Raw genomic sequence first — 546,847 nt, forward strand, 5'->3', positions numbered from 1 at the left:
TTTAATAATGTGGAGGATATAGTTCATAGTTCTGGTATTGGGGTTTTAATAGAATTTGTCATTATATAGTTTAATAATGATAAATTAGAGTCCACAAAAGGATAAGTTTTGGAACAAAGACTATATATGAAATAAGTATGTATATAACCCCTTAAAACCCAAACTGGCTATATAACCTTAAACCCCAAACAAGTTGTTTTCTAATAGTCTTGTACTCCCTCCACTTTGTCTTGCTCATTATGTAGGAAAAATGTGATGAACCAGCTATGCTTATATCCAGCTGATTTGTAAAGGTCTCTGTTTAGGTGTAATGACTTTTGCTTGTGATTGTGTTTGCAAGAATGTCTAATCTTACAGTGAATACAGTAATCTTCACAGGATCTTAAAAGTATATAATGGGGTTTGTAAATGTTTTATATTTTAGGAGGAATTTTCTCAATATGGCATGTGAAACTAGCAGCTTGTTAGTTTAAAATTCCGTAAGGAACTTGGTGTCTGGTTTGTGGGGTGTTTTCTTTCTTTTGTAGCTATAGTAAACAAAAAAGATGTCAAACAGATTGAAATGGGGAGGAGCATGCAAATGATAATAGAGCAAAGCTTTTGCAAAATACTGTTTTATTTTCCAAATGGAAAACATCTGAATAGTTCATCTAAGGAGAAAATGGGAAAAAAATGTATGAAGTATAGAAGACAAGGTGAACAGAGGTGGAGGTAAGGGGAAGATTATTTGATAAAGAAGTTTAGTGTCATGGTTTGAGCTCAGAGGGCAACTGAGCACCATGCAGCCACTTGCTCGCTCCTTCCTCTACAGGAACAAGAAGGAGAAAATCAAAAAGATCAGGAATAGAGATAAGGACAGGGAGGGATGACTTACCCATTATGGTCATAGGCAAAAGACAAACTTCTTAGAAGAAGAATAAAACCAATTTAATTTGAACACCACCACCACCACTTAACAGACAGAGTAAGACAGTGAGAAGTATAACCATGTCTTAAAAACCACCTTCCCCCTACCCCTCCCTTCTTCCCGGGCTTGGATTTGAACCTGATTTTCTCTACCTCCTCCCCTCCAGTGGGTCAGGGGATGGGCGGAGGTGCGGTCAGTCCCTCCACTCCTTTTTTTCTCCAGGGGAAGGACTCCTTGTACTCTTCCCCTACTCCTGTGTGGGGTCCCTCTCATGGGAGACAATCCTCCACAACTTTCTCCAACATGAGTCCTTCTCATGGGCCACAGCTTTTCACAAACTTCTCCAGTGTGGGTCCCTCCCATGTCTTGCAATCCTCCCAGTGATGAACTACACCAGCACAGTCTGCCCTCAGAGTCCCGGCTGTCTTTGGGTGCAGCTGCCTGCTCTGATTTGGGGTCAGGTGAGCATCTGTTCTACCAGTGACCTCCATGGGCTGCAGGGGGACAGCCTGCCCTCTCACCAGGGTTTGCAGGGGTAGTCTCTTCTCTGGCAAACCTCCCCTCCTCCTCCTCGTTTCTTCCACTGACCTCAGTGTTTGCAGAGGTGTCTCCCTCACAACCCCCCCTCCTCTCAGGTTCCCTTTCTTAAATATGTTATCACAGAGGTGCAGTCACCACTGCCAGTTGTCTTGGCCTTGGACAGAGGTGGGTCTGACTTAGAGCTGGCGGAGCTTTGAGAAGCTTATCATGGGGGCCGCTGCTGCAGTTCCTCCCCACCCCCCCTCTGCTACCAAAACCCCTGCTACAAACACAAACAACACAAGTAGCCTGTAGGATAGATGCAGAAGAATCTTGGGCCAGAAGACCAGGGATGGACCCGGGAGTTAAAAAAACAACCCCAGTTTTGTGAAGTGGGAAATTGAGTGGGAACAACGTAGTTGGTTCAATTAAAAACAAGGTTTTGAGCATGTCTTGTCCAGTATGCTAGGCAAGAAGATATGGGCTTAACTTAACGGAAAACATTGAAGTTTAGCTGTTGTTACTTGATCTTCAGAACTGCTGGTGCTCCAGGTATCAACAAATTTCCCTTGATATTGACAGTTTTGGTTCTCTGCACACTAGGAATTTTGCTGTGGAAGGGCTGAGCTATGAATCTTTTCCATGCCCAATGGCAGGGCTTTTGTTTGGGAAACCAGTCTAGTGAGTGTTTATTATTCAGCCCAATATACACCAGCAGGAAAAACCTGCATGAAAATAGGCCAGACCTACCTTCTTTAAATTGAAGAAACCAGTCTATAGCACAGATAGATGCTTGGCATGGAGGCAGTGATGCTTAATTGCCAAATGGTCTAAAGAGTGAATTCATATCCTGGAGACCTGAATGCCATTTCTCAAAAGGTTCATATGGTATAATCTTAGTTTCTCTTTTTTTTTTTTTTCCTTTGGGGGGGTGGGGGGGAAGGGGGCAGTGGTCAGGGACTAGGCTGTGGTGACTCCCTGAGGCACTGCATGCTACTGTTTCTCTTGATACGTTACTAGATCTACTGTGCAGTACAGTGGGTGCTTTATTGAAGATTATGAGCATAGATGTGATTGCACTGTTTAACAAGATTGTCCTACTTGCATCTACATTGTAGAATATTTCCTTTCTCTAATCCACTCCTAGAATAGCTGTGAAAACATCTACCATGAAGCATGTATTTTCTTACTGAGTCTTCAATCTCAAAATAATTTGAAATAAATCAACAGGTAATGTGAGGAAAGAACAAGTTGTCTTTCTAGGCAAGTCAAGTGTGACTACTAATACCTTAGCAGTCACTACAGAGCAAGTATCATGATGGGACACTAAAGCTGAAATCAGTGAAAAGAATCAGATAACATTTTTAGTGTGCTGTTTCACTTGGATTGGTGCCTTGCAATGGCAAGTTTTTCAGAAGTAAAGATCTTTTCAGTTGGTGGCTTCAAAACCTTGCAAGTTTTAACTAATATTTTCTTTTTACCAATACTGTGAACTTCTGCTTAAGCAATAATACATTTATCCTAACTATCTCTATATTAATCTGGCACTGTTACTTCTTTTAGACTTCTGGTTCCCATATTTAACATTTAACTGGTAGGTTATTCTGTGTGTTCTATAGTCTCATTCTAGAATAATTCCCTCCTGAAGTGTCTCAGCTGTCAGAACTAGAAAGTACTGTGTATTTCTTACTAATAAGTAATAGGCTTTTCTCAATCTGAAGCTTTACCAGCCTGTTCCTTAGAGACTGACACATTTGATTCACCTCTTGCAGGCATGTAACTATTACTAGTATCACTGTTTGCCACTTTACAATTTAATTAACGCATAGTTTGCCAAGTTTTTTTTAAAGTAGCCTAAGGCTTCAGCTAAGAAGAAACATGTTAAATATGCTCTGCTAATGCCACCTGCTGATGCTGAGAGTACATATCTGCCTGCAGTTTCATTTTATGCAGTTTTTATATGCAATCCTGAATACATACAATGAATAACTTTTCACATGCTTTGTCCTAGTGTTATTTTAGATCTGTAGTAATTAATTAGTTTCAGCTCTTATTGCAGTGTGCAGAAATTTCATTTTAGCTGTAGTCCAGTACTTAAAGTATAATTCTACTTGTTAAAAACAAACAAACTCCAACAAAAGCTAACTTAGTCCTTGTTCTCACTGTTGTGTACTAGTTCCATGCATTGTTAAACAGCAGACTTACAGATTTTTATAAAACTGTAAGGTATTTTTTATTGTATCTTATTGTTTCATAGAAAATTACCTTGTATGTCTGGAAGCATGAAAACTTGTATGTAAACTCTTGGACTTGTATGTGACACAGTGCAGTTAAACTGTTTCATTTTTGTGACCTAATATTTCTCTGTTGTGGAGGACTGATTTACAATGTGTCCCTGGTGATCAGGATCACAGGGGTAATAAAAAAATTGTAATTTTTTTACTGGGAGTAGTTGTGACTTCACTGATTGGCAGGCATGTTTGTCAACAGCACTGTAAGGCATGGTGCTGTTGCACTTTTCCCCCCTGCTTTTTAGTATGTATTTCACTGTGGATTGTTTTTGGTTTAAACCTTGTGTTTGACTTTCTCTGCTTGCACAGTTCAGTGGGATGTAAACAACCAAAATAGTCAAGCCCTAGAATTACATTGTATCAACCTGTAGATAAACAACAACTGAGTGAGTTTGAACGAGACTATACAGAATTAGGGGAACACTTTGAAAGTTGCAGGTTACTGAAAGTCTATTTTTCACATTATCCTCTACTAAAAGCATAGTTCAGGGACTGGGAAGGGAGAGTAGGGATAGATTAGAACATGTAAGGCATGAGCTTAAACTGCTGAAAGAGAACTAATACCATTTTAGGGAAAGAAAAAAAAAACAAAAAACAAAAAAACAAAAAACAACAGCTGAGCTATTAGCACCATTAATTTACTCCTACAGTCACATCTCCTCATGCTTGACAGACCTGCCTCCTCCAGGGGTAAGGATTCTGTTTCTTTCCTATCTGCTTGTCTCAGCCACAATCATATCCTTCACCTTCATGGTTAAGGACATAGTAGCTGAAACAAGATCTGCTTCTTGTTTGTTGTTGTGGGTTTGTTTTTGGTTTTTTTTTTTTTTTTAAAGTATTTATTTACCATTTATGACTAAGCTTTTCACTGGTTGTTCTTAAATGTATACTTTGCTGTTCCTCTCATAGGACCCCTATCTTTAGCTCATATGAGTCAAATAGCTGTTGTCAAAATACTTCAGAAGTTTTATGTTTATATACCTTATTCAAATACATCTTCTTTATTTTCCACTGTGTTTTTACTCTGCTTTAGTTGTAAATGTCCCAAAGTAAATGTATTTCCCCTTTACTCATAAGGGAGGAACTGATCTCTCTCTTTCCTCTTATATATGTCAGGACAGCTATCTTTTGCCTGTCCTCAGCCACTGTGCTTGATTCTTGAGTGGCAGTGCATTTGTTGTTTTAGCATCCTAGCTTCTATTTCCCACAAATGACAAAATTCTGTTCTTGCAGAATAGCATTCTTTTCTATTGTCCTTCATTGATCTTGCTCCGTTAGGTTCTTCATTGATTTACAGTAAAAGTATTTGGACCCCTGACTTCTATGCTTTATTTCAGAAATACTCATCTTGGGGTTTAAAGTACAAAACTGAGTGAGGGCCTCTATTGACTGTCACAGTACAAACCCCCTTGTCAAATACTCCCTCACTGTGTTGGTCTTCCTATGTGGGAAGATGCATTATTTAACAGGGATGGTGAATTTGTTTTAGAATATTTTTTGACTACTCATTATCAAAGTGAAAAATTTTGTTGACAAAGAAGACAGTATGAGCTTTTATTTTATTTTATTTTTCTTACATAGATTTGCAATTTTCTTTTGAGGAAAATGAGTTTTTTAAACTGAAGGTATTAAGATGAAGAACTAACTTTTATTTCAGTAGATAATTGCTTATCTATAAATTAATTTTTAAAGCCATTTCTTAATCCCTGAAAGAAGAGTGGCTGAGACAAGTAAGACTGACTAGTTTGGTTTTGGGCACCTTGAAGACATTTCTATTGTGTTTGCAGATCCTGGATTTGAGAAGGTAATTCTGCTGTGTTTTAATTTTTTTGAAGCCATAGGTAATATTACAATGACTTTTTCTTGCCAGTTCCCAACCGTCATCCTCTTTTCTGCTTGACCACACCTCTGCTGTCTAAATGTCTGCTGCTGGTCAAAATTTTACAGAATGCAGAAATTTACTGTGAAGATAAACTCTCGCACTGAAAATTTAGGACTGTTGGGGGAAGGAAATATGTCACTAATTGGAAGTCTTACCTTGTAGTTCAGTAGATTATGGGCCTTTTGCAGTAAACCGACATTTCTGTTATACTTAAGTGGACGTTATGAAAGTAATTGCAATATACTTTAATCAATCTCTTAAATTCTCAAATGGTGGTAGTTGAAGATGCAGAACCATGCAGGAGAGAGATGGGTAAAATATACCTGAAAGTGGAGTTCCTGCCTTTGCTGGTGAGAAGGTATCTGAGAAACTTATTGTTGGGGAAAGGACATGCTCAACATGTTACATGCTGAGGAGAGCCAACCCACTGAATCTTAGCTGTGATGGGGAGCATGGAAAGGGAAACTACAGGCTGCTGAAAAGGGGTATAGGAGTTTTGGCTAGGGTAAAGTTAATTTTCTCCATAGTAGCTAGCAGGGGGGCTATGGTTTGGGTTTGTGCTGGAAACCATGTTGGATAATACAGGCATGTTTTTGTTGTTGCTGAGCAGTGCTCACACAGAGCCAAGGCCTTTTGTGCTCCTCACCCCACCCCACCAGCGCGCAAGCCGTGGGTACACGAGGAGTTGGGAGGGGACACAGCCGGGACAGCTGACCCCAACTGACCCAGGGCATGTCCCACACCAGCCGGCGTCATGCTCAGCACGTACAGCTGGGGGAAGAAGGAAGAAGCAGGGATGGGCAGAGCGACGGCATTTGTCTTCCCAAGTCTCCGTTACACGTGATGGAGCCCGGCTGTCCTGGGGATGGCTGAGCCCCTGCCTGCCCACGGGAAGTGGGGAATGAATTCCTTGTTTCGCTTTTCTTGCGTGCTCACGGCTTTTGCTTTACCTATTAAACCGTCTCTGTCTCAACCTATGAGTTTTCTCATTTTCACCCTTTGACTCGCTCCCCCATCCCACTGAGGGGAAGTGGGTGAGTGGCTGTGTGGTGCTTAGCGGACAGCTGGGGTTAAACCATGATAAGGGGAAAGGTGGTTGCTGTAGTAATATTTTTCTATTTTAGTTTTGCTTTTGGCTGATACATGTGTGCATAGAACTAATGTCATAAGTTTCTGAGTTTAAACATCCCTGGTTACAGCTGCTTGAACTCCATTTTACTTTGGACTAGAACCATGTGCTTAACTTGTGTATCTGCCTCTTCTCCCTTCTCTGTCCCACATCATGCCTCTCTGGAAGTAGACTGTGCCTTAATACTGTGAAATGTTGTAACAGCAGTTGAATATAGTTAAAGGAAATGTGAGGAAAGAAATTCACTTTAAGGTATGAGAATCTTTTTATATGTGTGGAGACCTGCTGCACCCACACAGGTACCATGCAAAGATCATGTAGTTTTAAAACACCATCATGGAAGAAAATCAGTGCTGAATGATTGACTTTGTAGCATTTCTTAATTCTATTCTTTAGTATTAACAAAATGTCTCAACATACCTGGTTCTTGCTTTTCAGTCTAACAGTGGCTGGGTTATTGTTGTATTGAAGCACTTAAATGCAGTCTCATTCTGACAAGTAAAATGAAGGGGTTTTATAGTCCCTCAGTATTTTATTTTGAGGAGAAAGACTCAAGGATGTAGTACAGAGGAAACTGCATCTGATCTGCGTGTAATCCCTAGTGAATGATACTTTATAAATGTACTAATATAAGTCCAAGGTAGAGTAAAAATGTGCATACCTAACTGACAGTGTTGCAAAAATGCATGCAAAAATTGATCAAATTCCTTCTAATACTGAAATCAAGGTTAAGTTTACTGGCAGATTTTGTATGCCTTTTGGAATGTTGCATGCACACTAACAAAAGGCTCACATAACTTAGCCTTTGAACTAAGAAGGAAGAGCCGACTCTTTCATGGTCAAGTTTTCATTAAAATTTAAAATACATATGCAGGTTTGTGGTGTCAGCAAAGAAAAGAATTTCTACTGACAGTGCTGAGATTCAGGATGTTAGTATCTGTGTTAGTGTATTGCTACTTTAACTATCACTGTGATGCTATTTATATATCATAATACCTATTAGTCAGGAGCTGAGGGCTCTGCTCCAGTGGAAGCGTATTTGCAGTGCGTGCATAGCCTTTACAGCTGATGATGATCATTGTCACAGCACTCTCAATAGAAAGTTTCACTGTCCACAACAGACAACTTGCAAGCTCACTGCATATCTCTTCCGAACCTCTTGCTGAGTCTTGACAGGCTGGCACAACTGCAGATTCTGCAGCTGTTTTTCTTTAATGAACTGAAAATGGCATTATATGGGTGCAGGCTTAGTGTTAACCAGTGATTGATGTGTTATTTCACTACGTAACTTACTATGTGCACGTATTAGTGCGGAACAGATATGTTTCACTGCACACAATAGGTTCATTCTTCACTAGATAAATATAATGTGAGTAATTGCAGTTCATTATGTAAATACCTCTGTATGAGACTTTTATGGAATAGTAATGGATTTTGCAGGATGCTTTTCTCCTACATAGAATACTGTTTTTTAAAGCAATGTAACAGTGTCCATCAGGAGGAAGGCTTCTAAGACTGCAACTTAGAACATTTTATTATAACTTGGTCTGACCTGATTTGAATTGGAGAGAACAATCCTGACTATTCAAACATCTAACCATCTACTATTGTGGGGAGAGGAGAGAAGGGTCCTTTCGTTATAGGCTTGCCAATGTTTTTTCCAAGCAGCTCAGTGGTTCAGTAGAAAAGTTCTTAGACACTGAAAGGAGATGATGCTGTTAAATATTTGGAATTGCTGATTCAATAGTGATGGCAGGCCAGAAGACCAAGTGAAAGGCTATTTGGTGTGAAAGACTATATTGTTCCTATTTTTGGGGTGTTTTTTTTTTTTTTGTTTTGTTTTGTTTTGTTTTTAAGCATCTACATCATAGAAGGTGAACAGGGGTGGAATTTAAAAGAAGGTAAACATACTCCCCTAAACAAAGGGAAAAGAGGGTTAAGAGGTTGTAATGGAGAAGAGGAGATATTAAGGTCTAAAGGCACAATTGTTTGTGGTAGTACCAGAAAAATGTTTAAAACATAGAAAGCCTCCTCCTAAATCCTAAACTTTATAGGTTTTATTTCCAGTATTTATTTCCTTATCTGTGCATATATTAGTACTGGTACAGAGATGATAACAAATATTTCAATATAATAATAGAAGTGCATTACAGTTCAAAAAATATAAATAGGTCTTCTGTTGGTGAAGGATCATTAAGAATGAAATATTAGAGAACTAAAAAGATATCCCTGTTAATCTGAGGATTTTTATTTTTTTTGACGATATGGTTTTAAGTCCCATATTATATTCAACTGCGGCTTTCTGCCTAAGGTTTGCATGCTGGCATGCAGAAAAAAACCACCCAAATGAAAAAACACCTGGCAACTCTTATTCCTCAGATTGCAGTGTTTTTATGAAGCTTTTCTCCTTGGGATAATGTAGCATGTCCCTTGTTTCTAGGCACTAAAAATTAAATGTGTGAAAATGTACTTTTTCATTACTGTGGGATTATTCTGTTTTGCAAATAGAGAATAGTGGTTTTGCTCCTTATATTGCCCAATGGCACCAAGATGCACAATGAAGAAATGTTAGTCAGCTCTGTGAAAAGGAAGGTTGCACAAGTTTGCAAAGACAGATCTTTCTCTTGTGTTGTGGTGAATTGAAGCCAATACTGTAATGTATCTGGAGATCCTGAACAGGCCTCCAACTTAACAATGTCTCTAAAATATTGACATGTACAGAAAGGAAGCCTTTGTGTTTTTTTGCTACAGCAAAATTCCTTGCATATTGACCAAAACCTGTAATGAGGAAAACAGTTTCAACTGACTTAGAAAAAACAGCTCAAGTCTATAAATGAATGACAGGAAAAGCCAGATAACATAGCTACTTTATATAACGGGTAGCCTGTCTTCAAACAACTCGGCTGTGAAACGATGCAAGCCTTGAGATTATTACTTTTCCCCATTGGCAATTTGTATTCTTGAAGAGTGTGTGTGCTACTGGTTTTCAGTCTTGGGATGGGGGTGACAGTATGCTGGGTGGTGCATATTGTGCCAATTGTGGTAAATAAGGTCGATAATGACACTAGTTTTCCTGAATAAATCCCTATTCACTTCATCTACAATTCTTAAAAATGTATAATGCCGATTCTCTTGGTAATACAGTTAAGGCAAGATGCCCAGAAAGATGACGTGTTGTCTTCAAATACTGCAGTTCCCTGATCTTACATGTTTCTTGAAGCAGTAACTGCTGCTCTAGGAAGTGCTGCTTGGAGTGTCTGGTGTTGTGGAGTGCTGCCCTTCCCTGACAACAGAACTGTGTTATCAGATGTTACCCAGGGTAGTATGAAAGAGTTGCTCAGCTTTGCTAAAGGATTGTATTGACTGTATTCATCAGTAGGTTAAAGGCTGGACATGTACTGAATATATCCAGAATAACTTTAAACATTGTCTCAAACTGTTAGGAGCTTTTTGTTTATTTTTGGAGAATTTATCTCTTCAGAAATCCTCAGCTTCTCAGCTGTGTGTTACGGCTACCTTTCTTTGCCTAAGAGAAATTAGTTTGGTTAAGCAATAGAGACCAGAGTAGCTCTGCTAGCTTTATAACAAATGCAATACCATAATTTCCAGCTATGATTTTATTGATCTCCATGACTTGTGTTGGACTAGAGTGTCCAGAAAAGACATTCAGTAATAACTTTATTCTCCCTGATCTCTTACACTCAGTGCTGTTTTACATGTATTATATATGTACTTATATAATGCATTTCTATCCTTTCCTAAAACTTAGTTTTAATCACTTCTTGGCAGGGTTGGTGCAAGAATTAGGAGAGCTAGTAATTCCACCTATTACTGCCTCTCTCACATATAGAGAGCACAGTTTGGATAGGGGAAGCTGTTTTAGGAGTGTGGTTTTTTTCATCAGGACTGACTAGTTTGGAAACTCATTATCTGGAAGTGAGAGAATGGCACCAGCTTTGTAGGCATGGTACAGTGTCCTGATAAAATACATCAGCAAGAATGCTTACTTATCAATGATTTCTAATTTTCAACCATTATATAAACTTGTATAGGACATGGATGTCTCGTGCTTCTTTAATCTCCTCATGGGTTTTCTTTTCCTGGATCTTGGAATCAATAAACAATCAAATCATTACTGTGATTACAAAAGTATCTGCAATATAGATGCACAGAAGTATGTGTATCGGTTAACACATTAAGTGAAAATATGTATACGTGAAGCATCTCCAGAAATGCAGTTATTTTCAATGTCTGATTATTACCATAAACCAGTTAACAAGAAATGCTGTTGAAGGCTTGCCATGATAATTATGAATTCTTTTCCTTCACAACAAAAAGCTTGTGGTATTGCTTTCCTTTGACAAGTAAAAAGATCTGACTTTAGATCTTACAGCTTGAAACAAAGTTAAGGAGTTTCCTAGAACAGCTGCTTGGAAGGAGAATTTTAAACAGTGTAAGTAGATGACACACCGGGTAGAGATTCCCTGGTGAGAAATAAAACCAAAGTGAATTAGCAGTGCACTGATGAGTGGGTCACTGGTCTCTATCAGTGATGGATGATAATAGGTACGTTTATAACACTTGATTGCTAGGCAAGTGTCACATGAGCTTAACGCATCTTATAAGAAAGGCTCTTCATGAATTTCTGACACCTCCTGTTCTGGAGGCTGAGCAGCTTCTGCAGTTGGGATTTATGGTAATTTTAGATAGAATTGAGCATAGACTGTGATTTAGATCAGTTTCTCTCCTCCAGCAGTAAGACTATGGGCAGCAGTCTGTATTAGTTGGAAGGGTATGTAAGATGAAATAGTTCTTCTACACTTATAAAAAAGGATGGGGGTATTGAATTTAGGGATGGAAGAAGTCAGAAAACAGTTTAGGGAATTTACGTACTTTTGAGAAAATGGGCAGTACCGTTATGACGCTTGGAAAAGTGAGACTTGTAGTAGACAAACATGAGAACTGAAAGTAGACACACATAGCAATGGGTTTGCAGGAGAAGAAGGTGGTGAAGGGGATAAATATATTGGAGGAAAAATAGGGAGCCTTAGTTTTCAAGTACCAAATTTTATGTATTGGGTTGTGTAATGCTCAGGGGAAACTCTTGGGGTCTGATAGCTTAAGCTTTCCTGGGAAACACTGACAAGATGTCCTGTTGCTTTTTTTCCAGGAGCCTTCAGCTAATTCCAAAAATACCAGTTTGGGGAAAGTCAGGAAGTTCATCTTCTTCTAAAATGGAGACAGTTATTTCTAGCAATGTCTGAGAGATGGAGGGCTGAGAAATGCACAGACCTTTCTTTATGCTGATTTTGAGAGGTCCTTGATTATATCCAATATAAATGGCATATATTATTAACAAAACATCACCTTTCGGTTAAAAGGTGGTGTCACGTCTAAAATTAGTGTGTTTGTCCCCATTTTATTAACAAATTGAAGACCAAGCAAAAGTGTTCTCATGACCCAAAAAAAACAAAAAAAAAAAAAACAAAAAACAAACAAACAAAAAAGAGAAGTAATACAAAATATTGGTATGAGATAACACCTAATAATAGCAAGTTGGGCTCAGGATGCTGTAGAAAATATAGAAAAAGCAGCAGTCTATCTAATACTGGTTGCTTATAAGTAGAATTGTTGTGGTTTAACCCCAGCTGGCCGCTAAGCACCACACAGCCACTCACCCACTTCCCCTCAGTGGGATGGGGGAGTGAGTCAAAAGGGTGAAAGTGAGAAAACTCATAGGTTGAGATAGAGACGGTTTAATAGGTAAAGCAAAAGCCGTGAGCACGCAAGAAAAGCGAAACAAGGAATTCATTCCCCACTTCCCGTGGGCAGGCAGGGGCTCAGCCATCCCCAGGACAGCCGGGCTCCATCACGTGTAACGGAGACTTGGGAAGACAAATGCCGTCGCTCTGCCCGTCCCTGCTTCTTCCTTCTTCCCCCAGCTGTACGTGCTGAGCATGACGCCGGCTGGTGTGGGACATGCCCTGGGTCAGCTGTCCCGGCTGTGTCCCCTCCCAACTCCTCGTGTACCCACGGCTTGCGCGCTGGTGGGGTGGGGTGAGGAGCACAAAAGGCCTTGGCTCTGTGTGAGCACTGCTCAGCAACAACAAAAACATGCCTGTATTATCCAACATGGTTTCCAGCACAAATCCAAACCATAGCCCCCCTGCTAGCTACTATGGAGAAAATTAACTTTACCCTAGCCAAAACCTGTACAAAAATCAGAGTAAAATGGCATTTGTGGGTGGTGGATTTTTTTTTTAATAGTCATAGGAAGGATGGCTATATTATGGCCTGAACTTCTTACTCTTATTGTTTTAAAATGGAGTGATACATTAAAAAGCAATGAGCATAGTGGTCTGTGCCTCTTGCAATGTTAGTGACACTATGATGGATTAAAAGCCTGTAAAATAGAAATGCATGCTCTGGCAAATATTTTACCTAACACTTATTAGTATTTCTATGGGTATCAATTTTGTTTTTACTTTGCATCTTTTAGGCATAATCACACTTTAATATATTTAAAAAACCCACAACAACCTAATAAATCCCCTATTCTTCAGCAGGTGAAGCCCAAGTTTTCCATGGTGTGTAATATCACACTATATTATTAAAATAGAATTGGACCATTATACACAAGTTAGTCTCTTATTCTGGGTTTTCAAATACTATCTCATATTTTTTCTGTGACAGGGTATTATTCTGTGTGAAGCCAGAATTAATCATGATGCCCAAGTCCACTTTTTCCACTGACTATTATTAAGGCACTCCTATAGTACATTAAGATTGTTTCATCTGCTTCCAGGCAGCAAGGTTTCAACTAATGTTCACTAGAACAATTAGCCACTTGTTTTGGTGGAGGAAATGCTATGTTAAATTTGGTTCTTACCAAAACTAACAGTAATTGCTGAAGAATTAAGACTTGATTTGCATAAAGCAGCAAGTTTTAAATAGGTTTTATCAGATTGCTGTTGGGACCTTAAGACGATTAATGAATTGCCTACACTCTCTTTGAAGTTAAATAGATCAATTTTAAACTCCGAAAATTTAAGAAATAATTTTAGTGCTTCCTAGCACTATTTTAGTCTTATTGAAACCTGTTTGCCTTTTGATAATTCTTAGTAGTCTTACTCTGCAATTGTGATCAGATATTTAAGACAGTCTAATATCCTCACTCTCAGGACCTTTTCTTCTGTTGATGTATATTTTTTGATGTGAGAAGTTACTGGAATTCATTAAAAAGTAAGCATATTATGATAATGTGTGCTATTTCCAATAGCCTTTTGAGATCACTTTGATTTTCAGGATCAGTCAATGTTGATGATAAACAAGACTCACCAAGGTGATAGAGCAGAAATAGATCACAGGTTAGCAACTGCTGGCTTAGAACTATACAAAATTCATTTACTATAACATCTCATAAGCAGCACTGTGACTAAACGACCAGTTTCTTGATCTAATATTCAAGACATCAGAGAAGTCACATTTCCACCTCAAAATTCATACTTGTGATGCAGGAATTAATTGGAGAGTGACAGAATTATTGGCCTCTGAAGTACTTAATGGCTTTACATAATTACTTGACATAGCTTTTGATCCAGGAAATAGTGCTATGTTATATTTTCAGTTTTGCAATAAGAACAGTACTTTGAAAATAATTAAATGTTGTCTGGAGTTTGCAGACTGCTTTCAGCTGAGTGGTTGGAAACTTAACCTTGCTGGTGGCAATGGGTCAATAGATGACACTTCATCTGTTGATGCAAAAGGAGCTCTCTTGGAAGAGTCTGCCCAGTACCATTTCTTGTCTTTCTCCCCCCTCAAATACATAATTTTTGGTACCCAGTGATTATGTGTCACTAATCCTACCAAGATCTAAAGTAAAAGCAGTGTGTTTCCTAACCTTTGAAGTCTGTATTTTGAGCTTCAACAAGGTTCCCTTAAAGTGACTGAGGAATTTGCAGGGTTTGAGTGAACACTCACAGGTTGTTATAGATATGACTATGGGTTTCATTTTAGTGTGTAGACAGTAACAAATTAGCCCTCAGATATGTTGTGACCTTTAGTCTTCATTTGTATCACCAGAGGAAGAATGCTAGGTTGCTGTGTTTCCATAATATTCTGTCCATTATATTAGAGCTTTCAATTACAGTTCTTCCTTTTTAAGTCCTATCTTTGGATTTCAAGGATTTTGAATGCATTGAAAGCATTAACATTTACAACCTAGCACTAGCCTTGGGAGTAAAAAGGTAATTTATTTGCTTAGAGAAGAGTTCATTTCCTAGCATGACACTCAAAAGAAAGCAAATGCGGACTTTGTCTTAATAGTTGAAAATTCAAAATAAATGAAGCTTATGTAAAATGGCACTAACAGACTAGAGCTACAGTGGACTGCTGAAATTGGATTTGGTTAGCTATAGACATCATTAGCTTAAAGCATTCTAGCTTACCATGCAGTGTGAGCTCTCATAGGCTGGGATGTGATAATGCTTTGCTCTTTTACATTTTAACTCCTTGTGGAGATGCTAAAGCCAGCTGAACACAGGCTTTGTAGAAGTTAAATTAACCATGCATTCCTTGGGGGTTTATGGCAAATGGTGAGGTTTATTTGGTGTTGAAGTGTGCTAAAGATAACATGACAGTAACATAAAATGCTGTACTTGGAACGTATTAATTGTGAGTATATATTAGTATATTTTAAAAAAATCATTAGAGATTGTATTTATTTGCATGTAACTAATTTTGAATATATGTAAGCATAGGTTGCAAATAGCCTTAATATTCTCATGAACTGAAACATTAGTGTTTGATTTGACCTGAACAGTATACACAACACAGGATGATAATATCACAAAGTTCCCTATAAAAAAATGACATGTTTTAGAATTTTTGCAGTATTTTTATTTCTAGAAGTCACTAGTTCTTGCCCCTTATGTGAAAATGTGTTCATTTAATCCAGTGAGTAATGCTACTTGACCTCAATCTTTGTTGTAAGTGGGTTGGAATCAGCCAATAACCAGGCATTCCTGTACCAATAAAATACTTAGATTTATACACATGGGACCTTCATAAAATTCTAAGAATATATGTACCTATGTTAAGTCTCTACAGAATAGAGTAAGAGACTGCACATTAGACCTTTCTCAGATGTACAGCTCACTAGAAACAAGTAAGCCTGTGTTCTCACAGCCTGCAAACATTATTTGACAAATCCTTCCACCATTGGGTTGTTTCCAAATCATAAATCCTGAACGTTCAGATTTTGCCTTTCATCTGACAATCTCAAAGTGCTTTGTGAGCCTGAGATGACTTTTGTTATCCCTCTACTTCTCCTGTTTTCATTTTCCATGTGTATGTGAAACATTATACTTGCAGAGAAGGAAGGGAAAAGTTGCATACAGTTGTTAAAGACTGGAAGGATTTTTGGTACAGAACATTATATTAAATTGTTTATTACATGAGGTGGCTATATCCCTTCTCTTCCTCCCTTTTTTCCCCTTCCACTGACTTTATTTAAGTGATCACTTCTTAAGAGAAGTGTTTTAGAGAAGGAAAAAGGGGGGAAAGGGCATTTTACACTCTTGACTCAAACAAACAAAAAGCACTGTGGAGCATTTAAGGATTATAATCTCTGTATTTAGAATTGCTGAGGAATATACTACAAAGCAAGTATTACACCACATCAAGCAGTGGAATTAGGACTTGTCTATTTTTGCAGTATCTGAATCTTTGAATATGTGGAATATAGATAAACCGACATATTTACTTTCTTAAAAAATTAATTTCCAGTGGGGGTGGCTTGCATCTTCAGCGTGGCTTTTAGCACTTTAACCTTCTGCATTTATTCCTCTCTGTTTAGAACTCATTGTAGATAAGCATCTTAAAGAAATACAATAAACATTTGTGTTAATTATATCATTTTCTCCTCCTCTTCTCCCCTGCACCATATGTTCTCTTCTCTATGTGCCTCTCGATTTTTATTAGGGTTTGATACGAGTCCAATCAGAAGACCTCAGAGTATACTTTGATGATGCAAATGTGACCCTGTTCCTGCACTTTTTTAGAAGTGTAAATATATCTGGAGGTAGACAGAAGAAAGAACAACGGCATTATTTTGTTAGGTAAAGTTACTATATGTATTTATGTACAGCACTTTCCCTCAGTCTGTGTTCCATACAGCCGTTGTGTCAAATATCATATTGCCCTTTGCCCTTGACCTGTTCTCTTGTTTGTTTGGTTATTTTCTTTTGGGTGGATGGGTTGGGTTGGTTTGGTTTTCCCCCCAGTCCCTCAGTTATTTTCCTGAATGTGGTCCACGGCAAAAGCTTTGGGGATTCATTATCTTTCCATGGCCGTGCCTGTGATTTTCTATTACAACGCTTGATGATTCACGTGTCCAAATTTTATTTCTGCTTTCATGGGGAAAACAGCTTCTTTTACTTTCTGTGAGATGCTAAAATGTACCACCGTGCTTGATCATCAAAGACACAGCAGGAGATTAGATGCCATTTTTACCCCTTAAAAATGGGTGGCCAGAGGCAGGGTGATCCAACTTAATATACTTGTATGGGGAGATCTGCTTCTGAGATCCCTGCCACATAAGTAATTTACTTGCACTTACTGCTAAGATGAGCTTGTTTTTAGAATGTAAATTTACTAAGCGCATAAACATTTTCTTTCTCTGATCAGTTATCTCTACATACATTTTTCTATTGGGACCAGCATGATTCTTCCAGTTTCAGCAATTATCTGTAACAGCATAAGGACATGCTAGCAATGCCATATTACTTCCAAAATATAAATTCATTACTATGCTTCTTTGAAACAGCTTTCTTCTGACTTTGCTCCAGGACATCACAAGGCCATACCAAATAATGAAGCATGCTTCTATATCCCCAGTATAAAGGACTCAAATGTTTCAGCAGAACTTACCACTTCTTTTTTTCTATTTATATTCCTTGATCCTTATGCAAACATGCTTAGGGAAAGTTTCTGTATCCTCCTCATAAGGACAACATGGGGGAAATGGGGACATGAGTTTAGAACTTGGTGTCTTGACTGCAGTAATAGTCAGTAGTGGTCAGGCCAGGATACAATAGCTTGACAGAAAGTGTTGTCACTTCTAGTGGTTTTATACATGTGATTTGTATCTGTTAAACCATTGTTACAGTATAGGTTTGCTTTCTAATCACTGAATTACCTAGAGGAACTAAGTAACTGCATGAAAATAATCAGGGTGCGTTAGTGAAAGATTCTGAAAGCACTCTATGGTATAATACTTGCAAATGTTTGTTAACACAAAAGGAGGTGGCCATGCTTGTACTGTCGAGTATAAATTTCTTTTACAAGTGATTTTTTTTTTTTTCAGTCTAGCAATAGTAGAAATAGGATTTCTATATCAAACATATGAGTATGCAGTTATATATGCCAGATGCATATACTGTAGATATCATGTGGTATTGAATGTATAATAACTGTAAATAAAGTCAAGGTTTGACAAGTGATTTTATCATCTTTTCTTGCCAATAATAAGCGATGGCTTTAATGTAAACATTTCTCAGGCCTACTGAACATAATATGTGCTTTCAAAAACTTTCTAGGGTTTCCAGTAATTATTTGAAAAATGAAGCTAGCTGTTACTTGTCACCAGAGCACTGTGTTGACTTGAAGCAGATAAGGATCTGTGTTAATGTAAAAACAAAGTTTTAGTCCCACAAAATTAGTATTATGAATTTCCTTCCTGATATTGTTTAGCATGTAAAAAAGCTAAGCAGCACAAGTAATGAGGTGGTCCACCATCCTTGTTTCATTCTTAGATTTGAAAACATATTATTGTTTATATAATATGTTCAAAAGGGCGCATAATTAATTATAAACAGTTAATCAACCATGTGCATTTTTTTATTTCTGCCAGTAGGTAGGCTGAACACCTGGTGACATAGCAGCATATTAAACCACTGCTTACAAAATCCACTGTAACAGCACAGATAATGGGATTTTCAAAATGGTTGATTAATACACAAAATAAGTGTCCCTTTTAACAACTTTCATTACTGTCTTCATATGAAGGTAACAGTACAGAGAAATATCTATTTATTTACTGTTCCTGGTGGGGATGGCCAGTGGGTGCAGAAAGTTGCAGTGTACCATGCTACTCTGTTTCCCTAAGATAGAAGTTTAAAGATAGAAAGACTACTTTCTTCTGAGAAAGCAGAAAGCTTTTATCAGACAGGTGTTGAATAGAGATTTCGGTATTTAAAGCAAACTGTTCAGTGCCCTTAGAAATGTTAATGTGGAAAAAAAAAATACAGGTACTACAAATCTAGCTTCAAGACAGAAAATGTTAAACAAGACAAGAACGGGTATACAAAGGCAGAGTGAGTATTTTGAGGTGTTAATTCTAACTACAGTGGGAAGAAACTAGAATTCTGGAGCGGACACTGGAGCTATATTGTATGATGCAAGGATGACTCAGCCCATGCTCAGATCATCTCCAGGTCTTGCCATACTTATTTACATTAAAGTTCAATTGCTATTTTAAGTCTGTGCATTTAGTGGAGAAGAAGGTGAGAAACAAGCAGAGGGAGAAGAAAAAAAGCAAAAGGAGGAAGGGTAGATTTTAAAATGCAACAACAGCAATACCTGGACCAATCCCTCCTGCTCCCCGTGCTGCTCTCTCCGTGGAGGAGCTTGTAATCCTATGTTTGCTATATCAAGAGGATTCTTTTATGAGCACAAATTAATAATTTATTCATAGGCTCGAGTCAGTTAGCCCGCATTGCTTTACTTATGCTGCATTTCTTTCCATTCATAAGCCTTTGCTAGTCCCGGTCTCTCGGATAGTGACTCGCTGCAGCGCCCAGGCGTGGGAGGAAGCAGCAAACGTGCCTTTATGCACAAGGACGTGCTATATGTGGCTCAATTAAATGTGCGAGCCTGACCTAAACCCGGGGCTCTCTCCGGGAAAGCGCTGCTCCCGCTCCTCAGCGATGCCACCTCGGCGGGGATCGCTCCTCTCCTCCTCCTCCTCCTCCTCCTCCTCGTCGTCTTCCTCCTCCTCCGCCCGTCCGCGCCCTCCCCGGTGCGGCTCGGCGGCCGGGCTGCGGGGCGGGCTCGGCGCAAAGGGCTGAGCTCCGTCCACCCTTCGCCGCTCTGGGCTGTGTGACAGACGCTTGTCATGCAGCGGTGCCCTGCCTGAATTGGCCGGGTCTCCGGTGGGTGTGCACGGCCCCCCCACCCCCCCGCCCGCCCCTGCCAGCCCTGCCGAGCCCTCCCTAGCTCCTAGCTCAGCCCTCAGCAATGTGCAGCGCTCTCTCCTCGCCTTCCTGGAAGGGCTCAACTACACTTTCAGCTCCTCCAGACTTTCTCTGCTTTTGCCATACAGAGGCACCCTCCCTCTGGTCCAGCTCCTCCCGTGCCTGCCTCTCTCTCTCCGCGCTATCCCGTTAAAAGGCTGCTGCTCCCGCTCCACTCAACCAATGCGTTGGCTGACTTGATCTGGGACGAAGGCTGGAGGTTATCGGCGAGGGAAAGGAGAACCCTAGGCAGCTTTCCATTTGCAAAGTGAGCAGTAATTGCAAGAAGACAGCCTCCCCAGTTGGAATCAATAGTCTGCTTTCTTGCTGCTAAGGGCACTTTGGAGCAGCAGTAGGTCACTGAAGTAACTCCAGCACACTGCTGACTGCGGAGTTGTAAAGAACTACATGCAAGTGGCTGCAGTAGTGCTGGAAAACGCTTTGCTGTTACCAGGGACACAATAGTTTTCAAGTCATTAGAGCTTTGCTTCTAGTCCTCTCCTTCCATTACACAGAGAGGGTCATTCTTTGGAGGGATGAGGATGGAGCTGTGATTTCGTCCCGTGTTGTTCTAGTGGCAGGGGTAAGGGTGGGGAAAAGAGGCTTTAGAAGCAAAACCCCACTGCCGTTGAATTCAGCTTTACTTGAATTTCCCCAAATCTTTCCAGGCACAGAGAGACACAATGCCAGAGAATCTGAATCTTCTTCGGGCTTTTTGGGGTTTTTTCTTTATCTTCTGGACAGCTTTTAACACAGCCTTAGTGGATGTGGTTGGATCGGAGCAGCAGATCCCCTTGTCTGTGTAAGTGCTTTCATGCTATTGCTCTCAGGACCATGTTCAAGGATGAGAACTTGACTGCTCAAGTTCTTAGCTTTTTGTATTGCAGATATTTGACCGTTCAAGGCACCTTTGCTCTTCTGTCAGCTGTGTTTAAAGCGGTAGTCTGTGACATGCTGAGCACTACTTTGATTTTATTGTAGGACCATATGTTGGTTGGAGTATGTGGCCGTGGAGTTTTAAGTGCTTGTGTTTACTGAGGTTGCTGTTAACTCCTTCTGATGTGAGAATTTATCATTCAGAACTGTTTTGCCATTTTATCTGCTTCTTTCTTTTCAATGGATATATGTTATATTGTGCCAAAGCATGTTTCTCTACAAGTTGATTCCTTACATTTAAACAGTGCAGGCTGGGTAGTTTCATGTCAGAGGCCTTACCTTAGCACAGTGTCTAGTCTGTGCTTATACTCGAACAGCTTTGCTAATCTTTTGCTGTGCTTATGTTCCTTTGTGAGCTCTTTAATGCAAAATTGCTAGGATCCTTTTGAGTGCAGCTGAAGCTGTTACAGTCTGTGTTGCTTGCTATGACATGTGTATTACATTTCTTCCTGTCTCTCATTTTTTTCTTCACAGTGTAAAGCTCTGGGCCTCAGCATTTGGTGGAGAGATCAAATCTATTGCAGCCAAGTACTCAGGTTCCCAGCTCCTGCAGAAGGTAAGGATCTCTTCAGCTGTAACAAGGAAGGTTTTAACAGAGAAAATGGAGGCAGATTTAATTTTTGAAATGAGTAGGAAGGCAGTGCTGTACATGCTTTGGTCCAAGATCTATTTTTGTATTGCATAGTGGTCCCTGATGACTCTTTGCATTGCACTGCACTATCTGGAGAGTCCTTGATTAAACTGAGATTTTTCTGTTTGGATGATTTTTTTTGTTATCGTTAGAAAGTAAACTCCAACACTTTTATTTCTTGAAGTCTAGGCTTCAGCCTAGATTGCGGGTATTGAATCTGGTTGCTGCATTGTGATGATGATGATGTTTCTGCGTAGAAACAGCTGCTTCTTATGTAAAATGTTAACTTCATTCAAGGAGCAGAATTAGTGCATATTGTGTTATTTTCACCCTGTGCTGTATGTATACGATTCACTGTATCAGGAGAAGGCGGCTGCACTGTTGTTTGTCATCTCTGCAGTTTTTACAATCCCATTATTCCCCCAATCATCTCAACCCAGTGCTGGGATGTATTACATCATTACAGATAAGAGGAATGAATGTGGTTATCTTCTTGCTCAGCTGCACAGCTGGGTAATAAGCTAGTGAAGTATTACAAAAACTTGAGAAATTGGTGTAAGTCTACATAATTGGGGCAGAGGGTAACGAGAAAGCGGATTTGAGTATTAGGTATATATCAAGGACTGCGTCTACTCTAATTTAAATATGCAACCTATGGTAAAGTGCTGTATTGTAGACAATTTATTTTTACAGCAGTTGCTGAAAAAAAATATAATGAGGGACTAAGAGGAGTGTGCTAAAGATTTTAAGACTAGGATTTTGCGGCATTTAATACTTGATCCTCAAAATGCAGTATGGAAATGGAAAAACACTGAGACATTCACTGACTATGGAGACACTCATTCAACCCATATGTTAAATTTCTGCTGTTTTTTTAGACACGATTTTTAGTTCCAAGTAACACATTATATTTTTTTTTTGGCCTGATTATGAAGGAAATTATTCCTTGAGCTTGTATCACTTATTTTGAAAGGCTTGTATATGTGTGAAATTATGTAACGGACAGTACGCATAGAAGTTGAAATAAAAAGATTATGCTATCCATGTAAAATGAAAGCAACTGACTTAATGATTACTAAAGGCATATAAGTTCTTTAGCAGTATCTGTCTGTTCAGTGTTGTGTACCCAGGACTGCAAAACTTGAACTTCACTAAAGTAGAATACAGATCTATTAAGAACAAAAATATTTGAGGTTTCTTACTACTTTTCAAGGCCATTAAATAGCTTCACTTCAATATATTGGGCAAAATTTTATTTCAGTCTGGAAATCTGGACATTCAGTATTTATTATACTTCTAACTCACATTCTTGAAAAATCTGTGTAGCCTTATCACATTTTTGTATGAACTCTTTAAATTTATAAAGCAGATGGACCTTTCAGTTTTGATTAGTATCGAATCAAGTATTATTAAAAGGCTTTAATTTTTTTTTGTCCTAACAAACAGGTACCTCTAACTTTGGAACTGTTCCATGTGCAGCTATTTTTTCACTAAAATGGCTTTAAAAATTAAATTTACTGAATACAGGTAGTCCAACATTTACTAGAAAAATATAGAATATACTGTGTTTTGCGATCATGCTAAAATCCATGAAGAATCAGTAGGAGATCCTTAATTCTTTTCTTCCTCATAGTAGATACTGCTGCCATCCCTTCTGTAATGTATTTTTTCCCTCTGAAGTAGCAAGATTTCTTCCTATTGGTTGTTATAATTGCAGGTAATTGGAAGCTATTCATTTTACCTTTTCATCAGCATCCTTTCTATTTCTCTAACAAATCTGTGCTCCTCTTTTTGCAGGTGGACAGTGTATATTCCTTCTAAGCTATTTTGTGTTTTTTTTTTTTCTTGCTTTTGTTATGATATTTCATTACTGAATGGAAGAGGAAAGACAAAGCATAGATTTGACAGATATTTAGAGCATTTTTATTCTTCTGTCACATCCTCTGTTTTTGATTTTGATTTTTTTTTTTTTTCTTTTTCTGTTCTGGTTACTGCAGTTTTAGGAAACCTCTGGTGCTTTTTAATTTTATTTAGAAATCCAAGTGTGTTTGTCTGTTTAAGCTTGCTATTTTTCGCTGTTGATGGTGGCAAACGAGCCTGGATGACAGATGACTTTAATATATATCTTTTTGTATTGTTATCAAGTATGTTTCTTTTGTAAGCTTGTGTGAATAAAAACATAGCAAACTTAAAGATTTGCAAGTATTTGCAACATGCAAAGTCAGTGACAGAAGTTGTCATAACAATTAAGGAAGTGATAGTGCAGTAGGGCTCTAAATGCAAATGCTTTTTCCTCCCCCTTCCACTCCCCCCCCCCCCCCCCCCCCCCCCCCCCGCCCTCTCCCCACTAGCCAGGAATCAAGAATCCATTTGGTATTTACTGTGAGCTCTGAGTGATCAGAGTCAATGTCTTGTTAAAGTCAATATTCCACTTTTAGAAGCAATGTGACTTCTAATGTTACTGGGGGAATCTACATTTTCTGATTAGGAATTAAGCATCATTAAATAAATTAAGATCTAAAATGTGCGTATAATTATGTATCTGGGCAGTATAGATTTCTCAGTTATCAACTGCTTTGTAGTGCCATTTAGCTTAATAAAGACTTGTTAAATGAAAAAACAATGTAAAGGTTACTTGATTCATTTTATTAGCATATATAGTTAGTACTACTTTCAAAGGAATGTATTTGAAATCAAGGCATGATTGACAGTCTCTACTGCCCAAATGTTTTGGACATTAAGAGTCATTTAACACATACTAAAATTTCATTGAGCAAATGAAGTTGAGATACTCACTAAAGCAAAATTTTTCCAGTTCATAGCTGTAAATATTGATTTAATTATTAAAATTCTTAAGTCTTGCTATACTGTGACCATCAAATGAGTAACCAGTGTTGCCGTCCTTTTGAGTTTCAAAAAGATGAATAAGAATTTTTGTCACTTTTAGAAACTTTTTTTTTTTTAAAAAAACCCACTGCTTACCCTATCATAATTGAATGTTTTATTATTTGATTGCATTATGATGATCTTATCCAAGTATGTTGTTATGCCTCCTAAGAGTATACGGGTATATAATTTCTCCTAAAATTGACTTTAGATGAAATACAGACACTGTAAATAGCGCATAAAAGAATAATAATAGTTCAGTAAATAATCTCAGAAATTATTATGAGCTTTTAAGAAAAACTAACACTTAAAAATGTAGCATTTTATTATTCTGCTACTTGCTTTCAAAGTGAAGGAAGACCATTCAGTGTTCAAAAAAAACACATAGAAGAAAATAGGAAAATATTATTCCAAAGCTATCTGATTTATGGAGGTTTTACAGTTGTCATATAGATTTGGCACCGTATATGAAGCTGCTTGGTGCTGTAGAGACATGCATACTTTTCACTTAACAAATACTGCTGGGGCCTAAGGATTGAAATTTTAATTGTCTCTTAGGAACTTACATTTTTTTTCCTTAGACTTTTACAAGAATCTGTCTTCTTTGAATCTTGACACTTCTTTAAACTCTTTTTTTAAATGATCTGATTATGTTTAGCAAGTACTATAGTAAATGCGAGGGAGTAGCCCCCTGGCAGAGAGGCTTTAAGTATAGAATGCAAAGCAAGGGTTAGGTGACAGGAAGATACTCACTCCAGCTGCTATGGTTAGAATTTTGGAGGAACAGACTTTCAGGAATGCTACTGTTCGCATTACAGCGTCCATGACAATAATGTGTTTTCAGTGCCATGCTGTTGCAAAATAATAGTAGTAAATGCAGGTTATGTGCGCTCCGTTAATGTTAAAAATAATTGTTCTTACACAGTAAAGCTTGTCTGATATCAGTGATATGTCTGATTCTCTAAAAATGCAGTATGCTCTGTGCTTTCTCAGATTTCTCTTGGAGAGGCTAATTTCTTTATTTTTTAATTTATTAACTATTCTGAGCTTTAATACTTGATTTGGTCCTGCATAGTCAGTATTATTTTATTGCAAATGTAGGAACAGTTTCCAACTGAAAAGGAACTTGTATTTGTTGGTTCTGACATAAAGATTTCTAACTGAGACAAGCTTGTTTAAGGCTATTTCAGATTTTTCTTATGTAAGTCGCCTAAGGGAGTCTTCACTGTTATGCAAGCACTGACTGCCTTGGTCTCAAGCAGTGTGTAGCCTGCATCTGCCTACTCCTTTCAACAAATTATCCATTGTGTTAGGAGCTTTCAAATCATTGTGTTATCTCAAAGCAGGTTTTTCAATCAGTACAGCATTCCTCTTTTAAAAGGTTCAGAATTGTATTTTGTCTTACCCGACTGGTTTTGGTGCTGTATCTTGTTAGTTTCTTACAACTATAGATATTTCAGTGCAAAACTAATATAACGGGGTCATTTAGATCAATTAGCATTCAGCTGGTACATCTGATTCATGCAGTACAGTCTTAAATTGCATAATAGTGACTTAAATTCTTAGAGAAGTTTAGCCCAATGATCTTGACATTAATTACTTTTCTCTTATTCAGCATTATGTTGGTTTTGGTCTTTGTAGGCTGTTTCTTCTTTGCTCAAGACTACAGATATTTGAAGGAAGGGTCAGTAGGATTGAGATGCGCAGTTTAAAGGGTAGAAATGGATTGGCTTCTTGGATATCAATTTAAACTTTTTGCCAGCTGAGCAATTTTCAAACTGCAAAATAATACTGATTTTTTTCCTATTAAAGGACAAAATGATAAAAAATCTGAAGATGTATGACTAATTAAAAAAAAAAAAAAAATCCACACCACCACCAACCCCTGCAAAAACCCCAAACTGACAGCAACAACTTCTCTCCCCCTCAACCAACGAAAAAAAAAACAAACCACCACACACCACCAAACTCCAAACTCAAAAATCTCAAACTCATCAGCCAGGTAAATTGTATAACGCTCACCAAAAGCTCTATTCAGAGTTAATTCATTACAATTCAAACTCCTGAAGTCTGGATTATGTAAAATGTGTCTCCTAGCACTGAATTAAAATCAAGTATTAGAAAATAAAAGAAATATGCACCTGAGAATCCTGAATCATTTTAATTCTGATGACTAATGGAAATGATATTTTGTAACTTGCAGAGTTTGAACCTCCATCCCCTTTAATTCTTACAGATATTTGGGCTATGTGAATCACCCTGTGCCAAACTTAGTTATGGAGCATTTCAGTGTGTTTGAGGTACTTAATGTTGTTATCTGCAGACATGAAGGTATGGATTCTGTTGGATAGATGTTTTCATTTTTCTTTATTCAAGAAAAAAGAAAATCAAACACATTCATATACTAATAATGAATTAGATGGAAAAACCGGCTAGGTCCAATTCTAATTTTCAGGTACCATATTGATCCATACAGGAAAATATCACAGTGCTATCAAACTTTCAGTAGTATGGTCTGAATAACTGGGAATTTTTTTTTTCTTCCTCCTTGTAACAGAGTTCTACCTTCTCTGGAGGTATTGGAAGATTTTCTTTGCCTTTAGTGGAGTTAGAATTGCATCTTGAATGATCTGTGGACTTACTATCATCTCCCGTTTGAAGGTTATGGCAGGAGTTATTTCTCGGTGTTGGTACGATGTTTTTAAAATGCAGACTAAATTAGCCTGAGTATCAGTCATTATGTTTTATAATTCTTTTTAACTAAATGGAAAGCCCTCTTAAGCCATGGTGAATTCATGCTCTTCTGTCATCAGCACTCTGTATTTTTCTGTGCTTTTCTGGGTTTTGCAAGCACAGCATGATCCTCTTACTTGTATTATTGGAAGCAAACATGTTCTATTGTTAGTGTGTAATAGAAATATGAGATGGCTTCAGTAAGTTTATCATACATGCATTACACTTTCAATAATGTCTCTTAATATGGAAATTATTGAGTGGACAATCCAACTGGAAAACATCAAATCTTGAAAGGAAATGAATCCTAATTCTCTTGCTTAATGCATTTATGGTTGTTTGTTTTCACATCCTGTATTGGAAAATGCTTATATTTCAAGGTTAAAAGAGCCAGTCTCCATGCAAATTATCTTGACAGTGAAGGTATGTAGAGCCATGAATAGATGCTGCATTGTAGTGGTGATTCACTTTTAAGAAACTGCTAATCAATAATCTACACTTTCAAATGTCATTACTGTTCTGTAGGGTGCAATTTTTTGTTGCTGATAAGTGGTTACACACTGTACAACACAAATTATATATTGATAGGATAGACTGTATTTTAGGTTGCTGTAGAAGCTTCACCAAAAGGTCTTCATGAAATACTTTGATTAATATGTTGCTCTTGTGATGTTCCATTTTGCTTTTTCTGTGTATAATGTTTTTTCAAAAACGCATGGACATTTTTGTCACCCTATTTAGAACCTGCCCAGTTCATTTATAAAGATTAAGTAATTTCTTAGCATGAATGGTGAAATCATTGCAAGATTTGTATTTAAAAAGGAAGTCTGTGCAAAACTGCCTTGTTTTTTTAATCATAGTTGGAGAGAAGTTGGGAAGGGTCTTGAAAGCCTTTCTAGAGGTGATGAATTCCAGTGACAGGTACTTTCTGAAAATATCCTGTCCTAGGAGTTTACAGTTGGAGGTATCAGTCTTACAGTTGCTAACTAGTACACTGTTTCTGAGGATGATGATACAAGACCTGAGGAGATTGTGATTGGTTGAGAGACACACTTGTTCACATAGGAGTGTACAGATGTTACAACCACTGTATCAAATTTAATCTGGGAATAAAATAGTAGACGGCTTAATTCCTGGGCTCTGTATTCTACTTTCATAAATCCCTCCTTCCAAAGAGAGTTGGCTTCATGCATTCTTTAGTAGGACCTTAGCAGAGTAGCCAGAGCATCTCAGATTGTTTTAATGAGCTAGACTTGAATTGACAGTAGATCGAATTCAAGTTTAGAAGAAAATTTTTTTAGCTAGACAAAGGTAAAATAAGGTAATTTCATCAATGGTGCTTTTTAAGAAAGAATGGAGAAACAGATTTGAATTTATAGTTAGGTTAGTGTTAGGTGCATAACTGTATGTTTGAAATGATCTGGATTCAAATCTTGGACTAGCCTATTGGGAGGGGGTGAATGTTTTTAAATGTATCTTCAAAATAGGAATGCCTGAGCAATACTCAGTGCCAGGCAATTTTCAGGAAGGAGACAGCAGTTGAGGAGGCAGAGATGATTGCTATAGTGGAAGACAGAAATACTTAATATGCTTTACTGGAATAGGAATATGATTTTAATTTCCTGCACATGAGGTTAAAGTTTATTTCCTGGAAGATCCCTAACACAGGAAAACCATGTTTTTTTTCCAGAAGACTCCTTTTAAAACCCTAAGAGAAAGCACATTACCTTAGCAGGAGTTCTGGAGGCAGAGATGGGCAGAATTGTTGCTTTCACTCCTAGACTACTTAAATAAAATCTGTTATCTTGTACAGATGCCCTCAGAGAGGCTGAAGTCTCGCACTAGCTTCCTGTTATACTTGAGGTTTCTTGTTTGCTAGGAGCACAAATTAGTTTTCTCATGTTGCTTTTTACACTGATTCCTTTTGCACTTACTACAAGCAAGGGTTATTCTCTCTGCTCTCTGTTGCCTTTTTTTCCCTGTCAACTCCACCAATCATAACCCATTATGAATGTGCCAAGACACTGATTTACAGAATTCACAGACTCCAGGTATTCTTGCTGCTTCTGGTGTCTGTGGCTGTTGTGAATATACTGAGGGGATGGGGAATGTTTTACCCTTAAAGGTTCATCTGATCTAAGACATTTTACCTGATCTCCATTTCTGCTGTATTTTCTGGTAAAATGGCTGATGTGTCTGTCTTTAATCTCTGTAGAGAGCTGAGAATTGACTGGGAGCCTCAAGTATGATAAAGCATATGTCAAATCTGTATTTATGAGACTAGAAATGTTCTAAGCTGTAGAAACTCTTAAAGGTAAGATACTGATGTTGCATAGACAGAGGGGGACAACCAGTCCTGAATTCCAAAAAACCTCTCAATATCTGATGTGGACAGGTTCGCTGTGTGAAAGGGACAATAACCCTCAAGTAAGATTAAAAACTGTGTGGGGGGGACACGACAGCCAAACCAAACAGTGTATTTCCTTTTGTACTGAGGAAGAAAGTGTGGAGAAATGTAAATGGAGCAGGGATAGGAAGGGAGAGGAAGAACAACTTGGTCTGTTACACTAGACAATGATTTAGTGCCATTGGCCAAGCTGTGCCTGAGCAAAATTAATAAGAAGTTGAAAGGAAATATGGCAACATTTTTCACATGCAGAAAACCAGGAGGAAGAATAAATGTGGGGCTACATCCATGATGGATGAACAAGAACTGGTCTTTAAACACAAGAATTAGTTTTTCCTACTATCAAAAACTTTTTTGCTGAGAAAACACTGGAATAGCATAGAAATCTTGCAGAATGTTTTTTGCAAAACAGGTTACCTGCTATTACGTAGATCTCATTGAACTGCGTTATGTTAGGAAGATGAGCTACATAACTTTTATTTTGGACTATACGCAATGAAAGTAATAGTATTTCTTCTTTGATGTCTATACTTATGCACTGTTAAGCTTTGTGCCTTTGTCTCCTTAAGACACAGCTGGGGAGTCCTTCAACTTTCAGAGCAGAAACATGTTATAAAACACCCATTCTTGCTATACGGGCTGGCCATGTTGGCTGAGTGCTTGCTTTTTTTCCTTCCCCTTCATAAGCATACAATCAAATGATCATATTGAAATATATGGCTTTTTACTATAGAAGGATAAATATAACAAATTAAACTTGTGAGCAGTCTTCATCTATTTGACTTGAAGTCCAACAAGCCCACGGTAAGAATTCAGCAGGTTCATCTTCTCAGGATGTCCCGACATGTTCTTATGTTAAGTGTAACTACTAAGTATGTAGGTAATAGAGCTTCACTATAGGGCTTGTAAGACAGTGTGATGTTCCAATGAGCCAAAAGGAAATGGTTGGTTATGTGTGAACTCCTGGTTTATTCCTTATGTACCTGCCATATTTTCTAGTGCTTTGCTATCAGCAGTTGTTGGTATTTAGTAAAGTTTGTTCTTAACTCTTCTTACTCTTGAGAAGAGTTCTTCCTAAGCACTACTTATGCTGAATTGATGCCTTTTCAGGTAGAGCCTATTTGGTTGGATAAGAGTCATCAAGGCATATAGGTTCTGGCAGTGCATCTTAATCAGGAAAGTGTTTGGCAGGTGGCTGTTGCTAGCCATTTGCTCTGTCTGTCAAGATTCCTGAAGAAATTATAAAGAGTTAATACATTTCATTAAGGTAATCAAAATAACTTCTAATATATTAGAAGCCATTGTCGTTGTTAGACCACTTATTCCTACTCCTGTGTTTTCCTTTTGCCGTCCTTAATTTGACATGTCATTTTACTTTTGTCTTTACCTCTCTCTACCTGTCCTCCTCTTTCTGAACCACCTCATTTATTTTATATTTGAATCTTTCTGTTTTAAAATGGGTAGATGTTCTAGAAAGAAATGTTTTATTCTGAGAGTGATGCCGAATGTTTTGCATAAATCAGTTTGTTCTATAGGAGGCACTCAAAGATAGCTATTACTATCTATCCTTCAAACTAGATTATGAGATTTTAGAGCACCCAAGTTAAGGAAGTAAAATATGAAAGAAAAGATTGTTCTCAGGTGCATTAGCAGAACAAATAAAATGGTAATGTAATCTAGGTCATAAGATTGGGTATATAATGTGAGAAGTATGTGTGTATAAATCATTCATTGTGTCTCAGGGCTTAACATGTGGATCCTGTTGATTGGTCATTAGTTAGTTTACCTGTATGTATGAATGAGAGTAGTTTCTTTATTGAAACTTTGCTTTTAGTTTTTAGGGAAGTGTGGGAATTACTTTTGAATTTCTGATAGCCTCAAGAAATGTTTTCCTTTGAACTCAAAATATGGAGTTGCAGGCTTCCCTGAATTTTATGCAGGTGGCAGATTATACATTAACACTGTTCCTGTACAATGTGCAAGTTGAGTAGATCTCTGATTAATGTTCTCTTAAATACAGTGATACTGAATTTTAAAATTCTAATTGTACTCATAATTGAGTTTTTTGTGTTTGGCACTAAAAACTCAGCAAAACTGGTTCTGGAAAAAACCCCTCATCTTCCCCCTTTGTACAACTGTCTTCCTCTCTTCCACTATGGAACTCTGTTCTTAACAATTTCTAGAATCATGGAAAATTCATTCTGGAAGAAGATTTAGAAGGTCTTTCAACTCTATTTTCTGCTCAAAGTGATGTCAGTTCTGAAATCAGCATAGATTTCTCGGGGCTTTGTTGAATCTGATCTTCAGAACCTCCAAGGACAGAGATACCATAACCTCTTTTGTTCCAGTGCTTGATTCTACTCTGGATGATAAGTTATTTACTTAAACTGGAATTTCCTATTTCAATTTATGACTGCTGTCTGTCTCTTCGCCTAATGTATAGCTCCATAAATAGCTTTGGTTCATCTTCTCTGTAACCTCCTTGCAGGTATTGAAAGGCATGACATTTTGTCATGGCAGGCCTCTCTCAGACCTCAGTTGCAGATGATATTATACCATCTTTTAGTTATTTCATCAGGTCTCAACACTTTCTCTTCCGACCCATTCTTTTAAAATAGTTTGTACCAACATTACAGGCTCTTAAACTGAACTCTCTGCTGTTTAATATTCAGGTGGACTTTTTTCCACAGACACTTCTGTTCTTACGATAGGAGTATATAACTGTTTGCATAATTATGAGGTCTCAAGAGTAGTTTTCATTAAGTTGATTGCACAAATGAGAGAAGGGGTTTTTTTAATTTGTCATGGTAAGACAGGAATTTCCCGTCTAATCTAGGCCAAAACCAAATCCTTTAGCTCCCAGTTGCTTCACTAGCCATTTTCTTTTACTGTCTTTGTCAGCCACAGTATCTTAAATGAACCTAGTGTTGTATAGAAATAATTTGTCAGCCAGTAGACGGTTTTATGTCCTATCATCTGTTTTTACTTTAAATTATTCTAAAGTAGTTGGCAAGGAGCTTCTTCATGCTTTTATACACAAACAAGGATTTGACTTGCTTTCCAAAAAAGCAGGAGTCAAAATTGTGCAGTCATAGTATCTCTAGCATGTCAGATAAAAGCATTGTGAAAATGCTATTTGGAAGGCATTATGAAAACTTTGGTCAGGGCCACAGCATATAGTGTGTCTATTGTTCCTCTAGGTCATATTTTAATGTTTGGCTATTCAGTATGCTCCCAAGATATTGTGTCAAGCTAAGTCGCTAATTTCAGGACACAAAAAAAGGATCTAGGTACTATGGGTATTAAAATTTGATGTGTTGGGAGCACATCACTGGTCACAAAATTAGATAATTATCTTCTAAAGTGACAAAGCTTCAAAGATGAAAAGCAGGAATATTCAAACTTCAGCTTTACCTTGAAGCTAAATGACTATCATTTTATGACAGCTGTGCAAAATGTATGACTGCTGAGCTGTTTGTACATGATGCTATCGTATTACATTAATAGAAATTTTCACTGATAATGAAAACTGGTAGGAGGCTAAGAGTAAAGCTTTGTTATGACTTGCAGCCACTGACTATCTGCATCCAACAGATTTATTACCCCCTACGTACATCGTGCCTTTTACAATATCTTCTGCCATTTCTTCAACAAAGTACAACAAGAAAGATGATATTATAGATGGTACGATACAAGAAAAAAAAAATCTGAGTACCCACTTCACACTTCCACCTATCATTACTAAGTGCAACACAATTTTGCAGTAAAAATAGAGATGATTTTTGACATCCCACTGGAACATTCTATGAAAAACATTGCAAGAGAGGAGGAGGGGGGAGGAATATGAAAGAAAACTGGAGGATTTCTGTTGGCCAACTCAGATTTTAGTTTTGATATTAAAATCCAGGCATCAGACTGAGATTCAGATATAGCTGGCTTCTTATCCTAAGTCTGTGATAACTTTCTTGATGGTCTCCTTAGGCTATGTAGTCTTGGTGGCCAAAATTTAGTGAAGCCCTTAAGCATGATATTAACTTAACCTGTAATGTCACACTTGAAAATCTGGTGTGTATGGTGGTGGTAGGATTTAATCCAAAATGCCAGAAGCCTCTAATTAAAACTGCAAGCAAGACTTCTTCCCCCCAAGCACAGAGGTATCTTTGCCAAACTTTTCCATGTAAAATGGGCCTAACAATACAGCCTTTTTCCTTAAATTTCTGAACTTCACAATTATTTTGATCAGGAGTGACACTTTTTGTAGTGTTTGGCATATGGAGAGGATCAGGTGGTAAAGAATAGCATTAGCATATGGATATGGCAGTAAAGCAGAGTACATGGAATGGATCAGCTCCGAGAGCTATGAAGTGTTAATTTTAACACACTTTTAGTTTAAAACTTTTTTCAGTACTGAAAAGATAAATTTTCCTGTAACAATCCTGAATAACTACAAAGTTGATAGAAACCCTCTTATTTCTGCTGTTGATATTTAGTATCTGTAGTTGTCAATAAAACTCCATATAGCATTGTGCTGGCAAGTGAAATTGAACCCTTTCTTGTCAGAGAATTAATTCTTCCTATGCTTTGAATACAAAGTGATATGCTATGCTGATATTATAAAGTAATTTTCAATTTTGCAAACATTTTCCTTTTTCTCTTGTACGCTTTTTTCTTTTTTCCCACCCTGGTACTTCCTTCATATTACACACTTTCTATATACCTATAGTTCTGCACTATTTTTTTTTTTTTTTGGCTAGATATTTAAGAGTTTTTATGACCTTTTCTGACTTGTTTGTTTTTGGGGTTTTTTTTTGCCTTTTTTTTTTCCAAGTGAGATCCAACCAATAAGACATTACAGAGTCAAATTGACAAATGTCAAAAGCAGTTAAATTTGGAATCAAACAATTTTCTTTATCCTTTTATGGGTAGCTGATTATTTCCTTCTGTATTGCAATTACCATAGACATTTATTTTCTATGTGTAGTTTCTTACTTTGTCCTTTCTGTGCTCCTACTTGTTTATAGCCATTGCTTTTTTCCTCTGGAAATTTTTACCAGTAATGTATTTTTTCAGTGCATTGAGCAGATGTAATCATAATGGTGCAGTGAGGATCTAGTCAGCTGGAGAAAAATATGCAAAAATAAAATGAGTAATGGCTTAATAACACTTTAATACGTAAGAATGGGGGAAGGTTATACAAATACAAGTGTTCTTAAAAGTATCTTTTCATTAAGTTATGATGTTTGAACCTTTAAAAGAAAGAATAAATGCAGGAGGATCTACTGGTGTACCTTATGTTCTAAACATTATTGGAAAGAGAAGGTTGTTATTTTCCCAGTAACAGCCAACATACTTGCTGAACAGACCATCCAAGGCACAACTAAATGAGGTGGGGGAAAAGGGAGAAGGGAGACAGGATTCCCTCCGAAATTAAATGGAAATCTTCTGTCATAGTAGGGGAAGCAAGTTTGCAGCATGCTTCTGACAGTACAAGTTGCATGGAGGAGTCAGTATCAGGAAGCTACTGCAGCCTGTTTAAGAACAGCTAAAGGTGAGTACAGGGGCATGTAAAGGTGGGAAGATGAAGAGGGAAGGAGTGCATTGGGAACAAAGCAACAGAATGACTGAAGAAACTTTGGGGCTTTTTTTCTGTAGTTCAATACAATCAGAGAATACATTTATACGAAATTCAGTCAAAATCTGAGTTCTGGTGATTGTTTTTGACAAATCTATTAAATTAATAATTTTCATATTAAAACTCATTTAAGCTACAATCAGAAGGTCAAGTTTTCTAGTTCTGAAATGTATTAGTAACACATGATTTCAAAACTTTTGCCAAGTACCGAAATTAAGAGGAAATTACATGCTAAGAAAGGTACATTTTAATTCAGGAAAGGCATCTGAAATTAAACTGAATATTAGTAATGACATAATTCTGTCTTTTGTATTTGGCTTCTCAGATGCTTAAAATTCGAAAGCTTTAACATTGTTTTAAAATTTGATGTTTGCTGTTGAAGTCCTCTATATCAGCCTCATTGTAATAGGAATAGAGTTCAACTACACTCACAACTTGACACTAATCCTGTCCAGTCCACCTTAAATATATTATTAATGTAAATACATGTTTGTTCAGTATAACTTCCTCAGCATTACGAAATGTCTGGGGAATTTTGTCTGAAAAGGATGGTGGAAAACATTATATGTGGGATTGGGACCTCTACTTATGTATTGGACTAATTCATATGTTACTGTATAGAATTATTCATGTATGGCCATATTTATCTGATTGCATGCTGTTTATTTATCTCGGTTTATAAATATGCAGGAGTTGTATAACTGAAAACTCTAATTATTCTGAACGTAATTTGTCAGACAAAACCAGCTGCTAACTCAGATCTTCTCAAGAATCTTGAGTAAAATGCACAAGCTAAAAAATAGTGTCTTGATAAGGTACAAAATTCCCGTTCTTCACACAAATCCTCTATGCTGATCGGATATCTTCCTCTTGAGTCTAGTAAAAACCTGTGGCTTTCTGGTGTGACTAGGACAACAAATCCAGGCAGACTGTGCTGTGGCTTGCATTGCTTGAACTTCACTCAAAGCAGAGTTTTCAATGTTTCCGGTCAACTCTGTCATTTGGCAGAGATGATCTTTTCACATCTTAGTTACTGGCTGAAATGTCAATATGTTTGTTGGCTAGCTGGTGCAATCATTACGTTGCATTAAATACTGCTCCTGCTTTGAAAGCCTCCAAAAAACACATAGTCCTTGTTTTGCCCCTGACCGTATGAAATTCCACTCTATAAATATGGAACTAGAGATATCAAAGATGTGTAAAATTCTGCTTATTGTCTGCAGTTTGAGAAATAAGTTTTGATGCTAACTTGTGTGCAAAATTTGCTTTTGTGCGTTGTTTTTTTTTAGTGTGGTGTTCTTTGTTTTATTGTTGATATTGGAGTGGGTTCCTTTTATGGTTTGTGTTCTTCATTTATTTTTTAATAAAATGATATCAAATATCACTTACTAGTATGTATTGATGCATGATTGATCTAGTTGAATGAACAGGTCAATTTTCTGTAAGTTCACATATAGTAGCAGTGCTTGCAAAAAAAGAACAATCTTGCAGTTTGGATAATAGCACCTGTTTCCAAAGGCTTAGGAACTTAAATGAAAACAAGGTCTGTGCAGGTTTAACATTATTATTATTTCAGTCTCATTTAAGAGTAAACTAGTTACCACAACATTTTAATTCACATCCGTTCAGGAGCAACTGAGGCAAATGCAGATGGGAGTTACTTTGCTTGTTGATATGAGTGGCACCTCTGTAATAGTCTTGTGCCTGAAATACGTTCATTTTTTGGTAACATTATGCATGCTTTTAATGAAAAGTACTTGCATAAAGTGTTTAGTAGCTCAAATATTGTAAATGAATACCTGAGTCTGCACTGACTGTCTAGGGCTGAAGTCATGACTGCTGATAAGGAATCATGTAAAGATGAAAGAAAAGAATTGCTGCTGGACTAGTAGCTAGTTAAGGTACATGCAATGAAAAAAGTAATTTCCATATATATCTAGGATATATGAGTAGGTCTGTGTCTACTATGATTGTATGCTGCCTTGCAAGCCTTTAAACCAGTACTTAGAATGCCGACTGTTGTATAAATTGCAAAAGGGTTGGATCTGCAATCTGGAAGTTTTCTTTTATATTCATGGTAGTCATACACAGTAATGAGACTGTTATCTGTAATGAGACTGTATTCTGTTGGAAAAAAGGTGTAGAACGTTTGAGGGTGCAATGGTCTTTAGACTGGAAAAACATTACAGTTTAAATACGAAGTGTAATTATAAATCTCCTTGATGGCCTCACATTAAGTCATGCTGTAATTTATTTTAACTGCAAAAGTTTATGTACTTTGCCAACTTTTACTTTTTCTCCTCGGTGGGAAGGAGGTTAGATTTGAAAGATGGCTTTTGTTTCCTTGCTTAATTGCCTTAAAAAGACAAGTAACAGGAATAGAATCCCATTTCTTGTGGGTGAGCAATAAAATAAGTTCTCTCACCTAGTGATTCAATATACGCACTCCCTAATTCTTTTGTTCATTCCCTCTCCCAGAGGAGCTGGCAATCCTTCTGAGGCACCACCTCTTCTTCATTATGTCATATATGAGGAATTAATTATTTACTTTTTAATGAGTAGCTTGATATACAATGTATCTTCTGCCTTAAGTATTTATTTTTCTTCCAATTTCTGATACATTTTCACTTCCTTCCCTGTCGCAATTCTCTGTCCTCACTTCAGATTTGTGATATTACTTGATAATTGACTTTTTCAGAATAGTTTTGCTTAATACTGTTTTCAGATTTACTCCTATGCATTAACTTTAAAAACACTTTATATATATACACATATGTGTAGTAAAGCCATTAGTACTTCCTGAGCTCTTTGAAATATCCCTATACCTAACTATTAAGAAATACAATATCTGAACTTGATGTACATAGGATCATTTAGCTTGGAAAAGACCCTTATCATTATGTCCAACTGATAACCTAACACTGCCAAGTCCATCACTAAACCATGTCCCTCAGTGCTGTTTATAAATACCTCCAGGGATGGTGACTCAACCCTCAACCAGTGCACTGGGCAGCCTGTTCCAATGCTTGATAACCATTTCAGTGAAGAATTATTTCCCAATATCAAATCTAAATCTTCTCTGGCACAACTTGAGGCCATTTCCTTTTGTCCTATCACTTATTAACATAGACCTGTCTATCTCTATCAGCAGTATTTTACCTCTTTTAAATGCCTCTTGCTTTTGACTACATTTAGTCTAGAACTTCTGCTTCGTTGTAGAATGCAATCTTGTTTGGAAAGTATAAATGATTCTCTGTTCATCAGAGTGAAATCTTTTTCCCTGCTGTTGCCCTAAATTTATTCTGTAATCTCTGACACTTCCAGACAAAGGAAATTGTGGAAAAATTTAGTAAAACATGAACATACGTTTTTCATTTACCACTGTAAGCTTTGCAAATCTGTAAGAATTGTTCAGTATACAAAGAAGGGTGGGCAGGGGGGAGCAGGAATAGAAGAAACATTAATTAAAGGAAAATTCTTAAAACCTTCATAACATTCTTTATTTCTCATACTATTTCTCTCACTACCAACTTTTAGTAGTGGCTTCTTTAATTTGATGATAAGGAAATGGGACTCTGGAGACCCAAGTACTGTTACTGTGTATGTCACCAGGGCTATAGGGTGATCTTGACCAAATGGCTCTGTCCTTCATACATTTTATCTAGTAGCAATGTCTTTGAGACAGTCTAGCTCTGTTTTATGTTTTAATAGCTATCTGGTACTTTGCATCTACTGAACAGTCGCAAGGTGCTGTCTGAAATTTGTTCTTGACTCACCATTGCACCTACAGCTCTGTTACCAGGATGATTGCAGCCCAGTCCTCCAGCATGATTCACTCAAAATATTCCTGTCACCTATTGCCACATGCTGCAAAAGCCATGATCACCCTGCACTAGTTTCAGGTAGTTCAGAGACTAGTTCAAGATTTATTTTCTTTTTCTAATTTAATTTGTTCTTCTTGAGAGTTCTTCATAGGTCTTGTTTTGTTTTATTCTTACTCATCTCTATGCATATAGGTCATATTGAGTGACGACACACTTAGTTAATCTTAGAAGTATTTGAATGTAGTGAGATTTTGGAGATCTAAAGCAATTTGTTGTAAGTAGGAAAGATGTGTTTTTTAGATATTTTCTTTTCCCCCTATAATTTCATTATCTAATCTCTTCGCCACCTCCCTCCCCCCCTGCCCAAAAAAACCAACCAAGCAAAAAAAAACCCAACCAAACCAGTTTTTCTGGATCTCATCTGCATTAATTACACTTCTGTTTGGATAAAAATGTGAAGAAGGGTAACCATAGCTGTTTATTCAGAGTGAGAGTTAAAAGCAATTAAAATACCCTTACACAACAGAAGCAGAATAGGATTGTCACATTACAATATTCTTTTTCAGGATGAGTTAAGAACCTAGGCTGTGCTATGGAAGTTTTTGGGGCTTTGAAAGAATATTCTTGAAATAACACATGTGTATTTGAGGAAGAGTAAGAAACATTACAGAATTCCATGGAAGAGGAAGTAGAGGAGTAATGAAACGGCCTGCAGTTGTAAAGCCCTATAAAAAGTGCCTCTTTCTTTAAATGAACATGGTTGTCATGAAAAAACAGGTAACTGGATTGGTTTCTTTGTGCAACTATAGCAAATCATATGACCTTCAGCTAACTACTGTACTAAAAAGGGGTAACAATAGCTTCTGTATAGTTTTATGCCTCTCTTTATTCAGTGTTTCAAATTCCATTATTAAAGCTACCTGTCCTGTGTACATCTGAAATTTTTTCTCATTGATACTGACTGATAGATTTTACAAGGTAAGTTGTATATATATGGATTTATACCAGGCTTAAAAATAAAAACCCAACCCCCCCAAAACAACACACCTATATATGCCAAAATCTCAGAAAATCTTGTACTAATTTGTCTGTATTATATAACTATATAAAGAATTACAAGGTTAGATAAAAATCTATAAATAGCTATAGAGCCATTTTAATATGCCTTATTGTCTGAGACTGTGAAATTAACACCAAAGAGTGTTGCCTACTGTGTTGTCTATACTTTGTTCCTCCATCTAAATAGTACTTAAAAATCATATAATAGAACCATGGTATGATGCCAAGTTTGGATAATTACAGGGCAAACTATTTATTTTTCTAGCCTGGATAACCATGTTGTTAGAGAAGAAGAAACAGGTTGATAGAAAAACAGCCTGTACAGATTCCGCACCCTCCCATGTATTCATTATACGTTCAAGGGTTGCTCTACCTGTACAGGGATAAAAATACCCAAGTACTGCAGCAAGATGTATTGCAGGTGGTGTTCATCCAGGCATGAAAAAATCTCCCTTACTCTAGTCTTCTGGAATATGGAGAAATTGTGAAGAAATATTTGTGCTGTTGTGCTATGTAAATATTAACAGTAGTCCATTATGGAATACAGAAGTAAAGGAAAAAAGAAAAAGGCAGTAGGCGAAACTGGATACCATGGTTCATTGTACTAAGCAAGCCAAGTCTCTTGTTGTCTGACCTTCTCAGAGCAGGATTTATTTTTGTTTTTATAAGATAGCTTCTGGATCCTTTGTTGACCTTTTAAAGGAAAATTCCTTTGCATATAAAAAAATCCTTTGTAACTCCCATACCAGAAAGGTGTTGCATACTTGTAAAAAAAAAAAAAAAAAAAAAAAAGGAATATGATGATGCTTGAGTTAAGCTGTTATAAAAAATGTTTTTCATATATCTGTAAAAAATTTCTTTTTACTTCTGTTTCTTGACACTGAAATTTTGCAGGGATTTTCAGCAAGACTAGCAATGATACAAAAATATTAAACTGAAAGGGTTTTAATCGGCTGGATATAAATATTTTTACTTCCTCTTAAAAGGAAAATATTGAATGCTTTATTTAGAACGCAGTCTACCCTTTAGCTCCAAGTGTCTCATTTGGGAGATAAAGTTAAATTGGTTTAATATCTATTATTTTAAATCAGAAACAGTGACTATTTAGCCTTATTTTCTTGAATGGCCCTATTAGTTTTAAAATGTGTTCAGCTGGGCTTCCATTTTTAAAATGTAAATATACAACATTAATATGGTTTCAAAACCAAAATTTGAAACCTGTTGAGCTGAAGCAGGAGACAAAATCCATGTTTGACTTCTTGAAGGAGTTGCTCAGAGAAGCATTTTGTGGTTTGATATGTCTTATAATGATTTGTAGAGGTAGTGTCATCTGACCTTTTCTCTTGCCTCGAGACAGTGAAAGAGTGTTAGAACACTTTCTGATGAAAGGTCTCAAGCCTGCATGATTTGCCCTTCCGGCATTGTTGAAAGTATGTAGATAACAGCACGTAAAAACAGAAGGGTCAGTGCCACATTTGGGCTGCGCTGACTCCCTAGCCAGAATGATGACTTGATCAGTTTGAAGATGAGCATGACTTAGCTTCATGATGGCCTTGCTGTTGTCTAGATTACCTCTAGAATTCCCTTCCAATCAATGTGATTCTGTATTCTCTGCTAAGCTGTTGTTGCTCATATGTCACTTATTCAGTGACAATTAAAACTAAAATGAACTGTACTGTCATAAAAGTTAAAAAAGAAAAACCAAAAAACCCTGGGGCAACTTATTTCCCCAGAGCATACTGTGAAAGAGAACTTTGCTTTACTTAGTTTTTGCTAGGTTTTTTTTCCAAAGTTTTAAAATCTATTGAATACTGTAGCAATTAGGTACTTAAACCATGTACTTCGAGTATGACGTAGAAGTGGTATTTTAGTAGTGCTTGGCTACTGTCTAGGGAACTGCATAGCGTAGAGCTGCTACTATGTCACATGTTCAGGAGTAAATAGTACTAAAAAACCTAAATGCTAAAAATATGAAAAAATGTGAGGGGGGATAAAGATCTCCCTTAGTCTACCCCTCACCGGTATACTTTTGTGGGGTATAGTATCTAAAGTTCTCATTTTGCTTGGTACAGATTAAACAAATTTGAATAAAAATAGAAAATTGTAAAGAATACTTGACTTGTTGAATTACCGTCTTACTAAGATTGGTATGTATCTAACCTCTGAGAGAAAATACTGGGAAAGGAATGAATATAAACTAAGGAGTTTTCAGGTTGTAAGGTTGGCGTTATAGCCAAGTGTAGGGGCAGATGTATCGTGGGTGGCCATGTGTGTCTCTCAGAGTCTGCTGAGATTGCTTCTGAGGACTCCTGCCCCAAATGCTATTAAATCAGAATGTACAGCAAATGCTCAAAGGGAATGATTTTTTGATTAAAACTTTACTCAAATTAAGATTACAGTTTTAATCAAAGGCTGATTATTAATGATTTATCACATCTTTTTTTGTTGCATGCTGCCCATTTTATGTCAGACACATAGACAAATGTATTTCTGAAGATCAGAGTGTTGCTTGAGTACTCATTTTTCTTTCCCTTATCTTTCGTGTTGTGAAACTGGGAATGGCAGCACAGAAAGACTTAGGCTGTGGTGTCGTCATATTTCTGTACAAGTCTGGAGTCAAACCTTGTGGGAAAAGACTGCCTTGTGGAATTGACAGACTAGTTGAAAGCTATTATGTGCTGGGTTATTTTGATTTATTTCAGATAAGATGAAACCTTCGGACACTTATGTTTTTGACTCTGAGTCCTTAGCTCTTGAAGTTGACCTAGTTGTAGGTCATTTTGTGATTCTTGTTAATTTTGTTCCTACTCTGAAAAATTATAGCACAGAGTCACTTTTTTTTTGTCTGCTTTTTGATGTTTTGTGGTGACGTTTTTTTGTCTCCCTGCCTTCACTTTCACATCACATTACATCTCTGTAAGAGGAACCCTGTGTGTGTTATAATCATCAATTAGTAGCTGGACTGTTCATACCTGTTGCAGTAGACCTCTTCTAAGGTTTGTTTTCAGTACCAAAACATTCTGAGGAGAAATGACCACAAGAGGAATAGGTAAAATAAAAATTCATAATACTTTGAGTTGTCAAACCCTCTGGGTAAGTGAAAACTAGATATATGTAAGTTCCAGAGAAACTGGATTAATATAAAATACTGTACCAATATATTTCTTAAGAAATGTAGGGATCTCTTGCTGCTAAAAATCAAAATTGCATTTTTTTGTGGCTAGCCCATCCACTCAGTGATACTTGTCAATATCTACCTATATACAGGTGTATCAGTAAAAAAGTATTATATTTTGTATGAAACACTTTTTCCATTGTGTGTGGTCTTTTCCTCCCCCCCCAGTTGTTTGTTTTCATTAGGAATTTGAGGCTTTTAAAACTTTGTGGGGAGTGTAGAGAACTTTCTGTGACTGTAGGTGTTTGTCTCTGTCTGGGCATGTTTCTGCCCCTTCTTTTTTTTTCTGTATCCAAAGGAAATGTATTCCTCTTGTGAACAGTTTGCTTTTAGTTAATTAGCTGGTACTAAAAGATAAACTGGAAGTGCCAGAAGATATTAAATTACACTAGGAATCTTAGTTGTACCAACTGCAGTAAGATGACTAGCCTCTCCAATGAATCGTTGGTGTACAGCTCTCAATCCAGTCCTCAATTTGTCTATGAGAAGATTCTTACCTGGACATAATTAAGTTTAAACGTTCATACCTGGAATCAAATTAATGACAGAAAAACCCTTCAGCCCTGCTTCTTTCAGTGTGAGGTGCTTAAAAAGTTCCGGTATTCAGATTACAACATTGTACGTGTTTCTATACTGAGCCATTCTCACTTGGGTGGAGTAATAAGCAATAGCTAGTTATGAACATGCATATTACAACATTGGTGAATATTTCATTTTCCAACATTTTATTAATCTATTCTGATTACTCAAGATAACTTGCTCTCATCTTCCTGCTAAGAGGATGCAAATTTTCAGGCAAATGATTTCATCTTTCAGGAGGTTCTCATTAACCCAGTGCCATGTGCAAGCCAGACTTTTTAGCTAATCTATCTTGTCTCAACTTTTAAAAATAAACCCTTCAGCATTTCTGCAGTTGCCTGAGCATCTTCAATGATCTGTGCTAACCACTCCTTCTTTTTTATCCCTGGCTAGTGACTGTGGAATTTGACAATTTCTATCTTCAGTACAAGTGAAAATACCTACAGACTGTTTCAGTCTGCTTTGACTCCACTAGGCTTACTGCCAATCTTTTTTCTCAAATAAGGTATAGACTCCATGACTATGTCCATACAGCCTTATGACAGGCAGCCATAAGAGCGGCTGTGAGAACAGCATGGTCTGCGGTCTGTTCACTTGCCATTCATGGGACTGCTTTGGAAAGCAGCCTGCCTGCAGCCTGCCAGTCTGAAAATCCTGGGCAGCGTATTAAGCTACTGAACTGTACTGTATGTGGAGCTGCCAGGCATGCTCAGGCAGGTGACATCCTCTGTGGTCCCAAAGGCATCCTCCAGCTGTGTTTTCAGGTTGCCTGTCTAGAGGTGTGGTCCAAGGGCTTGTCACCTCTCAAGAGAATGTGCTCAGTGGGTGTCTGGAATCATGACCTCTGTAAGACTAGGTGGGTGCTTGTCATTAAGTTTGTCCTGATGTTTCCTGAAAAATTGTTGCCTGTATTTACTTTTCTTCCCCCTCTCCTAAGCCCAGATCCATTTTCAGCCACTGAAAATTCTGATGACTTTGTAGGGTACAGACAAAACCTGATATGCAGTTTGAGTCTCTTAAACCATTTGTCTCTTTCCTTCTGTTTTGATATTACTGCCAATGTGCTGATATTTGAAGGTAACTAACTTGCATTGCTATCAAGTCCTGTTTCACACAGTAAACTTGGTACTTTGTCAACACAGGAGAAAAAAACCAAATCCCGTGAAACTCTCTATCTTTCTAGGATTTATTACCATTAGGAATAATTAAAACAGCTTAAAAATATTCAGTTAAACTTTGACTTGACTTGAAGTAACTGCTTGTATGCTTCTCTTTTCAGAAGCGCTCAGCCTAATGTGTAGATTTTCCTTAGAGCACAGTTCCATCTCATTTCATGTGTTATGGGTGCTTTATTTCACAAAGTCAGAAGAAGCGTTTTAATCTTCTGACACTGCCACAAGGCAAGGTGTTTCAAGAAAATGTTACCTGTTACACTGTTACAGCAGACAAAATAAAATAAAATTACACTGGATCCATAATAAGCTTTTATTAGCTTGACCCATTTAGTGTTTTTTCTTCCTTTTGTGACAATTTCTGTAATAGAGATTAGGATAAGTGCCAGTTTATCACTGTGAAAAATGATAAAGCAATTACACAGCCCTTTAAGGCATTGTATTTTGAAGTTTTATGTTTAATGCAAGGCTTTCTTCTAAGCTTAAAAAATGGGAAGGAATTTCAGAAGTATGTTGATAATGGTTTGGCGTTTTTCTGTGGAACTATTTTCTTGCATTTACTGTTCTTTGTCACAGGATGGCAGCATGAGTAAGACCCTAAGGAAGGTATAGCGGTGAGTCCTTTTTACACGTTTGAAAGATTTGCTCTTCAAGGGCAGGGGTCAGGTACAGTTTTGCATCCTAAAAGCTGTGAATATCTAAGTTTCCAATACTTGCACATCATCATATAATCAGACTAGTAAATTATGCAGGGATGAAGTAGATAAATTTTTCACTTGAAAGATGAAGCTTCCATTCAGATCAGGCTTCTTAAATAGTATTAACTTAATTCTTATATATTGGCCTTTTGTTTTCCAGATTAGAATCCAGGGTTCATTTTGAGCAGGCTTGTATATGATTTGGAAATCTTTTTGTTTTTTACCAGGTTACAAACTTCTGGCTTGTAAACGTATTTCATAAAACATATACCTGAACCAAATGCCTGGATCCCCAAGCTCTGGGAAAGCTTCAGTATTCTTAAAACTTTGTAGGCCAAAATTAGTTATTTGATCATTGGTTTAACGAGGTCCTGCAAAGAGTTCTCATGAAATCACTATGTTGTGTGTAGGACAGCTAGTACTGCTAGACATCCCCATGTCAGGTGCAGTGATTGTATCACAAAAATATACCATATTTCTGAAAATATACATGAGCCTTTAAATTTTATCAGCTGAAAAAGCACTTATTTTTCAGATTAAGCGGTTCTTGAACATGTAAAATTGTGTTGTGACTTATACAAAATAATGGATCAACTTTTCTTGCCACCCATTGCCTTAATCCTTTAAACTGTTGGCTTAAAATGGTAGGATACTAATGGAGGAAAGCTACCTTCTCTTTACGACCTAGCGCTTAAGATTTTACTTATGTTACTTAAATCTAAAATCTCTAAGTTTTAACAACCTTAGTTTCCTTTCAATTATATTCTTTACTGATTTCGTGTCCTACTTGACCGTTACGTTTAGAAGCTTTATAACTGAAGATTCAGACTCTCAACACTTGTTTTAACTTTGAGAGATATGAAGAAAATACTTCCCTTCTGAAAACTCTGCACTGTAGGGTGAATTCTCCCTTTTTGCATAGATGAATTCAATACAAAGGTCCTAGGATGCATCCTCACGGCAAAGTGCTATGCCTTATAGATGCTCATGGTTTGGGTACAGAGAGCAGTCTGGGTTCACCCGTGCCTGCAGGAGGCAATTTCAGTCTGAAATAAATACAGTATTTTGCCATTGTAGTTATACAACTTTGAGAACAGCTGTCAGTCACTGATTAAGCAAGCGAGCCTTTTCAATGTTATGACCACAAATAGGAAAACCAGACTTGTCGTCTTACGCAATCTTTCTCTCCTTCCCATGATGTTTTTAATCAGGGAGGAATGAAGAAAATCTCCCTCTGTTTTTCTGAGAAGCTTGGAGGCATCTTCAAAAAAAGAAAACAAACCAGAACTTTTTTATTTTATTCCTTTCTGCTTCGGTTTGTGGGCACTTTGGAATGGGGTTACTGTAAGCAAAACAAAACAAAAAAATTGTGCAGAATTTTGGTGCACGATATGAAGAATCAACTATGTTCATGTTGTTCCTAGTATTTATTTATGTACGCAAAATAACTTTTCCCTGATAGCTATTAGCAGTAAAAGCAGACTGGTGTGATGCAATAGATGGAGATCTGTTTCTTTTTCATAGGAACAAGAATTGTTATTACAGGGCACTGTGACTAGCAGGAAGGGGGAATTGGTGAGGGTGTGTTAGACTTCCCATGAGTTTTGGGTGATACATGTGCTAATATATTACTTAATGTGATTCTGACTGTGTAATCTCTCTGTCCTTGTAGACTTCTTTCATATCAGATCTTCATTTGCCCCTGCAGATAATTCTGCGATAAACCACTTAAAGTTGTCATATCCTCTCGCATAAAGCTACATCAACTACAAAGCTAACAATGTCTTTGATCAGTTCTATGGTGTTTATTAGTCACTCTCCTTCTGGGAATTGTTGGGCCCTTTTGAAAGCATCAAAGAATTCTACAATAATCTCCCATACTGAATCAAACCAGGACACCCCTTCAGCTGAAGAGCGCTCTGCATTATTCTTCCACATGCCTTCGGTGCTGGTTCTGGGTCTACTGGAGAGTTCATCAAATGCCAGTATAGTGCTTTTCTGCTACTGCTGGGGTTCTAAGCAAACTTGCTCTGTAGTGCTCCCAGCTGCCAGTAATTTTTAGAGGCTTTAACTGTATTGCTCACTATGCAGATTTACATTTACAAACTCTATTACTTTGTCCATTTTAATCTGTGAGTGGTTCATGTCCTTCCTATTCATTTTCTGTGTATTGAGTGTTATTTCAGCTCTAATTTGTTTGACATTCCTTGCTAGTAGTATATTTGTATTCACAGAAAAACATGTGAACAATTTCATCTATTGATGCTGTACAATGTGCCTATTAGATATACAAGTAGCAGTTGAATATATCCCCCAACCATTGTTAGGCCTCTTCAAATGATAATGTGGCCACGTTCCTCGGTGAGGCTGATGCAGCATAAGAATGAGACTGCAATCTTCAAGAACCTGCATGTTGTGCTAGCAGTGACCAGAAATTGAAAGTAATTACTTCCATTACTTATGCAGTGAATAGCAGAGAGTATGTGTAGCTTCATTTTGTTCACTAGTTTTACTTGTAGATCACTGCCATTAACAAATCATACCATTGCAGTTCAGCAGGGTCTGTTGGGGAGCTCATCCCTTTTCCCATGATGGTATCATGAGCAGAAATAGTGAAAAGTATTTGGCCATTCTCCAGACATTTCTATGTGAAGTGTGGAATCAACTAGAGAGTGAATTTTAAAATCTCCAGTTATTTTATACCAGCTCCTTCACTAAAAATGGCTTTGCACAGTGCAACTTATTATGCAATGATAAAAATACATACAGAAATCTTCTTATTGGCCTCTTTTTTTAAGAGCTATTACTGCATATTTTGAAGAATTACGAGGATAAGGTGATTTGCTTTCACTATCCTAGGAAAAAGGGATTATGCTTATTTTGTAGTTTTTGGTTAAAGGTTCTAACAGTAGCAGGTGATATTACATAAAGAGATCTCAATGTAGCATAACTAGAGCGCTGCAAAGTCCATGTTCTAAGATTCCTTTGAAGGCAAGAACTAAGAATGACAGCTTGTTGACATTTATCTCCTGAGTTATATTTTAGGCAAGTCTGCGTCTTTTACAGAAGTAATTGCATGGAACAACAAGCATGTGGGAGTTCTCAGCAGGATCACATTGTACTGCTACCAGTAATCTCACTAAAAAATAGTAATGAAGTAAGAAGGAAAACAAGTATCTGCTAGTAATGTATATGTTGCTGAATAAGCTACATGATACAAATAGTTCAAATACATCACAGTTGTGAAATGCAGCAAGATCAACTTAAGTGGAATGTTAAATGGGCATCTTCTTTAGGCTTGTGTAGCTTCTCACTCTCCAGTTCTTAAAATGTTTGCCTTGATGTGATTCTGGCTTAGTGAGGTCAATTCAATTATTGCACAAATTCCTGAAAGTACCTACAATTTAAATTTACAAGGTAAAAAATACTCATAAATTAAATAGAGAAGATAAACTTATGGGTGATTGAATATTGAACTTGGTCATGCTATTTTGCCTACAAAATAAAAATCAAATTGGTATTGCAAACACCCAAATACTGCATTTTTCACATCAGCTGGCAATTGTAAAACTCAGTGCTTGAGTTGGTTAGTTCTTTTCCTTAAATTAGGATGTTGAACTGTAAAGTGGACTGTGAGGGAGAGCAACAGAACTGGCAGCATTTGTCTTTTCAACAAAAAGCAACCAAACATTGTATTCAGCAGTTTGCTCCAGGCAGCTTCCATCCACAAGTACTTTGACCAGAATATGTAATTTTAAACATTCTATATGATTCTAAAGGAAATTATTGACTTTGGAGTGCAGCATTTTCATTTCAGTTAATGGAGATGGATTCTCTAATATCTGCTCTGTAGATATGTCTGAGACACACACTATTGCTGTTTGGCACATATGGAGAACAAGACTTTATTCCAGATCAGCAATTAATAGTCTAACTTTGGCATAACTACCAGGTTTATCTTTGCTTTGGTCTATAGCTCTTTGCTTCTTTACTTGCCTCCATTGACACATTGAGGTTTTGCTTTTCTGATGTCCTTGTGTACTGAATACCCAGATAACAAGTATTCTATGCTCTTCTTAGAAATAGATCTCCCTCTAAGAAAGTAACTTAAAATATTTGAAATAATTTTCATACTCCTTCCCCAATGAAAAGTATTTGTGTGAGTAACTGAACATTTTGCGGTAGTGGGAAATGGATGGGAAAAGGGATGGAGAAGGAAAAGAATGAATTTTTCAAAAATACTTAGGCTGCTGGAGTATGAAAACCACAACAGTATCTCCTCTGCTTCAAGACTTATTATTGAGAAGCAAGGCTTACTTGCAAATTCTCAACTACATCTAGGCCTGTTATTCTGGCATCCCTACTGGCAATAGTTATTAGATGATAATGAGACATTTAGTATTCCAGCAGAAATTCAGAGGTGGACAATTTTACAGTCAGGTTAACTTGTGGAAAAGGTGAGGAAGAGTTCCTTCTCATACGCAGAGAAACAGTGGACTCTTGCTAGTCTACAGTCCAATGAAGGTGAATTACTGTTGCTGATTTAAGAACTGATATTTCATAATGAACCCGAAGAGGAAGCAAACAAAGGACATGGAGTAGCAAGTTGTGACAGATTTATGCAGTGGGTTATATATAAAAAAAGAAAAAGACATTAAAAGAGGGATCAGAAGCAAGAAATGGGAAAATAAAATGCAGAGAGGATGTGGGCCTAGACTAAAAACCATGGCAATGATTGTCAGATGACAAAAGCACATGTGTGTGTAAGAACAGATCTTATTTGAGAGGTCAGTTCTTTGATCCCCTGACCTTTAAGCACCCAAAATCTTCACTGCTCTCTTTCCTCTGCAAACTACATTCGATGAAAGAATGAGTATACATTTCTTCCTGCAGTTTCCTAACCTGAGAAGCCATCCAGTACCCATTAGCTGATCATTTATCAGTGTGGATAAAAAACAAAGCAGAAGAGAGTGGGCTCTGCTCCTTGTTCACAGTTGAGGTGGTGACCAGCTGGTGAATGCTCTTTAAGTGTTCTTGCTGTCATTTCCCCAGGTAGCCTCACAAGCCCTAAAGCTGAAATGAGTAAAAGGCACTTATTACCTATTACCTATTTTAGTTTTTAAAATAAAAAATTGAAAATAGACTCCCTGGAGGACAGAGGAAAATGAAGCTCTATACCTAGTGGAATTTATGTTCTGGTTAACCTTAAAAAATAAATGACACGATAGCACTTCTAAGGCATTTCTTTTCAGGGGCAGTCAGGTGCTACAGATAAGAGTTTCTTTTTTGATATGTAAGTATCTGTCTTCCAGGGTTGCACTGGTTTCTGCACTACATTTAAAAACATTCTTCCTGAAATATATGAAAAATTACTTCATGCTAGAGAGTATTCACATCTGGTTACAAATTGAAAAATGGGATCATCTGTTCAAAGAGAATTATTAGTGAAAATGGTATGAAAAACCTATGCAAACCAGATTTAATGTATCATTGTGCCAATATTTTTAATATTGAAAAAGAGGTGAAAAATGATGCAGTGAAAGCTCAGAAATTTATCTTCAAATTTCTACAAAAATATTGTGTTGAAATGTTTGTTTAAATCTTTGGTACAAAGTGATCTGAAAACTATGAATGGTCCTTCTAATACTTATATTCCTAAATAGAGTTTTGTTTTTAATATCTGTAATTATATTTACTGGTGATTGACTTTTTGTTTGCCTAAGATTATCTCCATAATTTACCAGATTTCTTTTTCTGTAATCTCAGGAGAAATGACTTCCATGAATTTAGAAATACAAAATTCAAATATTCTTTCTTAAAATTCAAAGAATATTTTAAAAGGATAAAATTCTAGTTCTGTGTATACCGGAGTAACTGATTGCAAATTAAGTGTTTAAACTTACAGGAGTTTGTTACTGATTGTCAAATGAAAGAGTAACATTCTGCATATTTTAGCTATAAGTACATTATTTATTTTGTCTGTAGTTTGTGTACAGCTTTAACCTCTCATAGTCAAACACTGTTTGGTGGCTTATGTTGTATATGACATGATGTATGAGAATGCTTATAGAGGCTGAAAAAAAATGTTTAATTTATTTCTTTCAATATAAGAACTGCTGTAAGGTGGGCTATTCATGTGTAGTAGGGTAGACTACATGGCATGAGATATATCGCACTAGTTCTAGTGCTTGCTGTTCCTTCTACACCAGGATCCAGACACAACAATGACTTCTGAGATTAGTAGTTCTTTTGCAAATGAGATTTTAGAGGATGCAGAGTACTGATGATGCTATTTTGAAAGCAAAATGGAGAAACAGCCTTTTAAAGCATTTATGGACTTCATCCAATGATACTGAAGTCAGTAAAAATCATGTGACTTCACTGGACTTTGTATCACAGTCTTAAATTTTTGATCAAGTTCAAAATTTGCTCGATAAAAATGTTACTTAATTCTGACTTACTGAAATAGTATGCTCAACTAGTCATTAAAAAAAAAAAAAGCAAAGAATGGTGGAATAGGTCCTTTTTGTGCTATTTAGGGTAATAGCACTGAATTGCCATCTCTGGATGGAGATGGTCCACAGCTGTTAACTACTAGATAGATGAACTAAAGTGCAATAGCAAATCAAGTTCTGTGCATGAATATAGTCTGTATTGACCATCTTTTATTACAAAGGGTAAACCCAAGGTTGAAAATGTCAGTTCTTGGTACCATGTATATCTTGTGCATCCCAAGGACCATTGGTTTCTTTTATCTCGTTCGTTCACCCGTATATCCTATGAGGAATTACAGCACTAAATTGTTATACTTTACACTCAAGACCATTAATCTTAAGTGAGTAATTTAACTTACTGTAGGTTATTAGCGGTTCACCTTGAAAACCTGTGAATAAAAATGAAAAGTATCCTGATGTCTAGCATTATATATTGAAAATGCAGTGTTTAAATTCAGTAATTGTCTTCAACAACAGAAAGGAGACAATGCCAGTTAAAGGATTGTTTTAGATGAGCTGTTGAGTAGTAACTGAAGTAAATAATGAAATCATATGCTTTGGTACCTTGTAGGAGTATCTTCCCCACTTTTTTTTTCTTCATCACCACTCACATCAAGATGTTTTAGGGTTTGTTTAGCAAGTGGAGACCCCCCTGCATCCACCATTCTCTTCAGTTTATCACAGTACTGTATGTTGGATTCTGGAAACTAAAATTCTTACTGAATTCATCAGACTGCTAGGAAGCAAATTATTCACTTTTTTGTGTATTTCTTTGTTGTGGGTACAGGAAGAATTTAGCATCGTCATTATCAACCTTCAAAATTTTCTTAGGAAAGAATAATTAGGATTATGTACATCTGATATGCCTATTGATTCAAAGCATGAAGAGGGCATTCTGATAAACATTAATTTGTTACTATGACTGAAAATTTAATAATGGAGCAATTCTGAAAAAGGTGGGCTTTTCATTTGAAAAAAGTATTTTACAGTCTATATTTTACTTTATAATTAAATATTTTCAAACTGAATTTTATTTTTTTTTTATTTAGATCTAGAAGTTGCCCTTTTTAAAACTGAATTTAAAATTGGAGTTATTCTTTTGGTTCTAAATTAAAACCTTGAGTTAACAGGTCTTGCTTTTTTCCTTTTTGCAGTTTATTTTCTTTCAAACTGTGTAATGTCTTTCAAATAATTTAAATTCATGAGTTCTAATACTCATGATTGTACATGTTTTTCAGTTGTACACTATGATGTTTTCTTGTAACTGCATAATAGAATAGTAACTGATTTTAGAGTCAGTTTTTCAATATGTGAGGGAAAAGTAAAGTTTGCTTTGAAAGGTGGGGGTTTTGTTTTTGTTTTCTTTTTTTTTTGGAGGAGGAAAGGTGATAGATACAATAGAGGTATAGCCTCATGCAATACCCCTTCCCCCCCGCCCATTATTTCTCTTTCTCCTCATGGGCATGCACTTTCCTGACTACACGTCACGACGTATTCTGTCTTGAGACAGAAAAACAGTTTATCTCTTGATTGGTGTTATGGCAATGATTGCAGTTAGCGGATACTGGCTTCAGCTAGAAGAATTTTGTAGAAGTTATTTATTTCAGATTATTAATTTTTTTCCTTGTCTGTTTTGTGGATATGGGCACAATAATGTTTGTGAAATATTTTCTGAAAATTGAGAGAAGGTGTTTGAAAAGTATAAAGTACAGCCATTTTCACATTCTCTGCCCATAGTCTTAGAAAGGGATTAGACTTAAAAGCAGTCTGTTGAGATCAGTTCTCAGAAAGTAGCAAAGGGTTTCAGTTTATTTCACATGGTTCAAAATTTGGAAGAGGCTTTTGAAATCAATTGTATTTGCAAACCTAGACTTAGCAATATTTGTTTGCTGTCTTCTGTACTAGGCCATGAAGTTTTCTTTCACCATAGATAGTTGATATACTATTTCATATTTTGGAGTGTACAGAAGGGTGTGTTATCACAAATAACCAAACCCAACTTATCACAAAATGTTATTCTCCTGAAAAGATGTTCCATTTCTAGTTTTTGGTTTGCTTGTTTGGGTTTTTTTCCTTTTATGTTTCTTATTACATTCTGACACCTTTCCCCACTGAAAAGCCTGATGGGGAGTGGGGAGGGGAAGGAATGAGAAGCACCCCCAGTTTGCTTGGGAGTTATTGCTGATTTGTCCTCTCTGGAAATAAATTATTAGAGACAGGCAGTGACTTTGGCATGCTACAAACTTAGTATTGTGTACATTATAGATCAAGATACTGTTTTGAATGTTTTTGAGAAAACTGATTTTGCAGCACAGGGTTGGGATTTCAAAAATAATTGCCCCCATTCAGGTGAGTGTTACAGGTCCACTGTGAAGTGGCTTCCATTGTAAGGAACGGACTACCAACACTCAGAAAAACTTCATCCTTCAGAATTCATAGTTGCTGTGAAATCTGAGCCCTTACAGAATAGATGTTACAGGACGAAAAGAAGTTTTCAGTTAAGTTTTGGAGAACCGAAGGGAACATGACTGTGCTGTTGGCATTGAAGATGGATAGTTGCAGAATATAGGAAGTGTAACTTGAAAATACAAGGCAAAATACGGACAGATCATTTGGATTATTTCATTTGTCAGTGTTCATCATTCAGAAAGAATTTTATTCTTTCCGAAAAATATATATTTATATATTTCTAAGAAAGGACTGTGATACAGTGGTTGAGCTAAGTTGTTATAGCAACTGAAATAGCATTGTAATAATTGGGAGATCGTGTTGAGCAAACTTCAATGGAAGCAATCTTTTCTAAGGTACAGATAGCTCTGCCAGGGATAACAGTTCTCAAAATGATATTTCCATGTTTTCAAGATGACTTGAGATGGAAGGAACTTCTAAGGCTCTTTTTTAGTAGAACTTCCTAAAACTGATCTTGAATCAATTACTAATTTCCCCATAAATATAATTCTTCTCCAAAATATATTTATGCCATTTTATCCTATTTTTGTTCCCTGTATTGTGTACCAGAAAATGATAAAGCTTGCAGTGTTTGACTAAAATTAACAAATCTTTGCTGTGCTACATGTATGGAGAATGTTGCAGCTGAAAAATCTGATGTCTCTTACTAGGTCATCAGGTTGAGACTTCTTTAAGAAATCTAGCACAATTTTAATAGTTCCTAGGACAATCCCTGGCTACTTTCTTCTAGTCCTTCTTAAACCAAACTGTTTTCTTTTTAAAAAAATAAAATGTGTGTGTGTATATATATATATATTATCATTAATATTATTATGTTCCTAATTTCTTGATTTAATGTTGCTAATATTTCTTCTTAAAATCTAACTTTTAATCTCTGGAAAAAGGCAGGAAGGTGCCTGTGCTAGTGGAACAACACTTCAGTTTAAAGCAGCACTTACCAAGAGCTACTGTCTGTTTTCAGACTCCTTTCTTTCTTGTTGTATCAGCCATTGAATTTGAGTTGTAGCATGGAGACACAGTACTGCTTTCACACGTTGGACATTCTGTATTTGGTCATAATCATAGTGCTTTTGTCCATTTCTGTTTGGTCTTTGGACGATATTATCTGTCATCCTTATTTCTTCTTTACTGTCTGCACTAGAAGCGAGATCCATTCAGATGTTGACCATGTGCAGAAAAAGAATTATGCTTACTTTATGCAATATTTTAAATCCTTTGATATTTGTTTCTGGATTCAAGATATGCCTCTATAGAAATGGAAATAAGGCCTAGCAACTTGGTTGTATTGTGGACCGAGTTCCATCAGCTGGATGAGTTAGTGGTTGAAAAGATGAAACACTTACAAATGATCTTAAAAGTATCTCTTCATATTACTTGGGCCCTTCTATTTTTTGAAATCTGTCATACTTTATATTTTAAAATTAAATTGAAGCAGTACTCTTCCCTAGGATGGCATATTTTAGTATGTTCTTACATTTGAAAGATTTAAAAAGGGGATGGTTTTCTTTTGTCAGCTTAAGAGTACTCCTGAAAGTAATAAGTCCTTCAAGGAATATAGTTAAATGGGAAAATATTCATGTGACCAAGAGGAATTTTAAATGTGCAGTTGGTTATATGACTTACAATTGGAAAGTAGCATATTACAGAAATTGTGCAATCCACCAATATATCATAATACATTCAGTATGACCTAGTTCATGTACCTACTGCTTCTTTAGACTTGCGTAGACCAGGAGTTTGATGAAAAATCAGAATAGTAAAGTGCTACGTTACAGTTATGTTCTGCTAAATCACTGTGTTTGCTGTATAACATTGAGTTGATGCTTGCAGGTTTTGCAATACAAACACTGTTCACGTCAACAAATGACATGGTCAGTCTTGATCTCTGCCTTTTTATAAAAATTCCACACAGCACTCAGGTGAGGCAAATTTCTGTCTCTGGGGAAGTTATATTTAAGGGGATACACTACTACTAATGTCACAAAGGGAAAATGTTCGATCTTCTCATCTCTTTGGTCCCTCCGATTCCCTTTGCTACCTATGAACTTCCAGAAAAAGAGCAAGTTTGGTGGTGCAACTGAGACCTATAGAATCATGCTTTATGCAGAGTGGAAGTCAAAGGTGGCAAAGAGGACAGTAAGAATTGCTGGGAATGGAACAGAGAATGAAACAAACTATTATGCTGTGCTGTTATTCCATGTTGGACTTAGATCCTGAATAAAATACGCAGTGATGATTTTCTATCTCAATAAGGCTGCAGTAGAATGAGAAAAGGTAGAGGCAAATCTTTGATGAGATGAACAGGATACCTTTGCAGGTAAAATTAAGACTAGCATACAAAAGCAATAAAAAAGGAGTAAAGGATTGTTTGAAAGCTGTGTAAAATCACTGATGGACAGGAAAGAAGTAATCAATAAATTATTCCATTTCTTTTAATAGAAGAGTTGAAGAGCATCATACAAAATACAGTTAAAAGTTTTCATATAAAAGAGATGCTGTTTCCATTAGACATAATTAATATATGTAATTCATTGTCATGGGATATTAAAGTATAAATAAGTTCAAAAAGCAATTAGACAAGTGCACAGAGAAAAGGTTTACCAAAGTGCATTAAAAATTAAATGGATGCAGATGCTAGTTTTATCTTGAAGTTCTTACATCACAGATTATTGATGCCTAGGAGAATATATTGGGAGAATATTAACAAATACTTCTTTCATCTTCATAGTATCTTATTTAAGCATCTGCTGCTGGATGCTATCAGTGAATATTGTGTTCATTCAGTATAACTATTCTTGTGTTCATAATGATTATTCGTAGGCTACATAAAGAGTACCTTGTTCGTTTATGCTGATTATGGGTGACAACATAAATTGTGATTGCATCAGGGCAATGAACAATACAGGAGTCGAACAAACAAATCGCAGTGTGTCATTTTATCTCTTATTCTGAACGTGATTGTTTTGCTTGCCATTATAAGTGTGTCTTCTGTGTGTGTTAGCTTCTTGAGTAGAGTGTATGACTTGAGCATTGTATTGTGAGTTGTGGTAATGTTCTAGTATAAGTAGACTTTGATCACTGCACACTAGGCTACAGAGATGATTTATTTGTATTGCTTATCTTTTGAACTGTATGTATCATCTTTAGCGCACGTAAAAGGAAGAAAATAAAACCAGTATTGCCTTTTTGCTGTCAAGTATCAACTGCACCAAACTATTTCTCACTGCTACTTCTTCAAGTAATTTGCTGTGTCGCTGTGGAATATATTTGTTACTTTACTTTTAAATTTCTTGATAAAGTAATTGGTTAGTGTGACTATTTAGAAAGGTCAATTAAAATTACTTAGCCACAGAGAAATCAACTGACATCTGAAAAATGGTTTGAAGACAGCATTAAGTGCCTGATACACTGACAAAACTGGATATGCAGTTTGATTTGGAACTCCATCTGCAGGAGCCTCCATCTACAATGAACGTGTGTGAGAGACCTGCCATCCTCAGTCAGGTATGCTGAGGCATTGTGAGCTACAAGTTCCCTGTCTGAATGTTTCTTGTGTCATTTCACATCAGTTCCTTACTGTTTATTGCTTGCAATTAATTTTTTGCTTATAAAACAATAAAAAAGAAAATTAGAAATAGAAGCTGAAATGGTAAATCTTCGAAACATATAATCAATGTAGTTTGTAGTCTGTTGCTCTAAATAGGCTGTTTAACCAATTAGATATCGGTAGCTTCTTTGGTTTTGCTTTATAGCTAAAATAGCAGAGCTGGGTACAGCTAAAATGAATTTTAAAAGAACACTTTACAATATGTGCACTTCTTTTTTACCTCTTTTCCCTTTGTTAATGGTGAAGAGCAGTAAATCGACTTGAAACTGGGCCGAGCAAATGACACTTACGGTACTTATGGCATGCTTATTGTGTGAGAAACTAACTTGTAGCATCATTAATCAAGCTGTCAGGTACAATGTGAAAGTCCTATATTTATTACACAAAGAGGAACTCCATGAAGAAGTGGAACCCCTATGATGAATAGACACTGGACACTAATTATTGTGGTGCTATTAATCATTATAACCATAGTTAACATAGGCTGGGGACTGTGAACTTAAAGTTCTGTGAGGAAGAAATGCGCATATGTTCATATTCATATAGACGATTTTGTGAGCTTTATAATCTTAAACATTCATTTGATGAGATGACAACTAGAAGCGATGCCAAATTAACTTAGAAACACTTATAATGGAAAGTATGATGGATGAGAAATTTTCTTGCCGTGCATGCTCTGGGAATGCATGCATCACACTGACTTTCACTGTCTCTCGCTGTCTTCCTTGTGAGCATTAATGTTATATTTTACAGAGAGATTTCTCGTATTCATTTCTAAGATGATTCTCTTGTTTCTGAAGTTGGAAAATTTCTCATTATATGAGAATATGAAACTGATATATTTGCAAATTACAATAAGGGCGTGTAATAGGTAAGGAATGTATGTTCCAACTAAGGAGAAGTCTTAGCACATCTATTTAATGAATGTTTATAATTTAAATTTCTGAAAAATTCTTTTCCTTATATGGTAGGCATCATCATGACTAACAGTTTTTCACATAAGTTTACTGAAATTTTCTGTAAATAGTTCTGTGGCAGATACTTCTTTGGAGTCTTATTCATAGTTCCTGTAATTCCTGGAGCTTTCTGTGTGAAATCCAAGTGGCTTAATGAATATGACACAAGTAGAAACAAACAAACAAATGAACAAACAAACCAAAACCCCACCAAAAAAACCCAGCCAAAAAAACCTGTAGAGGCAGTGCATATCAGAGTACTTTATTGCTGAATAGCATCACTGCAAGTCAGTCTTTATTGTTGAAATGATGTGTAACATAGAAAGTGCATATTCTGCTTGAGACGGCAAAAAATAATTCACAGGCAAATTGCAGATTTTTCAGAAAATACTGTGAAATCATTAAGGTTTGTCAAAAAGAAAGAGTTTCCTCTTGAGTAGGAGCAGTATGAAATTATTTAGATTTTATACCTATATGAAAGATCTTCATAAAATGACTTAATCTCCAAAATAGTGTGTATTTTAGCCTTTTGTCTTTTGCTCCAACATTAAATTTTTAAGCCATTCTCTTGTGTTAATTCCTCTCTCTGAATGAATTCTCATTCATTTTATATATTTTGAATATTAAACAAATATAGTTATTTGGATGACCAGTGCCATGAACCAAATAGTGAGATTTAAACTCTCTTTAGTTCATCTGCTTCATTTTTCTCTAGCATTTTCATAGGTAACTGAATTGTGGCAGAAATCTGAAGTTCAATTTTACCCTGATATATACAGAACTGTACTCTACCATTCTCTCTTTTTTTTTTTTTTTTTTTTTTTTTTAATAGGATTTGAGTAGAAACCTTGTATGCTGCTTTGCTTATGCTTTTCAAATTATCACTTGAATTCTAAAGAGTTTTCAGGATTTCGTGTCCTTTTTTCAGGCTGCTGAAAGCAAATGTTGCCATCTGAATGTTTCACTGTAGAGAGGAAACTAATCGCATGAGGCCACTTTCTGAACAATCAACCACGGAATATCCAGTCAGAGCTGAGCAAAGCCCCAGTCAGAATTAATAGCTAAAATTATATAATTACAGCTACACTGAATGAGACTAGACTGCAGCATCTGTTCCAACCTCAATTGCATTTATTCTTGCTTTTGGGGGAAAAGTGCAAACTAGGATATATTCTTTTCTGTGCTATTATTTAACAGGATATTCTTGAGTGAAATAGATATTTTTAAAATACCATACGGTGATGTTGTTACCAAAGGAAGAGAAGAATTATCACTTAAATTATCACTTAAATCCCGAAGAGTTTTTAGGTTTGGTTTTCTTTTCTTGTGTTACAATAAGCTATCTGAAGATTGAGATTACTTTTATGTAATCATCATAAAATGTAGTAACTTAAAAATGGAAGTTCCTTGTATCCTGAGTCCAAACAAATTAATAGTGTTTTTATGCATGCATGAGAAACAGTAAGTTTACCTCTAAATAACAAGTGAAATAGAGTAGAATGCTTCTGAACCTACAGAGAGAGCATGAGGAAACAACTAATACTACCAATAGCAACACTCTAATTTTCTTAGTTCCAGCATTTTCAGAACCTGAAATTGGATTATTTTCATGCAATTAAAGATACTTTATAGTTATAAACCTTGGTACATAAGTAGGCTGAGCCCTCTCTTCTGGGATGTAAAGGCCAATCTGAAGGTATTGATGTGCTCTGTTCATTAGTTATCTAAAGGCTTTGCTTGTCTGGAGCCAAGTTGTGGCAGAATTGGCAATCTCTGAAAACTGCCACAGACTGCATGCTCAGAAGGGAAAGAGCACCAAGAAGAATTGAAGTTTCAAGATACACAGTGAGGAAGGCAAAAACTGTGCTTGAGTTCCTGGCTGGTGTGACCAGTTTTGATGTCTTACCTACTGGATTTCTTTCTAGGCTATCAAACAAGCAATAAGGAAGCATGTCCTTATTGCGTAGTAGTACCAGTCCTAAGCAATGAAAAATTGTGAGACAGTCCCCTCAAAACAAGAGATGAGCTTGAATACCAGAGATGGAATGAGTACATTGCACCTATTTGTTCTACTAGTTTTTAATCTTGAGGTTGACCAATTTTCAGGATTTACTCTAAAATCATTAAATTGGTATATATATTTTTCAATTAGAACTCAATTTATATGTAATAACTTATTTTTCCCCATAAAATGAGCCTTTAAAAAGGCATCAAACAGATTGAGATTTGCAATGATGAATAAGAAAATTTGGCAAACGCTGTTCTGCTATAGAAACTTTAGGAGTTCAGTGTTATAACACAGCACTTATTAAAGATAATTTACTGTCAAACACTTTAGAAAACTTAGCTACACCAAACTTATAATGAATATGAGTTATGTTCCAAACTAAGAAGAATCTGTGTATTTCAAACATTTAATTCATAAACTGTGTTCCTTGAAACACCATCTTCTTTAAGATGTCTAGTAGCATGTTGCTACTGAATCCTTGTTGCTCCCCTTGTTATGTTATCACTAGTTTTGAGCACTTTTTTTGTTAATACAGTCTGATTTAAATGCTATTTCCTAAAACAACCAGGCAGAATGTGAGGCATTTGTTTGATGCAAAATATCAACTAAGAACTGCAGCATCAGTTCTGTAATTTCATTTATGTTCTGTCTTGCTAAGAAGGCAGTTTTTTTATATTTCACACATATTATAAATGTTGACAATATTTTTCAAAACCTTGATATTAAATGGGACAAAGATAAAATTGGATTTCATAATGAGAGCGCTCAAACTATCTCATTTAGAATATATAGTCCTTCTTGCAGTGCCAATCTCCAGAGCTGTTTGAATGGTGATGAGTTCTGGTTGTATGAACAAGGTATTTTACTGACTGAATTGTTAATGTGCTTAATTTTCATCAACCTTTGCAGATGCATGGAGGCATATTGTGGGTTATAACTGTGATCTTACACATTTGTGATAGTTGCTAAAATTACATTTTAACTTACTTTCCTGTTTCAAAACTCATTTTATATTCAAGTGTTAACTTCTCTTTCCACACTAAATTGTGTAAAACCACGTTTATTTATGACCTGCCATTGTTATATAATGGTTATCACCGTTTTTTAATTAATGAATAAATAATGGGTTCAATATAGTAATATTTCTAGATTCTTCCCTCCCCTCATGTCCTAACAAGTATACCTGAATATGTGTGTGTGGTTTGCATGTGGGGAGTAAAATAAGAGTTTAACGGTCCATTAGTTACAAATAATTACCTCCTTACTATAGTTTACTAAAGGTTTTAAAAACTCAGTATATTCACTGTGGGGCAAAAAACCACATGGTCTCACTATTTTCTTTCTACTCCTATCTGACTCTTATTATTTATATTGCAAGATCATAATCTAAGACAGAATTTAGTGGGTAGCTCACAGAGAACTGATAAAAGGTGAAGGCAAATACATGATAGACTTGAGATTAAACCTTTAGGGCATTTCTATTTTCTTCAAAGTGATTGTATGTATCTGTGTGTGCAATTTGTCACATACATGTTCCATAAGAGATCTTCAACTCATGCTTCAATCCAGTTTTATAGTGCTTTGTAATTCTGGATTAATAAAATGAAATATACTTACTGCTTTCCATATGTAATTATTTACAGTGGAGTACTCGAATAATTCTGGTATTTTGGCAGATAGTGAACATTTTTTTGTCTCGATTCTAATTCTGCTATTAGTATTTGTTTTAAGGTGGCTGAAGACAGATTGGCAAAGGTGGCTAGGTGCCCAGGATATACAGGGGACAATAAAGGAGTTAGTTATGGTGCTTCAGGAGAACTTAGTTTAGAAGAAACAAGTCCAGCGATGTTATAAATATTGTTTGACCTTTGAATGTCACCTCTTTTTTCAAGATGCATGCTTTTTGCTGAAGGGGGTTAAATAGCTGTGAACTACCTTTTGGCAATGTGTGATGCTGAAAAGCAACAGTGCAATAAATGTCTTAGAGTTATGATGACTAAACAAAAGGTGAAGCTTTTTCAGTCTTCAGAATATATATAGTCTTAAAGCTCACAGATTTAAGGATTTTTTTTTTTTCCCCAAATGTTTTCTGTTGCTATTGCCTTATGTCTGCAACTGTGTTTTCAGCTTTTGAATTAGTGATTTCCTCTCTCTTTAACATAGTTTGCATAAATGAATATTGTTTTTTATATTTTGACTCTCGTTTTTGTTGCATTGTACTTTTTATTATAAATCAATAATTAAACAGAAAGGCTTTCAGAGTAGTAGAATAGGTGTATTTTTTTCAATTACATGATACTTTGAGTTCAATCAAAGGCCTGCATTAGAGTTGCAATTACCTTCAAAATAAAACTTTCTTCCTACAAATTTAATTCAGAGAAACCAGTGTTTTTCCTGAAGAGGAAAGAAGGTCTTAGAAATATTATGAGGAACTTTACCTCAAAAGACTAAACTCAAACATATAGGCATACTCGTATTTTATAATATATGGCATAATCCTGAGCTCCTTCCAAGTCTTTATGCCTCTTCATGGAGGCATATAGAGGCTTGTCTTAGATTTGCTCTGTTTCTGTGAGTGTGAGGGTACAAAGCACGTTTTAGAGGTGTCTTAGTGTTGCATGAATAGGTATGATCTTTGTGTGATAAGGGATAAAGAACAGTTGTAATACAGTGATAGGAATCTAAAAGTAGTCTGCAATTATAAAACTAGAGAATGAGCTGTCTACCATGCATCTGTTGTCATCCTTGTAGTTATTTTTATTTTTAGACAACTGACTTTTCAAGTGGATTTCTTGCCCGACTTTTATTTTACTTTTTTGTCCACCAAAATGGTGTTATTGATGTTCAATCCCACATCCTACAGTTGCTAGCTTTCAGAGATTTCAGCACCCACTTTTTTACTAGCTCAGTCCTACTGACAGAATGTCATAGTGGTAGAAGATCTATTAGTGAAAGGACCCTCTAATCAATAATTCCTTTATGGTCTGTTTAGACATCAAAATAGTTGGCCTTTGTCTTTCAGTTTGAGAATATCGTAATAGCTCTGAGATATCAGCAGTCCACAGCATGAAGTTTTCATGGACATGTTTGTTTAGTGTCTGACATTTATCGTGATAATTTTCTGTTGTTAGGTTCCTGCTATGTTTTTCCTTTTCTTCATGGATTATGAAATTAGGTTTTATCTGGGCTTGACAAATTGACAGTAGGAATTTCTACTGTGAAAGTGATTCAGGAGCCTGAAGCTGGAGATGGGCCTTTGACTTTATAAAGTATCATGATGAACAGATGTGACATACTTGATTTTACATGTAGTAACTTATGTGCTTGCACTTGTAATTGTTTCATATATAGTAGCTTCAAATGAAATATATTACATATATAGTATATATATGAAATATATTACATATATAGTATATATATGAAATATATTACATATATAGTATTTTCTGCACTGTTAATATTTAGTAGTTGAGCTCCATATGGAGCTTCTTAATCAGCATTGACAATTAAAGGGAAATCAAACAAGTAAGGATTAAGAAACTGCTTGCAACTAACTGAGAGATTGATGACTAAAAGATATTTTGATGGAAGCCTTGTTATGGCATTATGCATGATTGAATTATATAGTGTCATCCAAACTGTACTGCCTTTGACAATATATCTGTAAATTACCTTTATGCTTGTTGTTCTTTAACTGAGTCTTTGGAGCATGTGTGTGTGTATGTTTCTGTCTGTTCTCAAGGGCTCTTCTTTCATAATGGAGGTGCATCTCTCTCCCCATATGGTATTTAATGCAGGTGTGATTTCAGACAAGATGCAGAAGGTTCATCTAATTTGCTCTATTCTACTGCTGAAGATTCTTATTTCCGTTTTTGAAATATCCTTCTGTGATTTCTTTAGGGAGACCTAAAGATTTCAGTAAGCAAGTGTAGTTTTAATTTTTTTTCCTATTAAAACAGTGGTTTTCCTGTTGGTGGCAGGCTTTGTTCAACACATGTCTGTCTGGTGTTTATTACATGCCAATTTCCTGATGTTTTTATTTAACCTAGGTTGAATTCAGTTCTCACTGATCTGGTGTATTAGACCAGTGGAGACACTGGCTTTAGTCCTACCAAACTTTACTACTTTTATCAGAAAGACAATTTACGATGTTAATGTTGAGCAGCAGTAAAAATAGGGGTAGGGATTGTAAGGATAACTATCAGGCCATCTGCTTTCATGCATCCTTTTTGTAATTAAGACAGGTTGCGTGATGAAGGCCGCCTTCATCCTGCTGAGCTGGCACTGAGGTTTTACCTTCTATCGAGCTGCTGGTGGGTTTCATTAGGCAATGGTACTCTGACACACTATTTTTTGCAGTCTGAGTCGTATTAACATGACCTGTTTCCACCTAAGCTTTGAAGAAACTCAGAGGCAGTTGGAAACCACATGTATTCCACTTTTTCACGGTCTCTCAATATACATAGAAATATAAATGAAAAAGTTATTCTGCCAATTTGTACTGGCTTTTAAAAGTATTTTCAGTAGTCTAGTAATATAAAATAAGGTGAAACAACAGTTCTTGAAATATTTCTACATTTTCTATCTTCTGGAATGCCTTTTATGTAATTCATGCTCATAGGCTGGTTCATTTCATAGGAGATACATAAAGTGCTACTATTCAGAAAATGAGTCTCAACAAAAGGATCACAAAAGTGTATGCTGTACTTAAATTTAAACACTACTTCTTACGACTGAAACCTTTCTTTAAATGATGAAATAAGTGTAGGAGATGAGTGGACAAAAACGTCTCTTTGTTTACTGTGTTTCTTACATATGCATAAGGAATAAAGGTAATCTAAACAAACTAATATAGACGTACTTGAAAGATACAATGAAAATTCTGCTGAAGGTACTCCATGGCATGCTTAATGTAGGCTTCTTGGAGTTCTCAAGGATAGCACTTGTTCATGTGTGTGAAGTTTCATTAGATCACTTAATTTAGCTGCTTATTGTCATCAATTTATGTGAGAAAGTATGCTCTTAATTTCACTTGAGTCACTAATATAAAACTTTATACTTAAGTACATATTTTCCAGAATGTGAGAATTTTATTACAAAGTATTGGGCATGTACAATACTAAAAATCATATGAAGAGGTGAAGTGCACAGAGCTTTGGAAAACTCTGCTTACATTAGTTTGAATATCTGTTAAGTGCATTGCAAAAAGTTGGGGAAAACCAGCCAAACAAACAAAAAAAAAACAAACCCAAAAAACAAAACAAAAAACAAGCCAAAACCCCAAAACAAACCAAAAGAAAAAAAACCCCAAAACAAACAAACAAAAAAACCACCACCATCAACAAAAAAAAAAAAAGAAAGAAAAAAAAAAAAGAAAAAAAAATAGGAAGCGAGTTTTTAACAGAATAATAATCCTTTCTTTATGTGCAGATTGTGTACTGTGGTCTATATTCTTACTGATAGGTAAGGCACAAACTGAAGATGTGGCTGATCAAGTTGAGTGTAGTTGCATTAGAGTATTCCTTAATTCTGGGGAGATGTGATAAATTCAAATTGTTATTTGAAAATGTGTAAATTCCATAAGAGATTAAGTAAATTGAAGATTTAACAGGCAAAAATAATTGAAAACTAAGAGGAAAACCTTAAAACCTGGTTTTGGTTGTGTGTATGCTACCATTTATTAGGAGTTGGGGACAGCCAGTGTAGAAGGAGCTGGGACAGTGATGTTTTAAGCAAAAAAGTGAACAAAAGCATTCTGAGCCTGGAGGACACCAGAACTCACATTTCTGTTGTGCCAATGTAACTGCAGTGGTTTTAGTGTAATGGTGGGTGATTTCTTGAAAATGCGAGCAAAGACAAGGCTTTTGAGATGTTAATTTGCTCTTATGCAAATTAACCTGTCAGTGGCACAGTGAATGTGGAAGACCCAACTCTTCCTAGAGTGGTTCCTATGGTTTCAGAGGTATGCTTTGTCAAGTTGGAAGTTATGAATATTTATGGTGTACAAAAAACCTCATCTGTGTTGCAGTTTCTATAATTTTTATTTAATTTTACATTAAAAGATGTCATTTCTATCCATTGCCTAGGTAAATGGCTTCATCAGCAATCATTTTATGCATGCAAGAGCTGGCCTGATTTACAGAATACTAAACACAGATGGGTTTGTTCCTAATGCTCTCTAGTAGCTACTGTAGGAAATAGTGCACAGTATATGCCTAATACATTATTTACTGAAGATAAATGCCAGACATGATTATGGTAAATTAGACCTTTTGAATTATTTATGAGAGTCAGTGCTAAATGTTTTTCTCCTCCTTGTGTTACTATAAAAGCTGTTATATAATTGTTGGTAAACACTTTTTTTGTTAATTATTCAAGATACAGGAAATAAAACGTTTGGTTAAGTGAATCTGTTATTCACTTAGAGCCATCTGGGTTTTTTTTAAACTTATTTCAACATTTATCTCTGCTTTCTGAGGTAAAATACTAGTGCATTATTAGATAACATTCCTTGCAGTCCTGTCATCAGCTAGATGGAGAAACTGAAAAGCAGAGTGTTGTATGAAAAAAATGTTTTTCTTTTTTTGAACCATCACACTTCACTTTCTTTTCATAATAGATGAGTGGAAATGTTTTCCATGTATGCATGGCTATTCTTCCTTGAGTGGGTGTGGCTAAAGCTTGGTACTTCACCTTATGCCCTGATTTACACAATTATTGCCCTCATTTCCACTGAAATACTTGAGATTTTTAGGAAAGCAGGACTGTGCAGTACTGGCATGGTATTTTGTATGTTCCAGTCTCTAGCTGCTTCACTGGTTTACAGTATAATACCAAATGAAAATTCTGATCCTGAATTAAGTATTCTATACAAGGTATTCCTCCTCCAGCTATTTTAATGTTTGTGGATTTTTTTTTCTATTTCTAATTATATTTTGAAATTGAAATTCTAAAATGCCACCATTCCCAAAGGCCAAATGAACATAATCTATTTGACAGCAGACTGGCTTTTGGCAGCAAGCAACATGCTGACAATGTGGGCATATACATCTTTTGTCAGTTTTTATTTAGCATACAAAATATATTTCCCATGCTGTGAAAGTACTTCTGCACCAGTTTTAAAGCTATACTAGCAATTATGTGTTAAAGTCCCATTCTGTATTTTTCACAGAGAGCATGCCCACTTATTTATTTGAACTGAAGCATATTTAAAAGTCCACATAACCATTCATATTTATTTTGATACATTTTCCATATTACTTTTTTCACACAGTTGGGATAGCAAAGTTCACTTGTTTGTAGTTGTTTGGGCATCACATTTGAATCTGCTATAAAACATTGCTGTGCTGAGGTCTGGAGATGACATGTGGCTTTAAGAGAAATCTCGCACTTTTGGGGAGAATCTCTCCATACATAGTTGAACAAGGTATTCTGTAAAGCACACAAAAAGAGTTATGAATGGAGAAATGCTCTAAGTACATTCCAGGCTTTTCTGTAAAATTCACCCAGTTCACATTCACTATGTTTCTGAAAGATATCTGGAAATAAAAAAAAAAAAAAAAAATGAATTGATGGAAGATGGAAAAAAGCTTGGTTAGGAGATTTTGGGGATAATGCACTGATTCCATCAGATATTTATAATCAGTCTTTCTTGTCAAATTAACAATCAGACAACTTTATCAGCTATGCTATTTTGGAAAGCTGTTACTATTTCTTCTTTCAGTTGATTAACTTTCTCTTCCCTACTTCTCTTACCTGGATTCAGCAAGAAAAAAGCAAATACTTGAAAACTCTTTTGTGTTATCCTTTTTTTGACAAATATTTTGGGAAGTGTTTAATTTATCCCTAGTTATTCCCTAGCATTATGAGAACTGATGTTTTCTCTGGAAAGTTTTTTTCTTTTTTTCTGTAAAAGGAGAATATACAGTTCAGGTCCAGATCAAAGCTATATATTTATTTCAGGAAAGCATTTGTATGTAATATTAATACATGCATTTTACTCATTTAACAGGGTAGAGAGCTAAATGCTTAGCACTTAAATCTGTGAGGAAAAAAGGAAAATAACAGCTTTAATTCTGTTTTAAGATAAATTATTACATAGGTCCAAAAGTCTGGTTTTTTTACCCTTTAAATTGACAAGTTAAATGAAGCAGCCGTAGTATGGCTTAGTGTGTCACAGTGTAATGCCTGTATGCACTTTTGTTCAGACATTGGTGTTCTCTGAGTCAAGAGGAGCTAGCTGAATACATGCTGAGTAATGATTTATGTTTCTCCTTTAGCCATTTACCAAAAGAATAAGAGAAGAACAGATAATGATTTGTCCATGCATATTCACATCTCTTGACCTATTCATTTCTTTTCATTCCCTGTGATCTTTTCATAAATGGAGGAACTTGCTTGGCTTGAATTTCACATGTGATTAAAAAGAATCGTTATGAAACCTGAACTAATATGCAATAGAGAACAAAATACCTGCTACACTACAGAAAGCATTTCACATCAATCCTGAAAAGCAAATTCAGCCAGACAGGGTTAAAAGTTGCTGCTAGCGAGGTGATAGTTAGAGTTAGTATAAAAATGAATACAGTGTAGTGGATAGTATGCTGGATTTCAGTTTCAAATGGTGTGATGTCCTATTTATCATCACTTCTACTGCTTGTTTAGGTATCAGAGTATAAAGATGTTGTCAGTCATTAGTATTTACAGCACTGCATTTAAGTCCATTTTTGGAGTCTAATTGCAGAGGTAAGAAGTGGAGCAGTGCTTTAGAGGACACTAGTTATCTTTTTCTTAACTAGTCAGTTACTGTATTCATGCAATTTAAGAAGTTCTTTTTTCAAAGTACCTGTAATTTGTGTGTGGGAGAAGTAGTGAAGAGGTGTTAGCTTTATAAAATTTCAGTGAGGACCTTTGAAGTAGGTGTATTAAAATGTTGCTATAGTATAAAAAATGCTGTAGAATACCATTGCCCCAAGTTTCTCTGAATTTAACATCACATGTACTAAATTTACTGGGTAAAATCAAAAAAGGGGGCTGGAGGTGTTCACTTGTCTCAGTTTGTGGCCTTTCTCGTTTTGGAAATTGTGACAAGACAGTTTTGTGCATTCTGATCAGTAAAAGTCAATATGGTTATAAATTCATTAATTGTTTCATAAAAGCTATAAATTGGAATGATTTCTAGATCTTCACTCTGCACTTTAGCTGCAGGAAAAAGCTAAAAAAATATATATTCTGTTGTAAATTAAATTTTTGGAGTGTAAGCCAGTTTTGTATCCATACTGTATTTTAAGGGAAATAGTAATATTTCACCCTTTGCTTATTAGAATTTGTATATCATCAAGAACATTATTTTAGAAAGTGCCCCTATTTCTTCTGTTTAAATTATGATCCTGTGAAGAAAAGCTATATGTATCTTTCAGTCCTGAATTTTTATTTTTTTTTCCCCCTTTGAGTTCTATCAAATAGAATTGAATATGGTCCCTCTGTTTTCTCCTAATCCAGTGGCAACCTGCAGTTTTCTGATAAACAATTAGTATAATGATTTATCTATAGGGAAAACTAAAATGTTTAGATGATACCTTATCTGGAAAATTATTTTTAAACTAAGTGTGAAGTAATGGACCCAGGGGACATGGTGATTCAAAACAGCACCAAGTAATAATTACAGTAAGGTTTGTAAACTAAACAACTATTAATACTTACAGTTTCAGACAAATGGTGATTTATCATGCATGGTTAATTTGTTCTTTAACAGAAGCCCAGTTGCAAAGATACAAAGTAACTGCATGTGCTGTCTGTTTGAAATAGGAGGGTTTTGTGGCTGAAAATAGCAGAAATGTCTGAAAGAGGTGTGGTATGTTCAGTCTCTTGTTTTTGTGTTTAAAAACAAACCAACCAAGCAACAAAAACCACCACACACTAGAAGCCAAAAAATAAAACAAAAGCCAACCGATCAACTAAGAAAACAACCACCCCAAAACACCAAAACCCAGGAACTGCATGTAGTGAGATACTGAAGATCAATTCTGAGATGCTGATTACTCTCAACATTCACTTACTTAACAAGATGTTTAAGGCACCCAGCATGATGTGTCCTTGGAAACATGCATATTAATGGATAGTAATTAAAATACAAGTATTTTAAATGGGAAAAAAAAATCATCGTAGCTTCATAGTCTACTATTCACTCGGTATAAACATTTATGCTTACCACAGAGGGTTAACTTCTCACTCATTTTCCCCCACCCCACCCCCCCAGTACATCAATAATGCATTTAAATTTCCTTACTGGTAATTTTATCATTGGTAGCAGTTTACTGTGCTTTAATGGAAGTGTTGATAAGAGTCTGTGTGGAGATGATAACAGCCTTTTTCCTTTTCTGTTCCCGTGGCCATAATCAGGGATGTGTTTGTTTACTCGCATTGCTCAAGGAATCATCGCTGAATTAAGGAAATGGCTGTGACGCGGTCCTGCAGCCCAGCAGCAGAGCTCCCTGCATCGTCCTGAATATAGCTGCAATTTAAACAATTCCGATATTCCCTATGTCTTAGTGACTGTAGGAAATAAGACCTAATTCTCACTGTTCCCCAAATCGCAGGGAAAAAGTGACTTTAGAAGCACCCTTCTGTAACAGTGTTAGAACAGAAATGATTAGGAGATGAATGGGGCTAGGTATTTAACTTCCAAAAAAAAACCCCAAACTTTTCCACTGCTGTTTTGTCTACAGAGCAGCATAAAGCTACTATTATGAAAGAAGCTACATTATTTTGCTATGTATTTAATTTCTTCCACTCTTGGTAGGAGACTGGCTCCGGCAGATATCCTACAGTGTCACCAAAACGCTGAGCATCTTCCCGCTGTCTCCGGGCAGGGATTGCCACCAGCCGCTGTGAAGGAGGCCTGGGAGGGCTGCTGAAGTACAGGCAGCCGTGGCTCTTTGTTTCCCTGGTGTTCTGTTCATCATTTCCAAAGGAAGGAATGAGCTTCCTACTTAATTTGAAGTCCATGCAGCTAAACTCTGTCTTTAGGAGATGGGATCCTTCCTTGGGAAACAAATGACCAGCTTCTGCCTTTGCTGTATTTAGTAGAAAATGTGGGAGATGAATTATGAGTTGCTCCTCCCACATTCAGTAACAAACTTCTTTGATTTCAATAGTTTCATTATAAAGAGAAACATATCCATTCTTCTGCAGTTATATAAAGTGAGGAAACTTATGTTCATCAATGATTCCAGTATTTCTAACTTGTATCTGTCCAATTAGTTGGTGGATTTGTATTTAAAATAGTATTGCAGTGGAGGATGACAAACAATATTTTGTAATTGCAGTTGGCAGTTATATGTTAGAATAATTCCAGTATTTTACTTTTTTTTAAAATGTAGGGGTTTAAGACTTGGGGTTATATTTTTCCTGTTACATGTTATTTTGATCGTAGTGAAATATTTGAAAGAATAGGGAAAAACAACTCTTTTTGGTGAGTAAGCAGAAAACATAAGAGACTTCTGCTTTCTCCTTCAGAATGCAGACTACAATCTGCTTTTTCAAATTTACTTTTAATTCATCATCAGAGTAGATGTATAGATAATAGAGAAATTCTAAAGGAGATAAATAATTGCAGTTACAGACACTGGAATATTACCATTAAATTTACAGGTAAAAGACTACTGCTAATGACTGAGAGTTGCTTGCTTGCAGTGCTAGATTAAACTGAGATTGCCAAATGTTTATTGCCCCCCCCTTCTCCCCTCCTCCCACCCCCCGCCTTAGCTTTTCTTAGAAATTGCAGCTCCTGCACAACATGGTAGAGAGGAAGTGGAGTAACACATAATATCCTCTGTGCAACTTGATGATTTACAGCCTGAATTAAAATCCTGAGCTGTAAATTGTGGTGTTGAAGAGTATTTAAATGTCTTGTCCAGCATCCCTTTAGTGGAACTGAGTGGACAGCTGGAAGCAAGAATTGCTTCTGTCCTCTCTCTTCTTTCAAGCTTTGTTTGCGGTGCCAGTCTAAATGAATGTTGTACTTGGATGATGATATGGAGGCACTGTCTGTTTAAGGCTGTTCTCTTGCAGAAACCTGAGAACCCAGCAGAACTGAAGGTAGCCTGGCTTTAACTGTACTAAGTTTTTCATGACTGTCATCTTTTAGCTGCTTTTAGTGTACTTCATAGGGTGACAAAGCTTGCATTTGGCTAATTTTAAGAGCTGAATTGGTTTTGGCTATATCAGAGTATGAAGTGTATGTTGATGAAATAATTACATATATCTTGATTAACTACATGTAATTTGTCTACATTTCTAGTGTAAGCAGGTAGTTAGTTGTATTCTGAATCATGCCTGCCTTAAATGAGAGGAAAATTGGGACCACCATGTATTAAATTTTGTTCCACGAACAGTCATGGAAATGCAGAGTTTTCTGAACATAGTATCACTGGCTTCAGCAGAAATGTTTAAAGGGTTAGTGACTAAACTGATTAAGAGCTGACTGATGTAGCTGTAAGGCTACGGTCACGATAAAGCTCTGTGTCTAGTCCCAGGAAAGAGGCAGGCATTGTCATTGCTTATAAAAGCATATGTATTCTGTGAATCCTAACCTATTACAATATAAAACAAGTTCTGCAATAACTTAAACCCCAAAATCTAAGATCTCTGAAAAAACAATCGTATGAAAGAATATATGTGGAAAACATGCTGGCACTATAATGAGGAATAGCAACATAAAATAATAGGAGACAAGATCTTTCCTACTATGTCTTGAATTGATTTCTACAAAATGAACCTATTGTAGAATTGCCTTTACTCTTTAGTAGTTGTGTGTTGTATTTTCCATGTAAATATGGAAATGCAAAAAGCAGAAAAAGAAAAACCGGTATATAAACTGGCCCTTGTTAGAGGGATCCATCTCAAACTTCCCAGGTTTTCCCAGGATGCTCAGCTTTTAGTAACTGATCAGTAGCCCCTGTGTGAAATTTCCTTTACCCGAAGTTAGTGTGTAATGCCAGCCGGAACCTGTCCCTGTGCCTGTGCCACTAGGTAGTCCTGTATCTTTAACATTAGAGAGTTCTTTGATGTGTGATTGTGGAACAGTTGGAAACCTGCAGAAAGAAGCTGCTGGTGATAAAACATTAACTGCATGGAGGCTTGTAAGACAGTAGGATGGATGAAATGTGCTATAATGTCCATGTAAAATATATGTTCAGCTCTCTTTTTAATTTAATTTTTTAAACATTTTGTTTTTCCTAAAATATTGCCAGTGTAACGAAATGGTAACATTTGAAGAATTTTTAAATTATGCTTGATATTTTTAGCAATATGCAATGTTTCCCTTAATCCGTTTTAATAGGATTTACAATCCTTTTTTTGATCAGAAGCTTCAAGCCTTTCTGAATCTTCACTAAAGCTACAGTTGTAGTTAAGCCAGAAAGGGTTGTATAAATTTGGCTCACAGTCTCTTGATGCAATTTATGTACATTCCTACCGAGGGAGATAGCCCAACATTATTTCTAATATGAATCATGCTTTTTGTAAATAAGTGGTCTTTTGTAATGGTTTATAGTTAATTAATTTTATATATATTTGTCTTATTTCATTAGCATTTTTTATTTAAGATAAAGTTATAAAGATTCATTGGTATATTAAAATCAATTTCCAGGACTAAAATGTCAAAACTGGGTCCTGTTCAGAGCATTTTACATTGTCTCACACATAATGAAGCGGTGCCTCACAACAGGCTATGCTGCTTTTGCCAAATATCTTCCGTAACAATTAGCTTCATTTTAATCTTCATAATCAGGTATGAGTACACAGTCCCCTTTCAACCAGGCTGACTGGACTGCATCCAGGCTCCTCCTATCAGTGAAATCAGATGCAGTTGGACCAATTTAGAAACAAGGCATAGATGCATCTGTCCTGGTGATTAGGTTAGATCACAGTACATAAACTTTCAATAGCAATAAAGATGTATTGGCCAAAACTATGCTCTTAATATAATGTAGAATTATGCTAACCCACCTGGTTATTTAACTTGTCCTCAGAGAATTCGTTTTTTACAAAGTTTGCTTGGGGTAAAACATATCTTTTTAAAAGTTATCTTAAAACACATATTTGAAAATTTCAACTAGAATCAGATTGAAAATCTTATTACAAAGAGAAATCAGATAATTAATACATGGAAAATCTAGTGGTAATAAAATCAGTATTGTGTGAAATTTCACACTTTTGACCACATAAAATCTGTTCTTTCTTTTATTTCAGGCAGATTTAAAAAGTTACTTTAAAACTATAAAATTGCTTCTAGGTTCCTTCCTTATAATAACCCTGAGACATCCTGCAAGGCATGGAAGCGATGCCGATTGATACAGAGAGCAGTGGGCAGGAAAAATAGTCTATCAAACACTCTGCCTCTCTGAACAGGGAGGGGAAAAAAAAGTCCTTCTAGAATCTTGGATCAGTCCTCTGCAGATGCTTGGCGAGGAAATGAGCCTTGTATCCTTCTAAGGAACTCACAGACTGAGCTAACTTGTAAAGGTCATGCCCGGGGTGGTGTAAATCCCCTGAAAATGTTCAATTTTCAAGTCTAAATGTTTACATCCTAGTGAACGGTGTTAGCAATATCTCACCTATTTCAAGTTGCTGTGGTTACACTGAGCATGGTTCAGTCTGTAAGCCTATCCATTGTGATAAGTCTCACTGAGATGATTTTGGTTAATGGTAAAGAATAGTTGGAGGCAAGACACTGAAGCACGTGGTCCCTGGACTCCAGAGTTGAATTGTGGGTGGAGAGCTTCACTGGCTGGTGTTTTTGAGGAGAATGTTTGTGATGTTGGCATGTTAGAGGGGGACAGGAGAGAGGGCATGTTCTGAAAGAAAGCTTAGAAGACAGATTCTGTCTGGTGCTTGGAGGAAGTATTAGGGAGTGGTCAGCAAGGATAATAGTTTCTGTTGGTTGATTTTTTTCTGTTCAGAGAAAGGATTTTGAACCTTCTTTGCTCACAGAGAGGATTGTGTTTAAGATATCTGACTTGATTTGATTTTTCTCATGTGAGAAAAATAAACATTCTTTTCCTGAAATGTTGTGAGAGTATCTTGTGGCCCTTCATCGAGATAGGCTATCCTTGGGCTAAATGGTAAGTGCTGTAGACCTTTGCATGGTGGATGCTGGAGTTATGTACAGGATCTTGAATAATGTTCTCTTTGTATGCTTATTTCTCCTTATCATAAATATTTTTATCCTGTTCTATCTGAGATAAATACAAAGTGCACTGCAACAAAGCTTTCATTATTAGCTGATTAAAATCTTAGGTTCGTGTTACAAAGTCTATCAGAGTTGCTCATTGATAACTTCAGAACAGCAAAACCAGAGAATTTTATTATGACTCTATACTTCCTCTGAAATGCCCTAACAGAGACAGAGGCTTTTGAACAGCCGTAGTAAAAGAAAAGGATATGGTAATTACAGTGGTGGTGCTTTTTAAAAACTACTTTCTGCTATTATTATCTGCATATCCTTGGGCCCAAAAAGCACCAAGATGAATGTCATTAAAGACAGTGTATTCCCAGCTGTGCCAAGCACAGTATTCTAGAAATTCTTCCTGTGCATTTGGAGAAGTGCATTTGGATCTATTTACAGAAAGGATGAACAAGAGGAGTAAGTGGGGAAAATACTTTGGGAAAAAAAAAGTTGTAAACTGAAATGAATGCATATTTTTCCAGGAATTTTGTAATAAATGCAAGGTTATTACAATAATTCAGGTAGAAAATGTTTTAGTGTCTAATCTGAAATAGGGCTGTAGTCTATCCCCCTCAACTTATTTATCACTTTTAAATTATTGCTGAGAGGGTTTTTTTGAATCTGAAATCTGCTGATCAGATTCTTGTATTGCAGGTCACTGCAATAACTTAGACATTTGTCGTAGCCTCTGTCATATTCACTCATGAGCTCCTGTCACGTGAACACTGTGTACGCTAGATTTTTTTTCTTTGTTTATGCTGTGATTTTTGTGGTTGCCTGGATTCTGGTACAAATGAATTTTATTGTGTGTTTAGATAATTTCAGTCACAGTATATTGTGAGGGTGCTTTAAAATGCCTTCCTAACTGACTGTAGGAGGATACAAATATGTGGCCTCATTAAGCATGTGTTAGTTGAGAATAGCTGGGGTGAGAGAATAACCTGGCATCGTATTGTCTCAATAGACTTCTCTTTTTGCAAAGGAAGTAGTTCTAGATTATTACTGTACTCAAATGTCTAGTTTTTACATTTATAATAATGTATATCAATTACTTATTAATGTGTAATTTGTCCACTCTGTAGAATTGTATAATCAAATGATTTAATTTGCCATCCTCTTTTAAAAATCATAAAATGAATAATTGCAGAATATAAACCAGTGTTGAACTGGATAAGCTTGGTTTAAAAGGTCTATTTCATACTGTCCATGATTACTCAAATGTGTTTAAGAATATAAAAAAGGTAAGAGCTGAGAAATCTGAAATTCCGAAACAATAGAATTGCAGTCAACCAACTGCCCATCCCCACCCCCATCCCAGAGCCAGAATAAACCTGCATAAATGGGATTGTGCGATTCTATTGGGAAGGCAATTAATCCCGAGAGAGGGAGAGATCTATTAATATGCAAATGAAGTTCATGACATGGTCAGCATATTTTAAAGGGTTGTGTGTCACTAGCAGATATTTCCATCAGAACAAAGCAATTTTCAAGAATTTGCAGGAAAATGAAGTTCTCAGAGAAGGAGTTTTGCTTTGAAAAGTGCCCATTTGCTGCTTGATGCAGACTGTAAGCCATAGCATTGTAAGCATTAAAGCAGTCTGCCCTCCCAGCATGTGTGCTGCCGGACGGATATAACTTGCTCCCCTGGACATTTTGGCACCAAGGCATTGTATCTTAAACTTTTTCTCCACATGCTGTTTCTCTGTCCTGCACAGCCAGTACCGTTAAATAAAAGGCACAGACCATGCACTTTCTTTAAGGGCTAGTGCATTTCCAGTTAGCTGTGGGAGGAAGGCGTGCAGGTACACGTGGGCAGAGGTGGTCACGGCACATGCAGTCCCTGTGAGGAGCAGGCAGCTGCTGAGGGTTTCGGCTGGCACTGCCTCATCTCTCTGTTCTCGTGTCCTCTCTGTGCTCGCCTCTGCCCTGGACTTCTCTAGCTCGTTCTCCTAGATGATTTCGGCCCCAGCCACCTACTCTTCAGCTGACTTTGCTGCTTCACTCCCAGTGGCTCCTTAGCAGAGTGCCTCTCCTCTGCATCGCATCTCCTGCCCCTTATTTTGATCCAGTGATCTGAGGTAAACACCCCTCCTCCTGCAAACAAAGCCCTGAGCCAGAACAGGGACATCAGTTGCCTCTAAAGAGTCTTTGACCCCACAATTCCCAATAACAATGACATTCCCAAGTTTGTCAGATGTGCTCTGGAATCACCAATATTTTCTTAATACTTTTATCTAGATTGTTATGATAGGACTCTGACATGTATTCTGATGGTTTAATCTTCCCCTTATGAATTTCACTAAAGGATTTGTAAACTAAAGAATTGTGGCCTCCTGTCAGCAGTGTCTGTGGTTAAACCGGAGACCACCAGCTCTTTGCTAAAACCATCTCAGGCCTCTGTTTAATCACTCACTACCTCTTGAGCTGCTTACCCCACAGCTTTCTGAAAAGGAGCAATCTCCCTTCACCTCCTCAGTCTTTCTTCTGGCTGTTAGCAGGCTACACCACGCTCAGTTGTTCTTTCTGTAAATGAACATTGCACACAGCATGTGAGCCAGCCTGTCACAGCAGTAAACACTGGCCCTTGACGAGGAAATTATGATGATATGCATCTCTGGGTGGAGAGTGTTGGTTGGAGAGGCTGGAATATAGAGGCAAACCTGGAGTGTACAAAGGGAGTGCTGAACTGCAAATTTCTTGTCCTCTGCAGACTCTTTGAGGAGGGATTGAAATTTCTGGATCTTGTACTACTGACTAAGAGTCATGTCATGCCAGATCCTGTCATGTCCAGACAAATTTTCGCAGATAGACTGGGACTTCGATAGATGAGCACATGCAGGGACTCTTAAGGATGAAAGAAAATTGTCTGAGTTGTCAGTACCGATTTAAAAGATTTTGTGACCTACTTAAACAAATATGTGTGAAAGCAAACACATCATGTTTTGTTCCCTTTGTAAATTTTTTTTTTTAGATTTATGGCTTAAAAACGTTTCCTGAAAAACAAGGGAAAAAGTTACTGTATACAGCTGAAGAGGTATGAAAGATGTTACTTTTGTACAGAAAATCCCAAAGTTTCCAGTAAACATGGTAAAGTGGGGAGCAATAGATTATGAAGAATTTTAAATTGAGATTAAAGAAAATAACCATTGTGATACAGAAATTGTTTTGCCCGTAATGAAACACTTGTTTTCAGTGTAGGAAACATTTTACATTCTTCATATAAAAATGTCAAGAGACTGGAAGTGAACTGTTGAGATTGTGCAAATTAGCATGGGAAAATAGTTTGTCAACCTAATTCTATGGTTATAGTAATCTTATATATATATATAAAACATATATAAATATAGTAACAGGTTAACACTGTTGCAATAGACTGCAGCCTACATTGAAGACTAAGGTCTCATGAGAGAAAAGACACCAATACTGAAAATTTTTTTTGGTTTCTGAACAGCAGAAAAATGACTTTTTACTGTGAAAATAAGGAAGGTACTAAGTAACTATCAGGTATCCAGAAGTGCTTGGTCCCGTATGATGGTCTGAGAATTTGTGTAAAACGTAGTGGATAGTGGGCTAATTTTTATCAGTGACTTACAAAAAGCTGGGGTGTGATTTAGAGTTGAATGTGCTTATTTTGTGGGTAAGACTTGAGGATTTGAAAATAAACATTAAAAGTTGGAGAGTGTCTTTGAAATGTTTCTCATAAAAATAAATTTTTAAAACAGTACATTACTAAAGTAAAAGGTTTGATTTTTTTTTCTTCCCCTTAAAAGATAATTTGCCTTTAGTTTTTCTTTGCCTTGTTATGTAAGTCATATTTTGATATGAAATGACAATTTTGTAGCATAACATAGTTCAATAATATTCAGCCATATGTAGTTGTTGAATGTTACTTAATACATTATTTGATGAACATTAACACTATTCCTATGCTTTAGAAAAGGAGCAGAGGTATTTTAGTATATCAAACAATGAAAATGTAAGGAGGAACAAAAAGTCATTTGAATTATAATGAAGTGGTATAAAATTCACAGTACATTAGTTTTCATCTGTGGGATCTTATAATGAGTATTATTCTGCCAGGCTAAAAATTAATGTTGTGAGGAACTCCCCTCAAGTGCTTTTGTGATGTTTCATATCTCTTCACTGTGTTAACCGTTATAGAGTTTGACCCTAAGTTCCCAAATGTATTTCATTAACACAGAGATTTTTACTTTAGTTTAAATAATAAAATCACTGTAGCTGATTGTCAGTTTGTCAGTGGAATGGAAATCTGTAAACCTCTAGTTTTTTACAAAAGTACCTTGAGAGCATCTGTACTTGCCAAAGTAAATTTACTGACATTTCCTGTGGTACTGTACAAGTATAAAATTTTAAAGTTGCTTTGTCTGCAGTTCAACCAGTACAGAGCTGTTTTACAGAGCTGGGAGACAGCATTCAGAAGCTAGTTCACCATCAGTTTGCATGTTGAGCATTGGATTTGAAGAGCACAAGGCCACTTTTTGGTCATCTTCACATATTCTCAGGTTGGCTGTGCATGTTGTCTTTTGAAATCGAAGATTTGACCCGTTTACCTTCATGTAGGTTGTAGAAAATTCTTTTTGTGAAAGTCCCATTAAACTGTGGAAGATCTTGGTGGGTGGAATCAAAACACTAAGCATTTCTTTTTCAAACCAAAGATGTGAAGGCAAGTCTTTTTAGGGGTGTATTTTCTTAGGAGGTTTATAGGAATATATAGAATGCAGCTTTTGCTTTTTTTCACAGTAGTTTTCTGCTGTTGAAATTAGTGTCTGGTTTTCTGAGGTTCTGTTAATGGTTCAGATTTACATCTGGAGTTATAAAATGTTGCTGCATCCATAGAAATGTTTCCTTGATGCAAAACATTTGAACTGAATAGAAATAAAATAGCAATTAAATATAATAATTTTGCATAAAAAGCATCATTACAATTGCAAAATTGCACATTTGAAACCTTAGTTTGTGAGATTACAGGACTGTCCTGTGCACTGAAAGTCACGGTGATCTCATGAAGAAATGGCTAAACAAGCAGAGTTTAGCTTACCTCATAAAGTGTTTGTATATGCAAGCTAAAATGCTTTTTTTTTTTTTTTTTTTTTTGCTTTTGCAACTGTAAATTGAGCTTTTCTTAGTTTACAGGTGCTTGAGTTTGTCAGCTAAATTGCCTTTTTTTTTTTTTTTTTTTTTTTTTTCAGTGCAGCTTGTTCATTTGTTATTTCCCTGAGGGTTTTTGTTTGCTCATTTTTAAAGATAAAGCCTCAAACAGATTCTTGCCTTTCCAGTTGTAAACATCCTTTGTGATGGGTGGATCTAAACTGCTGCTTCCCTTGCGGGTACTTAATCTCCAGGACTGATGGTAGTGGCCCGTGGCTTGAGAAGGTGATTAGCCTAGAAAAACAGATGGACGGGGATGCCACCTGGGGCATTAAGCTACTGTGGTCCTCTGCTGCTTTTACTGGGTGGCTCGAGCCTTGGGTCCCTCCCTGTCTGCCCTTCCTGCAGCTGCCCTGCTCCTTCCCAAGGGTTTCCGACCCCTTCGTGGCAGCGCTGTTGCTGTTGTTAGTGATCTTAGTAGCCACTACACAAGAAATCTTTTTCATCTTCCAGAGTTAACTTTGACAAGGTGACAAAGTAAAATGTTTCTGACAAATCCGAGCAAGAGAAAGGAGAAGCTCTTCCCATATTACTAACAGGTATCTCCGTGAAAACTAGCACAACACTGTAGCCTGTTTTCTCGTCCTTGGAGAGTATCAGCAGCTTTTGCCGCAAACAGTAGCAGTTCTAATAGGAAAGATCACAAGAGCTGGTTGTTTCTGTTTTTTTTTTTTTGTTTTGTTTTTTTGGTTTTTTTAGGCAAACTAAAGATAGGGGTTGCTGTCTTTTCCTCTTATAGAGAGTTGGGTTTTATTTCCTTTTTGTACCCATGAGATTAATAATTCCGTAGTGTGGTGGTGTCCTAAAAATGCAAAGCATTTAATTCTTGCATTTTCAAAATGTTTTGGAAAAGTCAAAATTCAGTCTTCAATCTGTATCTTCAAACTCCACTTCTGTTTCAGAATTGACATCTGTATTTTCTTTTCAAAGTAAAAGGACAAGAAGGGGATAACTGATCTTAATGACAAGTTATTTAGCCACTGAACTGAGAAGTCTATTGTTTGTGTAACTTCTGTAATATGAATAACAAAGCAGCTCAGAGCAATTCAATAAAACATACACAGTATGAAAAGTTTATGATTTTCATTCTAACACAAACATGTTAAAATATCTCAGAGTTCAGTTGTGTATAGTTACATATGGGCAACAAAAAGACAATTCTAGCCCCAGAAGTCTGCAGTCTAAATATAACATGAGAGAGAACAGCTGGACAGTGCAGCAGCACAGGCGCTCTAGGAAAGAGTGAAATAATTGTGATTAGTGTAATAAGAGGTGGTCATAGCACACCAGCTGTCTCACCAAAGCAAAGTTTAAAGTGGATTAGATATTCATTAGTTTTTAAAGTGGATTAGATATTCATTAGTTCATTCTGGTTTACTGTCATGAAGCTTACAAGTGAATTTTTTACTTGTCAGATGGTAAATGTGAAATTATTAGTGATTGAAATAACATGAAAATGTATCTTGGCAATGTGGTTGAGAAGGGTCAGAAGATAGGAGGATGACAATAAACAGAACTGTTTGTGTCGTTAGAAGAAGCAAGATTATTTGAACTATCTGAGTTAATCTGCATTTATGTGTGCTTCATTTTAACACACGGTAAAAACTGGAATTGGAGAGACTTATTATAGTAAATGTAATGGAACAGCTTATTTAACATAGTGCTCTGGGTATGGAAGGAGAAAAAATAATATGCAGGCGAAGCTTTGCAGTCATGCATGGTATGCTGCAGTTAATGGTGCAATGCTCGGAGGTGCCTAGGTTGGCCATATCGTTATACTTCTGATGTTGGAAAAAAGTATATTTGTTTCAGATGAAGGCTAAATTTAGTCTGAAATTAGTCTAATTCTGTCTCTCCCCTGTCTGATCTGCAAACATCCGTATATAATCACACTTAATGCACTGTAGAGCCATGTTTTATGTGTCACTGTGAGCAATTATTAGTTTTCTCTTCCACACAGTCAATTTTTGTATAGAAGATGAATAAGACTTGTACTTCCAGAGTATAGCACCGTGTATATAATTTACACTTGCTACCTATTCCTGTTAATATTTACCTTAAGCATGCTATTTTGATTACTATTAGTGTAATAGTTTACCAAAATGCCTTAAATAGTATGCTCGAATGTCTAATTATACATTTAGATGTCTAACTGTAGTTTTCTGGAAGCATGGAATATTCCATCTCACGTGTCTGTAAATAGTATTGCATACACAGTCCTACTTAACTAATAAATTCTTTCCTTTTAAACATCTCTGGTTCAACACAGACACAGCAAGAAGTATTTTGTGTGGCAGATTCATACCAGCAAGATAAATAGTGTTCTTTATTAGTTTTTAAAAACTTCTTCCCATTTACAGCAGTTTTAACCTAAGTCATGTCATCCTCAAACTAACCCTTGAATTTCTTCAGATAAATTATTATTCCCTGAAAATGAGCACTGAAAATTATTTTACAAAAATAAGTGTACTATTTGTTTATTGTAATGTCATATAAGGAAAAGTATAAGACATTAACTATATATATTCTAAAATAAAAATTTGCTTCTCAAACTAACAATTGTAAAGACTTCATATGGCTGTAGGGATAAAAAGTAGAGCAGTTAAATACTACAAGTTATTTCTACTGATGACTGTAATTTTACCCTTATAACTAAAAGCAAGTAGGACTGCAGATATCAGTCAAGTCTGAATTCCAGGGAACTACAGGTTCCTTATGACTCTCTCTTTTTCCCAAAAGGAGGAAACTGGGAACACCGTGGTGATGGACAAGGTCTCGATGGACCAAGATTTCTCATGTTGTGGCTATCTTTGGAGAATAACCTGTTTTGTTCCAAACAATTTTCACAAGTTTCATAAAAAATCAATTTATGTTAATATGGAATATGAGGCTACAACTGGTTGAGTAGAAATTACTGCTACCCAGAATTCTAAAATTTTTGTACTGATAGTGGTAAGAAAATGAGCAAAGATGATGAAAATCTAGCACTGTAAACTTTTAGGTATTTTCTATTTTAGCTTTGATGGGCTTGCTACTGTGTATTTTCTAATGAATTTCAAAATGCTTGAGGCATTTGAGAATGATTGGAGGTAAAAAGTATGTTGTCCTTTAGTGCAGAACAGTAGTTCTGCATTTTTGCTTAGACTCACAGGTTTATATTTGCATTAAAAGCTATTCCATTCTGAAACTGCGACTGCACTGTAAACAGCAGTGAAAGGTTATATAACTTGGAAAGAAAAGGTAGAAATAGCTTTGAAATTGCAGGTACATTGAAAAGATGAAACTTCCAAATTGAAATTGTATTGCCATTTAGAAATGGAGAAATGGGTTTGCATCATGAGTTGTTTGTAGATAAGATAACTTATCTAATTTTTCAGAATCTTTCTGCTTCGATTGGATTTTATAACTCCCCTTTTTCATAAACAGCTGCCTTAACTGGAGAGTAGTTAATACAATGGGCAGATCCGCCCAAATGTTATGCATACTTTAGTAGTTCCAGTGAAATTGTATGATTTGAACCTATAATTTTTACTAGATACTTGAATGATGAGAAAAAAGGATCATCCCAGCAGCCAGTTTAAGAAAAATGTGTGTTTTATAGTAATCCTTGTATTATAAAGCTAAAAGTAATTCTTGCCACTTTGTTGGTCCAGAAAAAGATATTTCTCTTGTAGTTTTGTATGCCATCTTAAAAAGGTAGGGGTTTCTATATGGATAAAGTGAAACAGCGGAATCTAAAAGGTGGTATTAACAAATTTCAGGGCATAATGAAATATGGCACAACTTAATCACTTTTTGGTGTAAAAAATTTTTTTATGTTTTATTCTTTTATAGCTCTGAACAATATCTGACAAGTATATTTACTGCACCTGCTTCTAGTTAATTTTCATATGGGAGAGGGAATAAAATATGCATATCTATATATTCAGCAGGTTTTGTCAAAAAGACTTGCTCCATGAATATGAAGCAAGAATTCTCAAAGAACAAGTATTTCTTAACAACATTACTTGTTTTGCATTCCTTAGTATATTTTTTTTAAAAACTACATGCACATTTTAAAATGTATGGTGAGTCTGCCAAAAGTGTGTTAACCAGAGCGCAAAGAATGTAAGATGCTACAGAATTAACACTACTTCCAATATTTGGCTAATTGGTGTGTAACCTCAGCACACTTGCAAGTAGTTGAGAACTAAAATGGTGGTTTGTATTTCAAATGCAATTTACAAGTAGGCTTCTGTGCATGCACCCACAGTCTAGTACATATTTACACACAGCATGCTGCTAGACTTTTAATCTCACCCTTTTTGATGGAGAGAAAGCTAGTTGCAGTAATTAATGTTTATGTAGAAACGTGTATCTGTTGTTTATATTTTGCTGACTTTAATGGTGACTGTGCTGAAAAATGCTGGTGACTTTGCATTTTAGCATTTGGGTATGTTTGAATAATAAGTTATCTTTTTAATTTTCAATTTTTATTTTCTTTCCTTGTTTCTTGGTCATCTACTCAAGCTCTCTCTTGCCTCTCTGTCACTGTCCAGTATACCTGCACATATGAAGCAAGACTGGGGAAGACATTCTTTCTTGGTTATAATGGTGTCATATGGGCTGTGCCAAGTATTTAACCTTTTACACCACTTATACAAGAACTAAGCTGTGCTATTATGCCCATTTTACAACAGATTAATTTTGTTGTTGTTTTCAAAGGGGACAGTCAGGTCTTGTAGTGCTTTCAGTTGTAGTGCTGGCAAGTTTCTCAGTTTTGAAGGTTGTTTACGCCATGCTTGCTGTAAGAAAATGTTGTGTTTATTACAAGACAGAATTTTTGTTGTATGTCTCAAGCCTCAAGGAAGCAAGCAGTTTCTATCAACTTCTTTCATGCAGTGATGTGGATTTTATTCTATATGTAATAAGATGCTGTTTAGTCAACATAAAATCCAAATCACCAGTCAGCTTAAGTGTGCATGCCTCTACTGGAACTGTGTCATCAGACAAAGGTTAAATCAACAAAATGTTGTGGGAAGATAAAATTGTAATTATTAAACTATGGTTGTTTTGTCTGAAGCAACGGTATGAAACTGAACCTATAATGAAATCCGTAGAACCAAGACAATTAATTGGAATAATAACATGTCAAAAACTTCTGAGAGTTCTTAAATATATTTTCTGATTAGTTCTCACAAATTCTGCATAGCTTTGGATAGACTGTAGGTGGGAGCTTCTCAGAGCATATCCTTTGTGTTACCGGAGACTTCAAGGAGCTCTGTAGCCTCTGTTGCTTTGGATTGCTATCTGTTCGTAAAATGTTCTGGTAGGAAAATATAAATAGGTGGCTTATAACCTCCTTGCAAACCTTCCTCTAAGCTGGCTCTTGTGAAATGCAGTCTAGTGGAAGGTAGTAACATTATGAAATTGTCTCTAAGTGTTAACTACCTATAAAGAATTCCGGCACTTTGAAATGAGCAGAAACTAGAAACGCTGTATCAAGAATTGCTTCAAATTTACTGAAACAAACTGAATTCCTTTGCCACTTTTTAGTAAAGGTGGTTTATGTGAATTTTCCGATGCTTGCAAATTACTAAAAGTACATCTCCCTGCTTAATAACATTATCTGTCTTTATCATTAATAAATGCCACTGTCAGCATTTTTATTATGTTTGTTAATACACAGTTTAAAATGATGGTCATATAAACAATGAAGAGAAGTTGTACTTTTTTTCCCCTACAGCATAGCAAGCAAACTTTCTCACTGGTATTTTAAAATTACTTTTTTAAAAGCATGATTTGTTGAAATAGAATGGACTAATTCTGTGTTAAGTGCCACACAGACACCTCAGGTGTCATTAGCTGTTTTTCTCTGTCAGCTGTTTTCATAGGGCAAGGATTTTATGACTTTCATTTACCAGCTGTGCATACCTTTTGCTCAAGGAAGGTTTCTAAAAAAGATGATAATATGATGAATTAAAATTATAAATTATAAAGACATAAGGAGCTGTATCCTGAGTGAGATGCATGCATTCATTTTAGATAAGACCTGTCTCTGCGGGAGTTTCTCTGTAGATTCTAAGTGCCCTATAATTTATATCTATCTCACAAACACTCTTTATTGTCATATTTTGAAAGCATGCTGTCATAAAATTTTACCTGCATTTATAGAATAAATATTTTTGTTTAGGCTGCTTTTATTCCTGTGTCTGGAGTCTGGGCTTGTAAAACCTAGTTCTGCTACACTAAGCCACGCTAAGCCACACTTTGAACCCTTACCTTAGAATAAATTGTGTATGGGGACCACAGCAGAAAAATACCTGTTCTGTGAAGATGACGTGCCATCTGTTTTGTTTGGTTCTCTATTCTGGGTTTCTGGTTAATTTTAAACTTAATTTTGTAAATTTTAGGCATGCCATTTGGATAAGTTTTCCCTGGCTTTCTTTTTCTGAAGGAAGCAAGATGAACAGTACAAACTGCTGGTCATTCATTCATGTGATTGTAGGGTTAAAAAAAATGTAGTGGTCAGTATTTATCAGAAGTGGTTTATCTGAACTAATGTCGTTCTTTCCTGATTAAACTTTAGATAAGTAGTAGTAGTGTCAGTGCATTAAGATTTCTAGGCTTTTTTAATATTACACTTGACAGAATTTTCCAGCTGTTAGATGAAGGAAATGATCAAAGCATCTTGGATGAGCACAGATTAACTTTCTGATGATATCATTAGGGTGGAAATGTAATCACCGTGAGGAAAAAAAACCAAGACAATGTTAGTAACATGGATTCAATTGGAGCAAAACTAAGAGGGTATAAATAGAACAATATGAAGAAAAATGTTTAGATATCTAAATACCTAAAATAGTTGATGTTCTCACTGTGTTGGTGTTTATGGAGAGCTCTGTGTTATAAGGCCTGATGGTAAACTTATGGGAGTAAAAAGGAAATTCCTCTGGACTTCAGTGGGGTGCAAAACAGGTCCTATTTCAGCTTATGGAGTTTCCTCATTGCCAGCAATGACAGACTAAATGGGGGCTGTTATTACAAGTATTATAATACTTGTTCCTTGCTGTTCCTACTTGGCAAAATTTCATTTATTTTGCCCTAAGCATCCTTGTTTCAAAATGTACCATGTTATTAAGTCCAGTCCTGAGACCTTCAATGAGTTGCAAAAGATACTCTTAGCAATTAAAACTAAATTGAAGCAGTCCTAGTTCTTTTCACCCTGTAGTCAGAACTCAACCATGCTGTTCACATTGGTGCCTTTCCACATTTCACCTTACCTTTTTCTTCTATTGAGAATATCCAAATATTTATTCTAACCATATCAGCAAAATATTTTTTTAAAAAGGCTTCCAGATCTCGGTTATTTCCTATGCTGCTGCTTTACCACTGAGGATACTGTAGTACTGAACTCAACTGCTGTGTTTAGCTGTAGCAAAACTGGAATGCTTAAGGTCGACTGCTCTGTGAGGTTCTGGAAAATCTATTACCAGGCAGAAGGTTTCACACTTCAGTAAACTCCAAATTAATTACATTGATGGTACATGAATACCAAAAGAAAGTGAGCATAATTAATGCTACTTCAGCAAACATCAGAGGAAATATTAGCGATTTCCAGTTGATGATAATGGTAATGTGTTATATAAAAGTATTTTATTAGAAATGGTACAATACGGTCTCTTGCAGTGCCTGTGTAATGTGCCAGTTTATTAATTTAAATACGTTTTTATTGGCAATTTAAGATTATATCACCATGCAAATGTATTTTAATATAGTCTTAATTATGTGCAGTTCCCTAGTAGGACAGTTTAGATGTGAGGATGGACAAATCTGAAATGAAACAGGAACGTGTTATGAAAATATCAGAAGATAGCAGAACTGCTACCTTGGATTTCTGGAGGGCAGACTTTGGCCTGTTTGGGAGGGTGGTTGACAGTCCCTTGGGAGGCAGGCCTGATGGGCAAAGGAGTCCAGGAAGGCTGGACACATTCTTCAAGAAGGAAATCCTAAAGGTGCAGGAGTGGTTTGTCCCCATGTGCCGAAAGATGAGCTGGCAGGGAAGACCAGCCTGGTTGAACAGAGAGCTTTGGCTGGAACTCAGGAATAAGAGGAGTTTATGACCTTTGGAAGAAGGGACAGGTAACTCATAAGGACTACAAGGATGTTGTGAGGTTACACAGGGAGAAACTTAGAAGTGCCAAAACCCAACCAGAACTTAATCTGGCTATTGCCATAAAAGATAACAAAAAAAATGTTTGTATAAATTAGCAACAAAAGGAGGACTAAGGAGAATCTCTGTTCTTTATTGGATGCAGGGGGAAAAATAGTGAGAAAGGATGTGCAAAAGGCTGAGGTACTTAATGTCTTTTCTGCTTCAGTCTTTAATAGTAAGACCATTTTGTTCTTCAGGTACCCAGACCTCCGAGCTGGAAGACAGCAATGGGGAGTAGAATGAAGCACCCATAATCCAAGGGGAAATGGTTAGGGACCTGCCACTCTGCTTAGACACACACAGGTCTATGGGGCTGTATGGAATCCACCCAGATGTATTGAGGGAGGTGGCAGAAGTATTCACCAAGCCACTTCTAATCATTTATCAGCAGTCCTGGCTAAGAGGGGAGGTCCCAGTTGACTGGAGGTTAGCAAATGTGACATCCATCTACAAGAAGGGCCAGAAGGAAGATGCAGGGAATTACAGGTCGGTCTGACAGTCTGACCTTGGTTCTGGGTAAAGTTATGGAGCAGATCATCTTGAGTGCCATCACATGACACATACAGGACAACCAGGTGATCAGACCCAGTCAGCTACAGGTTTGCGAAAGGCAGGTCCTGCTTGACTAACCTGATCTCTTTCTGTGACAAGGTGACCTGCTTAGTGAAAGAGGGAAAGGATGTGGATGTTGTCAACCTAGACTTTAGTAAAACCTTTGACGCCATTTACCCCAACATTCTCCTGGAGAAACTGGCTGCTCGTGGCTTGGATGGGTATACTCTTCACTGGGTAAAAAAAAAAACTGTCTGGATAGTCAAGCCCAAAGAGTGGTGGTATATGGAGTTAAACCCAGTTGGTGGATGGTCACAAGTGGTGCTCCCAGGGCTCAGTACTGAGGCCAGTTCTGTTTAATGTTTTTCTCAATGATCTGGGCAAGGGGATCGAGTGCACCCTCAGTAAGTTTAAAGATGACACTAAGCTGGGTGGGAGTTTTGATCTGCGTGAGGGTAGTAAGACTCTACAGAGGGAACTGGACTGGCTGGATTGATGAGCTGAGGATAGTTGTATGAGGTTCAACAAGACTCAGTGCTGGCTCCTGCACCTGGGTCACAACAACCCCATGTAATGCTGCAGGCTTGGAGCAGAGTGGCTGGAAAGCTGCCCAGCAGAAAAGGATGTGGGGGTGTTGGTCGACAGCCAGCCGAATATGAGCCAGCAGCATGCCCAGGTGGCCAGGAAGGCCAGCAGCATCCTGGCTTGTGTCAGCAATAGCGTGGCCAGCAGGACTGGGGCAGCGATCGTCCGCCTGTACTCGACCCTGGGGAGGCTGCACCTCGAATACTGGGTTCAGTTCTGGGCCCCTCACTGCAAGACACAGACTGAGGTGCTGGAGTGTGTTCAGAGAAGGGCAACGAAGCTGGTGGAGGGTCTGGAGCACAAGTGCTGTGGAAAGCAGCTGAGGGAACAGGGGTTTAGGGTTGTGGTTTGAGTCCAGAGGTCAACAGCACCATGCAGCCATTCACTCACCCCTTCCCTCCCAGCATTGGGAAGGAGAACATGAAGCAAAAAAGTCTTGGGAGTTGAGGTAAGGACAGAGATGGGTGGCTCACCCATTACAGTAACAGGCAATAGACAGACTCATTAGGGGAAGAAAAACCATTGCTTTAATTCAAACACTATCAAAGACAACACTTAACAAACAAACTCCCCCTCACCCCTCCCTTCTTCCTAGGCTCAGCTCTGCTCATAATCTCTGTACCTCTTACCCTAGTGGCGCAGGGGGCAGGGGATGGGGGTTACAGTCAGCCCACTTCTTCCTTCCTTCTTGGGAGGAGGGGAGCACATTCTTCCCCTCCTCCACATGGTTCCCCTCTGTCATAGTTTGATCTCAGAGGGAAACAGCACCACACATCTGCTCCCTCCCCCCCCAGTGCTGGGAAGGAGAAAATAAGTCATGTCTTAGGATTTGAGATAGGATGGGGAGGGATAAATCACCCATTGTGGTCATGGGCAAAAGACAGACTTGTTAGGAGAAGAAAAAAAGAACATACATTTATTACAGACACTAATAACAACACTTAACAGACAGACTGGAACAGTGAGAAGCATTACCAAATCTTGAAAACACCTTCCCCACACCCCTCCTTTCTTCCCTGGCTCAGCTCTGCTCCTGATATCTCTACCTCCTCCCCTAGAGGCACAGGGAATGGGGGATGCAGTCAGTACTGCTGCTTCTTCCATCTTCAGGGAGAGGAGCTTCTGGAACTTCTTCCCCCTGCTCCAGTGTGGTCCCTCTCTCACAGGAGACAGTCCTTCACAGCTTTTCTCTGACTGGAGTCCCTCCCATGGGAGGTAGCTCTTCCTGAGCTGCTCCAGCATGAGATACCCCCGCATGCTACAATCTTCCCACTGCTGAACTAAACAGCAGGGGCTGCATTTTCCCAGAGGTTCCCCAGCTGCCTTCGGGTGCAGCCACTTCAAATGGCTGTGTGGGCTCCCCACAGGCCATATATCAGTGTCTGCTCCACTGTAGACCTCCATGGGTGGTGGTTTGTGGGGGTTGTGTGTGTGTGACCTTTTGACCTTACCGTCTCACCACAGGATACAAGGGCATTTCTGCTCTGGCACACCTCCCTGCCTCCCTTCTTCCTTCCACTGACCTTGGTGTTCACATAGGTGTGCTTCCTGTAACTCTTCCTCACAAGTCCCCACCTCCTCTCAGGTTCCCCTTCTTAAATATGTTATCACAGAGGAGCAGTTACTGTCACTGATTGGCTTGGCCCTAGCCAGAGGTGGGTCTAACTTGGAGCTGGGGGAGATTTGAGAAGCTTCTCACAGAGGCCACTGCTGCAGCCCCCTCCCCTGCTGCTAAAAATCCTGCCATAGAAACCCAGCACATTTGGGCTGGATAGAAGGAGGCTCAGGGGAGGCCTTATCGATCTCTACAACTACCTGAAAGGAGGTTGTAGCAAGATGGGTGTTGATATCTTCTCCCAAGTTACAAGTGATAGGACAAGAGGAAACAGCCTCAAGTTGTGTCAAGTGAGCTTTAGATTGGTTATTAGGAAAAATTCTTTCACCAGAAGGGTTTTCAAGCATTGGAACAGACTGCCCAAGGGAAGTGGTTGAGTCACCGTCCTTGGAGGTATTTAAAAGACGTGGCACTTAAGGACATGGTTTAGTGGTGGACTTGGCAGTGCTGGGCTAAGGTTGGACTCAAACGTCTTTTCCAACCTAAACAATTCTATGATTCTGTGGTATCTTCTAGGGCTTATAGTGCAGCATTAAGAGCTGATGCTATCTCAACACCATTTGTAATTCAGTGAGTGACACTTACATGAAAATATCCCATTAATGGTATTATGCTTTCTGTTGTTTACAATCTGAGCCATAATGCATTCCACCCTGCCTATTGTAGAGTACTGTAAGAGCAGCCACTGTAAAATGAGCTGTCTGCATCCAGAATGCAGTTTCTCACCCAGAAACAATGTAATAAGAAATATAATTAGATTCTCTGATTAGCAGAACACAGTGAAATTATATAAGGTGGTTTTGAATTTTTTTTGCAAACGCTAGCACTTTATAAATTTGCATTGGAATCTTATTTCAACCACTAAGACTGACTTTCAAGCAACAGTAAGCAGGGTATAGTTAACCACTGAAGCAGAAATCTAGAGTCAATGAGTAATTATTAAGAGCTTTCCAGAATATTAGCTGTTTCAGTTGCTGCAGTGATGGAATAGTCCATTAGATATTTCTGTTTCTGGCAACTCCTGAGAATTGATTCTGATAGGAAACAATGAGCCATTTTGATCAATACTGTAATTACTCTTATTGATGGATTGTTTTACAATGATAGTCATCATTGCAATATGTCTGCTCAGGAGGTATCAAGACTGTCCGCTGCATGCAGTAATGCGCCACAAATATCTGATTCAAATCAACACACTATTGAGACTGGGCTGACAAGCGTGAAATTAATTGTTCCACTTCATGTAAGACCTGCATTCTTCTTTTGAAAGAGTAATTTGTTGCTGTGTGCAGCCTGAGAAGAGTACAGCCTTGGTGCCATGTTAGGTGTGGCTTTTTTGGTCTTTGTCTTTTCCCCACAAGATCAGTTCTTTCACCCTTTTAAGCATAAGCAAAGGAATTCATGACTCAAAGGCTCTGACAAAATTCATATCCTTTCAGATTTTTGAAGTGCATATCTTAGTAAGAAAAATAGGCTTTATGAACTAAGCTATTGAAAGGTTTTAAGATATAGGAGTAACACTGAGGCAAGAAAATCCCAAATACTTATATATGAAAGTATAGCAGAGTGAGATAATGTTTGGAAGTTGATTTTTTTTTTTCATATGAAATGTTGCATCATTGCTTGTTTATTTTATTTATGAATGTTTATACTGAAAGTGTTACCTTCAAATTGCTTTGGAAATATAGCGACTATGTTCAGTGAAAGAAAACGTTTAGAAACATAAATATTGATGTACCGTGCCATACCACTATGGGCTATTGATGGTTGGTTGGACAAATGGCTCATTAAGTAATAGAAGCCACGTGATACAACAAGTTTTCAGTGTACCCTAAGCAGATGCAGAGTTGTTTTATTTTTCAAGAATATCACACAACAGACAAGCCTTTGCTTCTTACCCAACAAAGGTCTTCAAGAACTCGAGCTGTCCTCTGACATCTCTTATCATACTGATATCACGAGGCCTCTTCTTGTTCATTTATGCCCTGTACCATGTGTTCCACATTTGTGTCATGCCTTACGCTTTAGTGATGAGTGGTAGCATAGTAACATGTAGTGCTATTGTAATGTATTAACTACCAAAATTATTAAGCACTCATAATCTCAACAGTATCTGTCAACAAGCATTGCAGTTGCTATGTCTCACTGAACCATGTCATCCAGTCTGGCCTCACCTTGTACCATTCAACTCTGCTCTTTGTCTTCATAACAAGTACTCACTTGTGTGGGTGCCTTTGCTTTTGTAGTGTCTGAGGTTAGAGCTGATGCCTGTCTGAAACCAGTTCCTGGGGTTAGGCTGGGCACTGCTGATGAGTGGGAGAAAGGCAGTGGTGGGCACCAGTGAGGTTGCAGCCAGTGTGCTACTGGGACTTTTGTGAAATAATTGCTGAATTGAGACTGCTAGAAGTTTGTTTATGGGTGGTTTTCAAGCCTGACCTCTAACTTTGTCCTGTAGTGTCAATGGAAGGACCCCTAATGAAAACGAAAGCAGAGTCTGTTCATAAGCAAAGAGTACATCGTGTAGTCATGTTGGTAGTGCTATGTTGCTGAATTTTTATTTATTTATTTTTTTTTTGTTTAACTTAACTGTATATGCCTGAAAGTAATGAGAGAGAGGAAATAATTGCAAATATTGTATAATACTTAGGAAAACTCAATAAGAGGAATTAATATGTAGTTCTGGCCCTTGTCTAAATCTACCTTTTAGTTATCATCTTCAGCTTTTTTTTTTAATCTGATGCTCTAAATTAGCATTTCTCAACTATTCCCATTGATGTTAATGACATCTCTGTTAACAAGGATTCATTAAAGGAAAATGATCCTGTGTAAAATGACTGAAAAGATGGGTGTTGCTTGTGACTGAAAATCTCTGCTTTTGCTGAAAAGGCGTTTCTTGAGTAAGTGTTTACAAAATATTGACAGAACACTTGTCTAATGACAAAGCTGGTATTTGTAGTCATTAAGAGTACTTCATGTTAGAAAATATGAAAGGAATAAAAAATTGACTGGGGATTCATAGCTATCCCATCAAATATGGGGTGGGCTTCCACTTGACCTACACTGTGTGTAGTTGCATTGCATTACATGCAGTGACTTGCTGTTCATTTTTTATCTTTGTAATTAATAAAATGCAAAGAATGTAATGGCAAATATTGAATTTGCTACATAGGTATAACTGTGTGAACTTTTTGTTTATACAAGACTGATTATCTGAAAAAAAAGTTCAGAAATTCCAATTGATCTGTGAACAGAGTTCATATGTGTAATTTTCCTGCCACTGTCTTTTGACTGTTTATCACTTTTAACAGAAGAGCTTCTTTTAGAATGATTTTATAATAAGGATATTATATACAATATTGAAACAATATTTAATTAAAGCAAAGAGTTGAAAGTACATTTCCTTAAAACTTAATTTTATATTTATTTTTAAATCCACCCAAAACTTTTAAAAAGATGTTTTATAAGTGTTCAGGGACTATTTATAGAACATAATACTGCTATGCTTAAACCTGGAGTCACCTTCTAAGGTCTGAGGTTACTGGTGTGTATCAGCATGTCCAGAGAATCAAGTAGAATTAAACAGTATTACACCCTGGAAAAAGTGGTTTGATTAAATCAACTTCCCTATGTGGAAAGGAAAAAATATTTTGATTTGTGAAATAACTGAAACAAAATCCAAATCTTTATGAAACATTTGGCTCAATTGGTCCTGCATTAATTGAGAGGATTTTTTTTTTTTAAACTTGTTTGGATTTTTGGTTGCTTTCTGCCTGAACCATCTTAAGTTTATACTGCTGTCTGAAATTTAAATTGGATTTCTAGGATGTAGGCATGAATCAAAACCAAATGAAGTAAGCCCAAGGCCAGTTGTGCCTCAAGTCTAGCAAATATAAAAAAACTGTCAGGGATATTTTGCTTTGCTCTCTCTTTTTCTCCCATAGTTGTGCTGCAAGTCAGCAGGGATCTTATTCTTTCAATTATATCTTGAGGCAAAACTTTTGAAATTCAATTGATTTTTGTGTTCTGCTATACAATTTCAGGTGTATGTATCTATCAAAAATCATGCTTTCTCCTAAAGAAGTGCACAAACAAATTAATCCCCCCAAACACCCAACTCATTCTTTTTCAGAAGTTCATTATTTTCCGTTGAACTTCGATTGGTTCCTTGAAATTGTTTTTTGCAATGAACTCACTGAAATATAACATTTATCTTTAATTCATCCCTAGGCTAAATACACAAGAAAGCTCTTTCCTGAAGATAGATTATGCCTGGGCAGCAAAAAAAATGTAGAGGACTGTGTTCTAGGTCAGACACTCAAAGAACTGTTACTTGCTGACTTTCTAAAATATAACATATTTATATTGATCTGTCTACTTCTTAATTACCATAATCCTGTCTGCTTTACTGGTGTTTTTGTATGTGATCTGTGATCACTCAAGTTTTATTTTATCTATGCTATTTAATGTAATACACCCTCAGTCACAGTTCTAAGACTGTTTCTACATGTATTGATTTTTAGCTTGTTTTATTAAATTGTAAGGAGAAGAAATTCAAAAGCTTGCTTGCTTGATAAATGTCTTACGACTGTGGTTTCTCACAGGAAAGAAATATCAGCTACACATAGTAGAAAAAAAATCAAAGTACATGGTTTGCCTTTAGAGATCAGAGGGGATGGTTTCAGGGCAAACTAATAGGTATGTAGGACCAAGTATGCTGAAGTATATTATTGTTGCCCAAAAGATATAGAAAATAACTATGTATCTTCAGTATAGACAGCTTTACCTGAGAGAAAAATTTTCTGGGCAGAGAACATATCCCCCTTCTTGAACTTCAAGTACTGCTTTCTATTTCTGAATGGCAGAAATAAGTTTTCTTGTTGAAATTTTTTGTGATACTCACTTTTGGTGGGTCTTGTATTTGAACTGTGTTACACAGCTTGTTTACTACTTCTGGTTTCTCTTTTATATAGGGCTTTGTGCCTGTTCATATGTGTAGCAATATGCATCTGGGGCTTTTTCAGTATTCTTTTAAAAACAAAAAAATTGTATTAGTTCACTACTAAATGTTGATATGTATTGTTTTAACAAGAACTGCCTGTGCCTTTTTAAGAATTGAAAATCAAAACAAATTTAGAGATGATAAAACCAGAGCTTGCTATGTTCTGAGGCTCAACAGGCTAATCTATTTACCTTCATATGATTGTTGGGGTGGTTTGTTGTTTGTTTTTTTTTTTTTTTTTTTTTTTTTGTGTGTGTTTTTTTAAATCATCATTACAACTTCAATTTCTTTAATGGCTTTGTAGCTAGTATTAATGCAATTACTGCCAGAAAAACATTTAAAGATATTTTCATGTGGTAAATCATTCAACTTTTTGTAGATTTAAGTAGTCATTGATTCTTACTTTTCTAACTTTTCAGTTATCTTTTATAGTGAAGGCTACATATTTATCTATTTAAAATATGATCATAATGAAAATGTTACATGAAACTGAAATTGTGAGATATGTTGTTTATTTCTTTACTGTCCAGAGCAAACTAATGAATCAAAGAAAGGAAGAGAAGAGACTCTCTGTTCAAGAGCTTTGCCAGGTGTACTTTGGATTCTTTTTCTATGATATAGTAGCACTACATCTGAAGTCCATTTTGCACTTTGATACACAGTGGAAATTCACCCTTCTTGGGTAACACACTGCCTACTCAGAGCAAGATGCTTTAAAAAAATAAAGGAAGAAAGCAGCTATAAAGGAAAACACATAGCTGAATACTACTCAGTGAGAAATGCACAGAAAGGGTTTTCTGGCTATTGACAGTCTGGATCTGGTACAATTATGAAACTTGAGTGTGTTATTGAAACTGAATCTAATGCTGCCTTTAGAACCAGACATTTGTCTCCATTCCCAACAGCCATATTTGAAGTAGCAAGCGCTCAGTATATAACTCTTTTGATCGGATTACTGGATTTGAAGATTGTATTTGTCTGGTTTGGAATTGGAAAGTACTTTTTCTAAAAAACCCACATGCCTGCATGTATAGGCTAGTTTTCAGAAACGGTAATTTCTTTTCTTATTTGTGCTTTAATCCTGGATAATATAAATGTAGTCACGTATAACACATTGTATGTTTAAAACTTGTTAGAAAAATGGATCAAAATTCTGCTTTCATTCACTTGAGTCAACCATCATAAATCTGTCTCACACAGGTACTGGTTATTCTTCTGACATGGCCACAAAATACCCACCATCAGCTGAGAACTGCTTGTCAGCTTAGTGTATAGGGAAGAAGTACTTTATCGTTCTCTCTACCTCTGTTTTCAGAGCATTTTGGGAATAAAGCTAAAGTGACTTAATTTTGGAAAACAGATAAGCTGGAGTGCTTGTTGAGGTAATTAAACGTTAGCATTATAAAATCTAATGGACACTGGCGTGTTCTGCTGGCATTAGGTCTGTCTACAGTAGGAATTTATTTTGCTCCCTGTTTTGTTCCAGAACTTTATTTTTGGGCTGTCCTTGAGAGCAACCAGCTTGTTCTCTGCAAGATGAACTGCAAGCACTAGTTTGCTGTAGGATCCCATCCAGGAGTGCTGCATGCTGTGTGTACTGTGCTGAGACCAGTCCCCTCTCCTTAGGAGGACCTCAGAGACGTGTGTGCTCAGATGTTCCCATATGCTCAAAGGTATTCAGGACACACCCTCAGCTTTATGCTAGAAAGTTCCTGGTTTGTTTTCCTGAGTCAGAACGAATAGATAGTAATAACATGTCAGGAGCAAAGGAGCCTGGAGCAGATGTAGCACAAATGCTACTGGGGCAGATCGGCCAGGCATGAACAGTCTGAGCGCACACGGCTCCCCAGGGACTGATCCAGGGATGAGGGCTCCTTGTCTTGGCCTGATCTGTCACGACAGCAGGGACGCAGCTGTCCTGCTTACCAGGGTTCTGCCCAGCAGATCTGCTCAGAGCGCTGCCAGCGCTTGCTCTGCGTGCGGGATGGACCTGTGGAGGTGGAACAGCTACTGAGGCAGCCACAGGTGAAGTTATGGCCAAGCGGAGCCCAGTCAGCAGCTATGGGAGTCTGGAGAGAATGAAAAAGCTCTGTGCCACAGAAATATCTTGAGATTTTATATATTTTTTTTTTCCTTCTAATCCAGTTTAATATTGAATATTCCCAGATTCAGTTGATTGGTGTGTGTATATATGAAGGTAACGTGTATAGCCCAGTATTCTGCTCTATGTAAGTTGAAGATTTTTAATTCTTCCACGTACTTCGTATCAGAGCTGAAAACAGTGCAACAGGTTTTAGTATAGTAATGTATTTTGTATCTGTGGTTTTAAAAATGGTTCAAAACCAGGACTTCACCATTTCTTCTCTTTTGGAGTAGAAAACATGAAGACTTAGTGCATGATATGAACAATTTACACTGGAAATTTGAGGAAATATATAAACAAAGTATATGTGTAAATGAACCTGGTCGTTATGTTTTGAAAAGCAGCCATCATGCCTGTGTGTGAACTTGTTTCCAACAAAAAAAATAAAGTGGCAGATTTATTGAGCAGTCATGGTTGCCAAATTGTCACACTAAAATGTAGTAATTTCTTTGTATCTGGATCAATACTCCATACAATAAATATAGATGACTGTCTGTCTAAGATGACTGAATTTTCAAGCTAGAATTTTATGAATCTGTGCTTTCAGTGGTTTTTCAGGGAGAGAATGGGTTTGGTACATTTTTCAGACTGGAAATCCTCAAAGAAAATTGGCAGTGAGAGTATTGGAGCCACTGTAGGAATGGAAAGCACAGTATCAGTTTCTGAAAAAGAATACGTTCTTCATAAGTGAATTGTAATTGTTGGATGAGCTCTTAAAATAGAGATAAACCTGATTTTTATGTTTTGATTAAATAGAACACAAACACAAAATACATAATGTAGTGAGGGATTTTTTCAGCGCTGTATTTTTAAATTAATCAAAATTGATGATAGCAATCATGTTGAGGGAGTGTTTAGTGCACATTCAGTCTTAGCAGAAATATTGACTTGTCCTCTGATTATAGGATGTTATAGAATAACTGTATTTTGAAACCTCTCACCTTTTCCATAAGCTGCAATAAGTAAAAAAACTTCAAATAGGGTAGATAAATATGTTTATCAAATAAAAGCAATATCAAATATTCCTGTTATCCCTCTGTGAAGTGCTATCAAGTACTGTTTTGCTGCAGTACCTCTGCAGGTTTTGGGGCTTCATGTTGGACCACTCAGCATTTTTTTAGTTGTACTGTTTTGCTCTTTGTATTTTATTGCATTTGTAACATATATAAGTCTGATTCTTGCTGCTGCTTTGATTATAGATTCTTATATTTCATACTACTTTTACAGTGTTTTGGATTCTCTTTCATGCTGTCTATATAGGCTTTTAAATTTAAGATCTCAGTCTGTCAGTTCCTACTCCTGTGAGTACTATTAGCACGAGTAGGAGCTGCACTGATGTCAGTTTGATCAAGTAGGTGAAGGAGGGTTTGCAGGAATGTATCATATGCTGTATGCAAATTTCTCTGAGTTTAAAATGATTTAGAACACCTGCATCTAATGCATTAAGCAATTCCTTCCAGCTTTATGAGGGGGGGAAAAAAAGAAAAGCTAAAAAAAATTCATCCATTCCTACCTGAAAAATTGTTTTATTATTTTTTTTTTTAAAGGCTAATTAAATATATTTTTTTTCTATTTCCTCCCCCTGTCCCCCAAGGTTAGCATTATGGAACAGGTTAATAAAGTCATTCTTGCTTTCAAGCTGTTTTAATAATACTAGCTTTACCTTTGTACCTCATTTTTCACAGCATTTTTTACCTGTGGTTAATAAAAATGTTTGATCTGTTAACATTGTGGTTTGTTTTGGTAGAATATGTGAATCTTTTGTCCCCATTTGGTTCATTTATTATCATTTCCAAGAAACTGAGTATAGCTAGGCATTTTGTGTTTGTGAGTGGGTACTTGTAGGAGAAGCAAACAGTTTGCCTAGTCCTCTCTCTGTATTATTTTTGGGCTAGAGAAATCTGACATACAGGAAAATTGCTTATATAGTTAGATTTTGTTGTTTCTCCATCGGGATGTATTGCACACTCGGCTTTAGAAGAAAAGAAATGATGATTTATGCAGGGACATAATGGTCCACGGGTAATGAGTGTGTGAGTATATGCTTTGTGCAAATGAAATTCAGGCAACCATAATGTATAGCATAAATAGTGATAACTGTGAATTACAGACCCATAATTCCACTGAGGAATTCTACTGATGACATAAACTTCAAATGCAAAGCTTGGGTGGCTTGTGATGCTCTATCACTGGAGCCCAGAAGAAGAGGAATTAATTCCAGTTCAAGGTTGATAATTGCAAATTCATGTGATTTCCTTTTTTTTTCGCTCAACACATGAACCTCACATCCTTTCCCATTTTAAATAGTGTCTCTCTACAGCTTCCTATCTTATGACAGTGTAAGCTTTTTTTCTCGCAAGCTTATAGATAGGGACAGTAATAGCTTTAATTTTCAAACCACTGCAAACTATCAGCTAAGCTATAGTTGGAACGTTTTTAATGTTGTCTGTCTTAAATGTCAAAAGTTTGATTGTTCATCAGTCAGCTTAAATTCTTTGTCATTGTGTTTGATAAAAGTTTTTAGCTTGATATATACATGATTTCATGGAATTGAAATAGAGAATAAATGTTTTGTGATTCTAACTGCAATTATTTGAGCCTCTATTTCTTGTGGAGTTGTGCAGTTTTCAATTAAGTAGTGGTTGGAAAACATTTTTATGCAATGAACTTAAGAGTTATTTGTTGATGGGGGAAATAAAAATAGGGCACTTATATTGAAAACTATTGTTTTCATTTTTATAAAGTCCTTGTGATGCTTCATGATAGATATTTACCATATGCTTAAGAAGTGGGTAATTATTTTTACAAACTAAGTAGCAGATTATGTGCATAAACACTTCATGGTAGATAAACACAAAGAATTTTTCATGCTTGTTTGAATGGATCACAGTACTTCAGAATGACAGGTATTTCGTACTCTTGCTACATAAGGAGTATTACTTCTTAGTTGTGTATATCTTCCTTGCATGTGAATTATGCAAAGTGTGTTTTATTCCATCAGATTCAAGTTTTAATCAAAATTCTGTATTCCTTTCACTTTTGAAACACATACACATGCAGAGTGTGTGTACTGAAAATACAGTAATATATTAAAAAACCACTGATCTCTTGATTTACTAGGTTTGAAGTTAGCTAGCTAGTTTTTGTTTTAGTTATTGATGTAATAAGCCGTTGCCTTTTATGCAGATACAGTATATGTGATAAATAATTTTGCTGGAATACTATTATTAGTCACAGTTTTATTACTGCCGTTCCTAGGATTTTTGATGGTGTTTGGGGTTGCAGCATACAAACTGAGACTGATGTCAAGTCTTCAGAACAGAAGCTAATTCTCAGTTCTGAAACAAATTGGTCTTGGGGCTCGATTACTGGTGGCTTGTAATATTTTTTTTTTCCTCTACCTTATTTGCAAGACTAAGCCTAAGAGCCAAGGTGAAGATGACTATGTAAATGTTATTATCCTTGTTTAATATCATGAGAAGAGAAGTGCTGAGGAAGTGACTAATTCAAGGTTACGCAAAACTGTGACAGAGCAGGGACCTAAACCCAATTCTTTCAAGTCTCAGGTTAATATCTCAACCATCAGACAATTTTTCCTTGAAAAATATAGCTTCCATTATAATCCCAAATTTCGCTTACACTAATTTTACTGCAAAACCAAAATCTCTTTGATTTAGATTTTTCCGTAGTTGCTCTCAAATAACAAAGGAGTTAAAAACTACTTCTGCAAAGTCTGTTTGACTGCTATTAAGTTGTATTTGTTGGTAAAATAACTGATTTTTCAAAATATCTTTAAATTTAAGTAGTAAGACTTTTTATGCAGTCTGTGAGATTTCCTTTCCTCTATCTTCTAATATTACAGAACATTTTATTATTTACTGTAGCCATTGCCTGAAACTAGACAGATCATGTTTATCTCAGCAATATTTGAAATACAAAGCATAGTTTCGATATATTTATTCTCTCCCTCAATATATATTTATATGTAAAATGAAAGCTGAATTCTGAAGAAATTATTAATAATGTGGCAGTGCAGCGTTCTCAAATTTAAAGCCTCTGTGGACAGTTGACATCAGACTTGATTTATGTTGTAACTCATTTTAAAGGACTAAAAGTCTCATAGACGAGACAAAAAAAAGAGCATGAATATATGCTGCCTGTCTAAATAATGCTTCATTATAGAGCAAAGTGATGATTTCTTCAATTGCAACTTGTGAAACTAAACCTCGAATAATATGGGATTTTTTTTGCAATTGAGTCCTGGCAAAGGGTGACAAGCCAGGACCAGTAATTTGAAGAACAATAAATAATTAGGAGTCTAAACGTGCTTCCTACAAATTATTGGGAAAGAAATAAACAATATTTAAGACTTACTTAATTTTTCTGTCTAATGTGAGTGTGCTGTTTTAGAAAAAAAAGTCTTTTATTTAACAAAATATTTTCAAGATAACTCAATTTTCACATGCAGTTTCAAAGATCTGGTTTGTTAAGATATCCTACAGGGCTAGGAATAAATTTAATGGTACTTTTGGATATTTATTCATCCTTACTCAGTTTGTTCTGTGATACCAGCTAATACCAGCTTCTCTTAGACTACTTCAAAAGATTTTAAGTTCAAACGTCTTCAGAAGATCTTTGTAAATATTGTAGTGAATGAATGAATAATGTATTTTAAATGTTTATACACCCTTTCTATACAAGGATATTGAAGAGTGATAGCAATTTCAGCATCAAACTATTCTTGTAAGACAAATTAAATTTGTTTTATGAATGAGGAAATGAAGACACGGAAAATTTAAAATGTTTCCATCAGAAATCTGCTGCAGTGCTGGGAAGACAACCGCAGTGCTTATAAGATTGTGTTGTCTTCCCAACTGTCACTTAGCAAATGTTTTGTTTTGACTCTTAGCCTACTGTGGAAAAAAGAGGACCTATTTATCCTTTCTTTTTGTCCATATATGACCTTTAAACCCACCTTCAACTTAAACCAGATGATAAGGCAACTACTACGTTTTTACAGACAATATACAAAGTTAAGCTCTAAGAGTCATGGAATCTGATGTCTTTTCTAGATTTATTGATCCTTTCATATGCTGTTAGTAGTTAATTGATACTATTTAGAAATTGGATTACTGAAGAATTTCAGGGAAAGCCAAAGATGACCAGCTGATTTTGACCTTGACTCATTTGTTGTTATAAAATTTGTAAAATGTTTCAGCTTGTTAGTGAAATTACTATCTAGGAACAAAGACTTTTTCTGGACAGGATTATGGCTACTGCATGCTAATTAACAGAACAAAGAGATGAGGATTACAGAAGCAATAACAGTAAAATATCCAGGAACAGTTGCATCGGGACATTATCTTCCTGTCAGCTGTGCTGTTGTGTGCTTTGGCACTTCTCCTCTTGTCATCCCACACTAACCAGAGACTTTTATGAGGGCCTCACGGAAGCATGCCTCATCTGTCCCTGTGGCTTTTCTTTTTCAGGGAGTAATCTTGTACACACTGGGTCAGCAGAACCAGATGGGGAGAAGAAAATAATCTAGCTCTGGTGTTCTTAGTAGGATGTTAATCGTTCACCAAAAGTGATAGAGGATGGGCGATTTCTTTAACCACTAATTATGAAATAAACAGTTTATGGTGAAGTGAATCAGTCTTCAAAAATACATAGTGGTAACTTGGGCATCCTCAGTCTGTTTTGGCAGGAGTTCCTAACATATGGTGGAGAATATTTTCCCAGCTACCAGGGTCATCAAAGAGTTCTAAATCTGGTAACTGATCATTACCTTTTACTGGAAAGCATGAATACATGATAAAAGGTTAGTTTGGTAGAAGCATGTTTTCACTTCTAGTGCTGAGTACCAGAGATTAGAAAGAGTACCTTTAGATAGATATCCTGCATATTCTTCAATTTCTGCTCCACTGTTTTATTTAATAATGTCTTGTCAGGGCTCCTAGTGGCTTTTTATATAGCGCGTACTATTTCACACCTTGTGGCATCTAAACTCTGATTTTTAGATAGTTACTTAAACAAGTGAGTTCATGCAATTTTGTATTAATTGTTTCAGGAATGAGTTTCCACCAACCACACGTCTTCTAAAGCTATCACCAAAGACTCTTCATTTGAAGCAAGGATAGAAATGGGCTGGAGTGTGATTGGAATATTTGCATGCATATTCCTTGACTGTTTTTCAAATGCAGTAATGAATGAAAGCTGTAAAACTGACAGGAATCAAATTAACATTCCTTAATGTAAACTGTTATTGCAAAATTATCTAAGTTACTGCAATAAATGTTCCCTCTCTTGTTCTCTTATAAATGTATAATTTTATTTTTCTGACTTGCAAGGAGCTAATGATGAAGTGATTGGCAGTATTCTTGTGGTTTGACTTTTAATCTCAAGTTGGAACAGGAAAATTTTGAAGAATGAGGCAAAAGCGAATTGCTGATTATGAACAATGTGGTTTTTTTGTTTGCTTTAAAGGCTGGGAAACATTCCCATTTTAACAAAAGCATCTTTCAACGTAGGCCTGATTAGGGTGTTCTAGAGACATCTAGAGATGTAAGATGGTGCCATCAGTACCTTTAAAGCATAAATACTGCTCAGGAATCCTTACAGGCTCTGCAGATATCAAGTAGTGCAGTGGTGCATGCAGGCTTGGACTGTTTCTGCAAAAGGAGTTCTCCATTTTCAAAATCACTTTAGATGAATTTTGGTGTAAAATATGTAATCTAATTAGAATGCTGCTGCATTGTTTGTACAGGGCTATGTGGGGATAAGCAACATGCTGCTTGTGTATTCCCAGTACCACAGAGATTGAACACAACTGTAATAGCTCTTTTCCTTCTGTGGTTGATAGCCAGCAGTGACATCAGGTCTGGAATGGCATCAGGGTCTCCCTATGTGAATCTCTCAGTAGTACCTGTACACCTGTAATAGTAATCTGGAAGATGTGTTAAACCAGAAGGAGATGTGGTGGTCAAGTCTTGCTAACTAGCCTAATCAAACTATTTTTCTTATCCTTCCTCTGTAGTTGGGGGAGAGAGGAAGAGCCTCTTTCTAGTTGGTGTCTAGGAACATTGGAGGTTAGTCCACCTCAGTACCTTGGCTCCAGACAGTGCTTAGAAAGAGGAGTTCCTTGTGATCAAACCTCTCACTAAGAGATTACCATATTGGCTCAGATGCTCTTGAAACAGCAGAATGACTCGAATCTGAGGGCAAGTCTTCTGCCCAGATCAGAGTACCTCACTAGAGGCCACTTCAAGTTTTTCCTGCCGAGTGTTTAGAATATCCTGTGGGTGCAGTTGCTCATATGTAAAGTTTTGGACCTTATTCCTGAAATTAAAAATCATAAGGTATCATGATCTTGAAATCAGAGTTGTGTTGCTAAAAACAATGGTTAAAAGGGAACTTTGAGTGAATTAAAGGAAAAATTTTTAATGCCTTTTTTAAAAGTTACGGAAGAACAATCCTTTTTGTTGTGACTGAAACAAAATTCTGTTGTTTTGCTTGACGCTGCCCAAAAAATAATGGTTGAGTACAAAGTTGTTTTTATTATGCCGTAAGATTTTGAATTACCAGAACCCTTCCTAGTTGTTATACTGTAGTAGGAATACAGCCTTTTTCAGAGTTAGGAATTTCTGCAAACATTGAAAGTTAATATAAAATAAATTAATAGCTTTGTTTTAACAGGTTATGTCATGATAGTACAAGGTAGAATTCTAGCATAAGAAAAAAATGCAGGTAGTGCAACCTATGATTAAAATGGTGCGTGTGAATTATTTTCAGTTTGAGGTTTGTTTTTTTTTTTTTTTAAATATAGCTGGTGTTCTTTTGAAATCTTAAAGATATCTTGTATCTTTTGCTAGTGGCTATTATGCATTCAGGCGCTTCAGGAACAAAGAAATGACAGAGAAATGGATGGCCTGGTCTTAACTACGTAGGTGATGGTACAGATGAGGCCTGATAAGCTTAACACTTCATCTCTGTGCTGCCACTGTGGTTTGCAAGGAGATTAGAACTGTCTGACTGTGAGGAGGGCAAGCTCCACAAATTCACTCATACATGGCAGTTCTGTAATGAGGTGATACTTCATTCCTTAAACTACTGAACTAGAACTGCACAAACAGATGTATGCCTCTGGCAGTCCTGTGCGTGCAGCACAGGCTCTGCCATACCTCCGAATGCAAACAGAATGTCCAGTTGCCACAATTATATTTTACTGATGTACGCTGTTCTTTGTACATTTGTAATAATAAGGCACAAATTATATTTTTGTGAAAGGAGGAAACCTGCAAGTAAATTCACAGTGTTTACACTGCAGGATAGGGTTTGACAAGAATCTAAATAATTATTATAATTTTTCGGTAGGTTAACATGACAAAAACTGGTATTGGAAATTAAAAGTGTGTTCTGCCCTTGGTTATGTATATTATATTCTTCCACAGAAAAACTTTTTTAGAAAGCTCACAAGATGGAGATGTTACCCTACTTTATCAATCTTTTACATGATTGCTGGTAAACAACCAAAGGTCAAGCTCAGCCTCAGAAGTTACCTTTTTTGAGCTTGATGGCATGAGTTTGGCTTGTGATTTTTAGCTTCAGTTAATTACTCTTCTGTTTTAGAGGCTTGAATGCAGTTCACCAAGGTCATTGCTTTGTGGTGAGCATAGAGGAATATATCAACAGCTTGACCAGTGGTAACCTGTGATTAGGATGGCTTTGATGTTCTGAGGTTTAGCAAAATTGTGTATTTTTATTAAGCAATGAAATAGTAGCAGTCTGCTGATGGCATTTTGCTGAACGTTATAATGAAGAATATATTTTAAAAACAGAGCCTTTAGTTTCGATATCTTTGTGAAAATGTACTGTTAATTGTAGCAATTTAAAGTTTACTTTGTGCAAAAATAGTACTTAAAAGAATTCAAACACAATGAATGTTAAAATTCTGTTCTTTGGAAAGTGATGGCAATCTTTTTGAAGCCAGAGAACCAGTAGCTTGTTTCTTCTTCTAGAGTCCTCCTGGTCCTCAGTAACAGGACCACCAGATTTGTTTTGTTTCCTACAGGGATACCTCCATTAGATGCTGATCACTTAAACCTGGTCTTTTTTTAATTGCAAAAAAGGCATTATTTAATTAACTACTGGAGTTGAATCAAATAAGCTAAGCCTCATCATAAGCAAATATAATTTTTCAGTGCTAAGGATTTCCATTATGGTATAATGAACCACATAAGTCTTAAAAAATTTCTATAGATATATTCCCTAATAGACTATTTGCGTTGCAGAAATGTGGTTTTAGACACTGGCTGTTTCTACTAATGAACATCGTAACCAGAGCAAGATCTTTAAGAAGCAAACTTTCAAATTGTGATACTGGAAAATATGTGCATCTGCTCCTAAAACACAAGCTGCTTTCTCTAGATGTGTGCAAATAAAGTGATAGGTTTAAGTGCTATAAGCACATGAACAGAAAAGATACAGTAAGGAGATAACAGTATGTGTCCGTTTTCTAATTAACAACTTTTATGTGATTAAAGTGTTCCTCTACTAGCTTCCTCTCATGTGTGAAGGGAGCAAAAGTAAATTAATTACTATTAGCCTGAAGGAGAGCACACTGTATTCTTTACGACTTCATAGTATTGATTTGGCTATTATTCATGGCTTCTATTCTCTGCTCTGCAGATTGATGCATCTTTAATTCGTAGATACATTATCATTAATAGTGGTTTATTGACCAAAAAAACCAAAGCTGTTGATGGGTCCTTTCTATTGCAAAAGCTCTGTAGTTTTTCTGATAAATGTATTAGTTTATGCATTCTTTATAGGCTCTTGAATTAGATGGTTTATTTCTATACAGAATGATGATGACCTATCGTGGTGCTATATGTAATGTAATGAATTCCTAAATTATAAAAATTTTCTAGTCTTTTGAGAATCAGACAAAAGCTGAATAAGCATCTCCATGTTTGTGTACGTATGATACAACTAACTGCATGTAGAAATCTCTGTAAATAATAGAAAAAGAATGTGCCCTATGCTTTAATTTGAGATAGGTTTTATTTGGTTAAGTTTAGGCAAAAACTTTTTAATTTTGCAAAACCAACGCTAAAGTGATGATTTGTTGAAATGTTTCCATTCTTGGTCAAATAATGTCATGTAGGTACACAAAAATAAATCTAGCCTAGCTTGGTAGTCAACTTATTTTCTTGTCTGGTCTTGCTTTCTTTTGTTTTTTGTGAGCGGCAAAAAAGACAAGACTAGCACAGGCATGAGACCATACAAATTTCTGAGTAGAGGGTCTGAATCTGGATAGCTTTTGACATACATTTTGATGAAGGCAGTATCATTAGGGAGCTATGTACACTTTAGTAAGATGCCTTGTATTTTCTCTTTCAAAGGACAATGAGGACTGAGATTGAAGCTGATATTTTTCACCCTCCTCTCTGCAAAATTTTGAGTTGCTCAGTGTGTTTGCTCTTTGCAGTGATGTTTTGGAATACCTGCTTGTGGTGTAGCATGAATGCGATATGACACAAAGGCTATAATTCTATAGATTATTCATCCAATTTTCATTATTAAAAAAAGAAAGCAAGACCTACAAACTGAGCTCTGGATCTAGCTTTGATATGCTTGTTCTGTGCACAGGGCTTTTTGTTAAATAGATTTCAAGCTTCATTTTTAAAAGCGCAAGAGACAAAAAACTCTGAGGGGAAAAAACATATTGGGAGCTAGCAGCATGTTTCAGATGCCAGTCTAAGAATATATGCATTATAGATAAATGGTCCAATGAGAAAAAGATCTGGGCGAGTTCTGTTGTACAGGGCATTAGTTTATATCATATTACTGTCTTTCAAAGGTGCTTATTAAATATTGGATTGAATGTGGTTTGGCAATCAAACTCTAACCCTTTGTTTTTCCTTGTGTGTTTACCAGTTTGTTTTATGAGTCTTTGAAAGAAATTATGGTGAATATACTACTCAAGTGTACAGAAGGGTAGTCATTCTATACTGTTTCTTGTGAAGTTTTTTAAGTGACTGAGAATCACATGTGAAAATGAAAAGCATTAGCTTGTGTGACAAAAACACCAATGTGTTTTCACAGTTCCAGGCAGTGCCAAATAGTTTGGTTTCCAAATTATTATTTTTTTTTATGGTTAGCCTGCTGAATTCTTCTCAAGATATCTGCACACAGACCACGTGCAGGTGGACTGATTTTCAGAGATGCTGAGAACATACTGACATTGCTGGCTTTGATGTGACCGAGGGGAGTTTAGATTTTTGAAAATAAAATAATTTTTCATGTTCAGTGATGAAGTGAAGAATTGGAATCTAAAATTTAGGTGCCTAAGTTTTGATATTCAGATGTTATGCTTTTTCTTATTATAAGTCCAGTTTTGATACATAGTGTTCTGACAGCTGTCTAAACCCCTAAATCAATATAGATACATTTATTAAGTGGATACAGAAAAGCGCAATGATGAGATACAGCAGCAGGGATCAATGCCATGTCCTTCATAGGGACAAACAACGAAATAAAGCCTGTTTAAGAGTTAACGTTGAAGGTCCCACACAACGCCAAGGGTAAAGGTGTGGAAGTATTATCAAAGCAGATGAATGTGAATTATAGAGAACACTGTAAATTGCAAACAGAGTTTTGTGTCCCAAGGAGATGAGATGACATGTTTCTTTTTCTTAGGAACAATAACATTAGCTGTTCTGAATGAGCAGTGCTTTAAAATCCTGTCACAAGACATGGGTATTGCTAAGCAAAGGTTTGTCTTCAGAATGCACTTCAGTTTTTGTGTCTATACTCCACTTTGTCTCTAGTGTTCTTTGTTGCCCATTTTATGTTGTTGCTCATTTAGAGGCAACCATAGAAGGTGGGAAGACAATTGTCTATTTTTTTGGGGGGATGGAAAATAAGCATTGTCTAATAAAAGTACATAGAAATATGGAAACCCAGAACAGCTGGGTGTAAGGCAGGCATAGGTCTGCAGAAATGGAACAATAAGGAGAGACACACACACACAGTGATAAAAGGAAGTATAATGAGAAAAAACAATTTAAAGGAAGTCTGATTGAAAGAACGAGTTTGTGGATGTATCCTGTGACCTTACAGTACAAAGCAAGCTGTCTCTTTTGGTTGTCCTTGTTTCAATTAACCATGATGGCTTTCGAAGAAGATCAATGCAGTTTGGTGTACAAAAGGAAATGTTGTAGTATCTCATCCCAGCTGAAAAATTGGTGAAAATTGTAGGTTGTCAGGTTCTCTACTTCCAAATCTTCAGTGACTCAGAGTAATTATCCAGGATGTGAAAGGACTGCATTCTCACATTTCTTCAGACCTTTGTGAGGAGCAGATTAGATGTACATGCTTCTAATATACTTGCTTTCACCTAAAAATATGGTGATGGCTTCACCTTGGATGAACATGCCCCCTGGGCCATATTGTGATTCTACGGATTTATACCTATGGGTTTTTTGTTCATTGTTTAAAGCAGTTCACGTGAAATACTGCAGTGAGTTTTCAAGAGTATCAAGTACATCTTCATGGAAAAGGGAGTCTCCAGGGCAGTTCCAGAATGTTCTTTTTTTGGTTTAAATAAGGGCCTTTGCTTCTATTTTAGAAGAGAACATAAGGTATGTATATTTACATAGATAGATTTTGTAAAATATATTTCTAAAGCAGTTTTTAATAGTCTTGGTTAACTGGCTCTTAAAACACCCATGTGGGCCTGTGAAGATGTTTCAGATGTCTGAAAGAATTTAGAAGACAGTAATGTGCTTTTTCAATCATTTTCAATATGATTTAGTTTGTAGTTGGGAAAGATGGTGAGTTGGCACTGTTTTGCAAAAAGTCTGAAGTCCACATGGCCTCTGCCACTGGCTGCTGGAGGTGGCAGCAAGATAAAACCTCTCAAATGTTTTTTGTTACTCTGGTTAGCCCTGACCCAAAGCAACTCAGTTACAGGGAAAGATGGCACTGTATTCCTGACTTCTGTTTGATGGCTTAGAGTTAGATCTCCTAACTAGATTGTTATCTGGATCACACATTTTTGGTGATGGCTGTTTAAGAGGAGGCTTGTTGACTGCTTCAAGTAAAAATTGAAATACTGAATTAGTTTTAGAGAGCAAGCATTTGAAGCTCCCAGAGTGTGTTTCCTTATATTTTTTATTTATTAGAGAATATCATAATTTATGCATCACCAATGTAACTGCTGCTTTTAAATTTTACTTGTGATGAGAAATATTGTATTTTGAAGAGTAGCTTCTATGTTCGCAGTAGCTCAGCTCTTTTAACCGGCTATATATTCAAGACTCTTCTCGTTATTGCTGTTTACATGGCATACCCATACATATCTAGTTGTGCAAAGGTTTGAGAAGATAGTTCGTGTGGGTATGTTTCACAGAGGAATATTGTTAAATCAGGAATTAGGTTGGTTGGTTTGGTTTTGATTACCGTTCAGCTTAATGCTTTAATTGATTTGGGTTTGTAGCACTTGCATGTAACAATGAGGTAAAAATTAGTCAGAAGTAAATATCTTCGTAAAAATTAAGTATGCTGGGGATATAGTGCCCTTGTAATGACTGTAAGATACTTAAATTGTATGTGAATTATTCTGCAAGGAAAGCAGTTGCGATCCTTGTCAAGTCTGCTCATGATAACAAACTTCCCAGGAAAGCTGATCTTTGGCTATAATATACCAGGTACAGCTTTGAGGGGCTAATCATAGTAAAATGGTATGCAACAAATATTTCAATATTTTGCATTTCAGAGTGCATTCTATGAAGTAACTAAATGTAAGTTTGAGGCAACAGGAGTTCCTCAGACACCAGTGTGTGGCAAGAGTCAAATGTGACAGGCTAATTGAGAGCTCCTTGGAGTCTTTTGTTGAAGTGAATAAAAAATTCTCTGCAGAAAAGGAATGTGCCATCACAGTGATCACTGCTGATGGATTTCATCAACACAAAAAGGTTCAGCAAAGGTTAATAGGAGTGTGCAATGGGGTGTAACACAAACTCCCAATTATCAAGGAGTTCTCTAATGTCAAGGTGAGGAGAAGTATGCCGTTGTGACTCATCTTTCCATGCAGATCACACTGAACTTACCAAAGTTATCTATGGTCTATTGGGCAGGGTGCTAGAAGAGTAACCAACAGAGCTTGTTCTCTTTGTAGTTCTGAACTGTTGTGTGACATTGGGCATGTCACTGAATTTATGTATATCTCAAACTCATGTACAAAATTGAGCTTATCATGGATACTCCTTTTATAAAGTCTTTGGAGCTCTGTGGATGAAAAATTCTATACCAGCTCTGAACCAAAATAATTTTGTTTATAAATGCTCACCAGCCATCAACAACAAAATAAAAACAACTCTTACTATTGCTTATTTTGTTAAGACCTTTAAAGTTGCTCCACTGAATGCATTTTAGAGTAAAGGAGGACCAGATAACAACAACATAACAGTGGCAATCCAGTTTAAAAAAACCACATCACCATAGGGTCAGTGTGATAACGGGAAAATACAACATCTTTTACTAAGGAGAGATTCACAGATTGGTCTATCAGAGGAGTGCACCATCTGTATTTGATATCACTGCTGTGGTAGTGCCATATGAGTACCCTTCTGCTCAGTGGAAAAGCTCAGATTCCCACTCACATGCACATGTAATTCTGGAGACTGATTTTTATTTGGTTTCAAATTCAGCTTTATTCCAACAGCACATATATAATTAGCAACCCCTCACTTCTAATGAAGCATTTAGAGGCTGTGTTGTATATTTTTAAATCTTCTGCTGAGAATTACTCTACCATCTTCTCATGTGTAGAAGGGATGTGTGCTGGTGTGGTAGAGCACTGCAAGAGCTTGAGCCAGTTAAGGTTTGAAATTTCACTGTTTATGTCCAATCAATCTGAACATGGATATTATTTTAAAATAATATTGTCTTAGAAAATGCTGTGACAGATCCTCCACATCAAGGGCAATTCATATTCTTCATTTTGATTCAGAAGTTCAGAGCCGTATTTTGCTAATAGTGGAAAGCCTTGCTCCATGCATAACTCTAATTTCAACAGAACTGTTAGTGGTGTAAGGCAGCACCTAGTGTGACTACATTGTCAGTTTGCTCCACAGAAATTGTAGGGTTTGGGTTTTATTATTAAAAAAACCAAAGCCAAATCCCACAAAGTGTAAAAAGGATTAGGTATTTTTAAAGCACCCTGAATAAATGCCATTTGTTTTAAATTTTGTGCAGCAGCATTAATAACATACACATAAAAAAATCATTATACAATAAGAAGACTATAAAATATTAATGTGGGCTTTATTTTTAGATTGCAATGAGGTAAAAGAAAAAATGTTCTTCTTGATGCATAGAAATGTAGTACATTACCATCCTTCTGGTTGCTACACTCTAGAACTTGACCTAAAAGTCCAAAGGTTACTTTGGGTAGGAAAGTCAACACTAGTCAGGAAATCCCTGGGTTTAGGGGTTAAGAATTAACTGAAATGGAACTGTTTAAGACTGACATAGCTTTTGACTCTGTAACTAAAGAAACAACAGTAAGAGCTGCAAATTGTATTAGCTTGTAAGCTTTTTGCAGCATTGCAGACTCATTCATTGGTTATATTTGATTGTCAGGATATCTCAAATACAGGTTTAAAATAGTTCTGATAAGCCGATTAACACATGTGGCCCTTGAAATTAGCACTTCTGCGCCGAAGGGAGTCATTGTTAGGACTTACATGGCAGAGTGTCTGAAGTAAGTTTAAACAGTGCAAGCAATGCATAGCACAGCCTTTCTACTGGGCAATAGATATTAATGGAAATCAAGTTAGTGATTTACTCAGAAGTGTATGTTTCTGTAATCTCATTTTATATTTGCAGTGTTGAGATTTGAACATCTGAAAGTGGTTTTTGTGTGGTATTTTTGATGATGATGTGTTTTGGTTTTTGTTTTTTGTGTGGTTTTGGTTTTTTTATTTGCCTTTTTTTTTTTTTTTTTTTTTTTTTTTCCAAATGGCATGGAGTAACTAGACATTTTACCTTTATTTTTTTCATGGAGACAATGGATAGATTGAATGGATATTTGGCCTTCAGTTTGCATGCTTGTTCTGTTTTTGCATTATAAAACAAAAAACTTATATATGCATATGTATTTAACATCTGTGTGACAAAACCTCTCAAATAGCAACATTTGTAAAGTATGCATAACTATGAAGCTATGGCTATGCATACACCTCAGAGGTATGTATCAGTTCCTAATATGCAACACAAACTGACAGATTACTTTTAAAGGATTATTACAAAATTCTTGTTGAGTAAATATATTTCTTTAATGGGGATGGTAGTGGTATTTACTGGCTCTGAAAATCCCAGGGAGTGGGAATAATTTCCATCATAAATGGTTGTAGTCTTCTGCACAAGTACAAAACACCCACAGACTTGTCGAAAGACAGTCTAAGGACTGTTTACACACTTGTAAGAAACTTTAAATATTTTTATATAAAGCATAAAGGCAATTACATTGATTTTGATAAGAAATGATAGACATAGCTACAAATAGGAACAAAAAGATCACGTTTCTCTTTGGAGAAAAGATTCAAACTGTAGCAGACATATGGCATCTTTCTAAGGTTGACTTGCTTCAGAAGGGTATTTCCTGCCTTGGTCACTCAAGCTGCATGGTTTTTTGTTGTGGGTGGTTGTTGTGGTTTTTTTGTGTTTGTTTTCTGTTTGTTTTGTTGGTGTGTGTGTGTGTTGATGTTTGTGCCAAATACTTTGATTGCATTAAATGCTTCAGACCGGAGTTTTTGTATAGATTGCATTCCTAGTGTGTTATTTCTGGATGATCATTTACCATGCAAGAAAAAACCCGCCACATCTAAATCCATGAAATGCGTTAAAAGTTCTGACAGTGAAGTACTGTCTGTCTTTCCCTGGTGCTTATGTGAAATGATCTGGCAAAACAGATACTCAAGAAATAATGTATTTTTTGTGTGCTTTCTCAAATGATAAATGTTCTTGTCTCTCTGGAGAATTTCTTACCAAATGTTGATTTTTGCAAGCAGAAAGAATCAGCATTTCAAGTATATATATATATATTTTTATAACGCAACAAATCAGAAGTTGAATCTGCTTGATCTTCTAGTCAATTGGAAATCCACTTATCAAAAGAAATGTCCAACTGTGATTCTAACTTTTCATACGCTACATAAAATTTATTATGCAAATCACTTATTTATAGCAAAGTTAAGGCTGTTTTATCTCCTTTTAATAACAGTACAAATATATTACTGAGTATGTTACAAATGTTGATGAGAATTTTTCACTATCTCTTACTGGAATGAAATTACAGAATATTGAAAAAAATCGATGGTTTCATTTTTATTTATTTTTTAAACAAAACAAGAAACTTTGTCATCAACTTCATCTTTTTTTACAGTGGGGAGAAATGACTATTTAAAGCACTGTTTGGAAAAGCCATTCAGAGTAGCAGTAATACAAGGTAATTTGCAAGTCTGGAATATAAAGGACAGTCTGGCCCAGGAGCTAGGTTTTTTCACCACTGTCAATGATAGCATTTTGCTTAATTATAACAATAGTGGCGTGTTGCTGTTTTCTCAAGATTACATTAAAATAAAAATAAATTTATGAACTATTTCAAATTTATTTCAAAGGGACTGTCTTTGCTGTTTTAGCTAATTTATTTAAATCAAAACCAAATTTAATATGTAAAAATCTAGTGGTAGGAAAATAATGAGAGCCTGGAGGTCAGACAGCCTGTGTAGTGAAAGGAAGAGAACTCATTATTAATGATATCCTTTGTTACAATTTCATTGTGGTTTTGTTTTTTCACTATCTTCTGTGATTCAGGTTTCTTACATTGACAGTTATTATAAAATCAACTGCTTTCTAGAGTGAATCTAAATTCTCAGCCTCATAAACACAGAATACTAAGAGGAAGTTCATAGATATGCACAGATTAAGCTGGCACCTCTTCCCTCCAGACACAATCACTAGAGCACAAGTATACTAAAAACAGCTGGTGTTTTTTCCAACCACATAATTTCTCCTGATTTGGAAACTTCCACTGATGGCTGAAAAAAATAATAGAAGTATTTTTGTGGCAATGAAATACTAAATGTAGAATACATATTATATAAACCTATTGGTTGCCAAGGTCTTGCAGATCAAGTAAATACTCCTAGTTTGTTGCAAATGTTCATGAAGGTTTCCAACAATTGACTAGACATGCACCATGCAAGAAGCGTGGTCTTTAGAAATAGAACTTAAATAATATATTCAGTTTCCTCAATTTATTTATTTTTTTTAAAGTGTTGGAGCATTGGCTTTTAAATTAGGAAAAAATGAATTTGTATACTATGAACCAACATAAATAAAATAATAAATTATCAGTTAATAAATAATCTATTTTGAGTGCAAGTTATTATTCATTTTCAAAAGTGCCAGTTACTCAAAATTGAGGAGTGTGGTTTTTTACTATGTTCTTACAATCGCATAGTAGACTATATGTTATGATTCTCTGTGCCTAGGAAATTTGTTGACTTCAACTGTACCATTCAGTTTTCATATAAATGCAATGAATAATTGCCTGGTTTTCTTCACTTGATAGCAAAGCTTAAATCAATAAATCTGATGACCTGAAAGCAGTGTCTTGAAGTGATGCCTTTTAGAATACTTTCTAAGAACTCAAAGGTCAAGTCTGAAGGAAACCATTTTTATCAGAACTTGATATGTTGAAGATGATCTATGCAGCTTGAAATAAATGATTCAAATTTGTACTTGATCTATTGACATAATAAATGTGATATGTTCATGATGATGCATTTTGTTTCATTTGTTTTAAATTCTCCAAAGCTTCAAATCCTGTGGGATGTGGACAGACTTTGACATCGTTAATTAACTGAGAATGTTTTCAATTTACTGTTAATTTGATATGTTTTATCACATTAGTATTTGTCACAATAACATTTACCTCTCTCTTGTATACTGTGCTCTTTTATTCAGTAAATAAAAAAATAATATTTTTCTATTTTATACAAATCACTATGTTATCCTAAATTAACTTTTTCAGAGTGGAGAGTGGTCATTTTAGTAATGGCATAAATGGACTTGCAGATTTGAAATCAGCACTCTGCTTATGGATTTAAATGCAGACCAAGAAAGGGAACAAAAATAAGTCTCCCCTCCTGCCTCCAGGGAGCAAAATGCAGGTGGTCTGCTTGAGGTTTCTTGGATTGCTTAGACTGCCATTAAAATCTCAGATAGATTAGAACCTCATAACAGGAAATAGTGTGGAGAAATGAAATTATTACTGAAATTACAGAATATAAAAAATTTAGTGTTCTAAATATTTACTGTCAACTTTGTATTTCTTAACCTTCTTATGAAATTGTCTGCAAATAATGTTTTATTGAATATTATTTGCTTATCAAAACATTTGCACAAGTTTTTACAGAGAAATATGAAGTTTAAAGCAAGTCTGAAGTATTGCTTTGCCTTGAAAATTATTTTTTTTTCAGAAGAAATGGGTACAATATGTGCAGGCATTCTCTTACAATAGTCCTTCCTTCCATCACTAACCAGGACATGTCTGGTCCTGACTTCTTCACTTTTCATCCACGTGCTTTGAGTCACTGTTTTTGATGCCCTTATTATTCCTTGTCTCTCTCGGTTTATATAATGTTTGTAGAGAATCGTTATTCTATAGGTAAATTTTAATGATAAATGTTTTTAATAATACCAGCCCATTTTATTGACTCAAGTGTAGTGCTGTGGGTTGCCCTAAAAGTCGTCTTTAAAGATATGGAAGATACTTTTTGCACATAGGGCTAGAGCTGGCAGAAGCCAGGTATGCTTTTCATCTTCTTTGAAGTATCATAGAGGTACAAATATGTGAATAGCTTAAGGATTCAGTAATGGGCAATGATTATTTCTTCACAACCATACATGTTTTAAATAGAGATAAGCAAACAATAACTAGACTGAAAGCCATCACTTCTCTGAGTACAGGCTATAGTGGAATGACACGGGAAAGAGGAATGTTCTCAGTATTAAATGCTTTTTTTTTTGTATTATATTCTTACAAGCCTCATTGTAAACACCGATAAAGAAAAAATATTGATATGCAGAAAACAGAAGGTAAAAATTGATTTCAGTATATTTTTAGTGCTTAGTCAGTCTGAGAGTTACTCAAACTGTGAAAAGAGACCATAAGTTAATGCTCATCTATATTGTATAAAAGATACTTCTGTGCTTTTATTTGGATAAAGACTCATGTTTATGTGGTTTATTTAGGGTTTGTGGTTTTTTTTTTTTTTTTTGCGTGGAAAGTTAGGAATGTCTAGATAAGCTTGTTTAAGTATTCATAATGTAAGTATTTTATAAAGCTTATGAAATAGACGTGTACAGGAAGTTCAGCTGAAGAGGAGGAGGATTCTAGGTTGCTAAGGCGCAGTGGATTGCCAAGCGTATCACTGGTTTTAAATGATTTTTTGGATGGGATATAAGTATTTTTTTACTACTTTTTTTGGCTGTTGTTCACTTGCGGGGAGGAGTAATTTAGACACTGTGAAGGGGAATTATCATTTTCCTACAGTGCACGAGATTAAATATTTCTATTATATTTTCTTAACAGAGTTCTGGTTCTAGCCCAGTTGTTCTATCCCTGTGACAGCATCTTGGTACAAAGCAGCCTTCTGTCACACAAATAAACATGAAATAAATGAAGAATGTCAGCAAAAGTGTAATATGAAACTAATAGTTGTCAGAATTTCAGCTGCTTCACTGTGAATAACTTTTGTCTAATTCTTTTTTTTTTGTTTATTTTTCTTCCAGAAATACAAAGAATATGAGAAGGATGTTGCAATAGAAGAAATTGATGGCCTTCAACTTGTGAAAAAGTTAGCAAAGAATATGGAAGAAATGTTTCATAAAAAATCTGAAGCTGTACGGGTAAGCAGCAGATCAATCTGCTATTTCATTCTGTGGTGTAAAACTAAGTATATAATTTAGTCTCTGCTCTGAAAGCTGTACTAGTGGTTGAATGTGCTGAAGTGGAAATGCTAAAACGTTCAGAAGTATTTTAGTATCAGTGTTCAAGAGAACAGATATAAATTATTTATACCATCAGCAGATAAATGCAGAAGAGTGTAACTAGGTTTGGACTACCAGTTTCCCATATGAGTTTGGAAGACATTTCACTTGTATTCCGTAAAACAACTACGTATGCTTGTGTGTTAAGATGCTAGATTTCAAAATATCAAGCTAAATGAGACTTAATTTCACTTCTCACTATTATAAAAACAGTATTGCAGAGAATCTTCTGATTTCAATAACTGTCCTTTAGTTCAAATCTAGAAAAATATGCAGCTACCTCAAATGGGACTATATCCAAATGTCCTCTAATTGTGGCAAGTACTACATCACTGTAAAGGCAACTTATTCATGATCATTAATTAACTACACTGAGCTTTCTGTACATCTGTAGGTTTTGTTGGTTGTTTTTGCTTGGTTTGTTTTTGTTTGTGTGTGTTTTTTTTTTTTTTTTTAATCTACATTTTGATCTTTTGTGGTAGCTTTGGTGACAGATTAGATTTACCATTAAAAAAAAAAAAAAAAAAGACATTCTGACTTCTGTATTATACTATACTGAATAGGAGTTCATTGTAAAATGTATGTCCTAAAGAATAACATGTCGTCCTGTTGTAGTTTTCATTTTGCATTATTCTTTGCTACAAATTTAGGTGACTGCCTGTAACAGTAGTTCCTTTTAGATCACCTATATCAACAAAGTAATAGGACGTTATGGTAAAGCCATTTACCACCAGCTACTCTTTCAGCCAGATTTCTCTGCTCAGTTGAGTTGGAGGTCTTTGTGTCTCAACTGTGGAGCTGAAGGCATCACCTAAGGACAGAGATTCCATTTGTGTAACTGAAGATAAAATTTCACCTTCAGCCTTTTAGTATTTGTTATGGTGCAAAAGGGAGGAAGGAATTTGGTTACATTTTAGAGGTTGAATTTTCTGGGCTGGCAGTGAAGTGTAAAACATATTTCAGCTTGTAAACTGAGCATAACTTGGCAGGGAAGCAGAGAAAGACAATAAACGTGGAACCCTGCAATGCTATTTTTACAGTCTGCTTTCCAGAAGAAAACTGCACTTTAAGATGTGTGCAACAGCTTCCAGAAGGCTGCAGAATATTGACTGGAGGATGATGGGGTGGTGTTTTCCTTTTTCCTTAGCAGAAAAAACTGCTGCCCTGAGATCATAACAATGTGAAAAAAACATTTTTGCAGCAGAACTCGTTTAGAGCGAGAAGTGACCAGCAAGCTGCACACTTGCTGGTCAGAGAAGCTCTGTTCCATCGGTGTGGAGTGCTATTGGGGAAGAGCAGTTGGTTGCTCAATTAGAGCTTTGTAACAAATATTTTCTAACATTTGTGAGTGTTTAGAACTTGTTTGGCCTCTTCATACAGATGGTGTTTTTATCTAAGGAGGAAAATAATATGACACCAATACAGGCCACCGTTCTCCAAGTAAAAATAAACCCAAACTCTGTGAAGTTAAACTATGCATATAGTGAAAGGGTTTTAGTATTTTATGTCCTGAAAAGCACAAAATCCTTTGGCTACAGTGCAGGTTTTGCACGAGTTCCATCTCTGGTACATCATAGCTAATTTTCAACTCGTATCTGGAGAGGTGAGTTAGGAGTTACAAAGCTCCTACAGACCTAAGACCTCTGCTTCATGCTGAGACAAAGTAATGCTGCATCACCTTGCCTCTAAAATCCAATTTTCACCTAAGCTTTTATTGAAAACCTGTATGAAGAACTCTGAAACCTAGAATTCAGACTAATATTTTATTTATGTTGGCAGTAATATTGGGATTAGTACTGAATGAAGAGTACCTTACAAAGTATCACTCAGCCCTAGAAATAATGGGGTGACCATTCTGAGGGTTCATATCCAAGTGCTCAGGAAATGTGTTCCAATGTTACCCCAAATTGTGATCTTTGAATTAGCTTCAAGTAGTCATCAAAATCCATGGTTTAACTTAAAATACTTTTTAGATAAAACATTTTAATCAACATACTTTTTCATGTTCTAGCAGATGTAGCAATCTGTGACAACTAGTCAGAAAGCCACAGTATATAAAATGTTTAATTTGTAGAGAAGGACAAGAAGAAAGACCTGGAAATATAGAAATAGGATGGCTTGGAAAGGCCTTCAGTTTTTTTGTTTGCTTTATGCTTTCAAACACATTAGCTTGTTCAAAGCTACTAATCACATTTGAACTCTCTTCTCCCTCCTCCCCCTTTATATTGTGGTTGAATTTTTATCTTTCTGTCTCATTGCTTTTCATAATGATTAGTTGGTTCAGTGTGATTTTTATCATATTCATCCCCTGTTTGAATTACCCTTCAGTATGCAATTATCCTATCACAGAATGTCCTATTTTTGTGCTGTCAGATACATAAAATAAATGGAAAACTAAAGTGCTAAACCAATTATATAACCTTTTGTCACATACTTACTGATGGAAACCCTTGCAAGCAACTTTCTTGCCCCCCTTCCCATGTTCACTATTTACCTTAAATTTATGTCAGTTCAGGGTATTCCTGTGTAACCATTTCCTTCCCAATACTGCCCCACTTGATAGAATCTCAGAGGGGCAAGTTCAGATTTTATTTTTAAATGTGTGACATGATTTAAGTGAAAACCACTGAAGAGCAGTTTTGAATCACATCACCGATGCTTTCTTTCTAGCTGTGACAAATGTAGATGTATCCCTTTACTTTGAGACTATGACATTTGCATTGGAAAAAATCCTACTGCCCATAAGGTGACATAAGTGGAAATGTTTCCTGCATTGTTTAGCAATGAGTTTACAGCAGAACCCAAATGATCCCTTTGAGAGCCTTGTGTTAGTCCACTGTCGATTGTGGTATTGCTTCAGTTGTTTTTCCTGGACTTTGAGTGATTTCATTCATAGGAAATGTGCTTGATCAGTCTTAAAATTAGTTGTGACTTTTTAAGATTTATTAAAAAATATTTTTCAGAAGGTTTTATGATACTTTAATGACTACGCTCATTTGAAACTGAAGAGGAATAGAGCACAATGACATAATGCCAGGTAACAAATGACTACTGCAACAAACTTGATAGTGAAAAACAGGTGGAATTAAAACTATTAATTTAATTCTTTTACTTTTCCTAGTTAATGGTGCTATAGGAAGGAAATCAGAGGACAGAGGAAAGTGTAAAAGAAAGCAAAATGAAAGATAAATAACTTATTAGGGAATATTAAAAAAGCAATTATTGAAACTTTAGCTATGCAGTTAAATTTCTATTTTCATTAATATTTCTTTGCATGTAAAGAAAAACCTTTAAAAATCATTGTTGATTTACTTGTAACATGGCAAATCAAGTGTTAAGGATTATTTTTCTTTAAGGCAACTACCATTACTGCAGTGGAAAATGCAAATAAGATATTTCTTTTTATTAACTTTTCTTACTGTAGCTACCTGGTGTTCATTGTGAAGCTGATTCTCATTATAACTGTACTGTGAAAAGTAATTGCTGTTATACAGTAATTCAATTTCAGTGCATTCATGCATCAGTAAGCCAGTGGGGTTTATCTAGAGAAGCCTGGGACTTTAAAGCTTTTTATCATGAAATTCCACATGCAGACAAACGTTCTTCCAAGGAGTAGAATATCAGCATTTATATTTAACAAACACATGCGATGAAGAGAAATGGATTTTTTTCCACTGATGATTTTTACACCGGTCTTTAAACTGTTTTCAGATACTATTAGAATGATACTGTTTATGCACAGTTAAAGAAATGTAATGTATGTGTTTGAAATGTTTGTGCTTATTCATATACATATCTGGCTTGCACATTTTAGTGTGTGGGTACCTATCTATACAGACATGCATTTTGAGCTTTATATCTGTTATATCAACAGATTCAATTTAATATTGATTTTTTTGCATATATATGTAATCAAAGTATTAAACAACATATACTGCATCCATGTATTTCCGAGCAAATACTGATTAAATGGTGTCCTGATCAATAAATTAATTTTAATTTAAAATAAATAAAGTGATAAGTTGGTGAGTGCAAAATGAACTTGGCTGGGTGAGCACAGGAATCATAGCAAGTAATTCAAAGCTGAGTGTGAAAGGTTCTAAACAGAGGAAGTTTCTTTCTTCACAGTGCTCTGAATAGACTTGTTTATGAAAGCCTAGTAAAGAATTCATACTGAATATTGTAGTCTAAGAATGTAGCTTTTACTTACAGACTGCCCACAAGTACTTTACTGTTTTCTTGGATGTATTGAGAATTTAACTAATTTTTGGTGTGTAACTTAATGAGAAGTTCTTCCCCATTAGTTCAGACACATTGGTACAGAGGGTAGTTTTTGATCTCTGGTTGATTGAGGGTGGCATATAGAAGTGGATTTTGAAAGCAGACGCTTAGGTAGACTGATTTCTTATCCACTGTTAAATACCTTTCCATTCCAGGAGTTTAGTCATTCACTTAAAGATTGCTGCTTCTGGTTGATGTCACTGAACTCATACAAAAGTGTAATCACAGGGAGCAAACTAAATAAAACTGAAGTTTTAGAAAAGCATCATTATTTCACATGTTCTCATTGATAAGGAAATTTTTATATTGTTTTGTGGCCTGCTTTTCTTTTTAGAACAGATAATTTTTGTGATGTTATTTGAAGTTATCGACTGCTTTCTTTTCCCCCCATTTCTGTTTGAACGTATTACAACTTTTGCCAGTAGTTAAATTCCTAAAAGTGTCATCACAATCGGGGAGTGGTTACAGGGGAGAGAGTCTGTGTCCTCACTGAGGAAAGGCGGAGAAAACTCAATCAAAGGACTGGAGAACATAGTGTAGTGAAATGGCTGTGTGCAGGGGTGATGAAGGGACCTGAATAAATGATGGGAGGTTTATTTAATGGATGAGGGGTAGAGACAAAAAAATATTGTGATGTTATATAGAAAATGGGAACCTGATGAAGGATTAAAAATGAATCTATCAAGAAACTAAAAAAATTCACCTTTCTGTTCAGTAGTCTTGAACCTATGTTCTTAATTCCATTGTGCTGTTTTTTGGTTTTCTATGTGTGTCTGTGACCAAAGAAGATATAGTTCTGAATATAGGGGGAGTGTATCTGTTGAATTAGATAAAATAACATTTTTACTCAGTTAAATTTAAAAGTAGTCTGGCTTGAATTAATATGTTGTATTGAAAGTACGTTTAATGCATATATTATATTGAAGGAGTGTTTAAGTGGAAGTACTAATCTGCAGGGTTATCTAAGTATGTTATTGAACTGATCATGGGTAACCATGTTGTCGCAGCCCAGACATTCATAGGACCTGCAAAGCTTTGGATCTTTTATGCACCTTACAGCTCAGAACACTTCCCTCAGAACACTTTATATCAAAGATCAAATATATTAAATGTAATATACTACAGGATGTTGCCAGTATCCTAGGTCCATTGTGTACTCTGTTTTCTTATGGCCAGGTGTCTCTGGTGCAGGCATCATTATGTATAAAATAATCTGTTTGCTATTTCTTCTGCTATGATTTTAAATGGGATTTTTAAAATAACAGCCATCTGCATAATTTTCTACCTTTTATTACTTAACATATAATCTGTGAATTAAGAATTGCTGGAATGCAATCTCCAGTTCACATTCCTGTGTACTGGAGAAATTTTATAAAATCTGCTCAATCAGAGAATTAGAGGTTGTTGCCACTGTCATTATGACAATTAAGAGCATTCACTGGGGGCAGGACATTTTTCATGGTGGGGTTTAGTATTCAGATTGCACTTTTGTTGACTTGGAATTTGAAAAACGGTGACTTCCTGATGTACCTAAGGAAAATTTGAGGCAACAGTGAGGAATATTCCAGGTGAATTTTGAACTGATTTTTCTTTGAGACTGTTTAAATGTACATTGTCTTCCATGTCCCCTGTGTATTTTATTACACTGTATTTTTCTTCTGATTTTCTATCACTTTGATCAAGGCTAGATTGGGAATGGCATTCTTGAGAAGAGAAGCAAATAATCATTCATATTTCGTACTCACATAATAGAAGATAGAAACGTCTTAAATGTCAAAAGTTATTACTTTGCTAGACTCGCTATTTCTAAATGTAGATTAAACACTTTTTCTCTATCTACTCTGCTCCCTCATTGAGCTAATTTGCATCTACAGAATTAGAAGGAAGAAAAATGAATGTCAACATACACTCTTTAAAACTGTGCTGCTCAATGGGTGCTATTCTGAACCCTGACTTTTTTTATTAAATATAGTAAGACAGGTTGTTTTTTATCATCAGATGGAAATGGATGAAAAAATACCATTAGGTTTATAAAATTACTGGAGAAAAAAATCATAAATGGTTGTGGGTGGAGGGAAATTATGGTGAATCTACCCAGTGTCACTATAAATAGTTTTAAATGACAGAATAAGGACATAATGAATAAAGGAGAGATGGCTACAATTGTGTTAATTACTGCCAACAAATTAAAGGTTTTCAGCAATATTTTTGTATTCACATTTGGTATTTTAACCACAATTGTTGCTAGTTACTTTTGGTATCATTTGAATTTTGCTCATAGTTCTTCTGGTCTTCTTCATATGTAAGTGATGAATTTCTGTTCTGAAAGCAATAAGAGCGTTATTTACTTTATGGTAAATTAGACTATACTGGAAAATGGAAAGGTGATTAGCAATCCACTGATAGTAGAGTATTCAGCAACATAATACATAACCTTGATGGTCCTGGTTTGAAGAATATTTAAACATACAGAAATATTTTTCTTGTTTATTGCCATTGGACTTAAGGGTTACTTTCACTAAAGGTGTACGAGTTAAGATCTTCATCAAATGAAGCATTAGCAAATCTATTCTAGTGCAGATCAGCTAGATCACATATTGCTTCTTTGCTTTCTAGTTCTCTGAATTTCCAAATAAATGTGTGTATTTGTAAACAGTTACTGCTATGAATTCTGAAAGGGTGGGGGAAAAAAAAATAGATTTCTTTTTTGTTGGAGCATAGGTGGGCTTCTCTTATCCTTAACCTTCATCCCCATCATATAGCTGCCATACAAGTGCTCAGACTGTCCTCAGGCACGTTGCTGGTGAACAAAAGAAATTAAGGGAAAATTACAATCAGTTTATCTTATACCTATAATGCCCGTGTAATGGAATAGATAGGTTTAATGGAAGTTAAGAATTTTTCTGTAGACCTCTGATCATAGCAGGGAGCCCAAGTGTGTTGATTTAATCTTTATCTAACTGTTACTTATCTTAAAATCCAGGTTAGCCGAGTCTACAGAAATGTATTCTTTAAATAGGTAGTGGTAAGGGGGAAGAGGCAAAACCTGGAAAACTCAGTTGCTTTTTCTCATGTATACTGAGTTTCTCAGTATTCAAATTCCACTGAATGAAAAGCAAACTAGCAAAAACCAGGGAGATCTCTCATATATTGCTTAATAATTTATTTTTTTTCACAGTTCTTGAATGCCTTTACTGCAAAGACTTTAATTAGATCAAAAGAATTTTGTAAATCAAATTTTTTTTCTCCTAGAATGGATTTTCTCTTTTCAGTCTCTGACTACTAATATGTATTAAAGAAAAATGTGAACTTGCTAGGTACATTTTTTGAGGAAGGTTCGTTGTGATTGTGTTTAGGAGATTCAGGAATATGTATTTGCCAAGATTTCCAGGGAGTTATATACCTAACCTCTTCTGTGCAGTATCTAGGAACTACTGTTTCCTAAATTCACACTTTTATGGCTCTGCAACTTTGGAGCTTTCATTGTCTTGGTGTAGGTTGAAATAAATATTTACAAAAAATGAAGCAACTTGAACTATGCTTTGAATTTTGGCTGTCTTTAAAGCTCTGGCATGTTCGTATGTTTTTTTTGTTTTTTTTTTTTTTTTTTTAAAGTCCATATAGTCTAGAAAGTCTTAGGATATTTAGTGAATTTCTTTTGGACATTCAAAAAATACTCTTAAGAAAAAAAAAAGAGGAAAATAAATACTTGTAGAGAAAACTTAAAAGCATTTGCTGCTGGAGACTCTGATGGTGGTTTCATCTTCAGTGTTGAGAAACGAAGTGAAAAGTATTTAAAGATAGCTCATTCAAATATAGAACACTTATCTGAAAATACAGGCAGGGAGAAAAATCAAACCAGCTACTTCACAGAATAATTCTTGTATTATGTACTTTTGAAATGAAGTCTAACATTCAGTCTTTGCCATCAACATAAAATAGTTTTCCACACAGCAGGGAGAAAACAGTAAAGTAGCTTTGGAAGAATGAAGTAGGATAAATTAGCTTCATGTATCCTTCTTTCTTATCACTGTTCCAGAATATTAGCATATCTTAATATTTTACATTAACATTCATTATTTCAACAAAAGTAGTCATATGGTCCAACTTGCCACTCAATGTGTGATTTAGACTAGTCACTTCAAATAATAATGTATTATAATGAAAATTTAATTCCACATGCACAACTGTCACCTGTTCAATTTCAATTGTAATCTTATTTCATAACATAAATACCTATAATTAAATATATTTTTTGAATGATAAAAATTATTTTCAAATTTTATAGTGGTACTTTTATGTAAAAAAAAATTAATGAAAAATGTTGAGATCTCACTGTTAGAGTTTTTACTGATACTTATTATTGACTATAAATATTCTCTTGAGAAGATGCACTCTAGCTTGCTTGCTGTTCTTACAACATTTGCCTGTTTTCCAAAATCTTATGTACATTCAGTTTAATGCTTAGATAATGAAAGAAAGTATCTTCTTCAAGAGAATTCTCCATTTGGCATAACGTGCATTCTTACAGGGCAGGTTTTCAGGCTACTGCCTCCTTTTCTCATTACGGGAGCGATGCTGAACTCCTTTGTTGGGTCTGTGGAGCATGAGCAAAGGCCAGGAGCAGTAGTAAGGAGGAGCCTGTTAATAGCTTTCTTGGAGGGGTTTAATGAATGGTCATTTATCAATATGCTGAGTAGGAGAGAGGCTATCATCTCTGTGTGATTCTTCATTTTGAAGGGCTCAGAAGCATTCAGTGAAAAGAGCTGTAAAGAGAATTCATGAGTATTTTTTTAAGAGCTTTAACTCTTCAGTCTGCTCTTTATTGTGATAGAGCTTCCAGTGGGTATTGTGGTAGGCCAGGTGTGTTAGCATAGCCTAAACTGCCAGTGGCATACCACTGTGAGAAGAACCTCCTACACAGATAACTGAGGGCAAATACCCCATTTAACCTCTTCACTCCCACCTTTCTTGAGTTTATTTGACCTTAGTGTAATTAAATAGGAAGATGCCTGCTTAATCTAAAATATTTCAGCTTTATTTGTTTGTTTTATCATCTCTAGCAGCTGATTGTGTATTCCAGATGTACACAGCACTGGTCAGCACAGTTAGTTCTCTCTCAGTTTTTGAAATTTTGACACTTACTGCTTCAAAAGTTATTCTTGCTCATCTCATTTTCCCTGGACACTATAGTTACTTTTATCTTCTTATTTGAATAGAATTATACTTTATAGATTTCCACTGTATATTGTGCCCCTTCCCCCAGCTGAACAGTTTCTTGAAGACTGGAAAAACAAATGGACTCTAGCAGTGTGCTTTTTAAGTGAACAGGCTCTCTAATTGTTCTAGGTAGCTTCCAGTGAAGGTGGGGGTAAAGAAACTTCAACAGCATTGAATTTCAGGTGGTCACAATTTCTGCTAGAATAAATCAGGAGTTCAGGATTATCATGATTGGCCTAGTGTAAACACTTTTGGGAGACAAAACCAGAGTGAAAGTGAGGTGAGATGCTGCTTCTTTTTTCCTGGAAAAGCCGAGGTTTTTTTGAGAGTGAGTTAACTGAAGCATTTAGTTAATATTCTTGTTTCAAACTCTATGTTAACAGCTGTATGAAATGCAACTATAATAAAACATCAGACTTGATGCTGTAACTAAAACTTCAAATGTTTAGAACTAATCTTCGTTTTGATGAATACCAAGAAAAAGCCTCAAGTTTTGTTCGTTAGCATTAAGTTTCTGAATTGCCCTAGCCTGTACTTCAATTTGCTTGCAAGTTCGCACTGGCTCTTCAAAAAGAAGTATCTGTACCAGCTTCCACAAGTGCTTGCTCCTCTCTCCTTTCTCTATCATTTTTCCTTTCCCTCCACTGTGCTGTGGCAAGTGGTCATGTGGCTGTGCAGAATAATCTGAGAATTATAAGACCAAAGAATTATTCAGTCCAGAAACCTCAAAACAAAAACCTGAGAGGCTTGCTTTTACTTAAATTAATTAAGAGTTCATTCATTGCGAGGTGAAAAATACTTGTAACAGCAAAGCACAAGCAAGGGGATAGGAGACAGGAATGAGGTGGATCATATGATGGACATGGCTTTTTTTTTTTTTTCTTTTTTCTTATGGGGGTGGCAGTGATGGCTTAAAATCATATTGAACCATCTCCCTATTTGTTTGGATGTTAAGCTCTGTGGTGACTGTGCAGCTGTCCAGGGAAACTGTCTAATCACTTGTGTGTGAATGAGATGCTTCGGGTCTGACGTTGTATGTGTTACTGTGTACTGGACTAAATCTTTTTTGCTGTTGCATCCCATACTAGGAGGTGAACATCTCCTCCTCCAACCTATTTGTAGATAATTTCTTATGTATGTTAGCTGCAGAAAGCTGAGCTCTTTAGTTTAAACTGTAGATGTCTGATCAAAAATGTTTCATATTAGTAATCTGAATCTCTAGAACTTCAGAAAAAAAAAAAAAAGAAACAAAACTTGACCTTTCATTTTCTGAGGGAATAAGGCAAGCTGGCTCACATGTGCAACGTATTTATTGATTGTTAATTTTGAGGCTTTTGCTAGGCAGAAGGACATCATCTCAGGAACAGTATAAACCCACTGAGGCCTGAATCTCATAGTGTTCAAATTCTGATGGTACTTTAGTCTTTGACGCTGGAGATTAACTAGAGATAAGAGGGGTGGAAAGAATCCCACTAAAAACATAGCCTTGCTGTTGATCGATTTTACTGATTGATTAAAATGTGCTTAAAAATAACATGTTAACTGATTTCAAATTACTTCCAAACAGAGACTCTGATTGTGGGATTTCATGAACATGTTCAGGCAATTCTTTTCATGTACACAGACAAAAGCATCTTAAAACATTCATGTTGTAGAATTAGGATTTGTGAAAAGAACAGCTGAGCACCACAGTTCCGTCAATCAGTACTGCAGTGCACTTGTGTAAGAGCAGGTACAGAGCATGACAGGTGTGCTTGAGATTGCTTTTTTATTTTGAGATGATATGAAGTTAAAAATCCCTGGGGGGGTGTGTGGAGTAAGTGTGTGGGGTTTTTTGTTCTTTTATGGTATTTTAGGTTTGGAAAGAAGAATATTGTTTAGCTTGGGTTCTCTTTCTTAAGTTTTGTGTCGTTTTGGTGCTTTGTCTTTGGTGCCGTAACAATAGGAAGAACAACAGTGTAGTAATTTATTTCAGGTAGCATCTTAATTTCAATACCATGTTATTATGCTACATTAACTTTGGGATATGTTTTAAAATTAGTTACACTGAAGGGAACAAACAGAAATTATAGAGAACACTTTATAACTTATTTTACTGTCCATATAAATAGATATAGCTATGTGTTCTGAGATCAAACGTGTGTCTCTGTCCTTTAAGATAGCACAGCATATCTCAGATGATTGCTTCTGGCAGTGCTGTGCAAGTACTCCAGGAGGAGAAACTGTTAGAGTAAATCATAACAAAAAGGTGTTTCATGGAAGAAATAAATAGTTCCAAACTAATACTATAAATTGAAGTTTTATTGATGAATCTGTTTTTTATTATAAAGGTTAAATTATAGCAATCATTGTAGCACAAAACACTACAGAAATACTACATTATAGAAAAATCTTGTGCCCTGTATTTCTGATGGATCATTTCAGTGCAATGAAAAAATGCAACAGAAACATTATGTGCAAGAAAAAAAGGAAATAAATGATCTGTACCTGTGAGTCTGATTTAAAAACAAGCTGGAATTGGAGAAGCAGGCTATCCTGCAGAAAAATGCACTTAGACTCTACTTAGAAATTTAATGTATCTTCACATCACCCTTCCCAGATTTATCATAGCATGGGCTATACACTACAACCTCCCCAAAAGGATTATGGGACAACCTTTTATATGTGTCAGAAAATTTTTTTTTGGGATATCGGAGGTTAATTCTTTAATTCTTACGTGTAAGGTTAATGCAGTTTTTAAAACCACGTCAGCCAGTAAAATTTTGGCCTGGGTAGGGGACACATTAAGGAACAACACTGGTAAACATCTTTATTTGCTAGTTTATACCTCACTTTGTTCCCTTAGTGGGGTTTTTGGTTTTAGTGTACCTCTTGGGACTAGCACAATGAGGGGATTTTGTCTGTCTTAACACAGTGAGCAGACTAGATTAAAATCTGTAATTAAAAAAGATTGGTTTATATTGTAATTGTTCAGTACATTGAAAAAACCCTGAGTTTTGTCAGGAAAATCATGTTTTTATCACTCATTTCCCATATCTTGTGGCGAGATGGTAATTTAGCACTTTGTAAATGTGCCAGTAAATTAGTAATTCTAGAGTCATTAATTCTGCATTGATCTTAATTGTGTTACAGTTATGGATATTGATGGAGTTTTATTTTTTTACATTCAAAATATTACTACAGTGTTATTTTTGATATGGGTCTAAGATAACTAAATTATTTTAATGCAAATATTTTTGACATACAAAAATGGAAATACTGCCTTGATTTGTGAATGAAGCAATTTTCATTTAAATGTCACTATGAATCATTATAGAAATGGGAATAGTTATTTTCCTTTTGCTTTTAAATAATTCTATGCTCGTGATCTAGAAATTAAATCACTAACCTCTTGATCTTTATTTTTGACTGAAGTTCAATAATGGATTGGATAAATTCTTAGAAGATGAGTCCATAGGTGGCTAATTAATATGCTGATGGAAAACCTTTAACTCAAAAAAACCATAAAATGCTGATCAGCATAAACTGGAACGATTTACTTTAAATAAATAAATAAATATTTTTCCCTCCTGTTTCTTAAGTTCTTTTCTTCATCAGGCACTGCTGACCACTTCTGGAGAGAGGTTTGAAGCCGTCTTTCTTAAGTCTCTTATGTGCTGACATTGTATAGTGTGAAAACATAGACTCAGGGCTGTGATTCTGTAAACATCTTGGAGAGCTGAACTTTAAAAGTTTACACGAATGCTCTTAGTTTGCTAAGTTTACTATATAGTCACCTGGCAGCTGGTATAATCTTTAACTATAAAATTGCATTTTATTTTAAAAATGCTGCATGTTTATGGCTTTTGTTTTCTTGTTCATCATCTTGTTTTCTGAGCTCAGATCAGTGTGATATGGTGTCACTCAACCATGTCTTTGAATCTTCAGCGTTTACTTTTCTGCCCAGAGAGAGAAATGAACCACGCTGGTAACATTGGCCTAACTTTTTTGTGCAAACCCAAAGCAATGTTCAGGAAGAACTCAGAGTTCTTGATCAACACAGCCAGGAAGTATAAAAACATAAACACAGAAACAGAGAGGTGCCTTGCGTTTAAAGTAGTCTGAGGTCTTTGGGTTTTTTCCCATCTTCTTTTTGGACATTGAAACTCAGCTTTGTTACATATAGCACCATGAATGTTGATGGACATGAGGTGAAAAAGAGGTATATTTCTACTATAATAATAAATATTTTTCACCTGTGTCAACCAGTTTACACCTCTGTGAGAATACTGGCAGTATCTTACACTCTGTTCCTGGCTGCAGGTGACAATTTTGAACTTTTCCCCAGTACCCCGCTCTCCATTTGAGGACACAATTAATTGGAAGAAATAAATTTTCTTATTCCATTTCTCTCCTGATGACTGTAATGCAATACATCACAGAAACACTTCATAGAATTCCCTGCCATCTTTTGTGACTAAGGAGATGGTGTGTGTGGTTAGGAAACTGTAGGAATGGAGAGGAGTTAATTATTTTAGGCTAGTGCAAGTGGCACCAATGCCTTGATAGACTTTAAGCCAGAAGCTATTGTAACTCTTGGTTTTGGAGTTTCATAGAAATTATTTAGTTACCTTGGCTCTTCCCTTTTTTTAAAAGCCCATGTTCTCGTTGAAAAAATAAAATAAAATTCTTGATCACTGTTTTGTGGCCGTTGTACTGAACTCTGGGACAATTAATTCACTTGTTCCATGCTATATCAATACTGTCTGCCACTTTCTTCCCAGATCCTTTGTGGTCTGTCTGCCTCCCTGACAACATGCTGGCTACTTTTTAAAGAACTTCTGCTTTACTAATATGTTATTGTACATTTTAATGTTGGACTACTTGTTGATTTTTTTCCCTGTTATCTTCAGTCCTCTAAACTATTTTTTCTTAATCATGCTTCAGTCTACTTTGTCTGCACTGCTGGGTTACTCATCATGTGGTGCTTCAAGTTACATTCTCATCTGTTTACTCACTGTCTTGCTCCCTAGATATTTTTAAACTATGATGGTGTACTTTTTCCTTTCTCCCATAATTAAACCGGATATTTATCTTTGACATTGTAAACCTAATGAAATCAGCATTTGCTTTCTTATTTCATCTTTCAGGTGTACATTACATTTATGATATCTTATTATAATTATATGTTTATTAAGAACAGATAAGGAAAACACAAAGTTGTTATTTTGTAATTACCTTGAGGTGAAATTCCAGGAATAATTTTGATTTCTTTTGATACTTTTTGTCTGCGTGTACTGTTTGCTAAAGAAACAACAGATATAAGCCCTTATGCTGCACATTGCTTTCAGTGCATGAATTTGCAGGACAGGTACTTTTCCTATGAAGAAATAAAGACAACTGGAACTTTACAACTGTCAGTAATAATGAAAGAGATGAAAAAGTCACAAGACAGGTTTTGTGTCTTAATGAGATATTTATTTTGAAGGTAAAGGTTGGAAAAGAAGGCTTCTAGTCTTTCAGAATGCTAGAAATGGTGAATGAAATGAAACCAGTTAAGCCCATAAGTTGTAGCAGAAGCTACATGGATTTTCAGTATTTCTTATACAAAATACTCAAGACTAAGGCGTAGAGGTTTGGTTTAGTTTGGTAGAATTAGCTTTTATAATTAGTCTATCCTCTGAGAAAGTCATCATGAAGTTGGGAATGGTTCCAGCCACTCCCTGTGTCTATCACTCTGTTACCTTAAATTCTTTTTTGGACTCTGTGTATATTGATACACATTTTTAAACATCAGTTACTTAACAGTTGTGCTGCCACATGTCTGAAAAGTCTTAGTGAAACAAGTCTCATTTTATGAAGGAAGATTAAGAATTACTGTGTTCCAGGAATGGAAGGGAGAATAGAGGTCTGTCTTACATTTTAAATGGTTAATTTGCTAATGACTAGATTTGAAAGTCGGTTTTTATCATGTGGGCATAACCCAGACTGAGTCTGGCAGACTCTTCTTTCTGCATATGTATGGGAGTGCTAGAGTGGAACAGGTGAACGAATGCAGTTGTGTCAGCATGATCCCTGATGGTACAATCAGGGGATGGCACAGAAAGAATATGGTTTTAGTACAAAACCAACAGTGAAATAGACCATACTTTCAAAATGTTTAAAAAGTAAAGTAATATAAAATATTACTACATGTTCTTAAAATGTTTTAATGAAACCTATTATTGCGCCAATCTATAGCATATGTTTTTACTTCTAGTGTCTTGTTTTAGAGTGATGGCAGGTATAGGAGAAAATACTATCTTATGTTGTTGCAAAATTGTGAAACTGCAGCAGCTCTTGCTTGAGGATTCACTATGTTAAAGGGGTATAGGATGTAGTCAACACAAACTCTGTGTTTTCTGTATGACAAAACAAAAATGTATCACCTGAAATGGCAGAGCTAAGTCAAAATTAGACGCCTTTCATATATTGTGCATTATTAAATGGTGTCTTAAATAGGCTCATTCTGCAGTAGAAAGGTTGAGAGTCGTGGCATAATGTAGTGCTTCATGTCATAAAGACAATTAATCTTATGTTATAGAACACAAACTCAGGAGAATGCACAACATTCCAGGTGTAAATATAAACACTGCAATGTTGTTCCAGAATCCAAAGACATGGAATTTATAAGTAGCCATGAACACTGTGCATTTCTTTAAGGAGAATTTAGTGCTAGTCCTGTGATAGAAGCCCCGTGCAGCATACCGCTACATTTGTTTTGTTCCCATACAAGACAAATCTATGCTGTTTGTGCAAATCTTACAAGGCTGGAATCCCTGCGGGTACCGATGTAGATGGTATACTTTATTTCTTCTTGCATGGGATATAAATGTCCAGTGTACATGGGATAATAAAAATCATAAGCTCTAAGCTTTAGGTTAATTTTAATTTGTTGGAGTAAAAGTCTTCCAAGGCAGTTAAAAGGTTAAATAAACTCACAGACATCCACTGATTGCAATCCTGCAAAAGCTGGTTTAAAGCTCCAGTGTAGAAAAACCTGTTGTACTATAGATAACATAAAATTTATCATCTGGATTAAAAAAAATATATATTTTAAGTGTTTTTTCTTTAAATAATGTAAAATATTTTGCATGTTATCATTAATACTGGTATCAAGGAAAATGTTTTTTTTAGACTGTAAATGAGACTGGATTTAGTCACGATCTTTTATGTATAGTGACAAGAATAATTTGGTATCAAAGCCTAGTTAATCCTCTGCATTCATTCTGTCAAAGCTAATGTATGTACCAAGTCATACCGATTGCAATATGAATGTTTGTCTAGTCAAAAATTATTAGGACCAGCAACTCATTTCACAGAGGACTTTGACCAGCCTTCAATCGTAACTTGGAATTATTGCTAATGGAACTAAGTTTAAGAAAGTGTTTTGGAGGAGAAATGACTTTGTTATCTATTATAAATGTCTGTTATTTGGTTCCCCTTATTTGTGTTACAAGGCACTAATGCTTTAAAAAGTGAAATGAGAAAGCGATATGGTGATTGTTACTCTAGAAATTAATGTCACTGCAATCTAAAGTGGTCTGAAAATTTAATTTCAGTTTAAAGTAAGAGAACATAAAATTTTATCCAGGATAAAATTTCTTTGTCTGATTTCTCTATTGGTTGCTTGTAATGCTTCTTGGGAGACAAGCAAGTATAACCTACTGGCATGAAAACAGCATATAAAATTTAATAAAAATACAAAGCTATTAATCTACCAACTTCATAAGCTTTATTTTTGTTGTTTTATTTATTTTATTTCCATTTTCTTTTAAAAAGGGCATATCAACCTCAGTATTTCTTTTCACACTATTCTGCTTATTCTGAAAATCCATCCTTCCTTTTCTACTGGTTAACTATTTCCCATGCTATTTATTTACGAAGAGTTGAGAATAGAAATATTATTCATTAATTTCATTCCTTTCTCTAGGTGTTATTGTGTTAGCTAACTGGTTTAGTCTTCTGGTATAGCATCATATACAGTTTAGATGATGCAAAAACTGTTAATATATTGTTTTGGTGCAGTAATCATAACATTAAGATAACTAGGAAAATGAACCATTCTTTGCACTAGAATAAATAAAGAAACATCTAAGTAAACTCTATTAATTTGCAACGTTGTCTATCACTTGCCTACTCTCACTTTTATATAGCTCCCAATATCTTTTAAAACATTTTACATGTTATCACATTTGTGGTTAAAAGTTGTTAAATTGTTACCTGTTGCCTTTCTTTCATTGGGGAATTCAAGCACTCTGAGCCAAAATTAGTGTTCAGGTCATTACAATGACACTGCTGATACTGTATTTCATACTTAATGAATCTTTATTGGCATTTAGGTCTAACCTTGGCTCTGCTTAGTGAATCATAACTTGGCATTCTCTGAGTAGCTGCTCCATTGTCCTATCAAATTCGAATGTAAATAAACTTGGTCTTTCCTAGGTATTGGCATTTTCAGGAAAAGATACAGTATTGTGGTTCTTAAATAAAAAAAAAAACAAAAATCTGTTCTCCACTAAGACCTCATACCACAGGTAGTTGTGCAGTGTTTATGATCACGAGGAAGAACTCTATAAATGTCAAATAAAAATTACATTAGATTTCAACTTTGTAAACTTAATATAATTTTGTTGATAATAAAGGTGATGTTTTTAAAATGTAAAAAATACCAGGAAAATCCCTACTTCAAAGTAACAAGGATCTCAGTTTGCCTTGGAGATGGTCAACCTTGACATTTATTTAGTGAGAGGGAATGAAATATATATAAATTTTTTTTTTTTATACAGGCTTTAGTTTTTAAATTTCTCATTTAAGTAGAAACTCAGGGAAGATGTTAGAAATCCTACAACACAGATTTATTTATTTATTTATTAACATATATATATTTCTAGTAGGTGAGTGCAAATTGTGTCGTGATGTAGTCAATGGCATCATGGTGCAAGAGTGATGTGACAGAAAAATCATAAGCTTTCACTTTGTGGTGCCCAAGGTCTTACAGTCCTAGCAAGAGATGTTGCATGGGCAGCCAGCTGGAGCAAGTCTTCAGGCTTCTTCAGATCAGTCTATACGATCATGTTTTAGACATCAAAGCCTCACTTGTGATTTGGTAGCTGTGTTCTGCTTTATGCTGAGGCTTTTCATCTCATGGTTTTGGGTGTGATAAAGGCCACTGTGATCCCCCTGATTCCTCTGTAAACTGTCTGCCAAGGAATACCATAATTTACAGTGCAGCTGCACCGTTAGCACTGCGTGGTTCGGGTCCTTCTGTCTTAGAAGGCAATAAGGAACTTAAACATTTCAGAGAAGGGAAGAAAAGATGATTGCAGGTTTCAGGGACTGTTGCAAGTGGATTACATACATGTGTATTCCTCGCTCTGGAGAAAAGAGAACTGAGGGATGGGGTATATAAAAAGAGTCAGTGATGTGATAAATGATAGGGAGAGTGGAGAGCAAGTGGCTGCTCTGTTTTCCAGTGCAGTGCCTAAGGGTGGTGCTCAATTCTTGTAGAAGTCTCAGGGTTGAAGACTGGAAGCTTGGCAGGGCACTCTTGGAACATTATCAAATATGGTTACGTGGTTATTTTGTGCTTCCTTGGATTTCTTCTTTTGGCCACTTCTGAGACTGAATGTTGCTCTAGATGGACTCCATGATCTGAGTGCACGTATCTGCTCTCAGGTGTAGGAGGGGAGCTGTATAGTCTAGTTCTGGAGTAGTTAGAGCCTGAAAAGCCTGGACTAAGCAGATTGCTAGCAAGGAGATAGATTCCTATGCAGAAAAGTAAACAAAAATGAAGTAAGAAAAATTCAGAGCTCATCAATTTCTGCTGAAGGGAGGGTGTTTTTTAAGGTCGGCTCCAATCTAGAATCTACGATGACCAAATGTAAGTATATGAGTGGAGTTTCCCACATCTTTGGGTGAGAGCCCCCACTGGTTGGCTGTCATGTATTCAGAGGTGTCTCTCACTTTTACAATAAATGCATTCTTTTCTTGCACACACACAAAAACCTGACAAGTTTTTAATCAAGTATAATTTTTAAGAAAAGTCAGTTTTGTGCTTTTTGGTTTTATTTTAAATCAAACTCTATTTTTAAACTTGAGGGCTATTTCATTTTCATTAGTTTTGAGGTATGTACAGCTCTTGTACTGATAGTTTTGAGGGTTCATAAAGGACCTCTCTCCCGCCCTCCCCCGCCCCAAACCTGCCTTTGGCAAGAGAGACTGTTGCAAAGTGGTCCCCAAGCAGTGTTTCGGATCTCTTTCTCATTTTAGCAATTAATCTGATATTTGCCATAATCCATACCTATTATTTCTGCTCTGTCAATGTTCCTTACAATTCAGAATGTGTTGTGGTAGGTATTGTGTGATATAGGAGGAAAATGTTGACAGCAAAGAATTTCGTGGGACTTGGATGAAATGTGGAATATTGCAATCAAGAGAATATTTAAAGGTCTCACTTAAACTGTCAGGCAAAGTAGATATGTAGTGATGCATATGTTCTGAGAATATAAAATCTACTGCATGTACTACCTTCAAAGAGATACTTTGAAATAGGAATTTCAGCTGAAATTAATTCTGTATAGCACTTTCCCCATCTTCTGGAATTGATATCAAATTTGCCTCAGAACAAGACAAAAACTAGGCAGAAATATAGAGAGCTGCTGGAAACGGTAAAATTCTCACTGGAGTTGCAGAACAGCAAAACTAGTAATAAGATTTGGTGTATCCTTTAATTTTAATACTCCTGTCTTCTCTATCTGGAAATCACTTAATTAAAAAAGAAAAAAAGGAATACCGCCAAGGCATTTCTTAATTTGGGGGTAAGCTGTGTGAAATCTGTCGGTCTGAGTTCACAATATCCCAGAGCTTCATTTTCTCTGGATTTGAAAATAAACCTTAAACCTCAAGGATAAAATGCCACTCTGGCTCATTTCATTACTTCAAGGAGTTAATAATCCAACCCAGAATTAGCATTCTTCCCCCCCACCATAGCCTTGCTGATTTCCTTAGGCAGCCGCCTTCTGTGGCTTCTCTTCCATCTCTGTAGCTCTCCTGGCTGATATTAGCCCTCTTGTACACATGAAGCATTTGCAATTCTGCACTTGCTGTTTAGGTAGTTCCTGATAATTCCATGAATGCAACTACAGAAGATGTACTTAAGATATTAATCGTCCTACATTTTAATGAGCAAGGCATACTATTCCAAAGCCTTCCCACTCCATGTAGTGCACTTTCTCTGCTGCCTGAAGGAGCTGATTGATTTTGTTTTGTTTTCTTTATCTGCAGTCAGGCTGTAGAGACAGTAAGCTTTGTGATTATTCTCTTGGACTAAAGGACAGAATTAATTTGCTTTGAAGTTCCTGAACCTGTGCTTCTCAATAAGATATTTACGAGTGACTGTGAAAGGGGGGAGCCTCTATGGAAGGCAAATCGGTCTTGAATCAGTGCAGTGCTGGCTGGGTCACAGATGCCTGCTCTGAAGTCCTCTGTTAGCACTTGACATGAAGCTGAAGTTGGAATGATGTCCATGTCTCTGATGGAGCTGTCTCCTCTCAGTGCTGTTAAAGCATCTGTGCAGACGATTATTTTATCCTGGTAGCTCTCAGAGAATACTCTGAAATACTTAAGTATTTATTTACTTATTATCTTCTTAGGGAACCAAGAAGAATGAAGTAAACAGCCTCAACAACACCAAACTCACCAAAAAGACTTAACAGCAGTCTGTATACTCAGACAACTGTGTGCTGACTCTCTCGTGCCCAGGAGTCACACAACCCTGGTGATACAGAGCTGACTGCTAACAAGTCAGGCAAGTTCCTTTGCTCTAACCCTACATAAGTTTGGAGCTTTTTTTAAAAAAAAAAAGAAAAGATCCAGAGTAATTTTTGAGAAAGTGATTTTATGTTTGGCTTTCTTGTGTGGACCTTTAATCAGTAAGCAATGTGAAGGATGGGAAGTTTATTCTCAGAATTTGACTGAAACAGATGGAATTTTCAGATGGGGAAACTCATTCTCTTGAACCCAGAGCTAGTGAGGTTCTTGGTGGTGTTTTGTCTGGTGTTCTCAAACTTCTAAATCCTGATTTGGATAAAGGATGAATTTGAAATTCCTGAATGAACGTGTATTATAGCTGATACTGACCACTTACTACTTGCCTTCTAAACTCCTCAGATGGAGAAGTCTGGGTTCTGCCAGAAACTGTTCTGGAGATCCCAGAGTGAATTCCACACTTGAGAACGCTGGAAAAATAGCTTTCAAATTGCCACTGGAGATTTGCAAGTGGATGTAAATGAATATGCAATTCCAGTGTGAAAAGCATTATTAATGACTTCATTTTTGTACTGCAGTGGAACTTTCTACAATAAAAGCCTGTGGGAGCTAGGTTTACCTTTCACAGTAGTAGAATGGACTCTATCAGGAATGTGTTGCAAATAGCCTCAAATTTTCCTTTTGTCCACACCCAAGTGCAAAGTGTGTTCCTTTGTCCTTGCTCTCTTGACTGTATACAATATTAATGTGTAGGTTAAGAAAAGCATAGGAGTGACTGAAAAGTAATAACTAAAAAGCAACACCAACTCAAGTAAGATTACTAAAATTAAAAAGAAACTGTTGCGTATGTATCGTCTTTTGGGAAGAGGAAAAGGGCATATTTGTGGTAAGTGGAAGGCTAGTGTACTGCTGGAACTTCATGTGCTGACGCTCCTGTATGGTGTCAGGTCATATAATGCCCTGATTCAGGTTTGAAATGTGCAATTTGAGCCTATTCATATTTGAAATCAAGCTATTTTGCTACCTATTGACGTCTCTTGTAGTTTTGTTGTTTTTGTTTGTTTGTTTTTAATGAAAATTGGTCAGTATATAAACTTTCATTTTTGCAGTTGTTCAAAAATCTGTGCTGTAATAATACTAATATATGGATTGAAAACTCAAGGCTCCTCTGCATTTGAATTTTAAGAGAAAAGCTTTTCAAAACATTTCCCCACAATAATGTGCAAAGACAAAATAGACTTGATGCAAAATGTGAAGTGATGTGAAGGGAGTGTAATGTTTCATGTTATAATATAAAGGTGATGGCTTTTAGATGCAGGTTGGTTAGAAATACTTCTAATTGTTTTCTCCTTAATGTGAAAGAATTTCACAATTTGTAATGTTTTAGGCAATATTAATTTAGGTGGAAGAAATCTGTAAAATCTGTTAAATGAGCTGAGAAGTGAATGATTCCAAGCTACTTTGGGGATGTAAATAGTTAGACATCTCAGCAGAGCAAACCATGTAATTTTTCATGGTTTGATCTTTATATATAAATAATATTTGAATACAGAAATTGCCACACAAAACTCAAGAATTTAATACTGCAATTTGAGGTGACTGAACAGATACTTTCTTGCAGCTTTACCAGTATATCTGCAGAAAACAATTAGCTGTCTTACAGTGCTAAGGTTTCTTTTTTTAAACCTTTTAATGGTTGAAATTGAAACAAAATACTCTCCATTTTGAAGAAGTGATACTTCCAAATAAGTTTTAGCTCTAGATGTATTAAAACCAGAACAGAAAAAGCACCAAAACCTGAGGTTTATTTCTTAATTTCTGAGGTTGAGTAATGCAATGCAAAAAGAGTGGCATCGCACTGTGTGTTTCAGGGAAGGTGACTATACTACCAAGGTTATTAGAGAATTATGCATTTCACCTTTAAAGTGTTATCTGTCACTGCCACTATGGCTTATCATTAGCATATCCTTTGATACTCCCATGGCATCAGGAAAAAAGTAAACATAAAGCAAAATAGTGATGGGAGTCTAAACAAAACAATGTGACTATGTTGGCTCACCTAGTGTGGTAAATTTTTCTTTACTTTTTCTGCAGCTTTTTAAAAAGTAGATAGAATTCTTTTAAAAACAATACAAACTTGTATCACAGTGTAAATGATTTGAGAAACAAGCCCAAACCAGTATAGTCTGCTTAAATGGAAGCATTATCTGTGAAACTGCTTATAAGGATGGGACTGGAAATGTTCAAAATTATTATGTTGGGACCTTCTGTTAGGTCCTACCCTAGCTATCTTCAAAATCTTTCTTTTAAGATGGCTTTGTTGCATCGATTCATTTTATCAGAACAAGAAAGTAGATTTAAAGACAAAGTTACCTGCCTGGTTAAATACTATGGGACAATAACTTTCTTACTTTGGAGATCATCAATCAGATCTCTCTCTGATGCCTGCATAAACAGGATAGGGTTGGAGTTGTCATTTCCTGTGACTGTGCTTTTGCAGATGTTAAAAGTTAGTATATACACACACGTATATATAGTATAATTAGGACATGCTATTCTTCCATGTACCTTATCTCATCAGATAGATAAGTGTGGTGGTGGTCAGTGCAAAATTTCTATCAAAATGTGATCTGAATTAATATATCAGTACCCATGTTTATACATGGGAGTGTTGCATTACTCTATTTACTAGTACTGTACTATTATACTACTGTATAAGGGCTTATCCTTTGTTGTTTTCCTGTTTGTCTGTGTTAATAAGGAACCAAAATCTATTCCTAGCTAGATCAATGGAGGTCTCTGGGTTTCTGTGTCTGCTTTTGGAATTCCCTACTGAATGTCTGAAGAAAGCAATAACACAGCTTCCAAAAATTGAGGATTTAATTACCATTTACATGTTTTGTTACAAGTTTTAGTGGTTTATGACTTAGCCATAATTCATACTTCTTAAAGATTCAGGGGAAACATCTTACATATGCATTTTTATTTGAATATAATTTTCCAAACAGTCTAAGCACCTATTGGAAAAAAAGAGGTTTAAATAACTCATGAGAATCAGACTAAACACCATGTGCAAAAAACTAACCCCCAAAAGCTCCATATCCCCAAACAACAGACAAAAAAACCCTGACTAAAAAAAAAAGTCAACCCAGAAAAGCTCAAAACCAAAAGAAATTCAGTGTTGAGGCTGCCAAGATAGTGATACTGTTCTACAGCCTTAAGCCTAGCCTTTATATCTGTGTCCTAAAAACTGTTTTTCTTTACTTCCTCAGTTAGCAGAAAACTACCAAGGGAAGGATATTAAAGACATTAAGCCTGACCACCAGGACATGACTTTGAAAAGACTGTAAATGGTGCATTCTTCAGCAAGTGGTGTAATGTGTGCACTGGGAACATGGCAGTCCCCATATGGAAGTCCTGCTGACAGTAGCAAAATACTTTTTAAGCAGTATGTACTATCATACTGCTCCAAAGAGCTGTGAATTGTGTGATGTGAAAGCCTGGAAGCCTGCACCGTATCCCTCTTCCATCTGTGCAGGATGGTTATGGTGCCAGACAGGTAGTAGGCTCTGCTGTGCTCTGCTACCCTTCATCTGCTTTCATAACTCCCACTAGTAAAAGCAGAATTATACTTCTGAAATTCAGTTGAATGTATGAAATTCCATATGGCATGAGGTTAGTCACTTGTTTTCAAAACTACTGGTCTTTAAAGGGGGTGAACTATTGATTATAAAGATATTTAGTTTCTTAAAATCAGAAGTTGTCCTGCTTAAATTCTTAGTTTTAATAGATTATCTGTGTTTAATACAATTAAAATCAAGAGCAGCAAGAACAACAAAAAATCCACCAAAAACAAAACCAAAAATCCCTCCACCATTTGTAGAAGATATATACATATTTAACATGCTGGTGTAATGTAACTGATTTTCAAAGTAGCATTTTAAACCAAAGCTTCCAAATTCTATTTTCCAATATCAGATTAGTGTTATGTAATTGATTAATTTATTACTTTTTTTTTTTTAAGTTTTAAAACTGAAATATACAGCATATATCTCTCTTCTTATGCATGAAAATTTTCCCCAAAGTCAAACCAACCACATAGCCCTAGGAAGTGTTTAACTTCCTTCTTCCTCTCATGCTCTTGATAATTCAGTGGCAAGATTACTCACACCTGGTGCTTTTGTTATTCCTCAGTATTCTGATTGCCTCTTGAAGCTCTTCACAATTTCATTCTACAAACGGCTCAGCTGTCTGGAAAAAGGCCGATTGTTATTTGCTTTTGTGAATTTCTGCATTGAGAAGCTCAATAAAATACTCTTTTGATCTTTTTATAACTGTATTTGTTTTAACAAAAATATGTGTGCATTTTATTCTTTAACTTACATGATGCCTTCACATACTGATATCCTTCCAGATTAGTCTTGCTTTATTAGTACTATCTTAGTTCATCTTCTCTGCTGTTCTGTGAAAGTTCTGGATTTTACATTATCCTGTGAAAATAAAAATAACAATGTTGTGGGGGTTTGTTTTGGTGGTGGTGTGTTTTGTTTTGTTTTGTTTTTTTTTCCCCATGCTGCTGACTTATAACCTTTTAAAAGTTTCCTCAGGGACTCTGTTGTCGTGTTTTGGCCTTTCCTTTGTCCTCTGTATTACTTCTCTCCTTTGGACCTCTCAGCATATTTCATACATATGAGGTGGTTTGTTTCTTTGCTATGAGTATCTTCTGAGATCTCTGTGTAATCTTCTAAAGCCTCAAACCATTTCCTAATTATTCCCCAAGAATTTCTGTCCATGTTTTAGGTTGCCTATAAAGGTGAATTCTACCTGTAATATTTTTTCATTTTTCAGGTGGAATCCAAAGGCTCATACATTCTGTTAATTTCTTTATTACAATAAGTCTTTTGCCTTGCTCTATCAGGATGGTAGTTGTGAATTAGGCTGGTCACTTGAAGCTCTTTTGGTCCCAGATAATAACTTTTTGGGATTTTCTTTAGCACTGAGGATGTGCTTAGTTGTGGTACTATTGTAATTTCAGAGTACATCTGTCTGTTTATCTGCATGTCTCTAAGCTTGATGAAACAATTCTAATGAGAATGCACTGAATGCTGATCATTCCTCTGCCATCAGCAAATGACTAGGAAATCCACTTTGTCCTTTCATTTTCTGATGCTGTCCCAACCTTTTGCTGGTACAGTTACTTTGTTCCAGTAGCAAAATACTGATGTAGAAATATAGAAAGTTTACTGAGGTTGGAAAAGACCCTTAAGATTATTGAGTCCAGCTGTTAACCTAACACTGCCCAGTCCACCACTAAACCACGTTCCTAAGCGCCATGTCTACATGTCTTTTAAATATCTCCAGGAATGGTGACTCAATCACCCCTGATGTTTTTTTTTTCCCATCAGGTACATCTTTCTGTTAAAACCATGCCAGTCTAACTGTCATGCTGTATGATGGTAAAAAGGAAAAAAAAAGAAAAAAAATACCACCCAAAAACCCAAATGAAAATTATTGTTTCCAAGGTCAAGAACTGAAAATGGGGGAAATACCAGAGTTAGGGTTGGCAACATATTATTTTTATTATGATACAATTTTTAATTATTTAATTTTTTTTCTTTAGGTCTTCTGATTTAGTGCATAAAGCAGACCTACTCAGGGGTTAAATCAGTGCTGCATGGAAAAGAAAATTGTGCATAAAAGAATTAATATGTGCCTGCCTTTTTTCTTTAAATGAGTTTTCCTGTGTAATATTCAACATTGTGTGCCAGGGCTATCTACTCATAGTGTCCTCCAGGAAAAAAAAAAAAAAAAAAAACCCAAACAAACTAGCTCTGATTTATGCTAAGAAATCTTGCATATATAAATAATAAAGGTAGGGTTTTTTTTTCAGGTTGGCCTCAGCTGAACCCCTATGTTTTGTTTTTCAGTTTGTTTGATGGATATAAATTGCTAAAATAATACAGTAAAAACGTTCTCTAGAACAGTGTCAGTTTGCAAAAGAAAAGTTACCTTTTTTTTTTTTCTTTACAGACCATTGCCAAAAGGTGGCAGTCTTTGTCCCCAAAATTCTGTACTGTCTAGAAAATGTTATGTACGGCAACTATAATTTATTCCTGGCTACACTTGATAATAAAAATTACTTGTTAAGTAGACGTAGAGGGAAAAACCCCTGTATTTGAAAGTTTAAGGGTGACATAGTGATAGTTATATTTTATTTTGACAGTGGAATGTTAAAAAACAAGGCGTGGAAGAGAGCAGTGATGGGGAAAGAGCACTTCACAAGTAAGACTGCTAATGAGCAAGAACTACTTATGTTTTAGATTCAGTTAGTGCTTTAAATATTTCAGATTTTGGTGATGTTATTAGGATCTGGCACATTAGATCAGTAGGTGGCTGTGTTCATCAATCAACACGATGAAATGTATAGAAATAATCTACTTACCTAAAAATTCATGGTACAGTAGTTGATTTTCCTTTCCAAGTGTTCAGATAGATCCCAGCAAAATACATCTCCTTTCCTTACAAATGAGTGTAAAAAAAGTATCTGATGATAAATGATAGCCTTTACTAAAGACCTGCAAAAAAATTGGCTATATATTTTATATTTTAAATAGTAGTTATTTTGATTTTTTTTTTAATTATTATTGGAAAAGGTATCAAGCAAAAAGACTTTATTCATTTCAGAAAGATTCCAACCATGCAATCCTATTTAACTACATTTATTCATATCTATAGACACTTAAAAAGCTATGATCCTGTCTTAACCATTGATGAGAAAGTAACCCAAGTTTTAGATGAAAATATTATTGTCTTTATGGTTACAGGTAAAACTTGAAGCATGTTTCTGGGAGGAGTTCAGGACATTGTTATCATATGGAACTGTACACATCATGTTTGTGTAGGGGTCACAGCTGGGGGCACGTACCTGCACCGCTTGGTGCCTCGGTGCTGCCCCTCACCTGGTGGGGCAGGGTCTGCAGCAAACCCTACTCCTGCCAGACCGCTTGCAGCAGCCCTGCAGTGACCTTGGGTGTGCTCTGAATGCAGAAAGCTGTGTCCTTAAGAACTGGTCTAGGCAAAGCAGCAAAACTTGGGAGAATCCTCTGCACTCAGGTAATGTTTTACTGGAGCCTCCTCACAAAGTAAAACGCTGAAAAGTTGCCTGTCTGCCCTCTGAGCAAGCAGGTTGTGCGGAGAGGACGGGCTTTTTGGTAGGGCTCTGTCAGACCTGTACTAAAGCAAGGGTTTTGTCTAGTTATTTCAGGAAAGTTAATAACTTGCCAGTGTTTGTTGCTGATCTTGTGTTATTGAGTTAAAAGTGAGAAGAACTGAGAAATTTGAGGAGAAATAACCAGTGTAATACTTTGAATTCAAAAGTGTGGTAGGCAAATTGCTTCTAAGCAATTCAAGATTGTACAGAATGATGGAAAGAAAAGTGTAAACTGAGCTATAATTTCTTTTATAAATATTTGTGTTTATTATATATGCACTATTTCTGTATACTCTCTCTATAATTACACTAAATCTTTCTCCTATGGCTTTCTAGTCAATTCTTATTTCAGATCTTCTACCAATAGTTACAGTAGACCACTGAGAAATTTTCTGACGCAAGAAATCATTGCTTTTTTGGTAATTTTTATTATTATCTATTGGTATTTATATAATTGAGGTCTTATCTAGTTTATATGAAATGTGTCATGTACCAGAAATAGAAAAATCAAGTTGGTGAGAACTCATTCTGAACCATTTTAGTGTTACACAGAAGTGTTCTTCATTTTAATCCAGTGTTTATTTTTTCAAGGGTCTATGATGAAAGCCTAATTACTGAGGATGTTTGACTCATCTTTGTATCCTGGTGTAGTAAAAACAGTAATTACAATGTTTTTGTTGTAGAAAATATATTTCATTTAATCTTAATTGCAATAGTATTACATATTTTTCACGACAGATACTGCAAATCACTTTATAACTGCTAAAAGGTCATGAAAGATACTATTTAAAAGTCAAGTCTCATACATAAGACTTTAAGAGATGTTGCCCAACAGATTTTGAAATTCACAATCTAACATTGCACAAATACACCAGGTCTATCATAAACCCCTTTCACTGGTATCAGTGGGGTTACACAAAGCCTTGCGCTATGTGTTTGCTTAAGGCAATCTCCTGCTATCACCCCACAAACCCTGAGCTGGAGGAACTGTCACTCATTCTTATAGCTGGCTTTGGCCATGCTATTGCCAGCACCATGTACAGATTTATCAGAATGTACAAAGTCAAGGTGTTCACAGAGGCTTCAGCCTGCAAAACATAGGCAGCTTTATGGAATGAGAACTTAACAAAAGGAAAATCTACTTCCATATGGAACCACAGAGCTAGCTTAGATCTTTCCTTTCTCCTTTGTGTCTCTCATTTTCGTGATTCTCCTACACTAGTGTGAGGCTTTTAGATTGGAAAAACAGAGAAAGTAAGGAGCATCAGCAATTACAGGTCTTTAGGGCTTTATGGTTTGTTAGGAAAAAAACATGTTTTGCACATGTTTCTCAGGATCAGAGTTGACTGGGAGTTAAAATTGCCTATAGCAACATTAATGGCCTTGGTGGTTTTGTCCTTGTTAGGACTTTGAAGGATGGAACACACTTGCTAGGTGTAGCTGAAAAGCCTGTGGTCATGGGTGAGGGAGTTGTTCAGCCAAGAGAGGAAGCCTTGCCAGCAGCATGAGGTGGTTCGTTATTCTCCTATAATCCAAAATAAGTGGAAAACTATTGTTATCATTTACTCACTGCCTCTGCAAACATAAGGTATTAGTTTTTGTCAGCTTGTTTGCAGTCTTTGGTTGTCACTTTTTGAACCCGCAGGTGTTAGTTAGCTATGTGAAGACTGATATTGCTCCCCAAGTGCATTTTAGAAGTACTTTGGGAGTCAAGAGGAAAAATGCTTGAGAAAAATTAGTGTATTCTATGAAATGAGTTCCCTAGGTCATAGCAAAATCTAGAGGTGTGTCAAACTTAATGGAAACGAGGTACTGTGTTGCATATTTTACTTCATTTTCCAAATAAACCTACATATGATAATTAAATGCTGAACATTTCAGTTGATAAAAACTAATTAAGAGGTGAAAGTATAGCAATCTTGTAGTTACTGGAGACTACAAGTTACAAGACTTTTCTTAATAAAAACCAAAACACCCACTGGATTTGAACTCATTACCTTTACAGAGTAAAGCAGATAAGGTTTTGACTATGTAATGCAGCCTTTCCTTTAGGTTTGGGAATTTGCGAATGTTCTTGTAATTACAAGGACAGTTTAATATTGTTCTTGGGATAGAGCAAAAAATACTGAGTATTATTGCAATAAGATTTATTTTAAAAAATAATAAACAAATAGATGGGATGGAGTCTGTACCTATATACAGGTTTGTAAGTCTGTATATAGCATGACTTTGGAGATGACTATATTATTCTGTGACTTGCATTAATTCAGTGTACCAGAAAATCCTTCTAGGTAAGTGGCACCAATGTCTAGTGTGGACATCAGATCCCAGGATTAATCAGCTAGATAAATGTGTGACCAGGGCGGTTCAATGCAGCCTTATTTCTTTCTCTTACCAGACCTTCTAGAATATACAAAATTATGAAAAGACTAAATTATCACTTAGTGTGAAAGTTGCCTTTGTAATTAATTCCAGTATCTTCAACAGCAGTCAAGTCTTCAGAATGATAAAGTACAGTCCAGGAGATCAAAAAAGCTTGAAATTTTATCTTTGAACTTCATCTGTTTCCAAGAAAGAAACTAGGGGAAAATGCATTGCTTTACTCTTTTAAAAATAATACTGATGTTCTTTTCGTTGACTCTATAACACTCCTATGCTTGGGAACCAACTCTTGAAATTGGCAGGGATGTGTCCTTGACACAAGGTTTTCTTTGAAAATCCATGCCAGCTGGATCAAGTTGTTATCATTTGGAAACTCTGCACACAGAAGCATATGGCCATTAGAAACGTATCAGAGCAAAACTGTCTGTAAGTGAAATCTTTGGAAATTCTTTACACTGTGATTTTTCAGTATGTGGTTGAACAAGACTTTCCTGCGATTGCACCATTAGTTTCTTATGGCTTGAGCCAGCAGCAGGGAGGGGAAACAAAGTCTTTCTCTCCTGAGGCACTGTCAGTGCATCCACGTGCCATAGACCTGGGAGAGAGATTAAGGAGACTCTAGGAGAGAGATTTCTTGTTTTATCTGTCTCTGTGTTCATGTTAGGGCACTGGAAAAAGGAAGGGTCAGTGACTAAGGAAGTCTGTCGATGGGTTTAGGAAGGTAGTGGCACAAGGAGATCAGAAAATGGAGAATAATAAAGTGGTTTAAGGAGACAAAGGGAACAGGATTGGACTGTCCTGGGATTTAGAAATATAAATCGTACAAGGTATTCTAGATGGATTCAATGAGATCGTACAGCAAATAGGGAAGATTGGAAATACGGGTTGGTAGAGTGAGGGATAAGGAGGTATTTGAAGGGGCCTGGAAAAGATTTGTCATGAACATGCTTGACAGTGTGGATGCCCAGGCTGATATGAGGAAGAAGGAAAAATAATTGGTAGGTGCTAGAAAAGAGGTAGAAGTAGTATGAATAACATAGTTTTCATATCTGAATATGGGACATACAATATGAGCTCAATGAACTCAGGATGGGGAGTAGAGGGGTAGGAAAGAGATAGGAGTAGGTGTAGGGCCACGGTCAGGTAGGAAAGCAACAGGAGTAAGCTATGGTTATGTCTGAAGGCAGAAATAGGTACATTGCAGCTTTCAAGTGGGCTAAGAATACATGCCTGTATAAGCTGAGATGTAACACTGGATTTCTAAGTCTCAGGTGAATGCTTGCAAAATCTATTACTGATACCAACTGCTATCACTCTGTTAGTGAGGACTGCAAAGATCTTAGATGGTACTTTAAGGTGTTCTGATCAAGTAAAATTGTATGGACAAAATGATACTGTAGTACTAGAGATTGAAGTTAGAGACAACTTCATTCTGGCATTTCCTAGCTTAGTTTGGCTTTGCATCCATAGTAGTGTTTGAACTTTTTAATGTAATATTTTTGTTATGAAATTACAGAAATATAACCATGCCAATACTGATTTGTTTAAAATCTCAGGACAGTTATTGTAAGAGATGTAATATTTGTTACAGTATATTCACTGTATTCCTGATGTAAACTGGCTCCATGTATCAAAGAGACACCTCCTCTGTACTTCATGATGTAGTACTACCTTCACAATACTCTATTGCCTCAATATCTAGCATCAAGAACTCCCAATAGCGAGTTGGGAAGGTTTTAGTAGAAAACTAGAGCTTGATTTTCCTTTTTTTTAAAAATTTTCCCTTTAATTTAGTCTATTTGGAACTGAAATCCTGACCATGTGGGAAGTAAAAAACAATGGTCCAGTTGACCTTACTTGAGAGTGAGTAATACCTACTGTTTTTATGGCTTGGTTTGAAAGCAAAGACAAGGCTTAGTGTGTTGTGATTGAGTGCTGGGCTAGGCAACAGAAATAAGTCCCTGCAAACTCTGGAACTGAGCTTTGTTTTGAGTAATAAATCTTGAGAATTTTTTGCTGCTGTTGTATGATAGTAATCTGGTTGGAAACTGGAAGGACAGTATATCATAGCTGATTTTGTTGAACTAGAGCACAAATTGCAAGCTGAATTTGAATTAACTTGGGGGATTGAGCCTTAGTGCAGAGGTGAAGAAAAAGCTGAGAGAGGGATCAAAGCAAAGACAATTGGTTTCACTTGGTGCTTCTAAATGTAAACAGAATAGAAACACCTCGACTAGTCCCAGGACTGCTGTCAGGGCCTCAAGACTCCTTTCCCCTACTGAGTGAGCATGGGAATACTTACATTTCTCTTCAGCTCATTTATGTTGCACATATGGTGTGGGACTCATCTCCCTTAACTTAATTCATATAAAGTTAAAAATCTAGTGAGGAAAAGAGTGAAGGAAAAGCTCCAAAGTTCTTCCTGTATCTTATGAGCTATTTTAGAATGGGACAAGCAGCACCTTTGAAGTTTTCTGTCTCTACATATGAAGGGTATTTAGTTAACTTGTGCAGAGAGATTAACTTTGAAATAGCTGAGGTTAGGTGAGATAAATCCTACCGATGGAGAATTTTGCATTAAATGAACTTGCATGAAAACAGTTATCCTAAATCTTTCTTCAACAATATCTGCCAAGCATCTAGCAATGGCGTTGAGAACTATCAGAGCCGAGGGCAAACTATTTTTGTTCGGACATTGTGTAAGTCCTCACTGTACTCAAATACAGAGAGACAGTCTGGCATTATCCAAACAGGATGATGATTTTGACAGTTAGGTAAAGAGTGTGACCTGCAACAGCTTAAATGTATGAAGAAAAAAAAAAAAAAAAAAAAAAAAAGATATATTTTAATCCAGTGATTTCAGTAGAAGGGACAGGAATAAGGATCATAATGATGTTTACATGTTAGTATTAGTATTGAATAAATATATATAAATGTATGTATATTCACGTGAATATTTAGACACATACACAGGCCAGCTTCTCTTGATTTTGGAATGTTTTATGAAATAACATTGTAAATAAATTTTTAAATTTATGTGGAAGAGAACAACGTACCAGTGTGAATTATTAATTGAAAGCAAGACTTTACAAATTGTGTTGCCATGTTGCAAGTGCAATTAAAAAGATACACAAAGGGACATGCACAGAATTACCCAACCTCAGATGGATGTGATTGGTGTGAAATGCTGAAGAACCTTCCCCTTGTCCCTGAGGTAGGAGAGGTGGCTGAACAAGCTGGTTGCTGCTGTACCCTAGGCAGGCAAATCACATTTTAAATAGCCCCAAAACAGTTTTAAGTTGTGTCTGCAGTTGAACTGATTCCTTGATTGTTGGGACGTATGTAATTAAAAGTATGGAATAAAATCTTATTTAGCACATTATTCCTTTCTGCTCTGTGGTAGGCATAATAACATGGTAGGAGCAGATTTGATAATCTGCATGTTTTACATCTGATATATTGGCTTTGTGCAGCCTTTTGAGCACAGCAGAATTCAGTACAAGACGAATGTGTTACCTTCTTCATCTGTAGTCTTCCTTCCATGCCATGGCAATCTCCAGATGCCATAACTAAATATAGTGTTGACCTAGTTAAGTTAGAAATGCATCTAATTACTCCAGGATTGTTTTACCCACTGTTATGCAATGTGCAAGTTTCATGTACTTTAATCCATTTCCAGTTTCAGTTCTGTTTGTCCAGTTCTTTGCCAAGCTGAACTCTTTATGTTGCTTCAAAAAACCAGCTAGCACTCTAACAATGATCAACCTGAAAATCTGCCAATCTTGGATGAATATAAGTGGATAATTGAAGTTATTTACAATAATTGCATATGCTAAGCTTTTAATTTATTTTTATCTTTTATTTATAATTTCTGCTTTCATTGTGCTTTGATGCAGCACTTACTGTGACTGATCATTGTCTAGTTGAGTTGTTGTAGTGGAATTTGATACTAGTCATAGAGCAGTCATTTTTTTGTATGGCATTAGGTGCAAGATTGATGTGTGTCTTAAGCTACAAGCACTAGAAACTCTATTATCAAGATAACAGGAGCTAAATAATTTCGAGTGTGTCTTAGCCACAGCAACAGCCATTTTTGTGATAGAATTTCCTAGAAAATACCTCATAGCTGAGGAGAAGAGTGGGAAATAAAATATGCTGCTGCGCTCTCTGAAAAGAAGACACTGTCTTGCCCTCCCTGCCAATCTCAAGGATTAGAAGAGCCAATTTGTAAATCTGTTGTCATTGGCCTGTCTAAAACTGATTGTGTTTCTGATGGTAGCAAATATTCCTCCAAGGTCAGCATCAGACTCTGATACCTACAACGCTTCTCCATTTGTTATCGCAAACATGTGCAAAGCTATTTGCCATGAAATAGTGAGACTGAGGCCTGTTTGCACATCAGTGCATTCATTGCCATGTTACAAGATAATGTTTTCGAGCATAGGAAGTAATAGGGATACTGATGAACAACCTCAAATATTCTCTGTTGGCTTATTTACCTTTTCCACTAAATGAACTGTGAAAGAAGCAAACCCCAGAACTCTGATGGAAGGAAGGAGGTCTTGCGGCAGAATTACCACCCATGCCAGAATATTACCTAAGCTCACTTAATGCTAATAAATCTTGTTCTTTCCCACACAGCCAAGGTTTTCAGAAGTTTCTAAAGCACCTGCAGCCTTACAGGTTTCCTGGAAAGGAAATCCCTTTTTCACCTCTGAAATGAACCCCAAAATGGGGAAGTCATAGGAAAGGTACCTGGGTAATGTTTTAAAAGTTTGATATCTATTACTGAGTGCTCCCACATGCACAGCATGTGCTTCTCACAAAGAAGCCAGTCAAGAAAATTGCTCTGATGATTGAAACACAAGTTCTGGTTTCTCTCCCAGGAATATACTCAACTGTTGAACTATGTTTTAAATAGTTATCTGGCTGCACTTTAAGAAATATTTTTGGCATGTTCGCAGCTCAATTACTATAAATTTTGATTGGAAATTAGATGTTAAAATCAATAGTAAAGTTATTAAAGATGCACCAAGTATTTCACCTGAAGAAGAGTAGCTATTGGTAGTTGTAAGTTTTTTCTGTATGCAGAATACTGCTGGTATTTTGAATGGTAATGTACCAGAAAACTTGCTACAAATTATGAAAGAAATAAATTCTTAAAACAGAATTTAGTTTTCCTTTGTTTTGATACCTGCTGTCTTTATTAACAAAGTTTGTTTATATTTGATTAAGACTGGAATTGTAACAAGAATTTCTTACATAGGAGCCTGGGAGACAGGCTTTTAAAGTTATGCAAATTTCTGGGGTTTTCCGTGTTTTTTTTTGTTTCCTCCAAGACAAACTTTCAGCACAGTATATTCATAGTTTTTACTTGGGTTTAGACTTTTTGCAATTTGTTACTAGATGATGGCTTTTAATTATTTCTTACTTCTAAAACACATCTCAAATCAACCTTGAAGTTCTATACAAGATTTGTATAGGAGGTGAACCTCAAACAGATCTAATGCCGTAGGAAAATGATAAGAAAACGTGTTAGGATTCAGAGCTATTTTTTGCTGTTAGTTGAATGCATTCAGATACTAGGATATAAAAGCCTCCTAGAGCAGGTTTATCTATACTTTTTTTTTTTTATGTCTATGATATCCCACTGCTCAAACCAGGGTCAGAATTGGTGGCCCTTGACAGGCATGCTCTTGATGAAATTCTTATAGACCTAAAATGGTAATTCTGCACTGTGCAGGACAATACAGAGGTAACAGCTCAAACTGGCAAGATTCACATAATCTACTGAAAGAAATGTTCAGGCATAGTCTAGTGAGTCTGGGAAGAATATGTTAGTAGAAGGGATACTGACAAGCTCATGTTTTTTAACCAACAGAAGTGAAGCTGTGCTTCTTGGTTACTTTTCTAGCAGTGAGGCATGAGCATGCAACTGAGTAAAGAAGGAGCATCTACAATTGAGAAGGGTAGATCTTTCCTTTTCTGATTAAGTGCATCACAATATAGCATTTTTCTTCTGTTTTGAAATTAAATTTTATCATATTAATAGTTTATATTCCATAATTATTAATGTTATGGACTGAGATAATATCACTACCTAGTTGGTACTAGTTATAATTAAGGTAGAGCAGTCTTACATCCTTTTTTGGAATTTGTAGCAGTTTGGTTTGGAGAAGAGTGATTTCTACCACCATTTCTGTGTGTGGGGTTTTTTTTGTTTTTTTTTTTTTTTTTTTTTGTGTAGCAATTTGCTTATCTTAGTAAAATAGAAAGGAAATGATGAAATATAAATCTGCTTCTTCAAGATTTGATAGCTGAAAAGAGAGAAGGACATACCTTCAGTCAATATTTATGGATAAAGTTTAGTGACTTTCTGCAGTTCAGGAGTTCAGAAACTGTTTCAAACATGGTTATGCTTATGAATTTATTTAATCTAAGTTCCAAATGGGATTCTAATGAAAAAGTGCAATTGAAAAGTAAATTGAAACCCTGACAAGGCATATGGAAAGAGAAAGGATCTTCTCAAAAGCTAAAAAGGGTACCCTATTCTTCTGGATGTTTGCGTGATGTTTTTCCTTGAAATTGTTATTTATTTCTTCGTTTATTTTTACCTTTCACCTTTCTGCCCACCTGTTCCATTTTCCCCTTATTTTCTGTTGGATTGTTTTTTCCTTTCTCATCCATTCTGTTTCATTTACCTTTCCTTTGCTATCTCTATAACAACCTAACTTGAATGAGACTTTATCTGCGAATATCAGTTCACTGCAAGAAAATTACCCTGTTTAGAGATAGCTTGGTGATTTTTTATTTTTTTTTTAACGTTATTGAGAGGAAACAAACATTTGTTTTTCTTCACTTAGCCTTCTCTACAGTATTTGCGATACTAGTACTACTAAAACTACCAAACATTGACTTTCTGTTTTGGTGACTATTCTGGGGTTTTTTGGGTGTCATTTGTTCCATCTCCTGGTTCATGCACTTTTTAAATCCGTGCTGCATTGTGATATGCTGGATAAACCAGTTACAACTTTCCCAATACATGTAAATATGAGAAAGATTAAGATCAGTTCCTTAACCAGGGGAACATCAATTGAACTGTGCCAATAGAATGCAAAAATTGTTCTTTATCTAAAGATTATATGCTGTCCTTGAGCTCTCTGTGCATGCACATGCGAACATCTTTCCCCATGTAGAGCTAAATTCTCCTGAAATATAGAACCTTAAATGGTGTAACTCTAACAATGCTCACTCAGTGTTCGTAATTCATTCCATGTAAATGCATATAGATAACACAATTCCCTTTGGGATAACCACAGTTTGGTAAGCATTTACTCGCTACAGCAGTGATTTTAGAGCATGTTTACTCAAATTAAAATATATTGGCTCTTGTATTAAGAACGTCATTACAAACTATTAAGTTAAAGTTGCTAATCATGATAATGTTGAGAACTATTCACTCATTAAAGTATTTTAAAAGGGATTTTTGGCTTCAATATAAAAATGTTGTAGTATTATATGTGGTTTTTATGTTTTTGCCTCCAGAGTGTTAAGGAGTTTCTTCCATCATGCTTCATCCCTTTGGTGACTTCTTTTAAAAAAGCCAAACCAAACACCCAACAAAAAACCAGACGAACAAATAACAAAACCAAACACAAAAATCCAACACCCCCACCCCCTATCTGTATACAATTTCTTCATTCTAGTATCATTGTTGTATATCCACTAATATGTCATTTTGTGGCTTTAGGCTTATTACCAGCTTACCTTTTCTGGAGCTCTCCCAGATTTCTCACAGTCTCCTTAATAATGGTGTTGAGATATTTAAAGCAAACTGGTTTTGAGGACTATTACATAGAAAATGCAGCATATACTTGTGTCGTCTACATTCCGTGTATCAAAATTTTAACTTTCTTATTAGATTTTGAGGGTGAAGCACATAGTGTACATGTGTATTTGTGCTTATGTCTTCAAGGAAAAATACCTCTTGGTAGATTGTTCGCTTTTTGTTCTGTTTCCTGTAGAGAATGTTGCTGAAATGTATGTAACTTTTTTTTTTTTTTTTTTTAAAAAAAAAAAACAAATGTAACAACTGAAATCTTAATGAATAAATCAAAAAAGTACAAATTAGTACTTTTAATTTCTGAGCTGACCTCCTTACCAGATGTTTCTACCATTGCCATCTTATGCTTCTCTAGCTATTTCTTACATGGGGGGATAAATCTTAGTTTAAATTTATTTCACTGAGGCAAAAATGTAATTGAAACACATCAGGATCAATACAAACTATATAAGAAGCCATGAATTATTTTTCTAGCCCACTAGGTACTCATATCTAGGGACTGCTATCTCATAAAATACTATAAGAATTTTTCTTCCGGTGAGTAAGTAAATATTTCAGGACAGAAAGAAAAAGATGTTTCTCTTTTCCCTTTATTCATTTCTATGTGAGAGGGGTTTTTTGACCCTTCTTTCACTTTTTTCCTCTCAAACTCATCAGTCATGATCTTTTGTATTAGATGTGAACCTCGTAATGCAACTATGGTTTTAATATAAAGGAGTACAAACCTGCAGAAATGCATTGAATTAAGACTAATTATCTTACAGAAAATTACTTTGTCACACCTGAAAAATGAGGGCTAGATTTATAAATTACTGTCAGTAGGTCACTAACAGGCTAAAGATGGACTTCAGAGGCCATTCAAATGTTTAAGAATCTGTCTTAGTTGCTGTGAGGGTTCCTCTTCAGAATAATTAATTTGTGTTGCTTCTCTTAAAATTCTAAATGCAAAAACATTGTGGATCAAATTAATGTTTGACAACCTTTCGAATTGCAAGGTCTAATTTTACTACTACAGTACAGGAGAAGTAGGAACAATTCCACAGAACTTCATTGTCCTATTTGAAATATATTTTCATGGCTTCCCTTTACATAGCCTGTTGCGATGCATCATTCATTGTTGGGTTTTTACCTGTGTATGCGGGAAGGTGGACTGTTACACTTTTCAGTTCAATTCTGGTTTGATTTGCACGATGTTGGAACCATTTCAGTTTAATTCCAGTTTAGGTCAAAAGGTTTTGCTAAGACTAGCTGGGTTTATGTGGAACCATATTTTTAAAGGTTGAAACAGTCAAATGGCAGGGATGTACACACAGCCCAGGGCATAGGGAAGGGGGTTTTCATCTGCTCTTTCTTGCTCTTCTGTATCATCCTAGGCATCAGTAGTGTTTCCAGTTTTTAATCAAACCTTTGACATCTCTAACCCTGCACTAAAGAAAAAGGTATGCAACCCTTCCCACTGGGGTCTGCAGGGAAGATGCAGAAGCCAAGCAGATGACTGAGGGTTTGTTGAGGCTTGCGCTCACCCGTGGGTGAGCTGTGCGGTGGGACAGAGATGGGGAAGGAAAGGCTGTGATGTGATGCTGCCTTGCAGATCTCTTCGAACACAAATGCTGCCTATAATCAACGTGGCTCTGCTTGAAGCTGTCAGGTTTTTGTTGAACCATTTATTCTGAATTGGCAACCAGAAATATTTTTTGTTGTTCAGTTTCCATCATAGTTCAAATTGTATAGTGATTGATATGAATTCTGATTCAATTTTGATTTATACCTAACGATGTGATAAAAGTGCGTGCAGTTCTAAAAAGGGAAGTGAATGTGTGCACGTCTGTCCACTCTGTGTGTCATTAATGAGAGACTGCAGCTCACTTGCTTCATGATACAAAAAAAATTTGAAAGTATACATGTGTGCCAGTGTCTGATAGATCAAAGAAAATCAAAGTAACATATTGAGTATTCTGTGACAGATCATTCTTTGTTTAATATTGTTGTACATATAGGAATGTTCAGGTAGATTAAATAAAAACTAGGAGGAGTTACTTCCATAGTCAAAATATTCGGGACTATAAAGAACCCTGAATAAAACATGAGAAAGGGTATAATGTCTTCTCCCAAGAGAATGTCTGCAGCAAACCCTATATAAATTAAATTTTTCAAGTAGCTGTGTTTTAGTGCAACCACTTTTTTTTTCCCTTCAGATGACAGTGGTAAGGAACTATAACTACTACAGGGAGTTCTGGATGTTAAGAGCAAAAAAATACTACTGATTTGCTGTTATTTGGTAAATATTACTTCTGTAATTGCAGAAAAATCTTGTGATTATGCATCATGTTAAGGTGGTGTGTACAACACTTCAAATCTGCTAAGTAAACAAACCTATTCTCTGTTTTTCTACTCTTATGTTTGACATGTTATTTTGAAATTCCTTTCTATTTCAGTTGCTTGCAATCAAGTGTATTATTAGGAAATACCTCTTGTTATAATTTTAAGATGATTTTAAAAGGGCTGCTACATGTAAAATAAGGTCCAGTGTGGAAGCAACTTCCTTTTATTTCAAAAATCAGTATTGGAATGGGAGCTGCAGGGTGCTGAATACTGGTAGGAAAAATGACTTTTTAAGTTATTATTTATTAATTTATTAGTAGTTGACCTTTTTTTCCAGAGTTTTGTACCACCAATCACTGATGCTGAGGGTTTAAAACACTGGAATTTTATTTTATTTTTTTTTAATCTGGATCATTTATTCTTATTCTGTGAAGTATTGTTGCAGATACCATAGGGTGACAATGAGTTACACAATTCTTAAACAATCTTTGTTGTTATACTGGAAGGAACACTTGGATTTAAAGATGTTATCCATTATTATGAAAATACACCTTTTTTTCTTTTTTTCAGCGTCTTGTTGAAGCTGCAGAAGATGCTTACCTGAAACATGAGTTTGATGCTGACTTGCAGGTAATTAATAATTTTCTTCAATATTTATCATCAGAGTATACTATAGCAGTTTATACAATAGCTTGCTTGAAGAACTGCTGTAGAAACTCAAGCACGTGAATAATAGAAGGATGCCGATTACAGAAAATTGAATTAATGAAGGCAGGCTCAGTATTTTGACAGGTTACACATTGAGTGTCTGTATGTTGGGAGACCAAGCAGGTGGATTTTACTCTTTTAGAGATTTTGTTTAAATTCCCTGCATGTAAGCTTAGGTCAAGATTTTTAAACACAGTAATTAGCAGCATGTTTCATGGTTGCAATGTACTGGCAAGGAATTGATCTACAGAGAGTTGAATTTGCAGATGGGGTGGGACCCACAGGGATGGGATTAGTATGACCCTGATTTGTGCAAATGGTTTGCATTTGGATCTGTGTCTAAAGCAGACACATTTTTTTCTCTTACATAGAAGCCTTTAGAGCCACACCATTATTGTCTCAAAATGTTGCCTTTAGGAATAACATGAGAGGGAGAAGCACTCTGACAGCTCACAGTTAAAAATGTTTGAAAGAAACCTTTGCTTAAATAAGACACATAATTAAAAATACAGGTTAATTTAGAAAGCAAGTAATCTAACCTAAAATAGAAAGTTTAACAGAAAGTGTTACTCTACTTAAATGACTAAAAATCTCCTTACCCGTAATGAATTCCTATATCCTTGGTTTCTTGAATGCCATGTTAGGTGGAGTTTTGTTTACTTTGTCTCTATCTAGATTTAATTTTAAAACCTTCTGTGAATGTGCCATATGTCCATTTAAATTTTGAGCTTAAGCATTAAGAGAAACAGAGACTTTTTCTGTAGACTTTTTCCCACACATATTTCTGAGAAATACACGGATCTGTATGTTCTATTTTCAGATTTTACCATGGTTACTTCCAGTAATCACAAAACATTTTACTTTAATGAATATGATGAAAATTACTGATTTCTGTGCAGAAAGGACAAAAAAAATAGTGAACTTTTCAGAGCTAAGGATAAAAAAATTGAGTTTAGAAGACTGTGGTACTGAGATCTGTTAGCCCATATTGGAGTAAGGATAAAAATTACTGTTGTATTCAATGAATGCTGTCTTTTGTATTCAAATACTTTAGAGTTCTGTTACTTTTCAGCCTTGCAGAGGTGTGCTGCACTGTATTTTTTTTTAACTATAATCTCTGGAGAAATAGGAGGTATTGTCTGAATAAATCAGAAACACACTTTACAGAAGATTTTTTTAGAAGTATACCATAAGTGCTTCTTCACTGCATGATAGTTCTTACTTTGAGGAAGTCCTTCATTTGCTGAGGCTTTGAAGATATTAACGCTTTCAGGAAGCCAGTTAAAAGCCATTTGTGTCAGCACCATTAACAGGACAATCAAATCTTTGTGTAGAGCTCTGTTGTTTATTACTGTCATGGTCCATTAAAGCTAATCAATTGTTAATCTTGGTTTCAGCAACCCCTCTGCAACCCTTGCTGGGTGATTGTTGTTCTTTATCAAAAATCTCATAGTGCCATCTGCTCAATATAAAATAATGGCCTGAATGATTTGATAGTGTACATTCAAGTGGAGGGGGACAGAAGGCTTATATAATATATAGTTTATATAATTCTACTATCAGAGAGGAATTTTTTGGCATTTGTATTGCCTTGGCTGACATGTGGAAGACAGGATTAAATGCTTTGAATTAGTGTTATGTGATACAGCACCAGTCTGCACCCTTTGTGCTCAGATATTCTGGAAATTCAGAAAGCACATAAAGTGCTTTTGTGCTTTTTATTGGTCCAACATCACCTTCTATGTCTTGAGGACAGTATAGATAATATTGTGTCAGTACATAAAAATGATATAAGGGAGAAATAAAATTATATTAATATTTTTATTGACTGTGGAAAAACACCAACTTAAAGAAAATAATAACTGGAAGAGTTCATCGTTTAGACTGTTGGTATTCTCTTCAGCAATGCTGAAACTATATTATTTGGTTAGCCTGGACCTGATCCCTTCTGGGCATTTTTCTTAGTAACAGTATTAGTTTTGTCCTTAGTTATTCTATAGGTATTCTAATCAATGTACTGTAATGCAGTATAAGGGTCTAAGCACTCAACTATCTGTCCCTGGACTGAATCTATTGGCACCACCAACAAAAACCTTGTAGTGATAAACATAAATAAAATTCCCAGTGAATTGAAAGAAATAAATCAAAATGGGTGATATGATGTTTAACTCAGCAGCATTATATGTTGCATGCTTGAGTAATGGCCAAACTAAGAATCGGTGAGAGCTGACTTTAAAGGTTTACCCTGCAGTATTTGGACTTTGGGAGATTCTTTTTTCTGTTAGGTATGTGAATCGAGCTGCAGGTTTAGCAAGTTATGAGGAAATAACCTTCTAAACATTACTTATATTTGAACCTTTAACTGAGTCCAGCATTTTCTCACCTGGTGGGTATGCTTTCAAGTTATCCTGTGGTATTAAAGACTCTTTCCAAGTTGTTGCTAAGTGGAAATACTATCTTTAATCATGCCTAGTAATGTATTTGGAGATACAAGATAAATTACCATTTATATTGCTACTGCAAGTTGCCGTGTCACAATATTTCCATAGGCTTAAAGAATCACCCATCTTGCTTTATGTGGGACAACATACCTCTGCTTGCTTCTGCTTAAATTTCTCCCGATTTTGTGGCTTTAACATGATGAAAAAAATATAGGAGACAACTGCTAAGCACAGACCCAGCAAAAGTACTGGATGTTACAGATTTTGAAGTGATTCTATAACCATCTTTTAGTTTTGTTGACTTAATTGCCAGAGAAAAATTTTAGGGCAAAGATAAAAGAAAGGGTAACATCTTCTGTCAGGAGGTGATCTATGAAGAAATTTCATTGTTATTGACTGAAGTTTGGCCTCTTGATCATTCACTTCCTTTGTGCTTGGGTATGTGTTTCCTAAGATACGAACTGCCTTGCTATGATTCACAGAAACGCTGTGGTGGAGTTTGTGTTCAGACATCTGGAAGAGGCTCTGAAATGGAAAACTCTTCCTTGGAGCTGTCATATACCTAAGAATTTGTTGCATATGCAGCTGATAAAACCACATAGGTTGAGAGGCTTTCTCCTCCTACCACATTGCCTCAAACCACCAGGAGCTCGACAGAATTTGTTATGTAAAAATACACCAATGTGATACTCAGCTGATGTTCTTATGCAGCTACTAGCAAGGTGTTAAAGCACGCTTAGACTGCAATCATGTGGTCTGTGTTGTCACCTAACTCCTCTACAATATTGTGCTATTTATGTATCTGAGCTCTTAGGATAGAAATGCATAGAGTATTGTTACCATCTGAATAGAGGATAAGATCTCTATAATAGTGTTGTATTATTTCTGGTTTTCAATAATCGGAGGAGGTGGGTGCTCAGAGTGGAACTGATACTGGACTTCTCACTGGAGCAGTAAAAGTAACTTGCACTTTCTTTATTACAAACTTAAAAAAAAATATATTGATGTTAGGATAAATAAAGATTTATAATACTTGGTTCCTACCCAGTTTTCATACTTGTGACCCCAGTGACAGGAGGAAGTCATACAAAATTTTACTGTGACTACTGGTTCATTTGCTGAACGGTTTCATTACAGATGCACATTTGAAGGTTAGTTCTTTTATTATTTCTGTGTTAATTAAGTTCATTAGTTCACTCGCCTTACATTCCAGATGAGTTTTCTCTGTGTGTGTGTAATGTGATAATAAAAAAGCAAAGTTATTTCTTTTTAATGCTATTATGTAGTTGATGTCACCTGAATTATTAGATGTTTTCTTTTTTGGGGTTGTTGTAGCTTCGCTTTCTATATAAGATAGGAGAGGTTCAAGTGCCAATATTTTAAGATGGTTGACCTTATTTCAGTTTTATTTTGGAAGACTAGAATAGGATTAATTAAATAGTTTTTAGGAAAGGATTACTTTCTTTAAAGAATACTCTTAAAGTTAATTTAGTGGTATAAAAAAAGGAATAATGATATAAGGATGCTTTTCATTAGTCTTTTTTTTTTTTTTTTTTTTTTTTTTTTAAGATCTGTAACATATGGCTGAGTCTCACAGAAGAGGTTTTCAGAACTATACAAGCGTTAGATACCTGTCTGCCAGTTTTTGCTGGCTGTTAACTACTAACTACATTTGTGTCCTTGAAAATCTTCTCCTTACTCTTGGAGTATGTATGTTCACTGTAGGAAAAAATCTTGTGAAATCAGGAGATGAACAGTTAAGGATTTTCCAGAGGTTTACACAGATGAATGATGTATTTTTAAAATAAATGAAATTTTTGAAAGTCTACAAAAGATGAAACTGCAAAGGTTTCGGAGAAATCACAGTAGCAAAAGAGGGCTGGGAAACAGAATTAATCTAGTTCATAAGCTCTACAGCTTCTAGGTCTAATCCTGAAACTGTTAATATTACTAGATAGTTAATAGTTGTCTTTCAAGGAGGGGGCTACCTGAATTTTAGTAATTTCAAAATTAAACTGCTAGATATAAAGCTTAAATATAGACATAAAAGCATAACATAAATTGCTGCTACTTTTTTAAAAATTCTGACCTAAATGTTTATTTAGTATAATACCATTCAAAAATCTATAATTCTTAGGTATTTAATTAAAATTTAATCAAATAGATGGTAATTACATTGATACCAGTTACTGAAAAATACAAGCACCAAAGATAATTGAGAAGAACTATTCTACATAATCTTATTAAACTATTATAACACGTGCATTACTTTCAAGTTAGTATTTCAGAAAAGTCTGTTTGCATATTTATTATCTCGCTAATTTTGAATGAGGTACATGATAACTAAATTTACAGTCTATTTGTATTAATATTTTTCTGGATGTTAGAATAATATCCACAAGACTGAAGTCAGCTCTTGAAGCGTCATGAACATCCACAGTAGAAAGGGAATTCTGTTGAACTTCAAGCACTCAGAACCAATGATTGAAATGACTTTGAAAAGTATATTTAAAATAGCAATGAAGCATCTGAGGATTGATATGCTTCATGGATTATTTATTTGCTTTCTAAATCAGAAATCAATCTTTCTAAACTCCAAACCTGGAAACCTAATATGAGATCTGACAACCTAAATTCCTTTTTAGGCTTTCTTTCAAATATTTTGCAGACCAAAGTTCTCTCAGCTATATTTAGATGGCATATGGACAGTGTACCTGTAGTTTTTAATAAGGCAGGTGGAAGAAATCCTTAACTAGCACCAATCTAAATGGTTAACTTCCGTGGCCCTGTACCACTCCTGAAGAAGTAGCTACAAACCCTGGGAATATTACAGTTTTTTCATTTGAAAAATTTGCCTCTGGAGCTCTTTCCTGAGGTGCCTCATATAGAACTTGCTCTCAAGGGGTTCATCTCTGTGCTCCTCAAACACTTGTGATACTGCATCAGGTTATTCTATGTCATTGTGTTCATCTAACTGAAGGCATAATTTGGATGCAGCTATGATGTAGAAATGCTGCCAGGACCTGCTGAAGTCTTGTTGTTACTGAGTTTTCTGAATTCTAAGTTTTCAGTTGTTGTTAAAAACCAAGAGCAACAGCAAAGCCCCAAACTCTTAAGAACTGCACTGCATTTTGAGGGCTGAGGAAAGAAAAAGGGAATAGAAACATGAGCATCTAATGAGTTAGTGAACTACAAGGCACAAGACACATTCAAATGATAAAAACATCTGTTAGAGTCTTTATTTGGTTTTAGCTTTTCCTTTGTTAATTTTTTTTCCTTTCAGAATTTTTTTTTTTTCTGAAAGTAAAAGAACACTTCAGCTTTGCAGTTCTTAGTTTATTGTTACTCTTATTGATTTCTGTGAGCTCAAATTAAGGACTCCTCAACTGCTCTAATACTAGAACTGCAACAAATTTATTTCCAGATTTTTAGCTCTAAGGATAAGCTGTTTCAGTGGGAGAGCTCTAGCTTGTTTAGTCTTTCCTATTTATTTGCTGACATTGGGAAGAGGAAAACTGAAATGTCTGTGGAATCATCGAGACATCAGTGAATTCCAATGTTACTCATTAAGAATTCTCTAGAATTGATGCACAAGGTAACTTCAGAGGAAGACTTTCACATTGCTTTCACTCTGCATGTACGGCAGGGATTAAGTATCAGAAAGAGAGTACACAGAGAAAGAGGGGCCATGCATGTTTTGTGTTATTTCAATTTTCAAGTATTTATCTGTTTTCTGACTCTGGTAAGTGAACAGAAAAAGAGAGAACAATATTATATGAAACCAGAAAAAAAAACAGCTAGCTATATTTTAGTTCACCTTGTAATGATGATGATGAACTTCTTCATTAGTCTTTTCAGAGCTTTGTAGAATTTTTTTGAGAACTGAGGGAGATTTTTTGTGTTTTAAGACAATTACGATCAGTGGCTTAATTTCATTACTTTTCCCCCTTCCACACATGTACCTTTCTAAGAATTTCTAAGTTCTCTTCTATGAACAAATCAAATGTAAATTACTAGAATGATTTTATTTTTATGTGTGTTCATAGCTTCTGTTGACAAGGAGTGAGTTTGATTGCTAAGCACAGAAATGCAGAGTTTAACTCACTGTCTCAGAAGCAGAGATGCAGGAGATGACTTTTCAACAAATTCATAATTTCTCTGCTGTAAATAAATGTTTGGCATTTTGGTGCCATTCTGCCCTATATAAGGGAGCTACCGAAAAAGAATAGTAATTCTTTGCCCGTTTAGTTCAATAGCTGTTTCATCTACACAGGGCTTGACAGCAAAGGAACTGGCATCTATGGTCTGAATTTGTTATTGCAAATAATGTGCTCCATCTCTGAGAAAGTTTACAAAGGAGTTCTGGAGATTCATTCTTCTGACTGCAGTTATAGGACTCATCCTTCTGGTACCCTTAACAAGTTATACTCATTAAACTGCCAGACAGTTCTGGACTTATTCCTGCCTGCCTCTCTGGTGATAGCCATTGCTATTTGAAGCATGTGAAGTGTGTACTGAAAGAACACACTATAAAGTTGATTCTACCTATCAAATATGGACAGAGTGCTTTTTGCATGGTGATATCTGCTGTCAATAATTACAGAAATCTGAACCCTAGAATTGTCAATTCTGAGCAGATAACTTTGTCTTCCTGAAATTTTTCTTTTCATATTTATTTGTCCCTTTATTATATTTTCTTGCTACCAGAAACGAGATGGAAATAACTTTCTCATCCCATGAGTGTTTTCAGAATTTCAAGTTCTCTGATTAAACATTGAGATACCCTAAAGTTTTTCATGAGCAAGAGAAACCTCTGCTTTGGAACAACTTGTAATCACATAGGTGGGGCTCTCAGTTAGGATATGAGAAGTCTGTTCAAGTTGCTTCTCTAGTGAATATTAAATTATTTATATGATGTGAAACAACTGCAGCAGAAGAGTTTGTGAGACAGTCAGCTCAGAAAAGCCTGATGGATGGGGCAGTCATTTTGGATCTCAGAGGTCCTAGTCTAAGTTTCTGTTCTGCTTGATTCAGTGGATGGATTTGAACTGCAAGATAAGTATTTTCCTCTCTGGCAAAATTCTGTAAAAAAGAATCACAGGCCAGGTCTAACAGCAATAACAAGATGGAACAGAAAGTATTTACATACATATAATACATATATACAGTTTTTCCTTTCCCATGCTCAAATCAATAAGTATTTCCAGGTTGCTTTTTTATGCTCTTCATAAGCATCTTATAAGAACTAAAGGCATATTTAAAAGAAATAAAATCTGAGATGTCTTGCATATTGACATAAATTCACAGTTTAAGGTTATAAGTAAAACAGAAGTACTCATTAAAATGGTGATGAAACGCAGCATTTGTGACTTGGAATTCTTTCTTTTATTGTTTTTACAAGGCAATTCTTTATCTTATTCCAATAGAAAAGATAGAGGAGTAAGTTAGTATTTTTCAGATAAAGGGATAATGATGTGCCAGAAGGAGCCAGTCAGATGAAGACAGATATGTTCACTTGCAAGCAGAAAAAGAAAAGAAAACAGGAAAAAAAAAAAAAAGACTTGTGAAATGAACTTTTAGCAGAAAATCAACAACAGTGCTTAATGCTGCAGTCTTAAAATTAGATTGAAATTTCTTATAACAAGCTGAGAGTGAGTGTAAGCTTTCAAGAACTTCACTTGAGGCTGCAAAAAAATTTCCGCTTTCAAAATGCCTAGCATTCCTTCCAAGAAAGCCCAAACCAGAATAGCTCCTGCCAATGTGATTGCCTTTCCACATAGTCAAAATAGCATGTGATCCATGCATGCCACAATTTATAATTGAGATGTCAGTGACTTTCCCTGCATTTCAAAGCAGACTGTCATTTGGGAGAATGAGCACCTCCTGGACCCCAGATCCACTGCTGTGGGCAAGGACATGGCAGTAGGCAGAACAAGTTAAACAAAGCAGGGGGAAACTGAGGTTTTTGAAAGGAAGATTGTGGAGGAGGCAGAAGAAAGCAGAAACAGTGCAGTGAAAGGCTAGGTGTCAGAAGACTCTAAAGTGCAGGAAAGAAGGCTAGAGAAGGATAAATAATTAAATAATGTGTGATGACAAAGTGTGAAGTCTTAATATCTTTGTGTTTCAAAAGTACTGACAGTAATATTTTTGCAAGTCTCTCTAAGCCATTACCTTTGCTTATAGTGAGGCTAAAATGGAGAAACCATTTTTATCTACTTTAAAAAAAAGGGCAAAACCTTTTTCCTCCATCCTCTTCTGTGTTAGGTTGGGCAATTATATAAACAGTAAGAAGCTGCCTAACATAAGCTTCATTATAAAACAAAAGAAATCTTCTGAGAGAGAATAAAAGTAGGTAACGCTCAAATACCATTTAAAAATGGATGTCAGAGTAGTTTGGCAAAACAAGTATGTGCAGGGATTGAGGGAGGAACGCTGTATAGGAGATGAGGAAAAATATCACAATGTTATTGAAAAACATATGCTCCTTGAGATTGACATAAACTCAGAGAAACACATTGTTGTCAGAGCAGACAGAGATGATGTGTATAAAAACATGTCTCTAGTAGGTATTTATGGGACTATCATTTTCCAATTCTAACTAACCAAGAAATCATCTAAAGAGCCAGAGAAAAGGAGACATTACCATGCAAGATGGAGTTAGAGCTGCCAGTGCTTAATGTTTGGTGTATTGGTGATAGCAAATCAGGAATTTGGGATTAAAAATCACTTCATAGTGGACAGTTGTTTGACTTGCTTTCTGAGGCTTGTGGCCTAGAAATTAGTGATCATCCCTCTCAGAAAAAAGAGAGCTTGTCACGTTCTGAAAACACTTTCTAATTTGCTTTTAACTTTGTGCTGCTAAAAGGTCATGTATTCCGTGGCTTGAACTCTGAGCCCGGTGCCTTTTGCCTGGCTAGCAACAGCCCAACCATCAGCACTGAGCAAGTTCACAATGGGAGTCAGATTTACTTGTACAGTCCTTTAGTCTTGCCAAGATCTTGGTGAATACTTTAAGAAAATGATTCTCCTTGGTTTAAATGATGCCAAAGGGAAGTGACAGTTCTGAGGATTTTGATCTTATCAAGATTCATTTTGAAAAATGCTGCTCTGGCTTAGCTTTTCTTTATCTGTGGATATTTGGTACGTATCAGACAACACAAGGAAGAGGTGATATACAGAGATTGTTGTTTTCTATTTGTTAATATTTCTACATCAAAGATACACAGCACTGTCTGTCATCAAAGCTGTGTTTGAGAGATGCATTTTTCCAGAATCACATGCTTTCTGAACTGTATGGAAAGCGTATTTTAAATAACCTATTTGGAATATCTATTTAATTCTGTATGTAGTTGTACATATTTTGTATCTACGTGTAGTTTTTGATATGTTGAAAGGATGAGATGCTAAAGCGCTTAGAGGAGAAGGCAGTGCTGGAGTTAATGTTTTTATTTATAAGGCTCATTGGTCAATGATACTGAGCTCTCCTTCAGGAAAAAAAGATCCTTAATTCACTCTTTCAAAATTCAATGCCCTATTGTTCTCACTTTTCTGAAGTCACTGTTTATAACACTGCTCTCCTTTCCCCTCTGAGGAATAATATAATTTATTGGAGCAGTTCATTCATAGTCTATGTGATATCTATCTTTTGGGACAGAGATACCTTTTGCATGATGTACACACTGTTAGCTTCAAACTCTTCCTGTTTGCTTTATGTGAAAGGGTTTGTAATCAGGAATATTTATGCATCCTGGTACCCAGTTGTGCTGTGCTTGCTGTTTTCTGCTCTTCGTAGAAAATTAAACTTTTTTTCTTTTTGGCTCACACCTACCTGAAAAGCAAAAGATTTTAGAATATTACCCTATGGATTTATGATTACTAGGCAGATAGCCAGTAATAAGCAGTGATATCTGATACTACAGCCCAGACATTCTTTGCTTTTTTCCACCTTTTTCCTATTATCTTTAGGTTTAATAAACTATAAATGGGAGAATTAAATGGCAGACTACCTTTTCTCCTTTTGTGCCTTTTTTTTTTTTTTTTGGAGGTGCTTGGTGATGAGATTAAGTTAAAGGTCATATATTCTTCCAAGCTGGTATTTAGAAATAGGCAAATTATTAAAAAAGGTGGAAGTAATCTAGGTTTATTCATTTTTTTGTGGGAGAGCAGCTTTTTTTGCTACACAACAATAACTTTAAATAGAAGTTACAGTATTATAGATAAAGATTTAATGAATATATATGAGAAACACAAGATAGAAGCCACTAAGCAGTTCATAGCTCTAGATGAGGTCACATTTCTGACTTGTGTAGTATGAAAGCGAGTAAATCGTAGATGATCACGGTGGAAATATTTCCAGGGTATTGTACATACTGCTTATTGTAGGAAAAAAGTTACTTTCTTGCTTTTGGCTTATAAGAAAGATATTGGGTGAAAAGCAGCTACATTCATACCTTAACATTTCAATTGCATGTATTGTTTCTTTGTTTCTGAATCTCACATAATTGCTGACTACAAAATTAAAATACCAAGCTCATTATTTCAATCCTAAAATACAACTTGCTTTAGACTTGTGCTTTGTCTCTAATTGTAGTGTCTGTGTGTTGAGCTTCATTAACTTGAAACAGAAGGAGCCCCTACTTTTGTGTTGAAGTTAATTAAAGCTGGTAATGATTATTGTCTGAAAATTTTCTGGGTTCAAGTAGGTTATTTTGCCTCTGCCTCTGTTTTCATGCATCATTTCATCAATCATGTGGTTGGTCGATTTGTAATATACAGGATTTGTCTGAATTCAGTGAGCTATGGCGTTTTTTTAATCATAAAAATACACTTGCATATCTTCTTAATGGTTAGTTGAAAGCTCCTGATTGTGAAATAGTCACTGCTGACTTTTAAACTCAGATGCTTTTGAAAACTGTTTGGAAAAATAAAAGCAGCTATTTTCCCCATTAAAAATAGGTAATAGCACAAACCACAATAGATAGATCAAAGTCAGGGGCCACAGTTAATGGCTTTCAGGTCTTTTTAGTATAAAAATTGCAAATTTCAAATATGACAATTCTATGATGATGTGTAAAAACTTCTGACTAAGAAGTACTGCCTTCTGAGTTGTAGTCTGCATACTAGTACAATTTTGACCATGACTGATAGTATGAAATAATTATGCATATTTATATGCATATATAGTTTAGTATTTATGTTTTAACAATTTTGCTCAAAGTTCCGCATTTCAACCTTACATATATTGCCTGATGTGCACATCTTTATTACTGATTTTGTGGGTCATGCTGTGGGAGATGTCCTGCTTAAAATCCCCAACAAAAGAACCTCCCGGTGAAAGACCATGTCTTAAGATCAGGCCCAGGGGTATTGCAGCAAAGTGCAATTGATAAATAAACAGATGAAATAAAAAAACAGAAGATGTACTTGCTTATAAGAAAAGCTTGGGAAAAGTGATGGTATGTTAGTTGAGAAATCATAGAGGCCAATTTTAAATAAGTGTTTTGTTTGTGGTTCATTTAAAAAAAAAAAAGGTAACATTACAATAACAGTAATTTGATTTAATGTTACATTTTGTGTTTCGTATTTCAGATTTAAACTAATAGCTATATAGCTAAAACTTTTGAGGTATTCAATTTAAATGTAAAAAAAGGACTTGAAATCTTATTCTGTTCCAGTTAGCATTGCAAAATGAGGATAATGTGTTCAGAGAAATATTACTGTGGGATCCAAAATGTGCTTATCAAAGATATTAGTGGAAGGTTTAATGTATATTCTGTGCCTGTGTGAAGCTTCTGCTGAGAAACTTAGCTCAAGAGCTTTCAGGATCTTATGCAAAACAGAATTTTGCAGCAAAGAGGGGGGTGTTGTGTTATGTTGGAAAAGACAGTGGAGGCTTTGGGTATAGGGCTGGCAAAGGCCAGCTGTTTGTCATCAAAGTGAGGAGATCTGGTACAGTTTGTAGCGCTTGTGGGAGCTTATGCTGGGTTGTGATTTTTGGAAAGGGTGTATGGAATTGTGATGAGGTAAAATGGTCTGGATGAAGGTCACCTGAGGTTGTGAAAGGCTGTGGGAGGTCTTAGAGCCCCCAAAGGCTTTCCAAGGCTTTCTCCCCAGCCCACCGGTACACCTTGCCACTCTAATACAGTTCTGAACTGCATGGTCTCTCCTTTCTGTCATACTTCCCTGCTCATCAGGGTGCCTGACTCAATCCTCCCCTCTCCTACTTCAAATTCTGGCCCCATGGCAGCAGCAGCAGAGGGCTGTGGAAGCAGGCTGGGGATCTGCTCTATGAAAGAGTGTGCTACCCTAACTCATCTTCGCTCTCTTGCCATTGGCAACATAGACAGTTTGCTGCCCTGGACACTTTTGCCTGTATTTGGCACAGTCCCTGGCCATTGGTTGATCACATCATACACAAGGATCTTTCATAGCAAGCTGTGTACTGTTTTGCATAAGAACATGTACAATTTCAGATCCCTGTAAATCTTTCCCCGACACGAGCGTCGTGTCTTCTAGTGCATTCATGTAGTAGCTGGGGATACAGCTGTTTCCTGCAAACACTTAAGAAATTAATAGTCCCCTGAAGTATCACTGTGCTAGCATCACTGATTAATGATGGAGGTAGGGATGTTCAAAGTGAAGTACACACCTCTCAGTGAAGGGGTAAATCCTATGTTGCCTTATGAAAATTGTCCCCATTTTTACTGAAATTCCCATGCAGATAAATGGCTGTTGAAGTCTCTCTCTAGAGATGAAGTGATTATTGTTCTCCTAGAAATATCCAAATTTCCAGGCTTTAACTACCTGTAAAATGTCAATGATATGAAAAGGCATAGTAAGGAGGTAAAATACAAGATGGTGGTGTTATGAAAAATTACTCAATTTCTATACCTATTCCCATTCCAAACTGCATTCCATCTCTCATAATTGCAATTTTCTGCCGATTTGATGGGTTCTATATTGATTGGGATGTATTACAGGTTATAGAATGGGAAATCGCTTAAAGATTAGTTGAAAATAATGTACTATAAAAATACTTGAATCTCAAAGTGTTCATCAGTTTTGGTCCAAGTTCTGCACCCAATTCTAAAAGATATCAGCACAATTAGCATCCACAATTATCTTCATAGACAAAATTAATTATTTTTTTGTTTAATTCCTTGTGGTCTCTTGGTAAATACCATGCTATATATTTCCTCCAAATAATGTCTTAGTCCTTGAGCTTTTTACATACTGGCAGCACCAACATTCCTCGAGTGGGGGTTGCTGGGTTTGTGGGGAAATGCATTGCTAATTGGGGAGATTTTACTGAAAAAAGGCAGGGAACAATACAAGGTGGAGACAGAGCAGTTTTAAACAAGGACCCCTTGCAATCCTGGTAACGCAGGTTTTACAAGTTGCTTTCACTTTAACCAAAAGGTAGTGCTTTTCAGTAGCACTTGGGACTGGTTGGAGTGAAAGCTATTCAGCCTTGGTAGCTTTTTCTCCATCCATTGGTAAGCTTTTTTCCTCCCACACCTAATGTTTCAAGACTCACTTCTTCCCTTCACCCTATCCCAAGGCAGGTTTTCATCACATCTGCCTATTTTCCCTTTGTGTGTGAGAAGACAAAATTGGGAAGCAGGGTTGTAGTCGAGTCCAAAGCATTTCAGCTGGTTCAGTTTTGTCTTACACAGGTGACTCATACCCCTGGTACTGGTGTAAACCTGTGATCCTGGTGTATCAGGGTAAATACGGACAGAGACACAAAGAGAATTTACAGAATACAAAACTGTTTTATTTGTTGCCTTGCCCTTTCTGCAGTTCAGCTCTACTTTTGACTGAGAAAGCATTTCTGCAGTGGCAGATGCTCCAGTGCTCAGCCAAGGATGTGTCTGATGGTTGCATTAGCTTTTGCCACGGTTGCCTAGCTCCTCAAGTGCACGAGCGTGCTCGCCCCCATGTACAGGCACCTCAGTGCTCTTATCTAGATACAAGTCCTGACATTAACTTGTGAATTTGGTGAGCATTGCACCTCAGCCTGTATACAAGTGAACTCCAGAAGGACAGCATAAAAACCGTGTTTTTTTGAATTGGACTTTATAGTGCTATAAACAGTGACATCATTGTATATACATACAAATATATAATGATGAATACAGCAAATGCAATCTTGGATGTTGGCTGGAAAATACACGCTCCAGGCCCAGATTTAATAGGAACTTTCATATTCCATTCTTGGAATATAAAGCCAGCCTTTTTGTCTATTTTGACTTTTGTATTAATAAAATGAGGTCAGGAAATCTGTTAAAGTTTATCTTTAAAAATGTTTTCAACCCAATCACCTTGTTTTAAAAATTATTTCCGTTTGTTATCTGCACATTTAAGTATGTTGTGTTTCCTCATGATTGATTCTGTGAAGAAAAGCACTAACAGATTCCTGTAATTGATTATACTTTAATGATACATAATGGCAAGTTCTGTTTTCCATTATTGTTACCTTACACACTGAACTGTAACTGCTGCTATACCAGGATGTATATTGATATATAATTGATTTAGTAACATTTTACCAGTGGAGTTGTCTTGCATTAACTAAAAGCATGTCTCCACGTCTTCAACAAAAGCAGTCATTCACACATTCAGGGCAGGTATCCTACACGTCTCTGCAGATGGCCAGTTCCTTCAGCTTAGTGGAGCTGGCAAAAAACACCGCTGCTGGAGATCGGTTCAATCATTGTTTCTGGGTTTTGTGGTGATTACATATGGGAGTTGGCTGTTTTAACATTTCAAATGTTTCACTTCAATTACATATTTTTTCTTTTTTGATAGTCCTTTTTCAAAAAATGACCCTTTCCTTCTCCTTCCCATCCTCACACCCCTGAATCCTTAATGGCAAATAAGGTGGTTGATGATCTGAAAGTGTTGTGTGTCTTTATGATTGGTATTACCTAATTATTTACTGATGTCTCCTGCCTGTCTGTATAAATTTCTTTGCTTGTGTTTAGATGGCAAACTCTACCGCGGGGATTGCTTTGCATGCATGCATGTGGTCACATGCATTTCTAACAGCAGTTAGCATATCTGAGTCCTGCTTCTGACTGACTCCTGTGTACTTTTTACTCACACAAACAAATAGTGCAATTCAGTTGTCACTTAGCTGTACTTGGATGTAGGACCTGTCCTAGCCAAATGGCTACAGAGAAAGTCGGATGGGAGATCTAGCCTGTATAGCTGGCCTACGTGGGAAAAATAAATAAATTTTAAAAAGCTAATTTAAATTTTGAGTTTTGCAAGTGTTTCGAAAAGGCATACAGTTGTTGTCTTCCAAATACTCAAAGGACAGATACAGGAATCTTTATAGCTAGAACACTTTAATGATGTAAAATTGGTGACGTATGTTAGAAATACTAGTTAGAAATACACAGTATGGTCAGAGAATGTACTGACTAAAAATACATTTGCCTGTATTTTAAACTATCTTTACTGAGAATATTTAAAGCTTACCATTCTGGCAAGTTGTGCCAATAAATCTCATTTGCTGTATTGTATTGTAAATCAGCAGCTATATTATTGAAATGATAGAAAATGGATAAGAGTTATACTTTCCTCATTTTCAAAATCCTTTATTTTCTAAGAATTTAAAAAATCACACTTTCATATTATCAGCCACATTAAGCCAGAGTGAGCTTTCTTAACCAAAAGTTTAGGGAAAAAAAAATACAAAACTGATCTTTGGACTGGTGAATGTCAGTGTTTGGCAGAATCAAAGTACTTCCTAAAAATCTGCAGTAATACTGTATTTCAGTTTTAAAACTGAAATTTTAGCTTTAAATTTCAGTTTAAAATCTGGAAAATTAAAATAAAAAGAATCACTTCTGAAGTATATAGAGACCTTTGTAAATTGAACTCTAAAGCATTAAATTACCACTACACAGAGATTTTGTATTTTATTCCATGTTACGTAATTTTAAAAATGTTTTCATTTACATCATTGTTTATAACTGTATTAACATTCAACTCTTCAATTCTGTTAAATATAGGTTAAATATAAATGTTAGTTTAATGTCTTTATGTGTATGACACTGCAATTCAGATCTTCCTTGCATGCTGTTGTGAACTGTGGATAGTAATTGCAGCATTTGTAATATTTACTTTCATTGCTAAGCTAGTCATAGAGAGTAATATCAATTAATATGTACTTTTGCTTGTGGTTACTGTGTACAGGGATTATTAGAGAAATTATTTTTACTATCAGAGAACAGTTTCAAGAAGATAAGAAATTCAAATACAAAGCAGATTATGTTACTTAAATGGCCTTTTCAGTGGTGATATTTGAATAGGGATGTCTGTGGTATCTCACACTGATTTTGAATTATAATACAGAATTTAATTTCCTATTTATCTGCTGTTCTAGAGGAACAATTTTTGAACTGTGAAGTGAAATTTATGCTCTAGTGCTATGTATTCTCAGCTCAACCCCATGTTGCAAAAGAAACCTCTACACATTTTTTTAATTTAAAAAACATAAGTTCCTAATTAGTTACACATAGACAATGTCAGATTTTTCCAACTGCGAAGTGATTAATAATACGTAATTAAAATGGAACCTGGATCAAGAACTCATCAAGTCTCCTTAATACCATAATACTGTTACCTTAGCTCTGCAAATAAAGTGATCTTTTCCCAGGGGACCTGAATGACTCTCATGAAATCTGTTCCTGCAAATACACTGTCTCCTCTCATAAAAAATTTCCAAAATTCCCAACTGGAGAACTTATTTCCAGTATTTTCACAATAAAAATATGCAACTCATAAAAGAGTATTAAGTAAATTTTGGAAAATGTCACCAAACATGTATGTGATGTATGAAAGTGCTCTGTTAATAGTCTTTATATTTGGAAGTCAGTGGTTACCAAACGTGCATACATAAAGAACAGATCACTGTTAGTCCTATAGCTACACTAAATATTTTCTTAAAGACTGTTCAATTTCTTCTTTCCAGATTAAAAAAAAAAAAATATGCTTCTAAGCTAAGTCACTAACAAAGTGCAGATAAACAGTGAATAATACTTCTTTACTTATTCAACTTTCTCTTCCTGTGTCATGTCCCGTCCCCCTCCCTCCCTCCCTCCCTCCCTCCCTCCCTCCCCAGTTTTCCTAGCAAGATACTCGCCAGATACTCAATTACAGCCCAGACGATTGCAACGAATACTGTAGAAAACCAGGTCTGGAACATATCCCAGCTGTTCAATGGCAGTAAATACCATAACATCGAGAGCCACTAGATGACACTCTCGTCTCATCCCAGTACAAGTCTGAGAGTATTTATGATTGTTTAAAAAACCCAACTATGGCCTCTCACCCCCAAAGCCCCTTTAAAGATGTTCCTTTGGTATTTCAGCTATTTTGCATTTTTTTTTAATTACAGTTACAATGTGACCGTATTGTTTATAGTATTCCTTCCCTCCTCAGTAATGTTACACTTGTTTATAAATATTTCAAAGCTATCCTTAGACAATTTTTTTTTTTTGTTATGGGCCTCTTGAATAGTGATGTTATGTTATGTCTCATTTTTCCCTTTGGGTGGAATTCACAAACTTCTGGCATAGGTATTCATCTGTGTTTCTGATGGATTTCACAGCCACTTATGGTGCAAGAAGCTCTAAATCTCTTTTTTTTTTTTTTTTTTTTTTTTTTTAAATTCTAAAAAGAACTTTACCTTGGCATATTTTCTGTACCAGATACATACATTAGGAAGCTCATGAACTTCTTGTATGTCCAGATTTTACCCCTGGCAACCTCTCTACTACAGTTGTGACGACATTTCCACGTGAGTTGCCTGTCTGTAGATGCCTATCCCCCAATTTGCATCTTTCAGGGTTTTCTTAGCCATGTAGTTGATGAAGAATAAGTGTAAAAATGCTCAAGTTATCTGAGACAATACAGGAGAAGTTCAAAAAGATGAAGTTTGTAGGAATTACTTAAGAAAATTGTGATGTTTCATCTTCACAAGGATGCAGACAGTGGCTTCAATATAATACATTTGAATTTCTTTGTTTAATTTCACGAAAGGAAGCATTGCACCCCAAATGGATACATAGTTAAAACATTAAGCTTTTCTTCCAAATTAATCTACACCTTCTAAAAAAAGTACAGTGGAGTTCTGGATATTTGTATAAGAATCACTCCTTTCTACTTCTTGCAAACTATGTGGAAGGTAGTGGTCTCTTGTTTCCAGAGAAATGTTTCCATAATCTGGTATTTCTTTTAAAATAATCACTCAAAATTCAGAGATAAATTGTCTCGCAAACTTGCCTGTCTCACAAGGAAAGGAAAACCAAAAGAAATTTGTTATGAAGACAAAAAAACCCTCAGGTGTTCAAAACATCAACAGTAGAGATAAATATATCCTTTTTTGTTGGTAAGACTGAATCTGTTCACTCTTGCTTGTGTGAATTTTATGTAGCTTTTAATTATGTGATTTTAATACTGTTTTCCATAGAGCATCAAATATTTTTATTACAGCTTTGAATGTGTATGTGAAATAGCTTCCATGTACTGTAAACTACTTATATGCCAACCAGAGTCAGTGGAAGGCACTTGCTTGACAAATACACAGTATATACTTCGTAAGTAACCTGCAACAGCATGTGAATAACAAGACTGAGTAATGATGAAAAATTACAGGTATATAAAGACCTCCTGCACATTCAATTAAGTTAGATGTAGTTTTATCTGAGTACTTTTCAGGGTATGGGGAATGCTGTGAATTGATAGAAAAACAGAGGGATACATCCATTGAGAAAGCCTTTTGTATCCTGGTCAGATTCTTAGAGGTGAGAATCATTGATGGGGCTCCATGTAGAGAAATGTGATTGGAACGTCAAAATGTGTAAATACAGAAAAAAGATACTGGCACATAAAAATGTGTCAGTAAGGAGGAGACTGGATTATTTAAATAAATGCAGAGCTGTCTTTCTAGAGAGTTTATAGGCTGTATGTGGATAAAAAGTATTATCCTGATCTTTTTAGGAAAAAAAAAAAGTATTAGTGGTTTATGGAATTAACAACCACCCTACATGTAGACCAAAGCACAGAGCTAAGGATACATGTGGAACCTTAACTTTATTGCTTCCATATCTCTGAATAATAACTGCACAACTTGAAAGTTCTCTTTTTGTCATTTGCAATGGAATGATTTAATTTATTTAAGTTTCTGTGATGAACACTTAATGTCTTACACATGTATGGAAGGCTATAGACTGTGACTCAGCGCTCAAGCCTTGTAACTACACTTTATCTGCAATACTGCAGTGAGAAGGCTTTTTGTGGTCATTAGCAGATGCTGACCTCTCTGTATACATTGTCTTGACCATGCAGTTGTTGAAGGGCAAGTTAAGGGGATGTGGTTAAATTAGTCTGCAATTTTATTACTCACTCGGGACCACTGCAGTTATTTATTAAAGGTCACTCTAGATCCATTCTCCCCTACTACCAGATCTTCCCTTTATAATCTCTTCTCAATGAGCTCCCCATTACTTCCCTTTTCTATGAATATTTAAGTGGTGGTGGTGAAAAAAGAGTCTTTTACCAGCTTCCCTAAAGCATCTCTTCATGTAGTGTACCTGGAGAAAAGAAATCTCTTATGAAGCTATATTGGCTCATGCAAATGTGAGGAAGCATTTAGTTTGCTTCTCCCCAAGGGGCAATGGCTGGCAGTTCCCTCTGTCAAGAGGAATCCTGTGCCCTCGGTTGGAGAGCTGCATGTCAAGGGTTTGCAGGTGCCAGTTTCCCTCGAGAGCCACCATCTGCAGAAGGAGCAGCAGCTCCTGGGCAATGTGCGTGCAGCCTCTCTTTTCCCATGCCAGGACCCTCATACCTCACCCCATACCCATCGCAACCCCTTCCCGCTCCGCTGAGGAGCAGCTCACCCCTTATGATCCCTGAGAAGCCCCCGTCCCGCACCTGAGCCCCTGCTCCCCGCCGCATCCTCCCTCGCTGCTCCCGGCCGGCTGAGCACCAGTGCAGCCCATGGGGGTGCAGGATGGTGCTGCTGGGCTGGGGAGGGGTGACACGGCCCCGGCGGTGCCTGCGGATGGCGCGGCACAGCGGCACCAAGCCTTGGCTCCTCATCCTGGTGAGACTGAGTGCTGCTGCTCTGCTTGCAGCAACCCCTCACCGCTCCAAAATGGCCTGTGTGCTACAGTTTGAAAACCTCTTATGTCTACTGTTATTAAAACAAAAGAAATCGGACTATCCAGTACAGTTTTCCTCTCTGTGGTGAAGGAGAATCTTCTCTGAGTAATGTCTTCCCACTTTGAACCTGGGGCAAGTTGTCTGTGTCAGGAAACTTCTAGTCTGGCAATCAACTACCTTGCTGATGCCAGCTTTGTAGCAACTAAAAGGGAGAGGGGACAGACCTTGGTGCAGAGGTTTCCAATCCTGTAATTGCATATGAACCCCCTGCAATATTTCTTGCAGTCTGGAGAAGTACAGACATGAACCCTGTGGCTGGTAGGCAGAATGAGGCAGGGAGTATCTTGCAGGACTCGGCTTGCTCTTGGTGGTGTGGCACCAGGCCTGCAGAGCCAGGAGGCCAGGCCAGCGCTGCCGTGTTCCTCGTGGGGAACCTTGGGCAGAGCTTGCAGGGAGCTCTGGGGTGGGAGAGGACTGTGCTGAGCAATGATCAAAGTACGTCTGTTGCCAGAAGGGGGTTGTGTGTGTGCATATTTTTCCCCCCTAACTAACTAGTTTTACCTCTTCCCTTCAAAATATTAAGTGAGAATGTTCTCCTCAGATGTAAAAGGGCTGACATTTTGAAGGAAATAAATTTTAATCTAATAAAGTCTGTTCCGAGACTTAAAATTTGCAGTAAGAATAACATTTTATGAATAAAGCCAAATGCAGTATAATATACTGCACTTAAGAGAAGAAGGGAGAGTACATGACCAAATGGGTTTTTTGAGTAAACAGTGGGATAAGGAGGTTTCTTCCCCGGTTAGTGCAGGTATATAACTCAGAGGCCAGTAAGTGCTGGTTAAACGTGGCTAAAAATACAAATAAATATGGTTAAGAGCCAGATTTTATTTTCAGTGTTTTTACACCCCTTAATATGTTGAACCTGGTTAAAAATAGTTACTGCAGAATGACAGCAATATGATAATTGATGAGCTTATGAATATAATCTATGTTCTATATGCTTCTTAGCTAACACAAGCAATAACAATGATAGGTAATATTTTACATTAAAATCAATGCAATTATAATTAGCAGAGTAGGAAGTTGATTGAAATTAAGAATGTCTTACAAAGTAACTTTTAGCATTATGATATGCCATTTATAGTACTATAATTTGTTTATTCATCTTTTTTTCTGTTTCTAATGTACAGAATGCTTCTGTTTAGGGAATCGCACAGCAATAGAATGCAGAAGAAAATGGCAGGTCAGGACAGTTTAAAGGTAGCCTTATAACTAGCTGTTGGGTAAAATGAGTAGAAACACCTGAGTCCAGTTTTTCTGCGACATCTTTTGTGATGTGGTGTAAGATGCTGCTCTATCTGCATGGCCAAACTCAGTGCTGCGAGGAGGCTGTTAGCTGTGGTCTTGAAAGCAGAAGGCCTGTGTAGTATGAGGCTACCTCTGTCATAGGCTTTTCTCTTAATTATTAACTAGGGGACAATACTGCATAGGCAAAGTAATACAGCTTTCAGCTCACTTTTTTTTTGTCTCTGAATTAAGACTGATTCTGCCCTGGGTTGTGTAGTTCTTAAACATGGCAGAGCTCGCACCAAATTTAAAGCCAAATTCAAGATTTGAGAATGAAATTTAAATATCTAGCTACTTCGGCATTTATTTTTTTCCATTTCACTTCTCATCTGTTCAGGAGGCTTGTGCAATTTTGGGCTGAGTAGGGCCAAAACAATATTTTTTTCCCATGCTTTATTACTCATATCACTTTTTTCTCTGTCTTCCTTTCAATTAATTTTAGCGCAGTGAAATACACACCAAATTCAGAAACTGAGTATACATAAGAGTGTCTTGCTTACTGCAGGTAAATAAACACCAGTGAAAGCATGTGCTTGCCAAAGCTTTGCAAACCCTATGTTAAAACTCATGGAACCATGCCAAGCATTGATGGACTCCAGCTATCATTAAATGCTAAATTTCCATGAGGTTTTTGCTGAGATCCACAGAACTCTTCAAGCAAATTTGAACCCCATTGCAGTAACCTGAGGACTGATCAATTGCTCTGTATCAACCTAAAAATGGTTGGGTTTCATGTTTTCTGCATTACAGGTAAACTTTGAAGATTTTTAGATGTGATCCTGACACACAGCTCATAGCAAAATCCAAAGTGAACCAGAGTAGAAATCAAAACTGATTCTTCTCAAACCATGCAGATGAAACCTGCAGCTTTTTTCCCTAAAACACTGTATTATGTACCTTTCAAAGAACTGATAATAGTTTGTTCTTATTTTACAAATATAGGCAAATAAGACTTGGCAAATAGTGCTGTGAGAAAGAAATGAAAAAGAGAATGAAGGAAAATAGGTACAAGGAAGCCGTGAGCCAACCAACCCCAGAACCATACTGTGAAATGATATGACTAAAATATGTGCATGGTAAATAGTGTGACATTGAAAAATGAAACATTCAGTATTCCAGCCAGAGGAGAAAAAAGCCAGCTTCCAAAATTGAGTTCTGGCAGTATGTTCAGAGGGTTGAATAGGCATATGCTTGATTGCAGTTTGGGTGGAGAGAAAGGAGATCCTCAGAGCTCTATTTTAGTTCTTTCTGTATTTTCCCACAATATGAATTAATCACATTTAATACTAATTATATACTTGCAACATTCTAAATTCCTGCCTAAACTGTGGAAAAATGTGAAGATGTTTCCAACACTATAACAGCTTTAACAATGAATCTGTCTATGTGCTTTTGTAATTGTTTGCTGTGCGTCATATTCAAACCCAGTTATGTTCTGCAGACTTACTTTTCTGTACTTTGATGGTGATTTACACTCCTAGGGAAGCAGTTGGGTGAAACCATGTCTCAGAAATGTGGAAGCTTAATATAAATAAATTAAACACAGGCGCTTGATTTAAGTGAATCACAGCCTTTTGACGTTTATAATTTCAACACATGATTGTCACCAGCTAGTCAACCTCTGTGACTCATGGTGATGCTTAAGCTTTTGACTTGGTAGAAAATGTAAAAAGTAAGGGGCTTTTTTAGTTATTCCAGGATATCTTCTGGCCTGCATTCACACAAGTGAGACAGATTCATAGATACTATCAACATATTAGGAGGCTGTCTTATTACATATCATTCTGAATTAAAGATGCCCTGATTACCTTGCCTGTAAACATTAGGTCAAACGAAGAGTTTCTTCCAGGTTTTGAGATACAGGCAGGTAGTTAATTTGTTGCTGCTAAAAATAGAACCATGGCCTGACTATAGTGGTAAAATTATTTCAGCAGGTAAATTCGAGAGCTAAATTCTTTCTGTTGCTAATATTGCACTTGCCTGGAATTAGACAGTGTTATGCAAGTTCCTGTGTGAAGATTTCATCCAAAGGGAACCCATTAGGAAGTTGAATTAATGTGATCATGAGGTTCAGGTGCTTCATTCAGAAATGCCAAGTGTGAACAGGATTTATTCAGTATGGTCTGTCAAGTGCTCAAGTATGGAATCCGGAGTACCATGCTGTATTATTGTTGGTGGTATGTTAGATAGAGCATCTGTTGGTATGGAAGTACCACTAATGCTATGGAGGGCTAGTAATGCTATTGGAGCATTTTTCATCAGGCAGTTTGATGGGATTTACAAACACTGCCATTGGAAATACTCTGAAGGTTTGAGAAACATGAATATTGGAGCTAACCAGGAAAAAAGATGGTGAGCTAGTCTTGCTGCATTCCATGGACAGCTGTAGAGGAATGACTGTATTTTGAGGCCTGCCTTCTCTTTTCCCATCTGTTAATATTTGCCTGACAGAGTCCTGCCCTTCAGTAATTACTGTGAGGCTCAGCTAGGAGAAAACCCAATTTAACACTTGAACTTTGTCTGGAAGATGCCAGTGTTGTTCATTAATACTTGGAGCTGGGGACACATGGAAATGCATCAAAAGTGTGGGTCTTAAACTATCAGCACCACTGATCTCTTCCTAAATGTCCTCGGTGAAGACCAGGAAGGCGATTTGCTCTTTGGCCACTGTATGAATGTCTGGGAGCTGTTAAGAACTACTGCTGCAAAGAGGCACTAAAAGTCAAAATTATTTAATATTCTCAGGCACACTCATGCAGAGGATTTGGGGAGTGGATATTAAAATGTGCAGTTGTAAATTCTCTTAATTCTTCTGTACATAAAAGCAGTATTGTATCACATTATCTTCTTAGTCATGTATACATTTCAAGATAAAGGGACAGCTATTGTTTTCAGCTGCAGCAACCACCATTCATATTGAATTCAAAGTCTCTGTGTAGCTGTAACAAAGATGAGAAGCTTTTTTTAATTGAATGTCTCATTTCCTTGAAGTATTTAGGGCTTGTCACTGTCTAACTGAACCCAAGATGCTGACAAATATGCAAGTCGTTTGTAAAGCAGTTAAAGTGCAGGATATATTTAAGTGGAAACATTCTTCTGATTAGAAAATAATCTTGTATTAATAATAAGCCTTCCTGTTGTAATACTCTTTCTAAATACAGTAATATTCAGAATGGGAATTGGAGAGGTTTCAGGGACGTCATTTCATTATTCCCAATCAGTTTTACTATAAACAAACTGCAGATTTTCAGCGTCAGTATATAGCTCAGGTAAACCTAAGATCATATTTGTAGTCTAAGTACTTGAATGTTTGCTGAGGAATTATCCATGGCATATTTCTTTTTTAAGATTATGTGTGTTACATTAGGCATTTTGAATGGTATCCATTAGCATAAGCCCTTCTGTCTTTGAAAATATTTTTTGTCACCAAGTCTGGTTTAGGTCTCTGTTTGTTTAAACTACAGTTCTGTAAATGGCTGAGATGTGTATTACATTTCAGGGTTTCTTCATGATATGTTGTATGTATTGTTGTTCAGATCCCTGTGTGGTCTAGTCACGTTATATATTATTTCAATGAAATAGCTAATGACAAGCTGGTTGCTTAATGAAGTTCTTTCATGGCACCTTACTTAGGAGGGAGGAACTTTTTCTGGCAGTTGAAGGCTAGCATAACAATATCTAGTATAATTTCTCCCTTGGAATCTACATATAGTAAATCATCTGTGTAATAAACTTATGTCCAGGAAGCCTGAATTAATAACTTCTGGGTCAGCCTCACAAATTTTTCATTAATTCAAATACTTTCTCCTCTTGGTTAAGCCTTTTGTTCGAGACAACATTGAATCACAGTGGTTAGATGGCTTATGACCTGTATTTTTCAGGGAAAGTTATTGGCACTACATGTCATTTTTGTCACAGATTTGAAATGAAGCAAGCACAGAAGTAAGATACATGCAATTAAAACAACCATTTAAAAACATTAAGTATTATTATATTTTTATGAATATTGTTTTAGCTGTGGCAATAAGGTCAGAGCCAACAAATTCAAAGCTGATAAAACTTTTCTATAAGGGAGTGCATTATATTTGCACTAATCTTTGTTTCTACAATAAATGGTTACAGGCAATATAGGATTTTACTAGAAATCATAATTATCAACTTATATAATCTTTTTACATTCAGCTGTTCTCCTTCAATGTAGAGACATGTAGGGGAATTTATATATCTGTAGATCATGTTTTCCACTAGAAGATAATAACAATTAAGAAAATAACCCGTGTGTGTGTGTCGTTAAAAATGCCATTCTTCATATGATGTTCTGGTAACAAAAGAAGCAGAATCTTAGATAAACATCTGGTAGGAATGAAGGGTTCTTCATGTTTTTTACTAGATGAGCATTTCAGACTCATTTGTGACTGAATGATACTGTATTCCCTCTCATGTCTTGTTGTTTTCAATTTATTCTTTACCAGAGACAGGAAGGGAGCAGTGAAATAGGAAATTAGAATGTTTAGAGAGAGTAACTAAAGAGAGCTGCAAAATGGTTTTTAATTTGTTTAGATGGCTGAGAGGCCCCTACGTGTGTGATCTTTCCTGCTGAGCTGAGAGGAGCACATAAAGACACCGTCTACCCAGCCTGGACTGCCATTGTCCACTGGTGACTTCCTCAGTTTTCAGCAGAGGCTTCATGCAAGTCCTTTCCTAGAAATGTTTCTTGGGCTCTTCAGAGTCTTTGGAAGATGTTATCTGTCTCACCTCTTTAGCCTGCACTTCTAATGCTTGTAAACAAGACTGGAAAGCAAGCTGGATTGTGGGGTAGATGATTCATAGAACTACCAGTTATCCTATTACTCAGGTTTCAAAGTAGAATTTTATGTCTTTGGTTGACTTGATTTGCCTGATCATCTTTTCTGAAAGTGTTTATCTGTTTTAATTCTGAATAGATAAGTGCCACACAAATTATAGCTGGAACATGGAAAATGGTAATGTTTCTAAAAAATCTAAATAATTTCTTCACTTGCTTTCACAAAGCCTTACAGTATGCTATGGTTTGACCATAGCTCTGAAGTTATGTGTAGGAGTATAATAGCAACACAGTCTACAGTTCAGTAAGCATGCTAGTAAATTGTTCCATGAGTATCTGAGACTTTAATATAGTGAAGAAATAATAGTACAGACTCCAGATAGCTTCATGATGTTGCTCTGACAAGTTCAGTTTATATATGTTCCTTTATTGCTGCTGTTAAATTTATCTTTGTTAGCCTGTTCTTGCTTGATGTGAAAAATGGTTACAAGTTGAAAGCATATAGAGACCATTTCTATATTTCATAATCCTAAATCTTGGACTGTACCACAAGTTCAAGGAGTGAATAGTGTGCAGGTGTTCATTTTACCTACGTAGATATTTTGTAATATCCAAGTTCTTTACCTGCCCCTCTTTCCGCCCTCCCCTGTTTGCCCCCCAGCCTAGATCCCAGGCCAAATATAAACTAGTATTTGAGGAAAATTTGCCTCAGCTGGTTTATGCAAATTCTGAGTTGCTGTGTCTAGGACTTATGCTTGTTGAATGAATTCAAGAAACTTGGCGTATGAAATGTAAAAGTATTTTCATTGTATATTTTTTTAAACTTTATTCATACAGTCAATGCAAAGCAATACTGTAAAGAATCAGAGAAATTATACTTGCATTTCAGCAATAATCCCATCAGAAGGCGTGCTGTTCTTAGCATAATCTACAGTTTTGAAGAGTTCTCTTATAGTATAACTTGAAAGTTAGAATACTCCAACATGTTAGCACATAACTACAATTTGCAAAATATGCTCTTAAGTTTAGGGTTTTTCTTTTCTCTCTCCCACCCTGCCCCACCCACCACCCTCCCCACACCCCCCCAATAATTATTCTCATGACCAGTTTTTTTCTTTGTGAGATTTTAAAAAACACTTCAAATTCATTTTATGACTAAAATAGATGTCGTTGTCCTTTTCTTTTTCTTTCCCTTCCCCACTGCCCGCCCCCCCCCCAAACTGTGTGACTCTGGAGACATGTTTCTTTCATTAAATTAGCTCATCATCATAGTCTTGTTATTTCAACTGTGGGCTTAGCTGACCAAATTTCTATATTGCATGAGAGAGTCATTAATCATTTGAAAAGGATTTGTATACATTCAGTTGCTCAACACCTCATCTCTCACTTTACTACCAAATAAATTCAATAATGTTGCATCATGTGTTCTTTTGCTTTCCTTTGTGTAGTCAATAATATTAATTTAACCTCCTGTGTGTATGGTGGGTGGTTGGGAGTAACAAAACAAACCTTGGATTGCAGTAAACACCGTGAAATTTTATTCTGTTCTAGTTCTTCAGTATTTAATTATTTTGATTATCCCCTGTTGGTATGAAACAAAAAAAAATCTCGTAAAGTACATGTTTAATTTATCATTCAGAGCCAGAGATAGTGTTCAAATGTTGTCAACTGCTGGATATGAACAGCCTATTACTTTTTGTTCTATTAGGGACAGTTATTGACCCCCAACCCAGCAAAATGTTATATAGTTTGTCAAATGTCCCTGAGCATACCTTGTTGAGGAGACAGTACATCTCTTGCTGAGTACAGAGTAGCATTATATGCATGCCTTAGACTGTGAAGAGTCTGGGTTAAAGTTGCTTCTCATGGGAGACAGAGAAGATGCAGACCTTGAGAAATACTTTTTTCTTCCTGCTTGGAAGTAGGAGTGAGGCACTTAGGGCATATGATTGTAAAAAAGTCACAAAGAAGTCAGATACATCTCCACTGATAGTCAGAAGCAGCCCTGAGGTTGTCATCAACCTGAATGTGTCAGATGAGCTGAATGGAACTACACAGATTTCACTTTAAAACTTTTCATCTTATCTGCTTGTGAAATAGTTTGCTTTTCTATTTCTGTAGCACATTTTAAACTGTATGGAGAGATTTTTAAATGTTCTATATTGAATACCACTCATCTACAGGGGTTTAAAGAGAAATGAGGGAGTCCTGTGCTTCTAGCTAGTAATGAAAATGGTATCAAATATAAGGCAAAGTCTTGCAGGTTTTTTGCATCTTTATAGATACACAAATGATATAATTTGTTTTAAAAATTCAGCTCCATAAAGCTGGTTTTGGGAATATTTCAGTTAGTGAACTTAAGAGGGAAGAAATCCATTGATTGTTGACTCGAGACACACAACTTTTGTCACAAGTGGACTGTGAGCGTAAATACAGCAAACTTTAAATTGCACTAGATGCACCTTTTAAATGTGACAAATACTTCACAATACTTTTCAATTTTAAAATATGCCTAACCTTATGCCCAGACCATGGCCAGTAAAAGTCAGCAAAGTCAGTAGTTAATCCCATAAAAATCACACATACTTCATTTTTGTTTCTTTACCCAGTTGCTGAAAAAAAAGATCCCCCTACTTTTTAAATAAGTGGTTTTTGGTTGGTTGGTTGTATGTTTTTGTTTTGTTTTGTTTTGTTTTTTTAAAAAACAGTTATTTAAAAATCAAGGTGCTATTTCTGTTATGTGTCAAACTGTGTTTCTATTTCTGTCTTTAGATGTTAAAAGAGCGGAGTAGGTGGAAAGCCTTGTTTAATATGTGTCTGTGTGTCTTAACTAGTCAACAAAACTGTAGATGTTTTATACCTCCCCCACCCCAGGCATCCTGACAACCTGTTGGCGTGTTTTTTGCTATAAGTATTTTGCATCTGTGTTTTGGCCACACCCACATCAGTGGGATACTACTTCTAATCTAAAAATAAAATGAGGCATAGTGGGTGTTTTTAATGCTCTGAAAATAATATTAATCTAGACAAGGCTTACTGTGTAATGTTCTATCACAGTTTTCCTGGTCTGAAAAGGGAGGATGACCACTACTGTAGCATGGAACTAATGGCAAGCTTGATACAAATGTTTTCAAAAATGTTTTAACATCCTCAAGTGTTCAGAAGTGCTTATTAGTCTTCCTTGTTTTCTTTGCTCTTGTACAGAGCTTGTCCTTTTGGAGTGAAAAGTTTTAGGCTAATTGAAGCTACTTTCAAAGCATAGTTTAAATAAAGCCCAACAGATCTCTCGTGTTTATTATCAAGAAGAATGAGCCTCTTCTATTAGTATATTTCTGAATTGGAAGCAGTAAGCGTAGAGTTCTCTACTGTGTCCATCAGGAGTGAGTTGGGAATATGTGTCCTCAGCAGAAGCACAGAGCCGAGAGAGTTCTGCTTGTGCTTGGGCCAGGGTGCAAGTGCAGGAGGGAGCAGTGTGTGCAAGAGATGATAAGCCTTATCAGAGGGCCACACTACTATACTGGTAGATTTTCCAGGTTGGGGATTTTTGACTTTTTATTGTTTCACAGTATTCGAGTGTAAGCTCGTTAACTGGGATGCAGGCTTTCCAGTATTTGTGGTAATTATGTGGTTTTGAAATGCACAGCCTTCACAAACTCACAGGCTCTACCATTATTGTATTCTGGTAACAAGATGATTCACTTAAGTCATGAAATTCTTTATTAAAGTTACCCTAGAAATTTTTAGTAAATTGTCTCCGTACTTTACTCCAGCTCTGAAGGAGCATGATAGCTGGCTCTGAATTTATCTATGTAACGGGTATCTTTTTAACATCTGTCCACTGGGAGAAGGAAGAAATTATGATGCCACTGGAGTTGGGATTTGTTTTGCTCTTTAGCAGGAAGTATTCCCTAGAGGGTTTTATGTGCATGAAAATGAACACTTTGAACCCTTGCATTTCTAGACCCAGCCAAGACACTAGATCTCCAGTAAGGCTTGTCATACAGGTGTCCGAAATGTCAAACTGGAAGTCCTCTATGGAAGCCTTTGCTTCTTCCTTGTTGTGTTTAGTAAATTTAAGAGTGACCAAAGAATTTTATTTCAGCCTTGTGACAAAGAAAAGACTCTTGATAGCTTTTGTATATAAAATGAGATATATTTTTGAAGTTGTTTATCTGTAAAGGAAAAGGAGACTTTATCTGAAACTTGTAACCTAAACTGACTCTTAACTTTAGTGGATGATTTAAACTAGCCATTATAATTACTACTTACCACTTTCAGTGAATCAATTAATCCTTACAAGACCTCTGAGACCTTGCTGTGGTATCAAGGTACATGCTGGTATAACTGATTTTATACTATAATAAAGCATTATTTATTTATCCTGTTTTAAGACAATTTTAATAGGGTAATCATACTGGGAAGAATGGATAGCCTGGGGAAAGGTCATCTTAATCTATTTGTGTAGAAAACAGTTCAGTTGTTTTTGCAAGGATGCAAGTAGCATTTCTGTACTACTTCATAATTAGAGAGGGTCTGATCACAACATTTAAAATCCCAGGTGATTTCTGAGCCTTGCTATCGAATAAAGACATTAAATAAAAAAGGGGAAAAAAACATTGAAAGTTCTTACAGAGAAGCAAGGAGGAACTTTCAGAGAAAAATCAGAAATTATAAAGAGCATATCTTACAGTACAAGATGTCAGTTATATCAAATGTAAAAGCTTTTCAAAATTCAGAACAGTTTTTATTGAATGAGGCAATTTGCTTTTATAACCTTTTATATTTTCTCGCTACACATCAGACTAAGTTCTTAAATACAAGAGCTTTAATCATATGTCTCAAAACAGAAATTCTCCTTACTGGACAACTGTCAGAAGATACTTTTTTGAGCCTTAGAAACTGATATACATTCAAACATCTGCCTCTTCATTAACACATGAATACCAGAGTGGAGACTGTTGTCAATGTGTTTTGCAGTAGGAAAGCCTCCCTCAAAGTGGATAACTTTTCTATTTTTTTTTTTTTTTTGTGTATCATGAATATTTCTGCCCTCTTGAGGTTCAGTGCAAATGCCATAAACTTTCCTTGTTTTAGTGTTTTGCAGAGACATCCATCTTTGTCTATAGATGAGCTGTATGGTTGCAGAAACACTGCAACCATGAAAATGGTTCCTGCATAGTTAAAAATTATTAGGGTAACCCCAATACTACTATAGTGCTGACCCATTAGTGCAAATCTTTCCCAGTTGTGTTCTTACACCTTCCTAGTACTCATAGCTCTGTGAATGGGGCTTTTCTTATGATGTCTTGGTAAAAATAATTTCTGTACTATAGAAAAAAATATATCAAACTAAAATTTTTCATTGTTTCACACTATTAAAACAAAATACTTCATTTTAAAATATGATGAAAGCAACTGATACGTGTTTACTCTTACGTGCCAAGTACTCTTTAAATTGCAAAGGCAATTTGCATTAGAATGTATCTTTTAAATTAAAGAGTAAATATTTATATTTAAATAAATATGCTGTTTACAATGTTAACAAATATTTGATAAATAATTTAAACATCACACGCTATCTGTTTACAATAAGATAAATGTAAATGGAAATAGAGAATGTCACTCATTTACCACAGTTTGTACAATACTGCAATTATGCAGGACGTGTACAATACTTTTCAGTATTATATCTAAATTACTGATGTCAGTAAAGTATCCATTGTAATTAAGGTGCTTAGTTGAGACATTATGCCAAAATTAGTGACTAAACAGAAAGAGATAGCTTCAAAATTTCTTTCTTGCCTTGCAGGTCAGTTCTCTCCTGCAACCTACCCCTGTGATTCTCATTTCATGCCACAAACCTTGCACTTCCCCATGTTTTTTCTACGATACCTTTTGAATTAATTAATTTTTTGTTAGAATTAACATATGCCTGTGGCAGCCATCCTAAGAAATCATACAGCACACACTTTTGTGTCATGGCTGAGGCTGTCTTATGGTGTTTTAAAACAAAGCTTGCCTTTACTAGTCAGCCTGAAACACGGAATCATAGACTTGGAAGAGTCCTCAAAGGTCATCGAGTTCCAACCCCCATGCCATAGGCAGGAACACCTTCCACTAGACCAGGTTACTCAAAGCTCCATCCAATCTGGCCTTGAACCCTTCCAGGGTTCCACAGCTTCTCTGGGTAACCTGTATCAGTGTCTCACCACCCTCACAGTGAGGAATTTCTTCCTTATATCTAATCTAAATCTGCCTTCTTTCAGTTTAAAACCATTACCCCTCATCCTATCCCTACACCCCCTGATAAAAAGTCCTTCTGCAGCTTCCCCGTAGCCCCCCTTTAAGTACCAGAAGGCTGCTATAAGGTCTCCCTGGAGCCTTCTCTTCTCTAGGCTGAACAACCCCAACTCCTTCAGTATGTTCTTATTGGGAAGGTGCTCCAGTCCCCTGTTAATCTTCATAGCCTCCTCTGGAGCTGGTTGAGCAGATCCCTGTCCTTCTTGTGCTGGGGGCCCCAGAGCTAAACACAGTACTGCAGGTGGGGTCTCATGAGAGCAGAGGGGGAGAATCACCATACTTCTCTTGATGCAGCCCAGGATACGGTTGGCTTTTTGAGCCATGAGCGCACGTTGTTGGCTCATAGTCAGTTTTGTACCCTCAAGTCTTCCACAGAGCTGCTCTCAATCCACTCATCACCCAGCCTGTATTTGTGTTTGGGATTGCCTCAACCCACGTGCTTGGCCTTGTTGATTTTCCTCAGGTTGACACGGGCCCACATCTCAAGCCTGTCAAGGTCCCTCTGGGTGGCATCCCTTTCCTCCAGCGCATCAACCGCACTACACAGCTCTGTGTCACTGGCGAACTTGCTGAGGGTGCACTCAATCCCACTATTTGTGTCTCCAACAAAGATGTTAAACAGCACCAGTCTCAACACTGATCCCTGAGGAACGCCACTTGTCACTGCTCCCACTTGGACATTGAGCTGTTGACCACAACTCTGAGTGTGACCATCCAGCCAATTCCTTATTCACTGAGTGGTCCATCCATCAAATCAAAGTCTCTCCAATGTAGAGACAAGGATGTCATGTGAGATGGTGTCAAAAGCTTTGCACAAGTCTAGGTGAATAATGTCAGTTGCTCTTCCCTTATCCATTAGTGCTGTCATAGAAGGCTACCAAATTTCTCAGGCACGATTTGTTCCTAGCGAAGCCATGTTGGCTGTCATGAAACGTCTCCTTATTTTCCATGTGCCCTAGCATATTTTTCAGGAGGATCCACTCCATGATTTTGCTGGGCACAGAGGTGAGACTGATTGGCCTGTAGCTCCCTGGGTCCTCTTTGTTTCCTTTTTAAAAATGGGTGTTATGTTTACCCTTTTCCAGTCAGTGGGAACTTCACCAGACTGCCACAACTTCTCAGATATGATGGGTAGTGGCTTAGCTACCTAGTCTGCCAGTTCCCTGAGGAACCACACATGTATCTCATCACGTCTCGTGGACTCATGCACCTTCAAGTTCCTCAGATGGTCTCCAACCTGATCTACAATGGGTAGTTCTTCATTCTCCTAGTCCCTGCCTTTGTCTTCTGTGACTGAAGCCCTTGCTGGTGAAGACTGAGGAAAAAAACTCATTGAGTATCCCAGCCTTTTCCATATCCCAGGTGACCAGGTCTCCCTTTTTGTTCCAGAGGGCCCACATTTTCCCTAGTCTTCCTTTTATCACTGATGTACCAGTAAAGGCTTTTTCGTTGCCCTTGAAGTTTCTTTGTACTCCTCCCAGGATACCTGTCCTTGCTTCCACCCTCTGTGAGCTTCCTTTTTGTGTATGAGCTTGTCCAGGAGCTCCTTGTTCAACCATGCAGGCCTCCTGGCATTCTTACCTGACTTCCTCTTTGTTGGGATGCATTGCTCCTGAGCTTGGAGGAGATGATCCTTGAATATCAACCAGCTTTCTTGGGCTCCTCTTCACTCCAGGGCCTTATTCCATGCTACTCTGCCAAGCAGGTCCCTGAAGAGGCCAAAGTCTGCTCTCCCGAAGTCCTAGGTAGAGAGCTTGCTGTGCGCCCTCCTCATCACCTTAAGGATCTTGAACTCCGCTATTTCATAGCCACTGCAGCCAAGGCTGTCCTTGAGCTTCACCCTCCTCACCAGCTCCTCCTTGTAGGTGAGAACAAGGTCCAGCACAGCACTTCTCTTGGTTGGCTCCTCTATCACTTGGAGAAGGAAGTTACCACCAACACATTCCAGGAACCTCCTGGATTGCTTATGCACTGCAGTGTTGTCCCTCTAACAGGTATCAGGGTGGTTGAAGTCCCTTGTGAAGACCAGGGCTTGTGGATGTGAGACTGTTCCTATCTGTCTATAGAGGGCCTCATCCATTCAGTCTTCCTGGTTGGGTGGCCTGTAGCAGTCCCCCACTATAATGTCTCCTGTCCCTGCCTTTCCTTTAATCCTTACCTACAAGCTCTTGGTCTGCTCCTCATCTATCCCCAGGCAGAGGTCCATGTGCTCCAATGGGTTATTGACATAGAGGGCAGCCCACCCCCATATCTCCTCTGCTGGTCCTTCCTAAAGAGCCTGTATCCTTCCATTCCACCACTCCAGTCATAGGAGCCATTCCACCATGTCTCTGTGATGCCAATTAGATCACAGCCCTGCAGGTGTGTGCACATTCCTAGCTCCTCTTGTTTGTGAATGAACCTGTAAACCAATTTTGTGATCAGTCTCTTAACAGTGCCATAAATCTCTGTCTACTGTGGTTATACCAGTATGTTAGAGCAGCCCAGGGTTCTGCAGACTATTAACGATATGATTCTTTGGGACGTCTCAAATATGATTAGCTCTTTGATGAGGCAGAACAGTCCAGTGCTTGTTCTATTAAGAACTACTGATTAGTTTATATTGGCTTGCATTGGGAAGGCTTTCTTCACAAGGGTAAAATATTAGTATCACATGGAAGCTGAGATTCCTGTTTGCCCCCAGTTTTTATGGCCTTGCTCTAAGTAGTCTCATTATGATACAATGGGGGCTTTCAAAATGATTGATCAAACTTTCAGAATGGTGCAGATGCTGTTAAGAAATGTACAAACAAAAAATCGCAATGTGTTTACTTGAGCAAATTTAAATGTACAGAAGTATAAAAGTTCATGTTTAGATCTTGAGATGCATATAATAGATTATACGAATGAGATTTCCTTTGAATGCTTTTTCTGTAGTTCATTGATCACCGTGCAAATCTATATGTAAGGTTATTGTAAACTCACCCATTGGCCAAGTCATGGTAGAGCCTGGCTGTGCTCTCAACCTGGATAATTATTTTGTTATTTATTAGACTAATAACTTTGTGGCATATGTTATATTGTGCACATTCAGAACTCACCTAGTTAAGGTTACATCAAAGACTGACCTCTATTGACAAGATTAAATTGAAGTAATTTTCTCTTAGTGCTTAGCAGGTAGAGTATTTGTGTTGTCAGCAAACAGGACTTTATCCTCTTTCCCTTGGGCATTATCTTGAATGCAGTGTCAGAATGTGAGATGGATTTACTTTGATATTTTTTCCTCCAATTTTTATTTTTAATTTTCCTTCTATCACCTTTCAGCTGTCACACTCAATAATTTCCTTGGAAGGAAGGTCCCCAAAAAAAGCCGCTGTATAACAGCTCTGCTTAAATGCTGATCTTTTCCAGTAGTATTTTTAAGCTGTGTGTGTTACCTGATATTTAATCCTTAGGATTTGCAGGACTGTCTTAAATACGTTATTTTTGTAGGCCTCTCACTTGTGAAAAAACCCCAACAAACCGAACCCCAAAACCCCTAAATCAAACAGAAAAAATCCCCAGGAAAATATTAATTATCTGTAATACTGTAAGGACTACTTTATCCTACAATTTGCTTTAAAAAAAGACCCACATAAATCATATTATTGTGCGTACACTTGTAGAATTCAAAAGAGAAAATACAGACTCAGACCAATAAATCAGTGAATACTAAATCAACCAAAGAAACAATCAATCCTAAATACCCTTAATTGTGAAACAAGTGGTTTCATTTATTTAGAATATAGCAGATTTTAATACTTGTCTAGCCTTGCCACTTGCAGAACATGATGGAGGAGGATGTCTACTAATTAACTCCTTTAGAAAAGGAAATAACCCACTGAGTGAAAGGAAATAATATTCTTTTAGAGGTGGTTTCCATGTATATTCTGACATTCTTGTCTGAAATTTGTCCATTTTTCCTACCATTTCTGAAATATTAAAAACCCCATGGGCAAGGTAAATTTTACATCCTTGAAATCACTAAGTCTGTATGTGAGTTACTGTAGAAATTATCTCATCATATGTAGCTTAAATTCAGTTATAGGTGAACAGTATATTGTTATGTATTTTAGTACAGAAACTTTTATTCCAAAATGTAATCAACTTTTGCTTAAAGCATAATATTTGAATAGAACTTTTGTGTTAAAGCTTGGTGTTAGGTGTTGTGAATGCTTTCAGTGGTGGTTTTTAATAAGAAAACAAAAAAAACAAAACCCCTTTGATTTCTCTGTGATAATCCTGAGGAGAGTTACAAAGCCAAGAAGTGTCACAAAAGCAACACAGTGGCTTATCTGTAGGTCAAGCAGTTGTGGTGGCAATGTCATGTTCAGCAGAGAAAAAGGAAAACAAAACCATGTCTTTAAGGACAAGAAAACAAGTGGTTTGGAAATAAGGTGAAGCAATCATCCTCACCCTTCTGGTACTTAGTTGTCCAGAGGTGTGAAGAGAGGTGGCTGGTAAGAAAGAAACATGAAATATATATTTTTATTTATACTCCTAGGGGATGAAGTATTAGACTTTCTTCCAGACTTAGATTCTATCTAATTTATCATGGAAAAGCTACACAGCTTACTTCTTCCTTGCTTGGAACTGGAGTAGTATTGCATTTTATAACAGCCATTAGTGCATGGTTTAATGCGGGAAGGAATATTCTATTTCTTACTAAGATGGGAAATGCGAGTTGAGCTTTCAAGTCTTCTTCCAACTGTCTCTGGTTTTTGCAGAAAGGGTAAACTGAAAAAGCTGCAGTCACATGTGGGCAGCAGGCATACAGTGCAGTTAATGATCCGTGATAAACCTGGATAATAAGCAGAGATGGAGAAGGTTTCACCCAAATGGAACGAGAAATGGTGTTTCTTTGAAATGATCACGTTTCTTCATCCTTTTGGTTTTGGTACGAGAAGAATCAAATCTGTAATAGTAACAATCCCCTAAAAGGTATAGAGAAGGGTAGCAACTGTGGGGATGTTTGATAATTCACATAACTTTTAAAACTAATTAATTAATGAAACTACAGCTTTAGATAAATTCTCTCTCTACTCTTTCCTTTACCTGTGTCTCCTGGAGAGGAAAACAAACAAACAAACAAAACAGAGTACTGTGTGTTTTTTGCAGAACTTTAGGATTCAGCAGATGTATATATTCATGAGATATATGCAGCAGATTATTTGCTTCATCTCAGTATGAGCCAATTAAAGCAAAATAAGGTCAAATGTTTAATAATGTCAAACTAATTTCTGTTAAATTGATTTTCAAGTACTGTGTCTCCATTTTTGTTTTATGTGATTAATGGCAAGTAGACCACTGAGTTTGTCTGATTATTTCTGTCATACGCAGAAGGTCTTAAAAATCTAGCTAATATACAGTGACTTCTTTTGTATTCTACTTTCATCTAAAATCCAAACTATGGGTTGGCCATTTAATAGCAGGACATGGAAAGCTGCTTTCTAAGTAAACCTCCATTTAAGATACTGGCTAAATTATCAAGCCTTTTAATGGAAGTGTATAAATTGTAAGATTGTAACTAATTCTTGTTTAGTAGAAGGAGTTACATATCAGACTGAGAAAAGAGTGCTTGTAAAAAGCCTTTTATGTTTCTGTACTTGCTGGACTGTTTTAGCTTTGTAAATAGTATAATATATTTATCCTTGTACAGGTTGTATAGATATATATGATATATGAATGTGTATGTTTATGTCTAAATATTATTCATGTTGATTTACTCTCAAATGGACAGTTATGGCAGAGACTTGTTTTTAAATGAATGAGATTCTTCAAAGACTTTACACTTTGGTCTCTTTCAGTTAAGAAGCACATCACAAACTGTTGCCAAGGGTTAAGGTTGTTTATGAGGTTAAAAAGTAGTCTTCACTGTTTGTTGCCTTCAAAGCTTGATAGAATTTCTGGTTGAACTAGGTTGTAAAGAAATTAATAATTTTATCTAAATTTCCTTTGCTTATCTGGTTATAGTTCTGTAAAAAATAGGCCAAATAGTCTTCAGGAATCTGTAACAGGCAGACAATAATTTCTTATTCAGAATAAACCACTGCTAAGTTTATATGTTCATATTAAAGCATGCATAATTTTACAAAACCTACAATGATGTGCATTTGTAAAATTCAGCATAAAGCAAATATTTTTCTTTAGGAAATGTCAGTCAGTACACACTAGGTAAGCAACAACAGCTGTATTTAATATTTCTGTGAAGTAAAACCACTTTTAGTTTGTCAAGGCCTAAGTTCAGCACTGATAGCTGTTCTTGAACTGATGGAAATAAACTAAACAGAGAGATCATCATTAATTAACTAGGAAATTATTTAAATCTAGAGAGCTTTGTATTAAAAATACTGCATACATTGTTTATGTTCAGGGTGTTTGTTGGGCTGTCCTTAACATTTTCAGGGCAGTCAGAGATCTGAGGTAATATGGGGTTTTCTTGAGGTGTATTGATAAATCTGGTTTCCGAAATCTACCTGTACCATGAGTATAGAGGGAATCTGAGAGATGATAAAAATATCTTGTTGTTCAGTTCTAGATGGAGATACATGTAAATGTTAATCCATGGATTGATATATTAAAATATTCAAACCTCATATTTGTATGCTGAATGTGAATTCTGAATACTGACTGTGGGTTTCTGTTGCAGTATGAATACTTCAACGCTGTGCTCATAAATGAAAGAGATGAAGAAGGTAACTATCTGGAGCTGGGGAAGGAGTTCATTCTAGTGCCAAATGACCACTTCAATAACTTGCCTGTGAACATCAGTCTGAGTGATGTCCAAGTACCAACCAATATGTACAATAAGGGTAAGAAAAGAGACGTTTTATTTCATCATTCCACTAGCTGAACATAGGAACTTCTTTGCTTTTAAAATGAAGCTGTTGAACTATATATTGTGTGTGTTTTCCAGTTTGTGATTAAACTGAAATTTCAGTGGAAGAATACTTAAAGTAGGACACTTTGGTAATATCTTTTGTCTTGTGGCAATTTAGCAATTTAATATGGTCAATGATTTGCATATTAGACTTGAATGACTTCTGCCACAGAACATGACAGATTATGTTTATTCTTATGAATTATTTTCCAGAATCTCTAAATCAGTTGAACAGATCTTCCATTGTCACTTACAAGTAATGTCCTGTCTTTTGCTGAGAGCTAGAAGTGTCCTTGAAAGATACATGGTAGATGGGAGGGGAATATTTTATTAGATTTATGCTCTCAAGTTTCTGGGAATAATTCTAGCTGTATATGATTGTATGCACAGCTGCTGTGAGTTTTCAGGTAATATTTAGGAGGAATAAAAACCATTTAAATTTCTACTCCCCTGACTATTTGTCATAGGTGCTGGATAGCACATAGCACTGACAAATAGCTACATTAAATACTGGGAGTGATGGCCTTAGGTCTAAAAATTGGAAATACAAACTGAACTCAAGTACACCCTTACTCATTTTCCTTTTGTCACTTCCCTTTGATCAGACAGCAGAATTTTGTAATTTTAATATGTTTATGCAGCACCTATCTATTTATTTTTCTCAGGCCAGTAATAATAGAAAAATTAAGAAGGAAAGTGACAAAGTTTCTGAACAATGTCTACTGTATATTTGTCAATGATCTGCAGTGAGCTGCCTAATCTTATTATCTGGTTCCTCCTCTATGTTTTAACTATACTAAAAGACAGGTAAAAACACATTAAATGCTTTTCTCATAATACATTCCAGGCTAGCAGCTGTGGTAATTTATGCAAGGATATTGTGTAATCATCACAAATGGAAGGAGAATTAATTTAGATAGGTTGGGCTGGTAAGAGGGGCAATTGATATGACAGCTTCTCTTTGAAGTTATGAATCAGACTTGAGAATATTGAGGAGCCGAAGATCATACAGTAATGTCTTAAATTAGGGATTACAAAATAACAAGGCTTCCTAGAGAGTATTTGGGAGGTTGTGGAATGATTAATATATGGGTATTTTTAAAAGATTTGGAAAATACTTAGAGATTCTAAAGCTTCCAAGACACTTTTTTTCGCACAAGTGTTAATATTTCTTTAACTGAGCCTGTCTATAAATTAATTAATTCCAGAATTTTTAAGGATGGAAAAAGGAGAAAAAAGTCTATGTTTGCAGAGGGATATAGAGGTCAGTCAATCATGTTTTTCTGGAGAAGCTAACTAACCTAAGTAGTTAGTTAGCAAGAGCAGTAAAACTAAAGGACCTCCAGTTACATGATATTTAGTACTGCTATGTATAGAATACTTTTTTATATGCTGATTAGTGTGACAGTTAAAGGCCAAAGTCAAAGCACGTGTTGCATCTTGTTTTGGCCTCTAGTACGTGGACTGCCTGTAGAGATGGGGAAGATAAAGCTCTGTGCTGATTCCTGTTTCCACTTTGTCTAATTCAAACCAGCCAAAATCATCACTTTATGCAGCTGCAGAAAAACATTTTTTTTATCATGTAAATGTATTCCAACTGCTGAACTCTAGTTTGTTGCTGACATTTTCCTTACACATGAACATGATAGTCTCAGCTTTGAGACTGACAATGTCTGGAAATGCTGCTCTTGCCAAGAAGAGGCCTGTATGCTTATATTTTTTGTTGTCCATTTCTTCAGTTCTGTAATGCAGAGGGGTGATAACAAGTTAATTAAATCCTAGCCTGAGGGTACAGGCAGTATGTATTGATAAGTTTACAACCAAGTGTCTGCACAACACCATTTCTTTAAAAAATGCCTGTTTGTTTTGAGGTTATGTTTTACTTTATTGAATTACTAGGCAAAATCACAGCCCACACTCACAGTTGAAAACAGACAAGTGTGATCATTGAATATTTAAACACAAGGCTCTCAAGTCAGCATAGAAACATGAACTTTCTATTTGTAAACTAATTCTAAGGTTTTTCCTTTTTTTTTTTTTATTTATTAAATAATAATAATAATTTGCAGTTTGTTCAGAGGAGAGTCACAGGACTCATATGTGGGTTGAAAAATATGCCTTAGACTGAGTCCAGAAGCTCAGTCCATTTAGCTTATTCAGTAGATGATTAAAGGATTAACTAGTTGATCTCTAGTTAATTACTAATACTAGGCTCTGTAATCTGTTTGCCAAAGGTTTAGAAAGATCCAATGGCTGAAATTAGCTTCCATTATTTTGCAAAATGCACAAATGTGGGCTCAGGTAAATCATGGGGGGTGGGGTGGGGTGTTGTTTGTGGTGGTTTTTTGGTTGTTTGGGTTTTTTTGGTTTGTTTAAATTATGATGGTTAGTGTGGTCTATTAGAAGGGTGTTGTCTTATGTTTGTCCCCCCAAGCCCTTAATCAAGACTAGATTCTTTTTTGTTTCTGAAATAATACATAGTCTAGAATTAGTTTTGGGAAAAATTTTGGCCTGGTCAGCTTGCATGATCATAGTGATCCCTCCCAGCTGTAGAATCATTAAAGTGAATCTTCACAGTCCCTAACTAGACTCTAAATGAGATTGGCTTAAACATAATGGGACATAAATACATCGCTGTTCTTCATGTATCTTCAGGCTCTTTCAGCCTCTGCATAGAAAAGATTAAAAATATTGATGATAACAACAGGACTAAATAATTCCCATTCTAAGGAAACTATCAAGTTTAGAATCTGAAAATAAAAAGCAAAAGAAAATTTCATTGAATCATTTTTCATGAAATCAAAAAAGCTGAAATACCATATATATAAAAATGATAATATTAAAATTCAACATGGAACATTTTTAAAAGGAAAACGAGACCCAATAAAAAAAGACTGCCAACCTAATTTGTACATGTAACTCTAGTGCCATTAATTTATTACATGTATTACATTAATACATGTAACTCTAGTGCTATCTTTGAGTACAGATTTCAAGCACCTACGATAAATGTAGAAGAGAAAAGTAAATTTGTGATTTTAATAAAGAATCACAATTTTATATTCACAATGCTCTTGATCATCATTATAAAATATAAAGAGCTGGTCTGGTTATTGATATGCTCTTAAGTTCTTCACTCCCCTTTTCTGCACACCCTCATCCCCCAATTTCTTCATATCTTACAGTGCACATCAATTAATGTTAAAAATAGAAAAGTTACCAATCTTTTGAATATAAAGCCTGTGGGGCTTAGAAGACACCATTTCGGCATTCTTATAATGTTCATATACTGAAGGAATTCAGAAAAAAAATAAAAAGTGGGATGATTACGCTTTACAGATAAGTGTGCTTATCTGTCTGTCAGTGTAGAGAGGCCTCTCAGCTCTAGGCTGTTTCACAGCAAGGCTCACGGTCCATTTAAACTGGAGAACATTCTGATGGAATTGGCCTCCTTAATTTTTCCTGAAAATGACTGCTTATGATAATGTTTTGATTCTTAAATATTTAAGGACACATTGTGATTCTAAGTCTGTCAGTGCATTCTGTTTCTTCTCCTTAAGTGCAAAGTGTATTGTATTGCCTATAGCCACAGGATTTGCAAAGCAGTATCCTTTTCAACAATGAATAAGTAGTTAAGATTGAGTAAGAAGTTCTGTGATAACTGTCTTCACAAGTGGTAGCTCTTTCTTCCATCCACAAATTTGGTAACTGGCAATTATCAACCATGTACAGATTTCTGACAGAAAGTAGGGAAAAGGCTTCTTAATCATATAGGAGTTAATAATATAGGTATATTCATATACCTATATTCATGAAAAAGGAAGACAGTTACTTTTTGATATTAGAAGGAAAGTTTAGTTCTGGGAAGTACAGAATCAATCTGTATCCATTTTGAACAAAGCAGTACCAAGGCAGAAGTCTGGGTATGAGAACAAGTGTATATAAGGCACTAATTCAGCTACTGTTGGTTTTTTAATAGAGTTTGTTTACATGGGTTATATATCAGCACCAGAGTGAGTTTTCATATCTTATTTCTATCCCTCTCCTCTTATTTTAGAATGTAAGTGATTTGGAACGTGCTACTTTTTCTCATATAACTTGCATATATACTTCCGTAAGTATACCTTCCAAAGATACTCAGATGTAACTTTCTACATATCAATTGGTATATTTTAAACAGCTATAGTGAAAGAGATTAATAGTAATGGAAAATGATTAACAATTTAAAGTTTACATATTTTCAGCATTTGCTCTATTACTTTCTGAGATGCTAGTAGTATATTTAGAAGAACCTAGGAATGTGACATATAATTAAAAAGTAGGCAGTTGGAATGTGGGCTAGGCTTTCTGGCAACCATCCATGGAGAACATGGTTTCTGACAGTAGGATTGCCACTGGGAAAAAGTAGGATTCTATAATGGATTTGTGTACAGGAGGATATGATAAAAGAAGTCTTCAGAACACTCAAATCTGATCTTGCAGATGTTGATAACATATAAAATAAAAATAGAGTAGCATTTTAACTTTTGTTAATATGAGAATGTAAGTAGTCTTAGCTTCTTAAAATCCTTCATTCTTTGTCCAAAATACATGCTGTGTCTGAACTGAAGAACCTGTTCCAGTTTTATTTTTCTAAGTCTGTTACCTCATATTTACCCGTAGTTGTGGACAGCAATGACATCTTTTCTGCTATTGAGTTTACACTCAGCAATTTTTCAAGTTCTTGGAAGAGGCTTATGAATACTTGGCTAAATGTGGATTTCAGAGGAAGGTAGATGAAGACCAAAGCCAGGGTGAGGGTGAACGTGTCTTGGTGACATACACTCAGGCAATTCTAAAATTTGGCATCTGTTGAAAAATGAAGTATAGCGTAGTATGTACCAGAAGTGACACACAGCAGGATCTTATCTGCTTATGTTAGCATTGCATGAAATCTAGGAAATTCAAGGATGTTAATAAATATCAACTGAAAACAACACCTCGTTTTGAGCTTTTGCAGTCAATCTTTGTTTATATGTTAAGGTAAATTTTACATTTGTAGTTTGTAGAAAGGGAAAAACTCAAGTTCTCTTCTTTTCAGTACTTCAGAAATTTACAGACACAAGCACATCTCCTTGCCTTTTAAACTATCTATTTTACCTTTCTGTTTTTCCCTTAAGTCTTCAGAATTGTGGTCTTTTGTATTTTGTAAATTTTACTCTCATTCTCCTAGTGTTCTTAGTCATTATAAAGAGTTACACTACTTCACTAACACAATAGACTAACTAATTTAACTGGCATTGAACTATCCTTTATCAAGTACTGGTGCAAAATAGAGGATTGGAGTCTGAAGTCAATGACGTTGTTGCAAAATCAGTATTAGACTGCAGTTGCCTTTTCCACCCCTAAGAATGCAAACAGGCAGCTAATTAGATACATCACAGCAGGCACCTGCCCATCTGGAAGACTTTTTAATCCTTATCCATTTCTGGAGAATTATTCCAGCGTTTCTTGAATATTTCTGGCACCTGAACTTGCAGAACATTTCCAGAATAACTGTAAAGTGTAAAAATTCATAGTGATTTATAAGGACAGTTGATGCTGAAACACTGTATTTTCTCAAAAAGCATTGATTTTTTTGTTTGTCTTTTGTTGTTACCAAAAATTAAGTAGTTAGACTTTTGGATTTTAAAAAGTTAGGTGTCTACAGCCTCTGGTTGGGAATCAAGTGTTTATAGTAAGATTCTTAGGTACATACCTCTATAATTTGATTGCCTTGAATAATTTGGTTTTTTACATGGGTAAACAATATCTCACTGGGACCTCTAGATACAAATGAATACAATTAAACATGAAGTGATGCAGCCCTTTTACAGTAGAAACAAAAGAACAAAACAAATGTGTTCTAATTGCAGCTGGACACAAAAACCACTTTACTGAATCTCTGTTTAGAGTAAATAGGCTGAGTGTAGTCATTTCTTCACTGTAAGAAATTTAGAGCTAAAGAGAGACTTCTGTGCCTGAGAGCTTTTTCATGTATAAAAATATTATTTATTTCTAAAAACCTTATGTGTCATAAAATCTTCACTGTGGATCTGCCTCTAGATTTGGTCCAGACTAAAATATCACACACACAAAGAAAACCTTTCTAAATGCTCTTTAAAAATAAAAATACATTTTAGAATGAGGTCAGTTTTATTTTCCTAGTTGGGTATCTACTGCCTCCATTTCCTTTCTTTATCTTCTCAAGAAGACATAAAGAGTGGATGAAGTTATTCAGGCCTAGTTTTGTACTAATTCTTAGGTGAACTTGCATAGTTTTATCCTTGCACTATTTTATTTGTTCCTTTTAGGCCTGTACTAACACTTTGACAACTGCACATCATATCCCTTTTCTAATTACCTTCTTTTTTTTTACTGCTTACTGAAAACCACTTTCTCCTGTTTTCAATCCTGAACTTACATCTCCTCTTTCTGTATGAGCTAGTTATTGCTTCATCTCCTTTTTACTTTTGATTATGACAAGGCTTTCTGTACCTTTTTTTGGAGATGAATTACCTAGAAAGATGTTGTGAAGTGTCTCAAGGCACAATTGGATGTATGATGTCAGCTGCAGGTTATTGCGGGATAAGAAATTGTGCTTGCTGGGTATTAGTGTCCAGTTTGAACCAGCTGTCATAAGCTGTTCTGTAAGATCTTGAAACTAGCTTGGTGAAAGGAATCACATCAGCATTTTTTCCTAGCAGAGTTTGAAAATTCACCGAACTATGGTGGAGGTGACTGCACGTGAATCTATCTACCAGGTCTGGACAGTAGTCTCTGAGAGATGGTGGAGGAGGTAGATGTGCCAGTAGAGGTAGACTGGGGAAAGAGGATAATCTCTTTACCTGGGTGTCCTGGGTTTGAGTGAGTGGTAGGGTTTTTTGGTAGCAGGGGAGGGGGCTATAGGGATGCCCTGTTGTGAGAAGCTTCTGGAAGCTCCCACAGCTCCAAATCAGCTCCACCTCTGCACCAAAACTGAGCCAATCAGCTGCGTCTCTGCGATAACTTATTTAAGAAGGGATGTGGTGACGACGAGTCAGACTTGTGAGGTGAGGAGGAGTTGCTGCAGCTGCGTGAACACCAAGACCAGTGGAGGAATGGAGGAAGAAAGGAGGGGGAGGTGTTCCAGAGCACAGACTCCCCCCTGTATCCTGTGGTGAGACGGCAGGGTGGCCCTCCCCTGCCACCCATGAAGATTTACAGTAGAGCAGACACTGATTTATGGCCTGTGTTTCGTTTTGCATGGATGATCAAGGTGCTATGACCAAAGAAGGCCGGGGTCTTGAGGGACAAGGTAGCACTGCTGTTGTAGTTCCGTGCTGGGAGGATTGCAGCATGTGGGGGTGTTCCATGCTGGAGCGACTTGGGAAGGGCTGCAGCCCATGGGAGGGACTCCAGTTGGAGAAAGTTGGTGTCTGACGGTGGAGCAGTGTAAGGAAACACTGTGGCCCGTGGGAGGGACTCAGTTCAGAGAAAGTTTGTGGAGGACTGTCTTCTGTGAGAAGGGGACCATGATGGAGCTGGGGAAGAAATTCCAGAAGCTCCCCCCACTGAAGATGGAAGAAGTAACAGCACTGACTGCACCCCCCCTTCCCTGCCCCTGCGCTGCTGTCGGGAAGAGGTAGAGATATCGGGAGAAGAATTGAGCCCGGGAAGAAGGGAGGGGTGGGAGGAAGGTGTTCTCAAGATGTGGCAATGCTTCTCACTGTCCTACTCTGTTAAGTGTTGTTGTTAGTGTCTGTAATAAACATCTGTTCTTTTTTTTTCCTTCCACTAAGGAGTCTGCCTTTTGCTCATGGCCATAATGGGTGATCTGCTCCTCCCAGTATTATCTCAAATCCCAAGCCTGGCTCATTTGTCCCTTCTCATTGCCCGAAGAGAAGGGGAAGTGAGTGGCTGTGTGGTGTTTGGCTGCTGACCAGGCTCAAACCATGAATCAGATCAGAGGTGGTTTTAGTAAAATGCCTGGTTTTGCCTTTAAAAAAAAAAAAGGAGCGGCAAGAAAAATAATTTCTCTTAGCAATACAAAGGAAGTAGGCTTACATAAGTTGATTTAAACTAATATGAGTTTCTTCATCTGTCATTTCTAGTTTACTATATATATATATAATCTTGTTTACTTGCTGAGTTTTATAATGGAGAAATATTTCCTGGAGGATAAACCTTCATCCTATTAACACAACTGACAGTGGAATTGCATTCTACAGCTTTGCAAGACTTAGTTATCCATTGACTTTTTTGCATTTATTAAAAGTCATTGAGCAAAGATATTCAAGTTCTAAATGCTCTTAATTATTTTAAATGTATATTTGTTTTGATCAGTAGTGAATGTCATAAGAAAAGACACACAGGCACATCTATGCTACATGGTGGAGAGTTGTGCCGTCTGTTCTTACCCCAAAGGATGTTGACATATATGCATGATTCACTGGAGTATTGCATAGAAGTATTATATATGCAAGATTGTTTTGTGACCATGGTTCTGCAACTAACTTGTAAAGTCATGGATCAGTAGAATTTTAATTTATTAAGGTGCACTACAGGGTTGATGTTTCTATTTTACTTCCCATCCAGAGATGGCTATATTGCAGCTCTGCACTGTCTTCCATTTGTACAGCATACGACATACAACTTTTGAGAGATATGGTATCTTTGTACACCAGTATTTTACTTCTTGCTTGTTTTCTCATAGTTTGTTTCCAGTGGGATTCCATTGTATAGCCTGAGGCAGTTTCTCACTTCAAATTCGGTGACTATGGAAGAGTTTTAGACCTGGATCAGCAATCTGGTGCTCCTCAGCACAGCACCAAGTGCATGACACCTCCCCCCAAATGGTTATGTTCCATTGATTTTCGTGGTCTTAAAATTTAATGCTTGCTGAACTACTGTGCTCTGGGGAGATTGAAGCCTATGCTTCAAAGTTCTGTGTAACTGACATCTACATCTTTTAGCTTGGGCTTTTTGCGCTTTACTTGTAGTAAATTCCTGAGGTGAATATTTCAAAAATACTTAAATGCCAGTCATTCTATGTCCACACAAGCAAAAGCACCATGTTGGTACAAATGAATAAGCTTGTTCTGAACAGACTCAGTTCTGGAAATTTTTCTTCCTAATTTGATTTACAGTGATGTCTGTTCAAATTAGTTTAAACAGGGAAATGTCTACTCCTAGCTTGAAAGAGTCCTTAGACTTTGTGTAAAGAATTGATTACTGTCTCCAAAGTGCCCAAGGTGAAATGTTGATTGGTATGTGGAAAAGAAGGATGTGGTGGGTAACACACAAAAGGAACACATTAGCATGACTACATACAGTAAAGACTACAATAATAGCTGTCTCCCATAAATAGCTTTCTGATTCAGGAAGGCACTTTGAAGGACCTTCCTGCTTTTCTACTTGTTGCTCACTTGATTTGAGTTAAAATATCAGTGTCTGGGCATGTGCAGATAGTTATTTAAATGCATTTTCCTTTTTAGAACCTTGATACCAATAGCTGCCCCATCTGAAAGGTGATGGGCTCTGCTTCAGGGAGGAAGTATGCTTTGTGCAGGGAGAAGAAAATATGTTAGAATCAATTACTGATTTTAATAGTGATATGTCAAAATGAAGCATAACATTTCCTTAGAAGTGTTGGGTCTGGAAAGTTACTCTCCAGCTTTCATTTTTTAATGGAGAATGGGGCTTATTCTACTGAACCATGTTTCAAATTTTTCCTTATATGAGTATGTTTTAAATTAAGGAAGTTAGATGAACTTTTAGCGCAATGCTCACACTGACTTCTTTTTAACATTGACATTATTTATAGTAGACACATTTATCTTAGCATTTTCCTACAACTTTGAGATTTCATAATGTCTACCAGTATAAAAGACTGAATTTTCCCACCCTTTGTTATATCAAGCAAGTTATATTTCATAGTATTGCCATATGATTTGGAAATATATTTTGAGGTCACAGTCGTTTTTTTTGTGAATTTTGTAATTTACTAAATCTTCATTCTGTACGATAATGTATTTGAGAGGGAAACAGGTGAGCAATATGGTTTATATCAAGTAGTAATAATTGACTTTTAAAAATCTCTCCTTAATAACAGTTCCCTATTTCCTACTTCTGACATTAGACTGCAATATATGCATTCTGCTAGTTGCTGGTTTGGAACTAGGAATGATTTTTTTTCTCATTATCACAGCGGTTAGTCTTTAAGAAATACCTATTAGCAGGCCAGAGACTTTATCTTATAAAATTTCTGCTGTCATAAATTGACAGGTGCCTTAGTAAATTGCTGTTACATTTTTATATCATCAGGCCTGATTCTCTGTTAAATTAGAAAGTAGATATGTTATGGGGAAGATCTTTTATAAGGAAGCTGGAGAATAATGTGGGCATGGTCAGGTGAAAAATTAATCCTTTTTGTTTGAGGTGCTAAAAAAAGAGAGAGAAAAAAAAAAGATATTGGATTGCATATTGTCAGATATCTATTCAGATATATTTACATAATGAAGTAGTAGCCTTAGTGCAAGATGTTGCTATGTCTTTGCTGACAGAGGAGAACCACCAAGACAGAAAATAAAATTTGATGATCAGTGTTATACAGTCCAAGAGTTAATCTGCTGCTTTGAAAAATAAAAGCAATAATATAAATTTTAACTTAGAGAAGTCTGTCTAACTCTCTTACGTCTGTTCTTTCTATCCTCATACTGTGGATATAGCTGCTCTTCTGGTGTTTTTGAAGTACAGGAAGGGATTTTATCAGTGCTTTCCATAACTGCAGAGTTTTTCTGGGATGGATGCTGAAGTCCATGAATATTTTCAAGCATTTCTGTCAACAGGAGATATGGTTTATGTCAACTCAAGTAACAAACATAAGGCACACAGTATGTAGCTGAAAGTCTCAAGCTGTGTCATCAGCATTTTTAAAAAAATGGTTCGTACAATTAAAAGTTCAATAATTTGTAAAAAGATAAAGAAGTCTTCATTAATAATTGTCAAAATTAATTTTTCCTTAAATTAATACCACACTGAGAATAGTTCTGTGCCATTGGATTTGAAATACATTCAATTATTAGCAACTGTTTTGACTCTAACAGTGATTCCTCTGAGTAAATATGGATTTATAAAAGAAGTGATTAAAAAGTATCTTAAAAGCCTTGAAGTATATTTGGACTTCACTCATTTCAGAGACAAGATGACTATAAATATGCTATATTTTTCTGTGGTTTTCACATCAATTTTTATTATTGCTCTCATTATTTTCATAATTCAAGAGCTTTCTACTTGGAGAGCCCATATTTAAAATTCTTCCATGACTTAGTATATTTGATTTGGTCTTTTACAGGTTGTGATACTACTCTTCTGCAGAAATAGACTTTATCGCTCTTGTAGCTTTGCTCATGACATGACTATTTGTAGCATGTGTACTGTCTTCTGTGCTTCTCTTTGTCTCTCTTGTCACCTATCATTTACTGGCTGTTGAAAGTATAGATTTTATCACACGACTTAAACCTTTGTTTAAAAGCTCTGTGTTATTATTATTAGTATTACTACTACTACTATAGAAAGTTGGCAATCAATTATTTGTATGCTCTCATATTATTTACTGGGTTGTAGATTATGGAATCATAGAATGGTTTGGGTTGGAAGGGACCTTTAAAGACCATCCAGTTCCAACCCCCCTGCCATGGGCAGGGACACCTTCCCCCAGCCCAGGGGGCTCCCAGCCCCGTCCAACCTGGCCTTGAACCCTTCCAGGGAGGGGGCAGCCACAGCTGCTCTGGGCACCCTGTGCCAGTGACTCACCACCCTCACTGTAAAAAATGTCTTCCTTGTATCTAGTTTGAATTTACCTTCTTTCAGTTTAAAACCGTTACCCCTTGTCCTATCACAAGATGTTTTCTTTCTTTTCTTGGAGTTGTTTCCTTCCTTCCTATCCTTCTATCTTCATAATTGTTAATACTTTAAGAAATTATTTACAAACAGTAAGAATGCAATACAGCTTTTAATAATTCTGAACTCCGTGTCTTTAGTAACAAAAGTATTAGGTCTAGTCTGTGCCTTTCTGCTCACCATGTTTACTACTTGTATGCTGGAATCATTGCAAAAGTAGAACTTCATCTTAGACTTCACAAACTGTCTTTAAGTTTTGCTTGAACAATTTAGATACTGGTAAAGAATATCACCTGTCCCAAATGTCATTTCCGTTGCATGATTTTCACTACATGTTAGATGAATTTATGCACTACAAGTCAATAAATGCAGACTCTAATCAAAAGTTTTGCTTGCACAGGAAAAAAAATCTGCTGCATGTAATAGAGCCTTCTCTAAAAGATATTGAAACGTGATGAACCACAACCATTTTTTGAGTGAGTTTTTTTCAATTTACTACTTAAAAAGAGCTATGAATATCGTTCAGTCATACTTTCCTATCATTGCCTTCCAAGTGGCTGTCAAAATTGAGATTAGGTATTTTCTAGAATATTAGAACCAAAAAAACCCCAAACATTTCTCAAGGGATGCAGAAAGATTATAATCTGCAGCTAGCAGATATGCAAAACCCTTTTCCTGTAAGGTGTGAAATTAAGAAATAAAATCTTGTCTGTCACTGTCGTATATGATTTTATGGACTATGCTGCTGAAAATTCAACATCGTAGAGTTGTTATTTAAATAGTCATGGCCACATACTGTTCTGGACCACCATATTTATATTTTGAAATCCTTCCCCTGACTTGTTTGTCTTCACGTTTTAAGATCTCTAGGATGCTGTTTGCGCTGTCTTCCTAACTTTGGTCATTGTTTAATTTAAAACGAACTTTCTTGGTCTAACTGATTTAGTCAAGGTTGCAGAGAATTTCCGATCTTCCCATATTTCTTTGTTTTAACTCTTACTGGCTATTGGACAAAGATGCACAGATTTCTCCACTTTTTCCATCTGGTTTTGGTCAAATTCTCCCTCAAATCCAATTCCCAGAGTCTACTCAGGCTGCTGCTTTGTTCTTGCAAAGGGCTTTATCTTCACAGATTTTTTTTCCTTTTTCAATTCTCTGTCTTTAACAGCAAGTCTTTTGGAAATGTTGGCATCACCATGCAAGATGTATGCTGTGCTTTATCTTTCTTGTATCCTAGTCTGTCTGTCTCTGACTATGGATCTAATCTTTGTTTCTAATACATCCACATCACTATGGCAACTAGATGTCAGATACAGGCTGCACAGTAACATTAAATTTTTTCTGTAAAAAGCCCTACTCTCTACCACTCCTTATTTGGCAGCTGTTGCTTGGGGTTGGGCTTTGCCTTTTGACAAATATGAGCCACTGAAGGTTTGTTAATGCGCACTATCTCAGGTACAATATTAAGAGACTTTTTGACCTGAGACACCTCTGTCAATCATGATGCATCCCCTACTTCCTTGTTGCTTCCCGGGGCAAGAAAGTGACAATAATTTACCATTGGCCTATAATGGTAGAAAATTACTCTGCTTCTTTTATCTTTCCTTTTTCTGTATTGTTTTCTCTGATGACTGATCAGACGCTGTGGAGTCACCATTTTAGCTCCCATTGTGAAGGGTGGAAGCAGCAGCTGTTTAATGCTGTAATTCCTGTCCACTGGGGCCTGAGTACTAGGTAACCCATATAGGAATCTATAAAAGCATATCCACAGTACACACTGGAGCCCAACTGAGAGCATCATAAGGCTGAAGCAAAGTGTGGAGATGCAGATAATGAATCCTGCTATAAGGCTCCTCGTTAGCTCACGCTTGCTGCCATGCTAGTTCAGGTCTGTGATTCCAGCACTGGAATTGGTGTCTCAGTATGGTCTTGCACCACACTTACCTGCGTATAGGTGTAAGTGTGCTCAGTGGGAATGCAGGGAGGTCTGTTGCCTCAAGCTTCATAAACGTGAGTTCACACTGGGTCCCACTGACTACCTCTCTAGAAAATGTCTCAGTTTGTATGTTCAAACTGAATTTTGTCCTCTCTTGCTGCAACTCATCTGGTTTACTTTGACTCATGCTATATTGGAATGGTGAATAAGAGAAATGACATGCGAACACTTTGAATTGTAGGGAAAGAGTGTGGACTAAAAAGACAAAATTTTCAAGAATTAAGTGAAGCACAAAAGCAAAAATACTGCTAAACTGAGAATGTGAATAAGAAGCAAAACAATGGCAACCTCTCTCTGAATTGGACTGAATTTGCTGGAACTTGAAGAGAGTATGCTTTAATCTATAGTTAACTGAGACTTTTTAACTAGTTTTAACACAGGCACTATTACTGTCCATACTGTCAGCATCTCTGACTTGGAGGCATGTTGTTTGAGGTCCTTACTTGAATAAAAATGTGATGAATTATCTCAGCTTAATTTTTGATTATCCGGGGGATTACCTACTTTACCCAAGCATCCCTTAAGTGAAGCATGTTGTCTTCTCACCTGTTTACAATTAGCATCACTGAATGAAAAAGAAGCATGTCAGCACTGAAAATATGGGATCTGTCCTCAGACAGTCACAACTGCAGAACTGGTAAGGAGACGGTTAAACATGTTGGACTAGTTTAATCAGTGTTGCCTCATCCAGCTGCATTTGGCTTTTAAAGATGTGTTGGTAACATGTTGCTTGCTTGAAAGGTCAGTTGGGAATGCAATGGTGAAAAGTTCTTACGTGAAATATACATTATATTTCAGGATAAAAAAGGGAATGGTATGAATTATGTTTAGACATACATTTAAATTTAACAAAAGTTTGAAATTCACTTTCTCTAAAAATAATTTATAAACATAATTCCTCCTTTTTATGAGACTGAAGTGTTTTTTTGTTGCCTTGTGGATCACTTTCCTACCTGGAACAGAAGTTAGTGCCCAAAGACAGGCATTACTTAATGTGTATGTCTGCAAAAAGATTCATTCCTTTTTCTTCAGCAGCAATAGGAATAAATTCTACCCAAGCAGGTTTAAGAAACATCAATTAGAGCATCATTGTGCTGTCCCAAAAGCAGTTGTCTGTCTTGCACCAAGTGGAAAGAAATTTAGTTTTAAACAATTAAGATATTCTCCTCCTTAGCTTTTTCCTCTGCAATTTGAGCCTGGAAAAACGTGGATTTTGAGATTTTCTTGGTGCTCTCTTCCGTTTTTGTATAATTACTGTATAACCCAAAGAAAAGTTTGGGACTATCAAAAAACCCTAAACCAACAACAAACAACAGCCCACCCTCCCACCCCCCCAATACATCTATTGTCTACAGCTATATACAGGGAGTGTATGTGTAAAAATATATATTATACACTAAACATGTTATTATATGCCTAATTATTCTTTGAAAGCAGTTATTTCTACTATCCGTGTCTGTGGAGAATTTCTTGTATGCTTTTCCTCATTGTTAGCCTCTTGTGTGCAAACTGTTTCCCTCTTCACTTAGTAATATACCTTTAAAAGAATAATGATAATTAATTATAATTGGTTTGTTCTCCTTAAAGTCCTAACTTTCTTTAATTGTGTTTATTTCATTATTTTAATGAGAAAGAGAAATCAGGCAATCAGTGTATGTTCTGTTTTTGGCTTAAAATAACAAACAGGGAAAAGTACCCAAGGTATCTTTTAGTGTTGAATATATTAATGAAAAAAATCTCATGATTCAATACAAGATTATTTTTAATGGACTGAGTCTATGTGCTAAGAACGCACTGGGGAGTTTTATGTGTTTTTCAGTTGATTTTACTTTATTTAAAGATTTTTCAAGACTATTTTCTCCATGAACTATGTTGGAAAAGCATTCTTAATCTGTAAATTTAGCATTAATCAATGTAATAGTTCTGGGTTTCTGAAAACCTTTAGGAGTGAATATGCAAAAACATTTGATTAAATGGTTTTATGGCAAAAGTAGAAATTGTAGATTGACAATTTACAAAGAATCATAGAAGTTTATCTAAAGATACAATTTATTCATTTTGTCTACTACTTTAGAATACAATAATAATTTGCCTTCTCCATCCTGCTACATAACACAGACCCTTTGATTTTTCTTGGATCTGTGTTATGTGAAGAGGAGAAAAGAAGGCTTGCTCTTCTGATTAAGTATTAGTATGCTTGACTAGAATATAAACTGTTTCAAAATATTGTTTAGCTAAAAAATTACAAAGACATTTTTACACTGTACTTTGTTTATTTAGGTGTCTGTCTTGCAGCTTTTATTTGGCACATTCCTGAAGGACCAAATAGTGTTTAAGAATCCATAACTGATTTTGTAATGTATTCATCTCAAGATGAGTTTGTGCCTCTGCTCAGTGTTCTTGATATGTTTTAATACTACCTTCAGAGGTTTTGAACCAGCTGAACATTTTTATATGTGAGGCTTTTTCCAGCTATTTTTTGTTTGAGTAAAACTTCCATTCTACTCAAATTGTAGAAATGGTCTTTTGTGCAAGGAAGAAGTGCTATACAAGGATTATGAAGAACTACAGCAGTAAGGGACTGTTGATTTGAGAGGATGACAGACAATGACTTGTCGTGCTAGTAGATAAGTGTGCTGTTGTATCTGAAACTTGTGCGTTCATACTATGTTGATACTCCCAGGAATGTAGCAGTAGAGGTTTAGTTTATTATAGCACAGTACAACTGTAATGCATTTTACATGTTAAAACATTACTATCTAAAGGTTCTTGTGTCTCTGTTTGTTGTATGCAAATGTTGATAAGACTAGGAGGTCTTTAACATCTCCTGTTCAAAGCATTATTTGTTGATCTTTCCTGCACTGTTTCATGTAACTAAGTTTGCCTGTTTCTATAATTCCATGTCTCTCTCTGAATATCTGAGCAATAGGAATTATACATTTATCATGAAATGTTAGTTCACATGTTTGCATGGTATTGTGTTTTAAATGGGTTTTGTAAAGATTTGTGAACAGGTCTCTCCTTGAGAAATTTCCATAAGCATGACTTTTATTTCCAAGGCCATGCCTTGCCTTTGTCATATATCACTTTGACAACAGCCCCGCTACAGTCATCCCTTTTGGTATGTTGGGCATTAAATATTCTACAGCACAGTTGGCTTCACTTAGCAGCAGTCACGTTTGCTTTCTTTTCCTCTAATTTGCAGTGTGTTCCAATGGCTTCCTGTATTGTTTGTCATGATTCTTTTTCCTGCCCTGCCACTTGCAGAGGTTTTGATTTCTTCATTGCTGATATCACTATTCCATCAGCCTGTGCAGAAATTTCTTCTTGCCATGTGTCAGAACTGGCTCTTTTTTTTCAGTATCCAAGACTAGTTTTGCTTTTGTGATGAAATTGCAGTGCATATAGGTTATCTATTAAATTTGGTGAATTCCTATGTTCTGAGCATTTGTTTCCTCTTTCCTACTTGGAAAACTGTTTGTAGCACTGTTTTTTCATGTTGTTTGCCCTGTTTCTCAGTCACAGCCTGACATCCTATAGTTCTGTGGTATGGTATTTTCTTACTGATCTTTCATGTTTCAGTCTTCAATTTGTATCCTGAAAAAATGTGGAAATAAGTATGTTTTTCTGGAAATACAGAAATATCCTGGTATCTGTGGTCAAATTACTTTATGGAGTGATCATCTATCAGGATTACTGGGTTTTCACTTTAGTTCCCCTCAGCTAAAGGCCTCTTAGCAATTGCTGGGTAGGCAATGCTATTTTGTTAGACTGTGTTAGTGATAAGTGTAACTGTCTCGTATGCCTGGCTCCTGTGACAGCAGCTCTACTAAAGCAGTATCTTTCTAGTTCTTCCTGGGATGGACAGTAAGTGAAGACTCTGATATTTGTTCCAGGTTACTCCTTTAATTTTAAAAATAACTAATGTTTTATGTTCATAGATCCTGCTTATAGACTGTTTCCAGAGCTTTGCTCTAACGGATTAACTGATCAACCCACATACTGATTGCTTTTAGCTGTTACATCTGACTAAGTTAAGTAGGGTCCAACCAGGTCAGTAGCTGATTGGGTGACCTCAAAGGTACACAGATTTTGCTACAGGACATTTTTTATGATTTATTAGGTGGCAAGCTCTTAACATATTCAGAACTGGATCTCTATCCCACAGTGGTGTTAGTGAGGAGTTTGCAGCTGTAATTCTGGCTTTCAGATGAACTAAAGTTGAATCTCAGACCACCTTGCTCACAAAAAAAACCTAACAAAAACCCCAAACCCACTCATGAAACTCAGCATAAAAATAAACACATCTGGCCATACTCCAGTTCTTCTGCTGCCACTTCAAAGGAGAAGGGGAATGTTATTAGGGCAATATTGGAAGCTGAAACAACTAAATACCTATGACTGTGCCTTTATACGCTCAGGCACTTGAAATCTTTACCACCCCATATACTTATGAGGTGGGAATGTGATTTCTGACATTGGTGAATGGTTCTCAGCACACGAAGCAAAATGGACAAACACCTTCTTTTGTGTCTACAGATGGCCAGATGCTTTGATCTGTGAGCTGATGCATCTATGTTACCCAGTGAAGGCAGAGGGAAGGGAAGAGAGAGAAAAAAGAAAAGGCAGTTGCCAAAATTGGCATCCAGCCCCAGCTCTTGAACATGTTGGACCACCCTGAAAAGCATTCATATTAGTGTTGAGTAGTATAATTATTAGATTGTTGGTGTATGTCCCAGCAAAGTATGTGATTTTGTTATTCTTTAAAATATGACCAGACTAAATATGTTGTCAGTGCCATCAAAACTAAGCTAATATTATTGCTATGTTTGAGCCAAAAGGGTGGTGGATTTTGCATTCTTTTTTCCAGTGCCTGGTCTGTAGGTTGTGCTCATACTGCTTTATTGTGTGACAGTGCTGCTCTGCAATGCTAGGGGCTGCCCTTGGGGTCATTGGATATTACAGGAAGGAACACCATTTTGGGTGAAAACATCTTTGATAGCTTTCCAGGAAAAATGAATTATTATATTACAAAGGTAATATAATAAGGGAAAAAACTAAGCATCATTGGTAACATTTTTTTTCTCGGTAATAAAGCAGAGTATGGCATGAAAGAGAAGTATTCTGCACTTTCTTCATAGTCACTGAATTCCTCAGTGGTCCCCCTTATAAAGCTTGCTGGAATAATTAGAAAGCAAAATGTGTTTTGTATGTATTTGTTACTCTACTCTAGATATTTTTATGGAATCTGTGAATGAAAATATATTTCATTATAGTGCTAACATTTGGCATGCTGTTGCACATCTTTCAGTCTGCACACCTTGGTGGCTGTTGTTGAGACTTCAGACCTGTTTCTTCAGGTCAGAAGTATCTATGACAGCAACCTAATTGCTACATGCATTTTTACTGTTCTTTGGCAATTTTGTTTCAGATTCATGTCAGTGTACCTATTTGCCTGGGGGTTGGTTTTATATTAAATACCAGTAAAAAACAGGTGACATCTACACAAACAGCAGTGGATCAAAATCCCATATAATTGCTAGCTAGTCCATCTAAAAGGTGAGAGAAAGGGAATATTTTAATTATGTTAGCTGTTGCTGCCAGGAAGTAAAAGTAAAAATTATGTTTCAGGAATTGTGGCAGAAGCTATTTACATTTATTTTCTTTGAGCCCCATAACATCACATTAATGATTTTGCATTTATATTAAGTTTTATCTTTTATTACTTTTCTCCCTCCCCAAATTTCTGAATATTTACAAGCATTAATTTACCACTATTAAAATATAACTGTTTTGGGAATGCAGATGACATTCACCAGTGATATAAAAACTTAAGAATACTGTTAATGAAGTACTGCAGGCAATTTAAGCAATTCTGTGTAAGTACTAAAATTGGAAATTGCCCAGAACTACAAGCTTAACATAGAGGCTATTAGAAGATGAGACTGTAAAATTTTAATGAGGACATATGGTCAGAAACTCAGTTGTATTTAGGATGGTGCATGTGGACAGAGATGCATCTACATAACAGCCATTATCAAATTTAGAGCAAGGAGCTTGGGTTTGAAATCCTTGTGCCTGAAGATACAGTCACCACTAAAGACATAGGATGTCCATGTGAAGTCTGTAGGCCTGCAGTTTCTTACCATGGATGTGTTTTTTTCATCACTTCTCTTTGTATTCTAAGGATTAAACTGACTGTGACCTTATTTACTTTTTTTTCTAAAAATGGTCGATGCATAAAATGTAAGTTGATATATTGTAAAAAGAAAAGCAAGCATTGTAGATATATGGAGGGTGTAGGAAGGTAGTGAATTGTCACCAGATTTCATTTTGAAGGAACCCAGTCATAATAGGTTGCATTTTAATTGTACCCTCTTAATCAAAATGTCTGCTTAATGGTCCTTTCAGCTAAAAATCCACATCAGTTTCAGAGTCACTGGATTAATGTTTATAGTGATCAGCATTTGGATGATTAAAGATTAGTGTTGTCAGCCTAATGCAGAATATAGAATCAAACAATCACACTCAAGGAAAATTTCTTGATTGTATTTCCATGGAGTTTTCTAATCTGTAGTACAGATATATAAACACGTGAAGTGGCTCTTCATAGATGGGCTCAAAACAGTAATCCATCACTGTGATGGCATGGATATTTTAATATAATTTATATATGTATTTTTTAAATATAAATTTATTTTTTCAAATGCCAGTGGAAGGATTTCATGTTCCATTTTAGAGTTTAACAGGTGGATGACTGAAGTTGTCCCATGACCTTATAGAGCTGGAGTGTATATAGAATTCAAAGGAAATTATCATTGGGCTGGGAGTCAGAGTGAAGGTTCTGCCTAGATGAATGGTAGTATAGCACAGATTCATTAGGAAAGGGCATTAAAAATTAGCCTCTGAATAATCCAGGGTAGAAGACATCTGATAAACTTATCAATATGGCAAAATATGAAAGTACAACATGCAATCTTAGAAGGAGATCCAAATGTAAGTTGTTAGGAGCCACTACAGTTTATTTAAAATATATATTAAGATAGAATTACTCTATTTGATTCGTTTGGCTTTTCAATAACCCTGATGACTGAAGGGCATATGAAAAGCATAGTCCTCTAGAGGAAAGTTTCCCCATTGTTCCTCTAAACAGGCTTTTCTAGCAACAATTCCAAGAAAACAAAACAATACAAACCAAAACCAACCCTCTGAACTGTGTTGCTCTTTTCAAAGATGAATGAAATTTATCACCTTATTTCAGTATTGTAATGCTGTGACAATAATGCCACTGTACTTTTTAGTGATTCAGATACTCCACCAGAACTTGTGTATAGCAGCAGAACCAGAATTCCCATGGTTGAACTCATACTGGGAGGTTCCAGTGGACTGAGAATAGGATTCTCACTTCAGTGCTTCACTTCTCATGTAATGTCTAATAACATTGTATTGTACATGTAATACATGTAATATATTTTGGAGTGCTGAAATAGGAGCATATTTTTACAAACTGATGATAGATACCAGGATAGGCAGTCTCGGCAGTTAATTTGTCATGTCTTAATTACAGCTTGTTATTGGAGTAACTGCAGGCTTGGAAACAACTGGACAATGGATTTTACCAGCTAGTCAAAACCGAAGTAGTATCATTGGACTAGTGACATTGGTTTGTTTGATATGTGTCTGGTTGGACAGATTTTAAATGTGTATTTCATCCTCTAGAGAAACAAGTAACTATACTAGACATGTTTTAGAAACATTTGTTTTGTTGACCTTGCTTTTTCAGCAGTCCATCTATGTAAACCTAAATGTTTAGATGAAAGCAACATTCAAAGATTTGAAGCTGAGATATTTCCCTTTTTCTGCCACTTTTCTTGATGAATGTAAGGAAAGATAACAGTTCACCTTTTCTCCACTCCATTAAAATCACATTTTAAGCTGTCTTCTGAAATCAGTACAACAACATTATTTTTCAAACTAATGGAAGCATTATTTCAAATGCTTGAGCAAATGTTACTGTGTATTCATGTATGCACAATTTTACAAAGAAACTAAAACATCTGTGATTTTAGTTCCGTTTTTTCCTATTCTGCTGACTTCACATAGATTGAATCGGGAATATAGTATATCTTAATTGTTTCTCATCTTTCAAAATTCACAGTTTGAAATTGAGCAACTTTTAAAAATGTGTTAATTTGTCTTTGATTTCCCACTGTCAAATCAAATCTGCAGCTTAAAAGCATACTTGGGCAGCCTGGCTTTTTTTAGGAATTCATAGATGGGGATGTTTTAAACAGAAATAGTTTATTTTCAACATCAAGGATTTGCTTTGTATTTCTCTTTCTATGGGAATAAAAGATTATGAGGTAATTGGTGTGAAATCTGGATCCAGTGTTTTCCAAATAACAATTAGTGTTATTTGTCATGAGATTTTGTGTTTGTATGTATATTATAATTCATTCAAGAGTAAATAAAAGGTATTTCACTTTCTGTTCCCAGATGTAAACTTTCAGATGTAGCAAAAATGGTCTTACCAAGTTGAAGATTGTAAAAAAAAAAAAAGTATGAAGTGTTGCTATGAGACATTCCATGCATTTAGGGAAAGCAAATTGAGTAAATAATCTATTATTAGATTGACTTATTTATGTTCTCCAGAACAAGTGATACATTAGCTCCAGATAGATAGTCTAAAGAACAACTTGAACTTATCTAAAAAATGTACCTGGTGTCTTTTCTGTATTTTAACCATACTTTTATTATTTAAGTTTATAATCTATTTTGAATTACTTAATTGACAAAGGAAACCAAAAGATGTTCTGCAATATTTTGCAGTCACTATATTTTTGATTACTGAAAAAGCTGAAGATGATAGAGTTCAAGGGATTCTATTTAGGTAAAATCAATTTTATCTGTTTCTTTTTTTTTCCTTTTTTTCTCTTTGTTTTTCCTCCCAGATCCGGCCATTGTAAATGGAGTTTACTGGTCAGAATCTTTAAATAAGGTGTTTGTTGATAATTTTGATCGTGACCCTTCTCTCATCTGGCAATACTTTGGAAGTGCAAAAGGATTTTTCAGACAATATCCAGGTAAAAAGAATACAAGTTCTTAATTAAAATATAATCAACGATGCTATGGCTGCAAGTTTCCACTGAGTATTGTCACAAATCATGACTATCACAGATATTTGCGGGTTTGATTTTACTTTATCTGGTTTTCAGGGAGAGATATTACTAATTAATGTTTTCAACGTTCTGAGCTTTTTCCACCAGTTTTTATCTCGAAGTGAAACCTCCAAGATAACTCATGTACTCATAAATGCTCCTATTCAGATACACATATACACACATATAAAAAATAAATTCTAAAGAGACTGTGTAGACAGAGGGCAAAAGGATCAGATCCTTCATGTAGTGTTGAACTTAGATAATGTGCCCTATTGATGCATACAGTAAGACTTAATTGTAATTTATTGTTCAGCTTTTAGATTTTGACTTAACATGACACCTTTACGTTTAAAGATTTCAAAAATTTGTTTTAAAGTTTACTTTTATGCCAGTTGTAATACAGTGCAATTAGGTCACTTGTATTACTGCTATAGAAATAGGTTAAAATGTATAGTTACCCATTGTTTTAGGTTTAATCACATACCAAATTTACTACATATTAAATAAACTAAAAAGTTAAATAAACTGATCCTCAGCTTCTGTAACACTGTATCAGGCTCATAGTGAGAACTGCTCCTTTAGCTGGCATGCTTTAGCAACACATATTTTTAAGTCTGAAGTCTTTAGTTTAATGTGAGCAAGTTTACTATAAGCCTGTATGTCTGAAAGTGACTGTAAGTAATGTCTACGACCTCTGTGTTAGTTTTAGATTATAGTTCAGTTCTCAAGCTCCATGGTATTTCTATGATAGAAGAAATATTAGTCCTTATTTTAAAGGCTGTTTTTTTTTTGTGCTAGAACACGAGTGTAGAAAGCAGGAAGGATTGCCCTGGCAATATTTTTTTTTTTTTTTCTTGGAGATCTTTTTATCCTATTTCTTTTGACCCACAACCAGGAGATATTGCCTCTTCATAATGATGTGAGCAAAACGTCAGGTGTATGACCTGTGAGTGAAGCAGTTGGTAGAACCAGACCTGTTGAGATCAGCCATGCGTAGTAAGTGCTCAAGGTTTGAAAGGGCCTTGGCAAGCATGTGCTAAAGCTTGCCAGCACCAGTGACCAAGTATGACAATACTTTAGTGACAGTAATACGGTGATCATAATAGGCTTGAAGAGGTTTTCACCTTACAAGGAGCTTAAAAAGGAGTGAGAAAAAATACTGTTTCTCGTGGTCCTATTTTATTAAATTATTTTTTCCAGTATTTCCTCTGTTGTAATACCATTGCCTGCTATATTACAGTATGAAACTCCATTAAGTGCTACTCAGCCCCAGTACCACAAATACATTTTGAACAGGTGCTTTGAAAATGTAATTTAATCTCTTTATCTCTTTTTTAAACAGGAATTAAATGGGAGCCTGATGAGAATGGAGTCATTGCATTTGACTGCAGAAATAGAAAATGGTAGGCAATAGGTGACTACCAGTGTTTAAGAAATTTGAAAGGAAGAAAAGTTCAGTATTTAAAAGAACAAGTTGTTTTGTCTTTTGTCTTAGGTACATCCAGGCAGCAACTTCTCCAAAAGATGTGGTAATTTTAGTAGATGTCAGTGGCAGTATGAAAGGGCTTCGCTTGACTATTGCAAAACAGACAGTTTCATCTATTTTGGATACCCTGGGAGATGATGACTTCTTCAATATAATTGCTGTGAGTGTCCCAGAATTTTCTTCCATTTTTTTTATTCCATCACTTGTTATCTGTCATGTTTTACATCACACAATAAACTTGAAAAATGTTGCAGGCAGGTGATGGGTATAAGATGACATCTAAACCAACTGGACAGACAATTTGATTTTCCAATGCAAGCTTCTTCAGGTGACAGTGTTTTCAAACTTATTCTATGGCTTGCAATCTGAAACCCCTTAAACACGTTGTCTTGAGTTTGGGAGTTGCAAAGAATAGATGTCTGTTTCGTAGTTTTATTGAACTTTCTATATTACCTTAATTTTTAACTTTGGGGTGTGTCCCCGTACACCACCACTCCCCCACTCCCACAAACTTCTGCAATACAGTTCAAATTGCAAAATGATTAATGTAAGAATTAATAGAATCAGATCTTAACCTTTGTTGAAGCTTGTATGGCATAATAAAATGCAAGCATTACTCCTAATTGTTCGTTCATTCCTCAGTGCAAATCTGAAATGTATGTATGAGTATGTTGTACAGAGGTATTACAGGTGTTTACTAATAGTGATAAATTAGATCATTAGTAGTTCCTGTCATTTGGGTATGGTAGTTAGTTTTCCATGGTACAATTACATGCTTTGAATCTGTGACAAGAGGCTAGTTTGACAGTATTTAAGAGTAATAACATTAATCGTGTAGATAAGGATGCCTTTAGTGAGTCAAAAATTGACAGCAGAGCTAAGATTTGCGTGGGGGGTGGGGGTGGGTGTGTGGTGGTGAGAGAGGGAGGAGGAATTGGTGGTTTTATAAATTCTCCTTTGCTGTTATTCTTTTCTTAATAATTCATAAATGCATGGTTTTATCATATGGATCAATCCTCAAAATGTCTTCTAGTTTTTGGCTTTGAGGAGGATTTTGGCCTTTTTTTGCTACAAGGGAGGTGCCTATTTGTATACTAAAACAAATGACTCCAGTGACAGCAGTGCTGAGGTTGTGTGGAGAATGAAGTATATATGCCTGAAGTATACCTACATTTACTGTATTTTTAACAGATAGAAAGCAGTTAGTTCAGATTATCTTTCATATTAATCTCCTTGCATGATAATTTCATAATTAGCAGAAACTCATGTAGCAGAAAGACATAGCTGCATATTGTATCAAAAAAGTTTTACTGTCCTTCAAAAAGATTGTGATTAACTGTAATTTAAATAACTTCTGCAAGTTGAAAGAATGTTTCAACTAAGTAATTATTAAGATACTTGACCAGCCATTTTTTGGTGTATAATTTCTGTGTTTATCAGTAGTTGTGACAGTTACTGTGAATGATGTAGGAAGAAAAAAGAAATGTTTTTTTAAGTGAAGTTTTTTACTTTGGGAAAACCAAAAGGCTCATTTATAATAAAAAATGTAAAAATGTATGTGGCTAGAATCCAAACTAATGATTTTGCCTAAGTAGTACAGCAGAAATACTGTGTAAATACTTAAAAAGCAAGTATGAAATAACTAAATGCCTTTTTTTTCAATTTAAAGTTTAATTGAAAGTGGATTGAGCTGTGTGTAAAGCAGCATAGAGTCACATTCTTTTTACGTAATTTATTGCCAATTAACATAGACTTCTGATGACTGATCTGGGTATTAAGAAATGGAAATAAACACCCAATTAAGCCTTTCCTCCCCCTTGTCCAGGCTCAACTTCTGCCCAGCTCCTCCCTCCCTGTGCCCTGGTCTCAGCACCCCTTCGCTTCGCTGCTGGGTTCTGTCCCTGCCCTGTCCTGGGCAGGGTGCTGTGTGGTGCTGGAGGCCAGGGTCCTGTGTAGACTTCTGTCAGCATCTCTGTGCTTATTAGTTTCTCACTGCCACTCTTTGCTGCTTACTGGTTTTACTGCTCTTTGTTTTTCCCTTCAGCGTGGGTCATCCATGGCCACAGTTCCTCAGGGATGTCGCCACCCAAGTGTGAGTCACCTGTAGGCCATGGTGTCCAGACGTGCACTCCTTTCGCCATGACACTTTTCCAGCCGTGTTTCCAAATGTTTCCAGCCCCTGATGGCTTGTTCCTTATGGCTGCCTGCGCGAGCTGCCGCAGCCTCCCCAGGCCTGCTGCTGCCGTTCTGGCGCCTCACGGGTTGCTCCAGCCGGTGTTGGTGCTGGCTGGAGCCGGCTGTGACTGGCACAGGGCAGTTCCTGGCCCTCTCCCACACAGGTTGCCACTGCAGCCCTCTCCCGCTTACACCTAATATGTAGTTTGGTTAGTATAAAAAATTCTTAACATTTAGAAAGATACGTAATCACTGTGGTAATTACAGCATGTGTCTGAGGTAATTTTTTCATCTGAATATACTTTCCTCTCTATAATCTCTTCTAGGATTAATATGTGTTTATTTGTTGAAATAAGTAGAAATAGCAACTGAAAATGCAATTTTATTCTTACCAGCTTAGCTGTTTAATTTCATTAGGACACTGGTAGTTTAGTTTCTGTGCAAATATGAACCTGAAATTATTCACTTCATTGAAAGAGGTGCTGCAGAAATGTGGGGGAAAACAAGAAGACCATGACAGGAGTGACTGTGAGTGGGTACCTGTCACCTTGAAGGTATCTCAGAAGAAGAGCTTCTAAGGAGTTGTTTTGGAATAAGTGTTACAATATAATCCTTTCTGTCTCACATGGCAAAAAAAATAATAATGTTAAGAAAACACAAAATTTGTTTGCTTGAAAATGTAACAAATTGGTAATGGAGACTGGTGCTGTGGGAGAAGGGAGTGGACGTTTCAATGAGGAACGGTGTAGGGTAGACTGGGACTGGATTATGAACTCCTTTTACAATTTGATGTGTTAGAGGACGCTGTAGAGAGTGTATGCAGTAAAGCAAGGGTTACTCTGATCTAAATGATCAGCAAAAATTACTTCTAAAGCACTGCTCTGAATAAGTGCCAGCAGGGTAAATGATCTTTGTCAAGACCGGAGAGGATGTTTCAGTGATCAAAACGTGAGATGAAAAAGCCCATGCAAGAAGCTTCTTGATGTGAAAGCACTAAAAATCCCATATAGCTTTTATCTATAGACAAATGTTTGAGTGAGATTGTATCTTATTCTTTATAATTGAGACATAGCCTGGTGATGTGAAAGTGGTTTCATTTGAAGGTAAGATATGCATATGTCCATATGAGAAATCCCCTTTGTAACAAAGATCTGTGCATATATAGTCTCTGTATCTAAAACTGGCCAGCTGTGCCGTGTGTGCAAAAATAGATCCACTGTGCCTAAATGTTGAAGCCTTATTCTTCACATTCCAAACAACTGATACTTGCTCACACCGACTGCTCTGAAAGACCTGTCCAAATTGTTGCTCTGTGAGGACTGCGGGACATCTGGAAGTCGGAGACAAATAACCAAGCATCTCTTTCTCTTCCCAGACCAAAATTTAAGGTTGAATAAGAGCTTTATGTGGGAAATCTGGACAAACAACACACTTACTAGATGAAGCAAAAGTTTTGAGCCTCAGTGATTGTCAGGTTGGCTTTAAGTCTGTGCAATGATTAATGGAACAAATACTTGCAACAGAAGACTTCTGTGAGGAACTGGGTCAGGAATTAGGAGTCACATAGGTTAAGGAATGAGTCTCTCTCTGATACATTCTCACAGGAGGGGAGAACCCTAAAACATGTCTGCATTTTGAGACAAAAGAAGGAAATGCAATGAAAATAGATGTGAGAGAGGATTTACAGATGAGCAACATCCAGAATGAAGCAAGTGGAAGCGTTATGCAAGCAGATGAGAAATTTTTATATTTGTTACAGTAAGAAAGAAGAGCACTTTAAAGTTAGTCAAAAGAGAGCAAGATGTTAAAGAAGCTGGACTAGTGTATGACAGGGCTCTGTTGACAGGGGGGGTCAAGGGAGGAAAGGAATTGAGCATTGAGAACATCAGAATCTATGTCAGTGAAAAAAGAGAAAACAGAATTTAGCAGATGAAGAAGTGGAGTCTGAAAAGCATTTGTGCAAAATTTGTGATCATCAACTCTGGTAGGTTTTTATTCTCCCTTTACGATATTTCACAGTACAAAAAGTTTTTTCAATTTGCTTTTCAGGTTTTTGTTATACATTTCAGTATTCCAAACACAAAAAGACGTTTAGGATTCTAATTAACTGTAATGGGAGTTACGGTCACTACATGCTAACATTCTTAAAAACTCAGTACTTGCAAATACGCAGTAGAATAGCAAAAAAACACCCTACCCAGCCAAGAATAAAACCTTAAAGCCAATAGTAGTACAATAGCCAGGTTGTTTCATATCCATTTGCATTTTCACTTAAATACACTTTTAACTTTTATTGTATATATATCAGAAAACAGAATTCAGTGCAGGTTTTTCCAGAGAGTAAACATAAAAGGATAATGTTAAAAATCTTTTTAGCTTTCATGAGTAGGTTGTTGAAAAATCTATCTGAAGTTGATGGACTAGATGATTGAATTGCAAAAAATTATTGAAATGAAAGAACGATTTTTGTGCTGCCAGTGTTAAAATTTAAGATCAGTTTGCTGGTGCATGAACAGAGATGCCTGCAACAACAAGGGAAAAGGCATATTTTTCCAATTCACTTTGAAGTATCATTCCAAATCATGCATTAAATTAACAGTATTATCATAAAACAAGTAATAATTTTGCTGAATGCTGGAGTTTTAAAAATGCTTTTATAAAAATGTAAGCTCTACATTAAAATAACAATATTTTAACTGATCCAATAATGTTAAATTAATTTTAATGCTTTAGTCACACCATTTTAGCAAAATTGATTAGAATAAAAGTATTTGTTAATTCAAAGCACAGTAGTATAGCTCCCTGTTTTTAATTTGTAGAATTTTCCATTATAAATAGTTTCTGTATATATATAGTTTCTCTTCTTTGGAGACCTTGCAGTCATACAGAGTAGACGATGGATAAACTTACTTTTCAGCATGCCTGAATAATCATATTTTGTATAGCTAATGTGTAAGCAGGCTGAGAAAGGCAGCCAGTTGTTAACCTCCATACAATTGCTCCAAGCAGTGGGCTGCGCTTGTATGCCACTTGTTGCGCATGGTAACACTAGTGGGACTTTGGAAATACCAATTCCTTTGGTCATTTTCTGGATTGGCTTCACTGTTGGATCTCAGGTTGGGCTGTATTAGATATCTGAGTATGCTTAATATAGCATGAAAACTTTTATCTGTCTATTGTTGCACAACAAAATATGAATTTAATTTGTTTCTGTGGACCTGGCTCCAGACAGCTTAACTATGACAAAGGATAAATATGAACAATGCTGAAATAAATGTAAACTACTTGTGTAGTTGTGCTAGAACTGTATGTATCTCACATCTTTGGAATACAAATAGTATCTGGTTATGCAGTGTAGGTCAGCAGCTGTCTAACTAGATGTATGGTTCCTCTTAGCTCAAATTTTAGCCTGCTCTTTTTGTGCCTGTTGTGCAAAGGAATAACTAGAGTGACAAAATAATGTGAACTAATAAAACAGGTAAACATAACTAGCTAAATAAAATAATAATAAAAATCAATGTCATCAAATGTTTAAATTACAAGAGAGATTAAAGTAGACCAGGGATTTGGAAGAGGAGCTCAGAAAGGAAGGTAATTGTTTCTAACTTCTCTCCTTCCTCCTTCATCAAAACACAGGCTAGTCACAGCTCTTGCACAGGTATTTGCTCTCTCCACTGTTGCATCACAGCTGTCACAACTATAACATGCAGAGATGTCATATGCCAGGGTATAGGGGTATGGGACTATTCAACACTAGGAAATATAAGAAAACTGTAATGCAAGACTCTTGAAAAGCAAAATGCAGGATTTTACTGAGGTAAATTAACAAGAGAGCTATACTGTGTATTGCTGTCAAAGTCAGCAGTTACTAATCAGCCTTTTGATTCAACATCATGAAGCTATTTCACTAAATACAAAATGTTAAATGTCATAGAAAAGCTGCAGAACGGAGTTCAAACTGCTGATAAGGTGGAGGGGAAGGAGGGGAAAATTTTTTCCCTTTTCCACTTTACAGGTTTGGCACAATTGAAAGAAAAGACATCAGCGGTAACACTGCAAAACACCCTATGACAACGAGAAAGAAACTGAATATATGCTATGAAGCACAAGCTGGATATTTTACTAGAAGCTGACAGTTGTACTAAAGATCTTATTGAGTGTATATGCTAGTTTATTGAGTGTATATGCTAGTTTAAGTGGCAAACACTGCTTAAATGCTTTCATATTGTGTCAGAATTCTTGTTTTCATGTTTCTTGTTTGCTGTTTTGGGAATTTCTTTTGGAACTGAAATAATTTTGTCCAGTGATTTTTTCCATGTCTTCAGATTTGAGTTTTTTTAAAAATGAAAAGGAAGTATATGCAATTAGCAAAAAGTATAGAAATTAAAATAGATCATAAAAATGAGCCCATGCAAGAATTGAAACCATCAGAAGCTGATACACCTTTTTATATAAAGATTTTTCTTACCATGCTTTCATTTGCATCCAAACAGTAGAGGAAGAACTGCTAACAAACAGAACACTTCCAGGTTATTCTTGTTATCCACAGAACATACAAAATACTCATTTACACATCTTGGCATAATGCATTTTTTTCTGCCATACATAGCAGATTACTTAAAATATTTTTGATAGTAATAGTCTCAAGGTGAATTAGATGCCACAAATGCAAATAGTGTCACAATTTGGCTGGGTTTCAGAAGGATGAATATCTATGTTTTCTTATGTCACAATCAAAGTGCTTTGTCCACATGCCATCTATGTAATTGTGTTGTTTATGAGAGAATGAACATTTTTATTCATCCTTTTTAGAGGTAGGTTGATTCTGTAAAATGAGTCTGCTAGGGGACTTAAAGCATATTCTCTGTGGACATGTGGGCATCCTTTATACTATGCAACTGAATAACACCGAAGGTGTAGTGGGAAGCTACTGGGAATCTATCAGGGTTATGGCGCAGCTAGCAGACTTGTGACATGTCTGTGGGAATAGCCTGATGATATGAGTAACTCAAAACAGTAGTTAAAATAAATCTTATAGAAATCTAGTGGACTGAAATTATGCTGTTTAGATGCAAGATCTGGTAGAGTAGGAAGTGATTTTGTCTATTTGTTGGTGGTGATAGGCCTGGAAAAAAAAAACCAACCACCTGTGATACTACTATAGTATTAGGAAATTCTCAGTTTTCTTGCATGCATGTATTTGAAACTGAGACCATGACTGAGGGACAGGTAGACTTTAGTGTTTTATTGCATGTTGGCCAATGACAGACACTGTGCTTGGTATGATATAAAGAAAAGTATGTGTGTTAATATAGTTTCCAGTGGCAGCTACAGAAATCAGGCTAAGAACAGGCTTGATCAGAAAGTATGTTGATTAAAGAATATGCTGAAAAAACCTGTGTGAAGACAGGAAAAAGCTTAGGAGTAGGGGCTCGTGTACTGGTGTCTGTTACAGATTTTCAGTATTTTTTTACAATAGAATGGAATTATGGTCTTGACTTTGGCCTATAATAAGAGATGCTGTGTAGGTTTGGCATTATTATTTTGCAGTGACTGTCAGGAGGTAGATTAGAAAGCAGTTTGAAGAGAGAAAGTACATCATTTATCAGATCAATAAGCTGTTATGACACCACGATGCACACATGATGCTCCCAGTGAAAGAAGTGTTCTAAAGAAGTCTTTGCCTTGGTTTTCATATTACCTTTGGAGCAATAGGCATGTTCACAGACTCTCATGTATTGCAATAACACTGGTGGGAATAATTAGGGAATCATGCAAATCTGTTGCAAAAACTATGTGTAAATATATTTAGAGCATTTTTGTTTGTTTCCATACAACCAACCAATTGCTATGTTGATACTGATGTAAACAGTCTGTATAACCAGCAATAGTAAGCAGAGATACTCCGGGTTTGTGTTGCCTTGTAGCTGAGGACTGAGTCTAGCACAGTGCCTCGAGAATGATTCAATGCAGTTCAAATTAAACCCTCTTCCCTATGCAACAGTAAATGTACGTGTGGTGAGTTGTGCACTGTTAAAATGAATGATGATGACATGTCTAGGGTGGAACACGTTGCAGTGGTGCATGGTTAGACATATGTGCAGAAAAAGTAGTGGTGTGAAATTGAAGAGAGTAGAACAAATTCAGAGCTACAGGCACACAGAGACAGTGAGAACTTTCAGTGACAGAGAACCTTGTCTAAGCAACGTTCTGTAATGAGTCATTGTAAGGCTTTTTTTATTCCTACTGAGGTGGAGGAAGAAGGGAGTAAATGCATGTATTAGTCTAATGAAATGTTCTTCCTAATTATTTTTGACTTGAGTTAACGTGTCTTATTCTGTTGTTTACTATGGATGTTCTGATTCACTTGATGCCTATGAAAGGGTGAAACTGTTTTAAGCCTAAATGAAAAGGCCTTATAGGTTGATCTGTGATAACTTCTAGAGTAGATTATATTAATGAGAGGAGGAATTAAGTTACAGCTCTACCTATACAACTAATGCAGACTTTTTAAAGGTACTTCTGTATTAATTTGACCTGTATTGAAAGGTTTAAAAGATTTAAACTATCAGGTCCAATTTTCAATCAGGTCACTTAAACATCCATGAGTCTGCAAGATCTACTGATGTGACATTAGTTTCTTTTAATGCTTAAGATGCTTCTGAAAATAGGACTAGACTATCTAACTTAGACCTTGCAAGATAAACAGATAATTTCTTAATGATCTGTCACAGCTTCATGACTTGTTAAACATGTCCAGGGTTTATTCAAGCTTACAGACTTTTTGGCATAGCTGTTCTACTATTAACCCTCCAAAATGTTAGCCAGTGCCTCAGGTATTTGTTGGGACTTTTTTTTTTTTTTTTTCATATGTAGCAAAGAATTGGGAGTTGTGACTGTGATCTAGTAAACATCAACACTTAATACTATCCAGATTCCAACTTGAAGGCTATTTATGCCAGCTAGTGTATATAGCGCCCATTAACTCCACCTGACTGTTGGCATCCATTCAATTAAACGCTCCTTTTAAAAGTATGAAAGTCTAAACCATTAGGAATCATGTAATATGGAAAAAAAAATACCACAGCCAATTTTTTAAAATGAACCAAATCCTTTTGTTCTTGGTTTATGTGCATCTTTCACTGTACTTCTAAATCATTAAATTAAATTGTATCCTTCAAAGCTTTTAATTAAATTTTTCATCATACTTTTTATTTCTCTCTATAGTATAATGAAGAACTTCACTATGTAGAGCCGTGTCTGAATGGAACATTAGTTCAAGCAGACAGAGCCAACAAAGAGGTAAGGAGTGAAAGTAACAAAACAGCGGAGAGATAGGATGCAGTGTGTAACAATGTGCTATAATGATCTTTTCCTAGTACAATGCATTCCATTATTAGACTTTAATAATTATTCCCTCCATGCCATTTCAATGGAATCTTATGTGACTTGGTAGGAAGAAAAAGAAATAACCTCCTAGTCAATTTGATTGAACAAACTTAATGAAAAAATACAGAAATTACTGAAAATATACTCTTAATAAAGTTTAGTAATTATTTTAAGTAAAATTCTTCAGTTGCTTTGAACTGAACTATCATTCTTTTACCAAAAATGACCGAGGAATGGATTTCATTCTGAAATCAAACTAACACTAAAGTTGAAACAAAATCTCAAAACAAATATAATACTATGTAAATAAAAAAATCTAGCATTCCAAACAGGTGTGTCAAAAATAATAATGCATTCATTCAAGAAAGTTCTGTGAAAATGTTCAAATTAATTACATCCTACTGGCATTTTTCAGAAAAAAAATACAGTGATTTCAGTGAAAGTTTTTTTGGAGGGAGATTGCAGTATATATCTGCAGCTTCAAGTTTAGTTTATTGCCTCCCATTCAAATGCAGTTACTCTGTGCAAGAATTACTCCACCACACTTCTTAGAAGGGTAAGTTTGTTTATGCCACGTAAAATTATGAAATAGTTGAAAAGTCCTGTGTTTCTTGTAGAGGGAAAGGCCTGTTAAAAAAAGCTAATTATGTTATTATAGAACTTCTTCCCTGATAAATCTTCTTAAAGCGACTTGTCTACCTTTACTGAATCTTGCTTATGGCTGGAGAGGACAGTAATCTTGCATCTTTCTTTAAATACCTCTCTCTTTTTTCACTAAAGGCAAATCAGTTTCAGTTCAGCACTGAATTGGGCTTAATATTCAGTGTAGTAGTTCATTTTTGCTGAAGAAGTTAGGGAGATGTTACAGGAGGTAGAAAACAGCTCTGAAAACACACTTCTAAGTGTGTCAATGTCTAAGTGTGTATACCAAGACAAACTGAATTTTATCTCGTTATGCTGAACTTTACTCCATTGCATTATTCACATGAGTTCTTTGTATTTTGCCTACATGTACACCTACATTCTAGAGGAATTATTCTTCATGGGCTGCTTCCTTAATATACTTAGTGTTCTCCACTGTTGATTCTTAGATTATCTAAATATCATTTGGTTACTGTGTGGAATGACATGAATTGTTTCTAATAATTTAGTGTTGAAGACCCTTATTTGTGAACCGTGATACAGTTTTCTAAATGAGCACTTTATTGTGGGTGCATCTAATGAGCCATATGAAAGCTCTGCAAGTTCTAGACTTGAAACTAAAGATTCAAATATATTGCTCAGATGTACTGTCTGGAATTAATCCTACTGTTAACCTTTCCATCACTCTGCAATTGATCAAAACACAGATTACTGTACACCCATATGTTACTTAATGTCAGATTCCTTTTAATTTAATTGATCAAAAAGTTTTTATGCCACCCAGATGATGCTCAAATTTTACGAACAGTGCTCAATTATTCAAAATAGCGAAGTACAATTTCATATTTTGTTCTTCAGAGTAAGCTTCAATATAAGTTCTAGTTAGCTAAAGTACTATTTTTTTAAAAATATTTCTGGAGTCACTTTGTGCTTTATTTTGCCTATAAATTGAATAATACATCCAAGGTTTTGGAGAATAACTAAATATGACCTTTTTTTCCAGTTTTTTATATTAGTGAGCTGGTTATTGTTCTTTCCTTAAAAGGCTAGAACCAGAGAATAAACTTGAAAATAAGTAGCATGTAATAGTTTTGTGTATTATGATGAGTTCTAACTCATTGTAAGAATTTACTCATTTGGGCTGTTACTTTAATTTCTGTGAGTCTGACAGATATACTAGACTTCTGTAGTTTTATCTGTGTAATTGCCAAGTGTCCATTGTAATATCAGATGAAAGTAGATTAAATTACATTTTCTGCATCAGCGTTACAAGGTAACTACGCCTTTGCACGTTCACTGGTAATAATAGCTCTTTCTTTTGTTTATTAAATGATAAAACAGAAACAAGAAAAATACCACGAACAACACTGTAATATGTATTTTTTCAAACAGCCATTATCAACATATAACCATTATTTTCTGTATTGGCAATGTAGAGCAAGTGACTGATGTTTTAAAATACATGCTATTGTTTCAGTTTATACATATGCCTGGTTTTTTGGAAGTCCAACGTAGGTCTGAAGACATAAGTATATATCCCTTCCACAAATTTCTATCCTTTATCTTTTAATATGAAATATTCTCCTCAATTGAATGGAAGCAAGGATGACCACATCTGTTACTAGCAGTAGAAGCTCTATTAGCACAAAAATAAATACCAGCATTTTAAAATACATCAGAATGATTTTTCTCTAGCTAGCAAATATCTATTCCCATATACTAACTTTAAGCAAAAACAATTAGAAATTGCTGTAAGAGTATTTCATATTGCTACATTTTTCCCTTACGTGGAAAGAGGAGATGTGTGTTGTTGATGATTGCAGGGACTGAATATTTAACAGGTCACTCTACCACTCTTGGTGATGTATATATTGGTATATACACACATACAACCTTATTAAAGATAGGTATTTCTTAATGCAACATTTGTTGCTGGAAGCAAGCATTAAAAACAGTTTTACCAAGCTATTAATTTATGCTGATTAAACTTTAATTTCTACCATTTTGACAGTATATTTCTCTCTCTCTCTCTCTTTTTTTTTAAAGCCGTAATACATGAGTGCTAATATAAAAAATTCCCATTAAATGACCCTTTAACCCCTCCCAACATACACAGATGCACCCCCCAATTCTTGCTGACTGCATCTTTCTAGGTTCATCTGACATTACATGTAGCAAATAAACACAGTTCTTAGAAGCAGAGATAAAAAATTACTCTGAGATGTTTGACTGGAGCTTTTTATCTCACGAGGAAAGCAGCTGTTTCAATAACTCAAAATAAAAATTGCTTTCACAGGATCAGTACTGCAGCTTACATTTGTCTTGAAAGTATTTATTGAAGAACTATTCTTCTGTCTTTATATGAGGCTCAGATGTTTTCAGATGGAATCTTTCTACTGTGAAGATGTCGCTTAAACATGCTGAATGTTTTTCTTTTAATCGAGCTTTCTTTAGTCTCTAAACTTTACCAAAACAAAGAAATAGAAAAAAGAAATCTAGGTTAGACTGTCCTTATCACTTGCACTTCACTTGTAGTGAGGTAAAGGCCAAACAAGCTTCTCAGCAGAATAGATAGGGTTAAATTATACTAACTTTGGGGCAGATGGTCCAGGACTGGACTTGGGGAGAGGTCCTCTTTTTTGTGTAGAGCTGAGAGTGGTGTTTACTTCTGCTGAGAGAGTCCCTTCTGCCAGCACAGACACTGCCCCACTCGCTCATCCTGACCTCTTGCACAGCTGCAGCAGCAGCCAGCCTGGCTTTCCAAGATCTATGTAGGCATAAGTAAAATAGTTTGGTTTGCCACCTGCAGAAGTCTGCTGCCTCAGGCAGGTGGGCTGCAGCCAGAGCCTATTCTGTTTCCATGCACAGCCTGTCCAGGTAAGATGAAACCTGGAAACATCTTCAGGGGTTGAAGCATAAGGATTTTTTTTTGGTAGCCTGCAGGAAACTGCTTCTGCCTTAGGGTTTGTAACAACCTGGGAAATGAGTGCTTCTTAATGGTGTTGGTGCTGAATATTAAATGGGATTACGGGTAGCAAATGAACATGGTCTTTCACATTCAGGGATGGGTTGCATAAATTCTTCTTGATAATGCACAGGGAATGTAACAGGTTTCCAAAGAACCAGACTTCCAGAAAATCCAAGTAGCCTAAGGGGGAAAAAAAAAAAAGTAAGTGTGTGTGTGTGTGTGTATATATCTATCTATCTATCTATATATATATCTTGTGTCTGGTTTACACATTTTCTCAGTGAAACAGTATGACTCTTGCTTTTTTTTTTTTTTTTTTTCATTTCCATTTTCCCCTCTGCAACATCTCTCCTTTTATTGGGAGGGAAACAGTATTGTAAACACAGTGTTAGTTCTACACATTGGCTCTAAATTGCTTACTATTATTGTCTGAACCACAGGGAACTACTTACCTAAAAGCAAAAAAATCTACTCTCATTAAAGTATGAAAAAGAATTTAAAGCATTGTAACCCTCTTCTATCCACTCAGTAATGTGGCTTAGTTTTCTGTTCCAAGTGTCAGGAAAGATATTATAAAGCCTACATCATCATCCCCCCACCTCCGTCATTTTTCTGTCTTTGCCATTCAGGTAGGAGTGTGACCCTGACACTAGAGTAAATCTGTACAAACTGCATAAAGAGTAAGGATGTTGCATTTCTCTTTGAATGACAACCCAGTTATTGGTGAAGCTGCATTTAGTTCCTCTATAATCTGCAATCTGTATTCCGGTTGCATCTTTACTTAAATTATTACTTCCCTAGCCCTGTAGCTATTTTAGGTCTCTCTTCTCACATCCACTTTAGTAAGGGGTGACATGTTAGATTTGTTTGTTAATTTATATGATACAGGAACCCAAGTTAGCTGAAGATTCTTGATCCTGCCTTGGTTTGTTAAAAGAGCAGTTAGAGAGGAAAGAAAACATAACATGAGTACTTTTACCTTTGCAACTTCAATTTAGCCAAATGCATGTTTTGAAGATTGGTGCAGATTTCATAGTGATTGGCATAGTGAAAGTAGTGAAGGCAGGAACTTTTAAAAATTTTTTTATTTGTTTGAACAAGCCTCATCATACCAATGGGATTTACTTGATCAAGCTCACTCCTTGATTAGACTAATAAATATCTGTCTGGTGAGTAACAGTAGATTTTTAAAGGACAGAAGGTAAGTTTAATATAATTCAGCATGTAAACATTTAACATATTCATGCATTTTTGTTAAGGGAAGGGAATGGAGGTTGGGGAAAAATAGCTTTCTAGCCACAAATCTCCCAACATATTGATCAAGTAACATGCTTTTCTTTAAGAAAGAGTGAGGATACATACAAAGAGGCAATGATTCTAAGCATCTAAACCTGTTCCCTACCAACTTCAAGAACAGCACAATAATGCAGTCTTGAGTTGTAAATCTTCATTTAACTTTATTTTATTACTGCTACAACAACCTACAAGGAAAAGATGCTAGTACAATACGTTTAGAAATTTCCACAGATTTTGATCAAATTCTTTTTTTTTTTTTTTCTTCGGCAAAACTATTGGTTCTGTAAAAGCTTATGTTATGAATAGCTTTCAGAGCAGTAAGGATCTAATTGCACTGTGAATTTCTGTCAGATACAACTTCAGAAAGCATAGTCCTTCTGAGAAACTTTATTGAATCAAATCTGGTTTATGTATTTATAAAAGACACACCTACAATGTCAAATATGACAGTGATGTGAGCGATGTTAGTAAATGTGCCACCAGTTTTACTAAGATGAAAAATAGACATCCCAGTACTAGATTTCTTCCAACGTATAGTGTTTCTGCTTTCATTTTTACAATAGGATAATATAGTAATTTGTTTTAAGAATAATTATAATTTCAGGTGATATGGCAGACATCAAGTTGTATCCACTTATTTCTAAAATTTTTCATATTCTAGCATTTGACATAAATTTTTTGTGTTGGCACATACCTGCACTGAAGGTTCAGTTTAGATATGTGGAGACATATTCTCAGAATGTTGTAAGCTGTCCCTAATTTTCAAAATTTGCTTCACATTTATTTTCTCACAAAAATTAAATCTATAATTACACTGGGTAGCATAAATGAGGTTGAAATTCATATGTGATGCTAAATGTGATTTAGTAATATAAAATACGTAACATATATTTGAATTTACCAGACTAATTTATAATTTGGCATTAGCATTAAGCAGCTGCTACCTTGAAGTGTATCAATTTGCTATACACAAATTTAAAAAAGAGTGGGAAATAATTCAGACATTATTCTGTCACCGTCTGCACTTTCTCCACAAATTATAAACATGTGGAACTGCCTATTTTAATACTAGTTTTCTTGGGCCAAGAGGTTTTCATCTTTGAGAAACTCCATGTTACAATTTACCTACCCCAAAGGAATCACATGACAATCTGATTTAGTGTAACTCCAGATTTAAAGTAACAATATTACAATATACATTCCTCTTTTATATGTTGTTTTAATGTGCCATATATGGGTTGAGGACATTTCTCTGTAAATGTTTCCAGATGATATATATCATCTTCTATATGCACAGATAGGCATAGTAACTCCAAACTAAATGAAGAACTTATCCCTGCATAAATTAGTATGACAAAAATAGACAGATGTAGTGTGTAACTTCCAATGAGCTTTTATTTTTGTATGCAATTACCAGAAATTAAATAACCAGAAGACTGATTCAGCAATGAAGCTGAGTGTAATTGCCAATAAGAGGTCAGTAAATACAAATTTTGCATATTGAATTTTATTTAAGCAAATTACTTAGGTGTATATTTATCTATCCATCTCTGTCAGATCTCCAAAAAAGATTGTTGATTGTATTGTTTAGCTGTGAAAAAATCAAAAATATAACATCTCACTGAAATCTACAGTAAAAAAAAAAAACCTGGCTAGCCATTATAAACCCCAAAAATTTTCAGCTAGCCCCAGATCACTGACATTTAGTCTGAAGTTTTTTATTGCAGCCTCAGGCAACTAATTTACTTAACAAGAATTTGGTTTTAATCTGAGTATATTGAATCCTGAGCTCTTTGTTCAGGATTGTTTTCCTGAAAAAAATCCAGTCTACCAATACAATATGCTAGGGAAAACAAGTGGTTAGATAATCATCACCAGCAAGCTAACCTGTAATTGCTCTGGTAATGGATTTATGGATTTTAAATGGGATGGTGCTTAAATGCATTTTACAGATGTGAATACACATTTATCAGCTGTTGGTACATGTGGGTAAACTTCCCTGTGACACATCAGCAAACGTCACTCTCCCACCTCACACATATACCTCTTGATTTTTTTTTTAATTTTTTTTTGTTTGTTTTTTATTTGATTTGAGTTTGTTTGTTTGTTTGTTTGTTTGTTTTTTTAATGTTTTATATGCTGATGTTGTTCATCTTCACAAATCTGATAAGTCTTTGCCAAGTATGTCTCAGGAGCATTTGGAGTTACTTTAGGAGCATGGATGAGTATGGGAACTAATACTAGAAGTAGCAAAGTCTTGCACTAAAGCTGACAGAAACCTGGAGGAATGTTGAACTCATTAACAATGTTTTTCTGTAGATAGCTCACCCTCATCAGACAATTAGTAGAAAATATCATAGTTTCCTAGTGTAACTGTATAAAATCTGCTGCATATATCAGTTGTGAACTGTTACTTTCCTCTTTGGAATTAGTAGGAAACGCTTTATTCGTGTATGCTTAGACTTGAATCTATGGTCCTGTAACCCCATCTAATTTGAGTATTCCTACTCATAAATGGTACCTTATTTTTGGTAATCACAAGGAATCTATAATAAATTGTATCTGTACAGGGTACTGGGACTACTGTGTAGCATATTGCCTTAACAAAAAGGAAATCAAAACTGTTGGTTGTAATAAAAATGCTGAAAACTGTATAAATGGGAATTTGGGCATAACTCAATTAACTAATACAGAATCCCTAAAAGATTAAAGAAAGAAAGAAAAAAAAAAAGAAGTGGCTGGTTTAGCTAGGCAAGTGGGGAAATAAGAGATGAGGACTTGATTTGGTCAGAAGTTTGCAACAGTAAACTCACTATCACTATACTTCCATCTTCAGTTGTAGAGAAATGTAATACAAAGGCAAACAGGTTTATTCAGGTCTTAAAAAAAAAAAAAAAAAGAAAAATAATCTGCTCTAAGGCATAGAAAGCTTAATTTATTGGGAGATATATCTCTATTTGTGAGGCTTTAGGTGATGTCCTCATGTTAAGATGCATTAAAAAAACTTGTGAAGTCTTGTAGGCTGCAAATTAAATATTGAGCCAAGCATGCCACTGTTGTGACCAGCTTTGTTATGATGCTAGGGAAAAATCCATCAGTGAAATTCTGTGAATGTTTGCAGTGGTAAAAAGAAGCTATACCAAAACATGAATGCCAGACATGAGGGATTATGCTAGTTGACAACTTGTCTGCTAGTTTTTGTACACGTCTGAGATGGCATGGTTATTGCACTTGCCTGGCATTTGAGAATTGGAACTCAGTTTTCTGCTTTAATATATCATTACTTGCTTTCAGATGTGTTTGTTTCCTCAGATGTTGAATGAAGATGGCTGTACTTTTTTCTTGTTTAATAAGGGTAAAACCTTGAAGGTTATGGAGTATCCTCATATTACTGTAATGGAAAAAAAAATTACCTGGCTGTTGTGCAGACACAGGACTCTTACTTGTTTGTTAGGAGTGTGATCAGGTTCTGTTCGCTTCTAGAATGTAAAAATCTATCTCATTGTGATTATAGATACCAGTCAGCTTTTATAATCTCAGAGAGTAAACCTTGTGAAGCCTTTAGAACAGCCTGTAAGATAAGAGACCAATAAAAACAGACACCTCGGAATTTCTTCAGAATAGCTTCCAAATCAGTAAATTATTCTTCAGCTTTACTATGGGCTAGATATGTCATTTTGGGAACTTCTGCCATGGAGGAAAAATACAGTTTTCACAGTTTTCTGGTCTTCATCTGAGAAGATTTTTTAAATTGCCTTCAATGACCTGAAATTAGGAAAGGAACATCAGATTCTCACCTGTATTCAGACAGCCTCATCTACCTCCCTAAATGCTTCTATGTTCTAGATAATGAAAAAGTGCTCTGAATCTTTGCAAAATCATACGTCATCATGCAAGCACAGATTTGTTGAAATAAATTATTTAACTTGAATTATTTAAATATGTTAACTATTAAGCCCTAATAAAGTAGGAAATTGAAAAAACAAGTAACAGAAATACTACTTGCTATCATATTTTTCCAGAAAATTTTACCTTAGTCCCTGAAGTATGAAAATGTAATGTAATAATCTAATCAAGTATGGTCCAAAGTCCCTACAATTGTTGAGTTAGCTGTGAGGCTAGAAAAGGTGAATACACCTGGGTGTACCAAAAAATGCTTTCAGTAATCTCATTATAAGAGAAAGTCCAAGTTCAGTCATGATAAATGGTTATAAATTTATCCCCTTGTTCAGTTATGTCAAAGCCATATGCAGCAGTGGTGTGATTTTAATATTCTGTATAACTGTCCCATGAGACAAAGAATATGATGGCCATTAAAAATCTTTCTACGTTCCTCCTCATTTAAGTTCTGAAATAGTCCAAGTCAAGTTGGGCCATCTGATTTTTAAGAAGAAATATGTGTGTGAATATTACTTTTCATCTTTGGAAAAACAGTATCAGTATACCCTGTTCACTGTACTCTCTTCTTCAAATACGCATATTTACAACTATACTTAGGAAAATAACCTGTTTCCTGATTCAAGGTCCATCAAGTATATTTGTTGATTTGTTTCTGACTTAGAGGGTCCTAACAAAATTTACAGAGTTTAAAAAGGAAATAACCCTTTTGATTTGCATACATGGATTATTATCAGATGTTAGGATCACTGTGACTTTCTGGTTTTGACAGTAGATAGTGTTTATAAACAGAAAAAAATCAGCAGTATGCAAAGGTAGAAAACCAAGTGTATGCGTTGCTGATGTTCTGGTTTGAACACTTGTAGATATATGCAGACTTTGTCCTGGCTGACTTGAACAGGAGGATTTGTATCCTCAGTCTCTTCAGCTCATGTTTTTCAGCCACTCTAAATGGATCGTAGATACCTCCGCAGCTGAACACAACTATGCTTCCTCACTGTAATAAGACACAACTTCTCCTGTTGGGCTCTGGCCCTATAATTTTGTAATCAGACATCAGAGTCTGATTGTCATAATTGTGTGCCTAATTTGCATTCAGAATTACCAAGATTATGCATGTCAATTAGGTATTTGAGTCCAGAATTAGATATTGCACATTCTGGTAATTGCACATGGAAATTAGGCACACAGTTGCATGCAACTGTGCACACAGTTGGACAGATACCCGATTCAGACTCTAGGAAATTCAGATATTGATCTACAAGGGTTTCAATAGGACAGTAAAGGGAATGAATATTATTGCTTGTTCAGCTTACTGCTAAAAGGAGTTATTTAGGGTATGAAGATTAAAAGATGCTTTTTGACTCATTAACAGCAGGGGACTCCTGTTTTCTCAGTTCTGTTTCAATTCTGAAAGTTATTGAAAGTGGAATTGAAGTGTTTGTTACCTCATTCCAGAATCACTTGTTCTTTAAATTGATGTTTCAGTCATTAATGTCCTGCCCTGACATTTTTTCACTACTAGTAGCTTTGAAATATACTTTTCTGGTTTGCAGTGCCATTGTAAGGGATGAAATTATTGAGTGGCACTTGGAGACATATGTGGGCAAGTTGTAGAGAAATTTTGAGAGATGTACTAGTTTGAAACTAATTTTCTCACACACAAAGAATACAACGCTTTTAAAAATGCCTTTTCCAGTAACAAAGAGGACACTATAGCATGACTGGCAGGGCATTGCTGTACTGACTGGACATGGTAAATAGAAAAAATTTAATGTTTGGAGATTTGGATTTTTTTCTTATAAATATTCCTTAAAACAACAGCGTGACAGATAATAGTTGTGTCAATAGTATGCCCTTTGAAGTCAGTAAAAGGTACCACTCTTTGAGGGTAAAAAAACAGGCTCTGTGAAAGTCCAACAGTACATTTTGATAGTTTAATAATAAACAGCCTCAGCTAGATGTAGAGTGAACAATCGGAGGAAGCTATTCTTTGTGCTGCCTGTGAAATGAAACGTGATTTCTTTTGGCATGGATCCAATTAATACCACACATCCAGGGCATCTGTTATGATAAAAAGGGAAAGAAAGAAATGTTAATTTGCATGTTGTTTTGTGATTTTTCCAGTGGACATACAAAGTGCTGAAATGCTCAAAAAAACAAAGACAAGACAAAGAATGGAGTTATTTTAAAAAACAAATCAAAAACTCCCAGAAGCCCACTTCCAGACAAACAAAGACCACACCATACATTCATTTTAGTTATTTAATCCTTTTGCAGTATCACCTTTTGTAGCATATGTTCACTGTGAAGCCTGGAAGCAGAAAATATTGTTTTGTTAGAATTTATAGTGCATGAAAACAATTTTTAACATTTTTACTGTTTTGTATCAGACAAACGTCAGTGATATACTTCTTCATATATCAACAGTGTATTTTTCAGAACCTGTATATATATATAGCTATGGCATGAGAAAATTTTTGTTCTCCTGACAGATCACATGAACTAAATTAATACAATAGACATTATAGCATATATTAGTAACTTTTGGTAATCTATTTATACTGTATTTTCATACTTGATAATGTATATGAGTTGTAATAAACATTCCACAGTACTTGTCTCTGAAATGTTCAGAGATTTTAAAAATCATTGTGTTTTTTCATACCAAAGTAATTCTAGTTTAATTATGAAGCAGTAATGTATTTCAAAGAAAATTATTATTTGTAATAAATATTTATTTTAACATACCTGATTTATGAAAAGGTAAGATTAGAAACTTATTTCCAATACAAAAATTTGGCTTTATCAATTTTTGGAGAGATCCTCTGTTTTGGGATAAATCTCTGTGTTAGTAGGGAAGCATCTATGGTAACTGTAAACTAACCTTAGTTCCGAGTATATGACGAGCTGTGAGCATAGGGCTGCTTCAGCAGCTTGAAAATGTCTGGTCAATGCATAATTTTGAAGTTATGGATTTGATTTTTATGTTGATGAAACAATACTGAACTGCTTGTTTTCCATATTTTTAAAATGCTAACAACACTTTCTGTTTAATATCAGCTATATGTAAAACTGGTTTTGCTAAAATGTTTCTTGGAGAATTTTATAAACATGATATATTTTAGTTTTTGAAGAATTCCAATGAACAATTTTAAAACCATATGAACTTTACATATTGCATGAAAAACGGTTGTATTTTCTGAATTTCTGAAAAGCTTTAATGACTGTAACAGTCCTGTGCTGTAGTTAACCCTTTAGTATATGGATTGATAGCAATATGTATTAAAGTCACCCTGAGTAGTGAAGTCAGTAGTCTCTGAATCCAACTGTTGGTCAGCTATCGTGTTTTGAAATAACTCTGGAAAACACACTGCATTCTGCTGCTGATAGTTGAAGTAGCCCTTGTCTGGGAAACTGCCATCTTTGTGTTTTCATTCTCAACTTCCAGGCCACATTAGTTGAAGTCAAGAAAATGCCAATGTGGCTTTTGATCAATTTGGGCCTCAATTTCAGATACACTCTTGTAATGACAAGTTGGATACAGAATAACAAGAGGTTCATGCATTTATTGAATATTTGGGCAGTTGTATTCATTCTTATTTTCATTATTGTAAAAAAAGCACAATTGTGTGAAAGGCACAATTCAAGGGACAGTAGTATTTTAATTCTTCTACAAAGATAATTAGTTTGTTTTCATTTTCTTGCCTGGAATAATGCTTTAAGACCAATCGACTTACAAATAAAAATTTTCCTTTTACTAACATATTGAGATATCTTTTTTATCCAGTTCTGGAGACTGAAATAATGCTTCACAAAAGCATTGCCTCCCCTGCTATTTCCCACCACATATGTATTAATTTTCTTCTTACAAATTAATTACATTTAAAAATGTATTTAAAACAGTAATTACTAGCACTATGGAGATACTAGTATTTAGTTAAGTTATCTATGTTTAAGCTGGCGAGAAAAAAGAACTGTTTTGCAGTGTAGCTGTATGGGCATTTAAGCTATCCCTCCTTATTTAGATGAACAAGACTGTGCCTTTTGGTTGTTCAAAGTCCTGATCTGCGAAGAACCACATTTACTAGGCAACTATGAAGTAATTGTTTTGAAAAAGCAGCCCTTTTTTTGTGGCTTCAGAATTGCCTGGAGACTAGGATGTAGATTTTCCTGTTTCAGCTTACTGAAATTTAATAATGAAAGAGGAAGTTCTCTGCCTTCCAATGTACTGCTGTAGTATCTTTTTATTTCACAAAATTTAGAAAAAATGTTTCCATCGTACAAAATCAGAGAAGTGCTTGTTTGCTGATGTTGCATACAGTGTCTCTTTATGATAACATGGTTCATTATACTGGTTTTAATGATATATTGCTCCTTCTTATAAACCTAAGGGAATTTGTTTCTTGTCTGAACATTTTATTTTTGAAAAGCAGTGCTAATATTATTTTGAAAATATGCTACCTAGTACTTAATAACTTACATTTTCTCTAAAAAGTTACAATTCAATGTACTTACTATATAGTAGTCCTATATTTTTGTTGAGTGCAAAATTTGTGAGATTTGTCCAACTTCTGATATATCCAGAGAAATAACATGTTTAGGAAGAGGAAAATATGGGATGAATTCTGACCTGTCAACCACTTAAGAACTGCTTGTTATAAAATCTTATCCATACTCAAGGCCAGAAAGTATGGCAGTGCATAATTGGTGAGTCATTTAAAACTGCAAAAATTGGATTTACATGTGACTATGCAACATAATACTAGATAGTCACATATAGTTAGCAATTGGTTAGCCCTGTCTTTCTGCTTGTGTTGAGTAGTTCTTTATCAAGCTAAATATTACATTGACATCGATAAACTGTGTTTAAACTGTAATGGCCTAATCTTTTAGGGAGGGATCATAACAAAAAATAGAAGCCGAAAGCTAAATTTCAGAAATATTTTTATTAAGTAACAGATCCTGAAAACCATAGAAGCTGAATAGTTAGAAATAATATAAATATTACTATAGTTTAACGTGACTTCAAGAATCAAAAGGATTAACCAGGAATTACTTTGGTTTACGAATTAGTGTGCAGTCATTTAAGCTTAAGAAGTAGAAAATCCTTAATCATTGATATCAATGTGTATGTTGTAACAGTATGCTGACAAATAAAACCTTGTTCATGTTTCAGCATTTCAGGGAACACCTTGACAAACTTTTTGCAAAAGGAATTGGAATGCTGGACATTGCTTTAAACGAAGCTTTCAACATGCTCAATGAAGTAAGTTAATGCTTTTCAGATTCATGCCGCTGACACCTTTCTTGCTATTTAGCAATTACCATCAATTTTAAAATAATAAATTAGAACTCACTCAAAAATATGATCGTAAAATTAGCAAGAATTTTAGCAATAGCAAGAATTCTATATAATCTATATGTGGTAAAACATACAAGCAAATTTACATTTTTATATTTATACCTTTTATTTTAATGTATTTTGTTTTAATATAGACAGTATACACCTACACATACATGTGTACATTAAATAAGGTTTATTCCAGTAGCTGTTCTAGGTGTTAGAAAATACTAGGGTAACATGCCAATGTCACAGTTTAGATTGTTCTTTTTTGCTTTGAAAGGGCTAATGTTTTAGGAGTGACAGGAATTTATATCTTCATAAACACGTTGAGAATACACATTTATTAGAGTCATGAAATGATTGTTCATTGGTTTGACTTCTGGCATAACAATTAATACCTCTTATAGCTTATATAAAATAAGTTATGTGAACACTTTTGTACTTCTGTAATACTCTAATATAGAGGGAGAAATGTAAAGCTTTGTCTAACCAGCTCAGAGGTATTAATATTATTTAAAATATTTTTCTGCCAAAAGCACTAGGCCAACTTTCTGATAATATTCTTATTAATAAAGTCTGTAAACAGGAATGCAGTCTCTAGAAGATTAACATAGTGATCATGGAGATCATCTAGTGCAGGGCACCTAGTTTCCCTCTCAGACTCCACATAAAATCAGTGTAGCATACTTATTTGTCCAGTAAATTGTCCTTCAAAGGATATTTTAATTAAAATCAGACCCATTGTCTTTGCCTGACATGCTTTCCCTCACAAAGTGCACGTCAGTCATAGTGGTTATCATGAAATGATTTTATGTAGTGTATTTCAGAGATTTTTTTTTTTGTCATTTTTTTGTCTTTTCTAGCAAAGGTGAAATACATTGTCATACTACATATTCCAGCAAATACCAATTTTAGCAACATTTTGATTCAACTGACTATATACTGTCTTGGGAATGTATATTGGAAAAAACAAGGAAAGGAAGGAGAAAAGTGAAGAGTAGTAGTAATAAAAGAGAATTAGTATGAGGGTGCAAACCAATGAAAATAAAATGCAACATCAAATATTTATCATGATATTCTGAATGAAAACCCTAGGTAGTGTGGTAGGACTAAATCCGTTGATTACAACCTCTGTTAATATCAGTTTAGATATAGGGCTTCTGTAAAGGAGAGAATTCACTTTATTTTTTTTAATAACTAATTACAAGCAGATGTCTTCTCCAGGATCTCTAAACTAATGAGCAGTTGTAAAATTGTAAACTGCTATATCGCAAAGCTACAGCAAAGTTCATTAGGCAAGATATATGTAGCAAATGCTGTTGTGAAGGTCTAAACCACTAAATACGTCAAAAGGCCAGAGCAGATACTGAGGGGGAAAATGTGAAATATTTCAGTTAGCCTCAAGACTGAGGAAAGAAGGAAACTGATTAAAAAAACCCCAAACACTCCTTGAGTCCAAATGACAAAGGCCCCAAGGTGAATTACTTGTGATCAGTGATCAACGACTCCTAAAGAAAACTTAAACTCTTATCCCAGAACATTTGCATTCTAAGGCCTAGAATATTGGCTGTTCAAAATGATGCTACACGTAACCGTAATCCCCACCTAGCATGTTCTAAGACAAGAAAATGAAAATGTCTGTTTCTGTGAATTCTTTCAGAATGGTCCATCTTGCCCAAAGTTCACTCTTTTTAATAGGAGTGAAACCCTCGTTCTTTGCATCTTGTTGGTAACCTTTGAACTGCATTAGTAAGTCAGCAAAAGTGATTAAACACCTTCCAACAGGACCAATTCCTGCTAAGTGGTTGGATGTTACAAGTTAACATCATCAGCCTGTTAAAACATTACCTATAGCTTTCATTTGAAGCTAATATTAACAGCCTAAGATTTGTTTGAAAATGCTTTGGTGTTTCCAGAAAAGCTTTCTCTTTATTAAAAAAAGAAAAGAAAATATTTCAAGATTATGAATATATTCTTTTTAATAATCTGAATTGAGGTAAATTGATCTGGATTTAGAACCCCTATGTGTAGCATAAGATTATATTATTTCACTATTTTTTTTTTAGTGAAGAAGAGGAAGTATTATGTAGAAAGGCAGAACAACATTAAATTCCTGGCATGCGAATTAAAATCATGTGGACTTCTAATCATTAAGTAACCTTTAAAATTGATTATGCAAGATCTTCTGTTGCTTTCAGTATTTCAAACAAGATTACTTAGAAGCTTATAATAACAAGAGAGGTAGATTGAAATGCAATTCAAATGCAAAATAGTGATTCGATGCCCAGATTATTGGGTCAAAAGGTATGGGCTATATTTTTTAGGTGATGAATTTTTTCTACTAAATGTCTGATGATAATATTGTGATGAGAATGTAGCTCCTTGAGTATTTAGGTATTCTAGTTTGTCTGCAGATAGAAGTTAATATTTTCTGATCTGGTTATCATGATGGCAGTCCAGATGGTAATATTGTATAATGTTCATGTTAGTGATGGATAATTCCAAGTAAATACACTATGTGTTTCTTTCTAAGAACAGCTAGTCCTTGAGAGAGAATTACACTTCATATCCAGAAATGCATATTTATGTGTGTGTGTGTATATATATATATATGCTTTAAAGAGAAAAATACATTTACAATGTTTAGAGACAAGCTTTCAAAAATATACAAATCAATGCATTGTTCATGCTACTTGAGCCTCTGTAACATATTCAGTGTATCTGTAGGTGTCTATTACAGAAAAGCCCAAGTTTTGGGCTGACAATTTCGACTCCCTATCTTGCTGCTTGATAGTTTAGAACCAGAACTAGTTTGCTTTATCATTCTCAGTTTGAACAATGCCTTGGAGCGTTGACTGGGATACTTCATTAGAAGGCAATTCACCCTTCCTCACCGGTCAAAGTATGGCTCTGAATAAAGGCATAATTTTAAAAACTACAGTGTCTCTTCTTTAAACTGAAATACATTTCTTTCAGTGTAAAAGTTACAGGGTCTTAATTCCTTTCTCACAAGTTAAATTCAGTGAAACTTGCTATACTACAACTAAGCTGAGTAAAGGTTAGTAAAGAAAGATGGAAAAACATTTTTATAGTACATTTTTAGTTTTAATAAAGATGCAATTTAGGTATATTCTGACTTGAGTTTTATTCATGTCATGAAAAGAGTTCTGTTTCTCTTTTTGCCTAACATTTCCCAGGCCATCTATTTTTCAGCTTGTCTAACCTTAGCAGATCCAATGTCTTAAAAATAATGCTTTACCATTAGAAAACCTTTAGAATTAATATGCATCCTAACTAACCTCAGTTGAATTTTAACAATACAGGAAACTAGTCAACTCATGAATTAACAGATGATAGAATAAAGATTGAGCTATGACAACTGATGTTTGTAGAAACTTTATTGTTGTCACTCATATTTACCAGGATTGTTTTGGAAAGAAATATTTCAGTCACATTTAATTTTTTTTCTTCTGGTTCTTTTCCTTTTCTGTCTCCTTCTTTTTTTCCCATTTTTTTCCCAACTGAGTTTGTATTTATGACAATGTTTTAAAGTGTTTCCTTAAGCATAGTAACTTATTTTTTGGAAAAAAACCCTAAAGCTGTTAGTCAGCTGGAAGAAGAAAATCTCATCTAAAGTAAGTAGCAAACTGTCTTTTGATTGAAGGATGTACTTTGCAAATGAGACCTCAAAACAAAATATTCTCCAAAGGCTTTGACTTGGCAAGTGTGACTGCCTTTATACTGTAGGATCATAGATGAACTAATGGTTCCAATTCCTTTGTATCCATCTTGAAGCACAGTGTTGATTAGTTCTTTCCTGGGCATAAAATCCTAAAATGAAAAGATGAGGATCTTCCTCCACCCACTGCCCATGTGTTCACTCAGACAGTGTAGAACTAATTCCTTCATTTGGTGCATGCCAAAAATGACAGTGGGAAAAGCTGCATGAAATAAAGCACGCTCTAGATTGTTTGTAGAGGGTTTATTAAGAATCCCATTTTGGGCACTGACCAATGGTCTTAGGAAACAGATACACAACAGTAAATAGCATCTACCCTCACTACAAGGGATGTTCTATACTAGTCTTACAAATCTGTGTAAACTGGAAAAAAAAAAACATTACAGTGATCAAGAATATCTGAGATGAGATTTTTTTGTTTTGTTTTAAAATCTGTGAGGCAACTGAAGTTATAATGATGAATGTTGTATGAAAATCTCATTAGATAAACTGAAAGTTTTGAGAATAAATGGAACTGACATCCCATGCACTGAATTGTACCTATTACTGGTGAGAGTCTTTTGATCTTGTAAGGTCATGATGGATCATGCTACATGTGTGTTCAGATCTATTCAAGGTGGAGTAATGAATGTTTCTGTTTATACTATAACAGGGAGCATAATAGCTCCAAATGTTCTTGCATATATACTTTCATAATTGACAGCATAAAATTCTTTTACATTACAAACATATTGTCAAAGACTCTGGAAGCAGTGTAGGCCAGAGAAAAAGCTACTTAAGATACTTACTCTCTCCTTAAAAGAGTACAGCTAACCATTTTCCGCTTTGTCTACAGGATGTGACCTTTATGTACCAGAAATCTATTCTTATGAATTATAGGTTAGCTAAGGAGGTCTTGTCTATATTTAAAAAAAAAAAAAAACAAAAAAAAAAAAAAAGAAAGGAGAGGAGGCGAGTGGAAAGGGGGGAAGAGGGGAAAAACAAACAAAAAAAAGGAAAAAAATAAAAACCTTTGGTTTACACAAATAATCTGTAAAGATCATGGTTGGATTTTAGAATGGTTCAGGGGTTACACTAATTAAACTCAGTTAATTTTGCCTTGCAATTACCTTTTAGTATTTTCCTAGGTTGTTAAGACTTGAAGATGTTTGATACTGATGTCTTTGAAAAGCATGTTTAAAAATCCACTTCTAAATTCTTTCCAATCAAGGATTTATGCAGTGTTCATTATACAGTGTAAAAATATAGAAATGCTTGGTACAGTAGTTAGGCACCTACTATGTCATGTGACAACTGCAATTACCTCTTTTGGTGACAAATGCGGTCTTTACAGTGATTACCTTTAAAAAAATCATAGCCAATTAAATAAAATTCTGTGACATTTCAAAGACTGTTAATCACAACCAAATGTTGTAAATGTCAGGATGCATTGAAATTTTTGCTGCTAACTGATGAATCACTGAGTTAATTGTAGTTCATCATAAGGCCCTTGTCATTGTTATTATTATGGAAAACACTTTCATCACTCTTGCTATTCAATAAAATTAAAGTTCTAGACAAATATGAGAAGATATTACTCATCAAAGCATTTGAATTTAATCTCATTCTTCAAAATATTCAAACAGATAACTACGTAGAATAATGCAGATGCATACAGCGTGATGTTTTAAAATAAATATATGAAGGCATTCCTCCTTCATTAATTTCCCTTTTAATATACCTTATCTCTTTCAAAATATGTTGTCCATATGAAGAATATATCTCTTGACAAAGTAACTTCATCTTGATGAGAATATATTTAGTCTAAGATCATACTGATGAAAGAATGTCACTTTAATAATTCTGGTTCTGGTTAAGACTGGAAAAATTGTCACGACTGAAGAGTTTTAAGAATAGACTACCTTGCAGGTATCACAAGTAAGAGTTTTCACACAGGCAATGACCAGCATATAGCTAACTCTGTAAACCCACATTAGTTTCCTTTTAAGTAAAATGTTTCTATTGCTGTTGACTGAGGTGCCTGTTTGATCAAAAGGAAACTGATCTGGAGTAGAGCTACAGATGATATAAATGATTGTTCAATGATATTTGTGGGTGTGATTACTCAGAGAAATGTGAGGGCAGAAGAAAAGAGGACAGAGCACTATTGGAACCCACCATCCACTCCTTTTTCTACTGCAGGCATGTCTACAAAGATGACATTTTTAGAAGTTAAGAAATTTTTCTAGAAAAAAGTTTTTTAGAGTTTGAGAAGAACAGTGAATATGTAAGGGCAAGTAGGCTGCAGAAAGCTTAAAGACAGAGCAGTTGCTAGCACAAATCAAACTAGAAAACTCTGAATAAATTTTGTTCAATCCAGAAGCAGTCAGAGTCCCTGCAAGGTAATTTGCCTTTAAATTTAATTACTGCTTCTCAAATGGGACCAGCCTTTTGGAGGCACTGTTCACCACAGATAGGCTGGTGAGGTTGGACAAGGTAATTGTGTGGCTTTTTCAGTAACAACGGAAAGGTGGTAAGGCGAGGTCTTGTCTGACCTCAAAGATGGTAATGTACCTGAAAATTCCGCTTGAAGAGAACAAAAGTTCATTCATTAGCATGTATTCAAATGCTAGCCCAATCTATAAAGACACATATATTCAAAATTAAGGCACCAACTCTAGAATCAAGAGACCAAAGCTTATGTTGTGACTCAGTCTGATTTACTTGCTCTTTGACCAGGAGAAAATCCCATTTGTAGAATGACAAAACTTTCTTTGCATACTCCAAAGGATATGTTGATTGCTGTCTAAATACCTGTACTCAAGTACTGCTGTTCAGCAGCTTGAATTACTTGTATGTATTCATTTCAAGTAATAGGAGAATCTGAGAATATATAAATATTAACTTGGTTGTCCTAGATAACATTTTATGAAAAATAACATATGGAATATAATCCTGAGTGAATATGAATGCCATACGAATAGTCATATGCCTGTCTATAAGTGGTATATCTTCTGTACTTTGCAGTAAAATTATCAGTTGCTCGTTTCTTGCTTTTCTATAGCTTTTATGTTTAAAATTATGTTTAAATCAAAGGAAACCCTGTTTATATATATCAATACATATCACCTCTCTAAAACAGGGGAACATGTTTTTAGTTTGGGTAACTGCTACATTTATGTATGTTTCTTATTTTTCAAGGTGCCAAAATGGGGATATATCATGTATCACCATTCTGTTACACAATTGAAGTTACAAGTCAGTAAGGACGTATCTATGATAAAATGTTTTCAACCTGAGACTTCATCTCCTTCTAAGAGTGCTAGAGATTTGAGAAGATCCATGGTTATCGACTGCGATTCCATCTACCTTCATCTAACAGGAATGTGCTGTAAATAAATAACTATTTTCTTTCACAGTTCAATCACACAGGCCAAGGAAGTATTTGCAGCCAAGCCATAATGTTGATTACTGATGGAGCTGTGGACACATATGATACAATATTTGCAAAATACAATTGGCCAGACAGAAAAGTAAGTATGTTATCACCTTTATTTTATGGAAAACCCAAAGCTTCATATCCAATATAAAGTGTATGCCTATTGAAAAGTCAGTAACAATCTTTCTGATGATCTAAAAATTATTTTGGATAACTGAATGTTTCAATAACTACAAAAATGATACTTATGTGATATTGCTTGAGGATAGAGATGGCCTTTTACTGTAGGAATTAATTTAGGATAATAAGGTATTAGGGAAATATTTCTCTCCAGGGTACATTTTTGACCACTATATAATGCTTCCCCTGTGAGACATCATTAAACATGAAAAAACTTCTTTTTCTCTCAAAATACTCATTAATAATTCAATGCTTTTGAAACTAAAGAGGGGTATGTACTGTGGACAGTGAACAGTTTACTATGACTGGAGAAGTAGCATATGTAGTACTCAGTATTTTTAATTTCTTTATTTGGCAGAGTGAGAGGTAGAGTTGACAATAGGTGAGATTTTATTAAAAATGTATTTGGTTCTACTGATCCGCATAAAGAAATTTACCCAGAATTAAATGACCTTTTTCTAAAACACATGGATGTTATATGGTAATGCAGAAATTCCTTGACTTTTTGTGATGAGAAAGCTCTAGTAGGCCTTGTGTTTGGATGTGAAATAATTTCATTCTACACCTTTTATCTTCTGCTAAAGCAAGCTTTGGGACTATTTTAGGACGTTTTTGTAGTTTGAGATACATGCCATGTTGTATGCTTGTGGAAGCAACAACCTCACTCTTCGAAGTGCAATTTGAGCAAGTAATTGATTAATCTGTGTGTGCTGTGTGGGGTTTCAGTATTCTGTGGAAAAAAAGTAGGAGTTTTGATTTGTAGTTTTTAGTCATGTTTCTCTCATTTATAATATTACATTTGTTTTCTGTTCTCCCTTTTCTTGTTTACCTGAACTAAACCTCATCTATTGGCAATCAGCGAGCAAGAGAAAATGGCAAATTGGTGATTTTTTACTGATCTTCTGAAAATGTTATATGTCAATTACTGTCATTTTGTGTAGCAAAATTGACATACAACTATTCTACTTTTTGTTGGTTAAGAGTTTTTCATTTAGAGAATACATAGTAATAACTAACTGCAATTTGAAGATCTATTTTATCTTCAGCTACCTTGCTCACTGCTTTCAAGTAACTTCATTCTCTGAAAGAAAAAAGTTCATACATTTTGTGATTTTACTAGGACATGCCAGGAATTCTGTCATCTTCAAAAAAATGCAAGGATGCATCGGCAATTGTGCATATTCTGAGGAGACATATACTTTTTGTGGAATTGATACTAGCCTTTGTGTAGTGGAAAGGATGAGGAAGTTCAATATTTAATTAATATATTAAGATATAAAACTAGATATTATGAAAGAAGTTCCCTCGTATGTCAGCATTTGTCCATTTTGGTATTTATTGGATTTTGTTGGGTCACATCTCAATTGGCAATGGCAATATTGGTGAAATACAATGGAAATATTTGTTTCTACTCTGTGACATACAAGAAGTACCTCCTTGAAATGGAATGATCAATGATTTACAAGTCAGAGAAGAATACGTGATCTTTGATCTTTTTCTTCCTACTTTTCTTCAGACCTTTTCACTGAGATTACTTGTTGTTAGTTACATGAAAATATCTTCTGCCTTTTCTTATTCTGTATTTACTGTTGAAGATGGGTGATTCTTTAGCGGTAAAGCTTTTATTGATTTTTCTGTTGATTAAGTAGACATTTGGAAAGTTAGGGCTTTATAAAATATATTTGTCTCTTGAATTTACTGAGTAATTATGGAAACAGTAACATGCTTGAACTGTAGCTTGTTTTTCAGATATTTAAATATTCAAAATGGAATTTGTTTTTATCAGACAGATCATATGTTATGTTTTTCTTCCAAAGTAAATGAGTGTAACTCCTCAATATTTATTATATGGCTCAAGTCTTTTAACAGGTGGCTGTGCTCATATAAATGCCTTCTAGTACTATAGTCTCAATGCATCTCTTAATTCCTTCTTTGTATTCACATTTACTTCCAAATGTTTTCTGGGAGAAACAAGACAACTATAACCTGACTGTGAAATTATTATTTTAACAGCTGCTTCTTCAGATCACAAATGTTTATAAACAACAGGCACATTTTTTCTTTTTTTTTTTTTTTTGTGTGTAATTACCAGATATTTGTATATACTCTTATCCCTATAGAAATGTTCTGAGAAGCGTTAATTTCAGCTATAAGCTTCAATATTTACTCTTAATACTTTAGTCTGTTATATCTTGTAATGGTTCAAGATTTCCACGATCAGATGATTTATGAAGAATTTTTGTTAAGCAATATATAAATTTTCAAAAATTAAATTTAAATAAATTAAATAGAGGGTATGAGGAATATGACTGAATCTAAATTATCTTTTGAATTTTAATCAATATTTCTGTCACCTTCTCCCTCATCCTAATTTTCTGTCCTTTCCAGTTTTAATATGATTGAGTGACTGTAGGCTAGCATTAGGACTGTCTGGTGAAAACATAACTATTTTTTTTCCACTTAAAAGGAGTCTTAAAAGTTTGTTTGTTTGCTTGTTGTTTTTTGGTTTTGTTTTGTTTTGTTTTTAAGAAGTAATGTGGCTAGTATTTCCTCTCTTATTAAATGGGATATTATCTGATTTAAGTTGTTAAGTCCTCAAATGTTCCATGAGAACGTGTTGCTTTATCTAGCAAACACTGACGTCTGAGATGTACAGAACCTCTCAAAAGAATGTGCCTCTGATGTCTTGTATTTTCTTATACTGTGAAGTTAGTTCCTCTTTCAAGGATGGAAAGAGACCATGGGGAAACTCACTCTGTCATAAGAAATCAGTAAGGAAAGAATTCTCTGAAAGTGCCAGCTAAATATTTTCACAAAACTGTGTGCTATGTATCTTTCATGTGCAAATGAAGAGCTATATCTGAGATAATGATACTTAGCACAGCTGTTGCAATAAGCAGCAGGACAGGCTTCCTTTTGGGTATGCAACTGCAAAGGCCTAACATGAAGAAACCTACGTTGTTTAGCAAGGACACAATGTTTAGACAGTAGTTTTACTTAATATGGAATATTCTACCTAACTCTTAAAATTATTTAAGGTATTGTACAGTCTTCTAAATTGTATATGAGAAGATATGTAGAAAAAAAATCAAATCAGTTTGTCCTTTTTTAAACCTGAAATGTTTCAATATGAAAACTGTAAAAGATTTCCGTATGTATGCTTTAATGCATTAGAGCTTTCAACGTTCTTTTTTGGATGTGTTGTTCTAGAAAGGAAGAATTATTGAAAATGCAATATCCTACATATTTGCAGTGTCAGTGTGTCTGAAAATTATGCATGCGATGCACTTCAAAATCAACTGTTTTTACATTAGACCATCTTTATTCTCTCCAAAGACATTTTTTATATTTATAAATCACACCTTGGAACTGCTTAGGGTTTTTTTTCTCACATTTTTTGTTCGCTGTTCATCTATACATTGCCTTGCCATCTTTCTTATAAGTCATGTTTTTCCTGGCATTTTGATATTGTGGTGGACAGTGATGGGCAAAGTAATAGCTCTAATTGAGATAAGTTCTTCAGTTTCTGTTTACCTCAATTACCCTGTCAACAAAGTACCTATTTCAGTTATGTTTTATCTAATGTTAGATAATATTACATGTGTTACAGCAGAACAGCAGAATGTGTAATATTACATTAGTTGAAGCGGAAACATCTTGTTCTCTTACAGAAAGGTATGAATTCTTCATATAACTGTGAAGGCTTTGCCAGGTTTTTGATGACAATCTCTAAAAATGGAGAGTGAAAACATACTGTCGTCATGCAAATAATAATTAATCTTTTCTTCTTTTTTCCAAGGCACCTATATCTTTGCAAAAGATAGTCTTTTTTTTAAAAAAGATACTGTGTAAACAGGGATAAGAACACTTTATTACATATTATTGTTAGATGTATTCCACCTGACAATTTATTAAAAATCTTCTTCTTTCTGATAATGTATTAAATAAAAATTGTGTTGCAATCATTTTGAAATGGAATAACATGGCACCAATTAAATCCTCAAAGTAGATTAAATTAAGTATTTGTGTTTTTTGGGGGGGGCATCAGCCTGATTTTATGTATGAGCTAGAGAATTATGACCATTGAAGGACTATTTGAAATTATCTTCTGGATTATTTTATTGAAAGAAGAAAAAAAATACTATTTGTTTTTTAAGTTCCTATCTCCCTCACCAAAAAGACCACTTCCCCATGTTTTCTTAATATCTTCTGCTACTTAAAATGTAAATCTAGTAGATAATATTTTTATAACACACTTTGTTTTGTTTGTATGACTAAGGCTCTTAGACTATTTCCTTTTTTTTAATGAGTATATTAACGAAATCTTGCACTTAAGGAGCTAGATTCTTACACATTATAAATGAGTTTATGCAATGTACATGATTTTTCTCATTCATGAAACTTACATTCAGTATTTTCAAGTTTCTGTAATTCATTAATGACAGCTCTGCCACATGAAGTACCAAAATGAGAACAATTAATCTGCAAGAGTAAATCCATCTACACTGTCATATAAGAGCCCATGTTTTTTCACCATGTAGCAGAAGTATTTAAAAAGAATATTACCAAGGAAGTTCTTGTTTCCAATTACAATATGATATAGTTGCTTTTTTTTTTTTTTTTTTTTAAGAGGCTGTATTTCAGGAGAAAGTGTTTAAGTATCAAAATGTCCTTTTTATGTCAGCTGGAACAGAGAGGGTCATGCTCTTACTATGTATTACTGCTTCTACTATTATATGCAAATGCGCTAATAGAAACCAAGAAGAATATTGAACTTACATTTTTCACTAGGTAACTTATTTTAATTTAAAAGCATTAAAAGATATCATTGTAGGGTAGGGGTGGGGTGGACAGGCAAATGGACATGACTACAGGAAAAGATAGCCCTTCAAGGTTGCCCCCAGAAAGTAGTACCACTTTTTGATTCTTCTTATATAACACAATCCTACTTCCACTATGTTGAAAGCTCACACTATGTTTGTGAGCTGTTCTAATTTGCAGCATCCAGAAATGGATGTTCTGCTCCCTCAGCCTGAGAGCTCGTTACGTGGTGATACTGTACTGCATGTGAAACCTGGAAAAGAAAACAAAAGAATCATTGAATCACTCGAACTATTTCCTTCCCTTTGTGTTTGTCCTTTGATTCTGAAAAACATTTGCTTTCATAATTATCTGAAATAGCTATATCCTATAGTAGCTACATGCAAAACCAGAAGCAATAATCCCTCACCACTTAGTAAAGTGAAATGGAAATAAAAATTCCACGTAAAATTTTCTCATTTTCCATTTTCTAGAATCAAATCCAGCTACACAGGCCATAATTCTCACCTAAATTTTGTCTGTGTTGCTAAGAAGGAAGAATGAATGTACTCTAGAATTATTTTTTTTTGTTAATCTGACTTAAAAGTACCTCCACATTGAGTTACCTTATTCATTATTCTGCAGTCTTTCACTTACTGGGCAAGCATCATGGGAATAGAACTTCATCTGTCTGTCTCCTATTACTCTGGGGGCTCTTGGGAGAGTTCATTTTGTATAGGAGAGAAATATTTTCTTTCTGCTTATGAACCATTCCAACAAGGCAGAAATTTAAGATGGTTTCTGTCAGTGCTAAGACTTCAAGTAGGGTGAATATAAAGAACAACTGCAGTAACAACTTTATCCCTACTGCTAAATTATTATGATGCAGAAGCACCTAACAGCTCATGCTGCCTCTGTCTGAATAGAACTGTTGAAATTGCAAAATAAATAGTTCCATCACCTTTATCTATTTATACCTGCTTTTGTATCTGCTTTATATGAAAAATTTCACAGTCTGAAAGGTCTCTGGGTCTATATACAATACTTAAAATTATGATTGAATCCAGAGATTACCACCTTGAGATTTGCTGGATTTTGATTTGATTTCATAATAATATATTATATTTGAAGACAATTATAATGAGTTGATAACTCCTTAGCTATGTGGGACTTTAATGCACACTTTTACAAGATCAATATTTATAGTACATTTAGTAATATATGGACAGCATTATGCTTTCTTAAATACTTAAGAGAATACTTGGTTGTTACTGGTGACTACTGATCACTTTGTCACTAAAGACCTTTATTTCAATCTGTTAATTTATATTCAAGATCTGTGAAATAAATATTTAATTTTAATAATTCTGCATTTTATTTTTTTTTACTAAAAATCTACTTAGTGAGATGACCAACAATCTATTGGCTTCAACTGCTGTATATTCAATGAAATTCAGAGCTTTGGCTATATGTAAAATTCTCCAAACATTTGGATTCTTCCATAGGACAGGAAAGAATGCTTTCCTTACCCTCTTTTTACAGAGGAAGATGAAAACATGACACATTTTCATTTTCTTTGTCTGAAAACTATCCTAAACACAAATGAAATCAAGTCAATGCTGTGAAAACAGGCTACAAGAAAATCGGTAGCTGTGTTGTGGCATCGCATTTGTGACAAATCATCTTTTACTTCATGTTTGCTATCCACAAGGTTACAAACCTTTCTGCAGATTTTTAAGCAAGTCTGTGTAGCTTAGGAACCAGCTGATATTGGCAATATATAACATTAGTAAAGGAAATTGAATGTCTTGTGTACAATGTTGTCTGGATGCTATTAAATTGATTTTTTTTTTCTAAAAAGACTGAAGTACTTTAGAGGGGGATGTTATTACTGCTACACAAACTGTATGCTTTATTACTGGTTTTCTCAGCAGCAAAAGAAGGTCCAGATGCTTTAGAAGACTTTCAGGCTATGGCATAATTTACATTAATTAGCTATCTTTCTGGGCACCCCTGCAGTATGATGAAAGCTGGAGTATGAGATCAAAAAAATGTTATTGATTTGGGCCTAAGGAGAGTCAACTCCTCACAGAAGAAATGCTGTAGTCCTAGTTTCCTGCCCCATCTGCAATTTTTTTTGGGGAAAAAAAAAAAAAAGTGCTAAAAAATTTTATTCTGCATTATTACTTCTACCTTCTAAGGAGAAAAAGAGATAGGTAGGTTTCTGTTTCAGTGAATGCTTGTTTTCTTTTTTTTTTTTTTTAATTTTTTTTTCCCTATCAAAACTACCAGAATGTTATCTATGAATTGGTCACTAGTATTTCTACTTGTATTCTTTAATATGACATTCAAAGTAGTTAAGAATGCTTTTCTAGTCCAATGTCAGTTTATTTTGCCATGAAGAAACTTTTTCTGCAGCGGTTAAAACCAAAAAGTGGGGAGATGTTTTTTGTGAAGATAAGGGTAATTGAACCTTATCCTCAGGGTGTATGTGTATTGCCAGAGGAAGGATTACTGCCTCTCATATACAGTTATATGGTTGGCTAGAACCATATAGTGGCTAATGCTTTCTGAATGTTTTAAGAATTTTACTTGGGTTGATCATTTATACACAATGTAAATGTATATCCAAAGTGCCATTACCCTGTTAATGTTTGTCATGTAAGCAGAAATAGATACAAAAGTAAATTAACTATGAGTCATACAAAGTACCTTATAAACATCGGGCAGTCAAAATGGAGAATAATCCACAATCTGAAATAGATTGTCTGAAGTACTTTTCAGGAACTCATGAGTATAAATAACACAGAAATCATTACCTTTGGTTGTAAAAAAAGAAGCTAAATTTTATGTAGTGTGTGTAGACATAAAGAGTTCCAAAATTTAAAATAAAAATGTATACATATGAAGTGCCTAGATGACTACAAGTAATCACTATTTGCATCTAGCATAAACTCCACGTCACTGAAATACATGGCTGGAAGCCATTATTAACAAGAGAGAACAAATTGTAATACCATAATCCGAATCTGATATTTTATGGATAGGGATTCTGTTTACTAATTCACAAAATGAATATAATAAAACCTGACCTGATATTTGAAGTGTAATAAGGTCTTAATATTTAAAAATTTTATTTTTGTGAAGTTATTATGCCAGAAGCAAGACAGTTAAAGTAGGTACAGTAATTGCACAGATTCTATTTCACATATTGCACATTTCATCCTGGGGACTATGTCTATTCTTGAACTAGAGGTTTTTGTGAAGAATTATGTCATCCACCTAAGGAAATAGTGAGATAATTTATTTCTCGAAGTTCTTCAACAGCATGAGAAAAACCATATTTTAGTTTGTGTGGTTTAAACTGAACAATACTACAGTTATACTAAGCCAGGATATACTAAAAGCCAGTTCATACTCTGTTTGTTTTTAATTACTTCTCTTTATAATCTATGCATCTGCTTACTTTAACACAACAGGCAGAAAAGAGATGTTGAAGGCTATCAGAGCTGTTCTATTTTAGATGAATATCTACCGTCTCTGTAAAATATCAAGAATGTATATTGTTAATTGTGAGTAACCCACTGACAAAAAGGTGACCATACTCATTTGGTTGCATTTGACAATAAAGAGATAACATAGTAGTCTGATCATTTAATTTGTATTAATTAATTAAAAAAAAAATTAAAATCAGCTAGTAAAAAACCTGATGATTACATTGGACTGAAAGTCTTCCTAAATTAATTGTTTAAAGTTAGGCTTCTGGAAGCAGCTGAAATTATCTAAATCTGTATTAAAGGTTATATTACAGAGGAGAGCCTTGGTGAAAAATAAGTTAGTGAAAGAGACAAAGCAGGGTTACGCTCAGTCATCTCTGCTTCTTTCACCCAGAGCTTGAAATAAGGATATAATAGATCTACAAGCCTGCTTGCTTTATAGGTACTTTCTGTTCTGTTGAACACAAGATACTAAGTGAAAACTTTTCACCGATTCTACAGAGAGGGAAAAGTAAAAACTTTATATATATTTTGGAATAAGTTTTAAAAAACTGTCCTTATATTTTAGGCCTCTGTTACAGCTTCTAGAATATACTGCAATAAAATGTCAATTTTCTGATTTTTTTTTTTTTTTTTTTTTTTAAATGCAAGGCTAAGCTTGAATCAAACAATACTATGTAGTGGACAAGAGTTAATAGGATTAAAGATACTTTTATGCCTAACAAAAATGTTCACAGTTACATGTAATAATACAAGTAGTGGAGGCTTAAATAGGAAAATAGGTTATCGCATCTTTTTCTAACCAAGAGGTCAGATTCATTGCTAGTCCAATGAGGTATGGCAATTCCAGTAGCCTCTAAGTAATTGCTAAGTACCCTGGAAAACTGTAGACCAGCACAAAGAATAATTGTTTTCAGACATTTTCATCTGAGTACTGAGCTATATTTCTACATAGTTTGTGCAATCCATTCTTAGTTCATTCCTGTATCACTTTTCCTTTAATGACATCTTCATATACTTCTATTTTATATAACTCTCACTGAATTAAAATAAGCCATAGTGTGTTGTTTCATTACATACTGAGGCTTTAAGTTTACTTCTGTTGGATATTTACATTAAGTTGAGATGGTTAGTAAATTGTATGTTTAAATATCAAATCTCAAGAGATATTTGCAAAGGGAATGTTACAAAGGGAGGAAGTTAAATGTTTGGTATAGTATGCTCTTGCTGGCATCTGATTACATATAGTAAATGGTATTTCTTGCTCATTTTGCTCCAAGAGGCCAAATTTTGCTGGTTTGTAAGTATAACTAATATTGTTTATATGAAATTATTATTCATATATACCATTTTCCCAGAGTACCTCTGTTATCCTTCGTGGTGTCTGGCTATAGAACAATCCCGCAATACATGCACATACATCAAGACAGTACAGAAGATTCATTACATGCAGGGGAACATATATGTGTAATTTAGTATTCATTTCAGCAAAGCACATATGTGAATTATTACATCTCTGCTAACCAAAGCAGTGAATTCAGGCATACATTAAAGTGCTTTACTGAATTAAGAACTAAACAAGTCATCCAAACAATCCCATCTTTAGAACTCTCTTGTGGGTCTGCTGATTCCTTGAGTGGTTGAATCTTTAACTGTGTTAGTGGTTCTGCATTTGACTGAATACTCATTTTAGAGTACACTGTTTATCTCAGTGTATTTATACCTACTTTTTCTAAACTAGCATAAAAGCATTAACTACATTTTGAGACTTCTGAAAAACAGGGCAGTCTCTGTAGACTTAACTTTTGTGTTCTGTTCCCGTGTGCAGACATCTGCTGCAAAACCGATAAAATCCTATTCTTTTCTATGCGGTTCTAAATGCCATCATCTCATAATCCTCTCTACTACCCTTACCTTAATTGTCTCTGTGCAAAACTGACAGAATGAGATTTGCACATCTGAATAAATATGTTCTGTTTCTGTGGGATAACACTTGTGTGGTGACTTCTATTAAGATTTAAGCTCATGCACGGAGGTCTTCCCTTATGAGTTCTTGAAACCTTTTTGCTGGATTTTAACACTGAAGCTGAGTTTAGTGCATTGTTAGAAAGCAGAAGTCCTTATTCTGCCATCTTATGTCATTAGACATCCATATCTTGAAAAAACATGTAGGATTTTTAATCATCCGGGTGTCATTATTGAAGAAGGCTTTAAAATCCATTGTGGTAGTAAAGCGTATATCCCAGTGGCTGCTGTTCAGCATGTCATTATGAAGACAGAAGCAGCTATAAATACTTACTTATAAAACATTTTGCAATATGTGTTATATTGAGGTTCATAAATTAGAGCCTACGACACTTGGAACAGGCCTTTTTTTGAGGAAGAGATATCAGAAGCATAGCTTTGTTTAACCCAATCATTTTGTCTGGTTTTATGTATGTATATAGAGGTAAATAATGAGGGAGATAAGTCCATTGGATCAAAATAGGAATTTGTTTTTTTTTTAATTCTGACTTTTCTGGACAATTCTAGACAGAAACCACTTAGAGTTTATTTTAGTGGAAAATTTTGTGTCTTTCAAATTGTATGGTCGACTTCCATATCTCTTATGCTTCAATGGGACCTAGAAATATCCAGCAACTTCTGTTAACATTTTAATATTCGTTTCACCTATCTTAATAATATATAGAAATAGGTTATCCTTGTTTGAGGAAAAACATTGCCACAAACACCCACAGAAAGACTGCTCCCTGTTTTCAAGAAGCCTAAAGGAAAATTTGGAAGTGTGCATGAGTGGAGACAAGACATACCTACTAGGCAAACTCCTGAGCATTCTTCGTGGTGAGAACAAAATGTGATGGAATAGTGAAATACATTAGTTATTACAAGAATTTTCTGTCACATGGTTCTGTTTTTCAGCCTCTGATGAAGGAGGATTTGTTGTTTTTTAATAATGTCCAAGGTAGTATCAGTTATGGTCTGTCTCTGTGGGTTTTAGTAGATTTAATAATACAAGGTACTAGTAAAACCATGAAGAATGTTTCCCAAGTATAAAGACAAAAGATAGAATAATACTCGTCTTTCAATTAATCGTTTATATGTCAGTCTCTTTGGATCAGTCTAAATCTAGAGTCTAAACTCTTACTAAACAAATATGCATTTTCAATAAATAAATTGAAATATACATTCATTATGTCAGGTAGAAAGCTGCGAGCAGGTTTTCAGCTCCTGTTCATGTAGACTTTTTCTTCACCTAATAATAAACTAATGCTAGAAAGGAATAAGTGCAACATATTGTAAATTATGAAAGACCATCTGAAAGTTAACTTCTTTTATTTTCTAGATACATCTGCCTAGTAGACTTTCCAAGAGTGAAAAAATCATGCCCAAAATTACAAGAAAAAGGGATAATGGAGAAAATAAGAGAGGGAATGAAGTAGGAGGGAAGTAAATGCAATGGGAATCAAAATGGTATTTCTCAGACTGTTTTACCCAGGTTTCATTCCTTCTGGGAAAAAGTCTTCTGTGGTATTGCATGGAAGGGTGGCTACAGACAGCAGTGAATTACCAATATGCACAAGCCTCGAAGAAGAGTATTGCTGAGCTGTGGACTGGTGTTGCCACTGAATATGATTTCCAACAAACTGATTACAAAATTTGAGGCTGCAGCTGACTTCCCCTTCCAAGGTGCCTTATGCTCCCAGATACATGAAGTACTCATCATGTAATGCTAGGTTATAGGTTAGTTGTAGCATGTCAGTTATTCAGGATTCCAATCTGCCTCTTTTGAGTTGCCTACTTTCTCCAGGTTTTGCAGTATCTAGAAACATCTACCAGACTGAAAATTACTGTTGCAGTTGCCCTGAAGTAAGTGTGTAATTGTTTACAATTCATTTTAGAAATGAGGGGGAAAATCCCTAAGTAGTTAATCTATTCTATTAATTTAATCTCCAAGAGTGAAATTAACTGAGCATACATTTATTAGTTTTGCTCTCACTGTGAAAAAGAAATGGCTGAATTTTCTATAAAATTAGGGGTTTGTCTAAATACTGAAACCTCTGTGGTAGAGATGGGTGAAAAGTGTAAACATTTGCTTTGGCTAAGTTTACATCACATTTAGAGGGTGAGTTTTCATCAAATATGCTGTCAAGTTTTATAGGCACAAAAATTATTTTGTACGTCCTGTGTACAAAAATGGCTATAGTTATCTTTCTATCCATCCATTTCTTGTTATTTACAATCTAAAGAGAGTCCCTGATCAGTCACTAGTTTGTGAGAGCACCACCAGTGCAGAATTTTTGCAGTTGTACTGCTGGCAATTTTCAGTGGGGAGCACAGAATGTGGCTAGAGACCGTGGATTGTCTGATTCCCATTGTTTTCTTGTGTGAATTTGAGTCAAATCCTGTGGTTTATGTTGTATTGAAAAGGCATAATCAGCCCACCATTCAGAAATTAATATGTTTTTTTACTGAGACCAAGTTATTTTCCCCTCATTCCCCTACTTCTGTTTCTATGCTATAGTGTCAGTACTACTTGTGTTTGTTCTGTGCAGCATTGGGAACATAGCCAGTGGCAGCATCATGCCATTGTGTGGCAGGTATGGATTGATGAGAATCTAAAAATCTCTCTTCATAGCTTTGATGAGGGCTACTCATTGGAGGAGTTCAGACTTTTTTAGTGCTGTTTCTGTCTCTGCTGGTTCTATATTTGGTAAATCCAGTATCCTAGCTGGGTTTACCCTGTTTTACTAGAAAATCTGTGCTCTCAGCCTTTCTGTCCCTGGAAGTCTGGCATGCGGGCAGCACAGACTGCCTGAGATTTGCTCAGTATAACAATACTGTGTTCCTCTCCGCTAGAATTTCTTTAGAAAATACCTCTACTTAAGAGACCAATAAGAGTTTGCTTCTCTCTTTGTCTCCTACACATGGGGGAATATTTGCCAGGATAAAGGGACCTGTTAGCTGCCTTCTGACATAAGTTTTTCTTTTCTTAGCTAGAGGTAGATTATGGCACCTTCCTGTGTGTTATGCAGTACAATCCTGTCAAAATGGGAGTTATCTCCTAATCTGGGGCTATCTCCCTGATTTCATCATGGAGTTCATGATGAGTAGTACCCACAACATCTAATGGCAAATGGAACTGTTTAGAATTTAAAAAAAAGGGTGACACAACTTAGTCCATAAAAAGTATAATGGAAACTTAGCAGTATTACTTACTAATGATTTTAACAATTATATCAGTATGATTCTAATAACTATGATTTTTTTTTAAATATTTTGATTCGTTTAAGCAACCAAACCCAAATTTGTGCAAAATATTCAAATGTGTACACAAACATTATGAGAAAATTGTGAGTACAGAGATTTTAACACCATATCTGATAATACTGAGTTTTTGGCTAAAAATTACACTGGCTGAGTAAGTACATTTTGACATATGGCACCCCATTTTGAAACAAATTGTTTTACTTAAGCTGACCTAAATTCTCCTTAAAAGGTCATGTATGGAAACTAGCAATGAGCCAGACATCTGAGGATGCCTTTGTGGTACATCATGTTTGTGCAATTTAAGCCAGAAAAATGCACTTGGCTCTACATCTGTGTGCAGCAAGAGCAACATCTAATAAGCTATTAGATCAATATAATTGGTGGGGTTTTCCCTATGGTTATAACTGTGTTATATACAATACTCGGTTGTATTCAAAGGTGAAACTCAAAACTAATTATTTGACTGTGCTCTGCTTGCATTAGGAATAGGAAATAATAAACATAATTTTCAAAATTGTAGTTTGGTTCATAATAAAATCCTCACATACTTTCCCCATGTTAGTAGACATGACTAGACTGAGGTCAGTCCATTTTTGGTCACATAGCAGCAAGGTTGTAAGGAGTGCCATTTTTTTTTTTTTTTTTTTTTTCCCTCCCCGTGCCCTCACAGCCTTCACAGAGGTTGCTCAGAATGGTGTCTCTTCTCCCAGGCAAGGAGATGACAGTCATTAATCATTGCCAAACAGCTAGAACAAACTTCTCAGCTGACAAGTACTGAACCTTTAAAGGAATTAGCAAATTCCTTTCTTAAAAATGTGAATCCTTCCATCGGTTTCCTCAATCAATCTAGGAACTCTGGGAAGTATCGTGCCACGCTGTGCCAGAGCAACTTCTAGGTATGCCCTTCTGTGCCAGGTACTCACTTTCATAAGTACAATGTATTGCCTTTAAGACTAACTGCTTAGCATGTTGTACATGATGTAAACCACCAGGGACTCTCAGGAAAAGGAGAGGAATACAGCAGGCAAGTGCTCATATTGTGTAAATAACCACAGCTCCTTTTGCTGTGGGGTGGGGGAGGAAAGTAGAACTTGACCTCCACCTCTAAAGGATGGTAATGTTGCCATCTTTCATGCATTTTTAAAGTTTCATCTTGTGGTTTTTTTTGTTTTATTTCTGAGAGGGTTTTCCTGGTAGATGTTAGTGGTGGAAGGTGGCAATATGGACTTGATTGAGCTATCTTTTTGTGGAGACAGGAGAAGGAAATTGGCAGATGGGCTTCACATCTTGGTGAGGTTAAGATCTTTTATTGCTTTCATACAAGCCTAATATTATTGGCCCTTTTTGTATAAATTCTGCACAAGATTGATACAGCAACTACATCTTTCATTATACAGGTGCATGGTATACCAGAATATCCTGGAAGGAGAGTAGTTGACTATAAATTTTGGAGGAGTTTCGTGGCAATTGTTCCTTCTCTGCTGCAAGAGGCACTGGAAAACTTTGTCATCTCTGAAGCTAAATGCTCACTAGCGTTCCCTCTGGGAAGCCATTACCCTAAAATAGGGCTGAACTTCAGTGTAAGACAGTTGAAAACTAGAAGGATGATCTTAAATTTTCATTACACCTTGTGGAGAAGAGACTTGATTAAGGTTATTTTTAGCCTAGAAAACAAATAATTTCTTTTTACTTGTAAGGCGAATTGGTAATTTTGTTACAGTTGCATTGAACTGTTGATGACATATTATCCGTCCAGGAAACTTATATGATGCAGTGTATCAGTGAAAAAGCATTCTGAAAAGCCATGTTCTCTATTAAATCACTAGAAATTAACAGAAAATCACATCAGAAGGAAGTTTAATAACTATTTCAGCATTCAATGTTATTATGTCCTGTATTTTTTATATTAAGATCACTTTTAATAGGATACAACTTTAAACAGATAGTAAACTGTAAAGTAACATACAGATTTGTAGAAAGCAATCTAGATAACTTTCCATCATTTAGTGAGAGTTAGATAAGTAAACGCCCGGTTTAGTTATGGTTCAGTTTGCTGCTTTTTAAATGTTGGAACATTTAATAACCATGTGGGAATAGTAATGTAAAACAAGCCATGTAGGTATGTTAAAAACACTACTAATGAATTGGGTTTTTTCTACTAATGTATGGATTTAGCCTTCCCGAAAGAAGATGGCTCAACAAAACATGTGTCTTTTCCTCCTTTCTCCAGAGTGACTTATTAATGGGTTGTTGAGTGGCAGAACCTGGTGTTCATTCCCACATTAATGTTGAATCAAGTACTAACAGCACTACAGTATCTACAAGATCCAGAACTACTCACAGGAGCTGTATCAGTACAAAGTATACTTGCCCTCCAAGTGAGACTGGATTATTAAATTAGAAGCATAGGCAAGATTACTATGCCACCATAAGCAGATGTATTTGTACTTTTTATTTGCTTAATTAATTTTGCTGATGTTTTAAGAGTTAATGTGCTATACAGGTTTAATTATCTGTGTATGACTGCTCAGATTGTGATATATTTCCCACTAGAGCACTTTCTCTCAAGGCATAACTTTTTGTAAAAAGTTTTCTGAAGCATCATTTTGAAAGGGAATTTTAAAAAATTGATCTGTACTGTGGTTGTATGTCTAATTTTTGGAAGAGGTATGTGAAAAATTACTGAGATTATAGTAAGGAATTTTTGTACAATTCTTTCTGTAAACTGTAAATTTATAGTTAGATCTTTACATTTATCCTATAATGTGTTAATTGAATGTAAACATAATTTGCTACATTATTTCTGAAAGTGCAGAAGAGACTTGACTGGTTGCAGATTTGAACTCAGTTTTAAATTGTGCTGTGCAAATTGTGTGGGGTTTTTTTTGTTTTGATTTGTGTTGTTTTGGGTTTTGTTGTAGTTATTTGTTTTTTTTTGTTTGTTTGTTTTGGTTTTTTTTTTTTGGTAGGTTTTTTTTTAACTATCTGAGGAACCAGGGACTGATAGAAACATAGAATCCTACAGGCTGGGCTGTAAAGTATAGTTTCAGTCACAGTCAGAAGTGGATCTTGCATAGGAATGATCTGTGTGATCTTGTAGCTTGACTCAACTGCCACCACATTCCTGACTGCAGCACGCACTTGCCAAGTGAAAGCCATGCCACTTCTAGTAGTTATCCTGCAACTTTTGCATTAGGTCACCCAGTAACAATGCCAGAAGCCCTTCTGGTGACTGGAGTCTGACCTTAACCACGGCCTCTGAACCATTTTGAGTGCTAGCAACCAAATTGTGAACAGTGCTAACAAAACTGTATGTGCATTCTTGCTGTCATCTTTGTGGCCACACTAGAAGCCCTCTGTCAGTGTAGTATGAAATGATTCCTGTGTTGCTGAAGTGCTCTTAACATGCTCTAAATGTGGATGAAGTAGATGATGTATTCTGTTCAAATAATGCATAGATTCCATGGCAGACACAAATAAGCAGGTTTAATGTTCCTTTGACACTTGTTTGTCAGCATAAATAGCTCTAATATTTTAGGAGTGTTGTAGTGAACTAATTAAAAAAGCAGGCAAGACCTATGGTACAAATAAAAATGTAAGAAAATCTGGACTACCTAACAAAATGTAGGGCTTAAAAAAATCTAGAATATTCTGAAATTGGATAGGGAATTATCTCCCTCCAAGCTAACTTGAGACTTAATTTTTCATATGATCATAATCTCAGCATTAATTAAATAGAATCTGAGAGATGCTGCTATTTCCATGTATTTACCAATTCCATTGTGTTTCACCTGTCTACACTCTACAAATTTGAGAAAAATTCAAAAAATTACTTTATGTAAACATGTTGTTGGCTAATCTGTTACATTTTTTCCTATAACTTCTGCAGTCTATGCTGCTTGTATAATTTTCTGTGACGGTATTGGCACAAACTGTTAATAAATTAGGCACATAGCCTCTTGATGGCAGTGTATTTCCTTCTTGAGTTCATAGGCCTTACGGAACATTTATGTCTCATTACAGCCAGTAGAGCAGTTTATGCCCTAATAAATCAGAGAAGCTTTGCAGAGATGATCTTGACAGTAATGAATCTTTCTACTGGCATTTCCACTTCACAGACACAAATAATGAAGCAAAACTGCCCCATCTGGCCACTCAGTAAGAGTCAAATCACAGTGGGAAGCTGTTTTCTCAAGCATGACAGAGGTCATTGTGTGCAGCAGGAGTGAGTGATAGCAGGTTGTGGTGTGAGTGACAGTGTAGGATGAAGCCATTTGTGAGCTTTTATTATTATAATTACATTTATTAGCTGTGCTGCCAAGGTTCTCCCTACCCTTCTACCAAGTCTGTGTGCTCTTGCATCAAAAACTACCTTAACTGATTTTTTGCTGATTATTTGGAGAGCTGTTGGTTAGTTATTGCACAGAAAATTATTTAATCAGCTCAATCAGCCATTGAAGTAGTATTATTAAGGTCTCTCACACTAATTAAAAAAAAAAAAAAATCTGCAAATTTACTGCCTTGAAAGAACAAAACCAGGCAAAAGATAGTGTATGCTAGTTATAAGTAAATAGATAAAAGAGGTTCACTCTGCTTTAGAAATGTACGGCAGAAATACAGGATATGTCAACTCAGATTGGCCAGTGGGTCCGTTGAGCCTGCTGTCTAGCCTTTGGCAGTACATGAGCAAGTGATCTTCCACCTGTTCTAAAATCCTTAGTTCTTAGGTCTGACTTTGTTATTCTATTCACTTGTTAATAAAGACCTTGCAGCACAGAACTCAGATATACACCAAGTATCCTTGAAGATTTTTTCAGGGCCCTTCACAGAGCATCTTCCACATTCTGGACTTCCGCAGCTCTACATTCACAGCATCTCTATTTTTTCCGTTCTGAATTCTTCCTGCCTGATATCACTATTGTGTCTGATTTCCTCCTTTTGTGAGTACTTTCTTCTGGCTTAGTTTGGGTTTTCTACACTGCATCAAACAATAGAATTGAAAAGAGGTTTTCTTCTTTTGGGGAGGAGTTCTGGGCCGCTTTAATTTATTAAATTTGTTTTGATTTTTTTTTTTTTAATCTATTTGGTGCTCTCTTCCTTCCTTTTCAGTAGTATGCTAGTCCTGCAAAAACTGTATGATATGAAAATATTGTCACAGCATAGAAAACCTTCCTACTTAACATTCCTAACAGCGCCACCAAGTGACATCAAGTAGATGTCACCCAAATTCCCCTCATGGCTCATTGCTCTTCGCATTTTGTTTTTGCATACAACGTATTTTTAAATGTCTGTGGGTGCATACGGTCACTATTCTGCATTGATTTTCTTTTTAATTCTGAAATGCTGTCGTTTCTGTAGGCATAACTCAGCAGGAAAGTGGAAAGCTTTCAGAGGAGAAAGCGTGTAAGTTAATGTTAATGTGTCAAACTTTGTACTAATTCTCCCTTCACCTACAGTATAAGTTTGTACTGTAAAGTGTGTAAAGTGCACAGATGTACTTTACAGGCTGTATTTTTAGGGATCGCTCATCCATTTTGGGAATGCAGGTATTCATTCTGCATCAACAACATGACACAACAGGGTTTTTTTAAGAGAAAAATCTAAAAGCTATTTTTTCCAGTTGATATCTTACAAGGGTTATGTTGCACAGTGAGAATGCAATTGCCTGAGTACAAATCTGTCCAGAATATGGAAACAGTAACATGCTTGTGGGAAGTACCAATTGTTCTGTAAAAACCACAGGTAAGTAGAGACTCAGTTTTATTTTTTTAACCTTTATAATTGTACCTAATTGTATTATTAATAACAACCAAAAAGCTCCATGTTAATGATATAAAATTTCTACTCATAAAATATATGTTTTACCCTTACAAACATCATTTGTAACTTTTATTATCTATGGTATTGCCTTTTCTCCCAAATTTCAAATATGGAAATGTATATTATGAAAACTGTATTTGATCCTAAAGTAGAAATGTAGGTCTAGAAGAAACAGCTAGGGTCAAATGCTGCTCAAATTAAACTATTCTGGCCTTACTGGACTGAGTTTCCTGCTGGAGCCACTAAAGATTGAGAAAGGGACAAAGAATGATTTGGTCAAGGAAGGCAAGGATAGCTACAGGGATGGGATAGGAGCAGAAGGAGCAGTTTTGAGTAAGATGAAGTGTAGGAATGGTGAGAAGGAGCAGTCAGTGAGTGTCTGGCTGCAAAAAGGTGGTCAGAAGAATTGGTAAGGACATGTACTTTGATACTCCCTCCACACACATTTGCAGTCTGTGTAATCCTGTGACAAAGGCAAAGGTTTGCTATGCAATACCAGAACGCTTTAAAATACTTGTGTGTCACAGGAAGAGGATAAGAGAGAGAGGAGACAGCTTTTTTCTGGAGTCTTAGCTGTAGCACAGGACTGTTAGGTGAAAGTATCTAAATGATCCTAGGAAGCAGACACTGTGGTGTGCTGCAGAGGAAAGCAGCAATTCCATTCTGGTCCTGCCAGATCTGATATGAGGAAAATCTAATGTTTGGTTAAGAGTGAAACCTACTAGCCAGACCTTCCAATGTTTTGGTTTTTATTTTTGTCCTGTCAGAGTACTGATGTGCTCTATTCCATTCTCTCACTGACAGTGATGAGCTGCCATTAAAGCTTGAGAGAAAAGTGATAGTCATCATTTCTTTCTCAGTAAGTGACCAGCAGAAGCCCCAAATGTGACATTAACTGTATTTTTTTCCTATTAAAAGAAGCACTTATAGCTTGTTTTTCGTTTGGCTAGTGTTGGGTTATCTCTCCTTTTAAAAAACTAAATTGTCACTCATCTGGCTCTTAATATTAATTTTATTGCTAATGGATCACTCTTTTATGCCTTACCGAAAAAAGATGAAGAAGTTGTAATGGTGTTGAGGCAATAATGTGCATACATGAATTTTACTGAATGAGGAAGCAAAATATAGCAATGAAAGTGTAGGCTGGAACAAGGAGGCTCATTATTTCTATGAGGGCTTGTGCTGTGGATATCTCTTAACCTTAGTCCTCACTCTTATCAATAGCCTAGTCAGCAACAAAATCATAGGCCAATTCAGCAGTAGTTGAATTAGGCTGAGAAAACCAAATGCCACCAAAAGGCAACGTTCCTTAGAGAATTATTTTATATGTAAAGATGAGAAACAAGTGGAAGAAAAGTCAGGAATCAAATCCATTACAGTACCAAAATATATGAGAGAGAGAAACTGAGAAGACCCTGAGTACTAGCTAATTGATCAGTGTAGAAAGCTTATAACAAATTAGTTTAAAGCAGAAAATTGTAAAATTTTGCTGTAAAATACCCCTGGAGATTACTTATGTACTACTGCAAGCCTCTTACTACTTGTTCTTTTTGAAGAAGTGCTATTCCAGTGGTCCAATTTTATGAAGAAAAGAAAAAAGTAAACTACTTAACTGAAAATGTAACCCAGAAAATGTTAATGCTGATGAATATTAATAAGTTGAAGGAAGAAGTACATTTCAATGAGATTGAGGTGCAGGTGGATGACATCTATGAAAAGTAACATCTAAGAATGAGGAGGTTAGGTTTATATTTACAGTTCAGAGAGGAAATGATAAATTCCATTACAGAAGAAAAGGAAACTTTAAAAGAAAAAATATTTTTGTTCCACTGAGAGTAAAGATAGATGTGAGTGAACCTGATGAGTGGAAGTGTTACGTACAGCAAGTGCTGTCATGCTTTTGTTACAGGTGGTAAAACTCCTGGTCTAAATGCTAGAATAAGTAATCTCTTTTGTAAAAGATGAGCTAGTGTTTTGAGAAGATAAGCGGTGGCATAGTTATGTTACAGACTGAATAAAGTGCTACATCAGTAATAGTGGTAGAGGTCTCCTCTCCACCTTTTGTTGCAACATTTTCTTTGCCTTCATCATCTCTTACCTGCACTCGGTTCACTGATTGCCCCCTCATCCCATTCTGCTCATGCATTGAGCTCCTCAATGCTTAAAATTCTTCTCTTCTTGCTGCTTTCTGTTGGAATGTTTCTGCCTAGCACAACTGCACACTGATTCCTCATCTCTTATATGCTTTTTCCTGTCTCCCTTGCTACTGTCTCTATTTGGGAAGCCCTTTCTGATTGAGTTCACCACCAAAATTCCCTCTTCTTTTCATTTTGCCTAAAAAAATCTGCTTTTTCAAAGACCTCCAACAATCATATTTGTAGTCAAATTTATTCCAAAGCAAAGTAATTTTTTTCAGGACAGAAGTAAAATTAAGTGCTGAAGTTCTCCCTTAGTAGCAGCATACAAATTTTCCCAATTTATACAAGCAGCGAAAAGCTTCAGGCAACTTTCTTGCTCTTTAAGAACAAGAATCAAATGTACAAATCCTAGGGTATTTGTATGCTTTTTGTGTTTTATCCTCTTTTTTTCTTTCCCTACATGAACACTGACAAGTTGAAAGATTATACCTTTCAACTGCTGTCTTGATATTTATCTGTGGGTTTTATTTTGTCTGTCTTGTGAATGGGAGTCACTATAAACTTTCACTAGCTTTGTGCCAGCATCTGTAAAGTGCAGGGAAGGAAAAATACTTTCACAGTTTTTGTGTCATGGCAAAAATTTTGATTGATGATCTACAAGCTACCTTTCATCGTATAGTATTGCTTGAAACTGCTTTTTCTTATATTCATGTGTTTTTATACATGGCGTAATAATGTGCTGAGCTTTGTGAAATGTATAGAATTGGTGGCGCTTATTTCATCAGCTGTGAAAAAGCCGGTTACAAAATTTCTATTTAAATTTGGTTATTCTTTTTCTTAGTTCTTCCAGTTACAAAGTTGAAATGAAGGATCAAATAAACTATAATTAGTATTGTGTCAGTTCCTTTGGCTTATATATTTTATGGCTTTCACCAAAGTATTGCCATTTGTTGACTCCAATTCTGAGTGAGAAATGCATTTCTTTTATTTTGAAAAATTATGAACTGGTGCCTTAGCAAAAGAGCATATTGTTAATTATAGCTTTTAAATGTTAGTGTCCCAGGAAGTATTTTAAATCAAAGCAGTTCTCCTTTTATCCTTTTCTTTGTCACATATTGTGTCTTACAGTCAGCATAATTTAACTCAGCTGATTTTTCTCCTAGAAGTCACTGCTCTAGGATCAGAGGTGAATATATTTTGCTTTCTCTGGTACAATGTAGCAAGAATAAAGCTGAGTTCTGCAGATTTTGCAGTTTTAAGTTTGCACTTTCTGTGCTTAGAAGTGTTGCCAACATGCCTATGTCTCTCAGATGTAAAAAAGAAAGATCTCTCTAGCTGCCATTTCATTAGCAGTTTAAGCTGATCTAACACTACAGTGCCACTATAATATGTGGTACCACCTGCAGTCACATTCACTGTAACGTGGTCAGTACCATTGTATGGTCATATCATCTCCATTTTATTGTTACTAGTGCTTTGTGTGCCTACTACAGTAAAAAAAAACCTACCTAAAAGGAAATTTATACTCAGATTGATCAGATGAAAGATGAAGCAAAAGAAGGTGAATGAAACCACGATTGATGGCAAGAACATAAGAGCATAGCACCATGTTTCAAAGTTGTGTTAAGCTTATAGTGATATCCTTCCAGTTGAGGTTTTATGAGACAACTGAACCAATTTAAAACTGTCAATGATGTGTGGGGCTTGAGAGAGCAGGGAAGGAGCAAGGTGGTGCTGGGGAAGGAAGAAGCAGCCTGTGGCCAGCTGGAGGGGAGCTGTGTCCCCAGGAGCTGTGTTCTAGAAGCCAGAGCAGATTGGTGGTACTGCAGCTCTATGGTCACCTTTTCAAGACCCAGCATTCTTCACCCCCAAAGAGTTTGGGCTCAGGGAGGAGCAGAGAGGGCCAGGGTCAGTGGAGGTAAGTGAGCTTGATCCCCATTCCAAACCCTCCCTTGTTTGCATATTCTGTCCTGCTCTAGGGGTGCAGGGGAAGATGTGACCACCTACAGGTGCCCCTGGACCCAGGGCAGCAATGACACCATCATCAGGGAGTGGTGATATGACAAACAGGAGGTGGCAGCTGCCTGTGCATCCTAATGCAGATATTACTTCTGCTGCTGAAGGAACACCTCCTACTTGCCCTTCCTCCTGCTCCCCCTTCAAGTCCATGCTCCTGAGCTGCCTCTGGCAGCTCAGAGAGCAAGTTCAGATGAGTGAGCAGGTTGATAATTAACCCAGTAAAAAGAAATTATTACTGTGGAGAGCTGATCTTGTCTCACTGAGGGAGTCAGGGGAGAGCCAGAGTTGGTATAAGGTAGACAGAAGGTAGCAGCCAGGTTGTTGGACTGGCTTAGTCCTCATTGAGAAACTAAGCTGAGCTAATTCAGGTCAGTAGAATTTCTAGAGTAGATGCTACCGAAACAGGGGGGAAAAAAAAGGTGGGGGGAGCCCTGGTCATTTTAAAGATTTTTTGGTCAATAGCAAAAGCTACTGTACATTCTGGTATAACTACTTCCATATATTCTACCAGTAATAGTAATATTCTTCCTGGTTAAAAGCCATAGTGCTTATTGGAAAGTTTTTGCTGATATATAGGCAAGCCCCTTTCTAATGCAGAGATAAGTATATATATTCCACTCAGTATTACAGAAATGTTTAAGGGAAACTTTCTGAGAAGTTTTGCTTTAAAATAATATTTAAAGGAGGAAGGATATTAATTTAGAAAAAGAATGGCAGAAATAAAAGAAAAAGGAAAGAGGGTGGGGCAGGATGTTTTAGTTGTGTAATAATAAAGCAAAATGCTTTCAGCATAAGTAACGATTCATTACCATGTATTTTTCATGTTTACTTCTTTCTCTGTTGATTACTTGTATTATTTTTAGTTTCTTGAATAAAGTACATGTGTAAGGAAATATGCAGCTTGGTAACACTGAAACAAGAAAATTAAAGCCATGTCATTGTATGGTATTATTAGTTGTGTGAAGATTCTTCTAGTGGGAAGTGATATTGATTCTAAATTGATCTTGATCTCACTTGACTTAAGTCACATTTCTTTATAGTTGCATTTGGGACCCAAATTTGCCTATTCATAAACTTGGATTAATGCTTTTTAAGAAGGAGCACATTTTAAAAATAAAATATGGTATAAAGGTTTGAATAAAAAATAGCAGTTGAAGATCATCTTAGTCTCATGTATGAATAGTGCATAATAATTTGGGAGTCTGTTTAAAGTATAATGGCTGCCCTTTAGATTGAGTGTATTGTTACTCATGGCAGTCTGTGGTTTTGAAAAGAAAAATTACCTGCTGATAATGTCTTTGTTGACTTAAGAAACTATAATGTGCAGCTGTTGCATTACGATGTTTTATGTTGTAAGACCTGTAAGTACAAATAGAATCCTACAGGGTTTCTGATACCTTAAAAAACCTGTTTGGGAATTACCTAATGAAATATAAGTCTAAGCTAAAACTGTTTGCAGGAATATATGGGAGTGACATGTGAGAGAGCAGCTAATTTAATTTAGATTATTTACTAATCTTGTGACTGGTTTTTGTCCTGGGTGTTTTAAACTGAAAGTCTTTGATTTAAACCAGGTATAGTACAGACTAGACATCACACAAGTATAGTGTTTCTAAATCTTCCCTGCTAGAGCTGTTTTGTTTTTATACAATTAATAATTCATTAGTTCACAGAAAGAGAAAGAAAGAGGAACATGAGTAAGTGTGTGCCTGGATATACTTTAATGATAGGACATATGCCTGGAAATTTGGAGACCAAGGTGTTATGCTCTTCAAGAAATATTTTCATAATTTCTAGAAAGTGAAGAAACAGTACCAATAGGAATGATTAATCTATCCTCCTCGGGTTTCAGTTGACTATCAATTAGTGCACTTTGCATGTGAATAGCTGCATTTCTTCAGACTAAATCAAGTGGAGTAGAAATGTGAAACTATAGAATGCTATAGAGAATGAAAGCTTTATTTGTCTCCCATTTGTGTTCCATTCATAAGTGTTCTAACCACAGATTGTGCACTTGCACTTCGTATATCTTGATTAAGTCCTGTCTATTAGTACCTCATAACAACTAATTTAACTTGATAAGCTCCTTAAAAGTAGCACAGAGCTTGTAGAATCATAAAAATGTATTTTAAAAATTAAAATGAAAGCATGATCCTTTAATATTAACCCAGTAGTGTTCCACAGCTCTGACTATTTCTACTCCCAGAGTGTTCTCTGTATAAGGATATTCTTCCAGGTAACTTCCTTAGCTGCTTTTCATTCCTGATTTCCATCCTATTAACAATACATACAATTGATCATGATTTTAGCATATTTGGGCTCCAGGGCCCATACCCTCTTCCTAGGCTGAGATGCCGAACCTTCTGGTTTAGGATGTGAATTCATCCTGGGTTGAAGGTAGCCAGCTTCTCAGGGGAGTTAGGTACTAAATCATCCCCAGACACAGAGACTTTACAAAATTCCTACTGGCAGACAAGCAAGCTTTTCCACAGCTGACTAGGGGTCATCCTTATCACTTAGGAGAGATTCATGAGTATATCCCTAGGCATACCCAGGTGAGTTCAGAAACAACTGTCAGTGCGCAAGTATGATGCTCTCAGACATAATGCTAATGAGGCACCGAAACCTGATTTTTCTGGGCTATATCTACATGGTAATGTGCCTCAAAGCATATGTTGAGCATTAGTAGTAAATGCTATACTAAATTTACATATTAACTGGAGTGTATACTGGTTTCACAAATTAAATTGTTTCTCAGTTCAAAGTTAACATTTTTATTTAAATTAATAGGATTTATACAATATGACTTTCTGAAGGAGGTTTATACTGTACTAATCTCTGTTATGAAATGTTAGTCTTAATATTTTAGTTGTTTCAAATACGCACTGGTTTAAGTGTGTCTTTATTAGAGATAGTAATTCCAGATTAGAAAGTGGATGCCTAGCAAAACTCTTGCTGTAAGGTTTGGAAATGTATGCATAGATTTGACAACAGCAATGTATTTCTGTATGCCTTATATAAAGTGCCTGCTGGAAAGAAAACCATTCCACTCATCTTCAGGAGATCAGAAGGTCAGTATTCACTTAGCAACAAATGCTCTGTCAAAACGTTCAATTAAAACATGCATTGGTATAACACCAATTCTAAATACAGTTTGAGGGCATTAGGTTAATCATGCTAGATCATGGAGGAATTTCCATGTTCAGAGCTGCATGTTGATGAGATATATATTTTCATATATATTTGCTATGTCCTTTACATTATGGTATGCTTAAGAAATCTAAAAAAACCCAGTGGCTTCAATCAATTGTACTTTCTAGCTGGCAGGACAATTAGTGGTAGGTAAAGCAGTAATTCCAATAAAGCTAAAATCAAATTATGATTCATTTGAAATATTGGCAATCTAAAATTATTTCTCTGTTTCCCTGTTTAATTTTCATGATAGCTACATTGTTTGATAAGCTTACAGTTCAATAACTTGTATTTGCAAAAAAGCTAAACTTGTTCGTCTTCTATCCTAGAACAAATACAGGGTTTTTTTTTTCACTGTGTCTTAATATATGCTCTCTGATGAAAACATTTAGAACCCTTGAATTGTGTGAAGATTTGGCAGCTTTTTATGCATAAATGTTCCATTAAATTTATAAATTAAATTTTGGGCTTTGGAAATACTGTCTGAATCATTAGGTACTAGTGTATGATGCGACTACTATAAATTTTCTGAAGTGTGATTTATATTGTTTTAGATTTTTAAAATCTGTTTACTGCATGATTTTTCTGGATTTCTTTTATATGTATTGTCAAATTGGAGAGATTTTTTATGACTTCTTAAAATCCTTCTATCCCAAGACAAATCTTTAAAAAATGCTGAAAACATCTCTAAATACACGGAAGATTAAATAAATCACTTGGTAGTATAATTTGTCAACAACTGAGTAAGATATTACAGGTAGGAGTCTTTTGCTTCCTTTATGGCGGCCTCGAGACAGAAGAGGCTCCAAAATGGGGCAAAAAAGCAGAATCTCTTTTGCAGTGAAAGTTTGTGCCTCTATTGCAAAGACAATGTGTGTCCCCTCTCTTAATCCATCTTTGAAGTACTGTTGATGGAATTGTGTGGATGGAGGCAGAATTCAACCGAATTGCAGTGTCCTTTGATTCAGATTTTTTAAAAAGATGGGCTGTGACCAGTAGCTGAAACTAAGTGAAGATGCTAGTCGATGTGGGCAGCAGATGGAAGCTGATTTCCAGCTCAGGAAAGCCACACTACAAGAACTTTTCAGAGTGTTGCTTAGTACTGAAACCTTTTTACCTGATGAGTTATCATAAAAGTAAGGGATATAAAAGTCATCTTTACCTGTGATCAAGAGAAGTTTACATCATCAGGTACCACCTGCTATTTGTAGGTGTTTTAGGTGTTATGTTTGCTAGTTGTAGCAGGTTTGATACTCTGCATGACCTACTAATTTAGGTTTGGATCCTACAGCCCTACTTTACCAAATTTCTGAAAGCACCCATGTCCTTTATTTCCATTGTCTGACTCGCCACGTATTCTCTGAGGTGTCATTTGAAGATGACCTCAGGTAAGTGAAGGGTTTCAGGGATGTCACCTGATCAGTAAAGCAATTCTACAAAAACACCTGGAATAATAAGGAAGATGATGCATGTCTTGTACTGTAGTATTCAATTAGAAAATCTTCCTTGGCAATTATCGTTATACAAAAATAGGGTGCTAGAAACATATTCCTGAAAGAAAGCTTTCTGCAAACAACATTTTTGTTCCAGACTTGTCTTTTTAGGCTAGTTTAGTTTGCTTTTCATTTATAGATCTTCATGATCATAATGAGTGATGCATGCTAAAGTGAAAAATTAAATTGAGCAATAAGGCAGCATATACATAAAAAGATCATGCTAGTGTATAAATTTCATTAGCCTTTCTTTTTTTGTGACCTTTAAATGGGTAATATTTCCCCTGGGACAGAAGTGCAGATAATCAGGGATGGAGTCAAGGTACGTCCTTTCAGGAATGTAAAATTATTTGTCATAACAGGTATAGCTGTTCTGTTATTCCTTTTCCTACATCAGAATATGTGACAAACATTATTGGATTACTTCAAAGAAGGGGGAGACTTGGAATCTCCTTTTCTTGTTAGCTCAGACAAGCATTTGTAAAGTCATTGCACTTTGTAGAGAGCAAGACTCTTAGAGCATTCCTTTGGTACTTCTCTTTTTAAATGGTACCCTCCCACATTTTACAAGTTTGGGGAAAGTTTTATGCACAAAAAGTCTTAAAATTCAGTATTTTTTATTGTTATAAATCAGTGATTTGGCTCCAATTTCTTTTGGATTACATCCTCTGTGAGAAACAGACATTTAATTCAACACTGGGACTAGCTGCAGTCATAAAACAAAATAGAGTAGGAACCAGTGCCAGGGGTTTCAAATATAGTACACTGGCTGTGAAATAGTGCACATAATACAACATCATAGTTATATTAGATCTCTTCACATAAGAGCATTATCTTTTATCTTCCATCTGTAAGGCTTATGAAGAATTGCCTAAATAGGGAAGTCCCCAAACTCTTTCCATTTTCCTCAATTTTTGGAACTGAGGTAGCATACAGAAGTGGTAACAGACTCACAGATGTCAACATGCTAAATGCCACTGTGCAGTGTGAGAATCTTAAATATGACTGGCGACCACCTTTCTGTACGAGTACTGCTATGCAGTACATATCTGTAAATCTAGGAAATTAAGATGACAGGTTGCTGGTTCTCAGTGTGTAGTCATATTTACATTTTGAACTGATTTCTATTGTGCATGGTAAATCATTTGCTTTTGAATACAGAGCACAGATTTAACCATAAAGTGCATTCCAAATATGCAAGGAAGCGTCTTGAAGGAAAACAATTAATATAATTTTTGTGTATTTTTTGTTGAGTACATGAAGTTTCCCTCCAAGTTGTAGAAGAATGTTTTGTGATATCACTGTAATATAATGGAGCTGTCAACAGCTGCATCTTACTGCTTTAAGCTTCAATCAGATGTTTAACATGGTTCAGGCATCTCAGTGTCCATTTAGGTATCAGAAGCCAAGAGTACACTGAATAAGGTTGTGACACAGTGTTGACTTCCCCTATTCCTTTTTCCTAGCTAAGCTCACTTCCCTCTTGGGCATCAGAAAAGAATGATAGTGACAGAAATATTCCTTACTGACCCATCGGAACTGTGGGTTAACCTGTCTGGGCTAGTTAGCTCAGGGACAGTCTTTCCCAGCAGTACTGTGCAGAACAGTTATGCTGGTGCAATCTTTAGGAATTATGAATGCTTAACATGGTCACAGTTCTGTGCAATGACTAATTAGTCCTCTAATGTGTATTTAGTGGCATTTTCAAAAGCTCCCAGGAGTTCTACACAGTGGATGTTGTTTTTAAGAGTTGCAATGTGTACCTCTAGGTACCTTTAAAAAATAGTTCTTAAATCAGAGTGGGAAATCTTAATACTCTTGCACCTTTCTCTTCTAAATCAAATGAAAAAAATCTCTATTTTCTTACCATCAGATTAATACACTGATGTATTTTTAACTGCAAGTGTTATGAGTTTCTGCAACTTTAGAATTTCTGCATACTTTAGAATGTTTTAGAACATAATGTATTAATTGACAGCAGTGTGTTTCTATTCCTTTTGCAAAAGCATCATACTTTTGAGAAAAATCCTGTATTTCATCACATGCTGTTTTAATTATATGCATGTGTTTGAATATTCAAAGTTTCTTTGACTTGTGGTCCAGCTTAGGGTTTATCTCAATCTACTGTGTAGGAAGCTAGATATTAAAAATAATAGTAAGTATATGCATGCCATTAGACATGCTAGAAATAGACTGGAATTGCTATACAGAAGTTGAAGAAGAAGTGTTGAAATGGAGAAAGAGGAGAGCAGAATCCAAAAAAGGGAATAAGAGAGACATCGTGACTATAAGGGAAGGAGAACTGAACACGTAGTCATCACTTTGTTGACGATGAGAGATCCAAGAAGGAATTCTATTGAAGCTGTCACATCTGTGCAGTATTAACACGAGAACAAGCAAGAAACCTAGAGGAAGATGCATTAAGAAAGGGACTTTTATTTTTACTTAGACGTGTGTGTTTCTCTGAAAATCAGTGTGCTGTAGCCTCACGGGTTGGGCTCTGTGAACTGCCACTGCACTGAGTCCAAGAGTGCAAAAGCGGTGCTTGAAAATAACTTTTCTGTCACTTTCCAAGTGAAACGAAGTATGAGCAGAAAAAATAGGAGATCACGTAAAGTTTTAAGAGTTTGGTGAGCGGGATGTGACAAAGTACAGCTCCTTTTCATACACTTCTTAACAAGCATGAGGTTTTGCAAGAGTAATATTATCAGTGCCAAGAGCTTAAAATAGCTCCCTTCTGTCTATTCTCCATTTTACTGTGGCCAGACTTCATTTAGTCCTGACAGGAAAGCAAGCCATCAGTACCTATTTTTTTATCTGTAAACTAGAGTATTATTTAAAGAAAATGGCATTAGCTGGCTCTTGCTAAGTTACTCTTTGTAGGAATTTGGTAGAAATTACAAGTTAGTAATTGTTAGTATTATTAATTAGTTGCTCTTTTTAAAGAACTCTGAGAAGGTAAAGGATTGATAATGTGTAAAGGACTTATTCTGTAGAGCAGCACAAATTTGTAGTTCTTCTAGGAATTCTACATGCATATTTACCTTTGTCTCACAGACAGCCAGAGTGCCAATGTGTCACAGAATTGAAAGAGATTACAGCTCTCTTCCTCTTTTTGGCAATAGCAGAGAAAACTGGCCTTAGTTGATGTGGGAAAAATATAGGCAGTACCATCTTATGTAGCAGCCATCAATGGCAAAGTTGTTGGTTCCATATATATATATGAACATACCTAGTCTGTGTTATTCTTTTATGGCACTCTGATTTGAGTCTAGGGACTTATTTTAGAAACAGCAAGGATTAATTCTACCTTTGGGCAACTGTACCTAAGCTCTATTATTTGTGTGTCAGCAGCATCTGAAGACCTGACTATGTACCTTATCTTATGCTACTAATTTAAATTGAGATTTGAAAAGCTAAGGAAAATAGACAACTTTTTTTAAGTTCCTATATTTGCTGACTTGAATCAGTTAGATATATTTTGTTGAAGGGGGAATATTTCTGATGTTATATTGTGACCACATGTAAAATTTAATAAGAATTTTCAGTCCATTGGCAAAATAAAGTGTTGTAGAGGATTGTAGTGAACAATTGTCATTACCAGCTTTCACTGATGAGACACAGTCACCTGGCATAGAATTAAAATGACTAGCTTTGCAGCACAAATGATGCCTTTGACCTATTGTCTTGAGTACCTCCTAAAATAGCTTGTGTATGCATGCATGCATGCGTTTACTCTTGATTTCAAGAACAGAAATAGTACAGACTTTACTCATTTTTCATGCATTCCTAAGAACAAAGATGTTTGAGCCAATTAATTTTGAATATATGAGAGTTATTCTCAGTTTGCTTAAGTGACACATTTTTAAAGATGCCAGAACTACTGTTGGAGGACAAGAAGGGGAGTGGGGGTGATATTTTCTTAAATGCTCTGAAGAACTTAAGAATATTTTCATATTCTTAACTGCATTTTTTTGTTAGTAGGAACAAAATTAAACTTAAGCCAATAAGGGGAAAACATTTTCCTCTTTTGGCAAGTCATATTTCGTTGATAAAGTAAGGAAACATTTATGTAATACTATAGATTTAATAGCATAGATTTCCATGCAATGCTGTACTACAGCAATGAATAAGAATTCTGTAACCTGTAGTATTACATTTACATTGACATTGTCATGTTTCATTGCTTAATTCCTATAGAAACACTTACATCCGTAATGTATTACTATAACTTTGATCTGACATCTACTGAAAATGAGAATTTATCAATCTGTTCATTCTAGCCTCACTGGAGACTGGGGTAGGTACAAGCTAAATAAACAATAAAGTACCAGAAAGTCAACAAATGGAGCACCAGGGGGAATATCTAAATTATTTTCAATAGCTTCGTATATTACAAATTCATGAAGGGAGAAGTTAAATTTTGACACACAGGAATTCTGGAAGGTTGAGGTAAATTTAAGGATGAGTCACAACACAGCTTGCATTTGAAGATACTGAAAGGAATGGCTACCTTATAAAAAGAATAGAATGCAGCAGAATGTGTCTGTTTTCATAGTCTTTTTACTCACTTTGCTGTGTTTGCTGGTAAAAAGTTGGTTAAGAATCCCCAACTCTTATAATATGTTGAGGATTCCGCTTAGAAGAATCTGATATTCTATGTGATAATGTTCTCCACCCTCCTAGATCTTAAACATGCACAAACAAAGGTTAGACTAGCTGCAGGTAATTCATGATTTAAAAATATAATCCATCTTTTCAGAAGAAACATTTTTAAAGAAAACAAAATGTGTTAGTTACAGGAAATTCCTTTTATTCATAATGAAAAAAAAAATGAAAATAAAAGGAGGGGAAAAGATAAAGTAGTTGACAGAAAGTGTTTACTGAAGAGAAATACCAAGGAAAGTCGAGAGACAACTTTCTATGCCAGTGCAGAAGCAGAGTTGTAATAATGAAGTCTAATTCACCTTTTTGTTTTTTGTAATTTAGAAATCCTACTTAAAATGAACAGACTGTAGTAAATAAATGGATCGTTGAGGGAGGTGACAAATCATAGCTTGTCAAAATTTCTTATCCATTCTTTCTGAGTAGGAACTGGCTAGAAATCACGTGAGTTATACAGGCATTTATCTGGAATGCTGTTCTGGTAAATCAGGCTGCAAGTCTATAATATCCTGTAATTTACAAGACTGAATGTTATATTTTACTCTTGTAATTCTTATATGTGTAAAAATTTGAATACATATATTTTGAAAATATTTTTTTATTTAGTAAATACAAACCTTTTCTAGTTCTGTCCACAGGAGCAGAAGCATTGATTTGCTTGTCTGATACCTTTGTGTTGTTCCTAAATTAATCTTTTTAATTCTTGTAGTAGATTTTGGTTTATTGTCATATACAGAAGAGGGGTACAAGGTACTAGCCAAAAGAAGCATATCTTTGTCGGTAGCCTGGTTTGACGTTTCATGTTGGAGCTGTTTCTATATTAGCCTAAATTTGTTTAGATTCATGAGGGAGGTGTTTGTAGTAGTAGGAGCAGGCTCCTCATTGCCTCTGGATGCATAATACCACTTTTCAGTACAACAGTTGGAACATTGCTCACTGTTAAAGAATTTTCCAATTCATATTTGTTCTTCATTGGTTCATAATGTTACAATTATATTCAGGACCAACACATGTTTTATTTGGCTCATCATCATTCTTTGTCATGTTTCTGATTTTGTCTGTTTGATATATTTACATTCATTAAAAGAGAAACATATTGTAAGAGGCATATCAATGGTAAAAGTCAAATGCTTCAAATTTTAATAGGGATGTCAAAATTAAAACTAAAATGAAATTCTTTGGTTCTGAATGTCACATAGAAAATTGTCTTTTTAAAAAGAGCACTGGAATGGATCAATTAAAATTATATTCTGAGTACAACTGAAGTTTTGTGCATATTATACATTTTTATTAGAAACATTTTTTACTCTAGACTTTTATGATAAACTTCATAAAATACATCTAAATAGTCTAAAACATCTTCTAAACATTTGATTGCTTTTGCAATTTTCACAGTTGACCAGATGATAGTGATAATAATGAATAACAGTTCACTTCTATGGAATGCTTTGTATCCAAAGTCCTCAAACCCTATTAACACAGACAATCCAATCTCTCTTAAGCATACATGTGCACAAAGATGTGTCTGTGGTGGCTACAACAAAAATAAAGAGCAGAGAATAACCATGAGGTATGACATTCCCTTATAATAGCTGTTATGGAGGAATCCTGCTTAACTAATAGCTGTCCTACCTGAGCAAGCCAAGTACTCTAACCCCTGAGACAATGTGGCACTGCCTGCTGCAACTACAAGGCAGGGCTTTAACTTTACCAGTTGCTTCCCTGTTGTGGTGATGATGCCACTTAAAATCCTTGTGTCGTGCCATGACATCTTTGATGTGTAGGAAGAGAACATGTGGTGCTTTGTGAGGATGCAAGCAATGGCAATGCTGCAGACAGGCAGTGGAAAGCAGGTTAAAAGCCTCATTTCCCTGGCAGAGCTGCGTGTGTTGCAGCAGGTGTTGTAAAGTTGAGTGAAACGGGGTGGTACAAATCCTTTGGGCAGTCTGGGGTTGACTCACACAGCTGGGCTGCATTCATGCTTCTGCCAGTGTCTTTGCTGTTATTGTGCATTGACCTTGCTAGATTAAGAAGTACTTGAGTATTTCGGTTAATGTACAACTCTGCTCTCTCTGAAGCATAAATATACTCTGGGAAAGTTTTACTTCCTTTCTTGATTGTTGACTTTTTACTTAGAAAAGGGTAGCTATACTAGATTGATGGCAGAGGGGCAGGTGATTTTCTGTTTCCTTCTGTTAAAAGCACATAAGGTAGCTATAGCTGGAAATCTGATTGAACCCTAAGGCTTTAAGAGTGTATTTCTGTCAATTTTCAGTATTTTGAATTTTCTGCAAAGCTTGATTTATTTTTATGTAATTTTTAAGTTTTGAGGGTTTATGTATTTTATTTATAGCAGTAATGGGGGATCCCAGAGCAGGCATATGTCTCACTACATTTGCATGCAGAGTGGCAGTGATTTAAACTGAGGCCTAAAGTTTTCTCTGCCTCAGCCAGGCAGCATGTTACTGTTCTCTCTGATTTACAGTCCATTCCTATGCATTGCCTCAATACAATCAGAGTTGATGTCAGTGAATGGTAATGGTGTAAACTCTAGCATGCGAGACTTGAGACTGTCATGCATCTGACGATCAATGAAGCAATACCTTTTAATGCTCTCTAGTCAGCACACTGTGTTCGCTGAGCAGCCTTGAGCATGCCAGCTGTCAAGATATTGATTGGATAGTTTCCACTAGCTACTGTAAGTACTATGATATTGCACCATATAATTTCCAGCTTCTGTTTTTCTGTCATCATTTAGAAAACTTTATATAGTCCAGATTGGGATTTTATGGTCTGCTGCCCCTTTGGACAGTTTATTCCTTTTTTGGTGGAATACCCCTTTGAAAATCTAGGAAGTATGTATATGGTGTATGGAAATGATGCTATCACAATAAGTGAAAAAAATGATAGGAGTCATTGCTCACCTGATAATGAATGAGAGTAATGCAGACTTGCAAACAGCAGAAGAAAAGCAAATACCTCAAACTACTTATAATAAATTCAAACATTTTTTACCGGTGTACTACTAATGTAAAGCTTGAGCTTTACATGTTTGACACTTTGAAGGAGTAAGAGGGCGGAAGGAAGTGCTTGGTTTAGTACTTAGCAGTCATTTATGGGCAGCTTTATCCTAGAAGAACTTTACTGATAACGGGTGGAGGGAGAACGGCATTTTTCTAGTGGCTTTCTAAAATAAATAAACAGGAACCTCTCTGTCTAAAACCTTTAATTACAGAAGATATGTGTGATAATAAAAAACACAGTAGGAGATTTTCTAAAAATAGTGTTTTTGTGATTGGCTACACAATCACATGGCTTTGCAGCAATAGTTTTGCTAATTCTTTACTCTGTAAATTGGTCATCAGGTAAATAATGTCTATGGAACAAATAGTATTTTGTCACATTGTGCGTGTGGGAGGAAGAAGTGAAGGGGATTTGCAGAGTGAAAAGATTTCTGGACTTTAAAGGCAAGTAATTTTTGACATTTGTGGATTGGATTCATGCTGGTGGGTACTAAGCCTTTCCTCAACCTCCAAGTTATTTTTCTTTATTATCACTTACTTGAAAATCTTTCATCTCTAGAGTTGCCCAAAAAAAAAAAAAAAAAAAAAAAAAAAAATAGTTTGTGTCTTCATATCTTTCATGTGACTTTTACATGTTTGGTCTTTAAAATTATTTTCTTCATATTAGTTACTGGTTGTACTTAAGTAGTTATTAAATATTTACATATGTGTTTTGCTTTAAAGGCATTATTCAGAAATGTATCAGTCAGGAACACATAACAGTGGATGTTATTAAAAAACTCACAGTTCACTAATCCAAATGAGATGAAAAAGATACTACATTGCTGCAGTCAGTGGAAGATTACCCAAATTTCAGATACTAATGTCCACTGTAAATTCAATTAATAAGTAATTTGGAGAGACATGCAATAACTGTTCATTAATTACTCATGATTATTAACAACCACTGAGGTATAAATTAAATACAAGAACAAGTACAATTGCTGTAGTTTCAACTTTCTTTTTAATTCTCTGTTTTATCTTAAGATGTAGCTTGATCCTGAAAAGGCTTAAGTATGTGCTTAGCTTTATGCTCTGGGAATTTTCTGACAGTCTTCTGTGAAAAGCATTTTAATTTGTGACCTTGTCTGTATACTTGTATTTGAGTTTGCTACTTTTGTGATCAGATCTCCCTAAGACCTGACACCTTATAGCCTTCCTGCCCTCATGAACCTCCTAATTTTTATTTCAGCTCAGATTACCTAGAAATCAAATATGGCATCACATATTCATGTCTGGAGGATAGCGATAGGTGAAATGATTTGATTCTTCCACATTGAATAATTTTTTAAAAATAATATTGTGAATTTGACGAACCTTTTGGAAAAGAGATGTGTGTCAGGAGACTATGAATTTCTTATTAGTCCATGCCTCGCTCAAATTTTGACCTCATGATGGGATTAAGGCACTGGGAACTGTCTCCAGAGGATTCCCCTCAGGATGGGGATTGCATCAGTACTTGATACAGGACCTGGGACCTCCTTCTGCTTCACTAGCTACCCAGCATATGGAATATCTGAGGCCAGTTTAAGAGCTTTCTTCCCTCGTTCCTCACTGGGAATCATTAAATAGCAGCTTTTTAAAATAAATAACATGTAATATTTCTGTCTAACTTTTATAAAGAGGATCAAAAACCAGATACATAGCAGGCATGTATAGTGGGGCACTAAACTGATACTTCATGTAGCATGACTATGGTGGTACCTAATAATTCTGATATCGTTTGATATTATGGTTCTACTACCATATCCATAATAAAGTCCATGAGGCACCCCATACCTTTGTCTGATGATATCTGCACAATGTGACCATGATGACAGACAAGAATTGTCAAATCAGGCAGTGAGCTCTAGAAAGCACCCATTTGACATTAAAAAATCATGGGGCAGCCCAAATTTTTGCTGCAAAAAGTGGTAACTCAGTGGCCTTAGGCTGCCTGAAAAAAAACTTCCTGGATAGGAAGACTCGGTGGAGAATTTGGTTTTGTATAATGTGTTCGTAGGCAGCGGAAAAGGTCCAGGAGATAAAATGAAGTATTTGCCTATGTCTGTGCAAGACTTCAGGGCCTGAGTTTATGAATTCAGGTATAAAAATCTTGTCCTACTGTCTCCAAAGCGAGCAGTACTGTTGGTCATTATTTGTAATAAATATTTGACATAATATATGTAGTTGCCAACCAGAAAATTAGTTTCTACTTTTCAGAAAGTTTCCCAACTTTCTTTGTGTTTTAATAATCTCTGTTTATTGTAAAAGATTCTGCAGAGATTTATCTAATTTCATAAACTTTATTCAGGAGCCAGGAACCATAAGATGTAGATATCTAGATTTGTCCTTAAAGTTGCCCTGTGATAAATCGTTACTGTGATCTGCCTTGTAAAGTCCAGTAAAAGCTACCAGGAGAGTTTATTTGAAGAACTTTTTCAAGAAAAACGTAACACCATTCACCTGTATGTGTTCTGCTCCCTGGCTTGACCCAGATGTTGTGTACTGTAGCCTAAATTTTCACGTGAATCTATGTTTGCAAACACTGTATGCATGAAATCTGCTCTATGCTTAAAACATAGTATATTTGAAGAAAAAAAAACCATTGAAGATCATGTCTCAGAAATGAGATCTCTTGAATTCTTTTTCTGACTTGCTTTAAGGCCGAGTTAGTCTGCTTAGACCCATGGAGGTTTTGCATATCTTAGCTTTTTTAAATGAAGGGAATGAATAAACCCACCAAATTTCCACATTTTTTGCAATTCTGTCTGAATAAGTTCATTTTATATAACTGCTTTTTACCCTACTTGAATGGGAAATATCTGGAGGGTCTGTCCTGTTATAAATGAAAAGGTATATGCAATCTGTTTCAGTGTAGCCAAAGTTTTGCATACAAGCTTTAATATAATATGGAATTTCATACATATTTGGCTGTAAAGTTTAGATTAGTGGGCCATTTGATTCTGGGGTCTTTACAGCTACTAAAGACAAAAATGACCAAAAAAAATAACAAAAATAAACCTGACACTGCATGGATAAACCTGAACAAAATCTCTTTGATTGGAGCATTTGGGATAACTGCCAGGCTGGACTTTGAGATGTTTATAATAGTTTATGTGTTGATTGAGAAGAGGAGCATGAAAGGTACAGTTTTAGCACCCCCAACCTATGCCAAAGTATGCAAGAAAGTGGGGACTGCTGTTTGGACAGGGGACAGATCAATTAAATCTTTTAGGACAGGATGCTTTAAAATGCATGTTTGTAAGTTAAGACATAACCTAAACATTTTAATCACAAGAGATTCTGAAGTTTTATCCACCCAGTGAGTTCTTGGTGGGGAATCAGTGCTGAAACAGACTCTCCTAGGTCTTCAGCAATTAATTTCTTTCCAACCACGTAGCTTTTCAGTTGGTTGAGCATTTAAAATTCATTCTTCTCCCCTGCTAATTATAGACTGTAAGGAGATGTGGTGATGTAGCTTTTCTTTCATTTTCAGATCAGACACAGTTTAAGTTTGATTTATTCAAACACATTTTGAATCCTTTTAATATAATAAATAATTCTTGTCAAAATGTCATGATTGAACTGTAATCTTAATGAGAAGTGGAATTTTAGTTTTCTTTTTCCCAAACTCCTAAGCAAAATTAAAGGTTAAAGAGTCTTATTTAAAGAACAGGACAAGACACTGACAAAGGAAAAACCAAGAGCAGTTACCATTATTTTCTCTAGCCATTACAGATAAACAATTCCCATGTCTTGATAGTTTTATCAACAGTAAAATCTGGAGTAAGAATCAGCTGTTACACATTTTGTTTGTAAAATGTCTCTAGAGATAGTAAATTAAAGCATGTTGATACTTTAAAGTTTTGACCAAGGGATATTTTTTTCATGGTTCAATAGATGGAAGAAGTTGGTTGTCTGGAATATTAATGATGCTTTTAATCCAGAAGATATAAAGTAAAGTGTGACATGAAAATGTACACTTGAAAAATTATTGCTTGTTTTGCTTTACACTATCAGCATTGTTTAACTTTTGATAATCTTGCTTTGGGTTATCTTTTGGAATATAAAATCTTTCTTGAGAATTGTAATTTTGACTGTGAATTTTATTCCTAAAAGACCTTAGGACATTTGACCAGTTTTCTAGTGTGAGACATATTGTACTGTTGTGATTTTCCCATTTAAAACCTGATTTTGGTGAACTACTGTATTGTGTCATCCAGGTCAGCACAGCAAAAACTGAAGCAGATAAGTAGTCCTACTGAGTGCTCATTGGCAGAAATATGAAAGCCAATGGAGAAGAATTACCTCAGTGAAAAAAAAAAAAAAAAAAGGCCTTAGCAAGGTGAAACAATAGACCTAGTGCAAAAGCAAAGACAAAAAAAAAGATCTGTCCTGATAAAAGCAGCAACCAAACCATGGACTACAGTAGCTGTAAAGTCCTTCTTTGCTGGTAAAATTAGAGGTAATAGTTTATATAGAGGATACTAGACAGAACCAAAATTGTGATGAGATAAAAATTGTCTGCTCTGACATTCTGGAAATAAAAAAAACAAAGCAGAACAATATGGGAAAAATAGAGTGAATCAAGGATTTATCTTTAAGGCTCTGGAATAAAGATACCAAAGATAGATATGGTCATATATTAAGTCCAGTTCTGGTTTACTGGATAGCTTAAAGTCTAAAGTAACTGGAAATTTCAGTAAGGAAGTAGAAAGAATACATGACTGTTTAATTAAAATAGCTGGCAAAATAATACAATACAGAAGAATTTGAATTTTTGAGTAGCAAATTCACATTGAAGTCTACTGTTCAGTACCCAGTTCTGTAATAGTACGTAGACATAAATTGTCAGACTAAAATTCAAACTCTGAACTGCTATTGTAATTTGCTTAAATCCTTTCAAGTGAAATTGTGTTCTTTAATTGTTTCATGGAGAATTTTAGCATCTTAATTTTAAAATAACAGTTATTTTAAATTCTCATTAGTTATTATTTTGGTTTTACTTACTGTGCATGATCTCTCTGTTGTAATGGCAAACTGGTGTATATTCATTTTGATACTAACATGCTGTTCTGATGGTCACAAATGTTCCTGGTAGACGCAAGCAAATTCTACTTATTCATATTACTGTTTTTTCTGTGGTGTTAGTAATGGTGTTTATGCATATGAAAAGATAGTCCTGAAGTGGCAAATTTGATCTTCAATTACTGCAGTCAGATTGCAAATAGGATATTAGGCAGAACTGTGAAGGTACTTTCTGTACATTACCGACAGAGAAAGGAACAGATTTCAGGTCTTTGAATCCCAGATCCCAGCAGTATTCTTTATTGTCTGTGTTGCAGCCACTGTCAGTTTCCTGAGTGATGTGAAAGTTCAACCAGTATCTCCTGAGGCAAAATATTAATGAATTCACCTATCCAATTATTGGGCCTTCTATAAATTTGTTATTACTTTTTTATTATATAGGAAATAGTAAAATGCCTTGGGTATCCTTGCATTAAATAGCTAATATATTATTAAGCTACCAGCAGAACAACAAACTCTTTTCCTGTCTATGTGTTTGTTGAGGGACTCGCTTTGCTCCAAGTCTTCATAAAAATATGGATCTTGAATTATTTTTTTATGAAGGTCATTGATTCTGGACAATTTCAGGCAAATGGTGCAACCTGTTCCCAAATGCAGAGTTTCTAATCAAAAATGCTCTAATTCTATCCTCTTAAATTAAGGACAAGGTAGCTTCGATACTTTTATGAGCAATCCAGAGTAGACTTAAAATAGATGTTGTTCAAATTATTTGGGATTGAAGACAATCAACCTTTGTCTTTAATTTAATGTAGAAATTATCTCCTGTATTGTCTTGTATTTATGAACAGATTCAAGATATGTTTCTGTGTGGAATATGTTGCCATAACCTGATTTTGAGAAAAAGAGTGATCACAGAAAGGATGACATTTGAAATAAATGATTGCAATTCTTTGGCTAGTCGCCCATGCAGAAAGCTTTCTTGGGCTCAGCTGCTGGTTCCAGAGCACTTGGGGGATCCGGTGCAGCTCCTGTGTTAGTAACATGCATAACAAATGATAAAAATACATGCTACATAAAGATAACCCTTTCAGTATATAAGCAGACTTATTTCTTCAAGTATACTGGCATCAATTGAGTTTTCTACTGATTCAACATCAGCCAGCTAACTGTCAGTCTTATCCTAATCTCCCTCTGACAGTGGTCCAGATGATCAACAGCACTGGCTGGATGAGGAGAGACTGAGATGGCTGACTGAGAGTAATGGCTCCATATGCACAAAAAGTGAGAACAAATAAAAGAAAAAGCACTTTAGAAGTCCATGTGCAGCTCCCCACATCTGAAGTACTAACATTTTCTGGATGTTCAGAGACTTTCTGTACATATCCTTGTTTATGGAATACACTGAATTGTGTTTTATATTTATTTATGTTATCTCCTTCTAGCAATACTTTAAAGTAAAACCCTGGTAGAACTTATCACTCTGCTTTCAGAAAAAGGCTGCTTAAGGAACTATGCTATTATGGGAAATTACATCATTCTAAGAACAAAGCTTAAAAAAGAAAATATCTGACAATGAATAAAAGATACACCAAATATTATTGAGAGCTGAAGTTCAGAGGTAGGAACAGGAACACTGCAGAGGAAGGCATTTGCAAGTAAAAATTCATAAATAGCTTCCCAGGAAATAAAGGTTATGGAGCGTGCTTGCAGCTTGGTATATAGACTGTATTTGCAGTAGGTGTTGCTTGAATAGGGAGGGTGGTTCATGCCCATTCTAAACTGCATCTATAGAGCCATTAGGTTGATCTGAGAATGAAATCTGAAGTGTCAAATCTGTCAACTATAAACTGAGAGATGATAGTGTCTGCATGCTGTTTGCTTCAAATGAATGCGCTGTTATTTGAAAGTTATATTTATTCTTTTGTGAGATTTCTGAACGAGAGCTAACTGTATACATATTATGATTCAGAAAAACACCGTGTCTGCATCTCATTTATTGGATTTCAGCATGGTGGATCTCTTGTATGTAGTTTAAAGAAATAGAAAAATCTGCAACTAAAGTTTTTTTTTGTTTGTTTGTTTGTTTGGGGTTTTTTTGTTTGTTTTTTGTTTTTGTTTTTTACTTTGAGTAAATGAAAATTAATTTTCTAGATAAATCTGGGAAACCAAATTCAAATTTCAGTGACTCTAGGAGTAACATAATTGTGTGCTTCACTTCAACAATACAGTTGATGTCAGAGTACATGTTACAAAGGGAAAGGCTAAATAATAAAGGTTCTCTTCTGTTCAGGGCCTCCTCTTACTTCCTCTTCTCTTCCTGCCAGTGGACATATGTAAGATTATACAAGTATATCTGATATCTTTGTAGCACAGAGAGCACCATATATTATAACCTATGCATGGCAATATTGAGAAGTACCTATTAAGAATTTGAGTAAGTATTTCTGAACTCCACATGCAGGTATTCTTATCCTCATATCTTCCAAACAGATTGAACTGATATGAACATTATCATTTTACTCTGAATTAAGTGTCCACTCATGGATGAATTCAGAAATAGATGTGTTTCAGTTCATGCGCATCTTTATTTCAGATCAGTGTTTAAATATAGCAGTTCTTAAATGCTGTGTGTGATGCTGAGAGGAAACAGTACAGACACTAAATGTTTTTCCTGTGGAGGGGAAGGCACTGGCTAACTGAAAGGAATGGTGGAGTTGGACACGAGAATAGGAAGGTGATAATAGACAGATAAGGATTTTCAGTGGAACTGCATTTGTTTTCTTGCTCTCTGGCATCAGCCAGAATTCCTGGAGTTTCATTGCCCCCAGCTGGCCATTCCTTTTTCTCTGGTACCCACCTGCGTTTCTTGCCTGCCTGGGTCAGAGTGAAGGCTCAGCCGTGGGGACTGTACCCTCCCTCTGTGACAGCTGCCCCTACTGACTGCTGGGCCCTCAGGCTCAGCTGGGCGGGGATTTAATTCCATATGTCAAATGTTGGCTGGCTTAATTAACCTACTTCTACCCTTGATTGAATAACCCCTTTTTCTCTTTTGGCTGTCTCATTAAAAGGGTGAACAAAATCTCTGTCTTAATTTGTTGCATATTAGATTTCCCTTTCCCGAGGTGTACTTTTTACAGAGAGAACTTGCACGCGCATGTGTTCTCTCTTCTGTATTCTGGTGTATTCTGTTGTCTTCTTGCTCTCATTTTTTATGCAGTCATATATTTCCTTCTACTAGATCATAAGATATAATGTTGGGCTCGTATCTCAACTTCCTAATATTTACTATTATTATTACATTCCCTTTGTGTCTTGAGAACTTTTTCCCTGTGTTGCCTGACATTGCATTAAGGATGTTTGTTCTATTTCATGACTCTAAGAACTCAATGTCTGGTTTTCAGTGCAGTTTGTTAGTTTGTCAGACTCTGTTCTCTGACAACTTCTCATTTTGCACTGCTGAGCAAACTCTGCCCTTTACAGTTCTCAAAAGTGTTGTCTTCTTTCTGTTGTAAGCTATTGTCATCTTTAATGCTCTCTTTTCTTCCAACTTCCATTCTTGTTTTTCTTGTCTTCTATTTGACACTGAGGGCATTTACTTTGTTCTTTTGTCTTTACTTCCCTACTCCAACAGTCTCTTCTGTTCAATTCCTTTCTGTCTTTATCTCATTTTTTATTTCTAAAATATCCTTTTTATATTATTGCAGTGATACTAAATGCTAAGTACTGATTTTATTTTTAACTCAAGATAATAGATCCTAGGGACAAATTTGTGATCTACAGACAGCTGTGTCTCAAAAAAGGCCCTTGTGATTTCTCTGGAGACAACAAAATTGTAGATAGTTTGTTCGGCTCATCTGAAATTCACTTAATTAAGGAAATTGTGCAAGATGTGGTATGTCTGAGTTTACATTTCACGTGTTGAAAGCTTATTTGAAATTCAATAGTATTTCCTCCATCATTAGCTGATGTTAAGGTATAATGTAGAAGTGATATTAGAATACATGGCAATTCACTCCTAGGAATTGTAACATTTTACATCCCTTCTGCACTCTGGTGAAGAGGATGACATTTTCTGATATGTATTGCCATATAGGGAAGCTATTGCATCAGTGTACCATGTTTCCTCTGCATCTGATCTTTCTTTGAACCACATACCTGAATTCAGGCTGTCTTCTGATCTAGCTGGATTATGAAATTACACCTCACTGACAGAATTATTACTACTCATGTGTAGTGGGTATTGTTATGTGCTGAAGGGACAGTCACTTTCTAATAATATTTTCTCTGTACAGGCCATTATCATTCTGATGGTGGATAAAATGTTTTTTATATGTGTTTGGGCCCCAAAGGCAGCATCAAGAAACTATATTTAAAAATTACCAAAGGTTTATGAGTTTTTTAGGTATTTAAAACAAATTTATGTGTTAGAAATGTCCTGGAGTTCTGAATTACTGATCTGATTTTAGATCTTGCAATTGGTGTAGTGATGGAGGCAGTAAAAAGCCAGAAAAGCTCTTTGAATAGATTCAATTATTTTCTGAAAAAGATTGCCATAAGGAAAAATGCATACAGTAATGTAGCATGTCAGGAAGTTTTTTAAGAAATTGTTGCACAGTGTCAAAACTCCTTCAGCAAAATTAATTATTTTTATCTCTTAACTTTGGAGTTCCCCATTTTTCACCACTAACTTAAGTTTCTTGTATTTCTTAATGTCAAACGAAAGCATGCTGGTGCTCAATGTCCTCATTTTGTTTCCCAGTTTTCATTCTTCCCATGTTTCTCTAAAAACAAGAGGAAACTCTTTGTTTAGGCTACATGTTCTAAGAGCGAAGAGTGTTTATAGAACATTCATCTGTTTTTCTTGTCCATGATATATATGGTGACATCACTACATACTTTGATATGGTTTGGACAATGCAAAACCAGCAGTTAAAATGGAGAGAGCAAACAGAGCATGTTTTTATAATTAACTACAGATCTTAGACCATAGCTTGTGAGTCATGTTAAAAAAGAAAAAAAAAGCTCACTAATTCTGAATTCAAAGGATGGACGTCCACAAGCTGTTTTTCATATTTAGTGTCCAAAGAAGTGCTGCTCCTCATTCTTTAATCTTTCTAGTACCAGGTTTAAAATAGTCAAAATAGTTCTTTCTAAACACCTCAACTGCTCTTGTTGATATTTAACAAGTGTTGGAACATGAATGAATTCAAACTGACAGATAAAAACCCTCAATGTTTTGTCAACATTATAAAAGGGTTAATAGGAAGACATATATATCTAGCTCAGTAACCACAGTACCTGGAGTCAGACACAGATAAATTAATTGAATAACTTGTTCAGGATGCAGTCAGAAAAGAATTAACAATTATGGTGAAGCAAACCTGATTTTTGTATTTAATGTTTAATTGACTGGGATGACCATTATGTTGCAATGTATGTAGGTTTATGTGAAATATGTCTTACTGTTGGATGACATTCTAATTTACAGTGCTTATAAAATTAGCTAGGATAGCTAATGAGAAGTAAAAAAAAATTCTTGTGGATGTGGAGGGTTCCTACTTTATCATAGATCTTTCTAAATGGCTCAGGCCCAACAGTGAACACAAAGTCTAGATAAAGCTTTTTTCCATTTTTCTTTTTCACAAGTAGAGCTGAATAACCACCTCCTTTATCTTGCATTCATGTCTAGTATGTATTGCCATTTCATTCAGCCACATGCAGCAAGAGTTTGATATTTGTTTTTATTTCAGTAGTTCGCCATTGTTGACCCACAATGAATTTGTGATTCTTTCTAAAATCAAGGTCTTTTTCTGGTGCTCTACTAACATTTTTCTCATCTTTCGTCAATGCATTATAACTTTCCCTCTTAACTGTGGTCTTATTTGAATGGAATTGAATCCTGTTCATTTCAGACTGTTTCTCTTGCTCAAAAATACTGTTTTGAATTCTAATTCTGTATTGCAAAGTGTGACTATATTCTGTATTCCAAAGAATGACTTCCAGCTTTATGTCATTTGATAATTTTTTAAGTGTTCTCTTTAGTCAGTCATCTAAATCATGAATCAAATTTTTAAATTACACTCAGTGCAGGCCAGATCATTCCCCTCTCCACCAAGTTCTCTTTCTAATATGACAATAATAAATACACTTTGAGAGCACAGCTGTCTGAAAAGTGCATTCACCTTATGTTCATTTAATTAAGCTAGTAGTCCTTAGAGGTAGACATCACTGAGCAGATAATATGCTGTGGCTTATTTTTCTCAGTCCTGATTGGAAGGTCTCATAGATTTTATGCTGCCTATGAGTCCTAGATTGGTGTGGATGACTATACTTCTCCTAAAAATACTTACATAATTTAACCAAGATACCTTTCTTCTCTTTTCTCTTATATAGTACAAAAGATAGTTGTCATAAAAGGAAATCAGATCGGTCTGACCGAATGGCACTTAGATTGATGTTGGCTATTTCTTTCCATGTTATTATGTTGTATATGCTTGTGAACTGATTGTTTAATCAATTTTGCTGGTGTCATTCTGGGTAATAAAATCTAGGAAGTAATTCTTTAGGTTTTTAATTTTTTCTTGGTTTTGAAAATAAAATTTTAAAATATTTAAAAATATGTTTCCATTTTTCTTGTCCTTGGCATTTCCTTTGCTGCCAACAGATCTTCAAAAATATTCACTAATGCTTTAGAGATTAATTTGATTAGTTCCTCTATGGGAAATTTTATCAGTCTTCATTGATTTAAATGCATCTTTTTTATCTACCATTCTTTTCCAAATGTGACCTCAGCTCCTAATCCCATAGTTAAAAATACTTGTGTCATAGTAATTGCTCAAGTTAAACTTTCTGGAGAAGGCTAAAATAAATAAACCATTAACTCCTTGAACCTTCTCTACATTATCTGCTGGGTTTTGTACACTTCTTTTTAGAGTTAGCTTGCATACACATTGTCTCATGGCTTGGACCTCGTATGTACTTACTGAATAGAGCAACCTTTTTCAACTGTGAGAATATGAAACTGGAGTTTGGTGCTAGATCTGAGTTGCCTTTTGGCCAAGTATTCCTGGTTAGTAAAGAGAAACATTGTATTTGACCCTATTATTTCAATGGCTACACAACTTTCAGGGTAATTTTCAAGTCGTTGGATTACAATCATGTTTTATAAAACATTTTTAAAATGTGGTCTATGAATCCACAGCATCATGGATTTGTTTAGAAGGCAGTTAACTCTTAGGGAACAGAGTTCCTATAGTATTTAGTATTTTAAATATAATAATTGGTATCCTCAATTTCATGTGGAAATGAGTTGGCAGCCCATGTAGTTTAAGGCATAAAAATGTAATAGTCTGCTTTTGGTCTGACTCTACAAGTTTGTGTGAATCTTCTGCAAGTATCATTTTCAGAATTTCTGCTGTCTTGAAGATAATGCTTATCATCACACTGCACATGTTTGGAGGGCAGGGAATGGAGTTAAATTTTCTGTATTTTTCCCAAGTAGAGTTGTTTTGAAAAATCAGCTGCCCTTTCTGACATGCGAACTGTACTATTTAATGATTCCTCTGAATTTACCAGTTCTGCAAAAGAAAATCACAAAATTTCCAAGATTAGACAAATTAGAAGAAACAAATCATAAGGTGAAAAGGCCATGCTTTTTTGTCTAGCCTATAAATGATGCTGCAGATTTTTGTGACCTGGTTTAATGAAAGGGTTAAACAAAGTGTTATACACTGTTTGCTGTCTTTAGGCATTTGTTCTGTATCCATGGACTTATTTTAATGTAAATAGGCACCTCAACAGCTGTGTCCCCTTAAGCACATTTTATTTAGCAGCTGGGTTATACACGTCACTTGGCAGCCATGGATTTTCAATTTTTCCCTGTGCCAAGGGGGCAGCTGGAATAATTTGAGTGCTCGTTAATTTGGGAGAAATATGAGCTGTGTAAGTCAGACAACATGAGTCTTCTGTATGGTGTTGTACAAGGATAAGCGGATCAGGGTAGAAGCAATTTGCCCTGTCCCAAGGGGGCCTTCGTTTTTTAATAAGCTGGTTATGAAAATTCTATTTCTTTGCAGTTTAAAGAGTCTAATTAGAGCCTGTAATTTCTCTCATATAACTGGATTGGATGAAGGTTAACGTTAGGCCTCCAGAGTCTTTTCACATTCATTTACAGACTTGAATCAGGTAATAGTTTGTAGCTAATTAGAGTGGTGTATTAAATATTTAGTTTGACTTGACATGACTGTGAGAACACATGGATGCTGTAGGGCTACAAAAATGATAAAGTAGAGTTAAATTTAATTTTTAATCAAAGATAAACTTAAAGCCTGTATAGTAATTTTAATACTGACTGGTATACTATGACAGTTGGAGCAGCAATTGCCTTTAGTTGGTTGAAATGTCAAGATGAAGGAATAGGATGTCTATTTAATGTCCTTGCTTTAACACTTTGATGGGTCAAATGGTTCATGGTGCATATGCACAGTGTCTGAAGGATTAAATGTTTTTCAGCATAACAGACAGCTTTTATGTAAAATCTCATTTATTTTTCTATCCACTAACTCAGCATTTTCAGAAAGATTTTCTTAAAGAAATTGTAGTGCTTCTACTCATAGGAAGTCCAACAATAAACACACATTCATACCAGAGTTTGCCAAACAGTGGGTCTGCTGTTCCATCAGAGCAGTGTCTGCATTTGCAGCTTTTGCTTTGGCTGATTTTTGGTTTCAGTGAATTAGTAAGGTAATCTTAAAATTCCACGCATAAACTTTTCCCCTGTTCTTGTAAATAAATCCTTCATTTTTATTCTATTATGCTTGTAATTTTCAAAATTCTTTGTGAGTAGGCCTCACTACACTTTTCTGTGCTACATTATAAAACTTTTCCTGCTGCTGGTTGGATTTCTAGAAGTTGAACCTTTTGCCATTGAAGGGAGTATAAAAACTAACATAAAATTCAGTTGTACAGAACCAAACATAGGCTTACAGAGTTGAGCTGAGCACCACATTGACTTTTACCTGAAACAGTTGGTTCAAAGTGCAGGCAGGGATTTACATCTCCTTGTAGTGGAGGATATCTTTCTTAAGACAAGTCTTCATGGGGAAAGACAGGTAGATGATATCCTGGGTCATGAAATACAGAAGCTCACTTCAACACAATTTTGTAAAGCTTCCATGAAACAGGTCATATTTTACTCAACTAGACATTTTTAGTAATGCCTCAGAGCAGGAGTGGCTATGGTTCAAATTTTTCTGGCTTTGTTCTACTAATTATTTTTTTTTTCATTGCACAAAATTTATTCTATGAAACAATTTTGTTGATTAAATATGTAGCATCCAACTAATCTACTATCCCACACTATATAAAATGGCATTGCACAGATGTAGCTGGGTAGACCTACCAGAGAGCCCAGAATGACCTTGCATCTGATATATTTTTCAATTATCCTTCTACAGTTTGACATCTACCAAATCATTTTGCCTTTGGTAACAGAATTTAGTGCTCAGACAACAATTACATTCTGTTAGTTTTTAGCTGGTGAGATTTCTAAAGACTTTTTACAAATCTGTAGAACTGATTCTCATTTCCAGTGGGAATTGTGCACAATAATTTGTTTGACTATGAGTACCTTGATACCATCATCTGCTTGTATGTTAATGCCATTGTAGTTTAGACTAGAGTCTCAACTGCTCATCTTCTTCCTAACCTTTCCCACAGTTTCCGTGAGCTGATTTCTTATCATATAAACTGAGTACAGCTCCCCTTTATCTTACCTGAAGGCTCACTTATATCCTCAGCAATTGGTCCTGATATCAACGAAGTCCCTTGTTCATCTGTGAACAAGGCTGTGGATCTAAAACTGGAGTGGTAACAGTGGTGAAATACTTCATAGTGAAGGGAAGAATGCTGATAAAGGGAAGAGGCGAACTAATAATTGAGACAAAGTAAAGAAGAAATATACTGTCTATTTGACAGAAAAAAAGACAAAAAAAATTCTGTAACCTAAAAAAATAGTCAAGCTTTTCTGTCTATAAGATTGTTCAGCCCTTAGATTCTTGGATCATGATCTGCACCTTTAATCTCAAGTTTCCTCTCCAGCATTTTTTGGATGCTAGAAACTCCATTGCAGACTGGTAGAAAATCAGTGATAAAACTTCTAAATATCACCTTATTTTGTTACACTGCTTTTCCAGTTGCCAATTTTTATAAAATGGTTTATGACTGCAATAATCCCCTCAAAATCAGCTGTTATGGGAGATAATAGCTGGTTGTCAGAGCATTAACCACCCTTGACTTCACTTTGGGCCATTACGTAACAAAAGAATGAACTGGTGGTAAGGTTGCCAGGTGTATTAAATTATATGATGAATTATAGAGATTCTGTAGTGGGGATTAGTGTCCAAAAGAGACCAGCGGAGATTGCCAGACCCATTATCTGATAGGACTGCAGGCTGAACAAAATCCCAGCGGTGAAAGGCCAGTGCTTTATCCATTATGTCATCCTCTAATCTGTGTCTGCACCGTGCACAGTGAAGTGTACTGCAAATGACTTACCATTGTTCTGTTACATCCTGGAACTATGTAATAACAGAAGTGGAGATGTTGGCAGTATTTGGTTACTTAGCATTTATTCTGATTTTGATTTTTTTCTCATGGATTCTTGCAAAAAATATTGGTTGATTTACAAGAAAGCTAAGTAGTGCGGTAGCGGAAATTGTGTGAGCCTGCTTTTTCCACAGAAGCTTCAGTGAGATCCAAGAAGGTTGGTTATGTCATGGTTTCTGCTATAATCCCTTCCCCTCTCCATTCAGACAAATTAATTTGTTTAGACTGGTCTTTTGCATTTAAGGAAGAAAATATCTGTTCTACATTTCAGCAAATCCACTAGCATTTTGAAGAATGGCAATACTAGGTATAGTTGAATTATCCTTAAGTAGTCCATCTAGGCTTAGCTGTTAATGGTTCATAATGACTGGTCTGAAATCTTGCATATCAGGACTGGAAACAAAAATTTCTTTAGCTTTTCAGATGAGAGCACAGAACACGTTCCTAGCTCCAATAAATAGTATCATGTTTTACTTTGAAATAATAACATTGTTATGATAGAAAACTGATGTCAGGTAATTTTTGAAAGTTATAAAAGTGTGAGTTAAAATTTTCCTCTCCCTTTATACCCCATGTAGTTGAACTCAGTGTACCGTGGATGGCTTTACCAGTGGAAGGATATAAAAAGTAGAATAAATAAAATTTTCTAAAACTCACTGAAATATATCTAAAATGGTTCTTCAATAAAAGTGTGTAGCGTATATACAATATTTGGAGGCACTGTATAAAGCTTTTATTGGCACTCTATAGGTAGGTCTGAAATATTTATAGCACACTTAATCCATTGATCTCAAAGTAATTTGTAAAGGTGAGAGAAATGTTACAGCTTGTGCTGAAAATAAAACTTACAGTGAATGTAACAAGTTGGTTTTTGGTAATTTTCTTGTTTGTTTGTTTTTCAAGTAATCATAACTTTTTGAAAATCAGTCTCTGAAATGTCATTTCCTAGGCATGGTCTCACCAAAAAGTTTAATATTCTCAAAATCCATTAAAATTTTCTTTACTGAATTAGCTGTTAAACTGCTAGGAAGAATTTAGTACATTCAAGATATATACTGTTGTATTACACTTTGTACATTATTGGTTGCTTATTTAACATTATTAATACGTGCTGCACACTAAGCAGGAAAGATAAGCTAGAAAGTATTAGATGCTTCTTAGACCTATTTTGTGGGATTTCTTTTTGTTTTGCTGTTAAATGCCAAATCTTAAATGGCTATTTAATATAAACTATCTGCTCTGCCAAATCTTTACATATAATTCTTTTGTGATAAGTTCCTGCTATGCCATTTGGAGCTCATCTGCCTGTGAGGGAACTGACTGTGATCAGTTCTCTGCGACCAATAATTCAGGATATATACAGTGGCTAGAACTTGTGTCTCATGTAAAAGGCCTGAGATGTTTTGAACCTTTCAGAACCATGTCAACCATCAAACTCCTTTAGGGAAGCAATAAGCCCTGTGCTAATACAGTGTTGGACACTTTCTCATCACCTGCTCCATCCTTGCAGAGTGTAAAATAGCCTAATCTTGTCTTCTACTGCTAACAATATTCCTAAAGTATTGGGTGAATTTTGACAGTGGGAAATTATTCTTCCAAATCTTGAGTTGTATTATAATTATCTGTAAATCAACAAAAGATGTCAACACATTTTCAGTGCTAGAAGAAATATCCTCACTCAATATCTCATGTAAAACATGTAGCTTGTTTGAGTTATCTAAAAGTGACCCTCAGCGGCCCTAGACCTGGAAGAGGTATCTAGAAATTCTCTTTGCAGGCAAGTATGACATAGTAATGCTGTCCCCTGACCACAAGGGTTTAACTGCAGCATCAATTTCCCTTTTTTTCCTGCATGTATTTTCTGAGGTAGGTCTATACCAAGAGCTGTTGGGGTTGCGGATGTTTGTGAAAGCAGGGCTCAGCTGCTTGATGATCTCCGGACAGATTAAGTGTTTTTCTTTGTTATTGTTTTTGCTTACAGCATCTTGTTTTCCAGTTAAATAGCCCTATTAATTATTTGGGGTTTGTTTCTGTTAACTGTGCCATCAGTATTTAGGGTACAATGCACGGTGTTTCGGATATCACTATAATAGAAAACACTGTTATAAAATTGTCTGGGTACAGTGTGCAGTTGCAGGAAGGAAAAAACATGAAGAAATGTATAAGTGCAAACTTTTCCAACAGAGGTATTTTAAATACTACAGAAGAAAAATTATCAATGAAGAACCTTTTACTGAGTGACTTAATGTTTAAGAATTCAATTTCATGAGGTAATGGCTTCAATTTCACAGCTTCCTTGCACTGAGTGCAGGGTCAGTTGAATCTTTCAGCACCTTATAGGGTAAAGGTCTCTAACAGGGTAGAAGATATTGAAGTAATGCTATCTTGTGTTGTATCACAGGGCTTTGTAGCCCTTATCAGTAGGACTCTGAGTGCTCATTTAAAGCATAGTCTTCATGGAATTTCCTGCTAACTTATCAATTCAAATAGATCCTTAACTAACTTTTTTCACTGCTTCATAATAAAGTACTAAAATTAAAAAAAGCTGTGAAGACATTCAGAGATAAGTTGAAGTTTCTGGAGTGACCTTGTATTTCTACTGCTCTTTCCCATGCCTGTTCATTGCCCTATATGTTATGCCCTTTGGAACAACCAGGTACACTGGAGTACACTTGAAATTTGTGTATTATTTCTAAATTGCTTCATGTGTGTGTAGGTTAAAGTTAGATGCTATCATATATCAAAAATCAATACATTTTACAAATGGAACATTTTTCTCTCTTCAGATTTGGAAAGGTTATTTGGGCAGAGACCTGTGGATTGTTCAGATTTTTTGAATGTGAATCTTACTGGTCTTGATGAATGTGTGACTTTCAGAAACCTTTATGACTGTATCCAGACTGTTCCTCACAGGAAAGTGTAGCAGGGTAATGCCATCTCTTTAACACAGGGACCAATGGCAGCATTGATATCCCCTGTTCCCATTGGTGTCTTCTGAGGTAGAGCTGTACAAAAGGATGCTGCAGAGAAATAGGGGGATGAGATTATGTAAGGAGGAGTGATATTAAAGACCAGTGTGTCAACAGGAACAGTGTAATGTTGGGAGGGAAGCAGTGAAAGCATAACTAAAACTTCAAGCTTTTTCTAAAATGAGAAGTTTAGGTTACTTTTAGAGTTGGAACCTAAAAAAGACATCAGAAAAATATAAAGCAAAAGGACCCCAAGGAATAGAAGCCACTTACTGAGACTTAAAGGATGAAGAGTTTATAAGTTTGTCCTCAGTAACTATTTTAAGATTATTTCCACTATAACAGAGGGTAAGAAGAAATGGAGCATGAAAAATTCATAATCAACAAAAAGAGAAGCTGGTTTGAATTTACAACATAAAGCTGAAATACCAAAAAATTAGAATCAGAAGTTAACCCTGGCAAATTATAATGTGATGTCATTGTCAATTCTGCCACCAAAATTTACAGTTTCTGCTTTTTTTTTTTATTTTTTCCCCATTTTAATATTTTTACCTCTTGGTAGATTTTCAAAGAATGAGGAACTTCCCTAATGCTGTTTTTCTGAATAGAAAATGCTTCTGCCTGGAAGGGTTGCACATGAGAATTTAAAAATTAACTTTTTTTTTTTTTTTCACCTTAAACTCTGTTAAGTTTCCCTGTATTCTTCCCATGTGTTCTCTTAGTCATATTGTAAGAGAGCGAACCAGAACTTTGCTTTTCAGCAATAGACTTCGAGAATATAGCTCTGGGGTTGTATGTAGAAGAGTGGCACCAGCTCTTAATGAAAATTGTTAATCATTTTACTCTGTTTTTAGTCAAAGATAAACAAAACTTTTTTTTTTTTTTTTTTTTAATATACTAACCTGTGAAAATGTTCAGTGCCTTTTAGGTAGCACATGAATATGTTTACGCAGAGTAGAAAAAGAAATGTCAATACAAAAGTGAGTTATCTTTTTCCTGGATGCCCATCTTCACTTTTCAGATGACAGTATGCAGCACGGGTTAAAATATGTCCAGGGGGACCAGTGATTTTTCTTTTTGAAAAGTTCTATTAACAAGTGCAAAAGACCTAAATAAATGGCAGCCCATTTCATTATTATGTTCACAAAATTCAGACAATTAGAGAATTGCTTTTGTGACTCTTGAATTACAGCATGTAAATAAAATCTAGACCAACTCTGGTCTCATCTGCTCCTGTTGTCATATTCATAGCTGTTGACCAAATGAAAATTGAAGTGCTTTGATCAGTGTGCTATTGAGACAGTTGCAACGACCAAAATGTTAAACCATTTGCAGGGGTCTTTGGGTAGAGTAGTACTCAAGTGGGGAATCAAGCATCTTGAACAGAATGGTCACATGCTGTCTAGATGGTAAGGGTCCTTGCAACAGAGTCTTCAGCTGTATTGGGTGAGATGCTCTGAATTGATGTTCTGCTCAGTCTTTCTTCCTTGCTGGCCTGTGGTTATATATCACTATTCCAGCACAGGAATGTTTCATTGCTATTTATTATTCTAATTATGTACAAAACATTTCCTAAATATCTTAAGTATGTTCAGAAGACTCTCCTATCTGACTGTTCCTCAGGCTTTCTACTATGCAAGTATCTTTTCTCTATACAGTTTGGTCAATTCTACAGCAGGAATTCCCTGAAGAAGACTCTGAGATGGCCAGATTCTCCAACCAAGTAGCTAATTGACACTTTGAAGTATACAAATAGTGCCTATCAGGTGGTCTAGCTGTATCATGAGTTGCCTGGGAAAACCTCCAGGATTGTCCCAAATTCCCACCTTGAGAGCTCCTGTAACAATTACGCCAACTCTTTGTGGTGAGGCTACTTGGGAGTTCAGACAAGCACTCAGTCTCACATCGATCCATTGTTCCCAATCAGTCCATTTGCTCATCTATGCAGAGACTAGCTGGGTGTTGTGTTCCTGGACCACCATAGCTTATAACTATGGGAACTTGAATTTCATCCCTATATCCCACTTATAACTTAAATTCCATTGCTCTTGCCACAGGACTATTTTTATTTCTTGCTGAGCCAGAAAGGAAAGACTATTTTGCTGAAGGTGTCCATGAAATAGTATGCAGCTGCAAACAGCGGCCTGCTCTGTCAGCTGCAAGCAAAAGTCCCACTTCCCCTCCCACACTGTATTTTAAGTTTCTGGAAATACTATTTTACCAGCTGTTTGGCATGAAGATATGACTTCACAGTTCCAGTGTGTAGAATCTTACAGATTGACTCATCTTGCCTAACATACATAGAAGAATGTCCCTATTCTCTTTGCTATGCTTCTAGTTAAATGAATTTTCAGAGGTGAGGACAGTTCAGGGACTGCAGATTAGGCCATGCATAATGGATGAAACTGTTAAGTGGATATTTCAGATGAAGTGGTTAGCACTGAAATAGCTGTCATTTAAATCATCATTCTTAGGTTTCCTCACTAATGGTTGAGTGTATGCATCTCTGAGATTTTATGTAAGCCGTCTGTCCAGAGTTTAAAGGTTCAAACTTCAGAATATTCCCTAGCTGTAAAAGCAAGAAACTTATTAACAGTACTCTTTTGTTTTTCTAAATTTGAGGGGATACAACAAAGAATAAAGAGCAAACCACCTCTTTAACCCCATCTGTGTTCTGTGCTTAGGTAAGGCAACAGGACTATAAAACAGACTGGAAAACCAGAGAGAAAGCAAGTTAAAAATAATTATAATATATACAGTTAAATATCTATTGACGATTTACTTATTTTACTCAGTGTAAGATTTGTGTTCACTTTTGTCTGAACTACTGAGCTTGGTGGTTCAATGCCTTAATGTTATTTAATTCTCCTGTGTACATGGGAGTAGTCACCACCACAACTTGTGACAACTGTTGACATGTTGTGCTTCACACTAGCTCAGTATGGACTAGTGGTTTGGACCAGAATCCATAATCTTGCATGTATAAACTGATCATCATAAAATGCATTGTTGAAATTAATCTGTTGCTTAATATGAATATCATTCTACAGTTCATAATCATTTAAGCTTATGCAGCAATCTTTTAGTAAGAGGAGTAACTGAATGGAGTGCACTTATCCAGAGGTGATCCTTCTAGGTCAGGAATGAGACATAATAACAAGGCAATACATGGGAGGTTTCTACAGCTGCTGTTTTAAAGATAATTAAAATACATCAACTTCTAATGGTATTCTTTGCTACTCAACAGCTGCTTTAGAAAAATATGAAGTAAGAAAGTCACAAATTCTTTTAAAAATTCTAGTTCCACTGTCCTTTCTGTTTCTGTAATATTACTGTGGAGCTCTCACTTCATTTTCTGTGAACATTGGCTTTAAAAAATGGTAAAATAGTAGTCTATTGTACATCTGTAGTTGCTACATACTGTGCAGGAGTAGCAAGTATAGTTCCAAAGATTAAAGCTTTTGCTCTTGGACTAAACTTTGCTTTGCATTTGGTGAACCTGACATCATCTACAATTTTCAAGTTTGTAGATAGGATATAACAATTCAAAACTAGTGCTTCTGCCTGAGAACCTTTCCTTTCTCCACAGGTAACACTTCATGCTAAACCTTAATATAGTTGATGTATTCTACAGGTCAGACATTGAAAATATTTTGATTCAGGTATATCTCTCAAATATCTTACAAAGCTTTAAAAATTATCCAAAAGTGAAGGGTTCTTCTTCTGTCATATGTTTTTTGCCATAGAGGTACTTATGCCCTCTGATGCAGATTCCTTCTCAGATGAAAATGATCTTTTGATTCAGTCAGAGCGCTTGGATATTGAAAGGTGTTTTTCTCATTTGGCTTATATTCAGTTAGCCAGAGCATATATAGACTATGTAAATGTTGTTACTGGATCTTCTGGGACCAGCCCATAACAACTTTGAATTTATTCAGTCTGCCTTGGCTAAAATGTTCTCTTTATATGAATTCAAAAGATTTTTTAGTGTCCTAACATTGTGTTGTACCATAAGATACTGATACAGGTTTATGGGTGTACATGTATATATATAGTATATATACTTCTAAAACCTCATAGTTTCTATTGTGTTATTTTCTTTAAGGTCCAATACAAACCATAGAATAAGATACACTTTATACTTCCTCACCTATTATAGAGATTTCAATCATATGCCTTAATACTATATATATATTTATCAGTAGACCATACAATATTAGTGCCATATCTGGATTGTTTTAATAAAATAGACATTTAATGCAATCATTTTGCAGAGAAGAACTGCTCTGACACACTTTCCCTTCAGTTACTTCAGATATACAAAGAGGAAAATTTGGTGGTCACTATTAACAGTTTTTACCTAACAACATTTATCTTAAATGGTATCTGAGCATATGAATCTAGTACCTAATGTCCAGTCAATTTATCATGACAATTTCAATGGTGACTGTGACTCAGTGTGTCCCGTTTTGCAGCACACATAGGCCATCACTGCATAGGTCTTGTCCTCATGCAGGAGTTGAAGTAATTTAAACTTCTCCTGCTAAATTAGTGTAGTATTTCTATAATATTGACTTAGTTATATTTTTATGTAGATGCAGAAAACGGGTATATGACCACAGTAACTTTGTCCCCGTTTACTGGTATTATACCATGGATGGAGCCAACACATCTAGAATTATTACATAAAATACATATCCAGAAGGGTAAAACTAGTATAAAAGGTACATAGATCCAAGTTTGTTTTGAAAAATGGGATTTAAAATGTAGACTGATTCAGGCAAGTTTAAATTCTAATATTTTATTACCTAAGTCATTGCTGTGATCTCTGAAAGCAGAAAATATGACAAGTATTTGTTTTGTAAAATTACATCTACAGTGAATGATTAGGCACTCATGAGTGTTTCCTGCTTCAAGCTCACAGTGAATTAAATTTACACTGGTGGGTTCAGTGAACTGATGAAATGAAACTTTTAAAATAGAGCTATAATCAGAATTGTTTGCCATCAAAATTGATTTTGTTTTTTTTTTTTTTTTTTTCTCACTATTCTGAACAGAGCATTTTCAAAATACGTATTAATGTATCTTTAAGGTCAGTGTAAAATAAAAACTTCAATACATCAGTGACATTATTTTTAACTAAAATAGCTTCCTGTGACCTTACATGAATTTTTTCTTGTAAAGCTACTCTGAATAATAAGTCACTGTATTAAGTAATGAGCAGTATAGAAATGGTATTTTGAAATTATAGTTTTTGCTTTATTTTATTTTATAAAAGATTTTATACTTCATGTTGACAATGGTAAACGTAATTTATGTAACACACACAGTGAAAAGTGCATAGAGGAAATCACAAAATTTATTGGGATAGGGAAGAAAAGCAGCACTTAATAAACTCTGATCATTCATCTTCAGCATTAGCTCTCTATAGTTTTTAATTTTATTTTTTTTCAAGTAATGGCAAGCAATTAGGAGTATTTTTTTATGATGCTTGAAATATTTTCTGCAGTGAAACAGCAGATACTAAGTAAATGACAAGTACAAAATGTACTCAGAGAAAAATCATTAAAATCCTTGCAACAGTATCACAGAGGCAGACCATTTCCTCATAATGATCTATGATACTGATTTGTTGAAATTTTATTTTTTGTAGGATTAATGCAGTTAGTTTGGTGCCTACACCTATTATCATGCTTACCTGCTCATCCTTTTAGATAAGGCTACTCTCCTTTTATTAGGAACACGATGTAGTTTGATTCTTTATAGATTAAAGCAGATCATTAAATATAAATCCCTCGGATGTATTCAGTCTCATCATAGGCTATATTCAAGCATCATTTTCAGGAAGATAAAATGTGATAGTGGTTTATGCTGTATTTTGAGGGTATAAATCTCACTGTGCCCTTACATGTTGTTTAGAGAATAAAGATTTTCTTTATTAATGCTTTTAGTAGCCATCAACAAAGCACAGAAGTGCCATTCTTTTGTTTAATGCTGTGTTCTTTAGAGTCTTAGAGTAGGATTATGCATACTGTTTGATTCAAACTAAATAACAACACTACACAGTGTGTATACTTTTAAAGTTATATAATTGTGATTGAGTTCTAAGTACAATTTATATTTGAAAGACTGGGAAAATTTTGTGATTGAAATCTGGTCTCTAGGCATGATGATAATGCAAAACACCATACATGTGTAGAAACAGGATCTGACCATTAAGAAAATGGACAAAAGGGCAGTGAGGGGAAACTTTCAAAGACATTTTAAAACTTCTGTGAAAAAAACCTGTGAGAACTTAATGTAAACTTCATATGTTCTACAAATAATTTCTTTTGTCTCACTGTGAGAAAAAAGCTGCTCATGGAAAAAACTATAAGAAATCTAATTTTTTTTTTTTAATTGCAAATGAATTAGTGGTCTTCATAAACTTCTCACATCATGACATTTCTCTCTGTGTAATTAGCTTTCTGTATAATTTAAGCATGTCTATTTTATGAATGTGAGACAATTATATTGAATAAAAGGTTCTGGAGCATATTTTGTTTTGTACAGCTTTTTAATGATGATAACTGTGTTTCTGTAAAAAGGTTTGGATAATGATGATTCTATTACGTATACTAAAAAAAAAAAAAAAGACAAAAGGATCTGATGTGGGGGCTTACTTACAGTTTTTAGTATTACAATATGGAGTTCATAATTTTCTTTCTTATCGTACATAATGATAGCACCATGTTTGCAGCTACAAATTGTCAACTTCCAGTCCGAACTTACTGGTTTTATCTTAAATCCACAAAATGTAGAACAAGTTTTTTCATTTTCATAGAAAATCAGACAAATTCTTAATCTCTTGTATAAAATATTGCTAATTTCATAGAATCATTTAGATTGAAAGGGACCTCTGAAGATCATCTTGTCCAACCCCCTGCTCAAAGCAGATGAAATTAGATCAGGCTGCTCAGGAACTTGACTGATCAGACTTTGAGTATCTCCCAGGATGTAGGTTCTGCTGCATGTTTTCTAATATTTTATCACCCTCACAATAAAAATGTTTTCCTGATATCAAATCAGAATTGTTTAGAACCTTCTTCTGACTTCTTTCCTTGCTGTGTTGTCCTCTTAGTGTCCACATTCAAGAAGAGTCTATCTTTTCCAGTATGTCAGTGTCTGTCTTGTATGGGAGAATCCAAAACTGAGCTCAGTACTCCAGATGTGGTCTTACAGTGGAGTAGAGGGGGATAATTCCTCTTGCTAATATGGCCCAGTATGCACCTGGCTTCTTTTACCTGGACAGATCATTAGGGAATGGGAAAATGGTTGTAGAATTTTAGGCATGCTGAATGAGAGGAATAAGCCTTAGTATGGCAAGGGCTACAGTGGGCATAAGATGGGCTTTAGCTGTATCTGCCACGTGCTATTCCCAAATCTTTTGCTGGGAGATTAGTTGGATCAAGTGAGGAGCACTATACTCCATCTTACCCAGATATATCAGATGGTAGATGAAGGAAGTATGGAACTGTGTGGGATTTCAAGATGGAATATGCTGGGACCCAGGACAGGGATTTCTTTGCTCAGCACACACATATGGGTGGTTACAGACCCAGACTGAACAGAGGGGCTGTGAGTGCTACGCAAACTTGTGTTAAGTGAGGTAGCGGAAGCTCTGGACAACATTATCACTTCCCATTCCCTGTTTATCTAGCTAAATCCCACTCAATTATTTTTGCTGTAGTTTCCCTTGTATAGAATAGGGTTGAAAGCAGAAGGTATGAGGTAGAAAATGGTCTCATCAGTCTACTGTGAGGACAAATTTGCAGCTGTTTTCAAGGCTTGTAAAATAATGCAACCCTGAGCCTAATTCTCAGAAATTTTCTCAGTTCTCAGAACTGAGAAGATGGTATAGTAAAGAGATAAGTATTTCACTGGAAATTTTCTTTTGCTTTTTAGATGGCAGCTGTCTGAAGCTGCTCAAAAATGCAGTTTTGGATATAGGTAACATGGAACTGTGGAGTCCAGACAAACAAGTGTTATCATTTAGCATCTATCAAGGTCTACCCTGCATCCAGTGTTTCCAAATTATGCCCTTCTCTGCCAAGAAATTTTACCTGGGCAGAATTTTAAGGAAAGCAACAATTTTCTAGGATTTCTGGACAAAGGGTTCTGTGTGTATATCTATGTGCATTCACATGCGTAAACCAGCTGCACAGGTTTTTGTACAGATATTTCTGTCTAGGAAATATGGCAACCCTGCACATGATTCTGCTGTTTATCACTTCATAGCACAAGTGCCACCTGTTGTAGGTGTCTCTAAGTTGACAAGGATACTCTGTCATACAAACCTTGAAAACTAAGGGGAATTTGCTTGCCTGGTGTTTCAGATCCTTTAGCTACAGAAGTATTTGCTAATTAAATTCATCTTCCTACACTTCTTAGCAATTTTCAGAATTTATAAGTGCAGGACAGATTTGTCTGCAACATGCAGTTTTGCCTTGTACCCCAATGGCTTTAGTTTATTCCCCCTTACACTTTAACCATTTAACCATATCTTTAGTTAAATGTGAGAGACTAAAAACTTACAAAGAGATCAGCCATTTTGCTACATAGAACAAAAGCCACATTTTGTCATGAAGACATTACTGAGATTTTTTTTTTAACCTACTGTGTTGTTTAACCAGTTATACTTTCTTTAAAAGGGTCTATCTATATGAATTACACATCTATATCTCAAGTTCCACTGTATAAATTTTAAATGGAGTATTAATTGACTTGATCTTTTGCATTGTACTTCCAGGTTCGTATTTTTACCTATCTGATTGGAAGAGAAGCTGCTTTTGCTGATAACCTAAAGTGGATGGCCTGTGCTAACAAAGGTTAGTTAACCTTCAAGTGTGAAATCTCTGTTTTCAAAACCCTATTACTGATCCTTCCTGCATATCTGACCCTTCTGCATATATGGTATCACTGACAACTAATCAGAGGATGGGTTGTTTTTTTCCAGGAAAGTAAAAGACTTATTTATCTCGTATCATACAATTTAATAGGCAAAACCAACCATCTGAAATATATATTTTTCTTAAAATATTTATGAAGCCTTTAAGCTATGTGATCTTAAATTTTAGATTTTTAAATAAAGGGAACAAACTTTAATTTCAAAGCATTTGTTCTATTATAGCTGTTATAACTCAGTCAGAGTCAGTTTGGTTCCTGAGAACATTGGGTACAAGTTCTGTTGAGTTAGGCATGGTATGTAAAACACCAGATATCCTGTCCCTTGAGGAACTGACAATGTAATTGAAAAAACAGTTTTGAATTCTTTAAGGAAGGAGTATTAAACATGTAAGATGCTGAGATCCTACAGTAAAAGGATTGACTAGTATAAGTAAAAATGATTCAGGCAAAAAAACAAACCAAACCTAACCTAACCAAAACCCCAACTTAATCTTCAGGTTTTTGTTTTCCTTTCCTCTTGGAAAAAAAAAAAAAAAAGTTCCTTTTTTCTGTTGTGCCACATTACATTATGATGAATTGCATCAGGTGCTATCCATTTAGTCATTATTTCTTTAACTACTGTTATGTCCAGATGATGGAAATTACTCAGTTTGAAGTCTTGTCTTAATCAGCTAATATTACACCATAATTTAGTTTAAATAATAGTATAAGAATCCTTTGAAGCATCTTTTTTGAAGACAATTTAATCAACAAAATCTTTTATTTTTTTAGCCCAGTTCTACAGATTCATAAAGATCTAAGTACAGCAACTCAGAAATTAGGACCAGGCAAAAGAGACTGCCTTAGTAGATCATCTGGTCCATGTCTTCCTTATTTCCAGAGGGGGAAAAATGGTCACCTCTGTCATTCTTTAGGACTACTTTGTTCTTTTCAGAGCCGTGTTGCTTTGAGTCAGAATCTTACTCATATGAATCAACTAAACAGCTTAATGACTGTTTCTTTTATACAGTTTTTTTTTTCCTCTCAGTTTAATAGTTACAATACCTGCTCTCTGATAACTTACAATGCAAAAATCTACCTCTAATCGGTAATTAAATACTTTTTTATAGCTTTGAGAATCGCAATTGGAAACAGCATAAGTCATTATGTCAGACAGTATGGAATTAGATCTTTTTCTTACAGTTCTCAGCTACAGCTCCTCCATTTTCTTTTAGTGAAATGAAAGATTACAAAACAACAAATGAGGAGTGAGTAAAGCTGGTCTAAAGATCAGCTGAGAGGCTGGACTGCAGTTTACTACTTGCATAGGTCCGCCAAAGTAAGTTGTTGTCACTGAGGGTCAATGACCCTAAAATCAATTTTCCTTGCAGTGATTTTCCCCTTGGAAGCACAACACAGATGAAGGCTGTTTGCAGGGTTTCCAGCTGACTGGACTGTGCCCAGCAGTCCTTTCTTTCAAAATGGGTCACAAGGGAAATTCATACCACCTCGCAAAACTTCTCTAGCTTCTAGATTCTGATGGTGAAACCTTGAAAAACCCCAAGCATGTTTTTCTGTTACATTTTTATGTATAAGTATGGCATATCTAGAGGGAGTTGGCTTAATGAAGCAAAAAACCAAACCATTTTAAATACATTAAAACCTTCAAGAATCCCAACGTCCCTCTAGAGCGGTTTGTGAAATTTGCAGTGATTTACTCTTCTGTATCATAAGCAAGTGCACCTAAAGGAAAAGAACATAGATTTACTAAGATTCTGAAGTTAACAAAGGTAAAAGTTTCCTAGTGCTTAGCATGCCAGATTTTAATGTAATCAGGTGCTACCTTTCCCTCAGCAGTTGCTTCTGGCAGAAAGCTATGAAGATAAAGATGGGAGTTAATGCATTACTTACTAACAAAACAGCCAGGGTTAATTTTTTTTTTTTTTTCCCAGTAAAATTCTCTATTTAATTAGTAATTTGACAGCCACTGTTTTAATTTTTTTTTTATTTTTTCTTTTTTTTTTTAGCTTTGATTAGGGATTATCACTGTGGTTGGCATGTTGTGAAATGGACAAAGGAGAGGATTCATCAGTACAAAGGAGCAGAGGCTCAGAAAGCAACGTAGTGAAAAATGCTTTGCATATCGTAGGTCTGATAGCAGCTCTCTAACTGCCAGCAGAGGACAGACCGGTCCTGAGGCCAATTGTGCCCCAGCTGTAGCAGTTTATAGACTATTGTATTAGCAGAGGAGAGCTGCATACAGGAAGCCCCAGTCACATCCATTCCCGTTATTAGCATGGCCCCAGCACCTCCTGCACTGTGGGCTCTTGTCGGGGGGTGGCAGGCAGCCAGTTACAGATACTGTTCACCTGCTTGAGAGGCCTCTTAGGTGGGGGGGCAAGGGGGTATTCTCCATGGGAGTTTTACAGCTGCAGTGAAACAATGAATTCCCTACTTAGTCCCTACCCAAAGAGGTTTTTTTAATTCTGGTATTTTATTAGACACAAGAATATTGCATCTACTTTGCACAGTGTCCAGAAAATTAAAAGTATTGCGCTCCACATAAAAATCCATTGGAGGCATTTTGAAAAGTTCTGAGTCTAATGGTGGACACTTTAAAGAAAAATAAGCCATCCAAAAACACTGCAAGGACTGTGTAATGGAAAGGCAGCCCACTTGCAGAGCATAAGTGTCTGTCTTTAACTACGTTATTATACGTATCTCACGCTTGTCATTACCAAATCTTACCCATTTCCGTCATGAATTTTTTTCCTGCTGGGGGCGGGGTGTAAAGTAGCACTGACTGTCCGGGGCTGTAAGGTGGCTTAATTCACACACCAGGGAGCTGAGAAGCAGGTGTTAGAAAGCAAAAATTTAAGCACAGTTTTGCTGCTATTGCTTACATGGCCTCAGCAGCTGTGGTCAAACCTTCAGAGCATGTCTTTCTTTGATGATTAAACGTTGGTCTAGGAAGAGTAAGGTTTTTAAATCCATGGGGCATATCTGATCTCTAAGTAAGAGAGATAAATTTAGCAGTGTAGGAAGCTAATTCTTGTGAGGTTTGGCATTTGTTACACATGAATTATCAAAAAGTTGAAATATACAGTGAACATGAACTAAGAGAATGTTACCTAATGCTGTCCCTAGCTATAATACAGTAACTTTTGGTAGAGTTCTTCCATTAGTAAAATATTAAAAAATAAATATTAATAAAAGCATTAAAAATATGGAAATATAATTCACATAGCTTTTGTGATTTTTTTCACTTTGCTGTAAAGAAAGCTAAAACTCAAGGAAAACCAACTTTTTGTAGAAACAAAGTAAATAGATGAACCATAAATTCACAGAAGATAGGTAATTATTCATATTACAAGTCATGGAAGCTGTAAAATTATTGTAGCTTTTTCTAATGTGAGCTACAAAAGCACAAACCATATTTGTAAGGAGATAAAACAGACAAAATCTTCAATGCAAGAAAGGATCTCTTCCTAGAAATCACAGATGAAACCCACCCCTGGGATGACATTATAAAAAACCTAGAGAGATTCCATATGGTTGTGTCTTATGACACCACCTTCTTCTTAAGATGTCTTTGCACATCTTTGGCAGCAATTTTTACATTTCACTGAATGTTGTGAAGTAATGTGATTAAAATGAATAAAGTCTCTAACACACTCTTTCAACTTTTCATCTGCTGCAGCCTGATACACGAATAAATCTGTGAAACACAGCTATGATTAAAAAATAGGATTTTTTTACACATCCCTTTTCCTCTCACTTGCTAACCTTGACTTCTTTAGCTGTCATACTCACTGAGCAAGGAGCACTGCATGGCTAGCCTGCAACTACACTCATGCCACTATACATGTACTGATTTACCATCTGGCTTCTTCCAAACAGAATGCTCAGTGGCAATTCTTTCAATCTCAGGGTAGTAACAAATTTTCACTTGTCTTCTGGACTTTTATTTTTTTGCTAAGTTTGACTCAGACTTACTTCTTCTTTCAGTCTTAGAAAATTAGGCTAAAAATTGTTTTCTCTATTGTGTGGTTTAGAGATATGGTTTGCAATACTACAACAAGAAATAAATATTTTATCTGTAGCATGCTGCCTGGAGAGTTCTGAGTAAATTGTGATATGACACCATGCATTCTCAGAAATACTGCAAAGAGAAATACATAATGTAGTACACATCCATATGAAGAATACTGACAAATAAGTGCTCAAATAGGTGTCTCTGTTCATGTTGGCTGTACCTGGTCCAGATGGATCTCTTTCAAATGAAGGAAAAGAAGAAAACAAAATAAATATTCAGTATTATCAGTGTCTTGTAGCATGTATAAGCCTGTATGGCACAATGCTGAAGTGTTTCAGATTGGGTTCTGGTTTTGTGTTTTCTTTTCTTTGAGTAATCTAGCTAAAGTTTTTCACGTGAAAAACTGACATAAAAACATTTCAGGAGACAATCAGAACTCATGCTTATATTGCAGCAAGGCATTCTTTATCTCAAAGTTATTTTATAGGCTGTGATTAAAGAATTTTCCAGGCATGGACATCCAGGAGCTTCTTAAATAAGTCTTTAAGGTTTTGCTTTTAATGAAGTATGACATTAAAAAGTGTTAACTAATTGTGATTTCACGCTGTATAGTTAAGAAAATACTGCTTGATTTAAAAAGACCTTTCTATCACCTTAGATACAATACACATTTTTTCAAGGAGTTAATTTCCTCTGACTTTTCAGGCATTACTTAATATGTTCATATATATATCTTAAGTGTTTATGTGCAAGTGTTGTCCTATTGTTCATAGTACACTACTCAGTGTGAGCAGATCTCTGCCTCAACTGTAATTTTGCACACTGTTCTAAGAGAAGTGTGAGTACTGGCATAACATGCACTGAAAAGTACATGAGCTCAACACAACAAATAGTATTGGAGTGGTGATGCAAGATTGCATAGAAAGCACTGAAACAAAACAATGACTAGGCCTGCTCTTTAAGGACAACTGAAAACTTGTCCATGGGGACAACTGAAAGTATATGTTTGATCAAAGGAGAGATGAATGTATGTGGAGGTCCCTTGCTTTAAATCTCCTGCAGAGAAATGAGCAGAGTTTGTGTGCTCTTTCCTTTTAATGATTTAGTCCTCACTTATAGCCATTGTACACTAGTCTAGGATGGAGGAAGAAGGGCAAAAGGCTGATTAGTCTATTTGTGCTAGTGTTTAATTTTTCCAGATTTCTGAGTGGCCTGTGCTTTTGAGTATGTAACTTGAAACACATGAGCAGGGCTGAAAATGGCTTCTGAATATTGGTTCTGTTTTAAGCCTTCTGAAATGAGACATACCAAAATTCAGGCACTCTGAACTGCTTTAGTAAAATGTAGATCATGACCTGTAAAATGGGTGATCCACACAGTTCTGAAGTATTTTGAATCCTTGATTAGAAGCATTATAAACCACAGTGGGTGTATATACATACATACATGGATAGATATAATTTAGAGGCTCTCTATATGAATAGTTCATATTGGCATATTTTGACTATATATTGACATTTACACCAAATTAAAAGGACCAGATAATGAAGTTTCCCTTATTACTCACAAGAGGGAGAAACCAATACTTTGATTTGTGACACTCAGCAGTCCCAAAGTTGGAGCAAGCGGCATTTCAGAAAGAGTAGTGTACACATTGTTTTTTCCCGTAAGTGTTCTAAGCCAGTAATTCATGAAAGTGCACTACCATTTTCTTTTTTCTTCACCATATACATAGAATTCTGCTTTCTCAAGTACAGATTTCCTAATTAAACACGTGTAAATCATTTTACTCTATGGCTGAAAAAACTTTCAGAACCTTAGACAAAAAATAGCCCTGTTTTGAAGCAAGAGTTAAACCTTGATAGTATATGTAGTAGTCAGTTAAGGTCTTCACACAATACTGGACTTAATAGGAAAAAATAAAATACCAAATAAATAAAATTCCTTAAGCAGAATATTGAATATTTGAGCAGTATGAATACTATGCTAGGAATATTTGAGATCATACTATAATCAAATTATTTTTACAACCGTTCCGCCTCTGATTTTTCTTATTAAGTTGAAAATGCACATTAAGCTACTACTATGACTTGTTTCCTTTTTATAGATTTCTGCTATAAAATCTATTCTTACACTGTGGATTAATTCATACACAGATGAAATGTATGTAGAAACACCAATTTTGTACTGCATAAATTATTGGCAGGTGTACTGAATGAGAAATTTCTAACATTCAGACCAAAAAGCACCCTTGAAGTCCTGCAAGAATTGGCCCTGTACAATAAACACACCTCAGAAGTTTTTTGCAGCTGCCATGCTTTCTGCTGAAGCTTAATATTCCATCTCTGCAGAAGTTGTGATCTTCTCAAAAGACTAAAATTGCAGCAAGACCACTTTCATGAAAATTCTATATTGGCCTTTTCTCATTAAAGAAAAGGAAAATATATGAAGGGGAGGTGATGCATTTAAATAAGGCCTAATGAAACTATAGACTTGAAATTTGTCAGTCCTTCATCACCCTTGCATGGTGTGGTATCCAGATGCCAAGTCTGTCATGTATAAAGATACTTAACATCTAACCATTGAAAAGGAAGTGGTGACAGCTCAAATAGCTGTGGCCTCTGATGTTCTCAATGCTGTCAGGTTGTAGGAGATGTTTTAAAGGATTAACAAAGCTGAGATCACTAAGCCAAGCAATTCTAGTTTTACCCTACATTTTCTGTGCCCTGCCATTTATAAATAACATATTGCTATTATCTGATGTTTAATCTTATTCTGTAAGGATGAGCATTTTAGAGCATATGCAACTACTGATTTGTTACTGTAGTTGTAATCTGTAATGTTTCTTGAAACTGCGTGAGACGTTGTTGGACAAAGTTAATAACAATTATAACTTTTAAAGTATGCAGCATTTTAAAAAAAACCCAAACTTCTTTACCATTAAACAACAAAATTTTTCTGGAAATAGAGAGTTTGGGACAGACAGTGCAGTGGTTCATAGCAATATTGGGAACCCAGTCCTTCAAGACTGGCCAAAGGTTTTGCAAATTTCTGTTTTCACCAGTTATTACTGTTTGAGGCTGCCTTTTAAGGAAACAGTCCCTTTTTGCATTTCATATTTGGAAATAAACAAGCAGAAAACATGCCAGACATAAAATACATCATACTCCTTGTTGCAATCTTCTTTAATTTGTTCTGTCTGGTTTATAACTTCGAATTGTGTGTTTTTACAGGGTTTTTTACTCAAATCTCTACCTTAGCTGATGTTCAAGAGAATGTCATGGAATATCTCCATGTTCTTAGCCGACCAAAGGTTATTGACCAAGAACATGATGTAGTATGGACTGAAGCATATATCGACAGCACTGTAAGTCTGCATGATAAAGCATTTAGTATAGGTTTAATGCATATAATGAGGAATTAGGACTAAAACTGTTATGGTAGAAACACTAGTTGTGAATCTGATTTCTGTTGCTGGGATGTGCCAATTCAGTGTAAAAAACAGGACTTGATATCTTTATGTTACAAGTAAATAATTAAAGATTACTGAACTTTAACAAAGATTTGTACATCATAAATTGCATAGAAAATAGCGAAACAAACATGAGTAGCAGCATAATTTTAAAATTTATGCCCTCTAAATGTACATTTCTTTTATTAATCAAAAATGAGTATTGAACAGAAATTGACTGGATTGAGTAACCATTTTTTCTATATGATTTAAAACATGTCAATGAATATGTGAGTATAAAAAGCATAGACTGATGAGAATCAATATTTTCAGTATTTAAACGTGGATCAACATCTAGGGTACAACCATTTTAGGAAAGAATAATGAGAAGATTCTGCCATTTAAAGTGAATTGAATGGGTGATATGCTAACAAAAATGTCATAAATGTCCAATTTTAATTTGATGTCCTTGTGACACATTAGAGTTGAAGCAGAACTTTCTGTCACACAGTGACTGAGCACTCATGATACCTCTGTATCATTTGTAGTAAATCATCAGATTTGCAGGTAAAGGTTGTTCATTTTCATGGGTTGGTCTGAAATAGCATTTTTTGTCAGTTTTCTTTTTCTTCTTATGTTTCTTTTGATCCAATTAAATATTTTGGTTTGTATATTGTGTGTAGAACAAGAGTTTGTAGCAAATATCTGTCATTTAGTACAAGTAATACCAAGTATTCAATATAATGAAGAAGATTGCAGATGTCTAGAGGCAAAGCTGTTTCTTTTTGTTTTAAAGTTTTACTTTCATTAATTTACAATTATTTTGAAGATGGGGCAAGGTGGGAGAATCTCATCAACTTCACTTTGATATTTGGGGGTTTTTTGTTTGTTGTGTTTTGATTCTGTAATGTTTCTGCAACTTTTAGTTTTAAATCAATACAAAAATATCCTAGGAAGAAAAACCACTCGGAATAGAGTTTTGCTTCATTTTCACATTTGCTTAGGTCTTTTCTATTCTTCAGTTGTGGCCATGGGTATGTAAAATAAATACTAAAACTAAAGTTATGAAGTGGAAAGAGAAAGTTACTTGGAAATATTTATCTGGAGGGAATTTACTTATCTGCCTTTCCTTTTTTAAAAGAACATATTAATCCAGTCTCCCATTTGTTCTGTTTCTTTTATTGAAACATAAAGATGAAATGAACAGTAACTACCAGTTCTCACCATCCCTTCAGGGCATCCCATGAGATGGGGAGATGACTAGGAAAACCTAAGTCTTATTCACTTCTTGCTTTTATATACTTGAAGTAATCAGAGTGTGTCTATGTTGAAGAGAGTTTTTGTATTTGTTAGACAGAGCAGCAGGAAGAAATCCATTTAAGTGGTGTTTTAGTGCAATTCTCCTCCTTGTCGTTTGCATTAAAAGTGTTGCAGACAAAATCTTCCTCTTTTCTCAATGCCAAGTTCTCCCCTTTATCTACCAACAAAATACAAAATGCTTTTTCAGAATTAATTTTACACTTTACTCTCTCTTTTTTTCTGCTAATCTGTATTTCTTAGATCATTTCAGGGAGAAAAGCGTTCAGTAAAGTTAGTCTAACTTTCAGTGATTCTCCTGTAGGTTATGGAAAGGCTAAGGAAAACGAACAATTTAATATTGCATGAAATACTAATACAGTAGTGGTGAGTAAATGCAAGTGAATTTAAGAACACTAGAGGGAGCGTAGAGAAGGAATCTTGAGAAAACAGGAAAATAAACAATGGAGCTGTTACATTCTTGAATAAAGGAACTGTTTAAATCCAAACAAAAGCTGTTTTACCGCAATTAAAATAAAATACTTCCAGGTTCTTCTCTTTCTCTTATTTTCTCACTCTCTTGACCAAGGCTAACTAATGTCACTATACACTCTTTTATATATATATATATATATATATGTATATATGTACACATGTATCTACACATACACTCATATACATACTCACATGCACACACATATTTTCAAGAGTGTGAAAACTCCACTCAGGACCCTAATAGTTTGGATGCTATAAGAAAAGATTTAAAAAAAGAATACCATGATCTGCTTAGGTGTGAATACCTTTCTCTTCCATCCTCCACCTCTCAAAAAAAGCACAAAGGAGCAGGATAAATTAAGGTAGTCACACATAAAACTCTGGAAATAGCAATGAAGGGAACCTTGTAACAAACCAGATGTGCTTATCCCTCAGCTAAAGCGGCCTGAGTGCTATTTTCAGAGGCAGATTCCCTGGCCATCTCTAGTGTCTTGGCATTGGAAGTACCATCCAAATAATCCTCTCCATCCCATAACTTGCTGATTTTCCCAGACTGTTTGTGTTCCCGCTTCTCCATGGATGCTGCTTGGACCTTGCCACGTTAGGAATAGTAGTGTATTTCCAGACAGTTTAAATGTTCTTATCACCCAGCTGTGTCAGAACAGCCATGGCTAGATTCTCAGAGCTATATATACGTGGTTGTAATCAGTGTCGCTGTGCCCTAACAGCATGGAGGATACTTCCTCATTCGCTTCTCACTGAATAGCAGAGCTAATTGGCCAGCTGTGCTGTTTCTGAGCAAGCAACATTAGGCTGGAACATACTAGGATCCAGACAGAAAGAAGCTGGACAGGAAGGAATAGTCTTAGGATACAAAACATTTCCCCTGATGCCCCAGTCTGTTCTCATTCAGTATTTGTCCAGGACAAAGTCATCTGTGAAAGCCAAAAATTAGGTCATTTAAGTGTTTGATACCATTTAGGAATAATTCCCAGAAGAATTTTGCTACTAAACCAAGGCATCTAATTTATGCATCTGTTCACCTTTCCTTTAAGAGGATGTCTGCAAAATGTTCATACAGCTGCCTCTTCAGCCTTGCTTTAACACTCTGAGGCGCTTCACTTACTGTTAGAAAAAAGTATGGCATTTATAGAACTGGAAATCCCTGGCAAGATACCATATGCAGAAAATGTAACATGGAGGAACCTGTATTTATGTCAGCTCTGTGTTACCTTTGACACTGTCAGGATCACACCTCTGATGAAGGGATTATAAAACAACTGAGACTAGGCCTCTCTGGGTGACTCCTTGCTTTCCAGGCAGCTGAACTGGCTTCCTTTTCTGTGCCCCTGGCCTTTGTTCTCTCCTCAGTGTTTCCTGCCTTTTTGAAGAGGTAACCATCCAGCTCCTAGGGTCAGTTCTTGTTACCTTTCATCAGAAAATTCTTTCTATTTCTTCCCTTAAACCCAGGATTTCATGTTGGAAACATTATTATCAGTTACTCAAAGCCTCATTTCTTTCAAAAATGGTCTTTCAACATAGGAGTGATGTAATCTTAAGAGGTGTCACTGACTCTTAGAGAAACTTACCAGATTTCTGAAATGATTTGAATTTAGGTCTGGCAGAACCTGGGCAATTCCTGATTGTACTTGGTTTAGTCACTCACTTGAGAAGTAGTCTTTACAGGCTTATCTTGAGCTAATTCTGAAGTCAGCTTCACAATACTTGAAGTGCTAGTCCTGTAATAGGCTAGTAGTTTGAGTGGTGCCAATACCTTTAGGCTAAAATACTGGGATTGAAGTATGTGATATATGCCAGTCAGTGTGTAATCTTCTGATTCAGAGTCCTCTGATCCCAAATTCCTCACCTTTCCCTGGGCTTGGTTTCTCTTCTGTTCATACTTCTCTAGTCAACAGCTTGATACGTGTAGAAGTGTGTAAGCTTTGTTAGATCTGTGCAATTCTAGGGGAAAGGATGTTTGGGATGTCAAGAGTGAGGGGACAGGCAGATGATTCTTGATTGTGGAGTCTAATAGAAGAGATTGTCTTGCTACACATTCATGTTCAGCTGTGTAGCCTAGAAGTGCTAATTTGGATGGGTGCAGAAGGGACACATGTACAGTGGGCCCTAGACAGTGATGTCTGGACAGCAGTCCAACAGACAAGTCTCAACATCACTTTTCTGCCTCAAAAGTAGGTCATGTTTGGATCAGATATCGCTGCTTCAACATCACTAAGGTCTACAAGTATGTAATGCTTCATAAATACCTTAATGAGTGCTTAATGGTATTAATAAAATGCATTAATGTGTGCTTAAAGACGGAGTTGGATTTCTAATTGAAAACTTCTGAAGACAGTCTTCCCTGAGTAGAAAATAGTTCTAAAATGATGAAAGTATTTCAGGGGGAGAACAATTTTAAAGTGGTCAATGACTTCTTTTAAGCATATATGCATTTATAGCAAGTTGATACAAGTGAGTGTATTGGGGGGAAAAGGAAAATTGCCTGGCCATCAGAATATCTAAGTGAACTAATGCATAGAGGTAGTCTCTTGTGATTATGGGTAATCATCTGTAAAGCAGAGAAGCCCTTAGCTCATTCTTATGGTAACATCTGGAATGTGGAGAAACATTGCTTTTTGCTGCAGGAAATAAAGAAAAAAAGACTGGACTGGCTCCTGAGTTCTCACTGTTTAAAAGCTTGCAATTGAGAATTTGTTTATTGAGGTGTATAATTTGACCTACTTGGACCTTTGTTGACTCTTCCTGGTGAAATTTGTTTCTCATAAGTGTACCTGAATATGTTCTCTGGATCTAATGCACCATTGAGTTCATCTCATCTCCTTCAGGCTATTAGTTTCAAGCTGTGAGCAGATTCAGGCATACGTTACCATGTTGGCTGTGTTCAGTTTCCAACTGGAGGATTCCTTTGCATAAAAAGAGCAAATTCTTATTTCATTTAATATTTTGAGATGACTGTCTGGTGCTTCAGAATTCAAGAGTTTGTTTAAAAAAAATAAAGTGTTCTGAGTCACTGCAGGTCATGATTCATCATAATATGAATGGTGAGTGGTTTTTACTCTCTATACTATCCCTCAGTGTTAAAGTACTATAAGTTGATTCTTCATTTGCATAGACTTACATTAAGTTATGGATTTTAGTTCAATTCTACAATTGCTGCTTTTTAAAAAAGTAAATTAAAATTATATCCCTATTTTCTTTCTTTTTATTGAGGCAGGGATTTTTTGGAAATATTTTCTGACCAAGAAGATGATACTATGCTAGTGAGGCAACTTGTCCAAGAACCTTATTTCCCCTTATGGAGGCTATAAATTGAGGTAGCTCCACTGAGCTAAAGCCTAGACTAAGTATTTCTGAAATTCTTATGATGGATCTTACATTTACATTATTACATCTATGATCAAACAATTTCAATTTGTTCATCCTTAAAGCAAATAATCAAGTACTATGTAGGCATACTTTTTATTCTGGTTAAGGTTCTTTGCAGAAATTCGGTAGGATGTATAGGAGAAGCTCACGCTTCTCACATATCTGTTACATCAGAATCCAAATGTTTTAAGTATGGAAATTTAGATTCTGGGATATAGTTCTTTGTCAAAGGATCAATTCTGAGCCAATTCCAGAGAAGCAAGGGAAGCTGTATACATGAAGTCCTGTGTATAACGTACATAGATATAACAGAAAGTCTACAGACTGAAAGCTATTACACTGGTATTTTTTCCATCCAGGAGTTTCTGGTGGGGTATAAAAATGCTGTTTAGTGCTTCTTCCATTCATAGAGTTTTCTTTGTGTTCAATTCACAGAAGAGCTTTTACGAAGTAAAAAAAAATAAATAGTACCCCCTTTCTGCTAGCTTCTATTCCCAGAGATATCTTCAAATACTTTTGGTGGCACAAGTTAATTGTGTTATTATAAGAAGTGGGTGTAATTAGCATTTTTATCACAGTAAAAGGTTCCCTGGGCCTCTATTTCAAACCGAACTTCTAGACTGTAGGATTGGTATACATTAAAATGCATCAGAGTGTTCAGAATGCTCATGTATGTCTACAGCAAGTAAATATTGGTAATCACTGCAGAACCAAATGTCAGGAAATGTCATTAATCAGCAGCTGTGAAAAGAAAATTTACACACAGGCAGTAAATTTTTATAATTTTTTTTTTTTTTTAATATTTTAAAAGCTATGAATCTGTATTGCTTTTTTTTTTCCATCCCTCTTTGGAATTGGTTACATGCTCAAACCCTCCCTTCGTGGCTAGCTTCTCTTAATCTCTAATAATTTACAACTCTTTATCAGAGAATGTCATCACCACTGACTGACTCCGAGGTTCCCATGATAATTTCCTTTTCTTGCTTTGACATTTGAGTGAATTGGGTTAGGGAAGGAAAATCCCATGCATGGATAGCAGGCTTTACATCAGGTAGGTTTGTTCTTTAGCTCAAAGGTTCTTTGAGCTCTGCTTTGTCTCCTACAGATCTGCAGTGGTCTTTTGAAGGCTGATATGGGAGAAAAAGTAGAAGGTAGCCTAGGGAATGCCATCTTATCAACACTTCAGTCTGGATTAATTCTCCTGGAAAAATGTAACAGTTCTGACCATTTTATCTTTTTCAAAGATTCTATAAGAGCATGATTACAGTTTGAAGTTGCAGACCATCTGGTCCAGCAATTATGGTCTACTGTATTTGCACTGGGATTTGTAGATATGAGACAGTGCTTGAAATATTAACAATGGTGATCAATGCATCTACTTGTACACATAATAAAAAAAAGACTATACACATATTTATATGTAGGTGCAACGTCCCTTTATGCTGATGATTAGGGGGCTGTCTATAGAAATCTTCATTAACAGTCCAATAAAAAAACAACTTTGAGCCATGACTTTTATGAGTTCTGTGGCCCAAAATTTCCAGTTGCCATAATTAAGTATTCTCATTTTCTCCTAAACAGTTCTATTCTCTTTGTTTTACTGCTAGATCTAGAGTAAATGAATTACCATTAACAACATTAACTTTTAAAACTGTTTTTTTTGACAGTGTCCACTGTCAAAACCTGAGTGCTCAAGATAGTAAATTAATAAACCTCTCAACTGAATAGAATTAATGCACTCATTATCTTTCAGATGAAGCTCAAAGTAACAATGGGTGCTGTTCTTTTTTATTAGAAAATGCACATCTGATTTACTTATGTTAGGCAGCAGGGTGCTAATCAGTTCAAGGAATGCTATGCCACTGAAGTTTGAGCTTAGAGACCTTGCTTACACACCAGTACAAGAGTCATGGTGCAGTGTGTCCCAATAAAACACACAAATTGAGACCCCTGAAATAAAATTTGGGGTGTGCAAGTGAAAATAAAGTCCATAATGAAGTAGTGGGAATATGGATACTTAAATAAGAATGATTTGTTCATTGTCCCCTGCAAACATTGCATATACAAATAAGGACATGTGTAAGCATTGATAGCACCTATGCACATGTGTGTATGTATGTATATGTGTACCTTTCAGCTTTTGAAGTAAGCTACTTTGATAAATCACATTTGTTTGACTTCACTGCTAGTGCTGGAACTTACGCTATTAGGGCAATTTTCAGTGATTGCATTAAGCAAAGAGTATTACTAGAGAGAACTAATTGCTAGTTGTCAAAGTCACTGGAAAAAATGTTGTAAGGAAGTAACAATATTTATTTTAATGAATTAACACTTTTCATGTGTATCGTTCTATGTGGTATTTACACTATAAAATGCTATATGTGATACATCAAAAAGATGTTTAAAACATCAAAAACAAAAACAAAAGTCCTGCACTTAAAGAGGAACATAAAATTTCCTGCTGGGGATGTGGAACATGGAATGCCATCTGTATTATATGGCACTGAGAAAGCTGATTATGTTTGGACCTCTATTTCATAGCAGATGGGTTCATTAAATTTAATAGCCTCCAGAGCCTTTAGAAACAGTGTTAAAAACATGTGGAACATGCTGAGACACTTCACTTCTCGCCCCACAGTCATTATAACTCTGGCACAGACTATAAATATTACAGTACTTTATTTCCATTGAAACAGATTACTATTATAATTATTTTTCTTAGTGTACATTTACATGAAAAATGCAGAATGCAAATTGTACTTTTTCAAACTTTGAGATAGGCAGTTGATTTCTTTAAATGCATTTTACAGTTCTTTGCACTTGGTGGTTTTGATATAGAACTTATTTTTATCTTCTTCCTGCAACATCAGCAAGCAGCTGTAATGCCACAGCAAAGCTAGGTCTTAAGCAGCTCTGTTCCCAGTGTGGTGCAAATAAGGCAAGCATTATGTTAAACCATAGAAGGGAAATCAGAACAGTGTTACATCTTGGCTTTTAGCTATATATTGATTCTCTTTCTAGTATTTTATATGATATGGTAACTACAGTTTGACCTTGGTCTCTGTTCATCTTTAATCATTGGAGCACAGAGAGATTACATATCTAATTTCAAATCAGAATAGTTCCTGAAAAAACATTGCTTTAAACAGAGTAAAAACTCACCTCTTTTTGGAATATTCTCAGGATTTAATAGCTAAAGGAATATTTTAGTGATATTTATTTTTTGATTTTAAATTATGTTTCCAATGACAACAGGGAGGTTTTACCATGTTGAAATGCTTCAATATCTGCCTAACATTCTTCCACCTCTTCATTTACATGTTCTGATGCTTAAACTAAATTACTTTTTTTACAGACTTTGTCATATTTGATCATAATTTTTTCTAAAAATTAACCCAGTTTCCCAATAAACATATCATCTTGTCTCATACACTGTAATCCTCAGTAATGCTCTTCTGTTTCCATTTTCCTTCCTACAAAACGCTGTGACTATCTACACTATCTTTTACTATTTTCTAAGGTCACTCTTGTTTTCAGGTTGCACTGACTATCTTAATGTGGATCTTCCACTTCCTTCACATCATGGACTTCAACTCTGATTTTGTCACTGACCATTGTTGATATTATTATTAACATCTGTGAATCTTAATAAACCACTGAAGTCTTACTATGGTAGATGATGTATGATGAAAGGATTAAATAATAATAACTTCCTCATACAATTTACATTCAAAGTAATAGGTATGGATCACCAGTTGCTTAGAAAGGGCAGTGCGTGTAAGGACACAGTAAGGCAGTATAGGTCAATGCAATAAACAATTATCAGTCTATGGGATCTCAAATATGAAGGGCAGAAAATGTGAAAACACACCAAATACGTGTTGAAATCTTTCAGATAGTACTGTCCACTTCTAGAGGGTTCCCACACAAGTGTTCTTTGTCCAGGACTTAAGAATCAAGGAGTCCTTGCTTGTATTTGGTTAAACTTAATTTCATGGAAGTATTTGGGCAATCCAGTATTTACAGCTCTAATTGCACTTCAGAGCAGTTGGATTCACAAAACACATTCAGTGATTAAATTTTGGAAATCAGAAAATTCAGTAAGGTTTGAATGTTAAAGGAACACATTTTGCTGTTTTGCGAGCTGTCAAGTGCAATGATATGTTAGAACTTTGTTGGGAATTGTTAAGCTTTTCTTTCCTGCTTTTGCTGTAACCATGGTGTGTCTTGTGACTTGATTGCTTTGTGCCAAATTACTGTTGCTTCTTATATGAAAACTGATTTAGATGTATGTGAAAAAGAATCCATAGAATTACAAATGTCTGTAGGTTTTGCCTGCTGGATGTTCTTCCACCAGTTACTATATACAAATTAAAGAGAATTGCTCTGCTGTTGAATTTGATTAACAGGCATATTCATGCGAAAAAGAGTATTGGTCTCATTTGCAGACACCTGCACACTAGAGATAGAGCAACTTGGGGCCATTTTCAGCTGCAGTCTGCCAATGGCATACAGTGCCTTTAGGTGAGGGGACAGAAAATGCACTTCATTTCTAGCTTGTTTCACAGGGAATTTTCTGGTTTTGTTGCAACACAAATAAAATCAGAAGGTGACAAGTCACTAACTAGAGAGAGAATTTGTTTCTAGATCTCTATATATCCTATGGTGAATCCAACATTTAGGAGGATATGTCTATTCTTAGTGAAAATAACTACTTAAGGACATTCACAGCTGATAACTGTCTTTGATCTTATTGCTTCCACTCTGAGTGTAATCAAGTTAATTATTAGAAAATTTTAGATATTTGGTGCTCTGTTTTTGTCTTTAATTTTGACACACCTTATTTTTTAGGGTAAATGATAATGTAGGAAAGCAAAGAATTTAGTATAAAGTACTAAATCCCATCTTTTGATGTCATATATGTAATTCTTTGACTTTCTGGAAGAAAGAGGGCAGTGAAGATGAAACATCCTTTATCTGCACTGCTGGAGTAAAAAACTGAAATAATAAGAAAGACTTATTAAATTATTGGTGCCATTCAAGCTTTGCTGCAGTGGCAGAATTAAGTGCAAAAAAGAAAAGGAGAGAATAAAAGGAAATAATCTTCTCTTTTTTCTACTGTTCTGCAAATATCAAAGTTATTTATAGCTCTCCTTTTTGTATAACCAGGAAATTTCACATACAACTCAGTCATGCACACAGTACAGTATACACATTAAAGTTAATGTTTATCACAGTCTTTATGAGTAATGTTTACTCTGAAGTTAGTAATTTCTGGAGAAATTATTCCGAAATACACTTTATTCTACAAGGAATAATAGGATGTTTCCTACTGATGTTGTTCTGCTTGACAGCAAGACATTTGACCCTTGTCCACATCATTGCATTGTGTCAGATCAGATATTACTAAAAAAGCGTTCCATTAATAATTAGTTGAAACGTGATACAATCAGTTGGTAAACTGCATGATCTTCAGCAACATCCATATCAGCAGGAGTAAGTTTAGAACACTTGTAAGTGTTTTCTCTGGAATTAATAAGAGCCATTTCACCTGCGCTGTCAGATTTTTGGGGAGGAAAATGTAATCATCCCAAATATTAGTTTGCATTGCTTAGTTCTAGGTAAACCATTAAAATCCCTAAGGACTCTATACTTAAGGCTTAACACAAGGAGCCTACAGGGCCATTCCATTTAAGGACTTCTTTTACAGAACATTTTTTTTTTTTTTTCTACAATATTGTTTATTTAGGGGCACAGAAATACTACAAGAGAATACACATTAGAAACAGTATACTAATACTAAGGAACAATACAACTTACAGAGTTTTCTAATGTTTTGTTCTGTTGCAGCCAATGCCATCTGTATAATAATAAAGGCCTCAGTTTTCAATATTGTTAGGTTTATTCCAGAAAGCTGTCAACTATATGCTTAAATTCCATATGGGTTACATTTGTTGATTATTATTCTTCTTCAATTTAATCTGCAGTAAATCAGTAGTATCTCCATTTATGTACCTGAAGTTACACTGATGTAAAAGAGAATACAGATTTATTGTATTAAATCTCAGTTTAAGGAGCTTGGATTATAACTCTATTGACTGATCGAACAATTCTAGCATTTTCTTTCTTAGATTAAAACCTTAAAGCCTCAAAAATTCAGGAGTTACAGTGAACAGCAGGTTGCCTTTTTCAGAAAGAAATGTTTAATTTTTCTTCCCTCCTTCACCTTGTCTTTTCTGTGTTACAGTTCACTTTAAGAAAATGGAGATACAGCGAAAGCTGATTTTGCAATAATCAAGTTTTTTATGTTCAAAAAAGTTTTACTGTGTAGTCAACTACAAGATAATGGGATTTATCATATTGTAGGTCCTAGCATGCCTAGAAACAACCTGTAAACAGTTCTAGCTCTGAGACACCTGAAATAATTTTGAGACCTTTTCTTGTGAGTTCTTACAATGAAGAAGTGAAGTAAAGGTAAAATTTTCTTGACCTGCTGAATAATGCAGTAAGCAGAAAAAAGCGGAAAGGTGATGAAGAAATTTTCATCAGGCCAAAACCATTCCTTGAACTAGATTACACAAGCATTGCATTAAATAGTGAGAAACTGCATATTTGAAATTAACTTGGATCATACAGAAATGTTCTCAAAGTCATGGTCTTCCAACAAATCAGAGTCTTAGCTATTGGCCATCAGGTCAAATTGTCTTTTAGGAAGCTTCGAACTTTCAAGTTGTGTAGAGTAACAACGGAAAGCTTCTTCCAATATAAAACAGCAAGAGAACTGTAGCTCTTTCTACAGAGTAAGTGAATCTTTATAAAGCTTGATGAATTCAACTTGCAGTGTGAGGAGTCCATAAAACGCTCCATGGCTTTTTCAATAAAGCATAGCTATAAAATCTCAGTTTAAAACTAGAATGGTGAGATACATTAGCTACATACTTATTAGAAGGGTATGAAGACAGAACCTGTTCCTCAAAACAGAGCTAATGAACAAGCAGCAGAATTGATTATGCTATTTTATCATTTACAATTGTGGCACTAGCCAGATCTGTGGTACCAACCTGCACACAAACTGATACAAAAATATTATAGAAAAGAGAAAGAATGTATTGTTAGATTAGGAGTTTATCCAACTAAGAGATTTTAAATGTTAAATGATGGAGCATTTTCTAATGTGGTTTTTTTTTTTAATATATTATTTATCATATATTTTAAAGATAATTCTTGTAACAGTTAGAGACTAAATCCTGCCCTCTAATCTCGTACATCTCTGTTAGCTAATAAAATCAGTTGCTTTGCTTATGCATGCAAGCCTGAAACATACATGTTTCTAATTTGGAGACACGTGATGGCCACAATGATACTAGAGCATAGTATTTTAGCTTATTGTTAACTTATTTCCAAAATACATGTTGGATATTTGATTCTCAAATGTTTATATAAAGCCTGGACACAATTTTTATGGAGATTTGTGTTCTAGGTTTACACAGTATGTCTCCTTCCCTCACAAAGCAAAACAGTATATTTACACACCTATCTGAGCTCAGTTTCTGGGTTTCTGACTGTAGCTTTTATGAAGTATTTTCACAAGCAATTTGTTTCTTCTTTTGCTTTATGCTTCATCTGAACTTTTGCAGATGTGCCTTAAGATGGTTCCATCGGTTTTTCAGAGGCAAACTGATAAGAGAAAAGGTGATTCCCTTTGAAAAACCGTTTGAAGCTTTTCATTTAGTAGCTGTGCATAAGCTGCCTTTCCTGCTGCTTTCTAGTGCCCTTGATCTATTATCATATCTGTGGATTTTTATTTCTCAGCAAATGAAATTGTGCAAACTCTTTTGTGCCTTCTTTCTTCCTTTAAAATGAATCCCCTATTGTTTATCAGCTCAAATAACCTTATGAGCATATGGTATCTATCTCATTATGCCCTCCAGCTCACTGCTCCACTCAGAGCAGTTCTGGGCCATTGATTATTGACATAACTGTCAAGGTATTTTGTGCTAGCTAAATACAAAATTTGTACAAGAGTTTTATTTGTTCACAGGTGATAAATGGGAAAAAACAAACAAAATCTAATAATTATTATGACTGTATTTGTTAGGCAACTAACACAGCAGATTGTTCCCTTTATAAAAACATTCAGTATTTTAATTCTAAAAGATAATTGGTTCCAGCACTTAGAGGCCTGTATTGGTTTCAGTCTTTGCATCAGACTTCTAGAATCAGCTAAGTGATTTCAAAATATTTTTGGAAGGTTTGTTTCTAAGCAAGTAAGAAAGAGTAAGTTCAGTTAATTACAACCTCCCCTCCTCCAAGCCCGGCTCCATTTCTCTTTGCTTTGATATTCCTAGAATCTTTTGCATCACAGATTCATGTTCTTACAAGCTCAGCTTAGTCCTCTAGTTATCAAAAGCAGATATATTACTTTTATGGTGTGTAACAGTCTTACTGATGAGATTCTCAGTGCTGATTTTTTCCCTATGCCTGATTCTTCTGGTCTTGTTCTTGAATGCTGAACTTCAGTCATTTGATCTCAGTCCATACTTTCCTCTATTTTTAACTCTGTGTTTATGTGTTAAACATTCAACAGTAGTTTTGCAAGTGCTTTGCTTTGTCCTGGTATTAGCCAAAGCTTTTCTTTTTGAATTACAGGTTCATTGTTTTTATCATAAAGTAAAAACTCAACTGCAACAAAAAGAAGCTTAAAGAAAGATAATGGAAAGCAAACTAACATTGAACTAAATATTGTAAATAGGTTCTGTCAGTCTACTGATATCAGGGCAGGTTTTATACAGAGTACAAATCTTTTTATTGTTAACCCTGTGTCCTTGACATAAAATCACGTATAAACCTTTTAATAGGTCTGGTTTTCTTTTGTGCCTGTACTGTCCCCTGCAAATAAGACAATGTTTACTTCTACAGGAAACTGCTAGACATCAAGTAATTTACAGTCTGTTTCCCCATTGCGTGTTTCATACTCACAGTCCAAAATCTACTGATCTTGAAGTGATGCTGTTTACATGTAATAGAGTAAATGCCAGCTAAAGATGACTCTTCCTTATTAAATGCACATTCCACAAAGTTAAACTGAATGTCTGGTATGAACTGTGCTTAATACAAACTTTCAAAGCTAGGTCCTAAAAGCCTTTCATCATGGTAGATTCCTTCACTCCTGTTAGGTTGTGAATACTAACTACAGCAAGGGAGAAAGGATTCTCAGATTTCTAAGTTGTACCCCTAAAATACTGCATGGATTGATTTTGAGAGTAAGGGAGAGAGACAGAGAATAAGGGAATGGCAGCACTTCTGGCAGAGCAGTGCTCTAGACATACAGAAAAAAATGGTACCCTGTGAAAAAAGATGGAGAAAAGAGTGGTTTTGTACAATTCAACTACATACATTCTTACAGCCATTCCCTTTTCAGAGCATGTTGGATGTTTATAAAATAGACTACAGAAAACTGTATTTGTTTTAGAAGTGCAATCCCATTTAATACAGTCAGAGTAACATGCTAAAAATCAGAAACACAACTAGCAAATCTACATTTTAGAAGAAAATCTGGCTTGCTTTACATATTCATTAAGTCAAATACATCTTCATTCCTCCACAGAAAGTGGTTATCTTTAGATGTTGGTCTTACATTGATATGTAGAGCAAGTAAGATTTAATATACAGCAAGATGAAAAACCCACTGAACTCACTGCAAGATTCTCATTGACTCTAATAGATATTGGGTAAGACTCTTGTTTGGTTTTGCTTTGAGGCCACTGTGGATTTTACTGTGGGAGAGAGGATGTGTGTCTGGCTCTTAAGAGGATTTATGATTAAGAAATTATTTTTCATTTCTAGAAGGACTGTCAAAGAATTTGCTCTTTTTCCAAATGTGAAAGGGCATTTATGTGAGAATAGATGAAAAAATTAATGAGTCTGTATGTATGCACTGATCTTATTGGTTGATTCTTTTTTTTCCTTCCTTCTCTTCCTCCTTTCCCTCTCTCCCTCTCCTAGTAATTCAGAGCAAGTCTTTACAGTACAAAGACCATGCTCTTGGGTTTTTTTTTTTTTTTAAATACAAGTATGTTTTTGGTTTGGTTTGGTTTGGGTTGGGTTTTTTTTTCAGCTGTTGTTTTACTACAATGCAGTTATTTTTCTCTTACTAGAACTATTTCTCTGGGAAGGATTCTCATGCTGTTTTCTATCACCTTCCTAAACAGTCTTTCTGAATGTCTCATTTGGAAATAATTAGCATCAGTAATAATTAAAATGACACAATCTCTTCTTCTAGAGGTGGTACAAAAGCTAGTAAATACTAAAGAGTATTCAGAGTACGTAAGAAGAAAGAACATAACCATATAATTTGATGCCATTTGATGGCATAGATGAGAACCAGAATCTTACAAGTATGTTGGATGTCATATTATGTGTAATGGTGTCCAGTTTTAGAAATATCTTTTCTATTTGATATTGTGAGTAAGAGCAAGGCTGAGAAAAATGTTTGTTGTCTAGAATATATTACACAGTGTGAAATCTCTTCACTGCTGTTAAGGTTGAATAACACATGGTTAAGTGGAATATAGTGTGAAGTTTTTTTACCTCACACTATATTCCAGTTAACTATAGGGATATGATCAGAAGCTCTTTCTCAATTTCTGCCTTAGTTCAGTTTTGCACCCTGTTCTGGCTTCCCTGGTTATTCTATCTGTATGTCTAAAAGCTTTTTGAAGGGCTATTATTTAAATGTTCAATATAAATTTGCTTATAAATTGGAGTTGAAAGGTGCTGGGCCTAGAAACACATTATCATTTGACAATCCACGTCCAGTTCTTAATCCACTTACCTACACCTTTTTGGTACCCAGGGATTCCAAAAATTTTTCATCTTCTGAATAAAACTTTATGTGATTTAAATGATGAGCTTTCTAAACTGTGGCACTTTAACAAATCAACTAATGTTAAAAGCAAGTGCGATAAAAACAGTTGCATAGTAAACACTTTAACAAAAGTAAGAGAAAAATTTTCAATACTGTTCTGTATCTGCAAAATTGTACGTAGATACTTTATTGTAGGTAAGTTCATATTCTCACCTTTGCACTGAACTCTGATCTGGTGGTATAATGTAATTTTAAATTGATCTTGATCTCAGCCTGGTGAAAGAAAAGGGGACACATTCAAGACACAGACAGTTTTTATAATTTATTAAAATCATACTACATCCCAATTACTTATATGAAAGCAAAACCAAACAGTAGCTCAAAACAAACAAGCAAAAAAATCCAATGTGCAGTATAAATAAAATAGTTTTGGAGACAGCAGAAAACATAATGGTTTTCTCTCTAATAGTATGGTTGCTGTACTATAAAACTAAAAAAAATTAAAATTTATAAAAGTATAACAATGAGGCAGGTATCAATTTCATTTTATTATTTTCAGGTTAACTTAGTGTATAGAGTTAAACATAATCATCAATGAAATTTAACATCACATGTGGACATATCTATACATTTTCTCAGTAACAACAGAAAGTAGAATAATACTTTCAAATTGTTTACATTGCTATGTTCACTTCTGTACCAGTAATATAAAGAGAAGGACATTTGATTAAAGCAAACATTGATCAAAGCAAAATAAAACAAACCTGAAACCTACCATCTCACTAAAATTTAAATTAACTATATTAATGGAAATATGGGAATTATCACCAATCATGTCATTTAAGTTGTATTACAATTTCAGTTTTTATAGTAATATGGATGTAAACAGTTTGGAAGTTTCTGATATTTTTCAGGGCCAGGAACATTTAGGGACACATGCACCTAGACCCAGCAGTTAGTTCTGAAGCTCTGCTCAGAGATGGGAACATTTTGAACAATGTATGAATTTTAAAAACCTACTAGTAAGTCATTCACTGCCGGAATAACTATGCAGTCCAAGTCTTGGTAATGAGTGAAATACAGGCACTAGGTTTAAGCCTAGAAATCATCATGAAGGATAGCTCTTTGCTGCTGGTGCTCATCTGTTTATCCATCCTCTTAGAGTCAATTGTAGAGCTCATGTTTAGTGATACTACAAAAGATATTCATTAGTTTTAGACATTTTGTGTGTTTGTAACCTGGAATATTTGCAATAACTTGAGAGCTGGAACTTGTAGAAATTTGAAGTCAGTGCATAGATCCTACCTGAGATACAACAAGGACTATCAAAACCACCAGCCCCTAAAATAAATATTATCCGACTTTATGTAAGGTGAGTTTATGTGTTCCCCAAGAGAACAAGTTTTAGAGAAAACTTATTTACAGTCTCACAAAACAGCATTAAATTTTTTTATGGTGGAATGAAAATGTACTATGCACGTTTAGTTCTCATGTTCATGTTGTCCACAGATTAAGTGCTATTGAACTAGTTGTTTCCATAACTTGAAGGCCATCCTCAAAACCTTTTTAAGAAATTGAGCATATTTAGATTTTTTTGTGTGCTAATGATTCTCATTTTAAAGACAAGATTGCTAGACAGTGCATTAGAAATTATTCAGACATTTACATTAATAAACATTTATGTATTTTAGAAAATGTGTAAAATCTTCAGAGGGTGCTAGAATTGTAGTTTTCATCTATATTTTTTGACTCTTTTCTCCATAGCGACATTTACAGTTCCTCTGACTGGTATACTTTGCATACAGTGCACAGTCTGTCCTTTACTAAAGTGCTGTAGTAACTGCAAAATATGTGGTAGCACTGTACAATAATTATGTGAACAAAGAAAAATTTGGTATTGAATCCCTTGAAAACTCACATTCATTTTCCTTACAGAAGTTGGCCCAATAAGCACAGGTTAATGTCACTCTTTTAATATTTATACTGAAATCTTAACATCAGAAACATCCCAGCAGGAGGCTGAATTTTATTTCTTTCTCCAATGTGTGCATATAATTATCTATGATGCCTCTAGTACTTACATGATTCTAGGAAGTGGAGAATAAGTGCATAGACTGTAAAAGAAAAATCACCAAAATCATAATATTTAAATGCTGTAATATTTAAATGCTGTATCTTATAGCAAGTGAGTAAGTAGACTTTAAATTGAGACTTTGAATGTTCTTTCTATTCTCTCCCAAGTTTTTGCCATTTTTGGGAAGAGCTGTGGAAGCCTGCCTAGCAATGTATGAAATGCTTTACATTTCTTTATACATGTAAATAAATCATTATCTACCCCTACATTTAATTATATTATGTAATGCCATAAACAACCTGTATTATAGAGTACCTGGCACATGCATGCACGAAGTATTCTGTTTTTTTTTTTTTTTTTCATTCTCTTCTGAGGAGCTTACTGATATGTATGGTATCTTCCTCCTTGCTGTGGTGTTAAATAAAAAAGACCTACATGCTTGCCACAATATTTCACATCTTTCCTGAAAGTGTATTTCCAAAACCTAAAAATTTTAATACATACATTCAGTGCCAAATTCAGAGTCAGTATGTGACATGTACAGGATGAGCCTGAACACTGCACACCACCATAAACTTAGCTATGCATAGATGTTGAATTTGGTGCAGCCCAGAAATTATTTACAGAAATAGCTGTAATATCAAAACTGTATTCATACTTGTTGATTATTTACTGGCATGTTTGCACTTAATTTCTATTAATTTGTATTGTATCTGATTATGAAACAATCAAGTAAGTAGGGTTGTTAGCTTTTTTCTGAGACTGATGATATTTAAATGCTTGGCAGAACAGGACTGTGGAAATTAGATCAGTGAATGTAAAACAGGTTATTTCTTTATTTTTGAATGCTTTGACAGAAATACATTGCAATAGTACATTTTTTTTTGACAAAGGTAATTTCATGCTATTATTAGAAAAATAGAAAATGGGAAATTAATTTAATAGTGATTTGTATTATTTTTACTTCTCTAAGAATAGAAAACATAGGGTTTTTTTGATATAATAAGAAACTCTTGAGGATACTTTAGTCTTGCAGGAGATTTTTTTTTTGCTATTATTCAAAGAAACATAAGGTTGAATTCTGATCCAACAGAACAATAACTTTATAACTAGTTCTCCTTTAAGACTTCTAGGCTTGGTTTCTTGGAAATCTAGGACATACAGCTACATAATGTTTTGAATAAATTGTTGAAATGGCTATAAAATATTTTAGAATTATATGGCTATTTTGTTTTGGAATTATCATTAAGTTATTTACAAAATCAGTCTTTATGAACTTATTTTATTAAGGATGAAAAGAGACAGTCTTTTGTGATGTCTGGCATGGAGTATTTAGCAGAACTACTGATCCTGTAACATATGCCTCGTGCTTCTAAAGACAGCATTTCAGATCTATCTGTAGTTTTGTTTTCTTCACTCACGTTGGCCTCACAGTTACCCGATCCAAGAAACAGTGCAATATCCTTGATGTTTGGACTCTTTGACTGTCTTGGTTTGTTTTACTATGTTAGTAGTGTCTAATTTTTCTGATAATACCAAACACATTTCCATGAAGGGCTCAAAACAATACTAGATTATTTGCAAATGTGGAAAGCGTGACAATGTGTGCAATAATAGTATTGAAAAATCTCCTACAGTTATTTACTCTGTGTTACATTGTGTGACAGGACCCCAATTTGTCCTGAATTTAGAGGTGGAATTCTCAACATGTCTTACTGGAATCAAGCATCATGTGAACCTCAGGGGTCTTGCAGTCTCTGAAGGGTATTTTTTTTACAATACAAAATAGAATAAGAAAATTTGTTTGATAAAGAAAATTTGGGTTTTCTGGAAAAGATTGATGAAAAGAAAAGAGTTTGAAAGCAAATCTCCCTCCCTTTTCTTCACTGTGTCCTTGCAAGGCCCTATGCTCTAATTGTTATCATTTCTTTTTTTTAGGTTGCAGCAAAATTTACATAGTTCAATCAAGATACCTAAGTCTACCTTCCTAAATCAGAAAATCCTCTCTGGTTTCCCCTGGTGTTTATAGGTCTGCAGGCTCCTGTCCCTGTCATACCTGGCAGTATTGCAACAACCTCTTCTTACTAAGCAGTTTTGTGGAGGAAGGTACACTTCCCTTTGGAAGGCTCCTCCTAACCCAACTGCAACAACCAGGAGACAGCAAATGGCCAGACTTCATCCCTGCATCTTGGCCACAGTCATTTTAACAAAACATGTATTACTGAGATGGTAAACTAGGAGCAAGTAAAACAGATATATGCCCTATCGTGTATCTTCTTTAGAGACAATCACCAGAAGGAGGAAGAGACGCTAGTAGAAAACAGGAGGTACTTTAGTGTGGTAGGATGGAATAAAGACACCAAATGGCATAGTTTATCATAGGTGCAAGAATAGAAAGGCTTGCAGTGCTTTTTGAGGGCCAGGGAAAGATCACAGTTTACTGCAGAACTGCCTCCTGGCAGTGTATATATCAAACCACAGGAATCAGAGGTACCCGCTGGGTTTTACACAGAGACAGACTGTGCAATAAAGGTTCAGACCAGAGAACTATTACTGTTATTGTTAGGAAAATTATTTGTTTCCTATGGCCTCCCAGAAGGGGTGATATTAGACAAACCTCCATAGTTTATTTCAAAGGATTTTATAGCTAATATTAAACTGAATTGCTGACATATAGGATCTTCTAACAGCCAAGTTTCAAATCAGCAACAGAATGATTTGTCTGGCTGTAACAGAGACAGATTTTTTTAAGTAAAAACCTGTGAACCTGGATTTTGAAGTTTAGGTGAAAAGCAACAAGAATTCCAGCCCAGGAAAAGGCATAATGGAATGTAAATCTCATCTGTTGACCCTATTATTCCTAATCAAGGCTTTGACTGCTAATATTTCAGAGCAAGGAAATATTTTTGATTTTATAAAAGGGATTGACATTTATAAAAGGGGTTTTATAAATGGGATTGACAAACTGAATTCAGCAACAGATAGTGTGGAACTCTGATTCGGAAACTTTTTTTAATGTGCTCTTGAAAGTAATCTCAGTAAAAGCGGTAAGGATAGTTTCATATACAAAAATGTATAACATCTAGTTTGTTTGGCAGTTATTAATAGGAAATACTCACTTGCATTCCATCTGATTTTAATTCCCTCACATGGCAAAACCTGACCTACCATATGTATCTGAAGGGATATGCTTAAATAGGAGTAATCTCAAGTTCTGAAAGCAAGTAATAAAATTTATATCAAACAGTACTAATATTTATATAGGGATTCAACTTAAATGTAAAGTCCCAATAGCGGACTGTGTTCTGTGTGCGTTTGTGTTTTGGGTTTCTGTGTTTGTTCAGATTTTGAATGTTCTCCCCTATAACTTCCCCCCACCCCGGCCCCTTCCTTGAACCTGTCTCCACTGTATGTGGACTATATTTCTAATTTAGTTTGAATTTTATGTGGAAGTAAGGATTTCTGCAATGATACTTCTGTACTTAACATCGCATATGTTGCCTTGGATGCCTTGACTGAACTTGAAGTACTGTTTTGTAGAATATGACATAAAAATTAGTTCATTATGAAAACATATGAGTTTGCTACATGTAGTGTGCTTGGGAAAACTGTAGTGTTCTTTAGTATTTATTCGAGAGGTGGAAATGTGGACATCGTTCTTTACTGCACCTGTCTTTATCTGAGATATTAATGAAAGGATGTCTGTAAATTTTACATATATTTAGCAAGAATGTAGCATTAAAACAAAAACAAAACCAAAAAAACTTACCAACAACAAAAAATCCCTGTTAGAAAGAAAACCAGTTTCAGTGCTAGAGTAGGACGTTAAAAAATTCATATTTCAACTTTCCCTTGTTTGAATGAAAAAAAGAAAAAGCTTCCACTTATCAAAGTAGTTAACCAAGTTGAATACTAATAAGTATGCAAATGTTCAGAAAAGCTTTAAACTGCTCTAAGTAGTGCTCTAACTTGTTAATATGGGATTTACCTCATGTATTTACAGTTCATTGGGGATCTGCAATTTCTTCAGCAGCCCTTGTATACTGTTGTATATAATCAATTATTTAAAGAACGGGCTTTTAAAGAAACACATATAGGTCATACTTTAATGTGGTCATGGCTCGTATTTTGCTATTGGATCATTCAAGTTTTAGGATGAAAGAATTTTACTTGCAGCAATTCTCCCTGCCATGGATTTTGTTACATTTTATATTGTGAAAACAGATAAATTGTGGCTGGTTGCTTTCAGTTATTTGTGAATTAGAGATCATGTGACAATCTTCTTGCATGGCACATACTAATGCGGACATTAGCTTTTAGCAGAGTACTATATGGAAGCTGTTTTTTCTATCTGTTTTAATTCAGAGACAGGACAAAAGGTCTGTCAGAAGCTCGCTAGAGATCTTGAAGGTCTTTTTGCATTTGGTATTGATTCAACTGCCTGTTCATGTGTTCAGCTGATGCCTGTAAAGAAGCAATTTGTTCTGGAAAAATAAATTTTCTGAGAAGGAGGAATTTAGCACAAGGCTAAATTTCTGTGTATGGCAAATTTCTCTATGAGTATGAAAGAAAATAATTCAGAAGAAGGGAAAACTGTATTGTGCTTAGAATTGTTTACTTTTCTGAGTTCCTCTTTGTTACCTACAATGGGTTTTCTTTTTCCTAAAGTGAAAACAGAACCCATTTTCCAACTCTTAATAAATATGGTATTTTATATGTAATGGAGTCTACTGCCTGCTCTCCATGCCTTTTTACATGAATTGTTGCTTACAGTAAATGCTGTGCATACAACCAGGTATGGCTAATCTTGTCTAAGAACATCCGTGTGATATGAATATGCATATGTACATAAACACCTACCTTTTATTTGCATATATGTACATACAATCATACTTGTGTTTACAGTACATAAATGTTCTATGCATACATTATTGTATATTTTGCATATATGATCATATGTTTGCATAAGCAGTCACCAACTTTCTCTTACCATTTTGTTTTTCCTTCCTCTTTCATAGAGAATACAACCTTCTACTTTAATAAGATAAACCACTCTTAATGTCAATTTAATTCATAATAAGTGTAGGTTTAGATGCTTTCAAACCAAGAATGGCTGGTTTTAAAACTAAAGCTATGTTTATGTTGAATTATATTTGTGTACAGGGAGATGGAACTACTTCACTGTTCAAGTGTGATACCATATCTGATGAGAAAACAGTCCTCTTAGTATCATGGTATTTAACAAATTGCATGTTGCTTTTGTGATACCTAGTAGAGAAGCTGTCAAATAATAAACTAAGTTAATAAGCCCTCAATAATTTGAATCAATTGGCAATGTAAACCTAGTTTCTCTAGTTTCTTTCCTTTATACTTTGTTCTATATTATGTTTGTGATTTTATGAATACACAGCTAAAGTAGCTGTTCAAATTAATTTAATGTATAATGATTGCTTGTTCTGTTTTGTTGTTTTCCAGCTCCCTCAGGCTCAAAAGGTAAAATATTTTAATCAAATCTTAGTCATTCAAAGTAGTCACCAGTCCTTCATATTTCCATGGTGTTGTGAGTATGGTACAGTAGTGATCAGTGAAACAGTTCACTGTGATGGAGGCTCTGGAGTGGAGCAGCAAGAAGGCTAGCTGACATCAAGGCCAACTAAGGTACTTGCTGAGAGCAGCTCTTCAAACATGAGCTATTGCAACATGAGAGGTATATAGTAGCCTACAACTTTAAAACACGAAGGCTATTTTATAAACAATTTAAAATAATAGTAAAGATTCAAAAAATCACCCCATTACTCCATGTGAAACATCTCTGGATCATTTCTCTATCGTAGAGACTGCAGAAACCCTGCTATTGCTGGTACCCTTTCACTGCTCCCCACTGTATCTATCAACACACCTCTGAATACATCCAACATTTGACTTGTCTAATAGGTTGTATACAACTTTCATATAATATGCTCTTGCCTTTAAACAACTTCGTCATTGATATGGTATGTTACCAGAGTCACTGCTGAACATCGTGATAGCACAATGACTGTGGCAAACTTGAATAATTGCTTGGTGTCTGTTGCATCATCCTTGTATATTTCACAAATATAATGAAAGCTTCTGGAAAATAGAAAATCTAGATGTTGGTTTGTGGTAAAAAAATATTAAAATAAGAATGGAATATACTGGGAAACTGCAATACTCATTCAAGTCATTCTTATAGTTCTAGGTAAAGCACTTTTAATAGGTAACATCATAGCAATCAGTTAAACATCACTGTAAGTAACAGTCTTGGATGATGATCGAAGTTCAGTTTTTAATGAAACATTCAGTTTTTAATGAAAAATAATAAAATGATCTTCAGTGAACAGCTTTTGCAGAATGGTGAGGGCATCCATGTAACTCAAACTTTAAAATGGTTACTTAATGAATCTTATCCACTTTTTAGTTTAAAAAGCAAGAAGTATGAATGTGGGAGCTTTTATTTTTAGGATGCTACGTATATTTGAAATTTCCTTGCTCATGGAGCTCAGAAAACTCTATTTCAAATCTGCAGGTAATATGCTATTTTGTGACGCTGAGCTATGTCCATAGTTTGTTCTTGTGTTTTGATAGTTGCAGAGCCTACCAAATGTGACATGGTAACAAAAATTGTTACTTTTTTTTTTTTTTTTTTTTTTCCTTCTGGAAATAGATGGCTTAAAGTAATCTTTTGTTTACAGTTTACTCAAAAAGTAGAAGGACTAAAAGACTGGCTAGACGTGCTAACTTTGGCTTTTTCATGTTCACCTGCTTGTCTAAATGTTTATTCCAAATGCTTCTTTTAACAGTTTTCAGAAAGAAGAGTTATAGAGTGAGGTTATAATATGCTGGTGCAGAATAATATAACCAGTCAGGCTGTTTAGCAAATGGTATTATACATTTTGATGTCCACAATTCTGAGCTAATAAATAATGTTTTGGTACAAATTACTCAAATTCGAGGTTAGCAAGAAAGCACACAGTTTTCATGGAAGGTCAAAAGTGCTAATTTTCAATGTGTTTACCCCTTGAGCAAACTAATGCAGAACTAAAGCCCTATATTTTGTATATGCATGCATAATGTCTACTTGACTGTATACTACTTTCATGCAGAGAAAGAGGAGAGGGGTGGGAAAGAAGGAATGGGATGGGGAGGGAGGGCAGATACAAGTAATCCACAAGGTCTTTTGATAACTTCAGGTAAGAAGTAAATCTTTTCATAGCAAGAGAATCTCTTGCTATCTGCAGGGTGAAGGGAAGCAGCACAGGGCTGATGCATACCTTATTGAATGACTTAGTCACTAGTATACATGTTTTGCCATATGGTGGCTGAACTGTATTTTTGTTGGAATCTATGTATCATCTTGCAAATGTTTTCTCTATAAACATTTCAAACAGCCATGTCTCTCTAAACATGTTCACTTTAATCTTTGAGTGATCTGAAAGAAAAATGTGGCATTCCAAGTTTACTTTTACTATTTTATATCTGTTAGAAATACTTGGTCATCTTGATGAAATGTGTTGTCTTTTATGTGAAACGCTGGCTACAGTCTGTGTTTAGTCAATGTTCCATGGTGATTAGCTATTGATTTTGAAAACCTGTAGGTTCTCAACTGTCTACATTAGTTAAATAACAATTTAAAAATGTTACTGTTATGTTATCTCCTCTAAATCAAATTGTTCCTAATTCAGAATTGGAGTGCAGGTGAAATGAAGTACAAGGAGTTTAAGGTGGATGTCTGTTGCACCATGATATATGTCTTTAAAAGATCTTTGTGATATGCCCTATGCTTAAAATAGAAAATAGCACAAAATAAAAAAAAAAAAAAAATCCCACCATAATTTCAGGTGATAGAGATGCTGACTTAATATGGTTATGCAGCTTTCAGAAGAAAATATGTCTAGGAAGAGCTAATGTATCTAAAAGAAAGAGTCATTATCCAGACAAATGGAACAAATTTGTGTGAATTTCATATGTCCCCTATGTTGCTTTTCTGCATGTTTTTAGGTAACCATCCCACTGGGCTGTGAAAATAGTAATAAAACAAACTAATAACTCAAATTTGCCAATTTTCAGACTTTTTCAGTTTGGCTTCCCAAATGACCTTTATCTTTGAAACACTTTTTAAAAACAGCTTTGGTATCCATCAACGAGCAAAAGCTATTTTTCCTTAATAGCTCAAAAAGGTGTTTTGTTTCCTAGTAGGAAAGCTTCACTTGTTTTCTTTAGCAAACACAGCAGGATTCAAAATCTGTTGTCCTACTCCTGCTGTGATGTTTTGTTCTACTTAGCTTGTGTCAAGAGGTAGAAGTGAATAAATTAGGCACACAAATCAGAAGCAGATAGTTGTGTTTAGGAACATTTAGGAAAGATTTTTTTTAATGATTCTCTCATGAATAGAATTGCATTTCCTCCGTATAGAAATGCTTTGATGATTTGTTGCCCAAAAATTCCTGACAGCTTTCTTCTCTCTTTCGGTGTTATTCCTTAACTTCTGTAAGTAGTGCTTTGCCCTCCTTTTATCTTGATGCTATCATATTTCAGCCATTTGGGAGCATCATTCATCATTCCCCACATCATTTACCTTTTTATACTTTGAAGTGTTGAATTAACTGTCACTGGGAATAGAAAACAGAAAATTTGTGAAGCCTCTATTTCACTGAAGTGCATGACTAGCAATTTTAGCATTTTTATAAAATTATAGGTGTTAAATTGAATCTAATGAAGTACAAAATAATAATGAAGTAAACATTTTGACCCTGATTTAACACTCCTTTGGATCTGTTTCCTGCTGACGAGAGGCTATTGTCTTTAACTTTCATAATGTATATAAAGTCAAGTGATCCATTCAGAAAACTGCATTAAAATTTTCACCTACATGTTAACTGCAGTCTTGGTTTCCAAATTTCTCTCTCACTCTCCTCAACAAGCAAGCTAACTTTTAATAACATTTTTGTGTCACTAATTCGCAAACTTTAAGTAACTATTTTATAATATGAGGTTATTTTGCTGTTTCATTTCTGTGTGGTAGACATGGAAATGTCTCTCTAACCTAATACACTCACTCAGGTTCCTATATTGTCTCAGGTCATAATTGGAATCTAAGGCAAAATAATAGCTATTCCTTATTCTTGTAGTCTATATAAAACATAACTAAATGATCAAATTCCAGTTTTCTTTTGCTTCCAGCCCGTCTCATGACTCTACTCTGCATGTAAAAGCACAATAGTCACAGAAGAAAACACCTCTTGAAGCAAGTCTATGAAGGGTGGGGAAAGGAAGAAAGGGGGTGAGCTGGGACAGTGGCAGAGCTATAACAAGGTAGTGAAGAAAAAACAAAAGCTTCAGCATGAACCTCATACTTCAGATGCACCCCTACGGAACTGCTGTCTGCTGTGGTTAAAGTTTCAGCAGCAGCCTTGAGGCAAGCATTTTAAACACTAGTACCTTGTCAGAGGGTTTGCAGTGTTCCCATGCCCCACAGTTTCACCCCACTTTCAGTCTCTCTGAATATAAGAGTGTTTTCTCCCTCCTTTTCGATTGTTTTTTTTTTTCACAAGGCTGTATAGGCTATGCCAGCAGACCTTCACTTTGACCCATTTCCTCACTCGAGTCCCTTAAGTCCTATTTCCTTCCAGGTCTGCAGACCAAAGGTTCCTATGTCAGCACAGCTGTACAGCTCTCCACAGACAGTTACTCAAGTGCCTCTTTAGCCTCATCATATCTACTAACCTTGCTTCATTTTTGGATTCAGAATGTTAACTCCAACTTTAAGCTCTGACCTCTAGATGTAACGGCCTATGGACCTTTTCTGCATTTCAACCTGTTGGTAATTTAATTAAATATTGTGAATGAAAGTTCCTGTTGTGGGATGGTGAAAAATCTACTAGGAACACTGTAGATCCAGAGTGATTAGAATTCAAAGGAATATTATTGGGCTAGAGATTTGTCTATGAAAAAATTTGGACATTTGTTGTGGTTACTTGATAGTTTACATGAATCAGATTTTGCTTGACACTGTTTGCTGCAACAGATACCCTGTTCTGTGGAAATGCACTGCAGTTATTACAGTCCAGTGTAAATGCAAAAATGAGGAATATGTCAAGCAACAAAAAAGATAATGTAAAAGAATTTCTTACTCTGTTTTGCTAGGCATTGTTTAAATTGGGAAATGAAGAATGGATAGAATTAGTACTATGGAAGTTAATTGTTGAGCTGAGCTGAACGGTCCTGCTAGGATTTCCTGATATATATCATAGACATAATCTGTATTAAAACAAACAAACAAACAAGATATTTTGAGGTTTCAGATCTAAAATTTTCTTGGGTTAATATATTTTTAACATGGTGAAAAAATTGTAGAAACCCTGGCACAAGTTGTGGTTGTTTAAAACACAAAGTCTAAACTCTGAAAGACATGGGGAAAAATATGAGTTTTAGATCTGAAAATTTGTTTCCTTTCTGTGACTTATCATAGCTCAGAATTTACCAACAAAAAGTAGAATTGCCTTTTATTTAAATTAATTAGTATATTGTTTATTTGGGGGGGAATGTATATATTTAACAAAATATAAAAATACCACTCCATAGCCAGCTAAGGTGAAACAATATTGCATATTCTCCATGAAAAAATCAGGACTAGCATCTAAAAAAGGATATGGACTTTGTTACTGTCCTTACTCCTTCTTCCATGTCAGAAGCCATCCACTGGTCTGTTGCTGGCAGAGCCCAGCTTAATTATAATCACTGCACAAAATATGTATCCAAGAATAACATTGTATCACGCTGTAATAGATACAGACACTACTAACTCTGTCAGAAATTCCGGACAACCTGCTGTAACTCTTCTTCTCTATACACTCCTAAGGAAAATGTTTCAGGGATCCTTCTCAAATTTCTATTGCTGTAATGGAAACACCTAAGGAAATTAATATTCTTTCCCTGTATATGTGTTTCTGGAGTAATTCCGGAGCCTACCTTAATCTTTGTCTGGGAGATGGATGTTAGTGCTAGATGTGAGGCTAAACTCTCTTTAGTTTATATGCTTCATGTGAGGAGTAAGTGGATGCTTGTTTGTTTGTTGTTTCCGGAGATTTATTTGGGGTTTTTCTAAGGGGAGTAACCCTGTACAGGGAGTTAAAGGGAAAACTGTTGCAGTTAAATCTATTTCTAAAAAGAGTATTCTCCAATTGTGAAACTATTACTGCTAGGCATTACAGATCTGTGACTTTCTCAGAGAGTAAGTTCTGTTTCTTTATTTTAAACAGCCAAGAGTTGTTTAGCCTGGGAATGCATTTTTCCTCATTCTTGAGATGATTTTTAAAGGTTTGTTATTGTTTGCTAAACATTTCATCAAATGGTGTGTCCGTGGCCCTTGTATAGATTCCTGCCTAAAAGTGTTACCACTGAGTCTTTTCAATAGAGCAACTTTCTGGGGCAAACTGCTAATGCTTTCTCTTTCATTCATCATTTCAGACTGTAGATGATAACTTAGAAAATCCTGGGATCTAGTTGAAAACTCTGTGTTTTTCTTTGGGGGTCTAGTTTTAGTTTTTCTTGCCAACATCATGCAAATGCCTAGTAATTCTGAGACAAAACATACTGGTGCAAGTTGGAGAAACTACAAGAACTTAACTTTTTTTGCAATACTATTAGATGAACATGTTGAAAAATGAATATTTCATAGCATAATTCATCCAAACTTCAAATGATCTGAACTCAAGCAGGGAAATACATGTATTTTTACTCTACCATTGTAATTCCATGTTTTAGAGCGCTATAGCAATAATAACAGTTAAACTACTTGTGTTTATGTGAGGATATCTTTCCAGACTTGAAGGAACAGGAAACATCTGAGGGGCTGTACAGTTCAGTAGTTTCCCATAAGCGTATATACCCATATGCATGAATACACACACATTTAATATTTCATTGAACTGTATTCCCATGAATTCATATTGCACCAATTTGACATTTTTGTAGGTTCAATATCCAGTCAGGCACTGTCAAATCACTGGCATTTCATAGCTCTCTGAGGCTAATGTTGCCTTTGTAATTTTCTTGTAACAGTGGTTCTGCTTAAATGGTGGCAGAGTCTGCTTAAATATTCCCAGAATCACCTGACAGAAGAGGTCTACTAGGTTAACTCATGATGTAAAAGAGATGGGAATACCTTTTGCTAAAGGCAAGAAGGAAATTAATTAATGAAGATCTTGAGTAGAAGCTAAACTCAGGAAATTAAATTGAGGTTTGTTTCATTGCTTTTGGTTTATTAATAAACTCTAGAGGGAATTATGTTATTATGAGTTGATATTCTTAGCAGAAGATAAAATTTGTAATGTATTCAAATGCAGAACAAAATCAGACATAGCAGCTCAGCAGAAAGGTAGAAAATAGAAGAATTTTTGAAATGGCTGGTGGAACAACAGCTGCTGCAATATGAAAACTTAATTGTACACTGGCAGTACTGAAAAAGAGATGCTCATTCAGCATAGGGAGGAGTCCTTTTTTCTGGTATTCAGAGGAGAAACTTGAATATGAAAAAGTATCTTACTGCAAAGGAACTCTGCCTGTGTATACATGGTTTGCCTGGGTTCAGGGGTTCCAGTTCGTAGTGTGCTTTTGCCACAAGAAACTTTACGTAATTTTTTTTTTTTTTCCCCTGAACAGTGACCACTGTGTTTTATGGGGCAGACTACTTCCCCATATCACATTCTATGCTTTCAAAATAAAGCATTCTGATATTTGTAAGGATAAAGAGTTTCTTGAATAAAATGTCTTTGCAGAATTCCTGTGATAAGGTAAATTTAGGGTTTTGTTTTGAAATGCACAAAGGTCACATAAACATGCTAATCTGGCTTTTGGAAAAAGAAGGAACTTCTTGATACTCTATGGGGGAAAAAAAAGGCTAGCAGAGCAAGGCAAATCTGAAAGGACAGGCACTTAGTGCCATAATGCATATAATCAGAGCTCTGTATTGTTTAGCATGAAGATAACCTTGCAAGAGTGGAGGTTTGCTGATGTCAGACATTTAAGGTAAATACACATCTAGATAAGTATAGGAAAGTAGATGTGAATGTAATAAATATTTATTCTATGAATACAAATAAATAATACAGGTCTGGCCCCATTTGCCTTTTTTAAGGAATTACTCTCTAAGAAAGTGACTTTGATTCCTGTAATACCTTTTTTAAAAGTAATGAGTAATTTATTGCATGTTTTTCCATTTTTATTTTTCTCTGCAAAATTTTTGGACCCTTATATTTGTTGTCTCATTTAATTTTAATTTGACTAATTTTAATTTGCTGACTGAAGTATCTGACAGTGCCTTAAGCATTGCTCTTGAATTCTTATCTTTTACTTATGTTAGTTTCCTTCTGTTTTCACTAATCCAAAACCAAGAATTTGAAGAAACTGGAATTCACATCTGCTTCTGAAACCAGAAAGTACTTCAAAAATTGCAGGGGACCTTAACAAGCTTGTCTACGCAGATACGTTTAGGTAGAAAAAAATTCTAAGTGCACAGATACCATCACTGGCCTAAAACTGTTAAACTGTTGTTCAGTGATTACTTTATGGTTATATTTTGCCAGTATTCATGAAAAGGCAACAACAATAGCTGTCTAGAATATTCAGAGGCCTAATGAAATTAGACGCCCAAGTCCTGGTAGATATCAGTGGTATTTGGAAACTAAACTTCCTGAAGCATCTTTGAAAATGTAATCCATAGGAAATGGCAGCAATATTCAACAAAACTATTTTTGAGAGCATTTTTGTACTATTCCACCAACTTTTATTTGGTTCCATCTTATACCCTGCAGGATGTTGTACTGAATCTGGGAAGTGTTTAGATATATTTGAATGCTGCTTCTTATATTGTTTAATTTTATAGCAAAAAATACTGTGCAATAAAATGTTTTGAAAAGCACTTCAAAGCACATACCTTTTCCTTAGTTCACATCTGTTGGTAGCCTCAAGTGTTGGAGCTTGCCAGTGGAATTTTTATTTTCCTGAAGGGTTGGGGATGAAGCAGCTTTTGTTTCCTTATTTTTTTCTTGATATTATGTAACCACTTGAAGGAAATAAAAATGCAGTAACTGATATGCTGCTAAATACTAAGAGACAGGACTTTAATGTCAGTCAGAGCCTATGTTTGTTAACTAATATGGTGCCCCAGGTAAAGAATAAGCTTGGATACTTACCAGGGTTATAAAGGCTGAAGAAATAGAAAGGAGCTTGATTTGCTAATACTTAGACTGACACGTAAAAAGACATTATTAAACTTTGGGAGAAAAAGTGTAGTAGTAGAGGGCAAGAAAAGAAATAGAGGGTTTTCTTTGAGAACTGAACAAGAATTCAGAACAGTGTTGTAGGAATTGAAAGTTATTAGTGGCTCTGCGTATCTATATTTAGATGAGATTCCAACATTTAGGTGAACTTGGTCCAAATTAATTCTTATTTGTGAACACAATTGGTCTGCCAGCAACATTTTGTTTCAGCAGAAACACATAACAAATATAATATTGTGTGAATATATTTTTGTCAAACGTTACCCTTTGTTTCCCATGAACCCTGCCACCCCCTAGAATATGTGGGGGTTGGTAAGGATAAACAAAGTAAGCTTAGAATGTAGCTTTAAACAATTTTGAATCATCAGACTGAGGGCAATTATTATGCCACATAAAGCATACCTTTGTAAAAATGGCAGTAACTATTACTATTAGTTACTCATATTAGTTACTTCTAGGAGACTGGAAGGACAAAATTGGATAAGGTACAGCCTATGTAAAGATTGAGATTAAATTCATGGTGCTTCATGTTTTAGTCATTCCCAAGGACCCTTCACTGTATGTAACTAGTAACCATCCACCTGGTGACATTGTTGCATTATATTAGGATAAATAGCATTCTCTGCGTTTGCCAATAACACTAAAAAAACCCCTGATTCTGTGTGTAACCAAGTTATTTGTTGCCTGCATAGAAACATGCATTTTCTTCTTATTACAAAAAAATAAATAAATAATCATTCTTCAAGGTATTTCCTGTAAGAAATATTTGACTACAGAATTTTATTTTTTACATGCCTACTTAATTCTTTTCTGAGCCTATGACTTTGTGATGTCCTGTTGATGAGTTTGGGAATCATAAGGATTGTCTACATTTTCTTTCTGGGAAAAACAAATAATAATGGAGTAACCAAAGAGTTTATTACTAATTACACAATAACCTGAACTGTTTAGTACAGTCATTCAGAGGCTTTATCATTATATATTGATTTTGTTTTTCTGAGTTTGTGATGTTTAATATTTTCCATTAAGCGTTAACTTCTAATTAAGTATTTGTTGATGATTAAAAAAAAAACCTAGCCAGTCCTGAGGATATCAGTGATACATGTTCATTCTGAATGTAACTAATATAAACTGAAGTTTTATCAGAGATTAGAGCACGTATTTTTTTTTTTCTCAGAACCACTGCATTTTTCAAACACTTGCATGAGCTGTTACAGAGTTCTGCTACATATAAGAAATTGTCAGACTTGCAAAGCAACAATGCAAAATACCTAGATCATTGCTTCCTTTGCAATTTATTAATGGACTCTAGCATTAATTGTCTTAGCAGAAATACCCAGTGGCTAACATTCTACTATTTCAAAGTATTTCTGCCAAAATGTCATTGCCCAGGGAATAAAGATGTTCTCCTCCCCAGCAGATAACTCCTCACAATCTAACAATTTTTGTGAAGAAAATACTGCAGATTGAGTTGGTGATTCAGTGAAACATCACAAATACGAGTCATCTATCATCCAGTTATTTGCTGACTCCACTTATGGAAGTGGCCAACAACCTCTTCATCTGCCAAACAAACAAAAACCTAAACAGGCTGGACTACAAGATTACACTTCTATAGAAATGATTGCAGCAGCCAATCCTTGGTGGTACTTATAGATATCATAATTACAGGGCAATCATTCCCTGCACGCTTCCATAGTTAGTTTTTAGGGTTAATGACCTGTTCTCTCAGAATTTCCCAGGAACACCAGTCTGTTTTTTTCCTCCATTTAAAGAATTTCAAACACCCTAAAACTTTACTGACAGTCACTTGGCTGGCATCCTATCCAATAAATTGTTCCTAGTAATCTCTTGAGAGAGAGTGGACTTGTTAAATAATACCATACTGATACTTGACAAATAGATAATGTCAGAGAATAACAATCCTGGGCAATCATATAAAATCTCTAAACGCTCCAAGATGTCACCCCATTATGAGCAGACTGCTTTTTCACTTCCTGGTGTACACGTGTTTGGGAATATTGACTGTCATACCACAGAAGGCTCTTCTCCATACAAATCATGTCAGCGTGCTTGACTGTATTACTCTGGCCAAGGAGAGTAAATTCTTATGCTAGTTCAGCCGCATTCGACTTTCAGGGGCAAACTCTGAACTCCCAGTGTTTTGCTGTATTGTTGGTTTTAGTTTTTTTGTTGACTGCTTTGTTTTGTTTAATAATTTTAAATGCTTAATAGATCAAAGATTGTATCAGGGCTGGAAATATCTCTTCGTATTATAAAGGAAAACAAAACAAAAAAAAAATAGCAAATATGATCATAAGTTGGTCCCACATCATGTCACTATCGATTCCTTATCAGATATAAATTCTTCTTGATTCTAAACCCCATTTGTGTTCCTGTCTGATGTCTGCAAACATTCCTCCTCACCATGAGATAGTGCTATGCTTCAGGAAATATACTTGTTTGGGAAACTGAAACGCTCCTGAGGCAGATTGGGAGCTGCAAGACATGTAATGTTCTAGATTTTATTTGTCTGATTTGTTAATGTGAAAGATGCTTCATAAAATACCTTGGTCATAATATATGACATGTTCTGAAAATCTGGGGAGTGATAGCTGTTGCTTCATTAATAACACAGGTTTTGTTAACAGAAAATCAAAATTGCAGCAATACTCAAAAAATTACATTAAAAATACTGCCTCAGTAGAGAAAATGTGACCTTGATGGAGGGGTAGCAGACTATCACAGCTGCAATTGAGCACAACTGTCACCTACAGTATTTCTCAGCAAGATCATCTCTATTGCCTTGTCCATTTGGCTAAACACAGATGCAACAAATCAGACTTTAATTATGTTCTACGGAATTTCCAGTTGTGATTATAACTGGGTATGTCATGCTTTTAAACGCTGGATAAGCCTCCGAGTTTAAACATCTTCTGAAATTATAGGGGCAGAGAGTTTAACAGTAACTCTCAACTTCCTGCTTGAGTTGTCTTGCATATGTAGGCGGTGAAGACCTACAGGCACACAGAGCAGTGCTTGTCTTGAGCATCACAGTTAGCCTTTGCCTTATGGCAAAGATGTAGGCTGGCCAAAGGGTGTGAAGAGATGATAGTCTGAGCAATGTCACTCTCCTGTGGCCAATGATAAGCATTCTACATGTTCCTCTTGAATGGAACCAAGGTCAGGAGATCTGTTTTCTCCCTAAATTGAAGAAATATGTTGAAACCTGATGTGCAGAATCAGCTAATGCCTCATGCCACCTCTTTGTCCAGCAAACTGAAACCGGATGGAGTGGAGTTGCTCTTGGGATCCTAACTGGCTGTCATCCTTTCTGCTGCTGTGTTAGCTGATGAGATCTCAGGCCGGACCAGAACAAAGTGCATGCAACTCATGACCTCTTGTTCCTTGCTGGGAGAAAACAGCCTGAGGCAATGTTGGCAGAGCTGACACTGGGAAAGATGTAGAACAGAGCTCCGGCTGCTTTGCTACTGCACATGCTGCTTCCACAATCCACATTTCAGCCCCTTCGTATCTCTCATGGGAGACTGCAGTAGGAATGAAGATGAGGCATCTTTCCTGCCAGTGCAGATGGTGGGGTGGGCAGAGCTGGTACAGTTGAGGTGGGACCAGTGCTGGGCTGGGCTGCACTGACTGCAAGTCTAACTACATAAGCAGCATTTAGACAAATTGTTTTATCTCATTTAAAATGAAGAGAATGTAAATGAAAAATGCAATCACGTGTCTGTAATTGTTCCTTAGTTCTTAGAGATAATATTTCTTTTTCAAATATAGCTTGCTGATGATCAGGGATTGGTGTTGATGACAACTGTTGCCATGCCAGTATTTAGTAAGCAAAATGAGACTGTAAGTATTCAGACTATTTCTGTCATGTGATAATGGAATGACTGCAGTGAAGTTGCTTTCAGGGACCTAATAAGATTTTAGCCTACTCCTAAAAATTTTTGTTACCTTCTTATTTTGTCTGCAGTTAGTATCCTTTTATTGGCATAAAAATGTGAACAAATTATACCAAATTACTTTACTCTAGAAACCATGGTAAAATAATAAAACCCTATGTCTAGGAGAAAATCTCAGATGACCCTAGGCCTTAGGGTTTTCCTACTGCTATATTACCTTTTTTCAGCAAATAATCTATATTCTTTTATTCTTTGCACCATTGTTCTTCTATTTCATAGAATCAGAATTAATCAGGCATATGCATGTTATGTATATATCTGTTTATATTTACTAATTTTAAAAGTTATTAAAGAAAATTACATGTGCTTTCCCCTTAATGCTTAATCTTTTGCTTATCAAGTGGCAGGAGAAATTGGGAAAAAAAAGAGTAATGTGTTTAACAGTAGTGTTTAATTCAAAAAGTATTTCAAAGTATTTAATTCAAAAAGTATAAAAGGAACAATATTATTGATTAAGTGACTATTTGATTAGACGAATTATACCACTGTCTGCTTTCCCCACTTTTTAAATAATTTGTCTGTTAGCTATTCACTTCTGCAGAGTAGCTGCAATGTGAAATGAGTGGTGAGAATGTTCGGTTATTGTGGTTCTGAGTGCATTTTTTATTGTTCTTTTCAGAGATCTAAGGGGATTCTTCTGGGAGTAGTTGGCACAGATGTTCCAGTTAAAGAACTTTTGAAAACAATTCCAAAATACAAGGTAATACACAAACGATAATATGTCTTTTATACTCAGTAGAATATCAACAATATAATAAGTTTTATTTAGTATGTTCATATTTTTTATACTGTTGTAGCTCCATTATTTCACTCACTTTCCTCAGGAATTTTAGCTCTGTAGTGTCTGTTGGCTAAATGTCATTGGTCCTGAGATCAAGTGCGGTTTTTAATACCAAAATTAATGGCTTGGTCTTCACATTTCTGCAGATCACAGTGTGCTCCAGGAGGTACTATTAAGTCTTGTCAGTAATAAAATCAATTAAATAATTCAACCACACAATATAACCAGAATACCACACAAAATAACAAGAAATTAGTGCTGAAACTTTGCATATCTTTGAAAACTGTACAGAAATCCATCCTTAACATGGCTTTAGGCTTCCTGCCTGTGTGTAGCAATTCCTGTCCCATTTCCACATCCCAGATTAGTGGTCTCCTTGAATGAAAGCAAGTGGCACATTTCGGGAATTTGAACAAGTTCCTGCCTAACCAGACTAGTGATTCTTTCTTTCCTACCCAGCTAGATGTTTCCTTCTACTTAGTTTTCCAAAGTCAGAGACAACTTTACTATAAAATACTTAAAAAATAATCATCATAAAAGGTTTCCAAATTTGATGCACTTCATCTATTGTGAAACATTTGTAACTCAGTAAAAGTAGGTTTCAGGCAAATGCAAAGATATAATGACTTTTTGTTTAAATTTGATGCAGTACATTAGTATTTCACTACTCTGTCCAAAATGCTTTACTATAGTGCTGTTTTATTCACAAATTAGCTTAATGTTTTCCAGTTAGCTCCTAGGGGAAATTTTTGCAGGACAAATAAGCATGTAACACAATGCCGTAGATAGCCTTTATTAAAAAGGCCAGCTATTGGAATAGCTACATTCTGATGTGTACCTTTACTGAGCATAAATTTTAACTGGCTGCCATGCTCTCATTTACTGATTTCTAAGAGAATGGAGGAATAAGCTGACTTCTGAGTGCCTGTTTTGGTAGATAATTCGGGGGGGGGAGGGGGGAGGGGGATTCTCCTGTTGATTTAAATTCTAATTTTAAGACATTATATATATTATACAATTATTATATATATTATATATTATATATACAAAGGATTTTGTAGATCAATATGCAGTAACTGGGAAGTTTAAATTAAGTGAGATTTTGATAAAAATAATGCATAAAATACTGACAGTAAAGTTGATAAGGTGCATTGGAGTAATTTCCTGGGACCTGGATCCCACTAGGCTAGATGGTATGCAAACTAGATGCTAGATGGTAGGCTAGATGGTATGCAATATCCAAACACAGAACAGAAAGGATGTCCCAGCTGGAAAAAAGTTTGCAGAAGAGGCAGCAGATGACTACACACTGATATCAGAACATAGTGAAGAGAGACATTGCTGGTCAGGATAAATGACAGAGATCAGTCTCAGTGCACTAACCACCAAAGTTAGTTAAACACAACTTATAATTTTTCATATGCAGAAATACAGAATCAGTAGCAGGTAGAAGAGCAAGGAGCAAAATTTGCTCCTTTGCAGAATCTGGAGCAATGGAAACAATCTTTGGAGCAGACTTCTAAGACCTATGGGTACGGCAAGTTTAATTTGTAATAAGAAGGAAGAACAATGTTGTAGTAACTACAGAAATGAAAGCCTGGCTGTGCATGTCTGGATAGAAAAGGCCATATCACAGCAATGTTATTCAGAAGTCATCTGTAGGATTTGGATATAGACAGAATGCAAGAACCTAGAGAGATTGTGGGGCCTGAATAATGGGTATTGCAGCAGAGTTAGAGTTATTCAGAAAAGGAGAAGATAGGCAGGAAAATTAAAATTTCTGATTTAGTCATATGATATTTTTTAAGATGTAGTTTTCTGTGGAAGTAATATATGACCCTCTTTCTGAATATTAGACATTTTATTTGAAGGTACATTTTATATTGCAGAATGTAATGCAATAGAGGATTATTATAGAAGATACCAATATCATGCAATACAGTTAGATTAGTGGAATCACTTGAGTTATAACTTCCAGTCTCACATACCATAAACATTTCTGAACAGTAAAAAGACTGCGCAATTGCTAGAGCATAATCACCCCTGGGACCCATTCCTGTAGAGGAAGCATGTGAAATAAAATTCACACAGGGATATAAAATGATTGATTTGAAATAGAATACTGCTGACCTGGAATTCTCTCAGCTTGGAAGAGGTGGATTTTATGCTGAGGAAGATGAATAACAATAAGCTATTTTCAGCAGTCATTATCTAGACTAAACTTCCCCAGATGTCAGTGTCACTTTCTCCTGAATAAGGTAGGGTTGGATTTAGTAATACTTAGTTTTCATGTGGCATTTCACAGCAGTTAGAAAAATTTTATTCATTTCTGAATCTGTCATTTAGAGATGGAGTTCAAGGTTTAAAATGGCAATACTGCTGTAACTGGTAGTATCTCTCAGACTAAAGCATTTTAAGTACAGAGAGTGTGCAGTTTCACATATTGCACAACACAATGAAACACTAGGAGTCCGGGTATGCTTCAAATAGGCAAATATTTTTTTCCTGTGAAGTATACCACCCACATTTGTTTCCTTACCTGACTTCCATAGCTTGGATGTCATTCTGCAGTTATCAACACAGACAATTATACTTGAGATCTGACATTTAGCCAACAGCCAGTTCACTTGTCATACTATAATAGGTAAAATATGTCCACTGTTATTATTTTGGTGAACCCTCTTTTATGAAGAGACACCAAGAACATATCACTTTCTATTACTTTCACTGAAGTTTATTGCTTTAGGAAAACGCTAATTTATGAAACAATTCTATATAGCAGTTACAGTTGGCTGTAAACAATCATTCACAGAGAGATGGTAAAATGTACCTGATATGTTTTCTCTATGACCTTGACATAATATCATACCCTGGTTTATACTTCCAGAAAATTACAGAAGCTAACAGTGTTGCTGTCCTGCTTGCCTCTTAGAAATGATCCTGACTTGTCAGCCTTGGTCATATTGCTTTATGCTAGACAAATTTCTAAGGATCCGCTTCTGCAAAGCATTTAAGAATGTACTGAAGTAAAATAAAAAGGTTGTTAGTAGTGAGGATTGTAAAGTAAATACCAAAGCAAAATAGTTCTGAAGTTTTGGTTTTGGTTTTTGGTTTGTTTCTTTCTTTTTTAATACCTCAGTGCATCAATATGCTTAAATAAAGATGTATGGGATGTTGTATTATATTACTTCAAAACTCAAAAAAAAAAGGAGTGAGAAAGTAGAGTGATACGGACTCTTTATATGTTAAAAGTCACGTACTGAATCTGCAGGAAGATTCTACATTAGCAGCAAGTTTATGCTAAGAAGGGATATTTGAATGACCACATGAATGATTTGAAGGTACATTTATTGCATTCAGTGGGTGCAATCAACTGTGTAACAGGCATATTGTTAAAAAGAGTAGTATTGTTATTTAAACAAGTACAGTGCCAAATTTGATTATATACACTATTAGGCCTCAAAGCATTTCATTGCTCTCAAATGATCTCCCATAGTTACACTTGGTACAAATATATAAACTTCCAGGAGTTTCTTTAGTAGAAATATGCCGCCTTCTGCGGCTCCAAATGAACTTGAATTAACAGAGAGGTGAAATGTCTTTAAGACTGGAAAATGTAAATATCACATATGACAAGCCACAGCTTGCCCGCTGTAACTGTACATCCAGTACCATTGATTTAAATGATTCTTTTACAACATCTCTTGAAGAGGTGAAGTGAGCTGAACCTAGTTACTCCTGGGAATATGTGAATATTCTAAATTCCAGTATTCCTTGGCTTTGGCGCATGCTGTGGTGTATGCCACACATTATGGGGTCTCATATATATGTGTATATCTAATTCACTCTAAAGCATATAGAAATAAGTACCCTAGATAGCAAAGTGTGTGTGACATTTAAAAATCATACTACATGCTGAATTCATCACAATGACAGGTTCTCGTTTTCACAAAATGTCAAGGATCAGAGCTTTGCATATGTTAAAATGAAATACTATGTGAATAAGGGTTATGAATGTCAGCTTTAAGCCCTGGATAACTAAATTATTACCTGATTTTTTGTTTAAGAATTTACTGGGCACCACGCTAATTAGTATTTCTTTCTTGTTTACTCTTACAGTTAGGTATTCATGGATACGCTTTTGCAATTACAAACAATGGATATATTTTGACTCATCCAGAACTTAGGCCTTTGGTAAGAATACTGATAGATTTTATTTTGCTGTATATGTTGCATTTGTTCTTCTTTTAGTGTGAATAATGTAATGTTAGTTTAAAAAGTAAATACAACAGACCAGTTACTTTATATTGCTTTATAACACATTATAATTATTGGTAAATTTACCTCTGGAAACAAAGGTTAGCATGAAAAAAATCAAGGAAAATAAATATACAAGTTGTTTCTGCAAAAGGTGCTGGCCTCCATTACTGTAAAATGCCAAAGTCAAAAATTGCTATAATTATGTTCATTTTACACTGAAATGGAATGCTGGAATGCTCTATTGCTATGTAATAACCACCATTTGTTATGTTAAAATGTTAAAGCTAATTTAATATATATGCAGAAATTTCAATAAAGCATGTTCTTAAGTAAAATAGGGGCACAAGGGATTTTTGTACTAAAAGAGAAATAGCAGCAAATTTTACCTTTAGTTTCTGTTATCATCTTGTTTGCATTAATCACAGCAAGTAAAATAGAAGTGCCTGTTATGCAAATGTTTATCAACTTAACACCCGAGAGAACCAATACATTCTTGATTACATCATTGTTTAGGAACAGCACTTGCAAGTGTTCCATCACTATCAACTCTTAGCAAAGCATCAGTATTAATAATTCCACTGCTGTATACACATGGAAGCCATATGTATTTCTCATGCAGGCACTTCGAGTAATGTCTGATTTCAACAATATTTTAGTAGAAAGCTGAACTATTAATTGGATGGATAATTTAATAAAAAAATAAAATTATTGAAAAGCATGATTTATTAAGTCATTAGCATATCTGATGTTTTTATTCAGCGAAATAATTTGTTTGTAAGATTTGAGCTATGAATTAGACACTTCATTAACATTTGTATTTCCACTTATTGTTTCCCCATTTATTTTTCAACTGGAGTAGAGCTTATGAAAAGTTCAACAGGGTCTTCCATGGGTGAAAGGGAAAACATTTTCTCAGTAACTTCACAGTAAAATGGACACACAGTCTAATGGCAAAGCAGACATTATAATGTATTGAAAGGAATTTTAAAATAAATGGTTTAAATGACACTTTTTTTTTTTTTCCTAAGAATATCACCCATGATTCTGGATGGTAGAATTTTTCACAACTGTGGAAAGGAAGACCGTAACCGTAGGGAATTTGGAAAATTACTGACCAATAAGCAATACAATTCTCAGAAATGGTTCTTGCAAATTATCCCTTTGGCTTTTTTACCATTCCAATAGTGAGGCACTAAAGCTATGTGTTCAGGTATAGACAGCTCAGACCCCAGTCAGTTAAATTAACATCCTCCAGTGAGCCTTGTTTTTTTTCATTTGACACTCCCCACAGATGATTTCCCATAATGATGAATTTGTAACTTCTTTTATGGGAATTAGGATGTCTGCTAACCAAATACATAAATATGAGGGAGTGAAAAACTTCCAGACTCAGTAGAAGCAGCTTAAGCTTAAGGAAGATAGAAAACTCTAAATTGATACCTGAGCATTTCACTCCTCAGTCAAAATGTGTTTTGTCTCCACAAGATATTACATACTTGAGAAGTATGTAAGTGTAGGATTTATGAGAATGATTCACTACACCTCCACCCATCTAGTCCAGAATCTCGTTTCCAGCAGTGTCCAACAAGATTGTTCCTGAGGAAGATGCAGGAAGTGAGTAAGAGCATGTAGAAAATCTCACAGCAGTCAGTATAACTTTTAAGAGTTTCAGATAGGCTTCTGCTCATAAACATTTGGTTCTAGCATTTTAACATAAAGACTTATTAGAGTGGATACTTCTGTTATCCGTACTAACATACGCGTTTTTGTCATTCTTCTTGACTTCTCATAGGGATTTTTCATATTGTAACAATTTTAAGCACAGTTTTTATTTTGAATTAGGATTCTAAATTTCATTAGAAGTAGTTATTATATGAAGAATATGGAAAGCAGAAGCTCCTGATCTATTTTTTCTTTTCCATTTCTTACTTCGCGTAATAATTTGTGATTGCTATCTCACTGAATCTTCTCATCACAATAACCAACCAAAACTGTCAGTCTTGCTGTGTTTCCAATTTTATGCATTTCAGCATTTTGTTGTCATGCTCTCTGTGTTTTTCTAACCTCTTATTTATCCATTCTTCCATGTTCTTTCCTCTTCTGACTGAGATTGCCCCCTGAATGTTATTTGGTAACCATAGCAGAGAAGAGGCAGCAAAAGGGGCTGTACAAAACCTCCTTAGAGCACCTGCATTATATAGAAAGATTTCTAATGCACCTTCAGGTCTCTTCTGCTGCACCTTCACTGCTTTATCTGACCTAGCTCATCCTTGTCAAGTGACTATTTGTGTAAATTTGCTTTTTTCTCTCATCCAGCTGCACCATAGACATAACCTAAAATTTATTTAAAAGAGCCAAAGTTACAAGCACACTGACTAGATCTAAAATTTGACTGTCACAGCATTCTGTATCTTTTCCTACAACTTGCTGTTTAAAAAATTATATCAGACTAGTTATGTTAATTCATCTCAGTGGTTAAAATGCTGAAATAAATGTTTCTGTGCTTTATGTAAACTTTTAATGTTAAACTGTTTTTGTGGGGGTGGAGGAAATGCCAGCATAGGAGGAAGTTGTATTCAAAATTTGTAGCTCTTGCAGTGGAAAATGTGATAGGGGGTTGTTTTTAGTCCATGATTGGGCACTATCTTCAGAATATTTTTTCTTATCTCTGTACATATTAAAATCCAGGTTTGTTTGTTTGTTTGTTTGTTTTTAATATCTCAGTCTAAATTGGATATAAATGCATTGGTTTTTAAAGCATTCCCCAGTTTTCATAATATGAAAACTATGACTTGGTCTTGATTCCTAAAAATGCTTTTAAAGTCTTCAGGTATTGTAGGTACATCTGACAACCTATATTTGCAAACCATCGGAATACATATTTGAAAGTTCCTTCTCTACATTGCAAGAGTTTGACAACACACGGATTTTCTATACTGTCCCTTTTTCTTCTGACAAATCACTTCCTTCAAGAATATTAGTATTTATTCATTACAGAATAGAAGTTTTAATAAACAGAAAGTAATGAAATCCAGGAACACAGTATAGCTTTAAGTTAGACTGACAAAGGGTGTTATCCTCTTTTCTTATTTCTGTTACAGTGGCATGTTTTAATGAGGCAAAAGGTGGTTTTCTGTTACTGTCATTTGCCTCAGTGTACATCTTGAAGGCACTTATTTCATTACCTTATACAACATTCTCTCTTTTTAAAATCAAAACCTTGGGCAGTAGCCCAAAAGCTGTCAACTACAAGGAACATATTGTGATATATTCATGGTCTGTTCATTTCATTTTTTTGGAAGAGTCATTTCTACCTCTGGGTTCTGTCAGTAGTGCGTAATGGGAGTCTTCTGTTGACTTCAGTGGAGTTTTTGAGAGTGAAGCGATTGCTGGCTTGGGTCCTTAGATTAATTTTGCAGGCCGAATCCTGATACCCTTGTAACTAGTGCAAAATATTCCATGAAATTTGTGAGAATAGTATGTGAAAATAGGCATGTAGGACTGGAATTAGATAGTTCACCAAAGACTATCTAAAATTATTTGGGTGGGTTAGCATTTACATTCAAGTGCCATCGATCACTGACTTGATCCACACTGGTTTATACTGCTATTATATTTTCCTATGGTGATGTAAAGCTAGAATATTACTAGACTAACCCCAGCGGCCATATCTGTTAGTTCTGAAGCTGACATGCTGCTTTTTAAGGGATTGTCTTACGGGACAGTGAGCAGACAGGCAGGATAGCAAACAGTCGCTGAGGAAGAGTGCTTCCTGTTGCACCAGATTTTTATCTTATGCTGACCAGTATATTTAATCATTAAGCTAACTACATTTTTGTGCTGATTATCCTATTGGGTTTATGTTTAAAAATGTTTTTCTTGGAGATTTCCTCTCTTGTTCCTTCTGCATTTTTTTGAATAAACTTGGCTTTCAGTTAGGATGACTGGTTGCGTGTGCATGGGCAGCTGGTGGGAGTATTTGAAGGAGGGAGAGTAAGTACTTTCTAGATACTTAGAATGTACTTGTAAAGGTTTATGACAGTTGCTGGAGTAGCCCCCAGACTTCCAACTCGGTGCTGGCTGGAAGACTTCATGGGTGACTGCTGCCATAGAGAGGCCGGAAAGAACTTGCGGTTACATTCTTCTCTAAAAGACATTACTAGAGCAATGAGTCTGAACAAACAACTTAATAAATCGTGACAATCAGGGAATCAGGAATCCCTTGGAACTTCGTTCTGGAGAATAAATCCAGATAGCTTGTGAGGCCTTGCCGATTGAGTGATTTGAGTGTAAATTACCCGTATGTTTCACATTCACGGAAACTCTGATTTTGTCCCCCTTCTTTTTCTTGCCCTTTTCTTCCCCGTTCCACCTCAGGCCGTGCCACCCCTTCCTCACAGCGGCGCCCGCCCGTCCCGCCCGCGCCGCGCGCAGGGCCCGCCGTGCGCACGAGCCGCCATGCGGTGGCGCCGCAGCACCGCCGAGGGCGCGCGGGGGCGGTGTGCGGCCGCGCGCGGGGGAGCGCCGCGTGAGGCCAGAGGCGCGTCACAGCGGGAACGTGGCTCAAAAAATACCTTTGGCGTCCTTCTGCTGCATTTCAAAGCCTTTTTTTTTTTTTTTTTTTTTTTTTTTTCTTCTTTCTTCTCCCCTTTTAATTGCGTAGTGGTTTAGTATGTTTCAAATGTTTTTACACATTATGCCCTTTTTAGGGCACGTTTCCTATCAAAAATACTCCAGTGGTAACTCAGGAAACTATAGCTGATGGTAGTGATATTTCAATGCTTTTAAATATTGCTGAATCAAATGCTCCTATGTGCTGCATTTTGATTAAAAGTCTGCATTTTTACAGAGTAGTTTTTTATTTTCCATGAGAGAATATTGTAAATTGTATGGTGTAATTTCGAATTTTATATTTGGTTTAGAACACGTTTTACTGTTCAGAGAAAAATTAGTAGTTTGGGACCTCAAAAGTGAATTTTGAGTTTTTGAAGGCAGTAACTTGATTTTAGAGACTCCTTACACACATGCTTGAAATGTGTCCTTGAGGACAAAGTTTTTGTCAGCAACAGTTATGTCAGATTTAATTGCTTGTGTTTCAGTATCCGGTTAGCACTTGCAGTGTGCTAGGTATTACTCTTTTTAAATTTTACAATGCAAAATATATCATGATGATGTTACCATGTGCTAAAGTAATGAGTTTACTGAATGTAAAGGAAGCGTAATAACGGAGTGATAGATACTTTTTACATACACTTGAAAACAACCACCATATTAATTGTGGCTGGTTGCTCAGTGATGTAGCTGTCATTGTGTAGTCTGTTAAATGTTGGTGCCAGAGTAAAGCTGCTTTCTTAGGAAAGTGTAGTGGTATTACAGAGAAGTGGAGGAATGCCACTGAGAGATTAGTGTCTGCCATAGTCACAGATTGACACCATTGTGAATCTTATCTGGTGGTAGGGGTTTCTACTGCTACCTCTCAGTCCTAATATCTGTGTGGTTTTCAGTGAATAATACAAAGATTGCTAATAGATTTTGTAGAGTCTGTGGCTTTTTTTGAATTTGCAATGGAATTTGTATTTTTATTCAGGGATTTTGTTTTCAGTAATTATTAGGTTTGTGTATGGTAGAATACTTACTTGAAGTTCCTGAACAAAGAGCTCAGGTTCCTTAATTAAAGAAAATGTGCATTTAAAGACAGATGCATATGTTAGGGAATCAAATTGCATCTTTTATTCATATTCTACCATTTTTTTTGATAAATGTAACATTCAGAATGTGTTATGATTTATGAATTAATCTAATAACATCCATAATGACTAAGGATTTTGTAATATGTGTGAATTTAAATCAAAATCCTTTCTCTGAGACGTTTGAGGCATATATTCATACTTAGTATAATCTCTGGAAGGCTAGTAATGGTGATTTTTCAAATGGCTATATGTGAATGCTCTTTTATCACTAAACTGATTCAATTGATACGATGCTTTCTTTAAAATGATGCACATCTTTATTTAATTTGATCAGTTTTAGTAGGGAAAGTTACAAAAAGAAATCAAAGCCCATGTATATAGTGCAATACCCTCTCTGAAATATATTGGTGGTTTAGCTGCCTGAGTAAGTGTCCAATTTAAACACAGAATGTTGACTGTCAATATATATCATATTAAGCTAAAGGACCCTGAGTATTTAAAGATTGCTAGATCAGTATTAAGTCTCTTGTAGCTGTAAATTCTGGGAAAACTTCTTTCTCCTAATATAGAAAAACAGAGAAATCCAAGTCTCAGGGGAAACATTAATGCCCCACTTAAGCAGTGTTAGCCTTTCATAAGCAGCAAATCTCATTTCTCTCTGGGGAGTCCCGCCTGGAACGTAAGATAACCTACACTTACCCTTGCTTTATTCAGCGACTCCATAAAACTCTACAGCTGTAGCTGACAGCAGAATATTTAAATGATTTGAACAGTGTAAATGCCTCACGTTCATTTAAATAACTGAAGAATTCAATCACTTGAATGCCAATGATTATTCCTATTGGAGTTTACATTTCAAAAAAGACAGCTCATCTGAATCCCTGTGAGAGCATTAAATTGCTATCTAATTAGAAGTGCAAAATTACATATATTTAAAAGATAATTAAAGGTTTGAAGGCTGTTGAATAACTGGTTGTACATATAAAAGAATCACTGAAAATTTGTTAGCAATATGTGAAGCTTTCTTTTATTCTTTGCTTTCAGCTTTGAAGTTAGGTATAACCGAGCTCATGGGTTTAAGTCTGGTAGTATTAAGATAAAGGCAGATGTTTTTAATTATTTCTACTCAAACCCCGAATAATTATAAGCAGCTGCCAGTTTTACATAATCCTAAATGATAAGGTCCTGAGAATGCAAATAAAATCCTAAATAGAGGGGTTGTTTTTTTCAGTGGTGTAAATCACATACAAGTTGGGTTGCTAATCAACTGAAATACACCTGAAAATGTGAGCTCAGCTGATGTGCTCTTTGTCCAGTCTATAGGTGCGTGATTTAAAGCTGGTTTTTGTATTTGCTTTTACCTAATCCTGTATATTTCCATATTTCGTTTCATCAATTTAAACATTACTCCATTTTTAATGCAAACACATGTTATGAGTGTAAGTAGACAGAGTAATTTAACATGTCGCATGAGAAATATTTTCTTCTGTTACTTTGCTAGAGGGTTCTTCTGTGTAGATGGTACATCTAATTATTCCTACTTTTTCACTGCCTGGAAAGTTAGAATTGCATTATTCTCTTTTCCCTAGCATGACATGGCTCCTGTTGTCATCTTTTCTCTGCAGTATTTCTGCAGATTTTATAGTGTGGCAGTTTTTCACTGCCATCTGGCATGAAAAATCAGTCCAAAATAACTGTTTTTTACTGCCAGCCATAACCTAGGAACTCCTGGATTAACATTTTAAATAATAGGCTTGTCATGAAAGTCTCTCTTTGGAAAGGGAAGTCATTCTTCCTAGTTTCCTAAGAAAATCAAGATGTTACCCTTTTTTTTTGATATTAAAATAAGGAACTTTGTATTGAAAGCAACTTTGGTTTTAATTGTACACCTATGTGTTCTACAAATTCAAGATTAAGGGTAGATCGATAAAAGAACATTTGAGGCCACAACTAGATGCAAATTGTGAAATGAAAGTATCAAAAAGACAAATCAGGATCATGTGAGCAGGAAAAAAAAAAACAATCCAAATGAAATAAAGAGCTTAAAAGCCAAGCAGTAGTGATTTACATTGAGATAGGATGCTGCTTCAGGCATATCCCCAGGCAGAATGTTATGGAGCTATGTAGCTCATGGTGAATGAAACCTTAGTCACAGTGGGTGATGTTGTATTAACAGGTGAAGCAGTGAAGAGAATTTTTCACTACTGTGTGTTGTTTTTTGGTTGGTTGGCTTTTTTAAATGTCAGAGTATGATTCAGTCTACTGAAGTGATCTCTTCCCCTGTCTTCTCATGACCTTACACTGTATTTTCCATTACCTTGTATTTGTCCCATAGCATTTAAAATCTAAGCATTTTATGACAGAAATATTATTTTGTAAATGGACTAACATTGAGGGATTTAATCCATATTTAAAGTAATTTGCAATTTTGAATTGTTACAATCCTTGCTGAAAAGTAGGAAGGAAGTGCATCACCCCCCTTCCTTTCTGTGCACTGTGCAGAGTGGCATGGCTCTTTGCTGAAGAGCCTCACTCAGGGATGCACACCCCTTTGCAGCCAGGAAAGGAAGCAGGAACATACTCCAGCCGTATTCTGTTCAAAGACCAAAGAAGACACGTTTGAAGGACTGGTGACAGAAACAGATGATTCTGCTCCTAAAATTGGTGCAAACCGAGCTTTCTGCTTGCACAGTCACCCCAATAAGGAACAGTGTGAATCACGGGCAATTTATGCTAGGATGGGTAGCTGGTAAAGGTCTCAATATCTGCCATTGCATTGACCACGTAACGTCAGGTTCAATGCAGTTTCCATGAAAACAGGTGCAGTCTTTGCATTATGTCAATCAGAGCTACGCTAGACAATTAATAAGTGGTAACATTAATGTCCATAGTCTTTGAGGAAGGTGGTAGCTGAATAACTGGCCAGACCAGGGAATTGCAGTAATGGCAGTGTATTTGGTCTGTGTCTGTTTATTTAAAAATGTATGGAAGATTTTAGTTAATGATGCTTTTCCTTTGATACTTGCTCATTCAACCTTTCCTATCAAACTTTGTAGACAAGAATACCTTTGCAGTATGGCTTAATTTAAGTTACAGTTATACATGCAATTGTGTTGTGTATTTAAATATGTAGAGTTCAAGCTCAGCAAAACGTATTCCCATATGTTCAGATTTGTATCCTCTAAACAAATTGAAATAATTTTCAAGTCCTGTTTAGTTTAAGACATTATCCTAATTTTTAAGTACTCATCCAAAAATATGAAACTTAATTGATGCTCCATTTTAAAATTGAAGGAGTTTTTTTAGTTTCTGATTCCTTCCTTTTGTAAGTAGGATAGTAGTTTGATGAGGAAGAGCTTTCCCTTGAAATTATTTTACCTCTCTGGCTTTTAGTTGTTGTTTAGTAGATACTTGCTTACTATAATATTTTCTCATAGAGGATTCTACAAATGTGGTTAAGCAAGTTTGCTAAAATCTATTGATGCTTCTGAGGCTGCTGCTACAGCAACTTATTCTCTTTTACCTCCCCATTATCCAGATGGAGCATGTCTGAGAAATTCCAATCACTTTAGACCCAAGGCTTGCAGCTGTTAGGATGTAGCTTGCTCCCTCTATAATCAGATTGCTACACCCTGGCTTTATAAACACGTGGAAGGTCATTCAGTGCAGATGGTTTGGGACTGCTTGTGTTATAAATATATAAATAAATAAATAAAATATCAAAGTAGAGAGTTTAATAATGGCACATGTAAATGGTTGTATATGGGGTGGTGAAAAAATGTGATTCAGTCTTTAAACAGTACACGTCACATGTTGTTTGAATCATCCAGTGCTATAAGTTTGGCCAAGCCTCAAATAAAAGATACTGAGTAAGATAAAGCTCATTCTGATTACCAAACAAAATCATTTCCTGTGTTCTTTCCACAAATAAAAATACATTGGAGCTGTTATAATTTTGAGCAGACCAAAAGATTCTCGTATTGCAGTCCAGATATTTAAAAATTTTCAGGATTTTTTTTTCCCCAGGGTTTAACTACTATGTAATATCACCACACATTTTATACTGGCCAAAGTAGATTAACAGCACACAGTTTAAATCTAGCTCTTTTCCTCACACACTTAAATCCGAGTAATTTGGTAGAGCTCCTAGTTTCTATCTTTCCCAGTGGGTCCCTTAATGATTTGTTTCAATGCTTTATAGTAATCTTGCAGATGGGTTTGGCTTCAACCTTCAATCAGTATTTTATACTTCACCCAGAAGTCTCAGAGATAAAAAGTTAGATTATGTTCGCTGCAAGAGAAAAAGATATAGATGTATGCCATTTTTAAAAGCTGGGGAATTATTTCTGTGTTCACGAATAGCTTTTACTAAGGAATTAGTTAAGCAATAAAACTAGAAAGAAGCTAGAGAAGAATGGCCAATTGAAAACTAGTGTTATGAAGTATTTTCTATTTGGTCTACTTACATTTATGTTTTAGGCCCTAGTTACATAAACATAAAATTAAATAATTTTACTGCTAGGAATAAGGTAATATCTTAGTTAAGATTTGTAAGCAGAGTTACCCAGATACACAAATAATTGCTATTTTCTGGTATCTTGTCCTTGCTGGAAGTTTGTTTTTGTTTTGTCTGCCATCCTTTTCTGAACCGTGACATAAATCTACTCTTCACTTACTGAATTCCTGTGTAGGCAATTAAACAGTAGCCCCTAAATTGTAAGAGCTGAATGAGGGTTTAGGCACCTCAATACTTTATTAGTTCCTGTCCTAAATGTGTTTAAGAACTGCACTTTCAGTTCCTTTCAGTGCTTATAGAGCCTAACACTTGCTTGGCTTTGGCTTTGTTTCTGCTTGTCTGAATTTTTAAGACATGAATTCTTCTAATTCTGGCTTTACTGCAGAACTTTGAATGTTTTATCCATCTCTTCATTCAATTGCTTTTGGATTTTATTTTGCTCTTTGAGTGCAAGGTGTGGAATCTATGTGATTAAAATAAAGACCCATAATCAATATCATGCAAATGGTTTGCTTTATGTTTGAAGTTTACTTCTGCTGTCAGACACACAAGATCAACTCCTATTGTCATAAGTAAGGATTTGCACATGTGTCTGAGAATGCAGTATAGCCCAGAAACTTTTCACCATCTGTGAGTAAGGATGTAATTAAACATTGGAACCAGTACGGGAGCTGTTTGCTCTACTTAGATGATCCCAGCTAACTTCTATGTAACACTTTTCAGCTCTTAGTATTTCAGAACTTGACTGTAACCATTTCTATAACTTGAACGACTGAATCAGATCAAAGATTTGCTTGGTTAATTGTTGCAGCCACAGAGAGTAGACATAGTTACTCCTTGTAAAGATTAAAGATAATATTGATATAGCTGCAGCCATAGTGAAGGGTTTTCAAAACATAGGTAAAAAAATCAAGCCCTGCTAATGAACTAGATGTTATCCTCTCATATTTTATTCTTGTGACATTTAACTATATTGGCTGCAAATTTTCTCCTTCAGTATTTGGGTATAGTTATTTCTTTGGCTGTCAGAGGTGTCACATAGCAAGAATTAATCGTAGCATTGAGCTGCTTGAATTCACATTCTAATGTATAAGCATGTGCTGAAAGCAGAAATTCTTTACATCTCTACCCATCTGTTGAATAGCATTAGCCCAGAAGTGGATAACCTTGTTACAAGAGTGGTGGCTTCTAGCAGAGGGGCAAAAAAAGCATTTGAAAGTAGTCTTCAACTGCATGAATTCTCAGAACTTAGTCTAAGACTTAGACCAATGGAGTTGTTAAGAATTTTAACTACTTAAAAGAAGAATGAGAATTGATTAATGATTTTATCCCACATAGTTTCTCAAAATAATCATCTGTATAAGTAATTGGAGTGTCCAAGTTGTTATGAGCAAAAACTAAGGAGGCTCAGTGAAGCCTGTGCTAGAAGAAACTTCACAGTGCTACCAGTATCTCAAAATCTCTTTGTGATTATGATCCAATAATCAATATTCTTTTAAAGTTTTAAGTTCTTTAGGAAGATTTTGTCATGCCTGTTTTTAAATATTGTGGCCTACAAAAACAACTGTAGGATTCACATGAGAATCTTTTAATTTAGAGAGAAAAAAGTCAGGATGGGAGTAATCTTCTTAATGCTCAGAGAGCAAGTTTTTTCTTTGGCCTCTCTAGTCTCTGTAATCTGCAGAATGTGATTGAAAGTTCCTGCACCACTGGTCACAGTGATAAATTTGCTGTCTCAAGCACTGACAGTTTTGGTTTATGATATAGTTGATCCTGCCCTGAGGGAGGAGAATCAACTATATATACTGCCTTACAGGTACATTTTCTATCCTTTTATGATGCTATTGTTGAGGAGTCACAGAAATAATTCGGGGATTTTTTACAGTATCCCAACGTCTCCTATCATACTTCATAGACTTACGTTTTTTCCTCCCACTTAAATGCATTGTAAAAGATAGAAGACCAGATTTCACATTATGTTGATACTCTCCCAAATTTATTTTTTTCTCAAATATTCTCATAATCTTTCTTAACCAGTTAGGTTCTTTATTCACAGATCTTCCTAAACACCTTTTTTCTTCTTCCACTAAACAAGGTTTTTGTTCTTACATTAGTAGGGTCTCTGATTTTGAATGCTCAGCAGAGGGCAGGATTTCCTACATTATAAACACCTCAGTGTCAAATCAATTTGTCACTAGAATGTTTATTTAAAATGTGCGATTTACAGTGTAACAGTGACTAGTGCTAAAAACCTATACATTATCTTTATTAGTATATCACTTTTTCCCCCATGAAGTTGTAGATAAAATGTAGTATCAGCAAACGTTAACACCATACATTCTAAGAGTTACATCTTATCTTGTTTAAAGAGAAATGGGTAAACATTTTGTTGATAAGATTATAGTAAATATAACTTCCTGTACAGCTGAAAGAGCTTGTTTGAGACATTTAACATAAACTACAAGATCAAGGTCTTATGTATTTTCCATATGGGGAGAAGGTACAACTGCTGAATTTGACTTCCCAGTGTGTTCATCAGGAAAATCTTTGTATCCTGGCAAGAGATGATGCAAACAATCCTGTGTGATGTAGGTTTTGAGATCACAGACAACATTTATGCAGCAGTGTGGTGCACTTTATATGAATTAAGTTGCCTACTGTTATGTGTATTGCATAAAATCAGCACACATCCAGTAAAATTTTAAACCTTCTGATACAAAATCTTTGTGGAAGTAAAACAGGATGTGCTAAATATTTCACCTTTTTTTATACCAGTATGAAGAGGGAAAGAAACGAAGAAAGCCCAACTACAGTAGTGTGGATCTTTCTGAGGTCGAGTGGGAAGACAGAGATGATGTGGTAAGTGATGTGTTTTAAAACCCTGTCAGAAGACATTGCATCCCACTACTGTACCTGGAAACTGTTTAAGTAGTCATTAGAGAGGCCACCTGACTGCTCTCAGGAAGGGAAGGACAATAGCCTCTTTTACTTCATTCACAATTTTATAGCTGTTTTGTATTGATTCTTCCTTACATATGCATATACCACAAACACAGGCTCTTTGTATCTTTGGTAGAAATCATCACCCTTGCATTCTCTATGCGTCCCATTGTGTATCTTTTGCTGGATAACAAATACAGTGCTAGAGAAGGGAATAGAATATCTCTTCAGGGCTGGCCCAGACAACTGCTGAAACTCAGAAATGAAGGAATGAGTTTAACTCATCTCCATGAGATCCCTCTTTCCTTAATAGAAGTAATGAGAACTGTTTTCCTTAATGTACAAAATAAAAATCATCAGACAAATAAACAAAATTGGATTGTTTGACCTCTGTTCAGAGCACAGATTCACTCCAAACTCCTAATTTCAGACATACGGGTAGCTGCAGAACCATGTGTTCTACGTCTATCAGCTGTTATGCACACAATCCTTTCAATTAAACTCATTTTTCAGTGCTGCATCTACTCTGTAGTTTGCTCTTTGTCTTATTCATTCTTACCTTGCAGACTTAGCCATTTCTACAGCACTGTATCAAAAGCTTTCCTTATGTCCATGGCTTAACCTTTGTGTCTGGTCTTTCTGTTATTTCCTCAATAAATCTGATTTGTTAGGCATGAATTGTTTTGTGTGAATCCTTGCTGACTGTCCTTAATTAAATCGTAACTTTCCAGGTGTTCCCCTTTCTGTCCTGTAATTTAGTTTTTCCCATAAGTTCCCTACTGCCAAAGTCACGACTGCATGTCTGTATTTTTCATAGATGTCTCCTCAATCCCTTCTCAAATATCAGTGCTGTGTTAGCTTCTCTGAAGTCCCTCATAGCTCTACTTTTCCTGAGAGATTTTGAATATATCCACTGAAGGTTCCCATATTTACTTTGTCATGTCCTTCCGAAATCTGGGGTGGATCACGTACAACTGCCCCTGGAGTCTTGTCAGTCTTCAGATGTACTAATTTCTTGATCCCTGTTCTGACATAAGTCTGTATTTTCTTTCTCCCTTACAAAATATATATCTTGCATTCCTCCCTCTCTCCACCCACTTTGTGAACAGTGAAACAGTTCATTTCTATTTTAAGCAATGTCTGTTTCATCAGGTGATAGATTGTCCTCATCCTCTCCTAGGAGGCCATCTTACTTCCTTATTTAAATTTTTGTGTTGGAGTAAACACTCAAAATTTTTCTAATGTTTCTTGTATAGCTTTGTGCAGTTTTCTATACATATGCTATTTAAGGCTTCCTCATTAGATTTTCACATGCTGTAGCAGCCTTTTGCAATCTTGGCAATTGCACTGACTTCATATTTTATACCTTGCCTTTTCTCTTATCTTTGATCATGTATTGCTCAACCAGTTCCTCTGCAAATGACCTTTTAAAATTTCCTCTCTCCTTTCAAATGTTATTGCTGTAGTTAAGTACAGCTTTTAAACCTTCATGAATTTTTTTCTTATTATTTCTCTTTGGCTTTTTCTTTTCCTTTTTATGTTTTCTGATACTTTCTCTGCTTATTTTTTACAGTTTTAATCCCTCATTTTTAATCATATCTTTGTATACATTCAGTGGTTCAGTTAATGTAACATTGAACTATTTCTATGACATTGAAAATTAAGTTTTATTTATAATTGAGATTCTGTCTGAAGACACATGAAGGCAGAAAAGTATAGATTCACCTCTTTTTAAGTATTTCCTTTGTTTGGGACCCCTAAGCTCTGTCACTTTTTCTGAAGATTTCTAGCAAAAATTGAGTTTTGTTTACATGTAGGCTACAAAAAGTTTTATTTCACATTTTGACAAAAGATATATACATACATTTTATCTAAATCTTTCCCTTTCACCTAAAAAAAAAGGTTGTTAAGAGGTATTTTTAAATTGTAACATAGAAACAAGCAGCCTTTCCAATTGTTTAATTTTTTGAATGAAAAAAAAGTTAATCTACATTACAAATAGACTAAATTGAACATTATATTTATAGAAAAGATCCATGTCGATTGCCCAATTTGTAAGAGTAAAAAAAATAGATAAATCATAAGTAAAATTAATTTTGATAAGTATTTAATTCATGATAGAAAAAGCTCTAGATATTCTGTTGTAGCTTTGAAGCAGCAATAAACACAATTTTAACTCATGTATAATGCAAGTGTGTTGTAGTGACTTTCTTGAATGATGCCCATCTATCAGTGCTAAAAATTAATTACTGCATGTCTGAATAAGCAGGCATTCTTTGATAAATAATCCCTCAACAGGTAGGTTTTGTAAAACAGCTTACACATCCACTGTTTGATGGTTAGTGACCAAGTGTTATCTGAAAAAACAGCAGGTTAAATATTGTAGAAAAATGTATTAATATTCCAAATGTTTTCCTAATACTTCAGCAATGCAACACACATGTGGGGACCTTCATGCAAATATCTAAACAGGAAAAAATGCAATGTCAAATAATATTTTTACAGCTATTTTTAAAAGTAAGCCTCGTATATCATTACAAGCTTCTGTGTTTGTGTGAAGCAATGTGTAAGTCATTTATATCATGTTACTAAGACCTTCAGAGGGGCTGATGGTCAGAAATACTAATAGAAGAATGAAGGAGGAGATACGAAATAAAGTAATATTGGAGCTACAGGCAGAGTCAGCATTAGAGCTAGAATGAGAATGGGAATGGAATTTGAAGGAAGTTCTGTAGATTATTGTAATTAAATCCATCTCTTTATGCAACTTTTCTGATGTGAGGATCCAAATGAGTGTCCAAAAAGTGTGTGTTATTTTTGTTGATCTTTTGTAATAGGCAATTCCTTAATATTGTTAATTTTAAGTGAAAATGGTAAATACTCTGTAGGAGACTTATAATTTTGTGGAGTAACTTACTGACTTGAGGTCTACATGTAGCTCTGCTTCACCCAAGGCCTTGGTTTTGATGATCTTGATTTTTTTGAAGCTTGCGTTATAAAGCATTGTTTACTCAACTCTAGAGGGAAAGAATTAATGCATTCATATAGCTGTTTTTAATAATATAGCCTACTACTGGTATACTTTTCTCCCATGAAACACTTATGTGGAAGCTGATTAAGACATTTTCTTGCTTTTTACCACATGAATTTAATGGTTACATAGTTTTCCAATAATATAGAACGATCTCATGCTATAGCAGTGAAACTGCATTGTTAGCACTTGACTGGAAGATATTTAGTTGAAGGAATAATAATGCATATTACTGTGAAGAGGTGAAGTAGTAGGTTTTGTCTAGTCATCCAATACAGAAAAGGTGGCAGAACTAAGGTTAGAAATTTTTTCACCATGAAATAGATTTGGTGTAAATACATATTCATCAGTTCATTTTCCAGGTTAACTACCTACTATCTTGCTGTTACTGCATTTTATTAGAAATATAAATCTTAGCATCACTTTATTAAATTGACAGCATCTTCCAGCAAAGTTTGGGAATATGCTGTACCAAAGACAAGATGTTTCAATTTGGACAGAAACCTTTTTCTCATCAGCTCACTTCTTAAAATTCTTTTATTATAATTTCTAACTGAATGAAATACTTTTTTTCCAAATAAAAAAGACCATGAATGAATGTTTTGGGTCTTGAAGCCAACTGAGGCAGTACTTATTTTATGCATTTGAGGAGGGAGATGAAACTGCAGAAGAGCTGAGAAACCAGATTACAAAGCCAAGAAATGTAATCACAGCAAGCAAAAAAAAAAAAAAAAACCAAACCCAGAAGAAAAGTAAAACTAAATCCCACATGCAGACTTGATCTTAAACACTACTGAGAGTTTGGAAGCCCTTTTAGTAAATCTATGACTTGCCTGAGGCTTGTGGGAGGAATGGGTCTTAGACAACTGCAGGCACCAATAGGAAAAAAAAATGAAAACCATGTTAAAGATAAATGGAACTGTTCTGTAAATGTTAGAAAGTAGATGGTTAATTAAGACCAGCTCCCCAAGTCCAAAACCACAAAGCTTAAAATGGGAAACTATTTCCAGAATTGCCTATTATGTATTGTTTAAAAAAATCTACAGTAAAATATATGCTTTATTTTATACATGCCTCCAGCTAAAAATTATTCTTTTACACTCACTGACAGAAGAGTAAGACTGTTAATTCAAATCTAGATGCCATAGAATTAAATTTAAAGAGCTGCAAAGTTTGCAGTTTTTGATAGGTCAGCCATGCTCAACTTGTTCATGAGAATAAAACCAGATATTTCACTGGCAAGTTTGGTCATTCTCTTTTCACTCCACACTAACTCAAAAAGCCTGCAGAGTGCATTGATATTACTATCTTCACAATTTTTCATTAAAATCTGACGGAATTGCTCAATCTGGCGTGAGGTACTGAAGAACAGGAGATACTTGTTCAGCAAGAACACGACATCCAAAATTATGTTCAGCTAGATAAGAAATAGAAGAGACATAAAAATGCTCATTCTGTCCATATTATTCTTAATTTGAATATCCCTGAAGAGGGAGTGTGAATTGATTATTGATAGTTGAATTTTCCTATTGTAATGAAAATTACAGCTGTGAAAGATTTATAGGTGCTTCTTACCACAAAAAAATCCCACAAGTATAGCAATTTCACTTTGTAATTGAAGATATCCTGAAGCAACCACTGTAAACTTTTTGTATATGTGCCATTAATTAAAAATATAAGCAAAAGAATCTGCATCTTCCATTAGTAAACCTAAGAGCATTCAAATAAAACACTTCCATATATGGCTGGTATACCTGCTAAACAGTAACTTTCTTATTTCTTCCATGAAGTCTTGAACTGATAAATTGGCAAATTCAAAACACTAAGGGTGAGGATTTCTCAAAACATGTCTTGTCATTCTTCAGTTTCAGCCTAGAGACCTGTGGTGACAGAGACCCTGCTCTCAGACCAGCTGTGTCAGGTTAACATGTACTCATTGTTAGGGGCACTGCAGATCATTTTGGCTTATAGACCTGGGGGACAGGTTTTTTTTTTTGATTTTGTTTTGTTTTGTTTTTTTGTTTTTTGTTTTTTTCCTTTCCTCTTCTTTTCATCATCAAGGCATGTTCACCTAAGAGAGAAGCTGTGACAGCTGGTGTCCTATGGGAGAAAGGCTCTTATTTCCTAGGGACCAAATAGATGTGCTAAGGGAAGACCTTTTAGAGGTGATGGGTAAGGGACTTTACAGCACAGATTTTGGAGCCTGCAGCGCACATGGAGTCTAGAATAAAGTTACTGAAAAACAGTGTTTGTGGTAATCTAAAAAGTAACAGATCTAACTTGCAGAGCAGCAGGTAAATCATTGTGTATAAACCCTTTTTCCTTTATTTCTGTCTTCCCTAGATGCTTTGAGTTTCTGGCTTATATAGTAATGAAACCTTTTTTTGAAAGGGATTTAAAAAATCTTTTGGACAACTTTGAGGGGGAGAGGTCCAGGCTAGTTCTTAATACTGTGACTGACCTAGGGCTTCCATTACAGGGATAAAATTTACTACCTTGCAAGGGGCACCTGGACACCAATGGACAACCAGAGGGAATCACAGAACACTGCAGCTGTGTGTTCCCATTGAAACAGGTTACTGATCAAATGGGCTGTCATTCTTTGCTAGTTCTAATTTCTGATGCAGTTAGAATGCACTTTCTGGTGCTAGTTTAGGATGCAGCCCAATGTAGAGTATCAAGCAGAAGCAGAATGAATTGTGTAGGGTAAGTAGGGTTTTCTCTTTTTTGCTTTGTTATTATATGTATAATTGTTGAAGTATTTAAACACTGAGCCCTCATCTAACTTCAGCTAAATCCAGGTGGGAACCTACTCCTTATCTTCCTATGCAGTAACTGTAGAATAGTTGTCAATTACACTGTTTATCCAACATAAATAAAACCCAGTTTACTACACAAAGAGCTACTATGAAGGATGCTGAGAGCTCCTATCTTGTATACCTCAGCAACTTGCCTAAAGTTCTGCAGCAGGAGTCTTAGCCTATACAGACAATAAAATGTGTAAGTTTGTTCACTGTGTAGTAAAACTACTGAAAATGAAGAAATTAAGAAAAGTAAGTACTGCTTAGGCCAAGTGAGTGTACCAGAGAGCTCAAAGGATCACAGAAAATGCAAATAGGGTAATTGACACACAATTCCTTCATTTCAGCTCCGAAATGCAATGGTGAATCGGAAAACGGGGAAATTCTCCATGGAAGTGAAGAAGACAGTGGACAAAGGGGTACAATGTATAAAATATTATTCCAATGAAGTATAAAGCTAGCAGTTATTTTTTTTTAACAGTTTTTGAGAATGGCATAAATATGACTCACTGCAGTATTTTTTTTTTCTCTCACTGAATGCAAATATTGCTTGTCATTTTATCAGTGACTAACCACTGGATCTTTTATATGTTTTTTATAGCAAACTAACTTCTTTCCCTCTCTTCTCCTGACTTTCTTGTTCTGAATCTAGAAACGGGTGTTGGTGATGACAAATGACTACTATTATACAGACATCAAGGGTACTCCATTCAGGTAGAGCTGACTATAATAAATGGACGTTTCATCAGACTCATTGGATTTGCATTTGTACAGAGCTTGTGAACTCATTAAAAGCTCATCAGCAAACGTTGACAATGAAATATCCTTGGACAATGCTGAAAATAGCAAGGAAAAGAAGCCTACCAGCATTCCTTTCAGCTTTTCCAGGGATGGAAAGTTTGTGCAAACTCACAGTGTTTGTCATGGCTTACATTTCATTAAAAAAATATTCAGTTGAGGTTTACAATGAACGAAAGGCTTTCGCAAGTACTTGGAGAGCTATAAATACTATAATCCATTTAAGTAACTACATATTGAGCCCCATTTTCATTTTTTTCCACAACAAAAATGTAATGTAAAATGAGATAGTATTTCACTTCCAATTTGAGGTTTGGATATTTTGTTTCTCTGAACTACCTTCAGTGTATTTGTATAACTAAAACTGAGTAAGTCAGCTATGTTATTTTAGCATGCATCTTAGGAGGGGAAAAAAAAAATAAAAGAAAGACAGGAAGTCACTTAAAAAATGCTCATATTTGAATTAGAAAGAATCCATTAATAAAAGAATATTAACTATACCTTATGCTTAAAGCAGGAAGCTGATAGTTGCAATACTCAACTGAAATTTTCTTCAGTGGAACCATTTCGCAGAACTTGAGCTACGTTTCCACATAGAGAAAATATAGGTGTATTTCTCTCATCTCTAATACATGTGTTTATTCTTGTTAAAATTCACACATAGGTGGTAAAACTCAATGGTTTTTTTGTTTTGTTTTTATTTTGTGTTTTCTTTGTTGTTTTTGTGTTTGGGTTTTTTTTCTGTATCGCTGTCATTCTTACCCATTTTAGTAAACAGACATGGGGCTATATATTTGCATGCAGTGTGAGTTCTGATTCTTAGGGCAGAAATATAGTAGGAAAAAATGTCCTGTCTTTTTCAGCATGGTCTGTATCTAGTTTTGATAGGTAGGGGTATAGATTCAGGAAGGCAGCAGGGGCAACTTTTATTAAAATATACACTGTAGTGTCAAAGATGTTTGCTCTTCAGCCCATTTCCAGATTGAACTGTTGATTGCAGCATGTGTGCTCCTGGAGTTGGTGCCTCTACATGTACCTAAAGTACTGGCCCATCCATTTTCAATCTTACAGATTACTGGAGGGTTCCTAGCCTGATGCAATCCCCTTGAATGAATGAATGCCAGATGGTATTCTGTGTATGTGTTCAATAGGAAAAGACATGGGATCCCCTGGCCAGTTCATTAAACATGAATACTTCAAATGGTAGACTGAAAACTAAACAAAAACCAGGTATATAACTGTTGAGAGTTTATGAAGCTGAAGTCAATGCAAATAAGTTAAACTAGCTAAAAATATGAATCACAGAAAAATTAGTCCAAGAGAAGTCATGATGCTGTTGTCACATATGAAATTATTTTCCTCTCAGTAGCTCTACTGATTCCCACACTTATGTAGTTTCTCAACAGCTTAGTCTGATTTACAAAAAATAGTCTCCTTCATTGTACAGCTATGGTCATGTTCAAGGCTCAGCTGAAGAAATCTCATGCTGAGTGAGCAGCAGTGAGCTTAGAGGGGTTTGTTTATTAGTTTGCCAGAGAATAATGGTTTACTGCACCTCTAAGCACACATAAATACAGCTGATTGTTGTTGGCACATCAGAACTGAAACAGCATTGAAGCAGCTAGTTGAACAATAAATATGATCAGTGAGGGTTTGGGAACAGTTTTAAAGTTAATCATTGCACACTAGCTGGAAATGTTAGAAATGAAAATAGCTTGCAATATCTGTTATTGTTTGTCTCACAGATTTCAAGGTCTGCTTTATTTCTCTGCACAGTTTAGGTGTGGCTCTCTCTAGAGGACATGGAAAATATTTCTTCAGAGGGAATGTAACTGTAGAAGAAGGTAAGATACCTACCTTCTCATGTTGCTTACACAGTAGTTTTATTGTTGATTTGGTAGATGTGAAGCTTATATGTTTGTTGCAGATTCCATGAGCGGATTAGATTTATTTTTCTTTTTTTTTTTTTTTTTTTCTCTTGAAACATCATTTACTTCATTTGATTTTTTCCCTTTTATATTAAGCATATTCAGATTGTTTGTGAATCTTCTTTAGATGGGAATTATCTTTAATCCTCCTCTCTCAATGTTCCAGAGAATCACTCAGGTTCCAATGCTAATTATATGTGGTGTTTTCAGAATGAAGTAACCACTAAGAGCACTGTAGTGGCTATGCTTTTTTATTCACGGACTATACATTATGAAATCTTTCAGCCTATAGCTATTTTGGGCATTGTCTACATGAATTTGCATTTTGCCTTTTTATAACAACAGCAGAAGTAACCAGGGGAAGTACTGTTCCTTCTTTATGGTTTTACTTTTTGATAAGTCCACAATTAAAATGAGTGGAGGAGGAGTCAACTGTGAGTCATGACAAAAGCCACTTGGCAACAAGATCAAAAACAAAGGCTCCTGAAGATGAAGAAAGAGGTGAGGCCTTTCAGAAGAGAGAAGAGAGGGTTGAGAAATTTCAGCAGTTGCAGAGCAAAAAATGTTTCAATAGGGGAATGCTTTCTGATTTTATGTTTGTCTCCATTTCCAATTCTGCTTCTCGTTTTGTTGGTGATGTTAAACAAAATAGTTAATTTCTTTGGGTCTTTGTTCCTCACCTGCATTTTGGGATGTGTACCCAGGAGAGATGTAAAAAGAAATGCTGTAAAGCTTGAGCTACTTGCACAGAAAATGCATGTCTAGATAGAGAGTGCAGCAGAGACTTGAAGCTGCTTACTCTCCAAACTGTTCCCAACATACCTCTCACCTATTTTCTTTAATCCAGCCATACATCTTAGCTAGTCTGTCTGATATTTTCTTCCAGATGCATCACCAGAAATGTTAACATAGCCATAACTGACTGTTCTTTTTTTCCCACTCTTGCCTTCACTGATTCTCTGTCACTGATACCTACTGTCCTCCCCAAGGACTGTAATTATAGTTCTAGTTTTGAATTCCCTGCTTTTCTTAATCACTGTAGCTCTGTCATTGTTTATTCTGTAGTCAGAGGGTTTAAACCCAGACCCTGCCTTCTGAACCCTGTTTGCTTACTGTCTATTGATAAGTGTTTTAAGAGTTTTTAAAATTGCCAAAGTACATTCTTATTGTGCTATATAACTAATGATATAGTTCTTATTTATAAGCATTTGCATGACTTGTTTGTACAATAAACCCATTCTGAACGATCTTGTAAATTGTTGTTTGTGTTCATGGGCTGTGTGTGTAAGTTTTGACAGGATTGTTGATTTTAAAGAATTTTTTTTTTTTAAAGAGAAAGAGAACAGCTTTCCTGAAATGAGAAGAATATATATTGCCATAAAGAACTTTACTAGCCAAATAGAACAAGGGAGTACGAATAGGTGTCTTTTACCATTGTGTATTTCTCTTTGCTCAAGTTTTCTTCTAAACTTCAAATATATCATGTGAGTAATTTGTAAGAGTTACATATATCAGCACAAAAAAGTTTTTCTTACCTTTTCAGTTTTAGATCTAATTTAGTTGGCTTTTGCCAGTTTGTTAGACCCTAAAGTGTATTTGAACATAGTTTACTGTGATTTATTACATTGTGGTAATAATGCACTTTCCAAGAAGGAAGGGTTTATGTTATAGAGTGTATGTAAATAACCATCTGTTACCCAGACTGCTCCCTAAATAGCCCATTATTATTCCTGTTACAGGTTTACATGATTTAGAACACCCTGATGTATCTTTAGCAGATGAATGGTAAGCCTTAAACAAAGCATGAAATTGGTGTCTGTTACCCTTCTGGATTTCATGTTGTTTGTACTTGCTGAGCCCAATTTTTTATGTTCAAAGACAAATAGAGATCATGCTTATACATATTAACATTTTAATGTTTTGACAACATGTTCACAGGTCCTATTGCAACACTGACTTACATCCTGAACACCGTCAAATGACTCAGTTAGAAGCAATTAAACGCTACCTCACAGGAAAAGAGCCATTGCTCCAATGCAAGTATTTTGTTAAATATGCATGTAGTAGGCTTTACTGCAGCTGAAAACTGTTTCTACAAAGTGCAAAGCTACTTTGTTTAACCAATGATAAATTGAGATTGGATTGCTTGACTGATGTCACTTTGAAATTTCATTTGGTTTTGAGCTTTTTCCAGGGTATCAATAAAGATATTGACAATAGAAATTTCTGGCTTTTACAATAAACAGTATGCCTGAACCAAATATTAAAGTTTCTGTTCAGATTGTGTAGCTATACTGTGCAATATTATCGCTCCATCTGGTTTTATAAGTTAAACAAGATTAGTCTGGATCAATCCTTAGATCACTCCTCTAAAGAATATGCCAGATATGTCATAAGTATTTTAGGGAGAATGTGTATACAGTTAGCATCTTTGAACTGCAAAGCAAAATTAAAGAAATTCAGATGGATATGTGCATATTTTGCCTATTTGTAGAATTGTAGAGCTTTTGTGACTGTTACTAGACCTAATTGTTTTAAACTTATGTCATGTGCAAATGCAAGCATTAGATAATATGTACATGAATGTGTTACAGGAAGTGGAGAATTATTTTTTGGTTTTTAATCTAAAATTGTTGTTAGTGCAATGCAATTATGTATGTAAAACTGCATTGTTGTAAAGTACCATGTAATACTACATAGTAAATGCTTAGCGATGCAAAAAGGTTAAATGCATATCACAGATAAAATATAGTAAAGTGTAAAAAAATTGTTTAGTCATCTAAAAAAAATTCTCTCTGCATAAATATATGTTTACTGTTTTTAATATATTGTAATAGGTGATAAAGAATTGATCCAGGAAGTTCTGTTTGATGCAGTTGTGAGTGCACCAATTGAAGCTTATTGGACCAGTTTAGCATTAAATAAATCAGAGTAAGCAAGCTTTCTGTCAGTCATTATGTGTCACTCATGGGTGAATTTTTAATAGTTATGTTGGTGAACTGGTGGAATACCTAACAAATCCTGATATGCATGAAAATGTTATATTAACCATTTGATCCTAAATACCACCAATTTTGAGTTCAGCATTAAGTGTTTATGTGGCAGGGTACATCATCATGATTACTTGTGAGATTATCCAATTTTCACAGTATAACTAATGAAATTGAATGCTAACTACGACTTATAGATCTGAGTATTTCTAACGAACGGATAAGAGTTCTTGAGAAATTTAATGCAAAATTTACCAAAATTGCTGATGGAATTGGTAATTTGTCTCAGAACAAATTATATATAGAAAAACTTGCACTGGTAAAACAATTTATTTGATCCTTTCTTTTTGTTTGTTTTTGTTTTGTTTGTTCTCCAGAACTAACTGAGATCTAGGTTCCTGTTATAATCTGTAAATTAGTTCGTCCTTTATAGAATTTATATGTTTTACTTAATTCATTATTGTTATGGTGTATTAAGGTATTATGTACTAAGATGTTAAATGTATTAGACAAAACAATAGTTAAGATTAACAGTTTGCATGAAATACTGTGGTTGAAGGGCAATTCTGATGACTATCCTGATTAGATTTTGATAAATTTGAATAATTTTTTTTAAAGTTTGAAAAAATGGTTTTCTGTAATGCACGTATTCATACAGAATGAGTAAAAACAATGTGATAAGATTTGATTCATCAAACTAAGGATTATCATGTCTCCTCTTAGAAAACAAAGATAAGAAATTGTTGCATGCTAATATACTCTAGACATTGATGAATTTACATAGAGGCATGAGGTTTCTTGTAATCCTCCTACACAATGAAATAACAGGTCTGGTAAACACAAGGAAGACAGCTGTGGAGAGATGCTAGTAGGAGTCTTTTGATCCCCTTTCTTATTCTGACTTACACTAATGAGACAGGACATTTATTGAAGAATGAAGTATGAGGCAGCAAGGTGGCTAAGACTGTGGTCCCTTGTTTTGTGGTAACATGACTGCAGTTCTTGTAGCCATACAAGAACCACTTTTAAAGTAGCTAGCTCGGTACTGATAACAATGCATCAACAGAGTTCAATCTGAGCTACCCACCACATTTTTTTCCTAAGGTCCAGAGGCTAAAGCCTGATGGAATCTACATTTGAGCTGCTGTCTTAAATCTAGCTTAGTTTTTGCTTGCTTGAGCAACAGTCACACCTATGACTTGAGGCACAGATGTACTGCAGAATTGTTGAATGGACTGGGAGCAAGATCTGGAATTCCTGCCCACCTTGAATAACTGGATGCCAGTGGTTATTAAATAGTTGGTATATAGCTATGCCACACCTTTTTATTCTATGGCTTCTATATAATTCCTCTCCACAAATCCTAACAAATTTACCATCTTTAACCTTTTAGTGACTTTTCTACACTGTATGTGTTCCAAAACCCACATGAGTTTAACAAAAACCCAGCATTTTAAAAATAAATAAATATATGAACTATACTTAAAATAATCTTTCTCAAAAATATGTCCACTTGTACTTTCTGTGACCAGTAATATAGCTTTATCTGTTTACTGTCTGGAAACATTATCTTTGCTTGTGTTCTGCTCTATTTCAGAAACTCTGACAAGGGAGTGGAAGTTGCCTTCCTTGGAACACGGACGGGACTATCTCGTGTCAACCTGTTTGTGGGTCCGGAACAGCTTACTAATCAGTAAGTAACAAAGCTATGCTTGGAAGCTATATAAGAAAAGAAGAAAAAAAATGTTTATTTTTAGGAAGCCCATCTAATTTTCCTTCCAGGGTTTTACACTAGTGCAGTGAAATACATAGGATAAGTTAGAAAGATTTCATAAGATCACTTAGGTTCTCTCTTCAACTGGAATTTTTGGAACAATGATCTGTTTTACACATGTAGATCATATATTTATTTTCCTCCCCTCCCTTGGAGTTAGCCTCACATCTTCATTCTTCAGAGCAGAATTATGAATATGCTACATCTGCAGATGATGATTTTTCTTGTTACTATCCCATCTGAAAACAAATATCTGTAGGCTTTTTCAGGGATTTTGTATAATTGTTGAGGAAAATTTTTTGGTGTTGAAAAAAAGCCAGGTGTCAAAACTAGACTAGGTGAAAGAGGAATCAGGAGATCTTATCAGTCAAGAGTTTCCTATTTTGCTTGAAGATGTGATCTAGTGGAGGTACACATTTCTTAAAATGGAGAGCTATAAAATAAGGTCCCATTATTAATGACTTTTTTAGGCAGTTGTTTGATAGTGTGAGGCAAATCTATATGCATTTTGCATGTGAAAGAAAATCTACACTTGATGTTTATGATAAACTAAGTTTATTGAATATAAAATTATATGGTGCATACCTAACCACAAAGTATTGTTGTAGTGTGGGTAGCCTGACAGGTGAGATCAATAACACTGCAATTTGTTACTGTAAGAAGCAGACCAGAACAATAGTGTGGAGACCATACATTCTCTTTTCAGTGACACAAATTTTCCTCTCTCAACATTCCCTGAGATTATTGAAGGATGAAGTATGTAGTTGTCCGCTACCACCCCTTACACATTATTTGGAAAGTAGGCTGTTAAATTACTTTTTTTTCATTACTTAAGAGTGAATGCCAGTGGCAACAAACTACCAAATCTCCAATGCCTTTTCCACTTTCTACAGTTCACAGTTATGCATTGTGCTGAGAGAAAAAGGCTTTTTAGAGTAAGCATTTTTATTTGTACACATCAGTACAAATGTTTTTAGTGGTACTTAGAGGCACATTTTTTTTTTTTTAGTGCTTTTTCCATCCTTCTCAACAAAAGCAATTGCCAGTGCATCACAAATAATTATTAGGAGCTAAAGTTAACCCTTTTGTTGAACAAATGGTATTAGAAAAATTGTCCAAAACCATTTTATTTCCCAAAAGATTGCATTTTGTTTTTTCTTGTTTTTCAAATCTAGAAACTGTTGTGTGCCATGCAACAAACAACAAGTATTTTCTTTCTCTCTTCTTTCTCAAGAGATTTCCTGACAGCTGAAGACAAGGAGAACATTTTTAATGCTGACCATTTTCCACTCTGGTACAGAAGAGCTGCTGAGCAAATACCTGGGAGCTTTGTCTATTCAATTCCATTTAGTACAGGTCTATAATTTTGTCATTGTCTAAATGCTGAGCCATATATGATGCTGAAAAGATTCCAAGTATGTCAGTACAAAATGGGCTCTATAGCTAATCTCAAATGTTAATCTAAAATATATATCAAAATTTGCAGCTAATTTACTGGTCCTTTGACTGGGTACATCTTTTACAGGGATCCCAGTGAAACCCCAAGATGTGGTGAAGCAGTTTTTCTTTAATATTTGTACAGGTTGAACTTACAGCCTAGTATTTTAAGCAAGACAAGTCCAACAGAGCAAGTGTCCACATTAATGAGAAGCTCTATCAGTTGTCACCTTTGTTGCTGTTTTTAGCAGAGAAGGAAAAAATTGATTACTCATTTCAGTGTTTTAAACTTGTCAGGATTCTGGGGAATTTTGAAATGGTATTGCCTCTATATTCTGTGCATACATAGAACATGATGTTGGCTGTCTTCTTTTCTGAGCACTAAATCCACATGGACTGTTATTTCAAACCAGGCAAAGAAAGCTCAATTTCCTCATTCTGCAATATGTTATTTCAATTTGATTTTTTTTTTCTTTATACACCCTGCAGAAACCTCAAACAAAAGCAATGTAGTAACAGCCAGTACTGCTATTCAACTTTTGGATGACAGAAAATCTCCAGTTGTTGCAGGTAAAGTTGTTGTAATTTATTTTGGTTTTTTTTTTTTTTTTTTGTTTTTTTTTTTTTTGTTTTTTTTTTTTTAAACAGTTTATGAGTTCCTCACTTTCTCTTTTGAATTAGCAGGAATTTAATGTAGGAATATCATTTTTTAAGAAGAGAGGAGGAGGGAAAGGTGCAGTTGCACTTATAAGGTCTGATTGAATGACTTAATGTAGAGAATATGTAATGCCTCCTCTCCCTAGGAGCTTGATCCTTTATTAATTGATTATCCAATCTCCCTGTGAGCTATGGAGTTTGACTTAATGGAAATAACCATTATCAGTGAAGCATTTTTAGTCGAAACAATTCTATATAATCATAAATCACTATATATTATACTAAGGAAAAAGGAATATAATAAAGGACTATCAAATGTGTAAGGGTTCCACCCAGTCTTCAGGTCTGAAAATCCTGTCCTATAACAAATGATGCAAAGTGGTCATTTTGTCTAGATTCTCAGAGATGTGATTTGATCAGAGCATATAAATTGAATAACTAAGTTCTACAGTCTATCAGCCGAGAGTATAACAGTACCTAAAGACTAAAAGATTAAGTCTGAAAACTACAGATTAGAGATAAAACATACAGATTTAAAAATTAGAGTAATTAATTTTTAAATTGTTGGACATTCCTCTCGCAAGTTCATATGTTTTTCTGAATAGTTTTCTCTAGTTCTCAGTGGTTATTGACTTTGCAGAAGGAATTAATTTAGAGAAGCCTTATGATTTATTATTCCAGAAACCAACCTCTCTTATCTCGGGGAAAATTACATACCTACCACACAAAACAAGGACCTTCCTGTTTTTCTCATATTTAAAAATGTGATTTAAAATGAGATGATACAGTGAATACAATCCTGAAAGAGCAAAAATGTCATGGGTAATTGGGAAATCTCTAATCTGTTTCCTCAAACACAGAATATCTCCACTGATAATAATAGATTTTATAAGGTCAATAGGAAAGTACCCTTCTGACACTAGTTTGTGTGAATACTTTCTTCACAACTTAATGAACTCTTCCATAATTTAACAGAAAATCCTAAATATGACTGTTAAAGCATGAAACAGCCTTTATAAACTAATGTCAACACAGATATCTGCAAATTGCCAAAGATGTAATTAAGGAATTTCATTGTACAATGAAGAAAGTTGACATGTTATCTCCAGAATGCCCTGACATTTGGAGTCAGCAAAAGGCTTATTGTACAGTTTACCGTCATGTGTAAAATGTGTAGGGTTAATAGGCATCCTAAACTTTATTCTTTCCTCACTAGTGTTTACAATTCAGTGTTGACTTTGAGGAGGTATCTCACATAACTGACTTTAATACTGTGTCAATAAGCTTTGGGGTTTTTTGGTAGTAATTGTAAAGGAGAGAGGCAGATGATGCTTCCATTTTCGTGATAATTATGTTTAATATTGAACATTCAAAATTACTTGGGACCCATACTTTCTATCCAAAATAAAGACAGGGACTTCGAAGCTTTTTAATACCAAAGCATGTAAAAGATTTCCGTGATACCTGTAAATGCATAATGCCATGAAATTATGAGCAGTGTATTTACATTCCGAAGCACATCAGTGTTTTTTTACTTGTATTTCTGTAAACTTTAGAAACTGTGTACTAGATTTTTTTTTCAGAATGAAACATTTTTAGGAATCTGCTTTGAATAGTTTTTCCCTTCCCTCTTAGATGATTGTGTGCTTTCAGGTTTTTTTAGGGGAGAGAAGGAGGTCTCTTTGGATCTGTACAAACCATTTTCTGTGAAAGTATTACTTAACCAGCTACAGCTGTTCAGAGACAAACAAATATGCATTATTCTTACCCTCTTTAAGTTGGAGATCATGAATGTGACTTGTCAGTCCTACTTTTTCCGTCAGAAGACTTTCAACAAAATACCAAGCATCTAGTTAAATTTTTAGGTTTTATTATAAGGTTGACAATATTCTGTTTTAATCAAAATGGATTTCAAGGCAGAAACTGGAGCTGTGGTAAATGGGAGAAGTTTGAAGTTTTTATTATCCAGGCTTGGGAGACTAAAATAGGATTATGGGTAACGTTTTCAAATACCTACATCAAAGTTCAGATTTGGCCAAAATGCTTCATTTTAATTAGTGTGAAATAAGTATTCCTCATCCCCCATTTGGTCTGAGTGGATTACAGAAAGCATCAGGATGGGATACACATTTCATGTAAAATCACTGTTCCCTAGAGAGATTTGACTGAAAATAAAGCTGTACCAGAATGTTGTTTATTACAGATCACTACAAGAATTTGAAACTGGCAGAGAGAAAGTAGAACATTATTATAGAATGAAAACCTGAGTTAGACCTGCCCACAAGGGGAAAAAAAAAAAAGGAACAAAACCAACTCTTACTACAAAATCTTCAGACTTTTCTATTTTCTTTGTAAAATTATTTTTTATTCTGTTTTCGTAGAAAAAAAACATTTATAATAGGCTTCATTTGCAAATCTACACTAAGGCTTATTGTGAGTAGGGAAGACACAACTCTTTAATATAGGCAGGAAATCCTAAAATCAATGAGTTTCCAGACTGTTACTGCAGAAAACTTGAGCGTTGCTGCTGTTTTACCATCTGTACCTACTAATACCAGTTCTGTGTCAGGATGCATTTGTTTATTGCCAAAAAAACCCATGTAATTTGTTTTTAAAATCCCTCCTGCCACTTTCAATTGAGATTGTGTTTTTTTTTTTTTTTAACTTAAATGAATGCAAATTTCTATAGAAAGTGTGGAAGAAGGAGAGAAGTCTTTAATATTTAAGTGTAGTAGTAGCATCATATATATTACTGCTTATACAGAGTTCAATTTATTTGCAGGACAGAAAGGGACAGTAGTACTGAATGCAGGGGATTTTTAGAATTACACACATTTATGCTCAAAATGACTTTGTCTTAGTGTTCCCTATGACCATGTCTGCTATATCAAGTTTACATTAAAATGTTAACTTCCTTCAAACTGTCCATATTACAATGTGAAAGAGAATAAAATACGGTGGAATTTTATTTTTCATTCAGCTCAACATGATCTAAAAACTGTAGAATCACCCTGGCCTTGAAATTCCATGAGATTTATGCAAGATCAATATTCCTTTCAGTGACCAAGATGAAGCCAGTCAATATAGGATATCTGAATTTAAGTAGTAATCTAGCTACTAAAAATGAGACAAATTAAGGCTGAATTATCTCTTCTGATGCTCATGTGAAAGGTTAACTGTTGTTAGACTTCAGCGTTACAGTCTTGTATTCACTGATGTTGCATGATGAGTGAACTCATCTCAGGTCCTTTATTTGAATCTCCACTTCCAAGTAGTGAATATATGGGCATCAGGATAAGTGCAGCATAGGATTTGTATATGTTATGTACATGTTGCTTTTTATTTCCAGCTTTTTGGGAAAAGGTGATGGTTTCACCATTATGATTTTGTTTAAAATAAATCTTTAAACATACTGCTCACCTAGACAGTTCTGGGCAAGAGATGGGGACAGAAGCAAGCAAACAAAAGTCATCATGGAGTAAAGCAGGCACTAAAAAATGAAAAACGTTTCTCTCTTGAGATTTTGAGAGAGTTAAGAGGATACATGAACCTTCATATATGTACTTCCCTATAGATGCATTTTAGCTCAAAGCCTACAGTACAATGTAGGACCTTAAAAGCCCTTTGTGTTGAAAGAGGCCACAGAAAACATGAAAATTAGCCCCTTGGGATGTTTAATTAAAGATAACAGAACTGACATAATCATCTTAGTGCAAAAATTTACTAAAAAACACTGAAGAAAATGTCTGATAAAAATTATCAAGATCTCGTAACTTCTCTTCACAGGACAAGCAGAACCTGGAATTTCAAGCCTCGTTAAAAAAGTCTATAGCAGTGCTTAGTAAAAAGCTCTGGATACCTAGTCAGAAGAATGAAAGACTGAATCATACACAGGCACAGTTGTTACTCTCATAGTCATTTGAAATGTAGAGTTTGAAGGAGATGAGAAGAAATAGTCCATTTTTGTTTAATACAAGGCTGCTTAAAGATTCCCAAATTAAATACAAATTTTCCTTAATTCTGTTGTGCCTATTTTTGTGCAGACTAGTTATATATATGCATGGCTGAGGTTGGAATTAACTTCTTGAGATCCTCTAGTCTAGTCCCAATGGACTAGATCTTGAGCAGAATCTTGAACCTGGAACAGGTTACCCAGAACTGTGTCCAGTCAGGTCTTGAATGTCTCCACAGATGGAAAGCATGCACCCCCTCTGGGAAACCCCTTCCAGTCTGACCATCCTCATAGTAAAATAAATAAATAAATAAATAAAGTGTTTTCCCTTTCTTCTGAAACTAGGTCCGTATTGCAAATTTGTCACAGAAAGACCACAAATTGTGCCTGCATTTCTAGTATTGCAGGACATAGAACAGCAGTATAATACCATGTGAACACGAGTCATCTTAAAGTTTAATAAGATTACCGTGTGTCATTTTATCACAGTCCTTTAATTCTAACAAATGGCAAAAGACCTGAGTACATAGATTTGAAAAATAAACACATAAAAATGTAGTACTACCCAGAAACCTAGTTTGAATGTCATCGGTATGTTCTTTCCATAATGGAAAGGCTACAGTAGAAAATGGTTTAAAATTATTTGATGTAACTAGATATAATAAATAGATAGGAAAAACAGGTGTTTTTTTTATTACTATTGCCACCTATCAATAAAATTTAGAATTACAAAGTTTTGTTTCTATGCTACCAAAGTATGAGGAGGGAGTATCTAAAGCAGTTTTATGTTATTTTCTACCAAAATATTTTGGACACGATCAGTTTTGTATTGGATTTCCTATTTATCAAAGTTGAAATTAGGACATAGAAAGCACTAAATGACTCCTCCCAACACACATACTTTTCTGTGGTCTCTCAATCAAAATCAAGTAATATTTTAATTTGATCATTTTAAAACCATAAAGAGCTTTACCAACACAGTCAGACCTGTAGTTTCTGAAAAGAAGCAAGCCTTCATTGCTGTATGTCAATTTAACTGGAAATAGTAGATTAACGGAAGCTCGATGTAGCTAAATTAGAGAGAAATGAAAGTACTCCAGTAATCTGAAGATTTACCTTATTCAGTGTAATTCTGGAAAGAAAAGAAACCCATATTGTTCTTACGTACAGGTAACTTTACAGTCATTTTCTATCAAAGAAGAGTGATTGCCTGGGATGTGCATTCAAGCGTTGCCATAGCTCTGTGAATCTACCATGACTCATTCTTTTCTGTTGAAGCTACATAAAAAGAATAATTGCACAATTCCAGTTTGGACAGAAGTGGAGAAGGAACCCTGGTTTTCTTCACAATTTCAAGCTTCTTGATTGGTGCTTTTGTTTTTCTTCTGTGTATTAAGCTGTCGTGGTTTAGGCCCAGCCAGCAGCTAAGCACCACATGGCCACTTGCTCACTCCTCCCTGCCCCAGTGGGATGAGGAGGAGAATTGGAAGAATAAGGTAAAAAAAACCCTTGTGGGTTGAGATAAGGACATTTTAATAGGGCAACACAAGGTGAGAGTAAGTAATAATAACAATAATACTAATAAAAGAATATATGAAGCAAGTGATGCACATTGCAGTTGCTCGCCACCCTGAACCTGATGCTCAGCCCATTCCCAAGCCGAGATCCCTCTTCCCTGCACCCCCACCCCAAACCCCCTGCCAGCTCCCCCAGTTTATATACTAGGCAGGATGTTACATGCTATCGAATATCCCCTTAGCTAGCTTGGGTTGGCAGTCCTGGCTGTGCACCCTCCCAGCTTCTTGTCAAAATGAACTCTATCCTAGGCAAACTCAGCACATAAGCATTCTTCATACGGGTGGCCTGAAGATCAGCCACTATCAGAATCTTCTGTGGCAAAAGTTACCAAAAAGTCTACAGCTCTTCTGAGATTACTAGGCTCATAAGGGTCAAATTCTGCCATTCATGAGCACTCTGAATAATAGTTATACTCTGTAAGTAGTCCGTTCAAGAGAACAGATTTACTGTTAATTTCAGAATGAATAAGGATGGCCAATTTTTTCTCACATCCATTATTTCTGCTGCCAAGCAGTAAAAGTGGAAAAGAAAATGGTGGATACTTTCTACCACCCATGATTCATATCTTTATATAGTGTCTTGTCTTTACATAGGTATGTGACACAGAAGGTTCCAGGGAATCTGTCCTTAAATCTGGTAGGTGTATTTAATTCCATAGTAGATGGTGCCATAACACAAGGGCACAATAAGTGTTAGTTTACTCCTTGTTCTATGCAATAGAGTAATGCTATGAGACTAGCAGAAATAATTTAGCACGTAAGAGATTTCTTGGAAAGAAACGCGTCCACATAGTTGTCAGAATAAAAGAAACACCTACTATTGATTTATGTTAAAACTGAAGATCGTGCTTAAGTGTTATTTTATGTATATATTATTTATATTTCAATATTAACTAAAATATATATTTTAAATATAATAAGCAGGCTTTTGCAGTCAGATGTAGATGTTACTGATTCTGAAGAAAGGACAGCCTAACCCTCTTCTATTCACTGACAGTTTGATTTTTTAAAATGCTTTTACCAGAAATCCTTATTATGTAAACAAGGAATATTATGCTTTATACTGCCAAACAAATTGTCCCAAGTAAAGCCAGAATCTTTTCCCTTTCCAGTATTTAACTTTCCAAATATGATCCTTTATTTTTACAACCAGCTCATATACAAGTTCATGGATTTTTTTTTCTCCAAACCCTGGTTAGAGAGAGATTTTTTACAAGTGTCCTCATTCATCACCTTCATTGCTCTCCTTTTCATATCATTTTAAGAACAAACATTAGTATAACAATAAAATCAGTTATTCCATGTTAAATATTCCTAGTCAAGATGCTAAAAGCCCTCAGGTATCTTGAATGACACAATTTGAAGATTTAGGTTCTCCCTTTTTTCCCCCCAACCATAAGCTAAAGAAGATATGGTAAAGTTTTCATTTCATCACTAATTTGTTAAAAATGGCATGCAATTTTGAATGCCTCTATTCTGGCCAGAGGAAAGTGACCCTAATGATCCTGCTGTTTAAGATATTTCAAACTGTGCCTTGAAAACAGGAAATAGCTCATATTACTTTTAAAATACAAATCTGTCTTATTGTGGTCGGTCACACTTAGGTTTTTTAATCTTCCTGTTTGATTCAGCCTCTACAGAACAGCAATCTGAAAGGAAAATTTGTGAATATAGTAGTTTTCCAGTAACTTTTCCTTATTTTTTTAGGTGTGTTAATAATTGTATATACATGACCTCAACTGTCCATTCAGGAGGGTTTTTTTTTCTGAGTGAATTCAAATGGAGTTTACATGCACATTTCCCTATGATCAAGATCCCAGAACATGCTTTGAAATAGTGACTCCAAGTAATTTAATCAAAAGTAGTTTAAACTACTGATATTTCTAGGAGTGGCAGATATTGTAAATGTTTCACAAATAGTTAAATCTGCTATTGCTACAATAGTGCATAGAGTAAATACATCTGCTTTGTACTGCTTATACTTTTTTTTTTCCTTTTTTTCTCACATGTATTGCTTTCATATTACTATATTATTAAAAACATTCAAGCAAATGTCACTGTCATACACAGTTCTTAAAATTTATGATACCATCTATAAAATTGCATTTTAGTATGAAGGCCTAAGGGAAAAGGAATATGTCATCATGATGACACACCAACCAAAATTTTGAAGCGTTCGAAAATAGATGTTTTCCTTGTCAGGCAAGACAGTGATTTACTTAATCTTTACTCTGCATTATAAGCCACAGAAGATTATATTCAGCAGTAGCGTTTAGTAAATCCCTTAAACTGCTTTTCATGCTTTGGTGAAAAACCACTACTTTATGTTTTTCCAGAGTTTCTTGTTCATTTTGAATATTATCTTTGTATACATAAATCTAATATTAGTATATAGACTAATGTTTTCAGTTTCAGGGAAATTGAAATGTGTATTTGTACAGTCTAACATTAGCTCACATACTTAGGTTAGTAGCCATGCTTTAGGAAATAGGGTTTGTAGGTAATGCATGAAGCGAGGTAAGGTCCTCCACAGAATGCTTCAGAGCATGTGGTAAAATCCTGCCTCTCTCCATTGACTGAACAAGCAATCTGAAGTTAGATGACGTATTCACAACCATTCACACGTTTGTATTCATTTGTATCTGTTCTCAATTCATTCTACTATACAGAATTATTGTGTGGAATAATTGAATAACAGAACTTTTAAAGATAGTTCTGGTAGTGTTGGCTTAAGAATGTAACCACTATTTAGGTAACTCTTGGGCTTTCCTCACCACTTGTTCTCAGACAATCTGGCTCTCTGATGGATCAATTAGAACACTGTCCCAACATGTATAGTATTAACATGTGTAGTAAATTGCATAGAGCATTCTGCTCTTTTCTTCTGCACCTCTGCTTTGCTGTTGGGGTTTTTTGTTGGGTTGGTGGGGTTTTAGTAGAGTGTAATTCAAGTAGGAGGAAGATTCTTGTGATCTAAAAGTAATCAGATTGTTGGGATTCTGCTGCTAGCAGAAAAAATCCCTGATTGCAGAACAAGGCAGCAGATAAGCTGTCAGGCAGCCTTATGCCAAAAAATTCAATGTACAGTGTACATAGCCCTAAAACATTGGGGGATCCCTCTGTAATCAGTAAGAGAGAGCAACCACAGCTTTCACTGGAGGTGGTTATGAAGTATGTAGTAGTTGGTTTGTTTATTATGGGTTTCTAATTCCAACTCCCTCTCCCCTGTTGTGGCTTACTGCCCCATCCAGATGATTGATGTTGTTGCCTGTCTCATCTGGGGAGCATATAGTCACATTTCAGGTAATATAAACACAGGAAGTACCAAGACTCTCTTATGATTATTATGCCATTTTCAGCCAAGTTCAAAGATCAATGTTACAAAAGTAGGCATACTTTCTGGATGCTTAACTAAAGCCTGTGTGTCTTTGTCTTCTGGCCAGCAAAGATAGATGGTTATTAGTAGGCAACAGTTGGTATTTTTTTGTTAATGATAGATAAGCTATGTATAATGTCACTAAATGTTCTACTTTGATATTCAAGAAGAGGGATCCTGATTTTGTTTGGACACTATATTACTAGGGAATAATGAAGCTGAATTTTGATTGAGTTTGCAAGGTCTGAATGGAAAGACACATATGGCAAGCAAGTATGTTTCAGTGTAAGCGTTGCTTCTTTCAGTATAGATACTAAGGACATTTTCCGTAAAGAACATTAGTGTATTGTTGTTTGTAGTCTGTTCTAAAATGAAATTTTCAAAGCCTCTTTTTCTGAAAAAAAATGTAATAAGGTGAGCCTCTGTATGAAAGACAAGAATACAGCAATATGTGTACTTTCACTGTCTTTGCGAATACCTTTCAGAGTAGTGTGTCCTGATTTTGTTGACTTTGAGGGGAAGAGTGCTTTTTACAGAGATTAGAAAAAAATACTGTGCTCACTATAATACTGCTCACGAGACTGCTGGTAAAACAACAAAGGTTTCTCAGGAACCTTTATCTGAAAAATAAATCTGTGCAGACAACTTATTTCAGCAGCAGATGTCCATTGCTAAGCTTTACAAATTAAGGGCAATTCGGCGGGGAATCCCTAGATCTAATATTTCATTTGTAGTTAGTAATTGTTATGGACAACAAATTGTGCCTTTTATCTGTTTTTCATTAGTCGAGCATTCTGTTTCATCTACTGAAAAATAAATAATTTTGTGTACATTCATTTAAACAATTGAATCAATACTTTGTTAAATGTCTGCTATTAGCTTATCATCATAGATAACTGGAATTTATTAATTGCAAACACAATTGTAAATATTATATATAGTCTTTTAAACATCGAATGAAAAATTTATCCAGGATTTTTGTTGGTGTTTTTTTTTTTTTTCTTTCTTTCTTTCTTTAGCAAACAGCAAGTTGGAAAGTATAAGTCAGATTTTGCATGGCTTGACTTGCTCTACTCCCATAGCAGAGTGAACTAATGGAAATATGAAATACTTTGCTTTTTGTCAGAACTCGATATCAGTAATACTGTAAAACAGTAAGGAAAGCCTGAAAGGTTTTTATTGATAGACTGTTTTTTAAGGACTAGGAGGATGTTCTGGTTATTCCTAACTAGTAAATATTAAGTCAGTGCTTGTATTTTCTTTGCTTGAAGATATCAGAAGTGTGAACTTATTTGTGATGAAATCTGCATTGCTGTAACTGAGCCTATTAGAAACACTGAGGGTGAAATCTCTCTGGAGGTCAGAGGTTTATTAGCTTTCATCTTGGGATCTGCAGTTTGAGTGCAAGTGTACTTATTTTAGGTTGTCACAGTAGAAAAGCACTGATTTGGGATGGCTTAGGACCTCATTTTTTGGCCCATGGACAGTAAGATCCTATCCTGTATTGCTTCGGTCTTCTCTACCTGAAAAATTATGTTTTACTGTGTAAAATTTTATTACAATAAATGGATAAAAGAGTAGAAAATGTAGATCTACACACTCAAATGTCTTTAGCTCTGAAAACAGATTATTCATTAACCTTTACTAAATATTTAAAAGGAAAAAAAAAAAAAAAGCTTGTTTTTGAGACACATTGTCAAGAGATCAGATTTAAAGAGTCGGAATTTAAATATTCGAAAAATCCTGTGCTGATTGTGTTTCATCTGAATTAATGTGCCCAATCTAGGGTACCACATATTAAACAAAATGTAGGAGAACTGCAAAGATTCTGAGGAATGAAGGGAAAAAAAGTTTGGAGAATGTGGCCTTACAGGAAAATTTGAAACTGCTTGGTTTATTTAGTTCAGGATAGAAAAGAATGAAGAGACTCTAACAATAATGTGAAGTACTTATCAGTTAAAAAAAAAAAAAACAACCAACCAAACAAACAAACCCCACCCAGCCAACCAACCAAAAAACCCGCAAACAGTAATTTATCATTTTCAGTGTCTGCTAGATTTAGATTAAGAATGAGACACTTAATTTTCTCTGGACATGAAAGTAACTACAGATGCAGGAATGAGCTTTAATATTTAGGTTGCAATTATTGCTAAGTAGATAAGAGCAAGGGTTACATGACTCCTGCCATGTAGTCCATTACTCAGTTGAGTCTGTTATTAGAATAGCTACAGAACTTGATTTGGAATCTGTCTGTTGTAAGGAGAGTGGAGGTTTCTGACCACCATGACACAGTTTTCTTTTACCCTCGTTGCAGACTGTTACTCAGCCATTGTCTTCAAGTCTTTTGCCCAGTGGAATAAAATGGCAAGATTTTCACCAAAGGTTTAGGATAGATGCTAAGAAAAGCTCTTAGACTATAAGCATAGTTAATTTCTGCATTAGCTACCAAGAGAGTTATTTAGGAGAGTTTTAGAAAACAAATTAGACATTTGTCACAAATAGCCTAGATGTATTGTATCTGGTCTTGGAAAAGGTAAATGGGAATTGCTGAACTCTGTAGGTTGCCTTAAAATAATTTCTACGAATTACTTAAAAAATACTTCTGCACATTCAAAATATTCTTTATGTTCTAAACTTATATTACGCAAATGATTTTGGCTCTGATTTCCTCTGATGGCAAAAGTGTGCAGAAAGTTAGGGTGGACCCTTGAATTCAGCTGAATGTTCTCTCTGTGAGAACATGTAAACATGCAACTATATTATCCTCCGTACTGAAGGGCAGCACTGTGATGGGAACTGCATCTGCAGTCATGATACTTGCAAAATGGAATACTTGTGTGAGGATTTGGGAATAAGAATCTTGAGAAATGTCTGTATCAAGCATATATGCCAGCAGGATAACAGGTAGTGTCTCTTCATATATGCTGTATGTTCTCATTTCAGTGCTTATATCTGAAACAGTGTAGAGTTTCTTCTTTCTTCAGCATTTTCTCATCTTTCTTCCCTACTAAGCAGTTAGAAAAATGATTTGTGACAGTTAACAATGTAGTTCTTATTTTCTAAGTTAGATAAGAGATGTAATGATAAATTGTTGTCTTCTAGGGCAGATTAGAAGATGGAAAATACATTTAGGAATATTTTTACACGTGTTTAAGTTATCAGTGGCAGTGTATAGACTGGCCAGTTCTAAAACTGATTGTGAATTATATTTCTGGATACATACCAGGTATTCTAAGATCTTAAAATATAGTCAGTCATTTGTAGCTATTTTGTATTTTTCTTTGCAGAAAGCTCACTCATGTCAGCTACTGACTGTAGCTGCACTGTAACTCATATATTGTACTAATATTACAGCATGAGCTAGTAATGAAGAATGGAATACTTTAAAGTGGCTACATCAAGATTTCATTAACTCAAACACCCTCAGCGGCTTCAGAATATGCATACACAAAATATAAATAAACTTATATTCTTCTACATAAAATCTTAATAAATATTCCAAATAATATATACTTACATTTAAAAAAAAAAGTGGGGAAAAAAAAAAAAAAAGGCAGTTATTACTATTAAATCAATCCTATTTAGATTCCAGACTTTTAAAATGAAATGAGGGCTTTATTTTCAAGAAACCAAAGACAGAAGTAACTCATGCCAAGGAAGTATCAAATGGCACTTTTTCATCAGGAGTCCCATGTTGTCTGACTGGGGCCAAATGTTCTCTGTGGTATTTAGCAGTAATTGCAGCATAGGCACAACCATAAACAGCAGCTGCCAACATCATTAGACACACAATTCCACAGACAACTCCAGTTATTACTACAGTGGCAATTGCATGACGCAAGCTAACAGGCCTTGGCTTTGGTTTGGGTTCACAGTTGGAACGGCTGCTTTCCCCGTGTTCACTGTGATGAGCATGCCTTGGAGAACTTCTGTGCTCAAAGCTATGGTGGTGAATGTTAGCCAGATGAACATGAGCTGACGTTAGAGGGCATGCCCCAAACAGCTCATAGGGAACTTTGAGGAGGTCCTTTCCTTTCCGAATACCTGGTGCTGAGCAGACAATGCCATCACTTATTCCTCCTGGAAAAAAAAACAGATTTATGGTCTTAAGATTTGGTGATTTCTGAATTACTTTAATGTAAAGTTAACAGAAGCCTGAAGTAAATTTATCATCAGCTTTAACTTTATACTTTTGAAAATTTATAACTCTAAGATCTTTTTCCAGTTAGATCAATGGTGAGGTTATTAACACTCATATAAGAGAGTACTTACAAGAAGCAATTAATAAAGAATTCAGTTATCTATGATTTTATGGATGTAAAAGTAAAAAACAGTAGTATAAAAGTAAGAACTAAGTCATAGATGAAAACAAAGAAGAGTTGTTAACAGCAAATTCATACCATTGCTGCTTTTTATAAAGAGAAATGAAAACAATATACTTAGTAAAGATTTCCTACTTGCTTGAAATATTCCATGAAACAGTCATTGTTCTGACATCATATGCTAACTGTGATGAAGCAAAGAGAGACTTCAGTAAGTTGTATGTATACATGAGCAATTTTTTGAAGTAAGGCCCATGATAAGAAAATACACAGAAATCTAGAGGAGCTAAGACTAATCAATCTGTTACCTTGCTCAAATGATAAATTTCATGATTGCTTAGAGCCACCTTCTGCTCTCTCCCAAAGGATGTTTTTAGGATAATGGAAAGTGAAGTAGGAAGCCTCGATCCTGGTAAATCACACAGTTGTTCCTCAGCCTGGAGAGGAACACACACTGACTGTAGCCTTCAGGTTTCTAATTAGTCAATACACTGTGGCTTTAGGGATGTAGTGTGTCAAGGAGTCAACAAGACCAAAACCATATTTGCATATTTTTAAACATTAACTAATAAAATCAGCTGAATGTGTTAGTTTGAATGTGGATACAGATAAAATTCAAAATCCTGCAACTGTGATACTTCTATGGTTTTAAGTAACTAAACATGTGTGCTTGGAACAGAAGACTGGAGTCCCACCTGAACTGAAGCATTCTCTATAATTGTTTATGAGTATGCATCAAATGTCAATTGCCTGAGCTGGATTCAACCTAACATACTGAAATCTTTTAGAGTTACATTGGACACAACTTCAGACAATGTTCCATCCTTAGCAATGTTTTGTTAGGACTTGCAAGAAATATTTTTAGAGCCTCGGTACTATTTTATCGTAAGTATACAATATAAGAAATGGGAAAGAGTAATGTGCAATGTGACTAATTTTTCTTCATGTGATTCACACAAATAATTTTAGTGAAATATAAGCATAGAAGAGAACATAGTATTTGGGCTTCCTTTAAAACTTGTTGCCAAAATGAATTTGTAATTCCCATATTGCTTAATTTATCTGTGCAATGTTCGGAAAGATGGGAAGCCACCACTAAATTTCTAAATGTTGTTTTTTTGAAATATATTACAATACTTATGCTGCTGGCAGAATAATTAAGATAATCTGATATGTTTATCTTGGATCGTTACATTCTTCTGCACAGACAAGTCAGAACCCCTGCTGAAATTTGTTGTAGGAAATGTTTCCAGCGTAATGCAATTAAAGCCCTGGGATACTGTAATATTTTAATAATCCAAAGTATTAGATTTTAACCTTGAGATGAGTTTAGCCTTTTGTCTTTTCTAAAAGGTTACTTCTGGCAGTGGCTTTACCTCACCCAGGGACTATTCCTATATTAACTGTGTCCCTGCAGAGCCAGTATGGTTTTCCAGTTGACCTGTAGGGTTCTGATGCCTGAAAATGGCAATCTGTTCAATCACAGGCAACGGACCATCTTCACATACACTGTGTTGCAGCATGCTCCATGTCACTTCCATATACAGATAGGTAATCAGTAGTTTGATCGCATGCCAGCATCAAAGCCTGATTGAGAGAAAAACACATTGTCCTGCTGTTCTGAATTCTCAGTCTGAACATACCTCCTGGGAGAAATAAATTAATTTATTTTAATACTTAATTCCTTTAGAATTAAATCATATTCTCTTTTCTACAGCATAACTGATGAATATATTTAAAAGCAGGTGTGACCAAAATATGAGGGTACTTTTATTTATGAAATTTACTTTTCCCCATGTGATGGTATTACACATTTCTGTCAGGAAATTGTCAGTGGATTTCGTACCTCTTCTGGTTAACAACGAATTAGGAAGCAATACTAGACAAGAGTAAATTTACCCAAGATGTAACATATTTTTTTAGGTATTCTTAAAATATTAAAGAGCTACTTTATAGAGGAATTAGAATCCTGAGTTCTCTAAAGTTAAATCGGTATTAGTATCTGTTTTGATGTTTACCCTCATGCATCAGGCAAATAAGTTTCAAACAGTAGGTTGTTTTCTAGCAAAAATATATTGGTAAAATTAAAGCAAGTGTATGTGCACAAGTATACTTTTTATACAGATAGATAGATATGGATATATATGCATACACACACTACACATACGTATTTCCAGAATGTTTTTGTACATACAGTGTGACTGTGTGTGTATACTTTCTCTTTGTGCTAATATAAAGGTCCTCTATGCTTCTAGTTTACCATGTGTGTTTATGAAAGCACCTATATTCTGACCTATGCATAATATATTTTAGTGTGCTTATTTGAGGGGATGATCTATGGTGTGGGGTAAATTGTTAAGCCATAATAGTAAGGATCCGTTAGATGCTGCTTAAGTGTCTTGTGCACTGTATGTAATGAGAAGAATTCCTTACCTCTGTACAAAAAGCTCTCCAACCACAGTTTCAGGCCAAAGACATTACAGTTACATTGCCAGGGATTATCTTTGAAAAGAACCACTTTCAGATTTGGAAGAGACTCCAGCAGAACTCTTTCCATTTTCTGAAGTTTGTTATGCTTCACAGACAGCAATGTTATATTCCCTGTGCTATTTCCAAAAGTCTCAGGCAAACGTATAATGCTGTTGGAGGACAAGTCCAGTTCTTTTAGGTGTGGGAGGAAACTGAAAGTCTTGTTTTCTATATAATGAATCAAATTTCTGGTTAGGTTTAAAACCTGTAGATACCGTAATTTTTGGAAAGCACCTGATGCCAAACTTGAGAGAGAATTATTAGACAAGTCTAAGATTTTGAGCAATGGTGTTCCAGTAAATGCATTTTGGTTGATTCTCCAAATACGGTTATTCTGCAGTTGTAGTATCTGAATTTCAGGAGGTAAATGGGAAGGAATTTCAGTAAATCCTCTATTCTTGCAGTCTGCAGTCTTTGAAGATGTATAGCATAGGCATTTGTTGGGACATCCATGAGCTGCATATATGAACAAGAGGACACTCCAAGCCAAAAGGCAGTTACCTGTATCACAAGTGAAGAAAGATTTAAAATTAGTTCTAAGTGTTTGTCTTTTGGCAATATACAGATCGTTAACACAGGTAAAGTATATACAGGTCCATAATAAACTTCAGTGTAGATAGCATAAAGAAAGTTAATTTATTTTGCAGTACATTAGTAAATTACAGATAGTATTGAAGTACTTGTATAATGCAGAATGGAGTTAGTGGTTCCATGGTCTTAAAATTAAATACTTCCCATGACTATATTAAGTACAAATGCTTTTGAGGAGGATTTGCCATCAGAAGAGCAGTGATGTTTGAAGGAGATGCATCAGTTTCTAAAATTATTAAACGGGAAAATTTCTCTTCTGTGGTAGTAACAACTTTGAGCCACCTTGTATCAGAAGAATCGAAAGTAGAACTTACATTTTTCTGTGTTTTTATTAATTGTACTACCTAAAAATAATTAAGTTCATGTGCTATCAAAAGAATAACAAGCTTCAAAGGTGTTGCTATAAAAACAATTAACAGTACTTTTTCAGCAATCCAGATTCTGTAAGTTTGTTCTTTAAAATATCTATGTTTGTACTTATTGCTTTAATTCCTTTATCTGAGTGCCAGCAGTACTTCCCATAGATACAGGTTTCTACACAATCAGCAAACATTTGTCAAGAAGCTGTTTAAAAGATAAATGAGTTGACAGGAGTACTTTTTAATATTTAGTATATATAATTATCTTTTGCTCCCTGATGTTCAGGTTAGTTTTAACTGAAAAAATAATAGTTTTTACCTTTCATATCTTGCTAACGATCTTACCTATAAAACAAAGTGCCACTTATAGCTATGTTTGTACACATAGCATAAATTAAAAAAAAAAAAATAATCAGATGATGTTGAATAATTAGATTTTCTTTGACTAAAGAAAGTCAGAATAATAAATCCTTTTGTAACATTGTTTTTGAGATGCCTCAAGTAGTTTTTACTATTTAGTACTTCAACATGAAAAGCATTTTAGTTAGTTACTACTTGAAACCTTTGGAAATTAAGGACATACTGCTTATGATTTACAGAGATCAAACTTGAATTAGTAACAGGGAATACCATATGAAACAAACACCGTGTATGATTATAACAATGAATATGACAAAGGTATAAATGAAAGTTTTATTATGAGCCTACAGTTTGTCACAAACTACTGATTAATTTTCTCTCAAATGAAATTGTATTTGTATTAAAATTATACATAACCTGCAATACTGAATTCTGCATTGTAGAATTCACTTGAAAGAATTCAACATTCTTGCAAGGAAGAAAAGCAATACTTTCAGTTCATTGTTCTGCAACAGTTGGCTTCAGAAACTGAGACACAGCTTCCAATGTAGAGTTAAAATAAACACTGCTTGTCAAATGCTTAGAGAACAGAAAAATTTAATTATTAGTCTGAATGCTTCAGTATCTCACCTTTCATTCTGCTTTGTTTATTCTTCATCTTGCAGAAAATCCAGTCCAGTTTTCTGATGTAGAACAGTAACAAACACTTCCTTCTGATTCCCACTTCAATCTGTAATGTGCTCATCCAGTTTCCTTTCTCTGTGTGTGGTTTTTTTTTTTTTTTTTTTTTTTTGTATCTGTGGCTTGTGTAGAAGTGCAACTATTTCTAGTGAGTTAGTCCATCAGCCTTTGATTTTTTCATCACAATCTTTCCCCACCCCCACACCCCCCCACACCCCCGAGGCCTTTTATGACTGTCAGAGACTTACTTTGCCTCTTAATCAGTCAACAGGGCATGCAAAGAGTGTCTGTCAACTCTAACTGGACAGCTGTAACATACAAATAATGACCTGATAGCCTTGCCTTTTTGATTTATTTAATCTGCCTCAAATGCAAGGCACAAAAATAAAGCTGCCTTTTTAAATCCAGTATAGTTTCTGAATTCTGGTGGATTATTAGCTACGTTGTGTCGATTTTTGCAAGATCAGATGGCTCTGAACATGGATTCTGATTATCCTGGGCTGTGACTAAAGGCAGTGGAGTGTATAATATCACTACAAATAGGCCTGTAGGTTGATGACATGGTTTTGACAGTGCACTTGTTTGCTCTTCTAAGCTTATTCATCTGACATCCATTAGTTGTGCTGACAGGATTTTCTTGTATGGGAACACGGTACTGGTGGCTCCTTCCATAAAAATGGCATTGCATACCAGTATGGTCACCAAGAATACTGAACACATTTATTTATTTTGAAAAATATTAAAAAGAAATGGCAGATGGTATTAACATTGTACTTCATGTGTTTGTATGGTGCCTTGACTTGTCTTTTTGTTACTTCTTCAGTATAACTCATTCACACAGTACCATCTACAACAATAAAAGGATTAATGACTTGTGACAATGAAGGAACTCCAAGGTGTTTAAAGGAATGATAGATGCGGTATATAATAGAGTCTTTCAAGGCCATATGACTACTCCATCTGTTAGCTGTTGTATGGAGAGGGAAGTTGTGCAGCCAAGAGCTTTCAGACCTGTTCTTATATGTAACATAATTTTCTTGGGATCAAATTCTGCTTTTAGGTGCTTTTGAAAAGATAACACAAATCTCACTTTTAGGGCAAAATTTATATGCTATAGGCAATGCTAATGAAGGAAGCATAGAAAAGTGATGTTATTGGGTGCAAACTGCTGCTGAAAGCAAGGTCTTATAAGAAGTTATCCAGGGTCGTGTCAAGCTGAGTCTTGGCTATTTCGAGCAAGGGAGATTCTGTCACTTCTCTGGGCAGTCTACTCTAACACGTAACTGCTCTCAGCATTAATAATTTTGTCTTACACACAGAGTTTTCCTTCAATCAACTTGTGTCCATCACCTCTTATCCAGTCAACATGCATCCTTGTGAAGAAAATAACCCCATCTTCTCCATAGCTACCTTTTGTTTACTGTGAGTCTGTGTTTAGATCTCTGCCACCCTCACCCACAGGAGAGAGATGTAGCTGTTATTATTGTATGCTTTGCTGAATTGTTTCCGACACCAGTCAAGATACCCAAAGGAACAGTGAATACTGCTGAGCAGTGAAGAAGAACATGAAACAACTGACATTCTGTAATGTAAACATACTGTTCCCCTCAACAATACTAGGATTATTGCTCCAAATGTCAGACCATGCTGTCCTTCACACTCTTGATGAATGACACCTGACACATCACCCTGATACAGGATAATAGTTTGCAATTTAGTGTAGAGGAATACTGTAGATGTAGATTACCTGGTACCAAAGTCATACTAAATAGCTCCAACTTTACAAAGAGAGAGGGAGATAAAGATCAGCTGTAATATACTTTAAGTTAATGCCAGGTTAAAGCAAAATCTTTTCTAATCTATGTTGCACAATACATTTATTTGCTATTTCCTTTCCCAAACTGTGTTATGTGCACGCATATACAAACATATAAACAGACCTATCTTAAATAGTACCAGTGAATCCCTTTATTGAAGGCAGAATTAAATGTAAAAAGTGCTATTATAAAATATCATCTCCTGAGAAGTCATAGTCTTGCTAGCTGTAGATACGCTGCTTCAGTCTTTCAGAGAACAAATTTGGGTCAGGTGCTTGTTGCTTGACATGACATCGCTGTGTCCTTGCAATAACTCATCCCTTGTATCAATGATAGCCCTTTTCATGACTTTTTATTATATTCCAGGAGGTACTAACTATTATGTCATTATTTTCTGGTATGATAAGACTTTGTCACACTCTTAAATTCTCTTTGGTATCTAAAATTTTATTTTGGATCATGAATTCAAAGGGTTTCTTTTTAAAGTTGTTTTTCCTTCTTAATTGATGTTGGCTGACCAGGTGGACTTACAGGCTCCCACAGCAGTTTGTGTCATCTGAGAGAGGGCTTAAGGAATGTCTCTTAACTGCTTCTCTTATTTTAGGTACATCTTTGCTACTATAATTGTATTATTTTTAGCATGCATCATATTAAAGAGATGTTCATAGGACAAGGTCACTGAAAGTTAAGCACTGTGGGAGGTTCAGTTCCAACAATAATGCAGAGGTTGTTTTATGTACTCTGAATTGTGGTATAAGAAGTTATAACTTTTTTTTTTTTTTTTTTTTTTTTTTTTTTTTTTTTTTTTAAATCTTCATGCCAAGTTCACATTTGGAAACATATGATTAAATCTGTTGATTTGCTTTTCATGTAGATGTGGCTATTTTTTTTCTTATATTGAGAACTCTGAATGCACATGTTTTGTAAACAGAAGTTTCCCCAACCTATAATCCATGTCCTATTCCCATTTATTAGTAATAATACTTTGGTTATGACAGAGAAGTCTGATGTGGTAAAAATTATAGTTGTGACACAGGTAGAAATTTGCCAGAAACAGAATAACCATGAAATCTATTCTACTTCTGGCCTTTTGAACAAACAGCAGAATACTTTTCAGTTGTCTGATGTGGTGCAGCAACTGTGTTATTGTGACTGCTTAAATTAACTTGTGCCTTGTTGTAACAAGATATGGTTCCCCTTGCAAACAGAAAGGCAGACCAATGAACTAATACCCTATCCCTGTTGGTTGGTGGGGGCAGTTCAGTGTTTCCTTTGCCAGCAAACACTGGTGCAGCAGTTACTGCTATCTGGTTTAAGGGAGTAGTATGTGTAAGACTCATCTCTGTTACAGAGTAACATTATGTTAATTAAACTGTAGCAGAACGGAAACAATTTAACTCTTTCAAATATTTAAAACCTCCATCATTCAGATTCCACTGCATTTATGTATGGAGTCCAGCCAGACTTGATTATATAAAAAATGTTCCTAAGATCATAGCAGACAATCCTTATACCTTCTATTTATTAGATTTATTTTCCTTATGCTTTTGACTGGGAAGGTATTAAAAACTATGACACTTACAGGGAAATGGCATGTGCTTTCTCCTTACTAACATGTGTCTCTAGATTGGTAAAACAACTCATCTCTTGCTGAAGACCCTAAATACAACTCTGGACAATGCAGGCTCCTCTTCATTTTGGTGCAGGACAAAAAATAATTCGTATTTGTTAGTGAAACAGCCCATATCTCTGTTGTTAAAGGTCTCACCCTTCAACTGGTACTTAAAAAAATAGAGTACTACATCATGGAGAAAGATTGTATCCTTTCCCAGCTCTGAGTCAGAATGCTGTGCAAGGAAAGAAGAAAGGAGATAAGAAATCCTTAGTCCCTTATGCTTTTCTTTCTACAGACAGTCCTTTTACTCTAAGAGCTCAGGAAACTCTCAGCTTTTGCCTGGCAGGGTACTAGGTTTTCAAAAGTTGACAAAACTTAGATGAAGGCCCTGGATCCCACTTCTGCCTGCTTTTCACAAGAGAACTATAAGCCAGTGGACTGAAACAAATTTGACTAAAGGAAGATTTATACCTTGAAAAGCTGGCCATATTTTCCAGAAGAGGTTAGTGTGTGGATTTCTTCAGACATCTTATTGCTTAGGTAGGATAAGGGGAGAGTAATTCTAGCTAGAGTTTAATAACATCAAATCTCAGTTATCACACAGCATAAGGAGACCCCATGATGTCTAAAACGTTGTTTGCGTCTGTCTTTGGCAATTGTTACAAGTGGTTAGGTGGTATCCCTTTAAGTTCAGAAACAATATTTTGTAACTCTAGAAATGAGGAAACAGGCAGGCAGTTGTGATTTTGTATTTTGGATCACCGACTTGAGGTGAAGAGCCCAGTTTTCTTCTTTTCAGTGGCTTGTTTTGCTTTACTTAGATACATCTGGTACTTGTTTATACAATGCATAATTAATCTATGAAGCGGATTGTTGGAAGTTATCCTTGGGCCAAAAGATTAGTAGGATTCATATATAATCTGGAGCCATAGTTACCTCATGGGGCAAAAAATCATTTAGAAGCGATATAAACTTTCACTCTTAAAGACTTTAATCAACCACTAATGACACGAGTTATGGAGGAAAAACCTTTCCCTGTGGGCAGGGTTTTTTTCCATAATTATTATTTATGGGAATTTTTACACCTTCCTCTGATACCTCTAGAAGAGGCCAATGTATGAGATGTAATAGTGGACTAGATGAACTGGAACATACTGCATTCCAGGTGGAAATTTGCAGTGGGGGAAGGGATAGCTGGGCAGACTCTCAGCCTGCTAGTAGCAGCAAGCTGCACGCTGGTGAGGTGTGTGCTGCTGTGTCAGGTGCTATCACCGGGGCTGCCTGGCTGAGGACTTTCGCAGTTTAGGTCAGAACTCCCAGACCACTCTCCTGGTCTGGACTGGAAAATTCTTTTAACTTTCATATCCAGGTCTTTGCTGATAATCTATAGATAACTTTTTGGCTCAGTCCTTTGTCTGCAATTTTTTTTTTTTTTTTTTTTCCAGTTTTTGCTCCATTAAAGTGATGCAAGACTTATGATCCATTAGGTAGATCAATCAGAAACTTGTGATATTATAACTCTAATATAGTGTAGTTAGAAGTTGGTTTGGCTTGTACTACTTTTCCCATAACAAAATTAGCAGAAATATATGAAGGTGAGAATGGATTACTTGGAAAATTCTCAAGCACCAGGCTTACAGTATGCTTCAGTAGGTAGAAAATTTCTTAGAAGTGATGCAAGTCCTTCAGCATTAGGAGAAGCAGAGGAAATAAAGATGCTGAACTTCTTTACCTTAACTGCAAGTTAGATGAAGTTGCAGCAAGGGGCAGATTATGTGTCAGCAGAATATTTGTTCCATCATAAATAACGGCGAGGAGTGCAGATTCATTTTTCAGTAATTTCCTGACTAATGACAACCACCTGTTATACACGCTGAGCATCTATAGGTAAAATGTATCTCTAGTTAGATTAGAATTAATGAATTATTTTTGCTGTCACTGTAAATAGAAAAATATATTGCTTGACATAAAGCTAAAAGAAATGAAAGGAATAAAAACAGGAGCTAGAAAAATACATGTAAAAATAAGGACAGGGGTACATTTTGTTTTATCTCAACATTTTAGATGCTCTTTGTCTTTTCTTAAGCATGTTAAAATCAAGGTCACTCACTATTGTTCTAGATAGCTTATTCATTCTACACTGAAAACAAATTTATTTTCTAAGCATTTACTTAGTGGTTTTGTTTTCTTTTTTTTTTCATTTTAACAAGAATTTCTAGTCATGGTCATAGCTCACCCTGGACTCAAACTTAGGAACAAAATATAAATTTCCTGTGCATTCTGAATGGTTGATTTACTAGGCCAGTTATTGTAAGAATTTGAGGGATCTTTCTTGAACAACATCCTGTTAAAGTGTTTTGAAATGTTCTCACTGTATGAAGAAAGATTGTGAAGTGCAGTAAATGTTTCTTAAACTGATGCTTACCAATTGTGCTACAAAATAGAACTTGTATTTCATTAATTCCTTTTGTGATTTTAAGGCAAATAGCAGTAAAGTAAAACTCACTGTTAAATGTGAACTCCTGTATTTAATGGGCTCAAAAGGGCTCTTTTTCTCTTTGCCCTAGTAGTCACTTGAACACGAGAACTTGCAGAAACAGGGATGACATTTGCTGCAGTAAAAAGTGAAATAACTCTCTAGTTCTTGCAAAACTTTTTAAGTAGCCATGGGAGTTTTTTTCATTAAGGAAGGTACTAAATAGCCTGACAAAATTATGTAGCTGATAAACTTTAAATACGTGGTTTTCGTGGATTTAAACATCAGCATATACTTAAGTATTCTGTTGGATCAGGACTGATGTGCTCAGTAGCTTTGGATTCAAATTTTGATAGAGTATTTCCCTTTGATAGTTTCTCTACAGGAGAAAAAACTTGAAGCCTGTAATTCCTGAAAGAATCTTAGTTGTCTTGCAGCAGCTAAAGTATGATGTACCATCTGTCAACTACATTATAACATGTATGATACCAGACTATAGCCCTCTTCAGAGCTGGAATGTAGCAATTGTAACTAGCAGACCTCTGAATATGATAGATTAATAGAGCCTGGGACATCAGTGTTCATTGCTTACGGGACCATTTTACAAGTGGAGAAAGGATATTGTACACTTTTTCCATATGACTCTAAAGAACTCGAATGAGCCAGATACCTATACTTGCTGCTGATATTCTTCATTTCAATAGCAGATTAATTTTACAAGGTAGTACATAGTTTGCTGCATTTCTTGTTTACTCAGCTAGTATAAAAGATAATGATATTTCTGTTCAGAATTTGTAAAAGAGGCCACTAAGAGGTCTTTTTTCTTTTAAAATGAGAAAGAAATAATTCTTTCAGAGGGCATTTTATTAATGATAATTACAATAGTGGAAAATCTGGCATAGATTAGCAAAGAACAGTAACAGTGTATCCAAATAGAACTGGTTGAGTAATTAAATTCCTTTAATAGGTACTGAAATTTAAACCTCTTGATCCTTCTGACGTAAGCATAACTTTTAAAAATCATGGAACTTGATTTTAGAGGTGTAATGTGAGAGAGAAATATTGGGATGATGATTAAGGATTTCAGATACCCTGAGAGGAAATTTATGGAGGAGTAAAACAATAGGCATTTAACTAACTAATTAACTAAATAAAAAGAACAAGCCCCAAACCTGTAGCTATGAAATATAAAAGGTAGCTTTAATAAATCCCTGTTTACATAGGTGTGCAATTTATACCAGCAATAATGAAGCAACTTGATGGCATAACCTAATGGCAAGTAAAGGGCATTAAAGATTGAAATCTTTAAGGAGAATAATGTTTTCATGATTTTACACTCTTTTTTATCTGTACATTATTATCTTGTCTGTTTTGACTATATGTTCTTCTGTATGTCTGGTTTGGTTTCCTATTTTCACGCTGAGAATCACAAAAGGCCCTCAATCTGTGGTTTCTTTTCTCATTAATAGAATATGGGTTTTTTTCAATATTGGTTACAATTTATAAAGTATCTGCAGTGTATAACATTTGCCTTTTCTTGACTTAATAAAAAGGAAAATTGTTTACTGAGATTTAAAACAACTGTTAGGAGGATCATACCAAACGGCTGACATGCTGTCTGCTAAGTAAGAAAAATGTTTTAGTACGGTTGGCATAAATGATGAAATCCTGACAGTCATAATACCAAGATATGCCTAGTTTTTGTTTGTACTAACCAAAATTACCTGCAAGCTTTTAACAGTGGATTCTGTTTTACTGTCTCTTATGATAGTGAAGGATGAACTTTCTGGGTCGAACATGTGCATTACTTGAGAGGATAAAAAATTTACAACAACGATTGGAATGCCTGTGTGCAAGTATAAAGAAAAAATACTCTATAAATTTAGATTATTAGCCCTAAATTGCAGGCAAATTTAAATGTTGGTCTCATCTTTTTATCTTCGATGTTTATATCTGACTTCTGCTTCATCACCACTGAGTGATACTAAAGTATACAGGTAACACTTACTATCATTTAATACAATCCCTTTTTATGCAAATGCACTTCTATTTTAATGCGATGTAACTTAGGGCATGATATCAAAAGTTCCCGACCTAGCTGAGCTTCCTCTGTCCATCTAGCTATAGCTGTTTTGTTCAAAAAGGGTGTATTTTGATCTTCTTTATTTGCTTTCTTTCACTTCTGCAGTATGTTATTTTGGAACATAATGGCAGGGCTGACCTTGGTTACTCAGGTTTTAAAAGGCTGAAGGTTTTTATCCTTTTCCCTTTTCAAAATGAGGTTACATTGCTCGGTGTCCATTTTCTCTCCATCTCTGTGTTAGAATAGATGAGTTCAAAGAACAGTACTACTGGCTACTCTCTTTTGGTTTTGTTTTGTTTTGTTTTAATACTCATTGAGAGAAGTAGACTAATTGCTTTTAGAATTTGAAGTTACGCATTGTCTGCCTAGTTTAATGAACTAATACTTTCTGTGCCTCTGGTTTTTCGTGTCAGTAAGACCTTAAAAGGGTTTTCATTAGTTACTGCTACAAGGTTCCTTTCTGTAAACACTTGAGAAAGAAGAATGAGCAGAGAGCTCTCTCTGTCATTTGTAGTTCATGATTTGGAAATGACATGTTCCAAACATAGGCACTTAAGTGAACATTTGTATTTCATGTAACTGAAGGGAGCTGTAATACAGGTTTTTCCATGGAAACCAAACACTTTGACTACTGTATGCCATCAGCTGGTCATAGTTTTACATACTGTTGCTTTCTTAGTTTTGGAGTTAAGGGATAGCTATTTTAGAAGAACAATTCTTCAGACTTCCTTAATTTGAAAATGTGACAACAATTTTGAGAAAGAAGTAGACACCAATTTATCTGAAGGATTCACATCATGTTTGGTTATCTGTACTCCTTTGTCTGAATGGAACTTGGCTGAAATCAGCCTTGTAGAACATTTCAGTTGCAGCATAGTACAGTGCAGATTTATACTTCAAAAATCAATAAACTGTTTATCTCCAATCCTATTCATTGTGGTGTCACAGTACTTTTGCTGAAGCATGTCTTGCAGCTGTAAATATTCCTAAGTAAGACTTTGGGCCAAGTTATTCTCCTAAAATCTTAGGAAAATCTTTCATTGAACTCAGCAGAGATAAAATTAAGTGTAATTTGTACTTTTTCATCAACATACCATTTGAAATGCAAGTGTGAGTATGGTATTACCTTTCTGTTTTTCTGAATAAGAACAATATGAAACGGTGAACAAAATTGACACTGAAAGATTCAAAATTTTTGGACCTTTTTGGATGAGATGATGGCACCTGTCAGACCTAGGTTTCTAGAGTTCTTGTGAGGCTAAACATGTGAAAAAAAAAATCACTTCTGAAAGAGAGTATCTGTTTAATTTTTATTGTTATTCATATAGTATCTTTAAGATTGATAATTGGGGTAAATTAGGATGAAAAAATAGTTGTGTAGACAAAAATAAGTCTTTTAATCAATATTCTGCTTCTCCACTGAAGGTAAGAGACAACAAGAGAGAAGATTCAAGTAAGAAATGTTAGCCTTTAGAAGGAAAACATTTATGAGTGGACTTCCTTTACTTCTACCAGTGTTGTGAACAAAGGTGTAAAATCTCTAAATTGTAACTTAAAGTCATAATTTTCTGAAAAAAAAAAAAAAAAAGTATTTGTTGTGTTGTCTGTTTTTTCAGACTTTTAGGATTCAGACTTGCAAGCTTTTATCTGGAACCACAAATAAGAAACCACCCTCTTTTGTTTGTGACCACTTTCTATTAGAGTGAGCATACACCCACCATGTGATTTTAGAAAATACACTATTTGGGAGATAAAAAAAAAAAGGCTATTTCTTCTATTTGTAGTTGTAGACTAAAAATAAATAAGGATATGCTTTGAAAAGATTCTTATTTTCTAACTTGTAGGTCCAGTGTTTTTGGAAGGGTGACCTTTGCTTCTGGATGAAAGGTTTCCCATTCTGTCTTACAGTTTTAAAGATCAAATTCTGCCATATTTTTCTCACCCAAGATTGCTTCATGCAAGTTGGCATGTCTGTTTCTGGATTGCACCCTAATCTATAACATATGATTGTAAGACTACTTAACTATTACTGCTTTCATTCATAAAATTCAAATCATTTTTTCATAGAACATGAATTATCCTTCCTCTCATTTCACAAACAGGGAAATGGAGCGCAGAAAAGTAAGGTGATTTGGTCACAGTTGCACAACAGGTGAACAGCAGAGCAAGGAACAGACCCTACTGCTTCTAGCTCCAGTTTAGTGCTTTAGCCACTGGACCACAATGTCTTCATAGGTAGATGTTATCTGATGGAAGTTTCACAGAAATCCAGATAATGTGGGCTAATGTCCTTATATATGAAGACTGTAAAACAAGACCAATGTTGTCATTTAATAAAAGAGATTACTTTATAGATATAAGACCAGTTAACACATTTTAAGCAATGGCAATGCTGATGTTTCCTGGTTTTCAGAGATTAAGATGGGCTGAACGATGGAGGGTTTCCTGTGGTAAAAGTACAGCAGTAAATATTTCTTCTGGTAATATAATTAGGAAGTATTGGCTCCAGCTAATGTAGCTTAAACAAAACATGTTGTCATTGCAAACTTGTTAAACAGGCATAGCCTTGTCTAAAAAGAAAACAGGGGTATATAGTGTTTCCATGGAAACTCTGTTAAATTGCTGATTTGTGGACATCTTCATAATCAGTACCACAATCTAATCTGATTGAATTACATGAAAAATAGTCTTAGTTATGAGGTCAGCACAGTATAAAAGTATCTCTACACATGCAGAATTCATAGTCTTCCATCCCTGTAGACGCTTTCTAACTGCACATAAAAGCAGGGAAATTTGTGTGGGACCCTTCTCTTTTTCTTTCTATGGTCAGTTGTACCATTTTTAATATGTAAATGAAGATCAGAATTTAAAATAAATTTCTTTAAATATACTTTATTAAAGTTGGTTATAGCTTACTGCATCTCTAATGTGTGTGTGTGTGTGTTATCCTTTTTTTTAATGAAATGGAGAAGGGCTTTTCCTTTATGGTAGGGCATGTCAGCTCTGTACTCTGAAAGAATGGAGAAGATAATCTTTGCTTTCCTTATAGACATGATGAGAAGCTTTATTAATTCTGAAAAAGATTCTAAAATTCTTCTTTCTAAAATAGCAATAAAATGCAGAGTTGGTTGAATTAACCCTATTAGAAAATTAAATATGTTTTATAAAATGTGTTACAGCAATATTTCCAAGAGAATCTTTGCCATTTAGAAATGTCTACATTTTGGAAAGTAGTATTTCAAAGATATTTTGATGTCTAGGAATACAGTGGACTTCAGAATAATGACCTAATGTTTACTAATTGCAGCATGAAATAAGTGCTTCTAGAAATCCCATCAGTATCAGTATCAGTCTACCTTTGGTATATACCTTAACAGCTACAAAAATCTGGCCTTTGGAAGGCTAAATTTCTTTGTAAGTCAATAATAGGTTCGCCTTTATACGACAACATAATTTCTGAAAATTCTTGTCAAAAGTGCTTTTTTGAGCGGAGATTTGAGTACTTTTTGCATTCTCTAGAGCTCCATTCTGGAAGGTGCTAAGTATTCTTACCATATGCTGGGCATCCCTTAACTCTCACAGACTTCAGCGAGCACTAGCAGTGCTCAACACCTTTCAGGCAGAATCCCCAGGTGAATTTGCACCTATCTTGCAACTTAGTAGAAATAGAAGCTATTTTGTAGAGTAAATCCTTAGTTTAATGGAATATCAGACAGCTACCTTTCAGTAAAGCCTTCCTGATTTATTTCAAAGCTGTTCCATTATAGTGGATTACAGCTGGTATCCATGATATTGATTTCCCCCAAAAATTATTAATTTATACTTACAAAATATGCTTTACTGCTCTATTGACAGCTAAATCCTATTAATTATTAGGGTTTAACTTGTAATATATTACTTGTTAAAGCATCTGGATAATGGTTTATGTGATATAAGTATAGTACATTTGTAATTCTATTGTGGAAGTCATGTCAGCACTTATACTATTTCCAGAAGTTAATAACTCACCCAGAGAAGTTCACTTATGATCATAACTTGGAATACAGATCTCAGGCAATGATGACATTTTATTAAGAAATTCTAAATATCTGTTAGTGCCTTTTAATTTTATCAGTCTCAACGTTTTTAAAAAGCCTTCCTTTGTTATTTTCTTGGAGTATTCATTAAAAACATTTATTAATTATTAATTTGGCCATAAATTAGTCAATAGATTGTTCTTTGTATTTGTGGCATTGAGGAGGTAATTTCAACTTTGCCTGATGAAGCAAATAAGTTCTTGGCTAATTTTCAGGAATATGAAGACCTCTCTCAATTCATGAATACTCACAAAATCAGACATAAGAAAACATTTCTGCTGAAGATTATGCAGGCTTATGCAGCAATTCTGAGGATGTTAATTTGCTACTTCTCCTGAAATGTGGTAGGTAAGCAAGTAAAATAGAAAGCTGTCATTCTATGCCTCATTGCCTGACCTGTTGGCTGCATATTAGCTATTTTCCAGTTCACACACTCAAACTTCTTCAGGTTACATAAAGCAAAGGATAAGCCATTTTCCCCAAATATAGTTTATTCTTAAGAGGTACAATTAACATTTCTTGACCGTGTTTCAAAATGGTTGCAATAAAATGTTCTCATGAAATAAAGTTAAGTAAATGTTAAACTGTTCAGACTATGGCCAATGTTAAACCATGGTTTTTGAAACTGAATAAACTTTGAACTGAGATATTTATATGTGATATACTGAATGCATCTTGAAAGATGGTATTTCTTTTCTTCTACACATACTAAGTAGGAGAATATGAAAAAGAAGAAAACTTATATTTCAGTATACTGGAAAATCTTTCAGTGTTATTAATATACGATTACTTTCTGTTCCTGACATGGTTGAAATATCTAGTTCAAGATATTCCAAGAATGCTAGTTTATAGCTTAAATATTAGCTCCTATTTTTTGTTGAGCAAATAGTCATCTGTGGTTTTTCCTACACAGAGATTCAATAAAAATGCAGTTTTGATCCAAAAATAAAAAACCAGGCAAACAAAGCTGCTTTTGCAGCTACTACTGTTCATGGAAAATTATGTCTGTATCTTTGGCTATTACTGTCTTTTAAAATTGTTCAGTAAAAGACACAAGCATAAATCAGGAGGGTTGCAAATCCACCAGTGCTATTTTCTTTGTATTTGCAACTACAGAATACTGTGGAATTATGTCTATTTCAAACACATAAAAATGTGTGCACTGAGATATGCAGATATGGACTTTGTCAACATGATTAGGTGGTAGTCAGGATTAAGTATGAAAAAAAAAAAAAAAAAAACCAAACAAAAAAACTTATCAAGTTTTGAATGTGTTGTATTTTAGTTACAAGTGGAAGCAGAAAGACTGACATGTCCTAAGAGAATCTGGTCACAGTATCCAAGAGTTTGGATAAGTATCCTAATTTCTGGATGTTTGTCTGAACTTTGAGCCTCTTAGTGTTCATTAATTGCAAACTTGCAAACCACAGCCTTTTGGCTGAGACGTGAAAGGTATGCTGGCTAAACTACTCTAAACTAGGACCTCAGCTGTAAGAAGTAAAGCTTTTTTTGAGAACTTGACAAGTCATTGATCCTCCCTTAAGATTTATAAATGTGCTTAGAAATATATGCTGTTCTTACTTTTCGTTTCAGTCATGGGATGTACTTGAATATTGCCAAAAAATGAACAAGAAAACCCTATAAAACTTAAAAATGGTTAGGGAGTTATTAAAATACCACCACAGCTTCATTATTTTAGTGTTATTGTGGTCAGATTTCAGTCTTCACATGCTTCCTGTACTATCAGAATTCAGAAATAGTTGTCAGACTAGTGTCCATGCAGGGGGATGTTGGAAGAAAGCTGAAGACTCATAGGAACTCCTTATAAAAATTCTGCCACCAGCACAGTTTTCTTTATGGTGGTGCTTGCCTTCTCTCTGCATGCTACTGGAGCATTCCTGAGGCTAATAAAAATACTACACAACCCACTTCCTTTTTTTTTTTTTTTTTTTTGTTTTGGTAATAGAATGAACCAGGTGTCAGTAGCTGTCAGGTATTTTCTAAAAGTCACAAGGTCGATACTTCAGAAACCAGACAGTGCTTAACCATGCCCCACCTCACACCCTTCAAATTGTGCAGTCTAAAACTCTATTTTATACTATCAATGTGCTCCTTGTATTTCTCAGGAACAAGATATATATCTTTCCAGCAAAGTGCACTTAGTGTAATTTTGCATGCCAAGTGGTTACCTCCATCCAGACTTATGGGAGGGTTTTTTTTTTCTTGCTTTTTTTTATGTTGTTTTTTTTTTTTGTTTTTTTTTTTTTTTTTCAAATTACAAATGGATTCCCAAGTAGCTTCCTTGAGCTGTGCTCCTGGTACACAAAGTTTATCATGGGGTAAATGAGTAGATTTCTGTGGGAGCCCTTTGTTAGAGTGTTGGCAGCACATCAGCTACTATCTTGTAAAGTTCGAAATACAGCATAACTGTCTGAATGATAATTTACAGATAACTTGTTTCTCTCCAAGCTCCTCAGTGAAGCCTCCTGAAAAGACAAAGGACTTTCAGTCAACAGCGTCTATACTTTTTATGTTTTCACTCAATTTATGTACTTTTTGTGTTTCCTCCTGCTCCTGCTGCTACTTCATTAGTCCTCCAGAAGGAAGATATGTGTCAGGGAGTCAAAGGGAGTCTAGTTTATGATGATGTTCACAGACTGCCTTCCGCAGTTCATTTTGTCAGGGGTTGGCTGGAAACCAAGCCCTTCAGCTTTCCCTGGTGGTTTGAGTTTGGATGAACTTCGGCCTCCCAGCAATCATCATCCTGCTCCCCTTTCAGCTGGACCTCACATCAAGTTCCCAATATCTCCTCCCTTTCTGCTTGAGCTTGGCCTCCAGGAAATACCAGTTGCCACTACCTTCCTTGTATCTTGGGAGTTTCCATCCAGATGATTGCTTCCACCACTAATTCTAAAAATCTTCTGGAAGAAAATAGCAGGTTTGAGTTCCATGAGTAAAGAGGCAGAATTCAACTTTCCATTAACCATTTAAGAAAAAATCACTCATTTACATGTTGCATCCTGATAGTACTGATGAAGGAAGTATTCTTTGTGTTGATGACCTATTACAACATAGGAAAACTCTCTCCCATAACAAATTGATAATTATATAGGACTTACAAATGTATGTGTAGGTGCAGCCATTCCACTTACTTGATGATAAAAAGATAAAGATAAAATACCGGTAATGATACAAGATTTTTTCCAGAATATTGTTTAGAATCCATAACTATGTGATAATTTGCACTTTGAGATTTTTTTGTATTTTATATGGTACATAGGTTAATAAAAGACTCATTTTTTAAAATATCCATCTGTAAATGTTAATGAGATACTGTAGCTAAAATTTAGGTGGAAAGGGTAGGTGTAAATTTACATTGCTTTCAAGTGGTTTAATATTAAAATAATTGTAAAATATTAAAATAATTTGAGGGTAACTAAACATGCAATAAACACATTGTGGGATTAGACAAGAAAGTTTTGTGTCTGAGAAGCTATAAGAAAAGTTGTAAAGAACATTAGGAATTTTCACTGAGTTAAATAATATAAAAAAACTCCAACAAAACAACATGTTGCAGGGGACAGTTTATGAATAGTAGTAGTATCTTATCCAAATGCATAACTGATATTGTATCTTTGGCGGTAGGAACTATGCTTTATTATAAGAAAAACAGAAGAAAGTGTACAGCTACTCACTCAATAGTTTGGCCCATATTTTTGTCAATTTTACTCTTTTATCACAGGCTACTTGTAACAGTTCATTACGAAGTTGGCTGATATCACCACCAAGTATTGAGGTTGCCCAACACTTCAATTAAAAGGGCATGTTTTCAGTATGCTAAAAAAATAGCCAGACTTAAACTGTTAGGCTGAAATTTTTTTGTGTTGGGTGGCTGAATCAGGTTTAGATATTCCAGATAATAAAATTAATATTTTTTTCATGTTAAAAGCAAATTCTGTGGATCTTCTGTTTGAAGAAAATGGGTTAGGGTGGGAATAAGAAGGCATGGGTAGAATTGAAAAGATCACTGAGATCAAGAAGGAAACTGGATGAAGTGTGAAGTTTGGAAGGGTGAAACTGCATTTTACTGTGCAAGTAAACTGAAACGGGGATTTGAAGCAGTCTGAGAAGTGCACATTTGATGAATGCTCATTCATAATTTTTTATATATCCTGCATGTGATGAAAGAATGACTATCACTGGGAGTATAGCGATGTTGGATGATAGTGGAACATAACTATTTGACTGTAAGAGAGTGCCTGTTGGAATACCTCTTATTTATTAGCTAAGACTTCTTGGAATTGAGGAGGGAAAACCTGTACATTTTCTTTTTAATTACAGTACATGACACATGTTTTATAAACATTTTTAATGACATCATCTTTGATGGTGGGAGCCTTCCATTAATCTGTACTATAGGTACTTTTTAGCAGATATTATGTTTCTTTCTCAATATTATGTGTTGGGGTGTCATTTTCAGTTTCTTATTCTTCGGCTGAGCTAAAAACTGAAGACAGATTTTAAACTGAAACGGAATAAACGGAGCATAAACAAAAGAAGTTCAATCAACATTTTTTGAAGTATTTAAAGGTGTTCTGGAATACTTGACAGTTATTAGATATTTTAAAAGATAGTAATAAGAGGTAATATGAGTAGGCAGAAAGAAGGTAATCTTAAGGGGATTCTAAGCTTAATACACAAAGGCCATGTAGATTAAAAAAAATAATCCTGATACAAATCTGTCTCCAAGATTTCTTATTTTGAAGCCAAGTTAAACCTCATTTAAGATAATTCCATCAGAAATAGGAGGCTCAAATGTCCACAAAATGCTGAACGTCTTTTATGTATGAGAAAGAATCTTAGTCTATACTGTATTTGTGGGAAAAGGGAATGGAGAGCTTAAGATATTTTTCTATCCTTTCTGATCTAGTGCTTTTATATAATGTAATGCTCTATAGATATTTCACAGAATGGAAATCTTTTTAGCTTTTACTACTTTTTCCTTAATTATGTATTTGAAATCCCTCTGCCAGTTTTATAGGGAAATTCAGCTTCTCTCCTGCCTGAAATAAATTAGTCTAATCTATTTTCCTCTCTTATTTTAAGTAGGAGTTGATTATTTTTACTTAGAGCTTAAGAGCTCTTGTAATTCTGTGCACAGAAGTAATTTGTTGAGGAAGGCTTTCCTTACTTTTCTGTCCATTTGGTTAACCATGGAGATCTTGAAATGAACACAATCCTGTTCTGTTCTAAATAGTTTTTTGTTTTCCTTCATCTTTGCCCTGATACTAAGAAGCCCTGAGCACTGTAGCAGTTGAGCACTTCCCAATACTTATATCTTCAAAGTATCCCACTAAAAGAGTGAAATATTACCCTCAGCCATGGAATCAATGCATAAGGAAATTACTTATTTAATAATAATTATTGCTGGGCCAAGAATTTAACTTTGTAATTCTCAACCATCTGTTATTTCATAGGGTATGCACTACAGAATAGCAGCCACTATATTAAACAAAGGAAAGAAATCTCAGGGAGTTAATAATTGTTTTCCGTAGGCATCATTAAAGGTATTTATTGGAATCACCTAAGTAAATTTGCTAAAATGATTGTAACAAAAAATTGGATTTGCAATATTCATTTTAAATGACACATTTTGTGTTACATGGAGAAAGAGCCTTAATACCCTCCGTCAGCTCACATTGGTTGATCTCCAGTATTCCTCTAGCTCCATCCCACCCTCCCCTGTGACATTACGAAGGAAAGGCGGTAGTGAAGACGAAACCTTTTCTTCTCATTGTTACTCATTTTTTCCTGGCTGAAGAAAAAGAATTTGTATCCCTTGGCCATTTTGATTGAACCAAGCCTACAAAAGTTGACGAATACTATATAATGTACTTTACAATGTATATTCCATGTAAAGATTAACTACAGTTTTTGTTGTTTGTGGTTTGTTTTTTAATTAAAAATATGGCTGTTATCTGGATACCTTGCTGAACAATATTTAGAAAAATTTCAGTGCAATTACACCTTTTTTCTCTAACCTCTGTGGTAGCTGTTACACCCAGGAAGCTGAACAAGGAATTTTTGACATGGGAGATAAAAATCTGAAGTTTCCCTTTCCCCCCACATATAGCCACTTTGTAAAACACAGATTTAAATATAAAGTAGCTTGGAGCACAGATGTTTCGTTCTGAAGTTCTGAAATGCTGAAGGACTAGTGATTGCTCAGGAGAATATATTTGCTCTAAAACCTTTTTAAGTATATTTGAATAGTTCTTAAGTAATTAAATTACCTGACTAAAAAATATCCTGTGCTCGTTACAATGTTCTCAAAAAGCTCAGGGAAAAAAAAAGCCTGCAAAAATGCTTTAGTATGACCTTAGGGGTTGAAAATAAAATTATTTTCCCATACCCTAACACTGTTAATTTGTTTGAATGTAGAGGCATTCAAATATTTATTAGGTAAATAGTAGGAAACGTTGGTAATTATCATTTATTATATAATACATGGGATATAGAGTATTTAGAAGTTATTCAGTGACAGATAAGTTCTTATGTGGAATTGTGCAAGGAACAAAATGTAAAGAAAGTAAAATGGTGGCATTAAAATCTCACGTTAATATATCCCTCTCAAGGAAAATGTTTATTGCTGCTCTCATCATACCATGTTCATGGGAGCCGTGTTCTCTGTTCTCTCCTTGTATCCTGCAACATAGGTACAGATCATAGAATCATTTATGTTGCAAAAGATCTTTAAGATCACTGAGTCCAACCATAGATCCAGTCCAACCATCATGTAGCACTTCATTATTTAATAACAAGTGAAAGGATTACAATACACTAACCGAGGAAATACTTCATGAGGGAAATATGTAATCTGTTGTGTGTTATACTTAAAATGTTGCTGTTATAACACTGTATTACCTTGACCAGAGCAGACTAAGTTTAAGATGCATTTCTGTTTTACCTCCTTCAGTGGTATTGTACCTCAGAGATTAGTGATACAGCTCTTTTAAAAGTTGAGAAATAAACAAATTTTTGGAAAAAATAAGGAAGACACTAACTAAATTGGTAATGCCTGGGCCTTCAGTTTCTACACAAACTATACTACTGCTGAAATCATGGGAATCTGCTCAGTGGGAGCAAGCCCAGTATTTCTCACTGTCTTTTATTTCCCCTCACGGTCTGTCCAAGAAAGCATCAAAATTCATAGAGCTAATACTATGAAAACAAAACTGCAGCTGCCTGCCTCATCTCATCTTCATGAGGAGGGATGATCTACGTTTCATAGAAATTAGTCCCAGTATTTCAGTTGTCTTTATGCTACAGCATTCCATTGTGCAACTCATTAAAACATGCACATGGAATCTTTTACAGATGAGCTTTGTTGTAATTATCTTGTTACAGTTCCAGATTCTCTCTCATGTGGTAAGTAGTATATACCGGACACTAGAAAACCTTCAGTACATATTCTCTTTCTTTTTATTTAAGGAAGATTGTAGGCTATATATTTTGCACTTCTCTACAAAACATTTACACTTAAATCCTAGAATCATAATTTAGATTGGGAGGGATCTCCTGAGATCATCTAGTCCAACATCCTGCTCAAATTAGTATATACATACAACTTCGTTATAGGCGAACAATAGTTTTAATTGCTCCTTTATGTTTATTACACGTTCATTAGTAGTTTACAAGGACAAAAGTTATATTTAATCAAAAAGCTGCTTTGCCAGGTATTTTAAACAGGCCAGCCATGGCAGACCAAATAGTCTCTAAATTAGAGATTTATCACTGACATCTAATGGAATATTCTGTATTCTAATATGACTGTTATTGATATGCACTGATATTTGGCAGTTTAGATATACTATAGGTCTTGGATAGATGCTATATGCGTATGATATATAAGCACAAATGGATGAAGTTCCATAAATGTAGTGGAATAGATCTTTGTGTTCATCCTTTAAAGCTTAATAGATGTTTCTTACAGGTTTAAACCTTAAACTGATGTTTGATAACAACTTGGTTCTTTTACATCATCAGGACAATGAACTTGATAATTTTCTCCAATTTGGCAACTGCTTTTCTGCTCTAGGTGGTGGTGTCTCTAATAAGAGCGTGAGCTGCAAGGGGTCAGCCTTAAATGAACAATATCTAACCACAGTCCATTCATCTGTGCATGTTAGGACCAGCACTATTTCTAACTGATGCAACAAGGTTTTGGAGTGCACAGATCTGTGCTTTATTTTAAACCCCGCTATAGTGACTGTCTGTATCAGATCTTTGTGTCAACTGGTATTAATTTCCTTTATGCATCATTTTCCTATATATCTTAATTATTTTGTTACCCAGAGAAGAACACCTACTGGCTTACAGCTACTACCTGGCTGAGAAGTGAGGTCGAGTCCGGTAGGTCCTATCAGGTTGCCTTTAAGCTGAAAGCTCAGGAACATTTAAAGATTCACAACACAGATTTAAGGATTTACGTTTTTCAAACACAGAGTAAAGACAACCATTTCTCACTCTGGATTCCCTTAGATATCATATTTATTGCTCAGAAATCTTGTTGAATCTGTATCTTTTGGAAAAGAAGTCTGGTCCTCCATGATCAGAAAGCTATTGATTCCTCCTGAAGACTGCAAAAGATGATGTTCTTTGCAGGTTGGAGTCTTGGACTGTTAGAGTCAAATCTAGGCCCTGATTCAGCAAGGTACCTCTGTGTATCTAATGTTGATTGTGTGGCTTGATTCTGGGAATTCAACAGGGATGTTAACATGCAGAAAACAAGGCTTAAACTTTGCTTGCTGAAATCAAGTCTTTTACTGATAGAAATGGTTTTACATGAATTCTTATATGATTAAATGGACTGGTATAAATGTAGTATGAGATTGACATTTCAAATACTGATATATCATCCAGAAGCAATATGATTTCTGTGTGGAAGCTTCCTGGAAATGTGTGTCTTTTACCTCCATTTCAGCAAAAACAGGTAGGATGTACAGATCACCTGTGTGCTAGGAATGACCCTAAAGGCAAACAACAGATGAAGAAAACATGTGCTGCATAGCTATCAGATAGCATCTTCTCATTGACAATAAAATAAATTACCAGATAATAAAATGTAGCTGGAGAGTGTCTTCTCTGGAGTTTATTCAAAAGGAGAAATGGATTTCTCTTCTTACTCTCTTAAGCAAAAATGTCCATGAGCTACAGATAGCAGAAAGCTATTTGTAAACTGCTATAATAAGAAAATTGCTTATGTAATTTCACATCCCATTGTATCAGTTCAGTACAGATTTAATTTTACATACTTTTTTCTACCTGCTAACGCAAAATAAAATATATGCATGGCATCAGCATGTCTGCATTTGTAAAAGCAAGTACCAATAATCTAAATGTAAATATGTTTTTAAATGATCCCTGCTATGGATCCTAGAGGAGGAATGAATAAATGAAATTTTCTTCAATTTTCCAAAACAACTAAACTTTAGTAAAGTTTTGTTTTTTAAACAAAACACTGTAGCAATTAATTTCCTAGAAGCTAGGTTTTCAGACCTTCGAGACTTTAAAAACTCTAGCTTTTGTGAAGAAAATAGTATATTAAGGTTATAGGTTAGTCATTAGGGCCTAGTTCAATTATTTACCCTATGTATTGTCTAAGCTGACACGAAAGATCTGTAAGGCATTTCACTAGAATCTGTTGATAAATTGTGCTAAACAAGAATATCATTTGGTACGGGGCCAGAGCTGAAACACTTTTGCAGAAGAACCTAGTACAAGGTGTGCTCTGTGCGAGTGAGCATAAAAGATACAGCCAAGGGATGCAGCAATAGTTGGTAAGAGCTATCAAAACTGATGTCTTTAGCCCCCCTGACCCCGTCTTCCTGCCACATTCTTCATCATATTAACTTCTTTTAAATACAAGGGAACTAATTCAGAAATTTTCAGCACATGTAGATGGATACATTATCATTCTCTTACTTTAGGCACGTGAAACCGGAAGAATCAACTGCCCTTGCAGTTTATGCAAACTACAATGCATTATGTTGTTGTTCAGTAGAAACAGTGTAGTGCTAGGTCTGATAGGAACATCAGACTAGGCTGAAAGAAAGTTTCACTGATAGTAGGAAAAACATAATCTCACCTGAGATTATGAGCAATACATATTTTAAATCAGCAGTATTTTAAATCATTATTAAAAAAATTACAAACTATTATCATTAGTGTCCTTTTTAAAAAAAAAAAAAATTGAAAACCAGTCATGTTTGTCAGATACAGACATAATTTGACAGAATTGCACATAATGTTCTTAATTTAATTTTTTTAAAGAAGTTTTAAATGTTTGAAATAAGCTTCTTGCATTCCACTGATAATTCATGGATTAAATGACCCAAAATCAAATGGTCACTTGAAATGTTAACCAACATTTTCATCATGTTTCAGCACTTTGTGTGTTTCAGCACAAAATACATGTTATGTGTTCCTACCGCAGTTATACTGGTATCAGTAGTATATAAATTTGAGATAGATGTGAACATAAATATGTTCAGCTTGTCATTCTTTTATGTTAATTATGGGGACATATATAATTTGCCTACTGTATTCTTCACATTATATTAGAAGTGTGTTCATGTTTAACCGAATTGTAAATGGTTTAAAATATGGCTGCATAGTCTCTTCAATTTAATTAGTTGTGGTTTTTATTTTACAGTTTACTTTCCCTTTTTATTATAAGATTGTTTTTCCTTCTGTTTAATTTTAAATAATTGTTATGAAGGAATTAAACATGCTGGTTTTGTTTTATTTTATTTATTTATTTCATGTCTTTCCCAGCTGTAGGTATCCAGATGAAACTTGAATTTTTCCAACGGAAATTTTGGACTGCAAGCAGACAGGTATATTTTAAATTGAAATTTTCTTTGTCATTGAATCCACAACAGCTTTCTAACTGTGCAGATGGTGATCTGCATTTTTTTTTGTCACAAGCAAAACTATCGTAAAGAAACAATGTATTTGAAATATATAGTGGCTAGCTCTTCTGATTTGCGTTCCAGTTCATCATTACAAAAAAGATAATTCAGTGGTCAAAACAGGTTGCTTAATCTCATATTTATGGAAGCAAGTAGAAAGATTATTGATTTAAGGCCCCTGTACATAAGGAATTACTTTGTTGGCCTGACGTGTTGATTTTCTCCCTCAGAAACAGTGGAAACCAAACTGTGATATTTACTCATTTTCAGTGATAGCAGAATGATGCCTTCTCGCTTACTTAGGACCTATCTCCTAACATTCAGTAACTGAAGTATCACATAGATTAATTAACTAAATTACATTACTGAACCATGGTTGGCATTCACAGTCTTTAATAAACTATAACTAAAATGTTCAGGATATAGAATTTGTACTCATTGATGTGGATAATCATGTACTTACTCTACTTATATCTAAAGATTAAGAGATGCCATCCCTATTTTGAGAATAGATTGCAACTGCACTGTTTCAGAAAATAACCCCTAAAATTCAGGTCCTACCCCACCCCAATGGAAAATCCTGTATTCTTGTCTGTGAACAGTCTCCCAGCTTCTAAAACATGGAGGAGATTATGGTGTTTAGAACTGTTGAAATTGTTACAGTGTGAATGCACCCTTTCTCTGCAGACCTGAACAGAGAGCAGGATTGGTGAACAGATTTAAAACTTTCTGAGTAAATTTTAGTACAATTGCTGTGAGATAAAACTGTAATCAAAATAAAATTCTTTATAATTTTGTTCATGTGAATTTTAAATCATATTTTGTAATCATCAAACAAGAAATTAAAATATTTTATTGATTTTTTGATATCACCTCTAGTGTGCATCTCTCGATGGCAGATGTGCTATAAGTTGTGATGATGAAGTAAGTATTTGACAGATCTTTTTTTCCATTTATACCTCTACTGGAGTAGAACATAAAGTTGATAAATTTAGTTTGAATATTTCATCGTACATGATAATCTCCTGGTGTAATTTGGAATCACGTTCTAAATATTATACTGCTTAGATAGCGAGACTTTTTTAATAACTGCTAACAAACATCTATTTAATTACAAGGTTGACACTGATACCTCAAACATATGTTGTAATAATTTATGCTTTGTGAATCCAGTTTTGGAAATAATTAAAATTTGTTCTAAGGCATTTTTTTCTACTTTACTGTTCATCTTTGAAGCTAATTTCTGATGTCTGCAATAGAATTAGACATTAATTTAGAGTTAAATCTATGCAGAACTAATACATTAATAGCACTTCAGAAATAAAAAAAAAAAAAAGAAGTAACCTTAGTAAGTTTGGCCTAATGAACTTGCCAAAGTAGCTTTTAATGTAGTTTAATTTGTTAGACAAAAATAGTATTTCTAATATCTTATGCATAGATTTTTGCCAGTTATTTGACGTCATACCTTATGATGTTTTGGTTAAACAACCAATGTATCACAGGTTAAATGAATTAAAAAGTGGTTAATAAAGCACAGACTGTATTGGGAGGAATTAGGGATACAAAATTCTAGAAAATCTAGAAAAATATAGAAAAATGGGTTTGAGATATTGTATTGTGTATAGTTAGTGATTTGAAAGAAAACAAAGCAATTACTGATAACATTTGTGTGTTATCTCTAAACTGAGTGAATGGTGTGAGCAGATCTGTATCAGCTGATAAACTGTGCTTGAACAAGCTGGATAAATTTAAGTATGATAAAATGTAAATTCATACATTTGGAAATAAAAACTTTAGTCTGTATATGTGTGATGCTTTTCATAGAGTTGCCAAAAGAACTATTGTAAAGCATACCTAAAAGGGAGGAGCTTGTTTGGCTCTGTAATTCATACTAATGCAATGGTTTTGCAATCTTTTTTTTAAGGAGGATAAAATTTTTGAATACAGTTGCAAATTTTCTATACGGTTTTATTCATTTTTTTATACATGCTTAGTTGATCTCATGGAAGCTGCTATCTGTATGGCCAAATCAGCATCCAGTGCAGCATTAGTTTTTACACCCTTTTCAACAAAGCATAAGATACAGTACTCACTTCAAACCATGAAAAACTGAGCAGTTACCCCCACCATTGCAAACTCTGGTGTTCAAACAATGCCTTCTCATCTCTTTTCTCTGAAGCCATTTCTTCTGAATATCTTCAAGTTCTCACAAGTTTGTGCTGCTACTTTTTACAATAGAAACCCAGATATATTACTTGTGGTATTCTAGAAGTCTTTATTTTCTCTTTCTCTGCTGTCTCTTCCTATCTCTCTTACAGTCTCGCCTTACAGGTCTCTTTCTGACTGTCCTAGCATTTGAGAAAGACTTCCACTTCCTATCGTGGAGGTGCTGCTTGCCCTGTGTTAATGTAGTTCTAATGAAGTCTCCACATCTTCCACCACCTGAACTGATGCCCTGACTTTATTCCTGCCTATATAATGATTAATTATTTTGGAGTGTGCTCTGTGTGTGTAGCACTAAGTTTGTTCAGGGCTGTTCAGGACATAAAAAAATTAATAAGAATGGTTACATAAGGTACTGTGTGAAGTTTCCTCTAGTGAAAGTTAGCAGAGTTGGACTTTCCTGAGGATGGGTAATTCAAAACTTTAAATAACCACAGTAAAAAAAGTTCATGAATATGTTTGAGGAGTGCTTTCTAACATGCGCCAATATTACATTGGATATGTAGTTGTTCAAAGCTAAAAATGTTATTTAAAATTTTTTATTACTTTTGTGTAAATTAATTTATAAAAAGTTTAAAAGGTACATCAGCAATCCTAACAATCTCACTTCTAGGATGCTACTTCACAATGTCATATACTGTGACATTGGAATATGTTTTATTGAAAAGTGAGTGCAGGACAGAGGCACAGTGGTAACATTTTTTTAAATATATGATTGCTTAATATGAGATTTGGATCACAAAAAAACATTCCGGGTAGAAAGGCAGAACTTAAAACATCAGCAGTTGCAAGGGTGGAACACTAACTTCTTCAGCATACCGAATCAGCAAAACTTAGAACAAACTATAATTCATAGGACCCTGAGATCTAACAGTTGAAGGATAGAGATAGCAATAAATAATACAAAATAAAACTTGCAGTAAGCCAAAACACAAAGGCCTGATGATCGTGCCATCTTTGGCAATGAAATGGACCATATGAGTCAATATATCTTTTGTATTTCTAACTATAACATACAGACTCTTCCATTTAAAGCTTGTATCATTTTAATCAGTAAGTAAACTTTTCCAAATATGAAGTAATGAAAAACAAAGCATATTTCACCCAGGTATGGGTGAAAGTGCTTTCTTAGCTCAGATTCCAGGCTGTCATTTGCATGTTAACCAATTTTAAGGTGAGCTCATAATATTTATTACCTCATTTTCCTAAGGGTGATCAGACATCTATTGAAAAAGAAGGTCTGTAGAACTGTTAATTACCTAAGTTTTGTGGCCTTGCTTTACTGTAGCTTGCTATACAGATTTAATGGGCAACCTTAACCTTGAATTGTTTCCAGCAGCTTTAAATTATTTCATTGATGGCTTTCCAGTCATATCCAACCAACTTGAGGAGTATAACTGCAGGTAGTCTGAGTAAAGTTAGTGTTGTATTAAATCTCCTCCTTGTTTAGCCTAACCTACTCTGCTTTTGGGATTAAAAGCTGGGCAGAAATTACTTCCTTCATTTGTGATAGTCTTTGTGATAGAATAGTAATATTACATAATTTCTTGTGTAAAACATACTCCTGCTGCAAAATGTCCAACTACTTAATCAAAACAAGCATATTGTCATTACTGCAAAAATGTTTTTAGTCCTTAGTAAGAAGCAAGTACATACTGATAAAGGTTCCGAGAGGGCACAGCAAGAAACAATCTAATATTTTCTTTTTTATCTCATTGGCCGTCAATAAGAATAGTCATACACTTTTCTAAATATTAATGCAGAACTTCTTTTGCTATTATATTCATATGCAAAGAAAGAACAAGCAGTTTAAAGTCTTCTCAGCTACTTTCACTTGACACCAGCAGGAGCCATGTAAGCTTATGGAGAAATTTAATAATGGTGTAAACCTCGGTAATTTAGAGATTCCAAACTTTTTTATAATGACAGAATATACTGTTGATAGGATTCAATCAAATATCACAGCTCATCTGTTAACTTTCACAGCTGTCTTTTCTCAATGGCAAAAAAATATCTGCTGAACAGATATGATATAAATTAAAGCATTTAAAAGTATTAAGATGTTACTGAAAATAGACTGGCACAATAGTTATACAGAGAATTAGTTGCTGAGTTTGTGTGATACTTTTGACTCTAAAATACTGACATCCAATTAATTAGAGACTTTTTTTTTCCTTTTTTGAGCTTTGAATTTCTCATTTCTTCTTGTTTTCCTGATGTCTCACATTTTATTTTAATGTTCGGGTTTCCTTCATTTTTGTTTTTGGTTTCTTAACCCATATTACATTCCATTACTGTTATTGTATATTGGAGCTGTGAAAAATATACTTAAACTTGATCAAAGTTACTGTAATTCGAATGTGTTCTCAAACCTCTGTCAACATTCTTGCTGTGTTTATTCTGGACTACATGCCTACTCTATTCTACAAGCTCAGGGACTCCACCTATGGAATGTTCCCCTTGAAATCTGGAGTTCACTGAACTTGAACCTTTAGGAAAACCTGTGCATAGTTCGCTTCCAATACCTGTGAAACATTGTGAACTAAACCACATTCATACAGCTCTAGTCTATGCAAATGATAATATTTCATGCATTAATCTTGTATCTGGAATCTTCTCTTTGAGATTTGCTAATGTACTGGACAAATAAATGCACCCCACTGACCTTTGTCAGTGCTAAACTTAAAATCGTTTCTTCAATGTAGTGCTGAATATTGGAAGGTATTTATCTTGCTGGCAAGCAGGTCAGTGAATGGTCCTGAATGAGCATTTTTCCCTTGTTAATGTTTCTAAAATGGATTGAAATAGAAACCGTCTTATCTTCACATTCCTCCAAAAAGATGCAGATTCCACTTATTGTATTATGCCTGTTTCCAGTAATAATGCTAAAACATTACTATCTTTTTAAATTCTGAACAATGCTAGTGAATGACTATGGCTTAGAGATTTGAGACATGGCCACTAATTCTTAAATTGAGCCACTGTTTACCCAACTGCATATAATCCATAGACTATGAAATTAAGCCTACACTCTTTCTTGTCCAGCATAACTACTTTTGTTTATTTTCTATGCTGTGGAGAAATATTGTTTTTAAAGCACCATCTTTAGATTATCTTTCATGCATGAGGACTGCAAATATGTATCCTCAAAAGAGCTCTTTGTTGACTTAGCTCCTCTCCTAATAAAGTTAGTGGGAGGTTTATGATTGACTTTGGGGAGAGCAATGTTCTGGTGTTACAGTCTACTGAAATTCCACCCTTCACACACCATTGAAGTTAAGTAGCTGCCTCTTCTGGATGCATTAGCTCTACTCAATTCTTTGCCAGCATCATCAGCTTTTCACATTACATTTGCCAATTTTTGTCTTTCTAGCAGATTAAAGGTTGGAAATGAGTTGGTTCAACTTCCTTTTTGACAGGTTTTCTGTCACTGGGGGTGTCTGTAGCTTAGGTTCCCTTATTAGAGTTAATATCCTGCATTTGCATTAGGGAATTACGTTCATTCCAACTGTATGCCTTATTTGGGCTGCTTTGATTTTTTAAAAAACAAACTTCAAGACAGCATTTCTGCAAATCTCTGTTCTTCTTCAACCCCACAGAACAGTACTAATATGTGTCCAGAATTAGAATCAGATGCATCTAAGCATCTCTTGAAAAATCAGACTGCATTTTTACAATGTTTTGCAATACTACTACTGCATGGAACTGCTTTTCTCTGTAAAAGAGCAGAGAGATTTTGCTGGATATGCAGTGTGTAGCAAATGCATATTTTATCATGTCTCTGTGCAGCCCATTTGCAACAGGAAAAGTTTTGAACTAAAAGCAAAGCCATGAGGATTCCTATATTGGAAGCGATCCTACTTTTTTTTTTTTTTTTTTTTTTACACAAATGTCACAGAAAATTAAAGAAACAATGATAAAATGTTTGCTGATTTAGACCATCAATAGAAATATGTTAAAGATTTTACGCTGAGGTAGGTATTTGGCAATACTGAAGAGAAACTGAGTTATATCAGGGTTTGAGTTGAACCTTATGTTTAAACTCTGAAGTGCAGTAATTAAAACTTTGCCTGTAGCAAGTAACTCACTCGAGGTTAAAATATTGCATGCATATATAGAGAGAAGCACTGATTTGGGTTTACCTTCTTTTATACAGTTTATACATCTGACCTATGAAAAGCTAACAGTCCTACCTCTAAATCCAGTTCCCAATTAAAAACACAATTTGAAAAGCTTTAGGAGACCTATGGGGCCTCTTTTAGAGAAGTTTCTGGTCCCATCCCCCAATGAACAAATTAAAAAATATTACCTGGTCCCCTGTTGGTCCTCCAGGCTGACACTGTGTTTTCATTAATACATCATTAGGGTAATGACATTGTGCTGATGTTTTTCTCCAAACACAGGGTAAGCTATCAGGAACAACAAAGTTCTGTGCCTTTGCAAACTTTCAGTTACAAGGAAAACTTTAAAGAATTAATTATAAAAACACTGACCTTGTTCTTTTTATGTTTGTTTATGATTAACTCGTATCCTCCCTTTCTGTACACATCTTTGTTTTGTTTTGCATGAAACAAATGCATGAAAAATAAATCAGATAACATCCCATAAGTTGAGACTACATTCACTTAGAAGTTATGTACAGAAGTTATAACAACCTGAAGGCTTTACCCATTTAGGAGTCACTTGGAATTAAAGTAAAATAAGTAACTAACATTGCTATATCCTACAATAAAAAAATTGTATTTTATTATTTTCCAGACAATCAACTGTTACCTAATAGATAACAATGGATTTATTTTAGTGTCTGAAGACTATAGACAAGTAAGTGAAAGGTTTTTATTCAATCTTCTCATGTAAGACTTTCATATAAAATGACCAGTCTTTTAAATAGGCCACTATGTTAAAATGTTAATAGATTAGTAATGTAAAAATAAAAAAAATTCCTTTAACAAATAATGCAAGTTGTTTCTCACAAGAGCTCAGTTTCTGTCTCCCATTGGGGCGGGGTCTGCTCTTAAACTCATAAATGTTCTCTTAAAGGGCTTTTTTTCTGCAAAAATGTCTGTCTTCTGTAAGACATTTTTACCCCAAGAAAAAAAGATTCTCTCTGGCACTTTTGCCACATGGAAAGGTTGGGAAGGGAGGGAGGACACTGGGGACACAGGACTTTTACCCTCAAACATGAGATAATGAGATTTTACAGAGGTGTTAGCTGAGGAGTTTGTTTTCTGAAGTGGATTACAGTCATTGAAGGATTAAAACTAAGCACTCAGTATCACAACAGAGAGGACAAGGATCATGATTAATGAGAAGATCATTCAAAACTTTAATTTGCTTTGTCCTCATGGAAAATCATTGAAAAATTCATGTGTAATTGCTCAATCCTGCAAACCTTATGCAGGAACCTTCACCACTCTTATTAACTTTTGCCTGAAAACTGCTGGGATGATGCCTCAATTATGCTAGAATTCTCTGAAGTTGAATTTCTTTTGTGTGTTGGGATTGTGAATAGAAATATCCACACTTCTACTTAGCCCTCATGAATTAAATTTGTTACGACTAGGTTGGCTACTGAGAAACAGTTATTGGAAGGAGCTCTGGGTGACTTGGAAGAGTGATTGGAGATGAGATAAAAAACTTGACATAAATGGCAAAAGAGAAGTCCAACTGAGCATTTTGCTTTTAAATTAAAAGCTTGAATTATTGCAACCTTAAATCTCACACTACTGAAAGTAAAAAGATATAGATATTTTTTACCTTTGTACAGCACAAAAGTAATTGCATGTTTCCTCATGATTCCCCTCTACTTTGCTCCATTTTGGTTGAGACTTTGGAAAGTCTATTAGCATGTAATAAACAAGGGAAATACAATTTTCTGAAACTTTTATCCTTCCAATGTGTACTAGAGTAAAAACTGGTAAGCATGCTGTACTGTGTCATGCAATAGTAATTCTTCATGATAAATCTTATAAGCAAAACTGAGCACTGAAATGGATTATTTTGTTTCATTTTATTAAATTTATTGCTTCCATCCCTTTAGAATGTCAAGTATGTTCTGAATATAATTCTAGGATGTACCCCCAAAATAATATGAATTAAAATTATAACATTGCTTAACTGTTGACAGCATTATGTCAGAAGCAACTGTTTGGGTTTCTTTCCCTTGTGTCTATCTATCAAATCTGTATTTTCCACTTAGCTGAGTCATGGCCTAAGAAAAACTCTCATTGTAGAATCATCTTGATATGTTTCAAACATCTTTGTCTCAGACATCTTCATAACTATTTAATTGTGATTTGTGTAATTGATTTGCTAGTTGATAGCTGGCTACAGTCAATAAATATAATTAGGAAGAGATTTTTCCTTTGGTAGGTTACCTGATACAATCATTACATATTCCCGTGAAGAATATAGCATAGACAGCTAGCTGACCAGAACTAGACTAGAAATGTGTTATGACCTAATTTTTTAGTCACTACGGATCTAAGCCTAACATGGACGGTAAAGTTTGTATGATGCTATAGTAAGATTATGATAAATACAATAGTATATGTTTATTTTTATATGTGTATGTATGTATACATTCTATATTTATTGTGGCTAGAGAAGGGGAAGGGAAGTGGGATGACATATTATCAATTACTCACCTGTCTGGCATTGCTTTAGCACTGTTTTTCTTTGGAATTTCCAAAAACTGCTCTTTCCTGAACTGCTCTAAGAGTCTTGTTCAGGGGCAGTGTAATTCTTCACCTGAATTGGAACTAAATCCTGATCTATTAAAAAAATATATAATCTGGGTGTTACTGCTTCTGGGGAGAACTAGCATTACAAATGGAGCTTTTGTGGAGAGAACTGTCACTGAGATGTCTTTATAAGACTGAAGCACAACTTGATAAATCAGGTTTATTACTATTTAAGGTTATACTAGTCATTTATGGTTTGGACTTTTTGACATTGACTGCCTCTCCAATAGTTAGGATAATCTTTCTTCAGCAGTCATCTAGGCTACTGAAGCTAGTATTTTTAGTCATATAAGCTACAAATGTTCCCTCTTGTTTCTAGGAGATTTTACACACCCACATGTTTTGGAAAACATTCAAAGTTTCCCCTGAGTGGAAAAAAAAAAAAAAAAAGAAAAAGAAAAGAAAAAGCAATACTTGCTTTTTAGGTAGAGGAATGCCTTTTTTGGCTAGGGCTGTAACTTTTCTGCTTGCGAACTCCCAGGTGCATACTTGAGGTCAGCTAAGTTCCTTGTAATGGAATTGGTGTTTAGTTCATACAAAATCTATGGAATCCATGCAATTTGAGAATGTAGTGCCCTTTCCCCCTCATAAATTGTGGGATTTCTCCCTTTAAACAATGCGGAGAACATATCCAATCCTTCTGGGAGTTGAGGCTCTAAAACAAAAAATGTCTTCCCAAACTAGAAAAATGCTGTACATGCAAGATTTTCCACTTTCATATGAATGGCTGCAGATGATGGAGTCACTTCCATCTTATGTACCAAATTCATAACATGAATGTTTGTTTTCTCAACAGAGATTTATTTTTATTAGTCCACATCTACTGAACAAGGACAAAATGAGTAATTCATCAGACTGAGTGGTTTTAAGTATGAAATGACTCTGAATGGAGTTAAAATTTATAGGATTGATGAAATGTACTGTTCCATCTCCTTAAAGAGGTCAAGCAGGAATTATAAACAATGGTTTTTAATGACTGTTTATTAAATCCTCTCACAACCTGTTTATATCTTTTTTGAGTAACATTTTAATCGCAAGGGTTTGTGATCAGATTAGTGTGTTTTCTTTACAAGCTTTAGGTTTGGATGGCTTTTATATCTGATATTAGATGTTATATAATGTACCTCAATATATTGTTTAAGCTCTCACATCTGCTAAGGGGTAATAATGTAATCCCTATAACTTGCCACGATTGTGAAGTCCTCTTCAGTTTTTATGTAGCAATTGTCCTGAAGACCTTTCTATGTGACTGTCAAAGTCACTCTTATCACATCCTAGAATATGCCAGTTTAAATTACATCCAGTGTTGTTTTGCATTTATCTACACTTCTGGTAATTACTTGCATTTTCCCCTTACAGACTGGTTACTTTTTTGGGGAGGTTGAAGGGGCTGTGATGAACAAGTTGCTAACAATGGGCTCCTTTAAGAGGTAAGAATTAACTCAACTTTCTAACTCTTAAAAAATGTTGTAACAACAAAATGAAATAAAACAAACCTGAAGTCATATAAAAGAAGGCCAATACTGGCCGTGTGGCTGTATTCTCATTTATACCTCTTTTCCATATGATCTGAATGTAACTCGATGCCATACACGTTGAATGTTAAGACTATGAGAGACAGCCTACAGTGAGTTTCTTGTTAAAAGAACAGTTTATTTGACTATGATGATAAAGCTGTGTGCCTCTCCTGTTCTTGCTGTGCTCAGGTGGAAAAAGGATTGGTCCATATCTACTACTGACCAGTTTTAAATGGCTCTAAATCAAGTCATTGATGCAACATTAAACATTTTGACCTGTAAAAAATTGGAGATTGCTCAAACTGGTCAGTGCAAAATTCCCTGTTATTAGAAGGAAGGTGTGTTCTGCTAGTAATCCATTCTCATTCACATGCTAACTCACCTTTGAACATTGTTTTGGCTATTGACCTGGTCTTACTATCATGATAATGATAGAAACTAATAATGATTTTATGTGTTGTCCTTTGAAATAAATTATGCATCCTGGGCAAATAAGAAAGAACTTTTTCCTTTAGCCTGTAACTCAACACTGGAGTATTCATGGCTTTCACATGGTCTAAGAACTGTTCCTTACCCCTTTGTCCTCTCACAGCATGAGAGAAGTGCTGACCATATGTATTATACTCTTCCCTTTTATTTTCCTGTGCTTTTCTAGTAAATAAAAAAAAGACACATGACTGATCTCATCAACCACTGAATTTAGATATTACATGTGAGGGTTTATAGAGAGGCTTTTCAGTACAGGTGGTTTGTGTGCTTCCCTGGTAAACCAGCTCTCTTATGGGAGGAGAGCTTTCCATGCTGCCTCTGTGCATTATAGCTGAATACCACTCCCAGTAAATGACTGACCTGAAGTGGAAAGATTTAATACTGACTGAATCATCCCAAATCCTAGTTTTCTGAGGGTGACAACCTTTTTGTGTTTAGCACTACATTCCTAACACACGCTGTAAAAGGAAGTGAAGTAATACATATTTATAGACTGGGTTCTAAGATGAAAAAAATCTGTTTATACAAGAGATGAAGCATTTTATTTACTGCAAACAAAAACATACAGTCAAAATCAAGGGACAGTGCTTCAGTTTCTCCCAATTTGTTTTGTTCTGCCTAGCAAAGCATTTAGAACGGAATATCTACCGAACAATCAACGGTAGTAGGCACCACCATTGAGAAAATTAAGACTGCATGGCTCAAGTATTCCATCTAAACTGCGATAGGTGCCAATTTGGCATGGACCATTGGCTTATGATTTTGCCAGTCTTGAGCTCTGAGGGAGTGACAGATAATGAAGGCACTGGTTCAGTGCAACTGAGCTGCATGCTAAAGAAAATGTAAACATAATGAGCTGATTATTTAAACACAGTAAACTGGACATTGCCAATCAGTTAAAAATGGGAAATAATCAAGGTGGTGTAATTTCACTAAATGAGCCACCTGCTTTTCCTGCTGTACAACTGATAGCCCTGGGCAGCAACCAAAAAAAAAAAAAAACCAAACCAAAACAGCAAACACTACCACCACCACCACCCCAAAAAAAAAAAAAAAAAACAAAAAAAAAACAACAAACCAAACTGTCTTTGAGCTGCGCTAGATGAGGCCTTTAAAATATTAAAATATTTAAAATTATTCCTGCAATATGAAGAAATCTTTGCTGGCTCTCATGAAAAATAGTTAGACACATTTACCATATTTTTAAGATTACTAATTTGTTTGGGTGGTGTTGTGTTTTGCTTTTCCAAAATTTTTTCTATATAGAATAAGAAGTAAAGAAAAAATGCACTGAATAATACAGTAGCAAAATCTATTAACAGAAAAGTTTCCTTGAAAGCAGAACAATACAGATAATGCATGCATTATATTTGTCACTGCTGCTCTTACCACAGAGACAAAATCAGAGATCAAGCTCTGTTCTTTAGCCTTTTATTCTGACAATATCCAGAACCATCCTTTCTTGCAATTTGCTTCTTATATGATATTTACCATCCAGCAGGTGAATTACATAGCTTTGCCCTGTTTGATCTGGTCTTGCTCCTTTTTCGTTTAGTTTGGAAGTAGAAGGTTCTACAGTGCCTCATCATTACTGCAGAAGAGTTTACTAACATCCCCAGTAACCATGGGGATGGAGTCCTTTCTTCCTTTTGCACCAGTAATCCAAGTGGCAGTGCAGATACATGCTACCACCTCACTGATTCATGCCAGTTTACAGGCTCCCTGTCCACAAAAGGAATGAAATAACCCTTTGTGTGTTCTCTCAACTACCACTAATTTGGAGGGATATAGAAGTTCTTTTTAGGATTGAGCTGGAAGTTTTAAACAAAAGGGGGTTGTTTGCTGCTGACTATATTTCTTTTCAACCTGCAGCAGGATGAAATTCAATTTTTGTGTTCGCTGTTTATTTTTTAAAGTGAACTTAAATACCTCCTTCCCTCCTCAATTTCTTTAAACTCAGTACTTCTTTTGAAAAATGTGTACATATGTATGTATGTATATTTTCTTAGTTTATGGGTTTTATATTTAGGAAGAAAAATTATATCAGTGCCTCCACAGCAACGTGACATGTTCTATGATTTCATTTAGCAAAATTATGTTTATCTTACAGCCTAAATATTGCACACAGTTAAATAATTCAAATATAATTTAAATTTATTATTAAATAAATTAGGATGTGCTTATGGAAAAGTGTCTGCTTCACATAATTTAGAATAAAGTTTCTTTCTAGTTTCCTCAGCACTTTGTTTACATAAAAACAGTGAAAAAATAGATTCAACCACTCAAAGCATGAAAATCTAGAAAAAACATATTAACATCAGAAAAATTAAGGTCTATCAGAGCAATGCAATACCCAAAGATATTACCTTAATAAATCTGTAAAAGAAAATTAAATATCTCTTGACTTTAAAAGACTTTCATCCTTTTCAATAGGAGGAAAACTAAGCAATTCTGTAAGACAAATATGGAAACAGCATCATTTCCTCTTAACAGTTCTGTTTCCAGCAGGTATCCTCTTGGACTGTGAAGAAGAATCTATGCTTTGGTTTTGAATCATGCTGTCAGGATATATGACTGAAATGGTGCACCTCTGAATTCCAGCTTTCCCAGATGCTGAGGCTCACTCTAACAAGTTCTTGTTGCTTTGAATGCTTCTCTTGTTTCTCAGTTTTTCTTGTTCTGTTCCTTTATCTTTACTGACATGCTTCTCAGTGCAGAATGCATACTGTCTGTGCCCTTACTGCACGGTGCAGTCCAAATCCTTCACCTGTGTTCTCCAAATGCATTCACAGAGGCAGACTTTCATCTCTCTATCTTGATTTGATTTATAAGCAAAACCTAGCAAGTGTTTTGACTCCAGGTTATGAGATTATAAAATAAGTCAGAACTCTTTACTAAGCTACTTGCAAAGAGCAGAACATTCTTAAAGCCAAATCATGAAAATGGTAACTAGTTACTCACCAACAGGACACTGATTTCCACTGAGGCAGTACAGCCTCCAAATGTGGGATATTTTTCTGTTTAGTTTAGGCCACTATTTCTTATTTCAGCATTCATTTTAACAAGATACTATTAAATTTTTGGTGAAGGTGTTAAGTGGACACTTATATTTAAAATTTGTATTTACTTTCATGTGGATTTTTACAGTCATCAATTTGACCATCTATTAATTTGTCAATGTTTCTGAATGTAGATGTGTACTTTTGAGAAATAAGTGATAGACTGAAGGAACAATTAAAATTTAAGTTAGTGGATTTGGTATTGGACCAATGCAACTGTGACGTAGCAATTCTGCAGTGTAGCAGTTCTTATATTACAAAAAACTTCCCTATCTTTAGTGATGATTTATTTAGTAAAAGAAGAAGTAAGCTCAAAATATACCCTATGTTTATTGCATAAATACCACAAAAAAATAGTCAGGAAGATGAATAGGCATTTTTTGTATGAGCAGGCAGAAGATATTCCAGGTAGGAAAATGAGCAGACTATTTCCAATAATTATCTTCTATATTAGCTGTCATGTGCACTGCAGAGTATGTATGAGGCCTGCACCTTTAATCTTCAATTTCTAAATGAATAATATGTAATTGTACTGCCTTGAGGAATGACATTTCATTTTCATCAACAAAACAGCTGTCAGAAAGGCACAATATAGCAGACTGTCTAGTACAGGTTTACAAGTAGGCCGAAAAGAATAAAATAATATCTATCACTTTCCTCTTGTCATTACCAACAAGAAGAGCCCTGAGGTTTGGTTTTTTTTTTTTTTTTTGCATTTACCAGATGTGCATCTGGTACCTGTGCTCTGAAATTCCCGTACTGCTGTGTGGTATGCTTTCAGCTCATGTTTTGTCCATGTGACATCTAAAATTAATGTCTTAAAACTGACTTTTGGCACTGTTAGAGTTTATATCTCTGTAAATACTACCACTGATATAAAGTGGTATATTAATATATGGGAATCATTTTACCCACTTAAGGAGAAACCCCAGCATGTGTGCTATGTAAATGAGTTGTCATTCTGTATGCTAGAAATATAGGTTGAGTTGTAGTTTTTATACGTTATGCTTTGGAGCACCTTGGCAATAAGGAATAGCTGAACAATAAAGGCAAAGATATGTGTTGACAAGTTTGTTTTGTCAAAATGCTGCAATTTATTTTTATACTTTTCATAGATTTTCTTGGTGGTGAAATGTATTAGTCTGACAGCTTCTGGAGATTTAATAATCTGTCTGTCAATGAAGGTGGGAGAGCCAGAGCAGCAACAGTATGGGATTTCTTACAGTGTCCTGCTACCTCCCCACAAGGACCCTCTCTAGACTTTAGAAACTAGTTTACTCTTCATACCTTTCAACACTGTCCCCCCTTGCGAGAATGCCAGGCAAGTTTCATATCTTGTGTCTGAGTTAATGAACAACTTTCCACAATAAGTGAGCTGTAGTCAACATTAATTTTTATCTAGACTATTGAGTAAAGCATAGTGTCAGTAATTAGGGCTTCCTGTATTATTGGCTTCCTTTGCTTAGTTCTTTGGAGCTCTTCTTCCTTTTTTTCTGTGGATTTGACATTTACTTCCCAGGGTAGGAAGCTTGTTATTCCTATATATTGTATGAAACCCCTTAGATCTTGAACTGGTGACAAAACATTTGAAATTTTATGCATTGAAGATCTTTCAGCTGTTATAATTGTCAGTGATGGTAGTTTACACTACCAAGTAGAAATGCATAGGTGTGCTGAAAATCTAGCTAAAAGCAATAGAGTACATCTGTTAATATAGACTGTGCTTCTGGTAGGCCTTAGAAGTTTAATTTTCTTGAACCAGATTTGTACTCAATTGTAAGTACATTGCAAAGTACAAGACTGGAATTTACTGTATCAGGAAATTGACAATAAAAAGGTTTTTACTAAAATGTATTTGGCCCCTGAAGTTATATACAATGAGGGTGCACATTTAGTTTTTGGTAAGTTATTTTCCATTAGTTAAAGAAGATTGCACATAGTCTGTGTTTGTCCTGTGACTGATATTGAAAACAATTGCTCTGTAGAGTTCAGTAACCAGATGTAGAAATATGGGCTGTTAACAGCATGGTGATGTCAGAAAGTCTCAAGCATGTTATCTGTAGCAAGAGCAAAGTTCTCCTGTGAGGTGCTGTAATACATAGCATGGATTTGGGCATCTACATGGACTTAATATTAGGTTGTGGGAAGCAGGAATTTATGTTTACTAACTATAGTCAGTTGAACAGGATACAGTTAGCTGCAAGTAGTTATTTAAAACTGAAATACAATCACTTCAGAAAGGGTAGTCTGGAAGCCTTTCTTTCTGCAACACTGAATTAAGTCAGTCTGAGTGAGAAGAAAGCTTATTTTCTAAAATCTCAGAAAGACTTTAGTAATAAAATAACACTCTGGAAATGACACCTTGAACACAGAAGTACCACAGTATCTTAGGCCACTGTTTTGACTACAAATACTATAGTAGCTTGTATGAGGAATAGGGCTGAAAGGGTTTTATATTCCTATTACGTTTACAAGAATAAAAACAAAACAAAACTGGATTTGAATTTGTGAATGCCTTGGAACCCTTTTGTACTGAGCTTTAATACCATTCATAGTGACAGAAAATCCAGAATTGCTTCAATATATTACAGTGTTCAGATTTCAGCATGATTGTGGGCTTCATCCACTGATCTTTGAAGTGTATTGCAAAATTCCTATTTGTTTTTAATGTGGAAGAATCAGGTCTCTTAAGATTGTTCCTCAGTAATGCTTTCGCTGGTGTATTTTGCACATCCTGTGTTATAGTTGTTTGAATCATCTTTGGAAATTTTCAGATAGGTGCCCACTTTGAAAGAAGTTACTGAGATGGGAATACATTGTTCAAAAAGCAAAACCCATTACAGGCTTTTGTTAAGAAATCTATCTACCATGTACCTTTCCAAGGATTTTCTCCTTTGTTTTGTTTTTTTTTTTTTTTAACCTGGATACATTATCTGTTTTCTAGTTTTTTCCTGAACCAGATTATTCACACTGGAAACACTCTCAAATACATTTACTTAAACTTTACTCATTATAATTTCATCCACAGATGATAGTCAAGCATTTCCAACAATTTTGCAGTGTTCCACAATGATTTTGAGTTTGTTTATTACAATTCTTCCCTTCTTCCATCACTCTAAATTTTAGTATTTCTTTCTGTGATAAATGAAGTTTTCTTTAACTACATACATTTTAACATTTTTGTCCCTCTTGGTCATTATACAATCTTAGATTGTTGTATAACTCATACAGTACAATAAAAGAGTCTATAAAACTGTAATTTAGCATGTTGGGATGCAATATTAATTATATTTCTGATTGTTTGTGTGAGTACATATATCAGTCTTTTAATGACTTTCTATCTTTGAGCATTTAAAGAAACTATTACATCTATTACAATGCAATAATTACATAAGGAATGTAATACAAGTACAAATATTGAGGGGGAAAGGCTTTTTCCAATATTTAATGTGAAGTTCAAATTACAACAGATATTCCACATGGCACAGTATAATAGTATTTGCTTAACACTTCTTAGCAGAATAGAGAAGTCCACAGATTGACCAAGCAGTTCTGGTGTATGAAATTGAAAGCTGAGAAACTGATTTGCACTTTCAAACACCAGTCACCAAACTTATATATTGAAAAAAGATTTACAAAGAATAAACACAAAACTGAATATTATTCTACTTGTAACACTAGATAATCAGTGATGCAGATGGGACCATTTCATCCATATAGAATTTCTTGACTACTCTGCAGAGAGCACATTAATATCTGTAAAGTGCACTTGTCTATGTGCTTATCACTTGTCAACATCGCTAAGAGGTCCAAGTGGACATGCAACACAGTCCTTGGATCTGGAGGAATAAATATAGTCAAGCCAACCAAGACTGGAAGGGCTGAGATGTAGCGATTACCTTACAGGGGCTAGATTCTGACCATGGTTAAAGGGGGTAAAAAAATAAAGGAAAAAAAGCTAGGGAAAGTGGTGTATTACTGCATGCCACACAGGCAGCACAGCTTACACCATGTACTGCTCTGTTTGTCTTGGCAGATCTGTGTGCGCGGATCTGGCTGTGGGCGTGATTCTGCCAAATATGGTCAGTGTTCAACTTACACCCATGTTTAGGTCTCTAGTTATGCGTTTGTCTACCATGTGCCTCTCTCTGCCAGTCCACAAAACAATGGCTTCCTAGCCATTTCTATTCTGATTATAAGATAAAATTAATAATGTAAGCACTTAGACATGTACTAAATGTTTAGCTGAAGCTGCAAGATCCAATATATTAGATATTTTGCCTGTAAGCCAAAAAGAAAATATAGGCATAATGAAGAAGCTTTTAGTGATGGTTGCTGTCACAAAATTAGATCAGAAAAATTATATACACTTTCTACCACAATGGATTACAACCTTTTATTGGTACAGATTGCAATGTTTCATGGCATGCAGTGCAGAATGCCTCATGGTGATGCTGAATGCATTTCATGACCTGTTTTTGGCAGCTTCTGGGACATCCTTTCTGTAGCCGAATTTGTGTGCTCTCCTTTCCTCTTCACTTAGAAGCAAGGCACACATTACAAAACATTGAAGTCCCATCTCATACATCTCTAAACCATCTATGTCCAATTGTGTTCCTTTGTCCCTCTGATGATGCAAAAGTGAAATGGATATGTTCAAATAATACTAGTAACTTTTATATATTTACACTTGTTGCAACTTATCAGCTAAAGATTCTTTACATCTGCTATAGATGTTAAATGCTTTTTATGTGGATGGATACAGTTGATTAATTGCTCTATGGACAGACAGATTTAGAGAAATAGTCACAATTCCATATACAGTCTCTGAGTTCTGGATTTTACATTTAGATCTCTGAAGTGTATCAATGATGAGTAAAATCACAAGCAGAAAGAAATTTCCCTGTTTACTATGCATCTGAGGAGGCTTCTAGCATTAGTTGATTACAGCAGGTACCTGACATTAACTATTTTACCCCCATGAAAAGAAGCAAATGTAAACCCATCCTGCTTCAGTTAGCTGTACTGTGAATACACGGAAATTCCAATTCGTCTTTGGAAGCAACACCATGTTTTTACAAATTAGTTGTACACTAAGGTGCTGAAACTGTAGAAGTGTCTTTCTGCTTTTACTGGACTTCAAGAGTGTTCTGTTGTGAGAAGCCCCTCAAATGCATAGGTTCTTTCACTTCCTGGGGCTAAATGTGCTGATCTTTGTCCAGAACCGATTGTCTAAGCATCATGTTGAATGTGTATTCTCCTCCTCCTTGCATTGTTTATATCACTGTGTGTTACACTGTATGTGTATTTTCCCTGGTTTCTCCCAGTTATGCTTTTGCTTTGTTCTGTAGTCTGATAAAATCCTTACAGTTTTCACAGTGTTTCTTACCTTTATCCACCTGTATAACCTGTATTTTAATGATCCCTTTCCCTTTTTTCCCTGCTGCTGTTACAATTTTTATTTTTCTGTCTACTTTGTGGGCAGACTGTTCCATATCATCATTTTTATTCCACTGTGTTTTCTTCTTTTAGTCAAGCAGTTTTCTGTTCTTCTCTGTAGAATTACACTTTATGACTACCAGGCCATGTGTAGAACAAACAAAGAGAGTAGCGACAGTGCCCATAGCTTACTGGACGTAAGTATAGTAAATTTTCTGAGCACCTTTCCATGCAATCATCAAAGATAACTGTTGCAAATATCTTATGGCCATTGTAAGCCCATTATTTTGATTTGGAATGCTTACAGCTCTTGAGTTTATCCTAGTGCATAAAAGGAATGGTTCATTATAAACAAATGCAAAGTGTTAAGCATTTTCAAGTTCAAATACTTACACAGTCATTTTAAATGCTGGGCCACCATTTGTGAGGTTCTGTCAGGATGTTCTTTGCACCATATGAATCCTTCTTCTTAGGACTTTGTAAATTTGGCAATAGATTGTGCTTTGTTTGGGGGATTGGAATCATATATCCCTTTTCTGTATCTAAACACACATGCAGAAATGTAATTCAAATTAAAAACTGAGGTTTTTTTTTTTTTATGTGGAAGGACTGGTTCATAGGTAGGTCATACAAGTCAGTGATTAATACTTTTTTTTTTTCCTCAGTATTTAAAGAAGATGTCTTTTGAAGTAGAATTTTAATGCATTTAAACTGTTGTCTTGCAATCAAATCTGAAGGCAAACCTTGTCCCCCTGCAAGGCCTGTTTAGAGTCAAGCTGGGTCTTGCAAGGGCAACACTTCATTGTTGATAAATCATATATGTAGGTAATAGCCCCAAATGTATTTTATAATTATGTATATGTTTTACTGATTGCTATAATAATCTATCAGAACTGATAAATTGTTAGATAAAGTACAGGTTTGGCATATTAAAAAGGAACCATTTTTTAACAAATACATGACAGTATTAGCATGAAAAATTCTTATGTGAAGACAGCAGCAAAACATTCTAGCAATTTTACCAGTCTGTTAAATTTATCTGATAGTATTTTTAAATGAACAGGGATCTAGCTAGAAAAAATAAGTCTATACATAGTTAAACTGTTGAGTAAATATCAAAATTCTGGCAACTCCCAAATATCTACATATAGCTTAATAATCATATGCATTTTGGGATGTTTTAATTTGCATATTTACATTATGTATTTTATTTACATGATGTATGGCTTTTAAATACCTGCAGATTTGTATTTACTGAACTTACCCATCTGTTATCCTCTGAAACTTAAAAGACTGTCTTGACACAATAATAAGTACCAGGCTGTGCAGTGAGACATAAATTATCAGTGAAATAGAATGGGATGATGTGAATTACATTTGCATGAAACATTTTTAAATATATTACAAGTATTTGCAACAACCTTCCATCCGATGGCTTGGGGCTTCAGCTCAGTTTGCGTAAGCACCCAGCATGTAGAGCTAAAATATTTCTGTTTTACAAGTAGGCTTTCATTCAAGAGATTTTCACTATTCCAATTTTTGTCCAGGCTGCGTTTATGGAGAAAAAATGCGCAACTCTTGTGGGATACACTGAGACATGGCAAGCATGCTCTTTATTTTTTAAAGATAGACAAAGTCTTCTTTAAACTTCAAGTGAGATTTTGTGATATTCAACATGAAAGATGGGCAGAGCTTTGGTTATTTTATTATTTTCCTGTTGATTCAGTCACTTCTAATAACCATGACAGCACAGAAAGTATAAAGAGAACTTGTATTAAAAACAGGTAGGGATTGATTCTTCAAAAGTATTTTTTTTTTTCCAATTTTTATGCCCAGTTTTGTACCTAGAGATCAGGTTACTAGGCAGTATTCAGTACAGTTTCTACATGAGCAAAACATTTGTTAACAAATGTTTATCCTTCTTTTTGAGAATTATGGTTTTACAAATACAAGAATGGATATAGGGACAAGACTGAGACTCTTTAAAAAGTTCATATTTTAAACAGCATAGCAGAGGAGCATAGTCATCAAAGACTGTATGACTACTAAAGGATCTATCACAACATTCTGCCAAAATCGTGGAAAACAGGTGTCAGGGCTGGACCCCTCTTTAGATCATAGTTTTTTGGGCTGTAGAATTAAACCAATAAATTAACGATGGACTAGATTTATAGATCAGCTGATCCATTTCTTTACCAATATAGATTGCTTCTTAAAAGATATCCAGATACTTTTTTTTTAACATATTTTCTTGTTTTAATTTGTTCAAGTCCTAGGCAACTCTCCATAGAACCACTTTGTTCCAAATATGTCAGTGCCATAGAGTCACCCAGTTCAATTCCTTTGGATCTCAATGATGGTTTAGATACATAGAATAAAACTCCTTCAGTTTTTGCTGCAGTTTTTGAAGGAACAGTCTTTGAGTGGAAAAAGATGTCTTAGTAAAATCACATTTCATGAGAATGCATTTATATCAGTGTAATGAAATGTTTTTCCACTGAAATTTCACAACAAATAATTTTCCACATTTTCTATTCAATTTTCTGTTATTGAAATTTTTTTCAGACATATTGATTTTTTTTAAATCTTCTTTTAGTTCTCATATTAAAATAGTTTTAGAATACGTAATATTTGTACATTATATATGCATTATTCATAAGTAATAATAAGCATTTTACAGTAAATCATTTGGCATTATGAAAACAAAACTATGCAACTGTTAATTACTTGAGCATGAAATATCAGATTTTCTTATTTGGAATTAAAATAAATAAGATGTCCCACGGCTGAAATTCTGTTTTCATCTCTAGGAAAGACTTAGAGCTTTTTATATTTTTATATTTTCCTATAAGACACTAGTTCATTGGTTTTGTGAGGTATTAGCCCTACGCAAAGACACTCTGTGGCCTCTGAAAACTTTAAATGGCCAGTTATTCCTGTTCAAAATGTCACTGCTTCAGTAAGGTGCTGATTCAGGACAGTTAAGCATGATTTTAGATATCTGAGTAGTAATCTTAAAGTCAATATGACTTCTTACGTGTGCTAAAGTACTTGTTGATGTGGAATCTAAAAAGTCTGCAAAATTTTATGCAACTTGGAAACCCTAACACAAATGAGTGAGACAAGAATAGATTCCAAATTTCTGGAAACTGACTTTTCTGCCTGAGATTCTTTTATAAAAGGATAATCCTATTGATATTCTTTTCAAAAATAAAATATGCAAAATGTAGTATAAGTACTGTAAGCGCAGAATTTTCAAAGTATTTGCTGTATTTGTTATGATCCATCAAAAATTGAGGGAGGAGGGAATAATCTTAAAAACAAATTAAAGTGCTTACATTGGACCTTCAGTATGACACAGATAACTTCATTTAGGTAAATTCAAACTTCAGAAGATTTTCACAGCCTAATTAGACTGAGGTAATGAATAACAATTTACATTATTGAGAGGGAAGCCTGTGAATTGCAGCCTAAGCTCCAGAGCTGTTACTCCAGCAATAGCCTGGGAAACAGGAACCCCTAGAGGTTAAAGATTTAAGAATCATTGGCAAAACTTTCATTTTCCGACTGATAATCTGTGTATTTGACCAAACACATTAAAAGGAAATAAAAGGAAATTTAATTACTATGTATTTTAATATTTAATATGATAATATTTTTCTTCATAAAAAAAGTTATTGTCCTTTTTCTCACCCATTCATCTGAATATCCATAACATTGTCTTTACATGAAAAATTCAGTTAAGATATAAATACTGCATGTTTTACCTTTTTATTAAATGAGTTGCTTCTCTTCAGCCTTATAATGCCTTCTTTGCTGCAGTAAAATGGATTATGACTGAGCTTGTCTTGTAAGTAAATTTTATCAAGAACTTAATGAGTATTTGTATGAATTACTGAATATTTATACTTTTGAACACTTAAGGAATATTTGTACTTTTTGCCTTTTACATACACTGTGCTGCTTTTATTATATGATTTTAAATATAGTAATATTTGATAATTTTTTGCTTTCTAATTTTACATTGTTAAAATCTGAGCAAATTTTGGCTATATGAATGCACAGTTGCACTTTTATTACATTATTCACAGTCTTCACTTATATCTGTATGTCTTTGCTTAGTAAATCTAGCAGATTGCAATATACAAACCAAAATTATTATTGTGGTTACTGTTAAATTTTACATAAATGTCTGGCTGTTTGTAATGCTGCTTGGGTGGGTTGTTGTCAATATAGCAAACTGTTATAGTGATTCACTGTATTGTTTGTCACTTCATGAATTCCTGTAAGATGGACCACTACAGTATAAGCTAGATAAAGTGTACTCTGGATGTTGCTGAATTTTTTAACCTTGCTTAATTCTTCTAACATTTCCAGTTAATGCATAATGAGCATTGCCTTTAAGAGAGATTGCCTAGGAAATCATGGAGAAATACCGTATGGAGAGGAGTAATCCTTAAACTGTGTCTCATGTCATTAACCTATATGATTTATTATTGTCCTTATCAGAGAGCAGTGTTGCAGATATAAGTGAATTTTATCTTATTGAAATAGAACGAATTTTTTCTTGTAGTAATTTTGTTTTAATTGTAAATTGTGTGAGTTTTCATCAAAGTTTGGAATAAGAATTAAGAAGAATTAACTGAATGACTATTGCCAGGGGGCAGAGGTTGATCTTGAATGGAGCTTTCAGAGTAAATATCAGAGAAAGAAATCATGTTAAAATGAGACTCTGATACTAGCATATAACAATTTCAAAAATTTCAAGAAACTTTCTGTGTTTATAAGTGTCGTAGTTTCATATCCATATGATAAACTGGATGCTGGTTTCATATTCCTTACACTTACAAAAGCTGATAGACTGATACTTTTCAGTACATTCTTCAAAATAAATTGCAGTATATTTTAGTGGGAAAATGCATTCTGTACATGTCTAATTAGAGTTGATTAGACACTGGTTGATCAGTCTTTTCTGCTCCTAGACATAAAATAGTTTTATTATTTTAGTTCCAGAATTAATATAATAAAGTATTTTATGTATACTCCTGTACTGTAGCCAGGACAGTTATAAACATTTGGCATTTTACTAGACAGTCAAAATACCTGCATAATGAAAAAATAATATGCAACAATGTTCCAACAGTAAAAATACTGTATGCTGCCATGCATTGACACTTCAAATAAGATCAACAATTTAAATTAATAATAAGTAAATAAATGATTTATTGCTGGAGTTAATTCTGGAATAAATTCTCAGTGGTAAAATACAACCCATTGAAAATATAAGAATATCAGTAGTTGATAATTCCAGAGTTATTCTAGTAACATGAATTGCGGTTCTGTGTTAGCTTTTATTTAAAATAGAATTAATGGTATGAAACTACTGACACTTCAGTGTTTTGAAAGCATTCTGTTGGATAATACGAAAACTCTAATAATTTCTCTAGGTTCCTTGTGGAATTTAATCTGTGCAGTTGGTGGCACTCTGATCTAACAGCAAAAGGTAAGTGCATTTTTTTTTTTTTTCCTGGCCATAAAGGCAGAAATGTCTAGATTAAATTGGATTTTTGAAAGTCAAATGTGCATAAAATGTTTTAGATTAAATAATAGATGTCTGATAACAATAGTTTCTCTCCCATGTTAACATCCTCTTCTTTGTTAGTGTTTCCCAAAACACATGAGAATTAAGATCCTCTGTGATTAACCACAAAGTGCTTGTGTGTACTCTAGGAATACAGTACACTACTGTAATGGAAAAGTTAAAATAGTAGATAATTATTAAATATGTTTTTTTTTAAAAATTTTCTTTCTTTCCAAAACAGTCTTTGTGAATAAAGCAATTACATTAGCCTTTTTCTGCTTATACTACATTTTTTTTTTTTCAGTGCTGCTGTAATACGTAGGGGATTTATTGTGCTGGAAAATGCCATTTTACCAAAAGTCCACAGAAACATGGTCATCTCAATATAATTTTGTATGAAAATAATTCATAAACCTTAACATAGTAAATTCTATGCTTTTACTTTATAACAAGACTGGTTAAAACTATTTTTTTTTATCATTCCATTCAAAATAGACCTTTAAAAGTAATAAAATCTAGCTGAATTAAAATTTCATTTACTCATAATAAGTTTTTTAAAAATGTGGAGGCTTCATTTGAGATAATGGTATTTTAAGTTCCCATAAGAACTGGAAGTTTTCAATGTCAATTGTCTCATATTTTAGCAGACTTTTTATGGCATTTCAGAAGTGTTGCACAAAAGTAAATATGATAAGAGCCTTCTGGAAATTTAGGTGCATGAACTTAGCATAGCCTTTCCCATACTGATGTAAACTCTGCACTGAATTGCAGCACTGAAGCCAATTTTTCTGATACATAAACAATGAGCCCAATGTAGATTGGATGCACATATACAAATAGAGCTTATGAGAACCAGCCAGACACTATTTGCTTGTGGGACTACTCCATAATCAGCAGTGCCTAAACAGGTCTTCTAAAAGTCAAGACTAACTTTCCAATGATTTCCGTAACCATGATGACAAATGTCTCTTACACTGATGGCTGTGAAGGGCAGTAGGGTTTGCTGTGCAAAACTGTTCCTTATATATGAAGAGGAATGGCAAGTCTTAGTCCTTGGTCTTTGCAGAACAGTGCAGAGCAGCCAGTGTAGGAAACCGGTAACTTTTTTTAATGTTTTTTTTCAAGTGTACTGTACAAATATGCCTTAATATGGCATGAAACATCCAATGGCACTTGTGTTGTATGTTAGGGAAAATATCCTTTAAAGACAGCATCCTTCTTCATCTCATGAAAATGAGTGTCTGTTTTGTATTTTAAGCATGTTCTAACTACAGAAGACAGGCATTAATAACTTGCAACATTTCTTTTCTTACAACTATCGTTACAGCACTTGAACGCACAAGTGTGATTGAGGGATTTTCATTCATGTTTTAGTTGAAAATGGAGTTTTAGCTACACAATTCACTTGCTCCATTTCTTTGATGAGTAACAGTATTGAAAATACCCCCTTGTCATGCTCATTGGAATGTCATTTTTATGGTACTGCTTGCCCAGTTCAAATTTGGTTAGGTAGCACATGACAGTTGTTTGGAAACCAGCATGTGTTAGTACAGCAAATGCAAGAGAGATTTCACAAGAGAGAAGTCATAAGAAGGGAAAAGCATGTGCTTAGCAATGTTCTTCTGTAGATGTTATGTTACCACTAAGAGTTCTAATAATTTTGAATGCACTTTGTTAAATTAAAACTAATGAACTTGCACATTTTTTTTACTTACCAGTGCTTAACAGAGCTCAGAAAAAAAAATCTATTCCTCTAATGGGGAAATTGCTTCCTGCTCAAATTGTAACATTAATAGAGCATCACATATTACAAAGATCCTAGAGGGTCCCCACACACCTGCCAATTTACCAAACCATAATATGAAAAATACTTCTGCACAAGATTTTGTCATTTCAATCACATTTGTAAATGAGAGAATAAACTGATGCCCTAAACCATGGGCAACCCCATCATCTGTACTCTTACAAGGTGCTGGAAATCTGACACTCATGGATCTTTGGCGGTCTCTTTGTTACACAAGCTATGTGTTGATATAAGTGAGAATAGACCCAAAATACAGATGATAAATTTCAGTCATTCTTGGCAACTGATAAGGAGAACAGAAGAGAAAGGGAGATGGCACAGTCGATCTAGTCAGACAATTTTTTTAAAAAATGCTAAATTGTTAAATGTATCACAACCATACTGAAAACAACGGAAATAACAAAACATATCTGACCACCTTTAGTACTTCCCTTGAGATCTGTACATTTGCGGAAATATTTTTTTAACTGCATACAGAAATTACGAATAGTTCAGAAATTCATGTCCTAGTGTGTGATTGCAAATGCAGTTTTGGTCATTGCCCTGTCACTATGTAGCAGATACACCACTGGCTCTGAAATGGATTATCTTGAATGGAAGATCTGTTGAGTCCAAGAGACTGTTTAGTGTAATCTGTTTTTGTGGTACCTCGTCTTGTTTTCTCACTTAGCAATTAGTTTAAGATAGGCTTAACATTTGTGCTGATGTACAAGTGTATCTCTGTGTTAAGGAAGAATGAAGGGGTATGGAGGAAAAAGAAAGGGAATAAGGGAGAAACACTATCCAACAGATAAATGTGTGAAGGTTAGAAGAGCTGCCTTCTGTTCCCAGATTTGCTGCTGTCCTGTAGTTTGACCTTGAACCAGTCTTCTGGTACCTCAATTTCCCAATCTTTAAAATGTAAACAGTGACACTTTCTTTTCCCTGGCACTGCAAGGGATTCAGATTAAAAGTGTTAAGGAGTCTTAATTGCTAGTATTTTGGGAAGCAGATAACAAGCATTGATTCTGGGGAAAGTAACACTTCTGCCCCCCCACCTGCAGATTTATTCTAACTGATGAAAGTCTTCAAAGATTCCCAAGTTGTAAACCAAAAAAGTGTTTTGGCTTCAGTAAAATGTACCATAATTTAGATATCAGATAAATGTAAACCCCCATACATAACAGTTAGTGATGCACAGCATCACTGAAATAAAAATGACAGTAAGTCCATATTGAATCTACGGAGAAAGGAAAAAAGCTTGTTCATAAATGTAAAGTAGGTTGGCAATGTCTAAACCGTGAATAACTACTTTAACAGTTATGTCTTACAAAATCACAGTCCATGGATAAGCTTTTTTTTTTTTTTTTTTTTTAATTGAAAAAATAGTGCTATGCACTGCCTAGGAAATCTCACAGGGTGGCAGAAGTTGAGTAACATTTCCGTTCTCTGTGAGCTCTGTAATACAGCATCTCATGTTGTTCAGAATTTTGTGTGCTGTTCTTCCCATGTTAACATCAAGATATTTTTTCCTGTGCCTATAGCGCAGAGATTGAAACAAACCCTAGAGCCCTGTGATACTGAATATCCAGCTTTTGTTTCCGAACGCACTATAAAGGAGACCATGGGGAATATTGCTTGCGATGACTGTTTCAAGTAAGCCCTTTCAATTTTTTTTTATACAACTGTTTGTGACAAAGCAATAAAACTGAATTATTCAAGGTTATGTTGAAGAAAGTACAAGTCTGTTATGTTTTATCCTGTATAATGACCTCTGTCAGGGTGTCATTTCTCTTATTACAGGGGTCATTTTAAAGTTTGATACTCTTAAAGCAGTGCCTATTATTTTCTATCAAAAATGTAAAACCAGTAGAGGCTTATGCTAATTTCAAAGAATAGTGAATGTTTTATGACTTTTCCTGGATACGGGCAGCACTATAGAGGCATATTATGTAAACATTTAGATACAGAAAGGTTAGTGCAGTTAGCTCTCCTATACAGGGGTGAAAGCCTGCTGGATAGGTTAGAAGTTCCCTTGTGGTACAGTGAGATCAAGTTGTTTTACTTGAATACCAAACAGTGTTTCCTTCTTGGAATTGTTAGGCTGAAAGAGTAGGAGAAGATTAAATCTATTCTCCAAACTTTCAGTGCTGGGAAGCTGAGTTAATAGTAACAAATCTCACGTCAGTACTGCAACCTTGTCAGTTCTACCAGTGCTACTGTAAAGTTGTCACTCATAGGGTTAAAAGAAGAGAAGGAGGTCAGTCTAGCTTTTCTTCTTCACTCTGAAAATGTTTTTCTCTACTTTTAGTGCCTATGTGCAGTGATATTTTTACTGTAGTTATGGTACATTTAATTGAAGAACTGTGTAGGTATTGTTTATGCAAATTTCTGTACTTCAGTAAGTTTCTTAATTGGATTTCCTTTAAGCTGAGATGTCATGATCACAAATGAGATTAATATTTACAGTAATAATTTGTCTATAAATAGAAATGTCAGGAAGAATTTATAAGGTAAACAAAAATTGTTACAACTCTCCCTTTCCAGACTAAATTAATATGCAATTAGCAAATAAAGGTGAAAACTTCTTTTTCTCTTTGAAGTCAATAAGTGTTTCTGGACTTGCTCCTAAATTTTCTTCTCAATATCTTCATTGTTTTAAACCAGGAAATAGGAGTTAGTACACTGTAGATAAATTTTAAGTGCTAATATTCACTTTTAATTTGCTGCTGACCAACTTTTATTTATAAGAAAACTATTAATGTTTAGTATGAATAATTGTTTTTATATAGCTTTGTAGGATAGAATTATGAAAGTGCTTTGTAAATTGATCCTAGGGAACACTTCAAGTGTAACAATAGGTCCCACTGCCTGAAAAGTACAAACTCAACAAAATGAAGCTGTGATTTTTCCACTTGACATATCAAATACAATGTATGTTACACTGCTATGAGTGCTTCGTGCCAGCTTTGTAGAATTCAAGCAGCCTTATTTTGTGATCATTTAGCAGAAGATTCCTGAGAAGTTGTACAACAAATTATCAAACATCCCTGGAAGTGTTCAAGGCCAGGTTGGAGGGGGCTTTGAGCAACCTGGTCTAGTGAAAGGTGTCCCTGCCCATGGCAGGAGGTTTGGAATTAGATGGTCTTCAAGGTCGCTTCCAACCCAAACCATTCTCTGCTTCTATGATTCTGTTTAAATATTGCAAATAGACATGATTCCATTAAAAGAAGATTAATTTAACAAGACCAGGTTTTCTCAAAGGAATGCAGATTTCAGTCTGTCTTCTTAGGTAACTTCAGGTCAAAGGAAATAACTTTCAAAAATAACACAATTCTGCAATACTTGGAGAGCACTGAGTTGGAAACTGAGTTTAGTGAAAATTATAGTATTTCAAAAATAATGTGCTAAGATCTTTTTCATAGAAAAACATTTTGTGTTCCACAGTGGAACAAAAAAATAAAAGAAAACCCTGTAAGTTGCAAACTGATCTCAAGGCACCCATTATTTTTCTCCACAAGCAATGGTAAAACCTAAAGAAATAATCCAGAAGAACTATTAGATTCTCATGGGAAATTTCTTCGTTATACCGTTTACCCACTGTCATTAACAATCTACAAATTGCATCTAAGATTGCAGACTGCATTGGATTCCAAATATTTTTGTTATAACCCAGGACACTTTTCCCGCAGAACAGCTAAGGAATTTGACCCAAAGTCCTTTCTAGACCTACATCTTCTGACCCAGTTTTCTGTTTTATGGCCTCAGTACCAATAAATATTTTTACAAGCAAGTGTATTTCTTAGTACTTGTAATTTAAGAATGATGGGCTCAATCAGTCAAAATTAGTGTTCAACCTTATATACAGTGAGTCTTGAACTGTGCTCAGTGGTCAATCTGCTTGGCATCTGTTGCATACTAGTCTCTCAATTCAGGTCTCTTTGAGTCAGTGGGATTATTTTCTGTGTCCTCTTTGGATCATGTTATAGATTAATCTGTCTGTGGTATATGCTTGCAAATCTTGATTATAAATATAAAGAGATATTTACAAATATCAGCTGAATATACACTCACTCTAATATTGCAAACCTATTGGGAAGACACAGGAAAAGTCAATACATTGGGAACAGGTTTGCAAACAAAAGTTTTACAAAGAAGAGAGTCTGTGTCACAAGTTACTCATTCAAGTCACTGTCTTTTCTTCCTACAGTGTCAGGCACTACTATAGAGCCCTTGTCTGAAAAAGGAGACTGAAAGCAGTCTGTTAGTAGAAGTAAAAATGATGACTGATGTTAATTGAAACCATATAATATTACTTAGATAAGACATTTTGGAGGACAAACACTGTGTTATTGCTAACAAAGTCACAGTCATAGTCAACAAGGTCACATAGACTGAGCCTCTGACTCGCACTTCTTCCGTCATGGGTGTGCTGTTACTGATCTTACAGAAATACTCTGCACTTCACAGTTACCAAAGGGAACAGTTACCAACAGTAGTTATGAAAACTAAGCCTTGTTCTTATGTTTCCAATCATAATTTTTAATCACTGGTGCTTGGATTTAAATTGAAGTGTCCTCAACAATAAATCACACAGTAGAAAGGACTACATGCTAATTACTTCATAAATAGCTGGCTCACCTTTTCAACCATCTCTGAAAACTTAATCAATAGAAGGGCATCTATCCACTTATGCGGACTTTGAGTCAGGCCCTAAATGTATATAGACATATAAAATACACTCTCTGTATATAAACTTATCTCTTACTAGCAAAAAATAAATGCTACTTAGGGATAATTTGCAATGTTTAAAAACGATTTTCAAAAATATAGGTTTTATTAAGAAAGCAGGAGCCTAAAAGAAAATAAGAATTAACATAAGAATGTCATTAGGGCCAGGGTTTGGCTGTCCCACCCCATAATTTGCTGTTATTTGATATCCCAATGATTATTAAATTAATCTGTTATTTAAACAGCAATCAAAAACAAGTCAACCCACATTTTCTAAGCACTGTCAACAAGAGAGGAAAAACTGGGATTTTTTAAAAATCTGAAATGCTTTCATATTTTCCAGTGAGATATTCCCTTTTATAGCAAAAAAAAAAAAAAAAATTTAAAAAAAGCATTACTTCTGAAAACTCAGATGATAGACTGCTGAATGTTCTATGGGAGCTTTTGTACTGGAAATAGCTACTTGCTAAAGAAAAATGTTTTTTGTTTACTGGTGTAAACTGGCACTATTTCTGTAGTCAGAACTACACTAATGCCAAACACACTTGGTATGGGGTTTAAAGGTGATGTGTTGCTTGGAGATGTGTTTTGATTTGGTATTTGAATTTGAAGTCTTTGGCTAAATTAGCATTTCAATGCTATTTGCAGTTTTATGAGGTATTGCTCCAATGTATTAGCCAATTTTTAATACAAGTAAGTGTGTCAACCAAAGTCCTTCAGCAATTCTCACTGGTTACGTTACCAGTTTTTGCCTTCTCATGATCTCAGCATTGCAAAGTTTGATTGCTGATACTTAAAAAGCACTAAAAATGTCTAAGGAAAGCATCCTTAGAAAGACAAAGTTATCATTGTAAATTAGAAAGGATGATGGCTGTTATGATGTTTGACCAGAGGAAGCGAACTAATCTTTTTAGTATATCTGCTCATCTGTTTGTAGAACAAACAAAAAAAAAGTTTTCTCTAATTGCAAGTCTCATTTTTACATGAAAATTCAGCTTCATTTAGGAAAATACCGTTAATTTCAGCATTAACTCAGGCTGCTATGAATGTGGGTATAGAACTTCTGTAGGCACAGCATCTTACTCATCTGACTATACATTAAGTATATATTTTAAAATTTCAATGTTATAAGGAAACATTTGAGTGCATGGTTGCCAAATTTGCATGTTCAACTGTAAAAACTGTGGGTATACAAATCAGGCAGCAGTTGCACAGTCAAATGCTTAAAAATCTACTCTTTTAACCTCTCCTGTTCATGTGTGATGACATATTGGACTTGGGTGCAGATCAAAAATCTGGCCTTACTTCCAATGAACCAGAGAGCAAAGCCTCCTTCTCTGATAATAGCAGCACTCATGGGTCCCCAAGGTCAATACCAAAAACCCAAAGAAACCATTTTGTTCCCAGGTGATTCTTTGTGCATAGTCTTAAGACACAAAATAAAGAGAAAAGTAAATATAAGAAAGCCATATTCTTACTAGGGGAGAAAGAGGTATGTAGCTACAGTCATCCTAAGCCTGGGAAAAACTTATCTATGTGTTTTAATTATGCAAGATGGATGCACGTGGTCCCTTTACTTTGTTGTGTATTACATATAAGTTGCCTGTTAACTTGACAGGAACTACTTATTTGATTAAACACCATCCCATGTAGTGTATATTTGGCCCATTGGAGTGTTAATAAGCAGACAATCATTTAACAGGGAAAACCATCAATAAACCAAATTCCTTCTGTTGCTTTCTTATAGACTGGGCATTGAGTGCTCTTCATTGTCAATATAAGGAGGTTAATGACAGTGGAATTATAGTTCAGGATGACACTGAACACTTCATGTAGATTTATAATAGCAAATTTCAGACTTGTCCACTGAATGCACTTATTTGGCAGTAACAGATAAATAACAATACAAATTAGATTCAGATTGTTCAGGGCATGAGTATATTAATGTCAGGAAGAGTGCAATCTGCAGACATTAAAATGGTAATGGTTTTTAAAAACCACTTACTCTTCAGACGTGCCACCATTTGCTAAAGTATTTCTGCATTTATTTCTTATTAGAAGCTTGCCAAACTGCTGTACTTGATCGTGTTTGAAATGTGTAAATAAATACACAGTTCAATTTCCCACGAAATAAATACTCATTTCCCTTTTCAGATGTAGTTAGTTTACTTCTGAACAAATCAGCTTGCCACATAAAACAAGCAAAGCATCAAGGGACAATTTCTTCTCCTTTGGAGCTCTATCTATGTACATCAGAATATCCCTGTAGATTTCCTGGAGTAGTTTGGGCAGTAAATTATAGTCAGTCTTCTAGCAGACATTTTCGGTTGTATTCATTTTACTGTATCCATCCTATAGGACCCTGAAAAAACTCGAATGTTCTCTATATTTCACCATACTTTGTTTAGACTGTATGTTTTTGCATGCTTGCTTTTTCAGCAACCATGCCAAGTACACGTGATATCATGCACACAAATTTTTTTGAGCTATGCCCATGTTGAGTCACAGGTGTGCTATAGTCAAACTGCTCACTGCTGATCTTGGCAATGTTGAACAAATCTTAATTTTTGAGAGCTTGCTTAGATGTGTGTGGAAGTCAAGGAGTATCTTCAAGGGAAACTCAGTATCATACATGACTCAGTAGTCATGACTAATTGTCAAAGTCTCAGCAATCAAAATCTTAGTCTATAGGATCATCTTGCACCTCTGTTTTGAAAATCACATCTTCCACAGTTGCAGAACACTTCTGAGTCTTTATATTATATACTCAAAAAGTCTTTATATTTGTGGCAACAGCAGCATTGATAGAAACTTATTGTAGCCAAAACCCCAAAATTCTAGAAGATCCCCAACAACTTTTTTTCCTGTCCTTTCCTTGTAAAAAGCATCAAATTATGCAATTTAAACTGCTAGAAGTGTTTATTAAAGGTCTCTATACTTAGTTTAAAATCCTATATTGTGTGTGACCCACACATCTCCACTTCTATGCTGAGTAACTTCCTCTTCACTCCAAAGGCAATTGTGATTATAATGTTTGTCATACAGGTGCAATTTAAAGTCATTCTATGGGTAATTTAACTCTACCCTTTGATAATGTATATTTTGAATGACCAGTTCAGGAAACACTGTAAATTACTATTTTCATTTAAGAAAATATGTATATAAAATAATAGGGCAAGACATATATGTTGCCAGACAGGTCTGTGACTGCCAGTCATTAGTTTAACAATCCTTCAGATAGTTTTCAAGGGTGGGTTTTTTGTTTGCTTGGGTTTTTTGTTTTTACATAGAGAAAGATTTTCAATATTTTATTTTGTTTCAGAACTTTTTTAGTGTGCTTGTTGAATTCAGTAGTATTGTAGCTGCTTACACACAAAATGCCACCTTTTATTGAAAATAATCTTTCATTACCATCTCAGTTTCTGTATCGGTGTTCCGCCAAAAATTGGAACCTTGGAGTTTGTTTATTTAGTTGACATAACCATGCAAATCTGTATTCAGATTCTCTCTCTCAATTTGCTTGACATTGTAATAATCATAAAAAAGCCAGAGATTGAAAGAATCACTATGGATAAAAAGAAAAAAAGTATATTTTATGTAAAACAAATTCTGTCATAGTTTCAAAGGGCATTTTTAATTGTAAGGAATATGTATTGAACAAGATGGGGGTTCTATAGAAGGAAGAGAAAGATGAGGAAATGTACAGTGGTCTTTTATTGCAGATGTGTGCAACTTTTTCATTAGGAGATTTCATAGCACTGACCATGTGGTCCATCTGTAAGTACTGTCGAATCTTGGAGACCCATGGGTCAGCTTCCTAGCAATTCAATCTATTAATGTTGTCACTAGTTTTGCTGTAGGCTTTTTCTGACAAGTAGGCTGAGACGTGCTCTCTCTAACTCCCCACTTCCCTGCGTATGTCTTCCAAATGAGCCTAGAGATGAATTGCTTGAGAAGTTTCTAAATAAAACTTCTGTATGGGAAGGTGGTGATCTCCACCCATTCACTATTCATAGTCAAGCTCAGTGGTGCTATCAAATGTAAATATTACTCTCCTTAAAAGTTAACATGATTTTACATTTTGAACAAGCAGTAATAAATATTAACCAACTGATAGATAGCGACTGACACGATGAAAAGATGTTTGTGATGACAGTAGATTTAAAAAGTTGTATAAATGCCATAATCTATAGAGTTGTATAGTATTGTATATATCAAAGATGGCTTGGAATAAGAAAACTTATTAAAATTAGAAAACATTGCAGTGATTTTTTAAAGCCAGACACACTTGTGAAGAATAGCTAATACTAAGAAATTAATTTCCCTTCATAATATATTCATATTATATTATCGTCCAATTGATGAAAAACAATACAAACATGACTTAGGCATCTGTACGTGTAGCACTTCTCTTTATAAAGGATTTGACACCTTAATGGATATTTAATAGCCTTTAACTTGGAAAACCAACATGAATCTTAAGATTTGAGTGCCATGAAGGGAACATTTATATATTATCTAAAATATTATAGAGTTTTAACTAGTTATTGAGAAGATGACATGCAGTGGACTTAATTCTTTCAGATGTGGTCTTCTCAAGTTTTGTTTACAGAAATCAATTAACAACATCCTTGCAAAGCACACTGTGGGTACATCTGATGAGCACATTATTTCTAGGATTGATTACAATTTTAATGTGAATCTCCTGACCATCTCTGCTTTTTATACTTCAGTCTGGGTTGCGTAGCTCTTTTCTACAGCCATATCATCTTTGTAGATTTTGTTAGACCTAAAGCTGTGGAAAAGAGAATGTGGAAAAGACAATGTCATGTGACATTTTTGAGCCTTCCTAAATTAGAGGAATTCAATTGTCTTTTTAGTATTTAAATTATATTTAGAATCTATCTTAGAAATCATCTAATATTTTAAAAACATTATCTGAGGCATCTCTCAATACAAACCCCAGGTACTTAAGTAGGGCTAAAAAAACTCTGCTAAAAACTCTTTGGCTAACATGCTATAGTAGAACTGCATTTTCCAGTCTGGATAAATTCTCAGACCTGTCTATCGTTGTCCTGCTAGCCAGGTGCCTCTGTCAAAAAGCAAAGTCCAAGCTTTAAGAGACCTCTGATACGATTTGCTTTGTGCTGATTACTATATCTCCTCTGTTGTTCATTGTGAGCAGTTTATCACAGAATCAGGTACCCACTCTGCCTATGGAGACCCACTTATGCCACACTCTCAGCTTGGGTTTGTTCAGGGGTATGGATCTTGACTCATATTTAAAGTTTGTGGCATTTCTGAACTTGGTTTCTTTGCAGAAATTTTGCAGTCCATTTTAAACCTAGTGATCTGAAACTCTCCATTGTCTTACATGATCATAGGGGCGGGTGGCTGGACTAGAAGATGTAGGAGCATTTTCAAATTCCTCATTACACAAAATACTTTTTTTTTCATTCTAAAGCCTGTAAACTCAAAGCTTTTGGATGTTTGTAACATTTCTAATATGCAGTTGGTAAGGTACACTTACCTGAGCATCAGTTATTTGAGAAAGCATCCCCCTATTGATAATGAAAGAGGAATGGCACTTCTGGGGATACCTTTCTGAAATAAAGTGTTTGCCAACCATGCCACAGCTCTCTGAGGTTGCAAGCCTTCGACAGACACCGGAAAGGTGAGGGTGATATTGTTCATTTAAATCCTTCATTCTAAACTTTGCTTGGAGTAGATATGTTTATACTGACACCAAATTGTGCTACAGTCAGTCAGGCTATACGTGGTAGCAGCATTTTCCTAGCATGGGGTCAGGTTACAGGCCTGAGGCTGAGAGTTTATCTGTCTCTTTTTATATGAGAGAACCACTAGCTGCTTTTTTTCATATACTTTAACTGCTCCAGCTCTCAGAAATGTTGTTATTGGCCTATATGTTATTTTTATAAATTGCATTAAGTATATTCCATTCTCTATCATCATTTATCTGAAAAAAAAAAAAAAAAACAAGTAGCCCAACTTGACTGTGATATAAACATTTCATTCATTCATTTAAAAAAATGTGATAAGTGAGAGAAATGTGGGTTGGAAATGTAGCCAGCAGCCTGGAAAGCACATGATAGGAGTTGGGAAACAGCACAGCGGATATCTGCACTTCAGTTGAATGCTTAAAGTTTGTTCCAGACCATTAGGGTTGAACATTTGCAACCAACAGTTATGTGAGTAACACGTAAGTGCACAATATTTTCCATTTACTGTACCCTGGTGCTGGTATGGTTTTTCTTTCTCTAAAAAATAAGAAAGATCAAATTTGACAGATATGAAATGTAATCCCAAAGTAACGACTAATCTTAATCCAAAGTACTCAGACTTCATTAATGCAGGTTTGCACTCAAAAAAATATGCTGAAAGGCCCAGAGGGAAATGGCTCAATTTGGAGACATGCTCAAGCAACAGAGCGCCCAGTGGGGGCTATCTGAGTTGAGTACCATGGAAATTCAGATTGTTTTTTCACATCTTTGTGCATGTGTTTAGTTTGCCAACTTGAAAATATTGCCCTCAGTTTATTTCAGTTCAAACTACTCACAATGAAATTCTTCCATGCTTTGTAGGATTCATCTGCATGGACAGAACAACTGGTAGCAAAAAGATCTTTTCTATTGACTCCTAAAAATGATTGATATGTTTATGTTTGTGCAGGAGTGACATATGCTAATGCAACAACGAGATATTATTCTAGTCATAATTTGAATTTTAAGTCCTGCAGTCATCACTCTAACATTAAACAATAATACTAAAATATTCTTATGGTCACTACAGAAACAAATTAAAAATATACATATGGATTTTTTCCCCCATGAATCAGGCTGTTAAAGCTCCTGAACATGAAATTAAAGATGAATCTGAACAGCAATTTAAATATTTATATGATTAAAATCCCGCCTAAGTCATGTCTTTATCGTGACCACATACTTTACTGCATAGCATCTGTTGTCATTAGCACAGATACAATAGCAGCATATTTTTGTAACATTAAAAAAAATGCATACTGTTTGTAAAGTACACCATATAGATCAATAATTCTTAGTACTGAGCAAGTGTGTTTTAAAACAAAGCACAATAATGCACTATTTCTGTGAGAAAACAAGAATTAAGTTTTAACTGGAAACACACAGCATTGTTTTTAAACGAGTTAAATTGATTAATATTGGTGCTGCGCTCAAATCATCCTCAAATTACAAAGAAATATCTTCCATTCTGCAGGATAATGTGAAGATATTTTCTCTACATTTTTTGGTTCCTCAAGTATAGTTTATCCTGTAAGTATCTTTAAAGTTCCATGCTACTTGTCATTCATTTTGTTCCCTCAAACACTTTAAAACCTTTGCAACTGAAGAAAGAAGGTGAAAATGGATCTGAAAATCCAGGATTTCTGAATGTTCTTAGGAGATTTATTACCATTCTTTGTTGTTGAAACAAGTCATACAGCAGTGTCACTGGCCACCAGCTAATGGCAGCATGGTTGTAAACCAGGAAAAGAAATATATTTCAGTGCAAGTGACCAATAAACAATGGTATTTGAGATCCTCAGACTGATCGGTCTAAAATAACAGTGTCTTCTCTAGAGCTGTTTGGCCCACCCTCAGTCCCATATAAAATATGTTGCATTCAATACATTTCCTTAAGATTGCATGTGTCTGGGGCTATGTAAGCGGCTGCTTATTAGTAGGGAAACCTCAGGTCTGTGTTCAGTTTATATCCTATCCAAAACTTAATATCAGTGGACAAGGAAATGGATTATCTCTCCTGCATGGAAATAGAGACCAAGCTGTTTAACAGTAATATAGATTTCCTTTAATAGCAGATATTATAGTCAAGCAGTAGAGAGTAAACAACTTAAAGGTTAAGTTTGCTTAGCTGGACAAGACACATCTCTCGCATGTTTGAAATTGAATTACCTTAGCTTTGCCTGTTGTGGATCTGGCTATGTTAGGAAAGAAAAGTTGAAGCCAGCAGCATTTCAGAGACAAGATGTTAAGCCTACCACATACAGAGTTTGCACTTTATGATTCAGGTAGTTGTAGTGAAGGAATGACCTGCATTAAGCAAGGAAATAAGTGACTTACAGAACTGTGTGATCTTCAAGTTGTCCAGTACACTGATCTTCAGGAGATACAGAGTCTCATGACTACAGCAGCCAGGAAGAAAAAAGGGTCAAGCTCTGCCTTGTTACTGCTGTGCCTGTTTTCATCAATGTGGGAGATACTCTGAAATCCCTATGAGGACAGACTGCAGAGGCACCACAACAAAGCCACCTGCTGCAGCAGCTAATAACTTCTTCCCTCTGTCCCTTTCCCACAGATCCCTGCCTTTTCCCTCCGTTTTGGAACATCTCCCTCCTTTCCAGGGAGGTTTATCCCTCTCCCAGTTGCCTTACTGATACTTTGCCACCCCAGAGGTTCAGATGCACATGTATGGAATGAGGGAAGTGCAGCAAGGGTAGTGTCAGCTCAGTCCCTACTCCTCTGTTGTCTTGAGTATATCTTCTGATTACGCCTCCTTACAGGAGAAAGTAATTCTCATAATAAGAAAAAGAGCTGACATTTTTGAAATTAGGTTGTTCTTGTGGTTTTTTTCTTTAAACATAGTCTGTGGAAGAAATTACTATGATAACAATATATTATAACTGTGTGAAAACTTTTATATATACAGGAAAAAGGAAGAGATTCAAATTGGAAGAAAAGCCAAGTTTGAATGTAGTGTGCTGGCTCTCTTAGAACAGGTGTTGTAGTCTGCAATTAGCTTTAGAGATCACATTTCACTGGGTTCAGGATGTGTTTCTCTGCAGGGTCACTATTAAGCCATTAAAGAGAAAGAAAGACCCTCCTGCAGAGGATGATTCAGATCACCAAAGCCAAGCTCCTGCTCTGAATTATCCTTGAATAGTCTGGGTCTCTGCATGTACTCTGTTCAGAGCTGGAGATGATTATCCTTCTAATGTAGCAACCTGGGTTACATGCATAAAGGCAGCTGGCGTGACTGCCCTCCAAGATTTGCATTACAGTCCTATTATGATGCTTTCCAAATTCTAGGGTATCTTAAGAAATTAGAAGGAACTGGTTCTCTGTGGGAAGAGTCATTTAGCCACCAGACACACATTAAAAGTGTGCTTTCTTGTCATGCCTTCATAAGCACAACTTTAGCAAATACAATTGTGAATGCAGCAATACTTGAATTCCAAGTATTTTCCTGCTTCATTCCACAATGAAAAATTAATTTTCAATTAATAGATTAATAAATAATTGACTTTTTGAGAAAATATTTATTATTTCCAGGTAAAACATGAAGCTGTGGGGTTTATTTCAAAATCAGTTTGTATGGTATTTGTGCAAATGGTTTTATATGGGCCGATAAAGAAGTAGATTAGAAAGAAACAGATAAAGCATGTGCAAAATGAAAAAAGTTTTGTGTAATGCTCTAACCCAAAATACAGACTTCCTTGCAGATTTTCTCTCTATTCTTATGTTTTCTTCATTAACAAAATAGTTTGGCATAACTAGATTTTCTTCCTCCTTCTCTTCCTACTCCTTTCAAGTATTACATTTCTTACTTCCTCACCTTCCCTGCAAAGTAAAGAAGCAGTTTGTGTTCAGGTCTATTTTAAGCCTCTGAATCTGCATATCAAATAAACCAAGCTAGTTCCTCAGTGGATGAAAGATGGAAGAGAAATTAATAGTAAAGTTCTTATAGACTTAATGTGGCTTCAACGTAACAGGAATCACAACAGTTTATTCCATTTTATATATGGAGACATATGCATGGCTTTTTCTGTGCTGTAACTGTCGAATGACGGTGATGATATTGGTGTAAAGGAAAAAGGTTCAAATCCAAAGATTTACATTGCTTAATACAAAAAGAGCTTTAGCCTTTAAACATGAAACATTCTCTATAAATATTAAACTCAGACTATCAAACATAGACTTTCTTTTGATTGTTAAACCAGCAGAAAAGTTCAATAAACCCCCTTATGCTGTCCCTGAGAGTTGACTCCCATATTTCCAGTGACACAAATGACAGCCTAAGCCAGCAGGTGTTTAGAAATGCTAATTGTAATATAAACTTTAAAGACTCACAGTGAAGCTCACTTAAAATACAAGACCATTTTCATTACTTTGTCAGCAACTTTCTTTATTTCCCACTGCAGTCATGGAAGCTGTTTTGTTAGAGGTTTTTCTCCCATGCAGCTGAATCTTGGCGTACGCAATGGAAGATTTTGCTGGAATATTTCAGTATTTGAAAGACTTTGTTCTGCGTGGGTTTGTGCACCTTTTGTTTTCTGTGAATGTTCAGTTCCTGAGACTTACTGGCATGAACATTCACTGAAAATGAATTTCAAAGGTTCATGTCACCACGGAAACTGAAAGTTGAACTCAAACAGAAGACCTGCTCCTGGGATGGTTGTGTGCTTTATCCAGTTTGGGCATGGAAGCAGTGCCATGTGAATAGTCACAGAGCAACTGCAGTGGTTGTGACTGGCAGAAACTTCTTTGCCATTGATCTAGTGAGGGTAAGAATACCTCATGACTGCAATATGATCTTAAATTACAGCAGAAGTATAATTTGCTTGTGCACATTCTATTAATAGAAAGAAAGCTCAACTAGACATAAAATATTTTTGTCCTTAATTATTTGTTTGGCTCAATCTTTGTCTTCAGTCCTCTGTCTTCACTTGTTGATATGTTAATCCTTTGCCTGTGACCTCACAAGTCAATGACTGGTGAGTACATGAACTTGGATTTACAACTTCATTTCAAGATTATGTTTGAGAATTGTGAAAGGGAAAGCATTTGTTTACTGCTTGTGGAAGATAAAATTTTCTTTTAGATTTACTTCTAGTATGGTGAATGAGAAGCTAGTTGTCCCACTTTGCAAGATATTAGTTAAGCTGTTATTATGCACAATGGAAAAAAATGCAGCAGTGAACCAAAAGTTTCTTTTTATGGCTCTTTAGATGGCAGTCACATGTTCTGTGGCAGTCACCATAAGGTTAGACATCTCACAAACATCTGTACTAGTTAAACAGACTGTAGATTTATAAGAATATTCACTGTTTGGTAAACTGAACCAGCGTAATTAGTCAATATCTATTATAATTCCTAAAGTAGACATGTTTTTTGATTTAATCTATTATATTGCTCTTTGCAGTTCCTTTAATTCATAACTTCCATCAATCCGTGCATATACTGCATTCCCCAGAATATCAGGTCTAGTAAAATTTTCTGTATCCCTTAATTCCTAGAAAACTTCATAGTTTTTGACTGTTTAGTCAGAGAAGCCATATAGTAATTTACTCAGCATCATAGTTCTGCAGTGGAAACTTTCTTCTGGGTTAAAGTACTTTCTTATTTTCATTCCAGCTAGGTGAAGTGATAGGAAAAGCTTCCTTTTTTGTTTTTTTACTTCCCCCCCACGCCTCTTATTTCAGGAAGCAATAGCCTATACTTATGCCACCTCAGAAAAGTGGGGTGAAAGAAGAAATGAAATAGGAAATGTGTCCACCTTTCATGAAATGGCACCTTTAAGCCTGGCTATGTGGTACAGGCTTCAATATTCACCTGGGGGCAATGAAAAGGGGCTATCACAAAAGGACTTGGAGTCAGGTACACCATAGGTACAACAGAAGAGTGATTACTCCCTTCTCATCAAAAAGAGAAATTAATCATTCACCATCCAGTTAATTGTTATAACACTTTATGCCCTTCAGGTCCTTTTCTGAGCTAGTTTTAGAGATACAAGAAATAAAAGTTTCAGACTGCACAAAATCCAAATTGTGCCAGTTTCTGGGAATAAAATTAATATTTTTTTTCTGTCTTTTACGGTTTGATTTATTCATAACTCTTTTGAGAAATTCATGCAGTACAATTTTGGTGTTATTGTCTGTTAAAGATTTTCTCTCCTTTCCTTTTGTTGGCCCCATTTCTCCCACACACAAATCCACAAAGCCACAGATGCTCCATTACAATGATGTCAGTCTGCTCCAGCTGTTTGGTAGGTACATTTATAAAGTTCAGCCTTTTACGTTATGCCATAAATGTATATTTCATGTATAAACATTAAGCTAACATATTGCAGATCACTCTAAGTGTAATTTTAATGGAAGTTCACTAAGTTTAAAAAATGCTGAAAAGTGTTTAATCTTTCCGTTGGTAACATTTTTATAGTAAGTTCTCCAATTTTTTTTTTTTTTTTTTCTGGAGCTAGGCTTGAAAATTCCCTGTCCCCTCTGTTATTTCTCCTGCTGTGATCTTTGGAAAAAGCAGGGAGTTATTTTAGTAAGACAATATGTATTTTAAATAAAGATGTCTGAGGGAAAATATGTATCTCTCCACATCTTGTTGCTCAAACCCTCACTTAATGTTCTGTACATTTACCAGCATACCACACTGGAAAACACCTAATTCCTGGAATTGCCAAACTTCAATGATATTTGATATGGCAGATATTCTGTTGTTACAATATATAAATTCTGACAGATTGTTTTAAAAATTTATCAACAATTGGGTCTGAGCCTTAAAGCCTTTCTTTCTATTGTGTCCTGAATTTCAAAGAAAAGGCTAAAGAGTGCCTATTTGGCTCTGCCTCCTCCCCCCTTTTCTCTTTGGTATGTGCTTAAATGTTCAGCTCATTGCAACTATGTGGATCACTGAATAGTGCCCACAGGATCCTTCCCTAGTCTCCCCTGGGTGCTTTCCTTCTTACAAGTAGTGTCTTTATTTCTTGCTCTCCTTTTGAGTTGCCTACTTTGTCTTAATTTGAATGTGGCGCTGAGTTATCACCATATTTGTACATATAGTCGACATTATTCTAAAATAAATCTCACTTAAGGAAGATTTTGAGGCTTAATCTCTGTTTTGTTGGCTCAGTAATAAAATGACTCTCAAGAGGACAGTTGAAAGCTGAGATCTTTCTCAGTAGTTCATGTTGCTTCAAGCAAGACCTAGAGTGCATAAAGACCCTAATGTGATTGTAGAGGCTAAAGTTTGGGACTGTGAGTTATCACTATGTGGCTGCAGAAGAACCTTTGTTAAATTTTCAGATCAGTTTCATGTGTACTTAAAAATTCCAGATCATAAATACATAGCTAGGCATTCATAATAGAGCAGAGATTCAGTATTAAAATCTGAAAAAGAAAAACTGGATAAACTCCTTGGTAATTCACTTGTGTCCCAGTTCCCACATTAACGTATCAGCAGTATAAACTTACCTGTTCTGCTTCACCTGTGTACCTTTCAGCATCTTGTACATCTCAAAATGGACAACCATATTCTGTGAACTATTTCTACAAGGTGTGGAGATACAGTACAATATATAAAGTCAATGATATTTGTGACTATAATATACGAGTTGTTGACAACGTCAAAAACCCCAACAAAATCTGTTGCTCAGAGACACAGATAATGTCACCATTATTTGATTTCTTTTTAATTTGCAGGTCTTTTGTTATCCAGCAAATCCCAAGCAGCAATCTCTTCATGGTGGTAGTAGACAATGAATGCTTCTGTGATTCTGTCCCACCAATTACCATGGCACCTATAGAAATAAGGTATATCCTTTCATTTGCAAAGTTGTTAGAGGGAGATTCAAGATACAAATATTGAAAAATTTCTTATTATGTAAAACTTGTATTACATGACTTATCCATTATAAAGTCCTGGGGCTGTTTGAAATTAAACCAGCTGAGAATGCATTCTTACTTATTTTGAAGGAGAATTCACAACAACACAAATGAAGCAAACACATAAGTGCATCTTTTAGTATCAGAAGGTCATGATCATCTTTAGATAGCTGAACATCTTTCCGATAGGCCCTAAGTAGGTAATTTCCTTATGAGAATGGAGTTCCTGATATTGGAATTTATAAAACTCTTTACAATATAGGTACCTTTTTATTTTAGAGTTGTACTAGAGTATTGAAAATGTTTCAGAATCCTGCTTTCCAAAAATATAAAAATATAGCAAAGTAAATATATCACTTGATTTTTAGTTGCCCCACTTTTGTGCTCTTCTGCAGCTCAGGATATTTGGAATTTATCAAAACTAGCCTGCTGTGTGCTTTTATTGCAAGTTTCTGGAAAGACAGGTTAGAAGTGTAAGCACAAATGATAATGGCTAAACTACAGATCACTGTAGAGAAAGCACTAGAATTACCTTATTTTTCTTGTGTTGGCCACACATATCACCTTGAGTTTATGATGGAGAGGGAGGAAGAAGCTGAAAGTTTTTCACTGTATTCATTTCAAAACACTCACATAAACTCAGGACATTAAAATGCAATGCTCAGAAGATCTCTCCTTAACTACCTTGTACATAATGAATCCCTTAAATGTGAACGTTTAAAATCTCAGAAGATAAGAAGACGCCCAGAATCTTGTCATGGATTTCACCCTGAAGTAAGTTTCTACCTACTTTTCCTTTCTTTTAGACTCTGGTAGATATTTCTTTAAAAAATTAGATAGGAAAATTATCTTCTAAGATGAAACATCAGGGATTATTCTGAACACAGAACACAATAGTAGGGGAAGTGAGTGACATTGTAAGTGCTGCAAATCTTTTTAGTACTCCTGTAGCCAATATCTTGAGTCCCTGCTTTTGTAGACTGTTTCATATCATGTAAGAGAACGTGGTAGGATATGAGCACAGACTGGCAGCCAGGAATATCTGAGAACTTACTTTGGCTCAAGCACCAACCACAGGATTCCTTATTAGAGATGGTTGGGAACTTCGGGCTGTTAACGTTTTTTGATTTTTTTTTCAGTAACTAGCTTCAGTATCTCAACTGTCATACTATAGTCATTATGTTTACACATAGTATTCATTACACATCCTTACTACTCTGTGTTCTACATAGTACTCTTATTTGTATAGTGCCAAGGAGATCTGATAGAAACCGGGACGTGATTACAGTGGCTTGTACAGCATATGTTCATAGACACTCATTTTATTCTGGAGTAAAATGCCTTTGATGGTATAATGCAATGTAGAATGAGACCTAAATATGGCATGGAGAGCACTGTGTTGTGTAATGCTTGTTAATCAAGCTCTCTTTCAGTCTACAATCTAAACTTGTTTAAATTAAAATGTGTACCTGTATTATTTCCTGAGTGTGTTTAGTTCATGGGTTTTGTTGTTTGCAACAATCCTCTTTTGCCTGTGTAGTTTGGTAAATAATCATGTGTCATAATTGAGCGTAATGGCTTGTATTTATTTTTTTTTTTTTTTTCCCTTTAGGAAAATGCAAGAGAATGTGGTGGTGTATCAGGCCTTAGTGCTAAACCTTCTCTTGTTCTTCTTCCTCTGCTGTTGACAATTTTCTCAAGGTGACATTGACTGATGTGTTCAATTAGCATGCTAATACATGGATAAACTGTGATCTGGGAAGTGGTGCAACATAGAGGACATGAAATATAGTCAGAGCATCAGCATTTCATGATTTTAAACTGTTGGTGGTATAAATTCTTAAAGATATGTTGAAAAAAGATTTATCTTTTTACTTTGCAAGTCATGCAGATGTGGATTTGGCATATGGTAGTCATGATTCATCAAAAAAGGACTTGGTAGATAGAGGTGACCATTGCTTTGTCCCATTGGAAATAATTTAAAACCGTGTACTTTTTCAATAAAGTATATTAAAATCACAGTTTCAGAGTGTATTTTAAGTATGATAATATATTTTTTCCATTAATTAATGATGGGAAGAGAATATAATAAATGGAAGATATTTTCTTATGCTTTTAGCCTATTTCTGAAAAGATTCAGGGAAGAAAATGTGGAGTTAGGTTTTGTAATAAGGCAGAATAGCTTTTATTAGCAAGTCAAGGAAACACATGTGAATGTATGAAGCTGAGCAGGTAATATGCTATGCTGATTTATAGTGAAGGTTTGGTTTCTGGAAATAGCTATAAAACATCTCGGCCACATTTAGATGGTGAGCCAAAGCCTGATTAAAGCCTTTTCCCTAAGTTGGCCAAGCTTTAGATCAAATCACTTGATTTGGTTGCAGATGGCAAAATTAAATACTTTTCATCTGTTACAATTTGTGGGAAGATATGTAAGGTAACCTATATAAAAGGATGATACGGTTCTGTTAGTGTTCTGCCCTATAGATGCCGTGGTAAATTAGGAGAAGTTCGTTATGAGGAAATTCATAAGCAGAGAAAGTTTGACTTACATCTGCATCAGCAGAACTCATGATGGTTTTCACTGAGAATTCATTGAGGCTCACCCTCAGTGGGCAAAGATCAAGACTGATACTTTTTTATTCTAGGCCTTACATTATTCTTTGTAAGGGAAACAAGAAGAAAACAAGATTTCTGAGACTTTTAAAACCCTATACAAAGAGGGATATTTACCCTACCCTAGTATAATGAGTAAATTCCTCTTGTAATTGGTAGTAATGTCCCTGTTGTGGATATGTTTGCTGGAGATCTTGGTCTTAGAACTATGTTAACCTCTCAGTTTGTCTTTGGAGTTTTATATGAAGTAGAATGCTACCAAGACAACAACATGACCTTCTAACAATATAATTCATTAAAGGCAAAATAAAATGCCACTGTTCCAAATCTGGTGCTTGAAGATTGAACTTTTGTGATTGGGACTAAGTATGTTTTTAGCATTAGATCAACACTAAGCAGATTTGCTATGTATCCTAGGTGAGAATAGGGAGCTAAGCCACTGAGAGGGGCTCTGTTTTAAGGAATAATATCCAGCTTGTAAGAGGAAGAACTAGTAAAATAAAATTTCCACTTCAGAGCTTTAACGGGTTCGTAATGCACTGGTACTTTCTCTGGTTCTGAAATCATACAGATCTTTGTCTGGGCTCACAATTTTCCTTTCTTCACCTTTTTTGGTTAGGACTGTTTTGCTGCAGCCTTCTCTGTCCTTCCTTGTTGGCTTCAAAATCATTCACTATGGGAATAATTTTCCAGCTGACATTCAGTCAATCTGTTGTCCTAGCGACATGCTCTGTTTACTAAGCTAATTGGGAATTCAAGGCATTTTCTACACTTGGACTGACACAGATATCCTGCAGTTTTTTGCTTGTTTTTTCTCTGAGCACCATTCCCCCTTCATTCATTCCCCTCCATCATTCTCTCCAAAATTATTCTCAGTACGTTATTTATAAAGTATTTTATTTCTTGACTTTCCTTATGAATTTCCAGAATGTGCAACACTACAGCCTCATAATGCTTTTGTATGTCTGGTGCTTGTTCTTTCTCAATGCAACTTAAATGGGAAATGTTTATAAACCAACACAATCCAGGTGATTTTTCCTTGTTAGTAGAATGTGAAAAGAAAAATCTTTCTCATTAGAGCCATTGAAAAGCTCTGCATACAAATGCCTATCCTTTCTGATGTATAATTCATCATTGCTCTTACAAAGAAAAGAAATACATTAAAGAAGAAAATTTATTTCTACTGAACCAAGATGAAAATGCCTAATAATAATTCATTGTTAATTTTGGAAAGAGCTGGACAGTTTTGTAATTAGAAAGGAGCCAGAGAGTAACAAGAGAGATTAAAATATGACAGTCTAAATTAATATTGTGAAAGAGATTAAAATATGGATATGTAAATGAATATTGCTCAGAGAAATGTGACTGTTCATTTTCATACATTAAGACAAAATTACAAAGCAGAATGTATTGGTGTACTCAAACAAGCTACTATGTATAAAAGAATAATTCAAATAAGTTGCTAAGTGTAAAAACACTTTTTATGAGTTGCCATTTCTTTGCTAATTAAGATGTTTTTTCAATTTTGTATTTAGAAGTTTCCAATCCAGTATGAATTCAGGTTCATAAAGCCAGTAGTTTAGGAGAAATGGAGATGTTGCCTTGGGTTCACAGTTGTGGATCTTTGCCTATACAGGTCCTCATATTCCATTGAGTATGTTCAGTTGTTGACATTCATGTTGCTTTTTCTGGATTTCAAACATTAGTCACGAGTGCCTGAAACAGATCAACAGTAGGCCAGTGATAATGTTGTGAGATCTCTATTTATTTGAACTAATTGGCTGCATCTATATTAGTAAAGTGAGTGTGTCTGGAAACATTTCTTGGCACTGAGGCCAGCTGGCTCAGAGTAGCATGTGTATATGCTTAGTAAGATCTCTTGGTCTCCAAAACGGAGTAGCTGCAGTATGAACAGCCTATGTCCAAACAGAAATGATGATTATGGGGTTTATGTGACTGAGCTAGCTGTCACAGGCTGAAAGCATGCCAAGGGCTGTTCAAAACAGTTTTACAGAAAAGCTCATCTCATTCTAATGAATATGAATATTCCTGACTGTTGTTAAGTTTACCAGTCAGTATGTCATCATTAGCTCTGAAACAATGAGATGTGAAGATACTGTGAAAGTGGGTTTGTGCTGCCGTATCATAACCTGTGGCAGGTCATAGAAGGTGTAATTAAATTTCATAAACTCACTAATGATAGCTGATAACCCTCTCAAATCCTAAAAATATCAAGTAAGGTCTGATCCGAAGCCCAATGGAGACAATAGAGAAACACAGATGTATATGTATGCATACATACAGCTGCATATATGTAAACTATATGCATTTTTTAATAAACAGGAAATTCAGACATAATCTATATTTGTCATCTCTCTAAATCTGAGGTCAAATCCAAGGAGAACTAAGACAATCTGTTTCTACACAGCAAGAGGCACAGCTGAAAGTTTCAGCTTCTGCAGCACTTGGATTTTTTTTTCTTTTTTACTCTCTTTGTTAATGGCATTGATTTTCAACTTATTAGCCCCAGCTGCCTCATCTTCCTTTAATCTTGATGCAGAAAAAGCTGTCTCGGGGCTCAGGGCTGGCCGTGGACACATCATTTTCTAATGGCTTTGTGTGGGAAAACTGTCTGCCCATAACTGTCAGTGCTGCAAACACTCCTTTAAAATCCTGTAAACCAGAGAGCCTCAGGCAGGTTTCTGCAGCTGTGCGATCTCCTCTCATTGTTTTTGTGACACTGAGACTGCCTGACCCACTGCATTTTGCTGCCAGGGCCAATTCTGCAATATATATGCTAGGCGAAACAGGTGGTTGCCTAGAGCATGAAGATATTAAAAGCAGCAGTGATTGTTTCATTGCCTAAATGGCTTCAAGAGTCTGTTTCAGTTTTCTTCTGATAGCAAGAGACTCAGAACAAGGCACTGGCCTGTTTAGCCCTTTGGGTTCAGAACACAAGACAGAAGTTTGGCTCAGAAGTTTTGCATCTAGAAGATGCTATTTATTTCCATTTGTCTCCTGAGCCCTTTATGGCATCCAAGGACTTTTACATCTTGGGACTTTCAACTTGGAAATTCCAACTTGTGCAACTTTAATGTAAACAGACATTCACAATTAGAAGGTTTGCTGCAGAAGAGTGCATCAAAATCTTGCAACTGTGGAAAATACTAAGTTTATTTAATTTTCCTACTTGATTATTCTTTTCCCTAAGCTGTCCAAGATACTTTCATTAGTATGTTTTGTTTTCTCCTTGTCCATGTTCTTCCCCATGGTTCTGAAGGTTTCAAGTATGTATTTAGCTGACTTGCTATTTATCTGTTTTACAACAAGTACTCTTTCTAACAGGTCCAGCTCCCATGTCTCTACTGAGATAAGGTTCTCATATATAGCATCTTCAGAAGATCTCACTAGAGTTTATCACAATTCAGTCTGAAGGCAATTTTATTCTCTCCTGTCTTTAGCCTTTGACCATTAAGCTTAGATATTTCTTCCAATATAATAATACTCTTGCTATAGCTCCTTGGGAAGACTTACCTCATCTTCAAGAGTCAGTCATATGTTGCTTCCCAAGAATACTTTTGGAACTGGATGTTGTAACTTGTATATACCAAGTCATGGTGTATTCTTGTGATGTTCTGAGTGGAACAATATGTTTCCAACTCTTTCAGACATATTTTTTTCCTTCTTCTTCCCAGAGTAACTGTGGTCAACTAAGTAAATGTTATTCTATTGTTTGCAATTCCAGTACAAATTATTTTAAATGTCCACAGTTCTGGCTAGCAGATGCTTTGAAGAATTTCAAAGCACATTGTTAATCTAGGAAGAATCCCTTGACTTTCACTGGATTAGAGTTGGAACAAGAGGCACTCCTGTGTTATGGTTGAGTTATATCTAACTTAGATCTAGGTTAAAGATGGTAAAACAAAGCTATATTACCCTTCAGTAACTAGTATTAACAAAATCTATGCAATATATTTTAAAACAAATGTTATATCTTACATAACATTTGTTAAATGCCAGATGACTGCTTAATGATCAGTTTTAAGAACATGAATCTTTGCTTGCAGAATTAGATCTAATTGAAACTAAAATGAACCTAAACAATGCATATTTATTCATTGTGAAAGCATTGCATTCCCATGTACAGATATGTTAAATATCTAATTACTGAGGGTTCCTTTAGTTCTGTAATTTTAAAAAAGGCACCCTTAAGTAAACAGAAAAAAATAATTGAAGGGTGGTAACTAATTTTTTTTATGATTTTCTCCTAAGTCTGAAGGTGGCCTTACTTAAGAATAGCCAGTAGAGATGTGAATTGATCCATCCATCAAAGTAGTGAAATGCTGAAACCTTAAGAAGACAATTTCCACTTCAACAGTTTTAACAGATGTGATTGCTCATCATTGTGGCAGAAATAACTGGGTAATTGTGTTTATGTCAAGCTACCCTGTAACACCTCACCAGGTATCAAAAGCTCGTATTTGTTCTCTGCTCTGCTGCTAACAGTTTCTGGCAGCGTATGGGGCGCCTTGTATATGCAGAGATTTGTGGGTAGTTCACCCAAAATTGACAAAATAGTATTGAAAAAAAATCAATGCAGTATCAAGGTAAGTGCACAAAAGGGACTGTATTCCCTGTGATATTTACATTATTAATTGAAAGTCCTTTGGTATCTTTATATTAAATGGAATTGAGACTGAGTTTCCAGTTTGTCATGTCAGAGTGATGCAGAAACCAAGACGCTTGTTGAAGAGCTGAGCTCTAGTTAATTCAAGTAGTGCAGTTTGTTTATCTTAATTGAATTATTTTATCAAAAGGTTATAAGGAGTTGACAGCTAGTAGGACCTCTGTAAGATCAAATTCGAAATCTGGCTTTTTTGTTCTAGATGCGGTCTTGAGCTGCACTTATATATGTTTAAAGCAGCCTTGTAAGAAAAGGTTACACTTGACAATTCTGAGTCAAATTTGAACCTTAACACCAGAAGTTCAAGTGGCTAATGCTGGGTTTGTTTGACTATGTTAGGATTTAGTTTGCAGCTTTAACATGCTGGGGATTTCACTTCCAGGAGAAAGGGAAGATCGGATTTCAGTTCATAGCAAGAAGTGTTTTGAATCAACTATTTAAATGTCTTAGTCAGAGTGCTAAATGTTTAATAGCAAAATCTAGTTGGGACTAGTTGGGATAGCTGAACTAATTGAGAATGCTTTTGGCAGACATGCAAATGTGCAGATGGCTCCTGAGACAGGAAATAAAGAATTGTTTTGTTTCATTTCTTTGTTAGTGTTTTGGCACTAGTCAGTTGGGTTTAGATGGAAAATTAAAGATTATTTTTTATTTGCCCATGTTGTTTGTGGGGAAAAAATTGTTAGAATTAATTTGTAAGCAGCCAGCTGCATTCCTGGATCTTCTAATACCACCTCTGAGACATTACTGTGATATGTGCAATATTTAAGATAGTATCCCAAGTTCCTGTCAATATTTTATTATCCGTTATAGTTAATGAAGCTGTTTAGGTACATCTGTTTCATGTCTACAGATGTGAGTGAAATATTTAGGGAAAAAAAAATAATCTAGTTACATTGCTAGTTTCTAAGCATCAAAAATAAAACAGAGCCACAATTACTTTGTAATTTCATTATCTCTAACAGATTTAAAAGGCAGGACACAAAACCTAGTGATAAAGGCTGTAATGGAGACTTGTGATTTCCCATCATCAGATCTTTGTGGGTTTCAGAAAGGCATTTTATTTTAAAGCAGACATTCTTCCTGCTTTTTCTTTTTTCAGTCTGTCAAAGTCCAAACCCAGATAATTTCAAGAACTCCCAGGAAATCTATTCTCTGGAGAAATGGTGAACAAAGAGTATTTTGAAGTCAGCTTAAAGCCTGAAGTTAATATGATACACTTAAATTCATACAAGTATGGACTCAATAAGAGATATCTAGATAATATCCTTTAGGTCCACTAGTAATGATACAAGCAGAGATCTCTGTAGAAAGATAAATATTCTGTGAGATATAGGAAGGTCAAGAATTGTTATTTTCCACTGATAAAACTTTTCTTGGCAGAAAACCTCCAGATTTTATTTAAAATAAAAAACTTTTTAAAAGGGTTTATGAGAGCTTAGAGAGGCATTGTGAAGTCCATTTTTTAACCATGAAATCCTTTTGACATATGGCAGTCATTATGCATTTGCATCTGTCTATCTTGAAAGATTTTTTCTAATAGAAGATACTTAGAAGTTTCACATTTAACATATTTTTCAATAAACACTTGAGAACTTCTTAACAGTAAACAATGATCTTAAACTGCTTTGCCAAGCATGTAAATGATCTACAACTCCTAATGCACCAAAGATTGTTACATATTTTCAACTCTGCATTTGGGTCCTCTAGGCAATGCTGTTTCAGATTAGGACAAACCATGAATTTCTTAACTGTTTCACTTGAGAGAAGAGGGCTTTATCCTTCTGATATACATGACAGAAAACCTGGAAATTTGTCCTGCCCATTCCTTTCCAAATACAGCAACCCTATGTTCATTAGCATCTGAAAGATTTAAGATACTAATCTTAAATATTAAGGAGGATACTCTAATGCAAAAAAAAAAAAAAAAAATTAAAAATACTCTATGAGGAAAATAAACAGGAAAAAACCCTCTATGCATTATAGTCCTTTCCCTCCCTACCTGACCAGATTTTACCTCTGCCTTACACAAGAAGAAAAATCTCTTGTAACATGGCAGGTATAGAAAGGAAATATTATGTCTTCTTGAAAGGGAAGAATGACATATTTTCCCTTCTGTCCTGTTGTAGCAGTCAATAGAAATATCCATGCCACATTCTTGGAAATGTTATTGTTTTCATGTAGACCTACTGGTAAAACTACATACGAACAGGTAGAGTGTATAACATTTGTCTTTTTTAGGTGTGAGAGTGTGAAATTAATTTTTAATTAGATGGCATTTTCATGGCTTTAGTATAAAAAAGTTTTATGTGGAAGGACACAATCATGTATTATTAGAGGCAGTGGCTCAGTGCCAACTTGTAGAAAAGGCAACTTGATGCATACTTGTGTTTGTGGCAAGCAAGACATCTTATGAGAAGCTTCATTTGCTATCCATGAATGAGCACAAGTGAGGACAGCACTGACTCAAAACTGAAGCAGTAAAGATGAGGGAACAGGGGAAAGAAGTTGGCTCTGAGGAAATTCTGAAAAACAGAAAAACAAGAACACAAGCTAGCTAGGATTGGTCCTGGTTCAGCAGAAGGTTACTCTTGAATTCTTCTCCCATATTGTCCTAATTTTATAGTTGGGGAGATGGAAATGCAGAGAACTCAGGATGTGAATCCCTTGAGATTTTGTATTTGAATTTCAATCAGGAAGTAGAAGTGGTTTAGCACTTTACCTGACTGAGTTGTAAATACTTTACCCCAGAAGTGCTACATTGATCAAATCGGGAATTAAAATCGAGGAGCCTAGTCATTCAGCCAGTTGTGCGCAACTGATGTAAAGATATGGCTCCAAATAATTTTATCTATCAGTTTCATGTTCAGACTATTACACTGCAGTCTCCTGGGACAAGGTAGCCTGATCATTTAAACGCACACAGAATAACAAATCTAGTGAAAAATCTCATATCTGATACAAACACTACTAGGGTCTTATCCATTTTTTAATAGAAATAACAGGGATATAGGTGTGGGTATCTTTTCCGTGTCTTTAGTGAATTTTAACTTGGAGCATACAAAGTCCTTCATCTAAAATATGTTATCTTAAGATCAGTGCTATAAAGAAGCTGATTTTAAAACACAGTTTTTAAAGAATGTCACATTTATCCTGCTTATCAGAAGTCGCATTTTCTCACAAAGAGAGAAATCTTGAATGATGCCTGATATGTAATATCCGAAAAAGTCTACTTTCTGGAAGAGGCCTTAATGTAGTTACTTAGCCTTAACATAGCTAAGTAACTGTGTAAAATGGCAAAATGCTCCCTACAAGCCTCTTGGCCCATTTGTTACTGAACTTCTAGAAACATGAATTTCTATTACCTGCACTGTCTTCTGGAAGAGATTTGCATCTTGTATAATGAAAAAACAGGTGTTTATCAAACAGACAACACTTTAATATGTCAGTAGATCGGGTTTTGTGGGTTTTTTTAATAGCTGAATAATCACTGAAGAAACACAATCACAGCATTCATGAAGAAGAAAAGAGAAAGCAAATGGATATAAAATTGACCTATCGTTCTTTGTTCCAGTCTTCAGAGACTGCTATACTCCACATCTGTTTCTTCTCCATGGTTTTATCATGATGGATCTTTTCTGCTATAGCTTATAGGGCTCTAGGTCCTTTTAAATTCTTCCATTTTGTGTTTTTATTCCTACTTTTTTTTCCATGAGTTGAAAAAATCCTAAAACACCCAACAAACCACCAAACCTTAGCATCAGATTGAAGAAGATAAAGATCTCAATGAATATTTTTGGAGTTTTACATATAGCCTGCTACCATTAGAACCAGAAAGATCAGTTTCACAGTACTATAGGGGATATGTGTGTGTATATTTGTTGTATATATTATAGTTCTGGAAAAAAGTTATGTTGTAAAGACCATCATTTTACTTCTGCAGATATTGATAAGCAACGTGTCATCCTAGAACATCCTTACTTTCTGGTTCTGATTACATCCGCTTAACCTAGTCTATACCTATGCACTGGAGTGCAATAATTCATGGAATATTATGGGCCACATATATTTCAAACTGGCTTCTCAAGGGACAGCATAACTCTTTCACAATCTCCTGGTCCAGTCTTCAACAGAGAATGTAAATCCTTGTCTCCTTTCCCTCCCCAATGAATTTGAAGTGTGCAGCAGCTTTCCCTCTATCCATGCACTGCACAACGAGGCTCCCTACACTTCATTCCATCTGTCCTCCCTACATGGACTGCCCCTGAAGTGTCTAATGTATGGTCTTGGGTGAGGCAGGGCTAGAATTAAGAAAGAACATCTATTGAGAAGCATCAGATGACAGTGTGTTTTTTTAATTCTGATTGCTTTCACTTTATATTTTTCAAGGATTTGTTGGAGAGAATTAACTTAAGTTCCTACTTATATGTTCACATAATGTGCTTTTTAGTACTTGTGTCCTACTTGAAGTGGATTGGCAGGACCATTCAAAGGTAATTTAATTCCATGATGTACTTTAAAATTATGTTCTTAAATGCAGTATAGTGTATAGTGCTTTAAGATTTATCTGACAATTCATTTTTTCTTTAGTTTCAAAGGAAGAAAATACATTGGATTTATCTTGAGGCTTGACTGTAACAAAATACTATTTTTCCTTCTGTTTCCACTAAGTTTGCTGGAAGCTGTATGGCAGAGGACCAATGATACCTACTTAGAGCAATTTCAGTAGGAAAAAAACAGTACCTATGGGCCTGATTCTGTATTCCACTGCAAGCAGTGGGTGTTTGAAGTGGCCACTGGCAACTGGAACCTTGCTGGTTTTGGGCTTCTGCAATTTTGAGTTTCTTAGCAGAATTTTAAATCATGTGTCAGCCTCCTGGCTCTTCTTAAGGTCTGCTGGTTCAAGCTCACTCATGTGCTAACTCCTTCAACTGAGTTAACACAACTGCAAGAACAAATGTTATCTATATCTGTGGTGCTGATGTGTTTTTCCCCTTTTCTTTCACCTCTACAGTTCATCAGAATATGACCGTTCTTAGAAGGATTGGAGACCATGATCATTCTTTCTTTTATTCAGTTGTCTCAGGTTAATATATGACCTTTTACTTTTACTGAGGAATTTCCCCATATGTCTGCTCAAAGAATTTCCTTGGATGATTCTCTGTGGATTTCATTCCATGTTTTGTGGAAGTGAATTATGATTGGATTAGAAAGGCGTAAATCATCCTGAGTTTTCAGGAGATGATTTCCTGGATTTCCAAAGTTAGCAATATGTCATTCTATCTTCACCCATGCCATGGGCTCTGTATCTCTGTTCCAGGTGGAATTGGCTTCTTCTTGGTTGAAATTAATTTGCTTTAAATTGGAGTTCTTAAATTTAATCAATCAAAAGCAACCAATATCATGCAAATATAAGAAAATAGCTTTTGAACAGAACTATTAAAGTGATTCAGAAAACCTACTGCTAAGAAAACATAGTCTAACTCCTTTTCTGTCTGTAGAAGAGAGCACTCTACCAGGTGAGATCTATTTGGTCTAATGAGATAAAGAGACACATTCAAAAAGCTAAAGCTGTCTAACTAATTCATAGCAAATTATATCCTTTCTTTTTTCCTTCCTTACTTGTGAAAGTATTGCATATTGCTAATGTTTATCAGTTTGTTATGAAGAGAAATGTGTATTCTTCAGAATTCACTTAGAATTATGGCTGCAATTATTTCTGATTATTTTTCTGTTGAGAAGAATAATGGATAATGCACAATGAAATGTTAGCTCAAACATATTTCTTTAAAAATTTGAATTAATATTCTTATAAGTTTTTCAATATTCCCTGAATGCAAAAAGATTCCAGTTTCTGTGCAACTTTGTCAATGTGAAGAGCAATATTAATTGCATATTGGAGGGCCATGTCTGTACATAAGAATCTGACGTGTCAGGAACTTATTGGTAAAAGAAACAGTAGAGTTGCCAGATTCGCACTGTAAATGCTTCCCAATTAGAAGAAGTAGAATATTAGAGCTGCTTCCTAAGGGCACCATATAAGTTTATATTTTTGCATGAGAGTCTCTTGAGGAGCACTGAGTAGCTGGCATGCTTCCCTGCTCTAAGCCAGTGTTGGTCAGCTATTACTAGTGCTACTTTTTCACTGAGTACAGATCTTGATCATTTCTGATTATTGAATGCTGGCACTTTGTATAAATATAAGTGCCAAGCCAAACTATTTGTAGCTGGTGCTACCTATATTACCCACTGTAGTTTTAAATATTATCTCAATTAGTCTTCATCCCCTGCTGCACAATCTCAGTAAGTGCCGAAGGGCACTTCTTTCTCAAGGAGACTGTCAGGTGGGACTCCACAGGCTTCCTCCTGCTTTCTCATCTTCCTAATATGTCCATAAGTCTACTAGGAAGGACTGTCTGTAGGGGAACATTTGTTAGCTTGGTTATACTGGTATAATTACACCAGTTGTAATTACACCAGTCTGGCCAGTATAACTCCTCCTTTAGATATATTTAGTACTGAATAAAGATATCTTTTTCTTCTTGAACAGCTTTCAACGTGACATAAGTTAAACCAGAGATAAGCACTCATAGTCCTTATATGAATGTCCAAATAGAGAGTTATATTTATATCCCAATTATAACAGTTATAATTAAGCCACTATAACTATGCTGGTAAATTTCCCAGTGTATAGAAGCCCTTAATTAGGAGGTATAGTCTGAAAGGCTTTCAGCTGGCTAATGCCACCCAGCTTTAAAACAACACCATGTCCAATTCAGCCAGGAGCATTTTGTGCCTAGTTCAGCGTGGGGTAAGGCTGAGGTCAGAGAGGGACCTTTATGGGCTGAAACCTGTTCCTAATATAACTGGAAGTATAGCTGTAGAGTTGGGGGGGGAGGGGGGAGAGATGATGTCGCCAGTCTGGTGTTTTCCACCTTTTTTAAGGATGCTTCGTTAGGATTCTTCTTTGGGTCAGGTTTGTGCATGGCAAAGGGCTTAACTGTTTCTTTCTGATGTGGACCAGGAGCCTCTGCCACTTCCAGATGAGGCTGCTGCAGTGTACCTTTGATTACACCATAACTCCAGGACTGATAAAGAAGGATGTCGCCTGCTTAATAAGTGATGTTGTAATAGTGCAAGGTCCTGCTACTTTGTCATCTACAGGTAGTAGCTCCCATATTGAATTTAAGACACTAGTTTTGATTTTGAAAGCTCCAAACAGCTTTGGTGTATCCTTTATGAAAGAATGACTCTCCAGTGCCATACTTCTATAGTTAAAATGAACAAAAGCATCCCATTTCACTCTGAAGAGAGGAGTCAGGTGTCTATAAATTCTTTGTTGATGTCATCCCTTACTAGAAAAGCCTGAGTGTATTAATCAGTCTTCAGGACACTTTGCAAAATACATCTTTTTATATGAATTTTGGAGCTTATGTGTTGTGATATAAATTGGAGCTCTGTAAGGGATAGAAGGAGGGGGATTTTAGCACAAGCTTAATCCCAATGGTTGTTAAGGAAGGATGTGAATATTTAATTTTTGTCTGGGTAGTTTAAAAGGTGCAGAAAGATTTTGGGTAAGTGCTCATTTTTTGTGATAAATTCTGTCAATATTTATACATATACTGTCAGATGCACTGGTAATCTTTGACCTCAGAATTGGTTATATTTTAGTTGTAGGTAGAATAGTTTCATAAACGGTATATAGAAATTATATACAGTTAGAGAGCTAGCTGTTATGGGAAACACCCTTTGATTTTTATGATAGTAACAAATCAATCTCTGTTCAGGAAAAAGCATGGAAAAATTGCTAGAGGACTTGTATATTTTTGGAATTCTAACCCTGATTTTCTAATATTAGATTTTGGTCACTGAAAACAGTATAAAATATCAACAGAGCTTTGCAGCTCCCCAAAAGGGAGACCAGAAAAAAGTGAATAAATCCCCTAAATTGTTGAACACATTCAGAAGGAAAGGACTTCTAATCACTTTTCAGCTCATGCTGCAGACAGTAAGTAATGAATTGGAGAAATCAGATAAAAACTGTAGTAACATTTGTAGATAAAATCTACAGCTGGTAAATCAGGTTCATATTTTCTGCTGATTCAGAGAGAAGCGCACAGTTGATGAATTACAGAGATTGATGCTAATGCTTTAATTCAACTCTCTATTGCTTTTCTCAGTAATGTTTGAAGTTAGGAATGTCTGGAAGTTGATGATCAGTATCTATGTATCATTTCTACAATGAGAAATTTTCCACTGCTGTCAGAATTGTGTATGATGCACAGTGTTGTTCTGCGGAGCGCAATGCACTTTGTTTCATTCTCCAGCTACAAGTTTAGTTACTTTCTCATACTTCCATCTTTTCTCACTTGATTGTGGGGCCTAATCCTAACTGCCTTTGCACAGGGAAATCTACAGTTGAAGGTAGGAGAAATTTGGCTGCTGTGAGAGAACCATGGAGTTAGTCTGATAGCTTCGTAAAGTGCTTCAGGATCCTTTGGGATGAGATGTGCTATAGAACTTCCAATTACTATGTTTTAAACTGGTCATTTAAAAATGCCTGCTTAAGATTTTGGCACAGAGAGGCAGGATTTCTTGAACAAAAGTTGGAGGCATACGTAAAAGCAATAGCAGGTAGCTTTAATGGTTCTCCCATGGCTCTACAGCTTGAAGAGCTTCTTAGAGAAGTGTAGACTGCCAGGCTGTTTTTTCCCAAGCTCTTACAGCTCTAGTAATATGGTTTGAAATGAAAATAAAATACAGAAGCTTAGTTAATTTATGCCACTTCCTTATCTGTGTTTAACACAGAGGCTGAGTCCTGAACTTATTTGGTCATTTTGATGATTGGCCAATTATGTATAATACACTGTACACTTTGGCTTTTTATTTCCTGTTTAATTCTGAAAAAACAATTGCAGTACCTCTCTAAGAAATGGTTGTAGTCTTTTTAAATGTCACAGCATATTAAATATGCTTGTACTTTGGAAATTGACACGATGCATTACTTCTTTAAAAATAATTTATGCATATTACAGATAAAAGACACAATAGATTTTGAGGAAAGACTGCATGCCACAGAAATAAGTGATGGCAGTTGTACAACAATACGGGTAGCCGTTAAGTTGTATTAAGTTGTGGTCAACATTTTTGGACAAGACGTTTTAGTATGGTTTTGTTGTAATCTTTTTCTTTCCATGGAAAATATTTTTTCCTTGGGGGAAAAAAACCCAACATTTTTTCCTTTAAAAAAAAAAAGTAAAATCCAAAAATGTTTACTTTGAACTGACATTGTGAAACAAAATGAACAGTTTCTATTCCACTAAAAGTGTGTCATTTTGAAATTAATGTCAAAATGTTTATCATAATGGCAAATGTTAGCTTTTTGTTGAATACCTGTGTTTTTTTTTTTTAACTTGAGAGCTGTAAAACTATATAAAATTGTAAGTGTATATAAATAGCAGCATATTTGAATAAGGAAATATAATTCAGATCTGCTTGACTGTCAACTTTGAGAAAAGCAAATGAAGAATGAGACACTTTCCTAAAAGAAAATGCTGTCTCTGTTCAATAAGTTTTCCCCTTCATACTGCAGTATAACAGTCAGTGTTTCTGATCCAACATGCACTAAACTAGAGGGCTTGTTCAGATTCAGAAGGCTTGTTCAGATTTGTGCACAGCTCCATCAGCTTTGGTAAAATAGTTTTTCTGCTAAAAATTAAGCACGTGCATAGATGCCTGCTGCAGCAGAGCCTAACTTAGCAAGGGACTTTATCCCCTTGAAGGAAAGTGCTTCACAAACCCAGTTCTGTGAGATTATATGCACAATACATTACAGTGACTGATGCATCATTTGATTTCAATATGTATTCATTTTGAATTCTTTCTTTCAAAATGTGGATTTGAATACAAATGAGCTGAACACAAACTAATGCTGGGACCTCTTTCTGTCTCAAACTATTAACTGCCTAAGCATCTTCAATTAAAAAGAATAAACAAGGGATCTGACATTAAGTGGCCTGAACTATAACAGACATGCATTTATGTAGTTTTATTTATCTTTTAACGTGTGTGTAGTTGAACACTGTTAAGGCAAACCCACAATAAAATACAATGGAACTTCAGCATTAATATCTGTTGGCCCCATGCTGTTCAATGGATGCAACCAAAGACTCCTTTTAAATCAGTATCTCTTACACTGTCCTCTCCCCATAAGGGAAAAAAGTGAGTATGGACCAGGCTTCAGCCATCACACTGTTGGTTCAGGTAAGAATCAGAGTACTGGTGCTGGGTATGCTTTTAGCTAGTCTGCTCAGACAGACACCCCCATGATTTGTATACCCTCTCTGATCTTGAGTCACAGATCAAAGGAAAATGCAGGCTGGTGATGTCAAAACACACAGCACCCAGACTGCTACCAGACTGAAAGCGAAGAACAGCACCTTGAGCTGCAACTGTTAAGGGAATCTGCCATAAATCCTGTTGTGGCATTACAGCAGGATAGGTGAAAGCCACCCACTGTGTTTGGCTTGTAGCTGCCATTTCTGTTTTACTTTTTTTTTTTTTTTTTTTTTAAGATACTTTGGCAGTCTCTATTATGCTACCATATAGTTCAGTACTCTTATAAAACCAATGACTTGCATGCTCTTTGCTAGAAGATGAGAATTTTTGATGTAATGCACATTTATGTCAGGGGAGTGACAGGCATTAGTGGCAGCAGTCAGGACTTTCCTTTCATTAAACAAAGGGAGAAGCTCATTTCCATTCCAAGGCCTGATGTACTATTTAAGCCTTGCGTTTGGACCAAAACTCTGGCAAACTATAGGTAAGTGGCAAAACACTCAGTAATCAGCATTAGGCAATAAAATAGAAATGGTTTATGGGACCTTTGCAGGTCCTAGGCATGGAGACAAACTTCCCTCGCAATTTCCATTGAATTAAGGCACGTGGGGAAAGAGGCAGAGTGCCCGAATGAAGATAGACATACGGAGAAAGCAGTAGATAGTGGCCTGAGAGCAGTTGCTCAGTGAGCCTGTACTATCACATAGTGCTCCAAGAGAGCTGCTCAGTAGGTAAAGCTTGTTCTCAGAAACTGGAAATTTTGGCAACAAGGATTCAGCACTGTAGGAAGAAGGTGTAAGCTTACCATGCTACAGCCTGCATCCCTTTAGTAGGAAAACCTTTGATTGCTCTGCAAGAGGTAATGTGGATGTGGAGCTGAGGTGGAGGGTGGGGCATACCTAGCTGCTCTGGAGCTTTCCCATCCTCTCTCCTGCATAAATCCTGCAGAAATTTTGCCTGTGAGAGAACAGGTGGACAAGAGGAAGAGTATTTCTCCTGGGAAAAATGATGCTGGAAGGAGGAAGGAGGAAGACAAGAAAATATCTTGATTCTTTGATTGAAGACCTTTCAGCTTTGCATGAGACACAAGGAGGAATGGGTATTTAGCCACCCTCAGCCCTACAGTTGAGTGAATGAAGTAGTTGCCTGCTGCTTTGGGGAGTCCCTTTGGTGTCTCAGTGACCATCCTTGTGTGATCATTGCAGGCATTTTCTACAATTGCAAAGATAAGGCAGAACCAGCAATGAATCAGGTAGCAAAAAGAAACCCTAATGCTGGAAGTTGTTGTAGTAAACGCCAAATGGTTTCAGTGATGCCTCGGACCAGTAGCTGTTAAGCTCGATGGGGTTGGGTCCTTTCAGAAATGAAGCATGTAAAGATACTTCCTGCAGGAATTGCCACACTGTAGGGACTGGTTAAACAATTAAAACAGACGGGCTTTTGTGCTGGGTTCTTTGTAATGGATAATACTCAAATGATTAATGAGTTACTGGAGAACAAGTATAGACCTAACTATTATTCTGTATGGCATTCATGAACTTCATGAGCATAGCTGTTCAGCTGGAGAAAAACTCAGATCTTTGAAAAGCTTAAGCACATAAAAATGTTACACTGTTTTGTGTCTCCAGGAAGCACGCAGTAATGTGAAACATCCACCACATGTTTAAACTGTGTAGGATTATTTATATATGTGCGTGTGTGTGTATTTATAGGGAGGGAGAGAGAGAGAAATAAAATGATGTGATATTACTGTTTTAAAGCTGTTTGCAGATATTCTATAGCAATTTTCCAAAAGGAATGCCTAGAATGAGAGAAATGAACACCCAGCATTAAAAAAAAAAAAAAAAAAAAAAAAAAAAGAAAAAAGAAAAAAGTAAATCAGATCGTCAGTTATTATGCTGGTGTAAAAACTCAATCTACAAGAATTAATGGAGGAACTGGACCATAAAAGCCAAGAAATGAGGTTTGAAAATAAACTTGATTAAGAAGATAATGCTCAGGATGTACAAAGGAAGACTGATTAACATAGATGAGAACTTCAGTGAACAAGCAGAGGAATAAATCTAACATAGACAGTTTCTCAGATCAGATCAGAACATATTTAAAAGATGAAAGACAACAGAAGGAGCAATTTCTCATTTAGACTGGAGAGTAAGGCCTCCAACTGATGTATTCCTTCTATAAATGGCTTTTGGCCAAGACACAAAGCTTCATACACAAGAAAATATGGTAGTTGGTTTGCTTTTATCTTGAAAATCTGTAGAAAGACCATGACAGGAATTTCATTATGAGAAAGGGACACAAAATGATGAATAAAACAAACTTAATCAGCAAATGCATCTAAAGGCAGAAAGTGGAGTAGAATTGGGGCATGAGGGTGGGAATGAAGTTATAACTGATAGCTTATGCCCAGTGAAGTAAATGCCCCCTGTACCTCACAGTGGCTTCGGTGGGAAAAGCCCAATTGTGATTTTTTTTTTTTTTTTAAGGAAAAAACCTTCAATCAATTCAAACTGTGAAATCATCAGCAGAGTGCAGATTGCTAGCTGCTTATTAATTACTCTGATGATGGTTTAAGAGTGTAAGTCTTCAGATGATGGGTCATTCTGCAAAAAACTGAAATGCATCATCTCTGCTCCAAAAGACAAAAATAAAACCAGAAGAAGGGTGGCAGATACCTACACTACAAGAAAATATATATGACAGAGTCGAGGTTAGCTACAAGAGGGTTTTTTATTTATTTATTTTTTAATTGATATGTAGGCTTAGAGGAAGAAAATAGAAAGAAAGACCCAAGTTTGTCACCTGTAGTTTACACAAGGTGAGTAAATAGACATTTTTTGTCCCAAGGGAGATGAATAAAGAGAGACAGAAGACCTAATTTGGCTAATGCTCTGTTATTGTTGTTATACAGCTTTTTGGTGAGCCTAATTCTGAACGGACATTACCATAGGGTGGCCTCACCATCTCAATGTGTCTGAAGGCACACAGGGCTGGGTATTTTCGGTCAGGCTCAGGCAGTCACAGCTGTTGCTATTTTTGCGCTGACTCCTCTCTAATCACTCAACACATTTTAAAACAAGATATAATGATAGACTATGTTGCCAAGACAGAAAAATCAACAAAGTATCTAAGGGAATATGAAAAGAAATGAAAATTCAAAATGTATCTGGAAGAGAAATATAACAGACAAAAAAACTTTTGATAAAGGTTGTTTCTATAAACTTGGCAATGTCTCTGCTATAAGTAAATATGACTGTCTGCCTGTCTTGCTTTATGTTTGGTATGTCCAAAATCGTGTGTGTGGGGGGAAATACAAGGAAGCCTGTTCTCTTGGTGTAGCCAGACCAGTTTTTAGGCCTAATCCATTCTGAAATTAAAATTAGCTCAAATGGTTGGATTCTACCAGGAAATTTAAAATGGAGAATTTCCTTCATAAATATGGATAAGAAGATGACTACTTTTTGGATGTTCTACACAGTGACTTCAATTAGGAAAAAAAAAAAAATAAAAATCTTTTCCCAACAGTTTACTAATGCTATCTCTGAATTTCAGATATTACTTTATACATGACTTAAGATAGAAGTCCCAAATCCCCATTACTACTTATGAAGTATCTGTGGGTTTATACCGACGTTTTTAACGGTAACCATTGAATCAGCTTACATGGAACCCAAGGACAAAGTTCCTTTAATTTTAGCACTGCCGAATCAAACATGAGAAGCAGTAAAAACCCTTTGATTTAAACAAGTTAGGAAACATCATGGTTTAGCACTCCTCTTCTAAGCAATAAAAGTCCCAATCCAAAACAAACTGATATAAGTAGAACAACTTGTGTTTTTGATATCAAAGTGTTTTGGTTGCAACAGCAAATCATGGTATATTAGGCATAATCTAGCTATGCTTGTCTTTCCTTCATTGTAAATGCTGTCTTTCCATCTCCATTTGGGGGGATTTGTTTTGTTTTTTGTTTTTTTTTTTTGTTTGTTTGGTTGGTTGGTTGGTTGGGTTTTTTTTTAATTATTTTTTGATCAATACTAGTATTTAGAATACTTAAAAATGTTTTCTGGCAAATGTAGGACAAATAAATTCCATTGTAATGGCAAAAAATAGATCTCTTACTGAATCAAATACTCCATCTACCAAGCATTGCAGAAGCCGAAATATGTAACTTTCTGGAAACAGATCACTGGTAATTAGTAAAACTATATCGTTTATGTTTGAAAAACATATGCTGCATCTACATTAGCAAGTCATGAGCTCGGCAGGTGGAAAGGCTGTAACGTGACACAGTTGGAGTAGAGGATCTGACATCCCAACGTATAGACAAAGCCAGGAGTTGAACTCCGGTCAAGGTTTAGCCCAATCACTTGGGCAGATGACCCATCAACAGCTCCAGTACTTTACCAGGGCTTCTGAAACACATCTTCCAGTTCAGGTTCACCCAGATCATGGGTTCTTCCACAGCTTCACAGCATGAAGCCCAGTCGAGCAAGTGGAGGAGTCACTTCAACATGTACGTATCTGATCCCCCAAAAAATGCTCATGTAAGTGCACACAAAATAGCTTTTATTTGCTGTTGATGTTGCTGTTAGACATTCTAAAGTAGTTTCTGAAGACAAAACCATAGTGTAAAATATATTTGTGGATATTACTTGCCCAAGTTCTTTATGAATTATCTGCACTACTTCTGTCTGAATTACAGATTGTTATTACTTAAAATAAGAGATAGATGGATTACACTGAAAATGTGTGAAAAATGACAAAAAACCTGTGGTTTACAAGCTGTGTAGGAGGTCCATACTGAGTCAATATGGAAGCTTTTTAATTTTATACATAAGATTTCATAACTAATATATCTTATTGTTTCAAGTGATATAATCAGAATTGTTTTGCTCCAAACCTGTATGATTTACTAATATTAACTAGAAGTAGTCACATAACCGCATCTCAGACAGGATTTTTCATATTATGTTGATGGTGGATTCTATTCTGGGTATTCAAAAATCCTACAATTAGCCAAAGTGATTTTTTCAGAACTACCTGAATATATCACATGAATTATGCTTTTCATTGCTTTGCTGATGCAGGGGTAAAATTTGGCAGTGTTTCCCAGGATATGCAACTATCATCCTCTCTTGTGACACAAATGGCAATGGTAAAATCCAGGCAATATGTACAGCTTTGAGTATTCATTTTTTAAGAAATTGTCTGGTACATTATAGTACCTGATAAGCTTTTGGTTGGGGAATGTCTTTTTGCTTTGTTTGTATAATAGAAATGTATGTATAAAGAAGTAAGAATAGCAGTAATTCTTATCACACAACTAATCTTGAAAACTAGCTTTTGGAGAGGAGTCTGTCAGTCATGATCATTTCAATAATTTACATTTCCCTGTCATTTTCTAATTTAAATATCACTATTTTGCTACTATGAAAATGGATATAAATTTTAGTATTTTTCTTGTTAGCTACGCTTGTCTTAAAACGCCCTTAGGAATAAATTTGTACTCTACACCAATGTGAAAAGAAAACCCAATATATAACAGGTCTGATTTTAGCCAAGTAAAATAATTTTAGCTAATTTTCTAATTAATAAGATTTACATTGCAAATAGCACTGAATCTTTTTTTTACATTTAGCTATATCAAATATAAATATTTTTTCCTTTTGCAGTATTTAATTTATCTATGAATACTTACTGAAATAAACCCCCCAGTGTAAAAAACATGCCAAAATATATTAGGTAGAATGTAATAAGAATGTGTAAACAAATAAGTAGAAACAGAGCTCAACAGGAAAGATCACTACAGATCCTCAGTATTAAGTACAACATTTCAGTCTTATTGACTTATGGCTCAAACCTGAAAATAATGAAATAATTGAATATGGTTTTTTTCTCAAGTGAGCAAACACTACATACTTTGTCATAGTTTTTATCCCAGTCCTGTTTCCTGAAAAATGGCATTACCTACATAATACATCTGCTTATCATAATAAGCCGCACTTAGGATTATTATATTAAGTTTTCCAGAATGAAACCAGATTTACAGCTGTGTATATAAAATGTGTATTTGAAGTATTTTAACATACTGGTAGTTTTTCAGGTCTGTAACTTAGCTTTTACTTCCAGAGGCCAGCTATATGTGGCAGGACAGGTAGCCCCTGAGATACCAATCTCTGTCTTGGTCCCCCACTTTCCCAGACCATGAAATCTCAAGTGCCTGGACCCCTGCCTGACCCATGTGCCTCAGCTCCATCCCAAGGAGACCAGGTTGTCCCCACCTCCAGAGTTGGGGCACAGCCAGGAACACACCTGAGGTCAGGACTCACTTAACATACTCTGCTGGCAGTCAGAAAATATCTTGACCCAGGTGCCATTCAGACCAATGGATAGGCTCCTATAGACAAATGAGTTTTAGACATGAACCCGAAATACGGAGTTCAGGTTTGGTTACTTACATAAGTGTTAAGTATTCAAAGTATGGCAAACACTGATATTCAATCTTGAGTCAGTTTGGACTGTTAATACATTTATTGCATGATCATGGAAGACTCATGCATAAGCTGATCAGGTCACATAATGGCTTTATTTACTTAGCAGGATTGGAAGCAAATCCTTCTGTTTCAGTAGCTAGATAACCTTTTAATATTTGGAAGTATATCCTAAAAGTCTTTAAAAACTGCTTCTTTAAAAATAAATGCATAACAAGTCCCTTTTGCGTACCTGTGAAACCAGTAATATCCACTATCAGTCCATCAATATTATTACATTTACATTATCACATCTATGTAATGCTGTTGAGAGCAAACATAGTTAAATATTTCACATTCTTAACTGTGCCATATCTACTCTCCTCCCGGGTACACCATTAAAAAGCTGCAGGATGGAACAGGAACCATCTCCTGTACCTGTTTCGCTATTGGGATTTCTTAGTTTCATTTTAGCTTGGGCACACCGTATTAAGGATCTTGCCATCAACTGACAAGGATAAATCTTAAGTGGGAACATATAAAGCATATAAAGCATTTTATAGGGTAGAAGATTAGTGTCTGATTCATACTAAAGATGGGGTAAGGACCCACCCAGCCACTGAGATATGGATTGCATGCTATCAGGCTTCTGAAGATCTTACAGGTAAGGGGGATAAAAGAACTGAAATACTTAATACTTACGTCTACATAAAAGTGAGATTTATAGGAATATTCACTGTGTTCATATTTTACACATTCAGTCTTATTCTAGATCTTGTGCTTCACTTTCGTGTCTAAATTGATTCTTAAAACGCCATGTTAAAATTAGGTTTATTCTGCTAAGTGTAAGGCAAAATACTTACTAGATTAGTTTCTTTAACTGCCTCATATATTTGTTGCAGCTTGAAACAAGAAAACTAAATGGCTAAAACCCCAGCACCTAGTATACACCTACATCTTGTTACGCAAAGTCACCCTCAGGTAATACCTGTGCCCATATAAAATAATAAAAGTTAAGGCAAAAAGGAAAAGAGTATATAAAATAGCAATAGCATGTGATACCAATTATGTTACAGCCAAAAATAATACTTCTTGGCATGTTATGCTTAAACTATGTTCTGTTAATGTTACTTGGATATAGGCAGTTTTCGATGCACACTTAGAAATATTTCTATTTGAGAACTATTAGGAAAATATTTTGAAATTACAAAGTTTGAGCATGTGGAATGAGTTACCTCCCACAATTATGTGAACTACTGTATAGCAGAGCTACATTAGCTTCCCTGCAACTAATGAACCATGTCATTAATTACAGACATTCAAAATAAAAATTACTCCAAGGCAAGCCAAATATTTACTATAAATAAAATGGTCAAGAACTACAAAGTAGCCATTTCATTCTAAACCAATTGTGTTTAATATTTACCTTCTTTCTCCTCAAATTTAATTTGAAGCAGATTAACTTGATTTTGTATGTCAAATCTGACACCTGTAAGTGTACCCCCAGTGATACTTTCATCAGGGGCTGGGATCACTGGAAGATTTGCAGTAAAAGTGTTAATTATTTTGGGGATGTGTTTATTAAACTCACGTGACTTGTTCTCAGGATAGGTTTCTCTTGGGTATAGCTAGGAAGTGTATTTTCACAGGTTTCCCTTTGATTGTCTCACTGCCTTCAACTTCCAATCACAGCATCAGGCCAGTAAATAGCTTCACTCCCTCATCTCAGAGGAGCTCAGGGCAGAAGGCAGAGCAGAGCAGAGCTCCCACCTGCCAGTGCGGAAGAGGAAGAGGAGCACATAACTCTTTCTATTTCTGCTCACCCGGTGCAGTAAATGGGATCTGGTGGGTGCCACCAGCTTTCTGACATCTGTACGAGGGTGCTTCACAACATTCACAAGGAGCTGGGGTCCTGTAAGGCTTTACATGGTTGAAGCACTGCCATAAGGTTAAGGTACAGCAAAATGCGGTGCAGATTCTAGAAATGCAGATAGGGCTAAAGCTGACTGCCGCTGGTGGGTTTGGTTAAAGGTGCTGGGGTGGAGAAGGTCCACAAAGCTCCCTCTGGTGCCTTTGGCAGGGTCTGGCTGTTGCTTCAGTGCTGGCTGCTGCAGCGGTAAAAGCCACCGTATCCATTCTGCCTGCAGAAACATACAGCAAAAATGTTTGCTTTCTTCCGCATTTCAGGTCACCGCTTTGCTCCTCTACTGCGTGCTGGCTGAGTGGCAGAGTGGGGCAAATGACTATCATTTTCATAGAAATCTTTCCATGTGGAGGAGTGTTTTCCATGCCGGGCACCTCAAGGGAACCCCTCCGGTCCCTGTCCTGCAGGGCTGTCCCTGGGGAAGGCACTGCCGGCTGGCACCGCACAGTCTGCACCCCGTGCTGCCCCACCTGCAGCGTCTGCCCAGGGTCAAGTGCTCTTCACTGACACTGTTCTAATATTTTTACTTGTACTTTTGCTGTTTTGTCTAAGGTTAGTTTAGATTGGTTTGGGTGATTTATTTATTTTAACAGACAACATAATAGTAATAGCATTTTTTTCTGTGAACTCATTATAATGGTTTGTGTAAATCACATGATGTTACATTATTGCAAGCCACATCATTGAATATTTTATATTAAGTATATTTATATTAAGTATAATATAAAATATTTGCCCTCTGGTTTCTTCTTTTTCCTGTTAGAACCACATCATTACCTCTCCAGAAGTCAGGCATGAGGGTAGACAGATGCACTGACCATATAGATAGCAAGCCAGAAGTTTCCCCAATGAAACAACCACATAAAAGTTCCCCAAACATCCACCCCCATGTTTGTAACTTAAGTGTTTGGCATAATAAAGATAACAGCAGTAGATAAGTAGTTTATCTAAGTGTATTGCCAAGAACAAAAGCAGACAAAATGATGATAAATTATTACTGCTATCAGGAAGCCAGAAAGTGCCACAGTTCAACCAGGTTCTGTACCATTTTCAGTTAGGTTCAGTTGTGTTCATAGTGATTTTAACAAAAGTGAGGAGAAGAACAAGAAGAATTCAGTGGAAGCAAATAGCCCAAGTAGGCTTTGCTAAAATGTGAGAAAGTTGCTAAAAGTCATATTAAAATCAACAAAAGCCTTCTTGAAGAAGAAGGTTGTGTTTAAGTAAGAGAAAGGGTCAGCTGTTAAAAAAGTACTTGGGCAAAAGGAAAAATTATAAATCATTTCTTCAGGAGTTTGGGACTGATTGTATGAGGATGTACAGACTTAAAAGTGACAACTTTTACAGCTGAATGATGCTTTTCCAATGAAATACTGGCTCCATTCAAATCGATGGCAAAATTCCCATCCACTTCAATGGAGCCAGGATTTCACGTAATTCTGACTTTTTTTATTCTTCCTTGATACTTGCATCCCAACTATCTGGCTGACTGTTGTCTGTACAGGTCAGAATTATAGCTTTCAATTCATATGTGTCAGGGCTACTGTCTGTTTTGTCAGAAAAAAAAAAAAAAAAAAAAAAGAAGTGAAAAAGCCTTATGCATACATGTAGTGCAATATCATTCACTTCATTGCTCAGAGTAAAGAGAAAAGAATTGTTTGCTGCATCTTCTAGAAGGACAAAAATGCAAGCAAAAGGGCTAAATGCTGCCTGTGTGTAATTCTTAATGTCAAGGCTTTTAAAGAGCTCTTATTTTCAGCTCTACATGTATTAAGTTTCGGATATGGGTGTCACGGGATTTAAGTGGAGGCAGAATTACCTCAGTGCTGTCTCCTCTTAAAAATGCTTCCTGAATATGGAAAAGTATTGCATAGTCAGGAAGGAAGGTGACTTTCATCAAACAAATCTGTCATGCAGTGAGACTATTTAACTCATCAAAAAACCCCTGGCATTTATGCCTCTGAATGTAAGCATTAACCTAGAAAAATGAGAGAGATTAATGAAAATTCAAATTGAGAGAATGAAAATAAGAGATAAACTACTACTTTGCAGATGAATGAATTTTTTAAAATCCTCAAATCCACAGAGCTTGTCAAAATGCACTAAGAATTGCCCTGGTAAGTGAGAAATGACACAGAGAAGGTAATAAATGTGAATGGGGAGCTTTGTGTTCCCCTCAGTGCACTATTTGTACACTACAAAAGCTTTAAAAGAATTGTAATTCTACACTTACTGTTGTTTATCTTGAGGAAGGTACATGCAGTCTGCAGTGTGGCTATTGCTATTCTGTTTTTAAAGCCCATCTGAGAGAACATGGATGTTACAAACCAGAATGTTTCACAGATATAATGAGGAGCTTTAGAAAAGTAAGAAAACATTCAGACAAGTGAAAATCCTTTAACCATAGTCAAATAAAGTTAGACAAGAGGCAATATATCAGCTGACTTTAGTTTGTGGATAGTATTGTGGTAGATAAAAACAATACCTGTGGTACAGAAAATATACGTGATAATAAATGTGCATCTATCAAAGACAAAGGAATATGCCAATAGTGAGTGTATCTCACATAAGAAAATTATAATTACATAGTATTGAACTCCAAAAGTAATTCAGCTCTGGGCTAGATACAGAATGAATGCAAGAACAGAGCAGTTTTGGATATGGTCAGTAAATAAGAACATGTCATAATTCTTCTGACATTTTCTATCCTTTTCTTGTTGATATTATCTCAGTAGAAGTAGATGAAGTTACATCAGAAACATTAATGTGTCATGAACTTACTGCACAGATGATCTGTTCAAATATACCTGTTGTTTAAAATATATATGCACATAAAGTCTCAATTTGGTCATAGTTAAATCTTGCACAGTCCACAATACAGAAGTTACACAGTCAGTGAGGTGTGCGAGCATGGTATTTGGTATGCAAGTGCTGTTGCAAATACTTGTGAGTACATTGTTAACGTTCAACACCACAGTGGTCATTTCTGAAAGCTGTATCAGCAAATATTTCTGCTAACAGTCTCTTTCTGCAGAATATTAGTAGAAATTTAACACACTTGGGAAGCACAAACAGCAGGGTTGACAAGCCTGGGATCACTGCCAGGTTAATGCAGCTACATAGTTTTTGTACCAGCCAGCTCATATTCTACAAGCTTGGAAAGCAGCTAAGGAGAATGCATCCCTCCATGTAAGATGTACTTAAACATGGCCAAGACACTGAGGCAAACATCGTAATTACTGCTGGAAAAGGATGCCAAACGTATCGTCTCTCTTCTTTTTTCAGTTGGGTAGTGGAAGAGAAAAATAAATCCTTTCTGAGTAGAAAAAAAAACATCCTGTATTTCCCTTTTCAAATTCTTCAAGTGCTCTTTCTCCTGATTTCTTTGTCTTTCTCAAAAAAATATTGAATGGTGTTTTGCTCAGTGCAAATATGGATCATGGAACTGTCCTTTTGCCTCTGGCATATTTGCTATTTTTTTTAGTTTTATATATATTGGTTATGATGAGAACTTTATTAAAGCTAGATACTTAGATTCAGAGAGAAAAAGCTGCAACAAAGGTGTTGAGGAATCTTGCTGTAAATCTCATTACCCAAATTTAATCTGGAAGCCTCAGAGAGGCAATAAACATGGTAACCCCTGTTGCCACTTAATGTGTTACTTCTCAGAATAGATTAAGATCATAGTTTAATTGTGTTGACATCAAGAACCTTGTTGTGATATTTCCATGAAATTCAAGATAGTGAAAATTGGTAATTCTATTTTGGGAGCAAAAGTTCCAAGTTATTGCCAAAGAATTGTGTGCTGCTTAATTGAGTTTTGGTGTTCTTGCTATCTACAAACTCAGTTTTTCCACGTGACTTTGTGATGAGATCTAAATCTCTGTATCAAATGTTAAAACCCATGGCACCTGCAAAACAGAATGATTTATGTAATGAGCGGTGGTTGAGGAAAATAAGGTTGTTCTCACTAGGGAAGGAGAGACATTGTGATGATCTAATTGATGCTTTTCCTCTTATGCAGAAGACTGATAAAATTGACCTAGACAAACTTTTTTCACTGGAAAAAACATAAAAACAAGATGACATAATGCACATCCTATGAAATTAAGAGCAGGTAGGAACTTAACATGGAACTACCGTATTTCATCCAAAGGGAAATTCACATATTGAACAGATTATAAGAAAGATCCCCTAAGAGTGGCAAAATCAATTCGTTCAAGAGATAGTTAAAGAAATTGTAGACAGAAATGATTGAAAGGCATAGGAAAAAGTAGTATCTTTAAAGGGACAAAAAGGCAAAAGAATTCCTTTGGTTTCTATGTACCTTGAATTTCTGGTTTAAAAAAAGATGCTAGTTCAAAAGCACAGAAGCAGGAAATTATATACCAAGATATTCCAAGTTTAACATCCCAGCTCTGAAATGCACCGTCTTGCTCCTATTATACACTGACCTTGAATATGCATTGAATGAGACTCATATGGTCTTTTGTGGGAAAAAGTCAGCTTTCAGTGGGAGAAAAACAGTAGTTCTAACCACTTTCAGATGACAGTGCTTCTCCTGTCTTTCTTCAAATTCAAAACTATGGAGATGCATCAAGCACATTTAAAAGTAGCGAAAACCTGACCATGGAAATCAGTTATGACATTCCTGCTGTTTCCCAGTTCTGACTTTTAAGGCGGTCAGAATCTACTGAATGTAATCTGGATATTCTGACTAAGTTTAATTAGGCCAAAAGGAAGGTCTTTTGGCTTAAATGTTCTTTTGGCCATGGATCTTTCTTCCAGCTCTGAATATCTGTAAGCCCCACTGACATGTGAATTAACTCAGAAGCACTATTCACCATGAATAACAGAGTTCAACAGTTTGTCTTCTATTCCCTGAAAAAATACTGCACTATGTCCTTCTGAAATCAAGGTTGATAAGTGCGCTTTAATTGTGTCCTTCTCTTTAAAAGTATTGCCTCAATTTCACAAGGATTTTATATGCAATCATGAAATGATACTCTTCCTCCTAGAACTGGACAAAACTCTTCCAATGATCCACCTTTTGACTGGTCTTAACATAGACAGTATTATAGTTTTGTCTTTCTCACCAGCAAGACTGCCTTCGGAAGTCTCTCTCAGCATCACCTGTGCAGCTTTGCTTATTATTGTCTTGCGAATGTGTCCTGAGAAGTAGTCATCTTAACTGTTTGAAAGGACTGTGTTTAGCCTCTGAACTGAGTAACACAAGATGAGTGACTGCAGCGAAGGCTCCACAACACATGATCCCCCCACACTGGAGATCATGAAACACTGTTAAACCTTCCTGAATTTCATCCAGGTGTGAGATCTTTAAAGCAAGGGAATGGCCATATCTCATGGCAGTTGTTTGTAACAAATCTGAAGAATGGAAAATTCCTTGACTAGGAGCAGGCAAATATAGTCTGAAATACTGCAAATTCTAAGAAATTTGATTCAGAAGGCTGGCCAAAATGCTGGTATCTTGGACCTGAGATTTCTTTTAAATATGGGACCAAATAAAGACAAAGGACATTGGTCAGTGAGGAGGAAATTTGGTTTGATTTGCCCCAGATGTCTAGTGAGAAAGCACTGTGCAGAAAGAGGAAGGGACTAAAACTTTAGCTAAACAAAAGTTGCTTGAAAATAGTCAGGAATCTTGAAGGATAAAATGTATACCTATTTTCTGTTGCTGAGTTGAGATCTTATACTACTTTTTTGAAATTGGTTATCTTCACTTCCATCTACTATCAACTGCCCTTGAAAATGAGAACTGTAGAGTTTCTCTTTTGAACCAGCATCACTGGGCATTCATTAGCTCAAGTGTAGGGACAGGGAGAAGGCCAGCCAGCTCCTGATACACAGATCAGCAGAAAGATGCCAAGTCCCCTTCCCCAAAGTACCTGTGTACTATGTACCTGAGTATCTGTGCAAAGGAGATCTGCCAGAGGTAAGATGAAGGTAAGCATCTCTGTTGCCTGTTCAGATCAGAGGGAGTAGTTTGAGACTGTCCAAAGGGGTAGGTCTCACCAGGGCTATTCCCACTCTAACAATTCTGAGTTTATTGGACATAAAGGACTAATATACAAAGAGAAGCATATGCTTACTTGCTTCACTGGCTGAATCAGAGCTTAAGTACCTCAAGCAGTAGGATATGGAGGAAAACCTGACTCTATTTCTTGTCTCTTTTGTATCTACTTGTAGATACAGTTTGTTAATCCCTTCAATTAACTACAGAGAAGGAGAAAAGGGTCATACCCCTAAGAAAATATTTCTCCTTCTTACTCTGTTAGGCTTCCCTGACAAGAAATTCTGTTCTTCTACCGGTCCAGCAGATTGTTTGAAACTGAGGAGCTGTATTAGTGCTTCTGGAACAAGGAATAAGAGGAATTACCAAGAGCATGACAAATCATTGTGGAAGCCTTCATGCTTGAAACACTTAAAAATTGAATGACTGAGCTTTTTAGAAATGTAGTGTAGAAGACTGGCACCCAACTAACAGGTAAATAAAACAAATTTCCTAGGAGTAATTTTTGAGTTGCAAAGTTTGGCATTCTCTGGTGGTAGCTGGAGCATTTGGCTGAGTTGTTCCCAGGTAAATGACTCTGTTCCTGCTTCTACAGCAGGCTCCAGGCAGGGACTGACAGGAGGAGGAGGCAAGCAGAAGGTCTTACAGGGCATAAGTCACTGAAGGAATAAGCTCATTTTGTTCCTGGGGTAGAGCGATCAGCAGAGAGCAGCACTCTAACCGTTAAAGTGTGCAATTGAACCTTGAGCATTTAGCTATCTGTAGTAAAAGAAGCCATAAGAGGCCAGTTTTGCCAAGACTGGTAAAAACTGAACCTTCTTCCCCCCATCTTCTTAGCATAGAAGGGAAGGTAAAATAGAAAGAGTACCTGCTTAATATACCACAGTGCAAAAGGAATCAGCCTATTGACAGCCTCTGGAGACAGGTCCAGTGCAGCTCTCAGGGTGAGCAGCCGGTGAGGAGCTTTAGAGGTGAAGTGTCTGTTGGAGGCAATGATCTTCAGACCCATTGGTTCAATTAACATAAATCTTTATATTCCCCAAATAATTATTTAGAGAGTCTAATATATCTTATAACCATATATCCAGGCCCTGGACATGTTCATTACAGCTATATCTCTAAGAGTGACAACTTCACTCTGCTATTTAGCCTCATCTGCTGTATCTTGCCTTGTCTTGTACATACATCTGAGCCAATGAGGGAACTTTCTTTTCTATCTAAGCAGATGTTTAACTTTCAGCACCTAAGCTGACCTTTTGACTTAGGCTTGAAATTCTGGCCCTACTGAAATGGGTGGAAGTTTTGGCACTGATTTCGATAAAGCAAGCATTTCATTCCAGGTGCTTTGCTCAATAAAGCATATAAAATTACAAACCATAGGCCCTTCCTCCTTCTCAACTTCCCAGTCATCCTAGGAATCACTAAGTAATAAACACAAAAATCTTGAGGAAACAAAATGGCATCTTAAAAAAAGCTTCTACATGAATGATTAAAATACCTTTTAATATATATAATAGGTACACCTATGCACACATGCACACACGTATATAAGATGTCAATGGGATCAAAGCTTTTCTCCAGCACTTTAATAGGTGGCATGCACCCTCACTTATCTGCTAAAATCAAAACTTGTATATGCATGTGCAGGTGCTAGGAATTGCTTTTTCATATTGTTGGCACAGGGCCACATAGTAGAGCTATACACCTTCATTTTTTAACAAGTCTGTGTTTTCTCAGGTGTTCATTTATCTCTGTGAAGAAGTTTTTTAAACCTGTAACCTCAAGTTTAGTATGCTAATAGGAAGAGGGGCTCTTGCTCCCAATAAATAGGGCTTATTCTCTCTTAGATGCAAGGATATAACAATAGAATTCTTTTAACGTTATTTATAAATATTGTTTGCAAATGAAGGCATCATTCACATGAAATAGTAACAACTGGCATTTGGAACAGACTACCAGAGGATGTGGTAGGTTTTCTGCCACTGTGAGTTTTACCATCAAATTTGGATAACTTTCTAAAATACAAGGTGTTGCCCTAGAGGCATGAAATGCTGTATGAAATGTATGGCTTGTGTTGTAATGGCTCTTTTTGGCCTTAAAAATCCAGCAGTCCATGCTGATTTTGGTGACAGAAAGATACCATGAACAAAGGCAGAATGCAACTAAATATTATTTTCTTGAAAAAAAAAAAAATTTGCATTGAGTAATGAAGCAGAGGTAAGGAAGGTGCATATTACCATCCATGTGACGAATATAAGCACTCTGCTCAAGTGGGCCAGTCTTTTAATTCACTGTTAAGTTTTAAAATTGCAGAGTGGATCGACTGAATTTTTGAGTGAATGATTGTTTATATTGAATACCTTTTTGGCAATTTAGGAAGTTACTCTGTTCTTGCTACTTAAGCCCCATTACAACAATTGTGATTTTTCTGCAGGCAATATTGTCAGTTCCCATTTCTCTCAATAATCTGCATTTTGACAGCAATGCAACCTAGGAGTCAAATTACTAATTTTTTTAATTGTCTCAGAAGCCTTTGCTTTTCTGCAGTTGTCTACTTCAAGGGTTCATTCCTTCTCCTTTACAGTCAGTAGAGTATTATTGTTGTCTCTCACAGGATAGGGAGAGGGCTCTGGTTTTTCTTTTGTGCATTTATTTGATCCAAAGAGCTGGCTCTTGTTATCTAAACTGAAAGTCACTTTCTCATCCATTAGTCATTGTATGTTAAAGATCAAAAGTTTGAGGGATTTGTTGTTGATTCTAATCTCATGAGATTTTTCTCTATTTACTGCTCTTGTAGATTCTGTATTTGAGAATTTGAAAAACTTGTTTTCAATGTCAACATCCAAGTACTTCCCATAAATAAAAAAGCTGGAGTCACTTAAAATAGTTTCAAAGGCTTCCCCACACAATCTCAGATGGAATAGTCTGTAGTTTCCTTGTATTAGTCTGTGTTTTTATGTTACATTGTAATATTATGTTGCCACTTGTTTTTTCTAGTTCTTTTGGATCACTGCTGAAATGTATAAGGTTATGAAAAGAAATTATATCTTTAAAGAATGCTAAACACCTTCTAATTGCTGCTTACTTTTATGGGTACTCTGGAAGATGTACTGTTTTCAAACCTTATTAGGATTAAAAATGTTTAACTCCTACCTATTTCAAAGTTTCCTGAATGATCGTGAAAAAACTTCAGAGAACAAACAAAAACATAATTACTTAAAACTGTATATTTTTCTAAGTATTAAAATGAGAATAACTTTCAGAATTATCAGTTACTTCTAGGATGAGGACATATGACAGAAACAGGCTTTTGGGAAGGAAATCGGTGTGCAGGAATATTCAGCTATTCAGCAAGAGTGACCGGGCATCCTGTGAACAAGTTAACATCCCATGTGTCCACTGCCTGAAGCAGCAGGAGCTATTAGAAATATTCTGAAGAAATACTCTGGCTTCCCATCTAACACTGGCACTGCAGGAGCTTCCGTAGACAGTGCTTGTTCTGTACCTGTAAATGTCCTTGAACAACATACATGGCTCCATTCCTGCCTTTGCTGACCCGCTGTGTCCTACTGTTACTCATGGAGACACTGCTACATCACCTGTCAGCAAGCGACAACTGGAAGCATGGATGGATACTAAAGACTATTTTCCAAACACCGCTGCCGTAGGCTTTGCGTTGTCAGTAGGTCCCCCGTGGCCTTAATGTTTGCATGTTCCAAGGGACATGTCTCCAAAGCCACTGACAAACTCGTGTCTGTGTCCTGGGTTGAGTGAGTGGTGGAGTTTTTTGGTGGCAGGGGAGGGGGCTATCGGGGCGGCCCCCTGGGAGAAGCTTCTCGAAGCTCCCCCAGCTCCATGTCAGCTCCACTTCTGTTTGGGAAATTGAGCCAATCCGCTGCGCCTCTGCGATAACGTATTTAAGAAGGGATGTGGTGACGGGCAGTGGGACTTGTGAGGAGGAGTTGCTGCAGCTGCGTGAACACGAAGGTCAGTGGAGGAATGGAGGAAGAAAGGAGGGGGGAGGTGTGCCGGAGCAGAGACCCCCCTGTTTCCTGTGGTGAGATGGCAGGGGGGCCCCCCCTGCCACCCATGAAGATCTACGGTGGAGCAGACACTGATTTATGGCCTGTGGCTCCTGCTTGCCTGATCAAGGTTCTGTGCCCAAAGAAGGCCGGGGTCTCATGGGAAAAGGTAGCCCCGCAGCTGTAGTTCAGCGCTGGGAGGATTGCAGCATGCGGGGGAGTCCCACGCCGGAGCAGCTTGGGAAGGGCTGCAGCCGTGGGAGGGAATCCAGTCAGAGGAAGTTAGTGACCCATGACGGAGCAGTGTGGGGAACGCTGCGGCCCGTGGGAGGAATTCAAGTCGGAGAAAGTTTGTGGAGGACTGTCTCCTGTGAGAGGGGGACCACGATGGAGCAGGAGGAACAAGTTTCGGACACTCCCCTCACCGAACATGAAGGAAGTGGCAGCGCTGACTGCACCCCCCATTCCCTGCCCCTGTGCCACTGGGGGAGGAGGTAGAGATATCGGGAGCAGAACTGAGCCCGGGAAGAAGGGAGGGGTGGAGGGAAGGTGTTCTCAAGATGTGGCAATGCTTCTCACTGTCTTACTCTGTTATGTGTTGTTAGTGTCTGTAATAAATGTATGTTCTTTTTTTCTTCCCCTAACGAGTCTGCCTTTTGCTCATGATCATAAAAGGGGGATTTTTTCCCCATCCCAGTCCTATCTTGAACCCCAAGCCTGGCTCTCTGCCCTTCTCATTGCCAGAGGGGAAGGGAGAGAGAGCTGCTGCATTGTGGTTGGCTGCCAATCAGGCCTGAACCATGACAGTCTGCTTTCTCTGGGCCATGCAGAATTGCAGCTGGGGGGGGACACGGCAGCACTGCAGCCTCCTGCTGCCGGGGCACCTCTGGATCCTGCCCAGGAGGTTTCAGCTGTGCCCCCACCAGCTTTGCAAAAGAAAGCTGAGTTGAAGTCCATGATCTCTCTTAACATCTTGTTTAAAATCTTCCATTTTAAATAGCGGTGCTTTCCTCAAAACTGTTGTTAAACACTGCGGGGCATCTCAGCAGCAGTGGCATCGGCACTAGACCTGGCCCAGAAGCCCAGACCCTGAGACTGCCCGGGTCATGCTGCAATGTTCACTGCTCATCAGAAAAGGTAGGAACCATCACTGATGGTAGGAGCTATCCTTCAGTGTCAGTCATCTTTTTCCTCTTTTTCCTGCTGTTTTGCAGTAATTGGTTTTAGTATTTTTTATGCCTCAACTTCTTTTTTTAATAGGCTCAGTGGATGGCTTATTTTCTAATTTCTGATATGGATTACTTTGGTCAAAGTGCATTTTTCTCTTAGTACACTCTAAATAAAGCAGAGTGAATACTGCTTGAGAAAAGATTTGCATAATTATGTTGGTTTACTTTTATATTTGCAACCACTTCATTAACATTCTTTAAACTTTCATAAAAGGGATTTTAAAATTATTATTATTTGTGGGCATAGGGATAGAAAGAATAAAGGCACAGTATTTACACTGCAGTTCTATGTTTATCTTGGATACCATGTCTGAATTAGGTACTCTCTAGTCTGGGAAGTAAATGATAACATGGGGCTCAGGTGGACAGTAATTATCACACACAGTCTGAGACACTGTCCATGGCCAATGGCTTTTCAGCAGTCCCTAAGGTAAGCTGTAGCTTCATTGAGCTAACAGGAGTTTTTTAAGTAAAGGCATTTGTTAAAAATGCTAAAGTTGACGTGGAAATAGTTTGCTAACAGAAGAAGGGCTGTGGCTGTCATACGAAATATCAGACATGGATAACTAGCCAAGGTCTAGTTTTGATTTAGTAAGTTTTGATAAGTGCAAGCTTCATTTCTACAGAGGAATTTGCATGTGATCCTCTTTAAACTTCCCCTTGATTTGTTTCCAAAGAATGACCATCTATTTGTATTTTTCAGGTAGTGCCTTTATAACGTGCTTTATTCTCTCACTTATATGTGTCCCTCCCCAGTAAAAACCACAGAGCAAACCAATGATTTCAAAATGCATGTCCTCCTAAGCACTTTCCTAGGAATTTTGCTGAGCTTAAATGTCTTCAGTATGTGTGAGAAAGTAAATATACATGTAACAAAAAGATCTTCCTTCCCTGGGCAAGAGCATGTTATATAATGGAAGAAATATTATTCTTGGCATGATAATTAAAAAGAAATAACACATTTGAATAGTATTAGCCCACAAAACTCAGGGCTTACAGCTGGAAAGCCATATAACTTTATTCTAGGATGATTTTTTTTTTCCGCTACGGTAGGAGTTACATGGGTGATATATCAGGACCCTTTGGCTTTGGTTAGTTTTTGTAGTAACTAATACAACTGAAACCATAAAATTTTATGTTACATATTAATTTTGTAGAAGTAATTTTCTTCTCATTTCAACTGGACAGTATTGATTGAAGTCAGTACATAGCGAATCCGGAACTGTTTCATAACAGTATAAGGTTTTCTTATTTCTTCTATGAGATTTCTTCTAACAGCCCCAGCATATTAGAGGTTATAAGTTTATGGAACCTGTCTTCCCTCATTCTTCTTTCTCATTTTGTGCCATAGCAAGGCTAGTGCAGTCCAGGTTCCTGATCTTCTTGCAGGCAGCATGGCTCTGCCTGGAGATGTCGTCCTGAGCACTGAAGTATCTACCACTTTCAGGGGTAATTTGCACTTTTATTAAAGATCCATAAAAAAAGTGTACCATGAGCATCCTGCAGGTCAAGCATGGAGCCTTGGGGAGGTTGTGAAGCTCTGAAATAAATGCCTTTTTTTCTTTCTTTTTTTTTTTTTTTTTTTTATGAGTAGATTTGCACAATGACCTCAGTATTGAGACATGGATAAATACCACAATTTTGCTTTAAACAACTGTATTCTCAGAGTGCATAGCCAGTACCAAGGACCTTTTACAGGGGAACCTGTTGAGGTGATGGAGAAGTACCACTGCCAGCAAGAGCTAAGGATGTCTCAGCCTCTGTCATTCTCTGTTCTTCCTGCACCACATTCTCATGTCTCCCTAGTACAGATATAATCACAATACCACCCCTAAAAAATATTCGTAACAAAAAGGAAAAAAACAACTCAAATACATTCATTTCAGTTCTAATGAAACTAATCATCAGATAATATAGACCATCTGTAGCCATATACTTAATTATTGCCAAGCCAGGGAGATCAGTGGGGTTTTAGTGATGCTTGGTTCCAAGAGGATGGGCAGACACACTGTCCTTTTTTCTCTCAGGAGCTCAGCTCAGCCCAGTGACGCTAGTGCAGACATGATGGCCAGGAGCTGGGGTGTGCCAGCAGGCATGCCCGGGAGTGGTTGCAACATCACCTTCATCGCCTTCTGGTGGAGAAATCCACGTGTTTACCTTCAGGTACATGGTCCAATCTGCAGCCCACGGATGCTGTTGCTGGGTGGCTGGCAAGGGCACTCCTTGCATGCTCCTGAGTAAGTGTTTGGAAGGAGGGTGGGTAGCCACACCTTCCAGCAGCTGCAGAAGAGGCTCCTAGTTCTTACCTGGTAGAAAGGCAAGGGCTCTTCCTACTTTATATTGCCATTATATTTTCCTCCACTGTAGTTTATTGCAAGCAGTCTACAAAACAAGGAAGACCAATATGAAACCTTTATAATGAGATAAAAATTGTAAAAATATTCTTCCCCACTCCATTATATAACAGTGTGAAGTGTTGCTGAAGATGCCAGAAAGACTGGGAAAAAGAAGGGAGAAATCACGTATCACCCTGTACAGTTCTTCTCCTCTTCCACCCCAAGCAGGATGAGCTGGGCTCACACCAGCTGTAAGGAGGCTCAGGAGTTTTAAGCTCAGGAAACCTGGGGAGCTATAGTCTGTGATTGAAACCCGAGGGAGCCTCTGAATTTGCAGATTGTTTAAGAGCAGTTATTTTCCGGTGTGCATCAGCGTGCGTGTGTGTGCAAGGCCAGTGGGCTCTTCAGACACCTATAGCCTTTTGGAGGTCACAGTATATTAAAGAAGGTTTGCTTTAGGCATCATGAGGCCAGAGTCGTTTGGAGCCCGATCATGCACTAAAGAACATGTCAGGAAACCACAAGACATAGTTTCTCTGTGTGGCGATAATCTGCAGGGAGCCTGCATAGCTGTAATGGTACATTGCTGCTCGCTTTATGTCTGGCTTCGCATTAACTCTTCAGTTTGCTTGCTTTGGCTTCTCTGACTGTTAAATACAGACATGCAGGGTCACTTTGACATAGTAAAAAATCGGTTTCTGGAATCGGCTCCTTAGTCTCCAAGCCCTGGAGCTCCTCGTGCCGGTCCTGCTCCTGCGTGCTGCGTGGGGTTGCGTGCAGCGCGCTGCCGGGGTAAGTCACCATCTCGCCTTCCCTTGCTAATTTGCTGTGACAGTGGCTAATTCCAGAGGCATTGGTAATGAGCTAGGGATTTTCACCTGAATAAAATTTACTATAAAATTTACAAGGATTATTTTTAACTGTTATCAAATGAAAAATAGTTTTTAAAAAAATATCTCTGTCCACCACTCCTGCCTTTGCTGTGCCAAACCCCATCAAGCATGGGGTATCTGGCTTTTTAACCCTTTTTATAGTTTTCCACTTTTAGATCTCCTCCTCCACTAATGCAGAAGTTTTACCCTTTTCACCAGGCCTGGAATATTCCACTCCCTTTCTCTCTAGTTCTTCTCTATTTTGATCATTTAGATTTAAAGAGACTGGACAAAAAACGGGTAGCTGGAGCATTCAAAATCTGACTCTGGAAGAGGGGATTGTTGCCCTCCCCTCCCCACAAATCAAGACAGTGCTTGCAAGGCTGCAGAAGCACTATTTCCTCTCCCATCCACAATATATATATATATAAATAATAAGGTCTCTCAGGCCCAAGAGATGCAAAATGTATTGACCTGGGAAATAAGATCCCCATTAATTCATGATACTGGAGTAAACTTTGAGTAATTGTTGCTAGATCTAGTTTTTGTTAGTATTTACTGCTGCTTTTAACAGATGTGCTTTAGATACATTATATTCCTTACTGATTGCATCTAGTAAAAACAGACAAAATAATATTTAATGAAAATAGCCTGTTACTTGAAATACATTTTTCTTGAATGACTATGATCAGAAGTGAACTTAAAAAAATAAAAAGTATCTGTATTTTTCCATACTAAAGTCACCCAACCTGACATTTACACTGTCTATGACTTAAAATTAGATTGAAGAGAGACAGGCACGGAAGAACCAAATATTAACATCAGGAAAAGAAACAGTGCCTGGCAGAGGGCACAACAGTTGCCTTCCTATCTAACCTACTGTTTCACCTCTACTCATAAAATGGAGACTGGCCTTAGACCTAGGTGACCTGCAGAAATAGAAAGATGCAGCATAGAGGAAAAAAAAAAAAAATATCAGAACAGCAGTGTAGCTACATATACCAGAAAATATTTGGTTTGGCTGGATTGTCAGTTTAAGGTTTAAGCAGTTCTTGATTTTTTCAGGTTGGTTTATGCATCATTAACAAGGACCGTACTACAGTTAGCTCCGCCACACAGAAGCTGCTCCCAGGATCTCAATATCTTGAACTATGCTAAAGGTATGACTCAGAGTAAATAGACAGTGTTTATAATTCCTACTTAAGGTGAATAACGCCGCATTGTCAAATCTCAATTAGCCATGGTCGCTTATTTGTCTAAGGATTATCTTTGCCATGGGCCCCCAGCACTTGAATCCGGCAGATTTCTTAACCGAGCTGAAGCTGCGTGCGAGCCGGGCTGCTGCGCCCCGGTGCTCGGGGCACACAGCCCCCCCACAGCCGGCCGGGCCGCGGGTGGGACGCGCTCCGTGGGGGCATCCCCCCCGCTGCGGCCGCAGGTCCCGGCCCCGCGCCTCCGTCCCCTGCCCGCGGGGGGACAGGCCGGGCGGGACCCGCCGCGGCCGTGACCGGCTCCCTCCCCCCCGGGGGGCAGGTGACCGGCTCCCACCCGGGGGGCAGGTGACGCCTTGCGCTGCCCCCACCTCTCGGCTGGCGCTGGAGTTTAACCCTGATGGGTTGGCTTTGTCAATATTGGTATATCCCGGTCAAGTCAGCCCTGGCTCCTGGCAGGAATGCTTTCTTTGCAATTCTTCGCAATTTTGGATTGGATTCTTCATAATTTTACTCCTTAGAGATTTTTCTCCCAAGCACTTATAGAAACCCAGTTAAGCACACAATAATAACTGTCAATTATTGCTTTATTAGTGGAGAAAGAAACAACATAACTCATGAATAGTAAATTGCCAGAGAGGAAGTTATCCTCCTTGTCCTGAGTGTCCCTCTGGCCAGGGTGGCAGTGCCACGGCAGGGGAGGTGATCCCCTCCAGCTGATGTACAGATGACTGTACAGCGCTCTGGGAAGCGTTACGCCGTATTTGTATATGGCACAACCTGTTGTCACCCACATAGCCGTGATCTCAGTCATAGTAAGAAGGCTTGCACTTCCATATAAAATGTGTGCATTAGAAGCTCATATCATCTTAGCACATAAGAGACAAAAGATTTTCCCTTATGAATAGAAGCCTGAATTAGAAGTTAAAAATACCTTCTATAACATACTGTCCAAATATAAATGTCTTCAGATAATGCAGATGCCCTAAGACTGAATGAAAAAAAAAAAAAAATTAAAATGCCCTTTCTAGATTTCTGTGGTTGGATTTAATAGTAAATGATGTTTCTGCATCAAGGAGCGGTTAAGCAGGCTGAACTGTGATGGCTCTATTTCCAGCTACAATAATATATTCCAGAGTATCTCGCAAGAGATCCTGTAAATGTGAATACAGAAAAACTGAACATTCTTTTACACAGGCAGGTCTTTTCCTCAAGCATAAATATTCTTAGTCTGTTTTTCTGAGATAAAGGCTATATCATTACCAGACCAATGGCTGGAATTTCTCGTTGAAAAGGAATCCTTGTAAATACTGTGTCTCTGAAGCCCAATGCTCCTAGCTTCCAGTGAAAATTTCACTGACTATTCCATACAAATAGCAAATTGTAGCAACTTGCAACTTTCAAACTTTATGCAAAGTTAATATTACATAATGTTGAAAAAATAGAAAGTTATAAAGTGCTTCCTGTGCAAATAATTTGGAGTATTTATGCTTAGGTAGATTTAAGTCCCTTCAAGATTTTTGAAATCAAACACCTAAATCCCATGGAATTCAATGGAAGTTAGGACCATAAATATAAACAAGTGTTTACTTTTATTATGTACTATCAATTTAAATGAATATCTTAAGAATTTTTATAATGTTTTCATTTATTTAATTAAGAAATTAAAAAGTGAGTATGTAAGCAATCATATTCTGTAGTGTGTGCATGGAAACAAATTAACTATCTAAAACTCTGTAAAGAAGAAAGTCAGAAGTCTAACATGTTACCATCATGTATAATGTACATGATATCTTATAGTAGTTTTAGAAGATTATTTTTAACCAGCACTGAGCTCTAAACTACACAGAAAAATAAATAATAATTCCATTAGATATAGATCTTTTTTGAGTTGCTTTTTCAAGGATGCTTGGCTTGATTTAAAGAGTTTTAAGATATTCTTTGCCTTTTCTTATGACAAGTAACATAAAAAAATAAAAGATTTCCCTATATAACAGTAGCTGCTGGTGTCCTGTGTCAGGGTATTAACCTTTTTAACCCTGTCAGTTGGCTGGGGCCAGGATATATAGACTAGTCTTTTACTACTCTTCTGTGTGTCACAACTTTATTACACATCACATTTTTACTCTTCTGAAGTGTCCTTAGTACTAAAAAAAATAGTCTTGTAAAGAGAATGCAGTGTTACTTGGCCAAAAAGGTATGTAGGACTGAATATCATATATTTTATCAAAGCAATGTCCTTCTTCATCCAAAGTGCATTATTGTTGCTCTATAAAATCTTAACATCAAAGGAAGACTCAGAGTTCTGTTTCATATTTTGGAAAGGTGCTCTCTGAGCATTTCTAGTTGAATTATTCAATAGTTTGCTGTATATCATTTTGCTGATGACAAGAAAGCTGTCTCGTACCTTTAGTGGTATCTGTACAAAGTTGGCTTGTCTTTCAAGTTAGCATAAAGCCATATATAGCTGATTAGCAATAAATATTTCAACTGCTATTAAAGACATTTTAGTTCCTACAGATAATAGCATTATCCATTCCTTATACATACTATACTCTTCTCAGAGAGCTTGTACACATCCTCCATTAAGCATAATAATGAAAATTATACGAGCACTTAAAAATCTTGTCGTGGTAAGATGGCATTATATTACTAGGAGAATCAAAGACACCCTTTATTTCATAGGAAAACATTGCTTTATCACTTAATTATAAATCATCAGAGACACACTATTTTCAGTAATCCAGATGGTGGTAGAAGAATACTGTCTTCCAGTAAATACCATTTTGTTAAATATATAACAGCTTTGAGCATTACATGTCAAGCTGCATCCAATTCTCTTCTCATTGCTGGGGTTATAGCTGATGCAACAGCTTGGCTTCTTGCTCCTTACTCTTATGTCCATTTTTTCCAGATTGTCATCCGTAATTTACTACTCACGTTTGTGCACAACGTTCACCTCCAAGCATTATTTTTCCTAACAACTATGGTAGCAACTGGTTAAAGTGACTTAGAGAGAGTGTCCTCAAACCATAGTGATACCTGCCTGCCAGGGGGAGGAGCATTACAGGAAAAGGAGTCCTTTGTCCTTTTCAGTCTTGTCATTGGACTCCCACCATTGCCCATCACCTTTGACTGGGGAGATCTGCCTTGCTGCTTGCACCTCCTGCCTGCACTGCCTGGCATCCCCCTCACCTTGCTTGCACCTATGCCACTGCTCTCCTCCTCTGGAGCCAGAAATGTGTAAGGCTTGGATCCACCTCTGATGCAAAGTTTATGCCCTTTGATGGATGAACCCAACCAGCCCACAGGGCACCAGGCAGGCTTCCACTTCCCAGTTCACAGCCCAACCCCTATTACCCTATTACCTTGGGCCCTCCAAGTTCTTGCTTGTTTTCCTTTTTTTTTTTTTTTTTTTTTTTTTTTTGTAGGGATTATTGTGTGTGTATGTGTGTGTTTGTGTTAATTTTGTTTCAGCCTCAGCAGCGTCTTTTGATTTAACTCCTGGCACTCAAGGAGGGTAATGTCACACAGATAACCCAAGAGAACTGTGACATTTATTCCCCAGAACTCTGTAGTCCTCCACAGCAGGGTATTCCTTTGGGGAAACTTAAATATGATCCAGGGAATGTTCAAATGAGAATGAGACTTCTTCACAGCTAGGTGGAATTTGGTTCCCAAAATCACTCTGTTTTTCCTTAGCAACTTTAGTTCTTTAGAAAACTGTGGCAAAGACCATAGCAACATTCCTTGTGAGGAGGTTTTGTGTGCTGCAGTGGGATTTCAGCTTCATCCCAATCTCTCTGTGCACCTCTGGCAGCTTTTGGTACACAGATTTTTGGGAGATGGATGTTTTGGGGATGAATTAAATCAGAAGAGCAGTAAGAAATAAAGTGAGGGGAAGGTTTCCCATTTGGTGAGATGATGCAACACTGCAATAATCTGGAAATAGATGGACTGAATAGCCTTTTGCTTGACTGATTTATAAGTGAAGTAGACAAAATAAAGAACATCCTTTCAAGAATAATCCTACCTCAGACTTTTCATCTGAAACGAGTTTGAGTTGGTCACTATTCACATTTTCCATTTCTTAAGCTAGTCAGTATTCAGAGTTTCCAATTTTTTAAAAAAATGCTTAGTTTTCAAAATGCCTAATTCTTAACAAATATTAACTCATTCTGACCTGAAATAAAAGCATAGCATTTTTCAAATTTTACACAAGATCAAAATTCTGGGGAAAAGATGTTTCCCCACATTTTTATTCCGGAATTATGGAATGTGTTCTCAGTCTTTCGACTTATTTATAATTCTGCAACATATTTGTTGTTATAATCTGTTATAAACCAGTTTTGTTCCTAGTTTGTGATATGTCAATAATAGTATCAATCTGATAATATATTAATCAGTATGGTCTGTTCGTTTTAAATTAAGGACAAGTGCTCATCTGATTAAAAAGTCTTCTCTTTTCATTCACAGTGGGTATATCTTAACCACCCCTGACAGCACTTTACACCACCAAAAGAAACTCCACAGTGACTGGTGTGTTTGTATGGTCCAGAGCAGAGCGATGCCAAGAGGTTAATGAGGGTCCTAAACTCAACAGAGATATGCTGGAAAAGTTAGAGTGGTAAGTGCAGTAGCAGATAACAGATTTGTACCACTTTAATCGCCTTTAGTGGATCCCTTAATAGTCCAAAGACTTCTGAAGAGACTAGTGGAATTCAGGTTCAGGTCTTTCTTTTCACTCTTGATCCTCATGCAATGTATTTCAGTCTGTGCTAAGGAGGAGCAAGCCGTCACGATTACTTTGTGTCATGTTAGGCATCAGTAGTTCGTACACTGTGTACTTCTGCTGACTTGCCAAAAATTAAAAATTAAGAGGAGAGCATTATACAAGTCTGTACCTAAAAAATTGAGATTATAAATAAAATTCCAAAATATTCTGAGGTAAAAAAAATCTCAGTGGAAATTTGTTAATTTCAGAATATTTTTCTTGAAAAACCCCTATCCAAACTTCTGAGATTTTATCAAACAAGATAATAGGGAAGGAATATATGACTAAAATCTCATAAGCCATATATATGTGGAGAAGGACCAGGCATATCTGGTCTAAATGAATTGCAAATAGAGATGTAATTTAACTGAAGGTTCTGATCTAAGGAGTACTCCTTATTCATTGATGTGGTGGGAAGGACAATTTGCTACCCTTCTTTTTTCTGTATAACAGAGCTTGTTTACTTGGAAAATATGTTTAAACCTTCACATTACATTTTAGATGCAAATGGTTTAATTTTTTTTGAAACACTGTGCATGCTATATAAATAAATATTGTCCCGTTTTAGTAAAATAATCCATTTTATCCATGCCAAAAATGGAATTTGTAGCTGAAATATTTTTTACGTTCAAGATTTTACTTTCATTTTTTTTAACCAAGTAAATTTTGTAGTAAAAGTAATTAAAATTGCAACACATTTGGTTCCAGTAGCCTCTTGGGATGAATTTCATGCAATGCACGCTCCTGCTTTTCCTGGCCTTGCCTTTCCCTCCCTTCCTTTCCCTATTGTCTTTTTCCAGCCCAGCAAATACAATTGCTTTATACCAAATTTCACACATGACTTTTTTTAACAAAGGTTATCCCTTTCTGGCATATTTTTCTAATTTGTAATATGTTAGTCCATCTTCATTTTATTCTTATTTCTGGCATGACTAAGAGTTTGGAACTAGTTTTTAGATTTTTGTCTATATGCAATTAAATGCAATCAACTTCCAGTAGTAAAGTTTTGGTCACTTAGTTCAAAATGCTGAAACAACATATCCTGTTTTAAGGTTTTGGGTTTTCTTCAAGATGCTAATATGGTGTTCATTATCAAAGGACAAAGGGCACTCTGAATTGTAATAAGGACTTTCTGGTTTTAAATTCCATTACTTACATTAAAACCACTTACTGCCACTAAGAAAAATGAGTATAACTTTGCGCAGTTTGTGGCAAATAAGCAGTCTTTTGATATCTTATAGCAGAATGTTTCAGTTAATAGGCCTGTACTTGAAAGTACCCTTTCACACCAATGGTTGCAAGTGCATTCTGTGATTTTCTTTAAGTCTGACATCCATGAAAAGACAACCAAAATCTGTTTCTTATTGTGCAGTAAAGAAGATTCTTTGGAAATCGCTGAATAACTTAGCAATATGCTCTGTATCATTTTTACTGATGACAAGAGGGATGTCATCTCTGGTGCATCTGTCTAAAATATCTTCTTGGATAACTTCTGTATATAACAATCTGCTTCATTTCTTCAAATAGAGAGCAGTTTCAAAAGCCCTGTTAATTGGCAAATACCAAAATATTTCACTTATTTGCAAGAAAAAAAAATGAAGTATGCTGACTCTTGGGAATCAGTTCCCTATAATAATAAATATTCCATTAAAAAAAAAAAAAAGGTAAAAAAAAGGAGAAAACCCATAACACTATTGAATATGATTCAAGAGCAGACTATTTTTTCAACAAAAATATGTTGTATCATTTCAAGCATTCAGGTCTTTGCCTTGGTGTGTTTAATGATCACAGCTGTACCAAGTTGTTTTATCTTCCAGTAAAGGTCAGGACAATTGGTCAGTCCTGGAGACTGACTTTTATTATATTTTAGTGTTTAGTTTAATTTTATTCTGTTTATTGCTTTTGTACATGGAAAAAAAGATGGGTCTTTTCCAAATAAAACCCTTTCAAATCAAGATGTAGGCTACCTCTCCCACTGGTGAGGCCACAATCTCACCAGGCTTCATCTGCAGGAGGGATCCAACATGACTGTGCAGTCCTTCCCCTGGGCTGTGCAGGTTTGGTGCAGGTGGGTGTTGAATGCAGGAAGCACACACCTGTCCTGAAAGTCATCCAATGTTTTAGCCACTGGTCTCTCTTATAGAGAAAACTGCAAATCTGCCATGAAAATATGGTGTAACAGTCCCTTGATGCACAGCCTAAAATAATGCAATGCTCCAGCTGCCTGCTGGTATGCTTAGCGTAGGGGCTTAAGCAAAGACAGGAGGAGTCACCACAAAATGAAGTTGAGCAGTTTTACAATACAAACTTCTTGGAAACATTCACCTCCTTTAAAAATACAACAGCAGAAGAGCAGGGCAGAAGGGAAGGAAGAGGCAATGAGAGGGAGAACAAACAGGGTGCACCTCCAAGCGCGGGCTGGTACGGCTGTATATCATCCCAAATATGGGGTGAGACTGGCTCAGCAGCTAGCGTGGATTTTCAAAAGGGACAGCTCAGTGGTGGGAACTGTTAAAGAGAAACCTGCCATGACTGAGGAAATATTCTTTACCAAATATTAAGTAATTTTCAACACGTTTTACTCAACAGTACTGGCCGATGATGCCCAGTTAACATATTTGTGTTGTTTTTAGCTTGTAAATAACTGGGCCGACCATTACACTGTATCTCAGCAGAGACCCTTTCTTTCTAAATTGAAAAGGCTCAGTTTTAGTGTATCCTTGTTACCTCTGAGGGAAGTTTGCTGAAGACTGCTCTAACACTAGTCTTAAATGAGCCTCTTTTCACTGTAGTTGTGGCATGGACTCCTTCCAGAAAAATTCATCCCCAGAAAAGCTTCTCAGGACTTGTTACATTACTGTGACTGGAGTTTGGGTAGTTATGATACTTAGCCCGAGTGGTTTTTAAAGCCCTGAATGTTTTGATTTAGCGTATTTTGTCAGGTTGTAATAGATCCAGTGATTCGACATCAGTATTCAAATCTGGATCAAAACATCCACATAATTTGGACTTCTCATACCCAGGGATTTTGTGACCCCATCACTACTGCCTGCTGCAGATGGCCAAGAAATTCGTAGCCTCTAATTGTAAAATCCTCTTGAAAAGAGCAAACGTTGTTTAGTGAGATGTGAAGAGCCTTACTCTTATTGTTAGCTTCACAGATTATTCCACCCTTCTCTCTCACAAGATGTAAAAGCTAGAAAAATGTTACCATTTAAAACTCTAAAGACTGTGGGTTTTTTTCTTTCCTTTATATGCATGTACTCTGTTTTCTTTTTTAAGTGTCAGTTCAGGCAATGTCTCTGTCACCATGTGATTTAAAGATGTCACCAGAAACCTTTATTTAGTGACTGCCAATCATTAACTGTTTCTCCTGTATGTCTCCATAAACATTACATGTAGATATATTGGTGTATAATATTCACATGTTTTATGTTTGCATAAACACACTGCTAATAGTGTGTTTCTCCAATAGACATCTCTGTAAATCTAGACCTCCAGAGATACCTTATAATGACTTAAACATTACACCAAACAAGGGATTCCAAGGGGACATGATCAGGATGTAATAATGGGCCAATGTCAAAAAGGATTTATGATTATTATTCATATGACTCAACCATATGCTCCAGCTACTGCTGTAATCTTGCTAGTCTTGGTCTGACATCTGTAGTGATAATGACTAAAATTGCATTACGCCACAGAAAAAAGTCAAGACACTTAAAAAATAACTAGTGGGCTGCCAGGAGAAACATTGACCTCCTCTGTAGGGTCAAGAGATGGTTTTAAAATACGCTGGATGCTCCTGACAAAGTTGAAGCACTCCAAGGATCTGGCAGCCAGCTGTTCTAGCTTTATTAGAGAAGAACTTAAATATAATTGAATTCCTAAACCATATGTATTTATCACTGGACTTAAATACAATGCATAATCCTATCAAGTTGACTTTAAAAAAAGGAAGTTGCCTATTTCATTTTATATAGTAGGACAAATGGTATCTGTACTAATAATGTGAGATTGGGGAACACACTTAAATAATGTGTATTTCCAGCATCACCTGAACAGTCATGGTTCCTGTCTGTCTTTTCTGGTTAAGCATCAAGCTTCCAACTGACTACAGTGAAAAGACAGATATTTCTGGTTTGTTTCCCTCTAACAGTCTTGATCTGTCCTGTTTTTTTATGGAGCAACCCTTGGCTCTGGCTGCAGCTGAACCTGGTGCTGGTTGGGAAACAGTAGCTTATCTGTGCCATTTCCAGGCTTCCCTGTTTGGTGGGAATTTAGCAAACATTCAAATACCTTCAGGAGAGATGTACAGACACTGAGAACTCCTTCGAGCTTCTGGACTAATATATGGTGTTGTGCAAGGTAAATATATGAGCGCAGACTTCCTTAGTTTCTGTCAAAGTCCATTAATGTTCCATTACTAACTGCAGCACTTAGGTGGCAGGTGAAAACTCATTCGTTTCTCACTGAGAAAGAGAAAACTCAGGTGAAATGGCCTGATGTCAACCCTTCTAATCCTGCAGTGGTGGTTAGCAGATGGCCAGCAAGCAGAAGTCAAAGGAGCTCATGCATAAAGCAGGATAAAGAACAAACCACCAAAGTTGCTATAAAATCATGGCCAAACATAGCAGTAAAGGACAAATATTTAGGCAGTGTCAGTCAGTCAACTAAAGTATGTATCAGCATATTAGTGAGGAAATCCCCAGAAGCTCTGTGGGAGTTTTTCTTTTTGATCTGCCACCACCTGCCAGGCTGCTGGCATTGCCACTGCAGCCACCAGGCAGGCAGGAGCAGTTCCCGCGGGACTCTAACAAGTTGCTCCTTAAGGCAAATAGCCACTTCATTAATTCAAAGGCAGTCTGAGCAAGCAGCAGCAGGTGAGGAGAAAAAGGCAGGGAACCAGACTAGAGGCAAACTTGTCTGCCTCCCCTGAACAGTGACAGGAAAGTTCCTTCGCTGCTTGTTAATAGCAGCAAATGTTCTTCATTGCTGTCAGACTTGCACAATCTCCATTCTGCTCACACTAAATTCTGATGCCTCTCCTCATCCTCCTGAGATCCTCAGCCAAAAGACACGTTCAACATCTGTGAAGCCTGAAGTCTTGGCTCGCACAAACACAAGCACTGGTAGACTCGAGATGTTGTTCTAAGCACCTGACATCCTCCATCTGTCTTCTTTATTTTTAATTATTTCTAGTCTATAGAGTGACCTAATCAAACAAGCTCCCGTCTGATGTCAAGGTTCTTTCTTTGCTTTAATCTCTTCACATTTCTATATAATTTCTTTTTCCTCTGGAACTATCAAAGTGTCTTTAACAAGCCCATCAATGAAAAACAAAGTCTGCATTCTTGAATTCTAAGTCACACATAAACCTTAAAGATGCTGTTTGCTCAGTGTTGACAGGAGCAGTCGTCTGCCCTAATTTACCTTCATCGTATGTTTTCATTAGAGCTGTGAGAGCATGCATAAACTCACCAGGGGCACATGCACATTACAGGGCTCTTTTCTTAAATTCTCTCAGCTCTAATAAAAACACACGGGCTAAAGCACTGTCGTGTATTAGGATAGTAATACCTCTCTGTCCTGTGTTCTTTCAATATCAGAACAATTGTCTCTGAGAATATTCACTCACTTAAAAGACATCACAACAGGAGTGGAGGAATGGTCTCAAGGAACTGTCTCTTCCACTGATGTTCTTCTGCTCAGTCCTACCAAAGAGCTTAGTGATGTTTTACCTCTAATTCAGGTGTCAAGTCTGATATCCCTTTTCTAACCTAACTATTTTTGAGGTGCTTATGGGAAGAGAATGGTGCCATGGACTAGCACTAATGGGCCTCCAGAAGTAACTAAAATGGCCCACCTATTGCTATAGTCTTACATTTTCTAAACAGGATTTTCATATCCACAGTGAAATTTCTGAGGCCCTACCAACTGACAAATATTAGATATGGATGTATACAACCACATGCATAAACATCAAACAGATACAATATCAGCTCATCAGTAGAAGGGTTATCACTCTGGCTGATTGAGGTTCTTCACATTTAACTTGTAGAACTATTTAGATTAGAGAAAGGTGTCATTTGATCTTCCATTTTTCCACAGATGTTGCCAAATAGTTTTCTAAATCAGTCCCAAATGTGGCCTCATCTCTGCGTTGGGCCAGTGTGAGTATAGTAGTGGTTTTGTTCCTTCTTGCTACCTTTACTTCTCTCCCCATGATTCCTCCTAGAGTTTGGGGTGAGAGCACTGAGCCCCAGAATATCACACAAGTTAGACAAAACAAAGATTCAATGTACGCTAGATGTAATAACCTGCAATGTCTCCCCTGTCATCCCAAATTACTGGAACACACTGTGTTTGAGCCCTGCCTACACACATGCCGGCCTGTCGGAGAGCAGTGCCTCCTCCCCATCAGCCGGGCTCGTGCAGGTCAGGTGTCAGCTCCTTGCTGAAATGTGCTTGCGTTGCATTCTGCTTGCCTCTGAGGTCATGGGCAAATGGTGCTTATACTGATCACCTGCGGGGGTCTTCCTGAATTATGTGGTTTCTCAGAAATGTTTTGGGGTTTGCTGGATGTACCCAGTAACACTGGGGAGATTGGTCACTGCCAGCAAGCAAGTCAGGCATACAAGACTGCCCAGTACCTGACTGGTGACTTCAGCTAGGGCATAAACCAGACTCCTCATTGGATTTAGGGGGAAATTTGTGCCTCCACACCAGGCTGGCAAGGCTGCATGTCTGGGAGCTGTGCTTTTTCAAAAAACAAAACAAAACAAAACAACTCTTCTATGACATGGAATTGAAGTCATTTCTGAAATGATCCTGGATATGTATTTAATAAACTCTTTGCTATCCTGGGGAGATACGTCTTTGGTGATGTCATCGATCACATGCTTTCTTAATGAAGTTCATTATAATTCTGGCTTTTTACCTTACTTCTTGGGTTTTCTAGTGGTGTCCCCTTAGTGTCAGGTGACAAGTGGGTGTTGAGAAACTGCTGTAGGCCACAGTGGATGGGCAGTGTAGACAAACACTCTCCAGGCTCTTTGTGCAAGACACTTATTGCTGCAGTCTCAAGTGACTGGACTTTAAGAACAAATATACTGTTTCTGCCTTATAATTCTTATAGTCCAAAAATAAGCCAGTTCCATTGGAATAGTTTGTGTATTATGTTTTTGAAAATTTATCTCAACCAGGCAGAAAGAGGTTAGAAAAACATTGTTAAAGGTTACAGCAAGAGATAACAGCCAAGTGACTATGTGTACTTGAAGGCTGAAGACTTCCATTATCTTAAACTGGCCCCAAAGACAATGTTTTCCAGAACCACATGGTGGCTACCACTCCATTGCAGCCCTGTGTGCCTTGAAGAGACTTGAGGATACACAGTGACACATCTGTAGCCTATCCTGGTGTACTCATTGGCATAGTTGAAAGATAAAGATGTAAAACTAATATTTCAGGTAAATCAATGGAAATATGTTACAAAGTGGAAAAACAGATGTTTCTCCATAAATTAGTGAATTGCAACATAACTTCTATTTTTAATCCATTTACCCCTGCAAATAGTATGTACTGCATACATCAGTGGACTGAGTCCTCAAAAAGATATGTTCTTGTATGTGATGTTTTTAATTACTCATACTATGTGCTTTATTTCACTTACTGCTGCATTGTTCTTGTATCTAGTTGTCTTTTTTTAGGAAGGTTAATGATGGAAAGCAGTTTGATTATGTTGTATGATGCCATTTGCTCTTGCCTTCCCCATACTTTTTCTTCTCTTTACCTAATAAAAAAAAAAAAAAAAAAAAAAACAGCAAGCATGACAGAATCCCATATGTATGGCCTGGCACAGAACCAGTGAAAACCCCACCCACCCAGCAAACCAGATTTTTTTACAGTACTTTCTTGAAGCATGAGTATATAAATTTGGAGAAAACACTGTGGGAAGAAATCTAAGGGATTGAAAGGGCTTGTTTTGTTTTTATTTGGTTTGCACAATGTAATTTTTTGCTTGCAGCAATATTATTTAATAATGATCATGGCAGAAGTAATTCCTAGTGTCAAACAGACTCTTGCTTGACACTAGGAAAAAAAGTCCTGTTTAATCTTGCATTTATTTAAAACATTTTTTTAAAAAAGCATCAGTGGAGCACTAAGTCCTCAAGAGAACAACTGGAAAAGCAAAGGTCAGAGCCTCAAATGCATCTCTGACCCACCTTCAGGTGTGAACTAACATGGCTAAGGACAGGGCTGTAAGTGGACAAGAACATGTGTCATTTTCTGCCCATGAATATCCAAGGTAAGATACAGACAGTTCTAAGAGGATGACTACATTTTTACAATAACAGTTGCCTAATTCACTTCTTAGAGCCTGTTTAGAGAGCTTCTAAAGGAGCAATTTGGAGAAACAGACAGAGAATCAGACTAGAAAGTCATACTATGTTCAATAGGGCTGCATGAACACAAGGATTCGGGAGGTTGTAGAAGTGGAAAATAGGGATACAATAGTTGGTGCTATGGCTGGATCAGTGAAGATAGATACATGAAGGGTTTACAGTTAAAAAACAGACAACACTCATCTGCCCAGCTGTCCTTGGTTCTCATAATTGAGTTATGTGAGTGGACTCCAGATCAGGTTTGCACTATACTAAACTAGGGGCACATGGTGACAACATGACATCTGGATGTTAAGTGGTAGAGAATGACAAGAGAAAGATCAAATTCCCAAAGCCCCAAATGACCTGAAGATAATGTCTATTAGTGCCATTGCTTCTTTTTGATGTTTGCTTTTGATAATGTCTATTGGTGCCATTGCTTCCTTTTTTTAGCACATCTGAAGTGCTTTCCTGGGCATAGAAGTACATAGGAATGCTTGAGTATCATCAAGGGTGATGGAAAGAGAAAACTCATAACTGAAAGTGTATTTGCACAATGTTAACAAAGGTCTTTTGGTAGACTTCAATCTGTATCACTGCTAATCTACCAAAGATGTCAATCCAGGAGCACAGTGTCCAAAATCAACCCAGGGAAATTTCCTCCCAGTGGTCACAGTGTGAGAATAATCACTGCCACCTTTGTATCATAGGGATTTCATATCTTTCAACAGACTTTTCTATCATCCTTGCAGTAGTGGTTTGTGAAACAAATGAGGTCCCATAAGTGAAAACATAAGTAGAGTAAGTGACCTTCATACACAGAGGTATAAAATAACAAATCAAGCATCGAAACAAGCTAACAGTGCAGTGTGCACAGATGGAAGCAGACAAAATAAATTAAAACAATGTTGATATCTGCTGTATTCCCCAGTATCTCAGAGGCTCTGAAAAGTTGCCCAAATATATTTTTTCCAGTTGCTTATATTCAGATTTTTAAAAGCTCAGAATCTGTTTTATAGATGTTTTCCATGTCATTTATTGACAAATTGAGGGAAGGACTACTATAACTTCAGTAACTAATTGAGCTAGTAATTTATTTATAAGTTAAATGACAATTTTTTTTTTATTTTCAGTAATAATATTTACTCTGTTTATTGCTCTTTAATTTAAGATTAAAACCACTTTTTAAAACCACCATCTTAAAATTCAGAACAAAAAGAACTTACAAAAGGAAGTAGCTGAATGCTAGTTTCAGGATGTTTTTATTAGAATTCTTTTAGCAGAAATTGTTGGTGAAATATTGTTCTTGTAGCTCAGTTTTCCTTACTACTGAGGAAAATCAGAAGCAGAAAAGGAGGTGGTTTCTGGTCACACCGCAAGCCTAGAGAATTAAGGCTCGGTCTCTGCTTACTGTTTAAACTCATAAAATGTGTAGGCTCATTGCTTAGTTCAGTGGAGTTGCTCTGATTAGCTGAAAGCCATGCCAGCCTGTTCACCCAGGTTACTTCTAACCAGATGTACGAGCCCATATTCTGCCGTTCCATACCTGTACCCTCAGTGCTGACAGGAAGGAGCCAGCACATACTTCTGTAAGCAGAATACAGCCACGATAGCATGTCATGCCAGAAGAGATTTCTTTATTCCAGAGACTGATATGTTCTATAACGGTAACAGAAATGCCTTTCCATGCAAATTCTAGCAGTGATACGCTGAACTCAACAGATTTAAACCAGGAAAGAATTTGAACAATACATCTAGAGAAGAAAAATCAGAAACAGAAAAACAGGGTGGTTCCTGTTGTTTGGGTTCTTTCTTATACTGTTTTATATGCTGAGTTCCCAGAGTTTCTGGAAGTTTGAATGTCTCTATTGGGAGAAATTGCCCCAGCAGAAGCATGAACTGGGCACTTTTGTATACCTAGTCCCTTGTTTTCACCTAATGCATGCATGACATTTGACATATACCTAACTACATATACAACTACACAGCCAGCTATCTATGCAAACAGCATTGCATGAATATTTTTGTATTTTGTGTTTATTAATGTTTTCCACACCCTTCCATCACCTGAGGGGGATTAAAACAAAGATTTAAAAAGCACTACCACTGCATGAATATGACAAAACTCCAAAACAGAGAAAAGCTAGGTTACTGCCCTAACAATTCAACCAGCTGAAACATTTTCTCCATGTACCCAAATGTGCCTGTCTCATTATCACGCTTAAGCAAACAGCTTAATAGGCATCTTAGTGCAAGGATGTACAACCCAATATAAGAAAATTCTGCTTTGTAGCTTGTCTCATGAAAAGCAAAATATAGATTATGCCTTGGAAGTTGTATACAAAATTGCTCTTGGTCTGACCTGAAGATCAGGCTGATTTTCAGCTTTATGAGCCTCTCAGCTTAGTCGCCTGTTCATGTTTCTGTGCTGCCCAGAGCACTGTTTTCCTGGAGAAATAAGAGTGTCCTCTGGTGGCTGATATCCTGCTGCAAATCCCGAGGGCCTTGTACTGAGACAAGGGGGTCTGTAGGCACTGTAAACTGCTGAGCCAAGTAACCCTTATTTTTATTTTTTAAAACAGTCTTTTTTGCTGTGCAGTATCTTATTTTCTTTGCAAGTATCCTTGTTATTCAGAATGCCCTGTGATTAATGAAAATATTTGAACAGATCCTACAAAGCAAGTCCTCTCCTCGTAGTCTATGCAGTGGCCCTGACACTCAGTGCTGCAACCGTGGCATTTGTACCACTGTAAGGGGGCATGACAGGACGGGTTAAATGACTTCTGCCATGAGATTTTCATAACGATAGGTTGTGTTTGTGAAAGCTTGTAACTCAGCTTGCATGCACCCACATCACACAGTGCTGTGGGAGCTACTTTTGCCATGAGGTCTAAGATTACAGAGCAGTTTCCTTCCCAGCCTTGTGACTCCACACGCGCACACATGTACATTTCCAAAATACTTGGTTCTGGGGTATGAGGGTTCTTTTTGGTGGACTTACTCTATGCCAAAATATTCAGCAAAATCTTTTGAACTTTTGGGGGGTTATGAGAGGATAACAATGATGCTCTTCCTATTAGTCAAAAAATTCCAACTTCTGTTTCTTTCAGCAAGCAACAAATAAAACTACTGTGGGTTCCACAGTGTGTCTCTTCACAAGCCTCATCTTCCCCGGTCATCCTCCTCTTTTCAGAAAGCATTGCTTCCACTTTCCCCACTGCAGAAGCACAAACTCTCTCCCTCTGCTCTCTTTACTATCAAATTTGTTCTTCCTTTTCCTAGAAAATCCTTGCTTCTCATTTTCCTCTCAATCTTTTTAATACCAGCTGCTCCCCTGCTCACACCATACCTATTCCTTTTCCCAGTGGGCAGATCCTGCAGTCTGACCATCATTAGGTAAGACCACAAATGAGGGGAATTTGGCCCCATATTCACCACCCAGACAAGACCCCAAACTTAAGGTTCGCTGAAGCACCCCTCTGAGGATTTTGGTGCAAAAGCCATTGTTTTATTCTCTTCCACACCATTTTAAGCAAAGGGCTGGATTACCTAGGTACAAGAGTATTTGAGCCCCAGTGGTCCCATGGTTTCCATGATGAGTTGGCTGGAGTATCCCTGAGAACAATTCTTTACTAAAGCCCCTGAATTGATTATTATTTTCTTCCATTAGCAAGATATTTTCATTCAGTTGAGTCAAACCCTCTCCTTTCACCCTGCCTGTCACTCAGATCAACCAAGTTGGCCCATCTGGACCTCAGAGAAGGATCTGGTGCTGTTATTCTGTGGTGTCTTTCTCTGTAAATTTTGCCTTCTGTTCTTTAGCCCACACGAAGTGGTGGCATCTGACATTTTAAGCCAATCTCTCTGTAACATCTCTAAACTAAACATTCTGTCTTGTTTGTTAGTTTGGTTTATCTTTACTATCATCTACCATGAAGCTACAAGCTCCACATCCTTTCAGAAAACAGACATGACTGACAGCAATCGTTATACAGAAAAGCTGAAGCAAACCATGCTTTGATGGATTTTCTGCTAGGATTCATAATAGCATGGAGTTAAAAGAGAGAAAATAGGTGCTTTGGAGCATAAGATCGTAAAATGCTAATTTCAGTGACACAGTGGTGGACTGAATAAATATAGAAAGGATTTATTATGAAGTTCTTTAGTGTTGTTGGCACTAACAGCAAATTGCTGGGCAACATTATATCGCCGAAATCCAGGAAATAGCACAAACATTGAACCACTGTATTTTCAGTGACAATAATGAGAAAAGCTTTGGTATTGGTTGGCATCCCCACAAAAGGCACATGTTGGCATGTTCAGGAATGTAAATGATAGATCTGCTGCTTGAAGTTTATAATTATTTAATCAAACCCAGACTGCAGAACCTGGAGGGACATCATGTATCCTTAAAGGAGAATAAAGAGGGAAAGAGAGAGAAAGAAAAGAAAGTCATACTTTGCAAATGACGGAATGTATCAGTCCCCTGGGTGTGCCTAGCATGTATCTGTGACTGCTGCAGAATTTGTGGGTGATCTTTTCTGCTGCTACATCCCCATATATTTAAGTAGCCCTTCAGGAAACAAATTGCCGACAATCTCTTTTATGTGCTGATGGAAGTCAGATCAATTATCTCCATTTCCTTTCATGGAAGAAAAAAAATCTTCAGATCAGTACAGGAAACCACTCATTTGATGAACTATTTCTACACTACTGTACACGCACACACATAGACAACCTCCCCCCCTTCTCTCCTACAAGCAGACACGTGCACAACTACAAGTCCTCTCTCTTCTAGACACACAGAGAGGCATGTTATTTTCAGCTCACATTTCATGTTTAGATTATTATTACGGAATTTCAAGAAGTCTTATTTTGTTTCCATTTTTTGTAAGGAAAAAAAAGAGATAATGTACATTCTGTTTTCAGAAATAAATCTCCCGGTACTGTATGTTCTGGCTAGTAACAGGCTGAGTAGGAGAGGTCTGCTATGTTCCCAGCCTGGGCTTTGCTGACGACTCAACTTTCAATTTAGTCCTAGCATGATGGAAAAAGAAAAAAGTCTTTCAAAAGCAGTAATTGTGTGTTTCGGGGGGGGGGGGGGGGGGGGGGGAGAACAAATTACTAAATCAAATTAGCATTACATTTCATTCCTAGACCCTAGGAGATTCAAGGATTTACATAAAATACTTTCTTAGATTATGTTGTTAGTGTAAACATTAAGATTCTGCACAAAACCCCTGAAAAGTGATTCATCGTTAGGTGATGTCATCATGCAATATAAAAAAAAAAAAAAAAAAAAAAAAAAGAAAAGCCATAGCTGCACATATAAACATGATTGTAATTTTTAAAAAATAAAAATGCAGAATTTTATATATTCTGAAGGATTTCATGTCATTAATCCATTCACTGTGTGTGCTAGGAGTACTTTCATTGTTGTTTTCTTTTCTCTCATCACAGACAAAAATATTTGCTGTAGGGTATTCATGGCTGTAGATGAAATCCAGGCCCCACACAAGGCTGTGTAAGAGTTACCGTGGATTTCTATGAGGTCGTCATTTGACTCAAAAAGGATAAATAAGGGTCCTCAATATTACTCCATTTCCCATCCCAAATTTCTGTATATAGTGACCTCTTCCTCCATTGTATTACCAAATACTCTGTAATTCTGTTTAAATGTATTTATTTATTTTTTGTAACACTGGGGTAGGGCAAAGTTTTCATGGGGAGCTCTGAAGCTCATTGTTGCCTTATGGGCAGCTGCACTCTTGCACGCGGCCACAACTAGCCACGTAGCACCAGGCTTCTTCTAGCTCAAAGTTTAAAATTCAGTCTGCCAAAAAAAAATGTGAAAAAAAATTATCAAAATAAAAATAAAAGGTTGGCTTCCATGTCTAGGGTATGTGAACTTGATAGTTAATAATCTGAAAATTAACCAGAGTACAATGTAGAGAATTTTATTGTTAATTTTGTGAGTTCCAGGTCCACCAAAGAGCTGCAAATGGTAAGAGAGAAACTAAGTAAAATCATATTTATGTCCTAAGATATATAAAGGACAATCAGTACTGTTGTAGTTGTTGCATTAGAAGAATTTGTCCCATTTGAGGAGCTAAGCTGCAATAGCATAAAGAAATATGCAATTTATGTTTAAATCTTTTTAATTTAAAGATGACTTAACTATACAAAACAAGGACTTCATTAAAACACATGGAAGCCAAAAAGCTTCCTAACTGTAAAAAATTATTGTAGTGTTGTGGTTGTCTGGGGTTTTTTTTTGTTTGTTTGGTTGGTTTTTTGTTGTTTTTTTTTTAAGTTGGACTAAAGAGTTTTGTTAATTCTAGGATTCTCTGTATATATTTTCTGTGTTTCAGACAATAAATGCTCCCTACAAATTTATGTAATAATATGTAATATATTCAGGAAAACTAATTACTGAAGCAATTTATGTTTGGACAGGTATTTCTAAAGCCAGAGGGATAGAAACATTTTGTGTAATGAGACCTTACATCCCACACATAATTTCTTTTATTTAATCTACCTTGTGCGTAGAAACCTATTATTAAAAAAGTAATAATTAGCAGAATAAATTCAGCAGTTGAAAGGCATAAGAAAAAAAGATGCAAATTGTGAAATAAACAGCTAAAATTACAGGTTTTTTAAAACTCCTTTATTAAAAATAATTATAAAGCTAAAAGTTGAATGCATATCATATGTTACCACTCTAAATGTAACCTTCCACTACCTCACAAATGGGCATTTATATTAACAAA

General features: G+C 35.7%; 2 protein-coding genes across 6 annotated transcripts; one reads left to right on the forward strand and one right to left on the reverse strand.

Moving 5' to 3' along the window:
• The first annotated feature begins 20,035 nt into the window (after positions 1 to 20,035).
• CACNA2D3 (calcium voltage-gated channel auxiliary subunit alpha2delta 3) lies at positions 20,036 to 487,207 on the forward strand. 5 transcript variants are annotated; one of them, XM_032984344.2, is made up of 39 exons: positions 20,036 to 20,288; positions 20,689 to 20,822; positions 21,431 to 21,512; positions 120,641 to 120,757; positions 162,514 to 162,573; positions 202,391 to 202,553; positions 225,470 to 225,601; positions 227,022 to 227,082; positions 227,175 to 227,325; positions 236,568 to 236,642; positions 250,712 to 250,801; positions 258,017 to 258,130; positions 321,543 to 321,621; positions 328,949 to 329,082; positions 352,761 to 352,778; positions 365,381 to 365,452; positions 366,185 to 366,265; positions 370,466 to 370,540; positions 383,588 to 383,671; positions 389,932 to 390,003; positions 390,237 to 390,298; positions 392,159 to 392,226; positions 394,050 to 394,095; positions 394,249 to 394,346; positions 395,148 to 395,241; positions 396,898 to 396,993; positions 398,309 to 398,430; positions 399,001 to 399,081; positions 439,819 to 439,880; positions 440,835 to 440,879; positions 446,937 to 446,999; positions 450,281 to 450,351; positions 459,547 to 459,622; positions 463,223 to 463,275; positions 464,873 to 464,928; positions 468,334 to 468,445; positions 485,004 to 485,116; positions 485,878 to 485,960; positions 486,799 to 487,207. In XM_032984344.2, the coding sequence occupies exons 2-39, from the start codon at positions 20,704 to 20,706 to the stop codon at positions 486,889 to 486,891; spliced, it is 3,273 nt and encodes a 1,090-aa protein (XP_032840235.1). In that variant the 5' UTR covers positions 20,036 to 20,288; positions 20,689 to 20,703; the 3' UTR covers positions 486,892 to 487,207. The 5 variants fall into 5 exon arrangements, 4 of the variants coding, with proteins under 4 accessions (XP_032840235.1, XP_042655623.1, XP_032840237.1 ...); XM_042799689.1 differs by having other exon boundaries at positions 20,036 to 20,822; XM_032984346.2 differs by lacking the exon at positions 440,835 to 440,879 and having other exon boundaries at positions 20,036 to 20,822.
• LRTM1 (leucine rich repeats and transmembrane domains 1) lies at positions 409,852 to 417,091 on the reverse strand. Its single transcript, XM_009970841.3, has 3 exons — positions 416,865 to 417,091; positions 414,829 to 415,425; positions 409,852 to 412,153 (listed from the first exon to the last, which is right to left on the reverse strand). The coding sequence occupies exons 1-3, from the start codon at positions 416,977 to 416,979 to the stop codon at positions 411,720 to 411,722; spliced, it is 1,146 nt and encodes a 381-aa protein (XP_009969143.2). The 5' UTR covers positions 416,980 to 417,091; the 3' UTR covers positions 409,852 to 411,719.
• Positions 487,208 to 546,847: the final 59,640 nt, after the last annotated feature.

Source organism: Tyto alba, unplaced genomic scaffold, assembly GCF_018691265.1.
Source record: "Tyto alba isolate M040663 unplaced genomic scaffold, T.alba_DEE_v4.0 Super-Scaffold_3, whole genome shotgun sequence".
NCBI classification, from domain to species: domain Eukaryota; kingdom Metazoa; phylum Chordata; class Aves; order Strigiformes; family Tytonidae; genus Tyto; species Tyto alba.

Coding starts and splice junctions, on each gene's coding strand:
- CACNA2D3 (XM_042799689.1), top strand. CDS start 20,704: ATGCCAGAGAATCTGAATCTTCTTCGGGCTTTTTGGGGTTTTTTCTTT. Junction 162,574..202,390: donor AGTTTGATGCTGACTTGCAG/GTAATTAATAAT, acceptor TTTCTGTTGCAG/TATGAATACTTCAACGCTGT. Junction 250,802..258,016: donor CTTTCAACATGCTCAATGAA/GTAAGTTAATGC, acceptor TTTCTTTCACAG/TTCAATCACACAGGCCAAGG.
- LRTM1 (XM_009970841.3), bottom strand. CDS start 416,979: ATGAGCACATTACAGATTGAAGTGGGAATCAGAAGGAAGTGTTTGTTA. Junction 415,426..416,864: donor TAAACAAAGCAGAATGAAAG/GTGAGATACTGA, acceptor CTTGTGATACAG/GTAACTGCCTTTTGGCTTGG. Junction 412,154..414,828: donor GGAGAGCTTTTTGTACAGAG/GTAAGGAATTCT, acceptor TTTTTTTTCCAG/GAGGAATAAGTGATGGCATT.